Source organism: Pleurodeles waltl, chromosome 7 (genome assembly GCF_031143425.1).
Source record: "Pleurodeles waltl isolate 20211129_DDA chromosome 7, aPleWal1.hap1.20221129, whole genome shotgun sequence".
NCBI classification, from domain to species: Eukaryota; Metazoa; Chordata; class Amphibia; order Caudata; family Salamandridae; genus Pleurodeles; species Pleurodeles waltl.
In genome coordinates, this window is record NC_090446.1 from 117,715,654 (window position 1) to 118,292,369 (window position 576,716).

Genomic DNA, 576,716 nt, shown 5'->3' on the forward strand with positions numbered 1-576,716 from the left:
AAAAAAAATAAGCGATTGTCAATGAAGCTTCAACTGCTCTCTTGCACATAAAATACCAGAGAAGACTTTCTAAGCGCCCCTGTTGATGAGTAAACATATTGCAGATCTCTTTGCAACTTTTGACATGGTTGCAATGATTTCTGCTGGACCTGTAAGCAAATGCAATATTATTCAGATGGACTTTCTTTTTGAAAAACATTGTACACCAAATAAGACTCTATGCATTCCTTTCCAAAATTAACAGCGCCATATTTGGATTTCCCTTGGTGTCTGCCCACTCAAGTACCCTGTTCACAACCAAATAAACCCATTTCCCTGCATCTTACAAGGCCACACTGCAGTCTATCAAAGGTATCCAGTTGACACCAAGAGTGTCATCTGCTTCTAGGCTTCCTTGGATCATCAGCAAGTAGAACACGTCGCAATTACCTAAGCTGCCCCTCCTTCAGTGTCTCCCTGAAGGCCAGGTGTTTCCAGCAGTTTGCACAGCGGCAGATTCACAAATCGACAAGTAATCACATTGCTTCACTCCGCCTCACCCGATCAACTCTAAGTCTTTTCTATCTCTAGCTTTCTAGGTTAATAGATAGGGGGCCTCATTTCCAAGAATCTGATACATCATCATTGATGGGTCAGATTTCTTGCTCTTCCTGCACATCCCCTAACAACACCATGCATGTGCTGTGTTTACAATACAGAGCTCCATGGCACATGTTTTCACAGATGCTTCTGACGCATCTGTTGATGCTAAACTCTGCATTGCTGCAGAAGCGTCGTTAGACTGACGCAACTCCAGAAAAGTGAGGAGTCTCCCAATGGAAAAAGCCCTGCGTCAATTTTACACCTGCTCAGAGCAGGCAGTAAAATTTTGATGCAGTGAAGTCACTGACTGACACAGTAAAATGCTCTAAGTTTCACTGCATCACTTCTGCATGACTTTTCCCATGGGAACGCCTACTCTGCATTCATTATACCTAGTGCAGGTATAATATGATGCAAGGTTTTACAAACTGACGCATTGGGTTTACAAACTGACGCATTGTGTTTACAAACTGACGCATTGGCCTAATGTGTCAGTTCGAAGCAGTGTAGTGCACTGCTAGCGCCATCGCTGCGTCAAAAACATTACAGCTCGGGGCACAAAGGGCTTTTAAATTAGACCCAGAGCTCTTTAAAGACTAGACGGTAATACGAACCTGTCCGCATGACTGGAGTCCATGGTCAGTTCTGTCCCCTTCTGTTAGACTGATGCACAAGCCCCTTAATGGTGGCACCAAGGATTAAAAACCTTCTGGATAATGTTTTGTAAAGTGTACGGGATATTTATATTTGTCTTGGAACTTTTAAAATTCTCACGTCGTTCATGTAAAAAATTTATCTTTTCAAAGTGCTCGGAAGATCTCTAAAGTGCTGTTCAGTACTTTGAAAAAAATAAACAGAGAAATCCGTAAAATTAATACTGAAAATTAGTGGTTGCTAGTTTAAACGGTCTCCCTTGAATGTCTAGAAGCATCAGACAGTTTAGGGCAGACAAATATATAATTTTCCCAGGTCTCCTCTAGATATTAAAGGTTGTGAGATGTCACAATAGATTAAAAAACCCCAGCAGAGTTATCAAACAAAGGAACATTCTAGAATGCATATTTTTGGTAACTGAGATGCAGGACCTAGTAAGGAAAACTGCATTTTTTCTCTACAGTGGATGGCTACTTAAACAATAACTTGTGGAGTCCATTGATCTCGGGACCTCACACATTCCCCTTCCCCACAGCACTGCTACTTTGGAAACTTCAATCATGTCAAGCCAGGAAGAAAAGCGAACAAGGACTTAATTACTCGAAACATCGTCAATCAATTAAGAGGATGTTTAAGGACGCCGTCCTTTGGTTAATGAGACCTCGTTTTTTATGCCTTGCTCTCCAGTCCCAGCAGAAATGTGAATATTTATGTTGCGAAATCAATTAGTCGAGGGCTCTGTCTTCCTGAGCAGAATACAGAGATCCGTCGACAATGCTGGACTTACAGTGGCGGCGAGGGGAGGAGCAGCGCTTGGAAGTAAGCTGTGCGCACAGCAAAACTGAGACCTATTATCCATGCATGTTCTAATAGACAGCGGAATAAATTCACAGTTCATCAAGCTGTCCTGCCTACTTTTTGATACAGAAGTAAATCGTGGAGCATAAATGGCCTGAGTTATCTCTGAAGGGCAACAGAACGTCCTCTGACTTCTGAAGGAAGTGCTGCATTCCGAGAAGAATCCACTGGGTAACTTCTTTGGGATCTGATGTGCACATAAAACCCCCTTGATAGATCAAGTTTTCCCCTTTCCATGGGCCTCATGAAATTTGACCCATTTTTTTATGCTATAATTATTGCATCAATAAAATATAGCACCAAGGTATTTGGAATTCATCAGCAGGTGCGGCTCCTCCGCTAGGGGGGAGGAGCGTCACCCCCCACCAGCAGCAGCAGCTACAAACCTTTTACTAAAAAACGATAATAAACTAGGTTTTTTAGTAAAAAGGGGCAGAGCCATGGGCTGTGATGAGCGCTGAGGAGGAGTGCACAGCACTCCCCCTCCTTGCACATGTATGTTTGCCCGGCCATCTCGTGCTGGCCAAACACACATGCGCAGTAGGCTCTTTCCAGCCCGGCACTGTGTTGCCGGGCTGGAGAGAGGAGGCATAGGCTCACAGTCTGCATGGGAGCGCCGAGGCTGGGTGCTCCCAGCCAATCCTAATGCTGCTCTCTGAGCAGTGTCAGGATTGGCCGCAGGGCAGGCTGGGAGCCTTTGTCTGCAGCCTGCCTGCAGCAGAGGACTGTACAGTGGTGATGGCAGTGGCAACGATACAGTTGTGTGTCTTTTTTTAATTAACCCCTGCGCAGGCCGCCCTATCCCTATTAAGCACCACGAGCCGCTCCTGTAATTATCACACACTAGTTTTTGCTCATGGAATAAGACACAACATCCAATTTTCAATGCAGCCACTGGCGATCACTCAGAATCGCATTTTGATCCATACTTTTTCACCCACAATGCCACTCTAGACAGTGGACCACCATATGTAAATCAGTAGAGATGCTGCTCCTCATCAGAATAGTCCATTACGAACTCCCAGGCAAGCCCCAACCAGAGAGCATCTCAAGCAACCCCAGGCAGGTTCCTGATTGCTGAGCATTTGTTTTCTCTTTGAATCCTGTCAGGTTTCATCTGACAACATTTGATAGGTTGTGTGCCTTTTTTTGCACCTGGTATGTACCGATGCAATGATAACTGCTGCAAACCTCATAATTCTGGAACTTGTGGTAACAGGAGTTACTATACGTATCAGACATTATTGCCCCACTCGTAAAGGGGTGGTTTAGCATAGGCATCGACCTGTCTTCTGGCACATTAACTTTCTACAAACCTGAGCGTCTTCAATTCTGTAGCAGACCAGCATCACATTAGCAGTAGCAAAGGTAGCTGACTTCTATCTCTGGACATAGCCAAATCTACTGTCTTCTCATCAAGAATAAGTGCCTTCAGGCTGATTGCGCAAAGACTCAAATTGAAATTGTGCATATATCTAATGTGTCAGTCATTTGAAGAGCTTATTACACAAAGCGACGGCCTTCTCTGTTAAACAAATACCATTCTAGGAAATGACCTAGACCAAGGCAACCATTACTGATCCCCGACCTCGACAGGCATGCCATATTTTGAGGATATCAACATGGAATGTGATTATAAAGAATGAATCTAAATGTAAATTATTTACCTAGCGGGTGGTTGTCAGAAAAAAATACTATCCTGGCTCTGACCCTCTGAGAGCAAAGCTAGAAAGCTCAGAACTAGATTTTAGATAGGATGTTAATTTCGAATAATAAAAAAAAACAATCCTGCTAAGCAGAAGTCCACCTTTCTCTATAAACCTATTTATTTTAATAACTTTAAACTGTGTCTGCGGGGTTGTGATTAATTCCAGCATTCTGCCCATCACTTATTATGTCCTCAGTGTGACGCCCTGAGTGCCATGTTCAGTGTACCACCAGAACCAAGCTGAATACTATGCTGACGAGGCCCAAATAAGCTGAAACTGGCCTGTAATTGTTTGTGTTCCGCTGCAGAAGGGGCCTGGCCTGGCAGTTTGAACCGACTGTTCCTAATGGAGTAGGACAAAGGTTGATGCCCTTATGGCTGATTTTTGTCTGGAGTGACACTGTGGGAAGAGAATGATGGACTAGGGTGTAGCTTTGAATGATTGCAGGGCCTGTGATTAATTCAAGCATTCCTCCTACACTTTTTTTGTTGTCCTCTGAAACTGTTTTCAGCATCTCCTAAGTTTATCATTTGTGCTCTCTGCCTCACAAACGTTGTGTCTCCTGCCCTTTTACTCAATCATCTCCTGCGAATTGTCTTTAATAGATTATTAAAGAAAACACATTTCAGTCATCTTCCATTCTGCTTTCTAACACTAGGAGGCACCATACCAATGTGTTACTCTGCGTATCAAAGCCTTGTGTCCTGTTTCGTTTAAGCCCATTGGTCTCAAGTCACCACAAATTCTAGGGATTATAGAAGTGACATTATGCAACCTTTTACACATGATGGTATCACACTAATGGAACATTGTTCCACACTTCCTCTCCTAACAGCCTCCGATTTGCTGATGGGGATTTAAAGAATAGATGCAGAATGGAAACTGTCATGAGCATAAATGGCTTTTGAAGTCTTCTTTAATTTCTATTCCCTACTAAGTCTCGATGCCCATGAGTACAGGGGTAACAAAGGGCAAGGCAAAGTTACCACTTTCTACCTCTTGCTGCACCTAATTGATGTCCATTGTTAAGGTTATGAAATCAATTATCTATAATTAAGGACTAGTACAGTGACCATTGTCTGTGCATCGTCAGGTCATGTGTAGTTTAATCTGTACTGCTTGACCACATTGTACAATAATAGATATGCCCATAGAACACCTTAGACATGCAAATGCTTCTGTTCAGTTTGGAGAAATAAAGCCCGAGATTTATACCCTGTTTGCACTGAATTAGCGTCATTTTTAATGCTAATTCAGCGCAAACTTAACTCCAAATTTATATTTTGAGGCTAGACTAGTCTAACATCAAAATATTGGAGTTAAAGTCATTTGTTGGATGCATGAACCCACCTTGCGTCAATGAGATGCAGGGTAGGCGTTCCCATCCAAAAAATGACTCTAAGGCCCTAGCGCCTTATTTATCCTCCCATGCAAAAATTGTGCATGGTAGGGAGGCAGGTCTAACATTATTAAATGCCTGGGTCTGGGCAGGCATTGGGGGACCTGTGGACCCATTTCTATGGTCAAACACCATGGAAGGAGCCCACAGGTGCCCTCCCCAAGCCCCACGAAGACCCCCACCCACAGCAGAGAAACACCACACGATGGGTGACCTCACCCCAGTTAAGTATAGGAAAGTATTTTCATTTTTTTAAAGTGCCATTGGGGCCCTAAAATGGGCCCCCTACATGGCACTGGGTCAATGGCCATGCCCAGGGGACTCTTGTCTGCTGTGCTGGCCAATAGGGTGGTGGGCATGACTCCTGTCTTTTATAAGACAGGAATCATGTGGTATGGATGGTTTTGCAGCAGGAAATGACACTATGCTAGTTATAGTCATCTTTTTTTACTCTTTTTACTCTAACCAGCCTTTCATCATTTTTTGGTGCAAAACACCATTCTCCCATACCATCACCACCCCCCAGGCTAATGTCATTTTCCATGATGTTACCTCACCCTTTGCACTGGATTGCACCTTTCCATGGATTTGTCGCCCGGCTGGCGTCCTGAAATGGTGCAAGCCGGCGCTATACTTTTTCCATCAAAAAGTATAAATCTGGGCCAAAGTATCTTATTTTGGTGTTTGTGTTTGTCACCTAGTGCTGAATTGTAATGAAAAACTATTTTCAGCAAATTCCCAATCAAGGAATACAATTCCTTTTAATATACCTGCATGTGTTATTTACCCTTACCTAGTTACCCCCTGAGATATTTCGCAAAAACATTTGTCAGTATGGGAAATAGTACTCCTGTGGTTCTCTTTTACTTACTCACGCACACCCCTTCGAATCTGCCCCAAACCTTTCAACTTCCTGTTTTAACTTTGTATTAGTAAAAGGATAAGGTAGGTCAGTCCATTCTAATTGTAATAATTGTACATAAATACTTACATTTCAAGATGTTTAGAATCCAATTCACAAAGGCATGTAATAGGCAATAGTACTCAAACGGAGGAATACTTTACATACTCTAAAAAGCCTTTGTGAATGAGCTTGTTTCTATTTATCTTAATGGCTAAAGTCAGCGGCCATGTTTCTGCATCTGTGAAGAGCCTTTATACAAAGTTCATAGTCCCTCATTTATTTGACTGCAGATGGCCTGTATTATGATGTGTTTAGGATGATGGACACATTGGATTGCAGAATTGAGAGCAACATTCTTTACAGTACCAAACTATATATTTAATGCACACGTGGATTTGACCTATAGTATTGCCTCTGACATACAGTGAAATACAAGGTTGTTATGAATCAATTGATTAATAATTCCTATACTATATAATTTAGCTGAAAGACACACCTGTGTTAACTAGAAGCAGTTTAAGGGGTATATCCTGCTCAAAGGTGAGGTAGACAAACCTGATCTGGTTTGTAAAGTCACACTTGTATAGCATGATATGAAATATAGGGCACTTGGGGTGTTAACACAGTTGTCTGAAAAAGCTAAATGTGGCTAGAGAGTATTATAGTTTAATGTTTTAATGCATCACAGTACTTTCTTGCAAGAGCAGGAAAAATGCTGAGTGGAAATGTTACTTTTTTATACCACTGCTTCGTGAAACATGAGTTGCAGGGGAAATAAATTAAGCAAACGATCACAAATCAGCATACATGAACTCTGTGGTTCCCAATATCCAAATACAGACTGGCATACTAAAATACTATTAATATAATTTAATAACATTAGCATTTTAAAAAACTTTTTGAAGAAGAAAAATCTACTTTGTCCGTGATAAACTTAGGGCTCTCTTTTTGTGCTAGTTGCCAGCCTCACGTTTTCCAAAATTCTAAGTAGTTATAGTTAGGATGAAGGTTCAATAGGAAAAGCTTTTTTGTGGTCTACAAATATCTTTAGCGTCGTTTGACATATTTTCATGAAACCTTTACCTCAGCTCCTTTAAGGAAAGTTTTGGGGTGATCCATCAAGTGGGGACCAAGAAAAAGGGAGGGTCCCAAAACATGTTTTCCCCTTTCATTTTTCCATAGGAAATTTAGACACAGCTACAGCACAAACAGCTGAATAGATTTTCTTAAAATTTGGTAGAAAGCTAGATATTGCTCCAGAAAGTGTGCTTGTTGTGATTTGGTGAAAATCTGTTAAGTAGATTTCGAACATTTGGGCTCCCCTGGGGCTGATATTTTAATAAAGGGGTGAGGTGCACAAGGCCCACTCCTTGTGCCATAGTAGCCCCTGGGGACTCCATCCCCCAGGCCCAAATGCTAATAAAAAGGGAAGGGTGGTCACAAGACTCCCATCCACAAGCCTTCATAGGACCCAAGAACCCCATCCTCCAGGGCTGCATGACACAAAAAAAGGGGAGGAGGCCTTGTTGCCCCCTTTCCTGAGCCACTTGGCCCCAGGGATCCCAACCCCTCAGGTCCGAATAACACAAGAGCCGTTTTTTCAATTAATGGGACCAAATCACCCGGGTCCTTTGTTTTTTATTGAAGGGAAGGCGCTGTGTTCCTCCTCCCTGAGCTAGTAAGGGCACCCAACTCCTTGGGCCGAATTCCATTAATAAGGGAAGGGGCATGCAGACCCCTGGCCTGATCCTTAGTAGGCGATGGGGACCCCATCCCCTTGGCTGAATTCCATTCAGGAGGGGGACCATATGTGCAACCCCCTCCTCTAGTCTTAATTGCCCTAGGAACCCCATTCCACCTGACCCAAATTCCATTGTCCCCTCTCCCTGAGCCCTAAAAGGCCCCAGAGACCTCATTAACCTGGGGCCAAATTGCTTTAATAAGGGAGGGGACAGGAAAGTTATGTCTGTTTCCACCATTGGGAGCTTTAAAAATGCTCCTGCTGGGTGGGAGCAGACATATGGGAATATTTTGTATCCCAAGAGTGGGCACCCAGGGATAAAATAGTTGAGCTGGTCCCATGGGATCGCTCAGGAATGGGGCCATGCAGCCAAGTCCCCTTTTTTCCTTCATTCTACCCCTGGGGGATGGGGTCCCAGGAACTATGAAGGCTTGGGGAGTAGGGGTGCATGCCCTGTCATCTTAATAATGGAATTCAGCCCTAGGGATGGGTGCCCTTACAGGCTCAGAAATGGTATTATCAAGTCTGTGATAAAGCAATGGAATTACAAACACCTGACAGATTACCCACACCCCACGTGCAGTGATTACACATTTCAAAGTCTAAACTGTTTGTCTGGGTTACATTCTGCCTTGTGAATGTCGATGAATCTTTGATAGACTGTACGTAAGGGGACCGCTGTATGAATCCCATGATGTCATTCACGACATGTCAATTTATTTCCCAGCTCTCCTTTTTAGGGAGATAATGGGAATGCAAATGGATGGAGATCTTCTTCTGTCTTCTATTTCTTACAGGGCTTCATGACTGCACTCATGAAGGCATATGCAGAGTGGCAAAAATGTCTCCAGCCTCATACATATTAATGGGGCACAAGTATATGCATTTTCCTGAGAATGTTTAAATTGTGATGCGACTGTTAGTGCATCAGTAACATTGCAAAATGAAAATAGGTTCACAAACCATTCAGTGTGCAGTGTGAAACACAGACTGGTTTTGACTTGATCTTTGTACATCAGGCCCTTAATTCCTTTTAATGACTCACTTACCAGACATTATGAAAGACCTCTGTGGATCTCCCTAAAGAAAATACTGTGGGCTTAGAGCCTGCACATTGCTTGTTCTGGTTGGCTCTATTGCCTTGTTTCTTGTTAGATGGTTTTCATTCTTCTTCTTCGATTGTCTTATCACCTCCCAAACCCTACCAAAGAGCATAGCCCCTTTGCCATGCTTTGACTGGGTGACCTTTATTCCCTTCTCACTTTTAGAGAACTACATTTTTCTTTTTAGTTAAGAATGTCAGGAGAGTGAATGTGTTTTCCAACTCTCTCCCTCGTGTGCTTCACCCCCTCTACCAAATACCCAGGCCTTCATGCTCTGTTGATCTCAGCCTCATGTCCTGCTTTTCTGCTGTTTTCTCTTCTCATCGGTCCTGGCTTCATTTTTATTTCATCTCCGCCCCTCCCCCCAAGTGTGCATAGTTGTTGAATTTTCATTCATGCTTGATAGTTCTTGGTTACACCGATGTTCACATTTTTAGGTTGAGTGGGCAAGCGCTATGGTCTTTGTTATAATCTATCTGTGGGCATTTAACCACACCCACTGCACGCCCATCATTTTCACTAGTTCATGGGCTTGCCTTTCAAAAATCCTTTATCATTGGTAAATGTTTGACGTTTGTCCCTCCTTGGGGCAGTTTTGTTACCACCTTGGCTCACAACCCAGTTACATGGATAGCTGCACTGTTGCCGATACGTTTGACTGCGAGCGAACTTCATTTTCCTTTGGCGTCTCTCCTTCGTGCTTATGCTCATGGCGGCCGTTGCACCTTGAATCAGCTTGCCTATGTCAACTGTTTTACTTTTCATTTTCAATTTATGTGACAAGAAAAGTCCAGTTAGGAATTTTCAGCGCTAATAGCTCTAACTGAGCAAAAGTGAGATCCATTGCATTGGAAATGCTGCCTGTATTACACTTATTCAAGTATATTGAAACATGGAAACATTTTCTGCTTGTTAAAAAACGAAAAATAATTCCAGGAGTCTTTATTATACTCGAGGCCTGGCAAAGGGAAGAATATGCAATTTACACATAAGCAGAAGCATGTTTTGAATGTAGAGCCGGTAAACGGAGTGGTGTTTTCCTTTAGCCTTTAAAAAGAAACTATTCACCAAAGAGAAATTGTTGTAAAGTCTTTTATGAAAGCCAGGCAGTGGATTATGTGTGTTGGAGAAAGGGAAGAACGCTGCATATAGTTCCCTTTCAGAAGCTGACAATGTTTTTAAAGCGTATTTTTTTCATTTTCACATTGCAGATGAATCGAAAAACACAGCAGTTGCTTTACATTCAAGATGGTATTAGAGCCACATTCAAGAGCCCAAGCTGTAATCAGATATTGACAGTCACTCTGCCCAAACCTACATCCTGTACACTGAAAGCAAATTCATGGGTGGGTGGGAACACGAAGCAGTGTTTCTTCGCATTGGTTTGTTGTTCCTGCCCGTGCTACAAATGTATTCAGACTGAAGAATGCTACAGATGGGGAGGTCATGGAACAGTTAACACTTTCATTTCAGCAGGGATGTGTTTCATGACTATACATCCATTAGCACATCACATTCTGGGGAGTAAAACCTCCTGAAACATTATGTCAACTCTGGGGCTACACAGGATTTCTGAAGAGCATCTGTTCTACCGTTTCCAAAAACTGATTTGAAAAACTATGAATATGTATTGATGCCCTTGAACATGAACAGCACAACTTAACAAACGATCAAGGATTAGCAAAATATCCTTTAATAAAAAGTACCGTTCATAGCTTAGCAATCATAACATATTACTTTAAAGTGCCATTGAAATATTTTTTTTTCAGACGCCTCTGCAGACGTAAATTTTCAAGCGACCCGCGTTCTACTGTGACAATATTTATTATTTTCTATTGTTTCTGTTCAAGTATTAGGACTCTTTTGGCTTAGTTGCTACTTCTTTATCAATGAGCCATTTTTTTTATAATCATCATTCAGAATGATTCATTGTTTAGCTGTTTCAAAAAATGTGAATACGTTTTTTTATTTTGTTGATTTCAGTCTTAGAGACTAAAGTCAGTTGCTGCTCACTGCACTCACAAGGTGTGGGGTGGGAGCGGCGTGCAGCGGTGGGGTGGTGGTGGTCGGAGGGAGTAAAATGTAATTAATATATATTTTTTTTTTAAACATACCTGACCCGTCGCTGGTGGGCACAGGCTCACAACCTGCACTGCGGGCAATCCTGTTCAGAGCAGAGTCAGGATTGGCTGGGAGCGCCCAACCAGGGTGCTCCCAGGCAGACTGGAAGACTGTGCCTGCTCTCTCCAGCCCGGCAACACAGTGCCGGGCTAGAGAGAGCCTACTGTGCATGTGTGTTTGGCCGGCCCGAGATAGCGGGCCGAACATGAATACGTGCTAAGTGGAGTGCACAGTGCACTCCCATCATCCTCGCCATCCCCAATGCCCTGCCCCTTCAACAAATGAAACTATAATAAACATAGTTAATATCATTTCATTTGTTGAAGGATTTGCAGTGGCTGCTGCTGGTGGGGGGGGGGGGGGGGGGGGTGGAGGCCGACGCTCCTCCGCCCTAACGAAGGAGCTGCCGCTGATTTAAGTATAGTAAATTGTTAGTAAAGGTTAGCTGGCATGATGTGAAGTTAAACTGAATTATGCCTATTTTTCAAATAAAGCAATGGTGGCTAGCCTTGTTTGACTGCATCACTGGGAAGACATTCATGGAGGTTTTGGCAGTCCCAAACACTAGAGTGGAGTCTAAAATGTTCTCACCATTCCCATCTCCTTCGGTGGTGAAGCTGAGAAGTGACAATGCACCTCTCAACTCTGGGCCCTGCCCATCTCCGCGAATTCTCTGCAGCTATGAATACCACCTAGCACTAATACACCTAATGAAGATGAGGACCACTGTGCAGGCATGGAGAGGTAGAACAGCTCCAGCGTGTGGTGCCTTAAAAGGGAGCCCATATTGGGGCTAGTGAGGCAAGGTGGCCTCCTTTTACATAAATCACACAAAAGGTGATGGCGGGAATGCTTGCAAAAAGTCTAACCACTGGTAATCACTCAGGGCAGCACTGCAAGCCATTCTTCTTGACCATTGTGCCCCCGTGGACAAAGGCCCGCCTTATGCAAAATATTACTGAGCCTGTCCATTTGGGAACATGTCATCCTGAACTACCAGGAGAGGTCCCCCCCAGAAGGGAACACAGGCAGCTCCAGAGTGGTTTCAGCTATGTTAAGCTTTGTCAGTATAACCTGGATCCTATGTAGTAGGCATAGTTAGCTTGTGTTCTAGTTCAGGGAGAAGCTGGTTAGGTTGTTTGGGTTGGACTTTTTCTATTGGAGTAGGACCAAGACTGTTTTGCATATGGCTGAGTTTAATCTAAGGTAACATGGTGGGCAAAGAATGATGGGCTTGATGCTATCCCGAGCAGTTACCAATAGTTGAACTTATTTCAAGCATTGCTCCCTTCTCCTTTTGTGTGCTAGGTCTCCTTCTCTCTAAGCCAGAGTTTAGGGGGAATGGGTTTTACACTTCACCCTGTCTCTATTCAAGGAGAAAGATCCCTCATAGCAGTACAAGAGGGTTGAATGACAAACATGGCTACCTCAGAGGCAAGTCTGCACAACACAGTGGAGTGGCCACATTTCCAACACTTGTCCCTTTGCCCTGTACTGTGCATACCCTTATTTCATTGGTAAGCTAGCTTGACCATGTCAGACTTCCACTAAGATTTTTTTAGGGCATACATTTGTGGAATAAGTGCTTTTTAGAATATATGGAGGGGTTTTCTTTATACCTGCCTCTCCTGCGTCTTCTTAAGCTGGGAGACAGACCTGTTCTTGTGTAATTTCATGTTACACTTGTCACATAAAATTCCCCAAATTGCGCTATTATGCCACTTTGCATAATTTCTCCTTGAGCTTAGTGCTGTAGGTAATCACACATAGGTCATAGTTTAATTACAGAAGCTGTTGTTGACTCTCCAGAATAACAATCCATGACCTCTCGCCAGATGAACAGGGAAGGATCCTGCAACAAAGCTTTGTCAGTGTATAATAAATTATGTGCTTCTTCCATTCCCAGTCCCAAAGCTTAAGGGATTTCAAACATATAAAAAAAATATATATAATATTTTTGGGGGAAAATGAGAAAACATTTTATTTAAAGAAAGTGTACTTTTATTATATAAATATGGCATCAACCAACGATTTGTTGTGCTTACATCATATTTTTTTAAATTCCAGAAACAAACACAGTTGTTCAAAAATGTTAGCACAGTTTTTGCATTTTTCTTCATGGTAGTAGTTTTTTCCTATTTATTGTGTTTCTAGCTACTTGCAGTTTGTGTTGGAAAGAGGTGTGAAACCCATTGGTGCACTTGGAAAACAATATATTTCCGATGAGTAGAAACCATTGCTAATTCAGCAAGGGGTTATTTATGTAGTTCACTCATTTTTTCCCAAAGAAAGTAATCATTGAAATAAAAAATAAGGAAAATAAGTTGAAAAAATAGAAAAAAGTGCCATTTCAACTGTAGTTTTTAGACTGATGGTCAATTTACAATAGTTAAATACTGTTATGTCTGCCAAACCCTTTTGGTCACTGGGATAAGAAGTGTTAATAGTGTTTACTTGTTTTCCAAAAACACACAATAATACGTTTTCCATGTCTTCCAGAATACTACCCACGAATATGCTTCTTAGATTTCCGAGCACTAAGGACTAAGTCAATGTGCAAATATAAAATAGAAAGCCATTTGCACTACAATCACCATGCTAACTATTGAGCAGTACTTCAGTGAGATGTGTTTCAGAGAATGATCAGTTATATAAAGTATCACTAGGATAATTTGGAGAATCCAAAACCTCTTCCTATTAGAAAGGCACACTCAAGAACACTTACGAAGAAGGACATACTTTAAAGATGTATTTAAAAATGAAAATCCTATCTTAGTACACACAAAATGTCTATCAACTATTATAAAAACAAACAAAATAGTGCCTGCAATATTTATGAGTAAGGTGAACAGCAGAAAATATTGCAACATGATAGGTGTTCAACTTTATATCAACTCAACCTTCATACCTTTGGCTTACTAAGCTAAACTTAGCACCATAAGAATAGCCTAATTTGAATTTCAAAGATGGTTCACACTCGCACACATGCTTTGAACAATGAAGTTACTGTTCAATATAATAGCATCATCTGCTATTCTTGCCTGTGCAGGAAGACTGATTGATGAGCTAAATGTGCCTCCTGTTATCCTCCTGCATAAGTAGGTGAATTGATTCTGCATGGCCAGCTTGTCTCAGTCTTCTGGCTCGAAATTCTTCTCTAATCCTCCACACTCTGTTCCTAACTTATGTAACATTATCTGGTCATTGTTGTATATTTGTATATTGAAAATGTGCTAGTTGCTTGTGACGTAATCTGCCATGAAGAAATGCTTAATTAAAGTATAGCCACCTGGTCAAGATAAAAAAGGCATACTAAGAGACCTGCCTCATTTAGGCAGGAGTTTGATATGTCAAGCAGGAGTTGTTATTCATTTTAAAATAATTTCAGCATTCAGTATGAAATCACCACCTATTCATGGGGTGGCGTTATATGTGAACTCTTCCACTCAACACCAGGGGCAGATTTCCCTGTTCAAACATGTGTATTCTCAAAACAAATGTATATCCCTAGTAGAGAGGAGATCCAAACCTCTCCATATAGTGTTTAAATATCCACTGAATATAGAATAGTCAGAGTTAAAAAATTCCGTCTTTAGATTTGCATTCACTGGATTCAAAACTCAACCCTTTAAACATTGAAAAGACTCCCTGCACTGAAACAACATTCTTCCTTTTGCTATTTCTACATGACAAATCATTTTTTTCCGGATCTTTCCACATTTTTGAAATGATGGGCCACATTTGACGACACCAGGGGTTTCATGAGGCTGGTCTCCTGCTGAAAACTATTACTGGGAATTTCTGTGGTTATTATTGAAAAGGGACTTATCCCAGAAGACAAATACTGCTGTTACACTTGTTAAGCTCATGGACATGAGAAACCTGATGTTGTGTGCAAAAGTGAAACCTACACATAGTGGAATGATTTGCTTCTATGTTATTCACAGTCATCATTGTGATTTGGTCGTGCAACAAAATTAAGCAAAGCGTAGATTTGGCAAATTGATTGAAAACATACCCCTAGACTCCGGTAGAATAGTTTGATATTTTTAATCCCAATTTGTTAAATAAATATTTAGCTTTTGATTATAAACTTCTTCAAGGCTTCATGGTAGACTTCCGAGGGCTTTGAAAATTCTTTCTTATATTTGTGAAAACCGGACCTGGAAAGCAAATGGGCCAGCTATAATTAACTTTCGTTATGTAGAAGGTTTAGCATTTGGTTAATTGATCTAACCCCTTCGCTTCCAGGTCTTTTCCCCTTCAGGTGCCAAGCCTTTTTTTGGCTGTTTGGGGCAGTTCGCGCTTAGGCTCTCATAACTTTTTGTCACCATGAGCTACCCACACCACATTTGCGTCCTTTTTTTCCAACATCCTAGGGATTCTAAAGGTACACAGAGTTTGTGGGTTGCCCTGAAGGAGACTAAGAAATTAGCCAAAATACAGTGAAAATTTCGTTTTTTTAACAAAAAAAGGGAAAAAAGGGCTGCAGAAGAAGGCTTGAGGTTTTTTCCCTGAAAATGGCATCAACAAAGGGTTTGCAGAGCTAAAATTACCATCTTCCCAGTTTTCAGGAACAGGCAGACTTGAATCAGAAAACCCTATTCTGCAACACAATTTTGGCATCTTACTGGGACATACCCCATTTTTACTATTTTTTGTGCTTGCAGCCTCCTTCCACTTAGTGACAGAAATGGGTGTGAAACCAATGCTGGATCCCGGAAAGCTAAACATTTCTAAAAAGTAGACAAAATTCTGAATTCAGCAAGGGGTAATTTGTGTAGATCCTACAAGGGTTTCCTACAGAAAATAATAGCTAAAATTAAAAAATACTAAAATGGAGGTGATAAAAACAGCCATTTTTTCCCACGTTTTACTCTGTACCTTTTTCCTGCTTTGGCAGATTTTTTAAACCAATATACAGTTATGTCTGCTGGACTCTTCTGGTTGCGGGGATATAAAGGGCTTGTAGGTTCATCAAGAACCCTAGGTACCCAGAGCCAATAAAGGAGCTGAACCTCGCAATGGGTTTTCATTCTACTGTATACCGGGCATACAATTCATTTGCTGAAATATAAAGAGTGAAAAATAGGTATCAAGAAAACCTTTGTATTTCCAAAATGGGTACAAGATAAGGTGTTGAGAAGCAGTGGTTATTTGCACATATCTAAATTACGGGGTGCCCATACTAGCATGTGAATTACAGGGCATTTCTCAAATAGATGTCTTTTTTACACACTGTCTTACATTTGGAAGGAAAAAATTTAGAGAAAGACAAGCGGCAATAACACTTGTTTTGCTATTCTGTGTTTCCCCAAGTCTCCTGATAAAAATGGTACCTCACTTGCGTGGGTAGGCCTAATGCTCGTGACAGGAAACGCAACATGGACACATCACATTTTTACATTTAAATCTGATGTGTTTTTTGCAAAGTGCCTAGCTGTAGATTTTGGCCTCTAGCTCAGCCGGCACCTAGGGAAACTTACCAAACCTGCACATTTTTCAAAACTAGGCACCTAGGAGAATCGAAGACGGGTTGACTTGTGGGGCTCTAACTAGGTTCTGTTACCCAGAATCCTTTGCAAACCTCAAAATTTGGCCAAAAAAACACCTTTTCCTCACATTTTGGTGACAGAAAGTTCTGGAATCTGAGAGGAGCCACAAATGTCCTTCCACCCAGCTTTCCCCCAAGTCTCCCGATAAAAATGGTACCTCACTTGTGTGGGTAGGCCTAGCACCCACGACAGGAAATGCCCCAAAACGCAACGTGGACGCATCACATTTTCCCCCAAAAAGCTGTTTTTTGCAAAGTGCCTAGCTGTGGATATTGGCCTCTAGCTGAGCTGGCACCAAGGGAAACCTACCAAACCTGTATTTTTTAGATGTGGATTATTGATATGCCACGTCTTCCTTGACGTGACTGTCTTGGAGTAACACGTGAAGGTACATTTACTCCAGCTGCTATTAGAACAACGTCGGCATGAATGGAAATAGGCGGTCCTTTATGCATACGGTTTAGTGACAACTCTTAGGAATACAAATGGGGAAGCGTATATTACATTTTTGCTGATTTGATGCATTAATAAGAGTTTGGTCACGACGGGCTAGTAAGTGATGGCTTACAAAAACCATTTTCTTACAGGATATTCCTTTGTGAGTTACGCCTTGGTCGAGTGGAAAGGCAGTTTGCAGACTAACTTTGACTGCAGATACGCAGTTTGTTTGAAAATTACTAAGTTTATATTTTGGAATATTTGGAGGTAAAATACGATTGGCTTTAATTTTTCGGGTTACTTTTGACTTTATTGGGTTTATTCGTTTGTCTATTTGTAACATGACAACAAATGGGCTATATCTTAATTTTAATTTTAATTCTCCCTTTCTTTGGTTCCGTAATTAAATAGACTTATATATTGTATAAATATCTCTTTTATTCTCTACTTCACGACATCGTGACTTTGAGTGCATGATAAGGGGAGTCACCTTTTGGGTTTTTACACAAACTAATACTTTAATATTCTCGGATCACGTTTGGATTATTTGATACTAATTCATCCACAATTCTTCTGGACATTGGCTTTCACGATGGCACTAATGCTATACGTATTTGTTAATGAACACAATATAATTAAATTAAATATATTTTATGTCTTTATGATGACTCTTGGGTTCCAGAAAAACTTATTAAGAGAAGCGACTATATTCCAGCCCTGAGGAAGTCAATTGACGAAACACGTGTTGGCTGTGAGGATGTTGCAAGGAATTTGGACATTTTGTTTTACTTTGGATTTCTACTCGAACTAGAGGTGATAAAAAGGATTACAGGAACACTTGCGTTTGAATTAAATGGACTTTGGAAATCAATGGAACAATTTTAGTTCATCCATCTTACTTGGAAGGAAATGGACTGATGACTTTGGACTTTTGAAATAACCAATTAACATTTAGGGGGAATCTTGAATGTTTGATTGAATATTAAAAATTAGAAATTTAAAATAATAGGAATTCAAGGTTTGTGATATTTCTAATGAAGTGTATATCAATTAGTTACTGAAACATTATAGTTGTTGTTCTATGTACACTTATAGTAACACATCCAAATAATAGAAATAAGAGTCATTATGTTAGGGATTATACTCCAGGTCAACGGGTGCCTTAGCATTTACATAGGTATATTGACTCTTTTTTACAGTCAACATTTGGGGTTAGGGTGTATTCCCCATAGTAGCGCACCGTTGTAGATAGTTTGGTCAGTTTTAACTTAATGTTAGAGAATTTTCCTTGGTGCGCCACGTCTCCCCTCTAAATACACCTCCCCTGTGTACAAATTACCTAGGGAAACCCAGCAAACCTGTGCATTTTTCAAAACTAGACCCCTAGGGGAATCCAAGATGGGGTGACTTGTGGGGCTCTCATCAGGTTCTGTTACCCAGAATCCTTTCCAAACCTCAACATTTGGCTAGAAAAACACTTTTGCCTCACATTTCGGTGACAGAAAGTTCTGGAATCCTAGAGGAGCCACAGATTTCCTTCCACCCAGCGTTCCCCCAAGTCTTCTGATAAAAATGGTACCTCATTTGTGTGGGTAGGCCTAGCACCCACAACAGGAAATGCCCCAAAACACAGTGTGGACACATCACATTTTCCCAAAGAAAAATGAGCTGCTTTTTGCAAAGTGCCTAGCAATGGATATTGGCCTCTAACTCAGCCAGCACCTTGGGAAACGTACTAAACCTGCACATTTTTCAAAACTAGACACCTAGGGGAATCAAAGATGGGGTGACTTGTGGGGCTCTCACCAGGTTCTGCTACCCATAATCCTTTGCAAACCTCAAAATTTGACCAAAACAAACACTTTTTCCTTACAATTCGGTGAAAGAAAGTTCTGGAATCTGAGAGGAGCCATAAATTTCCTTCCACCCAGCGTTCCCCCAAGTCTTTCGATTAAAATGGTACCTCATTTGTGTGGGTAGGCCTAGCACCCGCAACAGGAAATGCCCCAAAACACAAGGTGGACACATCACATTTTCCCCCCAAAAAAGAGCTGCTTTTTGCAAAGTGCCTGGCAATGGATATTGGCCTCTAGCTCAGCCGGCACCTTGGGAAACCTACCAAACCTGCACATTTTTCAAAACTAGACACCTAGGGGAATCAAAGATGGGGTGACTTGTGGGGCTCTCATCAGGTTCTGCTACCCAGAATCCTTTGCAAACCTCAAAATCTGACCCAAAAAAACACTTTTTCCTCACAATTCGGTGAAAGAAAGTTCTGGAATCTGAGAGGAGCCACAAATTTCCTTCCACCCAGCGTTCCCCCAAGTCTCTCGATAAAAATTGTACCTCATTTGTGTGGGTAGGCCTAGCACCCACAACAGGAAATGCCCCAAAACACAAGGTGGACACATCACATTTTCCCAAAGAAAACAGAGCAGTTTTTTGCAAAGTGCCTAGCTGTGGAGTTTGGCCTCTAGCTCAGCCGGCACCTAGGGAAACCTAGCAAACCTGTGCATTTTTGAAAACTAGACACCTAGGGGAATCCAAGATGGGGTGACTTGTGGGGCTCTCACCAGGTTCTGTTACCCAGAATCCTTTCCAAACCTCAACATTTGGCTAAAAAACACTTTTTCCTCACATTTCTCTGACAGAAAGTTCTGGAATCTTAGAGGAGCCACAAATTTCCTTCCACCCAGTGTTCCCCTAAGTCTCCCGATAAAAATTGTACCTCACTTGTGTGGGTAGGCCTAGCGCTGGCGACAGGAAATGCCCCAAAACACAACATGGACACATCACATTTTCCCAAATAAAACAGAGCTGTTTTTTGCAAAGTGCCTAGCTGTGGATTTTGGCCTCTAGCTCAGCCTGCACCAAGGGAAACCTAGCAAATCTGCGCATTTTTGAAAACTAGACACCAAGGGGAAATCCTAGATGGGGTGACTTGTGGGGCTCTCACCAGGTTCTGTTACCCAGAATGCTTTGCAAACCTCATAATTTGGCCAAAAAACACTTTTTCCTCATATTTCGGTGACAGACAGTTTTGGAATCTGAGAGGAGCCACGAATTTCCTTCCACCCAGCATTCCCCCAAGTCTCCCGATAAAAATTGTACCTCACTTGTGTGGGTAGGCCTAGTGCTCGCGACAGGAAATGCCCCTAAACACTATCTGGACACATCAAAATTATCAAATACAAAACTACCTGTTTTTGCGGGGGCAGCACCTGCGTTTTTATTCCTGGGCTCAGCAGCCATCTAGGGAAACCTAGCAAACCCAAACATTTCTGAAAACTAGACACCCACGGGAATCCAGGGAAGGGTGACTTGTGTGGATCCCCCAGTGTTTTCTTACCCAGAATCCTCAGCAAACCTCAAATTTAGCTAAAAAATCACATTTTTCCCATATTTCTGTGTGGGATCACAGCACTGGGACAAAGTTCCTACCACCCAACGTTGCCCTCAGTCTCCCGGTAAAAGTGATACCTCACTTGTGTAGGTGGACCAAGTGCCTGTGATAGGGAAGAGCCAAAAACATGTTGAAATTGAAGGAGAAGCAAAGCGGGCCCAAAATAGGAGTTTGGAAAAAAAACATATTTTTAGGCTGACAAGTGGGGCAGAATTGTTATCGGTATAGATGAGACAATGCTGGGTAGTGGGAATTTTGTGGATTCCTGCAGATTCCGGAAGGTTCCATCACAAAAATGTGGGGAAAATGTGTGGTTTCTAGCAAAGTTGAAGGTTTGCCGGGCATTGTGGGTAAGAAAATGGTGCAGGGTGCATGTGAAGCACACCACCCTGGACTCACCTAGATGTTTAGTTTTCAGATGTGTCTAGGTCTTGTGGATTTTTCTACATGGCAGTGTCCCTCACCATTTCAAGTGGGACGAATTTGAGAGTTAGACAAGCTCTCGTGGCTCAAATGTAAAACCAAAATCCAAAATAATCAAATGTCCTCTTGCTTGCCGTGGGTTAAGATATTTTAGTGTGCTGGGGAGAGCTGAAAGACTGTTAACCCCTTCAGTTGGGGTGGGGGCATAACTTGCTTATACTGGTTGGTAGCCACTAACCAACTTTTTTTTTTTTAATTTTAATTCCCTGGGATGTAGTAGGCTTTCTGCTCCCCCACACCCCCCAGGAGTGGATCGGGGGTAATTGCCTCATCTGCCCACAGGTGGGCAGAACAACTTTGGCCCGATTTATTTGGGGTGGGGGTATGGCCATACCCCATCCTCTTTTTAAAAAAACAAATAAATCTTCCCTTGGAAAATGTGATGTGTTCAAGTTGTTTTTCCTGTCGCAGGCATTAGGCCTACCCACGCAAGTGAGGTACCATTTTTATTGGGAGATTTCAGGGAACACAGGATAGCAGAACAAGTTTTATTGACCCTTGTCTTTCTCTACATTTTTCTCTTCCAAATATAAGACAGTGTGTAAAAAAGACGACTATTTGAGAAATGCCCTATAATTCACATGCTAGTATGGGCCCCCTGGAATTCAGAGATGTGCAAATAACCACTGCTTCTCAACACCTTATCTTGTGCCCATTTTGGAAATAAAAAGGTTTTCTTGATACCTATTTTTCACTCTTTATATTTCAGCAAATGAATTGCTGTATACCCGGTATAAAATAAAAACCCATTGCAAGATGCAGGTCTTTATTGGCTCTGGGCACCTAGGGTGCCCATTCCCATTTTGCGAGTCGGTAACCTGGTTACCGGGTGTTCCCCTTCCTATTTGCGATTCGCATCACGATGCAGAATTGCTTTGTGACCGCGAACGCGGTCGCAAAGCAATTCACAGTTACCATCAGTGTCACACTGGTGGTAACCCATTTGTAAAAGGGAAGGGGTCCCATGGGACCCCTTCCCCTTTGTGAATGGCCCTGAAAACATTTTTTCAGAGCAGGCAGTGGTCCTATGCCTGCTCTGAAAAAATTAAACAAAAATGTTTCATTTTTTCGTTTGTATTGCAACTCATTTTCCTTTAAGGTCGCAAATGGCGACCCACCTCATTAATATTAATGAGGTGGGCCTTTGCGACCCCCTTGCGACTCGCAGATGGTGTCAGGGACACCATCCTGCATCCGGGTTTGCGACTTGCAAATTGCGAGTCGCTCAGACTCGCAATTTGCAAGTCGCAAACTCGGAATTTCGTACATCTGGCCCACCACGGACATCTCCTGTTAGTCACATTTTTAAAAGTTGTCAACAGAAAGCCTTGCAAATTTCTTGCACTTTTATTTAGGAACTGGTCAAATTACTTCACTTTCAGAGAGGGTTTTACAATTGCATTGAGGCCTACTACTAAACTGTAAGTTGATACATAAAGCAACATCACTTGGAGTAGTGACATCACAATACTGGGAGATAATGCACTGTGAAATTAGCTTTATTTGAAACATCAAATGTATAGTGCATTATTGTAAAACTTAAATTAAAAAAGAACTATAAGTAGTGCACGATTTGAATCAAGGCAGTATATTATGGTGGTCGAAGTTATTCTAAATTAATTTAAGAGCACACTGATGGTAAGCTGTTTTGGCTTTAATGCAGTACCTTATTTTTAATATTATGTGGTGAAAGAGGACCATTACAGTTGACAACTTAAGAATCCACATAATACAATTCGTTTTCCTGCTAAACCAATTATATAATGTTCGTATTTACTTGCACATTATTGTAAGCAATTACATGTTGCAGTTGTAGGTTAAAGTAGAGCCAGATATTTGTGAAGTCAAGATCATCTCTGTTGAGTATGAGGAGGAATAAATAGTAAGACATTCTTAGACACGTTAAGAAACATCCCAAGACCCACCTGCACTCACAAAACTACATGCAGATTTCAGGTGAAAAAGCAAATACAAACAAGCATTGGCAAAGCAAATAAGTCGCAACTATGTGAGATCGTTTGGCCTTATCAGTGTTTTCTAGCCATGCTGCACAGCAGCGAGACTGCTGTGCAACATTGTTGAAAGTAAAGAAAGTATAAGCGCTATGACATTGTTAACACTGGCAATGCCACGCCAGGCCATTGCACTTTTTTCTGTACTGTCAGCCATGGATAAAATTCCTTGATAAGGCCAATAGATCTTGTATAGGCGAGAACTTCTGCCTTTACCAGTGCTTCTTTTTTGTCTGTAGGAGACAGTTGGAGGGAGTGGGAGGACAGGGCCTGTGACAGTAGGAGTGAGGGGACGAGGCATTGGCCATGGAGCAAGCAACAACTAGAAAAGTGCTGTGATGTGGCAGAGTTGGCAGTGTCATATCAGTTTGTTTTCTGGTGTGCAGGATAAGGCAAGCAACAGCTAAGGGAGGTAGGGAGAGTTTTTCAGATGACTAGGAGTATCCAATCAAGGAGATCCAACACAGAGCGACAGTTAAAATAAGGTGTAACATGGAAGGAAGGGAAGGTGGTAGGGATCACACAGTTACACTGAGGGGCAGGAGGGCAGGATGGAGCACACACCAACATTGAGGGAAAGGAGGGAGCACACAACAACACAGGGTATCGGCAAGCAACACAAGCAATGATGTGTGGGAGCAAGCAACACCATGGACGGTGAGAGGCGGGTGGAAGGGGGACAGGAACAGCAAAAGAGGACAGCCATCAGGGGGTGGGCAGGGGACTGAAAAAACATGCACCCCTAAAAAAGTAAAACAACTCAATAAAAAAGTATCTCAATATGCACGTGGAAGGAGACTAACTGTCTGTGGACAAGAAGCTGTACTTGGTCCGTGCTCCACAGAAAGGACCGACGGATGAAGAGAAAGTGAAACTGGGAGGAGATGACCAATGAGAAGCAAGGACATGAGAGTGACGTTGAAGTCAACACATGGTAAGTAACGGGCAGGCAATAAGGCCTTTTTAAAGTTTGTATTTTTTAGGTCCATAGACTCGCAAGTGACAGCTCATGTGCTGTCTCAGGCAAGACGTAAAAAGTGTACAAATATAAAGTTGATGGTTGAAGATTACCTTTTGGGACCATGAGAGGAGACTATGGCCACAAGTAGGAATGTGGGTGCAGAGACTGCACCAGTTGCAGGGCTGCGACAGTAGCAGTGGTTGATTGGCAGCTGCTACATTCCTACAACAGGTGAGTGACTGCCATCGGATGGCTAAGTACAGTCAGAACAGCAGCTGTAGTAAAGACTGATAGGATAGGATTCTTAAATGCACCCCACATATCTAAACTTTAAAAAATATGTCCGCTAAAATAATGAATCCTTTGTACCATTTTGGCATTTGAAATGGGTGTGCCCCTACCAACACTGAATAAAATGTGGCAGAACAGATACGGACATAGCTTACACCAATGGGATGTCTAAGGCTCCAATGAAGCCATTCTGTCAGACCACTAATCAGAAATTGAGAAACGAGAAAATAAAAAAATCTGAGACACTGCTGCAGGATCTCCCAAGTACCTTCAACCCCAGAGTTAGGACCTATTTTCCAATTTGAGCCTGCTTGATTCCAACCCAAGCACCTTGTCTTCAAACTTCATAATCCAAGAGAATGAAAGAAAGAATCCTTTGTACTTTAAGTCTATACTCACACTGGGTGATGTAGCAGAGACTTAAAATGGGTCACTGGTCAATTAATCAAGTCTGATATTGTCTGTTGACTCAATGGAGTAATACATTCACTCCCGGAATCTGTGTTTGATCTCCTGGTCACAGGTGAGTCTTTTCAGCTTTTCATCCTTTTGATGTCAATAAAATGAGTTCCTTTGAGCTCAGGAACAATATTCATATGTTTTTCTGTGCCAAGTTGACTCAAGGAGCGTTAATGTGCTTTACAATTATACAAGTTAGTTTGAACCTGAGAAAACGTTTTTTTATTTAAATCTGATGCGTGTCTTAACAAGATTCAAATACAAATAAAATGATAATGGTGGGGTGTATGTTTTAATGACTTATGCTAAACTAGGCCCCAACCTAACCTCAGCTCCATTTTCAATAAGATGGCTGCTGCTTCAAAATATTCATTGTAAGTTTATATTTCTCATTGACACCACGCGCAGCAAAATGTTCACTGTTTTGAAATGACTTGGTGTTCTCGAAGAACTATGAAGGAAGCCTTCAGATACTTTTTAAGGCTGATCTTGCTTTCACACTGTATTCCATTCACTTATGAGTATTCCTATTGTTTATGTAACCATGTTTGTTGTGACATCTCCAATGACATTAGATCAGAGGGTGCATAATTAGTATTCATTTAGGAGGATAGTACTCAGATGATGATATTATAAGACGTTTATAATGCTGAATGTTGATTGCTATTGCATTGCTACATTTGTTCACCCCATGCTGACTGTGCAATTTTCATTTCATTTTATGGTGATAGTTGCTAAAAAAAGACCCAGTATTTCAGGGTGAGGCAGATCTTTTTGGGCCTCTACAAGAGGTGCTTTCTGATTCTCTCACAATTGGCTTCACATTTTGGACTTAGTCTGCTGAAATTTGCTCAATGCTGCATCTATTTGGAAAGGACGAGCCTTCATGACAATTGATTCTGAGCTTAATGACTCATTTATTAAGACTGCTATATAATTGTATTTTTTAAATTGCATTTTAATATTTGAATGAACCTTCATGGTGTTCCTAAATTACTGATCTTCGAATCCTTTTGAGCCACATGTTGGGCCTGATTTAGATCTTGGTGGAAATGTTCCAACCCCAGCATTCCATCGGAAAATCAGTCCACCACCTTGGCGGTCTGCCTGCCCCATTTAGACGTTAATGGGACCATAGGCAAAGGCCGCTCGAGTCCTGTGGACTCCGCCAACATTTTCCAGCCACCTTAATGGCGGCCTTGAGAATGAGGGCTGATGGCGGGACTCTAACCACCTTTACCACCAAGCAGATTTGGATGTGCCTTCCTGCCAAGCCAACTGTGGCAGTCTGCCTTCCAGACCTGAGTTGGCGGATTGGGTGGGGTTGGTGTTGGGGGGAGAGGGGGTGAATCAGGTACTCACCTACCTTTTTCCCCATTTCATTTCTGTTTTTGACTGGACTAAACTGGACTGAACTGGACAACACCTTTCGTCCCTACTGCTACAGGACACAAAAACACAACCCCACCACCCCCTTCGCCGCATTAGCTGTGTATGTTGTGTGGTCACCTATGGGCTCGGGGCCACTGGAGTCATATACAGGTCACAGTAATTACTTGAATTTCTATGACACGCATGTGTGGGGAACACATTTGTGTGGGACATGGAATGGGAAACAATGGTAAATGACACATATCATCCACATACACAACTGTCATTGTGGTGCCAGTATTCATTGCCAAATGAATGCTAGGATCATAGTGACGTTACATTCACAACTGTCAACTATGTCCATGAGTGCACATTGCAAGGGACCTGTACATGTAATGTTCTTCTACTAGTTGTGTATACGAGTCAGTGTGTTTATGGATATGTGTGATGCGATTGGCTGGTTGAGGTGGAGGGAGCTGAAGTGAGTGATGTGGTTTTGTCTGTATGTGTGCCACTTGCATGTGGGTTCAATGTTGTTGTGTATGTTGTATTGCTGTGTGTAACGTTCAGGTGAGTGATGTGTGGTTGTCGTTGTTGTGATGTGATGTGTGTAGTTGTGCTTGTGTGTGAGTATGTTTGTGTAGATGAGTGTGTAGTTGTGTTGATTGTTGTGGTTATTCCATGTGTGGGTGCAGTGTCAACCATGTGTGGGTCTTGTGTCATGGATGTATGGCATTGTGTGTTTTCAGCATGTTCATGTTGTGTTGTGGTGGACTGGCAATGCATATGTGTGTTTGTAGTGTGTTGTGTAGTGGGTAGTGCAGCGGGTCACATTTGGCTAAGGTACAGTGTGTGTCTGCGACTTACCTCTAGCCAGTGTCATTGTCTGATGTCCATTGGGTCTAGCAATGCCTCCCTCCATCAGGACTGCAACATCTAAATAGGGTCAGTGGGAACACACCAGCCTGATGGCTAGGAAGAGTACTCCATCATGGTGGGCTTTGGTTCAGCCGCAATAGATCTAAATACTGTGGGCGGAACACCATTGACTTGACGGTCTTTCTGGGTCTGCCGCCGCCACGGATTAGCAGTAACACTGCCAAGATCTAAATCACGTGCTTTGTCATTGGCTATATTTTGAAATGCTGTTTTGAAAACTTGTCTTTAGGGACACATTGCCTCATCTATTTATGAGGACAACAGTGTTTCTGACCTTGCAATGGATGCTTCAGTCATACAGATTATCAAAGAGATAGCAACCGCCTAACCTTACAGAATATAAATGGAAGCATTAATGCCTGTTATTGGCATGTTCCTTATTTATGGGTCTTAATAGAAGATAAGGATAATGGGAGAGCAAGAGTCAATAATCAGGGGCGTAGCTTGGTCAGTATGATTAGGGGGGGGGATTGAGAATTCCCATCTTCTTTGAACTAGGGGTGTGCGAAGAATTCTGCTCCGCCGGTGTAGTTCATGGAGTTTTTCCCCACTCCACGCGGCGTTCCGAAGTGACATGAAGCGGAGTTTTTTCTTTTGCTCGCCAACATTAAGTTGGTGAGCCCGAGTGAGAGAAATCGCTAAATTGGCGAGCAAGATTTATGAACGCGAGCAGTCACGTTAGGCCGCGACTGCTCACAATGAGAAAGCTGCGCTCATGTTGAGGAAGCTGCCGCTCGAGTAGAAAACCTACTCGAGCGGCAAAAAGAAGTTAGCGCCCTCTGGTGCTCCGTGATGCTGTTCATACTGATTTTACAGCAAGGGAGAAACTCCCGCTATGAAAATCAGTGCGAACAGCGAGTCTTACGCAACCTTCGCTGCCCGCAGAACTCCGCATAGCGCAGCAGAGTTTTTTGGCACTTTGCAGAGTTCTGCATAGAGGAACTCCGGGAACTCCTCCCAGGCCTAGTTTAAACACATGATATGAGAAGCAGGACATGAGAGGGGCTTAAGGGGCAGTGGAAAGAGAGAGAAGTATGATTTGTAGGGGAACTAAAAATGCAATATATTTTCAAACTCATCAAAATATTTAAGGCCTTAAAAACATAGGGGGTCATTCTGACTTCGGCGGGCGGCGGAGGCCGCCCGCCAAAGTTCCCCCGACAGAATACCGCAGCGCGTTCAATAGACCGCCGCGGTAATTCTGAGTTTCCCGCTGGGCCGGCGTGCGTCCACCTGAAGGCTGCCCGTCCAGCGGGAAACCCCCTTCCACGAGGATGCCGGCTCCAAATGGAGCCGGCGGAGTGGAAAGGGTGCGACGGGTGCAGTTGCACCTGTCGCGATTTTCGGTGTCTGCTATGCAGACACTGAAAATCTTTGTGGGGCCCTGTTAGGGGGCCCCACGACACCCGTTCCCGCCAGCAAGGTTCTGGCGGTCAAAACCGCTAGAACCAGGCTTGCGGGAAGGGGGTCGGAATCCCCATGGCGGCGCTGCCTGCAGTGCCGCCATGGAGGATTCCTCAGGCCAGGGGAAAACCGGCGGGAAACCGCCGGTTTCCCTTTTCTGACCGCGGCTTTACCGCTGCGGTCAGAATTGGCCTGGATGCACCTCCAGCCTGTTGGCGGTGCATCCGCGGTCCTCGGCCCTGGCGGTCTATGACTGCCAGGGTCAGAATGACCCCCATAGACAAGAAAGAATGTGTGTGTGTGTGTTTGTCAGTGTAGGTATGTCAAAATCAGGTGAAATCCGAGTCACTTCCCATTACTCGACTGAAAGCACTTCTATTTACTACAGACTACACTTTTAGGCAGGTGTGACACCACTAACACCCTCCACGGAGCTACGCCCGACAATAATGACTGTTGTTCTCTACCTTAACATCCCCAAAAGACATTAGTACCCTGCACAGTGTGTACACCTGAACTACCTACAAGTCTCCTACCTGTACTTTACAACCCACTCCACACTGGACACTGATCCACTCCGCTTTCCTACACAATCCACTCCAATTTCTCACCCTCTTACCATTACCCTTTTTCAGCTCTTGGTCTCTAGCATCTCACTTCTTTTCGTATGGATGCCTCTCTCGTTGAATCATAAATTCACCTTGCAGTTCCTTCTCCAGATTCCACTTTAGGACTCACGTAAAGAAGTGCATTAGTGAAGCATCACACCCGCCTTTGCCTTTATTCTGGATAAACCTCCCCACCTCCATGAAGGCTTGCAGAAAGGATGAGTGGTGAATGAATGACAATGAGGACTTTATTTACTCTTTGCGTGTAAAAAGAGAATACATACAGAATCCTTCCAGTTACTGTAGAATTGTGGGCAATCAATGACTTTTCTGCAGAAAATATGCAGATATTCAAATTGCTCCCAGATAACAGCAGCATTTTGCAGATGTGTTTCTGTATCAAATAATGGTCCCTAAAAAAGACCTAACACAGCATGGTGTTGTTAGTTCTTCACTGCACCTGCATAAGGTCCTACCCACCGTAACCATTGAAGCCTGGAACCGTGTCAAATAAAGAAACCACTGCTGCCTGAAATTGGTTTGCTCCTCAATTATGCGCACATAACTCAGAGAAGAGGAAAGAGATGTCACCTGCTGGAGTGATGCTCTGATTGCATTACCTGCGGGCCTCTCTCATCTCTGTAAGATACCCTGCCTGCTGTGCACACCTGAGCTCAATCACCATCTCAGCAGCATCCCCTTAATGTGTTGCAGCTCAAAGAGAACCGCTGCTAGGCTTAGAGATGCATGTATGAGCAGATTGACGTCTACCCAGTAACAAGTACTTCATATCCCTGACCCAACACCCTTCCCTTAACAAACATTCAAAGAACGTCTAGCCACTTTGGATCCATCCCACACCACAGCTGAGTCCCAAGAGTCAAAATACAAGCCAAATCATCTAAAGATTTGCCATGTCGACCACTCAACAAATGTTATGTGAACAAAAAATCAAAATGTTTGTTTCCATAACATTCGTAAGCATTTCTCTTTAGTACATATTACTAGATTCCCACATTGAGTGAGTTTTTTCAATTGTAATAGTTTCTCATCAGGAACGTAGAAACATTTAAAGGGACCATCCGGTGTATGATGCATCAATACATCTCAAAACCCAGGAAGACATCATCAAACAATTTCAGATTCAAGAACGAATATTATTGGTGATTGCTAGCAAAGCAAGTAAAGCGAGCTATTTGCTTTCTCTTCATAAGATGGCATCTATAGGGACTTCCATCACAATGACGATGTTGGGATGAGTGAACCAAGAAGGAAAGCAGTTTGTCATTTGCACTGTATGACTGACCAATATGGTTAAATATTTGAAACAACAATGTAATCTAATAAGCATGCACGAGTGAGGTTTTTATATAAAGTCCACATCCTATCTTCAAAATGCTGTACAATTTTATATTGAAGAAACATAATGCACAATAAAGTGAAAAGATTACCCTAGCATCACACAGTTTGGTTAAGCACGACAGATGGGTCCATAGTAGGCCTGCGCTAAGCTACGCGGAACTCCACAAAGTTGCAAAAAATCTCTGTTGCGCTATGAGGAGATCCTCTAGCAGGTGGAGTTTCGTGCCCTGGCCATTCCCGTGACGTTTAACATCACCGGCAGCACAAAGTACGTCCTCACGATAGAATTCTCACGTGAACAGCACCACGGGGCTCGCATGGGCACGGCCATCTTGCTTATTGCTTTGTTATGATGCCTGGGTCTAGTTTTGATCCCTCTTCAATCTGTCCCATCACACACTTTTAAAACTTATTTACCCCGAATTTTTGTTTATTACATTACCTTTTCTCTTTGTATTTTTATATTTTAAACTTTTTTCCTAATTTTTATTTTTTAAGTTTTTTGCTTTACTTTCTTTTTTTTCTTCCTTCCTTTTTTCCCTTTCTTTAGCTCTTCCCCCTAAATCCCCAGCGCCATGTTAGAGCAGGGAAGCGGCAGCACCAGGCTCCCAACCACCACCTGCTGCTGCCTTCCTTATGGGTGGAGTCGCCGTGAAGGGATGCAGCCCCTGCCATTTTTGCAGAGGTGGATGTGGCTGCATTGGTGTTTAATGTTCAGTGCCACCTCCCCTCCACCTTGGCAGCAGGCGACAGGCCCTGGAGTTGGTACGGCCTCCGGGACGCCAGCAACGATGGGCGAGGGTGCGCCGCAGCTCTGGGGTCCGGTGCACTCAACAACAGCTAACTCACCAGTGGACTGATATTCTGGACCGTGAAATGGACCTGCTGGACCTGCTAGGCGTAAAGGTTGCAGGGCTTGGTAAATAATAATTAATTATTAGTTGTGTTCTATGCTAATAGTTTCCTTGCAAACAGCAAGCATGCTGCTCACACACAGGTAAGTTAACTTTATGCTACAAATATTATATTTTGTGATTGTCTCGTCATTTAGACAGGTGCTCGGGGTACCTAATTGTACTTGTTGTTGGTGCTTGCTTAGGCTGATTAAGAAGTAATGCAGATATTCCTCCTGTGCCCTGTCCTGTCTAAGATAGTGATATTTAGTATTAGTATTAGTGAGTTAGCACGTTCTCTCACTTCTCTGTACCTTCATTTTTTGTAGCTTGTACAGTGCCAACTGCCAAGTAATTTCCCAGTGATGTGTAGTTATGCATGCATGCATCCATCTATGCATTGAGAGATTGAGAATGAGTTGAGAACTGTATAAATCATTCATTGCAATTTATTAGTAAATCCAAAATGTAGTTTAGGCAATTTGGAGTAGGGTTAGGAAATCTGGAATAGGTTGGTCCACAATACTAGTATTATTACACAGGCACTCTGATTTATAAATGTTACTGTGTTTGCCTTTTCTTTTCAAAAGAATAATATTCTTGGAGAGATTAATTATTTACTGTACTACTAATCTATTCTAAAAAAAATTCTTACATCATCCAGCATCCAGGGACAAGAAGAGGGCTGGTCAAGCGGGTGAGGGACCTGAAGGTGCCTCCTCCACAAGTGCCGGGGCAGATGGCACTGCTGGCTCCAGTAGGTCCTCCTGTTGTTGTTAATATTAATATGTATTTCCCTAACATTTACAGCTCCATATTTAGAATTATTTTTCACTGTGCCTGTCTCCTAATTTGTTTTCTAAAGCCTCTTCGATTGATCTGTTTCCTAAATTCTTCTTATCTCTGCATTATCCTATTTAGTTATTTTCTATATTTCAAGATTCTTTACTTCAAACTGTCTGGCTGCACTAGTCTGTCTGTAGTTCCTTCCTTCTGCTTTGAGACTGAGCTTTCCCTCTTTCCTTATTATCTTGTGGACAGGTGGTAAGGCTCAGAGAACCCTTGTACTGAAGATTGCATGCCCATGTAAGGTATTTTGGGGGTCATTTCGACCTCGGCGGTAAAAGTTGCTTACCGCCGGCCAGAAGGCCGCCATAACACCGCCGCGGCTGCGGGAAACCGCCACGGTCATTCTGACCCGCAACTGGCAAACCGCCAAAAACCCGACATCCACAAAAGTCCGCCACAACAAAGGTCAGCGGGAAACTGGCGATGACCAAACCTCCACCATCACGCCAACAGAAATACGCCCATGCCATTCCGACCCGCAAATCCCCATAGCGGTCTTTCAACCGCGGTATTCCATTGGCGGTACACACCGCCGCGGTCAAAATACACACACCTTTACAAAACACTACCACATTGGATAATTCAAAATACACACACCTGAGACACATACACACACCACTCCCACACACCCAATTAAATATAAAACACACACCCACATCACCCACAAACCCCTACGACCACAATTGCGAGTGAAGGACAGAGAGAGAGAGCACAGCATAGAGTACACCATCACACAGAGGCAAATCACAACATCACCCACACAATTTCCACGCACAAAACACCATACACCACCACACTCACCACACTCTACAACACATACACCACCCCTCACCTCATCCACACCACCCCATGGCACCCCAAAGACACCCCAGGTTCTCTGACGCAGAACTCAGGGTCATGGTGGAGGAAATAGCTCGTGTAGAGCCCCAGCTCTTCGGGGCACAGGTGCAGCACACCACCATTGCCAGGAAGATGGAGCTATGGAGCAGAATAGTGGACAGGGTCAACGCTGTGGGACAGCATCCACGCAATCAGGACGACATCTGGAAGCGGTGGAACGACCTACGGGGGAAGGTGCGTTCCATGGTATCAAGGCACAACATCGCGGTACAGCGGACTGGCGGCGGACCCCCACCTACTCCCCCAGAATTCACAGCATGGGAGGAGGAAGTCTTCCACATCCTGCATCCTGAGGGCCTCGCAGGAGTAGGCGGAGGAATGGACTCTGGTAAGTCAAATCTTCACTACTCCATTCCCCCCACCCCACCTGCATGCCAAATCATACCCCCACCCACACCCCACCCCCATCACACCAACTCCTTGCAAATGGCTCACCATCACATCCCACCCATCCCAAAACCTAGCCCTGCGTGCGTCCCCAAAGCATGGACACCCATCCCAAAAGCATACCCACTGCACACACCCATCACCCCCACAAGCCACTGTCACAAAAGCCCCCACAAGGGAATGCCAGCACTGGGGGACACGGCCACCCACCCATTACACGAAATGCCACACACAGAAGCAATAACCATACTCTTATACCCCTGCAGGACCCGAACGCCACCACATCGCCACGGAGGGTCCAGAGATGTCCATCCCACCCCCAGAAGAGGCCCCCAGTGATGACAGCAGCTCTGTCTCCCTGGACCCTGATGACCAGCCCGGCCCATCGGGGACCTCGGGGCAGTCGGTTCCCCACAGACAGCCACAGGCTACACCAGACCTAACCCCCTCTGGGAACACCAGCACAGCTCCCACCCAGCGGGCCCATGCCTCTGTCTCCAGGACACGTCAATCAGCGGTGTGTCCACCACTACAGGGCACCCAGGTTGACCCACCACCCCAACAACAACAGGGACCTGGTGGCAGTGGTAGTGGGCACACCGTCCAGGGGACAGAGGCCCAGGGAAACAGGGGAACTGGGAGGGCTGCTGTGCGACAGGGGGGGGACAGGCCCAGGGAACCGACTCTCCAAGAGGCCCTCTCATCCATCATGGGAGCATACCACCACTCCCAGGAGACGATGGCTACGGTACTGGCCAGGTTCCAGGAGATCCAGGTCATCCAGGAGCAACAGTACATGGGGTTCAGAGAGGAACTGAGGAACATTAGTTCCGCAATGGGGACCATCGTCGTGGCCCTAACCCAGATAGTCACCACATTGCGGGGCCATGTGGCACCACAAAGGGCCCCTGTGACTAGCCTGGACCAGGAACAGCCTACCACCTCCGCCGGCGCTAGTGGACAGGAGGCCCCCACACAACAACAGGCCACCAGAACCCCACCTCCTGCAGAAGAAGAACCACCCCGCAAGCGGAACCTGAGATCTCACAAGAAGACAGAGTAGGATTGCAAGACCCCGCCAGCAAACGATACCCCCTGATGTCATCCCACTGTCCCACATTGTCACCCTGTCCAACCTTGAACTGCCCCTGCTCCATCCTTCCACAGGCATATGGACAATGCACCTGTGCGACTGAGAACTGGACTCTGCCATGGACATTACTCCACCATCACCCATCCCCGTTTTACAATCATGTTCCTTAAATTTAGCACTTGAATTAAATCACTTCTTGCACTAAAAAAATCTGGAGTCTGCTTGTATTTTGAACAAATGTATTAGACATAACGGTGCCAAAATGTTCAGTTACATTGTGATGACAACATACCACTGTCACACAGCTGTAGTCCATGGGCAAACAAAGCAGAGGTCACGCAGTGGGGGCCACAGCTCTGAAAACGGAAGGGAAAGTCACAACTCAGTTAACAGGAACTGGGGGGGAACTCAGACAGTAGAGAGGCAGGAGACTTTAAGTAAATGTAAAATGGCGTGGTTGATTCGTACCTGTGTGCTACTGAAAATACTGTTGTATCACTGTCCCTGTTGTCTGTGTCGTACCCGTCGTCCTCCTCCTCTTCACTCTTCACAGGCTCCACAGCTGCTACAACACCACCATCTGGACCATCCTCCTGCAGGAAAGGCACCTGGCGTCGCAAAGCCAGGTTGTGAAGCATACAGCAGGCCACGATGATATGGCACACCTTCTTTGGTGAGTACATTAGGGATCCCCCTGTCATATGCAGGCACCTAAACCTGGCCTTCAGGAGGCCGAAGGTTCTTTCTATAATCCTCCTAGTTCGCCCATGGGCCTCATTGTAACGTTCCTCTGCCCTTGTCCTGGGATTCCTCACTAGGGTCAGTAGCCACGACAGGTTGGGGTAAACAGAGTCACCTATTAGCCACACACGGTGTCTCTGTAGGTGTTCCATCACATAAGGGATGCTGCTATTTCGCATGATGTACGCGTCATGCACTGACCCAGGGAACTTGGCATTTACATGGGAGATGTACTGGTCAGTCAAACAGACCACCTGGACATTCATAGAATGATAACTTTTTCTGTTCCTGTACACCTGCTCACTTCCACTGGGGGGAACCAAGGCCACATGGGTCCCATCAATGGCACCAATGATGTTGGGGATATGTCCAAGGGCATAGAAATCACCCTTCACTGTAGCCAAATCTCCCACCTCAGGGAAAACAATGTAGCTCCGCATGTATTTCATCAGGGCAGACAACACTCTGGACAAAACCTTAGAAAACATAGGCTGAGACATCCCTGATGATATGGCCACTGTTGTTTGGAATGATCCACTTGCCAAAAAATGGAGTACTGACAGAACCTGCACCAGAGGGGGAATCCCTGTCGGTTGGCGAATGGGGGACATCAGGTCTGGCTCCAGCTGGGCACACAGTTCCTGTATAGTGCCTCGGTCCAGTCTGTATGTAAGTATGACATGTCTTTCTTCCATTGTCGACAGGTCCACCAGCGGTCTGTACACGGGAGGATTCCTCCATCTCCTCGCAAGTCCCAGCGGACGGTACCTAGGAAGGACAACAGCGAGAACAGAGTCAATCAACCCACAGGTACGTAACCACAGCTTGCACATTACACGATTCGCTATGCATTGAATGGCTTGTATGAGTGGCAATGCAAGGCCTAGGCTTGTGTGACGCCGTAGAAATTCAGCCATGTGGGCCCTTGAAATGGCGGCTGCCTGACCTGTGAAGTGTGACAATGGGATGTGAGGTCAATGCGCTGGCAGGGCACACCGTGGCGGTATGTGGTCGAAGACCGCGCGCAAAGCAGCATTGGTTAACATTGAACCCTATGGGTCTCAGGAGCCAATGACGATGTGCGCCGGCGGTCGCGGTACGCACTGCCGCGGTACGCACCACCGCGGGCGTGACCGCCATTTTCTACTTGCTTAATCACTCGAGACCTGATCATCCACAGGAGAGGACCTATACTGCAAGTGCTGCTGTGAACTCAGTCTGGAAGAGACAATGGCTGCTGCGACTGGGGAAAGGGCCCCTGCCTTCACATCTGAGGAATTGGATAAACTTGTTGATGGGGTCCTCCCCCAGTATGCGCTACTCTACGGTCCTCCAGACCAACAGGTAAGTACACTGGGAGCACGTAGTATGGGCTATGCCTGTGTTGAGTGGGGTGGATGTAAGATGGTGGGGAGGGGAGCGAATGAGGAGTGCAACGCACGACAGATGAGAGCATGTGCCACATGGTAAGGTTGGGGAGGGGGGGCCGCACACATCGACCATGCAGAAAAGTGATGAAATTTATTTTTCAACCCTGTACATGTCACATAGGTCAGCGCCCATCAGAAGATCGACATTTGGCGTGCCATTGCCAAGGACGTCCGGGCCCTGGGGGTCCACAACAGACGTGGCACCCACTGCCGCAAGAGGTGGGAGGACATCCGCCGCGGGAGCAGAAAGACCGCCGAGGCTCTGCTGGGGATGGCCTCCCAACGTAGGAGGGGTGCCAGTCGTCAATTGACCCCCCTGATGTCCCGGATCCTGGCGGTGGCCTACCCCGATTTAGATGGGCGCGTGAGGACATCACAGCAGACACAAGGGGGTGAGTATCAGCACATTCCGCTATATTAGCGCATAGTGGAGGCGTCTGGGTGGGGGAGGAGGGCTGTGGCTATCTCTAGGCCAGGGAGGTTTCTGTAGGCTAGGCCCCTCCGTTAGACATGGCCCTGTGCCCCCGCCCCCCACCTCTGTAGGGTGCTAAGTACAGCTATCCATGGCCCGGGCCCACCTATGTGTGCATTTGTCGTCCATAGACTTGTAGGCCAAGTCACTATCATTGAGTAGTGTACCCCGAGTGCGCGGCGTAGTGCAGGGGGCTTCTGTGTCTGTCCTCTCCGCCAACGGTGCCGCCAATGCATGCACTCAACATGTCTTCCTTTCTTCTCCCCCCCCCTTTTTTTTGGTTTTCCTGTTCATGTGTGCATTAGCATCATCAGGCGGAGGAGAAGTGGCATCGGCGCACGAGGGAGCTGCATCTCACATGGCCCTGGAGGGCCCTGCAACCGACTCCGAGTTCACCAGTGAGACGGAGGGCGAGGGGGGCTCCACAACGGGGACCCGTGGAGACGTCAGCGACACCGACACGTCCTCGAAAGGGAGCTCCCTTGTGGTGGCGGCAACATCTGTGCCCACCGCAACAACAGGTACAGCCGCCACCCAGCGCACCAGCTCCGCCCTCCCAGCAGCCCCTCAGCTTTCGCCCCGTGCCCGCTCGGCCAGGAAGCCGGGCATCTCCTTCGCCCCTGGCACCTCAGGTCCTGCCCCAGTTACCCCTGCTGCCCTCAGTGCGGAGATCATTGACCTCCTCCAGACGCTCATTGTTGGGCAGTCTACCCTTTTGAATGCCATCCAGGGGGTAGAAAGGGAGGTGCATCGGAGCAATGCATACCTGGAGGGCATTCATTCGGGTCAGGCTGCCCATCAGCGATCGTTCAACGCTCTGGCCTCAGCACTGACGGCAGCAATTGTCCCTGTGTCTAGCCTCCCCCCTCCAACTTCCTCAACCCAGCCCCACTCCCCTGTTCCTCTGCCTATCCCCGACACACCTACAGACCAGCCTGCACACACATAAACAACCAAGGGCAGCTCATCCAGACATAAGCACCACAGATCACACAAGCATTCACCCAAGCAACATCCACATGCAGACACAGCAACACCCACTGCCTCCACTGTGTCCTCCTCCTCCTCATCTCCCTCCTCCCTCCCTGTGACGTCTCCACTCACACCTGCATGCACACCACCATCAGCCAGTACGTCCATCACCACCACACCCACCAGAACAGTCCGCACACGTGCAGTCACCACCCCCACTACCATTTACACGTCCCCTGTGTCCTCTCCCATTGTGTCTGTCACCCCTCTTCCAAACCACACAAACGCAGGCAGCCACCCACCCAACAGCCATCCACCTCACAACAGCCTCCGTCACAAGCACCTGCACCCAAAGACAGCACACTTGACTCTCCTACAACCACATCCTCTTCCTCCACTCCCATACCCACTACAACTACCCGTCCCTGTCTTTCTAAATTGATTTTCCTTTCCAACCTTGACCTCTTTCCAACAACTGACACACCCCCTCCATCTCGTAAGACTCCAACCAGCACCTCAGCCACCACAAGCCCTGCACCTACTAGGACCATCGTTCAGGGCTATTGGAGTCCACCAGCTCCTAGGGCAGGAACATCGGCCAGCAGCAAGGGGACAGCCAGCCCACCCCCTGGGAAAAGAAGCAAAAAAGGGAAGGGCCGGCACCACAGGCCTGAGACGGCTGCCCCCAAGGACACCAGCCTTGCACCGTCACCTGGCCCATCCACCAAGGGAGGCAAGGGCCCCAGAGATTCTTCCAAGGAGGGCAAGGGCCCCAGAGATTCTTCCAAGGGAGGCAAGGGCCCCAGAGATTCTTTCAAGGAGGGCAAGGGCAGCAAGGCGAAGAAGTCCGGCAGCAGGCGAGCTGCCCAGGAGGGCCCCACCAGCTCCATTTGGGCCCCGCCGTGAGAAGCACCGCTGAACAGGACCCCGCCGTGAGAAGCACCGCTGAACAGGGCCCCGCCGAGAGAAGCACCGCTGAACAGGGCCCCGCCGCGAGAAGCACCGCTGAACAGGGCCCCGCCAAGAGAAGCACCGCTGAACAGGGCCCCGCTGTCTCTGCACCGCTCCGCTGGGCCCTTCCTGTCAAGCACCGCTCCGCTGGGCCCTTCATCTCAAGCACCGCTCCGCTGGGCCCTTCCTGTCAAGCACCGCTCCGCTGGGCCCCGCCGTCTCTGCACCGCTCCGCTGGGCCCTTCCTGTCAAGCACCGCTCCGCTGGGCCCTTCATCTCAAGCACCGCTCCGCTGGGCCCTTCCTGTCAAGCACCGCTCCGCTGGGCCCTTCCTGTCAAGCACCGCTCTGCTGGGCCCTTCCTATCAAGCACCGCTCCGCTGGGCCCCGCCGTCTCTGCACCACTCCGCTGGGCCCTTCCTGTCAAGCACCGCTCCGCTGGGCCCTTCCTGTCAAGCACCGCTCCGCTGGGCCCCGCCGTCTCTGCACCAGCTCCGCTGGGCCCTTCATCTCAAGCACCGCTCCGCTGGGCCCCGCCGTCTCTGCACCGCTCCGCTGGGCCCTTCATCTCAAGCACCGCTGAACAGGGCCCCGCCGTCTCTGCACCGCTCCGCTGGGCCCTTCATCTCAAGCACCGCTCCGCTGGGCCCTTCCTGTCAAGCACCGCTCCGCTGGGCCCTTCATCTCAAGCACCGCTCCGCTGGGCCCTTCCTGTCAAGCACCGCTCCGCTGGGCCCTTCCTGTCAAGCACTGCTCCGCTGGGCCCCGCCGTGAGAAGCACCGCAGAACAGGGCCCCGCCGTGAGAAGCACCGCTGAACAGGACCCCGCCGTGAGAAGCACCGCTGAACAGGGCCCCGCCGAGAGAAGCACCGCTGAACAGGGCCCCGCCGTGAGAAGCACCGCTGAACAGGGCCCTGCCGCGAGAAGCACCGCTGAACAGGGCCCCGCCAAGAGAAGCACCGCTGAACAGGGCCCCGCCGTCTCTGCACCGCTCCGCTGGGCCCTTCCTGTCAAGCACCGCTCCGCTGGGCCCTTCATCTCAAGCACCGCTCCGCTGGGCCCTTCCGGTCAAGCACCGCTCCGCTGGGCCCCGCCGTCTCTGCACCGCTCCACTGGGCCCTTCCTGTCAAGCACCGCTCCGCTGGGCCCTTCATCTCAAGCACCGCTCCGCTGGGCCCTTCCTGTCAAGCACCGCTCCGCTGGGTCCTTCCTGTCAAGCACCGCTCTGCTGGGCCCCGCCGTCTCTGCACCGCTCCGCTGGGCCCTTCCTGTCAAGCACCGCTCCGCTGGGCCCCGCCGTCTCTGCACCGCTCCGCTGGGCCCTTCATCTCAAGCACCGCTCCGCTGGGCCCCGCCGTCTCTGCACCGCTCCGCTGGGCCCTTCATCTCAAGCACCGCTCCGCTGGGCCCCGCCGTCTCTGCACCGCTCCGCTGGGCCCTTCATCTCAAGCACCGCTGAACAGGGCCCGCCGTCTCTGCACCGCTCCGCTGGGCCCTTCATCTCAAGCACCGCTGAACAGGGCCCCGCCGCGAGAAGCACCGCTGAACAGGGCCCCGCCAAGAGAAGCACCGCTGAACAGGGCCCCGCTGTCTCTGCACCGCTCTGCTGGGCCCTTCCTGTCAAGCACCGCTCCGCTGGGCCCTTCATCTCAAGCACCGCTCCGCTGGGCCCTTCCTGTCAAGCACCGCTCCGCTGGGCCCCGCCGTCTCTGCACCGCTCCGCTGGGCCCTTCCTGTCAAGCACCGCTCCGCTGGGCCCTTCATCTCAAGCACCGCTCCGCTGGGCCCTTCCTGTCAAGCACCGCTCCGCTGGGCCCTTCCTGTCAAGCACCGCTCTGCTGGGCCCTTCCTATCAAGCACCGCTCCGCTGGGCCCCGCCGTCTCTGCACCACTCCGCTGGGCCCTTCCTGTCAAGCACCGCTCCGCTGGGCCCTTCCTGTCAAGCACCGCTCCGCTGGGCCCCGCCGTCTCTGCACCAGCTCCGCTGGGCCCTTCATCTCAAGCACCGCTCCGCTGGGCCCCGCCGTCTCTGCACCGCTCCGCTGGGCCCTTCATCTCAAGCACCGCTGAACAGGGCCCCGCCGTCTCTGCACCGCTCCGCTGGGCCCTTCATCTCAAGCACCGCTCCGCTGGGCCCTTCCTGTCAAGCACCGCTCTGCTGGGCCCTTCATCTCAAGCACCGCTCCGCTGGGCCCTTCCTGTCAAGCACCGCTCCGCTGGGCCCTTCCTGTCAAGCACCGCTCCGCTGGGCCCCGCCGTGAGAAGCACCGCACAACAGGGCCCCGCCATGAGAAGCACCGCTGAACAGGACCCCGCCGTGAGAAGCACCGCTGAACAGGGCCCCGCCGAGAGAAGCACCGCTGAACAGGGCCCCGCCGTGAGAAGCACCGCTGAACAGGGCCCTGCCGCGAGAAGCACCGCTGAACAGGGCCCCGCCAAGAGAAGCACCGCTGAACAGGGCCCCGCCGTCTCTGCACCGCTCCGCTGGGCCCTTCCTGTCAAGCACCGCTCCGCTGGGCCCTTCATCTCAAGCACCGCTCCGCTGGGCCCTTCCTGTCAAGCACCGCTCCGCTGGGCCCCGCCGTCTCTGCACCGCTCCACTGGGCCCTTCCTGTCAAGCACCGCTCCGCTGGGCCCTTCATCTCAAGCACCGCTCCGCTGGGCCCTTCCTGTCAAGCACCGCTCCGTCCTTCCTGTCAAGCACCGCTCCGCTGGGCCCCGCCGTCTCTGCACCGCTCCGCTGGGCCCTTCCTGTCAAGCACCGCTCCGCTGGGCCCTTCCTGTCAAGCACCGCTCCGCTGGGCCCCGCCGTCTCTGCACCGCTCCGCTGGGCCCTTCATCTCAAGCACCGCTCCGCTGGGCCCCGCCGTCTCTGCACCGCTCCGCTGGGCCCTTCATCTCAAGCACCGCTGAACAGGGCCCGCCGTCTCTGCACCGCTCCGCTGGGCCCTTCATCTCAAGCACCGCTGAACAGGGCCCCGCCGTCTCTGCACCGCTCTGCTGGGCCCTTCCTGTCAAGCAGCGCTCCACTGGGCCCTTCCTGTCAAGCACCGCTCTGCTGGGCCCTTCCTGTCAAGCACCGCTCCGCTGGGCCCCGCCGTCTCTGCACCGCTCCGCTGGGCCCTTCATCTCAAGCACCGCTCCACTGGGCCCCGCCGTCTCTGCACCGCTCCGCTGGGCCCTTCATCTCAAGCACCGCTCCGCTGGGCCCCACCGTCTCTGCACCGCTCCGCTGGGCCCTTCATCTCAAGCACCGGTGAACAGGGCCCCGCCGTCTCTGCACCGCTCCGCTGGGCCCTTCATCTCAAGCACCGCTCCGCTGGGCCCTTCCTGTCAAGCACCGCTCCGCTGGGCCCTTCATCTCAAGCACCGCTCCGCTGGGCCCTTCCTGTCAAGCACCGCTCCGCTGGGCCCTTCATCTCAAGCACCGCTCCGTTGGGCCCTTCATCTCAAGCACCGCTGGCCCATTGGCAGGGCCGGATCTGTGTCGGGCAGGGCTTCACGAAGCACTCTGGGCACCATGCCTCCTCCATAACCAGTGGAGTCTGTAATCCACCAGATGGACTGTGGCTTTGCACTCCCCAGGATGGTACAGTGGGCAATCCACCCACTGAAAAGACTTGTGAGACTGTGGCTTTGCACTCCCCAGGATGGTACAGTGGGCAATCCACCCACTGTAGAGACTTGTGAGACTGTGGCTTTGCACTCCCCAGGATGGTACAGTGGGCATGGAGGCCCCTCGTGGATCTGGCGTCGTGGACTCATGTGGCTGAGGTGCCCCCCCTTCCCTTCCCCCTGAGGTGCCTGTGGTTTTATTATCTGATGCCCCAGCAGTGTTCTCTCCAATGGAATCGGGTCTCGTGTGTGGGCTTTGCCCATGTGTTTATGCACATTGGCCCACGAACAATGGCATGTAGCCAAGATGTGCCGGACTTTTGGAATATGTATACATTGTTCATGTTGTGATTTATTTGTTTTTAAAATCTCATATTTCACTTAAGTTCAAATATGCTTTAATATACTTCTATTTTAATGATCATTTTATATTGTCTTTGAATTATTCCGGGGGGTTTGGGGGTGTAAATCTGACTTGTTGCTCTGCATTGGGGGGGGGGGGGTGTCGCGTATGTGTGTGCCCGTAATCTTTTCTCCTCACCCCTCCCCTGTGTCGTGTGTGCAGTACTCACCGTTGTCTCCTGCGGCGGCGTTCGTGCTCCTGGTAGAGGAGCAGATAGACAATCGCTGGTAGGATGTTTAATTCGGGTTCCATGCTGTCCAGATTCCTCGTGGAGTGTATAGAGGTGAGCGTTTTCCCGTTCGTGGTCTGTTTCCACTGTGTTTTTATCGGCGGGGCTCCTGCCCCGGAAAAGGTGGCGGATTGGTGGGTCGTGATAGGGTGGGCGGTACATTATCTGCCGCCGGTCTGTTGGCGGTGACCGCCGTGCTGTTTGTTTGCCCCGCCGTGGCGGTCGGAGTGTTAAAGTGGCGGGCTGTGTTGGCGGTTCCTGCCAGGGTCAGAATTCCATTTTTTTTACCGCCTGCCTGTTGGCGGGTTGGCCGCCGCTTTAACACTGACCGCCAGGGTCGGAATGACCCCCTTTATGTATGTTTCTTGAGAAGGCTTCCTTTTTCTTGCTCCAGCTCAATCATAAAAAAAAACTGTTTTTGAACATGGTGATGTAATTGTTTTGACCCTCCAATGTTGTTTATGTAATATTATAGTGTGCCAGCAGTTGATGACCGTGCACCATGGTTGGAAGTGTGAGGAGGATGGCCACATTGCATTAGCCAAACAAGACCATGGGCCAGATGTAGCAAAAAAATTAATTTGCGACTCGCAATTTGCGAGTATGTGCGAGTCGCAAAATGCGAGTCGCAAATCGAAATGCAGGCAAAACAACAGTTCCGAAATAGCGACTCGCACCCGGTGTCGCAACGCAGTGTGCGATCCCGCCGATTGCGAGATCGCTTTTTGCGACCGTGCAAAAAACGAACTCGCAATTTGCGAGTGGGTGTCGCAAATTGCGAGTTGCTTGTTAATTGATTACAGGTGCTGCAGAACACTCCAGAAACCACTCCAGAACACTCTGGAAACACTTCCTGGCACATGATGATGACATCACTGCCAGGAAGTTTACTAATACACCTGGGAGGAGGGAGGACCACACCCTTTTATAACTGCTGAACTGCACACAGGAGAAACAGCAGCTGCCATGGAAGGAACTCCAAGGAAGAGAAAGCTGAAGTTCTCAGAGAGGGAGCTGGAGGTGCTGACAGACGAATGCTGTCAGCACTATGACAAATTATTTGGCAAGTCAGCCCTAAATGTGCCTGAAGCCACCAAGAAACAGCTGTGGCAGGACATCCAGGACAAAATAAATTCCCTGGGGGTGAGCCACAGGAGCATTGATGACATCAAAAAAAGGTGGTATGACCTCCGCTCCCGGACCAAGGAGAGGGTGGCTGAAAGGCTCCGGGAGATGAGAGGCACAGGAGGGGGACCATCGTCAGTGCCACCACCCACACCCCTGGAAGAAAGGGTGGAGGAAACCCTGGAGCAGGAGGCAGTATCCGGATTTGGGGACCTGGACACCTCACAGCCCAGCACATAAACCAGTGAGTACCATGTGACATGCCTGTACCCCTATCATTGCCATACCCCCACCCACCATGTACACAGGGGCATGCTCAACCAAGATAGCTCCATTTCAGGGTAGCAAACACCAGAATGATGCATTATGGGAAATGTAGTCAAGTAGGCAGTTCATAGGCAAATGTTTATTAGGAAGTGTGCAACAGATAGTAGACACTGACAGTCTGTTCCCCATGTCCCACAGGTCTCCCACAAGACACCACCACTACTCAAATCAACCAGCCCCATGAGGACACCTCAGGACCCGCCAGCACTCCCACCTGCACGGCCACCATCATCCCTGCAGTATCCACACCTGCTGCAACTGTATCCCAAGAGGCTGCGCCAGCAACAGGCAGGAGTGAGAGAGTGGAACACACAGGGCAGCCACCGCTGCGCAGGCGACGCAGGTCCAGGACATCAGGGCTGCAGTCCGGGCAACAACCTCCCAGCACCAGTGAGGCACAGCTGCTGCATGGTCAGCGCCTACAAAGTAGAATTTTAGGGAGGATTAGTGGTGTGCTGCACCGCTTCGTGCGCAATAACGAGGCCAGCATGCAGCAACTGAACTCCCGGATGGACATGATATGCACGAACACTGGGGACCTTGCCCTAGCCATGAGGGAACTGGCGGGAGGACTACTGGCCCAGGCTGAGGGTGGGCGGCGCAGGGACTGTCAGCTCCTGCACAGACTAGACAGGATGGCCACATCCATCGGCAGGCTGGCGATGAACACCAAAGGCCTGTCGAGGAGGACAGTTGGGCTGCAGGTGGAAATGGGCCATTTCGCTGGGGATGTGGCTAGGGGCCTGGGACGTCTCACCCACGTCATTGACTTGATGGAGGCACGGCATCTGTCTAGGGGCACAGGGGAAACACCCCAGGACAGTGAGGAGGGCTCTAAAGTGAGCAGTGTCTCTGCCACTGACAGTAGGGTGCTCAGGAGTACCAGGCAGAGCACAGTAGAAGCACCAGGGACCAGCCAGGCTGGCAGGAGGGGCAGAAGGTCATAGAGATTACCCTGGTCCTGTTGAAGTGGCACACAACGTCAATGTGCCACATGCCTGGTTTGCATTTTCATGCACATGGACATTCATTACTTGTATATAGTTCAATTTCTGCACTAATTAAATAGTTTATTTGTTCCACTTAACAAATGGTGTTTTTGGTCAATAGGTGAGTATGGTTGGGGTTGACACGTACCTTCCAAAGTATTGTGTTGCAATGTGTTCCCGTCTCAGTCTGCCTTGATTAGCTATACTCCGATCCCCATGATGGCGATGTGGTTGTTCTTGCTCTTCATCATCAGGATCTGGGTCTGCAGGGGTGAGAGGTAGCCCACGTCGGGTGGCTATGTTGTGGAGAATGGCGCATGCGACCACAATTTTGAATGCTGTAATGGGGGTATACTGGAGGGAACCTCCACTGCGGTGGAGGCATCGGAATCTTGCTTTCAGGAGTCCAAAGGTGCGCTCTATGATGTTCCTGGTCCTCTTATGTGCATTGTTGTATCGCCTCTCACATTCATTGCTGGGTGTTAAAAACGGAGTCATAATCCATGGCCTTAGAGCATATGCACTGTCACCTGTTGGGCACAAAAAGTACACTGTTAGGAAGTCCTGATTGGTGTGCACAGTGACCTGTGTGTATGTCTGCAAGGTGTCTGTAGCTCTACCTAGGAGGTATCCGCCTCCAAATTCCCCACGTTCCAGGCGTTGATGTATCCCACTATGCCTAAAAATGTATGAGTCATGGGTACTGCCTGGAAACTTAGCTACAATGTCAGTGATGATATAATGGGCGTCACAAACAACCTGAATATTGAGTGAGTGGGTACACTTTCTGTTGCGGAAAATATGTTCCAGGTTTGCAGGGGGGCATATTTGAATATGTGTCCCATCTACACATCCTATGACATGGGGAAAGTTTGCAATCCTGTAAAAGTCCAGCTTGGTGCTGTTTATTTCTGCCTCATTCCTTGGTAGGTATATGAAGCGTGCCATGTGTGTGACTAAGGCATCTAGGAATGCCCTGAGGAACCTTGACACTGCACTTTGGGATACCCCACCTGCCACAGCAATGACCCCCTGATAGCTCCCTGAGGCCAAGAGGTGCAGTGAGCATAGCACTTGCACATGCGTAGGGATGGCGCAGCCACGCAGTGTTGGTGTTCTAGCTGTGGTTTCAGTAAATCAATTAATTCTAGTATGGCTGCGCTGCTAAGGCGATATTTATCGTATATCTCATCCTCAGTTTGCTGATAAAGAGTCTGCCTTGTTCTATATATCTTCTCCTGTCTGTGGCCCCTCCTCCTCCTCTGCTGTGCGGCGTGGACTCTCCTCCTCACTGCTATCAGGTATATCTCCACCATCTTGAGTAACCCAGATGCTTTCTGGGTCTCCTTTTATGCTTTGGTTATGGTTACCACCTGCTCTGAGTTAGTGGTAAATGGGACATGCAAACTGGGCTTTTTGCGACTAGTCGCAATTTGCGAGTTGCAATTGCATTAGCTTTGCGACTCGCAAATTGCGACTTGCTATTTGCGGGTCGCAAATGGGGGTCACAATTTTTGCGAGTCGCAAATGGCTCGCTTCGCTTTTTGCAAGTCGGAAATGGGGTTTTTGAATCCCATTTCCGATTTTGCATTGTCGCAAATAGCGAATCGGGCCATTTGCGACTCGCAAAACTTTGCTACATCTGGCCCCATATGTCATTGACTGATCAATTCTTGATCTCTAATATTTCTATTGAAAAACTCAGATTCATCAATAGCAAGCTCCGCGCCTCCATTACAAAAAGGTTTTGATTGGCTTGACTACCTGGCTTTTAAAAAATTGTCAACCAACAAAACGCCTTCCTTGTGTCTGTCTCCTCCAGTTACCTACAACAACAGGGCCCCACTCAGCCACATAGTTTCTAATTTGAGCCAGCCAGCACACACACACAGCAGCATTGCATTTCCTAAATCAAGTAATCAAAGCGCCTCTCACCACAGTCCACAGATTCGAGTAGGCCTCTTAGACTCATCATCATCCATGTTGATTTCCACGAGGTTGGGAACTTCCTTCTTCTGGCAGTTGTTTAAGTTGTCAATTCATACTCTGAGTCCTTCCATCATCCTCCAGACTCTGATTAAAGATTATGTCCAACTCCATACTAACTGCTCCCAAGAGGCAGTCTCCCGACCCAATTGAGATAGAGCGACCTGCAGCGCATAACTGTGTTTAACAAAAAGAGGAACACAGAGTAGTTTTTTTTGTGTAGACTAGATTTGTGTTTGTTAGCTAAATGGACTTGTTGGGACTTTGATGAATGTGAACCAGGAAAAAAGCAGCAGAAAACAAAGCAGTGTGAAACTACTGGCAAACAAATCTCGCCAAGTGTTGAAGGGGAAGGAAAAGAAATCACCTTCTTGAAAAAAATGATCACCCATTATTACTAGGCCACCAACATTGTAAATCAATCATGACACAAACACAATCAAGCGTAATAATAATTATAGTTGCTTATCCTTTTTGATCCATGAACCAAAACACATATTTGCCAGTAAGTTGTACATTAAATATCTAGGACAGTCCTTTTAGGGGATACAATGAAGGATAGGCACAGGAAGGACGCAGGTATTGTCTCTCAAATCTCCTTGAAGTGATTTTAGTGGATGGGGGGGGTTCGTCAATGCACACTCACTGGTCCAACTCCAATCCAGTCATACATGTGCCAAAAAAGGTTTAGGTTCATTAGTCATTGAGACAGAAACAAACAATATAAAATAATAATGTTCCCAGAGCTAACTAAATCCTTTTTTCTAAAAGAAGTTCTCAATAGAAGAAAGAAGAAAGGTTTTTGATGGCCCAAGTCTACTCACTTGGGCCACTGTTGCACTTGGGCTATCACACTACCATGACTTGAGTCTGACCAATCATCCTCATCTGCCTCCTGTTGTACTTCAGGTATGCTGTAATTTGGGGGTCTAAAGTGCTGATTAATTTTGATCATGGTCGATCTCTTGACATTTTTGGGCAAGAGACTGGTCCTTCTCACGGTGACAATCACACCAGCTGCACTGAACACACACTCAGCAGACCACTGGCTACAGGGCAAGCCAGATACTTTATTGCCAGCCTACTGAGCACTGGCCATTGACACCTATTCCCATACCAATACACCAATGGGTTTTGATCCAGATAGACCTCTGTTGGGTCATTCGGGTAGGCCTGGAACATCCTCTCAATAGTAATTGGTGCGCCACCTTGTTCAACCTCTTTTGCTTTCACCTTTGCAGTGAATTTGAGCCCTGCCCTTAGAAACCAATCCAATGCAGATTTTGGGGCTGCTGCTCCTGTTCCTGTTGTTGTTGCTGGTGTTGGTTTTGGATGCTGTGAGCCAACAGCACTATCCACAGGCTCTATGGAAGTTGTAGGATGCACCCCAGAACTTCTGCCCATGAGCAGGTCACTAATTCCCAGCCATTCTTTTTCTATGTCGCTGGCTTGCTCGACAATCCACGTCTTGTAGGTTGAAACATCCCCATCTGAAAAAGGGATGAAAGTGACCAGTAATTGTTTGTACTGTGGGTCAAGAATTGAGGCATAGATGTAATGTTTGGATGACACAATGTCTCTTGCAGCCTTGAGTTAACAGATAAGTGAAAGATTAAGGTCTCCGACAACTCCAGCGCATCTGTTTTTTCATCTACACCTACCTACATTTCAGACTGTTTCCGCAGCATATGAAACAATGGGATAGCTTGGCCCATGATACATTTCTCCTTGCTGACTTCCTGTGTGAAAATTGCAAAAGGAAGCAGCATCTCTGTCAGGCATTTGGCCAGGCCTCATTGGTCCATCTAAATGATCATGCCTTTCACAGTTGTACCCCCTCTTTGCATGACATAATAATTGATTGGTCTGTACTGCTCAAACAGACGTTGCAACATGTAATAAGTTGAATTCCAATGTGCTGGCACCTCCTGTATGTTTGCTTTAACTGGCTTTCTATTATCACGCTGGAAATCCTCAACAGCTTGGGGCTTTAAAAGAATGGCTAAAAGAGTGCAGATTCTTCTGCATGTGGACAGTAAGTTGCTGACTCTGGGTTCTTTTTTGAGAAAGTCCTGTACAATGATGTTTATGCGCTGCACCAAACACAGGTCCCTGAAAAAAACACTCTCTGACATGACCTTAACTATATTACTGCCATTGTCTGTGGCAACAAATCCAATGTGAAGCCCTCTGGGGAACAGCCATTCAAAGTCCTTGTTGTTAAAGTCATCCAAGATGTTTGCAGTTGTTTGGGATTTCTCCATGGCGAACTTAGCTACTGTTGCATGCTTCCAAGCACCATTGAAAATTTCAGCAGTGTCAACAACTGCAGATATAATTTCTCTAAGCCCCAACAAAAGAGATCCAGTGTGCAGTGATGCATGTGTAATCAATGGCTTGGCTACCGGTTCCTCTGTTGTCAGGTGGATTGTGTGGACAGCACTCTGCTGCAAAACTTGTCCAACCAATTCCAGCACATCGTGATGTAGCACTGGAACAGCAGCTCAGGAGAAATAGGTCCGTCTAGGAACCTTCCATTTCGGGCAGATGGCCCCACAAATTCTAGAAAACCCACTCCTTCCACAAAAGAAAAAGGGAGGAAGTCCAACACTAACATTTTAGCCAACTTCCCATTGTGCATACATGTCGTTGGGTGATTGCATTCATACTGCCCCTCCTACCTAAACATGCTAGTAATAGCTGCCTAGATTTTTTTCTTTACTGATGCCACAGATGCAGGTGACTTCAAAGCAGAAGGTGGTGGTAGGCTCAATGTGCGTCTCAGACGGGCAGACACTGTCTGTTCTTGCCTTAGTGTTTCAACCTGACTCTGAGTCTTCCTGTTCCATTGTGATGTTGCTGATGTGGGTGAAGATACTACTGCACTGCTGGAGACAGGGCTGATTTGTGTAATGAAAATGTCACCCTCTTCTTCACATTTACCTTCCACCATGATCAAATCAGATTCCCTGCTTTCGCCACCTTCACCAACACCACTTGCAGGTTTTTGACTGCTAAGGTGCATCTCCCAGCGGATTATATGGTGTTTTCTCAAATGGGTTGTTTGGCCTCCAGTATCATAGTTTGTACCAAGCTAACCCCGACTAACACTCACTCGGCAAATGGAGCATATGGCAATGTTCGGCTCTTTTCACTAACCATAAAGAAGTCCCAAACTGGGGAGTTCAACTTTCTAACAATGGTGATGCTACTGCCAATGTTGGAAGAAGTGGCGGTAGGTGGGTGTTTTCATGGTGTTTGCCTTTCTGCAGTGCCTACTTCTACTGAGGTGGGTGTGGATGTAGGTCACAGCTGGGGCCTTGTAAATATGGCAGCTGGTGGAGTTGGTGGTATCTGTGCCACATCCCTCAGAGCAGGTTTAGAAAATGGGGTAATTTCAGACTTCACTGATGACTGGCTCATCATGAGGCTCTTCTTCATTCACAACTCTAAGCTTTTTGAGAATCTTCCTTTTCACTTCTTGCTTCTCCTGTTGTGTCTCAAACTGAGGTGGCATTAAAGTGGAGTCTTGATCATCAGAAGGGAAGCTGAAGAAGATGGCAGAGATCTGGAAGACAGTGGATCTTGTGAAAGAGGGGTTTCTTCGACTTCCTCAGCATGAAGCTCAAAATCCTGATGTGCTCCTACTTCGGGAGGAACTGCTATTGCTGGCTGCAGCTGTTGTTGTCCACAGAGCTGAGTTTCCGGCAACGATTGGGTACTACTTTGAGAAAGAGATAAGTCCAATTCAATGTCAATGCTCGTCAGTGTTGCCGTGATTAGAGAGGCTGCCTCTGTGCCAGACATGGGCTTGGGCCTAGTTTGGAGTGGAGCCGCTGATGCGGGAGTGCTACTCCCAGCTTGCTTCCCAGAGATCGGTGCGGCAGGCACATGTTTTTGCCCGAAAAAGGTCTGGGGCGACATACCAGTGGTGGGAAGCTCCTTCTTTTTACTGGCCGCTTATTTGGTAACACCATTCTTTGGGGTCATCTTGAAGCTACAGCAGCACTTAGCTTCACAAGCTGAAGAGATGGCCGTGTGGTTGTGAGTGTGGTCATGTGGCACGTCGTGCACAGGCATCCGTCTGGCAGTACTGTGTGTGATGTCTCTTTCTCTTCGTGCACCCAAAAGCAAATATGCAAGAAGTATATCAGTGAAACATGTCATTATTGCAGATACAGTAGTAGTAGAAACAATATAATTTAGTGGTTACTTAAATTATATGTAATTATTTAAAAATCCATCCATTTGTAAAACCACATCAACAGTAACTTTCATCATCATGTACACTCAGGAAGGATAAGACAGAGCAATAACTACAATATACAGAATGTAACCGTTAGCTTTATGTGCATCAAGTTGGCATGTGGCACTCAAGGAGGTGCTGGTGACAAATGGAATAATTCTTGAATAATGTAAAGTTGTGCGGCTGTAAACCTATGGCAGACATGGGGATATTGGGAAACGTAAAAAAATAAAAAAAATAAATTAATTAATATATAAATAATACAAAATGACTATTAAAAAATTCTAATTTATTTTTATGAAAAAATCCTAACATCAAGATTTTTTTTAAAAAAAGAAGTAATTACTAATTATTATTATTAAATTCAATAAAGTTTGTGAAACAAATTATTAATAACATTTTTAAAAATACTAGGGGAAGGGGGCTACCATGAAAAGCCACAGGGATTTGGGAGGCAAGGCGGGGTGCAGGTTAAAAATGCCAACAATATATATATTTCAATTTAAAACACTGTTCAAACAGTACAATTAGTAATAATCATTGTTGACATAATAGGCCTCAAGCATAACACACAAAATGGCTGACAGCCACATGGTCAGAAAGCAATAACCAGCAAGGAGGCATGCCACCACAATAAAGAAAAACTCATGCAGGCCTAAAAGCACACTGGCTGCCTATACAAAATGGGCGCCAGCCACATGGTCCAAACAACAACCAGCAAGGAGATAGATAGTGAATGTAATGTGAATTTTCATGTATCATGATATTTTGAAGCCAGTTTTACATTTTCATTGGTCTTGGGTGTTATGTAAATTATATTTATTATGCATGGTATTATGTCCTCTGGTTTGATAGGTTATGGTCTAAATAAACTTTGATTTTACTAATAATATTGTGATGAGGATAGCGAGGAGATGCCTCTTTTTGGCTGCTCTTCTATTTTTCAGAAGGGGGCAGGGTGAGGGAGTTGGAGCAGAACAAAATGGCATTACAACACTCCTTGTATTTTTGGATTTTTGCGTTTTATAAGGCGAAATTGTGAATATGTCCTCTATGTTCCATTGCCAGCTGTTTCTGTCCAACAAAACAATCCTGATTTCCAGGTCTATATTTACCAATACTGCATACATTCTACTTTTTTATATAAAGTAATTATGCAGTTGAATGTTGGAAGTGCAAAAACAACAGATGATGGACGGAATGCAGAGCAAATCAAACATTCACCTCCAGTCACAGATCTGGGTTTAATCCATCAGTTTTCTTTGCTTGCGGTGCCATTCCAATTTGGACCCTGGCATATGCAAATCAGTCTTGACCCTGTTCCCCATGGGAACAGTCCAGCCCGAACTTCCAGGCCAGGTCCTCCCTGAACCAGACACCAGCATTCCGGGACCGGTTTCAGGGTATCACCCTTCATAAGCCAGGCTAGCTTGAATCTGGTGGCATAGCAAGCACGGGACCCACATCTGGGCATCCCTTCCCACTGGGGGTCGACAAATGCAAAAACAACAGATGATGGACGGAATGCAGAGCAAATCAAACATTCACCCCCGGTCACAGATCTGGGTTTAATCCAATGTTGGAAGGCACTATTTTCTGTTGCTAAGAGTCTTGGGGGAGAAGAGGTTGCATAATAACTGTACATAAGCTTCTGCATCTTTATGAGATATAGGCAGTGCTTAATTTCTGCTTGTTGTTTCTGGGGCGGAGCACCGGCACTTATTTTTTAGGGCTGCCACTAATTTTTCTGCCTTAAGCATTTACTGCGAGCAAAAGACACATATGGGAAAGACAGAGGAAGAGAAAAATTTAAAAACGTCATAATGGAGAAAGCAAAAAGCTGCAAGAGTGAGTTGAAGGGGCGGGGAGTGGCTGTAAATGAATTAAAGAGGCCCGAGGTGGCTTCAGGATTACGCTACCTCAGTATTCCTTGTTTGAACATTTAATTGCAGCAGCCACATGTTTAGGAGGAGGGCTTTGGGCACCAGCACGTTTTTATTTACAAATTAAGTACTGGCTATAGTTGTGTTGCTACCAAATTAAAATGCACTCATTTTGATCTTCCCATAAGGCCTGGGAGAAACCTTAATTATGCCTCTAAAGTTCTCAGACTTTCTGAATTTTGCACTACATGTAAATTACTGGAAATTTTACATCACACAATTTTGCATAATTTTTGCACATGAGAGTCATTCGCATAGAATTTTTCTTCAATATGCTTTTTTTTGGATCTTGCAAGACTGTCTTTTCCTGAAGTGTTTATTTGTTTGAAAACAAGTATGCAAGACACAGGCAAACCACAACTTGCCTTGAAAGTGTGCTTGTGAAATTTGTATGCTGTTTTGCAGTATTTTGTAGGAAAAAAGTATACAATTTTGCTCATTCCAAACTTGACACATGCTGAACTGGGTTCCAAACCTGTTTTGATATGTGACCAAAAAAAATACAGCAGCAGGCAAATTGTTCAATCTCCTTTTGCTGCCTATTGTGTGTATATGCAATTTAAATGAATGTGTGTACTGCAAAGCTGCATAGTGTTCTTTGCAATGAACCTGCAACCTCTTGATGACATTCTAGCATTTGTAATGTGGTGGTGACCCAAACCCACACACAACTAAATATTGTTGTTTGTACAGAGACAAAACTCCCAGATAAATATTCTCCAGCTGACATAAAAATGTCCTTAGGAAAGCACCATGAGGCTCCACAGGTTCATATTATTTTACTAACCTAACCTAAATCAAAAACTACTTTATATGTCTATACGAACATTTACTTCTGCAACATGTGTATTGATCCAACATTATATTTTATACGTGATTACAAGTACAGTGGTCCTTAGGACTGACGTATCCGTGGTGGCGGTCTGACCACCACATTCCACGCAGTTCCACTGCCAGATTACGATGCTGGTGGTCGGACTGCCATAAGACCACCGTCATGGCCAGGATCATGGATCCCGAGGGGTTGGTGGTTGTGCAAGTCATGGTCAACCATGGAGGTGCCAATTTCAGCACCATCATGTTGATTACGACTTGCCTTTCCGCCGGCCTTACCATGGCAGGCACCCGGCATTAGAAAGGCTGGCAGAAACGCAGGGAAGGGGCTCCCGTCAGCACTCTCGGAATGTGCACTGTCTGCATTGGCAAACAGTGCGTATTCCGAGTGGGCTGGCGGTGCAGGCAGTGCAGACTGTATTGGCCTCTGCTCTCCCTCTGAGCCAAGGCCAATGCAGGCTACACTGCCTGCACCACCAGCCCCATAGGGAACTCATAATACGCCGGTGGGAAGTTCGGCAGCTCAGCAGCAACCTCCTCACCACGATATTGGAGGCCTGATGTTCAGACTGCCAATATTATAATCAGGCCCTTAGTGCCATTGGACACATTGCAGGAGACCGTTAGCATGGTGTGCTTCTCTCAATGAACAGCTATAGACGTTCAAGAATGCAGTGTACTTTTCATAATATCTCACTCCTTCCCAAAAGGCCTCCTATGGCCCTTCAATGCCTTCTCAGTTTCCCACCATCCCTAACATCATTGCATCCATTACTTTTCTTCATGCTTGCTACACCATATTTTCAGTTGGATTCGCTATAGTGATTGGTGGGAAATATGTGACTCATGTTCCAAAATCTTGATGAGTAAAATATGCCCCGAATGGGGGCATGGCTTCACGCCCAAGGAAGATGGCGGCATGCGAGTGACTCTCCTCAAAATGGTGTTAGGGGAATGCGGCACTGTGGCAGTTTTACCGATGGACAACTCACCTTCTTGGAGCACAGACCTTCATTTATTGCCAGGTACTTTTCTTTCCTTTGTGCGACATCCAGGAAGGGTGCGCACCATGTTTTTCAGCAGTAGCGTGGCTCTTCTCATCAACACAGCCACCATTTTGTGATGATATAATGGTGTGAGAGACAGGGCGTTGCCTAGATTATGATTATTTCCAGATTAAACTAATTTCCTGTCAGTTCTCTCTGCAATAATCTCTTTTGAAGGCATACACCAGAGAACTTAAGTATGCCTTCTTTTTTCTATCATTTCAGCTCCTTGATATATTGAATAATGGACGTATAGCATTGTATGCAGTTTGCTTCTTCATACTTACGTCTTCCAAGAATTCACATCACCTGACCTTGTTGTGCTTACGGCTTGCAGTTTTAAAAAACAAATAACACTAAAAAAAGAAACACGTCTATCTGTGACTGCTTTGCTATTTGCAATAATATTTCTCTAACTACATTTAATAAATTGCAAGCTCGACAGAAGGAATATCACCCATTCACTCTTCCTAATTTTGATACAAACTACTGTTCTAATTTGTTATTCTTTTCAATTTATTTATAGGAAGACTGAACAAAATAATATCATTGAAGTGCCCCTCACACAAGTTTGTTAAAAACTCCTCTATATTCTCCCTGTTCTCCAAGATGGAAGAGTCAGTTGCATTTCTACAAAGAGGTAACTCCTCTTCCTCAAATTCTGCTGCAGCTCCTTTGTCACTGGTTGCTGGAAAAGCGTCTATCAAGTGACTTAAAAAAGATCCACTCTCTCCCACAAAATCTCTTCCTGCGGTTTCAATGGATTTTTTATTGGTAGAGATTCACAATGTATGCCCAGAAATGGAAGAAACAAATGCTAAATCACGAAACCTAAGTAACAGATGGTCTCAAATGGAAGAAAGGCTCTCTACAGTTGAACCTCCCCAATCGTTTTTTGAAATTTTTAGGTATGTTTTACTTTCTCTTTACCTCCCTGAATTCAGGCCATGGCAGTTTCAGTCCTTGTTTGTGCACAAACAGCAACAAAACAAAAAAAGAGAGTCCTTACCTGGATCTTCCCAGGGGTCCTCCTCTCCTCTTCATCCGGCGACGATGACAAGTCCTCTCCAGCAGCTGCCTCCTGTGCTCCGGTGCGTGCTGCAGCTCAGTTATGGGCTACACAGTGCAAGTGCAGACTGTCTGCGCTTGCGCTGTGCAGCCCATACATACTGGGCTGCAGCGCGCACCGGGTGAGCTCCGCACCACAGGTGGGGCTAGCGGAGTTTTTGGGACAACTCTGTGCTCCAAGCGGAGGGGGGAGTACCCAAAACTCCGTTAGCTCTGCCAGTGGAGCTGAGCTCCCTGAACACCACTAATATATATTCGTTTAACTTCCCTCATATTACTAATTCCATTTTCTGTTACATGGTTCTCATTTAATCTCCCATTCACTATTTCCAATCTCACTTTTTTCCTTTGTTTTTTTCTTATTTCTTTGAAAATTGAGTCATGGAATGTCAGAGGTCTAAACTCTCTAATTAAGAGGCAACGAGTTTTGACCCATTGATCGAAATGCAGTGGAAACATTGTGCTCATACAAGAATCACATTTTAATGAAAGTGAGTCTTTTAAATTGAAGAAAGGGTGGGTTAGTGAGGTTTTCTTTTCTTTTCTCCTTAAAATGGTAAAAGTATTGAAGTCATAATTTTATGTCATAAATCACTGCATATTCAATTGATATCCCACGAGTCTGATGATGACGGGCGAAGGTTACTTAACAAATTATTAACCCCTTCGCTGCCAGGTCTTTTCTCCTCCTGTGCCAAGCCTTTTTTTGGCTATTTGGGACAGTTCTCGCTTAGGCCCTCATAACTTTTTGTTCACATAAGCTACCCTCGCCAAATGTGTGTCCTTTTTTTCCAACATCCTAGGGATTCAAAGGTACCCAGACTTTGTGGGTTCCCCTGAAGGAGACCAAGAAATTAGGCAAAATACAGCGAAAATTTTGTTTTAAAAAAACAAATGGGGAAAAAAGGGCTGCTGAAGGCGGCTTGTGGTTTTTTCCCTGAAAATGGCATCAACAAAGGGTTTGTGGTGGTAAGATCACCATCTTCCCAGCTTTCAGGAACAGGCAGACTTGAATTAGAAAACCCAATTTTTCAACACAATTTTGACATATTACTGGGACATACCTCATTTTTACTATTTTTTGTGCTTTCAGCCTCCTTCCAGTTAGTGACTGAAATGGGTGAGAAACCAATGCTGGATCCCACTAAACATTTCTTAAAAGTAGATACAATTCTGAATTCAGCAAGGGGTCATTTGTGTAGATCCTACAAGTGTTTCCTACAGAAAATAACAGCTGAAATAAAAACATATTGAAATTTAGGTGAAAAAAACAGCAATTTTTCTCCACGTTTTACTCGGTAACCTTTTCCTGCAATGTCAAAATTTTGAAAGCAATACACTGTTACTTCTGCTGGACTCTTCTGGTTGCAGGGATATATAGGGCTTGTGGGTTCATAAAGAACCCTAGGTACCCAGAGCCAATAAATGAGCTGCACCTTGCAATGGGTTTTCATTCTATACCGGGTATACAGCAATTCATTTGCTGAAACAGAAAAAGTGAAAAATAGGTATAAAAAAAAACCTTTGTATTTCCAAAATAGCCACAAGATAAGATGTTGAGAAGCAGTGAATATTTGCACATCTCTGCTAGCATGTGAATTACAGGGCATTTCTCAAAAAGACGTCTTTTTTACACACTGTCTTACATTTGGAAGGAAAAAATGTGGAGAAAGACAAGGGGCAATAACACTTGTTTTGCTATTCTGTGTTCCCCTATGTCTTCCAATAACAATGGTACCTCACTTGCGTGGGTAGGCCTAGCGCCCGCAAAAGGAAATGCCCCAAAACACAACGTGGACACATCACATTTTCACAAAGAAAACAGAGCTGTTTTTTACAAAGTGCCTAGCTGTGGATTTTGGCCTGTAGTTCAGCCGGCACCTACGGAAACCTGGCAAACCTGTGCAGTTTTGAAAACTAGACACCTAGGGGAATCCAAGATGGGGTGACTTGTGGGGCTCTGGCCAGGTTCTGTTACCCAGAATCCTTTGCAAACCTCAAAATTTGGCCCACAAACACTTTTTCCTCTCATTTCAGTGACAGAAAGTTCTGGAATCAGAGAGCAGCCACAAATTTCCTCCCACCCAGAGTTCCCCCAAGTGTCCCAATAAAAACTGGTACCTCACTTTTGTGGGTAGGCCTACTGCCCGCAAAAGAAAATGCCCCAAAACACCATCTGGACACATCAAAATTATCAAAAACAAAACTACCTGTTTTTGCGGGGGCCCCTGCGTTTTTGGTCCTGGGCTCAGCAGCCATCTAGGGAAACCTACCAAACCCAGACATTTCTGAAAACTAGACACCCAAGGGAGTACAGGGAGGTGTGACTTGCGTGGATCCCCCAATGTTTTCTTACCCAGAATCCTCAGCAAACCTCAAATTTAGCTAACAAAATAAAAAATTTCCAACATTTCTGTGTCGGATTACTGCACTGGGACACATTTCATACCACTCAGCGTTCCCCTCAGTCTCCCGGTAAAAATGATACCTCATTTGTGTAGGTGGGCCAAGTGCTTGTGAAAGGGAAGAGCCCAAAATATGTTGCTAATGAGGGGGAACCAAAGGGGGTCCAAAAGGGCAGTTTGCAAAAAATCATTTTTAGGCTGACAAGTGCAGCATAATTTTTATCGGTATAGATGAGACAATGCTGGGTGGTAGGAATTTTGTGGATTCCTGCAGATTCCGGAAGTTTCCATCACAAAAACGTGGGAAAAATGTGTGATTTCCATCCAAGTTGGAAGTTTGCAGGGCATTGTGGGTACGAAAATGGTGCGCAGTGCATGTGAAACACACCACCCTGGAATCACCCAGATGTTTAGTTTTCAGATGTGTCTAGGTCTTGTGGATTTTTCTACTTGCCAGCGTCCCAAAGTCCATAAAGTGCAGCCCTCACCATTCCAAGTGGGACGATTTTGAGAGTTAGCCAAGCTCTCATGGGCCAAATGTAAAACCAAAGCCCAAAATAATCAAATGTCTTCTTGCTTGCTGTGGGATAAGATGTTTTACAGTGCGGGGAGAGCTGAAAGACTGTTACTCCCTTCATTTGGGGTGGGGGCATAACCAGGCCCATACTGGTTGGTAGCCACCAGCCCAATATATATATATTTTTTTTTAATTCCCTGGCATCTAGTAGACTTTCTGCCCCCCGGGGTGTGGATCAGGGGTAATTGCCCCATCTGCCCACTGGTGGGCAGAACAACTTTGTCCCCTTATTTTGGAAGAAAAACAACTTCTGTGGTCTCTGGTGGGCTTTCTGTCCCCCCTTGAGGGCAGATGGGCCTTCCAAAAATAGGCCCATCTGCCCCCAAAGGTGGCAGATGTGACCAACAGTAATGTGCCCCCATGGGGAGCAACCCTTACCCAAGGGGCTAACCCCCTAAAGAAATCACACACATACACACACACCAATCCCTGGTGCCTAAGTGGTTTCTGCCACCCTTGGGCGCAGATTGGCCTAACAAAATTCGGCTGATCTGCCCCCAAGGGGGGGGGGGGGGCAGAAATGGTCTAAATACAATTTGCCCCTCAGGGAAGCGACCCTTGCCTAATGGGTAGCTCCCCACCTCTAAAAAACAAACAAACTAAAAAAAAACTAAAAACAAATTTCCCTGACGCCAAGACGTTTCTGCCCCCCATCCCGGGGGCAGATCGGCCTAATAACAATAGGCTGATCTGCCCCCAGGGGGGGGCTGAAATGGCCTAAAATAAATTTGCCCCCCACGGGGAGCGACCCTTGCCTAAGGGGTCACTCCCCTTGAGTGAAACTGGCACAAAAAAAGATCCCCGGTGCCTAGTGGTTTCTGCCCCCCTTGGGGGCAGATTGACCTAACAAAAATCGGCCAAAATTGTCTAAATACAATTTGCCCCCCAGGGGAGCGACCCTTTCCTAAGGGGTAGCTCCCCATCTCTAAAAAAAAAAAAAAAAAATTAGCCCTGGTGCCTAGAGGTTTCTGCTCCCCCGGGGGCAGATCGGCCTCACAACAGTAGGCTGATCTGCCCCCAGGGGGGACAGAAATGGCCTAAAATAAATCCTCCCCACCCCGGGAATGACCCTTGCCTAAAGGGTCGCTCCCCACCTCTAACAAAAACAACAACAACAAAATTATCCCTGGCGCCTAGCGCTCCCTCTGATCTCTGTGCCCAGGATGTAATGGTTACGTCCTCGGCACACGAGCACTGTGCCGCGGCACGTAACCATTACGTCTGCGTCACAGAAGGGGTTAATTGATAAAGTTTCAGTCTCTCTCTTTTATGTCTATGGACCCACTGTAAATTTTGGTCTAATGTTACCCAAAAGCTTATGCAATGTCTAGATGACAATTTTGTGTTTGCTGGTGATTGTCATCAAATTGTTGATCTGCTTATTGATTGAAATTCCATGGCTACTTCTAATCTGAATAAATCACAAAAATTATTTGTTTATGTCCTTACATGGAAAAATGTAATTGATGCATGGAATTTAGGTAATCCCACATTGAGAGAATATATATATTTTTCTAAGGCCTGCACACCCAGTCAAGAATAGATCACATTTTATCACATGATTGATTTCAGACCCTACATTCTGCAGAAAAAGGCTCCATTCTAATCTCTGACCATTTCCCTTCCTCTATACAACTAAATATTCTTCATAAATCCAATTTATATTAGATACATCTATTACTTCATCTTTCACCTCCTTTTTCATGAATATTTCCATTTTAATTAAATGGATGACATTGCTTTTCACACCATATGGGGTGCCTTCAACACCTCAGCTCGCAACGTCATACTTTATAATTAGCTAGAAAGAGAAAACTATCCCATACCCATAATAAAGAAGTTTTTTTCAACATTTAAAAAAAAGAACACTTTTATTATACTTCAAAATCGAAAGAGTGTTTCCACGATCTTAACACTAAACTCTAATTTAATTAATTAGCCACGTAAAAGTAATCAACATATCTGCTAGAATCCAGTGCAAACTTTTATGGAGGCCAAAATAAATCTAGAAAATTATTAGCAAACTATCTAAACATTTTTTAAAAACTTAGAATTCAATCAATCATATATATTCATCAGATAGCACAACATAAAGACTTAGAAATGTTGAACTAATTTGTCCATTGTCATAAGGTGCTATGTACCCCGGAGGATTCTCCATCTGAATCTAAAATTATACGATACCTTTCCACTATCCAAAAATCTTTCAATACTCAGCTTTACTTTAAGACATTAGAATCCGATGTCAGACAGAAAGAACTTTATATTGCATTAAACACACTTAAAAGGATAAGGCTCTGGGTCCAGATGGTCTCACCATTGAATTCTTTACACATTTTACCATTTTATTTCTTCCTAAATTACATACTCTCATAAACTCTTTTGCGCATTCACGCAAATCATCTAACTCCTTTTTAGACTCCCTCATTTGTCACATCCCAAAAAAAGGGAAAGATCCTCATTATAGTAAATATGATAGACCTATATCACTTGTTAACATTGAATATAAAATCTTTTCAAAAGCTTTAGCTTTACGATTAGAGTCCTTTATTCCTGATCTTCTCAGTAAAGAACAACCTGGTTTTGATAAAGAGGGATATATTTATGATAAAGCTTATCTATTTTTCAATATTCTATCAAAATCTACTCATCTGTCTGAAACTTTAACAGCAATCGCCCTAGATGCTGAAAAAAACGTTTGACTGAGTCCAATGGCCTTTTTTTTTCAAACTCTTAAATGGTTTGAATTCGGGCCAAAAATCATTACACTCATATCTCTCTTTTACACATCCCCGCAAGCAGCCATCTTTGCAAATGGCCTCACCTCTCCATATTTTACTCCGGGTAGAGGTGTTCGACAAGGATGACCCTTTTCAGCTTTCCTTTTTAATTTGGCATCAGAACATTTTTAGGGTTGAGCCTGCAAGAGCATGCGGTTGTGCATGCTTCTTACTTGCTGGACTCTGTTGTTAACTAAAAAGAGCTGTGAGCCCACCTGTTGCTTACCTTTTGTTAGCTTGTGTGGCACTCTTCTTTAAAGCGTTGTAATTTGTCATTGTATGTCAAGCATAATTTCCGTTCTTGTCTGTGGAGCAGGGACCAAGCACTGATTGATTCAACTTAATTAGTGCCCGTTTACTGCTCCCGACGTGACTGACTTACTTCTGTTTTTTAACTTCTACGGCCCTGCAAACAATTAGGTGTGTGACTGGCAAAAACGTGCCCAGCAGGACAAACAAAATTCCAAAGTTTTATTGTCTATGTTAACTCTTTTCTTTTATTTTGCCAAATTTTCTTTTCTTACTTTGCACTCATGTTTAGTTTTATTTTGCTCAAGTGACTGGCAAAAACGTGCCCAGTAGGGCAAGCAAGTTTGCAAAGTTTTATTTTGTGTAGTCAACTCTTTTCTTTTAATTTGCCAAGTCTTCTTTCTCACTTTGTACTCATGTTCAGATTTGTTTTTGCTCCTGGGTGTTGACAGTTATCTTGTTCTAAATATTGCAAAGTGACATTGTTTCTATCTTATGTGTAATTTCCAAAATTGTTATTTAAAACATAATCATGCAGTACACCTTAGTACACCTCACTCCCATCCAATCCGCCACACTACAGTCCACGCCAATCGATACCAATTTACCCAACACCAATCCAACTCGCTCATTTCAATTCAATCCCAGACCAATCCAATCCAACAAACCATTCACCCCAATCTACTCCAGTCCACCACACTCCTTTCCTCTCAGCCCAAACCACCAACTCTAAATTGTCACATATGCCCACTCCAGTATGTCCCACTCCAGTCCAAAACAATATGCCCCACTCAGGAACAATCCGCCCTATTCCAGTTTGCCCCACTTCAATCTAAAACAAACTGCCCCACTCCAGTCTGCACCGTTCCAATCCAAAGCAATCAGCCCCACTCCAATCCAAAACAATCTGCCCCACTTCAGTATGCCCCACTCAAATAAAAAACAATATCCTCACTCCAATCTAGCCCACTCCCATCAAAAGCAGTTTGCCCTATTCCAACCTGCCTCACTCCAATCAAAAACAATCTGCACCACTCCAATCGGCCACACTCCAATCTGAAACAATCTGTCTCACTCCAATCTGGCCCACTCCAATCCAAAACAATCTGCCCTACTCCATTCTGCCCTACTCCAATCAGGCCCACCACAATTCAAAACAATCTACCCACTCCATTCCAAAACAATCTGCCTTGCTATAATCTGCCTCAGTCCAATCTGCCCCACTCCAATCTGCCACACTTCAAGCTCCCCACTCCAATCCTAGACAATCTGCCTCACTCAAATCAGCCCCACTCCAATCCACCTCGCTCCAGTCTGCCCCACTCCAATCCAAAACAATTGGTCACACTACAATCAGCTCCGCCCCAATCCGAAACAATCTCCCCTACTCCAATCTATCCCACTCCAATCTGTCTCACTCCAATCCAAAACAATCTGCCCTACTGTAATCTGCCTAACTCCAATTCACCCTAATCCAATCCACCTCACCCCAAACTAATCCACACCACTCCAGCCCAATCCGTCTCACTCCAATTCAATCCACCACAATGCACCCCACTCCAGGCCAAAACAATCTGCCCCACTCCAATCTGTCCGACTCCAATCTGCCCCACTCCAATCCAAAACAATCTTCCCCTCCTCACTCCAAAACAATCCGCCCACTCTATTCCAAAACAATCTACTGACTCCAGTCCAAACAAACCTGCGCCACTCCAATCCAAAACAATCTTTCCCACTCCAATTGCCCCACACCAATCTGCTCCACTCCAACTTGCCCCACTCCTATCCAAAACAATATGCCCAACTCCAATCAGCTCCACTACAATCTGACCCACTACAATCCAAAACAATCTGCCCCACTCCAATCCAAAACAATCTGCCCAAATGCAATCACCCCACTCCAATCTACCCCCATCCAACCCAATCCACCTCACCCAAACCAATCCACACCACTGCAGCCCAATCCACACCACTGCAATCCAATCCACGGCAATCCACCTCACTCCAATCAAAAACAATCTGCCCCACTCCAATCTGCCCTACTCCAATCTACCCCACTCCAATCCAAAACAATCTGCCCTATCTCAATCTGCCCCACTCCAATCTACCCCACTCCAATCCAAAACAATCTGCCCTATCTCAATCCAAAACAATCTGCCACACTCTATTCCAACACAATCTGCCGACTCCAGACTTAAAAACCTGCCCCACTCTAATTCTAAACTATCCTCCCCACTCCAATCCACCCCAATCCAATTCACTGCAGTCCAATCCACCCCACTCCAATAAATTCCACTGCAATCCAATTCACCTTATTCCACCCCTCTCCAGTCCAATTCAGTACACCTTAATCCACCCCACTCCAGGCCAAACCACACCACTCCAAATCACCTTAATCCACCCACTTTAATCTAACCCAGTCTATTTCAATCCACTCCATACCAATCCAATTCATCCCACTCCAATCCACCCCACTCCAATCCATCCCACTCCAAAAATCCACCCATTCCAAAAAGTCAACCCTACTCCAATCCAATCCACCTCACTCAAATTCACCCCACACCAATCCATTCCACCCCATACCAATCCAATTTACTCCACTCCAATCCATCCCACTCCACTCCAGTCCAATCCAACACAATCCGCACACTCAAATCCAGTCCACTCCACCCAATCCATTTCCACCCCACTCTCCAATCCACCCCACTCCAATCTAACCCACACCGCTCAAATCCACCCAAAGCAATCTACCCCACCCCACCCCAATCAATCCACCCCACCCCAATCCAATCCTCATCACTCTAACCAATCCAACCCACTCAGTCCAATACACCAACTCAAATCCAATCCACCCCACTGTAAACTAATCCACTCCACTGCACTCCACTCCTATCCACCCCACTCCATTCCAAACCACCACACTCCATTTCACCCACTCCTGCCCAGCCTACTGTAGTCCACCCCATGACAGTCCAGTTCACTCCAGTCCACCCGCCCCATCTAATCCGCCCCACTCCCATCCAATCCATCCCAACTCAATGCAATCCACACCACTCCAACCCATCCCTCAGTTCCACCCCACTCCATTGCAATTTACTCCAGTCCAATCCAGTCCACCCCCTACCAATCCAATTCACCTCACTCCAATCCATCCCACTCCAAAAATCCATCTACTCCAAAAAGTCCACCCCATTCCAATCCAATCCACTCCACTCCATTCCACCCCACACCAACCCATTCCGCCCCACACCAATCCAATGTATCCAAGTCCAGTCCATCACACTCCATTTCAGTCAATTCCAACACAACCCACCCCACACAAATCCAGTCCACTCCACCCAATTGACCTCACTCTCCAAGCCGCCCCACTCCTATCCGACCCACTCCAAAAGTCCACACCACTCAAATCCACCCTACACTAGTCCACCCCACCTCAATCCAATCCACCCATCCCAATCCAATCCTCACCATCCCATCTAATCCAACCCACTCAGTCCAATACACCTCACTCGAATCAAATCCACCCCACTGTAAACCAATCCACTCCAATCTACCGCACCCCACTCCACTCCAAGCCACCACACTCTGTTTCACCCCACTCCCATTCAGCCTATTGCAGTCCACCTCACACCAGTCCACCCCACCCAATCTAATACAACCCATTCTATCTAATACACCCCACTCCCATCCAATCCATCCCACCTCAATGCAAATCACCCCACTCCAATCCACCCCTCAGTTCCATCCCACTCCATTCAACCCCACTTCAATCCACCCCACCCCAATTAAATCCACCTTAATGTAACCTGCACCAGTCCAATCCGCCCCACTCCAATCCAATCCATCCTACTCGAGTCCCCATCCCCTTACAATCCACCCCATGCCATCTCAATCCACCCCAATCGAAGCTGCCCCATCCAGTCCACTCCATTACAATCCACCCAACTCCAATCCACCCCACTCCATTCCAATCGACTCCACTCCAGTCCACCCAACTCCACTTCAATCCAATCTACTCCAATCTATCTCACTCTACCAATCCAATCCACCCAACCCAGTCCACCACACTCCAGTCCAATCTATTAAACCCACCCCCTCCAATCCAATCTAATCCAATCCAATCCACCCCACTCTTTCCCCACCTCACTCTAGTCCAATCCACCCCACTCAAATCCAAAGAATCCATTCCACCCCACTCTAATCCACTCCACTCCAATCCAAACCACCCCACTCCAGTACAATCCAACCCACCCACTCTAGTTTGATCTAATCCATCCCACTTCAGTCCAGTCTAATCCATGCCATTCCAGTACAATCTAATCTACCCACTCTGTCCCACTTTAATTCACCCCATTCCAATCCAATCTTCCCCACTCCAATCCTATCCACACTAATTGAACACACCCCAATCCAGTCCACCCTACCCCATTCCAATCCACCCCACCCTAGTTCAACCCAATCTAATCAACTCCACCCCATTTCAAACTCCCACTCCAACCCAACCCACCCCTTCTAGTCCACCCCATTCCAATCTACTTCACTCAAATCCACCCCACTCCACTCCAGTCTACACACTTTAATCAATCCCACTCCACTCCAATATACCCCAATCCACCCCACCCCACTCAATCCGGTCTATACTAATCCACCTCACTCTATCCTAAACCAATCCACCCCACCCCAGGTCTGTCCACCCCACTCCACTTAATCCAGCCCACCCCACTTAAATCCACTCCAACCCAACCCACTCCACTCTAATCCACCCCTCTCTAGTCCAATCCACTCCACTCCAAGCCAATAAATCTAATCCACCCCACCTCCAGTCCATTCAAATCCACCCCACTCCAGTTCAATCTAATCCACCCCACCCTAATCCAATCTACCCACTTCAGTCCATCACTCCAATTCAATCCACCCTAAGCAATCCATTCTAATCTACCCCACTCTAATCCACCCCAATCAAATCCACTGCACCCCATTTCAATCCATCCTACTCCAAACCCATCTAGTCCACCCTCTCCAATCCCTAAATACTCTACTCAGCCCATCCCACTCTACCCCAATCAAGTCCACCCCATTGTACTCCAGTGCAATCCACCAGACTAACTCAATCCACTCCAACCCACTCCACCCTATTCCATCCCACTCCACGCCACTCCACTCTAGTACACTGCACTCTACAACACTCTATGCCACGAAACTCTACTGCCCTCTATTCAGCTATACACCCCCTACTCCACTCTACAGCAACAAGTCTGCTCTACAACACTACTCCCCCACTCCACTCTATGACACTCCATGCAACCAACTTTTAGCCATGCTGAACAGCAGCAACACTGGTGTACAACATGTCAAAAACACATTTCCATGTCAATAGCTCTTTGCCAATGCTGTTTATCTAAGCTAAAACAGAATTAGGATATCCATGGCTTTACCTATTATAGTCAACAGCCTAAACTTGCAGAATATGCAGATGATATTTCGTTCTTTATTTTACAATCTCATGACTTTTTTAAATCAAGTTGCTTCTTATGCTTTTGCATGCGGTTTATAAATTAAGTAATGATAAATATTGAGATATTACCGCTTAATAAATTTACTTTTAAACAAGACTTTCTAACATCCAGTTTTATGTGGCACTCACAACTAATTAAGTACCTTGGCCTCTGGTTCACTCAATCTATTATAACTTTCATCTCATTAAATGTAAAAGAATGTATATAAGATAACCTCATTAATCAGTAGATGGCATCCTTTCCAACTTTCTTGGTGGGGTCGTCTGATAATACTATCAAGATGATGCTAGTGCCCATTATTCTATCCACTATCTATAATATTCAATTAACCATACCACTCAAATCCTTTAAAATGATTCATTCCGTACTTTCTTCATTTCTTTGAAACAATAAGAAGTAAAATTAACATGCCCTAAGTTTGATAGAGGCGTAAACTTCCCTGTTTTTTTCAAATACCACTTGGCTTTTTTATTAAGACTATCTGCTTATTGGATTTTAGACTCTACAAACTATCTCTCATGGGTTGATGTAGAAAAAACCTTTTTCTCACCTTTTTCCTTTCAGGAATATTTGACATTTACATGAAAGCCACACACACTCTCCACTTCTATTGTTAAATACTTGGGTAAATTATTAGAACTTATGTCACCCTATACTCACAATGATCTTCACACATTTTTTAATTCTACCATTTGGCATAATTGGTGTATACACCTTCACAATAAACCTATCTACTGAAAAACTTGGAGAAAAAGGGTTTCATTTGGGCGAGACACCTTTTAGATCATGATTCCGCTACATAGTTTGCACAAGCTCAAACTCTTTTTGGACTCCCATATTCTTTTCAACATAGATTTAAAATCTTACAAAACACCCTTTCTACTGCATATACTCAGTTTCACCCCTCTTCTGAATCTACCTTACACCCAACTTATCACTTACATGATCTCTTACCTAGAGTTCCAAAAGCCTCTACTATTTATTTCTATTTCCATTCTATTCTTGTTGATAGAGACAACACGGAAACAGAGTTATCTGCAGCAAATTGATTTAGGAACCACATGGTCTGTTTTATTTTTGAAAAAATATAGACAGAATTTAGAAAATCCTCTAGAGCATCAAACGCCATACAAACACTGTTCTATATATACAACAGACTCGTATTATCTTCTGTAACATTGCACAAACTTTACCCAGACCTCTCGGATATGTGCTGGTGATGTTCCTCACAACATGCAGTTTAAAACATTTACTCTTCACATGCACCTTCAGTCATGATCTTTGGGTACAAATCTGGAATCAGATTGACTGTTACCTCCACTCTGAAGTGCCATTCTTGATTACCAATATATTTATAGAAATGTTGTCTGATGATTGGGTCATGGAGAGCTACTTTCCACTCTCAACCATAAGCAACCTGCCATCACCCCCAACGCCAACAACGCAGCCCTCAGCCTCACACAGTGGATCACCAACTGCGCCGACAACCTCGCCCCCCTCAGAAACCTCCCAAGACAGACCGACATCAGGAAACCTCCTTGGTTCACAGACGCCCTCAAAGAATCCAAGAAAACCTGCTGCACCCTCGAAAAAACTTGGCGCAAAGAACATACTGCAGAGAACATGTCAGCCCTCAAGACCGCCACCCGTAAACACCACCAGCTGATCCGCTCCACCAAAAGGGCATCTTTCAAAGAGAGACTGGACAAGAACACCCACAACAGCAAAGAACTCTGCAACATCGTCAAAGAGCTCTCCGATCCCAACGCCAGCTCCAACACCATCACGCCCTCACAAGACCTCTGCAACTCCCTCGCTACTTTCTTCCATCGAAAGATCACCGACCTACACGACAGCTTCGGACCCCAGATCCCGCCGACCACCACTGAACTCACAGCCCCAACCATCACCCTCAACGCCTTGACCCCCATCAGCTCCGAAGAGACAAGAACCACCATGAACACCATCCACTCGGGTGCCCCATCGGACCCGTGCCCCCATCACATCTTCAACAAAGCCAATGTCATCATCACCCCCTATCTCCAGAGGATCATCAACAGCTCGTTTGCAACGGCCACCTTCCCCGAGAGCTGGAAACACGCGGATGTCAACGCTCTCCTGAAAAAACCTACGGCGGACCCCAACGACCTGAAGAACTTCCGCCCCATCTCGCTCCTCCCCTCCCCGGCCAAGGTCATCGAGAAGGCCATCAACAAGCAACTGACCAACTTCCTCGAAGACAACAACTTGCTCGACCCCTCCCAGTCTGGCTGTCGGGCCAACCACAGCACGGATACCGCCCTCATTGCAGTCACCGACGACATCAGAACCCTAATGGACAACGAAGAAACAACCGCCCTCATCCTCCTTGACCTCTCGGCTGCCTTTTACACCGTCTGCCACTGCACCCTAATAACCCGCCTCCGCTCCACTGGTATCCAAGGACAGGCTCTGAACTGGATCATCTTGTTCCTCTCGGACCAAACCCAAATAGTCTATCTCCCGCCCTTCCGCTCAGAACCCACCGAGATCATCTGCGGTGTCCCACAAGGCTCCTCACTCAGCCCTACTCTCTTCAATATCTACATGAGCCCCCACGCCAACATCGCTCGCAAACACAACATCAACATCATCTCCTACACCGACGACACCCAGCTGATACTCTTCCTCACCAAAGACCCAGCCACCGCCAAAGCCAACCTGCAGGATGGAATGAAAGACGTCGCACAATGGATGAAGCTCAGCCGCCTGAAACTGAACTCAGGCAAGACGGAGGTCCTCATCCTCGGAAACTCCCCGTCCGCTTGGGACGACTCTTGGTGGCCCATGGCCCTGGGCACCGCACCAACCCCCTCAGACCACGCACGCAACCTCGGATTCATCCTGGACCCCCTTCTCACCATGACCAAGCAAGTTAACGCCGTCTCGTCTTCTTGTTTCCACACCCTTTGAATGCTCCGAAAGATCTTCCGCTGGATCCCCGCCGATACCAGAAAGACTGTTACCCACGCCCTCGTCACAAGCCCCCTGGACTACGGGAACACCCTATACGCAGGAACCACCGCAAAACTTCAGAAACTTGTTCAGCGCATACAAAACGCCTCTGCATGCCTCATCCTCGACGTACCCCGCCACAGCAACATATCCGCCCACCTGAAACACCTGCACTGGCTCCCCATCAACAAAATGATCACCTTCAGGCTCCTCACCCACGCACACAAAGCCCTCCTCAATAAGGGCCCCGAATACCTCAACAGTCGCCTCGCCTTCTACACGCCCACCGGTCAACTTCGCTCAACCAGCCTCGCTCTCGCCACCGTCCCTTGCATCCGCAGAACCACCGCTGGAGGTAAATCCTTCTCCTACCTGGCAGCCAAGACATGGAACTCCCTTCCTGTCCACCTCAGGACTACCCAGGACCACCTCGCCTTCAGGAAGCGCCTCAAGACCTGGCTCTTTGAGCAGCAGTAACCCCCCCCCTAGCGCCTTGAGACCCTCACGGGTGAGTAGGCGCTCTATAAATGCCTTGATTGATTGATTGATTGATTGATGGATTCATATGATTTATTATTATTGGATTTGGTATTGGCGGTTGCGTTTCAATAAATAACAAATAATTGGAAATATCTTACCACATTATCTTTCCAAGCATGGTGGTATGCAGTTTGCCATAACCAAAGAGTGAATACTGCATACATGCACCCTGTATCAGCTGTTTTAAATCGGTTCGTTTTGTGGTCCCCAGTCACTTATTTTTTAGACAAATATGCAAAACCATCTTTTGCACGCCCACCTAATGAACAAGTTCTGCAACCTTCTTGACTTTCGTCTTAATATTAATATCAATGCTTATTTTTTAACACCGTTTTCTACACATTACCACTTTTTCTATGCAATTACGTGATTACTCTTATTCTGGACAATGTATATCTCCTTCCTTGTAAAAGATATAATGTTAATAGTTTCAATTCTCTGCTTACTCTGAATTGTAATGTATTATCTAATTGTATTTGGCTTCATTTCTAATAAACTTACTTTTACACTTAAATAGATATGCCCCCATACTGTACTCCGCGAGGGACTTGTTCATTAATCAATCACCTCTGTTGCTTGAAGCTTTTCTAGGGATTCACCGCCACCACTGCTAGATACTGTCTTGTGTATTGTCTAACTCTTCAAGGTGCCCACCACCACCTGTCCTAAGTGCTGCTCTATTGATTCAACAATCTGCAATCTGTTTAGTCGATCTAGCTCTACGGGTCCTCCACCAATTCAAGTGCAGTTTCATGCATCCAGTCTTTACTGGGGGCAGATCCATGGTCAACCATGTCTGGTGGGAATGTTTTCTATAGTCAGCATTTCTACAGAACACAGCTCAACTGGTTTATCACCTCACCTACAGGGTGCTCCAGACATGCATCTCCTTTGAGATAGCACATTCCATCCATCCATTCATTCATTCATCATTTCTATTGAGGCAGTTCCATGGTTACACTACCAATGGTGGAGATATTTCATACACCCACCATTCCTGTATAAGGAAGCTCCATGGTTCATCTGCTGCGACATGATCTATCTATCTATCTATCTATCTATCTATCTATCTATCTATCTATCTATCTATCTATCTATCTATCCTAGCACTTAAGGGAAGCTTCATGGGTCCGCCACAACTGCAGGAGCAGTTTCATGTGTACATAGCAGCAGCTGGGACTTTCAATGCATCTGCTTCCCCTGCTAGGATGGTGCCATGCATCCAAACACTTTTGCTGGCACTGTTCCATATTTCCACTACCACTGCTAGGACATTTGTCACGCATTAATGGAGACACATTTTTAGGTCCACCATCCATGCTGTAGCCTGTTTAATTTATCCACTGCGTCTTCTGAGGCTGCCTTTTTGAATCCTCTATCTCCGCTAGGGCCATCTCCATAGTTACATCGGATATTTACACAGGAACTTAAAAGTATTCCAGGGTAATTATGGCAGTAGTGCTACCTCAGAGCTTTACATAAAAGTATAAGGGGCATATTTAAGAGCCATTGCGTCTCTGGAGCGTCACTTTTAGTCACTGCACACTTTTAGTGACGCTTCGGTGGCGCTATGCACTTCACTGTATTTACATGGTGGCGTCAGCCACTTTTTGTGGCTTAACTTCATCTTGTAAATACAGCCCCTTCACACGCAGCACTTTGCATAGAAGGGGCGTACCATGGTTGATCCGGTAGGCGTGCCACAGCAACACCCATTGAATTTTTACACTGTGCCAGATTTACGAGTTTTCGTAAACCTGAGGCAGCACCAAAATCTAACGCCACCCCCGGGTAACGTTAGCAGGGTGATACGAGGAGAAATGCTTTAATTTCTCCTCGTTTTTTGCTCTTTCTAGGGGTGCTGCATTCTGCAGCACCCCTAGAAAGAGTGAATCGCCATTTAAGACTGTTTTTGCGCAGGAAGGTTTTCCTTCCTGCACAAAAAAAATCTCCCCCTCAACGCAGCCATCCTTGCACAATGGTGCAAGGGTTGCCGCGTTGGCGCATGGCAGAAAATTCAGCGCTGGGGGAAACACACAGGTGCGCCATATTCACTTAAATATGGAGCATCTCTGCATTGTGAAAATGACAGTACGCCAATGCCAATGCCAGTATGCCAAATTTGGCACAGCAAAGTTCACCATCATTTTCCCATTAATATGGCCTTAAATGCCTTCAGAGTTACTCGTGGCATTAAAGCACCTTCAAGTATTTACAGAGAAGCTTCAAAGCTTTCCAGTGTTTTGATGGCATGACAGCTACGTAGATAATTGAGGAGAGACATTCAATTATCTCAGGTCATTTATGGCATAGGCGCCTCAGGTATGTGCATAGGAGAATTAAAGCCTTTCAGGGTATTTGTGGCATTAGAGCCTCTTGGTATTTACATTAAGGCATCAAAACCTCCATTTTAGTTACGGAATTAAAGTATTTTTAGGGTTGTGCGAATTTGCATAATTTGCTTTTGTGTAACTATGCCACATTTCGGAAAATAATGTGAAATTACGTGTAGTTAAGCAAAATGAAAAACAGACATTTGGCGCTATATTTAGTGCGCTAGCTGTCCTCACGTTCTTTTTGGCGTGATGATGCATTTAACTCTGAAAACTGGGTAAAAAACAGAAGTGCCACAAACAGCAGCTGCGCACGTTTTGGTTGTTTATTGTTTTGCCTGTGCGCTTGCACTAAATGCTTGAGGCTAATGACACAAATATGCGATGTGGCATAAGTATAATTTTAAAAAAACAATCATAAAGCGAGATTAGCAAAATTATGAGAGATTATGCCTGCATGGCAAATCGTTTACCCTAGCCTAGTAGTTAGAAAGAGGCATCTGATACCATGGGGTATTTGTGCCATTAAAGCCCCTTCAGGGATTAACAAAGAGACATCAACGCTGGGGTATTTGTGGCATTATTCCCCCTCAAACATTTACGGAGAGGCGTCAAAGACATCGGGGTATTCCTGGAATTAGAGCCCACTCAGGTTACACTAGGCCTGGGAGGGAAGTAAATTACATCAGAGTAATCAGAGTCATTTTAGTAATTCCTCATTACTATGGGATGCGATATTATTGATAATAGCAATTTTTTAGCCAACACAAGCAGCTGCTTGAGCAGCTGTTTATGTTCTGTTGTATTTAGTGCTATTTTCTTAGCACGAAACGGAATTCTCAAGTCCATTTCGGGCACAAGAATGCTTTTTGAGCTCAGAAGCTAGTGCTCAATACTAGTTGTAAGTGAGGAGTAAATCGTACCCCAAATGCCAAATTAGTGAGTGTGAGCGGTTAGCTATGCTCTCTATTTATGTTCAGGTGCATTTAGTGCTATTTCTGAAAGCAAAATGCTTCCTTGCACTTATTTTGGATGTGATGGGCGTTTTGCAATAAGAAATTAGTACTAAATGCAGAATTACTCTTCTTGCGTAATTCTGCATCATCTCGTAGAATTGTTAGGTAACTCTACGTAATTACATTACACAGAATTACCTAAGTTACGCCTACCCCTGATATACACAGGGGGATCAAAGCCCTTTAGGGCATTTATTGCATTACCTCGCCAGTAGAGCATTCTGGAGTATTTAAATAATTGCCTCATCATTTAATTTCATAGAGGCATCAGAGCAACACTAGCATTTATTAAAAAAAAAAGCATTGGGTAGCACTCTGATTATTTATAAATATTCGTTAGAGGCTATCAAACATTTGCATAAAGGAATAAGAGACATATTGGACATTTACAGAGAGACATCAGAGCATTCCCAGGTATATAAAGACGTGCATCAGAGCCTCCCTGTTAGAAACTGGGATTCTGGTTTGCCGAGATATGCACCCTTTCCAAGCAGGAACCACAATCCTAGTCAGGGTAAGTCACCAACACACCCTAAATTAACCTGTGCTCGCCCCTGGTAGCTTGGGATAGAGCAGTCAGACTTAACTTAAGAGGCAATATGTTAGGTATTTGTGCAAAACTTCAAAAAGTAAAACAGTGAAAACACTGCACAAACCCATACCACACCTGGTTAGAAAAATAGAGCTTAATTTAATGAACAAGATCAAACAATAAAAATTCAAATAGTAGAAATGAAGATATGAATTTTTAAAGAATAAACTGAAATGTACTGCTTAAATGCATAAAGCGCCAACCAGGGCTATCTGGTAGAAATGAACTGGGTCAAATCTGAAAAGTCAAACTGACCATGATGTAACGCCGGTTGGAAACAGGGACCAGCCTTGGCCTGCTGAAAAGTATCTTGGTTAAATCATCGTCAAGGAAGATGCACAGAGCAGGGGAGGCTATGCGTTATCGTTGATTCTTCAGATGTGATGATGCCTTGATTTTGAGCCTCTCATAGTCAACGATCTGTCAGGACTGGAGGTGATACGGTACACTGAGAGCTGTGCGATGTCCCAGATTTTCGCAGCAGCGATGATGCATTGGTGTCAATGGAGATGCACCAGTTCCAAGCGGTGCAACTGCATTGTGGACTCTGGACTGGAGCAGCACTTTGTACCCACTTCCAAGACCCCAGGACTGGATGGCACCACTTAGCTGGGCAAGACTCACAGATGGCCAGGTGCTGTACATGATGAATTGGAAGTCTTTTATGTCACCGAGGCCCTCATTTAGAGTTTGGCAGGTGGCCGATTTTCCTCCCGCTGGCCCTATTATGACTTTCCCACTGGCCCAGCGGGAAACAGGCCACAACATTGATGCCAGCTCGTAATCGAGCCGGCGGCAATGTTGTGGTGCGTTCGGGTGCGAAAGCACCTGTTGCTCGTTTCACTACCTGTAATTCAGGCAGTGAAAAGCGTCGGGCTGTCCATGGGGGCCCCTGCACTGTCCATGCCAAGTGCATGGGCCCCGGGCACGCCATCTTTGCCAGCCTGTGCATGGCAGTGGAACTGCCATGCAAAAGCCGATGGAGAGTGACTCGTGATCCCCAGGGCAGCGCTGCTTGCAGCACTGCCCTGGCACCCAAGACCACCGGCACCGCCAGGCTGTCGGCCGGCGGCAACCTTGCGGCGCCGGCGGTCAGACTATGATGACTCTGCCACGGTCATAATGTGGAGGCTGGACCACTGGTTTGGTGGCTGTCTGACCACCACTGCGAGTCTGGTGGTCCCAGGACTGCAAGACTCACAATATGGGCCTGCGTCTTCCAAAGGACAGGAAGTGATCCAGGAGGCAATCCAGCAAGCACTTGGAGTCACTCTAGTTCTGAGTTCAGGTGATGTGGGTCTAGACCTTCTCACCCAGGCAAGGAGGGCAGCAGGCGAGCACAGCAAGATAGTAGTTCTTCCAGAGCAGAAGCCCAGCAGAGTAGCAGTTCTTGTAGGAGCACAGCAGTCCTTCTTCCTGGCAGAGTATCCACAGGTCCAGCAGTGTATTGGAGTGGTGGTATTTGAGGTCCATTATTTTTACTTTGGTGCCATGGTTCTGGAAGGTTGGAGTAGCTTCTGGACAGGTGCTTTGATGTGCAGGGAGTCACCTTCCTCCCCTGCCTTTGCACCAAGCTGGCTGGAGTGACAATACAGGGTTGTTAGGCCCATTGTTAGGAGACTGGGCACAGCCTATTCAGGTGCGAGTGAGGCTGTGCCTAGGTTCTCCCCCCATCAAGCCAGTCAATGGCCCGTTAGGGATCATCAAGTCCCATCTACGCTCCTATTGTGTGTGGCTGTCTAGAGGGAAAGCACAAAGCCCAACTGTCATCCCAGATGTGTGTTGGAGACAGGCTGCAGGTACACAGGCGTAAGAGCAGGAAAATAGCAGCTTTATAAAAGTTTCATTTTCAAATTGTAACAATAAATCCGACTTTACCATTAAAGAGGACTATTATTATATTTCCATGGGTACTAACAATGACATATCTATCCCTTCTCAATTAGGAATTACAGCGTATTAAATGTAATGACGCATCCCCAATGTTATCCTATGAGAGGGGTATGCCTCACATTAGTGAAAATGACTTTGGGAGTTTTTCAGCACCAGGACATGTGAAACTTAAAAGTACATGTCATTCCTTTTAATTAAACAGCACCAAGCCCTATGGGCTACTTAGGACCTACCTTGGAGGTGACGTAGGTGTAATAAAAGGGGAGGTTTTTTTATAAACACATTTTTATTGGTTTTTGCAATAAAATATACAAACAAGACATAATACCATGCGGTAGAAATTGAGCAAAATAGGGGATCCATGTATTCAATTTCAGTCCCCATCCCCCCACCCCACATTTCAGTTGCCATTAGAGAACACATTGTCTACGTTGCAGATAATCTGTAGTACTCCCACCTTTTACCCCAGATTTCCAAGAATTTATTAGGAGAACCATGTGCTATGTAGATCAGTTCCTCTTGCTTGACACACCAATCCATACTAGTGTGTCATTATTTCAGCTTCAGAGGCTCAGGGTGTTTCCAGGATATCTATATCTCTCTTAGCCACCAGAGTTACTAATCCCACTAAACCTCTAACCCCTTTGTGAACCACCCAGATTGTCCATCACACCCAGTAGTGCCATCTTCGGAGTTAGTTGGAGTGGAATATCTAGAATGGCAGAGCGGGTGTCATTAATCCAGGACAAATTTCAAGTATCCTTCGGGCAATGCCACACCATAGGAAAGAAGTTGGCTGGGGAAGAATACACCACGTACAACCAGGATCCTAGAAGATTCCTGCTGAATGCGTGTACCGTGGGGTCATGTAGGTCTGATGAGAGTAGTTTAATTGAAACAAACACAGGCAAGCCAAAATCGCAAGCTCGGGGGCAATGGAAGCCTCCCACCACTCAGCCTCATCCAGCTCCCCTATCCACCCCTCACACTTCTGGCAAAGTTGCTCCAGCGTCTCTAGGGCATTATTCACAAGGACACTGTATAACCAGGAAGTACCCCCACATTCGATTTTCCCCATCAATAACGGCTTGAGGGGGTTATATTCTAGTAGGTTTTGAAGGTGTGTATAATAGCAACCAGGAGTGTGGTGCATCAGTAGATATTTATGAAATTGAGTGTGGGAGAGTGAGAATTAGGTCTGAAGGTCAGAAAAGGAGCACATGGAGGAGCTGTGCCACATGTCAGCCAGCATGGCTATCCCCATTAGGGCCCATCTGTGAAGCCCTCCAAGCGTGATAGATGTTACAACCAGTGCCCCATCTGGAGGGGGCCGTGGCCAGTAAGGCGTCCATCTCAGCCCATAAAATGAAGGGCCTCCTTCTAAATCAAGAATACCACCCTAGTGATGTCTGGGATATTGAGAGGGATTGGTCGGCCATACAGGTAAGGCATCACCCCATCAAACCAGTCTACTGAGCTCCAGTCAGTGTGCCAGATCATCCCAACTACCCGTCAGCCAATCATTTATGATTTTATGATCAGCAGGTGGGATGCCCATTAGTAGAGATGAATATCCATTGTATCCATTCCCCCATCATAGACCAAGTGGCTGCAGTTCGTATGCGCAAATCTGTGAGGGCAGCCACACCAAAGAAAGGAGCACAAAAATGTCACCACTTCCCGGAACTAAGTATCGCAGATATGAAGTGGGGAATTTTGCAGGGTGTAAAGGTATTGGGGCAGTATCACAATTTTAACCAAGGTGACCATACCCAGAAGGTCATCAGGAAGGTTCTGCCATGCCTGTCAGATGGTCTTAGTGGTCTTTAAGAGGGGCATCAGGTTGAGTGTATGAGCAAGTTCTGGTAGCTTTGAGACATGTGTACCTAAGTATTTTAAAAAAAAGGCGACAAACTGGGATGACTTCCAGCTAGGCACTTAATGCACTGTCCTCCGCTACTGAACAAGTAAGTATTTTTCTTTATTTAAGTAAAGACCAGAAGCCTCCACATAAAGACGGAGGAGCTTAAGGACCCACGGGCCGAAGACACCCGGGTCTGCAAGGTACAGGGGGACATCATCCACGTATAGAGTGATTCTTTCTTCAGGGGCACCCTCCCACCACCAACCTCTCATCTGTGCATCAAATCTGATTAAGAGTGCCAGTGGCTCAATGGCGAGAGCAAAGAGGAGGGTGGTGAGGGGGCAGTCCCGACGGATGCCTCATCTGATCAGAAACACATCAGAGAATATTCCGTTAATCATAATCTGGGCCATCAGGTCGGAGTCGAGATGAGAGATCATTGCCAGCAAGTGGCCTCCAACTCCCATTTGGCTGAGCACCACCCCTAGGTAGTTCCAATCAACTGTGTCAAAATCCTTTTAGAATCGATTGATAGTAGGGCCACATCTTCATGAAGTTCATCTATATGGTCAGGGGCGATTTGCAGGGGCTGTGTACAGTACCTTTTGCTATGTCCCAGCATGAAATTGCACTGGTCCTGGTGTACCAGAGAGTCGAAGATTGCCTGGAATGTGGCGCCTAAGTTTGGGCATAAATGTTGACATCAGTATTAATCAAGGAAATGGGACAGTATGCCCCATTGTCCATCGAAGGCTGGTCAGAGTTGGGGATGACAACAATAGTCACCAGATCAAGCCCTTGTGTGAATGACTCCTCTTGTACTCCTACGGAGTAAAAGCTGGAGCATGTGGAATGATATGATGTCACAGAATGGGAATAATATTCAAGGGGGAACCCGTCCAGGCCCTGGGTCTTCCCGAATATCAAATCCTGTGTTGTCGATTAGGTTTCATCAATTGTAAGAGGTTTGTTTAGAGTCTTTCGATGGGCTTTTGTTAAGGAGGGGAGGGGTATATCTGCCAGCAGTGTCTGTGCACATCCCACTAAGAAATCAGCTGGTGAGCATACAGTTATTCATATTACTTTGACAGAAGTTGCCAGAGCTCCAGTTTTGGCTTTCATGGCAGGAATAAAGTGTGAATCGGGGCCACTGGTCACTCATCAGTTTAAGAGGATACTACTTTTATCACCCTGCTTACACACACATTGGGTGATCATGGGTCAACATTGATGGGCCTCATGGGAAACCAGGTGGTGGAGCGCTGCTTTAGCTAGGTTGAGTTGTCAAGTCAGTGTTTAAATTGCATGGATTGTGAGTTTAGTTTCAGTGGTAATTGCATGGGCTTTAAAGGCAACCATGTCTCGTTGTCTCTCTTTCTCCCTGTGTCTAAGGTACCTTCTCGCCATCCCTCGAATCATCGGCTTATCAGCTGCCCAGATAGTGGCACCACTGTGAACAGTAGGTGTATTCACTTTGAAGTGTGATTGCAGTTCGGCAACCAACTCTTTTACCAACCCATCGTCTGTAAGGAACCACGCATCAAAGGATCACATAAGGTGTCTGTGGGAGGCCTGAGAACCCAGTCAAAGCTGTTGTGAGGAGTGGTCTGATACACCTTGAGGGAGCATGGAAACTTCTTGTGATATCAACCGCAGGGAGGAAAATATAGTTTATGCCTGACAGTGCTGTTAGAAGCCTCAGTGTGGGTAAAAGCACTAGCATTGAAGTTCCAGACTCTCCATGTGTCACAGAGCCCAAGGGAAGATGTCTAGAGGCCCAGTGAGTGAGAGTGAGCATGATGGTCCCAGGTGACAGGGCCAGAGATGTTGAGGGTTGAGTCAGCTACGGCATTGAAGTATCCCCCCAGGATTAATGCACTGTGGCATGCAGTGATTAGCTGGGTCATATCTTGAAAAGTTTGCTTGTGTAATTGATGGGGGACATAAACACTGAAGAAGGCATATGGCTTCCTCTCCAGTGTGTTCATCACTCCAATATATCCGCCCAGCGGGTCCTGTAGTACCTGGATGACCACTATGGTAAAGGATGTATGAAGAAGAATAGCTGTACCTCTAGAGCATCTAGTGAAGCCAAATTGGAAAGCACAGTTGTAGGCAAATCTGCAGAGAAAGGGACAATGAGTGTCCAGAAGGTGTATTTCCAGTATTAGAGCCACACCAGGGCAATGAGTTTGAGGAATGTAAGGACAATAGTGCGCTATATACAACCTAATAGACCATTCACATTCTAGGAGATAAAATTAAACTCCATATCAGAATTAGTGAGGAGCGAATAAATGCATGTGGTGAGAGCAATAAAGATAGGGTCTTGGAGTGAAGTGGTTGGCCAAAGGAGCTAGTGTCCATGGTAATATATGCTAAAACAAATAGAAAAAAACAAGCAACAGCCCTTGCAACATTCCCTCCCTGCCCCACCCCACAAATCTACCCAGAAATCATCTTTCACCCAAGAACATCAATCAACAACAGCTGTAACCATACCTAGGGCATTTGAGTAAAACCTCCTTTGTCACAAGCATCAGGTTAAGAGGATACATATATTGCTAGGCACCCTGGGTCAAGGGTAAGTTATTTGTGGAAAATGGTGGCAGTCATGATTGTGTTGACTCTGTCAGTGTGTCTATGTTATTCGCTGCAGCATTCCTGCCAGTCTCCGATGGGGCATGGGATGGTCATGGCATGGTGTCACTGTTGCCGCCCGGTTGGGAGCTAGCCTGATTAGTCACCAGGGCTGCCGGAGATCTCTTATATCCTCCCCTTCTACTCTTAGATTTGGGGCAGGGACAGGGCCTTATTCGAGCACTAGACGGTCTTGGAGCATCAGGGATCGGCTATAAATCTCTTCGGAGGGTTGTATTTATGTAGGGATCTCAGTTCAGTGGCCCATTCTCTGGAGGCCTTTGGAGTGTCAAAGAATTGGAAGCATGAGTTATGGACTACAGGCATTCTCGTGGAAGAAATGTAGCACATAAGGGATGGACAGTGCTCTGACCTTTTGATTGACTGTGTCAAAGGATTTTTGCTGAGTCTGTGTTGCTTTGGTATAGTTCGGGAAAATCATTTAGATGATTGGTAGAGAAGTTTACCATGAGTTTGGACTTCTCAGAGTATTCTCTCGGTCAGGAAAGTTTGGGATTCTAATAATCGAAGGCCAAGAAGGGGTTCCGGGGGGCTGCTGCACCAGTGAATGGTGCGCCCGCTCTACCACAATACAGGGCAATAGGGATCCTTCTGGCATCCAGGAGGGGAATGCCGTTTCCACAAAAGTCATTTGATGTGGATTTCAACTTCTTCCGGGAAGCCCACTAAGTGGAGGTTGCACCTCTGGGAGGTGTCTTCTGCATCCTCCACCCTGGCCACAAAAGTTTGAATGGTCACTAGCTAGGAAGTCACTTTGGATTTGAGGTCGGAGGAGTTGCTCTCCAATGCAGGAACATGACTCTCTACCTTCTTCACCCGCCCGTCATATTACTGAGATTCTGCCGCAGGAGGGCCACCTCAACACCAACATCTCCAATCTCGAATTCCAAGGCCTCCTGGGATACTTGAAAAACCTGGAGGATATAAGTTGCATCCAAGAGTGCAGAAGGCAGCAGGGTGGGTCCCTCTCAGGGGTCATCTGCTAGTTTCAGGAGCACTGGTGCTGAATTTATAAATATTAGGCTGGGAGCCAGACACTGGAAGTTTTTCTTCTTCCATAGTGATAATTGAAGGACAAGCAATGTGGGAATTCTTGAAGGTTCCCACCACTACAGTCTTGTGCCCCATTGAGAATGGTGCAAGGTGGAGAGAAGATTAGGAAGGGAGGGGAGAAGGCCTCACTTCAGTCTCAAGCCGCTCAAACACCAAGTCATCTGGGGACACGAAGGCCTGACCCTCGGCCCCCTTGCCCAGGTTGGAGGGCAGCACGAGCAGTCAGGGCAAAACAACAGAAGCAGCATCTGCAGGGGGATAATACTGTCCTCCAACCTACAGGCCCATACCCTCCAAGTCAGCACCATCAAACAACACCAGGCATCACCTCAGCTCCAGGGAAATCCAAACAGTCTGTGGGCCTCAAAGGGGCACCATTGATACACACCACTCACTTATGGACTCCTATTGCTATACCAGTGAGGGCAAGGAAAGAGGCCTGGGTCAGGTGACATCATAGGGAGGCCCACACAATTGCAGAAGAAATGCCAATGCAGTATAATTAGGCTGATGTCACATGTAACTCAAATTGCTGTCTCAGTGGGGTCAGGGAAGGAGGCCTGGGTCAGGTGACGTAATAGGGAAGCCCACACAATCACAAGAGAAGTGTAAATGTAGTAATAAGGCTGATGTCAGATGTACCTCAGGGCAGCAATGCAGTCTATATTTCCCAGACATTCGGCCCCACCAGGGAGGCGTAGCAATCTACAACTGCATCCCCAACAATTAGGCCCTGCCAGACAGCAGTCCCCACAACACAGTCTCTGACCGCTGCAGGCCCCGCGTGTCCACATGTGTGAAGGGAATGCAGGGCGGGAGTAAATAACTGAGCACAGGCCAATGGAAAGACCCGTGTCAGTTTTCAATCTGCCTAACCTCTTCACGCAGCCCAGCTCCACTGGCACCACCAGCAGAGCAGCCAACAATGGGTTAAGTCAGGCAGTGAGAGACAGGCAGCCGTAAACAGGGTAGGCAGACCAACCACGGTGCGCCAAATATTGGGCCCCAGCTAGAAGGGACACCTTGAGAGTGGGTCACATGGCCCGCAGGACCCAAGCCTGCACCGTCACAGGTCGAGCTGAAGCCGACACAGGTGGTGGTACAGCCCCAGCTGCATCACAAACCCCGGAGGCCGCAGGATCTGAAGCAGGGCCAGTTCAGGGGATACAGCCAAAGCCGGTCGCCTCATTGGAAAGGACTAGCAAAAGCCTACACTGGGCCTCAGATGGCTCCAGGTCATTGTCTCTCCATGTAAGGCATTGGGATCAGCAAGTAGAGGTAGCCACCACTATAGGTCTCCGCAATGCAGCATGTCATCGGATCCACGCTCCAGCATGCAGGGTCCCCTTGGCAGCTATTGAGGGGGGATTCTAAGCCACCAATGGCGATTGAAGCAGTTAGCTCCATCAATCCCCAGCTGGCAGGGGGACCCAGGGTACCGGATAACAAAGGATTATCAGGGAGATCTCAGGAGCATTATCAGGACACTTCCTCCATCTTGGCTGCCTCAGGCATGCCCCCTAAAAGGGGAGTTTAAGGATTTGCAATGGGTCTTAAATGCAAAGTTGACATGGGAGTGTAACACTGCGTTCGCATTCAGGCTGCAACTGCAGGCCTGCAACATGTTTTAATATGCTGTTTAAGTGGGTGGCACAAGCAGTGCTGCAGGCCCACTAGTGGCATTTAATTTACAGGCCCTCGGAGGATGTGGTGCACTTTACTAGGGACATATAAGTAAATTAAATATGCCAATTAGGTATATATCAATCAAACCATTCTTTAGGGAGAGAGAGCACACGCACTTTAGCATTGGTTAGCTGTGGAAAAGTGCCCAGAGTCCTAAAGCCAACACAAATTAATTCAGCTAAAAGTGGAGGGTAAAGGCAAATAGTTTGAGAATGACCCTGCAGCAAGGACCATTCCCAACACTCCCCAATATTTACATATGTGCATCAGTGGTTCATCAGGTACAACCATAGAGGAATCAGAGAATTGACAAAATCAAGTTTTGTTACTAACACATAGGCATCATGGACCAGATGTATGTAGTGTAATGTGCAATTTCTTAATAGCGAATCTTAGCGATTTGCTATTAGGTAATCACAAACTGCTATGTATGACAGCGTGTTTGACACTATTAGCAATTTGCAGTGGGTCGCACATGGACCTGCCTCATCAATATTCATGGCCAGGTCCCCATTTGCAACCAAGGGTGAATGGCTACAATCACAGGGATGGTGGCCTGCTGGGGACAGCAGACCACGATGTCTGTGATTGCTTTTAAATAAAGCAATCTTTTTGTTTTATAATGCAGCCCGTTTTCCTTGAGGGAAAATGGGCTGCATTACAAAAAGAAAACTGAAATGTTTTCTTTTAATTTTGTAAGAGCAGGCAGCGGTCCTACGGACGGTTTGCACCTCCATTCGCAAAAGATGAAGGGGTCCTTTGGGGACACCTTCTACTTTGCACATGGCTTACCACCAACTGCAACTGCATTCACAGCTGCAAGTCGCTATTAGGAAGGGACACCTTTTAAACTCCCCTCCTAATAGCGAGTCACAGTTCCTATTTTGCGAGTAAGTAACAGGTTACCAACCCGCAAAATAGGGATGGTACATGGCAAAAAGCCTTTTACCCGTCACACATGGCGTGATGGACCGTTTATGACCAGTAAAAGAGTTTCATATGTTGACCCCATGTCACCACTAAATTGAACTTTCCTATTAACCTATAGGCATCAGAGCCTCTCCAAATATTTATATAGAGGGAGTAGAGCAATGGTTTTGTAAGGGTGTTGTCATAAATGTGGTAATTATTTGGGAAGGGGATGTAGTTCTACTGACTCAAAAACATCCACTTTGTTTAGGTTAAAACACATTCTGAGAAAATCTCTCCTCAGAAAAAGTAGCAGGCAATCCCCAGAGAAGTTTGTGTTAAGCAATTTTAAGTTACCAAAACAACACAATAACATCTCCCAACACAAAATAGAAACATGAACAAAGTTGGTCTGAGCAAAAAGATCCCAAAATGATCTAATGTTAAGGGAAACAGGACATATTCATATCTGAACTTTTGAGGCAAAATCTACCTAGAAAAAGTAATATGCCAATCAAAAGTCATTGTTCATGATTGTTTGGGATCTTGGAACAATTTCAGGCTTACAATGATGGAGCGGAGGTCAGAAATACTAAACGGGTCTTTCTGGTCAAAGATGTTACTTTCAAACTTAGGGCCCACGCAAAGAGATATGCTATTGTCCTTATTATTACACATACCATAGGATATAATGCTCTTGTAATAAGGCACTTCGGGAGATCTGTCACATATGTGACAAACTACCCATCCTACAAACTCTAAATCAGGCCCTTAGTCTCCATCCGCTAAGAAAGATTCTTCTGGTTAGTCCTGCAACCTCCAATAGCTCCTCAAGGCAGGCTTCTGAACACCAGTTCTTGCTCCAGCTACGTCTCCACAGAGTCTAGCCCTCTTTTGGCAGTCAGGCTCTTTTAGAGTCAGGAAATGTTCTGCATTTTTTGCCAATGAAGAAGGTATACTGGAGGCCGACCAATTGAACCCTGGGAGCATTTCTAATCCCTGAGTGCCAGGAGGATTCAGGTTTCTTTTAATCTATGTGTGAGTCCTCCTTCAACAGGAGTAAAGAGTGTTCTAGCAGGTCCTTCCTCTTCCAATATTATTCTAAAGTGGATGTGGTGGAAGTGCCATGTTTATCCTATGAACTAACCAGTGATTCTAGAAATTCTATCACCCAATCCTATTTTCTTGTGGTCCCTCCACTTCCTTTTGCAGCCCTCCTTCTTTGAATCAGTTTTAATAAGCAGGAAATAACTTTGAAGCAATTTTAAGGTTTTTCCTAAATGAATATAGGGAATTAAGATGCCAATGTCTCTTAAGTTTAATCAGGAAAACGTCTACTAAGGTCTACATAGAACAATAGCTTTTGGGTTTTATTTCTTTGTGAGGGCCATTATGCCCAGTACGTAGTGTGACCTATTTTTATATGTTTGCACTTTGTCTTGTGGGCTTAAAAGGAACTTTAGGGGTGATGTATGAACAAAATAAAAAATGACTTTTCTTACATGGCAAGATCATTTTTCCCTGCCAGGTGTCACTGTAGTGCATTGCAACTGCAGTTCAACCAGAGCACAGTGGTGCTCTTGGCAGGTATACATTTTGTCATATTTGTGGGCAATGTAAATATACACTGCAGTCCACATATAGCATTTATTTTTCCACACCGTAGGAGCACCCAAGCCAACATTTTACATTGAATTGCAGGGGGAATTAAATAGGCCATATATGGAACTTCCATGTGCAGCACACATTATAGTGGGAGGGGAAGTACAAGCACATTCCTGCTATTTGTCAATGGTAAAGTGAGAAGAGTTCAAAGGCCAACCAATTCAGAGAGGCAGAAAATGGGAGACCATGAAAAACATAGGGTAATTTCTTACAGATGGTATGTACCTATTGCAATCAAGGAAAAGAGGGGTACCTCTGAAGGTTAAAGGGCAAAATACAGCACAGCTGGATCGCATTAGGACAACTAAAAACCCTCAGTCCCTGTGTCACTGCACCTGCTGTAGTATTGATCACTACACTCTTATTGGTATTCACATCTAGGCATCAGTAACCTTTGGGGATTTATGCAGAGGCATTGAAACCCCAAGATATCTATTGGCCTGACAGTGAGCTTTCTAAATATTCCATAGTCTTAATAAAAAAATAATGTTGTTGTAGATTTTTTCACAAAGGTGTCTGACTCTTTGAATATTCAGAATCTCACCGGATTTTCCTTCTATAGTTATGCAAAGTAATAGCAGCCATTCCAGGTATTAAAGCATATACCCGTTTATGAACAGTCATCAGAGATTCTGTGGCTATTTGTAACAGAGGTATCAGAGTATTCTCTGACATCTCTATACAGGCATCAATGCCTGTTTGCGTCTATACATAGGCATCAGTGCCTCCACGGGTATTTATTAAAAAAGTACCAGTCTTCTCTAGTATTTATCACAGTGATCAAAGCATCTATGGGTGCTTACATCTGTACATCTGAGCCGACTCAATTTATAGGCAGTCTTAAGTGCCTCTCTGGGTGTTTTAATAGAGGCATCAGAGCCTTCTTTCGTATCTTAAATACAAGTATCAGCACCTTTCTGGGCAATTGTACATTTATCAGAACTTATCCTACTAAATATGGCACCTCTTTGGGTATTTATAGTGAGGCATCAAAGACTTGTCTTGTGTTTAGATGCAGTTGTTTTTAGGTCAGTGCCTCCTCTCATTAGTGTCTCTCTTGATATTTACACCAGGGCCTCCTCGGATGTTCATACACAGTCATTAGAGTCTCCCTGGATGTTTATACAGAGTCACCAGGGCCTCCCCTGGTATTCATACAAGGTCCTTAGAGTCTCTCTTGGTATTTATACAGAAGCACCTGGTGATCCCATGGTATTCATACACAATACAGAGGCACAAGGGTCTCCTCTGGTATTCATACAAAGTCCTCAGAGTCTTTCTGGGTCTTTATACAGAGACACCCGGTGTACGAGGCTGGCCCTCTATGTAGTGTGCAAAACTAGGCACACTATGCATGGTGTCGAGGCAACCACATTTTGGTTTCCAGAGGAAAAAATGAGACCACCTAATGCTCGAATTTATAAGGTAGTTTGTCGAGCAGTTAGGCTAATCCAGGAGATGTGCTAAGCATTTTCTGTACTCACAAATCCAATCATGCAACACACACCCTCAATGAATAACTCAAAACCAGAATTTATAAAAATACTTCAGACTTTTATATATATATTAAGACCAAGATCTTTAAGATTTTTTAAGTACTTTTGAGATACCACTTTTTAAAGTTTTGAAAAAGTTATTCTTTCTGTGCGTAATTAAGCACCATTGGAATCAATGCACAGTCACCTTTAAAAATGCATTAAAAATTGTACATTTGAGTTACCAGTCTCTTCTTTAGCAGGATGGCTGCAGCAGTCGGTGGGCACTTTGTGCAAGCTGGAGAGCCTCGGGCGGCTCCCGGTTCCAGTGGGAGCTGCGTTGGAAAATCTCTTGGCACAGGCACAGGGCCACTTGGAAAAGGAGCTGGCCTGCAGATTTAAAGATGGTGCCTTGGTGTCCCCTTGGGCTGTTGAGGTCACAAGGGGTTAGGGATCCCTGGAGCACAGCTGGTTCCTTGTTGCAGGGCAAGTTAGAGATCCAGGAGCTGTGCGCAACAGAGTCCTTTGGAGCTGGAGGTGAGTCTCTTTCAGGGCTGCTCACAGGACAATGGCAGGACTCTGGTCAGAAGTCCCGGGTGTTCCTGAAGTCCATTGACTGGGGCTTCTTCCTGATCATTTTTCAGCTCTGGGGAGCTGTTTTTCTGGTTGTCCAATGTCAGTTGAACAGTACCCAGGGTATAAATGTAACTCAGTCACTGGAGGGTGCAGTGCCACCAAACTTGGTATACTTGTAGGTCATATCCTGGTGGTTGTTGGTGTTTTGTCGGGTTTGGCTGTGATTACTGGTTACGGAGATATTGACCAGTCTGTGAAGTGACCCTCACTGGCTTATTGGTTCTTAAATGTTTTTTAAGTGGTGCCTCCACTCAAAAGGGAGATCTTGGGTGATTCTTGAAGCCTGGAAGTCCCCTGGGTTTCTTGGGGTCGTTCCAGTGTCCAGCTCCTCCTCAGTGGTGATTTCTGGGTCCTGGATGCAGCAGGCAGGGTTTGGCACCTTTTCTTGTGCAGAAGGTACACAGTTCTCTTGCTTTGGATCTTCTTTGATGCTGGTCTTCTTTGTCTTTTCAAATCCGATCTCTTGGTCTAGGGGAGCCCACTAAATACTGAATTTTGTGGGCATTTTAGGGGGAGCCTGGTAGTGTCCAATGGGACACTTACCCTTGTGTGGCTACTCCCATTAGGTGACCACTTCCTGGGGGAAGGGTCACTTCCCTAAACCTTATTGGCTATTTTCCTGCCATCCCACATGGAGGAAAATGAAATGAAGGGTCCACTTCGCTGCTAGCCCCTAGGGGTGGTGCATGCTCAGTGAGGCCACTCCTCCTACCCTTTGTGTGATTTCCTGCCTTTGCTCCCTCCAAAAGTGGAGGTTTGCAAAGGGGGAGGCCATCTGCTGCTAGCAGCAGGCCTGGGGATCGAGTTACAAGGGTGGTAGCCCTTTGAAGCTCACTCCCAGGGAAGTGCACATTCCTGAGGGAGGGGTTGTTAGCTCCTCCACCCAGGAAGGGCTTTGTTTTACAAACCAGAGAGACAGGGCTTTCCCCCAGGTTTGTATATTGGCTATCTGGATGTGGCAGGCGTGCTGGAACCAGTCAGCAACCATGCCAGGATAGTTAGTTTTTGCAGGGAGCACCTCTAAGGTGATCCTTGGGTACATTTTATAATAAATCTATCACTAATACCAGTTTGGATTTATCATTCTGAGTTGTTTGATACCAAACAACCCAGGGTTCAGAGTAGTCATTATGTAGCTGGGAATCTCGTGTTGACCAGTGTCCAGTACATATGTTAAAATGGCTGCTCTTTCACTCACTATGTCCCAGGTTTGGCAAGAACACAGTGGGGGCTTATTGCTTATGCAATTATGCCCTCCCATATAGTATGGTGCATTCTGCCTTGGGGCTGGAAGGCCTGCTAGAGGGGAGACTTACCCATAACAAATGCAGTTTAGGGTGGGCAGGACACACAGGGAGTGTGCCATGTCGAGTTTGTATTTTAGGTTTGCACCAGGACTATCATCCTGCTATGGCAGTGCTGGGTGCATCTGGATGCATGGCTCTTGAGGGTGCTGCCTTCAGGGGCTTACCCACAATACCCTATGCCCTGGGTACCTAAGTACCTTTTTCCCACAGACTTATAGTGGTAAGTAAAGGTGTATCCAATTACTTTTACAATGTTATAGGGAAAGACACTGGCACTGGGAACCTGGTTAGCAGGATCACAGTGCACTCCAGTCCAAGTTGCATTCAGAAACCAGGCAGAAAGTGAGGGGGTACTGCAACAAGGTGCCAGTTTCCCACACCCGGGCCTCTCCTGATATTCAGTCAATATTGCCTCACTGGGTATTTATACAGAGGCACCAGGGTCTCTCTTGCTATTCATTAACACTCATTAGTAACTCCCTGGGTATTATACAGTGATTAGAGTCTCTCTGGTTATTTACACAGAGGCACATCACCCCCCTCTGGCATTTATTTTCAGACAGCACAGACTCTTCATTTATTTATATTGTGGCATCAATGCCGCTTCTGGTATTCATTCTGAGGGATCAGAGACTCCTCAATAAATTATTCGGGGTATTACAATCTTTCAGAATATTTGTGACGAGTCATTTCAAAACCACTGTTTGTCTTTGTAGAGGCATTGAGGCCTGCTTAGTTATTAGTGTAGAGGAGTAACACCATGATGGCTGCTTATACGCAGGCATAACACCCCTTCTAGGTATTTATACAGACGCATTACACTGGTATTGTACATTTTTTCAACTGAGGCCTTAACATGTCCTTGGCCATTTACTAGAGACTTTGGATACTGGGTCGATATTTTCTGATATTTATGTCATAAATCATTTTTTTCCTTTTTTATCGCAGGTTTAGAAAATGGTCACAAAAACTTTGGAAGTGGCTGGTGTACATGCAATATGCACCAGGGTGTTTTAGTGATCGTAATGCTAAATTAGTGTATTATGTGTATTTTGCGATTAGCATGTTTTTGTTTTTTTGCCAAATTTCATCTGCAAAGAAGGAATTCATACCATGCTTTTAATAGCCTCTTCTATTCCATTCCCTGGGAAGTAATCATTAGACTAAAAATCAGGTTGACCCACCCCTGCTTGGAGTGGTGTCTTTGGAATCGGGATGTTGATCATTAAAGATGTTGTGTGATTCACTACCTGGCCCTTCAGAACACTTACAGCGTGGCTAGCAATGGAAAGCAAATATAGGCTTAATTAGACTCCCATGACAACCATGGCATCACATATCTGACAACTGTAAACACTCATCCCCTCCTCAGCCTCTCACCTGCTCCAGCCTCCTCCATCTTCTCTAATTGCTGTATCCATTTTGTGTGCTTCTGGATGTCAACACCGTGCATAGGCTGTAGCAGATGGAGAAGGTCATAGCATTCACTGGACTCTAGGAGGGGCTTCACTTTCTGAGAACAGCTCGGAAAATAAGGGAATTCTCAGATAATGATTCATGTAATTAAGATCTGTGAACATTTACACCTACATATAGAGCTTGGTATCAGATCAAATCTGCATAGTAGGGGCAGGGACATGGGTGTCCCCATGGTGGGAGTCAGAGGCCATAGGCAAGGTTGCGGTTTTTGCCCAAGTCATACATTTGGGGTAAGTCATGTTTAAAGGTTTTTTCCATCCCACTTGTGCACAAAAATTTACTCCAGATAAAGAGTGCAGTACGTTATGCAAATGAGGTGAAAAGTTCACCTGTCACCTTCGGATTTGCATGGGTCTTTCAGTGAAATGCATTCTGTACCAGGAATTTTTGTTGTGATGGACAATAATAAGAAAATTCTATGTTTTCTAAACTGGGCAAATCTCTTCCTCAACAATAACCTATTCACAAGGTGCTTCCTCAGAGATATAGGCAAGAACTCATAAAGTTCTAAAAATCAACCATGCTACCTAAAACTCGGGTCATAGTTAGGCATCAGAAGGTAAATCATTCATGACAATGGCCTGCATGTCTTCTTGCTCCATATGTATTTATTTTGATATTTTATATAGCATACTCTCTCATCAAACAATATCTTCATAGCACTGACACATGTAAACAAATAAAAACAGAAATAAACAAACAGGGCTGCTGTTGGAGTCCCACCGGGAAGGATGACAAGGCTTCCAACATTCTTTGAAATAGGGATGATTTAGGCCAGGGCTACCTTGAAAAGTTCTGTATTCATAATTATTCTTAATTAGAACGACCTACATCTATTTCTGAGTTTGAGGTCCAGGGTGGCTCACGGTGTTTAACCCTTCACTCTCAGGGATCTCACTCCATATTTATGGTTACTGAAGGAGTAACGACCAATCAGATTTGAGGATGATGAAACTAATTTCCCAGAAGGGGTGCAAAAGGGAAACAATTTTTGCAAGTTTGACGTTTTTTGTTCCAGAGGGCCCTACAGATGGTGTGAAGTGACTTGAACTCACCTGTGCTATCAACTTGGATGTAGTTAGTGGAGTACCCTCAATTCTGTTTAGTGTGGTCCCATCTCCATAGGTTGCTGCACATTTTGGTGGCTTGATGTTGGAGTCTTTGGTCTCCATTAATCCAGTTGTTAGCAAACTGGTACAATTCATAGTGCAATAGTCTCTGTCTCAAGTAAAGGAATCTTGTAAGTTCAATTCAAAGAGGTTTGTAGATGAGGGAGAGTTGTACGTTGGCCCCTATTGGTTTGAAGTGAAAAAAAGACATTTGAGTCAAAAAGGGTCCCATGATTCTTGCTTTGTACACTGAGATATACATAGAAAAAAATCATACACGGCAGCGCAGCAGGTAAAGTTGCTGTGCTGCGTTGTGTAAAAGGGAGAGAGCAGAACTGCGCCATATCTTCAAAGGAATGGTGCAGTTCTACTCTCTCCTTGAGCTGGTGCACTTTGTGCTGTCTAGCACCAGTGCAGGCACCCGTTTGCCATACCGCAAGGGTGCCTGTGTTATGATAAGGATACGTACAAGCAAAGAGGAGATATAAATATATCTCTCCTCATTAGCCCAGCCTCAGACAGGCACACCATTATGGCGCAAACCCGTGTCCATATGTCTTTGAAAATATAGGGGCAGATTTAAGGAAAGTAGGGATGCACCCAATGCAGCACCACTTTCTTTGCGCCCCTTAGCGCACCCCTTCCGCCAGCATGTGTGTGCCGTATCTAAGATGTGGTGTAGGGTTGGGGCAATAGCATCAACATTTTTTATGTTATTAATATACTGTTCAGGATTAGTGCCAAACTATTGGGCTAACCCCGAACAGTACATAGGGACCCATTGTGAACAATGGTGTGCTCGCATTTTAACGTCTGTTCTGAGCAGGCGTTAACAGTGCCATAAAAAATGATGTCAAGAAACCTCTAAGATTTCTTTGCGCCATTTTCTGTCCCCCCCCCCAATAGGGGAACACCACCTGTGCATACATTATGCATGGTGCATGCATAATGTAGTGCAAAGGGTTCAAAAGAGGCGCAATGCATGCATTGCTCCCTTTGTAAATATGGTGCAGGGAAAAGGCCACCTTAGCGTAAAAAAAATTACACTAAGGTGGCGCTAAAGGGGCGCAAGGCTCTCTGAAATCCAGGCCATAGATTCAAAATCTATGAGTGGATGCACAGAAACTCAAATGCACCACCCATGGAACGCCTGATACAGTGTAATGCAACGCAGCACAATATGCTGTGTTGTGTTACTTTTTCTTACAATGCCACTGCAAACCGAGAAGAATGATTCAACCCTAACACAAAATCGATGTAAATCTGGGCCCATATATCCTCCTCTGAAAGGTGGTGACCATGTCCGGGTTAGAGTGCCTGGTGAAGATGCTTCTGTGCAAGCCAGTCACTGAATATTTAAACCCAGGGAGGCTGCTTGCTTTCAGAGCGCATCTCGGTGTTGATAATTCATTCGTGCGCCTCCTTGATTATGCCTTCATCTAACACTAGATTGGAGCACTGTGGCGAGAATATAGAGCTGGCAGGCGGTGTCTCGTTCTCCATAAATTGTTATTCCTAAAATGTCAACACAATATTTTATTACAAACACAGGCATGTGAAAAAATAATTGTGGATTGCTATCACCGAAAGAGTAATTTCAGGCAGGCCTTGTAATAGATTTGCCAGGGTACACAGCGCAGACGGGCGAAGGGGGCGAGTAAATACAAACAGTGACAAAGTACATGAAAAGACAAATATATGGCCTGACAACCGAAAACTGCTGATGGAGAAAAGGACATGACACTGTGGGACAGTGAAAACAGTTTGGGGGGGGTCAGTGAGGGACATGTTAGGGGTTGGGAATTGGAGATGAGTCCGAAAATGCGAAGAGAGGGATGGAAAAAAGAGGGAAGAAAGCAAAAAAATAAGCAAGGAAGGGTGAAAATGTCATGGCAGGATAAAAGAAAAGTAGAGAATGATAGAAGAAAGTAATTATAGAAAGTTGGTGAGTAGAGAGACTAGAGGGAAAGAGAAAAGAAAGAAGACAGAAAGGAAGAAGGCTCTAGGGAGGAATGAAAGGAGGGCGATTCTGTATGAAAAAGAGGGAAATTGAAAGGAATGAGGTAGGGGATGTTCAGGAGGATGGACAGAAGAACGGAAGTAAGGAGTGGGGCAAAAGGGGATAGAGAGAGATGGGAGGAAGGAAAGAAAGAAATGAGGTGAAGATGGAAGGAAAAGATTAGGGAAGGAGGTAACATTGGAGAGAAGGAAATATAAGAAAGTAGATGGGAAGAAATAAGAAGATGCTAAGAGGAAGGAGATGGAGGAGGAAAGGGGGAAATGGATGGAGGGAGGGGAGAAAAGACATATAGTGAGGGGGTAAGGAAAGGGAATCCACGGAGGAAGGGAAAAGGGAGAAATGAAGCATGTAAAGAAATAAGGAATTGATGAGGGGTAGAAACCGACAAGGATGAAGCTTGAACGAAAGAGCTAGGGATATTTGTACTGAACATAAGAGAGGAACACATAGCGTTTGAATAGGAATTACAATGTTAGCCTTGAATTGAAGAGTTTGTAGCACATCAGTACATCTATTTGTAGGACTTTAAGCCAGCAAGGCAATGATTTTTTAGAAAAAAGGAAAAAAAGCCATTTTAATTGCTTTTATTGGTTCAGTTGTTCGATTTTCGTTATACGCAAATTTACTTTTGTGCGTTATGCACGTGCACATGAAACTGCACATTATACCAAATGTAAATACACCCACTATGAACGCATAATTTATTTAAAATGCACTTCTTGGTAAAAAAAGAGAGCGCCCGCTGCTTGTGAGCTGAACATGCGTAAGGTATGTAATTCATGAATAATGTACACATGCATAAGTAATGTGAAAATTGCCCATTGTTTGCTCAGTATCCAAGAAATGGCTATGGGCTGTTAATACAAATTATTTTCTACACTGAAAGAAGGAGCAAATTCCGAAGACGGGTTGAAGATCCAGAAAACAGAAAGGCGAAATAGTTTCCTGTAGTTAGGTCTAGCTAGAGAAAGCTTTGAATAAATGCCAAAGCTTATGTCAGAACACAAAAAGAAGGAGAATGGTGGGGTATATAGAAATGGTCTTTGAAGCAGACTCTTTGCTGGCAAGCCTTTATTGCAGCAAATCAGCATCTGATTGGGAAGCACTTCTGTTATTCCACCTTGTAACAGCTTGCATTGGATTTCATGGATAGTAAAGTGTCCATTTACGGTGATGAAGACACTTTGGGAAAGATGCATAGTCTCTCTTAGGAGACACCGTCCTGGCACCACATGCACGGAAGATCTCATCTCCAAGGAAGGCCATGGTCCCCTCCACACTGACCTTCCATGAGATGATAAGGCTGGGTGTACTAAGCTATTGCTGTGACCTGACACAGAGCCAGCTGTGTGCCCTCCCCCATCATAAATCTGCATATTACAGAAAGTAGGGTACCCCCTCCACTAGTGTAGTGCAACATTCTCAGCAGCACTGAGCAGTACCTGTGACAGCAATTGGACGCCTCTGCTCAACATTTGACACTTACTACCACAAGATGACCTGGGCCCGCTGAACGCAGGCATTATGTTCATGGACATTTGTGGGCAGAGTAACAGGTGTCCAGGCAGCACGGTGAAATGCTTCCTCCAATAGATACGCTGATCATCAGATGAGTACACCTGCTACCACTGTGTGCTCTGACAGTGGCAACACTGGTTACTGTTGACTACATTTTCACAAGCTGTAACAGCACTTGAGATGAGTTAAATGTATATACTTTTTTACATTAAAGAGCACAACATCTTGGATTACCAAGTCTGCATCCTCAAAACTTCAGTGTAACACACCACTTTGTCAACAGGGCCCCCAAACTTTCAAAAGGAACACCTCCCTTTTTTTTCTCACAGCTGAACCTCTGGGTATGGTATGGAATTGAAGAATGTTGGTGGAACAGCCTAGGTTAGCTTCACTTTATATGTAATGAAAGTAGAGGTGTGGACTTTTCTGCAATTGCTTCAGAGCTAGCAGGCGGTAACAGACTGGAAAAATTGAATTGGTATTTGGATGTTTTCCCCTTCTCCTTCTTAGGGAGCTGGCAGAAACATAATGTGGGCTGTGGCTGCCAGCTGCACAAGACACAAAGGCAGCAACCGGAGATGCTGAACCCCTTTGTGGGTAGCAGATATCATGTTCCAGCAAGTACACATAATAGGTGTGCCACCACCAAGCTGCCAATCCCATTTTTAGATGGTTGCTTCTTCATCTCACCCTCCCAGTCAATCCACAATGTAACAGGTGATGCCATTCCTGATTCTAAAGTGCCCAGTGATGAGCTTCTGCCTCACTTCACCTACATTCTGAGATTTATAGTGAGCGCTGAAGGGAATTGTGAGTGTCGGGTGCACCTTGGAGTGAAGTTAGGTTGTGACCTTCATCCTCAGACTCTCTCCTACCTTGAACAGTAAAGCTCCTACTTATCACCCCTAAATGGATTCCCTCACATCTTCCAGGCTTCCCCCGACCATTAACATTTCTTTTCAGCATCCTTGTCTCCACTAACTACATGAGCAGCAGACTCCTTTTAGAATTTTTTTAAGTTTGTGTGGTTTAGCTTTGGGTTGTATAGGGGAAAACAGCTTTCCTAACTATGACTAAGGACCTGTTTTAGATTTCGGAGGATGGGTTACTCCATCAAAACAGTGATGGATGTCCCGTCCGCCGCGATATAATCTGATGGGAAATAATGGGATTTATATTTTGGTCGGACGGGATATCCATCACCGTTGTGAAGGAGTAACCCGTCTGCCAAAATCTAAATCCGGCTCTAAGCTTTAACCTTTGGTTTCTTCATTGAATTTCAATGTTTTTAAAAACATTTTTTTAAATGTGTTTCAAATCACAGGGTCCGTTGTTGTTGAGTGGAGCATTGTGATGTGGACTGTCGCACAGTACAGTGGAGAAGAGTGTTGTTAAATCTATTGTCATAATGTGGAGTATTGTAGAATGAAATAGAGTGGAGTAGCGTAGAGTGAGGTGATATATAGTACAGGTTAGCAAATTATTATATAGTGTAGTGGCATGGTGTCTCATATCGTGAAGTCCAGTATCGTCGAGTGGAGCAGTGAGTTGTACAATGGACTGGTGCATCGTACAGTAAAGTAGGGTCTTGTAAACTGTCATAGAGTGGAGTAGAGTGTTTTAGAGTGAAGTATTGTCAAGTGGAGTGTCAAAAAGGACAGTGGAGGAGAATGTCATAGAGCGGAGTGCGGTGCACATATGGGAGTGGTGTATCATAGCGAGGAGTGGAGTGCTGTGTTGTCGATTATCATGTTGTGCAGTACAGTGCATAGAATGGATGGGCAAAGAGTGGAAAAGAGCATCATAGAGTGGCATAGAGTGTAGTGCAGTATTGTAGAGTGGGGTTGCATACAGTGTAGTAGAGTGACAGACAGTGGAGTGGTGTAAAGCAGAGTACGGTGCATTGACCTAAAGTAGGATAAAGTGTAGTAGAGTGGAATATAGTTGAGTGGGGAACACTGGAGCGGGGTAGTGTGCAGTAAAGTGTCATAGAGTGGAGTGGCGTGGAGCACAGTAGAGTGGAGTGGTGTAGCATACAGTTGAGTAACTTAGAGCACAGTGTTGCACAGTAGATTGTGTTGGCATGTCGTACATCATCATCATCAAACTGGATTTGTATAGCGCGGCTGATCACTCGTGAGGAGATCCAGGCGCTGAGAGTGCAGCTGTAGTTGGCTCAGTTGAAAAGCCAGGTCTTGAGTCCCTTTCTGAATTATAAAAGAGAAGTTGAGGTCCTTATGTGATGAGGGAGGTCATTCCACGACTTCAAAGCAAGGTAGGAGAAGGAGCATCCTCCATTGTTGCCGTGGCAAATGCAGGGCGGTGTGTGAGAGGCAAAGTAGGCAGAGTGCAGGTGACTGGAGAAAAGTTGGAAGTTCAGTCGGTGGTTGATGCACACTGACCTCTGGTTGTGGATGGCTTAGAAGGTGTGGATCAGCATCTTGAACTGACATTGCTTCTGGATAGGGAGCTTGTCGAGCTTCCTGAGGTGGCGTGATGTGGGTCCGTTTAGGGAGGTCTAGGATGAGTTGGCTGTTGTGTTCTGTATTGTTTGTAGTCTCCTGAGGAGGTGTGAGGTGATTCCTGTGCAGAGTGCATTGCCGTAGTCCAGCTGGCTTGTGCCCAGGGCCTGTATGACCGCACATCTGGATTCAACAGGGAACCACATGAAGATTTTGTGGAGCAAGCGAAGGGTGTGGAAGCAAGCGGATGAGACTGCATTGATCTGTCTTTTCATGGTGATTTTATTGTCTAGGATGGTGCCAAGGTTGCGGGCATGGTCGGTTGGAGTGGTTGGGATTCCTAGTTCGGGGGGCCACATGGCATCAATCAATCAGTCAATCAATCAAAAGTACTTTAGTTTGTTACTATAAGCATCAAAGTATACAGTGAAGCCTTTTTTTAAAAACATAATAAAATCAATCATGTACATATATAAACTCGCTGTATTGAAAACTTTGATGGTTGATACATTTTTCATCTCATGAAACTTCTATGACAAAATAATTTTCAAATGCCAAATCATGTTACTGCTTCAAGTCATACATAAAAACAAAAGTATAAAATCATATTTGTTCAAGTGATCGACAATATAAAATAACCTAGAAGTACAAAGTTTATAGAGTGCAAGAGATCAGAAATTCCACAGAGCCCTAGCGGTCCAAAATTAAATAACCAATATGAAAGCACAAAATCAGAGGGTACTAAATTTATAATGTGCCTAATGCCTAAAATCTCTTAAAACCTTTTAAAATCTCTTTAAAAAACTTGGGAATCGAAAAACAAAGCTGTTCAGGTAAGGCAACTGAAGTTAAGAATTAGCACACCAGTATCATCCATTTGGTAAAAGGCAAATATCAGAAAGCTCAGTTGAGCCAAGAACTTCATATTATGTTTTTTTAGAATTCTATACGCAGCAAAATAGCAAAACACCCCCTGTGATTAGTCCAAATAGTAATACAAAGACATAGAAATTTTACAAGACAGAGGGGCAGCGTATCTGAAATGGCCTGGTCACTCTCGATGCTATACTGCAGTGGCTGCCAGCTCTTTTGTGTGGTTAAGTCAGGAAGTTTGCACAATTGAACCAAACACTTAGTAAGAAGCGGCTAACCGCAAACACAATTGGACCTGAGGTGTCATTTTTCAAGATCCTCAAGGCAACTATAGAGCGTGTTGTCCCCAGATTCAGGTACACTTGGCGTATCCATTTACAACAGGAACTGCAATACTCAGACAACAGAATAGGATATGTTCCTCTGTCTCAGAGGCTATAGCACAAGCTGGGCAAATTTTGGAGGTCTGATCTTTCTTTCATTTCGAACTAAGGGCTAAATGTAGCAAGCTTTTCGCATGTCATTCGCTGTTTGCGATGTGCAAAAAGCACATCGCAATGCACAAACCCCGTTTTGCAATTCGGTAATCTGGTTACCAAATTGCAAAGCGTGTTTGCGACTTGCAACTAGGAAGGGGTGTTCCCTTCCTAATTGCGAGTCACAGTGCAATGTAGGATTGGGTTGTGACCGCGAATGCGGTCGCAAACCAATCACATTTTGCACCCATTTCAAATGGGTGGTGTTAGAAATGGGGTCTTTGGTTGACAGTCAGGTTACCCCCTGTTCAAGCAAGGACCCTCACTCTAGTCAGGGTAAAAGAGAATCACCCTCAGCTAACCCCTGCTTACCCCCTTGATAGCTTGGCAGAACAGTAGGCTTAACCTCAGAGCGCTAGGTGTAAAGTATTTGTACCAACACACACAGTAACTCAATGAAAACACTACAAAATGACACAACACCAGTTTAGAAAAATAGGAAATATTTATCTAAACAAAACAAGACCAAAACGACAAAAATCCGACATACACAAGTCAAGTTATGAATTTTTAAAGATTAAACTCAAAAATAGCGCTTAGAAACAAAAATGCTTTGATGAGATGTTAACACAGCGTTGTGACGGAGTCGTTCCCAACAAGCCGATACCAGCGGCGCCGGACACGGAGTCGTGTAGACCCCCAAGTACAGTACCTTTGGTGAAGAGTGAAAACAAGCCGATGCGCGATGTCGGGAATCGCGGCGTCTGTGCGAAACGTTGAATCCGTGCACTTCGAGCGGCGCCGGTCACGACGTGGTGCGGCGACTTCCACGCAGTCGCGGACTTCAGCGGGGCTGCTGCGGTATCGAGGCTGCGAAGAGCGTCGCGTTCCAGCGAAGGTCACGGCATCAGGTGCAGGCGGCGTTACCGGATTCAGCAGCGGCGTCCGTCTAAAGTCGTCCGAAGTCGATTTCCTTGGATTCCACCAGCTTTCCTTTCAAGGGCCCAGGGACTGGATAGGGCACCACTTGTCGGGGCAGGAGTCTCTCCAGAGACTCCAGGTGCTGGCAGAGAGAAGTCTTTGCTGTCCCTGAGACTTCAAACAACAGGAGGCAAGCTCTAACTCAAGCCCTTGGAGATTTCTTCACAAGATGGAAGGCACACAAAGTCCAGTGTTTGCCCTCTTACTCTGGCAGAAGCAGCACTGCAGGAAAGCTCCACAAAGCACAGTCACAGGCAGGGCAGCACTTCTTCCTCAGCTATCAGCTCTTCTCCAGGCAGAGGTTCCTCTTGGTTCCAGAAGTGTTTCTAAAGTGTGTAGATTTGGGTGCCCTTCTTATACCCATTTTAGTCTTTGAAGTCACCTTTCTTCAAAGGGGACTCACACCTACTTGTGAAATCCTGCCTTGCCCAGGCAAGTCATCAGACACACAGCAGGGGGTTGGAGCCGGCATTGTCAGAGGCAGGCACAGTCCTTTCAGATGAGAGTGACCACTCCACCCCTCCCTCCTAGCAGAGATGGCTAATCAGGAAATGCAGGTTACACCCCAGCCCCCTTTGTGTCACTGTCTAGTGCGAGGTGAAAAACAACCCAACTGTCAAACTGACCCAGACAGGGAATCCACAAACAAGGCAGAGTCACAAAATGGTTTAAGCAAGAAAATGCTCACTTTCTAAAAGTGGCATTTTCAAACGCACAATCTCAAAATCAACTTTACTAAAAGATGTATTTTTAAATTGTGAGTTCAGGGACCCCAAACTCCACATGTCCATCTACTCTCTAGGGGAATCTACGCTTTAATCATATTTAAAGGTAGCCCCCATATTATCCTATGAGAGAGACAGTCCTTGCAACAGTGAAAAACGAATTTAACAATATTTCACTGTCAGGACATATAAACCACATTACTATATGTCCTACCTTAACCATTCACTGAACCCTGCCCTTGGGGCTACCTAGGGCCTACCTTAGGGGTGGGGTGCCTTACATGTAAGAAAAGGGAAGGTTTAGGCCTGGCAAGTGGGTACACTTGCCAAGTCGAATTTACAGAGTAAAAATACACACACAGACAGTGGCAGGTGTGAGACATGATTACAGGGTTACTTGTGTGGGTGGCACAACCAGTGCTGCAGGCCCACTAGTAACATTTGATTTACAGGCCCTGGGCACCTCTAGTGCACTTTACTAGGGACTTAACAGTAAAACAAATATGCCAATCATGGAGAACCAATTACGTACACATTTTAAACAGGAGCACTTGCACTTTAGCACTGGTTAGCAGTGGTAAAGTGCCCAGAGTAACAAAAACAATAAAATCAGAGTCCAGCACCCATCAACAACCTGGGGAACAGAGGCAAAAAGTTAAGGGAGACCACGCCAAGGATGAAAAGTCTAACACGTGTCCCCCCCAGCTAAAAGTGGGGAGCAACTACCCAACCTCATGGGAGTTCTCATCACTAAGGCAGAAGAACCTGGACAGACCATCAGCATTGGCGTGCTCTGTACCAGGGCGATGTTCCACCGTAAAGTCCATCCCCTGTAGGGAAATGGACCACCTCAACAGTTTTGGATTCTCACCCCTCATCTGTATTAACCATCTGAGGGGCCTGTGGTCGGTCTGAACTCGGAAGTGAGCCCCAAACAAGTAGGGTCTTAGCTTCTTCAGTGCCCAGACCACAGCAAACGCTTCGCGTTCTATGGCACTCCACCTACCTTCCCTGGGTAGTAACCTCCTGCTAATGAAGGCTACGGGTTGATCTAGGCCCTCTTCATTAAGCTGTGAGAGTACTGCTCCAATACCATGCTCTGAGGCGTCTGTTTGCACAACAAACTCCTTGGAGTAGTCAGGTGCCTGCAGCACAGGTGCTGTGCACATGGCAGCCTTCAGGGCATCAAAAGCGTTCTGGCAAGCCTCTGTCCAGATCACTTTCTTGGGTTGCTTCTTAGAAGTCAACTCCGTTAAGGGGGTAACAATGGTACCATATCCCTTAACAAACCTCCTGTAATATCCTGTGAGACCTAAAAAGGCTCTCACTTCAGTCTGGGTCTTGGGAGGCTCCCAAGCCAGAATCGTGTAAATCTTAGGCTGTAGGGGTGCCACCTGGCCACTCCCCACCTGGTGTCCTAAGTACACCACAGAACCCTGCCCTATTTGGCACTTGCTCGCCTTAATAGTGAGGCCTGCCTTCTGCAGGGCCTCTAACACGCTCCAGAGGTGTTGCAAGTGTTCCTCCCATGTGGAACTAAACACAGCAATGTCATCCAGGTAGGCGGCACTGAACTCATCCAGTCCTGCCAACACCTGGTTGACCAACCTCTGAAAGGTGGCAGGGGCATTCTTCATCCCAAAGGGCATCACATTGAAGTGGAAGTGCCCATCTGGGGTAGAGAATGCTGACCTCTCCTTTGCCCCCTCAGTTAAGGCAATCTGCCAGTACCCAGATGTTAAATCAAACGTACTGAGGTACTTGGCAGCTCCCAACCAATCAATGAGCTCATCAGCTGGGGGGATGGGGTGTGCGTCAGTCTTGCTGACCGCATTGAGACCCCGGTAGTCCACACAGAACCTAAGTTCTGGAGTGGCACCAGGAGCAGCAGCCTTTGGGACCAAGACCACTGGGCTGGCCCAAGGACTGCTGGAGTGCTCAATAACCCCTAGGGTTAACATTTTGGAGACTTCCTCCTTAATGCAAGCCCTGACCCTGTCAGTCACCCTGTAAACCTTATGTTTAACAGGTGTACTGTCCCCAATGTCCACATCATGTGTGCACAGGTGTGTGACTCCTGGGATCAGGGAAAACAGCGAGGCGAACTGTCCCAGCACGTGGCGTCAGTCCCTCTGCTGTTCCTCAGTCAGGGAGGGGGAGAGGATCACTCCCTCCACAGACCCATCTTTCTCTCCTGCAGACAGGAGGTCAGGAAGAGGCTCACTCTCTTCCTCCACCCCGTCATCTGTCGCTAGGAGCATGGATAGCTCAGTTCGCTCAAAGTGTGGTTTGAGGCGGTTGACATGTAGGACCCTCAAAGGGTTTCTGGGGGATTGCAAGTCTACCAGATAGGTGACCTCGCTCTTTCTTTCCACCACCTCAAAAGGCCCAGTCCACTTATCTTGGAGAGCCCTAGGCTCCACTGGTGCCATGACCCACACTTTTTGTCCAGGCTGAAACTCAACCAGAGTGGCATTCTGGTCGTACCACCGTTTCATATCCTCCTGGCTTGCTTCCAGGTTCTCCTGAGCGAGACTCCTGAAGCGGGCAGTCTGGTTTCTTAGTGCCAGCATGTAGCTAAATACATCCTGGGGTGGTTTACTAGGAGCTTTCTCCAAAGCCTCCTTCACCAGACTGAGCGGTCCCCTCACAGGGTGGCCATAGATGAGCTCAAAGTGGCTAAAGCCAAGTCCCTTTTGAGGCACCTCCCTGTAAGAGAACAGAAGGCATGGCAAGAGAACGTCCCACTTACGCCTCAAGGGCTCTGACAGGCCCTGAATCATGCCTTTCAAGGTGCGGTTGAATCTCTCATCCAGACCATTACTTTGGGGGTGGTAAGGGGTGGTGAACTTGTGGGTTACCCCACACACCTTCCACAGAGACTTCATATAAGTGGATATGAAGTTTGTACCTCTATCAGATACCACCTCCTTGGGGAACCCCATGCGGGTAAAAACCCCCATCAAGGCACGTCCCACCACGGGGGCAGTGACCGTCCTTAGAGGAATGGCTTCTGGGTACCGTGTGGCATGGTCCACCAAGACCAGGATGAACCTGTTGCCCATGGCTGTCTTGGGATCCAGAGGCCCCACAATGTCAATTCCTACCCTTTCAAAGGGAGTGCTGACTACCGGTAAAGGTTGGAGGGGAGCTTTGCATTTCCCCCCCCACTCTTGCCACTTGCCTGACAAGTCTGACAAGACCTACAATAAGCAGCTGACTGCTTGTGCATCAAGGGCCAGTAAAAGTGGGAGACAAGCCTCTTATAGGTCTTGTCCTGCCCTAGATGTCCTGCCAAAGGCACATCATGAGCCAAACCCAGTAGGAAGGCCCTGAAGCACTGGGGTACCACCAGCATACGAGCTGACCCAGGCTCAGGAACCTTAGGCTCACTGTACAGGAGGCCATCCTCCCAAGAAATCAGGTGAGTACCTGGCGCCTCGCCAGACGCCTGGGCTGCAGCCTGCTGCCGCAGCCCCTCAAGAGTAGGGCACTCCTTCTGCGCTGTGCAGAATGCTTCCCTGGTGGGTCCCCCTTCCTGCTGCCACTGCGACAGCTCAGGGATCTCCCCCAGTTCAGCCACCTGTTCCCCTGTAGGCTCCAGGGCATCACCCTCAGGCTCTGCCTCCTCCCGGACCGTGGGAACTTCTGGGGCTGGTTTCCCGTGCCCCCTGCCCTTCCTCTTCTTGGCGGTCCCCTGGGCCGCTGTTTCAGGCTTCAGGGGCTCTTGACTACCCTGATTGGCTGCCATAGACTGGGTGGATACGCATACCCACCCAGGCAGACCCAACATCTCTAAGTGAGACCTGTGTTCCACCTCCTTCCAAGGGGAATCCTCCAGGTCGTTACCTAGCAAACAATCAACAGGCATGGTTGGACTCACAGCTACTTTCCAGGAACCTGAGACCCCCCCCCCATTCAAAGGGAACTCTGCAGAGGCGCTCAGAGTTATCTACCGCAACTACTTGGTGAAGTACCCGGGGATCAATCTGCTCTTCAGACACCAGGTGACTCCTCACTGTAGTCACACTGGCTCCTGTGTCTCTCAGAGCCTCCACCCTCTGTCCATTGATGGTCACCCATTGCCTGTACTTCTTAGTGTTATCAGGCACTAGGTTTCTCTGGACCATCTCACTGTCCCCTAGTGAGACAAGGGTCATTTCTGCTGGTTCCCACCCACCTGAAACCAACTCCTCCCCAAGCGCTACACTGGCCAAACCCTGGGACGGTGCACCAGTGGGTGCCGGTGTACTTTTGGGGCATTTGGGGTCCCCCCTCACATGACCCACCTGGTCACATGCATAGCACTTACGTGGGGGACCACCTGCCACTGGCTTCCCTTTGGACAACCATGGCTTCTTTTCACTGGGGAGTTGGGAATCCTTACCCTGGGAATCAGTTTGGGGCCCTTTAGAGAACTCCCCCTGTTTTCCCTTACCCCCCCCCTTTCTTCTGAGAGGGACCCTGCCCACCCTTGGCGTGGTCTCCCCCATACCTCTTTTGGACCCCGGTGCTCTCCCAGCGGTCCGCTTCCTGTGCAAGCTTCCTGGGGTCAGTCAGCTTGCTGTCAATGAGGTGCTGGCGCAGCTCTGGAAAACATAAACTGTACAAGTGCTCCCAAGCAATTAAATTGTAAAGCCCCTCATACGTGTTTACCTTACTGCCCTTCACCCAACCATCCAGTGACCTGCAAAAAGAATCAACACATTCCAACCATGTTTGGGATTCCTTTCTCTTGTAGGATCTAAACTTCTCCTTGTACTGCTCAGGGGTGAGACCATACCTGGTGAGTAAGGCCTCCTTGATGACAGGGTAGGTGAGATCCTGAGCATCCCCTAAGGCTGTCAGTGTGTCCCTCCCCTCTGCCTCAAAATGCTTCCACAGGGCTGGCCCCCAATGAGCTTCAGGGACCAGGTTCATGTGGAGAGCTGACTCATAACCCTTGAACCACAAGTAGATATCATCCTCCCTCTTATAATCCCTCACAAGGTCTTTTGGGATGTGTACCCTTCTCTCAGGCAGCACTGTAGGATTGCTGCCACCATCCCTACTGGGCTGACTCCTCTGATCTATCTCTTTTAAACTGAGCTCATGAGCCATTGCTAACTTCCTTTCATCAATGGCCAGCCTTCTCTGTTCCATCTCTAGACTGAGCTTTTTCAGCTCCAATTGGTACTCCCTCTCTGCCTGTCTGTCCTGTAACTCTCCAGGTGTCAGACCCTTGGAGGATACACTGCTACTTGCCCTAGAGACTCTTTCCCTGGGAATAACAGGTCCCCCCACTATACCATTATGTACTGATTGCTCTCCCTCCTCATCCTCATCCTCCTCCTCATCCTCAGTGTGCCCTCCAGTGCTTCTGGTTGTCACCCAGGCCCTCAGCGCCTTTTTCAGCTCATCCTTCTTGGAAGAGCTCTTAATGGGACAACCAAAATTTTTACAAAACTGCTTTAGCTGAGCCTTGTTATAACTATCCAATTGCTTCAGGTCAAAAACAGCTTCAACTGATGCATCTCCAAGTAGAGACATGATAAAAGGTTAAAAGAGTGCAAAGTTCCAAATGCAGAAAAGCAAGTTCTCAAATGAAGTTCCAGAAAAGTCAATCACCGGATCAGCGAAAAAAGAAACTGAATGCAGAGCAAAAACAGTCCAAATAGAAAAAAACAAAAATCACAAGACTAGTAGTATGTGGTCATGTAGTGGTCTGAACTCAAACAGTAGTGTACACTTAATTACTGTATGTCAAGCACAAATACAAGTCCAAATCCCACCGCTGCCACCAATGTTAGAAATGGGGTCTTTGGTTGACAGTCAGGTTACCCCCTGTTCAAGCAAGGACCCTCACTCTAATCAGGGTAAAAGAGAATCACCCTCAGCTAACCCCTGCTTACCCCCTTGGTAGCTTGGCAGAGCAGTAGGCTTAACCTCAGAGCGCTAGGTGTAAAGTATTTGTACCAACACACACAGTAACTCAATGAAAACACTACAAAATGACACAACACCAGTTTAGAACAATAGGAAATATTTATCTAAACAAAACAAGACCAAAACGACAAAAATCCGACATACACAAGTCAAGTTATGAATTTTTAAAGATTAAACTCAAAAATAGCGCTTAGAAACAAAAATGCTTCAATGAGATGTTAACACAGCGTCGTGACGGAGTCGTTCCCAACAAGCCGACACCAGCGGCGCCGGACACAAAAAGTTAAGGGAGACCACGCCAAGGATGAAAAGTCTAACAGGTGGTAACCCATTCGCAAAAGGGAAGGGGATCCCATGGGACCCCTTCCCCGTTGTGAATGGCACTGTAAACATTTTTACAACTAAAACGTTTCATTTTTCGTTTTTGCATTACAAAAAAAAAAATAACTGCTTTATTTAAAAGCAGTCACAGACATGGTGGTCTGCTGTCGGCAGCAGGCCACCATCCCTGTGATGGCCGCCATTCGCAAGGGGCTCGCAAATTGCGACCCACCTCATGATTATTCATGAGGTGGGCATTTGCGACCCCCTTGTGAATCGCAGATGGTGTCAGGGACACCATGCAACATTCGGATTTGCGACTCGCAAATTGCGAGTCGCTCTGACTCGCAATTTGCGGGTCGCAAATCTGAAAGTTGCTACATGTGACCCTAAGTGCCTTAAGGGATAGACTGCCCAGATGAAATGTATGTATAAGCTTTATGTATAAGCTTTTAGCTAAGAGTGGAGTAACGATGTCCAGAAGGACCTGAAGTAGGGGCTTGGCTTGAACTCAAGGGACTGTCTGGTTAAATGCCCGTGGGTCTCTCTCATAGCTTGTTGGTCATAAACATAGGCCAAATGGTATGATTTTAAGACAGCAGTCTCTGCCTTCTGAATGTTACCAGGGTCTTCCCATAATCTAAGCAATCGTAGCTCCTCCAGAAACCAGAGGCAAACTTCAGTCAGGGAACCTTTGCAGCACTACCCATTTTCATTAAATCCCCTAGAAGGTCTCTGTACTCTTAACTCTGGTGTTGCCCAAATACGGATCCAGTAGATGAATGGCTTCAATTGCACCACGTATGTCATTTGTTTGTCATGCAAATCAAGCAAAGAAGGTGTAAGGGGTGTGCTGACTGGAACCGATATGTGATCTTATGAATGGGTTCTTGGCTGCGGTCAGCTTCTGGGTTCCTGTATACCACTAAACTTCGGCTCCAAAGAGAGCTGCACTTTGAGCCTTAGCGTAGTAGACCTTGAGAGTAGGACAGATTGCATGAGAATTGGTCTGCTTGTGTAAACGTAGGATGGCTTTGGATCTATGTGCTCTTACCAGGAAACTTTTATTGAGTTGGAGTTTGCACTTAAGTTTATCGGTTAACGTAACTTTCAAACAACCAAAGCTAAAATCCCTTTCAGCAGTTTCACTAGCAACAGTTACAGCACAATTTCTAATGGCTCCTCCCCCAAATATCATTAATTTAATTTGGTTTGCATTCAACTCTAATCCCGTGACTGCACAAAATTTAACAAACTTATCAATCAAGTTTTGAAGACCCATACGGGTCTTTGGGATGAGAAGTGAATAGTCTGCGAAAAATAGGATGGGGACTGTTTTGCCATTCAAAGCAGAAGAATCATTCTTACAGGCCATAAGTTGCTCACCTATGCCATCGATATACAGCGTAAACAATGTAGGACGTGTTCACATCCCTGCCAAACACCGTAAGAGATAGGGATGTGGTTACTCAGCCACCCCTACAGCCCCAGCGGACCAGTGCATACTTTTTATCGTGTAACCTAGTCATAAGACTAATAAGAATGTCAGGGGTCCCCATTTCTACTAACACCCTCCAAAGATTCTCTCCTTTGACAAGACCGAATGCTGCCCGCAAGTCTATAAAAGCTACATATAGCTTTTGCTTACTGAAGAGAACATATTTCCAACATAAAATTGCAAATCTGAAAACCTGATAGGAGGTGCTTGTTGTTGCGCGAAAACCAGCTTGGAGAGGGGATAGAATTTGCTCGCAGTCGATCCAGCTTTGCAACTTATTGAGAATCTGCCTTGCATAGACTTTCTGTAGGTTGTCAGTAAGGCTAATGGGCCAGTAGTTGGACAGACTGCCAGCATCACCCTTTTTAAAAACGATGATTATTTCCATCCTCCTCCAGGTATAGGGAACTTCTTCCCCAGCCACAATCTTGTTTGACAAAAGATTAACATGACTGGGCCATAGTTGAGGTTCAGGTTTGTCCATATCGCCTAGTATTCAATCTGGGACACAGGCTTTTGCTTTTTTTAATTGACAAATTTGCAGAGTAAGTGTCCTCTAGGTTAAAAAAAGGTCTCGCTGAGCATCCTGGCAATTAGACTTGATAAATCCCCATTGGTAATACTAAATCTCTCGTCAGCAGGATGAGTGTCAGTTTTCTTTTGAACATGTAGCTCTGAGGCTATATACGACGGTAGGTATTCATGCTATCTGAGCTCTCGTGGGAGATTAAGGGGCGTATTTACAAGCCCCTAGCACCACCGAGCGTCACTTTTTGTGATGCTCCGGTGGCACTGTGCACTGCGCCATATTTACAAGGCGGCGTTAAACCACTTTTTGTGGCTTAACGGCACCTTGTAAATACAGCCCATTCACACCCAGCTCTTTGCGTGGAAGGGGCAACAAATGGGTGTTGCTGTTGGTGTTCCACAACAACACCAATTGCATTTTGAGAGTGTCCCAGATTTACAAGAAATCGTAAATCTGGGCAGCGCCAAAATCTAATGCCAACCCAGGATGGCGTGGGCATGGAGTAGCGAGGAGAAATGCTTTTTCTGCAGCACACATAGAAAGAGCAAATTGCCATTGAAGATTGTTTTTGTGCAGGAAGGTGCCCCTTCCTGAACAAAAACAATCTTCCCTGCAATGCAGCCATCCTTGCACCATGACACAAGGGTGGTTGCATTGGCCCTCTGCAGCTAATTTAGCACCAGCGAAGAGGGAAACACAGGGATGTGTTCAGTGCTTAATTTGTGAATAAAAACCTGCTAGTGCCTAAAGCCCTCCTCTTAAACATGCGGCTGCTGCAATCAAATGTGCGAACGCGGAATACTGAGGCAGCGTAATCCTGAAGCCATCTCGGGCTTCATTAATCCATATAAAGCCATTCCCTGCCCCCTCAGCTCACTCTAGTAGCTTTCTACTTTCTCCCTTTGTGACGCTTTTTCGTATTTCCCTTCCTCCATCTTTTCTATCTATGTCTTTTGCTCCCAGCAAATGCTTGAAGCAGAAGAATAAGCCCCGGCCCTCAAAAATAAGTGCCGGTGCTCAGCACCGGAAACAATAAGCACAAATTAAGCACGGAATGTGCTGTGTTTTTGTAAATATGGTGCACCCCTGCGTTTCAAAAATGACACCGCGCATCACTGCCAATTTTAGCACTGCGCTGCGCCAGTTCTTTGTAAATATGCCCCTTGGTGCCAATAGGATCTGTTATCGTTATAGTAAACAGCACACAATAGATCTTGCCACATCTTTTCTTCCCAGTCGCGTTTAGATTTAGCAAAGTGCATCTTTATACTTGTACCGAGCTTCAACAATTTCAGCGCATATGCTTCCTTCAACAGCCAATCTTATGTTTTTATTTTTTAATTTGCACTCAGGGTTAACCACCTTGGTTCGCTCGCATTGGCTATCTCAATATGGTTAGTTTTTTGTAAAAGATACTCTGTAATTTATTTAAAAAATGTTCGTGAGTACCAAGGATAGACACTACAGAGAGAGGTACACCCTTATATGCAGACAAAAACAACACAATCTACAGGTAAAGCTCAGAGTGCAATTAGCGTTAGACAATACCCGATGCCAGGAGACTTTCCTGTGATTATTAACTAAAATAGGCTCAGAACCACAGTATTGCAAGAGATTGACGCTTTCATGTCAGCAAGACGTGCTAGAGTCTAACATTGAGAAGAACATATTCAATGATACCTGAGTAATATCCGCTTTTCAATGTAAATGATCTTTCTGGAATCAGAGCGGGTTCGCCCATTACATGCCATAAGGACCCGGCCAACCTCTATAGTTGCCAATTAGCGGTGCTCAAACTTACCAGTTAGACAGGGATTGCCCTATTGTTCACCATCTAGCTCGACTAGGTCAATACTGTATGATGAATGCTCGAAGGATGCGTTAAAATCTTCTGTTACTAATATTTTCGCTTGCTGTGGGTATAATTCAATTAGTTCGACCAGCAGAACCAAAGCCAGTGAATACTTACTGGCCGGAACAGACCTAAGCAAGCCTGGAGGGTATTTAAACAAACTCCCCATTAGATTGGGGGATCCTATCCACAGTTATGTGTGTGAGCATGCAATATTGTTTTTTTACCAAAATTAACAGCACCCCAGCTGCTCTCCCAACCGACCTTGGCGGCGTCACTTCCAAACAATATGGAGCAAAACCATTCATAACCACCTTCTCCGCTGTCCATGTCTCTTGAAATATGCACACATCATGGTTCCCAGCAAAGGAAGTCCACCCAGAGTCAGTAAATTTAGGTTCAATCCCTGCCGGATTCCATGAAATCAGGGAAAAAGCATCTTGCTGGTGACAATGCTTGGCAGAGAGGACCTTCTTTCCCACAACATCATGTTGTGTCATGCTAGCATCCCTGAGGGTAAAGGTGTCTTCTTCCCATTTGTTTCATCTGGATTCCATACCCATTTGTATCAGCTACCGTGGGTGAGATTGCAGTATATGAACCAGGCTGGGTATCCTTAGATTCAGATATGCCTTTTTGCCTCCGTCGGCCAATTGTATTCAAGGGAGAGACCGCATCTCCCGTCGCGGAGCCAGGCACATAGGTTCTTAAAACAAAGGGGTGGGTGGGCTGGAGAGTCTCCGGGTTCTTAATAATATTTTGGGATGATGGCAGTGATAACTTTAGTCTGATGATGGAGTTGGAAATTCCTGCAGAATGGCAGGTTCATAGTTCCAGATTAGTAAGGCATTGGACTAACTGTTCATTATTTAGTAACAGCAGGATGTCATCGAAATTGGATGAGCCAGTACTGCACCGTTTAGCATACTCAAGGCCAGATCTAATTATAGAAAGATCTGAGCCAATGTATAGCCTTATTTATTAATGACTCAGGGCCTGATTTAGAGTTTAGTGGATGGGTTACTCCGCCACAAATGTGATGGATGTCCCGTCCACCGTCTTACGATCTCCGTAGGCTGTTATGGGATCACAATACAGCGGATGGGATATTGTCACATTTGTGATGGAGTAACCCCTCTGCCAAACTCTAAATCAGGCCCACAGTATCCTCAGAAGCATCCTCTCTCAGTTTGGGTATTGGTGTCAAACAAATTAGTCTCCTATTGTTATCTCCCAGGGAGTACAGTCGGGGCCAATCTGCGCATCTAACCACAGATGGCTTTCTCACATCAGGAATGTAACAATTGGTAGTCCAATTAACATGGGGTGGATAAACAGAGGTAGGACTTTGATTAGGCTGGTATCCAACAGAATTATTAGTAGACAAAAAAGTTTCATGTCCATGGAGACGGAGCACCTCTAGAATGATCTTTGCTCTGGTAAAATTAGTGACCATAGGAGGCACCTGACTTCCAGGAGTACGACTGGAGTTCTGAGCAAGAGAAAGTATTTGGTTGGGATTCCACGAACCAATGAACTCATTAGCAGTAGGATTTAATCTGACAGTATGCCCCAGTAGTTGCCTCCCACTCTCCAGCCTGCAGAGGCACCTACAGGAGCAGGTGTTGACCAAATGATTATTCTCATTTCCAGTTCATTCAAATAGAATGATGATTAGGTGCTTTAGATCATCCAGCTTACGAGGAAGTGAAAGGAGACCTCTTGAGTCAACAAGTGTGGGAGGAGTTATGGCAGTAGAATCAGTAGGAATAATACTAACCAAAGTTATGGAGGATCTAGGGGCTTACCCGAAGAAGCATCTGGGATTTGGCTGGGTGGCTCATGAATTGTTAAAGCAGAATACCTGTTATAGCATGGAACACTAGGGATGATATAGAGTTTTGGAGATAGTGGCAATCCACCCAGTTGATAGGGGCAGTATGTCGCTAGAAGAGGGTTTTCCAACTTCTGATACTATACTGTGCTTCCTAGTAAAGATTTCAGCATGTTTTTTCTAAACATGTCCAGTACTTAAGCAGGACTGGTTTTACCTCTACTGTTAATAGGTTCAGCATTGAGAGTTGACTCAACTTCCTCTTGATCTATATCATCCAGAGTACATTTCCTTTCAGCAGCAGTACCAAGATGAGACCCACCCACACCAGGTTTCCTTATTTTTTTGCATTTGTTTTGGGTAGTTTAGATGCCTTCCGCTTCCCCATCTTGAGACTGGGGGTACACTAGATGCAGCTGATTGGTGTAACCCACCAAAAGAGATTCACAAGGAAAAGCAGGGAGCCAACAGAAGTGATCAATATAAATAGACTTACAGAGTCTCTGCATCGATATCAGCAAAGCTCAGTTGAAAGAGGGCGCCCTGGCCTCTTCTGGGTGATAAAGGCCCCATCTTGGCCAGGTCTGTGCCCAGCCACATGCCTGTGCGTAACCTGCACATGTCCCACACTGCAGGAAGTCGCCAGCCACTTTTAAGTGCAATGAAATATCTGTGGCCCCGGCTTGCCCCAAGTATGGTTATGGAACATAGTGCCACCTGGGCCCGATGGCAGAAATTCAATTTCAAAGGGGGCAGTAGAAGGCTGTGAAACCGCTGAATGAAGAGACCACCAGGCATCATTCCTTGGGGAGGTGATCCCAAAGATCATCACCTCTGTCTTGTCTTTGTTGAGTTGTAGGCAGCTGTCTCTCATCCAGTTGGTGATGCCTATAATGCACTTGTGAAAGTTTTTCAGCTTGATAGAGGGGTTGTCGAATGGAGAGAGGATGAGCTAGATATCGTCGGCATAGGATATGATGTTCAGTACATGTGATCTGATGACGTTGGCCAATGGGGTCATGTAGTTGTTGAATTGGGTAGAACTGAGGGAAGAACTTTGATAGAGGCTGCAAATGATATTCTTGGGTACCAAGGTGAAGGGAGGAAGGCAGATTCTCTGCATTCTTCCAGTGGGGAAGGAGGAGATCCACTTTAGAACGTATCCTTGGATACCAATGTTGTGAGGTCTTTTGATTAGGGCGTGGTGAGATACTGCATCAAACGCTGCTGATAGGTCAAGAAGGATCAGGGATGCCATTTTTCCTTGGTCTAGGAGGGGTCTGATGTTGTCTGTGGCTGCAATCTGGGCCTGTTTGGTTGGTGTGGTTGGTGTGGAAACCTGCATGGTAGGTGTCCACAATGTTGTTGTTTTTTAAGGTGTTTTGTGAGCTGTCGGTTGATGGCCTTCTCAAGGAATTAGATGGGAAAAGGGGGGCGCAGAAATGGTTAAGTAATTCTTGAGTTTGTTGGGATCGGTGGAAGGTTTTTTGAGAAGAGGCTTGACTTCTGCGTGTTTCCATTCTTCGGGAAATGTGGTTGTGCTGATGGATGTGTTGAATATGGTGGTTAGCTATGGTGTTGTTGAATACAGCAGAGTTGAGTGGCATACAATCTAGTTGAGTTTTGTAGAGTGGAGTGATGTACAGTACAGTTTTGTACAGTGTGGTAGAGTGGATTGGCATCCAGTATTATGGAGTACAATGACATAGAGTGACATAAAATGGAGTTACGTCGAGTTTCAGTAGTGTGTCAAATAGTGGAGCTGCATAGTGTGGATTGTTGTACAGTAGTTTTGAGTAGGTAAAGTCTCATACAGTGGAGTAGAATTGATTGCAGAGGCACAACGTAATGTGGAGTAAAGTGCAATAGAATATATTGGTGGGTTGTAGAGTAGAGTGGCATGGAGTGGAGTGGATTGGCATAGCTAGGTAGTAAAATTAGAGTGGGGTCTTGTACTGTAGAGTTAAGATCAATGTCTTAGAGTATAGAAAAGTGTTGTATAGTCAAACAGAGTGTTTCAAAATGGAGTGTATGTACATATGATGGAGTATAGAAATGAACAGTGTACTACTGAGTGGAGTAGAGTGTTGTAGTGTGCCATAAAGTGTAGTAGACTTTTATAGAGTGGAGTTATATAGAGCGGAGGAGAGTGTTGTACAATGGAGACACATAGAGTGGAGTGGCAAACAATGTTGTGGCATAGATTGGATTACCGTAAAGTGGAGTAGCAAACAGTGTAATAGCATGCAGGGGAATACCATGTAGTACAGTGCAGAAGAGTGGAGTGGCACAGAGTGTAATAGTATAGAGTGGAGTGGTTTACAGGGAAGTGGTGTTGAGTAGAGTAGGGTATAGTGGATTATCATAGAGTGGAGTAGGGTAAATTGAAGTGGCAAGCGTAGAGTCAAGGAAACTGTTATATATTGGAATTGGGTCTCATACAGAAGAGTGGAGGGCTGTGTCATTCAGTGTTGGAAACTGTTGTAAAATTGAGTACAGTGTTGTACAATAGACTGTACAAGCGTAGAGTTGAGTACAAATTTGGACAGTGGAGTGTATATGGATATGGTGGAGTACAGTTTAGTAAAGTGGCATAGAATGTAGTTGAGTTTTGTAGAGTGGAGGAGAGTACCCTGGAGTGGCGTAGAGTGGAGTAGCCTACAGTGGAGGATCATACAGTGGAATAGTATAGAGTGGAGTGGCATACATTGTAATAGCATGTAGTGGAGTAGCGTACAGTGGAGTGGCATACATTGGAGTTGCCTAGGCTGGAATGGTGCACAGTGAAGTGTGGTACTGTGGAATGGTGTAGAGTGTAGTAGCGTACAGTGGAGTGGTGAACAGTGTAGTGGTGTAGACTGTAGGGGTGTATAGTGGAGTGGGATAGAGCTTAATAGCATTCAGTGGAGTGGCGTACAGTGGAGAGACATCAAATGGAATTGCATACAATGGAGTGGCATACAGTGGATTAGGGTATGATGGAGTTTCATACAGAAGAGTGGTGAAGATTGAAGTTGCAAACACTGTAATAGTGTAGAGGGGAATGACATACAGTGGAATAGCACAGAGTGGAGTATAGTGAAGAGGTGTAGAGTAGAACAGTGTAGAGTGGAATAATGTAGAGTATAATAGCATACAGCAGAGTGGTTTAGAATGGGTTTAGAAATTTTCACAGAGATTCGTCAAATCGATGCAAAGCTATTAAGGGGCATAAATCCAATGAGTTCCTATCTATGGTAACCCTAACTATAACTACAGAGTGCTAATATATATATATATATATATATATATATATTTATATATATATATATATATATATATATATATATATATATGTACATAGTCCAAAGGTCCACCTTGTGGCGTGCAAATTTCACAGGTGCAAATGTGAGGAAGGGACCATTCCTCCACAATCTCCAAAACAAACAATTGTAAAACAATTGATTCATTGCACTCCAGGAGTTTAATTTCTTATATCCAAAGAATTTACAAAAATACACCACCTGTTTGTTTTGGAGATATATATATACACATATAATGCACAGGGTACATAAATGAAATTGATAATAGCAAATCAATAATTGTCTTTATATATTTACCTTGGCAGTATGTAGTAGTCATGACATTGTTGACATTGTTTGAAGGTTCACAAGAAAAACTCAATAAAGAAGAGGTAGTTAGTATATGAAGGATGTGTTGTGGAAAAAGCAACAACACTTTGGTTCTGATCTTACAAGTGATGTGGTCTTCCATTTAAAGTATTACATAACTTCTACATGTGGTAGTCAAGTGTGTTTCCCTTTTCTTCATGACCTCTCTGAAAACCTTCTTTTTCCTTATAACACCTTATTCAGCCTTGGTTCAAGGACTTTTTTGGATATGTTCTGTATATATCTGAGCCTGCGCTCTTGAGGTAGCGCTCCCATTGCTAGCAGGTCTTTTGTCCATCTCATATCATAACTGTCACGTGATGGTTTTCACTTGCAGACAATTCCACTATTTGAATGTGAAGGGTTGATTAATGTGGATGGAAAATCGTCTGTCTCCTCTTTACAAAAATTTGGACTGGAGAAATCTTCAATTGGGTTGCTGAATGTGAATAGCTTGGAGGTAAAAGAGGGACAGGTGTTACTTTCATCAAACAGTGTACTGGTCATGGCTTACGTTGTTGTGTCCCATACAAGTATACAATCATGCTGTTGAGCTGACATAATACTTTCGTCAAACTTAGCAATATGTGTGGCTTGGACTTGGAGTAAATACTGGCATCAGCATTAAATTGGTTGATGTGGTCCTCACTCATCCATTGGCCTCTCTTTCTTAGTGAATACATGCATATTGCTAGAAAACCTCTGTTGGTAAGACTTCACACATCATGCTTGTCCTCAACTTTGTGGATCTCCTTTCAGGGTTTACGTGTAGTTCGCAGAGGTATTGCACACATGCAGGTGCCTAATCTTTTTGTGTCACTGGTGTTTGTCTGGCCTAATCGCGCACACAGGTGTGCTGTTGCACTTAAGGAATGAATACTTCATTGGTATTTCAGAGAGAATAAAGGGTCAGATAAATGAGGCATCCCTTATTGGATGCACAAGCCCTCACCCACTGAAGTGGCATGCTTCATCATCTGGCAGTGCTCCTCACTTGGCAGGTGTTGCAATGTCCAGCAGGCCCCAACAAGTGGCCTCTTTGCCGGAGATCTTACTCTTACTCAGAACTTCCAGTGGAAAAGCAGTTGAGCAGTGCCCTACACCTATCTTGGGAGAGGGTGAAAGATGGGGTGGTAGGTTGGGAATAAGTGAGATTAAAATTGGCTATGGTTTATCAATACATTATTCTTTATTTGTGCTCCGTATGCATGCCTAAATTAGAAAAAGATAGGGAATCTACAAGGATGTCAATGAATCCCAGGTTCATGAAAGGTCAACATGTTCTTGCCTAAATTTGCTCTTAAAGAGTCAACAGTAATTCATGACCAGGTATCGGTACCCTAATCTAGCTAATTGGCAGTGTTGCTCATGTGAGTTATGATTCCTATATCAGGTAAAAGGTAAGAGTGGGAGGGATGGTTGAAAAAGTCTCACAGTGGAAATTATCTCTGTGGCCCGTTACCAATTGAGAACAGGTCCCCTAAAAATGCCATTAAGCCATGTCCAGAACTTCAATTTGGGGCCATCAGATAGTGTGGTGGAGAAGCGACCCACTCGCCAGCAACTAGTTTTTTGTAATGCCGGTGAGATTGACATATAATGCACAGATGGTGTAATATTAAGATGCACTCACATTTTTGCCTTTTACTAAAAGTTAGGGCTTGTCATTGAATAGTAACACCTGTAACCTTTGGCAGTCCAGGCACCTCACATACTCTGGCAACATTCATATTTATGCTGAAAGTGCTCTCATATTTTAATGAAAATAAAGGAAGAATTTCTGGTAAAAATTAATGCTCCGGTACTTACATTTTGTTGGCTATAAAGTGTTAAATGGACGTGTGTAGTTCTTATATCTCCAATATATAATACTTATGTCACTTCCCCTGGCAAAACTGTTTGATAGTCATTTGGTTTTTGCAGTGGAACATGGTGTTTGGCACAGTTTTTGTATTGGTGCCAGACCTTACATCTTGCAATACTGGAATATCTCATGACATTTTATTCAGACGTTATTCAAAAACATGGGCCCAGATTTATCGAGACAACTTGCTGCACTGCATCAAATGGAGAGGGCAGGAATGAGCCATGTTTACTAATACATTCCTGCTGTCTGGCTGAGCTGGTGCACTATGTGCTGCTTTGTGCCAACCCAGGCACCTTGCGCCAAGGGGCAAGGGTCCTGTGTTTCAGGCAGGATTGTTTGTGTCCAGTAAGGGACAACTTCCTGCACAAAAGCAATCCTTAGAGGCATTTTCCTCTTTCTAAGTATGCTGCAGAATGCTACTCTGTAAGGAAGGCGTACACTTTTGATGCATTCCGAGGTTACTTGTCTTAGTAAATCAATGAATGTGCCAAAATAGTGGATACATGGGAACACCCACTCTCCACGCATGTAATGCCTTTCCAGCATAGAGTAACATAAGGCAGTGACTAGCACTCCCTTGTGTTACTACAAATTAACTGTGTCACATCAGGTGGCCTTGCATGGCTTGATAAATCTGACTTAAGGGTTGCATTGCTCTAGTGTCACCCTCCGTGATACAAGGGCAAAGCAATTCTTTGATAAATCTGTGCCAAGATGTTTGGCCATTAATTATGGTTTAAAAGGCAATATTTGCCCTTCTGAAAGTGAGATCTCTCCCACATCTAAGAAAAAATGGAATAAAAAAGCATTGGTTGGTTTGAAAAACTTTGAAAGCCAGTGACACAGTTGTGACATTTATGCCAGCATGTGTTTTGACTTTGTCAATTGGTGTGGACAAAGGTCTTGCAGAAAGGGAAGGAGGGAAAAGGAGTAGAAATCTCAATTTTGCCAGAATTTGAACTGATTGAGTCACAACTGGCTGTCAAGTATTTTAATACAAAGAATGTTTGTTAGAAATTGGGTCTTTGGTTGGCAGTCAGGTTACCCCCTGTCCAAGCAAGGTCCCTCACTCTAGTCAGGGTAAAAGAGAATCACCCTCAGCTAACCCCTGCGTACCCCCTTGGTAGCTTGGCATGAGCAGTAGGCTTAACTTCAGAGTGCTAGGTGTAAAGTATTTGTACCAACACACACAGTAACTTAATGAAATCACTACAAAATGACACAACACAGGTTTAGAAAAATAGGAAATATTTAGCTAAACAAAACAAGACCAAAACAACAAAAATCCACAATACACAAGTCAAGTTATCAACTAAAAAGCAAAAAGAGTCTTTATGTATTTTAAAACACACACTAACACTGTTAGCATGAAAATGTATCTTGGGTGCATCAAAAATAACCCTGCACGGGCGAGTGTGCGTCAAAAAGGGCTTACGATGTGTTGATTTCACTCACGAGTGAGACCTTGCGTCGTTTCTTCTTTCATTCGGTCGGGTGCGTTGATTCTTCTCTCTGCATGAGAGCGATGCGTCAATCCGGTCAGCACTCTCGTGTCCAGACAGGCCTTGCGTTGTTTGCCTCGGAAATCCAGCCGCACGATGGTCCAAAAACCACACAGCGCGGGTTGCGATCTCCCAGCCTCCGTCAGCGATGCTGCACTTCGTTTCTCCGGCTCCGTTCATCGATTCTACGGTCGCGATACAGGCAAGTGTTGATTTTCAGCCGCAAAGCCGGTGGCGCATCGATTTCCCAGCCGCAGTTCAGAGTTGTGTCCATCTTTTCCCCGCATGGCGTTCTGTGCTTGGATTTTTTCCTCTTAGGCTGCCAGCTTTTTCTTTCAAGGTCCCAGGAACTGGATGGGCACCACAGGGCAGGGTAGGAGTCTCTCCAGAGACTCCAGGTGCTGGCAGAGAGAAGTCTTTGCTGTCTCTGAGACTTCAAACAACAGGAGGCAAGCTCTAAATCAAGCCCTTGGAGACTTCACAAAATGGAAGGCATACAAAGTCCAATCTTTGCCCCTTTACTCTGGCAGAAGCAGCGACTACAAGATAGCTCCACAAAGCACAGTCACAGGCAGGGCAGCTCTTCTTCCTCAGCTCTTCAGCTCTTCTCCAGGCAGAGGTTCCTCTTGTTTCCAGAAGTGTTCTAAAGTCTGTGGTTTTAGGTGCCCTTCTTATGCCCAATTTCTCATTTGAAGTGGGCGAACTTCAAAGCAAAGTCTCTCTTGAATGTGAAATTCTGGCTTGCCCATGCTATGGCCCCAGACACTCACCAGGGGGTTGGAGACTGCATTGCGTGAGGGCATGCACAGCCCTTTCAGGTGTAAGTGACCACTCCTCCCCTCCCTCCTAGCACAGATGGCTCTTCAGGAAATGCAGACTACACCCTAGCTCCCTTTGTGTCACTGTCTAGTGTGAGGTGCAACCAGCCCAACTGTTAAACTGACCCACAAACAGAAATGGTATAAGCAAGAGGGTGCTCACTTTCTAAAAGTGGCATTTTCAAACACACAATCTTAAAATCAACTTTACTAAAAGATGTATTTTTAAATTGTGAGCTCAGAGACCTCAAACTCCACATGTCCACCCTTTCCCAAAGGGAATCTATACTTTAACCAGATTTTAAAGGTAGCCCCCATGTTAACCTATGAGAGGGACAGGCCTTGCAAAAGTGAAAAACAAATTTAGCAATATTTCACTGTCAGGACATATAAAACACATTACTATATGTCCTCTCTTAACCATACACTGCACCCTGCCCTTGGGGCTACCTGGGGCCTACCTTAGGGGTGCCTTACATGTAAGAAAAGGGAAGGTTTAGGCCTGGAAAGTGGGTACACGTGCCAAGTTGAATTTACAGTTAAAACTGCACACACAGACACTGCAGTGGCAGGTCTGAGACATGATTACAGAGCTACTAATTTGGGAGGCACCACCAGTGCTGCAGGACCACTAGTAGCATTTGATTTACAGGCCGGGGCACTTCTAGTGCACTGTACTAGGGACTTACTAATAAATCAAATATGCCAATCATGGATAAGCCAATTACATACACATTTTGTAAAGGGGCACTTGCACTTTAGCAATGGTTGGCGGTGGTAAAGTGCCCAGAGTAAAAAAAACAGCAAAATCAGAGTGAAGCACACATCAACAACCTAGGAAACAAAGGTAAAAAGTTAAGAGAGACCATGCCAAGGATGAAAAGTGTAACAATGTTCATACAGTAGCTGAAGTTAAAGGTGCTCTGCAGCCACTCTGCCATTTTTATTAAATTATTTGGGTATGGTCTCATATTTGCAACATATATACCCGGGTTTGCACCTGATGCTGATGTGAAAAGGGATTGATAAAATTGTTGATCCTGATGAATCCAACACTGTGATCACTGGTAAAATAGGTAACAAAGTGGAATGGTCCACTTGCTAAACCAGCTCTGACTGGAAGCAATAAATCAATTTCAACAAGAAGTAATGGATTCCAACGGACTCCAAACTTTCCAAAAGAATCTCATGAAGCACAGTGTTTAAGGCAGTGGACAGGTTCCACTGAACCACAATCCTAACAGCACTCTTGTCAGATGGCCTCTATGTAACATCAAGCAAAGATACAATAACTGATTTGCAGAATCTGTTGATCAGACGTCTTAATAGCTCGATGCTACAGGTCTCCATAAAGCTTTAATTAATTCAATGGCAATGTGCCATAAATAGAATGATGAAGTTGGTGAGACATAGAGGAGATTGTGCAGAAGCAGATTGGCTTCCGAGGATGTACAAAATGATTACTGAACTATTAGGATGAAGGCACCACTTCACATTATTCTTGAGTTAATGTCAGATTGGACACAGATCTGAGGATGAAGAACACTGCAGGAATAGCCTTTCTGTGGCCCTTGGAGAGCTTGTGATGAGCATGGTTCATGAAGTGATCCTCACCATTTTCTCCAACCTCCTCTGAAATTTAAGAAAGAGAATAACTGTTAAAAACTCTTTTTAGTCTTTGTTTCCAAATATTGCTGTACTACACAGGCCTGTTGGAGGATAAAGTGTGACCTTTTAATTTGTGACGAAGAGCACCATTTTTGTATTCAAAATTGCACTACTATTCTGTTTGTCAAGATCTGACAGAATCTAGATTTTCTGGATGAATTGGATTTGCTTTTGATGTATTAGACCTTCTGTTGGAACCTGAGTGTATCGATTTATTTTAGCATAGTGACTATAATGTCCTTATAGGGGTTTTAAAAAGTTAGAACTGCTTGATAAACTGTAAAAGATATTGCATTAACTTCCACAGAAGTTAAACATTTATGAAGGTTTCCTGTTGACTTAGTTACAATCAGGTCCAACCATTCACAGATGCGTACAAGTCAGTTATAACATCTAAAAAATCTAAAAAATGTACCCTTGTTATGAAAACATTTACACACCAAGCGTTTTCAAAGAGTTTGCTATTGTTTGCTACAACACTGTAGACAACGGTCTATCTGTTCAAACAGGTGCCAGTGATTGCTGAAAAATTACTTGTTACTTTCAAATAAAGAAATCCAAACTTTCTAAAAGTTGATTAGGAATATTTAACAAACACTGTTAAAGTTTTAAACCTCTCAATTTGCAGCAAAACTTTCACAGGAATTATGAATACTGCTTTCTTATGAGAAATGTGATATCTACCCTGATGTAGCACATTGGACCTTGACCCAAGCAAAATTATTACAAATCTTTAATATTCGTGCAGGGATCTGGCCATGAAACCACAGAGACAGTCGTATTCCAGTACAATAGCGGCAAAGCCACAAAACTCCATTACATCATTCTGCTCTATGCATTTTATGGTATACATAACTGCAGCCCTATTGATATGTGTGGGAGGGCTTTGTGTGTGTATTTTGTGTTAATTTCAATACATTTCATATTGCATGTAGTACATGCGAAATTAACTTTGCTTTTACATTCAGATGCTGGGCATAAAAGTGCAATTAAACTCCTGGAAATCGAAAAAAAAGAACAACTTGTTGTTTATAGGTATAGTTTATAAATGTGTGCTTGGATTGCAAAGCTTTCCTAACTCATGCAAACAAGACCGAGAAGGGAAATTTCCAACCTGTTGTGCAAGCCTTGGCTGTAAGATCAGCACAAAGTAAGTTACCTAGTATGATCCGTCCTTTAGGAAGGAGGAAGAAAAGTAGGAGTAGGCTTCATCATGCACTTTGTGGACAAAAAACTTCATTCAAATATCACATTTATTTAACATCCTGCAAAAGGTACAGGAACAAAACAGGAGCTGACTCCTCCTCGTTTCAGTGAACACCAAGATTGAAAAAGTGCATAAGGTATTAGTACTTAAGTGCAATTACATAAACTAATGGTAGAGGGAGAACTGAACAAGAATTAAGTTTAAAGTCCTCTGTCCACATTCAAATGTCTTTCAAATATGGCCCAGTTCCTCAAACTTTATTTCTGTAGTCAATATTTTTGTTCTTTACATAAAAAGTATGTAAAGTCAATATTTTGTTGTGAAATTTAGTATAGCGATGTTTTAATTGGTGATACTATGTCTTGTTATGGCATTAAAACAGCATCACTGTGGTCATACACACACACACACACACACACATATATATATAAATATATATTATACATATATATATGGACATATTTGTATATATATATATATATATATATATATAGTTTTGACAAATGGACGAGTAGTAACAGTTGTGGTGATCTTTTGTTTTATACTGTTCCCACATTTTAAGTTAGTGAGCCCTGAGCTCAGGTTGTCAATATATATCATTATCAACACAAAACATTCTGTGAGTTCGAGAGTTGGAGAAAAGCAAGATGAATTTCAGCCAACAGCAAACACATTTAAAGTTGCCTATTTCTTAGAAAATCTATCAAAGCAACTTCCCAATTTTCATATTTTTCATACTCGGTCAACCCTTGCTAAAACCATTTGTTATTGTCAAATTCCCTTGAAATCTGACATCTTGTCAAATGTTTTAGCTTAGGTTGTTAGCATTTAAAAAGGTAATCATGCCCTTCACTGGTCAAACTTTGCAAGGCCTGTGAGGCTCATTCATTTCTATACATTCACAGTTGTCTGCATTTCAACTAAATGTGATGTTTTATGGTTCGCACATTTGTTTACAATAACTCTTCAAACATTCAGTTTATTAGAAATACATCCAGAAAGGACATTTTTGTCCTAAACAATAAATTAAACTGAACGTTTTGAATGCTGTGCACTACAGTGGCATTGAAATCCCACAATTGAAGCCTGAATGCTGGCATCTCCTCTTCACAGTAGAAAACTGACTGGCTAAAGATGCTGTGAGTGATGTCTTCTTGCATCACTTGCCTCACCAGAACAGCGATCATGGCTCAAGCACACCTGTGCAAGGAACATGGTAAAAGTCAATGGGTGAGATTGACTAGCGTACATAGCAAGGGGGTCAAAAAGGTTGATTGTGCTACCAAAGAGCCAGACAGGGTCCTCTGATTGGTCTTGTCAAAGGGAGGTACTGGGGTCAGTGTGAAATACCGCTAGGATCATATTGTTATACATCATTTCCCCCATTATATGTTAGGCCCCATGTTGTCTTTCCCCTTCCTCTGCCCCCTCCATAGTGCATCTGAGCAACCGGTCCTCTGTGCTCTCTTTAGAATGTTGGATCACCTTGGGCGGATTCGAACATACTGTGGCATCTTGCGTCACAGTTGAGTAGATTAAACGCTGTGGGTCTCATCTGAGGCCCCTTTCGCTGTTACAGGCAGCAATTAGCGATGAGCGCCGGATTGTGTTGTCCCTCTTTGTTGTTGGCTGCCCGGGGCAGACTCCCACTGGTAGGTCTTCCACTTCCTTTGACCTGCGTTGTGGCTGCTTTCACACCAGGCTACCCGTAGAGCTTCTCTTTCTTCCGGTGTCCTGTGTGGGCCCGGGCCAGCTCCACAAGCCCTTCCTGACACACACTGTGCACCATTCTTGTGGCCTCATCATAAGGCGGAGTCTCGCTTCTCTCCACATCGGCCACCACCTCCTTCATTTGTCTGTACTGTGCCCTGTACTGCAGGGGGGAGGCCTATGTAGAGTAGATCCCAGCCCAGCACTGGAGCTTGTTGCCTTCAATTTATCATCAGCAGTAATGTCTTGGAAATCCAGTATTTTATTCCCATCGGCCTGCTATAAATGATTTCTATATCTACATACATGTTAGTCATGTTGTACCACTTCCTCATCCTAGGGGATTGAGCCAAACCTTGTACTCCACTCTGTTTCACAGTTCCCCACCATATTATGGAGTCTTTCTCATTATTTCATATAAAATAAGACCGGCGTGCTCCTACTTTTACCTGAATCTGTCCTTCCTGTTTCCCATTGCCGGAGTGATGAATGCTGTGGCAAAGCCAGCGACTTTCTAGGCGTTACCTGGACCACATAGAGAGCAGTGAAGTCAGTGGATTAAGAGCTTTGAAATGCATTTGGTAGATTTTGATAGGACGGAATACAGTGGTCCCCAGAAACACGCTCTTCTGTACAATCACCTGTGAGTCGAAGGAAGGTGGCTATTTTGATAAGGTAGCAACTGTGGAGAAGCCTGGAGGAGAGACAGTCTGGTACCAGTATATAGAAGCCAAAAAGAGACACATTAACCGCAGCATTATTGTGGAACAACACAACTTTACGAAAGATGTCAAGCACCTGGAGAGTTGATGGAGGCACATGCTACAATGTTGCATATGTTGGCATTGACATGGGCATTCAGATATACCAACAAAAGGATTTGCGACCAAGTGGTTGTGTGTTTCACATTTAGCAAGGCACAGGAAATGTTATTGTGCCACAAGAACCAAAGCCTTTTCAAAGTGATCAGTACAATTAGTAGTAGAAACAGATTTGCAAAAGGCATATAGTTGCTTAAAAAACCAGAGGGGCAGTCTAACAATATAAAACTTGTACGAACTGTTGCACAATTTAAACATGATAATTCAAAGCCTAAGGGTAGGAGGAAAATGCCCACACACAAAAAGGATGAATCCAACAGAAGTGTATATTACAGTTGCGGATCTAACCACCAAGTAGGTTCTTAGAAAACTTTCCCTGCACTTGGCAAGGAATGTCGCAAGTGTGGAAGAAGGGCCCTTTTCACCAAGGTGTGCCTGGTTAACAGTTGCTTGAAAAAGGCGTATGCAATTCAGGTTTATGATTATAACACAGACATTAATGAACAAATGGGAGATCTCGTCCTGTTAATGGCTATTCTGCAATTACTATCACCTCTAAAGAGGAATATGACAATCGGTATGTAGGGAAGGACCTAGTTGCATTACACATGATGCCTATGGAGGGTATAGAATTAACCTTGAAGGTATCTTTGAAGTCGACCTGACCTTTGAGGGTAGAACAGCTATGGCTATGGTTCACTGGGGAGTCAACATCTTGGAATGCTCTGAGGAACAGAATACCCGAATACTAATTAACCAAGGCCAGGCACTCTGGTGTAACAAAAGCTTACCCACCTTCCGTGTTCCCCATTATGTGGCAGAACCTTAATGCCTTACTCTCAACAAGGAGTTTCAGTAGTATACTTAGCGCCTGATTTAAGAGGCCCTAGCTCTACCTTAGCGCCACCATAACACCATTTGTTTTGACGCTAAGGCAGCGCTAAAGTGGCTATTTACACACGTCATATTTACAAAGTGGCGTAATGCATGCATTACGCCACTTTGTAAACCCTTGCGCCACATTTTGCCTGCACCAGGTCCCCCGTTAGGGTGGCTGAAAAAATGGCGCAGATCAGGTGCTAAAAGAGGGGCAGGCAATTGAATACAATGGGCCCCATGTACTCTGCAGGAGTAGCGCCAAAATGTTGTTGCTACTCCTCTGGACTACATCAGTAGCGTCTGGATTTCTGACACTATTGCCCCCTACCTGCACCATGGTGTGCCGTATTTTAATACTGCGCACACATGGTGGCGGTAGGGGGGTGCTAAAGGGTGCAGTGAAAGAGGCGCTGCACTGGGTGCAGTGACACTTTTCTTAAATCAGCCCCTTACTATCCAAGAAAAAAATATATGCGGCACAGAAAACGGCAATGCAGGCCAAAAATACAGGTACCGCGTTGAAAGCTGCTGAGCAGCCCACCCTCACACTAAGAAGGTCCTGCAGCAAAAGCAGAATTGCATTTTTCTCTAACATAAAAGAGCACAAGAGTAGGGGTACATGGTGCACCACAAAAAAGTACTATAAGGAAAGTGGCAGCAGAGATTTCCATCACAATTAAATACATTAAGGCTTTGTAGGCCTTCCTATTGGAAGACAGGAAGCTGCTTTGCAAGCCTTTCTCCCAAAACACTATGGGCCAGATGTGGGAGCCGTTTGCATGGTGCAAACTGCGAAAATCGCAGTTTGCGCCATGCAAACAGCCTAACGCGATGCTCATTCACAATTTGCGAGTCGGTTACCGACTCGCAAATTGTGAATGCGACTCGCAAATAGGAAGGGGTGATCCCTTCCTATTTGCGACTCGCATCGCAATTCGCAGTTACCACCAGTGTCACACTGGTGGTAACTCATTCGCAAAAGGGAAGGGGTCCCCATGGGACCCCTTCCCCTTTGTGAATGTGGGCAAAAAGTTTTTTTTAGAGCAGATGGTTTCGTAAGATTTTTCACTTTGCAACTCGTTTTCCTTTAAGGAAAACGGGCTGCAAAATGAAAAAAATAACTGCTTTATTTAAAAAGCAGTCACAGACATGGTGGTCTGCTGTCTCCAGCAGGCCACCATCCCCGTGAGTGCAGGGAATCGCTATGGGGTCGCAAAATGCGACCCACCTCATTAATATTCATGCGGTGGGTCTTTGCGACCCCATAGCAAGACGCACGACTCGCAATTTCCGAGTCGCAATATCAGACTTTGCTACATGTGGCCCTATGTCACATAAAGCAGAACAGAGCCATATCTACTAAGTTATGGCATTGTGTCTGTTGTCCCCTGTACTGGTGCACTTTTGGATACCTTGCACCAACACAGGCAGCTTTGCACCATAGTGAAAGAGTGTGTGTGTGATATCAAGCATAGGTTTTGTAATGGAAAGGTCTGCTTAAACATAGTTTAACATTTTCTCTCTTTTATATGCACTGTACAGTGCAGCAAGCATGATATTTGGGACATTTTCTAGAAATAAGAAAATCTCCAAGTTTACACCTGCTTGAGGACGTATTCATTTTAGTGCAAAGTCCTACCACCTTTTTTGATTGCATGTCGGGAATTAAGTCTAAATTCCTGGGTGGTTGCATGGAACCAAACATTGAAATGCCCCCGAAACGTGCTACTTTGTGTTAATCTAGAGCCACTTTCCAATGCAAATCAAGATTTGCACCGGAAAGTAAATCACAAAACAACACATTGTGCCAGGTGTGTATCAATTCTGTGGCACAAAGCTCTAGTAAATCTGCCCAATCATATATGCATTTTTTTTAAAAACTTTGCAAAGCACATCGTAACTGGAGCAGCAGATCTGTGAATCTAGAAATTTTTCTAGTTTACTCTTGTTTAGTCCTATTTGCAGGCTACTGTAATAAAGAAGAAACATACCTACAGTCAGCAGGAGGCTTTTTGGAAAGAGGGCTGCCAGGGGGCTCATAACTTAATGCCGCTGGATCAGAGTGACAGTTCATTCTGGCCACACTCCATAGACCAAGTGCTTAATGTGTAAATAAATAAATATGTGCTGGTGCCCAAAATTTTCCCTTCGATGCCAATGCCCACTTGCACCTCTACTGCAACCCATACCCACCTCTAGCACTGCCCACTCCCTGAATTGCAGGGAGTGAGGAAGCTAGCTAGTCTGTTTTTTAAAGATGGTTGGTAGGTGGGGTTAGTTCTACCAATGTAGAAAAAATGGGGTTAAGTAATGCAATTTACATTCACCATTTTCAATAATATTTCCTAAAACGCCCTAGGTTTTAAAACTGCTCCCATGTTTTATATGAGAATATTCATGGTGTGAAAAGAAAGTCAGACTCTCTCCTCGAATTTTTCAGTCTTGCATATTCTAAAGTAATTATGATGAAATGGTGAGATAATAGTGCATTGTTCACCACAAGTTTGCTTAAAAAGCTATTTTTATATCAAATATATGGCCCTCAATTTGGAAAATGTAACTAACTCTATTCCACAGAAAAAATCTAATCATTAAAGTCTTTCATTAAAGTGAAATTATTTTTGCCCTGAAGTACCACATTTTCATTTTTATTAAATACGTGATTGGGGCTCAGGCAACCGTTTATCATTTTCATCAGATGCTTGCAAGTACTGCTTCCACGCATGAAACAATTATGTCTTGTATATTGGTGTGCTACTGCCTCATGCCATTGATGAGCATAACATGCCTTGACTGACCAATATTTTGCTGCAGTATTCAAAAGGTGGACATCGTCTTGGCAAGGCTATCCAAAGGCTGAAGGGATTCACCACATCAGGGCCAAACGTGGCCAGTGAGCATTGATGCTCATCTTATGCCAGGTATTATCACCGTATGACCAGGATCACCAAAACAAAGGATGGAAACCATCAAGTCAGTAATGCTCACAATATGCCAAGAATTGCCACAAATATGCCAGAGGCTGCACAATGTGATGCACACAAAGTGAACACATTTCAGATAAATACAGAGCATGACATCTGTTTAACTATTCAGCTGAAGTTGCCCATACACGTGCCTTACCCTCGAGGGTTATGACAATGCAAGCCCCATCTCTACTTGGGTGCTCAGGATCTTAGATCTTAAAGCTCACACAACAGTCTCATGTGGAGATACATGGGGGAATGACGAAAGTGCAAGGTATTTCAGGGTATTTGGCCCATTCAGTGGTGTGGCATGGGGTGTTGCTGTTTTCTTTTTATGGACATCTTTGAGGTTGCAGCAGGGTGGCAGCCTGGCCGAGTACAGGGCAAGCTGCAGGGAGTTACTATGAACAAGCAGTAGGCACCATGTGCATTAACTGCTGGTCCATAGATCCACTGGATGCACTTTAGCGGTTGCTTGGTGTCAGCTCTGGCTTAGAGGAAGTGGTGGGCTTTGGCTACCTGATTCCAGGTGCAGAGTACGCCAGCTTCTACCCACGACAAAGAGTGGTCCTCCCTCTTCAACTACCATCTTTAGCCTCACTTTGCATCGTTGGTTATCTGTTTCGCTTACTTTCTTTCCCTCTCTCAGCTTCTTTCCTTATCTATCATGCCCCACTCTTCTTCTCTCCTTCACCCACTTTCCCTCCTTTTCTATTCACTTGCTCACTTTTTCTTTCATCTTCACCTTGCTCTCTCCTCTTCCCTATTTTTCCCTCTGTCTTCCTTTCCTTGAATGGTCCGAACTTCTCTCACATTCCAAACTCTCTCATTAGCCTTCTAGCCAGAGGTCCATTCTTATTTTCACTGTGATTTACTTTCCTCGCCTCCTTGTGTCAGTAGCTATTTTCTTCCCCTCCCCGTGACCCAGCATGAGAGACAGAAGAGTGCAGTGCTATAGACAGGTAGACTGGAGAAGTGGCTGTCATGAGAGACAGACAGCGTTGTGTGTGGTGTGAAAGGCAGAGACAGGCGGTGATCAAGAGTGGAAGGGCAAGGAGGGTATAAAGTTAGTGGTGACATATAGTAAGAGAGAGAAAACGTGTGTAGGGCAGGAAAACTATGACTTTGTCAGACAATTACAGGCAGAGACAGAGACAGCCAGTCTACCAGTAAGGTAGAAGCAGACAAATGTAAGATAATAATGCAGACAGGTAAATGCTTGGGAATGTATCACCTGACTCAATCAACGTGGGGCCCAGCTGTAGTGAGGTGGGATGGCTTCCCGGTGTTCAAGTTGCTTCTGGAATTACTGAGTTTGTTTGACGACATCTGCTTATAAAAAAGGATCAAAGCGATGTGTGTGTTGTTGAAGGTGTCTGTTTCCTTTAAAAGAGCTATGATGCATGATAAAGAAAAACTGGTTATGCCGTTGGTAAATAAAAAACATAAATATCATATTGTCATATGATTAACAAGAACTCTGCATCTACTCGTCCAAAAAATCATCCATCCCTCCATCCCCCAGTCCACCCATGCCCATTAGGCACTACTACATCCATATTCGCCCGCTAGATCCATCCTGTATGCGCCATTCTGAACTCATCCATACCTAGAACCAAACCTCATCCAAACCATCTAGCTACCATTGTACATTTATACACTTTCCATCCACCAAATTCTTCAGTGTGTTCTTAGCTATACCTTCGACTGTCCACTCATATGAATGTCTCTATCCGTCCTATAGCCATGTAACCATCTAGCCATCCAGTTTATCCATCCGTTGATTCATATCCATCCACTTGTGAGTCCATCAAAGCATGCTCTTCATTCCACTTTTGCATCATTCCTAATGCTTCAGGCCTCCTAGCCCCTCCACGGATAGCTCTGCTCTATCATGATCCGTAGCGCCTCAATTTACAGTAAGAAGCTCTTCGCTCCATTTTCTTGTTCTTCCATCACAAGTCTCTTCCGAACGAGATGTTTCAATCACACTCTCTGAAGTTTAACTCACAGATGTGCCAGTAACACTCCAGTGGTGAGCCACAGGTCCCCTGGAGAGAGAACTAAATCCCTCCTGTTCTTTGGGGGAGGAGGGACAGAACACTGTCTAGGAAAGGGAATCTTTCTTATATTGAATGCATTCTGTTTATTTATGAATGAGTTTGTATGTGTGCGTTTGTATGTGTCTATACATGCATGTGTGTGTGTTACGGGGCGTAGGAGACAATACATTTCTGGGAAGGACAGCCTTGGGAACTTTTCAAAAGACCTTATACAAATTGCCCGTTGTTTGCTAACTGCAGGCTCCGATAAATGTACATAATCATATGGTTTGGACATGAATTAGGAAGAAAGGAAGGCATGTTGTCACAGTCTGAAAGTATCTTTCATTGTTTCACAAAGTAATTAGCTCAAATGTGAAAATAACATATTGATTACCCTTGCATCTTCATGAACCAAGCAAATAAAGGTAGGAGGGTAAAAAGCAAGAACATACCCTTTGCGCCCCGCACCCACCATGCCCTTCGCCTCATGCCAATTGCAACCGCACCGGAGATATCAAAAGCGATCAGGTACAACAATTGTAAACTTGCTCTAAAACCGCAGTTCTAATAACACTTCTACTCCTGTGTGTGATCTTGGGCAGTCCAGCTCCACATCAGTCATAACTGGAGAAGCTCTTGGAGTTGCAGGCAATATAAAACATGGGATTCTGTAATCCCTGTATAAACGTCAGTCACTAATTTCTTAAGAATCGGCTATTTGTGACGCACCAAGTCACTGATTATAAAGAAAAAACATTCACTGATTATAGAGAAAAGACATAAGAAAAATACTATTGTAAGGTTATTACCGTTGTGTTCTGGCATCACAATGTCTTCTGCCAGAGCTAGCAGGAGATCAGGTCACAGAGCATAATTAATGTAGCTGTTTAAAGCAACAAATGGAAAGTTACTTTTCTTTCTTCTGCTCTATTTTAATACCTTGCAATGACAGAAGCTATGCACTAAGGTTTTAAGTGGTGTATGCAAAAGTTGATGGTGTGACCATGTATTAGATGGGATAAAGTACCCCCTGTGTTCATAAGGACACTGCGAGTCACATCAGAGTCGATACCTTATAAACAAACATTGGCAAAGCCAATAGGTCTCACCTATGCAAGATCTATTGGCTTTTCCAATGTGTTTTAGCCATGCTGCACACTAGTGTGACTACTATTCAGCATGGCTAAAAGTTAAAGGTGTAAAGGGGAATGATGTGTCAAAGTGCCGTCGATTGATGTGCCATAGTGTCATTGAGTAAGTAGAGTGTCGTAGAATTAAGTAGTAAACTCTAAAGGAACAGGGGTCCCTTGAGTAAAATGCAACACTACTCCAATAAACAATTTTTATATACTGGTATCCAAATGGAAGGTTTTGTGCATTTATTCAATCAAAATATAAAAGATCAAATGTAGTGGGAAAACATCAACAGGGGAAATTGAAAAAAGACTTTGGTATTCGGGCATTACACAAGTTATCTGGATGACCAATTGTCACCAATTAGAAGAAAAAAGTAACAAGCATTTGCAATGCAATAGGTCTCGCATTAGCGAGAGTTAGAGCTGTTGGCATCGTAAATGATAATGCCACCCTCACATTTTGGACCTTATAAATATTTAGCCATGCAGCACTTTAATCCTTTATCAGAAATAAACTGTGTTTGAGCATTACTTCACACACTTGGTATTAGACTGTAATGGTCCGAACAGCCCCTACAGAGCACCACATTAAAAACAGCATTCGGAAGAAACATGGTCATGTAACCATATAGTCAGCTTCTAGAGGACATAATCACATTAAAAAAGAATGACAGAGAACCTTGCAGTGTACCATGTAATCAGCCCCTTGAGGACATAGGGGCATATTTATACTCCGTTTGCGCCGAATGTGCGTCAAAAATTCTGACGCACATTCAGCGCAAACGTTGCCCCATATTTAAACCCTGACGCCCGAGCCGGCGCAAAAGGAAAATGGCGCAATGTGCGTCAGTTTCTGGAAGCGGCACCCCGCCCTGCGTTAATGACATGCAGGGTAGGCGTTCCCGTCCAAAAACCGACGCACACAGCGGCGCGTCGTATTTATGCTTCCGGGCAAAAATGACTCCCGCGCGGTAGGCGGCGCAAAAAAATTACGCAAAGCACGAATAACGTGAAATTTTAACGCCTGGGTCAGGGCAGGCGTTAAAATGGGGCAAACACACCTGTACTTAATCAGAACACACAGAACAAAAAACAGAGCAGCAGAGCAGCAGAGCAGCAACAGGGAGACATGGAGGTGCTTTTTCTTCAGCGTGCACGTAGACGCAGAGCCCTGCAGCAACAACAGCAGCTACAACAACAACAGCAGGGACCCCAAAGACAGCGCAGAAGGCAGGAGAGGATATTCCGCCCAAGAACAACCCTGCATGGCCTCAGGGAACGAGACATCATCCAGAGGTACCGGTTGAACTGGCAGGCCATTCAGCAGCTGCTGAGAAATATTGAACAGCAGTTGGCCCGCACTTTAGTGACTCCCCGCACTATCCCAACAGAAACAAAGCTGCTTGCCGTACTTCACCTGCTGGCAAGTGGCTCGTTTCAGACAACTGGTGCCCTGGTTGGTGGAATATCACAACCATCTTTCTCCGCATTCCTGCCTAAAGTACTGGATGCCATCATTCGCCTGACACCCCGCCACATCTGCTTCCCTAACACACTGCAGATGCAGCAGGAAACTAAACAGGGGTTCTACGCCATCAGTGGCTTCCCGCACGTCCTTGGTGCAATCGACTGCACACACGTACGCCTTGTGCCACCTGCTGCAACAGAACACCTCTACCGCAACAGGAAGCACACACATTCAATCAACGTGCAGGCCATAGTCGATCACCAAGGACTGATCAGCAATATTGTGGCTAAATATCCTGGGAGTGTACATGACGCATTCATCTTCCGTCACTCCACCATCAACCAACACTTCCAGGATGGACGATATGGCAATGGACTACTTGTTGGTAAGGACAAAAACCAAACTCATATACACACTGCTCAGAAACCCTCTAGGACAAACAACACATACACCACAATAGCAACACCTAGCCAGGAACACACTGAGGTACTCACATCACTAGCCATGTTTCAGAAGTCACCATTGAACCTGTCACACATTGTAATTTACTGTACAGCTTAGTGTGAAGACATTAATGACTGTGGTAGCCTAAATGTCACCTTGCAAATTGGAAGTCTCACAATAACCTGTACACTAATACAATGCATAAGTTTAAAGGTATGGGATGGCCTGGGTATGTTCATATGTACGTTTAAAATACACTTTCATGTTTCAACTCTGCATGGAACTATCATCACACCCCCAGTGAGGACACACGGACACCTGTATCACAAGTCACAATGCAAGGGAGGGCACACTGTACTGGAGAAACCAATACATCCTGCTGACAAACAGTTAGCCAACAAACACTTGCTCAGCCAAGGAAAAAAACTCAATGCAAAAGTTTTCACCAACAACCATAGGTTGTCACATTAGTACACAAAAGAGTCACAGACAACACAACACAACTACTGCCATCAAAGATCCGTACAACAGTGCCTCCTACATCTAATTGATCCCATTCTGTGTTTCTCTTTCAGCTGATCAGGGGTATGGCATCCAGCCTTGGATAATGACACCATTTGGGAACCCAAATACTGCTGCTGAGCGGGCATACAATGACGCCCACAAGAGGACACGCAGCATTGTGGAGCGGACCTTTGCGATCCTAAAGTCTAGGTTCCGCTGCCTTGACATCACTGGCGGTAGCCTACTCTATTCCCCAGAGATGGTCTGTAAGATCATACTCACTTGTGCCATATTGCACAATATTTGTGTAAAAAGGAATATTCCCCTCCTTGACCTGGACCCAGACATGCCTGAGGATGACGAAGAGGAGGATGCTGGCCTGCAACAGGAGGGGGAACAACCTAACACGGCAGCAGGAGTGCGTAGGCGCCAACAGCTTGTAAATAAAAAAAATTCTTAATGTATCATAATAACTTGTATTCCACACTTGTAAATAAACACAGATAACCAACACCACATCATGCTTTGGCCTATGCATTTCTGACCACCTTTAGTTTGAAATCGCTGAAGAAGAATGTCGTCTCATTGAGCAAGAATGCTATAACATTCATCACACCAAAAATAAACATCACAAATGTATGCACAGAGGGTAGGATGTGACATGATACATTACAAAACACAGAGGCCAACAGGAGTACAAATGTGGCAATTACACATGCCGGATCCAAACACCTGAGACAGTCTCTCATCCAGCCCAAAATTTTAGATCATTTGAAAGTCACATCACACGTGTTCAGAGACAGGGTGGGACCATCCATGTGTACGTGACCATGTCATCAATGGCTTCTCTCAAGTGTGTGATGTGAGCAATACACAATTGGAACAACATCAGCTGCCACTAACTCAGGAGGAGACCTTGAAGTCACAGTGACAACATACACCCACACAGGTGATAGTGGATCCACATTCCAACACACATGTACACATATGTCATACAATCAACCTAATATTTGAAAGTAGACCATCACAGTTGTGTCCCAGTTAGAAACTAGCAGGAAGAATGTAACATGCCACTAAACCAGTTTATGCAGAAAGGGACACAGACAACAACAAAATTATTCTCCTTGGCACATCAGGAACGCTCAGAGTCTTGCAAACATAGTCATTGGAAAAAGGTATGCAAGTTTGCTCCAATTCATCATTACTGCAAACGTCAAATGGGCTAATGAGATGAATGAATGGTCAACAGTCCTTCATACCATATGGCCATACATTAGCCTGCTGCAGCAGGTTTGCCATGATATAATAAATAAAACCCATGGATACAGTAACTATTCTGGATGGTCAAATCCTAGGGTGCTGGGGGCCTAAGTCCACCTCTACCGCCCCCCAAACATACAAGAATCTTGTACTTGTGAACTAAACACATGCATAAGGCACATGTGTGGGCTACAAGTCAAAAGTCCAACACAAATCAGAAAGACAAAATCCTAATGGGACATGGTTAGCCCCATAAAAACTGTAAGTGACTATTGCACTCCCTGTTAGGACTACAGATAAAAGCATCACCATCATAATTGTGGACACATTTTGGAGAAGGAATACATCATGGTATCCCATCCATCATTTCAAAATAGCCATCTGCAATTACCCAAAATATGTAGACAAATATGGTCAATACATTAGTTAACGTATCCAAAACATTACAGTGTGAATGCCTTCTATACATACAACAACGGACATGTGTCATATCCAAACACAAATGTGTATCACATAGCACCGTTTGACCATGACAAATCACCTTTCCAAAGTTCAAAACATGAAGACATAAGGAAAAATTTTCTCCAAATTCTACGCATACAGCATGGGCGTCATAATTTGTACACGTACATGAGTGCACAGAATGCAGAGTCAAATCTAAATGTATCCAAAAGTTTCACATATTTAGCCATCAAAGTATAACTTACATCATAATTTTTTTTTGACTCAGCATCATGTGCACTCTTGTACGTGGAAAAAATATGACGCCCATGATGTATGCGTGGTAAAATTGACGCTACATGAACAATATGTTGGTCATCTCATGTACATTCAAAAATTATTAATATTCATATCATATTTTTTGACTCAGCATCATGTGCACTCTTGTACGTGGAAAAAATATGACACCCATGATGTATGCCTGGTAAAATTGACGCTACATGAACAATATGTTGGTCATCTCATGTACATTCAAAAATTATTAATATTCATATCATATTTTTTGACTCAGCATCATGTGCACTACTGTACGTGGAAAAAAATGACGCCCATGATGTATGCGTGGAAAAATTGACGCTACATGGACAATATGTTGGTCATCTCATGTACATTCAAAAATTATTAATATTGATATATTTTTTGACTCAGCATCATGTGCACTACTGTACGTGGAAAAAAATGACGCCCATGATGTATGCGTGGAACAATTGACGCTACATGGACAATATGTTGGTCATCTCATGTACATTCAAAAATTATTAATATTCATATCATATTTTTTGACTCAGCATCATGTGCACTACTGTACGTGGAGAAAAATGACGCCCATGATGTATGCGTGGAAAAATTGACGCTACATGGACAATATGTTGGTCATCTCATGTACATTCAAAAATTATTAATATTCATATCATATTTTTTGACTCAGCATCATGTGCACTACTGTACGTGGAAAAAAATGACGCCCATGATGTATGCGTGGAAAAATTGACGCTACATGGACAATATGTTGGTCATCTCATGTACATTCACAAATTATTAATATTCATATAATATTTTTTGACTCAGCATCATGTGCACTACTGTACGTGGAAAAAAATGACGCCCATGATGTATGTGTGGAAAAATTGACGCTACATGGACAATATGTTGGTCATCTCATGTACATTCAAAAATTATTAATATTCATATCATATTTTTTGACTCAGCATCATGTGCAATGTAATGCGTCAAAAACAATGACAAACAATTGTGTATGCGTGAAAATATGACGCATAACGGGAAAATAAAAACGGCGGCCATTTTCTGCAGGAAGTGATGTAATAGGATATCCTGTTTACAAAATCTGTACTGGGAGTTAACTTTCACTTTCACTTTGCAGTCTCAGATTTATCTAGACTGTGTGGTTGTGTGAAAGGTGTTGTCCTGTGTTTTACTGCTTTTGTGTCCTGTGTCCCTTGTATTTTGTCTTTTTTGTGAATCTATTCTTGTTGCATAACATTGTCTCAGTCTGTTTAGTCTTGTTTTGTCTATTCCTGTGATTGTTTGTATTGTCTGTGGGAGTCTGTTGTGGGTAGCATAGTTTTGGGGGTTAGTTGGGCTATTTTTCTCCTTTTTCCTTTTCCTTCACACCTCTACCTTTCCCCATTTCCCACTTTTACTTTCTTATTTCATTTGTCTATTTTTCTAGCAGTCAATATGTCAGGTAGGCCTCGCCTGTCCAGGATGGGTGAAGATGAATTGGGGGGATTCATATGGCTAATTAGCCATTTCCTCCCACTGATGCTGGAGGCTGGGGCCCGTGTGATACAGGGGTATCACACGGAGGCTAGGAAAATCCGGTGGGAGAAGGTGCGCCATCACCTGGTCCGGGTCTACGGGAGCATGCGCAATGTCCATCAATTGAAGCACCGCTGGGCAGATCTGATCACCAGGGAACAGGACCTGCTGGACCACCTGGGAATCAGGATTGGTGGCCATGTTGGTGAGTACAAATCAATTACATGGGAATAATAGAAATCTGTGTGGGAACATGTGATGATTGTTACCCAATCTCCTAAATAAGTAGCTGACTGTGTGTAATGCTAGGGAAACCTAGGCCCATGTTTATACACATATATCCCCATTTTTGCAACACATTTTCACGCAATAACAGCAGCAAATTGCAACATCTATCTGTATTTTGCTATTTTGCCCCCTCTCTGCGTGACAAAATGATGCGCTACAAAGGTATACATATGTGCCCTAATGTGTATTTGTTGCAGAATGTGTATGAAGACCAATGCTAGCAGTCAGATGGCTAATTTTTGCAACACATACCAGATGCCAGTAGCTGTATGTAATGTAGTGTTGCATTTGTGTCAGACAAGCAACACGTTAACGGCTCTATTTGTACTCTACAGGTCATAATGGCGAGTGAGTAAATCATGTAGAAACAACATACCTACATATGTAGACGCCATAGCTAGACAGAAAATTTGAAACCCATGATGATGCTATACATGTGTGTTGCCTTCACGTCACATGACGTTAGATATGTTGGCCACACATATGTCACATGTGTGTGTGGTTGCTGTGTGTTGAACATGTCCACCTAGCCTGTTTGATTGTGAGTGGTCATGCAGTCCTCATGGAACCAGTTTTGGAATGTCTCTCTGGGATGCACATGCTGAGATGTATGGATAACATTATTGTTGGGGCATACTAATGGAGGGTTAACTTGGACGACACATGACTGTCATGGCCACTGCATGTGTGTAGTAGGGTGTGTAACTGTAGCAGGAGACTCATCCAATGTTAATGTTGAATACAAAGTCATCCATGCAGTATGAGCATGTGGGAAAGTCTATCATTACCATGTCATATTCACACAGTGTCATTGTAACTGAAATTATTTGTCAGTTCACCCAGTCTGAGTATATTCTTCCTTTCATGCTTTACAGTTGGACCAGCCCCGTACACCGTGGGAGAGGTGGCACATTTTGACGACCCCGATAACTACAGTGAGTGTCGCCTGAGTGCTATTTTCATTGTTTGGTAATGAAGCATGATGGATTACTGTGTGTTCAAGAGAATTCATGATTTGATGCGCTGGCCGTTCATTGGCATTGTTGCTTTAGTGTGATATCAAATAGGACTTATGTTTCTGTAAAGCAATACCTAGCCATCTCTCAGATTGAGGAGCTGCAGGTCATTCCAGTTGGGCGGCAATGGGGAATGGGATGACTCATTTGGAATACACAGGTCAATGTTAGACTTGGTCAGGGACTTGCCATGAACTGAGTCTGCATATCAGACTGACAGTCTCCCAGATAGCTTAGGCACATGGCTTTGATGACAAGTGCTTCTTCCTAGTTGAGGATGGACTGTGTACACTGTAGGTCGGATCTTCCGGGGGCATGTACTTCCACAAGGTGAACTAGAAGTGTGTGTGTGACTTGAGTGCAATGGCCTAGGTGTTTTGTCGAATCATGAGAATGGGGCCCGTATTTATACTTTTTTAGCGCCGCATTTGCGTCGTTTTTTTACGCTAAATCGGCGCAAACTAGCAAAATGCAATTGCATTTTGAAAGTTTGCGCCGATTTAGCGTCAAAAAACGACGCAAATGCGGGGCTAAAAAAGTATAAATATGGGCCTGGGTGTTCTACCTCCTCTGTGTGTGTTGTAAAACATGCCTCACTGATAGTATGTCATGTTGGCCTAAGTCATATCATTTTGACATGTGTGGACCTGGGATGTGTCAATGTTTGGCTGACTACAACGTGTTGCTAGCCCTTCATAGGTGTTGTGTGTGAAGGCACATACTTGTTGAACTTTCTATACACTCCTGGGTGTGCATTGAACATGGGATTGTTGGTTGTTCTTCCCACACCACCCACAAATACTGGGATGTTACTGTGAAACAGGGTACATAGGACTGTAGCAACCAGTATGTTACACGTACTTGACACCTTTTGTGACTTGAGTTAGTACCTAGGGCCAGATGTAGCAAACTGTTTACAAGTTGCAAATGTCATACATTTCTGTTTGTGAGTTGCAAACGTCTGTTTCCTATTCCGAAATGTATTTGGTGATCATGAACATATTAGCAAAATGCTTTTCCAAATGCAAAATATGGAGGGGTTTTCCAGACCTCCTTGCAACTCACAGTGGTAGGCAATTCCATTTGCAACCGAGTACGTGGTTGCAAAGTGAGTCGCAGTTATCATCCACTTGAAGTGGATGGTAACCCACTTGCTAACTGGAAGGGGTCCCCATTGTAACCCTTCACCTTTGTGAGTGGACCTAAATAATCCTGTACAAAACAGCCAGTGGTCTAAGGGACCACTAATTACCGTGAAATAATCCAAAATTGAAGTTGTTGTAATTTTTTACTAAGTGCAGCTCATTTTCCTTTTAGGTAAACGGCCTACACTTGGGGAAAAATAACCTGCTTTAGTTAAAAGCAGTCACGTCCATGGAGGTCTGCTGTTCCCAGCAGGCCTCCATCCCCGTGAGTGCCCATAGTCGCTAAGGTGGCGCAACTTGGAACCCACATCATTGATGTTCATGAGGTGGGTCTTAGCGACCCCATAGCGACTCGCAGACGGTGTCAGAGACACCGTTCTGCATTGCAAATTGCTAATTGCATTTTCCAAATTCCTACATCTGGCCCCTAGTGTTGACATTTGTTTATGGCCCATGGGTTCAATCTTAGCACACAACTAATTCCAAATGGCATTGAGTGAGGAGTGTGATTGTTATCACATAGAGTGACATATGTAGTGAAGTCAGTATGCGGAAGAGGTGCTGCCATGATGTGAAATGCCTTAGGTATGATTTGGATGAGTAGTTTAGGGTGATGTCATTCATCATGTAGAGACATGGATATGCTAGGTGTGATATGCCCTTATGTATGCATGTTTCACATGTACTTCCTCTGAGCCTTTCCGGGAACTATGTTGTGACAATTGCTGCAACCAATACATTTCTAGTAATGGACAAATAACCCATTGTGCTATTCCACCCAATGCAAATCCAAGGCTAAATATTTGCCTTTTCTCTTCACAGCTGCAAACCTGAGTGCCGCAGATCGCAACCATTTTGAGAGCCGTGCGATGAGATACAGGCACATCCTGCAGGTGCAGTGTGGGTATCGGAGGATGGCCCGCAAGTACCATTCAGATCGGGCCTCCGGGGCGTGGTGGGCCACACCACAGGCTCCCCCTACAGTGCCACCATCAACCACCAACACCACATCCACCAGGTCTGCCCAGTGGACCCAGCAACGTCTTCAGCAATGGACCCTGCATCTTCCTCCAGACCTGGACCCAGCCGTGTGGTGGTAGCAGGACTGTCCCGTGGCCAAACAACTCCTGCCACAACATCAACCTCCGCCGGCACGCAAACCAGCACAGACCCTCCTGTGGACCCAGCTGCCTTCCTGGCATTGTCCCGAAAATTGGACAAGTTGGTGAAAAAGGTGGACAACCTGAGGGAGGACATGAATTATGTCAAAAAGAAGGTCCGCTCCATCAGGCGCACACTACGGAGGGCAAATCTGTAGTACTTTTGCCCTCTTGAACTTTTACCCCTCCCCTCTCACCTCTTTCCTATTTTATACTGTTAGTTGGGTTTTGGGGATTAGTTATAGGATAAGTATAGGTAATTAGCTTAGTTAGTGTTAGGGAAGAGGGTGGGGGGTCCTTCTTCTTTCTATCTTATATTTTTGTGTGGGTGGGTGGGTGGGGGGCAATGTTGGGATTCCTGTTTAAAAAAAAAAAAAAAAAAAAAAAACATTAAAAATATCAAAAAAACAAAAAAATATATATGTTTGTTTAGGATAGTATAGTATGTGTGTAGGTTAGTAAGTGTTGTCCTGCATGTGTCTTGTCTCATAATGGTGGGTGGGGGGTTGATGTTTAGATCGTTTTCGTTACATGTGTAGAGTAAGTTTAGCTTAGGTTAGTTAGGGACAGTTGTGGGTTAGTAGTAGTCAGGTTAGGTTAGTGTAGGTTTACCTTTCCCTTAGTTGCCTCTTTTATTACTTCATTGAAATAAAAATTTAGTTAACCCTTTACATGATGCGTTAGGTGCTACATTATCATGGCCTTGACATCAGTGTAGCAGAATGTTTTAGTATGACATTTGTGTCCTATGCCCGCTATCCCCAGGATATTGAGGTTTAACATGCCAGCTACCCGTGTGCTAACTTGGTAAGTATCCACCATGTGTGAGACCCACCATTGGTAGTGTGCATTGATCACCAAGGGTTTGTTTCGGTATGTATCCTACTTCACAAAGAGTGCTTCCAGACTTGTTATTGTGGGTAAATAGATAGGTCAGACAGCAGTGTGAAGTTCAGGGAGATCTTTGTAGATGAGGAATTGTTCACACTCTTGTGTTGTTGCTGTCATTGCTGACCTACATCATGTGTGTACTGATTCAGCATGACTTTCCTTCATGGAAGTATACTCCGTAAGGGTGATTGATGCAGTGTAATTTGTTAATGATTCCTTACATTTTACGGCATTTTTTCTTATTTAAGTATTGCATGGTGCCTACATTTCTCAGGCACCATTAGTTGTCTAGAATAGCTATAGATGGTGCATCATTCTGTCCAACACAGCATGATTGTGTGTGCTTAGTCCCTTCATCAGTTATTTTCCTCAGTATGGTAAGGCTATGATGCAATCCTGGCCACTGCACAGATGTTTCAGTATACATGAAATCAGGACAGTAGTATAGAGAATCTACATGGTTGCCACACAGCCACTTTGGAGTTATGTACTGCACAGTTGAAGTGTGAAATAACACAGAGACACAATAGGTGTGCAAGTGATATTTATTTATAGGTGGTGTAGTGCAAAATGTCCATTCACCATGTTTGCTGAGTCCGTTCTGGTGCATAATTACATGGTGATCCTACAGAAGGGGTGTGGATGATGCTCCTGACATGCTGGGGTGATGTCACAGACAGTGCAGAGGGACAGGAATTGCCAAATAGTAGGAGAGAGACATTCACTGGCAATGGGGACAAGTCATACAGTGGATTGCCAAACAGTCATTGAGTTTAGTTGTAGTGAGACTGGCATTTGACAAAACGTAGGACCTTGGTCAGAGTAGGCCATGGTGCAGGGACTAGGGCTTCCGGGTACTCTTGCGTGTGAATGTTATCTGTTCCATGTCTTCTTCTTCTGATGTGTGTGTTGCCTGGTGTGTCCTTGTTGTTGTTGGTTGTGAAGGGGCAACACACACCTCAGTGTTAGAAGACATGGAGGCAGACATCCCGGTGGCTGATCCCTGTCGAGTTATGAAGGGCAGTACTGCAGCAAGGAGGGCCTGCTGGTTTTTCAGAATGGCAGCCACATCACGATGGTAGGCAGCCAGGTCGGCCCTGAGGGGTTCTATGTTGCATTCGTGCACACGTTGACTGGCTTGCAGTTGGAGTTGTTGTGTCAACTGGATGACAGCTGTGCAGATTTCCTTCTGTGTTTTTAAAAGTTCCTGCAAGAGCGATGTTCGGGCTTGCATTGCAGCTGCCTGATCAGCAGTTGACATCATGCACGAACGCACCCCCTCAAGGCTGGCTGCCATAGTTTGCATCCCCACCCGCACCTCCTTGGCCAGCTCCCGCTGGACCCCAACAACGGTTCTTTCGAAGCTGGTGCCAGTGTCGTCAGAGTCCTCAGCTGTGTTGGAGCTGGCAGGTCTTACAATTGGGGTGGCGGGTGGTTCTCCTGTGGTGGCTGCTTCTTCTGTGCTCCTCCTTGTGACTGAAGGTGGGGTTTGGAGGCTTTCAAGGACCATTTGAATGGTCTCTTGTGGGATGTTTATGGGCTCGTCATCCATGTCATCAGGGAACTCAAGGACAGGCATATCGGCAGGAGATCCGTGTTCCTCTGCAATGAAACAAGGTACAATTAGTGTGTCTGTGTTGTGACAATTTTGCACTAAGATACAATCCTTTTGATGCCTTAACTTTGTGCTCTGTGTTTGTCTTGGTATCTGCTGTCCGTCATAGGGCATTGTTGTAGGCCTATGGCCCACCTGTGTGTCACATGTATGATATGGAGCTATCAGACATGTCTGCCTGATCGCCTCTAGGTGTTGCTTTGTAATTATTTAGAAATAGGCGTGTTTTTGTCCTACTCCTCCCTCGGTGTTTAACTATTGTTATGGAGGGACATTTTGTTGGGTGGGCTCTCATTATCCTACCTGTGATTACTGGCTTTCTAGGCAGCAGGATAGCTAATGGTGTGGGGGACTAAGTCTGACCCACTTGTAACTAACTCTGTCACCCTGATATTTAATTTTGCTCAGACTAACTAGCAGTGCCTCTGGTCTCCCACATCAAAGGAATGTTTAGACATCCGAGCGCATGACATCTTTGGAACTTCTCAGGGAAGTGGTGGTCACTCAGATCCTACACAATTATGTCTTTTCCGGTATGTTCCCATACACAAATGAGAAAGACAGTATTTGTTTAATATGAGGTTTCATTGTACAACTGACTTCTTGAAATTTAGGTGTGAGCCACAATAACCCAAACAATACACACTGTTAGAATTGAAATAGTCCGCAGGAGAGTAATACATTAGTACACAGCTATCATGGTGCCAAACAGTTTCTACTCTCCCTCTGCTTGTTCTATGTATAGCACAGCATGTTGAGTTTGGAGCTTGCCTGTCGGAATCACTGGGGAGACATCATCCCTCATATCAGAGGAATGGCCTGTGATCTGGTTGTGCATCAGCAGCAAGGCAGGCAGCATCTAGTTGTGTTTCTCTGTTTGGAAACTCCCTCTTGCATATCTTGGGACAAGGAAGTGATTTTATAAGTCATATGTCATCGTGATGACAAAGTTTCCCTACGCAGGAATGCCAAACCTTAACCCCTACCACATCTATCAGCAACGTACCAGACTGTATCCTTGACTGGGGCACAGAGTGAATATGTTCTGGCAAACTCCAGTGCAGAAGTAGGCAAAACAGTGTGATTTGACTAATTGACAACACCTTAGGACTGGCTATTTGCTAAATTAGCTGATAGGAAGGGCAATGAGAATAATTTAGTGCAAAGTGCTCTGAGGCTCTTAGATGTGAGCAAATGAGTATAAGTACATTCAGGGTAAGATGCACAAAGGCCTCCAGCCTGAGGCCAATGCGCAAAGTATACGTTACACTTGCCACAATACACTTTGACTGACTGTGGGTGTTGTGACTGCCCTGCCAGCACACTTGCCTCTCAGGACCTGCCCCATACACTTTTTATTCACATTGCATGAACTGTACATGTTACCTGGCATTACCTATGCATGTCAATGTTAGGATGTGGTATGGATGTAAACATTGTTGATGTTTGAAGATGATGTTGGGTCATGTGTGTCTAATTGGATTGGCCTGTTTATCGTATGAATGTCCTATTTGGTTGTCAGACTTTGCAGGTGTTTTTCAGTGACCAGTTGCCTGTGTCCCCTCCTCAGGTGTTGTCTGAGCAGTATGACATTAGTGATGTAGCCTTGTTAGCCAGGCACGTGAGGGACCCTGACGTATGCAGCATGTGTGTGTCCTTAGTGCTGTGTGGCTCCTATTGCTGTTTAGTTTGGCTTATGTATGTGTCAGGTATGGACATTCGGCATTTGAGTGTACTGGTGCCTTTGTCTTATTTCTATGAATAGTTGCGGATGTCACCCTCACCCCCTAATTTAGGTATGTATGTTCCATGGGGAGGTTCCTGCCATTTGGTACTATAGCTGCACAGAGATGAGAGGTATTATTGTCAACTGTTGTGGCAGTTACATTGCAGTTGTTGTTTTGGCTACTGCATTACTGATAGGGACCTAGTTGATGTAGGATAGATTTTGCTATACAAGTGCCTGGATGTGAGTTTGACGTAGTGGCCTTCCCACCTGTCGCTGCTTTCCCTTGGCTCTATTGTTGTAATGACAGGATGGCCCCATGGGACTGTTGTTGGTGCTGTATTTTGTTGTGCCCCAGCTTCAGTCTGTGCTGGGCATGCCCCCCTGCCTTGCCCCTTTACCCATGCCACTTCATATATGTGCTGACTTACATGCATTGTGTAGTAGGTATCCCCCCCCTGCTTACAGTCCCCATTATTGCAATTTATTTCCACATGTGACTTACCCTGCATGTGCGTTGTGTCGTGGTAGTCTGCGCTGTCCTGTCCTTGAATCCCTGTGACGATCTCCTCCGGGATGACGGCTGCGACCATCTCCTCCATGTGGTCCAGGGCCTCCTGTTGTGCTGGACTCCCCCCTCCAGTCTGCATTGCTGCCTTCCTGTTCCTGGCCATTTTCTCTTTTGTCCTACGTTTGCAGTCATGCCAGCGTTTCTTACACTCAGTGACTGTGCGGCGTTCTTCAGCCACACTGTTGATCTTGTCCACTATTTGTTTCCATATGGCCTCTCTCCTACTGAGTGGCAATTTAGAGGAGATGAAAAGTTGGTGCTGGTGTTCCGTCACCTCTCTCACCAGGATTTCCTGCTCCTCTTCACTGAAGCGACACTTTCTTTAAAAAAAAAAAAAAATCCTGGTTCCTGTATGGATCCTCCTGGCTGGTTCCTGGTCTGCTCTCATCCTCCTGGGGTCTGTTGTGGCATCTGGGATCCATTTTGGCTCTCCTCTGCTGAAAGGGCAGTTTTCGCGCAAAAATGTAACGCAATAGCGTGAAAAAAAACAGCGCTTTCCGGATTGCGCTGTCGTAAATCGACCCACAGTGATGTGCATCGCCTTTACGTTGGTTTTCTTTACGACTTGACGCCGCTGTGTGCGTCACGAAATAATGACTCCCACCTGTTGGTTGCGCCGCAGTACGTCAAAGTATAAATTTGACACCCACACGGCGCTTCAAAATGGCGTTAGACGGCGCAAATTTTTTTTACGCAAAACTGCGTTGGCGCAGTTTTGCGTCAAAAAGTATAAATATGGCCCATAGTGTATTACACATTTTCAGGGCTATCTGGCCTTTTAAATATTTAACTGTGGAGTCAGCGGCACAAGGGTGCAGTGCCGCAGGTTGTTACTAGATGTCCCTGTGGAGTCAATAGCAGAAGATGCAGTACCACTCATCATGGCTTGATGCCCCTGTAGAGTCAACAGCAGAAGGTGCAGTACCACTGGTGGTGGCTAGATGTCCCTGTAGATTCAACAGCAGAAGGTACAGTACTACTAGGATTAGCTAGATGTCCCTTTAGAGTCAACAGTAGAAAGTGCAGTACCACTGATCATGGCTAGATGTCCCTGTGGAGCCAAAAGTACTCAGAGTACAGTGTCACAGAACACTGCCAGAACTACTTCTGACGTCAGAAGTTCAAAATGTCACCAAAGACCTGGAAACTGCTGGAGAAGTACCAGGTCCTCAGTGAAATGGCAGAAATATTTAGCCATGCTGTACATTAAACCTTTATCAGAAATAAACTGTGTTTGTGCATACACTAAACCTTTATCAGAAATAAACTGAGTTTGAGCATTAGCAGAAGTTCCAATGCCACTGGTCATGGCTAAATGTCTCTGTGGAGCCTACTGAGTTAGTAGTGTCTTGGGGCAATTATTATCCTTCAGCCCTTGGAGAACATAGTGCATTACACATTTGCAGGTCGAGCAAGGCTGTCAGAATTGTGTTACAAACAAGGCCTTTATAACGCAAACTCCTCTCAGCTGTGACAACAAAAGTTCTAGCTCCAAGAGACTTTAAATATGTATTGAATGGTGGAAGAGGTTATGAATTTTGGGCCATCTAGTGTAACCCACAAGATGGCCTGAACAGAATAAACACATCATTCTGAATGTTTTGGTGCTGGTCCCATTGCCCTAGGACCATCAGGCTGAGTTATGGCCGAAATGTGTTGTAAAAGGAATTCCTGCAAAGTATCATTGAGTGAGTTTTCCTGAGTGCAGTGAATATGGTAGTATTGCCTCTCCTGCTGTGCGGGGAGAGCCGCTGTTGAGGATTCATTCCTGGGTTGATTTTATGCTATATAAAGCCACCAAAAATGTACAAAACACACACACAACGCAACTAGATGAGGACCAAGTGGAGGACAAACACAGAAAACAAACTGTGTGGTTTAACACAAGTGCTTATAAACAAGACCGCTTTAACACAAACTCCTCTCAGCTATAAAAACAAAAGTTCCAGCCATAGGAGAGAAGTTTAAATATGCATTAAATGGTGGAAGAGGTTATGATTTTTGGGCCCCTTGTAATGTAGTGTGACCCACAAGATGGCATGGACAGAAATAGCACATCATTCTGAATGTTTTGGTGGTAGTCCCATTGTTCTAGGACCATCACAGGCTGACTTATGGGCAAAAATGTATTGTAAAAGGATTGCCTGCAAAGCATTATGGTGTGAGTTTCCCCAAGTGCACTGAATATTGTAGTATCGGCTCTCCCGCTGTGCGGGGAGAGCCACTGTTGAGGATTCATTTCTGGCACGATTTTATGCTATATAAAGCCACAAAAAATGTACAAAACACACGCATGACACAACTACTTGTTTTTACTGATTATGTGAATTAAGGACCAAGTGAATGGCAAATGTGGAAAATGAACTGCGCTTGTGAACACAAGTGTTTACTGACAAACACGAGAGGCAGGAAACAAAAAAAAATAGTCTGTCCAAACAACAATAAAACATTTCAGGCGTAATTAAACTGTACTTTGCCAGTGCTCCTCAGCCAAGTGCAGGAAGTGACGTATGGTCTGCCAAACCAGTTAGAAGGCAGCAAACCAAGAGCGATACTGCCTTCAACCTATGGTAAGCGGCAGGTAGCTGCAGGTGGGAACAAAGTGCTATACTCACTCCAACAGGTCTTGCAGACAGCGCATGCGCACTGTCTAGGCTCAACCTAAAAAGTAACCCGTATAGCACAGTGGTTAGCATTCACAATAATGATTTACAAGCTTTCATACTCCGGCTTTCACATGAATGACTCAAATAGTGAATCAAGAAGTCATTAGCTCATAGTACCTATGCTTATGCCAACATATATACAATATGACAAATTCAATCAAGGTACTTTGGCCAACGACGTTTTGATCCCCTAGACAAGTATCAGGATCATTCTCAGCCTTAATTAAGTCTGAGATAAAAAGATTACCGAGTGCTTGTAACCAAAAATGCCAAGATAAATCTGACTCACGTCTCACATGAGTGAGAAGGCAATCAACGGAGATGTGAATCTTTAATCAAGCGCCAATGCCATAAAGAAGAAGTAGTAGTAGTAGTAGTAGTAGTAGTAGTACAGTGTAGTAGTGTCAGAGTGGAGTGGCAGAGTGTCATAGAGTGGAGTGGCATAAAGAAGATGAAGTGTCATAGAGTGACGTAAAGTAATGTGAATTGGCATATAGAGAGCTGAGTAAAGTGTCATTGAGCATAGTACATTGTTGTACAGTGGAGTGGCATAGAGGGTAGTAGAGTGGAGTGGCATGGAGTGGAGCAGATGATGGTAGATTGAAGTGGCATAGAGTGGTGTGGAGTGGCATAGAGTGGAGTAGTGTGTCATAGAATAGAGTGGAGTAAAGTGGAATGGAGTGGCATATAGGGAGTTTCGCAGGGAGTCACAGAGTGGAGAAAGTGGCGTACAGTGGCACAGAGTGGAGTAGAGTTTAATGGAATAGAGTGTCAGAGTCTAGTATCATGGAGAGTAATGTCAGAATGAAGTGTCAGAGTGGAGTTGAGTGGTCTAGAGTGAAGAGGCATAGAGTACAGTGGTGCAAAGTAGATTGGCGTAGAGTGCATTGGTATAAAGTGCACTGGTTAAGAGTAGAGTGCAGTAGTGTAGAGTGGTGAAAAGTAGAGGGGCACAAAGTGGAGTAGCACAGCACAGATTGCAGTGGCGCAGGGTGTAGTGGTACAGAGTGATGCAGTGCATGGAAGAGTGGAGTGGTGCAAGGTAGAGTGGAGTGGTGTAGAGTGTAGTGGCAAAGAGTGCAGTGATGCTGAGTAGAGTGGCGTAGAGTGTAGTGGCATAGAGTGCATTGGTGTAGAGTGCAGTAGAGTGACATAAAGTTGAGCGGTGCAGAGTAGAGTGCAGAGGAGTATAGTTCAGTGGTGGAGTGCAGCGTTGCAGAGCAGAGTATCATAAAGGACAGTGATATAGAGTGTAGTGGCATATAATGCATTGGCATATAGTGCAGTGACGTAGAGTGATGCAGAGTAGAGAAGAGTGGCGTAGAGTACAGTGGTGCAGAGTAAAAAAGGAGTGGTATAGACTGGAGTGGCATATAGTGGAGCGCTGCACAGTAGGCTATAGTAGTGAGGAGAAGAGTGTTGCAGACTTGAGTACAGTGTTGTAGAGTGCACTAGGATACAGTGGTGCAGAGCAGAATGGAGTGGCACAGGGTAGATTGGAGCGGTACAGGGTAAATTGGACTGGCATAGCATAGAGTGGAGTTGCATAGATTGCAGAGGCACAGTGTAGAGTCCTGCAGAGTAGAGTGATGTATAGTGGAATGGTACAGCATAGATTGCAGTGGCATAGAGTGCAGTGGCGTAGAGTAGGACAGAGTGGAGAAAAGTGATGTAGAGGGCAGTGGCATAGAGTAGATTGTTTCAGAGTAGAATGAAGTGGCGTAGAGTGGATTGGTGCAGGGTAGAATGGAGTGGCATAGAGTAGAGTGGTGTAGAGTACATTAAAATGGCGTAGACTGGCTTGGCATAGAGTGCACTGGCATAGAGTGGAGTTGTACAGAGTAGAGTGCATTAATACAGAGTATAGCGGCATAGAGCACAGTGTTGGAGAGTGGTGTAAAATGTAGTGGTGCAGAGCAGAGTGGAGTGGCCAAGTCTGGAGAGGGGTAGAGTGCATTTGCATAGCGTAGAGTGGTGCAGAATAGAGTAGAGAGGTGTAGAGTGAAGAGGTGCAGAGTAGAGTGGAGTGGCGAAAAGTGGAGTATGCATGGTGGGGTAGTACACTGCCATTAAAGACAACACATTTTCAATTGAAAAGACCATTACATTTGCACAGACATACAATTTTATTGATGAAAGTATACAGTGCACAAATGTTAATGTGTGGAAATGTCATCACGTAGTATATTGATTGGTTTTGATTAAATTAAAATATTTGTTTCCAACACACTTACATTCTTAAATATCTGCTCATTTAACTTACAGACATTTAAATGTTGTGTGGCAGAAAAAAAGTACCTTGCTACAGCCTTCCTCCAGCACACCCCAAGTAGCCAGCATGATTGTCATATAAATCTTCGCACTTTAAGCCCAGAGAAAGAAACATAAACACCAAGCTCTATGAGAAGAAGGAACCTGTCATTTGACCTTGTTCTTTGAATGCCCAGCAAGTGTGACAGGAAAAGAACAAGCTTTAAAGGGCTGTTTACAGAAATCGAAAACTGGTGGAAGGATACTGTAAACATAAGATGCTCTATGGGAGGGACAAACTCGCTGATTGCCACTGGGAAACACTCTAGGCAGGCAGTGAGTTTTAAACCATCTGATGGGGTTGGCACTCACGCAGAGACTCGGGGAGAGTGAGTTGTGGGGGGAGGGGCAAAAGCACTCAGGTCAGCAGAGTTCTGCCGCTTGATATATCTCAGCACCATATCCTGCCAAATCAGTGAAATCCCTAGCTGATTGGAGAGTGGAGTTCTCCTCCGGCTGGACACGATATATCCCGGCTCCAAGTCAGATTCTGCAGTAAGGCAGAAGATGTGGTACCGAGCCACTGTTACAATCTGGTGTTGTGATGTCACATTAGTCTCAGGTGCAAAGGGTGCACTGCTGACAGCAGTGCCTGACTTGGTCTCGGAACGTCAGGCAGCTTGAACTAAAGCATAGTGCTCCAGACACTTTTCAAATCAATTGATTTGGACCAATATTCATAACCTTCTATTGATAACCGGGAAACAAAAGATTCCGAATATATGAAATTCGTATTGGTCAATAACATGTGTATATCCTTAGTAGAAGGTACTTTAAAATAATATGACTCAGCATTCTTTTGATTGTGCCCAGAAAAATATGTAAACTTTTCAGTATGAGTTTTAGAACTCCCTTTTGGTGAAGTTGGACAATGTTCCCATTGTGTGTAATTAAATATCGTTTTGGGACTACTAGCTCTATGTATGAAGTGGTGCCCATAATAATTATAGCAAAACATATCACCATAATGTTCTTTAAATTGGTAAACATCTTCGTTTTCAAAGACAGTATAATATTGCAATTCTGTCATCATAGAATCAACTGTTTTCACATCCCAATCATCAGATACAATGCTTGGTATTACTATATCATTCATTGATAATTTTAACACATACGATATTTGAATAATTTCCGTGGGACCATATATATCAAACATTACTTTGTCCCAAGCAATCCCATCAGGAATTGGCACTGCGGAGATGTTCACAAAGGATAAGTCTCTTCGGACCTTATGTGATGAAAAATTTGGTTTCAAAACCTCCTCCACCTGTTCAACCGCTGATCTCTCAGGAAGAAAATGACCATGTATTAATAAGAAGAAGGTAATAACAAAACCAATCCAAAGGAGAAATGCTAGAACAGTCAGAAAAAGCCATACATAGTTCCATGGAAAAATAAAATATGTTTCTTTAAGCCACTTTGTTAGCTTACGTGCACTTGACAAATCAGCTGTCGAAGAGGTGAATGAGTCAGAGAAATCATCGTCGAAGTGGGCAAAATACCCAGAGGCAGTTCGTGCAAATGGCGTAACTGTTGTCAGTGGTGGAGTTGGTGTTTCCTGTGGTGGCACACTATAGACAGCACCATCCGTTTGGCTTGTAGTCAAGTTTACTTGTTCAAACGTTTCTAAGTTAGTTGATGTTAGTAAAACTAATGCAAGATCATCTTCCACCCTCCCCAAGCTCGGAGAGATATCAGCGTTGGTATAAACAACTTGTAGCGGAACTTCTTCTCCAGTACTGAGAGGGATTCGGGAACTACTGGATGTTCCTCTTGGTCGGCTGTGCAGGATCGGCCACATGGTGTAACTTGACATTGTCAATTGAAACAAAACGATTTTCTTTGGCACCTGCCAACGGTGGTAGAATAACAGTTCTGGTACCGTGTATCCCTAGTACAGGGACTGGTGCTCGATAAGAAGGGCCAAATTCCTTTTTCACTGTGACTTTTTCACATACAAGATCCTCACCTCTGGGAATCCAGCCGGTAGATGTTACTGGCACATCCTTAATTCCTGTGGAGGCGGCACTTTTAGAAGATTTATCGCCACAGAACTGTTGCAATTCCTGTAGGACAGTGACACGTTCATTTATGTCAAAAGGTGTTTCTGCTGCCTCCACGCCAGGACCATCAAGATCCGAGTTCCAAACAGGCACTCATATGAAGTACGACCCCCCAGGGACCTTCTAGGTAAGTTATTTAGTGCTCTCTGGACTCCATACAGGTGATTAAGCCAACTACGGCTCGTACCTAAGACTCTGGCTGTTAAGGATTGCTTTAAATCACGGTTTAATCACTCCACAACACTATTTCCCTCGGGATGAAATGGAGACGAGTACTGTAGTTGGACCCCCAACAAAGCCATGGTGTCCCTGAATGCCCTTGAGGCGAAAGCAGGACCCTGGTCCGAATGGAAGGCCGCAACTGCATATGTACCGATAAAGACTCGCAAATCTTTAACAACAGTCCGAGCGTCAGCTGAGCATTGTGGCCACACCCATAAAAATCTGGAGCATGAATCAACAGCGACCAATATGTATTTGTATGCACTATCAGGTGATAGAGGACCGCAGTGGTCCAAGTACACACACTGTAACGGTTTGTTTGAAATTAAGAGGGGTGTCTGCGGCGGGCGCTTGGCCGTGGAAACTTTAATTTGTTGACAGATGTCACAACAAAGGACATAAAGCTTAGTCTCTTTATAGAGACCTGGCCACCAATAACGGGCCTGTAAGATTTAAATTGTAGCCGCCACACCAGCATGTGCAGATGCCACCCCCTCATGCGCTGCTTTGATCAATTGTGGTCTTATATCTTTGTTAGGGACATCTCGTACACCTACGCCTGGTATCTTAACTTCAGTGTTCAGCATACTTCCCATTTGGTATTGATATTTGTTAGGAAATCCTTTAGGATGGGGCGTACCATCAGCCGTAGCTTTTACGGCAGCCCAAATGTCTGCGTCGGGTTTGGAACTCGAGTGAGTCACTGTAGCTACAGTGGCTACTGCCACTGCTGACTTTGCGGCTTCATCAGCCAACGTATTTCCAGCAATGTGTATTCCAACGCGCTGGTGTCCAAGTGTATGCACAACATGGACATTCGGTAGCGTCTCTTTCAGATCCACTACTTTCCCCCACAGTAGTCTGTGTTTAATGGTGTTGCCTTTGGAGTCTCTGAACCCATTCTGGTGCCAATAATGCAGGTATTCATTAAAGGACTGGACACAGTAATATGAATCACAAATAATCTGCGTAGGCTGTGCCGGATCCGTGTGTTCCAGTGCCATCAGCAGATCTTTTAGCTCAGCCAATTGTGCTGTACAATCCCCTAGGGTCTGTGTAAAGGTATGTAGAGGACAAAATGTATCCCCTTCCATATAGCCACTTACGACTGCGCAAGCAGCAGAATATTGATGTTTAGTTCCAATTGCAGGTTTTGCAGAGCAATCGGTGTACATGACTCTATGATACTGATCGATAGGCCAGGTATTTGCTGGAACTGGATACTCTACTTCATATTGGAGGAATTCCTGAGTTTGTAACTTTGGGTCAAAAATGTAATCTACATCAGTGGCTGTACAAGACGTAGCCCATTGTATCCAACATGGATGTAGTGCTTTTGCGTTCGGAACGCTAGCTTTTGTAACAGCCTCTAGGGCTGGGATTGGAGAAACAACGATAATGCGTTTTCCTTGGGCAAGAGGTCTTTCTTTAATAACAGCCATCTGCACGGCAGTGAGAATTTTCTCTGTGGGAGCAAAGCGTTGTTTAGCTGCTGAATACAAATGTGATTTGTATGCAATTGGGACTATCTCACCTTCATTAAATGTCACATAGGTGAAACCGATGGCCCCAGCTATTACCCTGATGACCAAATGTGTTTTGTTGTCCGTTGTGTGTAAAAGTTGTGCTGCAAGCATGTCTGTCTGCAATTCTCTAAGAATGCGTGTATGTTCAGTTGTCCAGAATTTACTAGAAAAATCTGGACGTATTAAGTCATATAAAGGTTTTATTCACGTAGCATAATCTGGAATGTAGGTTCTGCCAAAATGTAAGAAACACAATAATGATTGGAGTTTTTTAATCATATTCGGTGGTTGTAACTGTGTGCATTTTTCTAAAAATTGTGGCACTAGGCTCTTCCCTTCACTTGACAGCTCATAACCTAGAAACAGGACGCGGAGGAAGGCAATTTTTGTTTTTTTTAAGTTAAATTTGTAGCCAAATTCGGCAAACCCTACAACAATGTGGGCTACCCGTCTTAAATGTTGTAGTAACTCATCATCCGTGAGATATATATAATCTACATAGAACAATGCTTCAGGGTCAATCTCATGTAAAATGGCAGTGACACGAGCCGTGAACAGTCCTGGGCTGATCTTATACCCTTGAGGTAAACGACAGAATTTTTTTCTGAGAGCCTAGTGCGCTAAAGCTTGTTAAGTCCCTGCTTTCAGGTGCTATATTCTGGCAGAAAACCCCATTTGTTGTTTTGTATTTTTTACGCACTATGTTACTCATTAGTGCAGTGCTATGTGAATTTTGTATAGCACAGGTGCGTGTATGACTATTTAAATGTCTGTAGTCTAAGACTATTCTGTATGAATGGTCCGGTTTAGCAACAGGGAATAAAGGGTTATTCATCGGCGAGACACAGGGTTCAATTACACCCTGGTACTCTCATTGTATGAGTATTTCTCTCACTGGTGCTTTTGCTTCATGTTTTATAGGATACGGGGGTTGTGGCTGAGGTTCACTTTTAATGGGAATTACATGGTAGGGGGAGTCTTTATCCCACCCTATGTGATTTCTGTATAATGCAGGTGCTTGTGCTAGAGCCCATTCAACGGAATAGGATTCAGCAGTTCCTCTGGAAGGGGCGAGAAGGAAGGCTTAGTGACATCTTCTCCATATGGGCAGGTACGGACAAAGTCAGGCGGCCAATCTTCTTTGGCCAACAAGACATCATACACTTTTACTATGCGATACTAAAAGATTGCGTTTATTGTGCGTTCAATGTCTCCTAATTGCAGCGTTACTTTGTACATCCTATCAGGCTTGGAGACACGCATGTCCGCTGTTTCTACTTGTATAAAGTCATCAGTTGCTTTCACCTCCAGATGCTCTAGAAGATTCCGGCGAACTATTGTGACCTCTGCCGCGCTGTCTAGCAATGCTAGAGTCCAGACCTTGTTCTTCAAGAGGACCCTCTTCCTGTGTGGCATGTCCAACTGCGACTGCGGCCACTTTTTTCTTTTTAAATTGTTGTTTTTGTTGGGCAGGGTTTCTCTTCCTTTTTGACAGAAAACTCCGAAGAGTGTTGTGATTTCAGTCTCGGTTTCACGTACTCTGTTCTTCGCTCTGAACGCCCACCTCTCTCATTTCTCTTTTCCGATGAGTCCTGAAAGGAACAAGATTGGCGTGTATCAGTATATTGATATCTATCAGGCGTTTTGATATTATCTCTATATCTGAGATTATATCTATTCTGTGGGGCCTCCGTACGTGGAGATTCTCCCCTTTCTTTTTTAGGCGTTTGTTGCTTTTTAGCCCAGCATTTCTTATTACCCTCAGGTTGCTGTTTGGAGTTATCTTTATTTGATTTACCCTGGAATTGAGGTTTTTGTGGTCTGGCCCCTAGGCTATCCCGACCGATACTTGAATATGTTTCTGCTATTATTTTAGGCAGCTCTCGTTCTTGGTCTTGTTGCGGAACGTCACAGAGCCGCATGCGCACTGCAAGTGCGACTGCTTCTCCTTTAAGGTTACTCAATACGATTGAGGATACTGTGGCAAAGTTGCCCATCAGTTGCATCCCCAAATCTAGGGCCGGGGCAGCCCCATATTCATCTTGAATTTGTTTCAGCACCTCCGGTAAATTGGCAAGTGTCGGTGTACCGTGTTCGGTTGTGTAGAGTGCGACAAATATCGTACCCCAGGTGTTACAGTTTTCCACTGTAGGGACCATCCCAAAGGGCAAGCACATAGTTAATATTCTATGTTTATCCTGAGGTCCCGTATGGGGAAATACTGCCTCCAGCGTATACATTTTTTGTGCTAACCAAAACGGAGTTTCTTCTCATTTGGCGGGGACTTTACCCATTATCGAATGTACAGTTGCAGGATTTATACCTGGCGTTACTGCATGTGGGTGTTCTGGAGCAGCATGTGCTGGGTTTGTATTTAATGTTTGCATCACGAATTGTACTAATCGTCTATATATTGCTATTAACTCAATGTATAAGTGACGAACCTCAGCTACTGCTAAATTCCCAACTGCAGGATGTGGTGTATAGGAGGCCATTACTTAGTGGACCATACATTACTGGTAGTCATGTATGGGGTAGGGCGCCATCAAGCCAATTATTATGTTCTTGATAAGATAGAGGAATCTCTAAATATGCGTACGCTCTGTATTGTCCAGGCGCGTTCACAGGTGTATATTGGTGAAATGTATTTGTGTTCCCATCAACTGCTGGAATTGTGACCCAAGAGTAAAAAAGTTCTGTTCTATAAGCTGCGTGGGTGTCCACCACGAATGTGACTGGACCTCCCTGGGCCGTTAGGCCATTTGCTAACAAGTGTGCTGTGAGAGGTTGTCTCATGTTAACAGCTATTTGTACATTTTGGGGATTCGCCATGATAGTAACACTATGAGTTCAGAGAAGGCACGCCAAAATGGGGTTTCCTTTTAAAGTTCAAGCTTGAAAGTCCGCCAGTTGTAATAGGATTACCTACACAGCGGTTGTGGAAATCCTCAGTACCACGGACGTCTCCGCATACGGCATTGAGGTGTCATTATATATAATGAGACAGAGATACTCCGGAGGACCTGAAAATTAGAGCCTGACCAAACGTTGGTGGCACCATGTCACGTAGGCTCCCATTATTCTAATGAGACTACTGGATTTTGAGCAGCAGGATCATCCACAGTGTGGGAGACTGAGTCTGACCCACGGTGGGTGACACCTGTTGCTCCAAATCCAGGCTTTGCTCCGGCTAACTAGCAGTGCCTCATCTCTCCCGGGAGGTATGGATGAGTGGGCAGCTGAGCGCATGACATATTGTACTTCTCAGGGAAGTCGTGGTCACTCAGGTTGCATCCAATTCTCTCATTCACAATTCGGTCTCTTATATAAATGACAATAAGAGCAGTATAAGTTTTAAAGGTTGGTTTAATAAAACAACTGCATTTTAGATAGCAAAGCGTGAGTTGCAATAACCAGAATGACACAACACAACAATATTAAAATGGTGACGATGAGAGTGAAGCATAAGAATAATGCTATCCTATTGCCACTAGAATCGATGGACTATTTCCTATCTAAATCATATTTTGAGCACGGCATGTTAAGCTTTAATCCTGCCTTTCGGGTTCCCGTGGGAGGACATCAACCCTCATACCTGAGCAAAGGCCTGTGATCTGCATCAGCATCTGCACCGAAGCATTCAGCATACAGTTGTGGTTCCCTGGCTGGAATCTCCCTCTTGATGTGTAATGGGACTAGAAGGTGTTTTTATAATTAACACAGCTGATGTTCTAAGAAAATGTCCCCATGTAAGGATGTGTATTTTCTATGAATGTTGGAGACTAAACGGCAATGTACCAGACTGTAGCCTTGACTGAAGCACAGAGTGATCAAGAATGTGTTGTTTGAGAACACAGTGCTGAACTAAGCAAAACAGTTAGATAGAAGAAATTAAAACAAGACCGTAAAACTGGTTATTGTAAAAGTAACAATGCAAAGCTGAATAAAATATATCTAGGTCAAGGTGCACAGCAGCCTAGTATATTAAACTAACGTGCATGGAGCTATAACTAAAATGGCTACACAACACTAGGAAGCAGAATTTTCTGCTATATCCTGAAACCTGTACTGATAATAGCCTTGTGTGCCTTAGTTGTGTTTGGTTCTTTCAAGTTGTATAAGACAATGAAAGCAAAGAGAGCAGAGTAGGGGAAAAGGAAAGAGAAATTTGAGCATGGAAATAGATGAAGTATCTACTACAGTGACCCTAAGCATTTAGAGACATCTAGAAGATCTCAGAAATGTTGATCTGTCTCATTGATACAAGAGATTGTAATCTGGTGTGATGGAGTGATTCACTATCTAAGGGGGGACTGACGCAGCAGAGACACGGCTGCTATTTTGATGTCACAATGTTGATCTATGTGTGGCCATATTGATGTTTTAGCGTGTAGCATCATACCGAGCTAATTGCTCAGTGGTGCACTAAAAGTCTATATTGAGGTGCATTCACTGTAGATTAGTCTTTTTCATATATGTGGTATTGACAGTTTAACATGCGTTTAATCATTTATTTTGATTCAATGTGTTTCTTTATGATGTTCATTAAAACAATAGTGAATTTCCCAATTTAAATGTTTAAATGTCATATGCTAAAGTTGACAATTGCAGTTCCCCATTACACTTATTACTATGAATTTACAAGTTATTTTTTCTTTGCAAAATCTATTGTAACATGAATCTAAACAACTTATTAATGTTGGTTTAGAAATTTAATGTTACATTTGTTTTATTTTGAATAAAGTGTGTCATTTAACTCTGTTTTAGTTAGCCATATTGATTTGTTAGGCCTCCGTTTTTGCAGAACCTGAAAATGCTTTTTTTTTTTGTTAACATGTCTTTCTTTTCAGATCTCGTTCTTATGAAATGTTAGCTTGGAAATAGATATGTTATTGTCTTATTAATAGAGAGCCTTAGAAAATAACCTTGATGATTGAACATGGGAAACCAGAGAATATGAACACTGGCTCAACCTTACACTTTGTTACAAGTTTGTACAGGAGAGCAAAGATGGATGCCTTCCCATAATGGTCTTGTAAAGTTTTCTTGATGTTGCAGATGCACATCGTATGAAGTGTTAAGATTGGACCATGAAATCTTTTGACCCCAAAGGTGTTGTCAATGGATGTATCATCTTTCATTTTGGACTTTAATTTATAATTTCCAGTTGGGATCGAAGGGCTCTTTCTATGGACTTTGAGAGGTACAGTCCTCTTTACCCTTGACCCACTATCCCAAATGCTTGCTGAGAGGACTTAAGTTTTCCTTGACCCTTGAGAAGACTCTTAACTGAGCTTCTATATGCTGACACCTTCCCTTTTTAATCCTTTTTTACTTTTTGCCAATTTTAGATTAGCTTAATTTTGTCCCAGATTTTGTTTTCCCAAATTCTTTTTGTTATTCAATTCCTTTTTACTTTTTGTCCTCATGTTTGGTGGCCCAGCACATGTCAGTTAATGACTTGTATATTGTAGGGATTTCCCTTATTTAGCTAACTAATTTTGATGATTTTAAATTATCTTCATGTTTATTAGGGCTGGTCAGTGTTTGTTTTCTGACCACCAGATTCTGCTCTTGTTGTTTTGCATAGCCCTAATAGAGTGTTTAGTATGTCTAATGTTCATTAAACTTAGATTGTTCCATCACCTGGGGCATCCCATGCTGATTTTGAATCTTTATAATTTGTTCTTGAGATTTGTTTATATTAATTTGAGCATCGGATTGTACAAAGTTCTGGAACTTTATCATCGAATTTGAGTTTTCCTTGTATGGCCAAATTGTTCTTACTGTAAATGTTAATGTTGCTTTGATTTCTGATGGCAATAGATTTTGTCACCCCAGCTTACCTCCAGCTAGGGTGACAAAAACTAGCTACCTTGTTTAGAGCAAACCTGAAATGCTCCAGCACAAGTTATGGGGGTCCAACCAAAACCAACTACTATGCTATAGAACGTGAACACTTGATATGTGCATAGGCTGTGTCTAGAAGCTTCTTGTGAGGGTGACCATTTTTTTTATTAGGACCGACCATATGCTGCTTGTGAGTATTTTGAGTAAGGGTGGTATAGACAAGGTAGCTCCTTGCATTACCAGCCTAGCCTATACATTGCATCAGTTTGTCATTGATGTATAGTACATTCTGGGTAAATACAATGGTACAGGTGACTTTTTATCCGATATGCCAGGTGACAAAGACTCTTGTGAAGATGAAGTTTCCAGGGCTGTAGATGATGTAGCTGTTGCATTTTTGTTAGATGAGCCTGGTAATGAGAAATCCTTAAGTGAGACGGTTTGGATGACTGGCATGGCCATTGATTCTGAATACTCTGATGTCACCTGATTTGTCATTTATAATTGTTCTACAGAGAAAGGGCTAGACATTAATTTGAGATGATAGTGGAAGATGACGGATGAATTGACGTGTGAAGTTGATGTCATCATAAGGAATGATAGGATTTTGGCTTCTATCTTGTTGAGACTGCGCCTTATGGTCCTGAACCATGAAGGGCATATAGGTAATTGAGCCAAAAAGAAATAAAGAATGGAGTAAGGGGAGCCGGCATGGACCACAATGTAGACATGTACGTACAACTTTGCCAGTTGTGTACGGATGCCAACAAGATATAAAGTATGTGCTGCTTTGCTTCTGCCCACAACACTTCCTGAGGGACTGAGGCAAACATTGAGAATTGATCTAATTGGACCTATGGGCAGGTTATCTCCCAATATGTGCTATGCTAATAGTCATGTTTGATTATTATAGCAAATGGACAGATTTAGAATTCCACCAATTGTTCCAGTGAGACACTGTGGACGATTGGATGGTCAGCTCTTTAGTAATGTTGGTATGGCCGTCAGGTTCAAGAAATATTTATTGGATTGACTCCTCTTAAGAAAGAGAGAAGATGTAATAGCAGTAAGAGCATATTGTTAAATGTAATTGCCCCAGTTATGTGTAAGGTCACTTGCTGTCCTTTCCTTTCCTCTGACTCTGTGCTTGCGGTACTCCGAGTGCTTTCTTTAAAATGCTGGAGAACAGTCTGCAGTAGGGAACTTACAGTGGGCATTCTATGTAGAAGATGTGTCACATTTAGGTAGATTACATCATGTTCCTTACCTGAGGTCACTGTCGGTATTAGACAGTGCTTAATTTGAGCCAATTGTTGCTAGTGGGTCCCACCTGCAATCATTTTTGTTGGGCCGGCACTTACATTTTCTCCTCCAATTTTGAGAGAAAAATACCAAAAGATGAAAGAAGGAGAAAGAGGAGGACTGAATCACAGTATAAAATGGAGAAATCAGGGATTGAAGGGCACTGTCTGGGGTCGGGGACCTCTCAACAGTACTCAAGACACAAAACACACAATTAACTGTGGTGGTCTTGGGCACTGAGCTTACCATGAAATCTGGAACAATGACCAAGAAATAAAGAATACTTCCAACTGTTCAAGGAGTTGCCATGAATTGACAATTCTTTGACTGATTGATCCTGTAAAGAGGCAGCTACAGTCAACAAGGCACTAGAGCTATTCTTAATTAGAACATTGGAATGCTGGGGGCTCCATTGAAAACAATGGAGTGCTGCGGGCTTTTACTGGCCGGTAAAAGCCCGCAGCGCCAACATTCCAATCTTCGCTTTGTTCACAGCAACAGCTGTGAACAAAGCCTCACGGAGCCCGAGGGGATTTTAATCCCCTCGGGCTCCGTGAACATTTTATTTCATAATAGAACATTCTGCCCTGAGTGGCAGAATGTTCTAATAGCCTTAGAACCCGCCGTAGCAGGCTCTACCGGCTATTAAAGTCCCTCTCCCTTGTTAAATGCCCTCGCCTTCGGCTCGGGCATTTAACGTGGGGAGCGGGCCTTTAATAGCCGGTAGAGCCCGCTACGGCGGGTTCTAAGGCTATAATAGAAACATATCTTAAACCTTTCATCAGAAGTCCTCAAATAGTAATACATTTTTTTCCTAAGCAAGAAAAAAATGAAGCAATTGGTAAGTCCAATGACCCACGCTGACTTCAGAAAAGAGATCGGTTAAGCAGAAACACATTTCCATGCTGCCAGGCAATGCTTAATAAACATGCTCTGCTCTATGTGTGTCCAAGATAGGAAATGTGTCATTGAGCAGAATCTTCTCTCTGTTTCCATGCCTCGGTCCATATATACAACTGCACAAATACCATGCAACTCGGATAATCTACTGGACATACTTAGTTGCAAAGTAAATAAATGGCGACCATTGCATTATCATGACTTGGATCCACAATACAGTGCACTGGTTGCTGGCTTGATACTTTTCCTTCAATGGTACTTTCAGGCTTACAAACTTTCAAGCTAAGAATAACCATAGTCTCTTAGCGTAAAACATTGGCAGTACACCTACCCCACACACCAAAGTCAAAGGGGGTAGTGCTCTTGTCCTGGATGAGTGCAGGGAACCCTGTAGCCCTCTGGTGTATCGCCAGAAATGGGGTGGCAGGATAGATTAAATAGAATAGGGGGGCCTACTTCTGACCTCCTCCCAATTTCATGCAAATGAATTAGCCCTAGACGCTTTGCTATTCAATAGGTTGGAAACATGGGCCTAGGGGGCATATTTAGCACCACATTAACATAATTTATTTTGACATTAATGTGGCCCAACAAGGCCAAAATCCCCGAGCTGTATTTACATAGTGGCACAATGCATGCTTTGCGCCACTCTGCAACCCTTTGCGCTACATTATGCCTGCACCGCGCATAATGTATGCAAAGGGGGCGTTTCCCCATTAGGGGAGCTGGTAAAATGGTACAAGGAAATCTATGAGATTTCCTGACACCATTTATTACAGCACTTTTAACACCTGCTCAAGAGCAGGCGTTAAAAAGGGGCTTCCATTCTTTACAGTGGGCCCCTATGTACACTGCAGGAGTAGCACCAATATTTTGGCGCTTCTCTTGCAGAATACATCACTAGCGTTATAAAAAATGACATTCTTGCACCCTACGCTGCACCAAGGTGCGCTGTATTTTAAATACGGCGCACACATGGTGGCAGTAGGGGGGCGCTAAGGGGCACAGGGAAAGTGGCGCTGCACTGGTGCTGCACCTCGTCCCATAAATCTGCCCATAGGGGTTTCTGGGAGAAGGTGGACAAGGGTCTGTTATGCTCAAGGTCTAAGCAGTGTTTCCTCTTTGATCCCTCAAATACATCTTAGCATTGAGCACCTTCTGCCTCAATTACTCCACCAATTAAATAATTCAGACATGTTACCCATTTTGTATAAATCTTTGGGGCCCTGTGGTTGTTCCTCAGGTATTTCTTTTTTTGCCCTAATTTGTGTGTGTATTAGGTTTATTATTTGGTTGGAAGTCACAATATCAAATTTATAATTTTAACCAAAATAAATATCATCTTTCCAATATTTACTTGCAACATATCATCAATATCAAGTGTATTTGGAGTTAGAAAAGTAAATCCATACTTCCCCATTTACTTCAAATGATGATGCTGCAGTAGTTGATTTTGTGAAATTAGTAGTTGTGCTCGTCAATATTTCTGTCCTCAATATTGTAACCTATACTTGGCAATTCTGGAACCTTCTTTGGTTATTGGAGTGTGGAGCGGTTGGTATTGCTTCATTTACATTTTTGATCTGACCTAGAGACAGCTTTAGATGTCTTGCCAGCCTCATCTCATAAAAAATAATATATAACAAATGCTTCATATATACAAACATAAAGGATTTGTTGATTAGCCTTCTTAATCCATTGGTCTGTTCAGTTGTTGTTCCTGTTTTGCTTCTGCCCTCCACGTTGAAATAGGTCAGCCTACTTCAGTACATGCCCCTATTGCACTTTGAGTGCTGGCACTTTGCTTGCTCTAACGTGCACCTCTTGCTAAAGAGAAGTGTACGTCAATACCAGGGCTAGAAGGCATATGCTTTATTTTACAAGTGATTTTCTGTGATTAACTATGTTTTCAGGTTTAAGTATTTTAAAGTGAATGGAAAATTTCGTTTGTGCCAATATGATTCATAGCTTCCTGTGATGAGTATTAAAACTCGAAAAAGCTTGCTACTCCTGTACTAAATACACCACTCTGCGAAAGCGAATGCTGTGCTATTAAATTATAAGCAAATGTTCATTTATTTCATTTTTTTTCATGGCACGCATGTACGTACCACTTTAGGAGATGCCATGTTTTCCATTTTTTACCCTTTTTCTTTGTAGTTTTGCAGCATAGTCTTTCAATTAAAAAAGTATTTAAAGATTAACTGTTTCTCTAACTTGCCAAGGCCAGATATATTGCTTGAGTCGGAAAGTGCCCCTTTGTGTATGATCACCTCCCACAAACTTTCTGCCCCAAAACTGATTGTTTTGACTCTGTTAGTGCACTAAAGACTGCTGCCCTGGCCCAAGTGACAATTATTGTTGTCACTGTTGAAGAGTCATTATAGAATCTATCCCCCTATCTCCACTTTTTTGTGTTTGCTTGTATTTGCCCAGGAACTGGGGGAAGGGGTGGGGGCAATATGGGCATTACCCTCACTTGGTTTACTGTTGCCCAGGCCCCAGTGCTTGTGCAGTCTCCTAAAACTAATTTGTCGATTTGGTAATCCTCAAATTGGCAAGGACTTTACCCCCTTATAAGTCCCGGGTATATGGTACCAGTGGTACCAATGGCATAGGTGGTAAAGGGGCCCCAGGGCGGCAGCGCACGTTTGTGCCACCCTGAGTGACCCAAATAAACTACTGATAGCAGGTCTGCCATTGCAGACTGCAAGAGCAGTGCAAACTGCTCAGTCTCAACTGTTCCCTCACCATGTGTGGCACAGTCCCATGCACTGTCTTTAATATATTGCAGACACCCCCTAAGGAAGGCCTCTTCACCCCAGGAGGCAGGGGGCCTTATATTTAAGGTGTAGACATGTAAGCACAATCTTATATGTCTCTATAGTGTCTTTGCCATTAAAATGCATCATAAGTGATAGTCGGTCATCAGGATAACATGGGGCTTGCACCTTGGCAGACCCCGGTTGGTAGTGCCCAGATATGTCGAGTTTGGTGTCAAAAACAAGCCTTCTCTCCCCTGACACAAATGTGGTTTTGAGGGACAGCTGACATGTACCCAGGTGGCACATTATAGGGTACCCACCTGGTTGTCTTTACTTCTTTGTGCTCTGGCTGATCAACCTGCGCTTTCCTGCACCTGCTGCCACCAAGACAGCACTCTGATCTCCTGCCGGGCAGTGTAGAACACTCCCAGTAGTGAGAGACATAGGCTGAGGCAGCATGGAGGTCACATCTCTGCCCCCCAGCCAGGTTGGTGAATAGGAACTTCGTGGTGGTGAATTTCAAAGCTTCACCAACCCCTGATTGCCATGTGTGCTAATCCCTAGTGGAGGAAACAGCCCTGCCCCTGCCCCAGACACATCTGCTCATGAACAGGTGGGAACTTAGCTATGCAGGGTAGTGCACACCCCCTGAAGGCTGACCACATCTCTAGGGTGAGCAGCCTGATCTGTGCGCTGCAATGTGATTTCTGCCATCTTAGGCGTGGCAGAATAGGGGTTCCTGGGTGGTAAAAGACAACTCACTCCTCCAGATATGGTTACCTCAGGAGCAGATTAGCTGCAGGAGTTAGCTGCCCATTGGCCACAAGCCTCCACACCCCTAACTCCCCAAAATCTAGGATTTAATGTACACCCCTGACACTTCTGATCGACCAACTTCGAAGAAGGACCCAGAGGAGACTTGTGTCACAGACAACAGGACTTTGCCAACTGCACCAAAGCGGAAAAGGAATGCTTTGTCCTTGTGGCACCAGGCTTGGAACTGCGTGACTCAAACTCAGTACTCCCGACCGGAGGGACCCCTAGGGAAGCCAGAAGCCCCCTCAGTCTCCCCTGGACTAGTAGCACTAGTCCCCTTTAAGTGCAGGTAAATACGCTCACAGGATCCAAAAATTCACCTGCCAAATCAGGTGGTCCAGTGTCTTCTGGGAGTTGTAGTCTCATCTGCCCTGAAGTTTAAGGTCACTACGTTACTCCCCAGGACTCCGTGAAGTTCTCAAAGCTTTTCGCTGTGCTTACCACAGCCAAGGCTTATTGGGTGCCAGTCCTTTAACTGATCCCCACATTTGACACTGCATTTACAGGCACACTGTGCAGTTTGCATCTGACATCATCAACCCAGCCCCAAGTGAGTTTTTGCATTTTGTTTATTGTACCGTTGAGTAAGTGGCAGTGCTTAATTTGTAAATAAAAATGTGCTGGTGCCCAAAGCGCTCCTCCTAAACATGTGGCTGCTGCATTTAAATGTACGAGCATGGAATACTGGGGCAGCGTAATCCTGAAGCCATCGCTGGCCTCCTCAATCTATTTAAAGCTACCCCCCGCCCCTACAGCTTGCTCTGCCAGCTTTCTGCTTGCTACCTTTGTGACGCTTTTTCGTTTTTCTCTTTTTCTGTCTTTCCCATATGTGTCTTTTGCTCGCAGCAAATGCTTGAGGCAGAAGAATAAGCGCCAGCCCTCAAAAATCAGTGCTGGTGCTCAGCAAAGGAAACAATAAGCACAAATTAAGCACTGGTAAGCAGTAAAATCAGCACCACTGTGAGTCCCGTTCAGCACCAAGGACAGCCAGAACAACACTGCACCCGGTCGCCACAGGCCCGGTAAAATTGAACTGACTGTCATGACTTGGTCCAAGGGCCTGCACCACCAAACACTTGTAGGGGTTCCACTTAACTAGACCTCAAAGTGACTGATTTTCACTAGTGAGTTTTCCACTTGACTGCAACGTTATGTTTTTGCTGTGATTTAATTTTGCTTCTAAAATCTGTAACTCCGGTTGTCCTGATGCAATTCCGTTCATTTTGGTGTCTGAATTAAGATAAAAATAAGCTCTGTTTTTATAAATTGGTGTCAGAATTCTTTTGAATTGTTTCATTATCGCTCTGAATGCTCGACACATGTTCCTCTAAGTAAAGCCTGACAGCTCTTTGTCACACAACTAGGACTGAGCTAAGGATTTACTAGAGTGAATCCAAGGATCATGTCTGGGGTATTGTGAGAGTATTAGATGGTGAGGACTAACCCCCACACCACATAATACTCCACTTTCCTACAGCTTTGTTGTAGCTGTTTAGGGGACCTGGCAACTCACAAATGGCAAAATAGAGCTAACTTAAAATAATTTTGGCCCCATCTGGATCATAGGTATAGTGGATATTGTTTGGACACAGAATGGGGAGCATGTGCTCCTGACCTCTGTGCCCTACCTTTGTGATCTGAGGGACATTATTAATTCTGACCCTCTGCATTTCTGTTTGACAATAAATAGGTGTAATACTACACAGCTTTCTCTCTAGCCTGAACCTTTAACTGCCTTTGGCTAGCTACCACAGGACAAAGGACCTTTTATTGCATTGTTGCTTCATTTTACTCACCATCTTCCAACACCAAAATAACTCAGATGTAGACAAATATGCATTAGGCACACCACTACTTCCCCACACAATCAGTGCTGATCCCTTTTTTGTTGTTTTTGGGCATTTTACACTTAAACCTTCTTATGTTAACAACTCTCCTGCCTATTTAATTGCTGAGTGCAAACTCTGCATCAGATATTCTGATATATGGTTTGATCCTCTCTGGTGCAGGAACAAGGGCTGAAAAGTATCAATAATATAGCTTCCAATGGTACTCTAACTATAGATAACATATGCTTTTTACATTGTCAAATGGATCAGTTGGATAGTCATCTTCTTGTATCATGTTCATGTTTTATAAGTCACATTATATGGCTGTAAGTAGTTGGTATAGTTTTATAAACTACACCCATGTACTTGTTATAATCAAGTTTACAGTTGGACTTATACACTTCTACCAACTGACCACAAACCATGACCAGAGAAGTGACCAAAGTGCTTTCATCTTGAAATGAGTGAGAAACGTACTTCCCTCCTGTCTGAGAATTTTACAGCTTGCAGTTCAGTACGTCACACCACACACTGTTCTGGCCTATTCTGAGCTTTTGACAAACAAGCTTGTGTGACTTTAAATGGCATCACAAGCCACAATGGCAGTATTGTTCAGTTTTTGGAACAGCTGTAATCCTGTATAGAAATTGTCCATATGGAGATTATAACCTATATGAAAGAGTGACTGAAACAGATCCCATACATCTTTCTTACTAATTCGTAATGTTGAAGTTCTGCCTGCAGGATTTATACTATTGTCATCCTAGTGTACACTCAGTGGATGTATGCATAAAGTAAGGATGATTCAATACCGAGCTCTCTTGCTTGGCATGTACTGCCTGAACTGCAGCTACCCTTTTAAAGGATCAAAGAATAGCTGACTGCTGTATTCTACCAATGGAATAAATATCTGAAAATTGGCAGAGATGTTCTTTAATAGGCTGAATTTTGAACAATTTGTCATGGTCTGAATGGCCCAATGACAATGCTGCAAAATAATGATAGGAATGCAGCATACACCGAAGAATCAAAAAACAATCTCTGCCCATAACAAATGGGAAGCTGGGTGTTGCCCAGACTGAAAGAGAAGACTAGCAAGACTGTACTGGTGGATTGCACAATATTCCCATGAGCAGTGTAAGGCTCCATTGTTTTTTCAACATCGCAGTGAGGTGGGGGAATCCACAGCTGTGCCCTAAAAATGGGCAACAGAGTGTCTGACATGTCTGTTTCTTATCTAAAATGTTTTTTCTTCAAATGGTGTTTGGTACAAAGAATGCAGAAATACTTGCAGATATATTAATGTGCTTACAATGTGGTAGCTGATATGATTAGTAAGTGAAAATGCAGGGGTGAGAGTGGGTGCAAGTGTATTTTAATCAGGAAAGCACTGTAACCAGTCAGTACATTTAAAACGAATTTGGAATTGTTCTAAGACAGGCTTAGCAGACCGATAATAAGTAACCTTTAGAGAAAATAAAGAAAATAAATCACTTCAACTTGCAACACACACATCAAGACAAACTGAAATGCAATTACAATAACAACATTCAAAGAAACAACAAAGTAAAACTGTACAGTTGATTAAGATTGGTCAACACAACCAAATATTGTGCTTTCAAAATAGGATTACGTTTGATACCCAGATTCACCTAAATGAAGAGTTGGTGCGCACTTCCCATTCTCTGGTGGCAGGAGGGTGCAAGGCCCTAGGTGCAGAAAATCAAATTACAAAATGGTGGCTACCATTTTAAATTCCATGAGTGGCTAACAGGGAAGGCCAGAGACTGATTATCCCTCAGTGCAGGGAAAATGTTCAAGCTGGTATTCTCCCCAAAGGGGTGGTCGGCTCCTATGCCATGGGGTACCCTGTAAATAAAGAAACCTTAGGTGTCTAGAAGTGTATTACTGCTTGGGGATTGTAACCAAGCTACAATCATGGAGCAGGAATGCTTTCTAGAGGAGCACCATTGGAAATCGAAGACTGTCCCATTTACAATGGTGCTCCTCATGTAACTATGTACGATGGGCAGGAACAACATGAAGTTCTCGGGTGCAAACATCAAGAAAAGTTGGCCACCACCATCATCCTTTCTCAGGATGACAGAACAAGGTGTGGGACCCGATAACCCATTCCCTCAAGGAGAGGAAAATGCACCAGATATATTGGCCCTGTGTGGGTTGATCACCTGTGGCATGTGGGTTGACTCCCTTGGGGGCACATTTATTTGGTGCAAATAAAAACATCCCTCCTGTCCATCATTGGTGTATTCCTGCCTGAGGATTGTGGGCTTGTCATGAACCCCAAGCAGGCATCCTTTCCAGAGAGACACAATTAGAAAGGGGATATTGACTCCTTTATATTTGTGCCACCCATGTGCATAAAGTTGCCCAGCAGGTGGCACAAACCACAGGGAATGATAGCGCGTCCAGCCCTTATAAATTACTTGTACTTGGACACGCTGGAGGTCAGTGAACCTTTTAACCGAGTTGGGTTCTCCTCATCCAAATATAGTCGGATCCCTCAGATCAATAATCAATAACCATTGTAATCAATACCCAATACTTAATCAATAGATCAAGCGACACATTAGAAATCAATAACAATCAGTATTTTGATGCACCATGACCTTTCAGTCATGAATAACCACACCAGTTTATTAGAAGTTAATGAATTTATTTCCCTATATTAACAAAGCTAACACAATATATGTGAGTCTCAAAATCAAATTATATATGTATACGAACATTACTAGCTGTCCATAGCGGCGGAAGAAACACAATCTACGCAAAATCTGGATTATAATACACTTGGTTATAGCAATGCAAATCACTAATATAAGCAACTGAATTTGACTAATTGCATACATCGGTCAGCATTACAAGATTTCAATTTAGCATGGTGCATCAAGTGAACACCTCAACTAACCTCTAATTAGCATTGGCATGTGGGGCTTCATGCAAAACGAATTTAGTTAACACAAATTTAGAAAACTCCTAGCTTGGGCCCTTTCAAAATAAGCAGTTGGTACCTAGGAAGGAAAACACAATGCATAATACAATTATCCTTTCGTATTTACCAAATACAATCAGCATTCAAGAAAAGTCTTCATCCTTCAGGTATCGGTTCGATCAGCATGGGGCGAATTTCAAAGGGGGCAAAGTTAAGGGCAAGTTTCCTTGCAGCAGCAAGGAGAATGGGGCAAAAGTTACTACATGGACAGGAAGGGGCAAAATTAAAGTTAAAGTCTCTAGGGTGAGAATTCTTTAAAGTCTCTTTCTCTGCGACAGCGAAAAGGCATCAAGGACTTGTCCCAAAATGGCATCTTGAATCGTGCTTCAAAATGGCATCGTAGAAAAAGGCTGACTTCTCTTTGTCAGGTGGGTTTAAGTAAGAGACATTCCAAATTCTTCAGGGTCTTCCATTGGAGGGTTCATAGGGTGGCTTCCTTTTGACCAATGAATAGTGTCCTTCTCCTAGTACTCATTTATGCATAATGTGTCCTTGGAGCCTTGGAACACAAGTTGCAACAAAATTTGCCAATTAATTTTATCTTAGTGCCTTTATTGTCTGTACCTGCAGAAACTGACCTTGCATTAAAGAGGATGAAACCAGTCTAGCACGAAACCTTGAGATAAGTGTATTAGTCATCTCTACTGGAAAAATACAGCTTTAAAGTAAAATAATATCTTTGTTAATGCAAGTAAAAACCACGCAGTTAAATTTGAGACCAGGCAACTAGGCCAAAACCTCTGCTAAATTTAAGCTAAGCATAGAACAGTTTCAACAAGAAAATCATGGAATCCATTTGCAATTATGACGGATTACTACATTTGGCAATTCTTCATGATTAATTAAGCCTGTTTATAATAATGGCGAACTACCCCGTGGGCACAATTTCCCACGTACATTATTTTTCTTTACTAAAATCACACTACCTTATACGATTTTGGTTACATAATATATGAATATTTGTTTGTCCTTCTTTTTCTGCGTCATCAGGAACAAACTAAAAAATCAAAATAGCCATTAACATTTTCCCTCCCCAGAGGATCAATTGGGGCAGAGGGATCCGATTGGCCACCCCAGGGAAGGGAAAATGCTTCCTATTAAATTGCCAAGCAAAATCGGCTCCTATGTGAGGAGGCCAGTGCCCCACTAAAAGTAGAGACATCTCTGGTGCCTAGTGTTGGATCTCTGTGAGAGAGTATGGTCCTGCTACAGTCTCTGAGCAGGAGCCGTATCTGGAGGGACACCTATGAAAAGGGAGATAGTGCTCCTTTAAATGATGCCCCTCGCCAGAATAAATGGTCCCAGGGGGGCACAAAGTCGCTGGTGCAAACTAATATAAAAATGAAAGTGGCCTACAACATTTTCCCTCATCGGCCCCTCAGGGAAGGGAAAATGCTGCAAATTGAATTTCCCCAAGGGCTGTTGGTCCCTGTGCCAGTGGAACCCTGGCTCGCTCAAAGAATAGCATCCTTGGTGTCCAAAAATCCATCAGGGAGAGGCGCCGCTGGTAAGGAGAGACTCTCCAGTCTAAAAGGGTTCTAAAATGGCTTCTGGGCAAGAGAGGGGAGAGATAACATGGGCTGCATCACTCACATGTTTGCTGCAGTCTCATCATTCAGTAGATTGATTATATTAGTATCCCCACAGTGACAGGGATCAGAAGTGAAGCTCTTCCACCTCAGCCTCCAGTGTGAACAGAAAAGATGAATTCTGGTGAAGCACTGGTGGAACAGCCTGCAGGAGGAAGAAACATTCATATCCTCCATGTTGGGGTGGTACTACGGAGAAGGAGAATGTCTCTATATTAGAGGAGCTAAACCACTGGTCAACAGTCAAGAAATGCATAATACATTTTTTAATGAAAAGCTAAAAAAAGAACACAGTTCTTAGGGTTAAAGTTCCATTTTGTCTTCAATTTGTTTTAGTGCTCAGTGTTCAGTTATTATGGTTTGTATTATGAATAAAAACCACAGCCGTTATGTGTTTCATAACGAGTGGATCTTTCAGGTCTCACTGCAGCACTTGATCTTTACCACCGGAGACTACACATTCCATACGTGAGCTTCGGTTTATCAACCTCATGCATTCTGGGAGGTGTAGTTGTGATTTGCTCCAGTTGGGCTACCCCACATGACTACGCAGCATATTAAACAGCGATCGGTAAAGGAAATTGCACTGCCAGACCATCATAGCCCTGGTGACACGAAGCAACTGGTGAATGTTTCCAGCCTCAGGGTGCATTTAATCAAAACATGCAAAGTGGGAATTACCTTTTTTTCTTCCTTTCCACTCAAACAATAGGGACCAACACATCTGGCAAAGATGATGCATAGAAAGAAAGGCTGGGTTTGGGAAACGGTATCCTTTGCACGTGCTCAAATCCATATGTCTGAAGGAGCCATGTTTAATGTGTGAATAGTATTGTATTATCTCATGACTGTTTTGATGGATTTATTTTAAACGTTTGCTCCTGAGTATTTGAGTTGTATCTTCAGTTATCTGTTTACATCCATAGCTGCAAGAGGCACAATATCGCGTCTAGCAGCGCCTTCTGTTAACCTCGACTTTTTTTCATCAGTACCTTCAATGTTTTAAAAGTCCCAGCATGTAATGTGCAATATTCTAAAAGCCCACCCCGGTGAGGCTGACCTGACCGATGTACACCCTGTTATTGTTTACCCTTGCTTGAGTGATTGAGGGCAGAGCTGAATAAAGTAGAGACAGTGGATGGAGGAGACAAACGAGTTGCATTAAAACTGAGTCAGAGCTCTCAAGTTTCCCACATCACTGGGAGAGTACATGCGAGGGGCCTGCATATCATGACATAAAAACCATTCCATCCGGCTCCTCGTCAGCACAGATAGCAAAAGCATCCCGATACCAGCGGTCGAAATGCTATTAAGAAAGTAAGAGAACTGTGATGCTGCATGCATTGGGGGCGGGGTCAGTGAGCGTGGGGAGTGCCAAATGTGTGGCTAAAAATATATATATCTGTGTTTTTTCGTTTTTCACCTTCAGGTGTACCTACACATAACAAAACTCACAGCTTAAATGAAAAATTCATTTTAAAAAGTTAAGTTAATCAGTGGCCAGCGCACTATTGTACATTATACATAGTATAAGATATACTGCTACCAAATGTACAAAAAGGTTCAGATGAAACGTTGCTTCCAAATATAGATTTTAGTCATACCCAGACTGTACATAATGATTTATTTGTATATAACTGCCCTGAAAAGCGCACACATCACAGCTCAGCTGGTAACTCCCTTGTACTACTTCTTGAAAAGAATAAACTAGGTCATCACACAGTTTCATGTGATTGATCAATTAAACCAGCACTGGCTCCCAAGCCCCTTTTACATTTTCAGATTCCCCAGTGCTGCTCATTTTCATTGACTTCAGGCAAGCAGACACCCTGGCAAGAAGGCCTGTTTATTGTTAAGTTGTCTTCCACTCTTTCAGTTTCACAGCACAGGAGACTCCCCGAATGAAACTTAAGTGAAGCATTTGCTCGCTCTGAATTTGCTGTCCCGGGATGGTTGTCTTTTCATAAAAAGTAGAGGAATATTTTTTCATAAATGGGCATGTCTTGCCCTCCGATCCCACCCACTTCAACCACTGCCTGATACACACAGCCACCCTACTCGCAGGGAACAGCTGAGCTAAATATCAGTGGCAACTGGGGTTTAAAAAAGGGTAACCAGGCATCCCAGATTTGCAAGGACAGTCCCAACCAGTTGTCCGCAGATTTCAGGAAATTTAGCTCATGTCACAGTTTTTACAGAGTCACCTGAAAACGTTGGGCAGTGAGTTTTTCCCAAACAAACGATAGTAAGCAGGTGCTATCAGAAAGCAATTTAATTAACAGGCATTTTACTGGCTTTAAAAATTGCATTTTGTTTGTGTTCTTGGTGCCTCTTCTGTAATTCTCTGCTAATGAGCATTGTCATTCTGTGTGCTTTCTTGAAGTAAAATTGTAGCCCTTCTTTTATTTTTTGTGAAATGCCCCTGTTTTTGGCTTTAACATTCTGGTGACCCTAGGTCAAAACAGAATTAGAAAGTGCAGAGCCACCAATCCCACTGAGGGCAATGGCTCTGGAAGGATCAGGATGGAAACCGATAGAGCTAGAGTCTAACTTGTAGGACAACCGATTCCCTATGAGACGAGGAGTTTGGGAAAGTGCCAAATTACCATAAGCAGAAAACACAAGAAGGCCTTATGTACTGACTACAAAGGGTGGAGGGCAAAGACATTAAGATGCAAGTAAGACAGAGAACCCGAAAACCTTGCACTGACGAAACGAGTCATTGTAGTGTCACGCAAAAAAGAGCATGGGAAGACAACAGTGTAATCTCTTCCCTCCAATGCAAGAGGCAACAGGAACTGTGATCCTGGAACTGTGATGGATGGTACATCCCAAGGGCTGACCCAGGAGATAATTTAGCATCCAGCACCTGAAGCACAGAATAATGAGTGCTGAAAGGGAGGATGAAAGGGAGACACCCCTCGAAGGTGGAAACTGTCAAGGACATTGAAGAGTGATAGGTTTCAGATGACACCTAATTAGGCCATGGGAAGAGAAGTTCTCAAGTTAAGGGGTAATCCTCTTGAATATTGCACTGGGAGAGCTCACTTGCACCTCGATTCCCTCACGAGCCACTATTATTGACCAACAATAGGAAGGTCTAAAACAGCTAAAACCTTGGACCTCCCCAAACCCCCTCACCCCCCTCAAAACCTTGACACCTGGCATCCAAGCCAATCCATGTGGGACAATCCAAACAGGACAGTCATGCACTCCAATTACTGCTTTCACAAGTTGTGTGCCATCACACCCATAAAAGAGACACTTGAGTGCAAGAAAAACATAATGGCAGTGGGTTTGGAATGCTTCAAGAAGACCAGTTAAGACTTAGGGACAGGGTCCAGAAGACCAAAGGTACTCTGATGGAGCTAGAGCTGGATAGTGTAAAGCTGCAAAATAAAATGAAGCAACTCACAGACTTAATCGGCTTCTTGGACGTGAGGGCAGAAGATTTGGAAGGCAGGTCAAGGAGGAATAACGTCTCATTGGTAGGTCTGCAAGAATGAGTGGAAGGACCACATATGGTTAAATACATGGAACAATGGCTGCAGCATGAAGTAGTCTCAAAGAGAATATTCAAACTGTTCACTGTAAAAAGAGCACACAGAATATCGGACAAACAACACAGCCAGGCGCCCACACCCCCAAGTCGTATGGTCCTGTGGCATTAGTACTTTAGAGATAGAGATCCCATCCTTCAAAATGCAAGAATCTCTGGTCACTTCCTAATAAACAGCATAACAGTAATGCCGTTTCCTGATTATAAACTGGTAGTACAGAACCAACCAACACTTTTCCTCAAACCAAATCCCAAATGAAGGAGCACAGGAATGAAATATGCTCCCTTATTTCAGCACACCTCAAAATAATGACCAACAATGACGCCATTTCATTTGAACTGCCGAAAAGATTCCGCAGGAGGAGCTGAAAGCCAAGGAACAAATTGGGACCAACACTGTACACCAAAAACCGCAAAAATAATCGAGTAATCGAACAGTCACAGACCTGGTGGACACAGACAGAGATGGACCGTCCCAATGGCTCAGAGAGCGAAATGCCACTAGTCCCACCAAACACAGCATATTAACTGATGTAGAACTGTGACACAGAAGTTATTACTGAAAAACTGTAAAATTGTTTTTTTGATCTCTTTGGTTTGTTTCAAAATCACATTTCATTTGTCCATCATCTATGCATCTGTCTATCGTATTTATTGCAGTGATGGGGGTCAGGGTTGGCTGCATATCTGGTAGACACTTTGGCAGGGGGATAAGGAGGCAGGCAAATTCCTGATACAGTTGGTTTTTCAACTAGGGGCAGAAGTACTACGGATTGTAAGGCAGGACCATGGATGCCCACTATAGCGATTGTCCTCGGCTCTACGAGTACTTTATGACACTGCCCTGACATTATGGGCAGTGGGACCTTGCGCCAGGGGACCATGATCAGGCAGTGTTACCCAGTCACATCTTCCAAAAGGTGCCAGGGGGTTACTCTGGCATGGGTGATTTTGGGTTCAGCTGGCTTGCTGGCCCATGGGTCCTCTCTCTGTAAGGGGGCGGGGGAGTTTGCCTTGGACAGTGTCCATATACATTTATGGGAGACCCCAATGGCTAGCCCTCAGGCTCACTAGTCTTTCAGTGCTCTAAGGACCAGGGGGTGGCCAAACTTGACCAAGAATATGCGGGTGAGTTGATTTATGTCTAGTTTTGTGCAAACACTTTCTGTTTTGTAATTTTCACAGTGTTGATTGAACCTAAAAGTGTGGTACACTAATAGTTCAATATTTGTTTTGTAATAAATACGGTCTGAGATTTGTTTCTCAAATGCAAACCTATCTGTCTCTGGTCAATTTGTGTCAGAGCCTTTTTTTCCAATTGGTGGAGGCGGGGTGCCACAGGGATGGCAAGGGAGGGGTATCCCAGATTTCACTCTCTAGGAACTCGGGCCTAGGGACGGTCTCTAGCCTGTAGTGCTCTTACAAGGCCAGAGACAATGTTAAATGTTAAGACAAAAAACACCATACTGCCATCCATGGCGAGGGTGTTTGTAAGAGAATGGTGTTTTTCTATTGTTTGAACTGGTGAAGTTACTACTAAATAAGTGAATGTATAAGGGACAGGTATTACCAAACTGCTGTTTCCTGCTTTAGCGTCCAACGAACTAGAAAGGGAGGGATGAGAGGGAAGCTGTCACCATTAAGCAACCAATCAATATACGTAATGGCACTGAACAGAGATACCATCATACCTTGGAAGATAAGGGGCATGAATAATCCAATAGGGAGGCACAAGATTCATGTCGACTTACAATGAAGGGGGGTACAAATAGCCATGCTGCAATAAACACATTTGATTGAGAAGAAAGTGACACAACTGAACAATGGTAATGAGAATGGGTCTTTAAAGGCATTCTACATATGCATGGGAAACATTAACATGGGTAAAACTGGGGCACACTCTAAACTGGGTCCTAGGGGACACATACTCAGGATACATACTGACGGTGGTATAGAGGACTTAGACTTATGCATTAATAGAGTGGGAGATTTCAAGGTCGGAATATGTGGGCACAGCATCCATATGTGTTGGAAATGGCCTTTTTTGCAGGGTAAGCTCCAAACTTTTTGCCTTCTTCCTCCTATTTTTTCTGATCTGTATTTGGTGGTTTATTGTCTCTGTGCACTTAAAGTGCAAGTGCTCCCTGAGTAAATCGGATCAGTGATTAGTTTGTCCATGATTGGCATATTTGATTTACTAGTAAGTCCCTAGTAAAGTGCACTATGTGTGCCCAGGACCTGTAAATCAAATGCTACTAGTGGGCCTTCAGCATTGATTGTGCCACCCACATGAGTAGCCCTGTAAAGATGTCTCAGACCTGCCACTGCAGTGTCTGTGTGTGCAGTTTGGAACTGCCATGTCGACCTGGCAAGTGCACCTACTTGCCAGGCCCAGCCCTTCCCTTTTTTGTATATGTGAGGCTCCCCTAAGGTAGGCCCTATGTAGCCCCAGGGGCACGGTGCAGTGTATTTAAAAGGTAGGACATGTACTGCCAAATTCGTTTTTCACTATTGCAAGGCCTATCTCTCCCATAGGTTAACATAGGGATTGCCTTTAAATGTCTTTTAAGTGCAATTTTCCATTGGAGCAGATAGAGATATGGAGTTTGAGGTCTTTGACCTCATAATTTAAAAGTACATCTTTTAGTGAAGTTGTTTTTTAGATTGTCAGTTTGAAAATCCCACTTTTAGAAACTGGGCATTTTCTTGCTTGATCATTCTGTGCCTCTGCTTGGCTGCTGAATCCACATCTGAGTCAGACTGACAGTTAGACTGTTTTTGAATTCACTCTAGTCAGTGACACAAAGTCAGCATCGTCAACAGGCACCCTTGCCTGCACCATGACCCCCGCACAGAGCCTGCACTGCGTTGTACCACAGACTTGGGCCTACTGACAACAGCACTTCAGCAACAATGATGACGCTGCCTGCACCGCGACCTGGATACATTGCACATCACACCACCTCGCTTCACAACGCAGCCCTGGTATCACCTATGCCTGCACCGTCACCTGTGTGCATCGCATGTCGCATCGTCCCGCTTTGCACTGCAGCCCCAGCACCATCAATGCCAGGGCTCCTAAATTCATCATCAGCACGGCCCCTGCACCAACTTGCAGAACCAACGCCAGTCGATAACTGCCCACACCAGTGATGCCACACTTTGGATCTCATCTCAAGGACCGCGAAACCCTGCATTTCCAAGGTACTGTTTGCCAGCCTCCGTAGCTGGCCCGCAGCCTTGTAGTCGGCCTGAATTTTTGGATTTGTTATTCACAACACCGTGATAGCCCTGGACGGAGCTATTGACTTCAAGGAACTGTATTTTTAAATAATTCTTGCAAAATTCATATCTTTATTACTGTATGTTGGATTTCTCTCGTTTTGGTCTTGTTTTACACAAATAAATTAGCTATTTTTCTAAAACTGGTGTGGTGTCCTTTTATAGTGTTTTCACTGTATTACTGTGTGTTATGTGCAAATGCTTTACACATTGCCTCTGAGGTAAGCCATACTGCTTGTACCATGCTACCAAGGGGGAGAGCAGGGGTTATCTTAGGTGTGTGACTCTCTTATCCTGACTAGGAAGAAAAGTCCCTACTTGGACAGGATTCAAGCCACTGCCAATTAGAGACTCCCATTTCTTACAATACATATTAGACAGCATGCAAATCCCTAAAAGCAAATGTTAAGAAACAACAAACCCTACTCTAAACACTGGAACATTTTATCCCAGCTACACCAACAGACACAGAAAGGCGATTAGCACAAAGGGAGGCTCTCTAGCTGCTGATGGAGCAATTGCACCATCTTGACCATACGGTATATTTGGTCAAAATCAATGGAGAGGACCTAAACTATAGATCAATAGTCGAGAAATACATAATATATTTACTGATGACAAGCTAAAAAAAGCAATAAAATTCCTACAGTATAAATCCTAGTTTTCTTCAATTTGTTTCAGTGCAAACAAGACTCCTTTATTTTTTAGGGCTTGTATTATGAACAAAGACCACAGCCAATATGTGTTTCATAAAATGTGGATCTTTCAGTGCTCACTGCAGGACTTAATCTTTACCACCAGAGACTACACATTCCATACCTGCGCTTCGGTTTACCAACCTCATGCATTCTGGGAGATGCATTTGTGATTTGCTCCAAGTGGGCTACCCCACATGACTAAGCAATATATTAAACAGCGATTTGTAAAGGAAATTGCACTGCCAGATCATGATAGCTCTGGTGACATGAAGCAACTGGTGAATGTTTCCAGCCTCAGGGTGCATTTAATCAAAAAGTGCAAAGTGGAATTTGTCTTTTTTTTCTTCCTTTCCACTCAAACAATAGGGAACAGCAAATCTGGCAAAGATGATGCATAGAAAGAAAGGCTGACTTGAAAACTGTATCCTTTGCACATGCTCAAATCAATATGTATGGGAGAGCCATGTTTAATATGTGAATAGTATTGTATTATCTCATGACTATGTTGATGGATTTGTTTAAACGTTTGGTTCTAAATATTAGAGTTGTATCTTCAGGTAACTATTTACATCCATTGCAGCAAGAGGCACAATATTGCGTTTAGCAGCGCCTTCTGTCAACCCCAACTATTTTTTAGCTGTACCTTCAATGGCGAGGGAGGAAAAGTGTGTAGGCCGCTTGCAGAGCTAGTCTTAGAGGGATTTTAAAGATGAAGAGGGATTCTGGATCTACACACTATCATGCATACACCATGCACTTTCATGTATCCCCGCATTGCTATGCCAAGCTATACAAAAATGGGGTGGTCACTGATTCCCAAAAACTAAATAAGGCAGACCTAGCTGGAATGGAAGTCTCATTACGATAAATCGAAGTCAATAATTCCAAATGGGGATTGTCTTTGAGACACCAGAACCATATTTTCCTATTGGCCGAATTCTACAAAACATGTGCAACTGCACAAACCTCAAAATTGCTACCCATGTGTTATGTTGGGTGACCTGGCACAGTCCATGTCGGACACAGGACAGAGGGGTTTTCCTTTCAGAGCTCCTAGTTAATGCAAACCTGTTGGTCCTGACCATGATGTCAGGACCGGTAAATAAAAGACACCGGTTTTCCCCCAGGAAGTTAGTTAAACACCCATCCAGGTGTCTGGTGTGTTCATTTCTGTGAAACCCCTTTTTGAGCGCAACATGCTGCCACAAGGGACCCATGCCTCCAACACTGCAGCCCCGGAGTCACCCCACAACACCCATGTATACCGCTTCTCTACAAAGTGGAACACTGCATTTTACCAACAAAGAAGTTTTAAATCAATTACTCACAAAACCGGCCCCAAAATGCAAATTGTAATAACATACAGGCCACTGTACATGCTAAACATGAATGGCTAAATCCTCAGTGAAGTATGATCAAATCGACTTATTAAGGTGATCCCAACATTGACACACCCTTCCCAAAGTGGTTCTGTAACAGGACCGACACATTGCCCAATATTAGGCAATTATTTCATGCCCTAGTCTAGGCAAAGCGACAAACACTGACCCAAGTGCGAAGGCCCTGGCAATAAGCTTGGAAAACACCTTTGACATAGTCAAATAGGAATATGCTTTTGAAGTGCCACGTAAAATGGGTATAGGAGAGAATTTGATGGGGTGGATCTAGGTGTTATAAGCCTCACCAATGACTGAAATCTGAACGGGTCAAATATTATCTGACCCCCAGAAGTTTTAGAGAAGCGCAAAGCAGGGATGCTCATTGTCAGTCATGGTGTTTGCAGTTGCCATGAAGCCACTGGTATTGTATTGATAGCAATTGGTGGATGCAATGGACTCACAATTCGGCAGACTTTAGGACTGGCGATCATTTGAGCAAAGTTGTGTCTATTGCCTGTTTGACCCAGGCCCACCCAAACACCCGTCTCGGCTAGACTCTCCTCTTGAAGCTGGAAGATGAAACTCTTCAGATACCTAGGAGTGCAGATATATCAGTCTTGCAGGGATGTGGTGGAAGAAATGTGAGTAAAGTAGGAAACCCATTAGATACATCATAACTTTAGGAAAACACTCCCCATCGTGCTAATGGGTCGGCTACCACTATTGAAAATGCTAGTCCTGCTTTGTCTTCTATTCCACTTCACCACCTTGCCTTTTGAAATACCTAAAACATTTAAAGAACTGAACACTATGACACCGACCTTGTTGTGTAATATGCCAGACACGGGGGCGATTAAGACCCTCCATTGCCTGCGCCCAGAGGGAGGGGAGGGAGCCATAGATTATGAGCTGTATTACAGAGCAGAGCAGCTGCAATGGATACCCAGATGGATGGCTGGGCTCCCAGTGCCCGAAACACAATAAACAATGGCCAAAATACTACTCGCTAATATAATTGTCTTACTGATAGCCCCAAACTAATGTACAGTCAGCTATTCCAACTGCGGCAACATGGTGTTGGATGTGATGTGTCACCCAAAAAAAAGGGCAACTGCATGCTCACCAGAAGTTACAACAGTGCCTCTGGTTGCAGAGAGTGCTACTACTTTCCAAGATGAAAGGAAATTGGGATTCAAATGTGGGAGAACTTGACTGCCATGTTGACCGCCTTATTGAGTTGAGACAGCCAACCTCGGAGTATCGCTATTATCATATACACTAGGATTGGAGAGGAGAACAGTTACCACACTATTTACTGCACTATTTACAGAAGACTACAGAGGACGGCTACAGAGGTATGCACTGGATATGCACAGAGAAACAACGGAGGATGACTTGAAAACCATTTTACAGCACACCTATGCGGTACCAAGGAAGGTTGGCTTTCAGCTACAGCAATTTCACGTTTACATAGGACTTACCAGACACCCAAGAAATAATCTGAAATGTATATTTCAGTGACCCCATACTGTACAAGATGTGCTGAGCCCGAGCCATCTTCCATCACACGGTATTGGAGTGACTGAGGATTGTGGACTACTGGTGGATGGTAGAGTGAGTGCTGGAACTGACATTGGGCAAAAGCGCTCTTCTGAATCCTGAAATCTGCCTACTGGGCCTCACAACCTTCACACAAACTACGAAACAGTTTTTTTATCTGGCCTTGGTAGTTTCCAAATGATATGCAGCCCAATGTTGGAGGCCCATAAGGAGCTGGAGCACACACAATGGTGCAAAAGACTAGATTATTGGCAGTGATAGGAGGAGAGGTCCTGCGCAAGGAAAATCATAGTGACAAAGGCAATGCAGATGCTCCAGTAGAAGGGAATAGATGAAGAGCAAATGATAAATGGCCACCCTAAACTGTAACATTAAGAAAGAGCTACACTAAGGCCCTCATTATGAACTTGGCGGTCGAGACCACCATGCCAGTGGCAGCGGAATTTACCGCCACCGGCATGGCGGTCTCGACCGCCACATAATGAAGGCAGTGGGGACCGCCACAGGCAGCCTTCCACCACCGCCAGGCTACCAGCCATTCCCTGGCGGGTCCACCTGCCAGGGAAAGGCTGGCGGAAGGGGTGCTCCGGAGCCCACGTGCAGTGCCCCGTCGCGCAGGTCACTGCCCGATTTACGTGCAGTGATTTGTGCGACAGGTGATGCTGCACCCACCGCTCATCGGCAGGGAGCCGTCGGCAATGTCCCGGCCCAGCATGTCCCAGCCCAATGTCAGTTCCTGGCCCCCCCGGCAGGGTCTCAAGGGGGCTGGCAGTCTGTGAGAAGACCGCAAGCATGAACACAGCGGGGATTTCTGCCGTGTTCATAATGACCCCCTAAGTCTTCAAGGGCAAAGCAACTCTCCAGGATGACACGATCAACCTGATCCCCAACAGAACAGTATCACACATACAACACATCAGCACAGCAACCCCCCAGGATGACATGATGAACCTGATCCCCAACAGAACAGTATCACACATACAGCACACCAGCACATCATGCAGTGAACAGCAACCACTGCATATACCCACATAAGCACATTTGCGCTGGAAGAAGGAGTGTGGGGTGGTGCAACACCCCTAAAATAATCATGGTGGAGTTCAGAAGGTGAATGGGCAAAGATGTCTTTAAATTTGGGTTTATCTTGACACGTTTGTGGTGCGTTCAAAGACAGAGGAAAAATATTGGGATATGTCTTCTAATAAATTATTCCATATTTGTTAACAGGGAGATTGTTTACTTTTTTTCTCTGACTGCATATTTAGAGCATTTTTCTAAGTAATCTATTTGACAATCTTGCTGGTGTACCGGAAGTGTGAAAGGAAAGAAAGGAAAGCCTGTGGGATATCAGTTTTTTCCCTAGCAAACGTTAAATACCTGTTAATGAACTGTACAAATATTTCAAAATATATGTCAAGTCAGAGGAGAACAAACACAGCACATTTTTTGTAATTTTGAAGTGTGTTGGAAACAAAGGTTTTAAGGGGATCAAAACAAGTCACTATACTTGGTGATATGCACATGATAGGCAAATGACAAATATTTGCTGAAACCAGATTTTAATACATTACCATTTGTGTGTTGCAGTTTTATGAGTAAAAGGGTATGTCAGTGCCATTTATGTGGCTACTTCAAAGGATAACGTGTTGTCAGTACAGGACAGTGAGCTACCACAAGTGCCACGCTTTGGTGATATGCTAGCATCAATGTGCTCCAAAATGCAAAACCGGCTAGTATCTCTCTCACCACTCTCCTGCTGCTATTCTCTTTGGGTGAAGCTTGGCTGATTCCCAGTCCCTATAATCTGAATGATGTAACATTAATGACAGCCGCCCCAGTCGGAAAATTGTTCCAGCACCCCTGCAGAAACATGTGTAGGTAAAATGACACGCCCATGAGATTTGCTTGAAAACAGTGTATTACATATTAACAGAATGTATTCAATTATACAGAAGGAAGAAGGCATGAAGCAATGGAGCAGTCAGTGGTATATCATTATGTCGACACTTCGTAGAAATATAAATGGAGATCCTCAATGATTGTACTTTTATATTGAGAGTGTATGACATCTAAATCAAAACGCAATACAAAATATGCGGAAAAGAAATCACTAAGGCCCATATTTATACTTTTTTTGCGTCACATTTAATGCCATTTTGGTGCGCCGTGCGGGTGTAAAATTTATACTTTGACGCACGGCGGCGCAAACCACAGGTGTGAGTAATTTTTTTTTACGCACATCGCAGCGTCAAGTCGTAAAGCAAAACGACGTTAGCGCGGCGGAAATAACTGTGGGTCGATTTACGACACCGCAAACCGGATATGCAGCGTTTTTTGACGCAATAGCGTCAAAATTCCCCGCAAACACAGCCATTTCAGCAGAGGAGAGCCAAAATGGATCCCAGATGCCTCTACAGACCCCAGGAAGATGACAACAGACCAGGAACCAGCCAGGACAACCCACACAAAAACCAGGACACTTTTAAGAAGAAAAGAAAGTGTCGCTTTAGTGCAGAGGAACAGGAAATTCTGGTTAAAGAGGTGACGGAACACCAGCACCAACTGTTTGTCACCTCAAAATTGCCAATCAGTAGGAGAGAGGCTATATGGCAACAAATTGTCGACAAGATTAACAGTGTGGCAGAAGTACGCAGAACAGTCATCGAGTGCAAGAAACGGTGGCATGACTGCAAGCACAGGACCAAGGAAAAGATGGCCAGGAACAGGAAGGCAGCACTGCAGACTGGAGGTGGGAGTCCAGCACACCAGGAGGACCTGGACCACATGGAGGAGATGGTCGCAGCCATCATCCATGAGGTGATAGTCACAGGGATTCAAGGACAGGACAGCGCAGACTACCAGGAGACAACGCACATGCAGGGTAAGTCGCATGGGGAATTAAAATGCACTAATGTTAACCGTAAGCAGGTGGGGGATACCGACCACAAAATGCATGGAAGTCATCATATACATGGAGTGGCATGGGTAAAGGGGTATGGTATGGGGGCATGGCATGCACAAACAGAAGCTGGGGCACACTATTACACTACACCAACAACAGTCCCATGGGGGCATGATGCCATGCCAACGATGGAGCAAAGGTAAAGCCACGCCAGGAGGGAAGGGCACAACGTCAAACTAACATCCCGGCACACGTCAGCCACCATACCCCCTACATTAATTAAGGCCTATTAACAAACTCTAGCCATACCGACAACTGGAATGTAACTGCGACAACAGTTGCAACTACCACCTCCGCTCTGTGTGCAGCTCAAGTAACCAATGGCAGTAACTTCCCCATGGATCATACACACCTAAATTAGTGGGTTGAGGATGACAACTCCAGTAATCCCCTGAAACAAGACAAAGGCCCCAGTCCTGTCAAATGTCAATGCCCATAGTTGTCGCAAACATCAGCCAATGGCATCAACAATAGGAGCTACACAGCACTAAGGACATACCCATGCTGCATATGTCAGGGTCCATCCTGTGCCTGGGTCACAATGTAACATCCCAAATGTCATACTGCTCAGACAACAGCATTGAGGGGTGGACACATGTAACTGGTCACTGAAATACACCTGCACCGTCAGAGGAGGAAAAAGGACACTGATACGATTATCAGGGCAATCCAATGTACCACACATTCCCAACATCAGCTGTACACATTACCAATGCCAACATCCATATCATGCCATAACAATACTATGCATAGGATATGCTACATGTCACCTACATTTAAGTGGATGTGAAAGATCATTGACTGGGGCAGGTCCAGATTGTCAAGTGTGCTACCAGTGCCATCAGAGCACCCACAGCCAGTGAAAGGCCTCACCATGAGAATGGATGTTAAGTAGGACAAGAAGGTGGCAATTCACTATTTGGCCAGAACAAACACCTAGAGGAGATGATGTCGACAAGTTTAATAACTTAATACAATACATGTGACATGCAGGTGGGCCATAGGCCTGGGAGAATGCCCATCTGAAAGACTGGGCCAATGAACACGAAACAAGATCACAATGTGAATTAATCACAAGGCAGGCATGTCACATCAATAATGCCACAACACACACACACACTAATTGTACCCCGTTTCATTGCAGAGGAAGATGGATCTCCTGCGGATATGCCTGTACCAGAATACCCTGATGACATGGATGACGAGCTGACAAACGTTCCCCAGCAGACCATCCAAGAGGTCCTTGGAATCCTCCAGACCCTACCTTCAGTCACAAAGAGGAGCACAGAACAAGCAGCCATCACAGAGGACCCACCCAGCACCCCAATTGTAAGACCTGCCAGCTCCAATACAGCTGAGGACTCTGACGACACAGGCACCAGCTTTGAGAGAACTGTAGTTGGGGTACAGCGGGAGCTGGCCAATGAGGTGCGGTAGGGATGCAAACTATGGCAGCCAGCCTAGAGGGGGTGCGTTTGTGCATGATGTCATCTGCAGATCCGGCAGCAGCTATGCAAGGGCTAACATCTATCTTGCAGGAACAGCAAAAAAGCCTGAAGGAAATCAGCACAGCTGTAATACAGTTGACCTAACACCTACAACAGCAATCCTGTCAACGCGTGCACGAATGCAACATTGAACCCCTCAGGGCCGACCTGGCTGCCTACCATCGTGATGTGGCTGCTATTCTTAAGAATCATCAGATCCTCCTTGCTGTAGTACTGCCCTTAAGACCTTCACAGGTAGCAGTGACCGGGATGTCGGACTCCACGTCTTCTAACACTGAGGTGTGTGTTGCCCCTTCACAACCACCACCAACAAGGACAGAGGAGGCAACACACACATCAGAAGAAGAAGACATGGAACAGATCACATTCACACGGAAAAGTACCCGGAAGCACTAGTCCCTGCCACATGGCCAACTATTACCAAGGTCCTGCGTTTTGTAACATGCCAGTCTTACAACAACTCTACTCAATGACTGTTCTGCTAACCACTGTATATCTTGTCAGCCTGCCCAATGATTGTCTCTCTCTTACTCATTGGCAAATCCTGTCCCTCTGCACTGTCTGAAACATCACCCAGCATGTCAAAAGCATTTCCTTAACCCCTTGTGTAGGATCACAATGCAAGATGTCACTAAAAATGGACTCACAATCATGGACAATGTACATATAGCACTACAACACTTTTCAATAAATAGCACTTACACAACAAATCTGTCTCTGGGTAATGTGACACATCAACTGTGCAGTAGATAACTGAAATGTGCCTACTGTCAAATAACGTAGCTTGTCAATACAATTGACCTGATATAATGTAGTCAGATAAATCTGCACAGTGGCCAGGATTGCATCATACTCTGCCCTTCCAGAGGGTAATATCTGATGAAGTGAGATCATGCTGTGTTGGACAGAGTAATGCTTCCTCGAGGGATATCTAAGTCATCAAATAGTGGCAGAAAAATATTGTCACGATGCAATACTAACACATATAACAGTGCACACAAATCTAAGCTAACACTACAAAAACTGAATGAATGAAGGTGTCTGAGTTTACATCCAAATAGGTAATCATGCTGAACAGTGTCACAAATGATCTATGTGAGTCATGAAGACAAGACTACAAGAGTCCTTACGACAACTCATCTTATAAGGGTGTCCTTGAACATCACACTGCAGTCAGACCTAAAACTGTTCCCCCAATACAAAGTCTGGAAGCACCGTTTGTGACTTACAAAACATACTTACCGACAAAAACATGTTGGGATCCATATTAACTGTGATAAGTGGTTGCAATGAATGGTGGAATCTTTGCAAGGTAGCTCTGGAGTAGCTGCCAATCTTACAGCTCAGTTGGGATTTGTTCGTAGCATAGGACACAAATGTAATAGAACAAAATGAATGTACACTAATGCCAAGGCCATGATCAAGTAGCATTTAGCACACACTGTAAAGGGTTAACTATATATTTATTAAATGGTAATCACAGAAGAGGAAACTGAGGGAAAAGTCTTACCTACCCTAATCTACCCTGACTACTCATTACCCACAACTGTCCCTAACTAACCTAAACTTACTTATCACATGTAACAAAACTTTCTAAACATCAACCCCCCACCCACCCTTATGAGACGGGACACATGGAGGACAACACATACTAACCTAAACACATACTATACTATCCTAAACAAATAAGTATATTTTTTTTTGGGGGGGAGGGGTTTTTAAACACACAAGAACCCCACCATAGCCAACACACTTAATAAGTAAAAATAGAAAGAATCAGGACAACCCACCCCCCACCCACTAACACTAACTAAACTAACAGACTATACTAACCTAACACTAAGCCCCCTAAGCATTACACTAAGTATGAGAACAAGGAAAGAGGAGGGAATCATGTTCATTGTCTACAAAGTCTAGAGGTTGGCCCTCCGGAGTGTCCGCTTTATGGACTTTACACGCCTATTAATATGGCGAACATCCCGGCTCAGATTACTTATCTTCCTCAAAACACTTACGTTCCATGTCGTGGAATGCTGCAGGGTCAACTGTTGGAACTGGGGCAGTCTGGGTACCGGCGGAAGAGGTTTGTGGGCGTGTAGAGCCAAGGCCAGTGGGCTGTCCTGAAGCTGTTGCAATGCTGGGGCCTGGAACTACAGCAGACGTTGGGACAACAATCCCAGCTGTGGGTGGTGCCACCTTGGTGGAACTGGTGGTTGTGCTGGTGGTGGCTGTGGTGGGCAAAGTAGGGCCACCCTATGGAAAGCCCTCCAGGCTCCTGAGGCCCGTTCATGGCGGTATCGACGGGCCATCCTTCTGAACCCCGACTCTACCAGCAGGATATGTTGATACCTCATGGCCCGCCGCTGGAACTCACGGACCTGGTTGGGTGTCATGTTTACAGCTGTGAAGACAAAGGCAAATAATTGACATTAGGAACTGCATTGTCTGAAATGGCACAACAAGTAATTCAGACAATACATCTATTGTACTTGTAACAGCTCATATCACCATACAGATCATTGAATGTCCCTGAGGAAGTACATGGCATGCCAGCCTACAAAGGTCACATCACACATAGCACATCCAAAACCTATGAGATGGGTAACAACTGGCATTGACTTGCCATCTGAGTTCTGCCAGTTATCAGCGAACAATCATGCTGCATATCCTCCTCCAATACCTGGGCTACAGATGTCAGTGTACGGAATGCAAAACTAAAGCCACATGGTCTGCAAGTTGTAACTGGACTTGCTAGTATAGTACTCATGTGCCATACCTGAGTTTGTATACTAGGTTCCAACCAAACATTCACTTATTCACATACATGTGTAACATACTGGTAGCATCAGTCCTAGGTACCCTATTCACAAACCCATGCCTGTGTTTGGGGGGGGGGGCTGGAGAAACAACGAATACTTCCAAACAACATGGACACCCAGGAGTGTATAGAAAACTCCACACGTGTTTGGCTCTACACACACACCACAGGTAAGGTCTATCAACAATTAGGACTCTGCAAACCCTTGACCAATCATAGCGCCACACATGTCAGGAAATGCACAGCTTGGCACACAACATATACTTCCAGTAAGGCATGACTTACAACTAAAACAGAGTTGCAAGAACACCCCTGGCCATGATTTGTATGCACACCTAGGCCATTACACTCAAGTTCCACATACCTGTGGCACTACATGTGGAAGTACATGCTGCTAGGAAGTTCAACCTACAGTTTAATAAGTACTTTGGTGAATAGGGAAGCAGACGTCTGTTGAAAAGCGATTTGCAGTACCAATCTGGGAGAATGTGGGTCTGACAGGCTGAGTAAATCTGAGCTGGGTTCCAGTGCGACTCTTGTTGATACAAGTGTTATCCACATGACTCACCCCAGTACTCATTGTGGGGCCTACAGGAATGACCTACAATCCTTAGATAATGCAATCGGATAAGCATTGGCCAACTCAAAACTTTTGAGAAACTGAAATCCCACTCATGGAACAAGACACATGATTGGCCAGCGCATCACACCTTCCTATGTGTTCAACACACAGGAGTCCATCACACATCACCAGCAAACACAACACATAACAGACATATCAACACTTACTGGAGTAGTCAGGGTCCTCAAATGTAGCCACCTCTCCCACAGTGTAGGGTGCCGGTCCACCTGTAAGGCATGGAAGGAAGAAATGTGCTCAGAATCTGTGCACTGACCAACAATTTCAAAGACATATACAATGTGTAAGCTGAATAAGGAAATGACAGCCATTCAGACATGATGATACTGCATCTGATATATCACGACCAACATGTACATAGCATGGGTCTCCTGTGACAGTTACACACATATCTGCACACATGCAGTGGCCCTAACTATCATGGGGTGGCAAACATGCTCCGTCATTAGTGATCAGAAATAATAATGGAGTGTAATCGTCTCATCATGTGCATCCAAGAGAGACATCCAAAGCCTGGTTACGTGAGGACTGCATTACCAGTCAAACAGCCCATGTGGCCATGACACATTTATTACACATAGGTACAATGAACAGAGGGGCAGGAACTTTTGTAAGCCCTCCTGTTGTTACAGTTTCATCATTTGATGTATGCCAGCAATGGTGATTTGCACCAACCATGGAGATGTGAACCCATGTGCATACCTTTGGACTGCCATCCCTAATTGGAATGTGGCACAACTAACTCCAAATACCAGTCTAAGATGTTAGCTGAGGGCACCTTACACCTTTTCACGATGTTTTCAAATCCATATCTGACATGTATCCAAAAAGATGAAGGACCACAATAATCCCTAACATTCATAGAACTTCCATGAACACTTTCCTTCCACACTCACCAGACTCACATGAGACATATGTCTGGGCCACTTTGCTATCATCAATTGACGTTAAGCCAGCACTCATTTTCTGCATCATGTAGTATTTCTAAAGTCAGTCTAGCTATTGCGTCAACAAAGTTAGTCAATATTTTAGTACATCTTTATTTCTCTGGCAAATGTGACCTATATAGACATGATTGTCTCCTATTTTGTTTGGTTGTCTGACACAAAGGTGGCACCAATTTACCTAACGGAAAAGTATCCTGTAAGTTTGCAGAACACGTGCTTCCTGACAGCTAGCAATTGTGATCCTTCACATAGTGCATCAATTATCCTGTATGTTTCCCCAGCATTACACACAGTCAGCACATTAGCTGGCAGATATTGTACAAATCATCTGAAGTGACTACAGAGCATTGAATCGTGCACATTTACATGATTAGTACTCACCAACAGGGCCACCAATCACTATTCCCAGGTGGTCCAGCAGATCTTGCTCTCTGGTGATGAGGTCAGCCCACCGGTGCTTCAGCTGGTGGTCACTCCTCGGGCTGGCATACACGCGCTGCAGGTGATGCAGCACCTTTCCCCACCGGATTCTGCGCGCCTCAGTGTGATACCCCTGTATCACCCTGCCTCGATCATGAGTGGTAGGAAATGGCACACAAGCCATATAAAGTCACCCAAATCCTCCTCACCCATCCTGCCAAGACGTGGCCTACCAGACATCTCGGCAATGAAAAGGGGAATAGGGGATAAAGAAGTAGAAAGGGGAAAAGGGGGAAAGTAGGGGTACAAAAACCGAAGAAAAGTAAACTTAACCACTAAAAGAGCCCAACTATCCCCAAACTAGCACTACCCACAACAGACTCCCACAAACAACAAAAACACTAGAATACTGGACAAAAGTAAACAAAACACGCTAGGACACTATACAACAACAATATTTATTTCACAAAATGACAATTGAGATAGCACACAGGACACAAAAACACAAAATCACTGGACACAACTCTGAAAACAGTCACACAGTCTAGAAGATTCACAGACTGCAAAGTGAAAGTGGAAGTACACCCACTGTACATAATCTGTAAACAGGATATCCTATTACATCACTTCCTGCATAAAATGGCCGCCGTTTTTCGCGTTATGCGTCATATTTTTTCACGCATACAGTTTGTGCGTCATATTTTTCGACGCCCAGGAGTGAAAATTAGGCCGCATCAAAATAATAGTAAATAGTCTGTACAATTATTTGGATGCGGCCTAATTTTCACTCCTGTGCTTCAAAAAATATGATGCACAATCTGTATTGGTGGGGAAAAAATTATGCATAACGCTAGCAACGTCAACATTTCAGTGCATGAACTGGTTTTGGGCATTTTTTCAGTTTTTATGTTATGTGACATTTGGGATACATCAGAGATAGGCTGATTGCACCCACTATGGTGTTGATGGTGTTTGTTCACATGTGAGACATCATACTGCAGTGAACCATGACCCGCTACTTCCTTAACAGGATTTTGACGGTTGGCTGACGGACTAGATGGCCATATGTGTGGCCTACCTATATGTATTGCACAATTTGGGCATGTTCGACATCGGGAGAGGATAGCAAGATGTCGCACATAAGTACAATTCCTCAATGCCTATGGCTCAATGTGTGTACAGTGGCAACTAATGTAGTTGTTGACCGAGTGTGTGTGCATCACAAGATGCATTATTGAACATATCCTTGTATGAATGTAAAGTTAATGTGTCCATACCTTAGATGCAAGTCATTGCGGAAATGAGAGAGGACTGTCACGGTGTAGGTACTCCTCAGACTCGGTGTGATGCAAACAAGGTCCACCTCCTGACACCACCAAGTCACCGATAAAAAACCACAGTGCATTGGAGTAATCAAGCGAGGGAAGGAAGGGGAAGGATCAGCAGGGACGGGATAACTGTAAAGAAAAATACACAGTGTTAATTATCACATTGTCTGTCTATTCTCATAAGGTCTCACTAAAACCAAAACGACCTGGCCTGCCCATAACTCATAAGGGCAGAACTAGTCCAAAGCCTGACTATGTTCCATCAGTATCACCAATGGATGCCCCAAGCCAACTACGGCCACTAATAATCACTTAAGGGTCTCACCGCCCCTCCACCTAAACAATGCTACAGTACGTATAAAGAAACGAACATGAGGAGAAAGAATAAGGTGAAGAAAATCTATTTTGCACTTCTTCCTATGATTCAGTTAACCCACTGAGCCTTTTGTTAATGTCACGTATATTTGAAGAAGTAACTCGTTCATATCTCAGTGAATGTTGACAAGAATCATTTGTCCCGGCTGTTTGGAATCCTGCAAACAGTAAATCTCATTCTGAATTGCCGCCAACAAAAAGCCAAAAGATTATGTCTCATAAGATCGCCGTTCCTTTATTATGGTACCTCAAAAAGTAAAGTGCTCCAATATATGACAGTCACTCACAACCTGGCTGTAAGGAATGCAGAAATAAAGAAAGGCGATAGCCTCCGGCAAGTAGCACAGCTTGCCGCTTACCACCTCCTTAGTACTTGGATCTCGAACGGAGGAGCAGCTAGGAACTCCTTCTGCCGGTAAAAGGTCAGTTTCCAGGAGGGGGCCCGGATGAATCTCATTCCTCTTTTCCGGCCGCCGATGATTTCCCCCTGGGGAACGCCGTCCGCTCCGACTTCGTTGAGGCTCCGACCTGCCTCATTAGCACAGAATAACGCACACCCTTTCCAGGGTGCGCTGACTCTTACGCAATCTCTACCGCACTGGGCTTCATGGGAGGTGTAGTCCCTAATGACTACAATCTCCCGATCGGCCCTGTAGGCGCCGGCTAGCACCTGACAGTACGCCCACCTCCAAAGCGCCTCCTAGGGCCAAGTTTAGTGGGATGACAAGCATGAAACCGTTGCACCGCCCTAGGGGCATGGACATTGCCTTCCGGCTCCCATGAATCCTCCTCGGCCTCATACCCCTTCCACGAAACCAAGTACCATAACTTACCCCCCCGTAGTTTGGAATCCAACACCTTGCGCACCTCATACTCCAGCTGCCCGTCTCTAACCACCGGAGGCACCGCCCGCCGGGTCGCTGACAGAGCTGGTTTCAAAAGGCTGCAATGAAACACCGGATGGATTCTTAAGGAAGCAGGTAAGTTGAGACGGTAAGCCACAGGGTTTATCTTGCGTACCACCTCATAAGGACCAATGTAACGAGGATGAAAGATGCTACGCATCTTAAAGCGTATATACTTGGTGGAAAGCCACACTCGATCCCCTGGCTGATACACCGGCCCTTCACGCCGATGTACATCACCCCATTTCTTATACTGTTCCTTGGCTTTATCCAAATTAAGTCGTATTTTTTTTTGCATGGATTGTAGGTTCTTAACCATAGCATGGACAGTAGGTTGATCCGTGACATCCAGAGGTATGATTATGGGCAACATCTCCGCGTGGAACCCTGTGTTAGCACGAAAAGGAGACTCCCTTATCGAGCTATGCCAAGCATTGTTGTACGATAGTTCGGCCAGCCATAGCAATGACACCCACGATTCCTGGGCGTCCTTTGCATAGCACCTCAGATATTTCTTCAGGGTTTGGTTGAGGCGCTCCGTCTGGCCATCGGTTTGTGGGTGGAAACTGGTGGATAGGGCGGATTCAATGTGCAGAACCTTGCACCACATGCGCCAAAACCTAGCAACGAACTGGGGGCCTCTGTCTGAAATAATGGTTCTTTGTAAACCATGTAACCGCATCACTTGAGACAGAATTAGATGGGCGGTCTGACTTGCTGTAGGTAGGTTTCTACAAGGGAGAAAGTGACCCATCTTGGTAAGACTATCGATTACCACCATGATAGCATTGTACCCCTGATCCATTGGCAATCCTACCACAAAATCCACGCTGATGGTTTGCCATGGTTTTTCCGGAGTGGGCAAAGGCATCAGCTTGCCCTGGCTCTTCGCGTTTTCTCCCTTGGATCGAGCACATATCTCACACCGAGCTACCCATGTCGCAACGTCCTTAGCCCAACCCTTCCACCTGAAATGTCGTTGAACTATTTGCGCAGTCTTGGTGTACCCCGGATGACCAGCTGTTACCGCATCATGACACCAATTGAAGGCTTGCATTCGAAGTTCAGGTGTTGGTAAATACAAACGATTACCTTGCAACGGTATTCCATGCTTAAGGGTACGGTCCTGACTTACTTCGGCCCACTCCTTCCACTGAGCAGTAGACTTATGCTTAGAGACCTTTTCTAGGAAGTGAGAGATATGAAGGGCACAAAGCACTTTTTCCGGTTGGATGATTGCTTCATCAGGTCTTGAAGTGATGTTCCTCGCGTCCCTTTGTCTAGACAGTGAATCTGCCTTGCGATTGTCGACCCCAGGACGGAAGGTTACTACAAACTCATATTCTGAAAAGAACAGCATCCACCTCATTTGCCGCTGGGTAAGCTGTCTAGCCTCCTTCATATACTGCAGGTTTCGGTGATCAGTATATACCGTGACCGGGTGTTGGGCCCCCCAGAGATAGTGTCTCCATTCCTGAAATGCCTTCTTGATGGCTAGTAGTTCTTTTTCTGCCACCGTGTAGTTGAGTTCCGCAGCAGATAGCTTCTTAGATAAAAACGCAACCGGATGAAGCTGTCCCGAGGTCTTGTTTCTTTGGGATAACACCGCCCCAATGGCTATATCCGAGGCATCTGCTTCGACTATAAAAGGTACTTCTGGCTGTGGATGCTGAAGTATAGGCGCTGAGCAGAAGGCCTGTTTTAAGAAGCAGAAAGCCTCCTCTGCCTCCTCTGACCAAACAAAAGACACACCCTTTCTTAGCAACCTTGTTATAGGTGACACAATGTGGGAAAAATGACAGATGAATCTTCTATAGTAATTGGAAAACCCCAGGAAGCATTGCACGTCTCTCACACTAGTGGGCACTGGCCACTCTTGAACCGCCTGTATTTTTCTTGTCGACATGCAGAACCCTTCCGGGCTTAAATCCACCCCCCAAGAACTCAACCTTCTGTACATGGAACTCGCATTTGCTCAGTTTGCAATAAAGATGGTGCTGTTGCAATGCTTGGAGTACTAGGGAAACATGTTCCATGTGCCGCTCTAGGGAGGTAGAATACACCAATATGTAATCTATATAAACGATCACAAAGTGGTCTACGTATTCTTTGAGAACATCGTTCAGAAAGTATTGGAAAGCCGCCGGGGCGTTACACAACCCGAACGGCATTACCAAGTATTCAAACAGGCCATAACGGGTCTTGAACGCCGTCTTCCACTCATCCCCTTCACGGATTCTGACCAGATGGTAAGCCCCCTTCAGATCCAACCTTGTATAGATAGTTGCCTCTTTCACCTGTTCCAATAACACAGGAATGAGGGGAAGAGGGTATCTATTCCTTATCGTGTTCTTGTTCAGCATTCGATAATCGATGCAGGTTCTCAACTCTTTATTCGCTTTAGCTATGAAAAAGAGTGGAGAAGCTGCCGGAGAACAAGATGGTCTAATGAACCCGATCTCCAGGAAGCGGTCCAGATATCTTCGCAAATGTTTGGTTTCTGGGTCTGATAGAGCATATACCCTACAAGAAGGGAGGAGTGCTCCCGGAATCAGATCTATCTTGCAATCGTATATACGATGGGGTGGCAATGTCTCCGCCTGACCTTCGTCGAACAAATCCTTGAACTTGGCGTAAACAGAGGGCAATATCACAGCTTTCTCCACCACTGTGGCCAACTGTAACCCTTGAGCCAACGCTAACGCGGGGGGGTTATCATATAAGGAACAGACTTTCTCACTCCTCAAGGACTGAAAACTAACCGTCTTGGTTTGCCAATCGATAACAGGATTGCTTTTTCTTAGCCAGGGCATTCCCAAAATTATTTCATACTGAGGAGCCTCTATTATATCTAGCCTGATTATTTCCCTGCGTGCCGGAGATACTCCACTGAAAACCAACCCCACATCCTCAGTTTGTTCAGTAAGGGGTCCAGACTTCAGTGGTGTACCGTCAACTGCCAACACTATTTCGGGGTTCTTTCTTGGAATTCTCAGAAGTCCCAGTCTCTTAACCACCCCTTCATCTATGAAATTTCCCGTGGCTCCTGAGTCTATCATTGCCCACACAGGATGGGTTCGATCTTGGGACACCAGCTCTACGGATAACAAAAGGTGTGACGCCTTTTCTTCTTGTGGCAAGAGGGTTAAAGAAGTCAACCGGAACCCCGATAGGGGTTCTATAAAGGGCAAATCCTCTTTCTCTGATATCTTCCCTGACGTCACCGCGGCCTTTTGAGTGGGGGAGTAGGAGAACCTTTTTCTTGGTTTTTGGGGACACTCTCTCACATAATGACCCTTCCTGCCGCAATACATGCACAACCCCTGTACCCTCCTACTCTCTTTTTCGGCCCTTGACAGAGGTGCCCTAACGGCTCCCACTTCCATAGGTTCCCCGCATAAATCATGGGAATTAGGAACTGGTCGCCCCTCCTTTTCTGGAATGACCGGCCGCCTATCACCCGCTCTACGCTCTCCCCTTCTCTCTGCTAGCCGATGATTCAATCTCAAGGTAAGATTCACAAGTTCAGTACACGTGGAAGGCTGTGGATCTATTTGGGCTAGGATATCCTTCATGTCGTCTCTTAATCCTTGATAATAGAGAGACATTCTCTTCTCCTCTGGCCACTCTGATTCCGCCACCAGTCTATTGAAGGTCGTAAGATAAGTAACCAGGTCAGACCTCCCCTGTCTCAGTTCCAGCAATTCTCTATCAGCACTAAAGGTGGTTGTTCTGTGATCAAACACCTTCTCAAAGGCCGACCGAAAGGCATTCCAATCCGATAATAAGGGGTCATCGTTTCTAACTAACGGCACTGCCCAGTTAGCTGCATCTCCCGAGAGATAAGAAATAGCGAACATTACCCTGGAAAGGTTAGAGGGAAAAGACGCCGGTCTACATGAGAATTGAAGAGACAACTGCGTTAAAAAAGCCTGAACTTTCCTGGGGTCCCCTGAAAACCGTTCCGGACTGGCCAAAGGGATTGGAGGGGAGACGTTCACGGTTACCTGCGGTGTAGATGCTGAGGCATCGAAGGGATTCCTAGTAAGCCTTTCTACCTTGTCCCTTAGGGCCGCTGCCTCCACCCTAGAATTTGCCAACTCTTGCTGCACTACCACTAACGCCTGCAATACATCATCCATAGATGCCATCTTTGCATTACACCGAGCAGGAGGAGTATTATTCGTGGGTGCGTTATTCTGTCACGGTGTAGGTACTCCTCAGACTCGGTGTGATGCAAACAAGGTCCACCTCCTGACACCACCAAGTCACCGATAAAAAACCACAGTGCATTGGAGTAATCAAGCGAGGGAAGGAAGGGGAAGGATCAGCAGGGACGGGATAACTGTAAAGAAAAATACACAGTGTTAATTATCACATTGTCTGTCTATTCTCATAAGGTCTCACTAAAACCAAAACGACCTGGCCTGCCCATAACTCATAAGGGCAGAACTAGTCCAAAGCCTGACTATGTTCCATCAGTATCACCAATGGATGCCCCAAGCCAACTACGGCCACTAATAATCACTTAAGGGTCTCACCGCCCCTCCACCTAAACAATGCTACAGTACGTATAAAGAAACGAACATGAGGAGAAAGAATAAGGTGAAGAAAATCTATTTTGCACTTCTTCCTATGATTCAGTTAACCCACTGAGCCTTTTGTTAATGTCACGTATATTTGAAGAAGTAACTCGTTCATATCTCAGTGAATGTTGACAAGAATCATTTGTCCCGGCTGTTTGGAATCCTGCAAACAGTAAATCTCATTCTGAATTGCCGCCAACAAAAAGCCAAAAGATTATGTCTCATAAGATCGCCGTTCCTTTATTATGGTACCTCAAAAAGTAAAGTGCTCCAATATATGACAGTCACTCACAACCTGGCTGTAAGGAATGCAGAAATAAAGAAAGGCGATAGCCTCCGGCAAGTAGCACAGCTTGCCGCTTACCACCTCCTTAGTACTTGGATCTCGAACGGAGGAGCAGCTAGGAACTCCTTCTGCCGGTAAAAGGTCAGTTTCCAGGAGGGGGCCCGGATGAATCTCATTCCTCTTTTCCGGCCGCCGATGATTTCCCCCTGGGGAACGCCGTCCGCTCCGACTTCGTTGAGGCTCCGACCTGCCTCATTAGCACAGAATAACGCACACCCTTTCCAGGGTGCGCTGACTCTTACGCGATCTCTACCGCGCTGGGCTTCATGGGAGGTGTAGTCCCTAATGACTACAATCTCCCGATCGGCCCTGTAGGCGCCGGCTAGCACCTGACAAGGACATGTGTTAGTCATACATATAGCAACATCCGTTGTGTGCACTTCCAAGATTTTGGGTAACGTAGACACCACAAATGACAAAGCATGCACCAGATAGATGGCAGAAGCTTGTTCATGTCAATGGTCCACAATTTCACCATCCTATGTCCTAGATTTTTGGTAACAGCTTCCTAGGCACTTGTTGGTGAAGCCCACAGTGAGTCAGACACATGCATTGAGGAAGTGGGTACCATGTAGTTGGCCCAGACAGCCAAAGGTGAACCACAAATGTATGATGACGCCACAGTTGAGGTCATATTACTGAGCCACAACTCTCCAGTGGCTGTGGTTGACCAGCAGACGAGGCAGCACTTGTCCACATATTTCCAGTGATCAATTGCACCGAGGTGTCTTGTTCATGTGTGTGGCCCAGTGTTGATCCTGTATATTTGAGGGGTGTATGTTGTCACAGTTAGGTCCAGGTCTCATCATGAGTCAGTGGCAGCTATTCCTGTATCTACTGAGTGTCCTTTGTTGATCAATGTGAGTAAAGTGGATGAGGACATGAGAACCTACATGGGGATGGTCCCACCCTGTCACTGAAGACATGTAATGAGACTGTCAACAGGGCAACCTTGGTGTGCTGAGTGAGATAATGTCTCAGGTGTCATGTTCCGGCAGGTGTCATTACAACATTTGTACACAGGTTGGCCTCTGCAATTCCCACTGCATCTGGGAACATCATAGCCTCTGTGCTGATTATTCTCGCAGCTAATCACCACACACGGCCCATCAATATGTTGTGAGCAATGTAATTCTGTGTGTGAATTGTCAGGGTCCTGACATGTGTGGACTTTTCATGGACATTATCAGAGGTTGCTGGTTCTGCTGAAGGCCCCGTACCCAACCCCAGCAGACGGCCCCGGGACACTGTCACACTTTGTCGTTCATGCATAAATGAGTCCCAGACAAGGGATGGGCCTTGAATTTTTGTATTCACAGAGGATTTAACTCATATGGTACAATTAAAAGGCAGATGATGCTATACAATGTATTTGGGTATGCATTGATGAAGCACATGACCAAATACCCTCTGAGGAATGAGAGGTTTGGTAAAGCAAGTGTGGTACATATGTAGCCACAGGGAAACTTTAGGGTGACGCACAGACAGATGCCAGTCAGGCTGACAGGATGCAGGGTGAATCAGGATCCAGCAATTTCACAAGTTACAGAATTAGTGGTCTGACTAAGACTGTTTGGAGGACGAACTAGACAGTTGACATGTAAAACTGTTTATGTCCTGTGTTTTTGAAGGTGACACATGAACCCAAGGGCTGTGTTACACGGCTTAATTAGTAGCAATGCTTAATGGTGTATTTGACAAAATTGCAACTCCTATGCTGTTCCAGGCATCAGCAGGGGCAGTGCATGTAGATGAGTGGTGTGCATGGAGGTGATCACAGGTGTGCCCTGCATCAGTTTCTCACAAGTCCTGTAGGTGAGATTTGCATTCTAATGGTCAACAGACATTTTCACACGGGAAGCAATCTACAGGTGCTAACAGGGCTTAGAAACTAGAAGCCAGTGTATTAATTGACCTGACGTCCATGCAGTCAGATCTACTATGACAATGGTATACCATAGGAAAGGGTGTAGCACACTGGATTGCTATTGTCAGTCTGTGTGTGTAGAGGAGGGAATATCGGGGTACACATCTTACTATTCCAGGGACATCTTCAGACAGGTGGGTTGTGACCATGTGCATGGTTGTGTCAGGAGTTAGGAAATGGGCTGACATGTACATGGAATGTCATGTGTGCAATGCTGCTCATACGTGTGGCACTTGTGCTGTCTATTTTCTGCTTATATGGAACTCTAGTCACAGATAGTCCTTGCAAAGATTGGATGCAGTTGGACTTACTGCTGTCTAGGGTCTGGTCATACATTCCTGTTCCTGATGCAAAAGCACATCAACTGCCTCATGTATGAGGCTTGTTTTCCCCTTATTGAGTGATGGTGTCTTAGTTGTGAGCCATATGTTGCGATGAACCATGTTTCCAACATGTATGTGTGAAATAGGTGTGGTCCTCTGCTATTGTCCTTCAAAGGTGAAATGTACAGGATGTATGTCATTTACAGTGTGTGTATGTGACCGTTGTATCGTACACATCACATTTGCTCTGGGATTTTCAGTGTCCTAATCGGTATATCAGCAATGCTCCATGAGCCAACACTCTTATTCTGATAGTTAGAGATAAAGGTGTGCAAAAATGAATAGCCAAACCATGATATGGTGATTATTATAGGCATTTATTTAAATTAGTTCATAAAGTGGTGAATATATTTAAAAGAAATTGTTCACGATATGTTGCCGCGCACGCAAACCAGCGGCCGTGTTTTGTTGTTCCCCCTCATGTTGCAGGCCACCATCCTCCTCTTCCTCCTCTTCAGGCATGTGTGGCTCTGGTTCCAGGAGGGGAATGTTCCTTCTTATGCAAATGTTGTGCAGAATGGCACATGTTAGAATGATCTTACAGACCATTTCCGGGGAATATAGGAGGCTACCACCAGTGATGTCGAGGCACCGGAATCTCGACTTGAGGATATCGAAGGTCCTCTCGACTATGGTGCATATCCTCCTATGTGCGCCATTGTAGGCACGCTCTGCTGCAGTACTCGGGTTGCCAATAGGTGTCATTATCCATGGCTGGATGCCATACCCCTGATCAGCTGCAAGAGAAAATGAATGGGATCATGATGATGTAGCTAGCCCCATTGAAATCACCTTGAATGGCAGTAGTTGTCTTGTGTTGTCTGTGACTCTTTTGTGTTATTGTGTCGCATCCTAGGCTTGTAGGATGTACCATCTACATTGTGTTGTTTCCTTGGCTGGATGTGTGTTTGGCTGCTGACCAGTTGTCAACAGTATGTTTTGGGATTTGAAGTACAGTGTGCCTTCCCTAGCATTGTGACTTGTGATACAGGTGTCCCTGTGTCTTCACTGGAGGTGATATGATAGTTCCATACACAGGTTAAAATTGACAGTGTTGTTAACACGTTCATATCAATGTACCCTGGACATCCCATACCTTTAGACTTATGCAATGGATTAATGTAAACATAATTGAGACGCTTACAATTTGCAAGGTGACATTTAGGCAACACACTCCAAACATTGTGATCATTGACGTCTTAACATCAGGCTGTACACTAATTTCAGATGTGTGACAGGTTCAATGGTGACCTAAGAAACATGGCTAGCGATGTCACAACCTCAGTGTGATCCTGTCGACATGTTGCTGTTGTGGTGTATATGTTGTGTGTCCTAGGGGGTTGCTGTGCAGCGTGTATATAAGTAGGTTTTTGTACTTACCAACAAGTAGTCCATTGCCATATCATTCATCCTGGAAGTGTTAGTTGATGGTGCTGTGACGGAAGATGAAGGAGTCATGGACACTCCCAGGATATTTTGCCACGATGTTGGTGATCAATCCTTGGTTATCGACAATGGCCTGCACATTGATGGAATGTGTGTGCTTCCTGTTGCGGTAGAGGTGTTCAGTTGCAGCAGGTGGCACAAGGCGTACATGTGTGCAATCGATGGCACCAAGGACATGTGGGAAGCCACTTATGAGGTAAAACCCCTGTTTTGTCTCCTGCTGCTTCTGCAGTGTGTTTGGGAAGCGGATGTGGCGGGTGTGACTCCAATGATGGCATCCAGTACTTTGGGCAAAAAGGCAGAGAATGACGGCTGTGATATTCCAGCAACCAGGGCACCAGTTGTTTGGAAAGAGCCACTTGCCAGCATGTGAAGTATGGCAAGCAGCTTGGTTTCTGTTGGGATGGTGCGGGGAGTCAGCAAGGTGGGTGCCAACTTTGGCTCTATGTTTCGCAGCAGCTGCTGAATGGCCTGCCAGTTCAACCTGTACCGCTGGATGATGTCATGTTCCCTGAGGCCATGAAGGGTTATTCTGGGGCGGAATATTCTCTCCTGCCTTCTGCGCTGCCTTTGGGGTCCCTGCTGGTGTTGTGGTAGCTGCTGTTGTTGCTGCTGGGCTCTGCGTCTGCGTGCACGCTGGATGAAAAGCACCTCCATGTCTCCCTTTTGCTGCTCTGCTGCTCTGCTGCTCTGCTGTTGCTTCTGTGTGTTCTGATTATATACAGGTGTGTTTGCCTCATTTTAATACCTGCCCTGACCCAGGCGTTAAATTTTTACGCAAATCGGGCTGTGCGTCATTTTCCGGCTCCGCCTCCTGGGCGCGCGTAATTTTTGCCCAAAAGCATAAATACGACACACGGGCGTTTAAGTCATTTTTGGGACGGAACACCTACCTTGCAAATAATTAACGCAAGGCAGGTTGCCGCATCCAAAAAATTACTCACACAGCGGAATTTTGTCGTCCGCGAGCTCGGGCGTCAAAGTTTAAATACAGGGCATGGTTTGCGATAAATGTGCGTGAAAATTTTTGACGCACATTCGGCGCAGACGGAGTATAAATATAACCCTGTATTTTGTAAGTTAGCGCCATTTTTGCATCAAAAAGTGGAGCAAATGCGACGCTAAAAAAGTATAAATATGGGCCTAGGTTTGGTCCTGATACCCCTCAACGAGTAGGCGATCCAAACAAGGTCGCTTTCTTTGCACCCTGGTACGTGCAATCCTCAACTTAAAAAGAGGCCTGTACATTTTAGAATTCAGGCCCATATTTATACTTTTTTAGCGCCGCTTTTTGACGCAAAAATAGCGCAAACTTGCAAAATACAATTGTGCCTCAAAGTCGCTGGAGCTCTTGAGCCTTTATAGCCATGGAAACAAGCGTCACGCTGTGCACTGCGTTTTGCTGTTCCAGTCCCCTTGTAAAACATCAGTAAATGTGCACTGCAGCATGGGTCAATGATATCAGCAAAAGTAAAACAAACCAAAAAGTGGTCGTCTTAGAAGACGTGACCGGTAGACACGCAAACTGGAAGGTTGGTGGTAAGGGGGAGCGTGGATAAATATGAAAAAGGAAGAGAAATTGGATCAAAATTGAACGAGTAGGTAAGTAACAGCGAATGCGTGATTTTAAGGCAATGATAAAGAGAAAGCATCGCCGCGTCAAAAGAGGTTTGCCTCTAATTGCGCCCTCCACATCCTGCTAATTAGGGTGGTAATGACTCGCTCGCCCCCTCATACTCCTCCGCCTGATCTTAGCGCGCGTTGTCGGCCCCGGTGGCCCTTCTCGCGCGTCCTCAAGTGCCGCACGCGCCTTGTTGATCGCCCAGCACGCGCCGGCCTCAGAGCTCTCGGTCCCTGCGCCAAAGGGAATTGATGGATATTGTTGTGCTATCGCAAAGTGTTTCTGCCTCATTATTCCGTCCATTTCGGAGCGCTGCTCAAAGAACAGGGCCGTGTTATCATCTTTTAGCCCACGCAGGGGTGGATGAGTCGCGTAGGCAGGAGGTTGCTGCCTCACCGGTCAGATGAGTCCGTACATACGTGCACGATTCTCTGCAGGCGTCCCTGCTAAGGGCGAACTTGACTCCTTGCAGACGAGTCCCTTCACGGAGGTGTGCTCTCTGCAGGAGTATGCTTTATGCAGGACTCTTACTCTGTGTCTCAATGCAGGAGTGTCTCTATTACGAAGTATAAAACTATCGGAAGGATTCTCACTATATGCACGAGACAGAGTGCTTTATGCGGGTGGAACTGCGCCATATTCAGGAGTCTCTCTGTGCAGGAATCTCTATATGCAGGAGTCTGCTTTATGCAGGAGTCTCATCTTATGAAGAAGCTTCTCAATGCAGGAGTGTGACTCTAAACAGAAGTATAACGGTATGAAGGGTTCTCACTATATGGACGAGCGGGTGCTTTATGCGGGTGGAACTGCGCTATATTCAGGAGTCTCGCCGTACATGAGTCTTCCCATGCAGGAGTCTCATTTTATGAAGAAGCTTCTGTATGCAGGAGAGTTACTCCATACAGAAGAATAACTCTAGGAAGGATTCTCACTTTATTCACGAGGCAGAGTGCGTTTTGCTGGTGGAGCTGTTCTATTTTCAGGAGTCTCTGCGCAGGAGTCTGCTTTATGCAGGAGTCTCACCCTATGAAGAAGCTTCTGTATGCAGGAGGGTTATTCTGTTCAGGAGTCTAACTGTACGAAGGGTTCTCACTTAATGCATGAGGCAGAGTTCTTTATGCTGATAGAGCTGTGCTGTATTCTAGAGTCTATCTGTGCAGGAGTATCTCTATGCAGGAGTCTACGTTATGCAGGACTTGCGCCATATGAAGAAACTTCTGTATGGGGAAGTGTGACTGTATACTGGAGTCTAACTCTAGGGAGGGTTCTCACTTTATGCATGACGCAGTGTTTTATGCAGGCAGATCTGTACTGTATGCAGGAGTCTCTCTATGCTGGAGTCTGTATTGTGCAGGAGTCTCACTCTCTAAAGAAACTTCTGTATGGAAGTGTGTGACTCTATTCAGGAGTCTAACACTTGGAAGGGTTCTCACTTTATGTATGACACAGAGTGATTTATGCTAGAGGGGTTGTATTTTATGCGGGACTGTCTATCCAGTAGTCTCACTAACCAGCATTCTTTATAAATAAGTGTCTCCAGGCAGGAGTCTCACTCTGTGCAGAAGAATTCTCACTGTATGTAAGGGGTAAACTTTGAGCAGAAGGACTTACAACTTATGAAGGAGTCTGAGGGCCCATTTCACAAATGTAAATTTGGACTTCACGTCTAAACTTAGACTTTAGGTCTAAGTTTACCTTTGTAAATTGGGCCCTTAGACTTCAGGTCTAAATGTAGACTTCAGGGCTAAATGTAGACTTCAGGTCTAAGTTTACATTTGAGAATCAGGCTCTGAGTGTCTCTGTATGCAGGAAATACCACAATCTGTGCAGGATATGAACACACATCCACAAACACCCCTATCTTATTTCAGTTGTGCAAATGACATTCTACCAAATTACAACAGATTACAGGGCAAAATGACTACTATGTGTTCACACTCAATGTGGAAATTCTATAGCATGCCTATTGCATGTCAATTAGATGCAATGAAGGGCTCATGGCTGTGGACTACACAAGAATTAAGAACATTTTTAGCCACCAATGGAATGGGAATCATAATGATCCACATCTGCATTGAGAACACCTTTTTTAATTTAATTGAAAGCTATATAAGCAGCTTTGTGATACTGCAATTTGTGATGATTTTGCGTCTTTGTTTTCAAATCAACAATAGGCTTTTTTTGGAAGGCAATGCTACTGGAATAAACAGACCTCAAGGACATGGCTGATGGTCAGTATCCATGTGTTGACACTCACTGAAACCCTCTGCTGTCCCTAAATCCTTGCTTTGAGGTGTCTGTGAAACTATATGCTTATGTGAGGAACCAGGGAAAATTAGGAAAAGAGTAAATTTGTCCTTTGTGTGGATTCATTTACTTCAGTGGAGCCTTCCAAGGACATCTGCCATAGGATATCAGACACCTCAGGGGAGTCAGGACCTTGTATAATGTAAGTAGCAAGCCACAGTTCAGAATACTGTGCACCAATGAGCTAAATTCAGAATTCCATACAAAAGTGAGCAAGTAAGCATGTTGCAAATGGCAGACTGGCGCTTACCTACCGTAATGGTAGCTGATGCAGAATAGAGCTCCTTTCAGATCATGACACCGGGTTGGAGACCCCGGGATGCCAGAAGACCAGCAAGTCACAAGCTGAAGAATCAAAAGGGGTAATCAGGGATTCAGGAGGGATCAATGACATAAAAAATACCAATGTTGATGGCACTGTCATCCCCGCCTGTCCGTGGAGATATTTAAATAAGGCAGGTGCGTCTCTACCAGGGGACTGGAGGCTACAACCTATACCGACATGGCGGGCTAAAGGCGACATGCTTTTCTTTAAATTAGCCCAAATTTGACAGTTTATAGCAATTTTACAGCATTTATCTCAATGTAGTTAAAGTTGAACTTTTGCTTGTTTTAACAGGTGGGCCACCCACCTTCCTCTAATTCAGCTCGAAAATTTCCTGTGCATTTTACAACATTTTTCTGAATTTTATTGCCACCATCCTTTTGCTGATAGTAGCCCGGAATGGTATTTTCATGATCATATGTTGTGACAGCATTTTTCTGACTCCAGCGAGTCACAACTCGTTAGAGCAGCGCAGGAAGCACCCCCCGTGATGCATCCTCATTGGAGGTCAGCCTGTGGAGCCCACCCCTGGCTGCCCTCTCCAGCTCCCCAGGCTGTTGCGGGAACCAGCAACCTCTCTTCAGTCTGCCCTCTCCTGCGGGCAGACATGCACTGTGGCTCTGTCCTCCCTGCTCATACCAGTGGCACAGAGCCACTATGAGTGGGAACCCGGTGGACTGCAGCTTCACTCCCCACCAGCCTTCCTGCTACTGCAGGGCCCAGGAATGGGTCTTGGACCCCCCGCCTCCACCAGGATCTTCATGGGAAGTGCAACGGAGCCCCCCGGCTTTTCTGCAGTGTGGGGCCGCAATATGAGGGCCGGGGCCACCCTTGTCAGTCTTCACTGTGGCTGTGATGGCGCCTCCAACTTCATCTTCAGCCGCTGGCCCCACCTACAGCAGATGGCCATCTTTGCACTGGACACAACTGCATCCTCCAGCTTCTCTTCTTTGCGGGGCCCCAGGATGGTGTCCAGGGACCCTTCCCTTCATTTTCACGGGGAGCGCAACAGCACTCCCCGGCTTTCCTTCGGGGCAACAGCCCTGCCCATATTTTTGCAGAGAGCGCAACAGCTTTTCCCGGCTTTGCTTTGGTCATATGGGGTCCCAGGATGGGGTCCGGGGCCCCTTTACCAGTGGTGTGAGGGGGTTGTATGACAGCAACCCCCTTTCTTCTCCAGCGGGCACGTTTCCATAGGGCCCTGGGATGGAGTCCAGGGCCCCTTCTGCAGGAAGGGGAGTGCAACAGCACTCCTCCAGCTCCTCTTCTTCTTGGGGGTAGCCCCGGGCCCTTGCCCACCCCGGGGGCAGAGTCTGGAGCAATAGTGTAGTGCCACTCGCTTCACTGTTCGTCCAGGAATTAGTGCCACATGTCCTCTAAAAGTCTCAGTCCCTCCTCCCTGATATTCCTTCCAGGGCCTCTCTAGCCTGTTCCTGGTACGAGTGACAGCTGGTTGATTGATGCAAGGCCCTGCTCAGGCAGCTGGACAGAGCAGTATATGGCCCTAACCCTGAGCTGAGTCAGAGAAAGATGACATTCCTGGATGACCCATAATTTGCACAACTATGCTTTTGTAACCTACTGCATTATTCTTTTCATACAGTGTACTTTAGTGTGGCACTGGACTCGGTGGACCCTAGGGGACTGGAGTTGCGCCCAAGGCCATCCTTTCCCATTGACATTTAATAGAGTGTTACTACAAGAAAAAAACAGTAAGCACACTGACTATCTATCCCTCACATGTGTACGCCCATCTCATAAGGCCTACTCCAGGTCACCACCCACTCTGCACAGTCCCTTCTGCACCAGACTACCTAAGAGCAGTTATTGGGCTGCGCACACCAGGAATCCTCCCCGCGCAGCCCTCACACAGGTGCGCACACGTGTGCCCTTGTGATCACGTGTAACCATCCCTGGGCCTCCTGCCCTTGGGGCATCCTCGCAGCCTCATCTTAGCAAGGCGGCACTGGCGGTAAACACTCGCAGCCCATTTTGCCATGAGTTTACTGTGGGAGAGTCCAAAAATAAGAGGCTCCCTCACAGTAAAAAGGTAAAAAAACAGGTGCTTCAAAAGCAAAAAATAGGGTGGACTATATAGTCATAACTGTCCTCTCACAGGCTGGATGTATTTTTTACTGTGCTACCATGAGAAAGATCTAGGAAATATATTTCAAAATAGGGTGCGGAAAATTTGCGCAAAGCGCTTTCGCATAGTTATGCAAATTTAAGTATAATTACACAAAATGGAAATCTGTTCTTTCGTCCTACATTTTAGCATGAAATACGTCCTTGTGTTAATTTGTTTGAGCAAGGATGTGTTTGATCAATGCACAGCCAACAACAGCTGCTTGCTTTCTGTTGTTTGTATGCACTGTGAATAGCACATTTCACTGTAAATTTCTACCTTGAATGTCGCCTAATTGCATAATTTCTAGAATTTCTCTCAACAAGCAAATGTAAAATCCCCAGAATTATGTGAATTACGCTGGCATAATTTAAACTTCACCCTGGCCTTCACAAAAGTCCCCAAATGTACCTAACAACATGGACATAATTAAAAATAGTCCAGCTCCTAGCAGTAATACCAATCCCACATTTCTCCTGTTACCATCGAAACCCAAGGCAGCATGTAAGATCAGCGAACCATCACGGACACCTGTAAAAATCCATCCTAAGAATGGCTTTGCTGCTCAGCAGTCCATCAACCTCTTTGTCGCTGATAGAGAACAAAGGGATGACATAGATTACAAGTTTGTAGTAACTGTGCCAAATAAGCTCTCGCTTATAGGTCTGCTCTCCAAGGCCAAACAGACAAACCTGAAAAAACAGAATCTCAGGGCCACTTTCTGCTGAAAGGTAATCAATGTGAGATTTTATCCTGCTCATCATTCCTTTGTCAATAAGTTTGCATCGAGGAAAATACTCTGCATAAGATCAACTTTCCTGAAACAATCCATACTGCACCCGGGTACTAAGACACGTCACTGTAGAGACAAAGGTACTGTCTTGAAGACAACCTACAACACATACTCAGCTGTCTTTCTACATACTAGCAGCTACTGACTAACTAAAAGATCATTTTTCAGCATTGCAATTTTTTTACATTTTCATCTTCTAATTTGCATCTCCTCTTAAGTGAGACAGCGAACGCTTAATGAATTAGAAATATAATTAACAAGTGCCAAACCTTTGAAAACTGTGTGCTGTTCATCAGGCTCTGGCATAGGGCTGTTTTCTACACTGGGAAGGGCTTCTTTCTACTCCTTCACTCTCTCTCATGCTACAGCGACAGTCCCTCCACTCACATCAACAGTTTAAGTGAGAGTAATAGGACTTTCAATCCTTTTTTGGTGCTTTTGTGACGAGGTTGGAGTGGACACACCTGAATATATAATCAGTCGTCGCTTGTGGTGTTATAAGGGGCGGGCGGCATGGGGGGGATAAATATTAACAAAATGTTTTTTTTTTTTAATAAACGTACCTGGGCCTCCGCTGCCACCTTGAGAACCGCACCGCTCCTCACCTCTTCCTGCAGCGCAGGCTCCCAGCCTGCCCTGCGGCCAATCCTGACGCTGCTCAAAGCAGCATCAGGATTGGCTGGGAGCACCTAGCCAGGGCACTCCCAGATTGACACAGTTTATTATCCCTTCCTTGTGAAAAGATTTGCAGCGGTTGCTGCTGGCATGGGGGGTGGGGGAGTCACGCTCCTCCACCCTCATGGAGGAGCCGCCCCTGTATATAATCGATACATATTTAAGCTAATTATACCACCTTATAACACCTTCACTCAGAAATGAGACCTGGAACAGAAAACAACAGGGGCTACTCCTTGCTATGGCAGAGGAGTGTCACCCCCCTTCTGAAAGGAGGAATGAGGGAAGCAGAAAAAAAAAAGATAATAAAAGCATTTATCTTATCATTTTATTTTTCCACTTAGCTAGGGCGGGCCAGCATTCTCTGCATCATGAGGGTGTGGGGGGAAAGGAGTGCTAGGTGAACTCTAAGTGTGGCCGGCCAAACTGTGGACAGCCAAACTGACATGCACACTTAGAACTCTCCACCCAGCTGTGTTTCACAGCCAGGTGAAGACCAAGTGCAGGCTCCCACTCCCTCCCTCAGCGGCATTTCAGCCCGCTCAGGCCAGTCCCAGCGCTTCTTTCAAGCTGGTTAACAGCATGAAAGAAGCGTCGAGATTGGGTGGGGAAAGGAGGAAGGCAGAAGCACCAAGGCGGCAGGAGGGGCGGAGGGACGGTCGCCTGGCGCAGGAGGAAGTGTTTTCTTTTTGTAGTTATTATTTGCCCTCCCCCGCTCTGCGCGCTTCCACCCCAGCCCTTCCTGCCAACAGCCAGCCCTGGAAAGCAATTAAGTTCTATTACTTCTGTATTGTGATCGAGGTATCCAAAATTCACTTTTTTAAATACGTTTTCTAGGTTTATCGGTCTCAACAAAAATGGAATGTACCTGTCTTTAATTCTGGGAGTTCATAAATATTCTGGAAGATAATGAACATAAAATTAGATCATTGGAATGGTGAGCTCTCCATTGAAGCTAATGAAGTGAACCAGGGCTTATAATGACAAGTGTAAGTCTTCTGCTCCAACATTTCAATGTTTTCCTTTCTGTTTCCTATTTTTTAATTTCGAACATTTTACCCTTAGAGGATGAAATGTTCTAATAGTCTTATAGTCCTTTTGACTTGGGCTATACCAGTTGTTAAAGGCTCGCTCCCTGTATATAGGCCTAAGGCGTTGGATTCAGGACATTTAACAAATGGGACAGACCTCAGCGGCTGGCTGTAAGGCTATAATTGGACACTTTGGGCCCCTCAGTGTGTGCCATGTAATGATACGATTATTGTTTTTTGCCTGTTCTATGGACACTTACAGCTAGCCCTCTGAAATACTTATTAGAGGTAATAATGGACATTGATATGAGAGGATTAGGAAATTGGAAGCCATTATATTACACTTTATAAGGGCGTTTATGTGCTTTTTTGTACTTTCTATGTATAACCTGAAATCATCATTTTTTTCAAGAATTACAATACCAATGTTATGGTATGCTATGTTATGTTATGGTAGAGATATTTGTAGATCGCAAGTACACCATACGGTTTCATGGCATTAAATAGCCATAGAGAAAATACCTGAAGGAATTGCTGTATTGAGAGAATGCACTGGTGGTGCGCTTGTTACAATAGCCAGGTCTTGTGCGTCTGCCTAAACTCTGTATAGTTTGAAGCCATCTGTAAACTGATAGGAGGTGACTTCCAGGTCTATGGCGTTAGGTTTGCGCTGAATTAGTGTAAAAAAAAAATGATGCTAATTCAGCGCAAACCGAGTATAAATATGGTCTAAAACTGTATAAATATCTGAAAGTGAGAAAATGCAACAAAAAGGGACAGTACGAACTCAACAAAATGACGGTAAAGCTTTATTTGACTCAAGCAACAACAAAAAATGAAAAGATAGTTTTGAACTAAAAAAAGTACATTTCTTCCCAATTAGCATTAAAATCTGAGGCTTTCTTTTAAATAATTGTGGTACTGGTGGAAATGGGACATCAACTGAAAAAAGCAGATGTCCCATCTGTCCTCCTCTTTGTTCCCCTACTACAGTTAGCTTATAGGGGAATGCTGATGCTTTATCTGGAAACATTGAATTAGACCTGGTTCCAGTGAAAATGGTGAGCATTCTGCCCAGGACTACCGCGGGACCACTATGTAAAGCTTGGCGGTCCATGAGGGAAAAAGTCCTGAAATGTCCCCAACATGTCAAGAAAAATATAAATGACATAAATATGTAGCTTCAGGGTCGACATATCTGACATCCCAGCATGACAGATCTACTGTCATGGGTCACTTTCTCCTTGAAGCGTCTCCCACCATGACCTTGGGAGACATTTTGAGGGAAAATGTCTTGCAAGAGGGTGGACAGCTCTGAATTAAGGTAGCTGGTGGAGGCTTGTATGATGGAGCTACTACCACCTCCATCACACCAGCTGGTTCAAAATGAGGCCCTCAGTCTTCACTGTGTTAGTCATATCATTGGGCACTTACACTTCGATGTACTGCAAGACTCACTTTAAAAGTGTGATAACCTCCATGGCAATGACTCTCAGACATAAGTAAACACTTTCTAGCAACTGGTGTATCAAGAAGCTGTTTGGGTACATCTCTTTCCTAGAAGCTTCTTGAGTGATAATCTCGTAGTCTAATAGAAATCCCAATTTAATTACTTTAATAGAGATGATTGGTTCTAGGTACAGATATAAGTTGAAGAGTAATCAATAATCACAGGAATTGGTGTTCGTGGTGGACAGTAACATATGTGTACAAGTCTTAGGTGAATAATAGTCATATTTGGATTGTGCATTAAGTGATCTATAATTTCAATTGAAGAAGCAATGGCTAGTATCTTATTTAAATCAGCAGTGTTTTACCTAATGAAGTTTGTCAGGTTTCAATACTAGGGCTACATTTTATGGTATTCCTTTTGTCTGTGATGAACTGGTGTAAGCCCTTCAAGTAAACACACAAAGCTAAGAAGGCGATGATAGTCTCTGTGATAAGCATCAGAGGCCAGGTTGCCTATGGCAGTGGTTGTGCGTAATTTCAAACTCAATTGTCAAGCCCTCTCAACCACCACCAAAATCCAACAACAAACACAGTGCAAATACCAGTAAATCACAGTAGGTCAGAAAAGTTCAGCACCCTGAAGTGAGGAGATCCGAGTGCTGTGTGCAGTGCGGCAATTTGAGTATCATAGACAAAGTCACTCTACTTGCTCTTCAAGGTGTGGCACAATGTCCCTTTAAGAAGGGCTATTGATTACATTTATGAGAGAGACTGATGGAATATCGGTTAAAATTGAGGCAATAATCATGTTTGAGGAAATGAATAGAGGGACTGCCTTATGCAAAACAGTGCTCAAGGCTGTGTCTGGATGTCTTTGTCTTGAATACTGGAGTAGATGCAGGTTGTAAAGAGCAGTGTGATGTTCCTGAGATGTGGTTGCAGGTATAGGTATGGGGTTTGGCTATTTTAACATTTAACAAAACTAGAGGTCATCACCAAGTAGATTAAAGGGCTAAGGACTGCTCACCAGGGTCCTCATGTCCTGGTTTTGTGAACAAGCCCCCTTAACAAGTTAGGTGCCTACCTTGCACATTCAGCAATGCGGGACTTGTTTCGCTGGATGGTTTTATGGTTGCCTCTTCAGTGTCTATTGTTCTCTTCGTTCCAGTATAAAGCGGACAATTTCAGCACAACTATCGCTCATTAACATCACTTGCTAGTGAATTTGGGACCAAATGTAAAATGCACTTTTGTGGTTGCAAACACTTCGATCTGAAGTTTATGATTCCAAAAATGCTTACTGTGAGGTATTGAACGTTCTTAGGAGTTAGTCATTTTTTTCTCACTCCTAAAGAAATGGATAAGGAATTGCTATTTGAAAGCATTGTCGCATGGCAATAGCATTTACTAGCCATATGTATTAATGGTTTCAAACCAAAATAGAGGTCCTAACTTGCTTGCTGTAAAGTTAGCCTACCTTTAAGTTGCGGTAGGAACTCATTTGCAAAAGGGCAGGGTCCTTCTAGGATCCCTTCCCTTTTGTGAATGTGAAAAAAGTTTGTTAGTGTGTTCAGGAGGAGGCAGTGGTCCTGGGGACTATTATTTAATCTCAAGCAAAAATGTAAAAATGTGTTCATGTCTTTTTTCAAACACATCCTGTTTCTTTTAAAGAAAACAGGCTTTGTAATGGTTTTTTTTAAATAAAAGTGATGACAGACATGAAGGTCTTCTGACCTCCGCAGACCACCATCCCTGTTATGACCACCAATCATAATGAGACGCAATTTGTAACCTGTCTCATAAATATAAATGAGGTTAGTTCGATTTTGACCCACTACAGATTTTTAAAACTGATGTATTAGTGCATAGGTTGGTTCATAATGGTGGACCATATTTTGTGACTAGTGTTTCGCATTTTGGCCGAAATACCCACATTGTTTTTCTTTTACATGGCTGGATCAGAATGTCTGGAGCTGCAGACACATAGTGGTAGGGGTTTTCAAGCGAGGTTTCAAGTGAGAGATATTTTCCTATACTACATGTTGGGTCAAGCTCAATAATAACACATTTTCTGTAGCACCTGACATGGATAGTGTGTGGACCACTCTTAATGCAATGGATGGAGCACATAGATGATGGAGACCCAGCCATTATAAATCTGCATGGTGAGATTGCTTTGTATTTACTTTTGAAATATTTGAGATGACACTCTTTTTTCTCTGTCAGCGATGTATCATGCATGTCTTACTCTAAAGGTAGTATATTATGAGAATATTATGCCAGTTTAATTGCTAACTACTGTAAGAAATTGTGTTTCTTGTTTGTGAGTTGAGTGAAACTCTTCTCAAGCAGCAACCACAGTTCTTCTCAGGATGAAGTCACAAGCAAACCCCAAATAAACCTGTGCTCAACCCTCAGTTAGCTTAGCAGAAAGCAGTCAGGTCTGAAGTCAGAGGTAATGTGTAAAGTATTTGTGCAACACTTCAACTAGTAACACAGTAAAAACATACCACAAAAGAGGTCCACATGAAGTTTAGACAAATAGAGTTATCTTTAATACATAAAACAAGACCAAAACGACAAACATCCAATCAATAGAACCAGAGATATTAAATTTTAAAGATTTTAGCAAAAATAGTGTAAAAAAGCACAAAGCGTCAACTGTGGCTATCTGGTCATGCCAGACCAGGACAAAGTCACAACTTCAGGCTGATTGCAATGGAGCGCCTGCTGGCTACAGGGACAAGTTAGGCCAGCTGAACAGAGTACCTTAAATCTTGGTTGAGAAGTGTGGTGAGAATCCACATTGATGATGCGCTGCGCAGTCAAAACGATGCATCAGTTCCGAGATGCAGCAAGGCAGGAGTGCGAGGTCTTGTGTCGCCATTGAAGGCCCCGTTGGTGAGGACTTTCGATGTAAAGTCTGACATCGTAGATGCATAACCCAATCGAGGCGATGCGTCGGTTCTGAGGAGCTGTGATGCTGTGAAGCGGAGTCAAGCTTCGTCGTCAAGGCTACTATTGATGAGGGATGTGAGAGTCTGCTCTAAGATTGGGTCCGAAGAGGCTGTGGAGGACATGCAGGTCTTGCCATCAGGTCAATCCATGCCACAGCAACAATGCATCGGTTTTGCTCAGGGTTCTACCATGCAGCAGAGGAGATGCATCAGTTCCGCTGGATCCAGAGAGACTGGCAAGCACTTTAGGTGCACTTTCAAGGGTTCAGTACTGGGGTGGCACCACTCAGCAGTGTAGACTCATAGATGGTAAAGTCCAGGTGCCAGGACTGTGTCATCTGTGGCAGCAAGGTTGTTGGCAGCAAGGTTGTTGAAAGCCTGTTACGTTCCTAAGGCTTAAGATCAGAGGGCAGCCAACCAGCCCTTGGAGTCACTAGGAGGATCTGGGTTCAAGAGATGCAGGTCCAGCCCTTTTCACTCAGGCAAGGCAGCAGCAGCACAGCAGTCCTTCTTCCTGGCAGAGTTTACACAGGTCAGAAGTGTACTGAAGAGGTGATATGTGAGGTCCAATATTTATACCCGGTTGTGCCTTTGAAGTGGGGAAAGCTTCTAGAGGTTTCCCTTAGAAGTCCTCAGGCAACCTGCCTTTTCTGATATGGCTCCAGACTAACTATAGGGAGCATGCTGCCCTTTGTGTGGAGGCAGGACACAGCCTTTTCAAGTCTAAGTAGGGTTGTGCTCAGTCCTGCTCTCCCATCCTGCATTCATGGTTTGTTCAGGCACACGTAAACTCTCTATTGTGTGTGGTTGTCTAGGAGGAATACACAAAGCTCAACTGTCAGCTACACCCAATCATTTGACATAGGAACAGGCTACAGGAACTAAATGGTTAAGGCAGGAATATGCTAACTTTCTGAAATGGAATTTTCAAGATTGTAGTAAAAATATCGACTGTGCCACAAGATACGTTTTTTCATTACAGTTCCAAAGACATCAAACATGAACTGCTTACCTACTCTCATTTGGAAATTACTTCTTATTAAATGTAATAGGGTAACTGAAAAGCTTTTCTGTGGGAGAGGTAGGCTTTGCAGTAGTGAAAAGTTAATTTAGGAGTTTTTCAATACCAGGACATGTAAAACCTAAATGTACATGTCCACTTTTTACATACACTGCTCTCTGTCCTATGGGTGTCCAAGGCATACCCTAGGAGTGACTTAAAAAATGCACACACAGGCTGCTATGGAAGGCCTGAGATGTTTAAAGGGCTACTTAAGCAGATATCACAATGAGTGCTGCAATCCCTCTTGTAGCATTTAATTGACATGCACTGGGTGCATATAGTTCAATTTTCCTAGGGACTTATAAGTAAATTAACCATGCCATTTGGGGACAAGCCAATGTTACAGTGATTTAAGGAGTGAGCACATGCACATAAGCACTGGTTAGCAGTGGTAATGTACACAGAGGCGGAAGGCAAAATGTTTGGGAAAGACCACCCTAAGGCTGACAGGTCTAACAACTACAAAACATACTGTTGTTGGAAATATGGAATTTACAGCACTTGCAACACAGTCCACCATTTGCAGGATAATTTTCAGATTTCAACAAAAAATGTTTCTATCTCAAAGGGTTCAAAGTTACAAAAAAAAATGCTTACTTGATGGTATGCAGTGGCAGATCATTTGCAAAGGTTAACCCACATTTTAGGGTATAATATTCTATATTCAGGGATCAACCTGATACTAATGAGGTAAAACCTATACCAGACTGTATAATTATATATTAAAATGATAAACGTGTGAAATACTACTGCGACAAAATGTGCTGCATTGTGCCTCTTAATTTGCCTTTATTATTCTGCATAATTTAATACACCCCACCACTTACTGAATCCACCATTTCTGGATTATTCCACTAGCCCTGCTCAAAGCCAGCAAACTGTATGCAAACATCTAGACAAAGTTTTGTTTCAAAAACTGCAGTTGCGATACTGTTGCAACAATAACAATTAGAAGAGTAAATGTCTAAGGGTCTGATTTAGATCTTGGCAGTTGCACCGCCAAGCTATGTCAACAGTGGACCTGAAAAGACCTTCAAGCCAACTATGTTCCGCTCACCATATTTAGATGTTACAGTTCTGCAAGCGGATTGAATGGCAACAGACTGTTGATGGAGGGAGACGGCGGCAGAACCCAATGGACTTCAATCAATGGCAGGAGCAATGGAATAGAGGTAAGCGACACACACACTGTCTCTTAGCCCTATGTGTACCCCTGCACTACACACTACACAATACACCACATTCACACATTAACACGTTGCCATTTCAATACAACACAACCCGTCCATGTCGTAAACACACAGTGACATACATGCAGGACACAACATACACACACCATAGACACTGCACCCACACACGACACAGTCACATAAACCAACACAACTACTCACTCATCTACAGAAAACACTCACACATGCAAAGTACACACATCACAATAGCGTTTGCCACACCACACTCACCTGAATGTATCACATGGCAACACAACATACACAACAGCATTGGTCTCACATGCAAGTGACACGTATACAGACACACCCACATCACCCACTCCCACTCCCCCACCTCAGCCAGCCAATCCACACACACACACACAACTTGCAGCACAACATTAAAAGTGTAAGTCCCCTGGCAATGTGTGCACATGGTCACAGATAACAGGTGCAAAGGCACAGTCGTTGTGGGCCCGCATTCATTTGCCCATGAATACTGGCACCATAATGACATTTGTGTATTTTTGCGATATGGGTTGTGTACCAGTGTGTCCCCATCTGTGTCAAACCCACACATGTCCCCGACATATGCATGTCACAGTGATTAACAAACAAATTACTGTGACATGTATATGTCTGCAGTGGCACCAACCTCCCATGCAGTACCCCCCAAGGTACCCTGGCAATGGGGCGTCCCTACCTTTGAGTCCAGCAACAAGGGGGGTTGTGTTTTCTCCGTGGGTTGGTGGCAGCAGCAATGAAAGGTGTTGCCCAGTCGTGTCCAGTCAGGGGAGGAATGGTGTAAAAAGATGAGTTTTCCCCCCCTTTCCCCGCAATTCACCAACTCAAACCCGGAGGTCAGCTGCTACTTTTTCTTGGCAGTAAAGCACATCAAGATCTGCATGGTGGGAAAGGTGTATTGGGTTCTGCTGCTAGACACTTTTCTCTATTGCGCCATCAACGGTCTTCCTTGGTGGAGACTGCGGTTCGAATGCTGGCTTTCGTCTATGGGACAGCCAACATCTAAATATGGCTGGTGGACTGTCACGGCGGCAGATGGGTTTTCAGTCAAAAAGTCAACGGCTGGACCTTTACCGCCAACATCAAAATCAGTTACTAAATCTGTTACACTATCGGATAATATGTCAAAAGTAAAAATACCCCTTCCTCTTTCTTTCTCTACTTTTCTCTCCTCTCTCTCTTTCTCTCCTTCTCACTCTCTCTCCAGCGCAGACTGAACACACTGAGAGAGAGAGGGAAAGCAAGAGAGAGAGAGAGAGAGAGAGAGAGAGAAAGCCAGAAAGAGACATGTTAAACAGTGCCTTCAGACTTCTTGTTGCATAATGAGAATTGAAATGAGAAAACAATTCAAATGCAAGCATTTCAAGTAAAAAGTAGGCCATGGTGAAGTCGCTCAGAGTCAACTCTAAGGTAACAATGAGTTCACCTAGCAAATTTTAAATATGTGTGTGCAGAGGCTCATAAATGAGCTGTAGTTTGAGAGTCATGTGGTGGGAGAGAGTGAGCCAACACCCCTGCCAGGAAGCACATGTTTCTGTTAATTGTAAGTAAAGTTTGAGTTAGTATGCTTTTGTCCACTCTCAAAATCACTTTTGGGGACCACTTGCCAAGCAGAAGCTACTGGGCCTAACTGTGAAGGTTGAAGTCTTTTACTCCTGATGAACCTGGGCACAACCTACCATTGTTCCTGGGCATCTGGGCCAAGTATGACCTCTTCAGCACTTGAATCTTAGTGGTAGAGTTAGTTGAGCAGTACAAGAAATCTCGACGGGAGGCAGGTGCAAGGTTTACATGGGCACCAGACTGAAAACACATTCAGTAACCCCAATAAAGGAATGTCAAGGCAGACACTTACTTATATGAAAGAGTATTTGTATTAGAACACAAAGTAAAATACAGCACACAACAAATAATATACAGTCTTTTGGAAGGCCGGCACTGTAGGATTGTTCAGGTAAGATCCTGGGTTCCACTTTCCTGATGAAGGATTGTGGTTATTCCCCATTTACTTGATGCAACATTCAGGCTATTCCTCACTAGCGAGTAGACATCTTAGTAGTTCCATGGTGATTTTTTAAGAGTCAAAGCATCTTAGTGTTGTAGTGCTTCAGTCAGAACAATTTCCCCCAGAGGCCTGGCAGTCCGGTAATCAGTCTTACCCACTCTCACTGGAGTTGTGGTATGAAAGGCCCAGACACATGTCAGCAGCTTGGCAGTGAGCAGTAGTCTGGACAGTGTGGACGAGGTGGCAGGTCTTCCTGCCACTCCTCTCTTCATGTTGGTGCGTCTTCCTGTGTCCGACAGCAGCAATCAGGTGCTTCTGGGTTCTGGTGATTGAGTTAATGCTCAGTATCCATGAGTGGCAACCCACTATGCTTCACTGTTGCACATCGCTCTAGGGTGATGGCCCTCTCTCTTCAGTGCAGCCTCACTTGCCATTTGAGGTTTCATGAGCAGTGATACATGGGCCGACAGCTCTTCAAGTCCATAATATTGCACAGGGTGACAGCCCTTCTTCTTCACTACTTTCCCCCTTAACATCTGGGTGATCGTGAACAAAGGCACACAGGGTGACTTCCTTCAGCTTCACAAAACCGCACAGTGCAACAGACCTCTTCAGTCAGAAATCAGCACAAGTACAGCCACCCTTATTTCTCATTGTACACCACCCTCCCTGGCATGAAGGAGGGTCACCACCAACAGAGGTGGTTCTGACGCGGACCAGAATCTCACACTGTCCTCCATGGATCCATTTGACAGGATCCTCATTCAACCTCACTCCCTCCAGGCACTCTCCTTTTCCTCAATGGTCCTCTGGTCTTAACAGGCAGGCAGATGCTGGAACTCCAGGCTCTAGGGCAAGTGGTCATGATTCTCCTGGGTGATGTTCCCTCGACTAGCAAGGGAGACTAGCAGGTCTTGGTCAACTGTCCTAGTCACAACAGGGAGAAGTCTTTCTGAACTTCTCCACACTAATGTACAGCTATAGTTTGACAAACTTGGAGCTTAAGCTCTTCTGTTTATAACCTGCTTCCAGATACATATGTGATTTTGGGCCAGTGTACGTAGCTTTTTTCAGTTAGCAAATGTCCTGATTCTCAGAATTGGGCCATTTGCGACCAGAAAAAAAGCATTTTCTGATGTACCAAGACGTATTTTGCTATTTGATAACCTTACGGAATCGCAAAATAGGTTAGCGATTGTGTATTAGGAAGGAGCTTGTTACTAGCGTCCCTTCCTAGTAGCGACTCACAGTGGTATGTATGAATGTTTTGCGACCGAATTGCGGTCACAAAACACCAAATTCAATTTGATTGTAACCAATTTGCAAACAGAAAGGGGTCCCCAAGGAACACCTTCCTCTTTGTGAATGCATGCAAAAATGTTTTTTAGGAGCAGGCAGTGAAATGTTTCATTTTACTTTTTGAAACACATCCAGTTTTCCTTTAAGGAAAACAAGCTGCATTTAAAAAAAATGTTGCTTTATTTAAAAGGAAACACAGACATGGTGGTCTGCTCTCCCCAGCAGGCCACTATCCCTTTGCTTTTAACGATTCCCAATGGGTCGACCTACCTCATAAATATTAATGGGGTAGGTCAATTGCAACCCAGTGGGAATTGCAAACAGTGTAAAACCCCCTGCAGTACATAGCTGTTTGTGATTTCCAAACTGTGAATCACAAAGATTTGAAATTAGGGTATTGCAAAAACAAAACTACATATATCTGGCGCATAGTCTTTTAAGGCCTGATTTAGATCTTGTCGATAATGGTCCCGTTGTTGTTTTCCATCAGAAAACCCATCCACCCACCCAATTTAAATGTTAACAGTCCCATAGGTGAAAGACCGCCCGAGTCCCGCTGTCTCTGCCAGGAATCTCCACCCGCGTCAACGACGGTATTGGAAATTGCGGCTGACGACAGGACTCCAGCCACCCTTACTGCCGAGCAGATTTTGTTGTGCCTTCCTGCTAAGCCAACTGTGACGGTGTTACCTCCACACCTGAGTTGCCGGATTGGAAGGGAAAATAGGTAAAAACCTACCTTTTTTCCGATTCCACTTCCATTTTTGACTGGACATGACTGGACTAGGCCTCCTGTCACTACATCCACTGGACCACGGAGAAAACAAGACCCCTGTCACTGGACTTAAAGGGAGGGAATCCGCATTGCGTGTGTACTTTGTGTGGTCACTGCAACTGACCATGGGACCACTGCAGGCATATACATTTCACAATAATACTTTTAAAATAACTGTGAGATGCATATGTGGGGAAAACAATTGTGTCAGATATTGATGGGGACACACTGGAACAAGATACATATTGCACACATACACAAATGTCATTTTGGTATCAGTATCCATTGCCAAATGAATGCTGGCACCACAGTAACGTTAACATCACACTTGTGAACTATGGCCATGTGTGCACATTGCAAGGGTTCTTGTACCTATAATGTTGTGCATCCAGTTGTGTAAAAGAGTCAGTAGATGAATGTGAGATTGGATTGGCTGGGTGAGGTAGAGTGAGCTGGAGTGGGTGATGTGGTTGTGTCAGAATGTGTGTTACTTGCATATGGGTGTGATGTTGTTGTGTATATTTGATTGTGTGTTATGTTGCTTTGTGCAACATTCAGGTGAGTGTTGTGTGGTGGTCATTGTTGTGATGTGTGTAGTTGTGCTTTTGTGTGAGTGGGTTGGTGTAAATGAGTGTGTAGTTGCATTGGTTGTTGTGGTTGTGTCATGTGTGGATGGAGTGTCAATAGTGTGTGTATGTTGTGTCAAGGATGTGTGACAATTTCGGCATGTATACGTATAGTCTTGTGATGGAATGGCAATGGATAATAGTTTGTATGTGGTGTGTTATGTAGTGTGTTGTGCAGGTAGAAACACCTGGCCAAGATACAGTGGTGGTGTGTGTGTGTGTGTGTGTGTGTGTGTGTGTGTGTGTGTGTGCAACCTCTTTTCCATAGCCACTACCATTGTACGATGTACATTGGGTCCTGTGACTGCCTCCTTCTGTCACCAATCTGCCATTACACTGCCTACAGAACTGTAACATCTAAATATATTCGGCGGGAACCCGCCAGCCTGACAGCTAGGAAGAGCACTCCATTGTGGTGGTCGGTGACTCAGCTGCAATACATCCAAATATGGTGGTCGCAACACTGTTGACATCACGGAGTACTCGGGTCCACCGCTGTGGTGGATTGGTGGTAATACCATCAAGAACTAAATCAGGCCGTTAGTCTTTGGAGTTCATTTTGTCGGACTGCCTACTTTGAAGTGCCCACTCGTCTGTCCTGTCCTTGTCCAGGAAGCAGTCTTTCATAGCCAGTGTTGCTCCAAACGTGACACTGCACTAGCCATGGGATTTACTACAGATGTCAGCCTCACTGATATATACTTTTGAAAAGGATAAATAGGCCCCTAGTCCTACCCTTCATGATTCCCTTATCAGCCCTGTCTCCTTCCTGAGATTGCACAGGCTCAAATGATCAGTGACTTTATTAGAAATAAAGAACCAATTAAAAGTGCACAAACAAGCCTGTGTCTCTGGCTTCCTTTCATCTATATGCCCCACCCAGCTCTCATGAAAGCAGGCAATCCCCACTTCTGTTTGGTATAGCTTATCCACCTACACATGCTTTTCCTATGCCCTGGGGATCAAATATGGAACCCACAGGCCTCCATGTAGTATACCATGCACAGGCACATATACATTTCAGTTGTTCACAGGCACATATACATTACAGTATGCACATGGAATCACACATGCGCTACACAGTGCTACATACAAACATGATGTAGCCCAAGGACGAGTTTGGTACACAACAGCAGAACTTTATATTTCATATTAGTGGGCCAGTAGGCCAGTAGGCCTCACTCCAGTGACACAGGCAAAAAGGTCTGTTCACTGTTACAAAAACTGTATTTTGCCTACACTGCACTTGTGCTACTTAACTCTTGGTAAGGGAAGTAGTCCTTGACCTTAAGCACTCCTCCCGTTCTAACAAGATGGTAAACCATGAGACAGGACTAGTCAGGGAAACATACACACATGATCAATGTTTGCCCATGAAAAAAAATGGTACCAAGGATGCAGACATTGCTGCAGTTGGGGTAATCAGAGCAGGGGTGCATGAACATCACCATGCGGGGGGCTTTTCAGTCCCCACGTCCCCCCTATTCGCTTTCGTTCTGTTTACTTTAAATATAGTAAGCTAACTGTTGTCTGTTGCTATGCAACTGTAGAAGCAGATCCAGTATATTGATATTGTCCTCCTTGATATTTTGACAAAAAATCACATTGCCATCTGCTTTTCTACCTATAGAACACAGATGGTAGTCTGTTTTTTTCATTCAGATAAAAGAGAGGCTGCACCCTGGTTTGGAGGACTAATGCACAGTGAGCACTGCTTTTTTACCTTTTTTGTTTTAAAAAAAAAAGGTTTTAATTTAAAAAAAAAGAGTTGATAAGTGAAACTTACCTTGCTTCTATCTTCTCTGCCAGCTGGCAGTCAGTTTATTATATGCATATTGCTATATGAATTCATCAGCTGACAGCAGTCAGTTTACTATATTTAGAGTGCATATATTATGCACAAGTTTTCTTTATTTTAACTAAACCAAACCCGCACTCTCTGGTTGATTATCATTTGTTGGGTTTCTATATGATGCATTACAGAACTGGAATTTTCCATTGTGTCAAACGATGTATCCATCCTGGAGAACCTCAACAAAGGATGCTTCCTAAATAAATAAAAAAAGTTATTGCATGTTCTGAGACGAATAATATACCGAAAAGACAGGCAATTCAACACAAAAGATCACAGTGCAGAACCAACCATATATTCTGGAAGAAACCAATCATGGGTGACCAACACATTCCTAGAAATATAACAATCAAATTGCATGGATAATTAACAATAAAACCCTTTGGGACAGACCTGTGCCACAAAACAATGAGTTGGATGCTAATTACCAGCACATGCAAATGAAAAATTTGCTTTAGAAAAATGAGTGACTTGATCAAATGTTTGGGCTCAAAACTAGTATTTCTTCTATTTGCAAGGAGTTACTTGTCTCCCTCAAAACCGGAAAGCCATGGTAAATTTGCACAAATCGTTTGAGGTTCAGCATAGATGAGAATGGAGTAAAGGGAACTTTGATCTATAGCTAAGGATTAATGCGGTCCATAGATGCAAGGGCATTATAGTTTAGCATCTATGAGTTTGTATGGGACCAATGGCTCTCAGAAAAGTTAGCTAGCTTATGGTGTAGGAGGGATAATATTATATTTATCATCATTATTAAATCTTAATAATGTACCGGTGCTCCTTGTTTACATATGTTGCTAGTTACTTGGAGAAGCTTAGTCAGAGTAGTGATCATGGTCTAATCAGTGTGCTCTCGGGTATTTGGGTCTTCACTGGGACAACATCTTATCCAAGACCTCTCTTTTAGTTTGAAGAAGTGAATTTTAGGATGAAGTGAAATTGCCCATACAATAAAACGTTCAACAGATATGTTAAAAGGTGGTATACCCCATATGCTTGTAAAAATCTCCATATTTCATGGTCAGGTTTGAGTTAACAGCAGCATTTAAAATAGTTTCCTGTTTGCCAATAACTGACAAATTTTGAATGTGTGTTTTTGGATTACAAAAAGTTATATACAAGATTTCCCTGTTGATTATTGGCTTAATAATGACCCTACTCCCCCATTTGTTCCTTAAATGGTTATTCTTTACAATTATATAATTTTCAAGATAGAGAATATCACTTAAGTAGACGGCACTAATGTTAAGTTGTAATTTACTAATAGAAGACAATCCATTTCATGGTATTATCAAATGTTGCTGGGTTAGATGTCGGTGCTTCACCACTTGCAGGTTTTTACAAAGTTCACATTCATAATGGGGTTGAGGGGAAAGTATTTAAGTTGCAGAATCTGTCTTCACGGAAAGGGGGTACTCAGTTGTTCTCCTGTAAGCCACAGCATGAATGATAAAAAACACCATTCCAGTTTTTTCAACCATTTTTGTTCATCAAGTTCTGAAGTTATACATGAATGGCCTAGGTCTTACCTCAAAATAAAGCACAATCATAAAAATTGTTGTCGTAATGCTCAGGTTGAACAAAGGAGCTTATCTGGCTGGATGGAGCCAAAACGCACCAATAGTGAATTTGACCTGTAGGTCACGGCTGTTGCCATACCACAGCATGAGCAGAAGAAGCAGGGACACACAGTTGCTTTGCTCGCTGTTGGTAATGTTCCGACTACCTGTTCCTTTTGTCAACAGGATAAAGATAAACAAGTGCAAATTATAACTGAATGTCACTGGATCAATAACAACACAAACAAGCATTTGCAATGCAATGGGTCTTGCGTTTGCTTGAGTTAGAGCTATTAGCGTTGTAACTTGCTAACTGGACTTTTCTTGCCACATAAATTGAAAATGGAAAGTAAAACAGTTGACGTAATCAAGCCGATTCAAAGCATCAAGGCCGCCATGAGCATGAACACAAAGGAGAGACACAAATGGATAAATACGTTTGCACGCAGTCAAACGTATCGGCAAAAGTGCAATTATCCAAGTAACAGGGACGATGGCCAAGGCGGTAACATAACTGCCCCAAGGATGGACAAACTTAAAACATTTACCAATGATAACAAATGATTTTTGAAAGGCAAGCCCATGAACAAATAATAGTGACAGGCGAGTGGTGGGTGGGGTTAAAAGCCCACAGATAAATTACAACAGGCCAGAGCGCTTGCACGCTCGTCCTAACAAGCATCGCAATATTCAGTTCTATAATTATATGTAGACAAGTATGCAATCTTAAGCAGTAGCATCCCCAAGGGCAAAGTAAATGAGTGTTGCCCAATATCAATGTATAAGCTCTCTCTGCAACTCTGGTTGGGCCTGTCAGCCTTTGATAAAGTCTGAGTGACGTGGGCATGTCAATAGCCCAATCAGCTGGAAGTGTACGTCTTCTGAGAATATAATGAACTGGCAAAACCTTCTGACTGCCAAGAATATGGGTTGATGACACTTGATGTGAATTAAGCCCTTTGAACATGGCAGCGTGATCTAAGAGTCCGTCTCCAATCTTCCAGAAGATAAATTATAGTGCGATTCAAGCATCTTTCCAATGTATAAACCGTATTTTAAACCTTGGAAAATGCGGGCATGCTGTGCTGGTTAAATCCTCGTGTCCTACTTAACTGCTTTAATCAGGGGGACATGACATAATGACCCTGCACTGTGAGATAACAACATCTGTATTTATGCCGCAGTCTGCTGGAACAAGTGTACAGATGGTTGGAGGTGTCATTGGTGGGACGAGGAGAGGCATCACCTCTTCTAGCCTGAAGAGTACTGTGAGGCGCCTCCCGTACAGGAGGTGATGGCTGAAAGCGGACACTCCTGACCCCTTTGCAGTGCTTCGCTTATTACCTGCTTCACTATTTAAATATCACCTGTTATGTCTGGTCTATAGTGAACCTCCTATCCTTAACTGCTCCTTCCTTGAGTGCCACATCTAAAAAAAATCATGTTTTATTTCTCAGGTTTATCAGTTCATGATATTAACCCATGCTTTTACCTTAACTGTGAAATTTGTACTAGTTTTTATTTTTTGTTATTTTGAATACACACAATATATTTATATTATAGATATATTTGTAAGTGCCTTAGTGGTGTTTTTAAATGAGGTTGACTAGCATTATATAAATAATAAACAAATGTAAGAATAATAGGTATGAGCACCAGGCATGCTGAAAACCATGCTTCCTCAAAGGATACAGAATCCCTTAAATCACAGTAGGAGTCCAGATAGTCTTAGCACTGTTCCTCGTGGGGCCATCGCTGGCTTTGAAAACAGGACATCTTTAAAAGGGTTTAGCTGCAGTTTGACTGCTTTGAAACTCTCATTACAATACAATGGATGGAGCTACAAGGTGATGGCCATCTTGGAAAGATGCTTTCTGTACATAATTTACTACTAATTGTCTTATCTAGTCATCTACCGCAGCCCTCAACGGACATCCACTATAGAGTAAATTAACATATCTAAAACAATCAATCTAAGTTAGAGTCTTCATAGTGACAGTGACTTCATAAATATGGAAAATGTTTGGAAAAGAACTCTGGTAAAACTATGAACAATTATCATTGCTTTGGTACAGATCACATACCCTTCATTCAGTTTTTACATTGATTTTGCTCGGCCATATTATTAAATATGACAATCTAGCACTGAACAATCTTGTTTGGTGAAAGTTTGACTTTTTGTAATCTGATAAGGTAAGTCACAAAGCCCTATCTATGCACTGGATAAATATAAAAAAAAAACAAAGGAAAAAAGTGGAACTGATCTCCTGGCCATGTCTTCCACAAAATATATGTACTGAATAAGCATAACACCCAGAGGAATGTAACAGGAAATCCTCATACGTCGTTTGTGAGAAACAAAGTAGACACCATTATAGAACAGAAATACATCCATCATGAGACAAAAGCCTTCACCCACCTACAGGTTTCATGCGTATCATAGGGCTCCTCCTCACATAGGTGAACAAAGCCTCCAAAGTGGACTTTTAGCTTGGTAAGACAGCTGAGCTGTTAGGAATGGAATCGGATCCATCTTCAGCAAGAATCCTGGTCAAATAGCATGGGTCAATTAAAATATAAGTAAAGAGTGGGGTATAGATAAAACTTTGTCCTGATGGACCGACTTTCTTTTACTGAGGTCCCCAGTAGGTAGGGTTAAAAGTGTAAGAGGAGTTATTCAATCATCGTTAGGAAGGTGGACATGTTTCAGCCCTATATAGGTGCCATGAATCTTCTTCATGACTAGTTCTCTCCAAAATGACACTTGTTTAGGTGTGTGTTGTGCTCATTAGTTGTTGGGGAGGTATGTATACAAAACATAGGTCTCCGAGCATTAATGGCCTGATTTATATTGCGGCAGACAGGTTACTCAGTCACAACGATGACAGATATCCCGACCGCCGAAATATGAATTTCACTATATGCTAAGGGACTTATGTATTGGCAGACGCGTAGCCGTTGTAACAGAGTGACGTGCTCGCCGAAATATAAATCAGGCCCTAAGTCATTCATTTGTAGATTGTACACCCTGGTGCAGCGGTGAATATCACACGATTTGAAATTTCCAGATGCGATCATTTGGAGCACGGAGTATTAAACTTGTATTGTTCTTTGCCTATTCAAAACCACTGAAGGAAGGCTGTATTCTCAGATGTCTCGGTTGTTTTTCTTTCATCTGCATGGATCATGTTGTCATTAAAACTAAATCCAAGAACTCCAAGTTACAGCAGCAAGTCTCAAACATGCATTTTTTTTTTTGCATTATCTGATCTGTTATTCTTTACTCTGCCTGGGAACATGTTGTCATCAGAACAAAATTCTAGGTCCCTGTTACAGCATCTAGTCTCAAATTCGTATTATCTGATGTGCATGCCAATTCTATACATACAATTGAACGTTTAACTCTCAGAGGACGTGCTTGGCATTCTTGTTCCAGCACAGATTATGCTTTTCTTAGAATTAAATTCAGGGCCAGATTTAAGAAGAGAAAAGTTTTATGTTACCTATGCGTCAATAATGTACACCATCTCAGGGGAGGTGCAACGAGGTGAAATAACTTTATTTCGCCTCGTTTTCTTCTGCATTCTCCAACACACAGAGGAAGAGGAAAGTACCTCTAAGGATTGTTTTTAGTTGGAATTTGTTCCCTTCCAGCTCAGACACAATGATTCCTGAAACACAGGCCCTCGTATACCATGCTGCAAGGGTGCCTGTGTTAGTGATAGGCTGTACTGTGACGCCAGTGCACGGGGAGAGCGGGGATGTGCCAGATCTTAGGAGATATGGCACATTTCTGCCCCCTCCATGTGCACAGCACAGCAAAGCGATTTATCTTGTTGAGTTGCGATGCGTCACACCTTCGCCCTGAATGTCTAGTTATAATTATTTAAAGAAAACTTTAATTAGCACACTGACAACTTTCTCACATACACCTACAGAATCTAATACTCGACAGAGATAAAACAAAACTGATGCAGTTAACGGTTGCCACTGCTATAAAAACAGGATGGCATCACATATATACATGTTTCAACAAATGATACCAGGATGTGAGGTGGGCTAATACCAGCAATTTACATTGTGCAGATTACTTCTTTCATAGGTTGCTCACCTTCCAGAATGGAATCAGTAAAATTCCCCCAAACAGGGCATGACAAGTTCCTACTTAGGATTTTGACATGGTTTTTCACATAGTGTGTGCACTTAGCTGTTTGTCGTAACGTTTGGAAGTGATGTTTGCACACCACACAGTTTTAAATATCATAACTGTTCTAATTCCTTTGTAAGCCAATCTTAGGTTTTAAGTCACCAGGTTCATGCAACTTACAGAATAGAAGACCTAAGTTGTGTATGTATTTCTCCCTCACAATTTTACGAACACAACATACACCCAAACAGATGTCACAACAAGACAGCAGGACCTGAAGAATTCCTAAAGGAGTTTTCCATGGCATGATATAGGGCTGAAACATGTTGGCTTCCTAGCAAGGGATAATGAAATACCCCACACACTTTTAACACTACCCACTGGGGACCTTGGTAAAAGTTACCCAGTCCAACAGGAGGAAGTTTTATATACAGCCCTCCCTTCACTTATATTTAAATTCAGCCACACTAGTTCCTTGGGATCCCTGGCCCAGGGCATTGCACCAAATTCCATCCTGAGACTCCTTTGTCTTTTCCAGGAAAGAAGCCCAAATTGGTGGCTATGTCCGCCTAAGTGAGGAGGTGCTGACGATAGACCATGGCACCTTTGGGTGAGTGGGGGATTTTATCCTTTAATGGGGATAGATCTGTCCTATAATGACAAACTTTCTTTTTGCACACTGCGCATATGAGGCTTTCACCTTACTTTCCTCTGGGTTTTAACGTTGTTTCAGGATACACTGAGTACACCTACAGATGACAAACTGCTAAGTTAACGCTAAAGAGTTATAATGGTCTTGTACATTTGTCCTAACATAAGAACAACCATGATCCGTCTAGAATAGCTGTCAAGCTCTGACAGAGGTTGACTCAAGAAGGAATCTCGCTCAACGACCAATAGAAACACACTGGATGCAAAGCTAGCTGACATGAGGAAGAACAGTTAAGGATGATAAGCAATGGAACAGCTCTCCAGAATACAGTAACACTATAATGTTCAGAAATGCACGAAGAAGCAGGGAAAATTGTTTTCACAAAATACAGAAGTAAAGTAACAGCCCTGGAAAACTTGAACACCCAGTGTTCTTTCCACCTCCTCAAAGGAGCTGAAAAATACACATACCTACAAAAGAGGGGATGTTGGCCAGAGTTCCCTCTTTATTACTTTGAAAATCAGATATCTAAGTTGAAAAGATGGATTCATGTAGCTACAAAATTCATGTATTTTTTACAGTTTTACTCGGGGTGGACTATACACATAGGTTGTTAAACAGATCCCTGAATTTGGGCTCATCGAACAAGCCAAATCCACTTGGCGAAATAGATCTCTTAGTTAAAGAAGTTGAGTCTATGCTAGGTACACAAACCATGGGGATAAATAATTCAAGGAAAGGCGCCCCCAAGGATAGAAAAATCTCTGAGATATTTAAAAAGAAGGGGAAGAGGATTCCTCCAGATGTTTCAACAGAGGTTGATGGGGCCCGCACAATTGTAGGGACCCCACTCCAAAACCCATTTTTAGTATAGAGAGTCATCTAGTATCCCAGGGGGGTTCCCCATATGTACCAAATACTCTGCCTTTCCTTCCGTTGAGCCCGGTGATTAAGGTGGTTCCAAGTCTATTGTGTACTAATCGCTTTGAACCACTGCTGGCAACAGAGGACTCGCCTGTGCCTGTGAGTGTGTTCAAGCCTGCAGTTGGAATATCTAATCCTAGTGTTATTCCATTGATCTCCCAGTCCGATCCGGAAGGTAATGAATCAGCAGCTTGCAGAGGCAATCTGGCTAAAGTTCTCCAGAGAGGCGACGAAGTCAAGGGATTGGTTCTAGTATTAATAGATCTTTTGAAGAGTAATCTTGTGCACCAGCATGGGAATAACTGTGCTTGTGAAGGGATTTGTAGGGTTTGTGGAGAGGCCAGGGGAAAAGAAGTATTCCCCTCCTCTGCCCCAAACAAGGGGGCTGAGTCAAGGATTAATTCTTGTCTCCCCACTAGAGGGGGGACAATTTCACAAGGGAGGGAAGATTACCACCGCAACCCTACCAAAGATAACTTGAGGCCCAAAGGGAGGGTTGTAAATGCACCCAGAAACAGGGACCGTCAAGGGAACTGGGCGAGTAATCCAACTAGTGGTAGAGCCAGAGGTAGGATCAACGGATCCGACCCCCCGGAAACTGTCCAAGGGGACAGTTCTACACAATCCCCTAATAGGTCATATAAAACCTTCTATAATAACAATTCCTCCCGTAACAATACTGAGAACACAGCTATCAAAGAACAGGATTTGTGTACAAGTTATGGAACAAATAAAATCTATTTAATCAATGTTCCAAAATGATTGCCAGGGTCAGTTGAGAACCAAGCCTCTTTGATTAATAAAGTCACACACTGGATACGCTCCCGACGAAGTTGCCTCTCTGTCATTCGTTCTGATATAACATCGGCCGAGAGAAACAGCATCTCAGGGACCAATTTTGACATAATTACTATCCATTTTGAAGATGAGACTATGGTGACTCAACTAATGGATTTTGACTCTTGCACCCATTCGAATAGAGCAACAACTATGGGGGGGATAAGACTTATGTTAAACCCACACAAACGCGGACTAGATAGGGGACCGGATGGACCAGATGGCTCAACTAATTCCTGTGGAGGTGTTGTATGTAAGGTAGCTACCGATCTTGGGTCGCTGCCTGATTCTGTATGACTGACTTCTGAATCAGTGACTCATGCGATGGCCTGTTCCAAGGTCTCACATTCAAAGGGGAACAATAAAGTACCAACATTAGACATCTGTAGTAATGACCTGGACCCAGGGGACGTTGGTTGCTCAACTGTGGTGATAATCAAAGGCAAATGTACATTAGAACTCATGTCTTGGAACATTGCTGGGTTGGCAAAGAAATTAGATGATAGCGAATGGGCTTTTTTTATTAAGGATATAGATATTTGTCTCTTTCAGGAAACTTGGGTAGAGGATGCTGCTATTATAGATGGATTTCTTTCATTCAGTGTTCCTACTATACCTTCAGAGAAGGGGTTGGGCCGGGCGAAAGGTGGGTTGTTACTACTTGTAAACAAGAACCTGCAGTGTGACTACAAGCTTTTGGAAATTGATTCTGTAGATATAAAAGCTATGTGTATTATGTTCAAAAGAACTTTATCAATTGTTATTGTTAATGTTTATATACGATCGTCTCATGCAGCTCCGAGTCTCATACCTTGGCCATTTTGTCCGAATTTGTACAAAGCCTTCACCACTCGACTATTTTAATTGTAGCTGGAGATTTTAATTGTACCTTTGAACCTTCCACCCTTATTAGTGACCTAACTGACGAAGAGGCTGAGCTGTGGGGGATCCCGCAACTATCTACTACTCGGCGCTGTAAAAATTCTCGGGTGGCCATACAATTAGCTACACTATGTTTAAAACACGGCCTTAGGGCCTGTAATGGCAGGACGCCATCTGACATGAACATTGCACCAACGTTCAAAAGGGGCAAGTCCACAAGCACTATTGATTATTTCTTAGTTGATGTTAGGTTGTGGCCCCACTTGGAAGACATGAAAGTAGTAGTGAGAAGCGATAGCGATCACTTCCCCTTGCTTCTTACCCTTTCCAGAAAAATGTTCAGGAGAACACTCAATAATCATGTTACAATAATCCCGCCAGCATGCTGGAATAATAAATTCACTAAGATTACTTGGCCAAAAGTGATGTCCAACCCATATAATATCAGAGCAATATACCAAATCTTTTTAAATAGCTTAGCCGAGTATGAACAGCAGACTGTGGGGAACATTCCGATTCTTGAAATACATGATAATATGGCCATTCAGCTACGGGGGTTCTTTTACCAAGCAAGGCGGTCAAAGCCATGTGAAGGAAAGGGGGCACGTAAGGGATGGTTCGATGAGAGGTGTTCAAAGGCTAAGTCTGGGCTAAAAGCAGTAGTAATGTCTGGTTCCCAGGGGGAGATCAAACAAGCTAGGTCTCTATATAAAGAAACCATGTCAAATGCAAAAAAGCGGTGGGAGGATTCCTTGTGGCAGGAATTATTAAATGCCTCTAGAGAGAAGGATAACAAGCGTTTTTGGGAACTTCTGTCTAAAAGAGAAAATGGAGGTAGGAGTTTCCCCAGCAACCACATACAACCAGAAAGCTGGGTAGAACATTTCTCCACTCTTTATGCCCTACCAGAGGGCTCAACGGACACCAATGTAGTCTACTCCTCATCTATGCTATTGGATTTGAACCCCAGTACGCCAGTCCATGTGGGGGCCCAGTGTATTCCTAAGGGTCATCTCATTTTTAAAGTAGAAGAAACCCTTGAGGCTATAAACAGTCTGAAACTTGGCAAAGCACCCGGACCGGACAAACTTCCTGGAGATCTTATAGATCGGAACCAAATATCTGGTCCTGGTATATCAATGCCATCTCAAATAGTATAGCTGCAGGGGCACAAATCCCGGGCACATGGAAGGGGGGGCGAAATTATACCCATCTATAAAAAAGGAAATGCTAACCTTCCAGCCAATCACAGGCCAATTAGCCTTATAGACAACTTGCAAAAGATTTTCGCCTAACAAATTCTGCAGAGGCTAACTAGCTGGGTTGAGTAGCATCAAATTCTTTCCCAACTACAGGCCGGGTTCCGTGCTAAAACTAGCACAGCAGATCAGGTCTTTCGATTGGCTATATTGTATTGGAAATATGTCCTTATCGCCAAGCAATGTCTATATGTAGTATTTATAGACCTGCGATCTGCTTTTGATCTGGTTCCAAGAGCTAAACTGTGGGAAGTACTGGGCAGACTGGGAGTTCCAGAGGACCTACTACTCCTGCTAAAACGATTTCATGAAAATACTTATGCCCAGTGAGGTGGGGCGAACAAGGTGCATTGACCGAACAGATCCCAATCAGAAGGGGAGTCCGCCAAGGTTGTGTGCTAGCCCCCTTATTATTCACTCTATTTATCAATGAAGTAGTGAAGGCTGTGTCCACATGCCAGAATGACGCTCCCTCCTTGAATACACAAAAAATCCCTATCCTGCTTTTCGCGGACGATTCACTCCTCATTTCCAAGACACCGATGGGGTTGCAAATCCTTGTTGATCGGTTTAATTTATTCTGTAGCGATCACGGATTGGAGGTTAGCATTAATAATACAAAACTAATGGTGTTATCCAAAGGGCCTAGTAAAAGATGTTCCATTTACATCGATGGTGTTCTCTTGAAGGAAGTTAGCTCTATAGACTATTTGGGAGTCAGGCTAACTAGTAAACTATCATGGGAAGAGCAGATCACAAAAAGCGCAGGGTTGTTACAACACAGAGCGTCATCCATACTGCTCTTCTATCAAGGTTCCTTTGCAAAAGCTGTTTCCCCAGCATTAAAGATTTATATAGCCAAGGCACAAGGTGCAGCCCTGTATGGAGCGGAGGTATGGGGTTTCTCCAACTGCAATAAGATCTCAGTGGGGGAAAACAACTTTGCGAGGGCCTTGATAGCGTGTCCACGCTCTACACCCCTGCTTCCAATATTTTTGGATCTGGGGTTAAGTCGAGCAGCAGATTTCGTTATTTTAAGACCCCACCTGTATTGGATCAGGCTATGGACTACCCCTAAACTAGATATATATAAGAGCTCATTACTTGACCTATTAAAATGCCAAAATGCCAATACTCTCCCCTGGGTCTGTCATGTGTCCCATTGGTTCCGCCTGTTGGGTTTGGGCGATTATTGGGAAAATCCCCACAAACTAGAGAGACGGCATAAAATTTTTTAAAGTTATGTTGGGGATAACAACATAACCTGTAAATCTCATGGTCGTTTAAGTAACTCTTTTATTGATCTTAAATGGACTCCAAAGTTTGAATCCTACTTGGACATTATACCGGATCTGCACGGCAAAAGCCTATATGCAAGGTTTTGTTTCGGCTCATTGCCCCTGATGTCATTGATTCACAGGTGGGGGCCGATCAGTCTTCCTGATATATGCCCTGCTTGTGGCAGTACCTCTGAAACCATCGAACACTTTATGTTCTTCTGTCCAGCCTATGCGAATCCGCAATCAAAATGGATCCGCAACACTTGTAGGGCTATGGGATTTAAGAACTGTTCCTTGGCTCTACGGGTTTTAAAAAGTCATAATTCAGTTGATGTAATTCTTCCAGTGAGCAAGTATTTAGTGACAGCCTGGCGCATACGCTGCCATCTCCAAAAAGCAACCTAAGGTTATTATCTTTTCTTAGAGTTTTATGTGTAATTTGAGCTTTTATTGTTTTAATGATTTCAAACTAATTTATTGATGTGTAGATGTTGTATTTTAACAAAAATGATTATTTATTCTTGTACCTTTGCTAGTTTTGTTTTATGTCGCTTTCATGGTCAATTGATCGAATAAAGCTGTGTTTAATAATAAATAATAAAACATTTTATATGGATGTGGTTTCCATAAGAGCTGCTTAAAACATTTGAAAACATACAATAGTGTTGCATAAATTAAGCAACACAGGAAACGTGCGTAATAAAATAATGCACAGAGGAGATGAAAAATGAGCAACCATATCCACTGCAGTAAAAAGCTATTTTTACATATATATTTTCAGCTGAAATTATTGGGACAAAATGATTTATGTCAGTGTTTGACTCCAAAGTAGCATTGAAACTGCAGGATCTTAATATTTCTTTTTCAAACCTTTCATAGGATGCACTCAGGGAGCAATCATGAGAAGAATCGCTTATTTTCCGTCTTCTGAAACACTGTTTGAAGGATGGGGCAGTGAGTGGGTGTTTTTGTGATGAACAGTTTGGGGTCCTCGAGTAGAGTACTCTCTCTGTAATGAATGCTCATTTGAAGATACTCCTTGCATCTAAGAAAGGCACTTTGATGACATTAGAATTTGCGGAACGTGACCAAATGTTCTCAAGCCTAGCCTGCCTTCTGCATGCGGAGTTGCTTAGATTGGATTCAAGGGTTTTTGGGGAATTGCTAAGAGTTGATACTTCGGACCATATTTATACTTTGTGCCGCATTTGCATCATTTTTTTACGCAAAAGCGGAGCAAATTTATAAAATACATTTATATTTCGTAAGTTTGCGCCACTTTTGCGTCAAAACATGACGCAAATGCAACGCAAAAAAAGTATAAATATGGGCCCTAGGGCCTCATTAACTGAGTTTTGGACCAGGGCAGGACTGCAAGCCTTTCTACTGCACCACACTGCGTCAAAACAAAAGGGCAGGAATGGGTCTTATCTATAAGATACAGTGCATTTCTGTCCTTGTCCCTTGCACTGGTGCACAAATTGCTGCCTATCACCAAAGCAGACACCTCTGCAACGTGGTGCAAGGGAGCCTGAGGTCCAAGGATGATTGTTTATGTGCAAGAAGGGACACCTTCCTGCACATAAACAATCATTAATGGCGTTTTCCTCTTTCTATGTGTGCTGTAGAATGCAGCACACAGAGAAAGGGGACAAAACGGGGAGAAATATTCTCCCCTTGCACCACTTTAACTCCACCCTGGAGGTGGTGTAGGAATCTGACGCATTCCCAGACTTGTAAATCTGGAAATGCATCTGATTCTGCCGGATTCCATGGGTGTTGCTGTGAGAACACCTACAGCAACACACATGGAACACTCCTTTCATGCAGTGTTATGCATGAACCGGGTCCATATTTACAAGGCCATGAAAAGCCACGGCAGGTGGATTTGTGTGGCCTTGTAAATATGGGGCTGCACACTGCGCCACCGGAGCGTCATCAGAAATAATGTCCAGCGGTGCAGTGTGCCGCTAGGGCCTCCTAAATTAGGCCCTAAGAGTACAAGGTACGGAATCGAACAACTTGTTTAAAAGGTTTAGGGGCATATTTTAAAAAGATTGCGCTGCACACAGTGCAGCGCCACTTTTCTTGCGCCCCTTAGTAACCCCCTAACACCACCATGTGTGTGCCGTATTATCGTCAGAATTTTTGACGCTAGTCCGGCGCTTTGCAGGATTAGCATAAAAAATGTGGACGCTAATCCTGCAAAGCACCCAGAGGCCCACTGTAACCAATGGAAGCCTCATTTTAACGCCTGCTCTGAGCAGGTATTAAAAGTGCCAAAAAGTGCCAAAAAATGGCGCAAGGAAATCAAACGGATTTCCTTGTGCTATTTTCTGGTTCCCCCTAACGGGGAAACACCCTCTTTGCATACATTATGCCTGCCACATGCCTTCTAACGCCACAGTAGCATAAAATAATTATGCTAATGTGGCGTTGGAACGGCCCTAGGGCCTCTTAAATATGCCCCTTAGTTCCACATCCATAGTGCACTGGTGTGGTTGACAAAGTAAAATAAATAAAGTACATCTTAGAAACGAGTTATGGTTCACAGGGCAAAAGAATAAGGCATTCTGTGTAGTAAAGGTAGGCTTAAGCTGGATAACTATTTCATGGTGAAAAGAATATGACCTGTAGTAAAATCAGTTGGTTGTGTTTGCTCATTTAATTTAGAAAGTACAGTGAGGAAGGAATAAATGAAAGGCCATGTATTTCTATTATAGATAAGATAGGCACCAAAACTCAGACATTCTTAGATACTTAAAATTTCCTCAGCTTCTCTGTACAAGAGTATCTTGAAACCCCCACAAAGTATGTCAGAAGTAGAACTAGTAAAAAACAATGACATCTTCGTTCTTGTGAAAGTCAAACGAACCGCTCAGCCATTCAGAAGACCTTCCCAAATCATACAATACTTGCCCAGCTTGTTTCCTGTTTTGTTTTACCATTTTCCTAATAAGCGCCTAATGGCTTTGTCTAAACCCTAAAAAAGATACACAAATGCCTCTGAGTTAGGCAATGTTTCACTGCTAGATTTAGATAATAATTGTGCATGAAAGTGTTCAGCACAAACTGAGCCAAAGTATAAAATGCATCCCTTACAATGATTCCTAAAAAGTAGACATTCAAGTGACAAGACCAGAATATATATCTACGCTATCACACGTTATGATGCACATGCAGAAAATATCTCCCAAAATCACAATAGATAAGTAGAAGTTCAAAAAAGTGTAATTGTTATGTTATGTTAGTTGGATTAGCACATTAAACACCCGAGAGGGTATCCAGGCACCCGGGCAAGGTTTGTAGGTGTGTGGTCCTATTGCTATTGCACTTATATGAAGAGTTAGGTATTCATCTTCTTGCAGGAGTCAGGAAGCGAGGAGGAGGCTCTGAAGGGTTAAGGGAGGTCGTTCCAGGTGTTTGGTGTGATGTAGGAGAGTTCCAGTGTAGATAGAGTGTTGCCATAGTCCAGCCTGCTGATGAAGAGTGCTTGCATGATGGTCCATCTGGACTGTGCTGCAACCATTTGAAGATCTCTTATAGCATGCGTACGATGTGGAAGCAGGAGGTGCATACTGCATTGACTTGACCCATCATGTCGAGCTTGTTATCTAGGATGATCCATAGATTTGTTCTGTGGTCTGTGGGTGTTGGTCTTAGCTCCAATTATCACCAGGTAGAATCCCATGAGGGGGCATTGTTGCTGAAGACCAGTACTTCTGTTTTGTCGAAGTTGAGCTTCAGGCAGTTGGTTTGCAGCCAGTCTGCTACCATAGTCATGCAGTTGGTGAAGTTGCTACTGGTTGTGTTTGTCTTGTCCATCAGGGAGGGGATGAATTGGATGTCATTGGCAGAGGAGATGACAGTGACCTGATGATGTTGGCGGGCAGTGTCATATATATATTGAAAAAAGGGTGGGGCAGAGGGATGATCAATGTGGGATTCTGCATAACAGTTTCTTGCTCTGTGATGTGAAGAGTGGCAGCCTGACCCTTTGTTTATTTTCCTTATGAGGAAGAAACAGATCCATTTGAGAGCAGAATCTTGTATGCCAGGCTCGTGGAGTCTTCTGATGAGGGTGTTGTGGGAGACAGTTTCAAAGGCCATTTGGAGTCGAGCAGGATGAGGGCAGGTGTTTCTCTACGGTCCAGGATGTTTTGAATGTTGTTGGTGGGCATGATGAGTGCAGTTTCAGTGCTGTGGTTCTTTCTGAATCCTGATTGTGTGTGTCTAGAAGATGGTGAAGTGTGAGGTGGGTTTTGAGTTGCTTATTGAAGGCCTTCTCAATCACTGTGGCAGGATAGAGTAGCAGGGAGATGGGTCTGACGTTGCTCAGTTGATTTGGGCTGGCTTTGGGCTTCTTGTGGAGGGCACTGATTTCTGCACATTTCCATTCATCTGAGAAAATGGCTGACATGATGGAGGTGTTGTTGATGCGGGTGAGGGTTGTGCAGGTTGGTGATGTTTCCAGGTTGAGATGTGGTGGAGGCATGGGTCCATTGGGGCTTCTGAGAGTATGACTCAAATGATTGCCACTGTGTCATTTCTTCTAAGGGTTGGCCATTCAGTCAAGTTGTCATCTTGGTTGGTAGAAGGTAGGTTAGCAATGACTTCCCTTGGGTCGGGGTGGTGTGCGAAGTTGCGGTGTTTATGATTTTGCTGTGGAAGAAGTTGGATAGGTTGCCACAGAGTGACAGCAATATTGTTGACAATGGCTGTAGGTGAGGTGAAATCCTTGATGATTGAAAAGGTCTTGCAGCTGTTGGAGCTTCTTTCGATGCGATCCACTAGTGCTTTTTTCATGATGTTTCTGATTTGCTGGTAAAAGTGTTTGAGAGCATCCTTGGCATTTCTTTTGGTGGTGTCATGGCTGGCTCTCCATTTCCTTGTTAGCTGCTGTATACAGTGTCCTTTGCTCTCTTCTGTGTATCAGCAGACATATTTGTTTGGTCTACTACGCTTGTTTGGTTTGATGGGTGTAAGAGTGTTGAAGCTGTTACTGTTCTTGTCAAGGTTGGAGCGATGTTGATCAGTGCTGAGGACACTGAGACAGTCTGCTTCTGTGATTTTGCCTCAGCTGTGGGTTGGAATCTTGAACCTGGTAGGGGTGTTGACTCCAGGTGTGTTGATTTAGAAGTGAACTATGGAGTGCTCATTCCATGTGAGCTGTGTGGTGGAACTGTATTTGATACTGTCACTCGTAGTGAAAATTGGGTCCAGTGTGTGTCCTGCAGACTGTTTTGGTTCTGTGATGAGCTGGGTGAGACCGACGTTCTTCAAGCTTTTGAGAAATGCTGTGGAGTAGGGGCTCAATTTGGTCTTCCAGGTGAAGTTTGGGGTCACCGCAGAGAATGTAGGCTTTGAAGTTGATGATGAGCAGAGAGGTGAAGTCGGAGATGAGGTTGGCAAAGGTGGCTTGTGCTCCAGGAGGTCGGTAGGTGAGGGTTCTTTTCAGGGTGAAGTTTTCAGAGATTTGCAGCTTGAAGAGCATGAGAACCATGAATGGAGTGGCGTTCTCTGTGGATGTTGTGTATTTGATAGATCTCTTTTACATGATAGCGAGTCCTCCTCCTGGCTTGTCAAAGCCGTCCTTTCGAGTGAACTTGTACACCACTGGGATTGCCGTAGCAATGTAGGGAAGCAATGAGGGGTTGAGACAGTTCTCTGTGACAAAATAAATGCTGGATGTGTCACTGCTCAGAATGTTCCAAAGTTCGGTTGTGTGTTTGCTGAGTGATCATTTGTTATGAAGCATGCATGTGAGGGGGTGTTGACGTGTGGGTTTGCTGTGATGTGTGGTGTAGGGTGGGAGTGTAGGCATTCTTGTGTGTGGTGTGTGTGCTGGGAAGGGGTGATGAGGGTGTTGTTCGTATTTGTATTGGGGGTGTGAGTGGGTGGCTGCTGGAGAATCGGCAATGGGTGGAGGTGAAAGCTCCTATCTTGGTATGAGTTGCAGCATAGCAGCAGTTGGAGGAATGGCTTCCAGGGTCTAGTGACCTCAGAAGGGCTGCAGAGTATCGCTTAGTGGTGATTGGACCAGAGTTCCTTGTGCTGGGCACAGTCCAAGCACAGGTGGGAGCAGATGGATTCGCCTTTGATGTGCTTCGGCACGCCAGTAGTGTATCCTCTGTACACATCCATGTTGAAGATGTCATTAGCTAGGTCCTGGGAGAGGAGTGGAGTCCAGGGTGACATAATGTCATTTCCTGTGCTGATGGGTGATGGAAACTGAAGCCCTCTTGTTTGGCCTCGTTTTTTTAAAGAAGTTTTTGGTGGGAAAACCAGTAATGTCAATTCCTCTCCAGATGGATGATGGGAAATTCAGTGTTCTTCAAGACTGTCATACAAAAAGAAAATATATTTTAACTGTGAGCAGGGAATCCCAGTGCAAAGGCTGGGCACATTTGATGAGTGTAGTTGAGTGAATTCTGGGAACATCGCACTGTGCAAAAATATATGACGTTTCACATTTATTTCCAGGCTAGCATAGATATCATCACCTATAACGAACACAAACATCATGGGCCAACATAGACAGGCCATCATGTGACAGGGATGTATTTTACTGCTACCATTGAGGATCAGCATAGAAACCAAATGGATGTGGCTTCCCGTTTCACTGCTGCTTGAAGACACACCTTCTGCTATCTGGCATCAGGATAAGGAGATGTCACTGGCAACAAAAAAGGTAAGTGGCTGCTGCTCCCAGGCCTGCACTTGCAGTTAACAAACTTTAAAAAAAATGAGCAAGGTTGATGTCGTCGAACATTGCAAGGTTCACAGCAACAGCATCACTTAATTTGGGTGATGGCAAAATAATTATTTATTTTACCATATTTAAGTGAATTGAGCTGGGGTATCCCTAATTTCCAATCCCCGTCTCCTTGCATTGTAACCCCTACAACCTGTACTGATGAAATCCACATTTGCATCACAATAGTGGAAGATATCTTTATATGAGGTGGAATCTTTCAAGTCAATACAATTCAATTTCTTATCAGCATAACAGAAAGGGAAATTCAGGAGGAGAATACCACATGGTAGACAGGACCCTGATTTACCAAGACAAATAGGCGTGAATGCAATGATAGCAAAGATTGCAGAATCATTTAAAATCCCAAGGCAAATGAAAAAAGGAATTGATGCCTTTACATAAAACTGTTCCTTAATGAAAGAGTATGCCTTTCCCGCTTTGCCTTGATTTGAGGTATTCAGGTCTCCCTCATGATATTGGGACTTTCCATGAGTGGTCCCCAGCCTTTTTGGAGACAGTGGCCGAAGTCCTACCTATTTCCTCTAACTTCCCCTCATTTCAGAGAGTCGGGAAGGTGAATTCCACAAGTTTGTTCTTGTGCACCACTGCCTCCTTCTGTCATGGAGACCTTGCCTTGCAAAGAGCATTCTTAGTTTTCCCTAGAGAGTTTTCCCATGACTCACTGGCCTCTAGATCAAGAGTTAAAGTTTCTCTTGGACAGTAAGGGGTTCATCCCTGCTTTGAAAGATACTTGGGACCTACTGATGCCCCTGTGCAAAACAGTGATACTTTCTACTGGGATTTTTTTTAATGTTTCTTCTTAATTCTCCATCTGGCACAAGTCTATGGTTGTGGAAGGTCTCCCCCAGATGATTCTGTCAGCAAAGGCCCTTAATTTTGAAAGATAGTATAAAGCATTCATTTAAATATATAATCTTTGACCAGGAATTGCAATGTCTCAAATGTCAGTTTGATTCTTCAGAATTCTCAGCCCTGCTCTAACACCTAGCCCCCCACTGAGGCAAGGTTTTGGTGGAAGTGGGTGCATTTTTCTGCTTTGTTGTCTTTTGCAAGGTTTCTGATCTGAAAGCTTTCATCATCACTAATAGGTTACCTTTCTAAGGGTGTATCATCCTTATCAGTTCTGTAAGAACTAAGTCAGAATTGACCTGTTTGTTGCAAGGCCTCCCTAATAAGGCCAAAACTGTGCTGGATAAGATGGTGGCAGAAGAGTTATGACATGCTCTCTACTTTTAGCTTTCCTCATACTCCTCATCTAATCTCCATCAATAAGTCACCATTGGAAAGTGGGTTATTGGTAGTGGTAAGTATGCACCTACCACTGGCACTAAGGCCACTGACACAATATAGGATCAGTAAAGGTCTTAGTAAATTAGCCCCTTGTTCATATCTTGGTAGTTGTAACCAAGCAGGCAGGCCTAACTTTGGAGACAAGAGTGTAAAGCATTCAAAAACACCAATACAGTGAATAAGTAAGAAACATCACATAAGAAAAATCCTACACCAGTTTATAAAAATAGGTTATATTTTTTAAAGTAAATAAGCACCAAAATGGCAAAAATCCGATGTAGGGAACCGGAGATGTGAATTTTTAAAGAATAAACACTTTCTAGTGCTTAGAAACACAAAGCGCCGGATCAGGACATGTTGTCGCGGTAGGGTGGAACAAAGTCAAAGTTTGAGGCCAACCAAGATGGAGCACTAGTTGGATACACTAAGCGGGAGGGCTCGGTCAAAATTTTACCTACACACTTAAACGTTTTTGGAGCTTTTTCCGAGGACCGTCGCTGCTCTTCACCGGCCAGACTCAGTGAGGGTTCGCCGGCTTGACTTTCAGGAAGCTCCTAGTCAAATCCTGGAAATCAGACCTCTGGAGCTTTTCAGAGAGACAAACTTGAAATCAAGGCTGGGGAGCGGCAAGGGTTGACTTCCCGGGTTGAGGCGGTCACCTCCTGGAGCTTTCTCACAAATCTCCTAGATGGTGATTGGAAGATTGGGACCACAATTCACACAATGCATTTTGCAAATCCTTAAAAGTCCGCTGGATGCACTCCAGGCTGGGGACTGTTGCTGGAGATGATGCTCTGTTAACCTGTAGCTGCAGGGAGTCCACTCTTTAGTCCGTCTTGAAGATAGGCACAGTCCCAGGTCTGTAGTACCAGATTGTGCAGCAGGTGCAGTTCACTCAGAAGTGCAGGCAAAGGGTGCAGATCCAGATTCCAGCAGGTAAGTCCTTCTTTATCTTGTAGTTTCAGGCAGCAGGACTGAGAGCCTATGCACTTCTCATATATTCATTCATAGCTACTGGGCATCAGGAATGGGGGCACCACTGATCAATAGAATGTAGGGGGACACCAAGGTGCATGACCACTTCTTCCAAAGTGTGGCATATTCCTGTCCCAGAAAGCACTATTTTTCCAAAAGCCATGATGTCTGAACTTTCAGAAGAGCAGTCAGAGATAACTAAAGCAACTCCCAGTGTCACTCCTTTCCATAGCTCTCCTCCTCCTGACATCTCCAAATTCCTTCCTTTAGCCTGGTATCTAACTGAGGGGCATAGGATGTGGGGGTAGATAGCCGGACATACCCTGCCTGTCCTGCTCTCCTTTGAGGCTCGATGGTTTAGTATCCCTCCCCCTGCTCTGGAATTCCTGTGCAACTAAAGAGCTCCCTTCAGCAGATAGCCTCTCCCCTGGACAACCACTTATCACCTAATCAAAGCAGCTTTGCTCATCCTGGTTTCACTGACCAATTAGGGGCGCTCCAGAAGGCTGAATTTTGGCTTACAAAAAGAAAAGACTCATAACCTCTTTTCTGTTTCAGCCATGATAAATTCACCAATGGCAAATTTCTGGATTTAGCTAAACAAATCTTTTAAGTCCTTGAATGACATTCCTACGCCTTTCCTAACAATATTTACAATCAAATACAATATTGCAGTGTTAGCCCATGGGGTTCAGTGTCTGCAATGGGGGAGAAATTAAATGAGCAGTTTTCCCTCACCAGGGTTTATAAACCATCTTTTATAAGGACCCTGCTTATAGTTACATGACCCCCCACCCCTGGGATACCTAGGGGAGAACCTAGGGACACCTAGTATGTAACATTAATGTAGATTATCACTTTTAAAGCGCCCATAGCACCAAAGTCAAATTGGGACACATTCTCCATTGAAATGCAGTCTGCATAGTCAGGCTGCATTTAAAAACAACAGAAATCCTCCATCAGTGTGCACATGCAAATCTGCGGGGTCTCTAACTTCCATGCCCAATTATCTACTAGGGTCTTATAGGTAGTTGGCACCCACTATTATATGCTAATGACTTATAGGAGCTGTCATGCAAAAGGAAAGAATTTGACTTTTAAAGACCGGATGCAAGGTAGGCCTGCCTTTAAAAAGACAGAAACCCCACAGCAGTGCACATATGCAAGTACAGAAATTCTGATGAGTGTCCAATCTCCATGCCCTATCATCTACTAGGAACTTATAGGCAGATTGTACCCCATGCCCTATTAGCTACTAGAGACTTACCGGGTCTGCCAGGCCAAGTGTAACCTAATACCAAGTGTACTCTACTACATGTGTGTGTTTTAACACTGCACTGGCCTGAGCCTTGCTAGCAGGGCCAAGGGCACAGTCAGAGTCACATACCAACACTACAAGTCAGCCAAAAAAATGCACGGTGAACAGGGCAAAAAAATGTCTTTGTGACAGCCATGTCATCTGGTCTCATCTCACACTCTCTCTAGATTTTCTGAGGAGGTACCTCAGGATGATGCTCAAGACATTCCCCTTTTTACAGTGCATTCCACCAGAGGAACAGTGGCCTTCAAAGCCTTTGATGTCAGGCACACCGGAAGGAGAACATAGAAGCTGATGACAAGACCAAAAATTTAATCTTGTCTGTCTTCATTAAACATATTAAATTGGATGTATTTTAAAACCTTATATTTAGATTTTTCTTAGCTTTGCACAAAGAGAATAAATATCACAATAAAGAATTAGAGAAAGATATTACATGCATCAAATACCCAACCCAAAAAGGATGTGTTTCATTAAGGTGTTATAGGTGGTTTCTCTGACTCATTCAATGTATTTATTGATTGTGTCTAATAAGGCATGCTTGATTTATGGTGAGCAATAATGAACGTGCTTAGGTTGTTTATTCCACTGTCAGTAGCAACCATTTGCTTGACAACTAGTTTCCTCTTTAATGAGCTAACAGGGACGGCTCCTTCGCCATGGCGAAGGAGTGTCGCCCCCTGGGTGAGCCGACAGCAGAAAAATAAAACAATAGTTGTTTTATTTTTCAGCTGCTGTCTCAGCCAGCAGTAGTGCAGGGAGGGGTGAGGTTGGGCCGCAGGAACTGGGAGGGGGAAGGAGGAGTGGTGTGCACTAAGTGCACATGTATGTTTGTCCGGCCATCTTGGGCCGCCCAAACATACATGCGCACTTAGGTTTCTCCAGTCTGGCTGTGTATAACAGCTGAGCTGGAAAAACTGCACAGACCGCAGGGTTGTGTCTGAGCGGCAGCCAGAGCTGCTTAGGCCAATCCTGGCGCTACTTTCATGCTTAGTTTAACATGAAAGCAGCACCAGGATTGCTTGGAGAGCCTGTGCTGGTGTCCCAGCAGTGATTGCAGGGACCCCGTAAGAGGAGCAACGAGCAAGGTGGCAGGAACGAAGGCATCGAGGTAAATTTTTAATTGTATTTGTTTTTTATTTTCACCTCGTCTCCCCCCTACCACTCCCCCACATCGCCCCTTGAATTATGCAGCCACTGCTGCTGTGAGCTAATTGTTTCTTCTTAGACCGCTTCATTGCACTCATAGAAGATGCAACAGCCTTATATTTGTCAAACCTAGCACTGTAAGCCATAAGTAGGAATATTTGAAGTTGAAAAGATTTAGTGAAATATTTTTATTGCATCCTTGGTGTAAAACTTTGCAACTTTGTGACATCAGAATGAAAACTGTTTTGACAATTTATGCTGCATTTATTATTTTCTCTCTGAGGGAAGCCCACCTGGAGCATGCATTAAAAAATTTTATTCTGCTGTGCTCAGTGGAGCTAAAAATCTGCAGAATCTAAAAAAGATCTTACTTCTTGGGAAATGCATAGTTGTGAGGCTTTGCTTACACTCTGTGGTCACATTGCTTTACAGCCCAATACTTTATCAGTCTGCCCCCATAGTAAAGGTCTTTTACACATTAATCTTGTTTTAGTATGTGTAATTAGGTTTTGACTATCAAAAAGGAGAATAGGTACAATTTACATTGATGGAAAATATTTTGGTTTGTCTTCAGCCCTGAAACAAACGTATCCCTCAGAATGCTTCTTACAAGAGAGCTGACTCAGAGGGATCGCTTTACACGTCATTGTTTTGCTAATGTATGGCACTGCGGTGCCAGCAGCTATCATTTAGACTTTTCTGTTTTTTATGAGGTTACATTGTAACACATTTTTCCCAACCCGGGATGTCCATCTAGAGTCATCCATGAACAGAACTCACCATGTCTTGCAGAAGGACCAACGATGAACTATAAATTCACTGTCCATTAATACATTACAAGTTGCGTTTGTTGAAGAGCTGGTGTTGACCTGCACTCGATGGTCAGAACTAGACAACCTACCCCTATAGAACACGTTTTTTTAAATTTTTAGGTGCACTTAAAAAACACCCCGTTTAAAAATAAATGGGAGCTGGTCAAAATCAACGAGCTGCCATTTTAGCGTATGTTAAAAAATATTTACACCTTTCATAATGACTTTATTCAAAATGGCCTAATAACAATATATTCACCAACCGAATAGGGAACAGAGGGAAAATTTACTAAAAAGGGCGAAGCGCAGTGCTGCACTAAGATTTGCAGCACCGCGCCACTTTAGAAACGCAGGGATGCACCATATTTACTAAAATACGGTGCACACGTGTGTTTCCTCCTCCGCTGGTGCTAAATTTAGCTGCCAGCGTCAACGCAGGCAACCTCACACAATAGTGCAAGGGTGTCTGAGTTGAGGGGAATTACCATTTATCTGCAGGGAGGTGTTCCTTCTTGCACACAAGCAATCTACAATGGCAATTTGACACTTCTATATGTGCTGCAGAATGCATCACACATAGAAGTACCAGTCGCATTTTTTAATGATTGTTTAAGTGCAGGAAGCTGTCCCTTCCTTCAGATAAATAATCATTCATGATGTTTTGCTCTTTCTATGTGTGCTTCAAAATGCATCACACGTGGAAAAAGCAAAAACGAGGAGGAATAAAAGTATTCCTTCTTGTTGTGCCATGTTAATGCCACCCCTACCACAGATTTCAGACTTGTTGTAAATCTGGGGCAGCATCAAAAGCAATGGGTGTTGTGGTGTAACTCACACAGCAACACCCACTGCATGTCCCTCTGCCCCAGAAAACTGCATCGGGCCCATATTTACAAGGCAGGGTTAAGCCACAAAAAGTGGCTTACCACCACCTTGCAAATATGGTGCACTGCACAGCGCCACCGGTGACGCAAGGGCCTTGTAAATCTGGCCCATAAAATGCTGGCAGACTTTCATGCCACTGGTGCTGCTCGGAAGAGCCTCAGTTTCAGATGAAACAGCTCTGGGAGGAAGCTTTGTTAGGGCAGATCACTAGAATTAGAGAGCTTAGATACTATGTGGTGATGCCTACTAAGAGAGCTAATACCGGTCCATTTGTTTTCTCTGGGGTAGAAAGTGTTCGTGCTGTGCCGCATAGGTATTTTAATCTTTGTGATCTGAGTTAATACGTCTCCACCATCATTCATATGGAGCAGCTTTCGCGTTCAACATCAAGATGGAGTGAGGTTAAGAGACATGGAGCACCGGGGAAAAGCACAATAGGGAGAATGCAGCAGGAAGTACAGGGGCAGGGAAGAAGCACAAATGCACAAGAGGAAGCAACACAGAGCTCAGGTAGGCGGCGGAGTAGAAGCAATTTTCTCCATTAATGCCAGCAGGGAAACTGGTGCCGTTAGTGGTTGGCCTGCGTCAGAATTCCTTTGCACATAACAACAAGCATTACCTCCATGTTCATCTTCCTCCATCCAGTCCTTACATGTAAGATCTTATCTCCTTCTGGCAGACCCTATTCCCTAGCCAATTCAAAATACTTTCCCCAACATGGCCGCTACTACCCAGGGGCCACTACAAAGGGGAAGTAGTCAATCCACACATCCTGTAGTACCAAGCAAACCACAGAAAAAAAACACATTTAATCAATGCCCACCCAGGGGATGGGAGGGGTGGAATCCCAGGACTGCATCGGGGAAGACTTGGACCTGGAGTAATGAAGATCACCTGTAAGTAACTAGAACATTGTCGTGGTGTATGCAAACGTTATTGTTTGTGAAGCTGACGGGCAAAAAAAAAAAAATTTGGCGTGAAAGAAAAAAGAAAGAATTAAAAAAGGAAAGAAAGAAATAAGGATTGAAAGATGGCAAGAAAGAATGAAAGAAAAAAAATATAGAAAGAAAGAAAGACAGAAAGAGGCAGATGGAAGGTAGGAAGGAAGGAAGAAAAGAAAGGAAAAAAGTAAGGAAAAACAGAAAAAAGGAAGAAAAAAGTAAAGAAGGAAAAAAGCAGGAAGGTAGAAAGAAAGAAGAAAGAAAGAAAGAAAGAAAGAAAGAAAGAAAGAAAGAAAGAAAGAAAGAAAGAAAGAAAGAAAGAAAGGTAGAAGGAAAGAAAGAAAATTAAAAGAAAGATCTAAAGAATGTAAAAGAGAAAAATCAAGAAAGAAGAAAACAAGAAAGAAAGATTAAAGGAAAGAAAGAAAATGGAAAGTTAGAACAAAGGAAAGAAAGAAAACAAAATATTGCAATAAAGGGTTGTTTTCTTCCTGGGCAAAGTACATTAAAGGACCATTGATGAAAATGAATCCAGAATGACCGGGTTCTGAAGAACTATCTGCTTGTGAGTTCACATGTATAATATTGAAGCTTTTGGCTTGTGTAATCCAAGCAGACTAAAAAAAAGGGTAACCTAATACAGAACGGTTTGAAATAGATAATGGAAATTACCAGCAGCCAGATAAACAAAAGACACTCCAAAAGGACTTTAAAACAGCATTGGCAGGAGACAGAAGCTGATAAAAGATGGAATATGGCCTTTGTTTGCATCCAGTATAAAGCTTCCTGCTTTCACCTGCGGCTCTAAACACAAAAGGCAACACTAAAGTAATTATAAAGTAAAAGCAAAAACACTGGTAACGAAGGCAACTACGTTGTGTGCCAATGTGATCATTAGGAGGGAGCAAAATTCAGTTAACCAGCGCCTGAAGTAGGCTGACTCCTTGCCTTATAATGTATGCTGTAGTGTCATGACGCTATTGATGTACTCTGCAGGAGTAGCGCCAAAATATTGGCGCTACTCCTGCAGAGTACATAGGGCCCCATTCTAAAGAATGGAAGCCCCCTTTTAACACCTGCTCTTGAGCAGGCGTTAGAAGTACCATAAAAAATGGTGCAAGGAAGTCCTATATATTTCCTTATGCTATGTTTACGGCTCCCCTAACGGGGGAATGCCCCCTTTGCATACATTATGCCTGGCGCAGGCATAATGTAGCGCAAAGGGTCACAGAGTGGCTTAATGCATGCACTGCGCCACCCTGTAAATACGACACTGGGATTTCAGCCTTTTTGGGCCACATTAACGTAAAAAATAATGATCTTAATGTGGCACAAGGTGGCGCTAGGGCATTATGCCACTTAGGTTTTTTTCCAAAGCAAACAAGCTCCTAATTAAGTACCAGAGATGGGACAGGAACCTGCGAGTTTACATCAGTTGTTCATGTTCAAAGATCAGCAAGTAAGTTAATAGGCCAAACTGGGGTGATTTTCTAGTGGTGACTTATAAGTGGGTGATGACAAAAGGGACAGGGAATGAAACTCAAAACAAGTGAAGGCTGGTGAATTTATGTTATGGATTTTAAATACTGCTCCAAAATGGCACCATGAAAATCAAGTGCCTGTGACATCTCCCACATTGGTTCATTTATTCAAACTATATTTTGTAGCATTATTTTCACATATATTTGCTAAAAAGTCCTACGGAATGAAAAGGCACTTTTGAAATATCCAATGCCTTCAGGAAATTCAAAGCAAGCCTGGCCATTTACAGATGTGGTGAAAGTTCACTCTCTCTAAGAAAACCTTCAAACATGATATCAAACAGCCATCTTTCAGCACAATTCATTAAACATTGGCAAAACAAATCATAGGAATTACTTGCCGTCAAGGAAAGCTAAGTGGGCAGATTTACAAGGTATTTCAATTTTCAAAACCATTTTAAGGCATAATTCCTCCTTTATGTTTTTCCATCCAGACCCTTCCAGGTGCAATAGCAGTCTTGGCATGTGTGTTAATATCTGTTTTCAAAACATAGAGAACATAAATTAAACATTGCATGGTCTCACAATCACAGGATGGAGACACATAAAAGATATAAACATATTTTACTAAGGCAGGCTAAGACTGCACTGATAAGACTCATGTTATATAGACCCTACATGGTTCATCCAGCTTACAAGGTACACTAACCTTACAGGCTGCACCTTTTGACAATTGTAAAGATAATGTGATAAAAAACATTATCAATCTAGAAAATGAAATGCCTTCACTTGAGTCATGAAATAATAACAGATGCAACACATGCCCTCTGACACCAATGAACTAACTGCTGAAAAAATCTTTCAAGCAACTTCAAAATTCTGCAGGTGCATGGCAAACATTGTCGACTGGATAAGAGACAACTGCCTACAACTCAACACAGACAAGACAGAAGTGCCAATCTTCGGGAAAAACACCTCCCCATGGAACAACACCTGGTGCCACCCGCGAACTAGGACCCTCACCTACTCCGACCAACCATGTCTGCAACCTTGGTATCATCCTGGACAGTAAGCTCACTATGAAAAGACAGATCAATGCAGTCTCATCTGCCTGCTTCCTCACTATACACCAGACACACCGTCACACAAGCCCTAGTCACTGGCCGACTGGACTATGGCAACACACTCAACATAGGCATCACCTCGCATCTCCTCAAGAGACAGCAAACAATACAGAACTCAGTGGCCAGACTCATCCTAGACCCCCCTAAAGGGACCCACATCACCCTGCACCTCAAGAAGCTCCACTAGCTCCACATTCAGAAGAGATGCAAGTTCAAGATGTTGATCCACACCTTCATAGCCTTTCACAACCATGGTCCAGCGTACATCACCCACCAATAGAACTTCCACCTTCCCACGAGCTACCTGAGATCTGCATCCCACTGCCTCACCCACAAACCCTGCATCAGTTGCAGCAATACTGGAGGACATTCCTTCTTCTACCGCGCTGCAAAGCCCTGGCTCGGCCTCCCACTTGATCTAAAGACCTCACCATCTCTGCTGGAATTCAGAAAAGGACTCAAGACCTGGATGCTCAGCTGAACTACCTGCAGCAGTAATCTCAGCACCTGGATACCCTCACGGGTAATTAGCTGCGCTATACAAATCAAGATTGATTGCTTGATTGACAACATAAATTGTCACTTAGTTTTCAGTCTTAAATACATTTTGAAAATGCATTTTGTGGCATTCTCACAGTGTTGCTGTCATATGTAAGCTTTTACATTTTGGAAAAATCAACTTATGCCCATAAAAATCCTTTTAGTGCAGCTTTTCATTACATACGTTTGGTCCATAAAACATCAGCTTGGTATTTTCATCAAATATTTGCAAGCATTATGTTTACATACAAATATATACTGTTTTGCATGTTCCAGTATTAATATTATGCTAGGGTTATCCTTTTTGAACCTGGAATTGCACAGTTATGCTGCTGCTTATCATAATTACATAGGGAATGCTCATAATACGGGACGGATAGGCACCATTATGCCACAGACAACATGATCCAAGGGATGACCTTGTTATGATGCCAGGAAAACCCACAAAATTCTTGTCAGCAATAAACAACGGGTAAACGTCATCATAACATGGATGCGAACAATGGCCCCATTTGTGCCAGTAGAAAACACCATGATGCCATCTATGTCGAGGTGCACACAATATACAAAGAATGGGGCCCTCTTGAATGGGTTGGTCCCCATCATGTCTCGGATGTAAGCAATATGCCATGGATGACCACCATAATGGTGGAGCCAGCACTATGTCCAGAGGCTATCATGCCAAAGATGCAGACAATAAATGATGAATGACTCCATTGTGCATGGGCCAGTATTATGTCATCTGCTTACCCAATGATGCAGGATATTTACATAACACTGCACGAATGCCACCAAAATGCTTGGACTGTTCTCAGCCTACCAGCAACACCTGCAAAATGCCAAGAATGACCACCACTGTGCCACGATAACCAGTAAGCCAGGTGCATGCCAATAATGCATATGAAGAAAACACCATGACATTGCATGAATGAAGAGGAATATTACACCAGCCGCATACACACACATGCACAGACACATATACATACACAGGGTAATGAACACACATATATGATTAGCAACACGGGACCTGCACATGCAAGTTATATGGTAATTGAGTGTGTTGCAGCCCTTGCACTGCCAATCACATTGTCAGTGTGAGCCTAGCATCTGATATATGTAGGGTGGCTTTTGAGCGGTGAGTGTACAGTATTGGGCTACAAAGCTGAGACCCGTGAATTCAGGCCCCTGAATTCAACGCCTTAGGCACTTCTGCCATAAAAAGGCAGAAACTGTGTTTATATGATGATCACTCAGTTCATAACACATTTGCAGTTCGAATTTTCTATTCATGTTACTGTAAATGTCTCCAGCCTCTTAGAGGTGGTGCGACAAACTCTAGACTGTGTGTGTCAGGAACATTTTCCATCAAGGCACTTTCCAAACACACACCCTAATGAGTCTCCCCGGCTGAAGACATTTTAGACATTATAGAAAGATTGTTCCTGGTCAGAGAGACACAAATGCAATTCACACTTTCTGGCCTGAAGTACTTTGACCCATAAAAACTTTAATTGGGTTCCTAATGGGGCCATTTAGAAGAGTGAGAAAGAGCTGTCATGGGCACAAATTCACTTGGTGCCTCTTCAGCACTAACTGCTATCAGGAGCTGAACAATGATTGCATTCCTTTGGTTTAGTCAAGTAACTTATCACCAGATTCTCATTGTAGGTAAACGTCCCCCTACCAGTGTGCAGTCTATAAAGCAGACAAAATAGTCTCATCATCAAGGTTTTTTTCACAGTTGCATAGCTTGCGCTGTATAAAATCACAGGCCTTAAGACCACAAAGCCTAGTCACAATGTACAACAGTACAGAGTGAGTTGGAAAAGTGATTTCAACTCACAGTGAGACTTTGCAAATAACTGTGATTTGGAAGTTGAAGGGGTGTGGAAGGGCCATGCCACTCATTTTCCTGAATCGCACTGATATGTATCAGTGATTTGAAACCATGCAATGTATACCGGCAGTGATAAGGGGTTGTATCCATTGGCCTAGGGGCAGTTGTGATTATGTGCTTTTGGCATTGGATGAGCAGACCATGACCCCTGTAATGTTGCCGTATGCTCCTGAGATCCCATTCATAGAATGCCTATTTCATTTTTTGGTTGCAGTCCCTGTTCCTTCAAGGGACAAAGGCTGCAAAAGAGAGAGTAGGCACACAGGAAACGCAAGTACAGAGGACTGCTGGTCCTTGTAGGCCTCCTCCTCTGTATCCGCAGCCCTCTTGGTGGTATCCACAAACAGAAACCAGTCTCAATAATATCAATAGGGCAGGGTTCTGCGAATCATATTTTGCACTGTGGTCGATTTGTACATTTGTCTTTGAACAAATTGGAGTCTGGTTCGCAAAAATGCTGATTGGTTGGCGACCCAACCTTTAGTATATCAGCCCCTAGTGTTTTGTGACGTTTGTATCGCCATTAGATCACACCTAGGTGTCAAAATGGTGCTAATAGCCAAGGCCACAGGCAAGGAGGTGGTTGGTGGGACAAGCCAGCCCATGCTGATGTTTGCCTAACCAAAGTACCATAGAAGCAGGCACAATTCTGTTTTACTAAAAAGTGGTGCAGCGCGGTGCTGTGCCAAAATTGGCAGCACCCTGCTGCATCACTTTAGAAATTGAGGGATGCGTCATATTTACTAAAATATGGCGCACCCCTGTGTTTCTCCCTGCGCCAGCGCAAACTTTAGCATCCAGCGCCAACACAGGCACCCTTGCACCGTAGTGGAAGGGTGTCTGCGTGGATGAGATTGATTGTGTGCAGAAAGGTGTCCCTTCCTTCACATAAACAATCTGCAATGGTGATTTGGCACTTCTATGTGTGCTGCAGAACGCATCACACATAGAAGTAGCAAATCGTCATTTTGAATGACTGTTTATGTGCAGGAAGGCACACCTTCCTGTACATAACATTAATTCATGGCCTTTTGCTCTTTCTGTGTGCTGCCACAGATTTACTCCTTCTTGTAAATCTGGGGCAGCGTCAAAAGCAATGAGTGTTGTATGGAACGCCCACCGCAGCACCCATTGCACGCCCTTCTGACACAGAAAACTGCATCAGAGGGACCCATATTTACAAGGTGGCATTAAGCTACAAAAAGTTGCTTACCTCCGCCTTGTAAATGTGGCTTACTGCACGGCGCCACCAGAGCGTCACAAAAAGTGACGCTACAGTGGTGCGAGGGCCTTGTAAATATGGCCCTATGCCTTTAAAATAATTGTATTCACATAGAAATAATCACTCACAGTAGGCGATTCACTGGAGGATTTCATCCATTCAGAAGCCACCTTCCTCCAGGAATATGTGATTAAACATCACAACACTCTATGACATCAGACTACAGCAGGATGTTGTCATTCAGAACCTGTGGATATTGTAAATTCATTCAAACCAACTGATCCTCCAAGGTTCAGAGTCTCACCATGAACAACCAGTCAGAGTAGAAGATCGGCCTACCCAAGCCTTATGCTACAAGTTGCTGATAATTAGGAGTTGGAGATTATGCGGCAGTAAAATAATATTGTGGAGGTTGGTGATTAGGTGGTAGTAAAACAAACATTAGCTTGAAGAGTAGGTGTAATAAAACAGTAAAGGCGTGGTTGGAGATTGGGTCGTGGTAAAACCAAGAATAGGTTGGAGATGAAGTGATCTTAAGATAAGACAATGGATATTTAACTTTCAGTGGTAGTAAGACAAACCATAGCCTGGAGAGTAGGCAGTAATAAAACATGTGAGGGGAGGTTGGGTTATATTAAAACAATCCATGGGTTTGGCATTTGGTTCTGTTATAATTGAATTTTCTGGGGGTATGCACCCTGCATGTTGATCAGAGAAAACCGATAGAACACAGTATAGAGGACAACACATATAAAAATTATCAACAGGTAAGTAGGTCTAGAGTTTCTATACACCACTCAACATATTTGTACCTATGTGGTACATATATCTTCAAGGTACACAGATGTAGAGTTAAGAATAGTAAGTCTATATTTCCCTATATACATTTAGCTTTCAGTATTTTGTCCTTTGATGTTCTATTCTCAGTATTCGTGTCCCACAATATTTTGGAGGTAGATAATTAGTAGTACAATTGTTCAAGACTAATCAATGATTCAGTGGTCTGGCTCGGTAAGGTGTGGCAAGCATCAACAAGAGCTGTTTCTCCAGGAAGCTGTGCAGCACTGTGGTGCATTAGAGCTGAGTCTAGAGGGGTTTAGAACATCCACAGGTTGTTTGCAAAGCATCAGTGTTGTTTTTCGTTGGTCTCGCAGTGCAGGTTGTTCTCAGCCTCCTAAAGAGCTGTTTTTGTAGGGAGCACTGCACAATGTGCTATTTCATAGTGCTGGGTGAGCAGGGAGTTCTAAGCCTTCAAAAAAGCTGTTTTTGTGGGGAATGCATGAATGGGCTCCTTCAATAGGCTGGTTGTGCAGGATATTCACAAAAGATATGTTTATACTGCACCAATATGTCTCTTTACAGCCCTGGCTGCGCGGGTAAAGATGGACCTCCACACAAGCTATTTTTGCTGCAGACTCTGCACACTATGGCCCATATTTATACTTATATAGTGCTGCATTTGTGTCATTTTTTACGCAAAAGCAGCGCAAACTTACAAAATACAATTGTATTTTGTAAGTTTGCGCCGCATTTGCGTAAAAAAATTACGCAAATGTGGCACTAAAAAAGTATAAATATGGGCCTATGTTCGTTCACTAGGTTGCCTTTGCAGGTCAAGGTGAACTGGCACATGAGCTGTTGTTTTTGTGACCCTGCTTTCATTCCTTGGGTTAGCTGTGCAGGTCAAGGTGAACCTTCATAAGAGCTATTTTTATTGGAGACACTGCACTGTGTGTTCATCCATCGGTTGACTGCTCAGGTCAAGGTGAACCGGCACAAGAGCTGTTGTTGTTGTTGTGGACACTGTACACTAGGGGGCATATTTAAGATCCCCTTCCGCTGGCTTAGTGTCATTTTTTTTACTCTAAGGCGGCGCTAAGGTGGCATTTTCCCCACGCTATATTTACAAAGTGGCTCAATGCATGTATTGTGCCACTTTGTAATCCCTTGCGCCACATTCCAAGGGGAGTGTCCCGGCGCTAGGAGGCCCACAAAAATGGCCCAGTGAAATTTAACAGATTTCACTGTTTTATTTTTTGTGTCATTTCTAACGCCTGCTCAGAGCAGGAGTTAAAAATGACTCACCCAAAGAAGCCTATAGGCCTCCTTGCACTTTGCTAGACTAGTGCTAACATTTTCAATAATAGTTTAGCAAAGTGCCACAATAGCATCAAAAATGTTGACGCTATTCTGCTAACAACTGCCATGGTGCAACGTGTTATAAATATGGTGCAACCATGGGGTCATTATTATACCGGTCATTAGGTGCCGGTGGGGGGGGAGGGGTGCAGAAAAGTGACACATTAGCTCTGATACACCACTTTTTTCATAAATATGGGCCTATGTTCTTTTATCAGACTGGCTGTGCACGGTGTGTAAAGCGTCCACGGGACCTATTTTGTTGGTGACAATAAACCAATATGTTAATTCCTCAGACTGGCTGTTCACTTTGTTCAGAGCTGCCACAAGAGCTGCTTTTCTGCAGGGCAGTGCACAGATGCTTTCTGTACTGGGGCTGTCTGTGCAGAGTGTATTGAGCCTCTGCAAGAGCTGGTTTTGTTGAGGGCGGTGCACAAATGCTTTCTGTACTGGGGCTGACTGTGCAAGGTGTACTGAGCCTCTGCGAGAGCTGGTTTTGTTCGGGGAAGTGCACAGATGCTTTCTGTACTTGGGCTGACTGTGCCGGGTGTACTGAGCCTCTGCGAGAGCTGGTTTTGTTGAGGGCAGTGCACAGATGCTTTCTGTACTGGGGCTGACTGTGCAAGGTGTGCTGAGCCTCTGCGAGAGCTGGTTTTGTTGAGGGGGGTGCACAGATGCTTTCTGTACTGGGGCTGACTGTGCAAGGTGTACTGAGCCTCTGCGAGAGCTGGTTTTGTTCGGGGAAGTGCACAGATGCTTTCTGTACTGGGGCTGACTGTGCAAGGTGTACTGAGCCTCTGCGAGAGCTGGTTTTGTTGGGGGAAGGGCACAGATGCTTTCTGAACTGGGGCTGACTGTGCCGGGTGTACTGAGCCTCTGCGAGAGCTGGTTTTGTTGAGGGCAGTGCACAGATGCTTTCTGTACCGGGACTGACTGTGCAGGGTGTACTGAGCCTCTGCGAGAGCTGGTTTTGTTGGGGGAAGGGCACAGATGCTTTCTGTACTGGGGCTGTCTGTGCAGAGTGTATTGAGCCTCTGCAAGAGCTGGTTTTGTTGAGGGCGGTGCACAGATGCTTTCTGTACTGGGGCTGTCTGTGCAAGGTGTGCTGAGCCTCTGCGAGAGCTGGTTTTGTTGAGGGCGGTGCACAAATGCTTTCTGTACTGGGGCTGACTGTGCAAGGTGTACTGAGCCTCTGCGAGAGCTGGTTTTGTTGAGGGCAGTGCACAGATGCTTTCTGTACCGGGACTGACTGCGCATTCACAGAGCTGGTTTTGTTGAGGTCAAGTGTGATGACGCAGAAAAGAAGGACTAACAAATATTCATATATCATGTAATCAAAATCGTATAAGGTAGTGTGATTTTAGCAAAGAAAAATAATGTACGTGGGAAATTGTGCCCACGGGGTAGTTCGCCATTATTATAAACGAGCTTAATTAATCATGAAGAATTGAAATGTAGTAATCCGTCATAATTGCAAATGTATTCTATGATTTTCTTGTTGAAACTGTTATATGCTTAGCTTAAATTTAGCAGAGGCTTTGGCCTAGTTGCCTGGTCTCAAATTTAACTGTGTGGTTTTCACTTGTATTAACAAAGACATATTATTTTACTTTAAGTCTGTATTTTTCCAGTAGAGATGACTAATACACTTAACTCAAGGTTTCGTGCTAGGCTAGTTTCATCCCTTTTGAAGCAAGGTCAGTTTCTGCAGATGCGGACAATAAAAGCTCTGATACAGAAATAATTGCCAAACTTTCTTGCAACTTGTGTTCCAAGGCTCCAAGGACACCTTATGCATAAATGAGTACTAGGAGAAAGACACTATACATTGGTCAAAAGGAAGCCACCCTATGAACCCTCCAATGGAAGACCCTGAAGAATTTGGAATGTTTCTTACTTAAACCCACCAGAGAAGTCAGCCATTTTTCTACGATGCCATTTTGAAGCCCGATTCAAGATGCCATTTTGGAACGAACTCCTTGATGCCTTTTCTCTGTCGCAGAGAAAGAGACTTTCAAGAATTCTCACCCTGGAGACTTTAACTTTAATTTTGCCCCTTCCTGCCCATGCAGTAACTTTTGCCCCATTCTCCTTGCTGCCGCAAGGAAAACTTGCTTAAACCTTGCCCCTTTGAAACCCGCCCCATGCTGGTCGAACCGATACCTGAAGGACGAAGACTTTTCTTGAATGCTGATTGTATTTGGTAAATATGAAAGGATAATTGTATTATGCATTGTATATTCCTTCCTAGGTACCAACCGCTTATTTTGATAGGGCCCAAGCTAGAAGTTTTCTAAATTTGTGTTAACTAAATTCGTTTTGCATGAAGCCCCACATGCTAATGCTAATTAGAGGTTAGTTGAGGTATTCACTTGATGCACCATGCTAAATTGAAATCTTGTTATGCTGACCGATGTATGCAATTAGTAAATTCAATTGCTTATACTAGTGATTTGTATTGCTATAACCGAGTGCATTATAATCCAGATTTTGCGTAGATTGTGTTTCTTCCGCCGCTATGGACAGATAGTAATGTTCGTATATGTATACCATTTGATTTTGAGACTCACTTATATCATGCTAGCTTTGTTAATATAGGGAAATAAATTCATTAACTTCTAATAAACTGGTGTGGTTATTCATGACTGAAAGGTCATGGTGCGTTGAAATACCGATTGTTATTGATTCTTAATGTGTTGTTTGATCCATTAATTGAGTATTGGGTATTGATTATAATGATTATTGACTATTGATATGAGAGAGACGACTATTTTTGGATGAGGAGAACCCAACTCGGTTAAAAGGTTCACCGACCTCCGGCGTGTCCAAGTACAAGTAATTTATAAAGACTGGACGCGCTATCAAATGCATCAACGCGTTTGTTTTTGTCTGTGTAGGTTCCAAGCCTCCAGGAGAGAGGCGTTTTTTTTAAAAGGTAGTGCTGAAAAGCTTTCGCTGTGCAGGGTATACTAAGCCCCCATCAGAGCTGTGTTTGTTGAAGGGAGTGCATGGATGGGGTCTTTCAAATGGTTGACTATGCAGGGTGTGCCGAGCCTCCACGAGAGGATAGGGCATGCATTATTTCAAAGGGCTGGCTATGGAAGGGTGCGTCCCGCGAGAGATGTTCTTCATTTTCGGTCTTTAACTGCTTCTGCAAATGTTTTCATAAATTGGTTTTCTATTCTGATCACCGTTGGAGATTGTGGTGCTAGTGACCTTGTGGGGCAGCCTGTGTTTTTTAGTTATCCAGAATTCTAAACAAATATGATCAGTTTGAAACTGAAGGCAATAACCTGGTTCTAAAATAATTTATTGGATAAGTATGCTTTTTGGAAGGATACCTCAGATGTATATTTATTGTCTTGGCTTTTGAATTTGCTGTGCTAATTTCAAGGAACCTGGCATTTATCTTTGCCCTTTCTTACTTCTGTTTCCTCTTCTTCCAGCTTATTTCTTCTTTTTATTTTTATTTTCTCACGTTCTCGTTTCTTCTTTCTTTCTCTAATCCTTTCCTTCTTTCATTCTTCATTTCCCATTTTTACCTTTCTTCCTTTTTTATAGTTTATATACATGGTCTATAACTGCCCTATGTAACAATTCGATTGTATTATAAATATAAGACTTTAGGTGCGTGTAACAATCATCCGAATTCTTTGTTTTGTGATGCCATTAGTACATACAAATTTTGATTCACATGAACATGCAGTGTGAGAGTCACTACCAACCTTGGTGGTAGATCGGGGGAGAGCAACTTTACTGAAGCTTTTAGTCACTTTTTTGCACACTGGCAGATGGATGGGCACAGCAGAGACTGGCATAGAAATGAAAACGTTTAGGATGTGGCCCCTCGGGACAGGCACAGGAGGCATGGGTCGGCTGGGTGGGCACATCGTGCACAGGTACAGGAAGGATTGCTCTGCTGCTGGGCACAACAAGGAATGGCATAAGCAGGGTAGCACTGCTGAATGGGCACGGCAAAGAGTGGCACAGGCAGCGTCGCTGCGCCGCTTGACCACTGCAATAACTGGCATAGGCAGGTAGGTGTGCTCGCACACCATGGACAGGCCCAGGAAGGATAGCTCTGCAGGCCGGGCACAGCACGTACTGGTACAAGAAGGATAGCTCTGCTGGACAGGCAGCACAAGAACAAACAGTGGAAAAATGGCTCTGTTTGATGAGCACAGGGAAGACCGGAAGAGCAGTGCTTAATTTGTGCTTGTTGTTTCCGGTGCTGAGCACCGGCACTTATTTTTGAGCGCCGGCGCTTATTCTTCTACCTCCAGCATTTGCTGCGAGCAAAAGAGACATATGGGAAAGACGGAGGAAGAGAAGAACGAAAAAGCGTCACACTGGGAGAATGCAGAGAGCTGCAAGAGTGAGCTGAAAGGGCAGGGAGTGCCTGAAAATGGGTTCAAGATGTCTTCAGGATTACGCTGCCTCAGTGTACTGTGTTCCCACATTTAATTGCAGCAGCCGTGTTTAAGAGGAGGGCTTTGAACACCGGCACGTTTTTATTTACAAATTAAGCACTGCAGAAGAGGGAGGACTAATCTGCTGAATGAGCCCCACAAAACCCGGCACAGAGAGGAGAGTTCTGCAGGAAGGTACCGTAATTAGTTTATCTTAGGGACGGAGAGACTGGCAGAGGAAGAATATATCTCATCGTTGGGCACAGCAAAAGCTGGCACACAAGGGTAGCTCTGCTTCATGGGCACAGCACGACTGGTACAGGAATAAAGGTCCTGCTGTATGGGCAGAGCAGGGACTGGTACAGGGAAGACCTGGGCCAAGTGGACACAGAAGGAAATACTTTTTGCGCCTTAAGATCCCATCCTGGGAATCTCCTTTAAACAGATACACACCTCTTAAGGCGCTTAGCCGTTTTCTTTTCACCTTTGCTTTACATTACTTTTTCATTGCCCTTACGTCATCGTTCCCCTCCAAAAAAACTCTATAAATCGCTTCTATAGTTGTATTTAACTCCCCCCACATAGTCCACAATGTTATTTTTCAAACGTATTTTGTTATGTAGGAGCTATAAGCACATACATCAGAGGACAGCCCGCCTCTGAGAAACTTTTTGTATGTTGCAGTTACCGGGGACCAACAAGCCCATAAACATATACTCCTGGCTACTGGCCCGCTAATAACACCTCCACGCCAACCACAATCATGATTTGCACCGGCGTTATTAGCGGGAAATCGTTCCGTTTTCGCAGCGCTATTTCCACCCATTTTGTGTGTTGTTTAATGTAAGAAATTTGTGAAACAAAATTTGCATGGTTTTCTAACCTATATATATATTTAGGCCTTTATATATGTCATCGCATTTGATAATTTCGTCGAATATGTCAAAAAGTAATATTTTCGATCAGTTTTCACTTAAATGATGAATAGCATTTCTTCCTATGTGAGCTTGTAAGTAAACCCATCGGTTTACTTTGCAGTATGTTTTTAGTACCCTCATAGCAGTATATTTATGCCTCTGTGTATCTTTGTTTATCCAGGCACTATATTACCACCACTCCAGGTTAGAGCAGTGTGTGGAGCTCCGGTTCTGTGAAATGTATTCTTCTCAGAACCTTAAAATAAACGTGTCTGTATCTCGAGTGTGTCACACAGATGGTAGATATTTATTTTGTTAACACAGTATGAATATATTTATGCTAATTTGGCGCATTTAGTCATGAATATCAAAAAAAGCCTTTCTGGCTTTTCTGAGCATTCATGGAATTTGGCGCTCTTTTCTGTCGCCCACACAGTCTCTTGTAGATGCGCCCTACAGATGCCTTTGTACGTCTTGCCGCAGGCCCTCCGTGCCTGGCACCTTTACTGCCAGCTTCTATCATTCCCACACCTCTAATATCAGGAATAGTAACCGGCCAAGAGACCATTAACTATGCAGTCTCATGTCACATATGTTCTTCTCTCAGGGACCACAGCTCTCCCATCCATGGATCTGGCTGACAATTACCTGTGGGAGGCATCTGGCAGGTTGAAGCAGTGTCCAGGGACCTATGCGAGGGGTACCTCTCGAGCTTGGTGCAGATGTTACTCTCTGCTGATTGGCAAATAGAGGTGCTTTGAATGGGAAAAAGACAGGGCAGGAGGAGGACCAGTTGGTCAGTGACTGTCAAAGCAGAGTTATAAAAATAGGTAATTTTGTCACATTGACCGACTTTTCGGAATTTTGACAATATTTGATTTCCTCAGCTATTCAAGCAAGATTGGAGGCACGAAATGAATAGGCTGCTGAACAAAGGTAATGGATTCAACAATCTCTTTCCATTAAAACAAATATTCATATGATTTAGTGATGATTCGGGTGCTCGTCAATGAGTTTCTTCAATCAGGAGATTATAGGAAAACTTGATAGAAAATAATGTTAATAACTATGTATGTCATGGACTATAAAGAAAGGAGAATGCTTTTCCATGCCCCAGGGGCGCTCACATTTTAAGCATGGATACAACAAAATGCTTGGTTAGTGGAAGTACCTTTTACCCCCAGTAACCTCAGGGGCTTGACCCTTAAGGAATACATAGCGCCTAAACTGCCTCCTTTTCATCATCATCATAAAACTTATTCAGTTATATCTCAGATAACATATCAGTGCATACACTAACTGTAAGATCACTTAGGGCCTGATTTAGAGTTAGCCGGAGGAGTTACTCGGTCACAGACGTGAGGGGTATGTCTCGTCCTCCATCTTACAAGTTCCATAGGCTACAACGGAATTGTAATAACTGGTGGCCGGGATATCAGTCACATTTGTGATGGAGTAACCCCTGTAAATCAGGCCCTTAATCACTTAAACTACACCAAACTTGTGTAACAATTAATCACACGTGACATTCCAACAGTAAACAATACTTTTTAAAATGGAGCCTAAGGCTAGGAATACTGCATCATTAGTTAAACACTTTAAAAAGTGCAAAAGGCAGACAAACTACTTTTAAAATGTTGTGTCTTTAAGATCGGAATTAACATCCATTTAATGTACAAAACATGAAATTTACAGGAAAAAAGTGAAAGGTAGCAGTGTCTGCTTGGAAGTTCCATCACACGGACAGAGTACTGATACTGCTGGTAGCTTCTGGACAGAGCATGATACTGCTGGCAGCATGCTAGCCCAGGGGAAACATTCTCCTGGTTCCTGTGGACGTGGGAGAGCAATAGTTCTTCCCCTGGGGTCCACGAAATCTTCTCAGGGGGATCAGTGACTGCTTCCTAAATCAAATAAATATGAACAGATCACTAAAGTGTATATAAATAAAGCATCTAAATGCACAATTAAACATTGCAAAACATTTGTAAATGTGAAGGAATTTGAAATTGGAAGCTAACAATTAAGGGACCTCAGATTCATTTATGGAAGCAGTGCCAGTGCGTCATAATATAGTACGGATGATGAGTGACCTCAATTGAATTTAGAAAAGCTCCAAACCTCCACTTCAAATTCTGAATTTTTTATATTTGTGAATTAAAGTATTTATTCATTTGTAGGTTTGATGAAGGCTTATTTCTGTATTTTTTCTGCACTGTTTTGTGGTTCAAATGATCAAAAACTATTAGACTGAGCTTACCCGCTTCCAGTAATCACTCAGTTGGTGTCCCCGGATTCCAATAATGATTCAGTGGGGGTCCCTGTGTTCCAGTAATGATTAAGTGGGGGTCCAGAGAAAACAAAAGGTTAAGAACAACTGGGCTAAAGAATTGGAAGAGTAAGAAACCGAAACTACAGGAATAAAACAGAGATCACACAGCTGGCGTCCTTTCTTTTCCTGCCACAGTTTTAGTGACTACAAGGACCTGGGTAGTGGGAATAGTGCAGGGGTATAAAAGATCAAAGCCAGCAGCAGTTGTTACCTATAACCACCCCTACTTGACAAAATAAAATGTATGCTTTTCAAAAGCAGCCCAAAACAGCAGAGAGAATATTGCTTTCAGCAGCCTTTTTTGCACACAGTGTACAATTCCATAATGTATCATTTTAAGATTCGTCTTTTTTCAGAGATGGGACAAAATCTGCAGGAAATTATACGTTTTACACGAGCATCCTGAAAAGGCAATGGAAAACATTACGTTGACTCTATCCTGATTGTGTAGAACAGCATAATGGAAAAATGACACCTCCAGACACAAAAATTCACCTACTTTTCTAGTGAAAAATGAAAAACATTAAAGTGCCTCTTAGGCTATCTTCCAAACAAATCCATCTTCCACTTTAGGCATTAAAACAACCTATGTTTCTTCAAGAAAATATCCCAAACAGAACATATAAACATTGTCTCCAAGCTCAAACTCTTGCTCATTCCTTAGAACCGACCATAGCTAATTTAGCCAAAGATCTGCATACTAATTTACAGACCTCCTGAACTGACCTCATTAGGTTATCCTTTTTTCACAACAAATTTTATTGAATTTAGACAATGATCTGTGGCCTTGTGGGCCAGCAAATAAACACAGGATGAAAATGTCATCATATCCATAAGCATTAACAAGAATCTGCACATCTGATCCCCCCCAAAATGCAACACAGTGGCTCATAGCATCAACATCGACTTGAATATTGGTCACCCGCCTTCCAACCCCTCACCCCACCATCATACATTTGGATCTTTGAATCTACTCATCCATCATGATCTCAAGGAATGACCAGGGTCCAACATCCACCCATCTCTCCCAAATTTCGGGGTGCTTCTGCAGAAGTCTCCTCACCTGTTATACCGGGGCCTCGAAACCCATGCCGTGATCCATCCCCTTTTTCCAGGTTGTGAGGGAAGGGGAGCCTGGGCCTTTCATGCCCTGGCTGTATCCTGTTTTGCCAAGGTCAATCCTGCAAACAAGATTAGTCTTTTATATTTTTTCCCCTGAGACCATCTGTTACATGTAGGAGAATCAATTTTGGGTCCACCAGGATAAGACTTCACGGAGACAGGGCGTCACTCTGTGCAAGAACCGGTTCAGCACTAAGCAGCTCCACACTGTATGCAGGAATGTACCTTCTTCCATGTGGCAATGAAGGCAAGCCCGGGAGTCAATCACCCCATATGCCACAGACATTGCCTTGTGTAGTACGCCCTTTGAAGATATTTGAGTTGTAATAGTCAGATGCAGGCAGATATAGCAGTCTCAGTCCAATCTTGGTTCTCTAAGGTTCCAATATCTACCTCCCACGCCGCTCTGAGAGTGAGAAATGTGTCTGGGCTGTTAAAGATGAGAGGCTGATATACGTTCACTATTTTGTGGTCTCCCAGTTTACCCTCCAATAGATTGAATTCACGGAGATCAGGTAGATTTGTTATATAGGTGGTCAGTGCACGACAGAGCTGCAAATATCGATGAAACTAGCTGCAGCGGAGTTGATACTACATCTGGATGTCTTGGAATTATTTCAGGACCGGATCATTCATTATGTCCCCTGGAGTGGATATCCCAATGAGGTCCCACTTTTGAAAGCCCTCCAGCTGGGCCACCATCTGCACCATGCATCCCTGCCAGAGAGGTGTCCACTCCGTCAGTCTCCCTCCACCAATCCATCGGACTAAGGAACTGTTTCCATAGTTTCCTGACCACTTGAGGGAGGGTATAAACACCACTCTCACCATATAAATCAGCAAGTATGGGGGTGTCTCCATTGCCCACTTCTCGACCGCATAAGCTGGGTCCCTCTGGAGGTCGTACCACCAATCATTGATAATCAGCAGGTGTGATGCAGAGTAATAAGATCACATGACTGCTGCAGTGATACCTCCACAATAAGTCAATTGGAAACATTTACCTAGGACAATACGGGTAGTAGCCCCCTAGAGGAAACCCCTGGGAATGGCATTGATCTTCGAAACAGGATTGTGGGATGGCATATGGGAAATTCTGAAGCTGGTACAACAGCCAAGGTAGTGAAACGATTTTAAAGATTGCTGACCTACTGGTCAGTGATAAAGGCAGGCTAAACCAAACCATCACCTCCTCCCTCATATGGTTCATGACTCACTCTGAATTGTGGAACCACAACAGTGCTGCATCCAGAAATACATAAACACCCAGTTACTTGAACCCGTCCACGGCCAGCGTCAGTCCAGATGCCCAACTTACATTTCGTACAGAGCCTCCCACTGGAAACACTATGGGGTCTATTTATGAAAATGTGGCGCATCAGAGTTGATGCACCTCTTTTTTCTGTGCCCCCCAACAGCACCTAACGCCAGTACGTGTGCGCTGTATTTATGATGCGCTGCTCCATGGCAGTAGTTAGGGAACTAGCATCAGAAATGTTGACGCTAGTTTGCCGCTTTGCAGAATTAGCAACAAAAATGTTGACACTAATCCTGCAAAGTGAAAGGAGATACATTGAAAACAATGGAAGCCTAATTTTAACACCTGCTTTAGGCAGGCATTAAAAATTGTGCTAAAAATGGCACAATGCAATCTCATAGAATCCACTGTGCCATTTTTCGGGTCCTCCTAACTCCAGAACGTCCCTTTGCATACATTATGCCTGGCGCAGGCATAATGTGGCGCAAGGATTTACAAAGTGGCGCAATGCATGCATTGCTCCACTTTGTAATTATGGTGCAACGCTTTTGCCACCCTAATGCTACATTAGCCTCAAAACAATTACGCTAATGTGTCGCAAAGTGGCGCTAGGGCCTTTATTAACATGGCTCTACGGATTTCAATTGATTCAGATATAGGCCTGAAGTTTCACCAAAGATATGCATGATTTGCATAATCCGTGACTCTGGGGCCTTAGGGTTAGTCAGAAAGAAGAAGACATCATCTGCATATAGGGAGATCCTGTCAGATAGCCCCTCTCTCCACTCAAAGCCACTGATCTGAGCCTCCAGCATACCCACGTCACCAACAGCTCCATAAAAAGAGCAAACAGTAGCCCCCCGCTGTATGGAAAGGGATCCCAATGGGTGCCAGACATGCGCACCAATGCTGTCAAGTCCGTGTAGAGAAGCCTTACACGTGGAGAGGAACCTGGGACCGAAGTTCAACCAGCAGAGTAGTAAGAATAGATATTCCCTGCTTACTGAATTGAATGCTTTGTCTATATCTGCTAGAAGTACTGCCTCAGGTCCTCCAGTCGGTCCGCGAGAAATAGGGCATTGTAGAACCGTCAGATATTATGGTGCTTGGCAAGGGGCGCCATAAATATAGCCTGGTCTGGGGGAACCAGGTCTGTGATGCAGCACACTGGTCTATTCAGGTCCTGAGCTCGCCCCCCACGACCGCAGCACCAACCTGCTGCCCTCTGCCTCTGTCCCACGAGCACGCTGCCGTTTGCGTGTTCGAGGCCCTCCTCCACCCGCAGGCATCCTCCTGCGCCTCATCCCTGGTGGCTAGTGGGCTCACTTGACCCGTGTGCCGCTTCCGCCGTCCTGTAAGTTGTTTTTTGACTTTTTTCGCTTTTTCAGCGCCTCACCGCCGGCGCTTCTGCCCCCTTTGTGCCCCCCTGAATTGCTGTCTCCCCGATCGTGTATTGTGCCATTATTGTATTTCTGATTGTGTGCTTTTCTTATTGTAACTGCTTGTATTTTTGCTCGTTTTCAGTGTTTTTGCCCCTTGTGCACTCCCCGTTCCCTGCCACTGCCTCCCTGCGGCCCGCCCCCCTCGCGCCCCCATTTGCCGCTCCCTCCCGCCTTCCGCCTCCCAGCTGCTCCTCCCTCCCCCCTCCCTTCTTAATGGCTGGCGCTGCGCGTCGCGAGTGAGCGAACTCTGACCTGTTTCAGGTCCTGAGCTCGCCCCCCATGACCGCAGCACCAACCTGCTGCCCTCTGCCTCTGTCCCACGAGCACGCTGCCGTTTGCGTGTTCGAGGCCCTCCTCCACCCGCAGGCATCCTCCTGCGCCTCATCCCTGGTGGCTAGTGGGCTCACTTGACCCGTGTGCCGCTTCCGCCGTCCTGTAAGTTGTTTTTTGACTTTTTTCGCTTTTTCAGCGCCTCGCCGCCGGCGCTTCTGCCCCCTTTGTGCCCCCCTGAATTGCTGTCTCCCCGATCGTGTATTGTGCCATTATTGTATTTCTGATTGTGTGCTTTTCTTATTGTAACTGCTTGTATTTTTGCTCGTTTTCAGTGTCTTTGCCCCTTGTGTGCTCCCCGTTCCCTGCCGCTGCCTCCCTGCGGCCCCGCCCCCCTCACGCCCCCATTTGCCACTCCCTCCCGCCTCCCGCCTCCCAGCTGCTCCTCCCTCCCTTCTTAATGGCTGGCGCTGCGCGTCGCGAGTGAGCGAACTCTGACCTGTTTCAGGTCCTGAGCTCGCCCCCCACGACCGCAGCACCAACCTGCTGCCCTCTGCCTCTGTCCCACGAGCACGCTGCCGTTTGCGTGTTCGAGGCCCTCCTCCACCCGCAGGCATCCTCCTGCGCCTCATCCCTGGTGGCTAGTGGGCTCACTTGACCCGTGTGCCGCTTCCGCCGTCCTGTAAGTTGTTTTTTGGCTTTTTTCGCTTTTTCAGCGCCTCGCCGCCGGCACTTCTGCCCCCTTTGTGCCCCCCTGAATTGCTGTCTCCCCGATCTTGTATTGTGCCATTATTGTATTTCTGATTGTGTGCTTTTCTTATTGTAACTGCTTGTATTTTTGCTCGTTTTCAGTGTCTTTGCCCCTTGTGCGCTTCCCGTTCCCTGCCGCTGCCTCCCTGCGGCCCCGCCCCCCTCGCGCCCCCATTTGCCGCTCCCTCCCGCCTCCCGCCTCCCAGCTGCTCCTCCCTCCCCCCTCCCTTCTTAATGGCTGGCGCTGCGCGTCGCGAGTGAGCGAACTCTGACCTGTTTCAGGTCCTGAGCTCGCCCCCCATGACCGCAGCACCAACCTGCTGCCCTCTGCCTCTGTCCCACGAGCACGCTGCCGTTTGCGTGTTCGAGGCCCTCCTCCACCCGCAGGCATCCTCCTGCGCCTCATCCCTGGTGGCTAGTGGGCTCACTTGACCCGTGTGCCGCTTCCGCCGTCCTGTAAGTTGTTTTTTGACTTTTTTCGCTTTTTCAGCGCCTCGCCGCCGGCGCTTCTGCCCCCTTTGTGCCCCCCTGAATTGCTGTCTCCCCGATCGTGTATTGTGCCATTATTGTATTTCTGATTGTGTGCTTTTCTTATTGTAACTGCTTGTATTTTTGCTCGTTTTCAGTGTCTTTGCCCCTTGTGCGCTCCCCGTTCCCTGCCGCTGCCTCCCTGCGGCCCCGGCCCCCTCGCGCCCCCATTTGCCGCTCCCTCCCGCCTCCCGCCTCCCAGCTGCTCCTCCCTCCCTTCTTAATGGCTGGCGCTGCGCGTCGCGAGTGAGCGAACTCTGACCTGTTTCAGGTCCTGAGCTCGCCCCCCACGACCGCAGCACCAACCTGCTGCCCTCTGCCTCTGTCCCACGAGCACGCTGCCGTTTGCGTGTTCGAGGCCCTCCTCCACCGCAGGCATCCTCCTGCGCCTCATCCCTGGTGGCTAGTGGGCTCACTTGACCCGTGTGCCGCTTCCGCCGTACTGTAAGTTGTTTTTTGGCTTTTTTCGCTTTTTCAGCGCCTCGCCGCCGGCGCTTCTGCCCCCTTTGTGCCCCCCTGAATTGCTGTCTCCCCGATCGTGTATTGTGCCATTATTGTATTTCTGATTGTGTGCTTTTCTTATTGTAACTGCTTGTATTTTTGCTCGTTTTCAGTGTTTTGGCCCCTTGTGCGCTCCCCGTTCCCTGCCGCTGCCTCCCTGCGGCCCCGCCCCCCTCGCGCCCCCATTTGCCGCTCCCTCCCGCCTCCCGCCTCCCAGCTGCTCCTCCCTCCCCCCTACCCCCTCCCTTCTTAATGGCTGGCGCTGCGCGTCCGCGCCGCTGGCGCGCCGGAGGTGCGCCAGAGGCAAGCCCGTCTGCGCCCGTCCGCGCCTGGACCGCGCCCAGCGCCACCCCCCCTGGCCCCCGCGCCCCCCGTATCCGCTACTCATCCAACGAACTCCGCGCTCTCAACCCCGGCCCCTCCACTGAATGCTTCCGGGCGTCCCCGAAGCACACTAAAGGACCTTTTTCCTGCCGCACCTGCAACTTCTCCTGCATCAGAATGACTAATCCAACTACTAAAATATTCAACCCCAACCACCTGAACTGCATCCTCATCAACACCCGCTCCGCACGAAAACACGCCATCGAGCTCTGGGATTTGCTCGACACCACTGCTCCTGACGTGGCTTTCCTGACCGAAACCTGGTGGAACGACTCCTCGGCTCGGACATCGCCATCGCCATACCGGACGGCTACAAAATCATCAGAAGAGATCGAACCAACGGAATCGGAGGCGGAATAGCCATCGCTCACAAAGCTACCCTCAAAATCCACACCCACTCGGACGACACCCTCAAGACAGCCGAACACCTCCACTTCCAGATCCACACGGACCCCAACACGACCCTCAGAGGAACCCTCATATACCGCCCTCCAGGACCAAGAGCCCCCTTCAGCGACACCATCGCCGACCTCGCAAGCACCCACGCCCTCGCCTCCACTGATTACATCCTCCTGGGAGATCTAAACTACCATCTGCAAAACGCCAACGACGCCAACGACGCCAACACCTCATCACTGACCTCCAACCTCCTCAACCTCGGACTCCACCAGCTAGTCAACACTCCCACCCACATCGCCGGACACACCCTTAACCCCCTCTTCACCTCAAGCAACCACATCTCTTTCAGCCACACCTCCGAACTCCACTGGACCGACCATCACTGCGTCCATTTCACCTATAAGAAAATCACAGAGCAACACCGCATCCAGCTACCTCCTCACCGCCGCTGGGGCAAAGTCACCCAAGACCAACTGACCAGCACCCTCATCAACAACCCTCCACCCGACGCAACCGACCCGAGCACAGCCGCCATCAATCTCCATCAATGGATCCTCGACTGCGCCAACACCCTTGCCCCACTCAAGAAACCCACTGCAATCCAAGGAAAGAAAAAACCAGCCTGGTTCACAGACGATCTAACCACCTCCAAAAGCATCTGCCAGAAGCTCAAAAAGAAATGGATCCAAGAACGCACACCCGACAACCTCGCCACCCTCAAAAACGCCAACCGTGAACACCACCAACGGATCCGCCTCGCCAAGCGCGCCCACTTCACCGAACGCATCAACAACAACGCCCACGACTGCAAAGAACTCTTCGGCATCGTGAAGGAACTCTCCAACCCAAAAGCCAACTCCAACGACATCCCGCCCTCCCAGAAACTCTGCAACGACCCCTCCACCTTCTTCCACCAGAAAATCGCCACCATCCACGACAGCTTCAACACCGGTCCACCGCCAGACCCCACCCCCGACGTCTCCTCCCACGACTGCCGCCTCACCGCCTGGACCCACGTGGATGATGCAGAAACCATAACAACCATGAACACCATCCACTCAGGCTCCCCTACGGACCCTTGCCCTCATCACGTATTTAACTCAGCCAACACCACCATCGCCCCCGAACTCCGCAAGATCATCAACCTCTCCTTCACTTCCGCCACTTTCCCGGACAGCTGGAAACACGCAGAAATCCAACCCCTCCTCAAGAAACCCAAAGCCTACCCCAACGATCTCAAAAACTTCCGTCCGATCTCTCTCCTCCCTTTTCCAGCTAAAGTCATCGAGAAGATCGTCAACACTCAACTCACCTACTTCCTCGAAGACAATTCCATCCTGGACCCCTCACAATCCGGATTCAGACGAAATCACAGCACTGAGACTGCTCTCCTCGCCGCCACAGATGACATCAGACATCAAATGGACAACGGCGAAACCTCAGCCCTCATCCTCCTCGACCTATCAGCCGCTTTTGACACAGTCTGCCACCGCACCCTACTGACCCGCCTCCAGGAAGCCGGCATCCAAGATAAAGCCCTCCACTGGATCTCATCCTTCCTCTCCGACAGAACTCAGAGAGTCCGTATCTCCCCTTTCCGCTCCAAAGCGACCAACCTCATCTGCGGCGTCCCCCAAGGATCCTCCCTCAGCCCTACGTTGTTCAACGTCTACATGGCCCCCCTCGCTAAACTGGCCCGCCAACATCATCTCAGCATCATCTCCTACGCCGACGACACCCAGCTCGTCCTCTCCCTGACCAAAGACCCGCTCACCGCCAAAACAAACCTCCACGAGGGACTAAAAGCCATCGCCGATTGGATGAACAACAGTCGCCTGAAACTCAACTCCGACAAGACGGAAGTCCTCATCCTCGGGCGCACTCCCTCGGCCTGGAACGACTCATGGTGGCCCTCCGACCTCGGACCCCCGCCCACCCCTGCCAACCACGCAAGAAACCTCAGCTTCATCCTGGACTCCGCCCTCACCATGTCCAAACAGGTCAGCGCCGTCTCCTCCTCCTGTTTCAACATCCTTCGAATGCTCCGCAGAATCTTCAAGTGGATTCCAACAGAAACCAGAAAGACGGTGACCCAGGCCCTCGTCAGCAGCAGACTTGACTACGGCAACGCACTCTACACAGGCATCCCAACCAAAGACATCAAACGACTCCAACGTATCCAAAATGCCTCCGCCCGACTGATTCTCGACATACCCCGCCGATGACACATCTCCCCTCACCTGAAGGAACTCCACTGGCTCCCGGTAGACAAGAGGATCACCTTCAAACTCCTCACCCACGCTCACAAGGCGCTTCACAACACCGGACCCTCCTACCTCAACACCAGACTTAACTTCTACACTCCAACACGTCAACTCCGATCCGCCAACCTCGCCCTCGCCATCGTACCCCGAATCCAGCGCAAGACCTCCGGCGGCAGATCCTTCTCCTTCCTCGCCGCCAAGAGCTGGAACTCTCTCCCCACACCTCTACGCCAGACCCATGACCTCCTCGCATTCAGAAGGCTCCTCAAGACCTGGCTCTTCGACCCATAACCAGCAGCGCTCCACGCCCCCCCCCTCCCCCCAGCGCCTCGAAACCCTGACGGGTACATAGCGCGCTTTATAAATATTGTGATTGATTGATTGATTCACTAACATTTTGGCGAGCAGCTTCGCTTCCATATTTAAAAGGGAGATTGAGTGATAAGAGGAATAATCCTCTAGAGGACAACTCAGCTTTGGAATCACCACGATCTCCACATGCTGCAAAACTGGCGGCATTGCCACTTCCACTGTGGCAGAGTGAATCAACTTCAAAAGATGCCTTCCAAGGCGGGGCATAAACACTTTGAAAAACTCACATGGGAACCCATTGGGTCTGGGAGCCTTTCCTGACTTTTAGGGCAGATTGGAGAATGTCTGCATATACTTGTGGCAATAATTAAGTAATTACTACAGGAAAGGGAGCCATGTACAGTGTAGAAATACATGTGCTCTTCCCTAGAGTGGTGATGCCCTCTCCATATATGAACCAGACCCATGGTTGATGCCAGAGGGAACACTTGGGACCTGCCCATCACGACGGAAGAACCCCCAGTGTGCCACGTCTGCCAAGGGATCCATCACACCATTCCAGTCACCTCCCTTCACCGTCAGGCCCACCGAGAGATCACCCGCAATCCTGGAACTAGACTAATGTAAGACTGACTGAGAGGGAGAGGGGCATATATACATAGAAGGTGTGAGGGTTCACTATACAAGGTGCTGTGATCACTGTATACCTACCCTGATGGTCCACCAAGGTCTTAATATGTATGAAAGGGACATGGTGCTGAATCAGAATGCATGCATCTCTGGAACCTCTCACAAACCCCGAATGGAACACCTAGTTGTAACCATACATGGTCAGGCATGGGACTTTGGTACCTAAGAGGTGTGTTTGACATAGCAGTAGGATGTCGACACCCAACCCCTTAGCATGTTTTGAACCTGCCCGTTTAATTTTATCCAGGATGCCACAGACATTCCATGGGATTACTCAAACGTGGCCTGCAGGATTATCCAACCCTGTAGGTCCCATGGTGTGTCAAGTTTCATTATCGTAATGGGCACTCAAAGGGAAAGGGCACTTGACAGGTCAATGCATGCTAAACACAAATTTACAAATGACATTCCCCAAACCTCCCCCCGTACTTCTCAAACAAGAAGTTTCTGTCGCAGGGCAGGCCAGTTCGGGTCCCCAACAGGGGGTGCCGTCTGTCCTGTTCCAATGGATTCCCATACCCAACAGACCACTAGAGACGATGGAACCACTGCATCTAGGGTGTGCAGCCATAAATGTTCTGGACCACATCACAGAGTTCATAGACATCTTCAGACTCAAACCTGTATCCTGTGGGGGGCAAAGTCACTTCAAGTGGAGGGTCTGGGAGCTGCTCGTCCCAAGCTCAAGCCTCTCCATCCTTCCGGGAATTCCTCCAAGATGATTTAGATCTGTGTTTATCAGAGTCTTAGTTAGACAATCGCTCCCTAACCCCCTGAGATGAATCTGAGTCTATACATGTTGGAGTTTGTGGCTTCAATGCAACTTTCTCATAGGTCCATCGAAAAACCTCCTTGAGTGACTCGGAAGAGAAGTTCTACAAATTGAAGATAACCTTCAGGTGGGCCAGGTAGAGGAGCATATATTGCAATTTCAGTTCCCGGAGTTGGTGCTTGGCTGCATGAAAGATTACTGTTGTTGTTGTACCATCTTGGTAAAGTCCAGAAATATCTTTATATGGTGGGATTGGGATGTGATCTTGTCTTGGAGCCGGGCAAATTTAAAGATTGAGTCCCTGTCCATATAGTTAAGACTTCTGGCAATCATCAGTCGCGGCTGAACCCCGGGGTTAGTCTCCTCACCAATGCCCTGTGTGCCTTCTCGATCACAAAACAAAAGGAGAGGGCCTCCAAGGGTATCAGGAATTGAAGTCACTGGGCAAGAAAATTGTCCATCAATGAACTTTCATACCACTCCAGGAATTCCACAAACCTTAAGTTATTGTGACAGGCCTTGCCCTCAGCATCCTCTACCCTTGCCACCAGCTCCGTGGCCACAGCTGCAAGCGTGGTCAACTTCTGTTGTAGGACAGTGACGGAATCCTCCACTCCAGAAATCTTCATTTTGGCCTCTGTAATGTGTCTGACAGTTCTCCTGAGGTCCTGTCTGAGCAAGGTGACTTCTGAGCCCACCACCCCAATCTTAGGGCCAGACCTTGCACTCCTTGCGCCACACTAGTGTCATTTTTTTTATGCTAATGTGGAGTTAAGGAGGCCATTTCCCCGCACCATATTTCAAAGTGGAGCAATGGTAGCGCCACTTTGTATTCCCTTACGCCACATTATACCTGCGCCTGGTATAATGTATGCAAGGGGGGCGTTCCCACACATGGAGGCCGTGAAAAATGGCTCAGTGAAATCTACAAGATTTCACTGCAACATTTTTTCTGTCATTTTTAACGCGTGCTCAGAGCAGGCATTAAAGTGACAGGCCCATAGTAATCTATGGGCCTCCCTAGTGCTTTGCTGCACTAGCGCCATAATTTATGGTACTAATCCAGCAAAGCGCCACAATAGCATCATAAATTATGACACTATTGTGGAACTGAGCACCATGGTGTGCTATATTGTAAATACAGCACACAGTATTGTAAATAAGGCGCGACCAAGGTGTCATTAGGTGGGACAGGGGCAGCGCAAGAAAAGTGGAACATCGGGACATATGCGCCACTTTCTTGTAGATCTGGCTCTTAGGCCCTCATTACAACCTTGGCGGTCGGACGTGGCCGTCCACCAAGTTTGTACCGCCGGTCGGCCTCCTATACGGCCGCAAACCTGCTGGCCGCATTTGGACATCCCTGCTGGGCCGGCGGGCAGAAACAGAGTTAGCGCCCACCGGCCCAGCGGGGATGTCGGGCGTAACATTGCAGCCGGCTCCTAATGGAGCCGGGGGTAATGTGGCGGTTTGGCGGGTGCAGCAGCACCCGTCGCGCTTTTCACTGTCTGCCAGGCAGACATTGAAAATCGAGACGCGGCTGTGCCTGGGGGCCCTGCACTACCCATGCCAAGTGCATGGGCAGTGCAGGGGCCCCAAGGGGCCTGGCGACTCCCCTTCCCGCCAGTCTTTCCATGGTTCTATCGCCATGGACAGGCTGGCGGGAAGGGGAGTCAAAATCCCCAGGGCAGCGCTGCAAGCAACGATGCCCTGGCGGATTCAAACCTCCAGGACAACCATGGCGGAAAACCGCCTGTCCCGGCGGTGTGACCGCGGCGCTACCGCTGCGTTCCAAATATGGCGATTTGTACCGCCAGCCTGTTGGCGGTACGATCGCCACTTCAACCCTGGTGGTCTTTGACCGCCAGGGTTGTAATGAGGGCCTTAGTGTCCAGCATATCCCACGAGTGTATAATTGCTGCCAAGAGCGTAGCATTGTCTGATGTGGCCCCCTCCTGTCCGCACTCCGCAAGGGTGCAAGCAGGTCCTCCCAGATGGGCATATTTGTCCATTGTGCTTTTCTTGAGGGTGGGGGCAGCTTATCTTTCACCATATTGGCTGGGGTGAGCCGTGGATCCATGTCGGACCCTCCTAGGTCTTGGGCATCACTGCAGACCCACGAGACCACCCACGAAGAGCATAGGAGATGGCACGAACAGTCAGCGGCTAGTTAAGTCGCCGTCATCTTCGACCCAAAAGGATCCATAGGGGCACATGCAGAAATCAAACATCCAGTCATACACTGCCAGTAGGCGCACTGCTGCAAACCACACCAGGACCTAGCCTTAGCGTGGCTCTGTAATAGAGTTGCATGATGAATATCGCAGGATTCCAGCCCATACACCCAGGAGCATGGAAAGGAGGTATGGATGGGCCTCGGGCTGGGATTTGTGTCGCATCCTTCCCTGTCACTAACTAGCTCATGCAGTGCCTCTAACCTCACCTCCAATGTCTGCTTTTCAGGACCTCTCAAGTAGAATGCTGCATATATCAATTACCGTTGCAGTGCGTGCTCATAAGGTCTCATTAATCACAGGTGGGAGGCTTAGGGCAGATCATGATTCCAGATGTATTCTCACCACATGAAGCTCCTAGCCCCCTGGGATGAAGAGCGGGTGGATTGTCTCTGAGGCCTCGCTGGTAGCCACTGGCAATGCAGGCTACCCTCGTGGTGCAAGGACATAAGTCTTCCTACTAATTTAAGGGTGTGATGCCAACCACCACCTAAGTCACCACGCTGTCCCCTGAGCCTTGTCACTACTCAAGTCTGATCCACATGGTTCACCAGCAAGATGTCTCTTGGGGCCCAAGTCTGACCTCCAGTGGGTCGCAGCGTGGTGGGTGGCTTCCCACAGTGTGATAGCCTGGAGCAAGTGCCCTCCCACCAGGTAGTGTAGGCAGCCCTAGAATCAGCGTGGGCTGATTGGGCCCCTTACCCTCACTCTCCTCCAGTCTCCACACTGCTACAGGTCCGGTAATCTCCTTCTGGGAGATCCATCACCCCCACATAAGCTGTTGACATTGCCTTCTGCACAGTGCCTCCTGGTTGTCTCTCAACCTTGGTCTTAGGCACGTTCACTGCCCATTCGTTGACAGGCCGCAATGCAGCAGGAGGCACAGAGCTGCTATTGCTCCTGGCGGGGGAGAGGATGTTCCATACGTAACAAAGGTGGGGGCACCAGTGCTCCCCCCCCCCCGGCCCTGCCAAGTCAGCCTCAATGCCGGAACCTCAAGGCCTGTTATACCACCTGCCACAGCACGTGCCCTTTCAACCCAAACAGCAGCACCGCCAGCCCACTGCAGACTCACATCTCCTCCAGTAACCCTGGATGGCTCTAGCAGCCCCAATTCTCACCCTCCACTTCTCTCATCCTTGTGTGCCACTGGGGGCTTGAACGTTCATGTCCAAGCAGCGGTGTCACCAGGATTAGGTCAGCAAAATAGGCGACCGGACAGGGCTGACTTGAGGTGCAGTCGCCATGTTCTAAAGTCAAGCCATGCCCCCAGGTCATTCCTTTTTAAAGGAGTGTTTTCAAACTGTTAAAGATAGAACAAGTCTTTCCTCTTCTAAAAAAAACTGGTTACCCAGATGGCGTTCATACTTTTTTTCTGTTGTTGGCTTGCCCTTCCTTTTAAAATTTTTGAAGGCTCGTATTAACAACCAATAGTGTGTTAGCAATACTAATCTCCTGGAAGAGCATCTATGGGGTTTCAAGTTGGTTTTAGCACCGGCAATTCTACACATCATCGATGATGCCTTACGCATCCTAAATACTGGAGAATCTTGCGTTTTGACTTATTGATTAATCAGTGACATTTGGCCACGGAAACCATGACTTATTTATATGAACTTTAAGAGGCCACAGGCATTTGATAATAAAGCATTGGATTCCTACCTCACTAATCGCTCCCATTGATAACGTTTGGTAGCTCATTCTCCAGCCATCTCATTCGTCCTCCAGGAAACTCTAATGGCTTATTATGGCACCTGCACTACTTAACCAAAACCTTGGAGTCATTCTAAACTATTCTGGCTTACTGTATCCCCAGTACATGGACAACAGACAACACAATAAAAAGGACTCCTTTCCTGGTGATATTTCCCTTCTAGCTAAGACACTGGAAAATGTCCAATGTGGATGCTGCCACACCACCTTAAATTCAATCCTTGCAAAACTGCAAAACTGAGCTTTTTCTTATTTCACCTCTCCTATCACCCACTGCAGAGTAAATTTAACTGGGTTCTTCAAATGTTTTACAATGCGAACTGACCACAAGAGGAAGTGCTAACTCTCTTGGTTTTGTTCTAGACAGCTGGCATAACCAAGAACTAATGAATGACTTGGTTGAAAATGTGAACTGCCAGCATCATAAGAGCTTTCATTGAAAAAGATTACATCATGGTTGAAGTACAATCACTGGTATTTCCAGTGGTAATCTCATCCACTGAGGAATTGAATGCTAGTATGAAAGTGACCACTTATGTCATATCCTGTATTGTGTCAGGAAACAAACACTTTGACTACATCACCCTGGTGTTAATTTCTTTGAAATTGACCTCTTGAGGATGCTGTTGCATGTACAAGTTAGCATATTTAATTCACAAACATTTACACTGTAAAACTCCACATTATCTGGTAAATGAGTTTTTGGGGGATATAGTCCACCATGTATTTATGACATACTTCTCCTTGAGACTGCTGTTTTCAACAAAACAGACTCTGAAACACCATCCCCCATTTATCTTTTGAGAATAACTAATCTACTCTCAATATGCTGGAGAAACTACACGTCTCTACACATTCAAAATTATTTTTCCACCACATAACCTGTGTCTATACTGAAAGAAATATGTTTTGTTACTTTTTCACTGCAGTAGTCATTTTAATGCTTTTGCCAAGACTCAAGTGTGAGCTGAGAGAGCCATGTTTGGGTCAGGCATCCCAGTGTCAAAGACTAAACACATTGCCTTCAGCCACACCTTGATAGTTTCCACTGATGTCTCCTCTGACTTTAGGGACCACGACTCCTTCAACAAACACCTCCTAGACAAATAGCTAAAGGGCTGATCAAAGTACAGAATACAGGTTAACAACATGTATAAATGAGTGTTAACACCTGTTAGAAATGGGGTTTCAGGTTAGCTAGAGTAGGCACCTCAGCCAGGTAGGGACCACCACTCTAGACAACAAGAAGAGGTCAGACAAATTCAGAGGAGGAAGGCAAAAGTTTGGGGATGGCCATGCAAAAACAGCCAGGCCCAACAATTCCTATAAAAATTAGGGTGTAGTTACCTACTTCTTTCAAAACAGTCAGAAGAGCATTCAGAGCTGTGGTAATCACCATCATAATTCTATTTCAGCATATTTATTTACTCTATAAAATAATACTGAGTAAATTAGACTAGCGAAAGTGAATAAGCAGATTAATATGTTGAAGCAAGATCCTCTCTGTGATTTGCCCTGCTCAAAGCAAAAAAAGCACAGTTGAGTTTTTTTGTGAATGTTCCATTACATATACAAGAAAAGGAGACATTCAAGGGGGTCTTCTCCTCTGTTCAATATTCACTGGAATCCTGAGAATAAAGGCCTAAGACACTGCAGCTTAGAATGTAAAGATATGTGTGTATGGATTATGGGACTGCACCTTAAAGACTTTTCAAACAGCTGTGCTGAACTCAAGACCACTCCCTGACTAAAACAATCACAACATTGTGACATTGTGATTTAAGCTTGTACCTAAGCCTCCTGGAGTAAACATCTTCTTAACACAGAACGAAAAATCCGTTTGAGGTGCAGAATAAATGTACTTTCTAAGTGCCAACCCCAGGGAACACCTAAACTTATTAGTGGGCTTGTCTGGCTTCTTCCGGAACATATAGAAGGTGTTGTCATAGCCATGGTATTGACTATCACTGTCATAGTCCATAAATGTCACATTTGTTGATTTGAACCCTTACTAAGGAAGTAAAATCATTAGACTAGCGAAGGAGGATATGCAAATGTACATGTTGAAGCCAGGCACTCCCTCACTGTGATCTGCTCTGCTTGCAACAAAAGCTCAGTCACATTTATTGCCATTGATCCCTTTCACTTCCAAGAAAAGGAGACATACAAGGGAGTCTGCTCTGTTCTTAACTAACTTGCATTTTGAGATTAATGGGGCAATAGTGGATGCCTCTGGGACCTTTGGTAACGCCCTTAGGTATTATAGTCTGTATAGTAAGGGATTTTGCCTGATCCAAGGACATCAAGTACAAGCTTTCGATACTGCAGCTTTGTGATGGATTCTTCAAGTGCTTGTGCTTGACTGATGAGTGACATCTGATAGTGGTTTACAATACTGCACCTTTATGAAAGACTATTGTTTCCTTAAGCGTAGTTGTTTGACTTGATTTAAAAAATATATATATTTTTCACATGTCAGTGATCGATCTAAAGCACTCTGATGCTGCCAGATCGGGGACATGATGATTAAAATTGCAAAATAAATGCATAAATAAATAAACTGGAGTAGGTAAATGCCACTCACCCCTAAACATCTAGAATTTTAATATGATCAACTTCTTCAATACTAATGTACTCTCTTAATATTTATTCCAATTAGACTTCTTCTCTGCAATTATCTTTGCACTCCACTAAACTTAAACAACTGGCTAAACATGTATCATCTGCTATTGTACTCAGAGCCTGACTTATCGTTCTTCACAAAAACCTGGTTAGGAGATGGCACATCCCTAATGCTGTGGAGGCAATTCCGTTTTTTAATAGAATCCACTAGTAGTCACCTTCAAGAACGTCCAAAAGACACCAAATTTTCAAGACTTCACAACCACCTAATTTCTTTGTTGCCAATCTTTCTAAGAGAACATTCACCATAGCAACAGCAGGAAACAAGGCCAACAAGAGACAGTGCAACATACTCAACCTCTCAACACTTGAATCACAACTATTGGCAATTTCTTCTTCAGGTCATGTAACAGAAGTGAATCTGCTGCAAAACTGGAGATTTCCTAAGGCTTCTCCAAGCTTATTGTCTTCTGTACATTCACACAACTATGCCATTAACCTAAGGCCCATTACCTCAACAACAACATAAGGAAAGAAAAACAATCATTGTACTTCAACGCTAATGGAAGAAACCAAATCAAACGTGTCAAAACCCATCTCTAATGACTCACAATGATCTCTAAATCATCTGGCAAGAAAGCAAAAAAAAAATACCATCATTCAAATTGATCACTTAGAATAGGAAATGAAGACAGTCTTTGTGATAAGTCATAAGGGGAGAGGAAGGACCATTTGGTCAAACATGATGGAGAGAAGGGCAATAAAGAGGGCAGTCCTGTGCAATTTCTTCAATGAAGAGTTCCAGTTTTCCATACTACTGCAGAGCAAAGGCTAACATTGAACCAATGAAAGTGACACAGAGAGAAGACACAGTCCAGAAAGAAAGAAAAAGAGACACATTGAGAAAAAGAGTGAGACTGTTAGACAAAGATAGATGTTCCCAGAGAGAGGGTAGGAACAAAACCCAATAGATCTTTCATTAAAAGCAACTATTTGTCCTAAAATGTTATGGGCTTATTTATATTGCTCTGAAGATGTGATGAACATTTTCAGTGGAGGGATCTTCCCCAAGAAATTGATGTCTGTCATACCGAAAAAAATCAGTATGTGGAGGAACCATTAGACATTTCACTAGCAGGTAAAAAGAAAAAGAGAAGTAACGGGGAACATAAGAGGGCAGGTGAGACCAGGAAGAGCCATTAGATAGATGACAGGGATGGAAGTTGATTTGTGAGAGGAATCAAAATGCAAAAGATAAAAAAATGGCGCTCTATTATATGAACAGTAAAACAGGCCAGAGTGGGTAGCTGCAAGGTGGGACACCCCACCATCTTCACAGTGTCTACTGTCAGACCTCTCATGGATCTCTCCCATATATATAAATGTAGCTGCCTGCTGGCAACTGAAAAGGGAAAGGGAGATTGAGTGAAGGACTGAGAACTTCTAGGAAGACAAAGACCACTGGTGTTAGAGGTGTCAGGTCTTCCATCATGATTTAACGGTTGTGAAGGAAAGGATATAGTTAGCACAAAGGGCAGTCCTTGAAATGAGAAATATTAAGTGTAAATATTTACTGCCTTGGAATACTTTCTTCCTGGTCAGAAAAGCAGGAAATTTACATTTAGCAATCACATGAATTTAGAATAAGACTTACTAAACTTGTGTGTTGTGCCCAAATCCTTGATTGCTACAACAGAGGAGACCCTGGAATTTCTGCAACTTTCTCTTTTCTTCACATTATGATGACTTTAATATGACCAAAATCTTTTAAGCTTCGTTCCTGACAACCCAAACACTTTTGCTAGTATCATGTTTCATGCATTTACCATTATTTCTGCAAGAACTTTTGTTATCCTACTGTCAAGCATTCTCCCAATTGGTCTGTTCTACAGTCCTTTCAAATTGCACTGAGGTAAACTCATGATGCCACCAGTAAAAATTCCACAGAATTAAATTGCACCTGACTTAGTCTTCATGCATTCTTACCAAATATTTACACAAGTCGGAATCACCATTTATCACTCTCCTACTACCAGTGCTCACTGGCATGCTGTAAGTTTAGATACTGATTCTACGTTATGGGAGAACATTAAATAATCACACGTTGTGCTCAGGTTCGGTTCCTTATATGTCTTTTTATAGACATCTTTCCCAATGTGGGCTGTATGTCAAGCTTTGGGGAGTGTCCACGCAGATCACAGCCCAGAATATTTGATAGGAGCTAAAACGTAGGATCACTATGCAGGCGCAGCTCATCCACTAGGGCGGAGGAGCGTCACCCCCCCGCCAGCATCAGCAGCTGCCCAACTTTTACAATAAACCATATTTATTATAATTTTATTGTAAAAGTGGTGGGCCATGGGCTGTGACGAGTATTGAGGGGTAAGTGTGCATGTATGTTTGGCCGGCCAAACACACATGCGAACTGGGCTCTCTCTAACCCGGCACTGTGTTTGAGACAGCAGGCCTCAGAGCGACCAACCTGAACGCTGCTGTCATGTTGCCTGCAGCATGACAGCAGCGTTCAGATTGGCACAGGGCAGGCTGGGAGCTTGTGCCTGCAGCGAAGGCAAGAGGAGCGGTGCGGTGATGGTGGCAGCGACGACGACGATTCAGGTAAGTTTTTTTTTTCATTAATTTTTCTCCCTCCGCAATGTGCCACCCTGCCCCCGCCATGCGCCGTGAGCCACTCCTGTTACTAGGTACAATCCTGCAACACAGAATCAACATCCTGTGTATTAAAGCGTCTGGACAATCAGCATCCTCCTGCCTGGCTGCGTGAGAGTTAACTAGTGTCTTAACAGTTGATCTTGCAAATATCATAAAAGCAGTCCTTAATTTGTGCCACTGGTATGAGATAGTCACCACTGGTACTGATTTTTGGGATATGGAAGTTATTTTTCATCATCAAACTTTGACCAAGAACCTGAGGATGAGAGACAGAACGGATAGAAAAAAATGAGGAAAATACCAATAGGAAAACTTAACAAATGAAGAAAGTAGTGATGAAAATGCATCTGGGAGAGTGAGAGAAAGAAGGAGAGGTGTAGGGTGGTGGAACAAAGAGCCATGGCAAGGAATTAAGCAATGTGCAAAAGTTCTCTGTGCTGGTAAATGCAGCGTGAATTGAACAATATCAAAATAAATGTTCTTAACCCTCACGATTTGCCATCATTTTTACAAAATTTGATTCAAGGTGGAGGGAGCTCTTGTCTCTTGGTCACATCCTATTTTAGTGAGGCCAAAGCAACTGTCCCAGTGAGTTTTAGAATTAACCACTTACCATTGCTAGAACAGAAATTAGAACCCAGAATTCCAGATCTTACCAGGTTTCCTGATCCAATGCATATTAGATAACATTTGTAATTCATTCTGCTAAAATTCTGAGGGACAACTAAAAACCCATTGTAAATGCTGTTAAGTCTTAAACTTATACCAATGTTTCTTACTCTGTGGCATTACAAAAATATACACTGTTCAGCACATATTTACAAGAGAAATCGTACCTTTATGTAATACATTTTACAAGAATAGCAAAAGGAGCTCCCATAAGTCATGTTGACTCCTGCTCTGAAGATGGATTTGCTTACCCTGTTCGAAGTGTTAGACAACCCCCCACACTGCCAGAGATTGGGTCTAGCTGTGCCCCTGTCATAGAGAATGATGTGCTTTTGAACGATAAGTCCCAGAAGAAATGTAGGGGGGCGATGCCTTCATACTGTAATTCAGCATTATGACATGAGAAGTCCCTTGACATTGTGCACTTCAGAATTAAATTGCTTGGTTTTACAACAGTGCCGAAACTCAGGCCAACTTGTAATTTGGGCTACTCAAGCGGAAATCAGGCAGGTCTGACAGAGCTTCAGCCTAAGGCTACGTGATGCCGTCTGCCAACATGAGGGAGCGCTCAAGGGACCAAGCTAAACGGAAGGAGGATTTCTGTCTAACAAGCTACTTGCTAGGCAAGATTTTAATGAAACTCAGTTCCACATGTTTGAATTTTGAGTTTTGACTCGTGAATCTCAGCGGACCCCATCATTTTATATGGCAGCTAATGGAGGAGCGTCTTGCTGATGTTTAGAGTCGGTAGACAGCAACAGCAAGATCGCCTACCTCTGAAAAGATTAAAAACCTGAAAAAAGAATTACATTATGCTTCCTTCTGCAAGACTTTAAAACATGTAAAAAAAGAAGTGTTTACACAGTACAGTATAATTCCTCACCGCTGGGCAGGTGGGCAGAAAGGCACAGTGGACCAATTGTTCCAGAACAGCACAGAACATTAAAACACTGCACAGTTTGCTACCTGTGATGAAAAGAGAAATGAACACATCCATCATGGCTGAATAGGAATGAAAGATGGAGTTGAGGCATATTTCGGGCCTGGTCTACTTTAGTCAAGCACAGAAAAACATAATTTTATAAAACTTAGGGGGTCATTCTGACCCTGGCGGTCACTGACCGCCAGGGCCAACGACTGCGGAAGCACCGCCAACAGGCGGCCGGTGCTTCCATGGACATTCTGACCGCGCGGGAAAACCGCGGTCAGAAACGGGAAACCGGCGGTGTCACGCCGGTTTCCCGCTGCCCCAGGGAATCCTCCACGGCGGCGCTGCTTGCAGCGCCGCCATGGGGATTCCGACCCCCTTACCGCCAACCTGTTCCTGGTGGTTTTCACCACCAGGAACAGGATGGCGGTAACGGGTGTCGTGGGGCCCCTGGGGGCCCCTGCAGTGCCCATTCCAATGGCATGGGCACTGCAGGGGCCCCCTAACAGGGCCCCACATTGATTTTCAGTGTCTGCCAAGCAGACACTGAAAATCGCGACGGGTGCCACTGCACCCGTCGCACGCCTTCAACTCCGCCGGCTCCATTCGGAGCCGGCTTCCTCGTTGAAGGCGCTTTCCCGCTGGGCCGGCGGGCGGCCTTCTGGCGGTCGTCCGCCGGCCCAGCGGGAAAGCCAGAATAGCCGCCGCGGTCATTTGACCGTGGTGCGGTCATTCGGCGGCTCCCGCCGGGCGTGCGGTTACCTCCGCCGGCGGGAGTCGGAATGACCCCCTTAGTGTTTTAAAAAGTACATCATTTTATGAAATCAGAATCATCTTTATCACTTTCAAAATATGCAGCAGTCTCCAACTTTGCCCTGTTTTGCACACGTTGCGTGCTCAAATGAGTCACCCAACTGGAATGAGTGTTACAGTTTTGTCATTTGGGTTGGAAAGATTCTATTTGTGTGGTCATCATTCTGGGAGCATCGTCACATCCATTGATCAATTTTCCCATGCATTTGGTAGCCTGGACCCTAAATCTGCTGGCCAAGTGGATGTCAACAGCAAATTAGAGGAGCCCTTAGATTGAATTAATCTCATAATATTCGCTTGCAAAATTCTACGAACTTCCAATTAAAAATTGTGAAATTAAGAGACATTACACCCTTAGAATGAAATGGAGTTTGCTGGTATCTTACCTAACTTCTCTCATAGGAGTGTGTGGTAAAAACAAATTATTTGCAACTTACCAGATGGAGATGAGTTTGAAAAGAAAATGTCGCTTGAAGATATATTTCCTGTGCAAATGAATATACTATTTGCAAAATTTACACACAACTGGATAATAGTTACTGGGAAGTATTGTGTGATAATACTGTCCTTTATCACTGATATTAACGGTATTCAGGTTTCACTGCACTTCCCTTGGAAAATCAAGTTACGCTCTTTATGACCTGACTCTACTTAGTTGATAAGAATTAGAAGTCACTGCACTCAAGGGCATTGGCCCACTGGGTTTCTTGGCTAGCTGGGTCTGAAAAGATTAATTCATGAACTGCAGAGATTTTTCTCATGGTTTGAACCCTGGCTTCTCCACTCATCTTTTTCGGGTCGATAAAATGTGTACCTTTGGGTTCGGTGGTGTTAAACATCTCTGATTTGTCAACAGTGCCTAGTGGCTCCACTGGTGTGAACATGTGCTGTACGAATGTATCTCTTATGATGAAGAGGAAAAATATCATTGCCCCTCCAGCAATATCAGTATGTATGACCTCTCCTAATGTCAGGGATAGAAGATGATGGGTTGATGACAGGTAGGCTCACCACATGTTTTCTTCAGTGCCATGGCTCTTTTGATGCACTAATCACTTCTCCCCAGGTCCTCATTTCATGTAACCTTTAGGTCACCTACTTATCCTCTCTAACTCCTCCTCCTCCAGCCATAAGTTACCCTACTCCTTCCTTTTAACCAGTTTCTCTGACACTCACTTCCTCTGTCTCTTCCTCATGTCTCTCCACTCATCATGCTTTGAACCCTGCTACAAATCCAGGTAATCTTTCTGCATCCACTAACTGACCCCCTCTCCTCCAACCGTGTTTCCCTGTCTTTCCCTTTAATGTATCCTCTGTCCCCTTCACTTACTCTTTTTCACTCTCCTTCCACTCTTCTCTTCTACTATCAACAATAGTCACCTTAAAATCCCCCTTGGGGTGCCCCCTTAATGCATCACTTAGTTTGCCTCATTTAGAACACTTCCATCATCAAATGCCAGTCCCCTCCTGATTCCTAAAACAAAAAAACATTGTAAGGCAATGCTTATTTTTGCACAATCACACCTAAGGGTGTCGACTGATGCTGTTGGTTTTTTACTCTGAGAGTGTACTAAAGCCTGCTAACCAGACCTTGGTGCCAGTGATCTGGCCCTTAAAAATACATGTTTAATTAGCTTACGCCCAAATCAACTAACTTGACAAATTTATACGTCTCTAGTATATAATACCAAGGGTACCCTGGGCATATAAGTCAGTGACCCACCATGACTGTAGCACACATTGTTCTAGCCTGGATGTGACAGCATGCAAACATTTCTCCCAGCCTACTTTTGCAGACCAGAAGAGCAGCTTAAAAACTGCTTACTCAACTTTGCCATGTAAAAATACCAAAGCCTAAACCTCCCTTTTTAATATATATGTCACTCCTGCTTCAGGCCCATTGAGTCCTAAGGCAAGGTACTGTATATTATCAAGTAGGACTGGTATTTTTTTATGTCTTATCGGCAAAATCCCCAAATTTTCATTTTCTGTGGAAAGGCAAGTAACCCCATTGGCAAGTGTAGGGTAACATGCTGACCCCTCATCTGTGCTAACATCTGAATAGGGCTACTAAATATGGTACTTTAATGTACCAAATTGATTCCTAAGTCGAATTTAATGTAACATTTAAGTAAATGCAACTTTCAGAAAGTTGCCACTCTGTTGCTAAACGTTATAGTGGCCAATTCATAGATGCTGGACATGAGCTAGCCTTCTGTCTTCCTGGGGAGATGTGTGAATGACTCTGGAGAGGGAACAATAGAGGCCTCCAGTTGGAAGAGTAGTTACCTCTGCCTTGCAGGAATCCATTCAGGGTGTAAGCCCAAAAGGCAAGCTTCAAAAGGAAGCCATCTTTGCAGGCCTAATGGTGGACATACACAAGTAAGGCTGCTCTTTTGTTACGGTAGATGGGCTGGCATGTGGGTATACAGAGAGGAGGTCAGTGGCCAAACCAGTTTTACCGTGGGTGTGTAGCCATCAGATAGCCACATTTCTAGGGTGGCTTACAAAGCTTTACAGATCGAGAGAAGGGTTCAACCAACCTGGGAGTAGGCAGAATAGTGCACTGTGAGATAGCAAGTTGCCACTCATTGCAACCATTGCAGGAATGTGTCATCAAGTGGGGAAGGATCTGTTAGCCAATTAGCTTCTAACCGCTCCATCCCCAGAAGGCCCTCTCTGGGCATAAATATGGCACCCCTGACATCTAGACCTCAGTTCATATCTTCAATGGAGAGGTGACTGAAGAAGGACTGTCCTGCTGTTCCCTGGACTTAGCAGGGGAGGCTGCACCAACCACTGGACTGCACCTGCTGATCATTGGGCTGGAAAGAGAGGACTGTGCCTGGGGTGCCTCGCTCATGGAAAAGTTGCCTCCGCACCCCAGACAAAACAGAAGAACTACAAGAGTCAGTTGGCTCACTTTCTGTTACAGCACCAGGGCCAAAGGAGCTGAAGACACTTTTTCTGGCAAGTCAGTAGCCACAATCGCTAAACCACCACTGACTGGCAACATGCAGCCTGGAAGACAGAAATGCAATGCTTAAAAGTTGCACCCGAGCCTGCTTGGCTTTTGAGAGTTGTGCACTAGCCTTCACCAACGGGAACCTCTGGTTTCACTGTGGACAGAGTCCAGGGGTCTGGTGGTAACTGGACTCTGCTGGACCAAAACAGACTTTGAGGGACCCCTACTCCTGTGGCTGATGTCACCCCACCTTGACCATGGACAGAGGAGTAACTCCAGGAAGAACCCCCTCAATCACAGAACATCCTGAGCATCCTACAGCATCTTCAGCATCCTGTATCTCTTGCATCAGTCCCACTCTATTGAAGTCTATATCTGTCACGCCAGAGCTTGGACCTGAACCGGAGACTGCTTTGGTGGCAAAGTAACTGTCCTATACTTCCTCATTGGCTCCCTTGACCTCCTCCCATATGGAGTTGATCTCACAAAGTGGGATGGAATAGGCAAACACAACTTTACAAAAGTTTTACAAAGTTTCCAAACTTTATGGTTACCAATGCTGTTTGGAATTTACCTATGATTTATGTTTTACTTTAAAGCCAATATCTCTGGATCCCCCCTCTGGTGGATTTTGTTCAATTTGGAACCTAACAATTCAGAAAAGTGAGATCTATTGTTGGGTTGGATTTCTGTTGAATTGTGTGACTTTCTTGTTTCATTGTTTTGGTACTTCTAAATGCTTTACACTTGCTCCTTTGTCTAAGTTTGACTGCTCGAAGCCACAGCTACCTAAGATGAGCTGCCTGGACCGGAGATGTTATTGTGTATTACACAGTGAGGTCTCACAACCACATCATTTAATACACCACTTTCCTCACAGTCACCCATAGAAACTAGACATAATAAATGAAGTCTCATCTTCATACCTTGGGCAATCTATTTCCTATAAACCTCACAATACCTACTTCCTCTCTTCCCTTGCTAAGCAATCTCATTCTACTATATCACCTGCCCTCATTAACCACCAAGGTCCTTAATCCAACTCCAAGAGTCCAATGGTGTCCTTGTCTGTACTAATTCTCCTGCTCCTCCTACATTTTCTATTCCTCAACTACAACCTTTCTCTTTCCCCTCTAACTTTCCTTTCAACTTTCCACTTTCACCTGCCCTTATATAAGTGGCATACTGAACAGCTGAACATTGATTAATAGGAGCCACCTAAGTATATTCGACCTGACCTTTATTTCCCACCTGAACCTTTTGTTCATGATCTAAACCTGTCTAGGGATGACACCATTCTTACTATTTACAAGGCTATCCCCCCCAGATTCACAGTCCTCACCAGAAACAGAAAGGGGAGGAGAATATTTAGTAGTCATTTTTAAAGTGACTTCCAGACCACAAGTTTTCAAGAATTTTCTGATGCTAAATGCTAATTATTTTTCATCCATGGCTCACACAGCCCTATGTTTTCATACTCTGTCCTCCAGATATAAAGACCTTCCCCAAACAATCATTTGTAGATGCATCAACTTAAACTATAATAAATTGTATACTCTGGCCTGTTAGGATCCCATCAGCTGGATTTAGAAACTCTCAACATTTCACTGGACTAACACACCCAACTGAGCATACTCTGCACTCAATGTTCTCAATGGAGGGTCTCATACCAGTAACAGAAAATCTACCTATTAGCTGAAGTGATCCATTTGACAACATAAATGACTAGCAAGAGAATCTACAGACTGTCAACATCAGGGCAGTGCGCGCTCTACGGGCGACTAGAATGCAAAAACCCAGCACTTTCAAGATAACGTAATTTATGCATTGTGCTGATATGCTGTTGTTTAACCTTTTGCATTGCAGAGTTTAATCCTGAAGACTTATGTTCAAGGTGCTTATAAATACTGTTCATTTGCAATGTATTGCTGCAGGCTTTCAGAGTGTGTCAGGGTGTGGTCCCTTTCCAGGGCTTTCTAGAAGCTTTCACTGCAGCATACCTGGGTGTAGTTTGTGGGCTGGGTCAAGACTCTATATAAGGGAGCCAACCCAGCTAAACGTGCTCACTATTCAGAGGTCCCGGTGCAGAGCAGCAGCAACTTCCTGACCTCCTGTTCCAGAGGCCTACTTTGATCTTCCAGGCCTTGACCTTTCACTTTGTGGGTGATTCTTGATCAGGACGGGGTAAGACGGAGGTCGGGCTGGACCCTCGATCCCGTTCTCGAAGGCTTTCGAGTTCTTGGGCCTAATTTGCATGATAAAACAATTTTGCTCTTATGCGTGTGAATGTGCGCTTGGTGTTTCATGGCATTTACATGCTGACACTCGAATCGACAAGACGCGAGATTCTTTGCTCGTGTACAACTCTTGATATTCATTGTACGCTACCATTTTATGGCATTTACAAGGTAGCATTTGAATCGGCAAATCGCGCAATTCATTTCTTGTGCTTAATCCGTGTTACTCATTGTTCGCTACCATTTCATGGCATTTACAAGGTAGCATTCGAATCGGCAAGACGCGCGATTCATTTATTGTGCTTAATTCATGTTATTCATTGTGCGCTACCATTTCATGGCATTCACATGGTGGCATTCGAATCTGCAAGACGCGCGATTCATTTCTTGTGCTTAATTCATGTTATTCATTGAGCGCTACCATTTCATGGCATTCACATGGTGGCATTCGAATTGGCAAGACGCGTGATTCATTTCTTGTGCTTAATTCGTGTTATTCATTGTGCGCTACCATTTCATGGCATTCACATGGTGGCATTCGAATCGGCAAGACGTGCGATTAATTTATTGTGCTTAATTCATGAATATTCAGTGTGCCCTACCATTTCATGGCATTCGCAAGGTAACATTTGAATCGGCAAAACGCGCGATTCATTTCTTGTACTTAATTCATGATATTCGCTGTGTGTTACCATTTCCTGGCATTTACGTGGTGAAATTCGAATCGGCAAGACGCGCGATTCATTTCTTGTGCTGAACTCATGTTACTCATTGTGCGCTACCATTTGGCGGCATTCACATGGTGGTATTCGAATCGGCAAGTCGCGCAATTCATTTCTTGTGCTTAACTCATGATGTTCATTGTCTGCTGCCATTACATGGCATTTACTTGGTGGCCTTCGAATCGGCAAGATGCGCAATTCATTTCTTGTGCCTAACTCATGTTATTCATTGTGCGCAACCATTTCATGGCATTTACAAACTCTTGTGGAAATCCGCAATGTGCGCAATTCATATTCCTGCATTCTAAGAAACTAAAGTGCTAGAATTCTAGATGTTATATTGTATGTGTATAATAAGTCCCTTAAGTACAATTCCTATGGTGTTATAGAATTCATTCAGATTATTTTCTTGTCCTCATTCAAAAGACTATGCTTGAATTTGAAAACGTAATTCTAGAAGGTTTTGATGTTTCTAATCCATGTGTAACATTTCATTGAGAGGTCCATTGAAAAGTTGTATTAATCCTTCTTGATTCCTTCACAGGTAACCAGACATCTTGAGGCCTAGTTATTTAGTCCATGCTTAAGTTATCCATGTTTCCAGTATGACAATGCTTAGAATTATAGTCTAGTAATGATTAATATGATATAATCTTGATATTGTGTGTTTTATCCTTTTGCTTCCTACAGGTCTCCTTCCCAGCTGTTCCCTACCTAATCCCCTTTTCCCCACTTGGACTCTCTTAGACTCTGTGGCATTCTAATCAGAGTATTGGAGCTGTCTTGTGGTGGACGTGTTGGGAACGTGCGCAGACCCCAAGAATCTGGTGACTCTGACACAGACAGTGAAATAAGCTCAGACTCAGTGCATTACATTCCCACTCAAGTGCCTGCTAGCCACTCAACTGAGTAATAGAAGTGAAGCTACCCTACCACCAGGTCTCTAAAACAGAGTGATACTCCTCACACCCTACTTGTTGTCCAGGGGTTAATGAAATTGTTAAAAAGCTGAAGAAGGAATCCATACCATAGACATGACGCAAATGGCAACCAAACCTTAAAATGAAACCAGAATCAAAAAACCATTGATCAAAAATGCAAAAATACCACTACTATTCTTTGTACACCTCCAAGGCAAGATGCCCATCTAAGGCAGTTGTTCTCAACCTTTTGTCTTCTATGGACCCCCCCCTTTAACTATTAATGGACTTGGGGGACCCCCACTGAATCATTATTGGAATCTGGGGACCCCCAAAAGATCATTCTTGGAAGTTGGGGGCCACAGCCTAAGCAAGTTCAATGACTGGCTGAAAATAACAGACAAAAATACAGAAATAACCATTCATAAAATTTATAAATGATAAAATATTTATATAAACTATTATATAAAAAATGAAATTGTAATTTTAATGGGATGCTTGGAACTTTTCCAAATTCGATTGAGGGCACTCATATTCTATTTAATGCATTTGCACTGCAGCCATGAATCAATCCTAGTACACCATCCTAATTTCTAGTCTCCAGTTTTAAATTCCTTCATTTTTACAGAATGTTTCAAAATTTTCAATTTTGCATCTTTATTTATATTTACTTTAAAATTCTGTTAATATTATTTCATTTTGTCAGCAGTTGTGGACCCACCGAATAGTTGTGGCAGACACCCAGGGGTCCCCAGACCACATGTTAAGAACAGCTGATCTAAGGAACTTCATATCATCTTCTCAAAAATTCATAACAGAAATTCAATTCTACTAGGCTCATAACTCTAATGCCTTCTGTGATATTATCACATACTACCTAGTCTGAAAATCCAAGACCATGAACCTCTACTTCATCTAGTAGCTCTCCTCCAAAGACCATGATTAGCAAGATGACATTTGCAAGCATAAAGCGGAACCTTACCTCTTTTGAACAATCACCGCTTCCCGTTTCCAAGAATCTGCCAAGGTCAACAGAGACCCACTATCTTGCTGGTAGTTTGAGGTCTCCATTTCAATGGTGGATGTACTGCCAGCAGGCACTTGGTCTCTAGATGAACGCATTTTTAGAAGTAGTAGCAAACAAATGTATCACCTTGGACAAAAACATGACAGTGATTGAGCACATCAACACCTAAGCCAAAGGAGCGCTCTACACACTAAAACATCTCAAGAAAATCAAACAGTTTATTTCCCCTGATGATCTTAAGAAGGTATTGCAATCATGAGTTCTCTCGAAACGTGACTACGGCAACGCTATCCATACTGGAACTCTGAAAAGTCATCTTGCGCTCCTATGAGCAGTTCTTAATGAGGGGGCCAAGCTCATCACAGGAATTAAACGGTTTGATCACATCTCACCTGCCCTCAATGGACTCAATTGGCTTCCTATTGAAGGACGATGTACCTTCAAGACTGCCTGGGTCACCCTCAAAGCCCTTCACACAAAAAAAAAAAAACCAGAAACCAAACTATCAAGAGCAGGAAAGGCACAGGCACTGAGAAGCTCCAACTCTCTTCTTCTCATACCTCCTAATCTGAAGAAGAATCTTTTTCTTGCTTGAAGCGGACCTTCAGATCTCTAATGCTTAACAACTACTTCAACACTGGCACAATCTGAACTACGTTTCCAAGCAATCCAACCCACATCAACAGTATCCATCAAGACATGCACCTGACTTTTTCAATCTCTATTCTGTCTCCAACATTACCTTAATGCTTCATTGTTGTACACTGTTCATGAGTATTCTGGCCACGTTAATGCTGTATTGTTTGTATACTTTTTCCTCCGACTCTGTGAGTTTCAAATCCTCACATGTACTTCTTGTAACGTTTTGCACATAACATGATACCTTCGGGTCTAGCTAGCACTATAAAATACTCAAAAATAAATAAATGCATGCTATACTGTTTTGTGCTCACCTCTGTATCCTCCCTGTTGTAATTGGTGAGTTAGGATACGGACAAGGGTCGTAGATACATCTATGGCTCATGAGTGCTATTACTACTGCAAACATCCTGCCTGGGACAACTCTCGGTCAACGGCTGGCCGAATGATTTGTGGTACCTAAAAGGATCGAACCTGTGGCATGTATTTTGAGAATTATGAGAACAGATACAATTGATAATATCACTTTGAACCCTTTCAGTGACAGAAGATGCATGTCTTTTAGAGGAGTGCTTATAACCTGTATTAGTATCCCTTGTTGGGAAATGAAGGGCACGGTCTGCATTGTAGTTAAATATGTGAATTGAATTAGAAAAAGGGACCTTTCTCTCTGTATTTTATGAGAACACAAGTGATGTTGAAGCAGGTTTGCATTGCTTTTTTTGTGCTGGCATTTGGTGTAGCTGAGACTGGGACTCATTTTAGAGCATCTAGTATCAAATTTGTATTTCACTGATTTTCTCTTCTTTTGTCTCCTATTAAATCTAAGGTGGACATGGGCAGAAACAATACAGAATATCCCCCTATGCAATGGGAGAAACGTTATGAAGATTGGATCTATTTGCTTTTTGTTTAGAGAAACCAAACTCCTGTTTTTGGGGTTTGTTTTCTCTGAATAAAAGTGTTTGCCAAGTTGGTGCTATTAACGTGCAACCTACTTGGTAAAACTTTACTGTAGGGTCCCTAGCACTAGATCCATGCAAGCCAAGCAGGGATTTCATAATAGGGTAGACAGTCCACCGCCAGATGATGGGGTCCATGGTTAGATGTCACTGTAGGACTCATGAACCATCCAGCATGCTGAAAATTACCTAGCAAGTTTTTTGTGGTTCTCAAATTACTCTTGTATGGCAAGAAAGGATGCTGTAGCTGAAAAGGGCTCCATGGAGCTGGATTCTCTTTTGCAGGAGCCCATTGGTAACTTTGAACTCTGACAAAAAAAAACTGAAATCACCTAACTGGCAATATTTAGCCACTGAAAATACACCTTCTTTGACAACAACTGGTGCCTTGTTCCAGCCCTTCGGAGGTCAGAAAGAAGTCCCAATTTTTGTGATTCAGGTCATTCACTCCTGGTCTCTCTTGCAACTCCTTGGTCCTTAGGAAGGGCTTTTTGGGTATTGCTCTCTTTCAAGTCAGAGGCAACTACCACCAAGTCTATTCCTAACCGGACCATTTCTGCTGATACACAAGACGGAACCCTTTGCCTGTCATTTGCATCCCTGAGGCAGTTAGAAGAACTCAGGATTTTACCCCTGGAAAGCCATTCTAGTCGCTGGTTCAAGTAGAGAACAAGAGTCCTTTCAGGCTTCCCCACAAGTAGGCCAGTCAAGATTCTTCCACTTTATGATATTTTCTTCTATGTCCAAGAATGTTCTGAGAAGCTGGTGGTGGGGTGCCATTTTTATCCTGTGCATCAGGCCATGTTTAGGGACTTCTAGGCCTAATCCCCGAAGAATTCCCACAACTCATGCTCACTTCCAGTGCTCATTACTCAGTTCTTGTCATGCTTGATTGTAACTCTTCTCAGAAGCCTCAATTCAAAAGTCAGGCTTCCACCCCAGATGTTCCAAGTTCCATCCCAGATTTGGCCATGCAGATATTTGGAACCACCCACTTGCCCTGCCCTGAAAACAGCTTCTGCTTCTGGTGAGCAGAGATTAATGTCTGGGAAGACTCTCTTAAATATTTCTGTTGCTTGGGCCTCTTTCTGCCATCGCCATTTCAATTGAGAGGCTGATAGTTTGTCATCCTTTCTGGCACCCTCTTTTCCGTTATATGTTGGTATACTGTTTTATGGCAGTACACCTCTTCACTACTTATTGGGATGCTGATTGGTGCCACTAGGTGAATGGAAAGTCAGCAGACTTGGTTTATTCTTGCCAGGCTTTGAGGCAGCAATATGTCCTAAAATTACATTTCCACTCAGGATATCAAAAATCTTTCAACACTGAACTAGATTTTTGATTAATAGTAGAAAAACACTTTTAGACAAGATCCTAGTAATTTCCTCACTGAAAATGGAAAAGTACACTTTTATTCACAATCAGGCCTCTACATAGCACAAGCCTAAGCAAAACCAATCAGTCTCACCCTGGCAAACTATTGTCTTTGCCAATGCCTTTTGGCAATACAGCATCGGCAAGATGCAATACAGCATTGGTAAAAAGAAAAAAAAGGTGAAGATGTGGCTGCAGCAACTGCATCATTTTGTAGGCGTGTGCAAGCCTGATAATGTGTGCATCCTCAGTTTCCTTATACATGCACACATCCAAAATAAATGGACATGCGCACTGAGAGGAGCCAGTAAATTTAAAAACACAAGATACAATTGTCTGAAAGATGTTGGCACAGCAGCAGTTTACCTCTTTGTCCTCCCCAGTCCAAAATAATAATAATAATAATAATAATAAAAATAATATTAATAATAATAATAAGAAATATCTACAAAAAATATGGTGGAGGTGGAGTGCAATGGAGGAGTTGTGGGTGGGCGGGCGAAGGGGAAATCATCACACAAGGGAGAGAAACATGGTGGGCAGTAGAAAAGCACTCACGCGAGAAAGAAACATGGAGGCCAGGGATGGCGGCAGTTTGGAGTGAATGAAGCAGACAAGAGAAAGCTTGCATCACAAGTGAGATATCAGCACAAAATATGGTGGTGGGTATTTGTCCTTCGGAGAAGGGTACAATGAAAAGCACTGGAAGACACCTGCACTTACATGAAGTGCTTGAGCAGAAATAAAAAAGTAGTTCCTTTAAAGGGAGCAGTGGAAAGATACAAGCCAGCCAAGCCAAAGGAAAGTAAACTCAAGGGGAGGGACAAACATAAGATGTAACAAGATGGACACAAATCCATTAAATAAGAAACAAGCAAATGAGACTGACAATGAAGCCAGCCAATAGGAAGCAATCAGTAGGCTGTACCACCCCTGTACATTTTTGGTAAGACCGCAATAGGTCTTTACCAACCAGCCAGCTTGTGCTGTCTGATAGGCGAGACCTAAAACTGCAAATTGACCTACTCACTGCCAGATAGAATTTAGTAGCAGTTCTCTGCAGTGACATAATTTCCTTTAATATTTAGGATTTTCAGTTTTTATTTATTAGGTTCCCAACGTAAACCTTGATTTAGAGTTTGCCGGGTGGGTTACTTCATCACAAACATGACGGATATCCTGTCTGCTGTATTAGGATCTCCATAGGCGACTCTGGTATCATATTACAGTGGATAGGATATCAGTCCTGCTTATTACAGAGTAACCCCATTTTCCAAACTCTAAATCAGGCCCTTATTTGGGATACAGGGCACTCCTAGGGTGAGTTACCTTATAAATAAATATAGTTTGTTCTTCATGGCAGGGCAGTATTCTATGGCACGAATCTCTGCAGTGTTGTAACCCACAGCCATTCAGACCGCTATGATGAACCATGCATTTTCAGCCAGTCACGTAAGTGGGGTAACTATACTTTGCAGCTCAAATGTGACATTTACCTTCCAAGTCACTTGTGCATTTCCAACCCCAACTTATCAGAGCCTTACCAAATATTGAAATAAGCCAATTCAGTGTAACCATTATTTGACCTTATGATTATGGGGCAGAGCAGAGGGATCGTGGCAGTGAATAGGAGCATCAACATTTCAATTAGCAGTAGGAAAGTTATAGCGTAGACTTTTTCAAATGTATTACAACAAATCATCACCCCAGTCTACTTTCTGTTAACATCATCATGGAGAGATCTAGTAGTCCAACATTAGTTTTTCTAACTTCAAATCAAGGTCTTTTGCACACAGGGCATACTCTTAAATGTACTAAACAATGCATGTTTATTAATGGCAGGCACACTTTCTTTACTTCTTCTTGAGAGAGTAATGAAGAGGGCGACCTCCATCAGAACTTTCATCACTGTCTGCCTGATTCACGGAGAGGAAGGTTAAAAGACACAAAGCAAGACACCAAAAATGTACACAAGGTGGCAGAGGCAAAGTAGGGGTACTTAAGGGTGAAAAAGTTTGCAGAAAAAAAAACTCTCAAATTCTATACAAGCAAAACCAGAAAAACAAGCAAAATCCCAGACTAGAAAACATCCTAACTCAAGAATTCTAACAAGAGCACAGATAGCAGAACCAAGAGAATGGAGTGCAGTGGGCAAAGAATGTGACAAAGCTGGATCTTCGAACGCTGAGACGCATAGAGGATCAGAATTTGATCCATCATGGTTAATTACAAGCATTTGCTCTGTAATATCATATGTGTTCTGCAATATGCTATACACCCATGTTGCTGTAATCTTTCCTCTTTTATGTTTTCTTTCTTCTTTTCTCCTTCAAGTAACCTGCATCTCGATCCTTGATCTGTGCAAGAGGATATTGATAGGTCTTATCGATATCTGCATCTTGCTACTACGTACTATATTGTTTTTCTGCATGTTGCTATGGGTACATAAATTATGTATGTGTATTGCCCCTTTAAAAATCAATAAAAATATCTTACAAAAAATGCTCAGAATTCAAACGTTATATAGGAAACCAGTGCTGGCAGCTCTTTCAATGACCCATCTTCTATTTGTAAGATACACTAAATAATATTATGCTTCCTGTTACTGAGAATCTCGCTGTTTAGTCCTCTGACCACTAGATGTCCCAGACCATATACACCAGTTTTAAACCTCTTTTACCCCAAATTCTTGTGTTTGCTAACAATGTTTCTGGGAGGCATGCAAGATTCAAAGATCCTGCCGCTCAAGGCAAGCAAATAGGATTGCGGAAGACTTGTGGTTCTAGTGTCCATTCGACAAGGCAAACAACGACTCACAGTTCTCATTTGCTGAGGCATAACACCAATCACTGCACCATCATAGCATTTCCTAATGTAATCAGTAATGGATTATAACGCAGATCAACAGTATAACATGTGTTACATCCGCTTTTCCTGTAGTAAGAGTACCTAATCATTTTTAACTTATTCATTATTAACCCAAATAGGCCCTGGTTCTGAGTTGCATGTTATTGATAGGGTAGTAAAATTTTCATGTACATTTACTGGACCCTGCAGTAAATCCACACCAGTATTGTGCAATTACAAGTTAAGCCCCATGGAATGGAGAATTATCATATGCAAACGGATTTACCGTTCGGAAAACCAGTTGTAATTCCCATTTCTGTGAATTTAACGCATGCATTTACCACCTGCTTATGGAGTGGGGGAGAGGTGTACGCATGGGGAGCAGAGGAGGCAAGGGAAAGTAAGTTCTGACTGACAGGAGCAATATATGCTCCTGCTTCTGCTCGAGCTAAGCTGCCATGAGCAATATATACTCCTCCCTGCAGGAAAAAAATCAGGGAATGAGGCTTGGCTGTTGCCACGGCCAAAAAAACGGGTCTTGTATTCCAACGCCTGGTTAAGATGGATGGAGCGACATTAACAACACAAAAGAATGATGGACGGAGTGCTGACAATGCAAACACTCTCCCCCAGTCACAGATCTGGGTCACAGATGCCACTGGATTCAAGCTAGCCTGGCTGATGAGGGGTGAAACCCCGAAACCGGTCCCAGGATGCTTGTTTCCGGTCCAGTGAGGACCTGGCTTGGCAGTTCGGGCTGGACTGTTCCCATGAGGAACAGGGTCAAGACTGATTTGCATATGGCTGGGTCCAAACTGGGGTGGCATGGTGAGCAAAAAAACGATGGATTAAACCCAGATCTGTGACTGGGGGTGAGTGTCTGACAATGTTCAGCATTCCGTCCATCACTTGTTGTTTTTGCTTTGTCGCCCTAAGTGGGAAGGGTATACCCAGACGTGGGTCCCGTGCTTCCCATGCCACTGGATTCAAGCTAGCCTGGCTGATGAGGGGTGAAACCCTGAAACCGGTCCCAGGATGCTTGTTTCCGGTCCAGTGAGGACCTGGCTTGGCAGTTCGGGCTGGACTGTTCCCATGAGGAACAGGGTCAAGACTGATTTGCATATGGCTGGGTCCAAACTGGGGTGGCATGGTGAGCAAAAAAACGATGGATTAAACCCAGATCTGTGACTGGGGGTGAGTGTCTGACAATGTTCAGCATTCCGTCCATCACTTGTTGTTTTTGCTTTGTTGCCCTAAGTGGGAAGGGTATACCCAGACGTGGGTCCCGTGCTTCCCATGCCACTGGATTCAAGCTAGCCTGGCTGATGAGGGGTGAAACCCCGAAACCGGTCCCAGGATGCTTGTTTCCGGTCCAGTGAGGACCTGGCTTGGCAGTTCGGGCTGGACTGTTCCCATGAGGAACAGGGTCAAGACTGATTTGCATATGGCTAGGTCCAAACTGGGGTGGCATGGTGAGCAAAAAAACGATGGATTAAACCCAGATCTGTGACTGGGGGTGAGTGTCTGACAAGGTTCAGCATTCCGTCCATCACTTGTTGTTTTTGCTTTGTCGCCCTAAGTGGAAAGGGTATACCCAGACGTAGGTCCCGTGCTTCCCATGCCACTGGATTCAAGCTAGCCTGGCTGATGAGGGGTGAAACCCCGAAACCGGTCCCAGGATGCTTGTTTCTGGTCCAGTGAGGACCTGGCTTGGCAGTTCGGGCTGGACTGTTCACATGAGGAACAGGGTAAAGACTGATTTGCATATGGCTGGGTCCAAACTGGGGTGGCATGGTGAGCAAAAAAACGATGGATTAAACCCAGATCTGTGACTGGGGGTGAGTGTCTGACAATGTTCAGCATTCCGTCCATCACTTGTTGTTTTTGCTTTGTCGCCCTAAGTGGGAAGGGTATACCCAGACGTAGGTCCCGTGCTTCCCATGCCACTGGATTCAAACTAGCCTGGCTGATGAGGGGTGAAACCCCAAAACCGGTCCCAGGATGCTTGTTTCCGGTCCAGTGAGGACCCGGCTTGGCAGTTCGGGCTGGACTGTTCCCATGAAGAACAGGGTCAAGACTGATTTGCATATGGCTGGGTCCAAACTGGGGTGGCATGGTGAGCAAAAAAACGATGGATTAAACCCAGATCTGTGACTGGGGGTGAGTGTCTGACAATGTTCAGCATTCCGTCCATCACTTGTTGTTTTTGCTTTAAGACTTTAAGATGGATGGAGCAACACTGGGCCACACAGAATCAGAAAAGCAGAGCTCCACACTGGAGTTCTGCTCTGCCTGACTAATAATCAGGACCATAAAATCCATGCACATCACGTGACAAGCACCTTCTCACTTGAAATGGATGAGGTGACTCATCTTCAAGTTTTCTTGTAGAGCACCAATGAGAGGGCCGTCATGGGGCGCTGTAGAGTGGGTCTGTGAACATTCTTCTTCAAATACTGAGGTATGTAGCTTCTCAAAAGAAATTAAGGTTTTTAATAACTTGAGTCCAGAATCTTTCTTAGGAAAACAGATGATGCTTTTCGCTTGGTCTTTTTTGCCTGAGAAGAGGTTTGTTTAGACTTTCAATACCAAGAAAACATACTAAGGCAACAAAGGAATGCTTTATATGATCTCATGCGGGTTGTATACATTAACCCTTAGTACCATTGTTTAACCTGGAGTTGTTATCTTGCTTACTAAATGGAGTAATTAGTCAGTAGGAGCTCACTAAAGTTTTTTTCCCTTCAATGTCAGCAGGTTTGCGAATGTATATAAAGGGAGACCGCCTAATGAAGGTTGCCCGAGTCATTCGTCCACATGCAAAAACACTGTTGTAGCATTTTATGAACAATTAATTGAAATAACCCATGTACAAGAACAATCTGGAGCAATATAAATGAATAATAACAAAAAAATTTAAAATTGAAAACAAGAGGCCATTGTCACAAACTTCACTTTGTAGTACAACTGTAGTGCTACAAAACTTACTACGAAATGCTATTCACAAACTGCACTTTGAGAAAGTTTACTACTTTTCGGTATTCACACACTGCAATTTTGTGGTAACATACACTTTTGTACTAATTAACACTTTTTTAGTAAGTTTCAATCTCTATTATTTTCTATGGGAGGGTGTTGCTGTACCAGTGGGTGGCCATGTGTAGTGCTGGACTGAGTACAAATGTTTAGGCTACTACAAAAAGGGAAAATTACTAGAAAAGTGTAGTTTGTGAACTTAAAAGTAGTAAACTTACCCAGACGTTTACGTTACCTTTGTGAAACAAGCTCTGTGCGCAGAACTAAATTCGTTATATATTTATCAATTGGATGAACATTGGGAACAATTTCACAAAGTACGCTTAGCTTCTTTGTCATACCCAGGGTAACAGAGCGTGAAGGTTGAAGATTACTTATGCAAACTTGGAGCCAGTCAAATGTATCACTGGAGCTCGCTCAATAGTATTCTAGCATCAGCACCAAATTAACCTAATCAAATATGTACATCCTACTTAGAGGGGGAATCAAGGATCTCGATGTTGATTATTTACTCAGAGTCAAAGTGCGAGCAAGAACATATCTGAGAAAGTGAGGAGATCATTAAAAGCGTTTTTCTTTCTCACATTTTAGTCACAATAAGAAGGATTTTGTAGTCAGGGCACTGCAAAGCATTGATGTCCTCAAGGAAGAAAATCAAAAAATCAAAGATGTAAAGAGCATGACTGCAAGCAGCATCTCTTTTGTTTCAGCACACAATTATATAGTTATCTGTCAGTTAATACCACCTACACAACTTACATTTCAACATATTGTATTACATTGGGAGCGGCGGTGCGTGGCACCCACAGACGTTCACGCTATTTTTATGTTTTGTTCTACAAACTAGGCACTAGGGCCCATATTTATACTTTTTTAGCGCCGCATTTGCGTCATTTTTTTACGCTAAAGCAGCACAAACTTGCAAAATACAATTGTATTTTGTAAGTTTGCGCCGTTTTTGCGTCAAAAAGCAGAGCAAATGCGGCGCTAAAAAAGTATAAATATGGGCCATGGAACTTGCGGTTTTACAGGTGAAAAAATGAAGGCAATGTAATAGTAAACGACTTGCAAATGCTGCTAGTGGCTGAAGAGGTGTGCACATCAGTGATGGTCCACTGAACCATGTCAATCAATATTGCTGGTTATTACTGATGTTGCTGAGCGAGAGCACCTCCACTGGAAATGCTGTGCAGCAATTAAGGAGGCAAGATCACAATACATTTTAGTGGATTTCGATCCACATAATCTACTTGGCTTGGGGTAATGAAAATGGGTACAGCATTAGATTAACTAGGAACAGTGTCAACCATCCAACAAATTACTCTCTATAAGTGACGCTTTGTGTGTGACAACCGTACAGCACTTTGGGGAATTGCACTGTGCATCTTCCTAACTCAGGACATGATCGCCGGTGAATGTAGGCAGGTGTGGTATATTTATCTCACTCACTTCCAGGAGAGGACGCTTCAGTGCACAAATTAAGTACAGCCAAGACCCTATGGGATTCACAAAAGTAACCTGCACTGTTGAGTAGGTTTGCACTTCTGAGTAACTTTACTACTTTTTCAGTATTCATAAACTGTTATGTGGCAGTCGCCACTGCAATTTATTACTGGTGTGCAGAGTGGATCATAAAGTCCTTAAGATAAGGTATGACCATTTACATAAAAATACACAAGATCACTGACATCATATTGGTTGGTCACCACAATAGGTTACACTCAAGTACAGATTTTCAAGTTTTCTTTTTCTGGCTCATTTTACCAGGTTTATGATAGTTGATGGTGCTTTGATGCAAGGATCAATGAAGGGTCATCATCAGGGCAAAGGAGTATTTTAATAAACCCAAAAAGAGGATATTAACAGTGGACTATTGGGTCAGAGAAAATTAGTAATTGGACATAACTGCCTATGAGCACCTTATTTCTGTAAGTCTCAGAGTTAAAAGCAGTCCGTGGTGGGTCTCAGCCAGTGCACACAAGCTAATGTGCTACAGGAAGGTTCACGAATGAAGTGGAGGCCTAGGATGGCAAGTGTGTAGTATTCCTGTTTGTTCAAGGAGAGTCTTTTGATCAGGGGGTTGTTACAGAGTGGCAAGAGATGTGGGTTCAATTCGTAGAGTGGAGAAAAATGTGGTTCTAAACTATGCAAGGGGGAATAGATGGATATCCGTGGAAGAAGGATCCGGAGAGGAAGAAGGGCATTCTGGAGTCTTTGTGAAAATGAACTCTACAATTCCTTGCAGACGTCAATGACTTTAGGATAGAACTAAAAGGAAGTAAGGTAAGAGAACAATGAGGTGCTGTAGATAAATAGAAAATTAATATTTTTGTCTTGAATGAGTTCAGCATTAGCAAGCAGAGGCCTAACCACTGATGGCAACAATCTGTGAAGAAGTTGTTGAATAAAAGCAGAAAGTGAGTGGCGTAAGACGCTGAACTATGAAGGAGCATCTGGGCGGCTTGAGCGAGACTCAAATAACGCAAGCCACAAAGTCAAGGAAATGTCTCTGGTTGATTTGGTTTTGAGTGAGAGGAGAGACATGGCAACAGGCACAACTACATTAGAAGAGCGATACACAAATCCTCCAGCATCAAAAAATGTTTCTTGCAGGAGTAGGTGGTAAAGTTCTGTCACTGCTTGCTGTATGCTAGGAAATGGTAAGCAATTAATTGATACGCCGACAAAGCAGAACTCTTGGTAGCTATAGCAGAGTTGAGGTTTGCACCATGGATTATGGGCTGGAGGTGAAGTCACTCTGACCATGTCTTGTTTAACTTAGCTCTTGTTGTATTAATCTAAGGTTGCAGAGGAATCCTCTTCTTTCATCCAAGGCATACTTACAAGACTGCCACTGTGCCGTCATTGGGTTATACCCACATATGGAATCCTTACAGTATCTCTTTCAGCATTTTTTGATGATTCGATATTCAGTTTTCACAACTGTATTGCAGGCCCACAGGTTTCCCATTATTGGTACCTCTTACTTTGGTTGCCAGTAGGAAGCAGGATGAACTTTGAGATGCTGTTCTTGGACCATTGATGCATTGACGACACAGTGCCCCAATTAGTGGAATCGCCATTTTTAAGGCAAGTTCCGACCCCCATACGCACTCAAATTCTATTCTTTGTTGAGAGTCCCAACGTTCAGACAGTTGTGTAAAGAAGGGTGCCCTTTCTCACTTGTGGTTCCTACTTTGTGGAACAGTCTCCACATTCTACTGCATCCAAAATAGGATCTTGTCAAGTTCCATTGGTTTCTTAAAAAACATCTCTTTTCACTGTAGACTAAGCTTCATTCTTAAGTCTCAGCAGCTGAACTTAGCCCCGGCTCCCGAATTACATAAAATTGATAGTTGAAAGCGCGTTCGACAAAAAAGCCATATTGCATCAAAACAGGTAGGCTCTGAGGTAGGTAATAGGAACACCATTTATGGAGTGGGAATGATCGAAAAACATACGAGATGACAAGCTTCTGGCAGATGACAGCACTGCATGGGAATCCAGTGGGCACCATATGGTGAAAATGTGCAAGAGGTCAAATAAGGAAAAGAAGGCATATGGTTGTGGTGGATGGTGGTGGTGAACAGTGCAGGTACACTGGTGAAGGTAGTCGCATAAAGTAGTTAGCTAATGAAATCTTGATGGAAGGACACTAAACAGAAAATTCAATACCTTACATTACCTTTTTAATATAAATTTCTACACATGGAATCTTCCGCTGCAATTTTCAACTGAAAGGAAATGAATGGTTTATCCAATTTTAACATGGATTTAAAATCTGTGAAATAATGTTAGATGAAGTAACCAAATTGCACGTTCATTGAATCGAGCTGTTTATAAATCACGCCTTCTTTACCCAGTGTGATAAATGCCTCAGGGTCTGTCTATGGTATATCTGCTGCATAGGGCTGGCTCTATGCAATATTAGGAGACAGAACGGTGGTGTCTGCTATAAATAATCTAAAGATAAGCAGTCTGTAAATACCAACTCAAAAGTAAAATAAGTAGATTGAAAATGTAATGTTATACCCTGAAAATAGCCCAGTTTGTAATAAAAGCCCAAACTAGGTTGCTTGCTGCGATTGACAGCATGTACATGAGAACTGGCGAATAGACTGAACATATTTAGAGTTCGTTCGGTCAAACGAGTCATCCGTCTGCCTCTGCTGTTCAGCCCCTACAATGATTCTCTTTGTATTTTCTCTTTTGATTGCCTTTTGTGAGTGGGGTTCAGTGGCTTAATGGAAAATCACGCTCACCCCTTAAGTCCCCCATATCTCACAGACATTCAGTGGCCTTGCCTTGAATTGGAGCCCCATTGAAAGGTTGTAGGCGGCCCTGGAGGGTAAGGTCTCAGAGGCCTGCAGAACGCATTCATGGGGGGTGATTGTGGCTAGGTCTGGCCAGATCACGGAAGTGTGACAGTCAAGGCAACCGAAGTGCATGACTGACCTAAGCTATTACCATCCGCCAAATTATGTGGTCAATGAAGTGAAAAAGGCTCCATTTTAGAGTGAGACGATAGGGGACCACAGTGTGTGTGTGTGTGTGTTTGGGTGAGTGTGTATGTGCGTGTGGCTGTTTCCTACTATGCGTGTGTGTTTCCTTGTGTGACTTTGTGTGTATGTGTTTTTGTCTCTGCAAGAATGTGTACATGTTTGGCTATAGCTGCGTGTTGTGTTTGTGTGTATGTGTGTGTGTGCGGCGTGTCTATGATCTGTGTGTGTATGTGTGTGTTTACATGTACATGCACAATATGTTCGGTTGTGTATGTGTCAGAGTGTGCCTGGGTTGTGTGTCTTTGTGTGTGTCCATGTGGCACAGAAACATCTTCCAAGTGGAATGATAGGGTGAATATCTATTGGGCTGAAGTCAGCCCAGCACAGTTATTTGTTAATGTGCACTTGTTACCACAATAAATGCAACCCTCTTTCATCTTACTGTGTGCACTGACAGTAAGAATACATTCTACCTCAGATATAAACAATTGTATTGCAGGTGTTTACAAGCCCCCAAAGGCAGCTTGTTGCTCTGACTCACACTTGAATATCCCTCCTTTCCTGAAAACTTTAATTTCTTTTGTTTTGATTGCAAACGTGTCCACAAAGCGTGACTAATGCTCACACAAGCCTAAGAAAATAATATTTGACCTTCATTGATTCTCTGATTTAACTTAGGCTTCTTTGGGATGAATTATGTATAATTACCTTTATTATTAGACAATGTGCACGTCTCAACTTTGTGTTCTTGCTACTTCTAAAATCAACAACACTTTAGTGTTACTAAAACGAATGTGCATATGCTTCTGGCATCACAGTGGCCAGAGCCAACAGAATGGTACTCTCAGGCACTAAACACAGCCTCAATGTTAAGGAATATAGGGCCAGATGTAGAAAGATTCCAAATTGTGATTTGCAATTTGCGAGTCCCTGCGACTCGCAAATTGCAAGTCGCAATTTGGAATGCAGAAAGGTGTCTCAGACACCTTCTGCAACTCGCTATGGGGTCGCTAAGACCCACCTCATAAATATTTATGAGGTGGGTCGCAGTTTGCGACCCCATAGCGAGTCTAGGCACTCACGGGGATGGTGGCCTGCTGGAGACAGCAGACCACCATCTCCGTGACTGCTTTTAAATAAAGCAGTTTTTTTTTTTCTCTTTGCAGCCCGTTTTCCTTAAAGGAAAACGAGCTGCAAATAGAAAAAAATACCGAAACCTTTTGTTTCGGTTTTTTTCAGAGTAGGCAGTGGTCCATAGGAAAAAATAATTTTGTGAGCATTCACAAAGGGGAAGGGGTCCCGTGGGGACCCCTTCCCCTTTGCGAATGAGTTACCATCCACTTCAAGTGGATGGTAACTGCGAGTTGATTTGCGACCACTTTCGCGGTCACAAATCAACTTAAATCGCGGTGCGAGTCGCAAATAGGAAGGGAACACCCCTTCCTATTTGCGAGTCGGAAACACATTTTGCGAGTCGGTTCCGACTCGCAAAATGTGTTTCTGCATCGCTTGAGGGCTTTTGCACCTCGCAAACGGCGTTTTTCGCCGTTTGCGAGGTGCAAAAGCCTACCTACATCTGGCCCATAGTACGGTGTCTGCACTCAACGACCAGGTCAACTTGATGTTTGCAGCTCTAAGGTCTAGGCTGTAATTTATTTTGCCACCCCAGTCTTGGACAAAATCTCATGTATTATGGGAAGTGGGTGGAAATTAAAATAACTGTTAATGAAGACACCTTAAATTGTTACACGCTCTCAGTTACCAATTTACCTTTGAGCTGTGACCACTCGACTAACCCACTGAGTGAACAGGCTCTGGTCACACATTTCCTGAATATTTATGCAATTTTGTTTGTACACTTAGAACGCACATTCCTCACTTTGAACTTTCCAATGCCCAACTTTAAATAAATGTTAAAAATCACTAAAAGGGTGTTAATACAATTGTATACTATTAATTGTTTCATTCACTTTACTAAATTCACCGGAAGGATTCTCTGGTCCATCAACTCTAGAAGGAGTTGATGTCTACACACAACATTCCTAAGACTGTCTTTCGTTTAATCTCATCATATCCAAACAGTACTAGATAATGTCGATGGTGTTCCCTTTGTAGGCTCTTCAGTTTATATTGTTGTATTTCAACTATTTTCTTGCCATGTCTGAGACAAAACATGTCTAAGATCATAATGAAAGTGGACCCAGAGTCCTTCAATGCTTCCATTTCAATTCATTGCATTAAAATGTTGTATGTGGGAGCTTCACATGTGTCTTGACCAATGCCATTTGTATTTCTTATCTTACTTTCTCCCTTAGTACAAAGAACAACTTTATTCATATCTCACTGTTTCTCAGTATCTGCTAAGGCATTAAGAACCTCATTTAGGGGCTGGTGGAGTGAGGGGCCCAGTTGTAAATCAGCAGGGTTCTTGCTCCACCAAATTCACTGATCGCCAAACTCACTCAGAACAGGGTGAAGGACAGGATGGTCTCTGCCAGAGCTTCAACTTGCCCCTCTGGTGGACACGCTTGCCTTCTCAGGCATTGCACCACTGGACCACTAAGAAAGAATGGAAGTTGCCCCACCCTATTTAGGGTGTTCGACCAACACTGGATTACCCAACCTGAGACGTCATGCCAGGCAGGGAGAAAACCCCCTCCACGTCATGGTCGTCATTTTTTAAATAACAATCTCTTGCTTTGGAATTTATTATTGAGAAGTTAAAAACGTGTGCAAATCTGCAACAAACATGGTGCCTGGTCAGCAAACCTTTCAGCCTTCAGTGCAACCACTACAGCAGATGTCCTTAGATGGTTTAGAAATCCCCGCCAGGCAGGTGTGCATATTTAAATAAAGAGCAGATGGTTCTCCGCCAATCTAGCAGGCTGTCAGACTGCCCACTGAGGTCTAAATAATATATTCCTCTACTGCTGAAACTTCCTGTATTCAAACACATTTTTGTCAGGTGTCCTTTCTTATTCCAGACAAAGCATTCCTCATTTAATGCTGCACATGATTTCCCATTCTGGCCATGACTTCTTAACCATTTTGTCAACACTTACCTTTAATCAGGGTTGAGCAAATATTCCTTATTTTTTTGTGTGTAATTGCATGGCATTTACACAAATGAAATTTGCGCATTAAATTATGCGCAATTATGAGAAATTGAAATCTGTCATTTTGTGGTATATTTTGGCACATAATGGACCCTCCTGTCAGTTTTTGACTCGAGAGTTCTTTTCCCGCTAAAAATATTGCAAACAAAAGCACCGCTACCAACGCCACAAGAGCAACATGTTCGTATGTTTCTAATTATATTAGTGTAAAGGTATGTTTTTCCAAAACTTTTGTACTTACCTTTATAATTATGTAGGAAAATTATAATTTTTTAAACAATATTAATAACAATATTTTTGTTGCGAGAAATTTTTGGTTCCAATATTATGTCTGCGATCTAGCTTGAATTCGTTTGCTACCCTTTCCTTGGTAACTGAACGCAGACAGCTCTCTGCAGATTGTACCTCAGAAGGAAAACTGAATCACAGGCAGCGAGAGTACAGTGAATCCCAAGTGAGCAGCAGGCCAGTCAGAGGCAGGAGGCTGTCATTCACTTCAATGGAAACTGAAAGCCAGTTGTGAAAGCGACACAATGATCAACACATTGCTCGGTAGTTAACATGCTCAAACTGCAACGCCGGTGTTCCTTACAGTCGCGGCTCGCGGGGATTCGCGTGGTGGGGCACAGGGTGTTGTGGGGGGAGGGGGGTCGCATAATAATTAAAAATAAAATAACATTTTTAAAAACTTACCTCGGCTCCCGTGCCGCGCTGCTCCTCTCTCCTCTGAAGGCTGCAGGCGCAGGATCCGAGACTGCCCTGTGGCCAGTCCTGACGCTCCTCAAAGCAGCCTCAGGATTGCCAGGGAGCGCCCTGGCTGGGCGCTTCCAGGCAGACAGGGAGCCTGTGCAGGCTCTCTTGCGGGACTCGAGACGGCCTACTGCACATGTATGATTGGCCAGCCAGAGATGGCCGGCCAAATATACATGCGCAGTTAGGGGAGTGCACAGTGCCCTCCCCTCTGCTCGTCACCCCCATGGCCCCACCCCTTTCACAAGGAAGGGATAACAAACACAGTTTATTATCCCTTCCTTCTGAAAGGATTTGCAGTGGTTGCTGCTGGCGGGGTGGGGGGGGCAGTGACGCTCCTCCGCCCATTTGGAGGAGCCGCCCCTAGTTCCTTACCCTTATTTTAATGCCCTAACACCCTTTCCTTGAAAATATAGGGTCTTTCCTATGCCTCTCCTCTAATTTTCAGGGGAAGCATAGAAATATGGCTCCCACAGGGAGACATCAATATACAGAGTTCACACCTAGAACAGCATCTGTCTGTCCAGCACCCTAGTGCTTGGCTACGTCTACTAATAGCTGTGCATTCCAACCTTAAGTCTCAAATTCATTTTTTCTCAATTTTTTGCGAAGTGAAGGCAGGGGCCCTATCCCCCTGTGACATGCACCATCCTGGCTCCCAGGAACATGACACAGCAGCACACTCAGTGGAGTTTTTGACGGCTGGACAGTCAGGAGTCAAGTGAGATACACTGTAGAAAATGGCAGTCATGGCCAAAGAGGTCTGCACCGTCACCGCCGGTGGTAATCGTCATTGGTCCCTGTATGCCATAGACGTCAATGTTAACCAATGAGGAGTTGTACTGCAGTTCCGACCGCCTACCGCCATGACGGTATACGCCAGTAGAATGAGCTCACTGACATCTGTCCCCTGCATGGAGGACAGGCAGCAGCCATTTTGCACTGCAACTGTTACGAATACATTACTTTATAGTGTTACTACTCATTTCCATTATGGACATGTGATGAGTTACGCACTGGGACAGTGTAAATTACAGTCAGGCAGTATTAACTTGGAGTGTGCACAGATTCAGAAATTACATCAAGAGAGTTTGGGAATAAACTTATATATTGATGGTGACTGTACACTAGCAGTGACAGACAAGTATCTTACTGATGTCATCCATATAAAATCTCACATGTATGTGCAACTAACATGGGAATTTCAACAGCTCGCACATTGAAGTCTGCTTTGCATGCAACAAGTAGTAGCAGATGTGATGTTGATTCTCCATTTGTGGCCCGGCATAAACTGTAATCGTTGACACACCTGTGTTGTATGCCAATGTAGATACTGACCACTGTGGAGGGTGAGGCATGCACCTGTGTACCAGCTCCTAGTTGACTTAGCAATGATGGAAGAACGCCACATCAACTCCCACTATCGACTGAACTGTGTAACAATCAGGGAGCTGTGTACCCTGTTGGAGTCTGATCTGCTGCCAGCATTTTGACAACTTACAGCCATTCCTCCAACAGTGCAGGTGCTATCCGTCCTCCACTTCTTGGCCACTGGCTCATTCCAGGGGATAGTGGGAATGGCAACAGGCATGTCTCAACCTATGTTCAGCAGTGTGTTGAGGAATTTCTTGTCCAGCTTAGTCAAAAATATGGACAGCTACATTCAATTTCCCAATCCTATAGATTTGGCCAGTGTGAAGGCTGGTTTCTATGCAATGGGACATATCCCTCATGTGATTGGGGCCATAGAAAGGCACCCACATTGCATTAATACCACCCAGGGCTGATGAGCAAGTGCACAGGAACCGTAAGAGCTTTCATCCATTAATGTGCAGATGGTCTGCTTCGCTGACCAGTACATCTCCCAGGTGACTGCAAGGTTTTCAGGGTCTGTTCATGATTTGTACATTCTTAGGAATAGTAGTGTCTCACGGTTGATGGCTTCTCTACAAAGAGTGAGGGCCTACCTCATCGGTGAGTATGAGGAGTGTATATGTAATTACTGTTACCCTAGCTTTCCTACCTAGTCTGTATGTGACATAGTGGATTGTAAATGTTAGTTTTCCCTAACCACAGGTGACTCAGGTTATTCCAATCTCTCCTGGCTACTGACATGAGTAGGAAATCCAAGGACCAGGGCTGAAGAACAGTACAATGAGGCTCATGGGAGGACAATAAGGGTGATTGAAAGAACATTCACTCTGTTGAAGGTAAGGTTTAGATGTCTGCACATCTCTGGGGGTTACCTGCAGTACTCACCACAGAAGGTGTGCCAGATTGTGGTGGCCTGCTGCATGCTCTACAATCTGGCACTAAGGAGGAATATCCCATTGCTGGAGGAGGTAGAGCAAGGGGACAATCTGGTGGCAGAAGATGGAGGAAGTATGAGTGACAAAGATGGGAATGAGGAAGATGGAGGCACAGGGACAGATCTCATCTAGCAGTACTTCAGCTAAGCTTCTGGTAGGTACTTCTCTACGTTTAACATGTCACATGTTGGTGTACAGATTGGGTGTACTTCCTTATCCATTCCTGATATGAGTAGGTGTTGATCCCATTTGGGTATCAGATGAGTGTATACAAGAGTGGTCTGACAAGTAGGTCAACATTCCCACTGTGATGTTAGCTAGTTCATCTGTCTGTGTTGCATATACTTCAGACATCCTATCAACTTCTTCACACATTTATCACTCCTACATTCTGGTATCACATGTTCATTGGCATAGTTTGCTGCTTCTTATGACTTCAAGTGATGTAAATACCTGGCATCCAAGAGTGTGAGCTGTGTAGTACAACTACAATGAGTGTCTATTAGGCAGGTCATTACTGTTAGATGCAACAATTATCTGGTCTCACAGTACCTGAACAGGGTTGTGGTCATGTGTGCAATAGCATTGGTTTGTCTATCAATGTGTACACCTACAGTGTAAATCGTTTACCCATCATGATATGCAGGTACATACTGTTGCTAACAGTGAAATTAACATGTGATGTACATTCTGTGCTATCAATTGCTGTTGTAATGTGGATGATGTTTCACTACTCTTCTCACTCTGCTACCTGAGGACCCAGGGATGTGTAGACACTGACTTTACTGCAGGGAACAGGATGATACATACACATCTTCACTGTGTGTTAAGACTCAATTTCTGTTACATGTCACACATTTGTTGCACAATTACAATGAGTAAGCACAAAACTCCATAACTTGTGTGTAAATGTACTTATTGTGTATACCAAAGAGTGGATAGGGTGCAAAGCAGTGGGACCATGGTGTTCAGTTCCATCAGTCTGTAAGGCCAAGCAGGTGGTAGCACAGGTCCAGTATCCATGTGGCATTTGGAAATGGGGCTATGGCAGTAGGAAGTCAACCAGGTGTCTCTGTGGCACACAAGGGAGACAGTTCTGAAGAGGATCATTTCCTGGCAGTGAGGTCGGTCTTGGCTTCTGTCCCTGCAGGATGTCTGGCTTTTTGGCCACATTTGTGTGGTAGTTCCTCAGCAACAGGGGGTGACTCAGTAGTGGCTTGTGAGTCCTCAGGCATGACCACCATCCCACGAGCTGCAGCAGATGTAGAGGGCTGGTCAATAGGTTGGCTAGTGGAAGGGGACTGGTGGTGGGTGGAGGACTCACGCTGGACTAGGACGAGATCCTGCATCAAGCCTTTCATGGAGGCCATGGTGGCATTGAGGGCAGGCCACTGCTGCATGCCTCCTGGTGCTACTCCCTCTGCTGGCTCAGGTTTTCCCCCAACAGGTCAAATACCTGGCCCATCTTGTCCTGGGATTGGTTGTATGCTTCATCAAAACACTATAAAGGGTGAGAGGGAATTCCTGTCCGACCTCCCTAAACCAATAATAATCTCACAAAAAAGGACAAGGAATGATGTCTGGTGTCAAAACCAGACTAGTTCAAACAAAATTAGTTTTTTGAAAAAACGGTCCTCACCCACAAATTGGTTGTATGCTCCCAGGACTTGTGCTATAGCCTCATGAGCAGGTGACTCTCTGGGTTGCCCTGCCCTGTGGCCCCTGGCCCCCTGTTCCTGTGTCTCCGGCACAATGTGCCCACTCCCACCTACATCAGAACCTTCTTTGTCTTTTGTGGTGGGTGCTGATTCAGGTCACTTTACAGGTGGCAACACTATGGATTGACATGGCCTGGAGACACTGGTGTGGGGGTGTTGGGCAACAGGTGTTGTGGTGGCAGAGGTTTTGGGAGCCTTTATGGTGTCCTGGGTGAGGCTGGTGGAGGTTGAATGCCCAGAAAGCCTGGATGGGCCAGGTAGGTCTTCCAGTTCCAGACATCCTGTGTCATCACTGGGATCTTCATCAGGGTGGGACTGGCTGTACGTGGCACTGGTTGTCTGACGACATTCTCAGTGGAACCTGTGGATGACAGGGATTGGTATTCACATCTGCCTGATGTACTTTACCGGGGCTGCAAGGTGAGTGCTATGTGTCATGCCTCAGTACTCAGGTGTAGTAATGCAAGGGGAATGTGCATTGTTAGGTGGCTAAAGGGTGATGCATTGTGCGTTTCGTAGTGCTTCATGCTGTACATGCATTGGGTGTATTTGGGAGTGTGGGCTTTGGTAATGGTGTTAGTGGGAATGGTGTTAGTGGGGTAGGGGGGCCAGCTGGGGATGGGGATGCATGCATTACAGGTATACTTCATACAAGGGGATTATAGGTGACTTACCAGTGTCTAGTCCTCCGGGGATTCCACTGAGACCCACAGGGTGCAGAATCGCCAAGACCTTCTCCTCCCATGGTGTGATCTGCAGGGGAGGAGGTGGGGGCCCACTGCCAGTCTTCATGAGGGAGAATTGGTGTCTGGACACCATGGACCAGACCTTCCTCCTCAGGTCGTTCCACCTCTTCCATATGTCATCCGTTGTGCATGGGTGGCTTCCCACTGAGTTCACTTTGTTGATGATCCTCCGCCATAACTCCATCTTCTTTGCCATTGACGTTTGCTGGACTCGTGCCCTGAACAGCTGTGGCTCAACCCTGATGATTTTGTCCACCATGGTCCTTAATTCATCATCGGTGAAATAGGGGTGCTTTTGGCGGGACATGGTGAGTGTGTGAGTGAATATAAAATATTTTAAGTGAAGTGTGATGCGTGAGAGGTGTGCAGGTTTCTGTGATGTCTGTGTGCGGTGCTATCTTCAGCGTGGTTGTGCAATGTATGCCACTTGTCGTAGTAAGGGGTTGTGGGTTGTGTGGGTTTTATAGGGGGTGTGGTGTGTGTACGTATTTCAGGTGTGGGGTATTCGAATACGCCTATGTGGTGTTGTGTTGTAGGAGGTTCAATTTCGCCCGCCGTGTCCCGACAGCAAATGGATTACCGCCGCTGTGCTGATTTGTGTGTTGCATTGGGGGGCGCGGTCTTTTTCTGGTGTGGGTGGTGGGTCCGCCTCTGTCGCCGTCATTCGGCCTGACTGTGTCAGATTTGTGGCTGTGTTCTGGGGATTTTGTATTTGCATGCGTAATTGGGAGGGCGGATTACCGCCGGCACTGTGGTCTTTTGGCTACCACCAGCACGGGAAAGACCACCAATGTCATAATGAGGGCCATAGTGTAGGGGCTAAGCCCCCTGTGAAGTCGGGCAGGGCTAGTGGTGGCCTGATGGTCCTTCTGAAGAATAATCTTCCTAGTGATCAGACTGCCCTGATTTAATGGGTGTTACTATATTATTTCCCTCGGGTACATGTCTGGCAGTTATAAATGTCTATGTTAGATATGCTGTGAGTATCGTGGAATTATCTACTTTTGTTTCCCTGGAAAATATACTCAAAATTGTCCATTCAAATGTGAAAATTATTGTTGCAGGGAAATTCAAGATGAGGTCTGAACCATCTCCCTTTATTAATGAGATAACTGACTTTGAGGACGAATTGTGGTGTATCGCCCAAATAGTAGGGAAACCACGTAGTAACTTTTCTGTCCCTGCGCTTAAAATAGCTTCCCTGCCTTTAGGTAGGTAGAGGATTAAGAGCATGTAACGGCCGTACAATCTCAGACCCAGAGAGAGCCCCTACGATCAAGTGTGGCCCTTTCTCAAGTGCTATTGATTCCATATTGCTAGATGTAAGATTGTGGGGCTTGTTGGGAGATATGAGAGTAGATTTACATCTGGACAGTGACCATAATGTCTTGATTTTATCGCTAAATGGGGAATTCCTGAGGAGAGTTATTTATGGTGGTACCACCACATTTCAGGAATCTATTTTGGCCAGTAACTAGCATTATGTTACGTGGCCGACTGTGATGTCCAATCTGAAGTAGTTTTCAGAGATCTATGCCCTTTTTGTTTTTTTATGTGGCAAGGTATGAAGGTTACACTAATATCCCAGTTCTTGATATACACAGTCAGTTGTTCATCGAACTACAGAAAATATTTTACAAAGAGGGTTGTATGAAGCAGCCAAAGAAGAACGTTCTAAAATGGCTTGATGATGATTGTAAATTTGCCAAGATCAATCTTAAAGTAGCCATCAAGCAGTGTAATGGTGAGGGAATTAGGCAAGCTTGGTGGGACTATTGCATTTCTTTTAATAGAGCTAGGAAAAACTGGGATGATAAAATTTGGCAAGCGATGTTAGCTGCAGCAAAAAGAAAGGACAATCGGTTATTTTGGCATATAGGTGCGCAAGCTGAGGCAGAATGGGGACCATCATATTCTCATCATATTAACTCAGATAGCTGGGTCTCCCACTTCATTAAGCCATACATTCTTGGGAATCATAAAGTCCTTGATTTGAGTTTAGAGGCATTGCCTTCTTCTGCCATAAGTATGGAGGGGTGAGTATGGACCCTGCTTGTTTCAGCCTTTGTGACATGGTTAGGGCTAGTGATTGTTTAAAAAATGCCAAGGCACCTGGGCCTGACAAAATCCCTGGTGAATTATACAAAATGAAACCTGTGGTTTGATCTATAAATTTACTATTGAATGACATATCAGCGGAAGGGGAGGTTCCACATTCCTGGAGAAGGGCTGAAATTATCCCAGTCTACAAGAAGGGGCATGCTGGAGTGCCCTCAAATTACAGACCGATAAGTCTCATCAATTATCTATAGAAGAATTTTGCCCTGCAGGTTTTAGATAAGATATTAGTCTGAGTGGAGGGTGAGAAAATGTTGTCTCCATTACAAGCAGGATTTCAACAGAGGACAAGCACTTTGGATTAGGTCTTTAAACTAGCAGCTCTCTATTGGAAATATGTATCTTTGTCCGAGCAAAGGCAATATGTAGCCTTTGTTGACCTTAGAGCTGCATTTGACCTGATCCTTCGGGACAGTCTGTGGTAAGTCCTGGTGAAAATGGGTGTCCCTGGTAATTTGCTTAAACTAATTGTAAAACTTCATACCAAGAATTTTGCACAGGTGAGGTGGGGCAGTCATAGAGAATTAACGGAATGTATTCCATTGAGCGGGGAGTTCGGCAGGGGTGTGTTCTTGCAACTATGTTATTCACACTTTATATGAATGCCATGATGCAGGTACTCCTCGACTGTAATAATGTCTCACCTCTTTGAATAACGTGAAGGTTCCTATTCTCCTTTTTGCAGACGATTCTTTGCTTATCTCTAAAACGCCAAGGGGACTAGAGTTTCTCATTGATAATGTAGATTTTCCTACTAGATTATGAAGGAAAGTCTTAATTTTATTAAAGACATGGAGGCAAGTATTATGCTTTAGTCTTTTCTTTATTTCAAACAGCAGCTGCAGTCAAGAATAAAACTACAGATCCCATAAGGCGAACAAAAGTAGCCAATGGGAAACAAAGAGTAGTTCAATGTAATGCACGAATCACGGTCACGCAGTCCCAATAATACCTATCTTGACTGAGAACAGCCCTCTTTTCTTGTGCAAAATTAATAAGTAACAAATAACAGAATAATGGAACAACAAATACAAATTGGCATGCAAATTGATAAAATCTCTTGTAGAATGAACAAAGGCCCAGAAACAAAGTCCGGAAGTCTCTGTGGATCTGAAAGCTGAGTGGTCCAGAGAGCAGGTGAGGTTGGTATCCCTGTAGGTGGAGGATTGAAAAAAGGATCTCTAAGAAGAGGCCTGTTGAGTTGTTGAAGATGCTGAAGGGAGGGAAATAAAACAAGAGCGTCAGCATTTGTAGAGGCAGGATAATACTCGCCTCCGTGTCTTTAATAAAATTAATACTTTCCCTCAAAATCTACATTTTATGGCAAGACCGGAGGCTCCTATTATGCTATTTTAAAGAGCATCAATAACATTTAATGAGGCATGTTGTATTGATTTACAGCAAAAAACTCTGTAAACATTATCATTAGACCAGTCAGCCAATCTGAGAATGTCTTCAAGGCGAGAACCAGCCCAGAAAGCTTTGGACGCCAAGGCTCCTCTAGCTGAATGGGCACAAAGGCGGAGGTATCTATACCAACAAGGGACATAATCCAACGGACCCAACGAGCCAAGGTGGGAGAGGACACGGGATTAAAAGGTTTTATGAAGGAAATGAGGAGTTGGGATGCAGAGGTGTTTCTCAAACCGGCTGTCTGTTGTTCATTGACTTTCAAACATTGGCCTACACATAACTTAGGGTGATCAGGAAAAAAGGGATAAAAAACTGATGAAAGATTAGTCTTAGTACATCTATACACATTAAAAAGAACACCTGATGGTGTAAATTGACGAGCTGTGATATCTAAAGCTCTAACATCAGATAAACGTTTGAAAGAAACAAGGCATAAAAGCATGGTGAGTTTAGCAGATAGCTGTTTTAAAGATAACATTGAATTGTCCAGCCAGGAAACAAAAAGGTTCAATACAGCATTTACATCCCACAGTTAACTGTATTTAGGTTTCGGAGGATTGGAAAATGTTACTCCCTTTAAAAGAAGGCAAACCAACAGAGGCTCTCCAACCGGTTTTCCATGTATGTAAGAGTGGGAAGATGAGATTGCAGATCTGTACAGGTTGATAGTACGAAAGGACTTACCTTTACTGGCCTCTGCGGCCAGGAAATTGACAATCAGAGTTACATATGTTGAAAAGGGATCAACGTGTTTTCCCACACACCAGCTATGCCAGAGAGACCAAGCTGATCTATATGCTTTCTTTGTTCCTGGAGCCCGTGCCAAGTCGATGAAGTTTGAAGCTTCTGTCGAAATAGGTAGGAGAGATTGGGATTCCCTGATATTTTCCAGGCCGAAAGGGAGAGGACATTCTGAAGTATCAGACTGAGCCGGAGGCCGAGCGGGTTGGTCAAGAGATCTGGAAACAAGGGAATTAAGAACAGAGAGCCGATTGATAGTTCCAGGAGAGTGGAGAACCACACTTGGGAATGCCAGAATGGAGTTATGAGAACTAAAGTGGCCTGTTGACGTCTGACCTGAGCCAGTACTCTGGAAATCATGATGAAAGGAGGGAAGGCGTAATTGAGGGAGGATGACAATCCTGAGTAAACGCATCAAAGACAAAAATAGTGGATCCGGGCGCCAGCTGAAGAACTGTGGAAGTTGTGTATTGAGACGGAACGCAAAAAGATCTATGTGGAAAGGACCCCATTTGTGGAGTGTGGTCTTGAACACCTTGTGCGTCAGGCTTCTAATTGCTGGAGTCCCGGAAGTGGCGAGAATGCCAATCTGCTACCAAATTGAGATTGCCCGGCAAATACTCTGCTTGAACTGAGATTCTATTTTGAAGACAAAACTCCCAAAACCCTTTTGCTAATTCCGCTAAAGGTTGGATTTTGTGCCTCCCAAACAGCTGATGTAACGAACCACAGAAATGTTGTCCATTCTGAGGAGTACCGAACAACAAACTCTGTCTCTTGCCAGGCTCTTGATTGCAAAGGAGCCAGCAAGCATCTCTAAACAGTTGATGCGCAACTTTCACTCCTCTAGAGACCATGTGCCTCCAGTCGAGATTGGACCAAAACGGGCTCCCCAACCCAGCGGGCTTGCATCTGATTCTAATAAAAAATCTGGGGCTGAAGCAAATATAGTCCTGCCGTTCCAGGCATCTAAATGGTCTATCCACCACTGAAGCTCCGAACGAGAATCTTGGTCTAGTACGATGGTATCTGAATAAGCGAGACCTTTTTGGCGATGACAAATTTTTAGTCTCTGCAGTGCCCGATAATGTAACAGACCTGGAAACATGGCCTGAATTGAATAAAAGAGGAGGCCTACAATCCTTGCCAGGGATCTGAGGGATAGATGAGAACTGCGTAAAATTAGAAGGATTTCTGATTTGATGGATTTTTATCTTTGATGACGGAAGGAGAAGAGTGGCTGAAACGGAATCCACTAGAAAACCTAATAACTCGATTCTTTGAGCCGGAACTAAGAAAGATTTTTCCGCATTGACAATAAAACCGAGGTCTGAGAGAAGAGAGCAAGTAAGATGAACGTGGGACAGAAGGGATGCACGATTCTGATTCATGATTAGGATATCGTCCAAGTAAATGATCAGTCTGATCCCTCGAGCTCTGAGAAAAGTCATTACTGGTTTCATTAGTTTTGTGAAGCACCATGAAGCGAACGACAGGCCAAAAGGTAGAGATGTGAAATGGAATGCCTGATTGGACCATTGGAATTGGAGAAATTTCCGTGAATCTGGGTGCATGGGAACTGTGAAGTACGCATCCTGTAGATGTAGCTGCACCATCCAGTCTCCTTGAAGCAAGGAACCCCTGAGATGTAGAATAGTTTCCATCTTGAAGTGGTGATATACTTCAAATTGATTGAATTGTTTTAGATTGATAACCGTACGCATCTTTTTGTTCTTTTTTTGAACTAGGAAGACTGAGCTGACAAAACCTGAAGGCTCTAGAGAGCAAGGGGCAATTGCCTGTTTCTGCAGAAGAGATTGAATTTCTAAAGTGACTAATTTTGTCATTTGGACAGAAAACTGAGGAAGATGAGGGAAACTTGACTGAAAAGGCTCTGAGAAGAGAACAATAACATAACCCTGAACTGTTTTTAGGACCCAGGAATCTGCTGTGAGATCTCGCCATTTTGGAATGCACAGAGAAATACAACCCCCCACGACAGGAAGATAAGAATGTTGACTTACCGGTTGTGCATAGAATCTGGAATTGCGATTTCCTTTGCTTCTGAAGCCCCTGTTCCTTTGGGGATAGAATTGCGGTCTGTACTCCTGGTATGAGTTATTGCTGTAGAAACCGTGGGAACCTTGGTTGGGATAGGTATGGCTGGCAAAGCGGTTCCTGCCTCTGCCGGCCCTGGTGAAAACCCGTGCTGAAAACATATTTTTCAGAGACTGTTGTGCCTTGTCGAGGGAGGCAAATGTTGCAACGTATTTGCTTAGCTTTTTAATGAAAGAGTCACCAAAAAGTAAACCTTCAGCCTTAACACCAGGGTCTGAGCCAGCTAGGTTAACCAATTTAGGGTCAAGTTTAAGCAGGAGTCCCTTCCTGCGTCCATGGGTAATGGACGAGTTTGCATTCCCAAGTAAACATAAGGCACGCTGAGCCCACAAAGATAGCTCCATAGGATCAACCGTAGAATGTTCCAGCCAGGCTGATTCGGCCATGTCAAAAATACGGGTTAAAGGCCCCACAATATCTAAAAGTTTGTCTTGGCAAGTAGACCAAGCTTTGTCAACTCCTTAGCGAGGGTCTTTGCCAAATTCGGTAAAGAAAATAATTAGGGACGAGTCAATGATAGGTGTTGTAGTGATTTTTTAAGGTAGGGCTGGACGGGGACATTCAGACTTAAGTTTCACCTGTACCTGTTTGTCCGAAGGAGTACGTAACCTGGACGTTACATAATCCGCCACATGGTCAGCGGGAAACCACTCTGTAGAGTACGGATGTTGTTCAGGTCATAGATTGGAACCCCTTGTGCATCCATTATTTTGCATGACCCTGAAAGTTCTTGATTCCCGGATTTGGCTTTTTTGTGAGGACGAGGGGAGAAAATATCTCCAATGTCCTTGTCGGAATTATCCGAATCCGAGTGACGAGCATGCACCTATATTTTAGAAATAATAATAGGGAAAGATATATGTTTTGATTTATCCATGCATTTTTTAGAAGGTCTGGATAATAATAATCCCTCCTTTGAAGGGGGCCTTTGAGGAGCTACGTCCTCTGTCCTTTGTGAGACATTCTCACCACCCAACAGTGTCAATTTAGAATTTTTTGAAGGGCCAGGACGCTTTCTGCTATCTCCCGCAGACAGCGCCAGCATGGTTTTTGAGACCAACTTGACGGAATTTTCTACATTTTTAGACAATTTTTCCCATGAAGCTGAAACAGCTTTCTCACCTGACAATTGGATAAAATCATTTAAATTATCTTTAAGGACTTCTTCCTTCTCCTCCTGAATTAGCTAAGATACAGAAGAGCTGTCCATGGTGGCAGCAAAATACAGTGTGGTAAGTTTAGAAACAAGTAAGGAAAGGAGAGGGTTAAATTCCTCACAGGAGTGAGGAAAGAGGCCAGGCTCCGCCTAGGGGCGGGAAGAAATACACCAAAAGAAAGGCGAGGAGCTCCGTAGACAAGCAGTGTGCTAGACGTTGGAGAACTGAGGCGCATGACTGAAAAACAAGGTAATGAAGTGTTAGAAGTATCAGGAATTTGTTTCCCCCTCAGCGACCGGTAAAATATGGTTACCGCGCATTGAGAGGAGAAACGGGCAGTTGAGGATGAAGCATGCGACGTGAGGCGCGAGGATAGAATGCGGCTACAAGCCGACTTAAACAAGCGTGAACACCGAGTAAGCAGGCATTATCGTGCGAAGTACAACAGCACGAGAAACGCGTTTAAAACACCACATTAACAATATAGTAATAAATGCAGAAAAGTAATACTTATCTTGACTGCGAACAGCAAGAAAAGAGGGCTGTTCTCAGGCAAGATAGGTAATAGTGGGACTGCTTGACAGTGATTGGTGCATTACATTGAACTACTCTTTGTTTCCCATTGGCTACTTTTATGCGCCTTATTGGATCTGTAGTTTTATTCTTGACTGCAGCTGCTGTTTGAAATAAAGAAAAGACTAAGGCATAATAGGAGCCTCCGGTCTTGCCATAAAATGTTGTTAACTTCTGCACATTGAGGGGACTGAAGATAAATGCTAGCAAAACAAAGTATATGTTATTGGGCCATGGAGCAATGAAAAATATTACAATACGGGTTGGTGGAGAGGTATTAGAGAGGATAATCAGTTTTGACTATCTTAGAGGGAAATTAACTGATAAACTTAAGTGGTCACCCCAGCTAATTAAGAGTTCATTAATAGTCGAACATAGATCCAAAGCAGTTGTTTTTCTGTACAAGAGAACTAATTCTAGCTCAATAACACCAGCCCTGGAGGTCTATAGAGCTAAGGCCCAAAGTGTGGCATTATTTGGTGTTGAGATTTGGGGTTCCAGCCAAATAAATGGCTTGGCTATTGCTGAAAATAAGTTTGTAATGAAATTCCTCTCTGTACCAGTTAATACCCCCCTCCTTCCACTTTTCCTCGATCTAAGCTTAAGAAAAATATCAGACCTGGCTGAATTAAAGCCAGTGATATATTTGGTGTTTCTTTGGTACACTCAGGAATTGTGCAGTAATAGAGGCTGCTTAGTAGACTTGCTTAATGCTGCTAACCCTAAGAGTATCCCCTGTTTGAGATGTGTTTTTGATAGGTTGCACAGTTAGGTTTGAGTAGCTTCTGGGATGAACCAAGATCTCTTCAAAACGCTGATCTCAAAGCTGTGAAGACTCATTATTGGGCTTATATCCATGCACAACATGTACTGAGCAGGCATAATTGTTACTTAACTTGCAAGTCTCTGGAGACAAAACATTACCCCTGTTTTGAACCATTTTGAATATGGTTCCTCCCCCATTATCTAAGAGTCTATATGTTCACTTTAGAGTTGACTCCTTGCAGCTGAGATCTTTCACTACTAAGTGGAGTAAGGATGCTGGTTCTAATGTGTGCCCAGCCTGCAGGTCTGGAACTGAGAATGAGGCCCACATATTGCTTTGCTACCCAGAGTACTGGGGGATACGCCAAAACTGGATCTGACCAATCTGTCTGAATCTTGGGGTTACAGGGTATGAATTAGCTTTGAGGCTCTTGAAGAGTGGCTCTACACTATCAATGCCTTTGTGGTCAGCAGGTTTTTAATGCATATTTGGTACCCTCAGCAAAAATTGATATCATCAACTGCTGTCTATTATTTATTTTGTTTAATATTGTTCTTTTTATTGTATTTTATTATTTTTATACTTGTTTTAAGATGGATGTGTTTTAAGAGTTTTATGATTTAATCAAATGCAAGTGATATATTTGTACTGCTAAATGTCACTTTGATGGTTGTGTATAAACACATAAAGTATTGACTGATTGACTGATCGATTGATAGTAGTGCTATCTGTAAAAAGATTAAAGCATGTTTATTAATTTACAGGTAACAAAAGGTCTCCTACTTGATTAACCTATCCTATCCTCCATTTGACCCCTGTTCTACAAATTATCAACTAACAATGATACTGCTCCTTCACTAGCTATATTCTTTTTTTGCTATGGTCACCATAAAACTATGCATTACTCACAAATCTTGCACTGCATCTTACAGAAATGGAGAGTGTGCAGCTACTTCCTGCCCATCAACCTAAGCCTAAGCATACCTGGCTTATTGTGGAAAAGAAATATAGATTCTCATTACCAGTCCCATTACCAGTCAGTATGACTCATTTGAGGTAGATTCCCAGTCCGCCACTTCTGACACCCTTCTTGACCTAATACTAATTTAGAAATAGTTCACCAATATATGCATCAATAGGACACATTTCCATAGCTAAGCCTAGGTGTAATGTGTTATGCTGGTGTAATAATAATTATCCCAAATAAGTTTATGTACAAAATAATTTAAACTTTGCATAACGTTTGTCACTCTGGGCAATGCCACATTTTCACAGCGTACCTCATCCTCCAAATTTTAATAAGGCCCAAAAAATGAACAGTTGCATAAGAATTGAGCTGAAGTAAAAACGCTAGAAACATATCATATTGAGTAAAGACCCCAGATGCTAGACTGTGATTATATAAATTGTTTCTAATAAATAGCTTGCTAGCTTATCCATCACAAGCAGCCCGAGCCAGAAACTGCATTTTGTAGTACATAAAGTAGTACTGCAGAAGTACTAATTTCTGATGATAAAATGCAGTTGACAAACCTATGGGTTGACATCTTCCCTTCTCCTATCTTTCTATGGGGACATCCTCATCCATGCATGTTTACTATTTAGTAGTAAATGTAGGAGGGACCAAAAGGAGTGGCTGAAAATGGTGCCTACTTATTACTAAAGTGCAGTGGCTTATGGCGGGGTTTAGTGGGGAATAAGGAGGGCTTTTGGAAGGACAGACACACTCCAATAAATGAGAAAGGCAATTGCAATTTACAGAGAAAATTGTTCTTCTAAAGTTACTCCAGCAAAAAAGGACCTAAGAAAAGTAGTAAATATACTAGAGCTCAGATCTAGAGTAACCCAGACACACCACTGCCAACAACAAGTACTGCAACACGCTCCAGTAGAACATAATGGTGGTAGAAACAGAGAATAGAAACCTGCAGGAAATAATTTTAAGTAAAGTAAATTATTTTGACTTGGAAGAAAAAACAAATCGTACAAAACCATAGAAATTCAGCAGTTAAAGTTGGAGTTATTTCAAGTAACTATAACTCACGCACTAAGGTAACTATAACTGGTGCCACCACCCTGCACAGTTTTTTCTTCAATACATTGACTGCTAATGTCTCATTGATGTTTTCATTGACGTTATAAAAGTTGTCATGAGTGCTGTAATATCTGGGATAATTAGCAGTGCATGGTGAGAGTTATAGTTACCTTAGGGCGCGGGTTATGGTTACTTGAGATAACTATAACTGCTGAATTTCTGTGGTTAAATTCAGAACCTAACTATAATGTGTGAGAGGGTCTGTATGGGTGTGAGAGGGTATGTCTGATAGTGAGAGATGGTGTGAGAGGGTATCTCTGGGCGTAAGGGTGTCTGTGAGTGGGTATGTGAGTGTCTGTGGGTCTGTGAGTGAGTGTGTGAGTCTGAGTGGGTCTGTGAGTGGGTGCATGAATGTCTAAGTGGGTCTGTGAGTGGGTGCATGAGCGTCTAAGTGGGTCTGTGAGTGAGTCACTGAGTTAGTCTGTAAGTGGGTGTGTGAACCTCTGAGTGGATCTGTGAGTGGATGTGTGAGTCTCCGAGTGGGTCTTTAAGTTAGTGCATGAGTCTCTGAGTGGGTCTGTGAGTGGTGCATGAGTCTATGAGTGGGTCTTTGAGTAGGTGCATGATGTCTGAGTGGGTCTGTGAATGGGTGCGTGAATGACTGAGAGGATCTGTTAGTGGGTGCATGAGTGCCTCAGTGGGTCTGTGAGTGGGTGCATGAATCTATGAGTGGGTCTGTGAGTGGGGGCATGAGTGTCTGAGAGGGTCTGTGAGTGGGGACATCAGTGCCTGAGGGGGTCTATGAATGGGTGCATCAGTGTCTGAGTGGGTCTGTGAGTGTGTGCGTCAGTGTCTGAGCGGGTCTTTGAGTGGGTGTGTGAAGGTTTGAGTGGGCTTGTGAAAGGATGTGTGTCATCTGAGTGGGTCTGTGAGTGGGTGCTTCAGTGTCTCAGTGGGTCTGTAAGTGGGTACAAGAGGGTTTGAGTGAGGCTGTGAGTCAGTGAGTGAGGGTCTGAGTGGGTCTGTGAGTGGGTGCGTGAGTGTCTGAGTGCTTCTATGAGTGAATGATTTAGTATATGAATGAGTCTGTGAATGATTTATTTTTTATTTTTTTGCTGATATCTGTGAATTCATCACAACGTTACATGGGGGGCCCACTTTGAGTGTCGGGATGTATTTGCGAATATCATGTATAAAAAAAATCATTTCAAACTCATAATTTGACCCTCAAAGACCACTATATTACACCCCTGAGGTCAGCGTACCTCCACCCTGACTCCTTATACCTCTTTTTATTTTATTTTTCAGCCCCGGAGACCATGTCCCGTAACCTAAAATGGAGGCTGCAACTTTCTGGTCAGGTTGCAGCCAGCCAACCACAGCATTTCTGTTGGTGTGCGCCTTCGCGAATTCTCTGTGATAATCGCAACAACATTTCCACTGATCCATGGCCTAGATATACAATTTAATTTTCCCATTAATATCTCGAAAACTACTTTCAGATTTCAACCAAATGACAAAAAGCACAATCAGAGGAACAAAATATAGATTTCTGCCTAATTTGGGGTAATTCCATCAATCGGTTCATGTTCAAAATACCTATGGGAATTAACTTTAGAAACACACTTTTTTTTTTACCCCCACCTTTTACTCAGCCCACTTGATGGATTATCTCAAAACTTTCCATACACAACAAGAATCATTGGCACACTTTTTGGGGGAAAATTTTGTGAAGATTCGTCAAACTGCGCCAAAGATATAGGCATGTCAAAAAATGCTTTTTCTATGGAAACTTGGTTCTAACTATAACTACCTACTGGCATATATATATATATATATATATATATATACATATATATATATATATATATATATATGTATATATATATATATATATATATATATATAGTTAGGAACTAGTTTCTATATAAAAAGTGTTTTTTACTTGCCTATATCTTTGGTGCCGCTTGACGAATCTTAAAACTCCAAAAGTTCCCTAAAAATTTGCGTCCCATCATCTGATGTCTGGAAAGTTTTGGGGTTATCCATCCAGGGCGGTATAGATAGATAGACGTATTTCTTCTCTTTGCTTTTCTCCTTAACTTCTCTACTTCGCCTTCCCTCCTTCATTTCCCCTGCTTCTCTTTCCCATTTGCTTCTCTTTTCCTTCTTTGTATTTTTCTTCTCTTTTTCCTTCTTCTTTCTCTGTTTTCTTCTTGATCTTGCTTTCTGCTGTTTGTTCCTTAGCTGCTTTTCTATTTTATGCCTTGTCTTTCCTTAACTTCTTTAGTTCTCTATTCTCTTTTCCTCATTCTTTTCCTTCTATCTTTTTCCTTCTATCAATTTCTTCTCTTCCTTTCCTCCTCTCCTTTTCTCCATTTTCAGTTTATTTTCACCTTTTTTTTCTTCATTGTGCCTATTTCCTTCCTTTCTTCTTTCTTCAATTCCTTTTTCCATTCTATTTTTCTTTCTTCCCTACCCCTCTCTTTTTCTGTTTCTTTCTTAAAATTATAACTTTCTTATTTGCCTATTTGGTGACCTCAACCAGTGAGCTTCAGGGCCATTAGCCAAAAAATGAAAGCTGCCATGCTGTTAGCTGACGTTTATTCACTGAGGCGCATGGAAATTGTTTAAATGATGCATCATGGGTATTGCAGCTGGTTTCCCCAGTTTACCTATGTGTTTGCTTACTGAAAATAGTTCTCAAAGGTGTTTTGACTAAACAGTTGGGACAGGATGTGTGGGTTCCCAATGGCAGTGGCGGCTGCCATATATATAATGTGGCAGGGCAGCAATAAAAACATAATAATTAAAAAAGGGCACTTACCTTATTTACTTGCCATAGCGTCCTCCTCTCTCTGGTGTCATCTGTGTTTGAAGCTAAGGACCCAGGAAACTGCTCTAACGAATGCTGGTGGTGCTCTCGTGCTGTTAAGCAGCATAAGAGAAGCACTTGGATTGGAGGGAGCGGGCTCTCTCGGGGCTCTTAAGAGTGCTGGAGTCCTGTGCTTTCTCTAACCCAGCTGTCTTAAGACAGCTGCTTCAGAGAAGTTTAAAGTGTGCATGTCACAATGACCATCCCACGTCGGCTGGCCAAATGGACATGCGCACTTTAAACACAGTGGACTGCTCCCTGCTGCCACTCAGCAGTCATTGCCTCGCCCCATCCTGACACTCGGCCCAGGACGGGTTGCAGAAAAATTAATTGGTAATGAATAAACTTTATTACCATTTTATTTTTCTGCTGCTCTGAGGCATTTTTCCAGCGGGCGGCCCTCCTCCGTGGCAGCAGGTCTAGTGCCAAGAGGGCCCAAGGATATGAGGGCACCTCTGCACCTATTTTTGTCTTTTACTATTGATGAAGCAGAAAATGAAGGTTTTGATTTATTAGCGCTTAAACGTAGTACTGCAATAATCATGTGTGACTCTAACCGAACTAATAAAGATTGTACGGGGACAAAATGTGCCCTTAGAGTAGTTTGCCAACATTTATAAGCGTGCTTTATATAACGTGATGTATTAGAATTGCACTAATCCGACATAATTATAAACGTGTGCTACGATTTGCTTGCTTGAAATGTTTTAGCTTAGCATTACTTTAGCGGAGGCTTTGGCCTAGTTGCCTGGTCTCACGGTTTAGATGCTCGTATTTTTCCAATGTGCTATTAAACGTGTATTTTGCTTGAAGCTGTACTTTTCCACTGAGATCGTTCACGTGCTTATCTTAAAGTTTCGTGCCAGCCTGGCATATTTCTCTTTACTCCAAGGTCGATCTGCAGGTGCGGACAATGGAGGCTCTGAAAGTGAGTTAATTGGTATAAAATGTTGCAACTTGCGTACCCATCTCCAAGGATAATGTATGCTTAAGTAAAAGCTTGAGAACTGTCGTTTTTGATTGGACAATTTGAAGCTAACCTATGAACCCTCCAATGGAAGACCCTACTGGATTTGAACTGTTGTCTATTTAAACCAGGTGCACGAGAAGGAAGTAGCCATTATAGCCATTACCAGCTCGATACCCGCCATTTTGCAGACTTCGTAGCTATTATGGCCCACTTTGCTGCGACGCCATTTTGAAAGAGACTTTGATGCTTTCTCAAATCGAGAGAAAGAGACTTTAAATGATTCTGGCCCTAGAGACTTTAACTTTGACTTGTCCCTTTGCATGAAGTAATAGTTTTACCTTGCCGCCGTGAGGCAATTGCCCCGTCCACCCTTGCCCCTTTGCCCCGTCCCATGCTGATCGAAACGGTACCCATGCTGACCGAAGAACGGTACCTGTGAGACGAAGACTTCCTTGTATGCTGAGCGTAATTGGTAAATATGAAAGGAAATTGTACAATTGCATTGTGTTTCTTTTAGGTAACCAACTGCTGATTTTTGATAAGATCCCTAGCTAGGAGTTTTTCCAAATTAATGTTGCTAAATTGTTTTTGCATGAAGACCCACATGCCGATGCTAATTTGAGGTTAGATGAGGATTCCTTTTGTTGCACGATGCAATTTGAGACCTTGTTATGCTGACTAAATGTATGCAATTAGTTCATTACAGATTATAGTATTAGTGATTTGCATTGCTATTATCGAATGCCTTGTGATTCAAATGCTACATAGATTGCACTTGTTTCGCCGTTATGGACAGCTATTAATGTTCATTTACGTTTATCATTTGGTGTTGAGACACATTTATATTGTGCTAGCTTTGTTAATATAGGGAAATAAATTCACTAACTTTGCAATAAACTGCTGTGGTTATTCCTGACTGAAAGGTCAGGGTTCGCCGAAATGTATTCTAGATTAATTGTTAAGTGTTATGTTGATCAAGGTATTGCTTATGTTCGATATTGATTATTGATTTGATTAAGGTGACCGATTAAGAGTACGGAGAGTCCCACTTAGTCAAAAGATTCATCGGCCTAAAGAGCGTCCGAATACAGGTAAAATTACTAGTGCAGACCGCTCTATCAGTAGATGGTAGCAGAGGACGGTTTCGCCTTTTGGGACCCCGTACTCTTAAAGTACATGGTGTTGAATTAACGGTTACGCCCTTTGACACTCCACTCGAGAAGTTGAATTAGATTTTTCTTGGATAAAACTGATTGACAGAATGATGATGGGTTAGGTCCACCGCGACTTTCCCGGGATCTCGGAGCTTGCGAATGAAGAGAATGGAGGTGTGGAATCAGCGTTGGCGGTACTAGTGATGGTATGAGTGAAGTTAGGGTTTTGCGCTTGCACAGCTTATTGCCGCAGGGTGTGTGAAAGGGTTGCGAGGATTTTTCTTTTTAGAGGATAGCGGAGGTGCGACTCCAAGTGTAGAAGTAGAGAAGTCGTCGAACTTCATAGAAATAGCGGAGGTGCGGCTCCGAGTGTGAGAGTAGGGAAGTCGTCGAACTTCATGTGCGTGTGGCGCTTTGTGCATAAAAAGGTCCACGTGGTTGTTGTTGTTGAGACGGGCCCTGCGAGGTCAAGAGACTCCGGAGTATGTTGATCTATGTTGTGGTCTGGGCGGTTTAGTAGGTTGATCGGGCGTGGTCAACGAGTCGGTACGTGTGTTAAGGGAGTGAAAGAAACTTCGACTTCGGGCTTTGACAAGATTCTAAGTGCACTAGAATAGATCATTGACAAGTTGAGAGTAGGTCTGCGGGTCAGATTTGCTTGCGAACGTGGGGACCGAGAAAGATGGAATAACTGCCGAGGCTAGTGAAAAATCCCTAAGGTCCTGAAGCGATTGTGTTACCCTTCCTGTAGTAAACCGACAGATCTGTTTTATTTTTTGGTAGCTCGCGATACATGCAAGAAGTTGTTACGAGAGGAGCTGAGTGAAGGAGGACTAGCCGCGAGGCTTTGTCAGCCGCAGTGTGTGTGAGTGTGACGTCACTAGGAGCCGCGCTGGGATAGGTTGGTTGTAGAGAAGGGTCGCGCACGGATTGGACGCAGTCCGTGGGGCTCGATTGGAAGGGGAAAGGCAAGCGAAGAGTATTCCGGGAATTAAAGTCACCTATTGATTACAAATTTTGTGAAATAAAAGACGAGAAAATGACATTTTTTAAAGCATTAAGGAGTGCGATGAAGGGGGAGTCTTACATTAAAGCGAGCGTAGGAGAGGAAACGCCGCCCGAGGGTACACCAGCTTACATCGTAATGGAGGAAAAGGGGGTAGCTCCGTGCCTTTGGCTAAAGCAATGGCACAAGTTGACAGAGAAACATGGGAGCGTAGCGTTCCCGATTCACGGGACATTCAATATAAGGATTTGAGATTCACGATGTACGACATGAAGGTACCTCCAATGCCAGCACAGTTTGAGGCTCTAGCGATTTGGGAACTGATGGCTAGACAGCAGCAGCAAAATAAGTTCGAGAACAGGATAAGGAAGGTAGAAAAGACACTAGCGGACGCTAGGTGGGATAATGCACAGAAGGTGTGGAGGTCAGATGTATTGCAGGGGATAAAATTGTTCCCGGCAATTACTAAGGAAGAAGAGGAGACAGGTAAGAAAGCTACCTGTAAGACAAACAGGAGGTGTTCCAAGGATAGAGAGGACGAGGAAAAAATGAGAAGAGAAGAGGAGTTAGAGGATGAGGAGCTAATAATGCAATTGCTGAACGACCGTCCACCACCTTATGCAGAGAGTGGACAAGGTCCAAGTACCAGTTCTGCCCCTCCGGCATCGGTACAGAACGGTGAAAGTCAGAGTTCAGGAGCATCATCGGGATCTAAGGACCCGAGTCTACTGTTCACCCCGCAGATACCACAGGTCAGGAGAATATATCCAGATGTGCCCATGCTGAAACCAGCAGAAAATTATCAGCCGCAGATGCCAGGGTACTATAGCAGTGACAACAGTGCAGGAATGATTCTAGATCCAACCGTAAGGGGAGGACAGAATGGTCACAACCCGACATTGGCACAAGCTGAATCAACTCAGTTTTTGATGCCTCAGAAGCAGATGCAGGGGGGAACAGCACATGCTCAGATGACGGGGAGTCAGATGGGCATGCCGGCAATGATGACCCATGGTGTGGGAATGAACATGCCTCAGAACATGGGGAATGGACAAAACCCAGATGCGATATCGCTACCCATTACTGTAGGTCCACCGGTACCTTTGTACAGTCAGCCTAATCTAGGTATGAGCGGTCAGGGATCAATGCTGCAGAATGGGACAGAAAGGAGGTGCATAGAAAACACTCCAGGGATAACTCCGATAGCGGCTCAGCCAAATGGATCTGGGACCTTGATGGAGTTTAGTCCCATCTGTGCTCAGTCGACACTGGTGAGGTCGAGTCCCCCACTGATAATACCTCTGTCATCGAACACTGAAAAGTTGCCGCAACCATCAATGGCAGTCGATGTGAACGCTACACTGATGGGGTTGAATGCGCAACAGCTGACACAGTGGTTCAACAGTCTGAATTCCACACAAAGCTCAGACAGTGGGAAGGGAGAAGATTATATGAATAGGATGAGGTTGAACATGGAAGCACAAGAATTGGTGGAAGGGACTATGGGTGTGAATAGGTTAGAGTCCTACTCGGAAGAAGAGCTGAGGTATCTATGTCCCAGGATAACAAAAGAAGTGAACAAGGTACACAAAAGCTTGCAGGAAGTAGCTGACAAAAACGGGGTTGATATAGACAAGACGAAACACTTGAGCAGGAGCTATAGGTTGGATTTTGGGACCACAGATTTTGAACACATGAGGTCAGCAGGCATGAAGGCGCACCTTAGAGAATTGTTGCAGAGTGCACAAGTGTGGAGATGTTTAGACAAGTGGGAAAGCAGATGGGTAAAGAGTAAGGAAAAGAGGAGGGACAGTGCTACAGAGCACAATGAGAAAAGACCACAGAGCAGCGAGGCAGTAACTATGTTACCAATGAGGGAGACAGCAGGGGGAAAATTAATACATGTACCATGGCACAGAAGCGACATTCAGGCATTTACCGATGATTTTCCCGAACTGAGAGAGAAACCGATTGAATGGTATCAGCAGACTGATAGGTTTGTAAAGCTTGCAAAATGTCTCTGGGAAGACCTGAACACTCTCTTTGAGATTGTAGTTCCAGCAGATTTGTGGGAGGATTGCAAAAGAGCTGTAGGTTGGCCGACAAGTGAGCCAGAAAGAGACAGGGAGACGGGTGCACCATCACCTATGGTGATGAGCTTGTACTACAAGGTGATTGAGCATTTGAAGACGAAGGTTGCCGCGAAAAATGTGGATTGGCAGAAGATCGATCGAACGGCCCAAGAGGCTAAAGAGTCGATTCATAGTTACTATGAGAGGTTGTTGAAGGCGTTTAAGAACTACAGTGGCACAGAGACAATAGAGGCGAAGGACATGCTTCATTTTGTGTTCAGATTTGTGGAAGGGCAGAGACCAGAGATAAGTCAGATGATAAAGTCGCATTTGATTTGTTGGCAGTCGAAACCGATTGATGAGGTGTTGAATTATGCGAAATACTGTAGCGACGAAATTGAAGTGAAACAGAAAAGGTTGAAAGAGAAGGTGATGATGATGCAGCTTAAAGCAGCTCAGACAGGTCTGCAAGGTTTGCAAGGGATGCAAGGGTTCCAACAGCAGGTACCGCAACCGCAGCCACAGTTGCAGGGAAATATGATGTTTCAGCCACAGGCCAGAGGCAGAGGAGGTTTTGCGAATAATGGTCCGGATTTAAACACTGTTGTGACGGGTGTGCAGGCAATGAAGAAGGTGATGCCGTGTCACGTGTCGGAATTGTCGGTCATTGGAAACGCGAGTGCCCGATGGTGGTGCAGGAAGGTGCAGGTGCAGGTGTTAGTCAGCAAAACAATGATGTCAATGCATTTCAGACAATGAGGGGACCGAAAATGAGAAGTCCAAACCCAAATTTTCAGACCGTAAATCAGTTGCAGGGGTTACAACCTATGCAGCCGCAGCAGATGCAGATGCCTCGTATGCAGATGACGCAAATGCAGCCGATGCAACAGCAGTTACCCATGGTACCTAATCAGCAAATGCAAATACCTTTGGCACCAATGAGTCAGCAGCAAGTGATGGTTCCTCCACAGGTCTCGGGTCAGGTAATGAGTACAAATGGCACCGTACAACAGTTCCCACTACACAGTGAGAGTGGAATAAACAATGTATGGGAGAGTGAAAGTTCAGAAGAAGAAGGAGATTGTGTGCTTGCAGCATCCTTGGAAGTTGATCAAAAGGGTCCGTACGTAGAGGGAAGAGTAATGGGTCATCGTGTCTCATTCTTGGTTGACACAGGAGCCACACGTTCGACTGTTAAGAGCAGTGAAGTACCAAATTTGCCACTCTCAGGGAGGACAGTTCAAGTGGTGGGAGTAGCAAACAGGCACCTGACGAACCCAATAACAGATCCGGTACCAGTCAGCATCGGTAACTATCAAGGGGTGCATCAGTTTGTGGTATGTGACTCAAGCCCGATAGCACTGTTAGGGAGAGACCTATTGTGCAAATTGGGTTGTTCGATCATGTGTTCGAACGAAGGAATAACAATCCAGACGAGCAGTGATGGGGAAGAAGAGGACAGTGTAGAAGGGGATGAAATGGAAACTGTCGATGAAGAGTATCCTCTGATTTGCCTTTTCCCAATGATAACTGAAGAAGATATTCCAGCCGAATTACGGGAAACAGTCGGAAAGGAAGTGTGGGATATGACAGGGAAAGAGGTGGGATTGATGAAAGGAGTGGAACCAGTGAAAGTGACTGTAAAGCCCAATGCAATTTTTCCCCAGACCCCACAATACCACATGGCACAAGACACCCTCATGAAAGTTGCCCAACTTATTGACGAATTTGTAAAACAGGGGGTACTGAAAGAAGTGTTAAGCAGTCCATGTAATTCACCAATAATGGGACTAATAAAGCCAAGTGGAAAGGTCCGACTTGTGCAGGACTTGAGGAAAATAAATGACATCATAGTCAAGTGTTGCCCTGTCGTACCGAATCCAGCTGTGATAATGTTTCAAGTCCCTTGCGATGCCGAATGGTTCTCAGTCATCGACTTGTCACAAGCATTCTTTTCTGTGCCCCTTCATGAGGACAGCCAATTCCTCTTTTGTTTCAAATTCCTAGACAGAGTATACAGTTGGTGTTGAATTCCTCAAGGGTTTTCTGAGTCACCGTCAATCTTCAATCAGATCCTAAAGAAAGATTTGGAAGCATTAGAATTGCCATTCGAGTCAACCCTAGTACAGTACATTGATGACTTACTGGTTGCATCAAAGACAGAAAGTGGCTGCACAGCCGATACCATTGCTCTGTTGAACCATTTGGGAAGGAATGGACACAAGGTGTCTCCTTCCAAATTGCAGTTCTGTCAGAAGAAAGTGAAATACTTGGGTCACCAGATAGAGAAATGGTCAAGGAGAATTATGATCTCTTTAGAATCAGATAGGGGAAGTCACTTCAATAACGAGGTGATAAAGTTACTTTGCGAAGCGCTGAACATTGAGCAAAAACTGCATTGTAGCTATCGCCCTGAAGCATCAGGATTGGTGAAGCAGATGAATGGTACATTGAAATCAAGAATGGCGAAAATATGTGCATCGACAAACTTGAAATGGCCTGACGCATTGCCCTTGGTGCTAATGTCAATGAGAAACACCCCTGATAGAAAGACTGGATTGTCTCCGCACGAAATTCTCATGGGCAGGGCTATGAGACTTCCTGCAGTTCCCGCAAACGCGCTTTTGAATATTACAAATGATATGGTGTTAGACTACTGCAAGGGTCTGGCTGACGTGGTTCGCTCTTTCTCTCACCAGGTGGAAGCAACCACCTTGCCACCGATCCAAGGTCCAGGACACGCACTGAAAGCAGGTGACTGGGTCGTGGTAAAGAAGCACGTGAGGAAGTCGTGTCTGGAACCCCGCTGGAAAGGCCCTTTCCAAGTGATCGTGACGACAACTACCGCTGTGAAGTGTGCGGGGGTTCCCAACTGGATCCACGCCAGTCACACAAAGAAGGTGTTGTGTCCCACAGATGAGGAAGTTGAAGCGCTAAAACTGCCAGTGCCTGATAAAACAGTGCTGAGTGCTGAAACAGAACAAGACCGAACTGAAAGAGAACAGGCAGAAGCAGGAGAGAGAGAGATATTATTGGAGGACGAAGAGACTAACTCACTTGGGGAAGACCAAGGAGAAAGTTCAGACAGCGACGAAGAAGCTGAAGGTGACAAAGAGCCTGAAGCCGCTGAGGGTAGCAAAAAGCCTGAAGCAGCTGAGGGTGACAAAGAACCTGAAGCAGCTGAAAGTGATACAGAGCCTGAAGAAAGTAACGGTGACGAAGGGCTCGAAAGAGGTGAAAAGGCAGGAGAGCCTGATCAGAGGAGGGCTTTCCCAGAAGCAGACGATACAGAAAAAGAAAAAGAGAACGTGATTGATTCCCCAGAAGGAGGGGACAAGGCAGAACAGAACGAAAAGGTTCAAGCTTCCTCAGAAAAGATCGCAGGTCCGTCAAATGGACATGGTGCAAAGAGGAGACTAAGTATATCACCAGTAAAACAAAGGACTGGAGAAGGTTTGAACGACGGAGAAAGGCCAAAAGTGAAAGAGAAAAGAAAGGAAGTGTCTGTCGTGGTACCAACCTCAAGTGACGAAAAAGACTTGACAAAAGAGGAAAGTACCAGCGAGGCAGAATCGAAAAGAGAAGCAAAATTGAAAAGGAAAAGGATACCGAACAGAAGATATTCCGGTCCTGAATGGGCATTTGTAGTCAATGACGATTGGACTGACGAGTTTGTATCTCTAAGCATCGAGAACGAAGAAGAAGAGATACCAATAGAGAAGAAAAGTTTTATGGACAGTGTTGATTGAAAGGGTGATAAATGACATTGCCTGCTACAATCTAAAGTGCTAAAACCAGCTGAGATATTGCTAAACCGGATGAGACATTTGCTAAACCGATAAAGACTGAGTTATTGCCGAATTGAGACAAATGCTGCTAACCGATAAGTGACTGGTCTCTTGAAGAAGACGGTGTGAACATTGCGCTTGTTCAGCTTTGTAACTGAATTGCTAAATAGTTTTATAGGTGCTTCTAGCTCTCTGATTCTATACAGATCATGACGCAAAACAGTAGAAAGAAATATTGTAAATATGTGTGTATAGGCTTGGTAATTGCATGTGTACTAATAATAATGACAATTGTACTCGGAATGCATGGTAAGGGTGAAAATGAGAGGATTGATGCTTCTACTTTTGCTCCTGTTACTGTCACTGAACTAACCGCATTGAAAAGACTAGAATTAGATGAGAGGCTCTTGCATGATAAGAAAGAGCTTTCGTATAATGTTTTCTATCGCTTGCTAACAGAGTATGTTGAGACTATGGATGCGAAAGATTGTTATGTGTGTACACAGATACCGACATTAGTAAAGGAAGGTGTGACATATCACCACATGCCTCTTACCTACGGGATTACATGTAGTATAGTAATGTCTAGATTTTATGGTCAAACTAACATACAGTATTTTTACTCGAATTATGATGTTACCTTTGCATATGTTCCTATAATAGCGCAGCTAAGCCAGATTGCTAAAGATTGGGATGCTAAAATTATGAGGGAATTTTTCGAGCCAATGCAACCTTTTGAAACGGCTCACGCTCATAGGGAAAACCTTACCTGCTCGCTCTCTGCAGTAGAAATAAGCTTTTTAGATCGCACAGATGATAGAAGGGCACAAATGAATGCGAAATTAGAAAAGGAGCTACATAAGAGGACTTCAGTAGATAATTATGATTTTGCCGCAATAAAGACACAAGGGAGAATAGCTTTAGATGCTTGGCATGTAGGGAAATTTTGTATATATCGAGGTGAATCTTATTATGATAACATTTTTGTAGGAGCGAGTGAGTGTAAACATACGTTTATCTTTAAGGCCAAATGGACATTCATGATGAACGGACTTGACCCTGTCATTCCAGGTGTATATTACATTTGTGGGTATAATGCCTATTATCGTCTTCCAAAGGGATGGTGGGGGAGATGTTATTTGGGTATAGTGTTCCCAAAGGTTTATCAACTGGATGACCTATCGATGATTCAAAAGACATCTGGATCCCATCGTATCCAGAAAAGAGAGACCGCAGCTGCTGTGGTAGGAGATATATTTGGAGCCATGATTCCTTCATTGGGAGTTGTGCTGAATTCCATCAAAATAAGAAAGTTGTCTACTATAGTGGATAACATGTTGACAAAGTTTTCAGGTGCTATAATCCTGATAGATGCTGAACTTGCAGCGGAAAGAGCTATGACTCTTCAAAATAGGCTTGCTTTAGACATTCTTTTAGCAAAGGATGGTGGCGTTTGCAAAATGCTTGGTGCACGACACTGTTGTACTTATATTCCCGACAATAGTGTGAAAATTAAAACTATGCTTGCTAATCTAACAAAAGAAAGTGCAGATTTGAAGGAATTGAAAGAACCAGGAGTGTGGGAGAAGGTTGGAAAAGGACTTGCTTCAGTGGGAAATTGGATTGGTGGAATTTGGAATGGGATACTGCTAAAAATAATAGAGGGAATTATGATAGTTATAATTTGCGTATTTGGAATTTGGGGAATAAAAAGGGGAATAATAATGATTATGGAAAGAATTAAAAGAAGGAAGGAAGAGAAAATAATGAAAAGAATGGCAGAAGAATACAAAGCGAAAACTAGGGGAATTAAAAGGAAAAGAGAACTGACAGAATTTTAATGGAATAAAATTTGTGGGCATGATTTGGTGTGATGACAAGTAGTCATCAGAGGAGGGATTGATGAAGCAGAAAATGAAGGTTTTGATTTATTAGCGCTTAAACGTAGTACTGCAATAATCATGTGTGACTCTAACCGAACTAATAAAGATTGTACGGGGACAAAATGTGCCCTTAGAGTAGTTTCCCAACATTTATAAGCGTGCTTTATATAACGTGATGTATTAGAATTGCACTAATCCGACATAATTATAAACGTGTGCTACGATTTGCTTGCTTGAAATGTTTTAGCTTAGCATTACTTTAGCGGAGGCTTTGGCCTAGTTGCCTGGTCTCACGGTTTAGATGCTCGTATTTTTCCAATGTGCTATTAAACGTGTATTTTGCTTGAAGCTGTACTTTTCCACTGAGATCGTTCACATGCTTATCTTAAAGTTTCGTGCCAGCTTGGCATTTTTCTCTTTACTCCAAGGTCGATCTGCAGGTGCGGACAATGGAGGCTCTGAAAGTGAGCTAATTGGTATAAAATGTTGCAACTTGCGTACCCATCTCCAAGGATAATGTATGCTTAAGTAAAAGCTTGAGAACTGTCGTTTTTGATTGGACAATTTGAAGCTAACCTATGAACCCTCCAATGGAAGACCCTACTGGATTTGAACTGTTGTCTATTTAAACCAGGTGCACGAGAAGGAAGTAGCCATTATAGCCATTACCAGCTCGATACCCGCCATTTTGCAGACTTCGTAGCTATTATGGCCCACTTTGCTGCGACGCCATTTTGAAAGAGACTTTGATGCTTTCTCTAATCGAGAGAAAGAGACTTTAAATGATTCTGGCCCTAGAGACTTTAACTTTGATTTGTCCCTTTGCATGAAGTAATAGTTTTACCTTGCCGCCGTGAGGCAATTGCCCCGTCCACCCTTGCCCCTTTGCCCCGTCCCATGCTGATCGAAACGGTACCCATGCTGACCGAAGAACGGTACCTGTGAGACGAAGACTTCCTTGTATGCTGAGCGTAATTGGTAAATATGAAAGGAAATTGTACAATTGCATTGTGTTTCTTTTAGGTAACCAACTGCTGATTTTTGATAAGATCCCTAGCTAGGAGTTTTTCCAAATTAATGTTGCTAAATTGTTTTTGCATGAAGACCCACATGCCGATGCTAATTTGAGGTTAGATGAGGATTCCTTTTGTTGCACGATGCAATTTGAGACCTTGTTATGCTGACTAAATGTATGCAATTAGTTCATTACAGATTATAGTATTAGTGATTTGCATTGCTATTATCGAATGCCTTGTGATTCAAATGCTACATAGATTGCACTTGTTTCGCCGTTATGGACAGCTATTAATGTTCATTTACGTTTATCATTTGGTGTTGAGACACATTTATATTGTGCTAGCTTTGTTAATATAGGGAAATAAATTCACTAACTTTGCAATAAACTGGTGTGGTTATTCCTGACTGAAAGGTCAGGGTTCGCCGAAATGTATTCTGGATTAATTGTTAAGTGTTATGTTGATCAAGGTATTGCTTATGTTCGATATTGATTATTGATTTGATTAAGGTGACCGATTAAGAGTACGGAGAGTCCCACTTAGTCAAAAGATTCATCGGCCTAAAGAGCGTCCGAATACAGGTAAAATTACTAGTGCGGACCGCTCTATCACTATCTAACCAGGGTATGGCTGCCTATCTTTCTAATATACAGACCTTTGCCACTGGTACAAGACCTTCAAAGTAACCGTAATTATAAAACCTAGCCAATCTTGTAAAGACGCCGTGTTTCTCCTCAGTGAAGTTCTAAGCCAAAGCACTTCCCTCTGGGATTTTAGGCGGGAAGCATGGCTCAAGGGGGTTTTGGGGGGGAGAGCCGGAACCGGCTATCTCCCCCCCCCGGGAAATTTTGCGAGAGTGGGATAGCCCACGCGCGCCAATTTTGGGCGCTTTTTGGGCTACACTTAGTTTTTGAAGGGACAGCCCAGGGCTACAGTATAAAAGGTGGGCGACATTTTAGGTCGCCACCATTTTGTAGTGACAGGGCTCGACAGTGGTCGAACTTTTTCGCTGCGGCGGTTTTTTGTGGCAGGGAGATTTTGGTAGCGTAGCTGGAAGCGGGAGGTGTCAGGTGTTTATAGACTTAACAGTGCACAGAAATTGTCTGCGTATCAAGTAGATAGATTAGGCCGGAAGGAAGGTTACTCACGTCATAGAGCGGTTCTGCAGTCGTCATGGATAGACGGGTGAGACAAGCTCTGGCATTGCTTAAAGAGGCAGGGCGCCTCGACCTCCTGGCGGCCCCCGTTGCGCCGAAGGAGAGGCCGGTCCGGAAAGCTGCGAGCGGCGTGGCGGCCGCTGTGGTGGCGTGCTCGCCGCCTCGCGAGCGCACTCAGGTGAGCAGGGCGTTTAGGGGGCGGAGTGGGAGGCTGGCCCTTGCTGCTAGAGGGCGTGTTAAGGTGGCCCCGAGGGGGCGGCCTCGCCCCTTGGGGGCGCGGCGGCCTCTGGGGAGAGACGGAGGAGCGGCCGGAGGAGTGGCAGGGATTTCCCCAGTGGCGAAGCGCCGGGGGCAGCGGGGAGCCCCTTCTGGTTCGTCGGTGGGGCAGGGGGAGGGGGGGAGGGAAGAAAGGCCCCGATCGGAGGCCAGAGAGAAAATCGGTGCACCAGAGGAGCACCGGGAGGGCAAGAGTGAGGGAAATAAGGTGTCGACTGGGCTGATGACCCAGCCCACGGGGACGAGGAGTGCCTGGGGAGTGGGGCCAGCAGGAGGAGAGGAGGGTCATGTTTTAACACAGGAGACAGTATCCAATAGCAGTGAGGAAGGATCAGGGTGCACATTGGGGGGATGGTATGGGGCCACGGGAGAGACAGGGGTAGAAGTAAGTCACATCCTGGAGTGGAGTGACGTTTCTGAGCAGGAGGGGGGGGCCTCCATGGACGAAGAGGTTACAGAGCTTAAGGTGCGCCCCCCCATTCGGACATATGGGGTTACAGGTAGAAGTGAGGCGGGGCGAGAGGGCCTTTGCAGGTATGAGGAAGGGGAGGGTAGGCAGGCAAAATTAGGGGTAGGAGCAAGCAGCATAAATGACCGCGATATGGGGTTTTTTGCAGGGATCAAAGACTAAGAGAGTGGACGGCGACCCAGGAGAGCTTTTGACGGGCTTGGAACCCTGGGAAGAGGAAGAAGTGCTGGCGGGGCCCAGTACGGCTAGCTGGACAGGATACCGTCGTGGCGGTAAGGCGGTGCGAGCCAAGGATTTAGTGCAGCAGCGGGCCACTGGACTGGGTTCTGCGCCCCCCAGTGGCAGGGTGAGTGAGGGAAAGCGGCCTGGCTACGCATCACAAGGGAAGGGGCAGGTAACGCCCCTGCGGCGACCGCGTGTTCCAGCGGCGCAGCTGGTGGATTTATTAAATTAGGCGCGTTTTGGACAGCAAACAGGGGGTACGGATACGGAGGAGGAGGATGGCGGGATGGGTTGGATTTTGACGAGGACAGTTTTGAGGAAGGGGAGATCCGGGAGGAGGAAGCTTGGTGGTCAATGGGGGGGGGATCTAATGTTGTGCATAAGTCTTTGCAGGTGGCAGAGGATGCGGAAAGAGGGAAGAGGGCAGCAAAGCGGACGGTTATGGAGCGGCCCCCGTTGCTGGAAAAAGGTGAGAAACGGAAATCGGTGACACAGGTTGGGGTGGCGGTAGGGACGGAGGACTTGGAAGGGTATGACCGGAGGAGGCTCTGCAAAGGGGTGTATGTAGTCGATGCAGGTGTGGGTCCCGATGAGGTGAAAGGGGAGGGGGCTCAGGAAGGAAAAGGGAAAGGTACGGATAAGGGGTCAGAAAAAAGCGGCGAGGAATTTGGAGTGGGAAAATTGGAGGTAAGCACAAGCGTCTGCCATATATGGGAACTGCTAAACCTCTGGGCGCGCATCTTATGCCGGCGACGAAGTAGAAGATCTGCAAAGGGGAGTATGTGGACATGCTAAAATTGTTGCACAGGGAGGTACGGGCCAAGGAAGGGTCTAAGGAGGAGGAATACGAGCTAGCAAAGCGGCCCAGATTTCCGGTGACGATAGAGAATTGGACGGCGGCATTCTTGATTTACGCCTCGGTATATTGCGAGCGGCACCCAGATAGGTCGGTGGCGCTATTCAAATACATGGACATAATTCGGATGGCATATCTGAATTTTGGGGGGTATGCCTGGGCGCAGTACGACGAGGAATTCAGGGCGCGTATGGCGACGGAGGAGGATGCGCAGTGGGGCGAAATTGATTCAGACTTGTGGCAGCACACAATGGGCCCAGCCAAGTTTGGGAAAACACTATTTACGGCTAGTGGGCTGCCAATTATTTATAGGCCCTTTCGGGATCGCCCCACCCAGAGTGGGGCAAACGCTACCAATTCAGGTGACAAAGGGGCAACGGGTTCCGCAAGCTACGGGGTACGGAAATCAGGCGCGTGCTGGGACTTTAACAAGGGCTTATGCACGAGGGAGTACTGCAGATTTAAACACGAGTGCTCCAAATGCGGGGGAAAACACCCTCTCACCAATTGTTTCGGGGGAGCCGGCGGCGGGCACCAGTTCGCGGCGTCGGGAGGGAACGTCGGGGGAAATGCAAGTCAGCCCAAGCCCAAGGGGCAGGGGTCTATGGGAAAAAGCTTCTACACTGTTTAATTTGGTGCGCTTACGGTTCTGGGCGAGGCGGTACCCGGTGAGGGAGCACGCGCGACTGATCATACAGGGTTTCTCGGAAGGTTTTGAACTGGGCTACACGGGGCCGCGGGAACGTCGGTGGGCGGAGAACTTACGATCGGTTCGGGGGAAGGAGGAGCTTGTGCGGCTCAAATTGGACAAAGAGGTTGCGGAGGGAAGGATGGAAGGCCCTTTTACGGACTGGCCTTTGGATAATTTGATGGTGTCCCCTATTGGTGTGGTGCCCAAGAAAGAGTCTGGGCAATATCGCTTAATACATCATTTGTCGTGGCCGGAAGGGGCGTCGGTTAACGATTTCATTCCGGAGGAAGCTACGAAGGTGTCATATGCCTCGGTTGACGTGGCAATGGCACTAGTGGAAGAATTGGGTCGGGGCACACTGATGGCAAAAACAGACATAAAATCGGCTTTTCGTTTGCTGCCGGTGCATCCAAAAGACTATGAATTACTTGGCATTCAATTCCAGGGCAGCTGGTATGTGGACAAAGCTCTGCCCATGGGTTGTTCGAGCTCGTGTTTTTTATTTGAATGTTTCAGCACCTTTTTGCAATGGATTTTTGTGACAGAGACGGGTCAGAAGTCGGTCACGCACTATTTAGACGATTTTTTCATTGCAGGGCCAGGAAATTCGGAATCCTGTGAGGTGGCGCTGCAGAGATTCCAAGCAATTATGGGGGACCTGGGTGTGCCCCTGGCCCCTGAAAAGACGGTGGGGCCCAGTACGGCCTTATCATTTTTGGGTATAGAACTGGATACCCAGGTCATGATGGCGCGTTTGCCTAACGAGAAGCGGGTTCACATGCTGGAAACAGTGCGTCTGGTGTTACGGCGGAAGAAGGTGACTGTAAAGGATATACAGGTGCTGTTGGGTCACTTGAACTTCGCGTGCAGGGTGGTGCGCGCGGGTAGGACCTTCTGCAGACGACTCGGGATGGCGCTGGCGGGGGGCACGGCGCCGCATCATCACGTGCGGCTCAGCGCTGGGGTGAAGGAGGACTTGAGGATGTGGTGCACATTTTTGGAATCGTTTAATGGCATTCCGATCCAGACATGGCCACTCTGTGAGTGGGATGTGCACATTTTTTCGGACGCGGCGGGGGCGTCAGGGTTCGGTGTGTATTGGCAGGGGAAGTTCTGTGCGGAACCGTGGCCGGACAGTTGGCGTGCGGGGGGCCGGAGTATTGCGTTTCTGGAATTATTTCCACTGGTGGTGGCAGTGCAATTATGGGGGCATTGTTTAGAGCACAAGCGAGTGCTATTTCGAGTGGACAATTTGGCGGTAGTACAGGTGATAAACAGGCAGTCAGCGAGGGAGGCACAGGTATGGCAGTTACTTCGGGTTTTTGTATTGGAGTGCTTGCGGCGCGACATTTATTTCCGGGCGAGACACGTGGCGGGAGTGGATAATGACATTGCGGATGCTTTATCTCGTTCGCAGTGGCAGAGGTTCCGTGGGTTGGTCGCGGACACACAGGTGCACAGGATGCAGATGCCAGCAGCCTTGTGGAGAGTAGGAGAGAAAGGATTCTCCGGTTGGTCGTGAATTCATTGGCCCCTTCGACCCAGTGCAAGTATGTTAAGGCGTGGCAGGAGTTTCTGCAGTCGGGAGCGCGTAGACGGCGGCGAACACAGGATCGGGCGGAAGATGTGATTACTTTTGTGATGAATATGATTGACAAAGGTTTATCCAAAGTGTCCATTGCAGGGAAACTAGCAGGGGTAGCTTTTATGGGTAAGTTGTTGTGGGGTTATGCTCCGTTGGCGGGGGAATTCGGGCAAAGGCTTTTGGAAGGTTGGGCGAGGGAGCGGGGTAGGGAAACGGGGCAGCGACCGCCGATTTCGTTGGATATGTTGAGGGCGATGTTGATAGCGGCGACGAACGTTTGTCGTAGCCGGGAGGAAGCGTTGTTGTTTAGGACGTTGATGTCATGGATGTTTTTTGGGGCGTTTCGCGTATCTGAATTATTGGGATCTAAGTTTTGGGAAGGGGTTCAGTGGGGCGATGTATCTATCTCTAAGAAAGGAGTCGGTATATTCTTGAGACGTTCCAAGACGGATCAGAAAGGGAGCGGGAGGCAGGTTTTTATGCGGACTTACCCTGTGCAGGATATGTGCCCTAGGCATTTGGCTCGCCGTTTACGGGGGGGAGGAGGCGTTTTGGCAGGTTTGGTTTTTTGTCATGCGAACGGTGAAGCAGTATCAGCCTATCAGCTGTTGGCGGTGATGAGATCTTGTTTGACAGATGTAGGTGTTGACGCGTCGCGGTTTGGGACGCATTCATTTAGGATTGGCATGGCGACTGAGGCGGGGCGGCGGGGATGGCAGAGGGAAGCGTTGCAGGATTTGGGTAGGTGGAAGTCAGACGCTTATAAGACATACGTGAGGTAAACATGGACATGTATTAGGTGGCTAATGCTTATTTCTTTGCTGCAGGTTCGGTGCCAGGACCATCGATGCAGAAGTTGTACATTTGGGTCGTGGGACATTCCTTCATTAAGTGGGCGGCGAGACAAGCTCAGTCAACAAGATTGGGGTCAAATTTGGGTTTGGATGCAAATCGTTATTGTGTTCGCTGGGAGGGGAGGGGGGGCATGTGTTGGCAGGAATTAGTGGGGAAATGAAGAATTTTTGTGACGAGCAGGGTTTCACATACGTGGAACATGTAGATATCCGTTTTGAAGATAAAGAATTCTTTAGGGGCGACGGGGTACACCTATCATTTTTGGGCATGGAGCTGTACTTGCTCCAATTGAAAGAAGTGCTGTCGCGGGTTTTTAAAGAAGGATAAGCTGAAGTTTTGCAAAGAAAATGGTTTGGGATGGGGGGGCAGAAAAGGAGAGGACGGCTAGAGGGCCGTTCCTCATCCTTTTCTGGTGGCGGAGACAGAGAACGGGCACATGACAGACGTGAACGGACGGGAAGAAAACAAGACAAGACAAGACAAATGCTGATTGGATAAGGGTGGACAGTAGCAGGGAGACATAGTTAATATCGAAGGTGAAGGGCTGGAGACTTGCACGCTCAAGACGCTAGCAAACGTCTATTAAGGTACTTGGCAGAGTAGATAGGACCACGAAGTAAGGAGGACTGGACTATGGAGCGGCAAGTGCAAAAGGGGAGGGAAGGGGGAGGGTGGATAGGGGAGGGGGGGTACTTGATAGGAGAATTTATGTATAGTGAGGTTTTAGTTTTGTAAGGCTCAAGGCCAAGGGATTGAATATTGTGAGTGCACCTGTTTCCAATAAAGCGGCCTTTTACACACAAAATTGGTGGTGATGGTGCAATACTTATCTCTCGCAAGGGGGTTTTGGGGGGGAGAGCCGGAACCGGCTATCTCCCCCCCGGGAAATTTTGCGAGAGTGGGATAGCCCACGCGCGCCAATTTTGGGCGCTTTTTGAGCTACACTTAGTTTTTGAAGGGACAGCCCAGGGCTACAGTATAAAAGGTGGGCGACATTTTAGGTCGCCACCATTTTGTAGTGACAGGTCTCGACAGTGGTCGAACTTTTCCCCTCCCTCCCGCCCAGTAGAGGATGGGTTTAAGGGTTTTGATTTTCCTATAATTTGGCTTTGCTTGTGGAGGGTCCATTGGAAGCAGGTGTGCAAAGGGGGATATTTATGTATTGTCGCTTGGAGCAGGTGCAGGCGGAGACAGAGAACGGGCACATGACAGACGTGAACGGACGGGAAGAAAACAAGACAAGACAAGACAAATGCTGATTGGATAAGGGTGGACAGTAGCAGGGAGACATAGTTAATATCGAAGGTGAAGGGCTGGAGACTTGCACGCTCAAGACGCTAGCAAACGTCTATTAAGGTACTTGGCAGAGTAGATAGGACCACGAAGTAAGGAGGACTGGACTATGGAGCGGCAAGTGCAAAAGGGGAGGGAAGGGGGAGGGTGGATAGGGGAGGGGGGGTACTTGATAGGAGAATTTATGTATAGTGAGGTTTTAGTTTTGTAAGGCTCAAGGCCAAGGGATTGAATATTGTGAGTGCACCTGTTTCCAATAAAGCGGCCTTTTACACACAAAATTGGTGGTGATGGTGCAATACTTATCTCTCGCAAAGCCAGCGCTCGCGGCAAGAAGGAGACATGATTTCCCGTCTGCCCGTTGCCGGGTTGAACTCAGTAACCTCTCGTCTTGAAAAACTCAATAGTTCTGCTTCCATGGAGCTTGTTGTGACTGAAGTGTTTGGCTGCTAGAGGGCGGTGGGCGTGGTGAGCACTGGGCCAGGAGTTCATTAAAGCGCTGCTTCAGTGAATTGGCAAAACGAAAGCTGGTTGACAAGAGCAAGTGTTCGAAAACAACTACTGCACAAAAACTAAAACGACTGAAAGATGTTTTCCAGTGAAAGCGAGAGAATGGGGTTATGTACGGAGTGAAGAGAACTGCTGCGTTTTTCGCAGCCGACCTCTCAGTCTTTGGAGCATGATAATTGAATGGTCTTGAAAGCCCAGCGAATGTAAATTATGGCTGCGTAGTTCTCAAAATTATAGGAATTCAATTTACGCTTTTTACGTGAAATTCCAGAAATTATGACGTTATGCTCGCCTCTAAATGTACGGCAGTTCCCGCCACTCATAAGCGATGGGGGAGTACCCGCCAGCCTCCCCCACTTAACCCACTGCTACAGTATATTGAGGTGCAGATTTACAAGAAAGTGGTTTATTGGTCCAAAAGCGCCACTTTGCTTGTGTCCCCATACTGCCACCTAACAACACCATGGTTGCACCGTATTTATAACACGGCACACCTTGGCAGTCGTTAGCACGATAGCATCAACATTGTGGATGCTACTGTAGTGCTTTGCAGCACTAGCATCAAAAATGTTGACGCTAGTGCAGCAAAGCTTTATAGGTACTTTGGGTGTGTTATTTTAATGCCTGCTCTGAGCAGGCGTTAAAAATGACAGAAAAAATGGTGCAGTGAAATATTGTAAATTTCACTGCGCCATTTTTTTCAGGGCTCCCAGAGTCGGGACACCCCATTTGCATACATTATGCCTGACGCAGGCATAACGTGGCACAATGGCTTACAAATAGGTGCATTGCAAGCATTTTGCCACTTTGTAAATACGGTGCAGGGAAAAGGCCACCTTAGCGCCACCTTAGTGTAAATAAATTATGATAGGGCGATGCAAGGTGGCGTAGGGGCTTGTAAATATGCCCCTTAGACAGAGTGCATTCTTGGTGAACTTTTAGTGGCCCAACATTTTGTGTCACAACAGGGGCTTCTTTCTGCATACCTGTAGTTTACTGGCAGAGCCATGTCTTACTCTCTTTCGTGGGGAGTAGAGGGTAATCCAGGTTCAATCTGAGGTGTATTGAGGAGCTGTGTGTGGGGCCTCAGTTTCAGGAAAGCCTGTGACGGCCAGCCAAACACACATGCGCACTTAGGTGCACTCTCTCCTCCTCCCCCCTCCCACCTCCCATGCCCCAGCCTCACCCCTCCCTTCACATCCTGGCTGAGCCAGCAGCAGAAAAATAAAACAATAATGAACTATCGTATTTTTCTGCTGCTGGCTCAGCCGGGGTGGAGGCACGGGGTAATGCTCCTTCGCCATTGCGAAGGAGCCGCATCATGTGGGTACCTACGTGGCCTTGGAGTTGCAAATAAGAAAGGAGGAAAATTGTCAGGCACAAGGCACAGAAACGAAACCCGGGACAAAGAAGGCACTAAGAGAACATGGGGGTCAAATAAATAAAAGAAACTAACAGAAGAGTGTTAAGGAGATTAACAGGAAACCTCTTTAGAAACAAAAAGGGGACAAGAGACAGCAAAAAAAGGGGGAAATATACAACAAAGATATGGAGAAATACCACACTAAATAAAAGCTGCTTAATAAGAGCTAAAAAGGGAAAGACAAAACACATTTCTTCCTATTATTTTATTAAAGTGTTTTTCCCTTTGCATACACTTACCTTGTCCTTTTTTAAGGACCTTGAAAGCCGAGGTCAGTGCCGGAGGGGAAGACACTCTAGCCAACAATAGAAGCACTCGATTATTGAGCCTTCTAGAGCTAAGAATTCTATTCCATTCTTTCTTTCAAAGGGGGAGAGAGAGACAAGCAGAGAGAGAGAGAAAGATAGAGACAGCTACAGAGAGGGAGAGAGAGAACTGCATTACCCCTCTGTACCCAGCAGGAGTGAGGGCTACGGAACACTGACACTAGAACTGCATTACTATTGTTTGGACAGAACAGCTTGAAGCTAAAATAAAGTACTTGCACCCTATGTTGGTGTGCTGCAGGGCAAGATGCAGGTAAATTTATAACACTGTTTTTTACTGCTGGAAGAACAGTTGGACTTCATGTTAAGTTTTAGGTGTGTTGGCAGAGATGTATGTACTAGCACTCAGTACTAGAAAAGTTGTGGGCCCTCTTGGCAACAAGCCCCAACTCTTTGAAATGTTAGTGCTCTCTCCGCTATCATCTCGTCTTCAATAAACTCATAAACTCTACCAATTACAATACATTTGTGGGGATCATTTCGGATTTCCAATAACTCGGTGGCTGATATGGCTTTTTCTTCCTCTAAATTTTCAATTTCTTTAGGACGACTGATTCCTCAACATTTCCTTCTCTCCATGGAAGTGATTTCCACTGAATTTAAATTCTGTTGGAATGGCAGGATTCTTCGGGGGTTCCTAGCCTCTTTGGGAGGTTACCTATATTCTCTGCTCTGTTTGAAGGACCCTAGATAAAGGAATGTCCCAGAAAAGCAGCACTACTGATCCAAAGAGATATTCTTTATAAATGTTTTGTATTTATATTCAAATAGTACTTCATACTGACAAGATGTTAATGCACATTCATGCACGCTGCAAAAACAACAATGATGGACAGAATGCAGAGTAAATCAAACATTCACCCCCAGTCACAGATCTGGGTTTAATCCATCAGGTTTTTTTCTGGCCATGCGGTTCCAGTTTAGACTCAGACACATGCAAATCAGCTATTGTTAAAATAATATAACAGAGCTGGAATAAAACCTATCTAGGTTAAAGTGCACAGCGGCAGGCCTAGTTTGCTAAAATAACGTGTCTAAAATTATAGTTAAAATGTCTACATAACACCCTCCCTTTGCCGGTTCAAAGGTGGTTCAAAGCCTAATTATGTATAAAAGCTGCTAAAATTCATCCTAACGCATTTATATGGGAATGTAAAAAATTACAAGTTAAAAAGACACTTGAGCATGTATTAAAAGGACAATTTAAAATGTTAAGTGTGGCGTCAAGAAAAAGCAGAATTTCAAAAGTCATTCATTTTGGAAGTTGCCAATTAAATCCGGGATAATTGAAGACAGGAAATCTTCCACTTCGGCAGGTGGTAAATTAGGAAGTTCATCACCAAGGAAAACCAAAGAGCATTGATGTTCCAAAGCCTGAGCTCCAGCCAAGGCAGCAGCATTCTGTGGTGTGCCCAACCATGAGTTTAGAGCTGCATGATCCACAAAGGACAACTCATAAACAGCTTCCCATAGCAAATGCACCCTCAACGCGCATGTCTGGTAAAGAGTGCTCAGCAAGAACATCAACAGGTCAGCATCCAATGCAAGCAAGCGCTGCGTGGAAAGACAAACTTTCAGTGCATATTCAAACGAGTACCAGAGGCACCAAAACACAGGCTGCACACAATGCAAAACGGGTCTGAATGACAGACCAGTCATACTTCAATTGTTCCATGAGTGATGCTCCAAAGTACTGCATCATGCATTCACGACACAGCTGCGCTGGTGGAAGCGTTTTCAGTCTTTCTTGTTGCAGAGGGACAGCCATTTCACAGAAAAAGTAGCAATAGCAAAATGCCACCTATTCTAGCCATAAAATACTGGAGAATATTGAGTGGATGGGTGAAGGTATTAAGCCAAATATAGAGTAGAAGGTGTGAACGAAACCAGAACCAACAGCCTTAAAGAAATGTGCGATTCCAGTAGTACTGGACGCATTAAATATTCATCCCACGTGCTCACCAAAGTGACTCGGAAAGTTAGTACTTAAAAGGGACTGTATCCCTGCTGATGACCTCACAAACCTGAAGCACATAGGACTCGCGTGGAGATGTGAGCGACACAATTGAAACAATAAAGCCTTGAGTCTCCTCAACTTGTCAAAACTCACATTTGAAGTAGCGATATGGGGGCAAATCTCAGCTACTTCCCTCTGTCGTGTAGGTGGAAAAAGTATGTTCCCGCAGCATGTAACAATCTTAGAGACCGAAATGACATAAGCCACCTGATTCAAGCTAACCTGGCTGATGAAGGGTGATACCCTGTAACCAGTCCTAGGATGCTTGTTTCCGGTCCAGGGAGGTCCTGGCTTGGCATTTCGGGCTGGACTGTTCCTATGAGGAACAGGGTCAAGACTGATTTGCATATGGCCGGGTCCAAACTGGGGCGCCTTGGTGAACAAAAAAACAATGGATTAAACCCAGATCTTTGTGACTGGGGGTGAATGTTTGCATTGTTCAGCATTCCGCCTATCATCTGTTCTTTTTGCATTTGTCGCCCCAAGTGGGAAGGGTATGCCCATACGTGGGTCCCGTGCTCACTGTGCCACTGGATTCAAGTTAGCCTAGCTGATGAAGGATGATACCCTGAAACTGGCACTAGGATGTTATTTCCGGTCCAGGGAGGACCTGGCTTGGCAGTTCGGCTTGGACTGTTCCCATGAGGAACAGGGTTGAGACTGATTTGCATATGGCTGGGTCCACACTGGGGTGGCGTGATGAGCAAAAAATGATGGATTAAACCCAGATCTTTGTGACTAGGGGTGAATGTTTACATAGTTCAGCATTCCGTCCATCATCTGTTGTTTTTGTATTTGTGCATGGTGGCACATCGACCATGTGGAAAGTGATTGGTTGACACAGTGCTGAATTTCACTGTGGCCTATTTAGGAAGTGTTTCCACCTCATGCATGAGTCTGAGGTCTTGCCATCTACTCGTGATGGTAGGAAGAGCAGTAAGAGGTAAAAACTGTGGGCGGTAAACTCCACTCCACTGGTGGAATTGGCGGAGTTCTTGCCACTCTGCACTCTGTTTGTACCCTGAGTTTGGCAAAAATTTCAACATCTACCACATTGTGGAGTTTATCAGCGCCTCCTGCCCACGACTGGCACTGATAATGACCCAAACGTAGATCACCTTACATATTACTAGATCTTCACACCTGGACAACTGTGGGATTGGCGATGGTGCGACTCGAAAGCACTGAAATGATGGCCAAATGTAGTCCATAAGAAACTCTACAGCTGAGAACATGGGAAGGAACACCACTTCCGCCCAGCCGTGCACACCCACAAACTTTCTGATTTGTGAAAGTTGCCACTTTGACAGAGAGACTGGTGAATGGCTGTCAGTGAATTGTATAACCAGCTCCCAACCACTATTGATTGGGAGCTGGTTATTAAGTTCACTGACAGCCATTCACTAACCTCGCCGTCGGAGAGGCAACTTTAGCCAATCAAAGTTTGTGGATGCGGACAGCAGGTCGAAAACTGTGTTCCGTCTGTGTTGTTTTCACGTAAGCAAGCATGTTTTAGTTTAGCTGCCACAAGTTTAAATCTGCGGTGTGGCTGACCACTACCCTGGCCACGGCTGGGCTCCTCAGTTTGCTGGGCCTACTGGCTGACTATACCTCTTCCCGTGATGGAGTGTCCGACAGAGGTAAGACCCAGGCTGTAGATGACCCCACTAGTGGGTCTTTGAAAATCCCATCCTCCTGGGTAAGTCCTTTGCCACAACTCCAAGGACGCTGTACTTGGCCATAAAGCGTGGCATAGCAACATGACTGCATGGGTTGTACACTGAAATATGAACTATTGAACGTGCCATGATGCAGCGCCTGGTGCCAGGTACAGTGGGTGAGTAATCTGAGTTGACGCATAACGTACGATTTCCTAGTTGCCCCACTGTCGCAAATTAATCGCTTTGCCAGTCAACGACCTTTGAATTTGTCTTTGTGGCTAGCCGCTTAGCACTACAATACCCACAACTATCCACACCCTTCTCCTGTGGCCGAGGGTTACCTCGGCTGTTCAGCCATCCGTCTCCAGGGAGTGTCAAATTTGCGAGGGGTGAGCCTGGCCAGCCTCCATGTTATTTTTTTTGGCAGTTCTACCTCAGTGTCCTGCCAGCTTTTGCTGTTGCAGGTTGGATAACATTTCTTCTTTTCATTCTGAAACTGCGCAGGGCCTGGCAGCATCACTCCTTGCTCTTGGGACACTACCATGGGAATTTTACATTAAAATGAGAAGACTGCATAAGCAGATGTGACATGAAATAATTAGTGTAAGGGGCTGGCCTCCGCCTAATCATTGCCTCATATCCATTTTCCTTTGATACATTTTAATATAAAGCATCGCAATGGTATTTTATGGGTGGGTGGAACTCTGCAGAATAGAGTGGACTTTTCAACTAACTCTGAGTAATTCAGAGGAGTAGAACTCCGCAAGTTCCCCCCACACTTAGTAAAAACAAATTCAAATAACTTTGATACTTTGCTTGGCTTGAGGAAGGGTATCTTGGCTGAATCCACCCATCAGGTAGAGGAGCAGACCAATATGTGCACTATATTTAGAAATTATGGCAGATTCTCTAAATTTCTCCCTGAAGTGACTGGTGAAGGACTCACACGCATGCACTTACCAAAGCAATTCATGGTAAATGATCTAAGTCATTCCAGATGTGACTAGGAGTAGCTCAATGGCATGCACAGTTGAAATGCAGCCATATTATTGCTTTTTGGGGGTATCCAGCATTGACAGAAATGCGATCCAGGAGTGCAATGGCTATAAGCAGCCAAGACAAATGTAGGACCAACAGAGGAGTGGCCAATGGCACGCACTAATTAAAGGCAACCATGATATAAGCCCCATAGATTCTACCCAGAAGCAACTTTGTTACGCCAGCCAGAGTAAGTGTTCCATAGAGTTGACTGAGGAGGGACCTATGTTCATGCACTGCATACAGTCAGCCATCATGAGTGATGTACAGAGTCTAGCAGTGGTGTCCAGGAGAAACCTAAAGGCAGATAGCCTTTGTGAAGTCTCTCCATAAGCTACCCCAGAGTAATAGACAGGTAATCCACAGCACAGGACAGTAAATTAATACAACTGCAGACAAAATACAGCATCACAGCAGTAAAGCTGATGAGGGAAGGGTTACAGTCTAGAATGGTAGGACGCCTCTGAAGGGATGTCTTTTGATAACTTTTTCTAAATTGCACCACTGAAAGAGCAAGTCTGAGGTAAGAACGGGAGTCACTCCAGGGTCTGAGGGCATGGTTTGGGGTTAGGCAGATGGAGTAAAGAAAGACAGAGTGGCGAAGGATCTTAAGTTAGAGTTTTTTAATGTGCAATTCTGGGTGACAAATTATTTTGACTATTAATGACTATTATGATGAATTATAGTCGTAACCAATGAGTTAATAATGTTTCACTTAAAACAAATTCACTAAGTCATTTAAAAGTGTGTTTATTAATGTGTTTTAGTTGAACCATATTTTCCTACTGACACTATTCTAGTAAGATGGATGAAATAGTTCAACTTGCTCATTCCTTTCCCAATCAATGTCACTCTGAATGCTTCTCTCCCCACTGTCTCTGCAGTCTTCCTAGAACAGAGAGCACTGTGACATACCTGGTTATTTTCCTTCGGGCAGGTGCACTGTGAATGAAAACTCTTTTCCTGGTGTTTGGTGTGCTGTACGTCACATTTCCCCCAAGGACCTACTGCTGTAGCTTCTCGATACAGGCCTGACAGAAACATTCTACTGTTTAAACTACTGTCAGACTTTTGTAACATAATGTGTTGCACATCTCTGGACAGCAACAACATAGAACCTGCTGGAGAATTTGACACAGGTGGGTCAGTGGGTTAGAGCTAAGATCTTTGGGCCAGATTTACTAAGGGTTTGCATTGCTTTTACATGACACAAGTCATTGCAAGGCAACACAAGTCTTTTAGTGGGATTCACTATTCCATGCAAAGCCCCCTTGCACGGTTCAGTGTGGTTAAGTAAATCCAAAGTAATGCAATATTTCTGTCTTGCTTTACCTTGTGGCAGGGAGGCATTCCATGGGTGGAGTATGGGCATTCCCACACATACACCCATGGTTTTTTACACTCTCTCAGATTTACAAAGGTCTGCAAACCTGTATTGCCCAAAAATGGTGTTCCTCCCTGACCTAGACATAACTAGTAGAAATATATTTATTTCTCCCTGTTACACCCTCTTTGTATGTGTTCTGCATTCTGTAGCACACGTACAAAGAGGAAGTGCCTTTAAAGATTGTTTTTGTGCAGAAAGGTGTCCCTTCCTGCACAAAAACATTCCTGCTTGAAATGCAGGCACCTTTGCACCATGGTGCAAGGGTGTCCGCGTAGACACTAGACATCACACAATGTACCAGTGCTAGGAATCATCAGAAATGCACCATCTCTTTGTAAATATGGCACAATTCTGCTCTTTCCCTTTCACACAACGCATGTGTTGCATAAAAAGAATATTAAATCTGGTGTCCAGCAGCACTGCTCCAGCAGGGGGCTTTGTCGACCCGAATTTTAAGGGTCCTGGGAGAAGGACCCTGCAGTGAACGACAGCTATTCCTGGCAAGGTGCTATCTAGCAAGGCGGCTAGGTCCACAGTGCATGTCCAGCATCACTGCTCCAGCCGGGGACTTCGTCAACCAGAATTCCCAGGGTCACAGGAGAAGGACCCTACAACAAGCCACAGCTGTTCCTGGCAAAGCGCTATGTAGCACAGCGGCTAGTCCTAAAGTTCGTGTCTAGCAGCACTGCTCCAGTGGGGGACTTCGTCGACCAGAGTTCCGCGGGTCACAGGCTAGAGGACCCTGGAATGAGCCACAGCTCCTCCTGGCAAGGTACTATATGGTGCAGCAGCTAGTCCTGCAGCGCTTGTCCAGCAGCACTGCTCCAGCGGGGGACTTCAACCACCAGAATTCCTAGGGTCATGGAAGGAGGACAAGGCACTATATAGCGCAGTGGCTAGTCCTGCACTGCATGTCCAGCAACACTGCTCCAGTGGGGAACCTCATCGACCAGCATTCCCAGGGGCACAGGAGGACGGCCCTGCAATGAGTAGAAGCTTTTTTTGGCAAGGCGCTATACAGTGAAGCAGCAAGTCCCGCAGAGCATGTCCAGCAGCACTGCTCCAGGAGGGACTTTATCAGCCAGAATTTCCAGGGTGATGGGAAGAGAACCATGCACTGAGCCACAGCCGTTCCCGGCAAGGCACTATGTAGCACAGCGGCGAGTCCAGCTGCACGAGATGCACAAGGGTCTCATCTGGGGAAAATACGGGCCAAGGGCATGGCTGTCCTGCACCCTATAGTGGCAGGAAGAGGCAGGGCAGGCCCCCCCTCCCCCATGGCCCCCATTTCTGTTTAAATCTGGGGGCAACTGGTAAGAATTTTTCCATTCTTGTATTGGTTTATTTAATGCAATTTTAAAGGGATTTTCCCATTCTTGTATTGGTTTATTTAATGCAATTTTAAAGGAATCCCGTTGTATTGTGTGAAGTAACCACTGCGTTTGGTTAACTTGGTCCATGCCGTGGGCGGACATGGCGTTGCTTGTGTCCTGCGTCACAAAGCTTTTGGCACCCCACTCACACCTCTATTGAATAAGGCTGGCTGCTGCATTTGCAAATGCTAATTTATTAACTGGTCATTGGCAGTGCTGCCTTAAATTAGGCGTTAGGTACAGTCATGGTGAAAAGAAAAGCAACGCATAAGCCACCTGAGGGAGGAGGTGCCAGTAAACTCCTCCGACACTCAGCAGAAAGCTGTACTCTCCATTAGATCGATGAGTTAATAGAGGAAGTTGAAGGCCTGCTGGCACCCATACCAAAGCAGGATCATAGAGGAATGAAGGAGAGGGATAATGCCCAGAATGGCGTTAAAGCATACCTCAATAAACCAAAGGAGGGTAGTTCTGTGAGAGCTAACATAAAGGAGAATCAAATGAGTGGCACAAACCCCTTGACATTGTCTCAAGCTGCAGCTCAAGGCAACCCTTCTTCCAACCCTTTGATTTAACAGGTGCTACCATCTGCTTCTGTAGCAGCTAACATTGAACTTACTAATTGGTTCGAGATCCTGAGTTATACAACTGAGGAACCAGTAGGTCATGAGCTACCTGGGGCCAAGGACAAAGAAGGTACCACAGATACCACTGCCCAGTTAACTGCTCTAAGAAGAAATATTTTGACTCTATGGGATTGCATGAGTAGATTGCCTGCAACATTGAATGAAAAGCTGGATGACCTTTCTGCCTTGGTGACACACATAAACAATACACTATTAATTAATAAAGGTGAACTAACTTCTATTAGTTCTAGGCAAAACTCTGATCAGGGGAATCACAATCACAGGGACAAAGGATTCCCCCAAAGAACTAGAACCATGATCAGACCTGCAGGGATGAAAATTAGAACAAGTGCTCCAGGACCATTGGGTGATCCAAGGCGCATCCCATTCGCACACCATGGACCCCAAATAATCACCCAAACAAGGCAAAAATACCCTTTAATAATTGGAGGACAAAGGAAACACCGTAGTGGTGATAGAAGAAAGCCCCATACTAACCAGTATGATATATTTATGGTAAATGTTCCAAAAATCCTGCCTGCAGCTAGGGAATTATGCAACTCACTTATTCATAAAGCCATTGGATGAGATACACAAGAGACTGCAGATCCATTATTAGAGATGACATTTTATATGCTTCACAACTAAGTTCCCCTGGGTCACAAAAAGGTTCAATAGGGTTGAAACTGAGTAACCATGGTTTAGTGAAAGGACTCATTTCCCTTGAGTTGAGGTTCAAGCTTACCAAACCTACCAACAGATCACAGATAAGGCTAAAGTTAAAACCTCTTAATGTCAAGGAAGAATACATAGGCCCTAAGTCCCATTCAACTCAAAGTATTCACACCTTGAATCTGCACTCTACAGAGCCCCCAAATAATCTTTCAGAAATTGATTGACTGAATTGCATTGGGGGGAGATCAATGCTCCTCTAGATGGTAGTGGGGTGGAAACAGCTCCCATCTGGAGCTATTGCCTCTATGCACCATGGACTGTAAGAGAAACATTGTACAAACTCCCTGTGAAATTCTGCTGTAAAAACAAAAACCGCCATTAGTTCCACAACCCTCGACTTTGGGTATACTATTAGGAATGCCCGAATGGGAGCTGTATGAGGGCAGCTCTATTAGGTTTCTGTCATGGAATGTTACTGGCATTAGATCAAAACTTGCTGATCCAGAGTGAGGGGTACATTATTGATCACCATCGTATTATACTATGCCAGGAAACATGGGCACAAATCCAGTATTTAGCTTAGGTTGTGTTACTTTTAATGCCAATGCTGTACCATCTCCCATGGGCAAGGTTTCAGGAGGGCTATTAATTTGGCTGAGTTTGGACTTGTTCGCTTCAGTCATATTGATCCCCGTGTAGTAAAGATCTGTTGGGTGTTAACTTAAAATAAAGATACCTTCAAGGACCCTCTACATTGCTATTGTCAACATTTATTTTAGATCTGTTCCTCTAAATAGTCAGTCTGATATGGTGGACCAACTTGCTGACATGATGGATCACTTTCATCCGAATGCCTATAAAATTGTAGGCGGTGAATGTAACACTCAACTCAGGGTTGAAGGGCTAAGGGAGGACCAGTTCCCACCCCTGAATGTTGTAAAGTCTAGTTCAGGGGGAAAGAAACCCTCCACCAAGATATAGTATTTGCAATGAGATGGTACAAGGCTACAATAAGAGAAGTAAAAAGAAGGTGGGAAGCCAAACAATGGATGCAATTGACTGAAGCAGTTCAAAATAAAGATACTAAGGCTTTCTGGAAACATTGTATGTGTAGATTTGTTCTCTATAGATAACCATCTCAAAGCAGTGGTATGGCCAGACAAGCGGGTATAGTGGGTATAGTGCTTGTCTCACTTTAGTGACTTATATACTGACCCAGATCAAACTAAGACTTGTATATCAGAACAGGATAGGGCTAATCTATCTGAGCCCTTAGTTTTGAACTGCCTCAATAGAGCGGTAGAAGGGGGCAGTACCCGCGACAATTAGCTTCACCAAAAACAAAAAGCACTGGGGCTGTATGGCATCCCTGGTGACTTGTACTTATTCCAGCAGGAGATATTGGTACCTTACCTCAACGACCTTAGTAATGACATCATGAGGGGAGTGTCTATTCCCCCTTCTTGGCAAGGAACGATTATAATTCCAAGATATAAGAAGGGGAGCAGGGACGTGTCAGCTGCCTATAGACCAATAGGCCTAATAGATATCAGCCAGAATTTTTTCTGTATGCAGGTCTTTGCCAGATTACAAAATTGGATACAGGATAACCATATCCTTGAAGGTGCGCAGGTGGGTTTTTCGGAGCGGGGTCAGAACTCTCAATCAGGTCTTTCGCTTTAATGCGATATGCTGGAAGTATGTCACCTTGAACCATTTCCATCTTTATGTAGCTATTATAGACCTGAGGGTGGGATTTGACTTTGTTCCAAGGGCTAACCTTTGGAGGTTCCTGGCAGGGTATAAAATTCGAAGCAACCTTCTTTGGTTCTTGAGAATTTTAGATGCTGACATATTTGTGAGAGTAAGGTGAAATAGGGGGTGGCATTTTACTGACAGGATTCAAATAAACCAGGGGTGAGGTAAGGATGCATTCCTGCGCCCACATTGTTTAGCCTTTATATTAATGGGGCTGTGGAGTAGCTGAGCAACTGTAGCCACGATGCACCCAAGTCTGCTGTAGCCTCTGTTCCCCTTCTTATGTTTGCTGATGATTCTCTCCTCATATCAAGAACCCCTATGGGCCTTCAGGCTGAATTAGATTAATTGGCAGCCTTTTTCTCACATAGAGGGCTTGAATTAAATCCATTGAAGTCCAAATACATGGCAATTAACCCTCATTGTTCTTTTAGAGGGGGATGAACATGGAGGGTGTCCAGATAGAACAAGTCAAATACTTTGACTATTTGGGTGTCAGACTGAGTGACAATTTAATTGGTGCTCCCAAGTGGCTAAAAGTAAAATCATTCTGAATCAGAGAGTAATGGCTATAGGGAAGAAAGCAAGATAAGCATCTGGTGGTCCGGTGCTCCCTGCTTAGAAGGTCTATGGGGGCCATGGCCTCAACAGCGGCTATGTAAGGGGCTGAACTCCAAGGATATGCTGATGCAACTACTCTAACAATGGTTGAAAATAAATTTGTAAGGGGTCTGTTTAATTTGCCAAACACCTTTCCCTCCCTACCCCTGAGATTTGATCTTGTATTGAATATTATTCATTCGCTAATAGCATTGAAACCATTACTGCATTGGGTGAGGCTCTGGACGCCAGTGTTGCTGGGTCCCTAAAGGGAATCCTTAGTGGAATTGATTGCATGTGACAGGAATGTCCCCATTCCATGGTCTAAGCATGTTAAGAACTTAAGTGGACTAGTGAAAATGGATGAGCCATGGGATTCCCCCGCTACAATAACCAAAATACCCACCCGGAACCTGAAAAGTAATTATTGGGAGTTTGTTCTGGGGTGGACCTGGAATAAGCAGATAGAAGGGAGCTTAGCTGAACACTTTTTGCTTCACAAATGCATACCTAGTTTTGAATTCTTTAATGGATAAACTTTTTTCACTCTAAGTGAAACGCTTATATGTACAATTTAGATGTGGTGCGTTACAGTTGAGTACTTTGACATCAAAGTGGGACGGAACAGGAAGTCCCTCAAATTTCTGCCCCCACTGTCCTGAACATATGGAAACTGAGATGCACTTTCTCTTCTTTTATCCTAAGTATATTGTACCACACAAAAAGTGGCTTATTGCATCGTGTAGAATCCTGGGTGTGAGAGATTATAGGGAAGCATTAAGGATTATAAAGAGTGACACTAAAGAGCAGATTGTGTGTGCCATTTCTCGTTATTTGCATTGGGCATGGCAGTTAAGTGCGAAGGCAGCCCCTACTATTAGCTCCTAATCATACTGTAAAGGGATCAGTTGATTAGGACAGTTAGAAAGTAGTCCCTAAATCTGCAGATTACCTATTTCTGTAGCACAGATTGTTAGAGATTGAGTTTGCACTGATGTTATTTATTGGTGTGTATACCTGTGGTTTTTAGCAGTATTTTTGTTTAAACTGGATTTTATTATGTTCTAACTTGAAAGGACACTACAACTTGAACTATAGTATATATTTGTTTAAACTTTTGTTATAAACTGCTGTCAAATGTATGTGTTATTATTAATTTCTATACTTTTTTTAAATGTAACACTTTTATGGCTTTTAGCCGAAATAAAGTATTATTAAATATTAAATCTTCCCCTTTATGTCCTACATGGCATATTTTGATTTGTTTAGAATGTGTAATCGGTAATCCTACCACTGTGAATATACTGTTCTTGCTCATTTACCATCCTGAAAATGTATATTAAAACCCCCTGGATTTGGGGGTGACCCAGAGACTTTTCCTTTTCATCCAGAGATGAAGTCAGGATTCTTGTGATCCTGACAGAGAGTTATTTAGCCTTTAGGGACACTGACTGATTTATTAATTATCCAATCCATATCGATTTTGCTGTTCACCTGAACTGGGATTATTATGATATCTGATCATGTATTCTGTATTCATAGCTTCATGGCATTCAATAATTGTTCTGTACCACATCATGATGAGATTTTGGAATAAACTTCTTTACATTTTCCTGGATCTAGAACTCATTTATTGAGTGGTCCAAGTTACTATTTACTCTGCTAATTTTTTGGACCAAACATTGACGAGAGTGATGTCTCTTATCCCATAATCTAGTGGGTGCCAGAGCTGAGCCACCTGAAGTCAATTTTGTAGTGATCTGATTATTGGAATTTGCTAGATTATTGTGGCTCAGCTCCAACACTTAAATCAGACACCTTGCCTTTCCTCCGCCACTAAATTTAGAGATCTCCACCAGCACCGTGGACATCTCTATACATTGGCATGAAATGCCTTCATGGCTGTTCCGATCAATGTAAGGGACAGCTGTGTCAGACATGATGGTCAACTGTCAAAATATTCCAAAGTTCTTTTCTTTTCAAAAACAAAGTCCCAAAGTCGTACATTCTTTTTGAAACGTAAATAAATAAAGAACCCCTCACCATATGAGTCTTATCATGGTTTGCTGGGGGGCAATTTGCCATCTTTTACTGCTTCTAATTCCCAGGATATTCCTGACAGGGATGCTCAGTAAAAAAAAGCCAACTGACTACCCACTCCAAAATGGTCTGATGGTCTGATGTTTTACTCCTGATAGCAACTACTCCCTCAGAATTCCAGAGAAACATTTACATCAACTGAGTAAATGTTGCTCCCTCTGCATTAACTTTATGGTACGCCCACCTCTAAATAGGGCAGGAGGACTAAGAGTTTGGTAAAGAGAATACTCAATTGCCATTGCGCAGAGTGCCCTCTGCCAAATTCTAAATCTGCCCCTTCTCCTTTATGCCGAGAAAGGTGATTAGAGTGAGCATTCCTTGCTAGTCTTTTGGATTTCAAGGATGATCAGTAGTGCACATTATGAATAGAAAAGTATGGCTATAGGTTAATAATGATCATTATTGCAGAAACTGCTTTACCTTTCACGAACATTTATCAAGAACATAGAAACTGTAAAAAATATTGAGAAAATGAAAGCTGGATACTGCCCCATTAGGAAACAAAATGGTAAACTCTTGCTCCACTATTGCTACTGCTTCCTCTCCCTGACTTTTAGATATTTTGTTATGTGCTGCAGTTTCACATGACTTGTGGCACGTTGTCACAGTGACCTTCCTAGCGTATGCTGTGAGCAGTGGTAATCCATCCAAATTTTGCCAACAAAATATCATGGGGCCTAAATACCGAGTACTATATATCAAGAACCAAAATCTTCCATATACTTAGATGTGGAGTTAAGAAGAGTAAATCTATACTTGTCTATATACACTCACCTTCTCAATATTTTGGTCCTTGATATTTGGACCTCTATATTTTGGCCCCACAAGATTTTTCTACTCAATATCTGACACTCAACCGTGAGCAAGAGATGCCTGCTCTGCTCTGCACAACAACTAACCCTTCTTCCGGCAAGTTCGGGAAAAGACTCCCCAACCAGCCTCATTCTCTTGTCTGGTACATTCTGACTGTAACAGTGCACAGCATCTGATTGGCTGGATATTTTGGACCGTAAATATACATTGTTGTGATAAATAGTAGGCCTCTGTCCCACACCCCCAAAGTATAAGTGAAAGCTCTCCGAGAACATCACCTCAACAAGACTGGGCTTGCCGTATGTGACATTTGGCACTGCACGCTGGCCATCTTGAGAAGGGAAGGACTACCTCTGAAGATCTGCCCGATGCATCAATGCAGGAATGCTGCTGATTTAACTGCATGCATGGAGTGCCCCCAGGGAGTCAAGGGATCCAGCCTCACTGATCTCGGAGCACGGAGGAAGGGCAGGAGGACTGACAAGGACTGGCTAAGAACCCCCTGTGTATGCCCACTGACTCTCCCTGGCAGGCACACTCACCCTACTAATGTTTGTTTTTTAGGGGACCTCAAAGTGGTTGCCGTCCCAATGACCACTAGTAGCTGATTGGAGTGCCGCGGTGCGGCACAGCCTCATTAGCCTGACTGTAACAGGAAAGGTCCAGAGAAAGTCGTGAGGGTTAACGGACCCTACCAGACTGTGAATGGTCTAACGCCAGCTTTGGTTCATTTTAAACTGTTTCAGCACTCTGGACAGTTCCTGAGTTGTGCCGGCTGCTGCAGCTTCACGGAATTATGCTGGTCCGTTGTCAAGGAGAGAAACACCCTCAGTATTTACTTAATACTGTACTGAAAGCCTGTGCTCCCTTAGCGCCACCGTAGGCCACTGCCTCGTGGACGCAACATGGAATTAGGCAAAAAATAGCCTCAAAATGTCCCTGGTGGTAGGATGGGTGGGGGGGGGGGGGGCCTTAAACGCACACTGTCGCTTGTAGTGGGACTCTAAAAATTGTTGTAGCGACACTGAAGGATGGTGAAGATTGCAAGGATTTACAAAACTAGACTTGAATTCACAGTTTGCCAAGATTTTCTAACGCACCCATTCGGCTTTCAATATTTGTTTTGATTTTTACTGAGTGACAATGTTTCCATAGAAAAAGCGGTTTTCGATTTGCCTATAGCATTTGCACTTTCTGACGAATCTTCACAAAATTTTCCAGTATAAGTGCCCCTGTAATTCTTGTTTCGCACCAAAAGTTTTGGGGTGTTCCGACAAGTGAGGGCTGAGAAAAAGGGTGGAGGGCAAAAGTTTGCATTTCTCTTTTTAAATCCCATAGGACTTTTGAACAACGCTATCGCCAGAACCACTGGACGGAATGACACCAAATTTATCAGAGAGCTAGTTTTTGGTATGCAGATTGTGCTTTCACATATTTGGTGTAAATCTGTTCAGTAGTATTTGACATATTGAATAGGGGTGTGTGGAGAACTCCTCTAGCGGAGATAACAGAGTTTTTGGAACTCCGTGCTCAGCTTGAAGCATGGAGTTATCCAAAAACCATGCTAGCCCCGCCAGCGGAGCAGAGCTCACCTGATGCACGCTGCAGCACAGTTATGGGCTGCACAGTGCAAGCGCAGACAGTCTACGCTGTCTTGCGCTGTGTAGCCCTTAACTGGGCTGCAGCACGCACTAGAGCAGAGGCCTGAGGGAGGCTGCCGCTGAAGACTCGTCTCTGTCAGACGACGAGGAGAGGAGGACCCCCCCTGGAAGACCCAGATAAGTCCTCATCTCTTTATTTTATTGTCATTGTTTGTGCACACTGGTGCACAAACAAGGACTGAAACAGCAGCTTTCGCATCCCTGGGCTGAATTTATGCCAGAGCCATGGGCAGTGAAAGCTGCCGTTGCAGGCCTCTTGTGCACCGGCTTCTCCCATGTGCACTGCACACAGGGTAGGCTGGTGCACAACAGATCTGGCAGCTTTCCCTGCGTACGGCCCTGGCCTGATTTCAGGCCAGGGCCGTAGGCAGCAAAAGAAGCTGCCGCTTCAGGCCTCTTGTGCACCGGTCTGTCCCGTGTGACAGGCCGGTGCAAAAGAGGTTTAAAACAGCAGCTTTCACTGCCTACAGCCCTCTCCTGCTTGTGTCTGATCTCCGATGTGCCAAGCAGGGTTGGGACTGGCTGACCAGGCCCGACGCTGCTTAGCGCTTCTGAGATCAGGCGCATTCAGGACTCCGGGGGTCATGGAGCTCCGCCTCCGTGGAATTCCGTGGAGTTTTCTTTCAACTCTGTGGAATTCTGCGGAGTTGGACTCCGTGAACTCCACCCAGGCCTAATATCAAAGGGAAACCAAACTTTTATATCTCTGGCTGTGGCGATTTCACAAAGATTAAGAGCTTGTGCACAGCAAATCCACAGCTCTGATTGGATGCCAACACTTCGAACCATGAAGTGTTGGCAGACATCTTGGAACTTGGCTTCAGCCGAGTCGCAGAAAAAAAAGTTTAAAAAAAAACAAAAAACAGGTCTTGTGCTGGGCCACTCCAGAGCTAAAAAGCATTTTTTTAAAATTTTCGCTGTGATTTGTGGCAGATCTGGTGAAAATGTTTTCTACAGAGCCGCAGGTTGGGCCATGTCTCAGACATTGATTTATATAAGCGGAGGGGGTGCCTGCTCCCCCCACAGGCCCTGGGACTAACTTCTCCTCAGGGCACTCAATCAATCAATCAATTCATTTATAAAGCGTGCTACTCACCCACAAGGGTCTCAAGGCGCTGAGGGGGGGAGATGCTACTGATCGAACAACCAGGCACAAACACTAAAGTAATGCATGGGGTCTCCTGGCTCCCCCACAGCCTCGGGGACCACCACCTCCCCAGGGCACAAAGACTAAAGTAATGTGGGGAGCCACCTGGGTCTCCCCCGCAGTCCTTGGGACTGCCACCTCCCCGAGGCACAAACACTAAAGAAATGCAGGGGACCGCCTGGCCCTCCCACAGCCCTGCAGACCACCACCTCCCCTGGGCACTTTCAAAATTGAGTGGGAGGGGCGGTGCTGACCCACCACAGCCCCAGGGAACACCACATCCCAGGGGCAGTTTTGTAATTAAGTGAGGGGTGCACAGCCCCTCTGCAGCCCCAGGGACCCCCACCTCCCTGGGACCCTTTCAAAATTGAGTGCATGGGGGCCACCCGGCCCCCCCTACCGCAGCCCCAGGGACCGCCACCTCCCAAGGGCAGTATTGTGTTTGAGTGTGAGGGAGGGTGCACCCTCCCCCCCGAGTCCCAGGGACCACCCCTCCCTGGGGCTATTCGTTGGAAGGCAGCCATGTGGCCCCCCTCAAGGAGACAATGATGGCCCTGGGGACCACCACCCCCCAGGGCCAGCTCCTGCTATATCCTGGGGAGCCCAACCCCGGGACATATCTGTTTGTTGTGGCTTGGCAGCATCTTTACAGCTGCTGCCAAGTGACAGCAAACACTCTGTTCATAGTGAGGGAGAGCTGTCAAACAGCTCTCCCTCGCTGCGAGCAGAGGTTTCTTCTGTCTCCCGGCAAGCAGGGAGACAGAGGAAACAATCACTCTCACAGAGAGGAAGCTACTCTAGCAGCTCCCCCTCTGTGACAGCAGCACTAGCCTTGGCAGGCGGTGGGAAGCCAGCTGGGACTGTTGGGGCCTTCATGCTCCCCCACGGTCCCCAATATTGTGACTGGTGCTCTGGAGGGCACCCAGATCACATGGCCAGGCCCAGAGGGATGGGGTCCCCGAGACCAAGATCAACCCTGGGGAGGTGGGCCATGTGGTCCTCTTTCCCCAAAAAGAATAATAAATAATTAGGCCATGCCCAGGGGATGAGGCCCCTAGGGCCAAGATCGGCCTGAGGGGGGGCTGTTCAGGCCCCGCCCCCTCCAAAAACAAATATATTTAGGCTGTGCCCTGAGGAATGTGGTGCCCAGGGCCAAGATCAGTCTGGAGAGGGGGGCCTCGGGGACCCCATGCCGTAAAAAAAAAAAAAAAAAAGAATTTTGGCCAGGCCTCGGGGAATGGGGCCCCCGGGGCCGAGATCGGCCTGGGGAGGGGGGCTGCTTAGCCCACCTCCACAAAAAAATTAAATGTTTATGCCAGGCTCCGAGGAATGGGGTCCCCTTGGTTGAGATCAAGGTCTGGTTGGTGGACTGTGGAGTTTGTCGTCTTTCCTGGTAGGCTCAGTGGGATTTCTCAGTTACCCAAGGGATCATTATCTTTTGTCAGCCTCTGCCAGTGTCCCTGGTATGGCCGAGAGTGACAACAGGTCCCTTTGAAGCCATTCTTTCTTCGTCACTTCTACAAACCAAGACCCATCTTTTGTTGCTGTGGAACAGAGACTGCATGCTTTCCTTCAAGGGCCTGCGCCTCAGAGCCCACGTCACATTAAATTGAGACGCATGTTCCCACTTATCTGTAAATGATGTGAACACAGACTTTGTTCTTGTCTTCCTATTTGGCTGAGCAATCTCGCGCTCCCTGCAGACTCTAAAGCTAAATGAGATGTGACATACTCATCTGCTGTGCCAATGTGCGGCGGCGTGTGCGGGCACTCAATGCGAGAGTCCACGGGGTGTCCTGCAGGCTGCCAACAGCACCTGGTTATGGCACTGAATGGGAATAAAGGGTGCTAGACTGCGAGAGGTACCTGCACTGATGATAGCAAGATGAGACATGGTACGTCACAGAAATCTGGGCAGAATATGGGTATCTACAGAAATGGCCTTAGAAGGTCACTGGAGATGATACGGTGCCAGCAATGGACAAAAGGGCACTAGTCATAATTGAATGCAACGGGACTCACAGGAACCTTGGCTTGGAATGGGTACCAAAGGGACGGATTGTGACACTGGAAATAATATAGGTAGGAACATATAGGGCCCTGAGGAGATAGGGGCATTAAGGGTATCAATAGGTGTGCAGTATACAGGCATCAACACAGGGTCGTGGCAAGAGACTGGACATGATATGTGTAACAATGGACTATAGTTCCCTGGAATGGCATGGCTACCAAAACTGGGCCATATAACTTTCAGCATGATATGAGCATTAGGGGAATGCCAGGGGAGTGCACTTAGCATGATAAGATACCGACAAGAAATCAAATGGCACTGGGTACCATATGATCATTACCACAGAAGACCATAGGAGGAGATCGGACACCAGAATGGGAGCATGGGGCACTGGGCTAGCAATTGATAACAAAAGAGGGACCATCGGGCACTGGGCTTGCGATAGCTAACAAAGGAACAATCGGGCACAAAGCTTGGAACGGATAACAAAAGAGGGTCCCTATGGCACTGGCTAGTGATGGATAACAAAAAAGGGGACCATAGGGCACTGGATTTTAAGCGGATAGTTAAAAAAGTGTCCCTAAGGGCACTGGGCTAGCGATGGATAACAGAGGGACCATAGGTCACTGGCCATGAAATGAATAACAGAAAAGGGACAATAGGACACTGGCGATGGGATGGATAACAGAAGAGGAAACATAGGGCACTGGGCTAGAGATGGATAATAAAAGAGGGACCATAGGGCACTGGGTTAGAGATGGATAATAAAAGAGGGACCATAGGGCACTGGGCTAGTGATGGATAACAAAAAAGGGGACCATAGGGCACTGGACTTTAAGCGGATAGTAAAAGAGGGACCCTAAGGGCACTGGGCTAGCCATGGATAACAACAGAAGGAGCAGAGGACACTGGGTTTGGAATGGATTACAAAAGAGGGACCATAGGTCACTGGCCATGAAATGGATAACAGAAAAGGGACAATAGGACACTGGCGATGGGATGGATAACAGAAGAGGAAACATAGGGCACTGGGCTAGAGATGGATAATAAAAGAGGGACCATAGGGCACTGGGTTAGAGATGGATAATAAAAGAGGGACCATAGGGCACTGGGCTAGTGATGGATAACAAAAAAGGGGACCATAGGGCACTGGACTTTAAGCGGATAGTAAAAGAGGGACCCTAAGGGCACTGGGCTAGCCATGGATAACAACAGAAGGAGCAGAGGACACTGGGTTTGGAATGGATTACAAAAGAGGGGCCATAGGTCACTTGCCATGGAATGGATAACAGAAGAGGGACAATAGGATACTGACGATGGGATGGATAACAGAAGAGGAAACATAGGGCACTGGGCTAGATGTGGATAATAAAAGAGGGACCATAGGGCACTGGGCTAGAGATGGATAATAAAAGAGGGACCATAGGGCACTGGACTAGTGATGGATAGCAAAAGAGGAACCATAGTGCACTGGGCTTGAAATGGATAACAAAAGAGGGGCCATCGGGCTCTGGCACTGGAGTGATAACAAAAGAGGGACCATAGGGCACTGGGCTTGAAACGGATAACAAAAGAGGGGTCATATGGCACTGGGGATGGAATGTACAACAAAAGACGGACAAAAGGTCACTGGGCATGGAATGGATAATAGAAGCGGGACCATAGGGGACAGGACAGGACATGGATATGAACAGAGAAGCCTATGAGAGGACAGTTGGCATGTTAGGTGCACTACAGTGTAGGGACAGTAGAGACTTTGCATGTGCATTCATTGCTACCAGGGAGGTAGATAACTGGTCACCCTTATGGGGGTCGCTGTTTACAGGGAGTGTAGAGAAGAGGCACTGAGAAGGGGAACAATGCATGTTAATCAAGCAATCAAGCACCCAGGAGTTTCTTGCCCATGGCAGTACCAGTAAAGCGTGCAGGGTGAATGATTGGGCATTCATTACATTTTCGTACTTTTTTTTATGGAGTACTGGCCAGCACATGGAGCAATGGTGCAATTTCTAAAAAAACAAAAACTACTTCAATAAAAAAAAAATCTAATAGTATTGTAAATGAGAGTATCAATCAGAAAGGAAAGGATCAAAATCTCCCTACACCCAGACCAAGCAGGCAGAAGAACAAATAAGGATTGTTAAAACGTGCTATACAATTTCCAATTTGTTTTAATTCTTCAAGGCACTTTTTGAGTTGACCTATAAAATCTTCCGCTTTTAGAGCTAGCTATGCCACCTGGCAATTCTTACTTTTGGACTGTGCCCTTCTAATCCAGGTATGTCTCGGAGACTTTTTATTAAGGGACAACTTACATCGATTTGGGATATTTTGGGCCCCTGTTTTTTCTGCCCTGCCTACTAGTATTCCGGTTGGCGTCCCATAAATGAAGGATGCAGCGTGGATGCGCGACTGAGCAGGTGACACAGTGGGGGTGCAAAACTGCTGCTCAAAGTGAGATTTTATCTGAAAGTGTTTTGCTGATCGATTTTTAACATGGGGTGGTTTTTCCACCGTGGGAAGGGGAAGTTTTTATTAAGCCGCAACTTGGATTTGGGACACTTTTGGCCACCATTTTTTCTGCCACTCGCCCTAGTGCTCCGGCTGGCCTTCCATAACTGCAGGATACAGCACAGACGAGCTGCTGGTGCACCAAAGGCACGCCAAAGGCCAGGCCGTCTACTCCCGTCTGTGTCCGGCGGGCCCAGGGGCAAAGGATTATGGCCCTCATTCTGACCTTGGCGGTCTTTTCGCGAGACCGCCGAGTTACCGCCGCGGTGAAGACCGCCGACCGCGGCGGTATGCCGCTGTGCGCATTCTGACCGCTGGGAGCGTTCCGCCGGAAAACCGCCAGCAGCCACACTGGCGGTCGGCGGGAAAGTGGAGACTGGTCAACCTCCACCGCCACGCCAGCAGAACACCGCCCACAGAATTACGACCCACATTTCTGTGTGGCGGTCTTCTGTTGGCGGTCTTCTGTTGGCGGTCACCTCCCCATGGCTCCTGTCACCTCCCGGAGGACCAACGCACAAGGTAAGTTGATCGTCCGTGAGGGGAGGGGGTGGGGGGGGTGTTGTGTGATGTGTGCGTGCATGGGGGTGTGCGTGTGAGTGTGTAGAGGGGGTGTGTGAGTGCGTGCATGCGGGCGGGGAGTGCTGCTGTGCCTATGGGCAATGTGTGTAGTTCGGCGGGTGCGCATGTCGGCATGTATGTGTGCGGGTATGTGTCCCCGTTGTGTATGTGTGTGTGTAGGGGTGTGTATATGTGCATGTTGGGGGTATGTGCATGTCGGGGTGCGTGTATGTGCATGTCGGGGTGGGGGTGGGGAGGGGGTTCGTACCACCTCTGGGGGGTGGCAGGGGGGTGGAGGGTGTGGGGGGAGGACTCGGGGGGGCAGTGGGGGGTGGGGGAGACCCCTATCAGTGCCAGGGAAGGAATTCCCTGGCCCCGATAGTGCCTACCGCCATGGTTCGCATGGCGGTTCCCGAACGCCAGAAACCGCGGCGGTAAGCAGGGTCATGATACCGTTGGCGGTCTTGGGTCGACCGCCGGACCGGAGTGCGCAGACTCCAGCCCCTCGGTCATGACCGCCGTGGCTGTCGGAGTGGGGAAGTGGCGGTCGGTCGCGGCGGTGACCGCCGCGGTCAGAATGCCATTTTTAATACCGCCGGTCTGTTCGCGGTCCGACCGCCGCCTCTCCGCCGACCGCCAAGGTCAGAATGAGGGCCTATGTCTCTCCCTCCTCAAATAAGGTATTCTACACTACTAGTCAACTGCAAGATCTTCAAGTCTTTGTAGCCAACTCTTGTTCTCACACTATTGATCCCAGCCTTCCTTCTCTAATCTGCGAGTGCTGTAGCTTTCGCCCCCTATTGGAGGAAAGTTGACATTTTGTCACAGCCTGGCGCATGTCTTTCATCAATTGCCGCTCTTTGGCCGCACAGAAACTAGATATTTTCTCAATACTAAGCAACTCTGCTCTGGATGTTTTCTTTCTCACTGAGACCTGGTTACAGGAAAGTTCAGCTCCTGAAGTGGCTCGAGCTCTTCCTCCAGGCTACCGTATTGCAAGACTTGATCAGTCTGGAAAAGCAGTGGGGGGAAATTGCAGTCATTTAAAGACACTTTTAAAGGACACTTTCTCTCCCCTCCAGGGGTTGAACTGCGAAAGTCTTCTCTTTAGGTTGATTCTGACACTTACCTTGCCCTTCTCCGGTATCCTATTGCATAGGCCACAGGGCATTTACACACACATTTGGCAGGCTTTTCCGGATATGGTTGCTGATTTCGCTGTAAATAAGGCCAAGTTTACTATACTTGGAGATTTTAATCTACATCTAAATGCAACTAATGATGTGGCCTCTAAGACTCTGCTACCGGATACGGCGTTTCTTCAACTAAAGCAATTAGTAAAAGAGCCTATTCATGAAAGGCCACACTCTTGAACTAGCGTTTAGTATCTCTGATAGCCTCTGGGTGCAGACTCCCATCTCTTTAACCTGGTCAGTCCAGTTTTTACTTCCATTCTCTCTGTTAGTTCCATCAGCTCCCTGAATCCTGCCGCAGGGTACGAGATGGAAATATTGCTGGTCTAAGCTAAATGTGGAAGATTGGACTGCTGTCTTACAGACCACTAAAACTGACTTAACTAATTTGGTCACTTCGTCCATTCTCTGCTTTAATGATTGGATTACAACATCTTTGGACCAAGTACCACTTGTGACAAAGTTTAAAGCCACTCAACATGAAAGAAATCCTGTGGTTTGATTCCAACCATAGTGCTCAAAAAGGAATGAAAACAGTTGGAAAGATGTTGAAGAAGAACGTATGATGAGGCAAGCAAATCGAAGTATATGAGCGCTGTTAGACGCTATCATGCTGAAATAAAATCTGCTCAATCAACTCACTTTTCTATGAAAATTCAACATTCAGCAAACTTTCCTATAAAGAGATCTTTTGAATCTTGAAGGATGTCACAGACCCCAACGCCGGTTTCTTGGTCTCTGAAGCTTCACCTGAGTTAACAACAATTTAGATGTATTATTTCAGAGAAAGATTTTGAATATTTACTCCTCTTTCTCCTCTGTTTCCCTTGCTGAACATCTTTCAGAAATTGAGCCTTGCTCTGCTAATCCAAGAGATCTTCTTGCGATCTTTCTACCTCTTAAAGTGAGCACTCTCATGGAGCTCTTAGTAATTGTAAAATCAGGCTACCCCTTGACCCTGCTCCTCTTCAATTCAGAATCCAGGTATGTGATATTCAACAAATCGACAAAGGAGGAATCACTACTCCTTCCCTCTTCAGTGGGGAGGTCTTGTCACCATGGAAACATGCAATAGTGAAACCTTTACCAAACAGGACTTGTCTCACTTTGTCCTAGTAATTACAGGCCAATTTCTCTTCTACTCAGACTGGCTAAGCTCATGGAAAAACATGTCAACAAATACCTTTCTGCCTTTCTTGAGTCCACTGAATTTCTTCACCCCACTCAAATGGGATTTAAACCCATGCACAGCACAGAAACAGCTTTGCTGGCTGTGGTCGAGAAACTTAAAATCATTCTGGACCAAGGAGGCTCGGCAGCCATTATGTTATTAGTCTTGAGCGCAGCCTTCAATACGGTAGATCATCCCACACTTATTCATAGGATTTCAAAAGTGGGCAGCGAAGGCAAAGCCTTGAATTGGCTTTCTTCTTTTTTTGGGTTGTGTCTGGTTTCTTATGCAGATGACACCCAGCTGGTGATCTCCATCTCTCCTGACTCCAGCTATAACCACCTTAATCTGGTCCCCTGCCTTCAGGAAGTGGACAGTTGGATGGCCAAATGCAAACTCAGGCTCAATGAGGACAAAACCGAGGTCATGGTACTGGGCAATAACCTCAGAAGGAAGGTCCCTACCTCTCTACTTGATTGTTTGGCAGGACTCAACCAACCCCAAAGAGTGATAAAGAGTCTTGGTGTGTGGCTCAATTCCAGCTTTACCATGGCGCATCAAGTTAACAAACTGGCAGCAACCTGCTTTGGTATCCTAAGACTTCTGTTAAAGGTCTTACATTTGTTACCTGTCTTAGCCAGAATCATCTTTGTCATCTCCCGCCTGGACTGTGGTAATGCCCTTTACCTCAGCACTCCCCGATACATGATGAAAAGGCTTCAGATGATTCAGAATGCTGCTGCTCGGCTTTTTATGAGTCTTCCTAGGAATCAACCTGCTAAGATGGCTTTGAAAAGCCCCCATTGGCTTCCAGTTGAGCAACATATTCAATTTAAGGCTCTATGCATTTTGCATAAGTTGTGTCACAACAGAGGTCCAATTCTGTTGAAATCGCTACCTATCCCAAACACTACTGGTAGATCACTTGGATCCTCTGCTGCCTATTTGCTGCCGGTTCCCAGGGTTACAAGATCTCGCCAGATGTTTTCATATCGGGTCCCCAGACTCTAGAAATCTCTTCCTTTGGAAATACCCCAGCTGTCCAATGAATTGTCCTTTCGTAGGGCAGCGATAACCTTGCATTAGTCCTATGGGTAAGCTGACCTCTTGTGGATCTGTTCCAGAGCTGGGAGGCCTCCGGGTAGCTATGCTCTCTACACAAACTACAGAATAGAATATAGTTGGTGTCACATGCTAACTGCCTTTGTGTAATGTGTAACCTACTAAGCCAACAGCATGTGGCATTCAGAAATGTGCAGTCTTGTCTTTAAAAATAATTAGGATAGGCTACAAATTACCAGCATACAAAGGCTACAAGAGAGGACAGGCTGGTGGGATGGTGCTTCTCAGCAGGTGTGTGTCTCACCAGAGGGATAGATGGACTTCATCTCACATTTCAACTTCAAAATCAGGAATGGAATGCAGCAGTTCCTCTAATCTTTGCATTTCCAATAGATCTTTCAAATAAGTTGATGGGAGAAATAGGTGCACTCTAGTCTTCTATGGGCCTCTGAAAACTGAGTGACGCACAGTAAGTGGGTGCATGTTTGACCTCATCAGCCCTTCTGTATGTTCCTTCCATTGGCTTGTTATGAAATCCATACTCTCTGTATACCTCTTGCCTACACTACTGTTCTTTGTCCCAAAACCTATAGGTTTATTTACTAGGCGTTACATAGGCACCTGTAGTGTGCTGCTCAATTTTACATTGCACCTGAAGACTTTTAGAATGGTAAGTAAACAGAAGCAATGGTTTGCATTGATTTGCACTGGTTTGCGTCAGTGAGACTAATGCACAACCCCATAGTACATAACACCCCATTCACTATTTAAAGTTCACTTGCTATCTGTCTAATCATTATCCTGTGCTGGTCATCTGTCCATTGCCCTGTGATTTTAACACTCTCAGAGATGAGCCTCTCCTGCATATGGTGGGTGCTGGTGTTCCAGAAGAACATCAACTTGGCAAAACACCAGAGAGGGTTGAAGTGACATCTTACAGCCTTTGATCCCTAATGACATCAGAAGGTAGAACTCTTGTCCTAGCCTCAACCCCTCAGCAGGCACCAATCTGGTTCTGAGGTGGTAGGTCTTGGGAACTTCCAGCCATGTTATAGATGCCGGACTCCCAGCTTCCAATATGTTACGTAAAATGTGGCTGTCACTTAAATTCTAAAAGCACAGTCCATGGAGACGGTAGTCGCCCAGCAACCTGCAGAAAGGAGAGATTTATGTCAACAATGATTCTGTGCGTGACGCATATAGTCAATAGAACTTGTCCCTAAACCCTTCATAGGTAGTGTCAATGCTATTCAGCCCCTGGCAAGTATGGGCCGCCTCAGAACTTGTGAAGAGGAAAGCACCTGGACCAAAAGTCTAAGGCACACTAGACGACCTGGAGCCCATGAATTCGAGGGTCAGTAATTTGAGGGGCGACAAGTGGGCGAAGTCATCACTCAGCACCCAAAATTCAGAAGGTAATCTACGGGTTCATAGCCAGGCAAAAACCCAAGGAGCCGGAAATCAATCCCAGGACATCACTTTGAAAGACAAGCTCATCTGCTATTCAGCGGTATGGGAGTTGGGTCAACAAAAAGGCCTGAGGAGCCGAGGGAGATAGCTATATTTTATTGATGTTATAAGCATCTAGACATGTTCCTTTTTTTGTGCAGTGATGTGACATTCATTATTCATCCTGTATGTAATGTTGTTTTGTTATTTTGTTATATGATATTAACTCTCTGCTAGGTTCCATGATATTGAGGTGTGGGTCATTGTGCGAAATCAATAAATTACATAAAAGTTTTTCAATCCTAAGCAAAAGTGGACATTTTTGGTGAATAACTTGTGTTTTCACTGTTTCAAGAATTACTTACATAGTTTCCCTATTATACACCATTTCTTCTTGATTAATCCGGTGTTGCCCAGGCTAGTGGGGTTATAAAGACATATTCCTGATTCTGATTATTGACTCGCTGTCTTTGAGAGATCCCTTTTGTTTAGTTAGCTACTTAGATTAATTCAGTTTGCACTAATGCTTAAACAGACTGGAAAACACTTATTTACCGAGCACCAAGTTTTGCTAATGCTGTTTTGTGGAGCAGTTATTGAGTGTTTTGTTTGTTTAATGCTGAGTATATTGCAATTCTTCCAGAGGTTTGGGCACCCAATGGTGTTACTATACCTCTAGAGCTTGTTCTTGAGAATTGTTGGCAATAACCTGAGTATTAATTTGTAATAAAACCCATACACTTTATTTCTGACTTGGGGTTTCATTGTGTGGCCAAATTGTTGATTGATGTACATGTCATATCTCTTACCCGTTTTACCCGTTTAGGGTAAAATAGTGTGTCAACCTTGTTTGCCTTCCTTGATTGCCTAGCTTTGAAATTACTTGTAATTGTAATTGCTGTTGCATTTATGTAGCTCTTACTATCCTGGTGAGGCATTGAAGTGCTTTACTGAGAGTACTACGGTACTCCACAAACCAAAGTTAGTATTTAAGTCACTGGTTTTTGGTTATTGTTGGTTATTTCGTTTAGCTTAGTGCTGTCAGAAAAATCATTCCATTAATTCACTCCAATTTCTTTATGGAAGGTTAAGTTAATAGGAGTTAGGTGTGATCATTGGTGGGAACTTTGTGAGTTCTTGCACATGGTAGGTGGGATAAACAAATAGGGTAGAAGAGATTAGGTATTGTTAGATTGCAGGAATATAGTTTAAAGGAAGGAGAGGTTGTGATCTATTAAATGTGTTGTTGGTAGTTTGAAGAGATGTAATAGATTTATTCAACCAGGCATGTGACATATAGTGGATTATGCTCAGAAAGACGAGGTATGCAGAGGATGGAAGGCAAGAGGGCATCAGTCGAAGGAAGTAAATTAGAGGGAGCAATCACAAGTTTTAAATAAGGGTCAATTTTGTATGCAGGGTTTTAGGAATATGGTGGAAGTTGACTTTTTGTGAAGGAACGCAGTCTAGGGATGCAAAACTGTAGACAGAAGCAACAAAAATCATTTTGAGGCACCTATCTATTTGTCATAAGGCTGTACGTCGAAACTCCCATCTTTTTCAATGCTAGGGAGTTCATTGACCGAGCCCTGCAGGAGTCTCAAAGCATTCCATTTACTAGTTATGATACCTACGGAAATGTGCTTGCGCCCTGGTGGGAGATACTTTCACTGGAATTTAATTCTGTTGGTAGTATTGACATTCATTTAACTTTTGTGAAATCCTTTAAGACATGGGTTTTTCTTTCAATTTCTATTTATCATTGTTGCGGATCTTGCTGGTTGATGCTATCTTGACTACATGGGAATACTTTTCAAGGTTGCTGGGCACATTAGAAATATAATGTTTTCGTGCATTGAAGCCTGACCTAGTGCTCATAACTTGATGTGCCACCTGAAACAATCTGATGGAATATTTGGGCCTGATTACGAGTTGGGTGGTTGATTCAGACCAGTGTGAATACCCTTGTTTACGGATGGTTTGGAATTACAAGTTGTTAGGTATTTCTCACATCCAATAATTATTGGATGCATTAAATAACTTAACCTTGGTTACATTTTGGTAGGTCAGGCCTACTGAAAATTAACAGGGGAAAGACATACTGTTATTTACCGTATGGTATGAATGTTGGTGTTTTTTGCACTTGATAAATAACGTATCCCATGGTATCGAAATGTATCATATGTGATCAAAAATCACCTATACTCGTGATCAGGCCCTTTGTGTTTTAATACCCCTTGGTGCAATATTGTCTCAAATGTAAGCAAATGTTACTGCAGCAAAATTACTTTCTGAAACCAATCTCAGTATGTGAAAATTAGTGGAGGCCTGCGGATGCCATGTTACGCCAGTGGTTGTGGGATGTTTTTTCTGTGGCCCTTCTTCTTCCCTGTCACTTGTTTCCCTCAATGACGAGTGACACGCTTGACTGTCTGCGTCTCCTCATCCTTAATTCTACCACCTCCTCAGCTAGTGTACTGGCTGTCCTTGTGTCTATTTCATGTCTACATTGCTGATGGCACCTGGACCACAAGTCGGTCTGACTTGTGGGCTTTTGTGTTGCTGCATATTTCTACTCCTTCTGGATGCTGTATGATGATGGTGATGACGATGGCTTCTTTGTGTTCCTTCACTGGCCGTTTTCATTGCCTACTCATCTGTTTTCCCATGTGGTGTCTTAATTCCTCTTCCATGCTCTCCCACTATCCCTTTTCATTCTCCCACATCTCGGCCTCTCTGCTCTGAATCAGGGAAGTAGCGGAGGGTGCAGTTACAGACATTTTCTAACCAGAATACTTCTATTTTCTAATGAATATATCTCATATTTATGTATTTATTTTGGATATTTGTAATGCACACCATCAATCGTCCGCTAGAGTCCGTAGGCGCAGGGGATAATAGATTCCGTAATCAAGTCCTCATAGGGGGCTTTTGAGAAAATACCAAGGTATTTAGGGCTTCCTGAAGATTACGCTCTGAAGGTGCATGGAAGTGATTCCACAGTTCATGACAAATAATAGAAAAAGGTCCTGGCTGTCTATCTGTCGAGCTTGTATTTGGGGCTAATAAATTCAAATGAATTTGCTGTTCTCAGTAAACATGTAGGAGTGTGCTTTTTAATTTCTAAGAGAGGCAGGAAGGATTGTGAGTTTAGTACATTTTGTGCAGTATGCAGGCAGTTATGAATTTGATTTGCTTGTTTTCTATATTCCAACACATTATCAAACTTCTTCAGAGTAAAAAGAGTTATAATGATGGTATTTTGAATACATTAAAGGTGCAAAACACTGTTGTGTGGCATTCATATGTAAATGCATCGCCAAAGTCAAGATTAGATTGAACAAAAACAAAACTGGAACCAATTCTGTGGGAAAAGGCTAGGAAGTAAAAGATTATATTTAATATCCTAAACTGGTAGAAACACGATTTAGTGACAGATATAATTTGGGCTCACATCAGACGTGTCTTTTGAAATACAGTTCCTGGGTTTCCCTGGCAATAAACAGGGATCTCAAGGCCAAGAGTCGAAATCATAGGTATTTAGTCGTTTTGTGCACATCACTGATACCATCAGTAGGTCTAGTGATAATGGCCGACAGAGAGGCTGTGGTCCACGAAATGAGACTCACACAAAGTAAACGAGACTGTATTTCAAAGTGTGGGATTTACATCAAATGAGTGAGACTGTGCACTAAGACGTGACATTCCCTCCAAATGCGTGAAACCAAGGAGTGAGGTCCACAGCCAATGAATAAGACTGCCCTTTAAGGTGTCCTACTCAGAGTAAGTGAGTGACGTTGTGCTCCAAGAGGTGATATTTACACTCAATGGGTGGGCCTGCACTGCAGGGCATACTGCTATCACTGTTACCCTCTGTTGTCTTTCTGTTTAGTGCTCTATCCCCACACTCCCTAATGTGTGTCCACTTCTGATGGCTGAAGTTTTGTTCTCTGTGTACATCCCGCCTGGGGAGCACCTGTCTGGATAATGTTGCTCCTGCCTTGGCTAGACTCCAAAGGAGGGACGACCGAGCACCAACTACTGATACAGCATTGCAAGACTTTTAATAACAGCTGCGAGATAAAAAAACATTTGTCAATGTTAGAAATAACATATTAAGAATAAAATTATAGCATTCTTGTTCACAAATGTCTGAATCAGTAGATGGTAAGGCACCTGTCAAAATGATACTCTCTCTTGAGTTTATGGGTTTTTAGCCAAAGTTTTAAAAGACTAAATGAAGTAATGTAAGTAGAGCACAAACATCAAATATTAACTGTGCGTATGCACAAACCTGATTTATGAGCCAATGGAGGAGTGCTTTTATCCTCCATTTTGGGTGAAGAGCATTTGTGGGACAGCAGAAGAAGAGTGATGCACGCACTGAGTGGATGGCACGAGTTGTTCCACCTGCCAGTTGGAACGTTTTTACTTCGGCAACTGATTCACCTGTTAGAAAACTTCCAAGAAGCATTTAACTTCCATTGGGCATCCACAGAGAGATGGAATTTACAAGACGCTATAGGGCCAAAGTTTATTTAGGAGAGACAAACAAAACAAGCACTGTTAATACCAGTAGATGTTTCCATTATTAAAGAAGCCATGCCATTAACATTTTCATGTCCCCAAGATAAGCAATCAACACTTCCCCACTGCTAGCCGCAGTACCTTAGGCCATTCCCATTGGTCCTATAGGCATAATTTGTCTTTTCTTCACAAAACTGCCACCTCCAGACAAGTGCAAAATATACACACTGCAGATTGGAGGGAGGTTAATGATGGTAGGTTAGGTATGGAGGGTAGGGGTGGGCGGAAAATTCTGCTCTGCTCGCAGAGTTTGCAGAGTTTTTCCCACTCCATGCTCTGCTGAGAGCGCGGAATTCTGAAAAACTCTGCGGAGCAGAGTGGAGTTTATTTCTCATTCACACTCGCCAAAGTTAAGTTGGCAAGCATGAACACTGAAAATCGCAACATTTCAGCAAGATTTCCCAACACAGGAGGTTGTGGATGCTCGCTACCTCCCCCGTTAAGAAATCTTCCATTCGCGTTGTGGAAGTTGCTGCTCGAGTAGAGAATCTACTCGAGTGGCAGAAAAGAAGCAGCGCCCTCTTGTGCTGCACGTGGTGCCGTTCGCGCTGATTTTTCTGCATGGGACAAACACCAAGGGGCATATTTATACTCTCTTTGCGCCGAATGTGCGTCAAAACTTTTGACGCACATTCAGCGCAAACCGTGCACCATATTTATACTATGATGCCCGACCCTGCAGACGTCAAAATTCCTCAGTGTGCGTCATTTTTTGGATGAGGGAAACTGCCTTGAGTTATTGATATGCAAGGTAGGTGGTCCCGACCAAAAAATGACATTAAGGCCTGTGCGCCTTATTTATACTCCCACGTCATTTTGACGCACAGGAGGGGGCGGGCCTTAAAAAACGGCACCCAGCCTGATGTGCGCCGTTTTTTAACGCCTGGGTGAGGGCAGGCGTTAAGGGACCTGTGGGCTCACTTCCATGGTCTCTGACCATGGAAGCAGTCCAGAGGTGCCCTTCCCTGCCCCTAGGGACACTCCATGCCACCCTCACCCACCCCTGGAGGACACCCATGGATGGGGAACCCATCCCAGGTAAGTACAGGTAAGTTCAGGTAAGTATTATTATTATTTTTTTAAGAGGCATAGCGGGGCCTAACTTGGTCCCCCCCTACATGCCACTGTCCCCAGTGGCCATGCCCAGGGGACAGAAGTCCCCTGGGCATGGCCATTGGGCAAGGGGGCATGACTCCTGTCTTTGCTAAGACAGGAGTCATTTCAATGGGGGTTGTGTATCAATAAATGGCGCAACTCCGGTTTGAGCCATGATTTTTTACTCAAACCTGACTTGCACCATTTTTTTACGCACATCCCCCATTTTTCCCCTACGCTGGCGCTGCCTGGTTTGAGTCATTTTTTTTTACTCTGACCAGCCCGCAGCACCGGCTAACGTCAAACCTGAAATAAGGCGCCCGTCTGGTGCGTAGGAATGGCGTAGCCGGCGGTAATTTTTTTGACGCAAACCAACGCCGGCGCTGGTTTGCGTCAAAAAGTATAAATATGGGCTCAAGTGCTAAAAATCGGCACGAACGGTGTGACCTAAAGCACTCCCCCACTTGCAGATCTCAGCGTAGTGCGGCAGAATTTTTCGGTAATTTCGCAGAGTTTTGCTATGTAGAACTCCGAAAACGCCCCCCAGCCCGAACTAATGAAGGATTGGTATAGTAAGTAGGTATGGTAGAATAACTATGGTAGGAAGGTTAGGTAAGGCTGATCGGTAGTTAGGAGAGGTTATATTTGGCAGACTGGTATGATAGCACAGTAGCTTAGGCATGGTAGATTATGCAAAATAGATTAAGCGTAGTATTAAGTTATGCACACTGCATGTTGCACCTGTATCCTAAGAAAAATATTACTTTACATTGTCACAATAATCTAATGGAAATATAAGTGGGATCACATAAACATTAAGAAAATGCCATGGCTTGACTGGTAACCCATACAAGCACTAGCAACCAATGAAAAACTCAAATAAATCAGTGGATGAGGCGGACTAAAACAAAGCCCACTTTCTATCACTCATTATATTTCTTTTTTATGCAATATACACAAGAGTTTGTGAAACAGAGAGACAGCTAAAGCTGTCCGCAGCAAGAACTAAAATTGGGCATGATCTAAATCCAGACAGACCTCTTACCAAGGCTTGTATTTCATAGAGTGTAATTGAGATATGAGGCTGGAGGTCAGTTTCAATCTTTGTAGGTCGGAGATCTTATGGGAAGTCGCTTGAAGAGTAAAAGGTCGGACTCGCTGGCCACGTGCCCATTCTGGTAGGTGAGAGGTCAGATTGCGGCACCGGTCAGGGCACGAAGTGCCATATGTACGAACACATTTTCCAATAGACACAGAATGGGTAAAACCCTTTGCTACATCTGGCCCGAAGTGAGGGCTCTCATTGCGACATGATACAGGCATTTAAGGGTGGGCCTATGCCTTCTTGCTCTTCTTCGTAAGCGCTCTGGATCTGAGCACTCGGGGGAAATGAGTCAGCCCCTCGGCCTGGTGTTCCACCACTACAGATGTTCAGTCTCTTCCGTGCTAAAAATATCAGACGAGTTTTGTGCAGCAAAAACTGGAAATGTTATTAGGCTCCAACTGTCAGCGTAGGCTTCTGCGCCGAGCCTCAAGGTTTGGTGCATTAGGCAGCAGGATCGAGCATCATTCTTCAAGCCCATTGATTACTGCAGCTCCAGGGAGCAGAAAGAAAGTGGGTCTTTTATTGAAAAATGACTTCACTACTCTGTGCTACACAGTTAGAAAGAGGAATGAAACCTGCCTCGGCGTGCTGGTGTCCAGGGCACTGAATGCTTTACTCTTCGAGCTCAGATCTCGATGTGTTTCAACTCAGGGGGATTCCGAATCCTTTCCTCTGAAGGTTCTGATCCGGATGTGAATGTGCTTGTTACAGGAGGGCACAGAGGATTTGACTCAAGTTGTCACCCAGTTGTCTGTGTGTATTAACACAGGAAGAAACAGAGGGCCAGATGAACTAAGCCCTTTAGGGCTCCCTGCGATTCAAATATCACTGGGTTTGTGACTGCAAAAGGACCATTTTTAATACACTAAGTCCATGTTATCAGTCAGAAACGTTTTCCCAACTTATTTAAAGGGGTTGCGACCCCCAACCAAATCGCAAGGTGTTCTTTCTAAATTGCAATTCGGTAACAATGGTTTGTGACCAAAAATCCCTCAATGGATCCCTTTACCTTTTCGACTCGTGGTTGCAGCCTCAGTGGGAGTAGGCAGTGGTCCAGGGGAGCATGATCCAACCTGGGCATTCCCAACCTTTGTTTTTTAAGCAGTTTCGATTCCTTTGGCATACAATCAGTAGGCTGGTAGTCGTCTATTACTTGCAGACCACCATCCCTGTGACTGCAGGCAGTCACAGGGGGCTCACAAACTGTGCCCTGCCTAATGAATTTCAAATAGGTAGGTCATTTTGCTACCCTCTTCCCAACAGCGCCCCATTTTGTGAACTGACCTATTAGTATGTAGGTTGGTTTGCAAAATTAGGTTTGATTCACAATAAGTTGGTGCACAGTTTGCGACTGTTTTTTTGGAATTAAATATTGATACATTAGGCCTAGAGTGTTTTACTCTCTGGGATGCGATTTGAAGGCCCCTTAGTGTGATCACTCTGCAGTCCTATGCTCTCTAGGTTCTGGTCCAGGTGTGAGTGTGGATTTTAAAGTAGGATGATGCATGTAGGTATAGGTTCTGATGTGGAAGATGGCTCTCCGAACCAGAGGTCATCATATAGAGTTAGTAGGAACATAAAAGCCTATCATTCCTGGTGGAAACTTTAAGTAATATGGAGGATCCACTGTCTGAATATCTTCCACAAAAGGGTTAGTATTGTGGAAGGAATTCAGTAAATTGATTTTACTTTATATTTACAGTTTCCTGTTGAAATGTAAGGATTTTCTGTTTTCTCCGAACTATAAATGAGGCTCAGAGTCCTTCACTCTGTCTTCTGAACTATGAGCATCTCTGTTCCAATAGTGGAGGATACAGAACTGTGGCACATCTTCCCTGCACGTGTCCGCCAGGGAGGGAAAATGTATACTGTAAAGTGGCCCCTTGTGAAAGGAGAAATGTCCATGCACATTGCAGCCATACGGTTTTTGTAATGAATACCACAAACTTAATATTTGGGACTTTAGACTTGGTTTAAAGTGTGGGAGAGGGTACTCCATTGCAGCACAACAGAGTTCCCTCTATATGAAACTGGATTGCCTCCCTCCTCATTTAGAGTTGGGAAGACCATCAGCATGTTGATGAGGAACACTTATACTTCACCTCCACCGAAATACACCTCAGAAGGACCAACAGAGTAAGAGGTGCTTGAGCTTTTACCTCCAGTAAGCCTCCCTTATTTTGAAAGGGCAGACAAATGTCAAGTTTTCATTGCCTGTCACTGCCAGGTAAAAGCTGGCAGTAACCTGAAAGGGGCAGTGAAAACTGCAAAATGACACCTACACCAAGAGAGAAAATGCCATTGGTGATGAGGGTATTTTTTATTTTTAAAAACAAAAACCCAATTTGGGATTTCGTTTTTGAAAAAAAAAAAAAAAGGAATATTTTAAGGCACAGCTCCGTCATGTTGATGGAGCTGTCTGTCTAACTTTCAATGCGTTTACAGGAACAGCTATGACAGTGGTTCCTGAAGATGCAAGCGGTCTCCCTGCGCCAGTAGACGTCTCTACTTTTGGAGGCTGGAGGAGCCTCGCAGTAGTGGGAACAAGGTACTTAATCCATCTGCCAAAGTCTATATCAAGCCCTTTATTTTTTCAATACAGAAAAGTTTGCTGGTCAGGTGCTTTTAACACCCTCTCAGCAAACCTTCAGTGTTGTGATAGAAGCAACCACAGCAACAGTTCCCTTCCCTTCACAGCACAGAGATCCCCTATGGACAGTCAGGGTTCTCTAAATACAGCAGATGGTACTCCGAAAGGGTTGTGGATATTGTGGTTCCACCCACTGGCAGATAAGCAGATATCCACCAGGGTTTAAGTGACTCAGAGCCCTCTATTCTCTAGGTTCTGTCTGCTAGTTTAACTTTCTACTGGTGAGAAACCAATGTTGAGAAGTTAAGTGGAGGAACTATAACAGGGCCTGGGGTGAGACCGGTTAAAGTGAGGCAAGAACAAGTGTACAGTTTAGTTTGTTCAATGCAATGGATTTTAATGATGCAAACTGCAGTTTCTGGTTGCAGTGCCCTTGTATGCAAGGGTGGTGATTCTAAGCAGGTATGTCTTAAAATTGCCCCAAAGTAGAAAATGGAAATATGTGTATGCAGCATCTAGTGTCAATCCCTATCAAAACTTATTCTTTTTTTTTTTTTTTTTTTTTGTAAATGTTATTTAGTGACACACCAAGAAAACGGTACATTTTACGAATAGAAAGCAAAAAGAGAAAAAGAAAAAAAAAGAAAAAGGAAAAAGGAATTATCAGACGACCTCTAATATACACATTAGTTTTCCAACCATTTAGTCAATGGTGCCCAAATTCGTTCCCCCTATGTCTCTTCTTATGTCCTTTAAGTTTATATAGACTCAATTCAATATTGTAAATTGCTAGTAGTCTTGATCGCCATACCTCAAACTTGGGGGGTTCTTCTGTAATCCAGCTTGTGGTTATACAAAGCCGAAATATTGCCATTGCGACATACAAAAAAAAGTCTTATTTTTTCAGATGCCGGCTCTATTTCTCCCGTTAAATCAATAACTCCTAATAATACCAGTGTAGATGACACCTTCACGTTACATCCCGTAATCTTACTGAGAAATAACTCTAATTCAACAAACAATGATCTCAGCTTGGGGCATAAAAAAAAACATATGCAAAATCTCTACTTCCTCATCTCCACAACGATTACAATGCCCATCTGATTTCCCCCACTTTCTCAACTTTGCTGGTGTATAATATAGATCAAGCAATGTTTTATAATGTTGTGTTTTCAAGTTAGCTGAGAGAAAGATTAGATCTGCCATTTCTAAAGATTGACCCATCCACTCCCCCTCCTTTCCCACCCGTTTAACCCATTTTTCATTCTGCTGCGCCAAATCATCTTGTTGAATATCAACTAATATTGCATATATCATACCAATCTTCTCCCCACGTCTAATGGCCTCTACTAATGCGATCTTATCCATGAGCAGCATATCCTGTCTGTGGCGATAAAAAAAATCCTGTATTTGCAAAAACTTTAAAAAATGGGTCCTGGGTAAACCATATTGTGATTGCAGCTCCATAAAGGATTTACACCTTAAATTGCGATATCTATCCCCAACCCTCCTTATTCCATGTCGTCGCCAAAAGGCTAAAATGGGATCTTTAAAAATTAGACTGGGGATAATGGAGGAATCCAATGGTGTATAAACAGTAATCTTGCCCAGTCCCAGACTTCGTTTTACCTGTGCCCAAACCTTATAGGCTGCTTGTAGAGGTTTGAATCTTACTTTTTTAAAGTAACTAGGCTCCTCAAATTTCGACAGCCACCCTTTTGCTACTCCACCCAACATCATTTTGTATAGGGAGGGTTGAATTGCTTCATTATCTTCTCTAACGTCTCCCCTTATGAGTTCATCCATATGTTGGAGGCAACAGGCATAGTAATACAGTGTAAAATTGGGAACCGACCAGCCTCCATGTCACTTGGGAAGCATCATATATTTCATCGCCCTCCTTGGTTTAGCATATCCCCACAAGAAATTACTGCCTATATTTTCAAGTTTTTTAAGCCAGGTTTTAGTACTCTCCAAGGGAATAGCTCGAAATAAGTATAATACTTTTGGCAGAATCATAATTTTTAAAACATTGCACCGATCTTCGAGTGATAAATATAAGTAATGCATTCTATCTAAATCGCTTTTTATTTTACTTAACAAGGGAGCAAAATTAAGTTCCATCAGTTGATTTACAGCAGCAGTGATTTTTATCCTCAAATATATTGCATCTGATACCACCCGTTTATCCGTTATCAAGGCATATTCGGTGCATACTATCTGTGTCTTACCCGCGTTCAGTTTATATCCGGAGTATCTTCCAAACTTTCTAGCCACCGTTTCAACTTCCTTGATGGCACTCTCCGGATCACTTGTTATTACAGCTACATCATCCGCATAAGCAAACACCTGATACTCTTCCCCATAGTAAATTAGTGGCTTAATATTTATACATCCCTCCTCATTCTGAATGGAACTTTGTGGTGGAAAAGATCTCATTGTGCATCTAAGCTATAGGTTTTTGTTTGAGGTATGAGGATCTGCATTGGGTCAATGTGAATCAACCGATTTTTGTATAGTCAGACTGCAAACTGAACTGAACAACAGGCACCTACAGTGATTTGGGCAGGGTCACACAACAGGGTAAAGTGGAAAAGTGATATGGAATCTAAGATCTTGGTGCTCCAAGGTACATTTCTGTACCAACTTGTTGCAAAATTTGTCTTTCCTTCTTTCATAATGTAGTCAAGCATGGCACTCAATTTGGACCTTCACTGCTGCATAATTCTACTTGCCATGACTCCTCCCAACTGTCTACTCAGTCCTTTATATTTCTTCCATTCATAAGCTTCTGCCAGCTCATAAAATGACAGCTAGAAGTGCAGAATCTGCTACTTTTTATATTCGTAGGTGCTTACTTTTACCATTCATATTCTGTAAAACACGACAGTCCCAAATAACAAATATATTTCTCAAAAACATCAATCAGCATTAAGCCAATTTTGTTTCTGTTTTGTTATATTATGCAGATTTGTAGAGTGCATTATCATCCAGGATGGTATACTGGTGCTGAACAATGCCACATCTAGGGCCTACTGGGACTACTCCAAAAGCCAGTTCTTCAGCTTCATGCGGACTTCAAGAAGTGAGGAGGATGCTCTTAATTGTGGTGACAGGATGGGCCAGGCTTTAGGAATGATGTAGGAGAAGGCCAATTGCTGGATCTAGTTTTCTGTATGTGTGAGATTTGCGCAAGTAGGAGTCCTGAAGAGCGAGGTTTCTGGAATGGTATACCGGTGCTGAACAATGCCACATCTAGGGCCTACTGGGACTACTCCAAAAGCCAGTTCTTCAGCTTCATGCGGACTTCAAGAAGTGAGGAGGATGCTCTTAATTGTGGTGACAGGATGGGCCAGGCTTTAGGAATGATGTAGGAGAAGGTCAATTGCTGGATCTAATTTTCTGTATGTGTGAGATTTGCGCAAGTAGGAGTCCTGAATAGCGAAGTTTCTGGAAGGTTTGAGAAAGCAGATGGGATTGTGAAGGTATATTGTGCCAGTGAATTCTAGTGCCTTAAAAGTGTTTCTTGAGGAATAAAAAATAAGCAGTATTGGAAGAACACACGTGAGAGATAGCCTTTAATGTGTTTAAAACCTGGTTTTATGTTGTTTTTTAGGGTGTGAGCCCTGGTCAAGCAGCATCCACAATGCTTATTAGGGTGAGGCCTAGCCAACCCTGAATTAACTTGTGCTCAACGCTCTGGTAGCTTGGTGCAGAACAGTCAGGCTTAATTTAGAAGTAATGTGTTAAGTATTTTGTGCAACACTTTAAACGGTATTAAAGGGAAAGAAACCACACCAAAAGGATCCCAAACCATGTTAGGATAATAGTTATTTCTAATAAATGAAACAAGATCAAAACAACAAAAAAACGTAGAAGTAGAAGCAGAGATATGCAATTTAAAAGATTTCAGTAAAAATAGTGCCAAAAAGCACAAAGCAGCAATTGTGGAGATCTGATCGTGACAAGTAGGGACAAAGTCACAAGTTCAGGCCAACTGTGAGGGAGGGGGGATTGGCTACAGGGACCCAGATAGCCATCCCGAACAAAGTACTTTAAATCCTGGTTTGCAAAACCTTGCGAAATTCTCTGTCGAAGATGCATCACACAGCCAAATCGATGCATTGGTACAGAGATGTGGGGATGCTGCGATACAAGGTCCTGCATCATTGTTGAGAATCCCACCAAAAAGTATTTGCGATATTAAGTCTGGAGTTGAGGTTGCATTGTGCAGTTGAGGAGACGCATCGGTTCTGAGGAGCTGCAAGGCTATGATGCAGAGTCCAGCGTTGTCATCGAGGCTACAGTTGAGGGATACATAGACCTGCTGTGAAGATGCAGCAGGCATGCAAATCTTTGCAATGGTTCCTATTCATGCAGCAGTGATGTGTTGGTTCTGTTCGAGGTTGCGCTGCACAGCAGAGATGCGTTCTTCTGCTGGTTCCACCTAAGCACCTTAAGCCCATTTCCAAAGGTCCAGGACTGGAGTGGCACCATTTGGCAGAATAGACTCACAAATGGCAGAGTCTAGGTGTAGATGCAAGGTTGTTAGAAGCCTGTGTGTCCCTGAGGTTTCAAATCAAGAGGCCAGCCAACTAGCCCTTGGAGTCCTTCTGAGGTTCTGGGATCAAGAACTGCACGTTCAGCCATTCTCACCCAGGCAAGAAGGCAGCTGGCATCAAGTCAGCACAGCAGAGCAGCTGTCCTTCAGATCAGCCATCCTGCAGAGTAGTGGTCCTTTCAACAGCACAGCAGTCCGTCGTCCTGACAGAGTATCCACAGGTCCAGAGGTGCACTGAAGAGCTGGTGTCAGAGGTCCCATAATTACACCCAGTTGAGCCTTGAAGTGTGGAGAAGCTCCTAGAATTATGCCTTTGAAGTGCCCAGGTGCTCTCCTTTCCTTGTCCTGGCTCTAGACTAACTACAGGGTACATGCAGCCATTTATGTGGAGGCAGGACACAGCCTATTCAAATGTAAATGGGGCTGTGCCTGGCTCCTCCCTGCAAATCTGCAATGTGATGGCTCGTCCAGGCACAACTAAGCTCTCTATTGTGTGTGGCTCTCTAGTAGGAATACACAAAGCCCAACTTTTAACTACACCCAATCATGTGACCCAGTAATAGGACGCAGGTATGAAATAGCTAAGACAGCAAAATGGCAACTATCTTAAAGTGGCATTTTCAATACTGAAATTTAAATCTGTGACTTCACTATAAGTTAGGATGTTTCATTACAATTTCAAAGACACCAAATATGAACTGGTTACTGGTTGCCATTTGGAAATTACAGCTATTAAATATACTAAGGTAACTTAAATGCTGTCCTGTGGGGGAAGAAAATGGACGAAAAAGGAATTTGTGTTTTTAACTATCAGGACATGTAAACTTAAAAGGACATGTCCGACTTTGTACATACATTGCACCCTGCCTTCAGGGCTGTTCAGTGCCTACCTATGGGTGACTTAAATGTATTAAAAAGGGATGTTTGGGCCGGGCAAAAGATTTATCTTGCCAGGTCGAAATGACAGTACCACACACAGTCTGTAATGTCAGGCCCAAGACATGTTAAAAGTGCTACTTAAGTGGGTGGCACAATCGGTGCTGCAGGCCCATTAGTAGCATTTAATTTACAGGCCATGGGCACAGGTAGTGCCTCTTTACCATAACTCACAAGTACATTAAATATGCCAATTGACTACAAACTAATCTTACCATGTTTTAAAGAGAGAGCACAAGCACTTTAGCACTGAATAGCAGTGGTAAAGTGTAAAGAGTCCTAAAGCCAGAAAAAAACGAAGTCTGCAAAACAGGAGGGTTGAAGGCAAAATGTTAGGGGAAAAACCAAGCCAAGGATGCCAGGTCTGACAGCTCAGTATTCCTATTTAAGAAAGCTTTTGGAGAAGTAGTATTCTTGACTTTAACGCAGCATTGAAAAATCCTCATTTTCCAAGCGATGAAAGCGGTGATGAAAGTGTAGCCTCTAGTGTAGTGGATTCACTCTCTTCACACGTCAATACCAGTTAGGCTGCACTGCTTTTTCACTGTGTTCACAATTTTTTTGCTTTTCAGCAACAAACCTCCAAAGGAGAGATTTATGCTGAAACGTAAAAGACGGATATCCCTGAAGCACAGGGAGGTTTCTCCGCGCATGTTAGGGCCATTTCTTTCCGCAGACCTCCCTCTCCAGTGTAGCAATCCTATGCATGGCAGTTTATGGGAAGTAAGGGCCAGATGTAGCAAAAATAAAAATTGCGATTCGCATTTTGCGAGTTGATGCGACTCGCAAAATGCGAGTCGCAATATGTAATGCCAGAAAAAAAACCGATCCGATTTTGCGACTCGCAGCTGGACTCGCAACGCAGTGTGCGAGTCCGCAGATTGTGAAGTCGCTTTTTGCGAGTGTGCAAAAAACGAACTCGCAATTAGCGAGTAGGTGTCGCAAATTGCGATTACCTTGAAAATTGCTTGCAGGTGCAGCAGAACACTCCAGAAAGCACACCAGAACACTCTGGAAACACTTCCTGGCACATGATGATGACATCACAGCCAGGAAGTTTACAAATACACCTGGGAGGAGGGAGGACCACACCCTTTTATAACTGCCAGTCTTCACACAGAACAAACAGCAGCTGCCATGGAGGGAACCCCAAGAAAGAGGAAGCTCAAATTTTCTGAGAGGGAGCTGGAGGTGCTGACAGAGGAATGCTGTCAGCACCATGATGAGCTTTTTGGGAGAGCAGCCCTCAATGTTCCTGAGGCCACAAAAAAACAACTCTGGCAGGACATTCAGGATAAAATCAATTCCCTGGGTGTGAGCCACAGGACAATCGAGGACATTAAGAAGAGGTGGTATGACCTCCGCTCCCGGACCAAGGAGAGGGTGGCTGAAAGGCTCCGGGAGATGAGAGGCACAGGAGGGGGACCATCATCTGTGCCACCACCCACACCCCTGGAAGAAAGGGTGGAAGAAACATTGGAGCAGGAGGCAGTGTGTGGATTTGGGGACCTGGACACCTCAGAGCCCAGCACATCAACCGGTGAGTACCATGTGATAAGCCTGTACCCTTATCAATGCCATACCCCACCCACCGTGTACACAGGTGCATGCACAACCAAAATAGCTCCATTTCAGGGTAGAAATTGCCAGAATGATGCATTATGGGAAATGTAGTCAAATAGGCAGTTCATAGGCAAATGTTTATTAGGATGTGTGCAATAAATAGTAGACACTGACAGTCTGTTCCCCATGTCCCACAGGTCTCCAGCAAGACACCCCCAACACCCCAAGCACCCAGGCCCAGGAGGACACCCCAGGACCCGCCAGCACCCCCACCTGCACGGTCAGCAGCATCCCTGCAGCAGCAACACCTGCTGCAACAATCACGCCAGAAGCTGCCCCAGCAACAGGCAGGGAGGACACAGGTGGGAGCACAGGGCAGCCACCGCTGCGCAGGCGTCGCAGGACAAGACCATCTGGGCTGCAGTCTGCATCCAGGATACTTCCTCCAACCACCAGTGAGGCACATCTGCTGCGTGGTCAGCGCCTGCAGAACAGAATTTTGGGCAGGATTAGTGGTGTGCTGCACCGCTTTGTGCGAAACAACCATGCAAGCATGCAGCACCTCAACAGACGCATGGACATGATGTGCCAGAACACTGGGGACCTTGCCCTTGCCATTAGGGAACTGGCGGGAGGACTGCTGGCCCAGGCAGAGGCTGGGCGGCGCAGAGATCAGCAGATAATGCACCGACTGGACAGGATGGCCACATCGATCGGCAGGCTCACCATTAATACAACAGGCCTGTCGAGGAGGACAGTTGGGCTGCAAGTAGAGATGGGCCATTTTGCTGGGGATGTTGCCAGGGGCCTGGGACGTCTCACCCACATAATCGAACTTATGGAGACACGGGAAATGTCGAGGGCCACAGGGGAAACACACCAAGACAGTGAGGAAGGCTCAACAGTGAGCAGTGTCTCTGCCACTGACAGCAGGGTGCTCAGGAGTGGTAAGCAGAGCACCACAGACGCAGCAGGGACCAGCCAGGCTGGCAGGAGGGGCAGGAGATCATAGATAACACCCAGGACCATTAAATGTGGCACATGGCGTTAATGTGCCACATGACTGGTTGGCATTTTCCTGCCCATGGACAATTTCGACTTGTATATAGTTTCTTAATTACAGTAATAAAACAGTTATTTTTGTTCCACTTAACAAATGGAGTTTTTGGTCAATAGGTGAGTATGGTGGGAGTTGACACGTACCGTCCAAAATATTGTGTTGCAATGTGGTCCCGTCTCAGTCTGCCTTGATTAGCTATACTCCTATCCCCATGATGGCGATGTGGTTGTTCTTGCTCTTCATCATCCGGATCTGGGTCTGCAGGGGTGAGAGGTAGCCCACGTCGGGTGGCTATGTTGTGGAGGATGGCGCATGCGACCACAATTTTGAATGCGGTAATGGGGGTGTATTGGAGGGTGCCTCCACTGCGGTGGAGGCATCTGAATCTTGCCTTCAGGAGTCCGAAGGTGCGCTCTATCAGGTTCCTGGTCCTCTTATGCGCACTGTTGTATTGCCTCTCTGATTCAGTGCTGAGTGTTAAAAACAGAGTCATGATCCAAGGCCTGAGAGCATAGGCACTGTCACCTGTTGGGCACAAAAGTACACTGTTAGGAAGTCCAGATAGTCGTGCACAGTGACCTGTGTGTATGTCTGCAAGTGTCTGTGGCTCTACCTAGGAGGTAACCGTCTCCGAATTCCCCACGTTCCAGGCGTTGATGTATCCCACTATGCCTAAAAATGTATGAGTCATGGGTACTGCCTGGAAACTTAGCTACGATGTCCGTGATGACATAATGGGCATCACAAACAACCTGTATGTTGAGTGAGTGGGTACACTTTCTGTTGCGGAAAATGTGTTCCAGATTTGCAGGGGGGCATATTTGAATGTGTGTCCCATCTACACACCCTATGACATGGGGAAAGTGGGGAATCCTGTAAAAGTCCAGCTTGGTGCTGTTCATTTCTGCCTCATTCCTTGGTAAGTATATGAAGTGAGACATGTGCGTGACTAAGGCATCTAGGAAGGCCCTGAGGAACCTTGACACTGCACTTTGGGATACCCCACCTGCCACAGCAATGACCCCCTGATAGCTCCCTGAGGCCAAGAGGTGCAGTGAGCATAGTACTTGCACATGCGTAGGAATGGCGCAGCCACGCAGAGTCTGGTGTTCTAGCTGTGGTTTGAGTAAATCTATTAATTCTAGAATGGCTGCGCTGCTAAGGCGGTATTTGTCATAGATCTCCTCTTCAGTTTGCTGAAAAAGAGTCTGCCTTGTTCTATATATCTTCTCCTGTCTGTGGCCCCTCCTCCTCCTCTGCTGGGCTGCGTAGACTCTCCTCCTCACTGCTATCAGGTATATCTCCGCCATCTTGAGTAACCCAGATGGCTTCTGGGTCCCCTTTTATACTTTGGTAATGGTTACCACCTGCTCTGAGTTAGTGGTAAATGGGACATGCAAACTGGGCTTTTTGCGACTAGTCGCAATTTGCGAGTTGCAATTGCATAAGGTTTGCGACTCGCAAATTGTGACTTGCTATTTGCGGGTCGCAAAATGGGGTCGCAACGGATGCGACTCGCAAACGGGTCCCATCGCTTTTTGCGAGTCGGAAATGGGCTTTTTGCATCCCATTTCCGATTTTGCACTGTCGCAAATTGCGATTCTGCCCGTTTGCGAGTCGCAAACCTTTGGTACATCTGGCCCTAAAACCAGAGACAGTCCAAGATCCTTGCTTGCTCAAGACGATAGGAAGAGAAAAGGGCTCATAAAGATGTCTGCATTTTGCAATGATTCCAAATATGTTGAGTTTCAAAACATGGCTTTGGACAGTTGGACAGTTCACTTTTTTTCCTTATGTGATGTGCATATAAATGCATGAGCAGTACAATTTCTACTTTCATTTAAAGATTCCCATACTCTCCAGAAGAGACAAACAAATATCCTTGCTTTAAAAAAGCTGATAAATATCTTCAAATAACTTTTCAGAGGTGTTTGGATATGGGTTCTGTTCCCTTTAACCACTACACTCGTTACGGAGCAGCATGGGTCCACCATCACCAGCATTAGTGGCCTCGATACTGATGGGAGTGCCTTCAACGCGTAGTTCAGGGAAGGATAACTTTACTTGCCTACAAAGATGTTCAGCACCTAGCTCGCTTGTTTATTGCTGGATCCAGAGCTCAAAGGGCCTTAGTGATTTCTTTGCATCCCACATTGTCCTTTTGGGTTGCCACTCCATTGCCCCTACAGTTAAAGCCCCAACAGACCTCCTTGTATTGTCAAGATCTGCCCTTCATACTTTTAGTGACATTAATCAGTTCTGCTAGAACATTGGGGTCAGAGGACATCAGAGTTTTAAGTTTGACAAATAACCTAAATCGGGAAAAAGAACATATCTCACTGTCAAAATTCTGCTGTTAACACAAAGACGGTGAAATGATATACACATTTATTAATGTTAAAACATAATTAAATATTCTTATGTATTTCAGTGTTAATGCTTTCTTCATATATGAAGCTGTATGTCACTGTGTGTACCGATATATTTCATAATAATATAGGATACCGTTTCTTTTTTATTTAAATCCTTTAGCTTCAATTATCTTTGCTAACGTTTATGAATCTAGTAGGCCGGGGTGCTGTTTTATTTATTGTAGTAGTTTTGCACATTTCTGAAAAGCGAAGCCTCCTTTTCAGTGTTGGTAGAAGAGAGATTTTAGAAGAATAATGAGCTCAGCACTGTATTCATAAATGATAGCTCATCCTCAAGGACTTTTCACACTTCCTCCAGGAGAAGCTCCTGCCACTTCCTCATTAGATATGTTTTTGCTGAATGTAGCAAATTTCTGTCACATGATTAGGTTCCATAGACTGGTATTGAGATAAAACATGTATATAAGGAACTAAGGGCCAGATTTACAAGGCCTTAGTGCCACCCGGGCGTAACTTTTTACCACGCTCCGGTGGCGCTAACCACTTCTCCATATTTACAAGGAGGTGTAACGCCACTTTTGTGGCTTTACGCCTGCTTGTAAATATGGGTCCCTCTGATGCCGTTTTCTGCATCAGAGGGGCATGCAGTGGGTGTTGCTGTGGGTGTTCCACTGCAACACCTATTGCTTTTGACGCTGCCCCAGATTTACAAGAATTCGTAAATCTGAGGCAGCGCCAAAATCTAGCATCACCCCATGTGTGGCGTTAGCATGGCACAACGAGGATGAATACTTTTATTCCTCCTCGTTTTTTGCTATATCTATGTGTGCTGAATTCTGCAGCACACATATCAGAAGCAAAACACCATGGATGATTGTTTATGTGCAGAAAGGGACACCTTCCTGCACTAAACAATCATACCCCTCAACGCAGACACCCATGCACTATGGTGCAAATATGCCTGCGTTGGTGCAGGCTGCTTAATTTAGCGTCAGCACAGAGGGAAACGCAGGGGTGCACCATATTCTTGTAAATACGGCGGATCCCTGCATTTCAAAACAGGTGCAGCACTGTTAATTTTGGCGCAGCACCGGGCTACGCCAGTTTCTTGTAAATCTGGCCCTAAATTTTACTTATTTTAGCATTATACTCCAACTGACTCTTTCCTAGTGAGAGCTCTGCTCAGGTGAAATAGCAATTGTTTTTCATGGTTGCCTATGACACCCTGTATTTTTAGCATTGAACTGATGTTAGATTGAAGCTTTTCTTGACGTGATGTGCTTTATTTTTTAATAATGTATTATATAAAGTTGTTCACAGGTCACATCAATTCTATTATTGCGTGTGGTGATTTAAATATTAATTGTGATCAACAGCACAAACGGGGTAATAACTGGAAGGAATTTCTGTTGTTATACCCTCTCACATAGGATACATTGGTTATTTGTTTCCTGTTAAAGAGGATCTTAATACTTAAATGTTGTGAACATACATTTACTGGGCAGTCTTCACAGTAATTTTAATGATAGTGAAACATAACCATTCAGAGTCACTTAGGTGTCCATTGTTGCAAACGTGTGCCCGTTCTACAAAGGCAGCATAAGCAATCCAGATTATTTATTAATTCACAAAACCCCATTTGGAAAGGTACACACTGCATTAGTCAGACAGGAGGCTGGAACAATGGGCCACCATATCAGGGTAACATTCCACAGCTGAAAACTTCCAGGGTAGCGTAAATGTAAGCATGTGAGTACATCAATGAGGTTGGACCTACGAACGGGAAATATCTCCCCAAGAAAGATATGTGGCAAAGACATAATGAAGGAGGTTGCACTGGCTTCCGCACACCTACAAAATTCTAAGTCAAACTGGAGGTAGCCTCCTGCACAAAAGGAGGCATGCATACCCAATCGAGTAATACTTCAAGCCACGCATACTCAAAGTTACACCATCCCTTCACACACCAAACACGCAGGCGACTGGGTGGAACTACAAAGAAATTGCAGTCGCAAATGAAAGAAAGAAGTGGTAAACAAAATGGGACATATCACAAGTAATGGGAGGCAACTATTGTAGAAAGAGCCGCAACAGGCTTACAAAACAAGGCATTGGCACAGGATAGCTCCTAGAGAGCAGCAGCGGCTCCTCCGCTAAGGCGGAGGAGCGTCGCCCCACTGGATTTTAGCGAAAGAAAAAATAAAATGATAATAACGTTATGATATTATCATTTTATTTTTTGCTGGATGTAAGGTGACGGGGCTGGGCTGGAGAGGGCCAGAGGAGGACTGGGGGAGGGGATGTGCACATGAACTGTGAATGTCTGTTTGGCCGGTCAAACATACATGCACACTTTGCATGTTCTCTACCCCGCTGTATTGCACAGTTGAGTGGAGAACATGCACACTTCCAATCTGAGCGCCGAAGCAGGCCTTTCAGAACATTCACGATGCTGCTGTCACGCTGGTGACAGCAGCGTCATGATTGGCTGGGAGCCTGTGTGCTGCCGGAAAGAAGACGAGGATGGAGGGGAGACGAACCGCATCTCCCAAAGGAGACGGTAAGTGTTTTTGTTTTTTGTTTTTTTTAACTCCCCTCACGCCCCATACATCACACCCCACCACCCACGTTCAGTCGCAGCCACCACTGCTAGAGAGCTCAACCAAGCTAGAATTTCAAGGTTTGCACATATGATACATTTTCAAATGTAATCGAAATGGAACTCATTTACATAGCTGGTGAATATCCTTTATAAGTGTGGTCGTTATGGAATTACATTTTATACTGTTTGAACTCTCATTATACACACATTATTCAGCATCTTGCCCCCATCACCCGTTAATCAGCTCTTCTGATTGCAAAAGGCTGCTGTCTGGTCCATTAAACCTTACACATATATATGTAAAATTGATACAGTACTTGAACAGGTACAATGAGGCGCTTTGTCCCTGATTATGAAATTGCAGGAACCACCTTACAACCTCACATATTAATTTACATGTGTTCCCTATGACGTGAACGTTTTGTGTTTATAGATGAATTTATAGTTTGAACAACTGATTTGAGACCTTAATTATGGCATATTTCCCACCTCAGGCAAGAGGACAATCCACCGCATTTATATATATTTTTTTTATCCGGGTCTTTAGCGGTCTCTGCACAAATGTGGAGCCACTTTGGGAAGAAAAACCTATTGCAAATCTTCTGCGAATGCCCTTATCATGTGATAGAATTTGTATCTCCAAACAAGGGCACTGTGAATTTTACCCTAACGTGGGATACATTGTCAGTAATCATAAACCTAGTCACAATAGCATGCCTGATGGTGCTTTCTGACATGTTGGTGACACCAATCATGAGCCTCACAATAAATATGAATGTCCAGTCTGGATTATTACTAATATACAAATAGCATTTTCATCAACACAGTAATATTACACTACAATACAAACTAGAATGGTGATTGCCTCAAGTCTCTAATTCTAACTGGCCATGAGATACTAGAAGCACAATTTGGGGTTACTGGTCCACAGTTAACAAACCTGTTTAACACGTGTGTTCTTGTTGTGAGTTTCATTGCCACATAGTACCTCTCATAGAAAGCAATTGGCCAATATTATCCTATGGGAGCACAGCACCTTGAACAGCTCTGTAAGTCTTTATCATTTGTTGAAGTTTCCCATGGATACAGTGGCTAGAAGATGTATGTATGAAAATATATCAGATTAAATCCAAGGAATTCACATAACCTATGTCTGTGTTATAGAGAAATAACCCAAAGTTAAATAAAGACAAATAAAAACAAAATCAGAGTTGGGTATGTTTCAGCAAGCGTGTTCATGCTGGGTGCAGTAAACATATGTCATCCTTCCGGTTTAGTAGGATTTCCTACTCATCATTTTAGGTAGCTTGCATGTCATTAGACCTGCTAGTTGCATATGCAATATTGTGATAGATTGAAGGTGCATGGTGTCCCGCTTCATGTAGTCCCTGGATGTACTTAGTCAGTTTGGGAATTGGTGCAGTTTTTTAGATGGGGACGGCATTTAAAGATATCTGCTCTTTTGATGCCAATTCTTTAACCCTTAGGAATATTTTCTTGAGTTAAAGAACTTAATTTTTCATGTTTTATGAATATTTTTTTCTGTTAAAGAACTTCAGAGGACAAGGCCCAGCAGTACTCTGCAGTTACATTGTCATAACAGGTTGGAATTCTAATTGGTTTAACTTTCTTCCTGTTACTGGAACTCATTCAATGTCCACCAGCTGGTCTAAATGGCTGCAAACAAGTATAGTTGTGTGAAGCTCCTCTTGTTTCAAAGAAAGAAGGCAGATGAACCACCAAACTTAAAGATTGCAACACTTCCAGATAGACTAGTACCAATAGTTCTCATGAACATTCAATGCCCACCAACCCTACACGGGCATTCACCATGGTTGTAAAAGACATCAACTGATCTAATAATACTGTTGTTTCTTCATCTCAGCTGTTCTTTCAGTTTCTAGCCTGGCCTTAAACCTTTTGATTTCCCTGTTCGCTACTCTGCCATTCTGCATATTAATATATATGAATACTATATGATATGGCTGTGGGGCCTTATTATGCAGTACACTGACAAATACTGTCTTGGGTCCTGCAAGACTCATTTACTTAACTTTAAGCTCAACCCTGGGTTGCTGTGGCTGTGAGCAGTAAAGCTTGGCAAAGGAACTTAGTAAAAATAATTTAACAGCACCAAACAATGCAATAAGAAAGTTACACAACATGAAAAAACTTGGATACCAATTTATAAAAATGATTATATTCTTATGAATTGTAAGATACCTTGATGAACACAATCTACCAGAGGGTTCCAGAGATACAGATTTTAAAAGATCTTATCACATTTAAATGCAACCGCAAACTGGTGTTGGTCAATGAAAGCAATGAAAAGTTTGAAACAATTAGTTTGACTATTCTCTGCAACCAGTTCCAACAGGACAGAGATCTAGGTGTCCAGAGTGAACACTTTGGACAGTTACGTGGCCACCCAAGTGTTTTTGAGGCAAGTTCTAAACTTTACAGGATGACAGCTGTAGGGCCCGAATTAGATTTCGGTGGATGGGTTACTCCTTAACAACGGTAACTGATATCCCATCTGCCGAAACATAAATAATGGGATTTAGATTTTGGTGGACGAGATATCCTTCACCATTGGGACAGCAAATCCCATCCACCAAAATCAAAATCAGGCCCTTAGACATAATGGAGTGGTCATAATACTGAGGATACAGGCAAAATATATTCAAAGGTTGCTCAAGTTGTGGTGCAGGTCCTCTACATTGTAGTAGCAGGTCGCTGGGCTACTGGTCAAGCTGCACCACGGTTGGGGTGAAATCCTTAGGTGGGGGCTAGTGTTCCTTGGGTGCGATGAAAGCAGACTTGTACAGCACTCCTAGGTCAGGCAGACTCAGTGAAACTTTAAGCTATCTCGGAATTGTCCTCTTGTGTGCCCAGCATTAGATAATGCCAAAACCTCTGCAATGGCTACCGACTTGTTAGTTTGAGCTTCTTCAGCACTTTGGTCACTGAAGCTGGTTCCAGCAGATCAGCTGGCTGATTCTTGTAGTCACTGCTTTCACCTGGGGCTGGAAATTAACTTTTCCCTGAGCAGGAGCCGCAGGCACAGTCCAATCTTCACTAGCCAAAGTGCAGCAGGTGCAGTCCTTCTGACGGTGTAGCCTCCCTTTTTTTTTTTTTAAAACCATAGGTAGCTTGGCAGTCCTTCTTCGGTCCTTTCACCAAATCAAACATGATTTAATGGGCAAGGTGGCTGGGGTGCCATATTTATCCCAGGAAAGTGCAATGAGATTCCATGCTGTCAGTAGCCAATTGTCTACTGGATCCCCTCCTACCTAGTGGTAAGGGTCCTGTGATGTGTGGCACCTTGCTGTCCCAGAGTGCAATATTCTTGCCCGTTGAAGGTGGCACAACCCTTCCTCGGCCAACAGGAGGTTGGTAGCCGAACCTAGAATTGTGGCTCCCAGAGAGCTATGCCCCTCAAAGTAAAACTGGTTGGGGGGTGAGTTTTCCCTCCCTGGCCATGTCTACACTTTGTCTGCTGGAACAAAAGGCATCCTGCTCGGGAGTGTTGGTGCTACTTCACTCACAAAGGCAGCTTTCTCTTAGAAGCTCGCCTTATAGATAGGCTATTACCCTGAGCGGCCATCCTGGGAGAGGAAGTAACTCTTTACTCTGTGGTAAGTGCCTTTGTTACTGGGCCTGGAAGTCATTCACATGTCTCCTCAGGTGGTCGGAAAGCTGTCTTTGTGCGAGGCCCTCTCTGAGGCCCCTGGGATTGCTGGAGAACAGAATAGCAATTTTCTAAGAGTTGATAATGTTTAATTGTGGTATTGCATTCAACCTGAGCATCAAGTCAGGTTTAATGCCATGAGTAATTTGATACTTTACATGACAGTTATGTAGACACAGTCAGGAATTAGCCGTGTTGGGGTGCCGTCCGGTAACCCTGTGTTACCCAATGGGGCTACTAACTCATCTACAACAAGCTGACAATTTGAAAGTGTTGCTGTTAAGACATATGAAAAACACATGTCCTAATTAGGACCTCATTACAACTTCGGCAGACCTTTCACAGGACCGCCGAAGCCGCAGCAGGCAAAAGGCCGCCAGTAATAGAGGTCTTTTGCCCGCCATATTAGGAGTGTTCCGATGGCCCAGCGGAACACTCACCACAACATTGTCACCATATCGTACCTGAGCTGGCAGCAATGCTGCGGTGCGTCAGATACAGCAGCACCTGTCGCACATTTCACTGTCCGTAATTCGGGCAGTGAAATGCACGATGGGGCTGTGCCTGGAGGCCCCTGCACTGTCCATGTCAAGTGCATGGGCATTGGAGGGCCCCCAGTGGCCCCAGCCACCCCCATTCCGCCAGCCTTTCCATGGCTGTGTTTACCGCCATGGAAAGGCTGGCGGAAGGGGACTCGCAATCTCCAGGGCAGCGCTGTAGCAGCGCTGCCTTGGCGGATTACAACCACCGGGACCGCCAGGCTGCAGGCTGGCTGCAGCCAGGCGGTGTCAGCGGTTTGACCGTGGCGGATCCACCACAGTCATAATGGGACGGTTAGACCTCCCTGTTTGCGGCGGTCCGACAGCCATCGCGAGGCTGACGGTCTTAGGACCGCCACCCTCGTAATGAGGCCCTTAATATGCAGCTCACTGCCGTAGGGCTCTATAGGCCTTCCTTAGGGGTGACATATATTCTGTTAAGGGATAAGGTGGCTTTGCCTGGGTACCCTGGGTGCCATATGCTAGGGACTTGTAAGTCAGTCCTTGCCAATTGAGTGTATCCAACTAGACATGTGATTTGTATTGGGTCAGAGCACTGAGGTCTGAATAGCAGGCCTCAGTGGACTCTCAGAGGTGAAAACCCAGCAGCCTCAGTCCAAAAATATGGGAGGGAAAATGCAAAAAAAGGCATTTCCTTTCATTATGGAATGATTTAATAGGAGTATCTGAATGTTTTCTGGTGTTAGCCTACTTTTGCTACATTACTTATTACTGGCCTCCCAGTAGGTTTTTGAATTTCCATTTTTTCCCAACACCTATGTACTTGTGGACTTTTAACTTGAAAGTGCAGAGGACGGGAGTAACTCCAGGGCTTTTTATATGCGACTGCATACCTTATCTTTTTCAGGAGGGTGCTCTGAAAACTAACTGGCTCCCATTTTGAACTCTTGTGCATACGTAATTTAACTTTTGCTAGTGAGTGACTCAACACAAATTACCTTTGCTTGCAAAATCCTAATCATATCCTAGTTTGGAAATGAAAGGTCAGCTTGCTTGGAACTTTGCGACCTTCGGATGTTTTTCATTATTTTTGGAGGTAATACCCACAGTTTGCAAGGGTAAAACTGTGCATTGACACATACCATTATTTAAGAAAGAGGTACACTCACCTAATATTTATGTATCCTCAATAACCGCTGCCCAGAGGTTCACACTGCCCTCAAAACTCCTACTGGTAGTCTCTGTATTGATGAGACAGAGCGGGAACATGCACAGAAAGGGACAGGCTGGGCCATGATCAAAAAATTATTCTCAAGGTTGATAATCCAGAACCGGAACTGCGCTAGGCATGTATGGAACTGTCTAATTATTTTAGAAGGTTTTTACATTTTTTTTAATTAAACGCAATAAGGCAATGTGCGATTTGCCAGATTGTGCTACTAAACAGCTACACAAACAATATAATGATGTAAGAATATTGAAGACAGAATATCGAGGGCCAAAATAGCGAAAGTTAACTGCCTGTGGGAAGTGTAGATTTAATCGTTTAACTCCATAGGTGCATATATGTGGAGTTAGGTATATAAAATCAAGACCGACCTCTGGATATGTTTTTTTCAATTTTCTGTCCCACCGATAGTGTGGGTTCAGGCAGCATATACCGTTTGCTGTTATTTTGCACGATTTTTGTAGGCGAGGTCATGCTGTGCATACAAAAGGCATGCAAGGAGACTTGTTCAATTAAAAAATGTCTCTCAATACCCCTCATCTGCTGTTCAAGAAATATACTTTCTGGTCCAAGCTATCATGTATGGACGAAATTTACATAAACTAGTGTAATGTGAACTTTTATGACATTTTGCAAAACAGAGTTATTTAAAATTCCTCCTGGTGTTAACCCCCTTTCCCCGAATCTTCTTACATTTCTTTAAAACTCCCACTTCTGGCTTATTCTGCAGTCCCCTTGGCAACCAGATGCTTGGGGTCGTGATCTCAGAAGGCGCTCTGCTAACAGACCCAGCCCAAATGATGCTAAGGGACATTATCTCCTGCATTCGCATCGATATTCAAATGACAGCGACCGATCAGCAGTGATGGGGAATCAATAGAGGGACATTTATGATGGCATCTTCCTCAGAATTAGTTTCCTTCCATAAAGGAGAAGGGAGGCAGCATTGCAGAAGACCACGCGCACACCGAGCCACATCCTGTGCTGGAAGCCCACAGTGTAATGCTGATAAGGCGGATTGTTTCATTACAGCGGGCTTGCACGGTATCCATATCTCTATCTGGCTCCTGATTAGGAGTATGCGAGAGAATCGCTTTTAAAGGTCTCTGATTTGCAATGCAAATTCTATTCGGTACAAATGCTGTGCGTTCAATATAATTGGGCTTACTCTTCTACGTGCATGCACTGCGTCAGCGATAAGAAAAAGACAGGCAATTTATCATGAAGGCATGCACCAGTTATGCAACACATCCATCACTATGCGTGCCGCCTCCATCATCATGTGTGAAAAGTCCATCTCCCTGTGATGGCTCTACGAGCAGTAACACCCCCCACCCCCACCCCCAGTGCCTTGAGACCCTACCGGGTGAGTAGCGCGCTTAAGAAATTTGATTGATTGATTGATTGATTGTGCAGCATCTCCCTCTCTAGTTGCAATCCCTCCATCACTATGCACGCTCTAGCAGTATGTGCTGCACCTCCAACATCATGCAGGAAGTACCTCCATCTCACTTTGTTATGTTATGTGTATTTGTAAATCACACAATCACCCACAAAGGTATCCTGGTACTGTGTCGGTGTGTGTGCCTGGCCCTGCCTATGGTAGGTTGATTAATGGAAAAGCAAGGTCCTCATCTTCTTTAGTAATTCAAGATGGGGGAATGGAGGCTCCTATGCGGCATGAGAGGTTGTTCTATGGTTCAGGAGAAATGTAAGAGTATGCAGTACCAACATTACTATCTGGGACACTGCCATCACCACATGAAACACCACTATCACCATCTGCAATACCACATCACTATCTAGGACACCTCCCTCACTAAGGGGCAGATTTATGAAAAGTGGCGCTGCACTTAGTGCAGCTCTGCACTACCACTTTTCTTGCACCCCTTAGCGCCCCCCCTAACACCACCATGTGTGCATCATATTTAGAATATGGCGCACCATTGCGGTAGTCAGGCGGACTAGCGTCATAATTTTTTACGTTGTCCAATGCTTTGGAGGATTAGCATAAAAAATGATGAAGCTTATCCTGCAAAGCACCCAGAGGCTCATTCTAACCAATAGGAGCCTCTTTTTAACACCTGTTTTTAGCAGGTTTTATAAAATGCCGATTCAAAATGGCGCAAAGGAATCGCATAGATTCCTTTGCGACAATTTTACGCCCCCCCCTAGCGCCGGAACGCCCCCCTTGCATACATTATGCCTGGCACAGGCATAATGTGGCACAAGCAGTTACAATGTGGCTCAATGCAAGCATTGCACCTTTTTGTAAATATGGAGCAACGCTTTTGCACTTCCAACGCCACATCAGCATCATACAACTGATGCTAATGTGGCATTGGAATGGTGCTAGACCACCATCAATCTGAGCCTAAGTGTGTTGCCCCCTCACCACATGCAAGCCTCCATCACCATGTGCAACACTTACATCACCATGAGCAACACAGCATCACCATCTGAACCATTTCCATCACCATCTCTAAGGCCTCAACCTCCATGTGCGACTCCTTCATCACCATGTATGAAACCTCCATCAGCATGCAGGCAATGCCTTCATCACCAAGGACACAAAATCAATCACCATGTATGACACCTCCATCACTAGACAGTCATCACCTCTTTCATAATGTGTGACACTTCCATCACCATCAACAACACCACCATCACAATCTGCAACACTTCAGTCGTCATGTGCAGCTCTTCCCTCACCATGTAGAACACCTCCATCTCCCACCAGGCAATGCCTCCATCACATGTGTGCCACCTGCATCACAACGAGTGGCACCTCCTTCATCGTATGCAACACTTTAATGACCATGCAGGCAATTACACTATCAAATCCATGACACCAACACCACCATGTAGGCAACGTCTCATCACCATGTATGGCATCTCTATTACCGTGCGGTGAACACTTCCATCACCATGTGCAACATCTCCATCACCATATATGGCACAACCAACACCAGGGAAGACACCTCCTTTAACACACAGGGAAAGCATCCCTTACCATGTGTGATACCTCTATCACCATGTGTGGTACCTCCATCACCTTGTGCGATACATCTATCACCATGTCTGATACCTCCATCACCATGCTGGCAAGAACTCCATCACGATTTTTAACATCTCCATGACCATGTGCAGTACCTCCCTCGCCACATGCAATGCCTTCATCTGCAGACAGGTAATTCCCGCATCACAATGTGTGACGCTTTCATCTTCATATGTAACACCTCCAACCACATGATCAACAGTTTTAGCACCATGTGCATAACCGCCCTCTCCATTCAGGTAATGATGCCTCCATCACCATCTGCGACACCTCAATCACCATGTACCACACATCCATCACCATTCAGCATCTCCATCACCATGCAGGCAAAACCTCCGTCATCATGTGCAATACTCCCAATAAAATGTGTAACACCTTAATTACCATGCAGGCAATACTTTCATCGCAATATGTGACACCATTAACACTATCTGCCGCACCACCATCATCATCTTCGACACCATCATCACCATGTGAGACACCTCCAGGCATCAACATGTGCGACACCTCCCTCAACATGTGTGGCAAATTCATCACCATGCAAGTAACATTTCTATCACCATGTGAGAAAACCTCATCATCATGTGCAGCTCCTCTCTTACCACGAGTAATACTATCCTTACCCTTCCGCCAATGCCTTTGTAACTATACATAACACTTCCATCACTATATGCAACACTACCATCACCATGCAGCAACATCTCCATCACCATGTGCGGCCTCTTCATTACCATGTTTGACATCACTATCTCCTTGAGCCGTACCTCCATCACCATGTGCAACACTTCCATCATCATGTGTGACACCTTCTTTGTCATGCATTGTCCCTAACTCAGGTAGAGTGGCTTCGGTTCTTTATTCATGTCACCCCTAACTCTGCTCACACTGAGAGAGGACAAGGATTAGCAACATTGCAAGGACCCTCAAATCCCTTCCCTGCCATAACATGACCTCTAGTGAGTAGAGTGACAAGTTTCCCAATGTACTGATGGTTGGTGGCCATCCTGCCCCTTTGGGTCACCATGGATAAAAAGAGTAAATAACAGAGTTATGGGAGCGCAAACGATTCACCCCTATAATGAATGAGGGAAATGATTGGGAGACCCTAGAAGTGTGATACCACATCTTACTACTTGAGTTGAGACCCCTGAGAGAGAAACCCCCCTCTCATTGTATAGATTACATTTTTCTTTGTCAATTTCAGTCTCCATCTAGCTCCATCTAGTCTTTCTCTTTCGATCTCACTTTTGTATCCCTCTCAATCTGACATTAGGTATTATTCTACCCCTCTTGTTCTGTGTATCACTCCCGCTCTAGCCTTGTTACTCTCCATCTCTCCATCTCACTCTCTTTCTCTACCTTTTTCTCGCTCTCTAATCCTTTGCTCTCATTCTCTTTCTCCCTCTGACTCCCCCCAATTGTTCTCTTTCCCACTGTCTCCCCTTCTCTCTATAGTTATCTCTCTGCTCCCCACAACCTGCCTCTGTAGCCATCTTTTAAACTCCATAACTCTGCACAGTAGCTCACTTTCTTTCTACTCTCCCCTCTTTTTCACCCTCTGTTTCTCTAGGAAATCTCTTAATCTATTTTTTACTCACTCTAACCTTCATTCACAATCTTTCTCCCTTTATCTTTTACTAGACCTCTCTCTTTCGCCATCTTAATGTCTATCTCCTCAGTCTTAATAGCCATGGAAACTCAACCACCCTCTCGGACCCCAAATGCTACCTTTCCGACAGTGGCTTGCTACTCAAGGTCTAGCTCCTGCTTTGCCCTGGAGGTACCTCTGTAGATAGAGGCTAAGTAATTCTTACGCGTGGAGGTTGCGATCCCTTGTGTTAGAAGTTAAACTCTTGAGGCCTAATGGCTGCTCAGGCCATTCTGTTTCTGAACCAATCTTACCGCCATGTGTGTAGTGTCCCTCATTCGTGACCCAAGAATCAAAATTTCAATAATCCTAAATTACGAAGGGCCCAATACTGACAGTTACTGGACTCATCAGAATTATGACCCTCATTATGAACACGGCGGTCAAAACTGCTGTGTTCATGCTGGCGGTTGAAACACTGACTACCAGCGTCCCTGGATCCCTGCTGGCCGTATAATGAACATTCATGGGGGCCGACAGGCAGAAACATTGTTTCCGCCCGCCGGCCCACAGGAATGCCTGGCTGGGATATAAATGTCAGCTCCACATGGAGCCGCCGCCAATGCCTCTGTGCGGCGGGTGCAGTTGCACCCGTCGCGCAGACCTGCGCGATGGGGCACTGCACTGGGGCCCCTGCACTGCCCATGCCAAGTGCATGGGCAGTGCAGGAGCACCCAGGGGTGCCCCGGAGCACCCCTTCCCCCAGCCTTTCCCACCTGGGAAAGGCTGGAGGCTGAGGATTCATTACCCGAGGGGCAGAACAGGCAGAGGCAGCCTGGCTGTGAGTGAGGTCTGCCGATGGCAACCCTCATGGTGTCATTTATGTGGCGGTGTGGCCCGCCATGCCGGCTCACCAGCCAAACCCACCGGTTTACCCGCCACCGCCGGCATGGCAGACCACACCGCCAAGTTCATAATCACCACCTATGTTTTATTTATTTTTTTCACAGAAAGATTTTTGCAGCTGAAAGCATAAGAAATATGAATGTGAAATCCGAGGAAAAGCATGCAGGAATTGATATGGAAATACCGACCCCACCACACGCTATTCGTCAAAAAAACATGAGGTTCCCGTTGGTTATCCATCCCCCAGAATTCCTAGGACCCCCCTAACGGTAATTCCAGAGAGAAGACATGACAGTAATTTTAACGGGACACTCGTAATGAGGGCCAATGTGTATAAGCACTGATGGTTTTACAACACACTTTGAAGAAACCCCCTAGCAAACAAGCACATAACTCCTATACAATGTAAGGAAGTGCACGTGCTCAGACAGATGGGGAGGTTAATTTTATCTGCCAGCTGTGAACTGCAAACTCACCTCCTAATTGACCTACTTTGTAATTAGAGTCAAGTTCACAATAGAGGGCCTTGTAAAAACAGCACAGCTGTGATGCATGCAAATTGAAATTATAAGTGAATAGTTTAGAAATACTGTTTCATTCTTTCTAGTGCTCAGATTCAGAGCGAATCTGGTCGAGTTCCATTAGGACCTCGTCCTTTTAGGGGCTACTTAAAAATCTAAAATATGTGTCCCTCTGGGCTCCATATTCTTCCCACAGATAATGATGACTCTTGTCTTCAGATTTTAATGAACAGCTCAGTTGCTTTCAACACTGTTAATCACCTCACCATCATTCACACCCTGACATTTTTAATGGTATTTATGGGGAAACACCCTTTCCTGTTTACATGAATATTTCAGGTGTCAGAATTCCCGATCACCTTTGGAGCTCTTCATGGTTCCACCTTGTCCACTGTCTTCTTGGACCTCTCCATTGAGCCTCTTGGGGCTCTGCTAAAAAATAACATCAAAATTTGCTAATATTCTCATGACACAAATGTATTTGTAGACTACTCTGCTCCAGACATCCAATTCCTCAAACGCTGTGTGCACAGCATCCACACCTGGATGTCTAGCAGCTACTGTATGCTTAATCCAGCAGACAGAAACCATGTTGTTCTCTAAGAGCAACAAGCCACAAATAGTCCAAACCTAGCTCAGTGACATTTACCTGGACAAAGTCAACCCCCAACTTTCACTCACAACTCAGTCCCTCATTATGACATTGGCGGTAAATCCTGCTTTCCACCACGCTGTCGGCCGCCAACTTACCACCGCAGTGGCGGATATCTGTTCACCATATTATGACACACACACACCAATCTGACACAATATGGCCACATACACAAATCTGCCAGACCAAAGGTCAGTGATAAAGTGGCGGTCCCAAAACCCACACCGTTACGCCAACAAAACAACGCCCACCACATTATGACTCACGAATCACCACGGCAGACATTCAATACCAGGAAACCATTTGCGGTACATACCGCAGCGCTCAGAATGGACACCCATATACAAAACAACACTACATTGGCCAATACCAAAAACCCACACCTAACACCCATACACATACCACACCCACACCACTATAAAACACCCACCCACAATACACACAACCCTTTACAAACAACAGTTGCCGCCAGGAGACTGAGAAGAAGAATACAGAGACAACTAGACACACACACCACTTACACCCACATACCCCTCATGCACTCCACATCACACACCCCACCACATTACCCAACACACCCTCACCAACACACATCACACAACACCCATGGCACCACAAAGGCACCCCCGTTTCACTGAGGAGTTAAAGGTCATGGTGGAGGAAATTGTCAGGGTAGAGCCACAGCTCTTTGGAGCACAGGTACAGCAAATATCCATTGCCAGGAAGATGGAGCTATGGCAGAGAATGGTGGACAGGGGCAACGCCGTGGGACAGCGCCCAAGAACAAGGGATGACATCAGGAAGAGGTGGAACGACCTACGGGGGAAGGTACGTTCCATTGCAGCAAGACACCAGCTCACCATACAGAGGACTGGCGGTGGACCCCCACCTCCTCCCCCACAGCTCACAGCATGGGAGGAGCAGATACTGGCAATGCAGCATCCTGAGGGACTCGCTGGAGTTTCCAGAGGACTGGACACTGGTAAGTCAGTATTTACTACCTATCACCCCCCCAATATCTCCATGCCATCTCACACCCACACCCTCACCACCATCACTCCACTCGATCCCACACACTGCACCCTCACATCTGACTAATCCCAATGCCAAGCCCTGCATTCCGTACCAATGCATGCACAGCATAGGGAAACTAACATACCCACAGTACATTACCATACACAACCAAAAGCTGTCAGGGTAACACCAACCATAGAGGAGAAGCTAAGGAAGTACAAATGTCAGACACATGAAGCATAATACATCATTTACATCCCCACAGGTACCCCAACCAATGTCAGTGGAGAGGAGGTGCCACCACTATCTAGTCCTCCAACAGAAGACGCCCCCAGTGATGACAGTAACTCTGGACTTCAGGATCTGGAGGACCTACATGGCCCATCAGGGACCACTGGACAGTCGGTCACCCAAGCCCACTCACAGACCACCACAGAGCCTCCCCCATCAGGATCCAACACCACAGCCCCCATCCAGAGTACCCACACCTCTGTCCCCAGGACACATCAATCAGCAGTGTGCCCACCTGTAGAGGGACCTCAGGCCACACCTCACCCACAGGACAATCAGGGACCTGGAGTTGGTGGCAGTGGGCACACCATTCAGGGGACAGAGGCACAGGCCACCAGCGACATTGAGAGGACTGCTGTGTGCCAGGAGGAGAACAGGACTAGGGAACCGAATCTCCAGGAAGCACTCTCCGAGATCCTGGGAGCCTACCAACATTCCCACGACACAATGGGCCAGATCCTTGGCAACGTGCAGGAGAACAGGCAGCCGCAGGAGGGACAGTATCTGGGGATCAGGGATGACTTGCAGGCCTTTAACAACATCTTGATCTCCATAGCAGGGGTGCTGGCAGACATGGCCAACACATGAGGGAGGCAACAGCACACCAGCGGGCCCCTACCACTAGCCAGTCCATCGACCAGCCCTCCACTTCTGCTGCCGCTAGTGGGCAGGAAGCCCCGCCGCAGGACCCAGATGCCACCAGCACCCCTCCCCCTGTAGAAGGTGAACCACTCCACAAATGTTCCCTGTGACCCAGACAGAAGCCAGAGACACTTGCCAAGACCACCGCCAGGAAATGAGACTCTCCTGATTGTCCCCCTTGTGTCCCACACTGTCACCTTGTCCACTTTGAACTGCCACAGCTCCCCTTCCTATGCCCCCCTTGGACACTGCACCTGTGCTACGAACAGACTGAAACAATACCCTGGACTTTCCTCCATCATCACCCCATTCCAGTACACTTTACCCTCAAATTATTAGCATAACAATAAACACCCTTGGACAAACTTCGACTACTAGGTTTTCATGTTTTGAAAATTTGAATTCATTGAAACAGCTACATCCATTGCAAATGAACTGTACGTAGTGAGAGAATAGAATGAATGACCTGTTTCTGGCTGTTGTGATCACATCAGGACATTGTTGTCATATCACCCACATCTGTAAAATAACAATCCATAGGTAACAGTAAGTAGAGGAAACAAGCGGGTAACACCAGCATGCCAATGCCACACAGAATATAACAATAGTCATGGAAATGTGACCCTTCACTGTCTCACCTGTGTGTCATTGGAAGTACTGACGGATCACTAATGTTCTGTTGTCCACATCCTCATCCTCACTGTCCTCAGGGTCCACTGCTGCCACAGGGGCAACTCCACTCTCCTCCTCCTGCAGAAAAGGTACATGGCGTCTGTGGGGCAGGCTGTGCAACATGCAGCATGGCACTACTGTCTGGCAGACCTTCTCGGGTGAGTAGCACAGGGATCCACCCGTCAGATGGAGGCACCTGAACCTGGCCTTCAGGAGGCCGAAGGTTCTCTCATTTATCCGTCTGTTTCGCCCAAGTGCCTCTTCATAACATTCTTCAGCCCTTGTCCTGGCATTCCTCACCGGGGTCAGCAGTCACGATAGGTTTGGGTAACCAGAGTCACCTGCAAATATTGAGGGACAAAATTTAGCCACACACTATCCTATTTGGCCAACAGCATGGGCATACACCAACATATGCTAGGTGGGGACCAAGGCTCACCTATAAGCCACACTGTGTGCCTCTGTAGTTGGGCCATCACATTTGGGATGCTGCTATTCCTTAGGACAAAGGCATCATGCACCGACCCAGGATACTTAGCATTGACGTGGGAGATGTATTGGTCCGCCAGGCACACCATCTGCACATTCATGGAGTGGAAACTCTTACGATTCCTGTACACCTGTTCATTTTGCAGGGGGCGGGGCAAACGCAGTATGTGTACCGTCAATCGACCCAATTATATTGGGGACATGTCCCATTGCATAAAACCTGGCTTTCACAGTGGCCAAATCTTCAACCTGGGGGAAAGCAATGTAGCTGTACATATGTTTTATCAAGGCAGACAAGACTCTTGCCAGCCCTATTGAGCACATTGGCTATGACATTCCTGCTGCCAAGCCCACTGTCACTTGGAAGGAACCAGGTGCCAGGAAATGAAGCACTGATAGAACTTGCACAAGAGGGGGGATCCCAGTCGGATGACGGATAGCTGATATCAGGTAAGGCTCCAACTGGGTACACAACTCTGTGATTGTGGCCCTGCCCAGTCCATAGGTGGGTATTATGTGCCTGTCCTACAGTGAAAGTCCATCAGGGGTCTGTACATGGGGGTATGTCTCCATCTCCTATTCATCCATAGCGGTAGGTACCTAAGGGACACAAGAGTGAGTAGGCGGTCACAATTTGAACAACTATACCACAACAGCAGTCCACATCGTGCAATCATGTTTTGGGACAGTGGAATTTAAAAGTATGTGCTTTTTATCCTGTGATGCAGCAATTATCCATAGGCCTGTTCCCCCCTTCTCCCCTGAAATGGCAACCGCCTGTCCTGTGTGGAGGGACAGATGGAAGTGAGGTAAATCCACCAACGTTGTGGTAGGCGGTCATGAACCGCCATGCAATTCGTCATTTGATATCATTGGGCCCAATGGGGAACAGTGGCCAATGGGGATGTATGCCAGTGGTGACAGTATACACCCCCGCAGACGTGACCGCCATTTTTTATCTCATTCCTCACTTGTTTCCTCTCCTTCCACAGGAGAAGACCTACACTGCATGTGCTGCTGTGATCTGTGTCCAGAATCTACCATGCCCGTGTGACCGGGGAAAGGGCCCAGCCTTTACTTCTGAGGAGTTGGAGCAACAGGTGGATGGGGTCCTACCCCAGTACGGACTTCTGTATGGGCTTCCAGACCAACAGGTGAGTACACTGTGGGCACGATGCATGTGGCATGAATGCATGGATATGTGTGTGAAGGCATCGTGTAAGGGTGGGTGGGGGTATTTTCTCTTGGCGGTGTACATGTTGTGTGCTGCACTATGTGTTATGCAATGTTGATGGGCGCGGGTATGGTGGGCCATGTGTGTGACAGGCACTGTTTGTTTAATGGAGTTCTCCTGTATGTATTACCTCTGCAGGTCAGCGCCCATCAAAAGAAGGGATTATGGCATGCCATCGCCAACGACGTGCAGACCCTGGAGGTCTATGGCAAGCAGAGCACCCACTGTCGGAAAATGGTGGGAGGACCTGACACGCTGGGCATGGAAGACCACGGAGGCCCAGCTGGGGATGGCCTCCCAATGAGAAAGAGGTGCCCTTTGGAACCTGACCCCCTGAAGGCCCGCATACTGGCGGTGGCCTACCCAGAGCTGGATGGGCGCTTGAGAGCATCACAGCAGCCACAAGGGGGTGAGTACAGTGGGCATAGTTACAACTTATGGCTGGTGGGGTGGTATCCGGGTGGTGGGTGTGTGTTGTGGGGTCTAAGGCCAAGCCAGACATAGCAGCGTAGGTCCTCTGAAGGGTAAGGGTTGCATGGCAAATACAGGTAACCTAGCTTGGTAGTATTCACTTCTAGACAGGGCTGCGTGGGTCCCAGGTGTGCTCCAGTTGGCGGTGCATGCTCCTCCTCATGCCTTGGTGGCTAGCCATATTACTGGTAGTGCAATGCATAGTGCGTAGGCCTGTTCCCTGTGTGTGTGAGGGTGCTGTGTACGCCAACAGTGGTGTTGGTGCAGTCATTGACCCAGTGTATCCTTTGTCTCTCTGCCCCCTTTCTTGTTTTGTCATCCTGTCCTTGTGTGCATTAGCATCATCTGGTGGTGGATCAGAGGAACCAGCGACAGAGGGAGCTGCATCCCACAGGACCCTGGAGTCAGAGTCCACTGACGCCAAGGAAACCAGTGGGACGGAGGGCGAGGGAAGCACCATGGCAGACACTGGGGGGATAACACAGACTCAGATACCTCCTCTAATGGGAGCTCCCTGGTGGTGGTGGACACCTCTGTGACTACCCCTGCTGCAGGTACTGCCACCACCCCCCGTCCCAGCACTGCCCTCCCAGTAGCCCATCAGTGAGCTGCCCTTGCCAGCTAACCTAGGATGGTGGGCATCTCCTTTGTCCCAGGCACCTCAGGCCCTGCCCCAATGAGCCCTGCTGCCATGAGTGAGGAGGCTATTGACTTCCTGAGATCCATCTCTGTAGGGCTGTCAACCCTTGTGAATGTCATCCAGGGGCTGGCATCCCAGATGCAGCAATGCAAAGCATTCCTGGAGGGCATTCACACTAGCTTGGCGGCCCCACAGAGATCAATTCAGGCTCTGGCCTCCTCTCTGATGGCAGCCATGGTCCCTGTTTCAACCGTCCCCCCTCCAACTCCCACTTTCCAGTCCCATTCTCCTCAACCCCAACCCATCCCAAGCACACAAACAGACGAGCATGCACACAAGGCAACACCCAAGAGTGGCACAGGAAAACACAAGCACCACACTTCATCCCACAGCCACTCACCCAAACAACATACCGTTGCAAACTTGACAACATCCACAGCCTTCACTGTCCCCCTCCTCCTCCTACTCCTTCACCCCTCTCCCAGTTACGTCCACACTCACACCTGCATGCACTACATCCACATCCGTTACCAGCATCACTACACCAAGCAGAACACACACCTCAAGGGCAGACACCTCCATAACATTCATGCATGCGTCCCCTGTGTCCTCTCCCACTGTGTCTGTCCCCCCTTTCCTAAAGGACACAAACGCAAGCACTCAGACACCCAACAGCCATCCACCTCCCATCAGCATACAGCCCATGCACCTGCACCCAAATCCAGCAGACATACACCTCCAACAACCACTCCCTCATCCTCCACTCCCATTACTCCTCCCTCCTCCCGCCCCAACGTCCCTAAAAGGCTTTTCCTTGCCCAACTTGACCTGTTCCCTACCCCTTCCCACCGTCCTGCAAGTATGGGCAGGGTACCAAGGACACAGCCCAGCACCTCAGCCAAACAGTCCACGGAGACAGTGGTAGCACCACCTGCTCGTGGTGGTAAGGATACCAGAACTACAACACAGAAGGGGAAGGAGCCAACACCACCAGGGATGAAAGGGAACGCCATGCAGTCCACCCTCCAGGGGCTACTGTGTGGGCTGCCCCCTCCAGAAGCAGTGGGCAAGTCACCCACTCCAGAGATTGTGGCCTTGCACTCCCTAGGACAAAGCAATTGGCATATTGCCCCCTCCAGAACCAGTGGGGAAGACACCCACTCCAGAGACTGTGACCTTGCACTCCCCAGGACAAAGCAATGGGCATGTTGCCCTCTCCAGAACCAATGGGGAAGACACCCACTCCAGAGACTGTGGCCTTGCACTTCCCAAGACAAACTAATGGGCACGTTGCCCCCTCCAGAACCAGTGGGCTTGTTCCTGCATCCGGCTGAGGTGCCCCCCTGCCCCTGAGATGCCTGCCTATTTGCAAACTGATGCCCCTGCAGTGTTCTATCCGGATGTGCTCAGGATTCGATTTGGGCCTTATACTGTGCCCTGTGGCCATGTGGGCCCTTTGAACTTGACTGGGCAGTGTCCCTTTTTGTACATGTGTACATATCTGTTTCATTACCAAATCGAATTAATAATTTTGTTGTTGATCTGATTACAATCACTTTAATCAATTCCTGTTGTCCTTGCATTATTCTGTTGATTTTTTGGGACAAATAGTTTTTCTTGTGCAGCTGGCTGTGTGTATGGTGTGTGTGTGTGTCGGGTGTGAGTGGTGGGTGTATGTGTGTCACTGTAATTTTCCTCCCTCCCTCCCTTGTGTGCTAGGCGGCTGCACTCACCGTCGTTGTCGGCGTTGGTGTTCCAGGTGGAGCATAACGTAGAAGATCATCGGGAAGACTTGCAGTTCAGGTTCCATGGAGGCGTCGTTCTTCACTGTGTCTGCAATGGTGAGTCCTTTCACTTTTGAGCTCTGTTTCAGCCAGACTTTTGTTGGCGCTGGTACCGCCCCTGAAAAGGTGGCGGTTTCCTGTATCAAAATATGGTGGGCGGTACTTTGTCTTCCGCCTGGCTGTTGGCGGCTACCACCGTGGTGGCTGTTGATTCCGCCCTGGTGATTAATACAGTAAATTGGCTGTCTATTGGGGGTATCACCGCCATGGTCATAATTTGGCAGTAATTAGCTCCAGTCTGTTGGCGGTATTGTTGCCACTTTATCACCCACCGCCAGGGTCATAATGAGGGCCTTATGTCTCTAAGATTCACCAAGGGCACCAGTCACACCTTTAAGGAGCACAGCAGCAAGAAAACTAAGACTGCCTGTTAGCACAGGTCTCTGGTAAAGAAAGTGAAACCATTCCTGCCAAAGTGACTTGAAAATTACCATTCAAACCCTTGTACTTTCACATCTGGATGGTGGCAGTTTCCTGCTCTACAGCTGTCCAGCCACCACACTGGCCCTCCCTTACGTGCATGTTACATGCAGTAGCACACCTCACCAATGGTCTGAGGAAATGTAGCCACATCACCCTTACCTAGGTTTGCTCTATGTAAATACCACATGCATACATACATATGACATTATTATGAGTACTTCTGGAGAGAAGGGTGCATAATTTATCAGTTGTGATGAATTGCACCTATTTCGAGTTTTGAATGAATAACTAGTGAAATTTGTTGCTTCCTGCATAAAAATCCATGTCACTATCAATACAGTCTTAATTTCATTGTTAAATTGTGGTGGGTTTGACAAGCAGAAATTTAACAAAGGGTACAGACTTCATCACTGCAGGTAATACCTGAGTGCAGTATATTTCCACACAACTCGTAATTCCAACCCCTGTGCAAGTGGGGATTTTTACAAGGATTGGAAATCTTCAACCCACTTTTAAGTGGAGAGTTAGTGTACTTTTGTGTTCCTCTGTTACTAGTGAAGAGCTTAGATGCCATTTTTATGTATTTAATGTATTTATAGAGTGTACTGTCCCCAAAGGTATCAGCAAAGACCAAAGTTGTTACAACAGGTCAAATATCACAGTCACAAACATATAGAGTAGACTACACATCAAGAGTAGCAAGAAAAAGAGCCTTTAACAGTTCAAAGTTGACAGAGGGCCTTATTTGGAGTTTTGCTGATGGTTTACTCCATCACAAATGTGATGGATATCTCATTTTATCTATTAAAAGTGCCACTGGATATAATGTACTCATAATAAGACAGGTGGGCTATCCATCCAATTTATGATGGAGTAACGTGTCTACCAAACACGAAAGCAGGGCCAGTAGCCAAACACAACTAGAGAGAAAGAGCATTCTATGGCTGGATCCCAGGAATCCGAAAGAGCTACCTTTACAACTGTCTTTCAGGGCCTGCAATACAGCTCTTAAAAATGTGTGGGGGGGAGCGCTAGGAAAAAATTAGATCTGACACAAACTTATGGCCATTGTGGAATACATCCCACTGCATAATTCAAAACACCATGAAGTGAATCAAATACATGATTGGATCCAGCACAGATTCTGAAACACGATCACTTTTTCACAGGCCGAAAACCAGATGGTCAGCCATTAACATGTTTTAGTTTCCTTAATTGGCTTTCAAGAAGATTCAGGTACACACTATAACCATAATCAAGTCATGATTGGACTGAAGTTCCCACTACCAAAGCACAAAACACTTGAAGGATTTTTTCAGGATGCACAGGAGAAGGAAGAGACATATTTAGAAACCCTTGCGCTGCCTCAGTGCCGCCATAGCACATTTTTTTTAATGCTAAGGCTGTGCAAAGGTGGCCTTTCCCCCATGCCAGATTTACATTGTGCCACTTTGCAGCCCCTTGCACCACATTATGCCTACATCAGGCATTATGTATGCAAAGGGGGCATTCTGATGCAGGGAGACCTGAAAAGATGGCACACTGAATTTACTAGATTTTACTGCATTATTTTTTCCATCATTTTTAATGCCTACACAAGGCAGGCGTTAAAATGCCGCACACATTAAAATCAATGGCCCTCCCTGTGCTTTGCTGCACTAGAGTCAACATTTTTGATGCTACTGCAACAAAGCACCACAACAACGTCAAATTTTGACACTGTTGTGGTAATTACCATCGTGGTGCGCTGTACTATAAATATGGCGCGACCTTCGTTGCGTTAGGTGGGGCAAGGGCGACTCAAGACAAGTGGTGTATTGGGTCAGATGCGCCACTTTCTCATAAATATGCTTTGAAGTTTCTTATCAAGGAACAGGGGAGAGACACCAGGTGCCTACAGGAGTATCAGCTACATGAATTAGAATTACTGATTGGCCATACAATACCTGTGCTGCTCAATCTCTGAACCTGTATTTAAAAGAGGGTGTTCAATTGAAATTCAAAAATAGTATTCTTTCTTACCAGAACCTCTTAATGAGGAAGGAGCTCCACGTAGGTACATTTTTCCATATAAACCATTCCCCCTGTAAAAGTAATGACTACGATGATATATAGAATGGTTAATGTAGCACGGGGGACTTGGTCCTTATGAATGTCAAGGATCAGGTTTTGGCCCTTTGTATGTGACAGAAACATGTTGACCCACTGACTCTCTAGGGTGTGATATGACTTCCCTCCCTTCAGTGTTTTAATCTTCTTAGATGGAGATTGCAATAAAACTGCCCTGGTCTACCAGATGCCAGTTGTAACATATTTTTTATATTTGTTGGGTTAATTTAATCATGCAGTTGCATTAGCGGATAAGTAGATCACCTTGTTCACCAATCTTCTACGGTCAGGGGACATATAGCCGAGCCAGAAAGGACAAAACCCCTCAGACTAGATTGATCACCATGATTTTGGTCTTGCTACCTTTAAGCTTAAGTAAACTGTTTGATAATCTGTAGTGGGTGGCAGAAAAGAAGTCTATAACTGGCTGGCATTGCCAGAACAGGATTGATCAAAATTTAGACCAGCTGCGTAAAATTGACAAAGAACACGACTTTGAAAAAGCTCTACGATATTAACCATAGTATTTTCACTGTCCCAACATTTGTTCAACTTTAAAATCTTAGTGACAGCTCCTCACCCACAAGCCTTTAAGCAACAACTGTTCCGCTCTACTCTTGTTACCTGTAAATGGGATTGCAACCTTGACTGTATTTTACCAACCTGGCATGTATTTTTATGTCCATACCACAAAAGAAAATTGGGTAAAGCAGTGTAACCTGGTATGCTTCCTTGTTGAAGTATAACCTTAAAATAGCAAAAACATGAAGAAATTAGTTTAAAAGTGTTAGCAAGTTGTCTACATTATTTCTCAATGATGATTAAAGCAACAGGGTGATAACTGCCATGTTACAAAATAATCCTGAGATATATTCGTTCTACCAGGTCTTGTCCCTTCCAGAAAAGCAACACACAAATAAATAGCTGTGTTTTTTTCTAAGGGAGGTGGAAACTCAGCACAGCCTACAAAGACTGGTTTGCCCATTATTGTCTTAGCACTGCCAGGCCAACCTCACCCACCCGTGATTCACTCTCACTTTCTGTAATAGGAGGGGAGGGGGGTGATCCAGACCCGGGAGACGGAAGGAAAGAAGCGGTAAAGGTGACAAGGTGAAGGAAAGGAAAATGAAGACATGAAAGGAGGGCTCAGACAAGAAAGAACAACAAATCATGAAAAGGGGAAGAAGTGAGAACAATAAAGCAGGTACAAAAAAAGAATGAAAGGAGTTTGAAAGAGCTAAAAGTGAAGGATGGAAAGGAATGAGAGAATGGCAAAGAAGAAAGAAAATATAGATGAAACAGAGAAAACAATAGATAGAGAGATTGAGAAGGAAATTAAAGACATGAACGCGCTAAGGAGATAAACGGAGGAAGATGAGGGGAAATCCAAAAGATGAAGATTGATGGGAGTGTGTGAGGGTACAGGCCGGGTGCCCGCATTCACGATGTCTATGTTGCATTTATTAGACTCCAGTATTGTTAATTCAAGCGCAAAACAGTGTAAACCTCCCACAGGGTTTGTTTGGGGGAGGAAGAGAGTCAAAACTAAAGAACTTATGAAAAACAACTAGGCTTCAGGCACCAAGCTGTCATTTACTTAAAAAATACCAATAACTACTAGGAGGCGAAAGCTGAGGCCGCCTAGGGATGCCGGGTAAATGAAATCTCATATTTGCTCTCCCCTCCGGGAAGGAGATCAGTGCGCTCGCGCCTTTAAGGCATAATTAAAATATTACATATTTCCCAACTCCAGTCACAGATAATTGCAGCTGAATATCTCAAGCTGTCACCACAGCGGCGCTTTTTAAGAAAACATTCATCAGTCCTGGGAGAGCAGTCGGGGATGCGTCAGGCTCCGCGGATCTCGGCCGGGACGGATGGAATTGTGGGGCGCAGGAAAGGGGGCTAGATGTACGAAGCGTTTTAGCAAGCGCAAACCCTCTAATTGGACAAGCCATGCAAAGGTACTTACTAAGTCGTTTAACTTTCCGAACCATTCAATCGGTTTCGGAAACCATACCGAATCGGTATTTGGAAGGGGAGTGTTTAGGGCGTCCCTTCCAGATAGCAAAATTATTGTATGTATTGATATTGTACAACCAAATTGAAGGACTACAATAGGTAGTGGTAACCTATTCACATATTGATATGGATTCCCAAGGACCCCTTCCCCTTTGTGAACAATAACAAAAAAAGTTGAAAGTGCTGTTCTCTATTTACAGGTTTGTCAGGATGACATGGCTTCTTCTGCTCATGACCATGAGGGGTAGTTATTTTGTTAACGCTACTCTGGATTTTTTAATTTTCCTCTACATTTATGTTTAGGCAGTGCTTAATTTATAAATAAAAAGGTGCTGGTGCCCAAAGTCCTCCTCTTAAACACACGGCTGCTGCAATTAAATGTGCGAACACAGAATACTGAGGCAGCGTAATCCTGAAGCCATCTCAGGCCTCATCAATCCATTTACATCCACTCCCTGCCCCTTTAGCTAACTCTTGCAGCTTTTTGCTTTCTCCCATTGTGACACTTATTCCTTTTTCGGTTCCTCCGTCTGTCCCATATGTGTCTTTTGCCTGCGGTTAATGCTTGAGGCGGAAAAATAAGCGCCAGCCCTAAAAAATAAGTGCTGGTGCTCCGCACCGGAAACAACAAGCACAAATTAAGCACTGTGTTTAGGTAAACTGTAGAAGATGCTACAAATCTATGCAACTGAGTTTAATTACTTGCCTAATGACTTTAGGCATAAGACCAACTTATGTTATACTGCAAAAGTTAATAAAAACGTTTGAAATCAAAACAATTTTTTAGAAGTAGGCAGTGCCTCTAAGGTCCAAAGCCTAGCATAAGCTTGTGAAACTTTTTATTAATGGGCATCCTGTTTTCCTTTAAGGAAATATACTGCATTAAAAAAATTGCTTTATTTAAAAGCAATCACAGGCCTGGTGGTCTACTGACCCCAGCAGGCCATCATCCCTGTGAGGACAGCAAATTATATTGGGTCGCAGATTGTGACCTATCTTATTGATATGCATGAGGTACGTCACAAACTGAGACCAACTACAATTGAGTCTTTTGCAACCCAACCTATGAGAACATAGGTCAGTTTGCCCAAAAATCCATTGCATTTGCTACAAGTCAGTGTGCAATTTGCGACCACTTTTACTGAATCCATTTGTACATCTGGCCCTTACTGCGCACAAGAAAGGCCAAAAGTAACAGGCAAAGAGTTTCTGCTTAATGAGTTTTTAAGTGTTGGTTGCAGTGGTACAGTGGAAGAAAACTTTGTAAACAATAGAATGACATGTTACTTGTTAGTGCCGCAGTAGTGGCAATAGTTAACCAAGATCCAGACAAGCTGAATCTTTTCAAGTTACTGTGCTGCATTGTTTCAAATGGAATATAGGGGCTTATTTACAAGCCCCTTGTGCCGCTAGAGTATCACTTTTCCTCCATAACAAGTGAAGCACCAGCTGTGCGGGGGCTTGTAAATAAGCCACATAGGGCCAGATGTAGGAAAGGATTTGCGAGTCGCAAACGGAAAAAACTGCCGTTTGCGAGTCGCAAATCGCATTTTCCTATGCAGAAATGCATTCTGCGAGTCGGGACCGACTCGCAAAATGCATTTCAGAATCGCAAATAGGAAGGGGTGTTCCCTTCCTATTTGCGATTCCTAGTGGTATGCAATACATATGCTGTCGCAAATGGTGTCGCAGTTACCATCCACTTCAAGTGGATGGTAACCCACTCGCAAATTGGAAGGGGTCCCCATGGGACCCCTTCCTCTTTGTGAATGGACCCAAAATTATTTTTTCAGGGCAGGTAGTGGTCCAAGGGACCACTACCTACCCTGAAAAAATACCGAAACTAAAGGTTTCGGATTTTTTTTAAGTGCAGCTCGTTTTCCTTTAAGGAAAACGGGCTACACTTTAAAAAAAAAAAAACTGCTTTATTTAAAAGCAGTCACAGACATGGAGGTCTGCTGACTACAGCAGGCCTTCATGTTTGCGAGTGCCCATAGTCGGTATGGGGCCGCAATTTGCGACCCACCTCATTAATATTAATGAGGTGGGTCATTGCGACCCCATACCGACTCGCAGACGGTGTCTGAGACACCGTTCTGCATTGGAAATTGCGACTTGCAATTTGCGAGTCGCTCCGACTCGCAAATTGCAAGTCGCAATTTCCAAATTTGCTACATCTGGCCCTCAGTGTTTAGATTGCAACTTACACCTGGGATTGGCAATAGCACAGCTGATGCACTGTCTCATTCACATACATCAGGATTGTGTGAGTTCGCTGATCAGTCAGTAATACCAGCCCATATTATGTAAGAGCTATCGATGCCTGGCACTAGAGGGTGCCAGGACTGCTTCTACAGGGTTTGTGAGCCTGATGAGGGGTACACAAAGGCTTAAATGAAATTTGAATAGGAGAAGATTAATACACAAGTTTATTTTGACACATGAGCTTGAAAAGAGAAGTGATAATGTTACAGGGTCTGTCCTGCTGTTGGCTGATCAACAGTTGCCTCCAAATACAAGTGCCTGTAAGTTGGGGCCTATCATTACACCATAAATGGTTTTGAGACTATGTTGTGCATGGACAAGAAATGGGGTACTGGCAAGTTTAAAGGTTGGGATAGACTAAGGGGTGACAAAGAGCAAAGGTGGGCTGATCTAGCACAGTTTTTGACAACAATTCTGGGGTTGTTGGAGACAATGTTATTTATTCTTTGTTTGAGCTATAGAACTTTAAGAGTTCTTTCAGTGATAGTTTGTGGATATTCAGAGTGTCAATGCGCACAGAGGGAAGAACAGAACATAGATTTGTATGAGGGGATCTTAAAGGCTCTGCAATTGCTCAACTGATGAAGTGTACAAGTGATAAGAAGACAGAGATGTCACTGATTATGATTGATGTACCAACAACACGCATTCCTAGTGCAGCATTCTAGAACTCAATGTAGCTAGGGCAAAAGTTGGGCTGGGACTTTTAAGGCACAAAGAGGGTACAAGGTGAAGGCTAGTGAAGCTCTGGAAGTGCTAGTGAGGAATTGATAAGGTGGGGTCACACAGTTCTGGATGTTTGCACTCAATCTATCATGACTGGTGTGGTCAGTGAGGATCCTGCCTATGGGTGAGTGAAAGACGTAATGAGGTTGGGTCCAGGGAGATCCCCTAAGTATTTTATGTCTTTAACATTAAATATGTTATGTGTTTAGAATGTATTTCACTGACAAAATAGAAGAACATTAAGAAGATGTGGATTTGCAGCGCCTCAATTGTGAAATGGTTCCATGTCTAGGTGAAGAAATTCCTAAGGCTTGATTTAGATACTGGCGGACGAGTTACTTTGTCACAACAATGACGGATATCCCATCCTCCAATATCTAAATCCCATGGATATAATGGGATTTAGATATTGGCGTACAGGATATCCATCACCATTGTGATGGAGTAACTTGACTGTTAATATCTAAATCAGGCCCCAAGTCTTGGGCTGCAGTAATGATGGTCGGTCAAGTGGGGAATACAATTTGTGCAACTGATCGACTGATGAACACAGCCTGTTAAAGAACATAGGCCATCTAATTTATTATTCCCCACTGCAAGAATGACTTGCAGGAATAAACCAGCCTCCTGTACATTACAGTGTTAAAGAGAAACTTGAAGGAAATGCGCTGTAGACACCTGTATCCATGTTCAGGTGGATAGCATTGATGACGAGGCGATGTAGAGGAGAGCTAAGAAGCCTGCAGATATAGATAGGATTAGCAACAAAGGGTGTGTGAAATTGCATATTTTCTTTTTCTGTAATTACACAACATGTTGGCAAATTACAAATAATTATACGTAGAACAAGCAAGATGCATTTTGGGGTATCTCAAGTGAAAATTCAACGTAAGGGCTCTCTTCGATTTCAAAAGACATTTGAGACGCGGGCAAAGTGACTCAAACCAGTCCTCAGTAGTAAACAAGTGTGTGAACTTGTACGTCTGCCATCCTTTTTGATATTTTGTGTAATTTGCATATTGAGAAATTGCACAAATTTTGCAATCTAAGCAAATTACTTTAGTAGAAATGAGACTGTCTTGTGGGTCTACTGAGATGTGTTTGACAGGGGGTGAAAATTATATGGATGGGATATTCAGTAAATGAGGACTTTAATGTGGTGGCCTAGATTTGTTTAGGCAGCAAGGCATTCATGTCACTTTTGGGGTTTAGAGTTTGAAGGATCTTTTCAATCATAAAGGAAAGATTATTAGTGGCTACAAAATATATAGTCAGCATGTAGTAGGATTTTGGTTCTGAAAAGTCGCTAGATGGTGTTTGTGTAATTTTATTACTTGCTTGCCATGCCCACGGTCACCTCTATGTGCCCAGAGAAAGGTGTGTCTACATGGAAGCACTCCCTTAATTTTTACAGTTACGTGGTAGATGGAGGCAGGGCTTTGAACAGCTGTGTTTTCATTGTTCTGGATGTGCCAGTTTGTTTATTTAAGTATCTGAAGAATTTCGGGATGAGCTTATTCCACCCAAGGTTCTGTTTCCAATATAAATCACCCACCTTACACCACATATCATCTATACCCTCTACATTAGACCACTATACCCTCTACATTAGACCACTCTTCCTGTCTTAAAACTGGTGAAATATATGTGAAATATATGTTCACATATGTTTTTTTCTATATCGATTTGTGCCAGAGTTGTGCCAGAGTTGTTCGGTACGTTGAACAGATATATATGTGTGTGTGTGTGTGTATATATATATATATATATATATATATATATATATATATATATATATATATTTAGTAAGAATGGTGTGTGTGTGTATATATGTATATATATTATAGTGGTGGTCGCCACAAGGTACTATTTATATAGTTAGGACCTGATTTCCATATAATTTTTTTTTACTTGCCTATATCTTTGGCTCCTCTTGATGAATCTTCATGAAATTAAAAAATATATATATGTGATGCTCACATAAGCTGCTGTCTGGAAAGTTTCAGGCTGATCCCTCATGCGGGAGCCAAGAAAAGGGGAGGATCCCAAAACATGGTTTCTCTATGTTAATTTCCATAGGGATTTTGAACAGCAATAGAGGCCGAACTGCTGGACAGAATCACACCAGATTTGGCAGAAAGGTAGCTCTTGGTCCAGAAAGAGCCCTTTTTGTTATTTGGTGTAAATCCATTTAGTAGTTTTGGAGATAATAAAGAAAATTCAAATTTGTATTTTATAGGGATGTGGATCCTCCAGAGATCCTACTCAGACCCTCTAGGGATTCGCAAATCCACACAGTAAGAACAATATCATGATTGGCTGGCTGTTGCACCCACCATTTTGTTCATCAGCACTCAGTTCCCAGTGGGGAAAATAAAGATAACAAATGATAGCAGGGGGTCAGAGTAGAGGTGCCCTGACCCCATGGGGCTAATGGACTGGGTCTGTAAGATACCTCTCATGGGCAAGAAATTGTCCAAAAACCTTTTTTTACCACATGAGGTGCCACAGATCCTCTCCGGATCCTCACGGATTCAGTAGATTCAAGTGGATACAGGGGGAAGACTCAAGGATTCCAGATGCCAATTTAAAAAAAAACATAAACTCACCCAGAAATCTGTACACATACACACTTACACTCCCACTTACATAGCCATGCAAACACTCACACACCCAATAACACACCCATACAGCCCCCACACACCCACAAAACCACTGACACCCACTCTCACACACCCACTCTCACACAACCACTCACACACTTGCACAAAGACTAACAAACCCACACATACATTCACAAACCCATACAGCACCTCACACACCCACAAAACCCCTCACTTACTCTCACACACCCACTCACACAAAGACTTACACACCCACATATCTATTCACCAACCCATGCAGCCACACTTACACACACACACACCCACTCACACACCCATGCGTCCACTCACACATTCACTCACAGACCCTCAATAGCACTCACACACCCACTCAGAGGCACACAGATTTCACACACCCACACACATACCCACACAAGCACTCAAACAGTCACTCCACACCCATACAGCCACTCCCAGACTCACAAAACCATTAATACACCCACACAGCTACTCACACAGCTACCCACACAGCCACTCCCACACCCACTCACAAATCGACATAGCCAGTCACACACGCAATCACACACCCAGCACACACTCATACACCCACTTACACACCCACACAACCACTCACATACCCACGTTGCAGGGACATTATAGTTAGGAAATAGCATTTAAAACCATAGAAATTCGCTGAAAAAAAGGTTATAGGGACGTTACAGTTAGGAAGTAAAATTGTAAAAATCTTGGAAAGTCACTGAAAAAAACAAAGATGACAGGAACGTTATAGTTATGCTCAGATTTCACTCGTACAAGACCATTTAAATTCAGCAGTTACAGTTAGAGGTATGTCAAGTAAATATAAATCACTGTATGGTAAATATAATTCGTCCCCCTCCATGCACAGTTTTTTCTTCAATAATTTGACTTCTAATGTTTCATTGATATTTTTCTTGACATTATAAACGTTGTCATGAGTGTAATATCTGGGGTAATTAGCAGTGCTTGGTAAGGGTGCAAGATACAGTTACGTTAGGCCACAAGTTATAGTTAATTGAAATAACTTTAACTATAACTGCTGAATTTCAATGGTTTTATTTGAGTAAAATCTGAGCCTAACTATAACGTCATTGTAACCTTTGTTTTTTATTCCAATGAAAATGAGAAACAAATAAAGCATGTTTCATTGGTTAAAAAGAAATCCAGTTGAAACCAATAAACACAATAATACATCACTAAGGTGTGCCAAGATGAAAGGGAAATCAACTGAGATTTTCTTCAGTACATGTTGGTGTATGTCAAAAATCCCATACACTATCAATGAGAAAAATTACAACCTTTTATAAGTAGTCATTTGAACTGTAACACAGGCTGCAGAAGACAACTCTCCCAGCACTGGATTACACTTCTTTTAATCCCTTCAGACTCCACCACCTGCTCTGGGAAACTCCGTTTGGGCTAGGCACATACCTTGTTTTAGGCCATGACTATTCCATGAGACCACATTTTCTCCATGGGATCCTTTATTGTAGAAAGTTTTGGACTACATGTAGGAAGGTTTTAAATAGCGATTTACCAAATGAGATTTACTCTGAATCACAATTAGGAAATTAGGCTATTTCAAATGTATGAAACTCTTTTAACTTTCCTTATTTTATACTTTCTATTTATTGGGGTTTCAGTATATACAAAACAAAGTAGCAAATACTGTGTCATCAGTCGTCACTTATAGGTTACATAGCACAATTGTAACACAGTGAGAATAATGTCATTATTTCTATTCTTTTATTCTTTTGAGTCTCACTGCATAAGACATCATCCCCATGTCATCCACTATACTAATCCCTGTTAGGATTCATGAGTATATAAGCTGTGAAGAAACCCCCACATATGTACTTGGGTCGTGTTGATATTGACACTTCCTCTGCAAAGGTCTCTAATTGCTCTCTACTATAGGTCATGAGGTCATGTCAGAGAGAAACTATTTGTGTTTGGGTGTAGAGCGTTTGCCCCAGTTATGTCCACCTTTTGGTTAGCTAGTAAAACCACTACCTCCACAAACGTTTGACAGGAGGTCTGTGGCCACTTGGCCAGGCCCAGTATGCACATCTTGGGAGTACAGTCCACTGGCTCTAATATCATTGAGGATAAGTCTTTAGCCACATTTGCCCACAATTGTTGGGACGGGCACACATCCAAGCTAAGTGTATAAAATCTGTGTCCAATGCACCGCAACGTGTACAGCATGCATCGTCCCCCAACCCATATCTTGCGGGGTTGTAGTACACCTGCTGTAGGTATTTGAAGTGAATTATTCATAAATGACAGTTAGGTGTAAGAATCCCTGTGAATGCACAACAGAAATACCAGTCTGTTGGTTTTAGTGGCTCCTCAAGGGCATTGATCCAGTGGTCCAGGGTTGGGTCTGTGGTTAGAAAATTGTCTCCATGTCTCCCATTGTATATTCTGGTGACTAATTGTCTGCTTGTGAGAATGATAAGTAGGGGTGGGTGAAGTGCGCAGAGCCACGTAAGTAGAACTTTGAAAAGTAGCAAAAAAAACTACTGCGCTACATGGAGTTCTGCAGGAAGCAAAGTTCCCTGTTGCTCCCATTTGCATTGCGTTTCATGTCAAATGCAGTGCGAAGTTCATTCTTGCGTACAAAATTGCATGTGAATGGCACCACATGGTTAACATGGGTACGGCCCTTTTGCTTTTCACTCTGTTTATGGTGCTGGGCCTGTTTTTTCATCCGTCATTAATCTTTTCAATCCTCCACCATTATAATTAATTTACCCCTCATTTTTATGTATTGTATTAGTGTGTCTTTTTGTATCTGACTATTTTTGCTTTTTTTCACGCTTTTTGTGACTTTCTGTATTTTTATTTTTCCCTTATTTCTTCCTTCTTTCTCCTCCTGTTTCTTTTCTTCATCATCCCACCACCCAGCACCATGGCAGGGCAGGGCAACACCAGCGAACAGGGGAGCAGCAGCGCCGGGCCCCCCTGAACAGCCAGAAGGAGACGCCTACCTTGTGGGCAGCAGTGTCACCAAGGGGTGCAGCCTTGGACCATCTTTATTGAGGAGTACGTGGCAGAACTGTTTTTATATGTGCAGTGCCACCTCCCCTCCATGCTGGTAGCAGGCAGCAGGCCTGGTAGCAGTTACACCCTGTGGGAGTGTCAGCTGCTTTGGGCTACGGTGCGCCAGTGTGTCCAATGCACCACCCAGGTCCAGGGCACCACCCAGCAGGTGAAGCACTGCTGGGTAAATATCATCAACAGCAAACAGGACCTGATAAACCTGCTAGGCATTGAGATTCCAGGGCTCGGTGAGTATTAATTACATTAATTGGTGTTTTTGTGTTCTGCAATGCTAACTTTTTTTAGCATGCTGTTCACACTCAGAGGTAAATTGTGTTTGTTTTACAACATTAAGAATATTATTATGTGATCCAGTTTGAGGTAGGCAGGTGATTGGTGCTATGTAATCGCACTCATAGGTGCTTGCTTTGGCAGATTGTTTTAGAAGCCAATGCAATGCATACTCCTCTGTCCTCCGGTCACCATAGTGAATTAGCAATTTCACAGTGATGTGTAGTACTAGTATGTATCTATGCAGTTCAAAAAAGGGAATCTGAGTTGGTCCATCAATGGGGCTGAGAAATAAAAATAGAGGCAAAGATCATTCATTGCAATGCATAAGTTCCAAATATAGTTTTTGTTAAGGAAATTTGGAATAGGGATTTTAGGAGTATAGCCAACTCAACAACTGTTGATCATACTACCATAGGTGATCTTATTTAAATAATTACAATGTTACAGAGTTTGCCTGTGATAATTTTGTGGGGATTAACTGTACCACTAATCTATTTTTTATATTTATTTTTCACATCAGCACCCTGGGCAAGAAGAGGGGTACCAGAGAGCCGGGTCTGGCAGGAGCAGTGGAGGTGCCGACCACCAGCACCAATGCTGCGTGCCCTGCTCATCCCAATAAGCCCTATTACTTAATAATATTATTATTTCCCTAACTTTTACCTTGGCCACTTTCATACTACTTTTATTTTTCCTTTTTTATTTTTTTATGCTGTCTCCTTTTTCCAATTCTTCTATCCAATTTTTGTTTAATTCCTCTTATCCCTGCATTATCTTATTTTTCTGTCTTTCATTGACCATTTTTATTCCACCCCTTCATTGCGCTTCAATGATTCTGAATCAGTATCATCATAGGCTACAGCTCTGCCCCTCCGTTGTGCAAAGTTTTTGGTTGGTTTGACTACCTGGCTTTTCTAACATTGTGAACCAACAAAATGCCCAGGGTGATATTTTTGATAGACGATACGGCAGTGCGAATCAAACTGTAACAATATATTGCAGTTGCATTTTTTTTTATAAAAAAATTATGGGGAGGTGTACCTCTCATATAAAAACTGTATAATGTTTATTTGTAGCCACACCAGCCACCAGCTCAAGTTCTGCTGCAGGAGAAGATGTAACAGGGGAGAAGCGGCAGCAGGGTTGGGCGGTGGTAAGTCACATTGCTTGCTCATTGACAATAACTATTACTCACTAGCTACAAGGGCGTTGTCGTGATTGTGAACCCGCAGCATTAAAGCTGCAGGGGTTGTTGGATTACTTATGGCCTCTTCTATGTGCAACTCAGCAAAAGCACACAAAATGTGTGCAGAAAATTATGATTTGATGGAAATGTCACAGAACAGAAGGCTAAAAAAATAGATGGGTGAAATGAGTGAAAGGAAAGGATGTGTGGGTGGGTGAAAGGATGTGTGGGTGAGTACTGGGTAAATGGATGGATCAGTGAAAGGATGACTGAAAGATAGGATGAGTAGTGGATAGTGAATTGATAGATAATGGTTTGTGAATTTTGGTGAAAGTTTGGATGAGAGAAAGTAATGCTTAAATCTTGGGGGCTATGGCTGAATAATATAGTGTAAAGAATGTAAGGATGATTGAATAATTGCTTGGATACATAAACAAGGGAGGACTTCTGTAGATGGGCATGCTGCTTACCTACTTCACTGACTATGTTTCAAAATTATTTTAAGATATAGTTCAAAGTGCAGGTTATTTTAATTTTTGATCTAATCCCTTACTCACTGGATTTGTTAAAAGAGGCAGATATGTATCACACCCACAATCATAATTCATCATCCCCTCCCTGCCCATGGCATTTCGCAACCCATGATCAGAATGCAGTATGTTTCAATTTGTGCTGCAGTGCTTGCTGTGCCTTGTGCATCTGCTTCAGTTAATGTCTCATTTACAATGTTTTCAATGCATTGCAAGCCAAACACACATGGTGTGTTGTTTTCCCTTTGACCACTCAGGGGGTCATTCTGACCCCGGCGGGCGGCGGTTGCAGCCCGCCTGGCGGGAACTGCCATTTGGCTGCACCGCGGTCAAAAGACCGCTGGTGCCATTCTGACCTTCCCGCTGGGCCGGCGGGCGCTACCATAGGTAGCGCCCACCGGCCCAGCGGGATGTAGCCCTGCAACACAGAAGCCGGCTCCGAATGGTGTTGCGGGGGTGCGACGGGTGCAGTTGCACCCGTCGCGCTTTTCACTGTCTGCTAAGTAGACAGTGAAAAGCTTAATGGGGCCCTGTTAGGTCCCCAGGTGCCCCTAGACACCCGTTACCGCCAGCCTCTTCCTGCCGGTGACAACCGCCAGAAACAGGCTGGCGGTAAGGGGGTCAGAATCCCCATGGCGGTGCTGCTTGCAGCGCCGCCATGGCGGATTCGCCCAGCCGGGGGTAAACCGGCGGGAAACCGCCTGCCCCGGTTTTCTGACCGCGGCTTTACCGCCGCGGTCAGAATGGGCAAGGAAGCACCGCCAGCCTGTTGGCGGTGCTTCCGTCATGCACGGCCCTGGCGGTCTTTGACCGCCAGGGTCGGAATGACCCCCTCAGTCCCCTCTCAGTACTTCAATCCATTATTCTTTCTTAAGTTCTTCTGTCCTAGCCTACTAAACAAATTGAAAAATCCATTCTTGGCATGTGCTACCATTTTATGGCTATGTGAAGTGTTTCCAAAATATATTTCATGGTTTCCCATAACAGATTTATTTTACGCCTGTTCAGATTTTTCCCTTTAGACTTTCATCTAGAAAGTAACTGAATAAGCCAAAGCTTAGCCACATGATGAATCAATGATTGTTGACACCCCTCTATGTTATATAGCAAAAGCTCTACCTACCCACCAAATCCCTCTCCGTTTTTCTGCAGAAGAGAAAGTCATGTTTCCTTTCCTTACTGCCCAGCCAATTAATTTGTTGGAAAGAATTTGTTTTGGTGGGTGAGGTCAGTGAGTAAAGTGGGACTAGTAAGTGCCTGATTTGATTTCAGGTTTGACGTAAGGGATACTCTGGGATGAATATGCCAAATACAATCTATATAGCCCATTTTATTCCCTGAAGTACTGTGCATCTTGTTCCCCATCATCTATTTAAGGCAGATAGGATAAATATATCCGCATTTTATGTGACATATCTTATTGATTCATCTTCCTCTTTAGAGTCAGGGTAAAAAAATGAGTAAAAGGCATTTGTGAAAGACCATGACCATTGGGATTAAAGCTAGATAATTGTCAACTACAGCTGCCCTAGCTGCAGGCAGTAGCAAAGTACTTGAAGCACTGGTTACCATGACTTCATTAATTCATTTTTATTATTCCACTAAAAGTGTCTGGTTAGTTACTGGCAAAGCCTTCAAAAGACAAAACATGAAATCACTGTTTTTTTTTGTTGTTTTTTTTTAATCTGGTGTTATTCTGCCTTAATTCTTTTCTACAATACAGTTGTTGGCCCTGTGACTCTCCTAATCATAATCACATCAAATTCCAATATACCTAGGGCACTAGCAAAATAGTGCTACTGTGCCACCTACTACCTACTTTTGACTAAGTGTTTGTTCAGAGCATTGTTTACAATTTGTCTTTTTTGTTTTTCTCTATATAACTATTCCTAGGACACCACCAACCAGGCAGGAGATAGAGGCCCGTCTGTGGCGACAGAGGCTGGAAAACATCCAGGCCAAATACCGGCAGCTGGTGTTCCTGGAGGAGGAAGAGGGTAAAATAGCTGCCTTGGACACAGGACCCAGCTCAACAGCATGCCAGTACCAGCCTCCAGTCACCCGGCCACTACGTCACCGGCACCGCCACCAGCTGTCAGGGTCCTTGACTGCCACTGCGGCCACCCACTCCCGTTCAGACAACCAATTCAAGGTTCGTGTCCAGCAGTGGCTCAACTGCATTGAAGCATAGAGCAGAGCTTAGACCAGCTCCAGACCCATATGGACAATGCCCTCTTCTGTGCCCTTTTTTAATACTTTTTTGTTTTGGTGGGAGGGACTTGTTGTAGGTGGAGAGGGTAAGGAGGGAGTTGGGACCGGACTTTCATTGGAATTTTCAGGGATGGGGCTATTTGTTTGGGGAGAGGTGTAGGCCTGTTGTGAGTTTTTGTATTTATTAAAAATAAAAAGTGGATAATTTATTTTACTTCATTTATGCCTTGAATGGTTTTTTGGGTGTTTTAGTTTGCACTGCTGTATTTTGGTGTAGCCTGTTTTCTAAATCTGCTAAAATAAAAAGTGTATGTCATTTACTTATACCCTTGCACTACTGCCCTCCCAACTATATTGACAACTAGGGGATGATTGCCATTGTCTATGTTGCCTGCAAAAACCTAGATACACACAGACATCTTCTTCAGTAAGAGTTAATTACTAACTAAACATGTTCACTTGAATCCATATTTCTTCTCTTACCTGAATAGATGAAGTGAGGGAGTCTTCTTACTACAAGGTTTTTCCCAAGGTAGTATCTTAATGGGGTGGTAGTAGTAGTGGCAGGCTAGTGTGTTAACAGAGAAGACAGAAGGTGCCACTCCCACCTATGCAAACTCCAACTGCAGGATTAACCAAAGTGTTATCCATCACTTTCAACTAGATTGAAAGAAAACAGAGAGTTAGTGGGTCTTATTATGTCATAACTTAAGGGAGACTCAGACTAGACTACCACAATGACAGTATTTGACACACAACAAAGAATACCTAGTATGATAATAAAAACTAACAATATCAACTTCTTCTGAGAAATGGTTGGGAGCTAGTGTTTAAAAAGTAAACTTAGAACATGAAATCATGGAGTCGGGATAAGTGGGATCAGAGTAAGAGAGGTTGGACAAGGTTAAGTGCTGGCACAACGCAAGGCATGATGATGTTGATGGGGCCAGTGTGGAATATCGGTCTGGTAATAGAAGGTCATGCAGTGAGTTGGTGTCGCTTTCACCACATCTGCCCCAGCAAGTGTGTGATCCATTTATGGTGTAAAATTAAGTCATACCTCAAATCATACTGCCCGGGTGAAGAGGATTAGGGACTCAATGAATGGATGGGAAAGGGATTTTGGGGAAAGGTGTGACAAAGACAAAAGCTACACGAAAATAAACCATGACAATATTCATTGAGGCACTGCACAGCACACCATAACTAATCTGTTGTGGAAGTAAACAATGAAAGGATAAGTATGACACAGTTCAGTTAAATGCATTGCAAACATTCTATCTGCCCCAGAGAGACTCATGATAGTATATCTCTAAATGTTATGTCTTCTAGGTTTGAAAAATACAAATTATGGAGGATTAAAGTTAACCTACCCAGTTCTAAAAATTATGATTGTTAAAAGGAAAACAATACTGTGTTGCCAAATTAGGTGGTGCATCTCCATTCTTCTTAGAATATTAATCACTCTCGGTGCCTGCTGGCTGAACCTGTCCGGTAGGTTAATTGGAGTCTTGAATTTTCACCAACTTTTGTTCGTGCAGGAGAGGACTAGGAGATGGCCTCTGTATTGAAAAAAAAGTTAACTGCATTATAGACTAAAGGAGAAGGACAAAAGGAAGCAAGGTAAGTTTTATGAGGAATCAGGGGTGTACCAGGAAAACTCAGAGGCAGACCAAGAACATAAGAGTAGTTTGATGTTTAAGCCAGTAATGCAGCAAATGCATAGTAAACAGCATTTCCCAACAATACACCTCTCTCCAGCCAACAGAGCTGAGTGAGTACTGGGCATGTGAGTCTTCACCATTGGTAGAAATGGGGTTTCTGGTTGGCTAGGGTGTGCACCTCAGCCAGGCAGAACTTATCCACTCTAGTCAGGGCTTGGGAGTTACACGTCCAAGATAACCCCTGCTCACCCCCTTGGTAGTTTGGCACGAGCAGTCAGGCTTAACCTGGAGACAATGTGTAAAGCGTTTGCACAACACACAACACGTGACGCAAAATGTACACCACAAAGTAAACACAACACTGAGCTATGTAAAAATAATCTGTATTGCACAAAACATAATTAGACCAACATTACACGTGAATAGTACTCTGCTACCTTAGCAGTTGTCAGAATGTTACACAAGTTACTAATACTCTGCAGGAATATGCAGTTGTCACATTAGAACACATAAGTACTCAGGATTCTGAAACATAAGCAGTAGTCAGGAATTAGAGTAAAAGATATATGCACTTGTCCTCACCAATTCCTAAATACCCATAAAAGGAACATTAGTGAATATCTCCAAAGTCATATAAATACATATCAGCTAAACATGCCCATAAAAAGAACATAAGCACATATATGTAGAAAGAACATCAATCACAGGTAGGTAATATATGACCAAAAGTACTTTGGATTATCACTATTATTGGTCCCTTAGTTCCAGTGCCTAAAAGAGCACGGGGCCCCCGGCGCTCCTGTGCGCAAAACGGGGGGCCTCCCTCGTGGTGGGGGCCTGCCTCGGCCTCCTCACACCCTGTCCGTGGGGTGGGGGCCGGGCGTGACCCAGCAACAATGGAAGGTTGAAAACAGGAAGGGACCTCCGGCGAGGTCTCCCTTCCCGAAGTCTGCGTGGAGAAAAAGGAGCGTCCTGCTCCTGGGGCAGAGACCAGAGAAGGGGCGCTCCCCGCGCCTTCCCCGCGTCCTACTGGTCGAGTCTGGTGGCCCGAGGAGACACTCGCGTGCGCCACAAGCGGTGTGCAAGTGTTGAGAAGCTGTTCCTGGCCGCCGGGACGCTTCCAGGGAAAGAGGGGGCGGCTGGTGCCCTGGGGGCACTCCTGGGAGCAGACCGCGCCCCGGGGGAGCCGCTAGGAGCACAAGGGGCGCAGATGGTGGCAGTTCCTCCTAGTGACCAGGCAGGTCACAGGTCAGCACAACAGCAGCAGTCCAAGGTGGTTTCCTGGTGAGTCCATTCATCAGTGTTCTGTGTCCAGTTTCTAGTTCCAAGAATGTTCAAATTGTGGGGGAAATTCCCCTGTACTTATAGTCAGTTCTTACAGTGTTTTTCAATGGTAGGGAGAGGAGGTTCCAGCCAGTTACAACTGGTTCTGGGAGTGCCCCCTCTCTCCTTTCAGCACAGGCTCCAAACATCAGTGGGGGGTTAACGACCCTATTGTGTGAGGCAAGGGCACAGTCTTTACAAATGCAGGTGTGCCCCGCCTCTCCCTTCTCTCAGGCCAGGAAGGCTTTGCAATATGTAGATCCACCTCTGTGTCACCTCCACCCTCCCTGTGTTCAGGCTGTCTGAGAAGTATACATAAAGCACCAAAGTCATAAGCACAGATAAATGCGCACTTCCTAGAAGTCTCATTTCTGTGATAGTAATAAAAAATACACCTACACTAGTAAGCACATTTCTTACCACTGTCACAACCATACCAAGCATGCCTACGCTACCCCTCAGAAATCAGATAATACCCCTTACACCTAAGGCAGGACATTTCCAATGCAATCCTATGAGAGGGCAGCACTCACAGCAGTGAGACACCAAGTTAGGCTGTTTGTCACTACCAGGACAGGCCACGCAACATGGCACATGTCCTGCCTTCTACATACATGGCACCCTGCCCAAAGGGCTAGCTAGGGCATACCTTAGGGGTTACTTACATGTAGTAAAAGGCGCGTTCTGGGCCTGGCAAGTAAATTTAGATGCCAGGTCCCTGTGGCAGGAAATTGCGCACACAGGCTCTGCGCTAGCAGGCCTTAGATAGGTTTGGACCGGCTACTTCAGTGGGTGGCGCAAGCAGCGCTGCAGGCCCACTAGTAGTATTTAATTTACAGGCCCTGGGTATTGGGATACCACTTTACAAGGGACTTATAGGTAAATTAAATATGTCAATCAGGTAGAATCCAATCATACCAAATGTGTAAGAGAGCACATGCACTTTAGCACTGGTTAGCAGTGAAAAAGTGCTCAGAGTCAAAACGTCAGCCAACAAAGGTCAGAAAACTAAGGAGGCAAAAAGCAAAAAGTATGGGGAATGACCCTGTAAAAGGCCCAGGTCCAACAACCATCATCATGGTTTCTCTTTGAATTAGATCACTTTCTCATTCTTACTGTTGAGGTAGTCCCACCCTGAGTCCTTCCATCCTCCTCCTCCTTATTCTGAGTCCCTGTGTCTCAGTCCTTCCAAACCAGTGAGGTAGACCTGTGTAGTCAAGTGCAGTGCTGTTGAAGAACAAATAAACAGAACTGGAGTATTTTGTGTAGATTTGTGTTTGATAACTAAAGTGACTTGTCTGGTCTGAGGAACCAGAAAAAAGGAGTGGACTCTGCAGGTAAATTTCTCTACGTTTGAAAGACCAATCACTTTCAGGAAAAAATCATCACCCATCAGCCCATAAACATTGCAAATTATAAGAATCAAATTTAAAATTCTGTTGAACTTCTTGCCTCACTGTCAGCCACCACATACATCATCAATCATAACTCATAAACATTAAATATCATATCATCATCATTGGTGCAATAGTAGTTACCTCTTCCAATCCAAGCATGGTGGCTGAACAAAATATTATCTCCTACATTGGTAGCAAGTGGCAACACATTGGATTTTGGCATTGTCAATCTTTTAATCAATGATCTTCTGGGGCAGCCCTGCTAGGTGATGTAAAAAAAAATAGAAAAAAGGATAGGCAATGGCATGCGAGGGAGGCAGGAATCGTCTCCAATACCCTGAAGAGAGTGTGGGGCCTTCTTCACTGCACACTGGTCCATCTCCAATCTGGCCATATAATATGTGACTAAAAAATGGTGGAACAGCATAAAACTGACATAAACATAATGCTCCTCTAGCATTTTTTTTTTTTTGCAAAGAAAGAAAGAAGTTTAACAAGAAATAATTTAAAAGTTCTATGATGGCATTGGCGTACTCAGTCTGGGAGGTAGTGTTTGTCATAAACGCTTGATTCTGACCAATCATTCTCCTCTTACTGCTGTGGTGTTTTGGGAACCGTGTAATCATGTGGTATAAAATGCTGGTTTATTGTGATCATGGTTAATCTTGCTATGTTTTGAGGCAAGATACTGGTCCTTCTCAGTGTAACAATTGTACCATCTGCCCTGAACACACATTAGGCAGATACTCTGACTACAGGACAAGCCAGAAACTTTATTGCCAGCCTGTTGAGCTCTAACCATTGGTGCATCTTTCTATTCCAATACAACAATGGGTTTTGATCCACATACGCCTCTTTTGCATCATCCAGATACTCATGGAACATCCTCTGAAGTGTCATTGGTGCTGCCACTCGCTCATCCTTTTTTGCCTTTGCCTCTGCAATGGAATTAAGACCAAACCAATGAGGAGGATGAGTCTGATTCTTCTGATGCTATTGTTGCTTTTGTTCTTGTTACAGGCATTGGCTACTGTGAGACAAGACTGCCATCTCTGGAAATTGAAGCGAGAACCCCAGAACTGTAGAGTGGGACTCTAAGCCCTAGCTATTCTTCCAGTTCTCCGGCTTGCTCAACAATCCACCTTTTGTATTTTGAAACATTGCCTTCAGAAAAAAGAATGAAAGGGGAACAAATTTCTTGTAGTATGGATCAAGTAGGGTGGCATAGATGTACTCTTTGGATGAGATAATGTCATTTTGCAGCCTTGCATTACAAGGAAAGCAATATCTTAGACTGTCAACCAAGGCATGTGCTTCTGGGTTTTCGTTCACATCTTCGAGTGCGAACATTTCAGACACTTTCTTTAGCTGCTCCTGTAGCAGATGCAACAATGGGATAGCTTAGGCAATTGCACAGTCCTCCTTGCTAACTTCCAGTGTGAAAATCTCAAAAGGAAGCAAGCATTTAACTAGGCCCCATTTGTCCACATCTATTGTCATAGCTTTCCCAATTGCATCCCCGCCTCCTAGAAAGACGTAGTCATTGATCTATCTGTACTGCTCAAACAGATGTTGCAACATATAATAGGTTGACTTCCATTGTGTTGGCACCTCCTGTATCATGGCTCTAAGTGGTACTCTGGTACCACACTAAAAAATCTTCAGGTGCTTCCAGGCTTTAAGAGAATGGCTGAAATTAGTGCAGGTTTGTCTGCAGGTGGTCAGTATGTTGCTGACTATGTCTTCTTTTTTTAGAAAGTATGTCACAACCAGGTTGATGCAGTGCACCAAACACAGGACCTTGAAATAGCAACTGTCTGCCATGGCCTTGACTATGTTACTGCCATTGTCCGTGGCAACAAATCCAATTCGGAGACCTCTGAGTCACAGCCATTCAGACACCTTGCTCTTAAATTTGTCCAAGAACTTTGCAGCTGTGTGTGATTTCTCCATGACAAACATAGATACTGTTGCATGCTGACAAACTCTCTTAAAACTTTCTTCAGGGCCAAGACCTCTATATAGCTTTTGCTTTATATCACAAAAGAGATCCAGTGGGCAGTGATGCACATGTAATCAGTCACCTAAAAACTGGTCCAAATGTCTATCATCATTTCGATAGCGAGGATAATAATTTGCTGCAAAGCTTTTCCAACCAATTGCAGCACATCGTGATGCAGCGCTGGAATGGCAATTCTGGCATAATAGGCCGGACTTGGAACCTTCCATTTTGGGTAGATGGCTGCCACAAAGTCTAAGAATCCCACTCTTTCCACCAAAGGACAAAGGGAGGAGGTCCAGTGCTAACATGTTTGACAGCTTCCCATTGCACAAACATGCCATTGGGTGGTTTGAGTTCTGCCTAAAAATGCCCATAATTGTAGCCTTTATTTTCTTCTTTTGAGAGGCCACTAGCGCAGATGACTTTTGAGATGTAGGTGGTGGGAGACTCAATATGCATTGTGGTGGAAACACCATTGCCCTGGTGTCTCTATCTGACTCTGAGTTTTCCTTTGCCTTTGTGAAGTTGCTGAGGTGGGTGATTCTGGTGCACTGTTGAGGATAGGCCTGCTTTGTGTGAGGATGCCACCCTCTTGTTCCTCACCTTCTACTGAGAGTTGACCAGTGATAGCTAATGTTTCCTGGCTCTCCTCTCCTCACCAATATAAACACGTTCAGTCCATTTTTTAAGCTGCTCCTCCCACCGGATTTCATGTTGTTTTTTCATGTGGGTCATCTCACATCCAGTACCATAATCTGAACTAGGCATACCTCAATGAACACTCATGTGGCAAATGGAGCATATCGCAACATTCTCCTATTTGCCAATTGTAAAAAAAGTCCCAAACTGGAGAGGAGTACTTTCTTATTGGGCCACTGCCAATGCCTGAAGAAGAACTGGAGATAGGTGGATGTGTTGAATGCCTCTCTGCAGTGCATACTTCTACTGAGGTATGGGTTGGTGCAGGCCTCTGCTGGGGCCTTACAAATATGGGAGTTGACAGTGCTGCCTGTGCCACATCCATTGGAGCAGGTTGGATAGTAATGTCTGACTCCTCTGTGCCAGCTTCCACAATGATAGACTTGTCGTCATCCTCCTTCTCATCATCCCCTTCTATGATTTTAAGGCTTTCTAGAACTTTTCTTTTCCCTTGCCTCTCCTGGTGTCTCCTGGACTCTGCTGGGGTCCACCCCATGTCCCTATCGTCGTCATCAAATGTGGTGCTTGGAGAAGATGGTGGAGTAGTACTCTTCCTTTTTCTTCCTGGAGATCTGGGAGTTATTGATTGTAAAAGAGGAGGTTCTTGCTCAGTAGGAAGCTCAACCTCCTGTTCTGCTCCCACTTCAGGAACATCTACTGTTGCTAGCTATGGCTGCTGTCCACTTTGCTAACTTTCCTGAAATGATTGGGTACTACTTTGCAAAAGGGACAAATCCAATTCAGCGCCACTGCTCATTGGCAGGACCATGATTGCAGTGGCTGTCTCACTGACAGACATGGTCTTGGGCTCAGATTGGAGTGGTACTATTGATGCAGAGTTCTGCTCCCAGGTTCCTCCCCGGAGGCTTGTGTGGCAAGCACACATTTCCCAAAGAAGGTCACGGTTGGCACACCACTGGTTTAAACCTGCTTCTTCTTAATGGGCACTTTCTTGAGAGCAACTTTCTTTGGGGCCATTTTAAGCTCTAAGTTGCCAGTGGCCCTAAGATGAAGCGGAAGAGTTTGAGGTATCAAAGTAACTGTAAGGACTTCTCTGTGGGAGTACTGCGGGTGATGTGAGGTCTTTTCTCTTGTTCACCTAAAAACAACCAAGCAAGAAAAACATGTAGATAGTGAAATGTGGCATTGTTATAGGCTGAAATAGTACAGATAAAAGCAATCTTAGTGTGGTTGGTTACTTATATAATAAATACCAGTTTAATCAAACATTGTAAAGTCAAACCACACCACCACACCGTAAAATGTCATTTCAAATCAGACAGCACAACATGCAGATATAACTCTTTGCTTTATCTCCATCTGTTTTAAAGGGGACAGCGGGGTAGTCAGAGAGAAGTGCATGGGTAAATGGAATAATCCTTAAAAATTATGGTGACAAGGTGGTCCAGGGGAAATGGAATAATCATTAAAAATGAATTATGCTGCTGATTTGTCTGAAGTGCTCTGCAGCCATGGTGCCCAGGAGGAAATGTAATTATTATACCCCTAAAGAAACCAAATGTTGTAGTACAGCTGTGTGTCTTTAATGGCAGGATGGATGGATAGAGGAATGGGTGTGGATGGATGGATCAAAGCAAAATTCGGAATTAAATACAATTAAAATAAATAATTAAAAATATTAAAACATTTAAACACTAAAATAAAAAATATATAAAACAAGAAATTAAAAATGAATTACAAATTTAAAATAAAAACACAATTAAAAAATAAAATACAAAATTATAACAAAAAAATGGAATAAAAATGGAATTAAAAAATAATAGAATACAAAATGAAAATAGAGAAATAAAATAGAAAATAAAAATAACATTTTACAATATAAACTTAAAATAACAAATGATCAATAAGTAATGCTATTTGTATGTAAGCCGAAGACACACTGACTGGATGTACAACATTGCTGCCAGCCACACGGTAAAACAACAGAGAGCAAGGAGTCATGGCAAACAAAGGACACATACAAACCTATGGCAAAGGGACACTGGCTGGATGGACAAAATGGCCACGTGGTCAAATAACAACTACAAGGAGCACGGAAGCATGGCAAACAAAGAACACATACAAGCCATTGGCTAAGGAACAGTGGCTGCATGGACAAAATGGCCACCAGCCACATGGTCAGACAACAACACCAAGGAGCAGGGAGGCATGGGGAACAAAGAAAGAATACATGCAATCCTGTGATAAAGGGCCACTGATTGGATGAACAAAATGGTTGCTAGCCACATGGTCAAACAACAACAGCATGGAGGCATGGGAAACAAAGAAAGAACACGTGCAAGCCTATGGCAAAGGAACACTGGCTGCATGACAACAAGGAGCAAGGAGCCATGGCAAACAAAGAACACATGCAAGCCTATGGCAAAGGGACACTATCTGGATGAACAAAGTGACTGCCAGCCAGTTGGTCAAACCACAACAATGAACAAGGAGGTATGAGGAACAAAGAAAGAACACATGGAAGCCTATGGCAAAGGAACACTGGTTGCATGTATAAAATGGCTGCCAGCCACATGGTCAAACAACAAGGCGGCATGAGAAACAAAGAAAGAACACATGTAAGCCTATGGCAAAGGAACACTGGCTGCATGCACAAAATAATCAAACAACAACAAGGAACAACGTGAACAAAGAAGAACACATGCAAGTCTATAGCAAAGATGCACTAGCTAGATGCAGAAAATGGCCCCCAGCCACATGGTCAAACAACAACTGCAAACAAAGAGGCATGGAGAACAAAGAACACATGCAAGCCTATGGATGTAGACATCACAAAATGGCTCCTGACCCCACAGCATAGAGAAAAGCATGGAGAACAGAGTAAGTGCCCGAGCTACTGCGCTTGCTATTATTGTGTTTTTACATTTCTTGTATGTTAAGTTTTACAATTTTATCAATACCTACCTACTGCTTTTCTAAAGGTGGCTGTCGCTACTAAAGCAACGCGAGTGGTTTTAGCGTTGCCTTTTTTATTTGATTTTACTTTCTTTCCTCATGTTCTCTTCGGCAGGGAGTGTGGGCCAGTTAGAGCCCTCCCCCCTACCTTTTAGAAAACACCATTTTGGAGGTGCTTTTTAGGTTAGCAGTCTAGTTGCTTCTAACGAAGGCCTCAGGTGACATCTTCCGACCAGTATTTAGTCGGAGGGATGCGGACGCATGCAGCGGGCGCACCGATGGTGCGCCAAAGGCAAGCCCGTCTGCGACTGTCCGCGTCTGTCTGGGTTCGGGCCAGAGATTATACACCCCCTCTGCCCAAGCCCTGGAAAGATTTTATTGCTTACTTACCCCTCAAACTTTGGGCATTAAAGGATGAGCAGAAGTGTAAACATGGGGCAAATATTTCTCCCAGTAAGTTAGGAAAGTGGAAATGCACCTTTTGTCACTGGATCGCATGTTCTTCTTCAAAATGTCCTTCTTCTCCCTCCCCCAGGGATCCTCTTAGGGGGACTCAAGAAAGTCCTAAAGAAATTATGCACCCTAATACTAATAGGATGACTTATGCTTTAATTAACGTCCGTTCCTTGATAAAGCATAAGGTGGAAATATTTGATTTAATTTATCAGGACAACATTGATTGCCTGTTTATTACCGAAACCTGGGCAAAGGCTGATTCGGGCCGAACTTCATAGCAGCCACAGCCCCGGGTTATTCCTTTCTAAGATTGGACAGAACTACAGGGCGGGGTGGGGGATTGGCATTGATTTTTAGGTTTTATTTTAGCTGCTGTTGGGAACCGCTGAACGTGGCACTAGAAATATGCGAGGGTGCCCGCTTTAAAATTTTCTAGAATTCTGTTTTGTTATCTGAAGGATTGCTAATTTATAGACCCCCCGGGGCTTACTCCACTTTTTCCCTCCATTGGACATTTATTATTGAACCACGAACTATGAACCCCAGAGCTATTATTCTTGGGGATTTTAATATCCATTTTGATGATAGTCAGGATTCTCATGTTACGGATTTTCTAGATTTTATGATAGATTTGGATTGGCATTTGAAAGTTACATCTCCCACCCATAAGGCTGGCCACATATTGGATGGCATATTTGCCAGCGATAATGATTTTACTGTTACAGATAATAGGCCTTTAAACTGGACGGACCACCACCTTCTTAGTTTTAGGCCAATCCATTTGGCGGCCTCTCAGACAACTTACCTCCCTCACCGGAAACCAGTTAGACATTGGAATAGCATTAGAGGTTTTCACTTAAGGCCGGCTTTGTCAGCCGGCTGGGCAGCTGTGGAAGATCTTCCCATCTCAGCTGTAGATAAATTCAATCAGGGTATTAAAATAGCCATGGACCAGTTAGCTCCCTGTAAACCACCTGGACCCCTAAGGAGGAAAAAAGTTAATTGCCCGTGGTTTACAAACAATCTCAAAGACTTGCAAAGGAAATATCATCAGCAGGAATGGAAATGGAGGCTAGACCCCACCCCCATTGAAAAAGGTTCAACTTAGGGCTACCCTAGTCTATATAAAAACACTATTAATATAGCAAAATCAGAATACTACTCCTGCAGAATTGAGGAAGCTGTCAACACCCCTAGAGAATGTTTTAGGGTAATACACTCTCTCACTACTGCTGATAAGCCTGCAGACTTTGAGAACTCTCAAGAATTCTGTAAAAAAGTGGCAACCTATTTCGAAAGTAAAATCTCACATTTTCAGGCGGAGTTCCCATTACCCTTGGTCACCGGTGAACTATTTGATTCTGGCAACCTCACTACTAGAGAGGACAGCCCGACACTATTCAATTTTCAGCCTCTCTGTACAGAGAAGATAAGTAAGCTTATGACAACTATCAAAACTGGGTCATCTAATGACCCATGCCCGCCTTATGTTTTAATGCTTGTCCCGTATCTAGTTTCAACCACCCTTGCTCCCATATTTGAGGAGATCTTGACTTCGGATGCGTTTTCCTCTTCTTGGAAGGAAGCAATGGTGATCCCCCTAAAAAAGAAGATAGATGGCAAGTCAAATGATCTTAAGAATTTAGGACCAATTGCACTTTTGCCATTTTTATCAAAGATTCTTGAAAAACATATTAATAAAGAACTAGTTACGTTTTTTCAAGATTCAGGTTGCCTAGATCCTTCTCAACATGGTTTTAGGAAAAACCATAGCACGGAATCAGCTCTCATCTCTACTTCTGACACAATTTGTAAATAAGTTGATGAGGGAGTGGGTACAATTCTGGTGCTCCTCGACTTATCTGCAGCATTTGATACAATCTCCCCTCAAATTATTATACACCGCCTGCATCAAGCAGGCATTAGGGGTTCTGCTCTTGACATCTTGAGATCCTTCATTGAAGACAGATCCACTACAGTAATTTGTGGAGATTTTAAAGCCCCCACTTATCACCTACTTTGCGGTGTTCCACAGGGCTCTTCTCTTAGTCCTACTTTGTTTAACCTGTATATGGCCCCATTAGCCAAGCTGATTCGTTCGTTTGGCCTCCTGACTACATCATATGCATACGACCCCCAACTAATCATTCCCATTGATGGGGACTGGGAAGAAGTTGCTGACCTTTTTCATCATTGCATGGGGGAGATTAATATATAGATGGGCAGGAATTGGCTCAAATGAATGGGGATAAAACCAAAATCCTTTTATTTGTCTCCAGCAAAAATGTATGGAGCACCCAGTGGTGGCCATCGGTGTGTGGAGAATTACCCATGCCAACTGGTGCCACTAAGAACTTGGGAGTTCTCTTTGATACAGCTTTATCCTTTAAGTCCCACATTAACTCTATCACCAAATCTTGTTTCTGAATTTTGAAAATGTTGAGGAAAATGTCCCCCTATCTACAGGAAAGACTCAGAACAAGGGTGTTGCTCGCCCTGGTGATCTCAAAAATTGACTACTGCAATGCATTATTACTCAATATTGATAAGTTGTCGCTTGGTAAGCTTCAGTTAATCCAGAATACTGCTGCTCGCCTGAAACTCAAAGTTCCCGGTTCCTTCTCAGCCAGTGCTGTGTTGAAGCAGCTGCACTGGTTACCGGTGAAGAAACGTATTGCCTTTAAGACGATGTGTTTAACACACAAGGTGTTACATTCCACTGGGACGGATTACCTGTCCTTAGGGCTCCGCTGGTATACTCCAAGTCGCCAGCTTAGATCTGCAAACTCAAATCTGGTGGCGGCGGATAAACTTTGGAACACGCTTTCTCATAGGCTGAGGAGTGAATATGATCTCCTGGCTTTTAGAAAGAAGCTAAAAACTTGGCTGTTTCCACAGTAGATATGGTCTTGTTTTCCCTTTTTGCTTTATCCTCGGCCCTCTTACTCTGTGTTCCCAGCGCTTCGATGCTTCGGCCGGAATTCTCTTTATAAATACGAAATACATACAAACATGCATACATACATACATACATAGAGGAAAAAAGACAAATGGTGGACGATGACAAACACACATTCTCACACACACACACTGGCCATATTGAGGCATGGTAGTAACAAAGAAGAAAACACTAACATCAATTCAGCAATGCAAAACACAAAAATTCACTGAGGGATAGAAATTTCACAACAGTACACACATCCTCCCACGCCATCAAATATTACGGCACAACATATAAACTTTTTGCAAAAAAATGAAATGCAAAAAATAGCCAACATTTTTATTTTAATCCAATGCCATCCCTGCCGCAAATGAAGTTTTAAAAACATATACCACTGCAATAATTATTTCATGCACTGATGACTACTAGTACTGGTCCTACTGGTTAAATGGCCCTTTGGAAATCTAGGCCACTGAGTAAAATATTATTGCAAATGTTACGGACACGTAGAAAAGGACAGGTACTGACTGTGCAAAAATTTCCCTTCACAAAAGATGAAATATCAATGAAATGCAAAATAAATAATAACTAGGCCTATAGTTAAACTCCTGGCCATCCACCACTATAAAAATTGTAAAATCAAATTAAAGAACAAAGAAATACTAGTGCATGCTCAAGCACACAAACAACAAACTTATTTAATAGTTTTTGAACTTGTGTGATTTCACAAAAGCAAAGTCCTTAACTCCAAAGGTATATTCAGGAGGCAAAGAGAGCGATCCTTCCACTTCGAAATCCAAGTGAAAAGTGACCAAGAGATGGACAAAGTACTGGGAGGACCCTGCTGGACAGGAACCGTTAGTTGGAGTCTCTGGGGCTCTTCCTTCCCGTTCGACAAAAAGGGCTTCCCAATCTAAAAAACAACTTGAAGGTTCCATTGGAGAAACAAAACCACTCAAAAAACACTTTTTGACTAGATTTAGATGTATCCTGATATATTCACTACAGGTGCATTCTCACTTGTGAGGGGACTGTTTTGGTTGCCTTAATGGCTGTAAGCAGTGCAAGTAAATGCAAAGTCTTGTGCGCACTCGCTAGCAGGCCGGAAGTATCATGGTGCTTGTGAAAGAGTGCCAAAACCCAACCTTGCGCATGTGAATGAACTTCTTGCTGGATTGCGGAATTCGGGAACTCTGCACTACTTTGCATAGAGCGGAGTGCCCAAATTTTGCAACCTCCGCCAGCAGAGCGGATTTCTACACCCAGGCCTACTAGTGAGAAAAATCTGAAGGGGGTTAAGTGTGGGGGTACCTCCAGAAATGTAGGGTGTAACTCCATAACAGCTGCTTGAAGGCAATAGTATGTGAATGCTAGAAGTGGTGTTTCCTGTTGCATGGTCACTAGGTCAATTCCCCTTTGGAGTTTAGGTCTCCCATCGTCCTCAGCCCTGCTGTTTTAAGAAGGGCAAGTATGCTTGCCTCTCGAGTCACCGAAATGACTGGGTGATGGTCATGGGGAAACGCAGAGACATATATTGGCAGCTTGGGGATTCAGAACCTCAATTTGTGCCAGGCTATTCTAGTGCAATGTGTGGTGTTGATTTCTGTTACAGGTATGTCCTCTCTGTGCAGCAGGATGGCTCTGAGTGGGATTGGGTGTGCATTGTCTGTTTCAACTGCAAGGTGGGGCGTGAATGCATGAGACTTTTACCAATAGTGGGTGAAGTGTGCTTGAGCGCACAGGTAATAGAAGTATAGGCCCAGTGCCGTGAATCTCCCTTGCTCATATGGGAGGGTCATAATATTTCATCTAATTTGCGGTTGTTCCCCTGCCCATGCCAGCTTTATCATGTGTGTGTGTGAAGCACCTTAAAGAGGAAGGCTGGTAATGCAATGGGGATGAAGAAATAGAGGAAGAAACGGAATACAATCATTTTGTTAATCGCCACCCTGTCAGCCAACAAAAGTGGCATTTTGGACCACCGTTCCACTTGGTACTCTCCAACTTCGATATTGCTCTTCTCTAATTTTTGCGTATCACCAATTCTGGGTCTCTATGTATCCAAATCTCAAAGTATTTGATAGGATCTTAGCTCCATTGTAGTGGGAATTCTAAGCCATGTGGTTGCGTGTTGGAGGTTAGGGGCTGCACAACTGATTTTGCCCAATGTATGCCTAGACCGGAGTGACGTTCGAAGCAGATGCAGACATATAGGACCATGTCACCCGCAAAAACAGATATACCAATTGGTCAAACTCTTTTGAGTTTCATTTGCAATTCCTAGTGGGTCACAAATAGACCTACCACATGAATATTAATCAGGTAGATTGTAATTTGTGACTCATTAGGAATCACAACTATCACAGGGATGATGGCCTGCTGGGGTCAGCAGACCACCATGTCCTTCATTGCTTTTAAATAAAGCAATATTTTTTTAATGCTGCGTTTAAAAAGAAAACAAGAAAACTTTGAAGAATCATTTTTTATGTGTAAGCCATTGTCCTAATTTGTTACCCAACCTCAAAGGGGAATGGGTCCTTTAAGGACCCCTTCCCATTTGCAATGAGATACCACTTCCTTCAAGTAGTCAGTAAAATATGAATGTTTTGCATCGTTATTTGGTTGCAAAACATTCATACATCCCATTCAGATTCGGTATTTGGAAGGGACACCTTGAACACGCCCATTTGAAATACTGAATCAAAAAATACAAGTTTGCTATTTGGCAACTTGTTATTGGATCGCAATGTGTTTTGTACATATTTGAAAGCATTTTTGTTGTGGGAAACTTCCCAATCAGGCCATTTCTGACTGCAAAAATGCTTTCTACATATGACCCATTGTCCACTAGCCCAAAAGTCCTCCATTAGACCACCACACCCTTACTAAAAGAAAATTGGTCCAATGAACCATGTCATAAGCATATGCCTCCTCCAATAGATTTGCCTCTTCCATTAGAACATGTATCGTCTGATAGACTGCGCCTGCCAAAAAGATCAGGCCCCCTCCATGAGACCACACCTCCTTTATTAAATAAGAAATAATAGTCTAGGAAGCAGCTTTTCTTTAAGACTGCACCTCCTTGACTAGCCAGTGACTACACCATTAGCATATACCATGTCCACTGGACCAATCAACCATGCTAAAAGACCATACCTCCTCCAATAGACAATACTGCCTCTAACTAACCATACTACCCACCACTAGAGCATGTCTTCACCGCCAAACCATTTGTTCTGTACTGGTCATTCCTCCTTCATTAAAAATATGTCCACCACTACACTGTGCTTCCTTTGCTAGATTATACATTGTCTACTAGACAACGCATACTCTACCAGACCATGCTCGACTAGACATGCCTCCTCCATTACAACATGTGTTCTCTGATCCTCTGATAGACCACGCCTCTCTATAAGAGCAAGCCTCCCAATTGAAACCACACTCCTTTCATAAAAGATCATATTTTCCACTAGAAAACATACTGCATCCACTGGATTAATAAACAATGCCAATAGATCATGACTCAACCAATGGATGATATCTCCTCCAGTAGACCAGACTTTCTCCAATAGACCATACCCCCTCCAATAGATGATTTTTGTATTCAATAGTCCTTACCTCCTACAATAGACCATGACTCAACCAATAGACCATATCTCCTCCAGTAGACTAGACTTTCTCCAATAAACCATGCCCCCTCCAATAGACGATGTTTTATTTAATAGACCATACCTCCTACAATAGATCATGACTCATCCAATACACCACACCTCCCCAATAGACCACGCTTTCTCAATAGCCCAAAGCTCCTCCAACAGACCACGACTCAACCAATAGACCATACCTCCCTCAATAGACCACACTTTCTCTAATAGACCATACCTCTTCCAAGAAACCATGCTTTATCCAAAAGACCATACCTCTTCCAATAGACCATGACTCATCTAATAGACTATACCTCCCCCAATAGACCACACTTTCTCCTACAGACCACTCCTACTCCAACAGGCCATATGGCTTGCACTAGCCCATGCTTCCTTCATCAATCAATCAATCAATCAATCAATCAGAGCATTTGTAAAGTGCACTACTCACCCGTGAGGGTCTCAAGGCTATGAAGCATTTTTACAAGTTTTTAGCAAAGGGCAGTGCTACAAGCCGCCGGGCTGCCCTGCATCGAAATAAAAGGGCAGGAATGAGCTGTATGTATGAGATACAGTGCATTCATGTCCTTTTCCCCTGCGCAGGTGCACCATTGGGCTGCCATGTGCAAGGGTGCCTGCGTTGCAGGGATAATTGTTATTGTGCAGGAAGGGACACCTTCCTGCACAAAAACAATCACAAGAGTCATTTTCCTGTCACCTCGTTGCACCTCCCTTATGCCTGCCCTGGGGAGGCACAGGCTTTTGACACATTTCCAGATTTACGAATCTCATAAATCTGGGAATGTGTCAAATGCCATGGGTGTTACGTGGGAACACCCACAGTAATGCCCATGATTTGCCTCCCTGTTACAGGATAAGGCAATTCAGCGACATGCACTGTATTGCCTTAGTCCATATCTGTAAGGCCATGAAAAGCCACATAGGATGGCTTTACGTGGCCTTGTAAACTTGGCCCTGCAGGGTGCACCTCTGGACAGTGACTAAAAGTGGAGACAGGCTTGTAAATAAGCATCTATATACCACCACTAGCCATCACCTCCTCCCACAAGAACACAACTCCATTATTACAGCTGTATGACTAGCACACACCACACACGCTACAGCAAATCTGTCACTCCAACACACTTCTAGTAGCACACCTCCTGTGTTAGGCCGCAAGGTTTTATGTGGCATTCAAGTATTTGTTTAAGAGGCACCCACCTAGGTTTTGATTAAATGTAAATATTGTAAGCCAAATCTCAGCACTTTGAAGGACACCGTGTACATGAATTGATCAATTAATATTTATTACCTTCATTGCCGTACCTGGTGTACTAGTCTCTTTCTGGCACTGAATACCCAGCACCTGACGCCCAATCCGTTCCCTTAAGCAATGGTGTGAAGATGCTGGATGTACTCTCGCAGTGATCACTTTGTGTATTTGGCTGCGGTGCCAGAGATCTGATGGAGCGCCCCGCTCCCAGGCATCGGTCCCTCCGTGGTCTAATCTGTCACGGCTGGCGAGGTTCTCTGTTCTCCTTGTTACCGTGTCTGTTCTTCATAATCTGGCAGGATAACGAGGCGGCTGGCGGACACTGAAGCGTTCGCTAGCGCACTGCTCTGAATATGCTTGGCGTGCGGTGCAGAGGTGGCGCAGCTGGATACCGGTGTGGTGTGGGCAAGGTATGGGTGAGATGGCATCAGTATTCATGACTACTTGTTTCCTACTTAGCACCAAGGGCTGCCAGCATGATGCCCTTGAGTGTGGCGACTGGTGTACTAGTGTTACATCAACATCTGGAGGTTTCACAGCGCCTTGGTGGTGGTGAGAGTGTAGGTGGGCGCATGGGGAACAATGAAATGCCTGCGCCATTTGTGTGTGTGGCTTAACCCTACATTAGCCACACTGCATAATTCCTATAGGCCAGTCTGCTTCTCATAGCCCAAAGTGTTTACTAGATTCGACCATAAACTTTGGAAACGAGTTGCCCCTTCAAAATGACATTAATTATGCTGAGCATGTTGGGAGAAGGACTTGTGAGCAAGGCCATGGCCTGACAATCTCCCACAGGACTATGGACAGCTGCGCTCTAGCAGCAACCTGTGCTCCGGTATCCCGGGGGTCTGCATCACAAATTCAGGGGGTCCATAACTGCTTATAAAATCAATAGATTAATAAAGTACATTAAAAATAAAGAAGCAAAATGTCAAATTGAAAAATGTATAATGTTCTATAAATGCGATGAAGTCGAAAATGGAGGCTGAAAATTAAGTTGGCATCCCCAGATTGATTTGTGGGAGCAATGCAAGTACGTTAAGGAGAATATAGTATGGATTTTGGGTGGCCTCAGCTGAATTTAGAAAAGCTCGAAACGTCCCATTAAATTTAAAATTTGGATTTTTTTGCATTTGTGAATTAAATATTGTATTTCATCAATTGTGTGTTGAATGCTTGTTTTTCTATTTGTGTGTATTGTTTTGTGTTTCAAATCATCCAAATTGCTTAGTCTGTGGTTCCCAGCTTCCAGTAATAACATAGTAGGGGGTTCCCAGATTCCAATGATGATTCAGCAGAGGTCCCTCCCCACCCAATATTGATTCAGCAGAGGTCCCCGGATTCCAGTAATGATTTAGTGAGGGTTCACGAGAGTCAAAAGGATAAAAAACACTGTTTTTGTGAATTTGTGTGCTGGAAAACTTATGGCCGAGGTAAAGCGCTTGATGAAAGTTCCTGGGAGGAGGAGACCTCCTCCTCTCCCGCCCCCCCCCACTCCCCACCCACCTACACTGCATTCAAATGGAGCTGAACAGATGTTCTGGAGAAGAGAGGCGGAGGTGACTGTTTTAAGGATCTGAAGTGGTTTTGCTGAACAATGCAGGATACCCGAGTTCTTGCCTTATCTAAGACATGGGCCTTGAAGTTGGGTTTCAGTACACACCTAGTGGAACGAGGCACCTGTTCAGTCCATATGGTAGTGTGTCAGAATAGCTGTGAATCTCCTCTGAGAGTGTAGATGTTAAGTACTCTGCCAATGACCAGTAAGCTTGGAGCAAGAGTCAGTCGTATGTCCTTTCATTAGAGCCCTATTGATGGTGGATTAACAAGGGTGCCACAGCAAGTGAAAAGGGACACCCTAGCCTCTTGATGGGTAGTTAAAGACAAGCATAATAGGGGGTGTATAGAGCTCTCTCACCACTGTACCCATGATAGTTAAACCACCACGCGCAGCCCTACCAAGTTTCCAAGGTCCATGCATGATGTCCTACTCCAGTCCAAGTTTTTCCTTTGAATTTTGGGACTTGTATTCCATTATAAAACAGGACTACAAGTCCCAGAGTTCAAAGGAAAAACCGGGATTGTAGCAGCACATCACGCATGGCCCTGGGAAACGTGGCAGCTATGCACGAGATCTTCATAGGCTCCATCTTGGTGAGAAATCTAAGAAAGAGACTGGACAGAGTTTCTGGGTTTGTATCAACAAGGAAATTAAATGGAGCACGGGGCTTTATGATCCCGAAGGCCAGTGCGACTGCACAGCCTTCACAAATGTTTCTTTCTGCAGACAGTTCACGCCCCTCCTCCAGCCTCTGTGCGAGCCGAAAAAGAGCAATTTATCATACTTGAATAAGGCAGGATTTTCCTTAATTGAGACGTTGATGAAGAGCCTGGCCTAGAGGCGGATTAATAAGGCGGCGGTCTGAGGAGACAGCCTCGCGATGACATTAGCTTCCTTGTTTCTAAGTGCTTGGACGCCTCCACGTTATAGGTCTTCGGCGCGCATGCCAGCCAGCATGCGCATCTTCATCGGTAATATACCATTGTTTGAGGAAGATGGAGGGTCTCGGGCATGCACAGGGAGCAGTCTGTGTTCGGCAATTGATGGGGAGGAGTCTGGCTGGGCGAACACGACCCCTCCCTGCTGGGAGCCAGAGTGCGCTCGTCCAGGACCCTGGACAGCGCCGCTTCGACTCCGCTCTCTCATATGCTGGGAGCTTAAACAGACTGGAAGCGGCAACGCGCGAACATTAATCTGTATGGACAGCATCTAACAAAATATAAAGCAAAAAATGAAATTGAATCGGTGTGTTAATCTAACAAGAAGTGCATTTCTATAATATTTATCGATTACAGCTTTTCTAAATGGAAAGTAAAACAAGCATTGGCAAAGCCAGTTGCTCCGAAGTTGGCTGTCAGGCTATTAGGTTTGCCAGTGCTTGTTGTTTTTCATGTTTTTTGTAAAATTGTATTATTACAGGAGCTGTTGGGCCTTTGCTAATACACAGAAAAACAACTGCTAAAAGCTCGTTTTTTTGTTAATCCAGAAAAGTACACATTTCCATATAAGCCCTGGACTAAAGGGAACTCATTTGTAGGTGGATGTTTCCATGGTAAAGAGCAGAATGCCATAATGTACAGTGAAGTTGGCTAATGGTTAAACTGGGCTGATGCACTGCCTTATACTGTATTTACAATGAGCTGAAGAAAAATGTGAGGGCTGTTCGAAAGCACTGATGCATAAGTATATAATGCATACAGTTTTATTAAAATTCACTAGGCCTTGGCTTATCCCAGAACTAAAAATGATAGCACCACTTGTTTGAGGTGGCATTTTTCCAGTACCATAAAGGAGTACAGTTTCTCACCTGTCATTTGACTGACTCCATCTTACCTCAGTGGCCTTTAATTGACAATAACCTATCACAAAACCACACTACCTCTCTGTGATGCAGGCCAAATTGTATGGATTATGTCATGTGGAAGTGTTGGTCCGCATTATGTAAACATCAAATCAGCATTGACCGGCAGCAGTTTGATGCACCTGGTGCAATAGCCTAAGGAACAAGTGATTGCACAAATGGGCTCTTATAGACTTGTTATGTGAGACCACTGGATCCCCAGTGGAGGTCATCCCACCTAGTTAGGAGATCCACAACAAATTGCCAGTGATCTCTTTTGTCAGAAGTGGTTTCACCAGTGCAGTGGAAGCACCTTCAACAAATTGAAATACATGATGGCCGCCATTCCAAAGAAGTCACAGGCATTTTGGGATGTTGCAGAAATAAGCACAAAAGTGGGGATTCAGTTCTGTAGCTCTAAAAATCAGTGGTCATGAAGCACAAGGAGAGCACTCCCTATATGGGGTTCATTGTTTTCCTTTCCTTTGTGAAAGTGCTATGTCTATCAGAGCGGACCCACAGAGGAAAATAAGCCTCACAAGGGCCATCACAAATAAAGTGGGTCTTTGAATGCTCTCTAGCCAGTAGCATGTGAGCTGACGAGTGGTAGTCGAAGGCATTCCTAACTAAGGCAGGGCAAAACAAAATGCCAATTTTTGGTGGTTTGGTCACTCCACCAAACATTATATGACCCTTGAAGTATTCCTTTCCATCAGGGTGGATAGCAAAAAAAAAATGAACAGACTGTTTTCTATCCACCTTCTCGTTATCTCCTGGGGTTGTATTACACAATGGAGCACATGTTCCTTGTTTGCGGTGGTTGCACCTTTCAAAAGGTGCATCCTGCACAAACAAGCAGAGTGTGCTGTATTAGATTGAACGCGCTGCCATCAGGGCAGCCGCAAGCTTGCCCTACCTTGGGGACAGTGCATTCAAGTGAAATACAGAGCAACTTTGAAGCTCCATGTTTCACTGCGCAGATGGCAACCCGCCGGCATTTTTAAGAGAGGTGTGAGATCCCCTTGTAGGTGGATGCAGCCATGACTGCACCTGTCTGCAAGGGGATGTCTAGGGGTCCAGAGGACCCTGTTCACCCCAACCAGAGGGCTACCATCAGGGGACGCACTGACAATGCGCACTTTTTGAAGAGCACTGTCAATGTGCTTATTAACAGCTTCTTTGCGCCCGCATCTATAATACAGCGCAGAGGCAAAGAGATTTCCCGACTTTCATGGGGCCACGCCCCCATACAAATGGGGGAACCCCCAATGATGATAGCGCTGGTGATATATTTGCACCAGTGCTATATGTATTACAAAAGTAGCCACACAAGCGTTTGCAGCCCCTTTCTATAATACCAAGGTGGCCTGAGTGCTTGCAAAGTGGGCACAAACACCTGTTGCTCTCCTGGGGCTTTTGTGCAATGTGGCCTCTAGTGCTCTACAGGAGTGTATTGCTTTTCACTTAAACTAAGAGGACATAATACCAAAATAATTCAGCACTCTTAGTCTGAATAATGAATTTATTGAGGCACTTTCCAAACATCAAATAAAGGTCATACAAATACATCAGAATAAGCATATACCTCAAGTGCAGCAGAACATGTGTATATTCAAAGATAAATGCCTATATCAAGTGGTCAAGATTTAAAAAGAATGTGCAATGCATCAACAGAGCATGTATACATGAGCTAAATATTCAAGATTGAAAATACTTCCACAATCGAGTTATAATTATCCACCTTTGCCATCGCAACTGGGGGGGCCCTCAGATCAGTCAGGCAGGAGACCTGATCAGGAACATAGGTAGATCATGGACAAAGCTTCCATTCCACAGACGAGCTCTTGTCCTACTGCCAAGGCCCTCATTATGAACATGGCAGTCCGGACTGCCATATAATATACACGGGGTGACCGTCACAGGTGGAACTCCACCACCGCCAGGCTTCTGCCACCAGGCAGCCTGACAATGGCAGAGTTCCTTATCCATCAGGGCAGCGCTGCAAGCAGCGCTGCCCGCCGGATAATAAACCTGTTTTCCCCCAGCCTTTCCCTGGCGGTTTAGGATGCCAGAGATACGCTGGAGGAATGGGTGCCCTGGGGCCCCCCCAGGGGGCCCCTGCACTTCCCATTCACTTGGCATGGGCAGTGCAAGGGCCCCCGTCCACAGCCCCATCGCGCATGTCACTACGCGATGGGTGCTTCTGCACCCGCCGCACTGCTACACGCACAGCTCCATGTGCCGTTGGCAATGTACAGACCCAGCATTCCGCTGGGCCGGCTAGCGGAAACACTGTTTCTGCCCACCGGCCCAGCAGAATGTTGATTATTGGGCCGGCGGGGTCTTCAACGTGCTGGCGATCGTTGTTTCGACCGCCAGCACCGGACTCGGCGGGAATGAGGGCTCAAGTCTCACCGTCTTGTATACCTTAAAATATCTCAAGGAAAGTGTTCTAGAACCTCCTTCCCTTTGTTATGAAAGTAAATGCTGGCTGTACTTTGTCTGCATTGACAACACCCATGGGAGTTGGCCAGACCCCCATGTTTGTTCCGAGACAGATCTGCACATTCCTCTGGTAAAAACACTCTCAAACTTGTGAATTCCTATTGAGTGCGCATTTCACATAGTATGTTCCAAAACTGTCTGACTTTGTACTTGTGAAGAGAAAAACAACCTCAGTGAAGAAAAACACCTGCGCTGCCCTATAATTGCTGCAAGAAACAAAATGGAGTCACTCAAAGTGGTCATATATGGTCAAATCTACATAGCATTACAAGGAGTTCAGGGAAGTAACGTGAGTTTTCAGTATATGAGGAAAGTATAGTGTTCTCCATGTGGCCCCATATGGGGATGAGGAACAGCGTGCCCCCCCACACTTTGCCAGGTCTTTTTGAGGAACCCATCTTAGCCCACTACATACAACACCCATATTAAGACCAACCAGATGTTGATTCAAATGTGAGTTATATAGGCTGTTGAAGCACCTTCTACATAGTCAAGATATACATGTGTTGGGGAAGGATGTGACGTTACAGCCAGAGCTGCCGACTTTGGAACTGGGAAACCAAGTTTGAGTCTTTGCGTTGGATCATCCTGTGATTCAGGACATATGGCTTGATTTAGATCTTGGGGGTGTTACCACCAAACCTTGTCAGACCCGAAAAGACCGCCAAGTCAACAGTGTTCTACTGTATTTAGATGTTACAGCTCTGCAAGCAGTGAACTGGCGACGGATTGCTGATGAGGGAGAAGGCGGCAGGACCTAATGGACTTCGTACAATGGCAGAGGTTATGGAATAGAGGTAAGTAACACACACACTGTCCCTTAGCCTTGTGTCCTCCTGCAAGACACACTACACACCACACCATGTACACACCATCATCAGTTACAGTACCAGCACATCACAACCCGTACATGCCAAAAAAACACACATTGACATCCATCCATGACACAATATACATTCACCATTGATACTACACCCACACACGACACAACCACAACACCAAACACAACTACACACTCAGCTACACAAGCACACTGACACACAAGTACAACTACACACATCACTACAACGTTCACCACACAACAGTAACACTCTGTGTCACACGGTAACACAATATACACAACAGCATCGGTCTCACATGCAAGTGACACACATATAGACACAATCAAACCATCCACTCCAGTTCCCTCCACCTTAAACAGCCAATCCACATACACACACACACACCCCAACTCACATACACAACAGATAGCACAAACCTACCCATACAGATCCCTTTGCAATGTGCACACATGGACACCGTTGTCCAGTATGGGTGTACCGTCATTGTGGTACCAGCATTAATTTTGAAAAAAATGACATGTGTGTATGTGTGCAATATGTGTGTTTTGCCAGTGTGTCCCCAGCCATGTGTGACACAATTGACTTCCCAACATATGCATGCCACAGTAATTGGTAAAAAAATACTGTGACATGCATATGCCTGCAATTTTTCCCGACCTCCCTTGCATGGCCCACCCAATGTACTCTGACAATGCGGCAGATGGGGGTCGTGTTTTCTCCAGTGGGCCATGACAACATGATGGCAGGTGTTGTCCAGTAATGTCCTGTTGAAGACGGAGGTGAAATGGGGCAAAAATGTGACATTGCCCCCTTCTCCCCCTCAATTCACCAACTCAGAAGCGGTGGTCGGACTGCCAGTTTTTTCTTGGTGGTAAGGCACATCCAAATCTGTATGACAGGAAGGGTGGCTGGGGTCCCTCCAGCATCCACTTTATCCCTCTCCCACCTTCAATTCATGTGATGTTTCTTATCAGAGACAGCAATTCAAATGCAGGCTTTCATCTATGGGACCACCAACATCTAAATACGACGGGCAGACCATCAATGCGGCGGACATGTTTTCAGTCAAATAGTAGATTGTGGAACCATTACTGCCAACATCTAAATCAGGCCCTTAATCTCTCTGTGCCTAAAAAACATTAATATATGAATATAACCTTGTGTAATGAAACTGATTCTTGTGTAAAGCGCTTCAATACTGTTGGGTCGAGTTTGTGCTATAAAAAATCTGCAAAAATAAATAAACATGAAAAAATATATAGTGCCGCTGTTGCAAGAGCTCAACATGTTCTGTAAGGGGGCAATCACATACAAATCAGGTCTCATCTGACGCCTCATCCGACATCAATGAGACAGGCAATTACTTTCAGATGGAAGGTTTACCACTGTTGGAGACCCACATCTCTTACTGCTGGGCTGTCAGTAAAGGGGCGAAAGCTAACAACACAGCATTAGAGACGCTACTTCAAGGTGTACATAATGATGCACTTTGTAAGATTTTGTTAAATTCGGGGTCAGATTTAAAGAAAAGTGGTGCAGCACGGTGCTGCGCCAAAATTGGCAGTGCCACGCTGCATTACTTTAGAAATGCAGGAATGTGCCATATTTAAGGGAATACGGCGCACCCCTCCGTTTCCCCCTGCACTGGTGCTAAATTTAGCTGCCAGCGCCAACGCAGGCATCCTTGCACCATCGTGCAAGGATGTCTGTGTTGAGGGGTGTGATTGTTTATGTGCAGGACGGTATTCCTTTCTGCACATAAACAATCACTAATGGCACTTTGGCACTTATGTGTGTGCTGCACAATGCAGCACACATAGAAATGCCAAAGCGTCATTTTTAAATGATTGTTTATGTGCAGAAAGGGACACCTTCCCGCACATAAACAATAATTTCTGGCATTTTGCTTTTTCTATGCGTGCGACAGAATGCAGCACGCATAGAAAAAGCAAAAAACGAGGAGGAATAAAGGTATTCCTCCTCGTTTTGCCCTGCTAACGCCACCCCTGGGGGTGACGTTAGATTTTGGCGCTGCCTCAGGTTTACGAAATTTCATAAATCTGAGGCAGCGTCAAAATGCAATGGGTGTTGCTGTGGCACGCCCACAGCAACACCCATTGCACACCCCTCCTACGCACAGTGCTGCCTCGGAAGGGGCCATATTTACAAGGTGGCGTTAAGCCACAAAAATTGGCTTAACGCCACCTTGTAAATACGGCGCTGTGCTTAGCGACACAGGAGTGTCATAAAACGTGACGCTCCTGTGGCGCTAGGGGCCTATAAATACAGCTCTAATTCTGTAGTGAAGAATAGTTTATTTCATTTAAGTAGTGAAGAGAACATTGGCCTTATTAAACTACTCACAAAAGGTACAAATTCAGAATTATTCAATTCTTTAACATTAGACTATTTTAATACCATCTATTTCGTCCTTCTTGTTAACCCCCTAAAGAAATTATAATTAGCGCAACATGCAGTGGCTAGAGTAATTCTTAACCGTGAAAAATGTTAATCTGTTGCCGCTGGCTTGAGGAAAATACACTAGTTGTCAGTTGCTCAAAGGACAAAATTTAAAGCTTTATGCCTAACCCATGAATCTGTAAATGGCAATAAATCAGCCCTTTCTTTGGGAGATTTTCTTTCTATAATCCCAGGCGTCATCTGAGAAGCCTGTAGGCTGAATGTTACCAGTTTTAAATTCTCCAAGCTTGGCGACAGATCTTTTCCTTTGGCAGCAGATATGGCATAAGCTTCCTGTTGTGCTCAGAAGTAAAACACAAATTGATGGAATTACGGAAGGGTTAACAACGTGGTTGTTGTCCCTTTGTGTTTAGATGTGAATTTAATTTATAGAAACTGTGAATAGATAGCTGTTTTTCCTACTATAAAACTTTAATTGAAGATGACTGTAGAGCAGTGATTCCCATCCTTTTGACATTAAGGACCCCCGCTTTATAATTACTGGAAACCGGGGAACCCCACTGATTCATTATTGGGATCTAGGGACCCCCCACTGAGATAATACTGAAAGCAGGGGACCTAATCTGCTAATATTATTTAATTTTCTAAGCAATGGCGGACCTCCTGAGGAGGCTTCGCAGACCCACAGGGGTTCCTGGACCACAGGTTGAGAACCACTGCTGTAGAGAGGCTGTGGGAAATACCCTGCTTCCTGATCCCTAGTGAGTTGCTACATCCGGGCAAATGTGCACTTTAAAAAATACCCAAATTAAGTAAAAAAATGAGATCATAACCTTTCCTTTCCCTCGTGCAGGTTCTCTTTCACTAACGATGAATGGTTTCTGCAGGACCCTGGTGCAGCATATGAGTTTTTATTTGTTTATTAGCATTTCACAACCGAGCACCAACACACCATGGAGAGCTAAGTCGATTTAAGACAGCAGTGTGGGCCACTGCCATTATTGGTGGTTTAACATCCAAAGCAGCAATAACCAGGAGAAAGGTGACCAGTCGAACTTGTGAAGAGCCTTCCACTGTGCGTCAACACGTTGTTGCATTTTTTAGTAACGTTTGATCCGTTTGAGTTAGAATAGAAAGATTGTATTAATCTGTTTATTATGCACGAGATTATATTGCAAATTTAGCAAATCCATATTTTTGTGGCAAACACCACAGCCACAGCATTGTCTAATTCAAGTGGCCCTGCATGTACATCATCATGAACATCAAGCTCACTCGAAGTCAGAGACAGTTGAAGTGACATTATGTATCAGGTAGTCAATCTGGTATATCAGAGGACATCCCCATCCCTCCTCCCATTCAACACAGCAGTGAATAGGATTCGGTCCTGATGGAGGGATATTCTCACCAACTCGCTACCACATAGCAAGACTGCAGGAGCTTCCTTCTACCGCCACCTCATTGGAACCTGTGCTTCATCAGGAAAGGACATCTCTATAAACAACACATGGTTAGCTTCAATCGGGAGCTGGCTTTGGCCACTAGCATCCAGTGTATTAGTTACATTATGGGTAAGAGAACCAACAGACAAACTATGTCCTGCCTAATACTTAATGAGCTCGGGTATGGCACTGCTTGACACTGTTTTGGTTAGAGCACAACACCTGTTGCACTGAGAATGGACAATACATACCCTAGGTCTGATTTGCACCTCTCACAGACAACCACAGGTACCAATGGACTGACATCCCTGACCGTGCATCGTATGAGTTTTTAAATATTTTGGCCTAAGTTAGGGCATAAACTGCAAGAGACGTTCTACAGCTTAAGAAAACATATACATTCTAAAATCAATTGACACCCGTAGATGCTAAAAGCAATTCCACGATACAACTGTTATCAAGTGAAATTTAATTCATAACACTTCATGTTATGGCTAAAACACATTAACAAGCACCTTGGTCCCGCAGAAATCATTTTCAACTGGTCACCATGCCCAAGTGACTGGCCCTTCCTGGAGGCAGATCATATCTACTGAGTATAGAACTTCCTGCTTAGTTTGTCCAGCTGCTGGACTCTATGACCCCAAGTATCCAGTATCACAGCCGTGATGGTATTACTTTTAGGTGGATGTGGCTCTCAGATGCTGCGGATACAGGATATAGCATGTTTTAAGGAGACTGGTAGAAGGCCACCTCTTAGGAGATATTTCCAGGAACAAAATAGCCTTTTTGCAGCCAAAGGTGAACCGGAGGATGTGAAACCAGTCGAGATGGTGACGGTCATGTCTATCTCCCTGGACAGATGGTGAGAGAGACAAAAGAGGATATTTTTAATCAAATTTGGAACTCATTGAGGCAGTTGGGGCAGTTTTTTCATTCAGTACTGATACCAGCCCTACTAATAGCCTTGATTCGAGAAAGAACCGAGAATACAGCATCAATGACACCTGAGATACCTGGCAGTGTTGTCGTTTCTAGTGCGAGGTTGTCTGTGGCCTCCATGGGCCCAACAAAAGTTTCCAAAATCCTGCCTGAGAACTAGGGATATTTCAAGGATGACGAATGACTAAAGGAAAAGTATAGCATCTAATAGAACACAATGTATGAAAACAGAAAACAAAACAGATTAAAACCAATAAAAATACACTTTGTAAAAATAAAAATAAAATTGATGACTGTATCATAACTGCATCCCAACTGCACAGAAGAGGTTCCATAATCTATAGCATATCTGTATAGGGCAAAGAACAGCTTACAGGTTACCCATATAGTTGGGTGGTCATTACAGAGATCAGTACATTATCTTTTAAAATAAAATTTATATTAATATTACTAATTCGATAAGAAACAGAAGTAAACACAAATCGCACAATAACTCGTGCTATACACCTCCAATTACGGCTATAGGTTAAAATAGCTCCCACTCAGATACCACCAACAAGTGACAGCAGTGGGGTGGAGGGGACGGTGGTGGTGGCAGGAGGGAGACTTTTCACTGAAGCTGAACTCCCTATCCGAACTTCAGGGGACCCCTAAATTAGCCCTAACCGATTGTTTACTAACCTATTGTTAGTTATAATGATTAAAAACACAGAGACTGATTTCCCTCACTTTCCCAATAATATCACGTCTGTCCCATGCTCAAACGATGAACCTGGTAAATACAAACTGAGGGCCTCATATACAAGGCCCATGGCATGGAGGCATGGCATGGAGGCGCCGCATGTGCTTTGCTTCTCTGCCCGGCACCACCAGGAAAGGGAAGAAATGTACCATATCTACAATATATGGCACATTTCTGTTATTTCCCTCGGCACTGGTGCATAAATTGCTGAAATGCACTAATGCATGCAGTCTTGCATGATGTTACAAGGGTGCCTGCATTGTGTGGGTGATTGCTTTTGTGCAGGAAGGCACACCTTCTTGCACAAATACAATCATAAGAGGTGTTTTCCTCCTTCTATGTGGGCTGCAGAAAGCATGGAAAGAAATGCAGCAGACATAGAAAGAGGAAAAAACGGGGAGATATAAATATATTTCTCCCCGTTGCGTCACTCTTATGCCACCCCTGAAGTGCCATAGGAATCTGATGCATTCCCAGCCTTGTAAATCTGGATATGCGTCGGATTCCTTCAGGTTCCATGAGTGCACTCCGAGCAACACCCATGGAACGCCCCTTTCATGCAGTTATGCGTGAAATGGGTCGATATTTACAAGGCCATGAAAAGCCACACAAAATGGCTTTGCAAGGCCTTGTAAATATGGGCTGCCACACTGCGCCACTGGAGCGTAAGAAAAAATAAAATGACGCTCTGGTGGGGCAGTGTGCCTCTAGGGTCTCGTAAATGAGGCCCTGATTGTATCCCATATGCACATTTTCATAGCTCCAGAGATATTGGCGAAGGACTACCAGCTAGAGTCCTTACTATAGCCATTAATTGAAGTGTGTTTTTTTCTCTGTCACTAAAGCTACTAGTAGTGGGTGAAACATATCTCTGAATTGCAAAAAATGCTAAATCTTCCCTTCAAGAAATTTCGCACATGGTGTGGGGAATCCTTCCCCAGAGTATTGTGAATTTATTCCTTGGCGTGAAATTTACATCATTTTCTCTGACTGTCTGCAGCTTTTCGAACTTATTTTCAAGAAAAGCCCACCCTCAATAGTGACATTTTTCATGCTGTAAACTGATTTCACCTAATTCAAGGCTGGGGATAGCCGAGAACAACCACCCTTTCACTTTGGCATTTTGCACAAAAAAATGCACTTGCATAGAATTTACCTGGTTAATCCATACATGTAAATATCACCAGATCCTCTACTTATGTTCAACATGAAGGGGTCCCAGGCAGGGCTGACTTTAGGGTGGTGTGACTGGTGCGACCATACCAGGTGCTGACCAAGATGGGGGGGGCTTACCTCAGGGGAGCACTGTGTTTAACCATAACTTAGGAAGCTTGTGATTTAAAAGCACCTGCTGAAAAGTTCCTTGTGTGCCGAGCCTTCAGGAAGAAATTAAAATGTCAAGATAACTCTTGTGATTAATATTCTTGACAGAGAGTGAGATCGGCGTTTTGTCCAGTGGCACTTTTGACTCGCTGTTCGAAATGGGGCCTCTATTGTCCAAATAGGGACCACAATCCGAGTCAGGGTAAGTCACACACATTCCAAATTATCTTGTGCCCACCCTCTGGTAGCATGGCACTGAGCAGTCAGGCTTAACTTAGAAGGCAATGTGTAAAGTATTTGTGCAATGAATCATACAGTAACACAGTGAAAACACAACAAAAATACACCACACAGTGTTTAGAAAAATATAAGATATTTAACTGGTTAAATTAAGGTAAAAACGATAAAGGTTCAATAAGTACAAGTGGAAATGTCACTTTTGCAAGATAAAAAAAGAGTCTTAGACCTAAAAATCAACAATGGTCTCTTGGTTTCACAAAGTACCTGGTTTGCGTCAAAAATGACATGCACGGAGAGCACAGAGGAGTAAATGCATGGAAAAATAAGGTGTGCGTCAGATTTTCTGGTGCGACACACACAATGTGTCATTTGTTTCCATGCTACAAGGGGCTTTCATCGATTTCCAGTGCAAAGGGTTGGTTCCTCACTGCAATGCGGGTTTCTCTTTGACGCCCAGGGACAATTCAGGAAAAGCCTGGGCATGCAGAACGAAGTCATGGGCATTGCGTCGATCCAGTAGGCGTAGCAGCAAATTTTCTGTTGCACGGCAGGTGCTGCACGATCCTTCACTTGGCAAGTCGGGCTGCATCGTTCCAGTTCAGCTGTGCGTCGATTTGGTAGGGCTGTGCTTCAAAGTTCCGGCTGCAAGGCAGCGCTGCATCGTTTCTTCATTCGGAAGTCGGCCTGCGCCGTTCCGGTTCGGCTGTGCGGTTATTTCTCATCGTAGGCAAGGCTGTGCGTCATTTCTGGCAGGCGGTGCGTTGATTTTCGGCACACAAGGAGTTCCTTGAAGAGAGGAAGTCTTTTTGGACCTGAGAATTCAGAAAACAGGAGGCAAGCTCAATCCAAGCCCTTGGAGAGCACTTCTCAGCAAAGTCAGAGGGCAGGAGTCCTTCACAGCAAAGCAGTCCAGATGTGTCCTTTGGGCAGCCAGGCAGTTCCGCTTGACAGGTTGCAGGTTCAGGTCCAGAAATGTCTGAGTTGGTAGGGTCAGGGGCCCAGTTTATATACCCAAAAGTGCCTTTGAGGTGGGGGAGACTTCTAAGAGTGGTTTTGAAGTACACACGGTCCCGTTTCAGTACAACCTTGTCTGCCAGGGTCCCATTAGGGGGTTTGCCAGTCCATTTTGTGGGGGCAAGCCACTGTCCTTTGAAATGTATGTGTCAGGCCCTCCACCCTTCCAGCCAAAGAAGACCCATTCAGTATGCAGATGTGTGCAGGTGTGACTGAGCATCCTGTGTTTGTGGTTGTCTAGGTGAAATGCACAAGGAAGCTGTCAACCAGCCCAGCCCAGATGTGGATTGGAGACAGGCTGTAAGGCACAGAAGGATTCTAAGTGTAGAGAAATGCTCACTTTCTAAAAGTGACATTTCTAAAACAGTAATATTAAATCCAACCTCGCCGATCAACAGGATTTTGTACCACCATTCTACCCATAATAAATAGGACCTGTCTACTCCTTTCTGATCAGAATCTGTCACTCAAACAGTATATGAGGGTAGCCCTAAAGTTAGCCTAAGAAAGAAGCAGGCCTCACAGTAGTGGACATTTTTTTTTTTAGTTTTCCACTACCAGAACATATAAAACACACAGATACATGTCCTGCCTTTTACCTACATAGCACCCTGCCCTATGGGTTACCTAGGGCCTACCATAGCGGTGACATATATGTAGAAAAAGAGGAGTTTAAGGCTTGGCAAGCACATCTAAATGCCAAGTCGAAGTGGCAGTGAAACTGCACACATAGGCCTTGCAATGGTAGGCCTGAGACATGGTTAAGGGGCTACTTGTGTGGGTGGCACATTCAGTGCTTCAGGCCCACTATCGGCATTCAATTTACAGGCCCTGGACACATGTAGTGCACTTTATTAGGGACTTACAAGTAAATTGAATATGCCAGTCGGGTATGAGCCATTGTTACCATGTTTTTACGGAGAGAGCACATGCACTTTAGCACTGGTTAGCAGTGGTAAAGTGCCCAGAGTCCTAAAGCCAGCAAAAATGAGCTCAGAAAAAGAAGAGGAGGAAGGCAAAAAGTTTGGGGGTGACCCTGCAGAGAGGCCATTTCTAACACTTGCCATAAAGTAGCGCACAGGGTTAATATGCCTGATGCAAAGTAATGCAAAGAACATAGCTGGATTAGCAAAGGCAGCCTTTACCAGCTTTAAAATGAATTAAATATATGTGAGAGGGGCTATGGAACGATGAGGGGCACTTTTGCCAGGTGGTAGTGAGGGAATCAGAAGAGGTGGTCATGGGGTTAGGGGCACCAAAAACGGTTGATGCACCAGGTGCCACCAGCGCTAAAGCCAGCCCTGGTCTCAGGCACCAGTTTCATGGCCCTAAATGGCGCAGCCAACTAACTATCTTTGTCGGAGTGATGCTTGGCTCAGAGACAGCCTCTGCACTTATAAGCTTGTAGGTAATTTGTCCAGATCCATTTTGAGCTGACAAAGGACTTGATTTTAGTATGTTTGAAGAATAACAGAGTGAATACACCTCAAGGATTAATAGCCTATCCAAGAGGCAGTGACATGGGACAAGCTACATTCTCATAGATGGGCTTCATTTGGAAGGATTGCTGTTAGGGAGTATGGTTCTAGAGCACTAATTCCTAACCTGGGGTCTGCGGACCCCTAGGTGTCCACATCGCTTACTCAGCGGGGTCCAGAAATGTTTAGAAAATGTAATAATGTTAAGAGATTAATAAAGCATTTACTTGTAAAAGCAAACTCTAACATCTAAAAAATGTAAATGCTCTGTAAATGTGAAGGAATTTAGAATTTTAGACTAAGATAGATTGTTTGTCTCCACTGACTTAGAGGAGTAGCACTAAAGAAAGCTGTTGCGAAAGACGGCGTGCCTGAAAACCTTTGTTTGACAGATTTTTTTAATGCTACTCTGCTGTGATCCAGATGGTACTTGATTGTCCTGAATGGGGTCGGTTTTAGAGTGACTGGAGGACGACTGTAGGAAGCCACAGTTTCCTCAAAATAGTAGTATGACTTGTAGACACTTTCCACACTGATATGTAGTTTAGGTTTACTGGTCCTGATAAATTGCCAAGGTCTTTGTTGATAGTAATATGTTGACCATTATTCACTTACTAACTTGAGCCGTCTGGATCATTGCATCAATTTGGGGCTGTGATTCTTGTTTTTAACCAAGAGCAAGCCCATCGTTAAAATAATCTCTGGGTATCTCTTAGATATTTTTAGTTACTTAGCCACCAAATTACACTTAGGGGGTCATTCTGACCCCGGCGGTCTAAGACCGCCGGGGCCAGGGTCGGCGGGAGCACCGCCGACAGGCCGGCGGTGCCCCGCAGGGCATTCTGACCGCGGCGGTAAAGCCGCGGTCGGACCGGCAACACTGGCGGTCTCCCGCCAGTGTACCGCCGCCCTTTGGAATCCTCCAAGGCGGCGCAGCTAGCTGCGCCGCCGAGGGGATTCCGACCCCCCCTACCGCCATCCAGTTCCCGGCGGTCCGCCCGCCGGGAACCGGATGGCGGTAGGGGGGGTCGCGGGGCCCCTGGGGGCCCCTGCAGTGCCCATGCCACTGGCATGGGCACTGCAGGGGCCCCCGTAAGAGGGCCCCTACAAGTATTTCACTGTCTGCTTGGCAGACAGTGAAATACGCGACGGGTGCAACAGCACCCGTCGCACCTTCCCACTCCGCCGGCTTGATTACGAGCCGGCATCCTCGTGGGAAGGGAGTTTTTCCCTGGGCTGGCGGGCGGTCTTTTGGCGACCGCCCGCTAGCCCAGGGAAAAACTTAGAATACCCTCCGCGGTCTACTGACCGCGGTGCGGTATTTCGGAGGGGGGAACTCTGGCGGGCGGCCTCCGCCGCCCGCCAGAGTTAGAATGACCCCCTTAGTGTACCTCTCTTGTTAGTTTCGGTTTCATACTCTGTATTTAAAAGATCTCTGGCAAAGTGCTCCCATTTAGAGCCTATAGGGCATCGCTGGGCCAGCCCAATGAGGAGCTAGCCCATAGATGAAGCTTGAAGGGTGTGTGAGGGCTCTTGCTCCTGAACATTAGAATCCCCTGAGATGCATAAGCTCAGTTTATAACTGACTGTGCTTTCCCCCAAGGGTTTCATCCCCTTTTCCTGCTCAGAATTTTAGGAACTGCCCAAGAGGGACACCAGCTCAACCAAAGGATTTCACTCAAAGCACTGTGTCCAGAAGCAGCTGTCCTTCCACTGTCTCGAAGAGGACTTTGTGGGATGCTGACTCTGTGGTCAAAAGTGCCTCACATCACCCATGGACAGAAGAATTACAACAAAGTAAACCCTGTCCACTGCACAGCAATCAGAGCATCGTTGAGCATCTTTTATCCTTTATACCCAGTATCAGGACCACTCAATTAGAATCTGTATTGGTCGTGTTGTAAAGATTGGAAGAGGACTGAAAAATGCTTGGGTGGCCAGGTAACTGTCCATATGTTACCCTTTTTTCCCTCCAGGCCTTCATTCTGTTGGATTTGGTTGCCCAAACTGGGCCAGAGTAGCTGAACTAACTTTTACAAACTTTTTAAAAGTTTCCAAACTTTTTGTTGATCAGTGCTTGTGTGCAGTTGGATTAAAAAGTGATAATATCTTTAAAAATCTGTACCTCCAGAGCCCTCTGGTTAATTTGCTCATCAAGGTTTCTAAAGAGTCATAAAAAATGTGGTCTATTATTATAAATTGGTGTCCTATTTCTTTCGTGTTCTATGACTTTCTTATTTCATTGTTTTGGTACTGTTAAATGCTTTACACTGAGTTATGCTGCTTGAAGCCACAGCTACCCAGAGTTGAGCTAAAGATTGTACAAATTAACCTGACTGGATCCAAGACAGTTTTTCTGAGTGTATTCCATGGTTAGGCCGCAAAGCCATACCATATAATGCACCCAAATCCTCACATTGTCTCAGTGGTTTTAGTAACTTTTGAACCTTTTGAGCTGGAAACAATTTATTTTGTTGTTAAAATCTTCAGATATTGGATTATTTGGCAAATGTGGAAAATCTCTAATTATGCCGCACAGTCACATAATTGCAGTGGCCCTAATAACTAATTACATATTCACAGTGCTTTCTGTCACAGGCTGGGAACTCACAACACCAAAAACACATAAGTCAGTATTTCCCATTGCACCAACCCGAGTTAACTTCTGTGGCTCGGTTATATGCACAAAGATGTGCTATGGTCAGGTTAACCAAAAGAGATTTCTTAACTTAAAATACTGCATTGATCACTGATTAGTTTAACTTACATTTATTTTTCATTTATGGTGTGTGTTATTATGTATGCAGTTACCTCAAGGTGAGAGACCAACAAAATAGTAACAGACTGTTTTCTTTTCTTTATTGCTGTGCCTTTGAGCCTGCCATCATGTTCACTGACTCTGCCCTATTGCACTGAGGATCACAGTTCATTTACCTTTTTTAACACACTTCGACCACTGAGTGTGGTGCGGTTTTACCAAACATCTCAAATCTAAATATGGTGGTCTGTATTACAGAGGATCTAGGAATGGAGGCCGTGATCTATGTCTACACGTGAAGCAATAGCAGGGGCACAACTAGGCCCAACTTTTGGGGGGGGGTAACATTTCTAGCTAGTGGGGCAGGAAAAGCATTTCAAGCAATGTAGGCAGAGATATCTTTAAAAACAACATGAGGGAAAGAAGTGCCAAACTGCTGTTTAAACATATTGGACAAAGACAGTCTTAATATCATTGACAGACTGGAGCTCCTATTTATCCCTAGATTCCTCACTTGGACGCAGTTGTTTGATGGCAGACCTGCTTCCTGAGACCATATTGTTGATAGGTGGAGTTTGATCCATTCACTGCATGTGGATATTTCAATATGTGATATGGTTATTTTTCTGTGGTTAGATATCGTCCATTATTTTACTATTTGAGACATTGCCTGATGGAGTATGAGTCAAAGTCAGATGAGTTTTCATAATTATGATTTGTTTATTATCTGCTTCACAGTCATTCTTGAGATTGAAGGAGGAAATTGGGTGAATCAATGTTAAAGATTGGTGAAAGATGTTTGGTACATTAGTTGTGAATTGAATGAAGGTGACACGAAGAGAGGAGTGTAGATGGTGATCTGTCTTACAAAAAAGATGCAATCTGCTTAAGTTATGCATTCTGCAATTTGATGTTGTTATGAAGCTTGGGATAGTGATCAATATCAAAAGTGAGGGAGAGTTTGAGTAATATGCTTGCCGGTACTCCATTTTTTAATCCACTGCAGTATTAAAATCTTCCCATGTGGAAAACACTGCTGCTTCTGTGCCGCGGCCATACCAGAATCTGTTTTGGTGATTTTAAAGCAGGCTATTGTCTTTGAATGTAGGTATATTTTTTTAGCAAATCTTGCAATCATTCTACCTTTCTGACTGAAAAGTGTCTGTTATTGGTCAGTGGTTAGGAAGGTCATTTGGCTCAAAATCTGTTTGGTTTAGGGAGGGCATTTAGAGTTCCTTTGAGAAACTACCTGTATTTAATGAGTTGTTTACTATTATGACTGGAATGTCTGCACAGCTAATCACGAGGTCATGGGTCTGCAGGTGATTCTGCTGGTCTACAGCAATTTGCAACATTGATGAAGGATTAATGAAGCCTTGATAAGATTGAGGGTGAGTGACTGTAGATATTTTTTGTGTTTTGTCATCTGGTGAACTGTACTGAGCTTCTGTAATTGTGGTTGAGCAGTGGGAAGTTATGCAAAAATAGTCACATTTTTAGGCAGGAACGAAGGCACGTGCACCTCCAAACAGAATGAGACAATGGTGAGGAGGTCTTCAGCTGTACTGCCAAAGAATCAGGATGTCCTAAGGTACTCTCACTTCAAGTATTATGGCTGGTGGACTCTTTTCCACAGAAGTCTTCTAGTGGGACTGTTGCTTGTGACCATGGGGCCTCTCATCAGGTCTGAAGGCCCCTCAACAGCTCTCTCTACTTAAATCTTCTGCCCCATTTTAAGGGTTTGTGGGTACTGTCAGCTCTAGAGGCTGTAGGTAATTGCTTCAGGACATAGGACAGGTCTCCCTTGAGCAAGCAGTCACCAGGTCACAAGAATTGTTAATATCAGTCAGCTTTCCTTGCTACCACCTCATCCGCCTTGTGAAGAAAACAAAACCTCTAAGCTACTCACCATTTGGAGGGTGAAGAGCAGCTATTCCCGCATGTGTGCACAGTGTAGAGACAGGCAATCGTCGGAAATTATGTATATTTACAACACTGATTAGACATTGAGACACAAATGTGCACTTCTTTATAATCCACAAAATAGCACACTTACAGGAGACAACTAAACATACATGTAGTCAAAAGACTGTAAGATAAGCCATTTTAATTGAGGAAAAACATACTATTGCCTGAACATGCTGATGAACTGGGAATGTTCATTGGAGGGTGTGCAGTCATGTTACCATGTTCTGAGTGATTGACTGTGAATATCTTATATACCTGTTTTTTTTTATTATTTTGGCTGTTGACTCACATAATATAACATGTGCAGAGCCCTACCCCTGTACCAGGTACAAATGAAGGCCTGGAACTGTCCTGTGACTTTGAGGGGTGCACGAAGGTTGCCCTCATTTTGCTGACAGTGGTGGTGGCTGCATACTGTGTTTTGTGAATCCACAGTCATGACTAGCCCTTTTTATCTGTTTTGCAGGCCCCACTTATGTAAAGTGTTGTATCCATGTATAACCTAGATCCTAGTAGTAACATCTAAATGGATTTTGTGTGTGTGTGTGTGACTTGTGTAGTACATTACTGTATGTGCATGAGTTAGCCGGAGTAAAGGAGGCCTGTGGGGCCTATTGTGGAAGACCTTAGCCTGCTCCTGTGCACAAGATGTAGGTGAGATTGTTTTCACAGAAGGTGGAAGAGTACTGCTGTCATGTCTGAAAATGGAATGAGAAGACAAGGCTCTTTTAGAAATTCACATAAGCGCTCCTACTGAGTGGAGCTGCTGATTAGTTTTCCTGTGGTACTGCCATTTGGTAGGTGGTTGGTGTAGGACTCTTGTCTCTGTTCAGGGTGGGAGAGATCTTTTAGGTGGGGTCATCCTTTTGTCTTCATCCAGATCACTGTTCAGCGTGGCTGGTGAAAAGCCAGTTGCAGAAACTTCACATCTCTTTGGATCTCTGCTGTGACTACGCCAGGCTGGAGACAACCTTGCTGTGATGAGCATCATTTTACACAAAGACTCTGTCTGGAGACCAGCCGTGAGAGGACACTTTACAGAAATACTGCTGCAAACCTGTTTTGAGATTGCAAACAGAGGATCCACATTCCTTATTTGCTTTGACTGCACAAAGTGGGAGCTACTTGCATCTTTGTTGCTCCAGTAACAAGTCCTTTCACCAAGGAAGGGAGTATTCTGCAACATACTTTGAAAACTGCTTCACAACTACTACTGATGTCTGTGTGATTGCCAGCTTTCCAGAGGTGAGGGTACATCACCTTGAGTTTTTAATTGCTGGAAGAGCTGTACCTGTGAGCTGAGGCGCCTGGAGACAGCTTGTCTGGGGACAGAGTGAAAGAGCATGTCAAGACGCAGGAGGTGTGATTGTTCAGGGAATGCCACAAATTGCCAGAATATAGTGTGGAGGGCCTACCAGGAGAAAGAAGACTGCAGACAGAGGTCTGACAGTCTGAAGAGGGTGAGTGCAGTCTCTCCAGAAGTGTGGTTTCAAGAGGTAATAGGAAGCAGGCAGCTGACCTTGCAATAGGAACAATCACGGTTGACCTCACTGACTAAATCAAGAGTTGTGCCCATGGTAAATGTAGCCACCAAAACCCAGAGATGCTCCTGTTGCTGATGTTGCCAAAGAAGCCAATAACTGTGTCTGTGGTAGACATCACCTTAGAAGTCAAGACTGGTGCACATGATGGTCGCCACTGCAGTATTTACAAAGTGAATCCCATGACTGCGCTGCCCGGTCACCCAAAAAGAAGTCTGGTGACTGATTTGAGTCTTCACTAACTCTTATTACCTGCATTCACCGAAGGACTCATGGCTGCCCCATCCTGCTGCCTACCTAGAAGAAGAAGAAGAATGGCCACCCCTGCAGGCCTGCAATCTCATCCTAGAAGTGGGTGAGGCCGGAAACGTGATTCTGAAAGTCAGAGACTTGCATTGTGGTAAGACTGTATCTAGGAGACTGTACTGAACTGAGCACAACCATAATTGAGCTGCACCTGAGCCTTGATTAATGTCTCACAAAACTAGCCTAACGGGGACCTGCCTAGACTCAAAAGAGGAGGGACTCATGTGAAAGAGAGAAGAGAAAGACAGTATCAATAGTATCCAAAGTTGCAGTAGCCTAAGTGGCAGTGCATATTATTGTACCTGCTACAGTATACTGTTTTAGGCATTTACTTTAAAGTTTATTTCTAAATAAAGGACTGGGTTAGACACACAGATATTGTTCTGCTGAAAGATCTCAGTTTCCATATCCCTCCACTACCTCCATGAGAAGCGTGTGACTGAGAGTCAAATACTGAAGTGGTTGTATGTAGACCGGTTTGTGAAGCTGGGACGTCCAAGGCAAACTACCTCTGTCCCCATGGCTGTGACCCCATAGCTCCTGTTGCTTATGCCCCCTGAACTGGATGACACATGCACTCTGCTGGAAATATGTATCAGAGTAACCAACTATACAATGTATGGCACCCAAGTCTACACAGTCAGTGTTATTCACTTAATACTAAGCTTTCAATGGGAGTCAAGGGCACAATGGTTGCAGGTAGGTATGGTGCAAGAGGCACTAAAGGCATTGAACGAAAATAATGCAAACAGGATGACTTTGAATTAAACTAACACTGTTATAAAAACCACTCACTGCTTATGGCTAATCAGCAGTACTCCACAACACATGGCATAACTCTTTGTGTTATTCTTGAAGCGTTAATGCGCTTAAGTTACTATATAATGCTATGAGGTGTGTTTTAAGCACCTTATTGGATGTGTTTCAATACTTCTGAGATGTACGTTTTAGGTCTGGCAGGTGCCATACCTTGTGTGATCAACAAAAAAAAGCTTTAAGAAGCACAATCGCAGAGAGACTTTGGCTGCTCCCACATGTTTACCTTGTTTACAGCATTTAATTGGACAGAACCTGTGTGGTACTACCGAGAAAGAGTGCAGTGCTTCTTGTACTCCTACTGACTCCTGAGTGATGTTCCCTCTACTAACATGACTACCCCATTTAAATGCAATAATGTGACAGTGGGCAAGAAGAGGACCCCTTCACAATGATGTGATACTACTGCCTAAGAATGTTGCTCTCTGAGCTGGCAGCAGTATAAATGGTAGACGTATTAATGTATGGAGCTTCCCAATAAGGGATTTCCATCAAACAAAATGGTTGCTATGACCAGCATGAACGACACAGCCTCATCCGAGCCCGTTTATTTTTTTTTGCATTTGCATTAGTGACATTCAAAACAAAAAGTTTGTTTTGCCCAACCTTTCTTGCACTCCAGAAGTGCTTCCCACTGCAGTCTTGTACTGTGGTCCTGCATCGCAACAGCCTCAAGCCAGTCCCTCCTCCCACATCAACCTACTACTTCACTCCCCTCAACTTCACTGGCACCTCCATGGACTGCTTCCCTCTCACACACCATTTGTAACCTCAGCACGCTCTCCCCTCCGGTACCAGCCCCTGCAGTGCACTGTTGCTCTGCAGGCCAAGAGGGCCCAGATGTTTATCTACATCATGGTTTCAGAAGCAGCAAAAACAGCATGTCTGCCTGCAGGTGACCCCCCAACTTTCTTTACAGCAGCTGTACGAATGCCACTTGGGCTCAGTGCAGGCCCACAAGTACATTGTGAGATGTTAATTCTTGCCCTGCCTGCACACCATTAGCCTGCAGTCCCAGACAACTCCCACCCCAGCTCACAGCCCCAAGTGCAGTGTCGCTTAACCCTTAACCCTTATCTGCTTACAAGCTATTGTGCTGCTTCCCCTCCTGAGCCTTTGCCTGCTTTCACCATTCCCTCTTGGCTGATAGCACAGCCTAAGATTGATCCCCATCTCCCACACCAGCCCCCACAGACTCAGCTCAGTTTTCTTCCCTGTTTCATCCCACAGTCTTAGTACCCTGTCCCCTCCTGCACTGGACTTGTAGTTACGGATGGAAGTGAATATGCATCTAGTACTGCAGGAAGAGCAGATATACTGTGACTGCATTCGTACATGTGTGCAGGCTCACAGTTGTTGAGTAGTTTAAAGTGTGCTGTGTTAGAGGTGTGGTGTGGAAGTGCTAAGTGACAGTGAGTGGTGTAGGTGTAGGGTGAGCAGTGTGAGTGTAGGGTGAAAGGATTGCCTGTGTAAGTGCAGGGTGAGAGGGGTGAGTGCAGGGTGAGTGGTATACCCATATGAGAACTAGGTGACCAGCGTGCTCTTGTAAGTGGATGGGGGGAGTAAACGTTGAGCCCATGTGAGCACAGGATGAACCAGTGTGAGATGTAGTGTGAGCTGTGTGAATGCAGGATGATGTATCTGAGACATTCACAATGTCCCTGGCAGTAGGCAAGTGGGGATTCAGGTGTGATATGAACTATGATTATTGAAGCTGAACCTGCAACAAAATGTCAGCCCTTTCGACATACCAAATGTTACTGTTCTAGATGTGGGTGAGCCACTGATGGCCAGAGACGGATGTTGAGCTCTAGCTCTGAAAAAAGCCCTCTTGGAACTTTGATCCAAGACTTCTTGTGGGTTCTGCCACCACACCCTTATGCCAGTCACCAAGCCGTTGCCCCTTCATCTAGTGGCTAAAATGTGCACTGTGAAACCCAGGGACATAACAAAGGACCCCGGAGCACCCGCGGTGCGGGGGGCGAGCCCCAGCAGAGGGCCCCCTCAGCACAGTACACTGTGCATGGGCCCTGACTGGGTCCAGAGGGGAGGGGGGCCCTACAGCTACTTTGCAGGGGGCCCTCCACAGGTTAGGTTACTCCACTGGTAAAACCAGGAAACTTGGTTTCAAACACCGTTTACCAGCTGAACAAAAAAGGTTTTACCCCAGACAACACAGTGCCGGGCTGGAGAGAGCCTACTATGCATGTGTGTTTGCCTGGCCCGAGACAAACGGCCTAACATACATGCGCAGTGAGGGGGAGTGCTGTGCACTCCTCCTCAGTGCTCGTCACAGCCTGCAGCCCTGCCCCTTTTAGCAAAAAATGATAATAAACCTGGTTTATGGTCGGTTTTGGTAAAAGGTTTGCAGCTGCTCCTGCTGGAGTGGGGATGGGGGGAGTGGTGGCGACGCTCCTCTGTCCTAATGGAGGAGCCATACCTGATCAATAAGCACCTGAAATATGTCATTTGTGAAGGGCCTTCCAGAGCGCAGAAACATATATTGTCATATTTTAGCCACTTTTGATCCGTTTGAGCAGAAACAATTCGCTTTTTGTCAAAATCTACAGATTGTGCAGCAGAGAAAGGATTATGTGGCAAATTCAACATTATTGGAAAAACGCACCATGCCAGTGGCCCTGCTAATAGTGTCCGAGGGGCGGACCCCCACGGGGACTTTGCAGTGGGGGGGCCTCAAGTTTCTTTACGCCGCTTCCCTAAAAGCGTCACCGTGCCCGGTCATTATCTATTGAAAACGGCCCGCGCAAAAATATTGCCCATCTAGGCATGACCAAGAATACAGCGTGTCCCAGTGTTACTTCCGCATTCATACTGTGTCTGTTTACTTGATTTAATGTCGTTTTCCTTAATGACTTGCAGCGTATTCCGAGCACAAGACCCCCGCGCCCCGGGCCGTTCGTCATATCCGAGGCTCCGTTGCAGGGCCTATGTGTTTACCCTTTGAAGGTTGGGGGGACAGTCGCAGGGTGACCTTGCCTCGCCTGCTGCTAGTGACAATCTGCGGCAGTGCTTTTTTGTTCCTTAGTATCAGCAGCCTGCCTCTGTTCCCAGCAACACGGATTCTGCCGCAGACCACAAGCCGCGCGCAGCTGGGCTCGGCGCCAGCACCTTTTAATCAAAAACTGCATTAAAAATTTAAAATTAAAATAAATGCAGGAGCCTGGCAAAAGAGTGATGCTAATAGCGCTTGTTTTTTCGATGATTAATGCTCCAATGACAGCCGAAAGACAATGCCAGAGACGCAGAATCACGTATAGATGAGCAGCCTCCTAGGACCGGGGTTTGATCACTGAAAAGGGGAGGGGGAGAGAGCGCGCATGGGGTACACTATAAAGGAAAGGCAAGCTGCAGGGCAGGTGGGAAGAGCTCCAGAGCGAGAAATGGCATGGCAAATGAGGTAGGAATAAAAGGTACAAGAGAGAAAAAAATGGAGCGAGACAAAAAAAGAGAGAGAAGATGCAGTTCTGGAAGAAACAAAGAAAGAATGAACGAGAGAGAGCGAGATAAAAGAGAGAAGGGAAGGAGGAAGAAAGCAATAGAGAGAAAGTAAGAAATCCAAAGAAATACACAATGGTGGTAGAAAGAATAAGTGAAAGAAAGCAATAGAGCAGGAGAAAGTATAAGAGAAAAAAGCAAGATGGCGGAAAAAAGAATAAGAGAGACAAGCATTTGCAATGCAAGTGGTTTCGCATTTCTCCAAGTTAGAGCTATTAGCAGTTGTAAATTCCCAACCGGACTTTTCTTGCCTCAATAAACGGAAAAAAACGTAGTGAGAAACCTATTGGCAAAAGGGCAATTGTCTATGTAACAGGGTGAATGTGATGCAAAGCGCTCGACTTCTGCCAAGCAAGATCGTGCTGCGAAAAAAGAGAAAAAGTAGTCCACAAACAGGACGGAAAACAGCGAGCCCCGTATGTTTTCAGTACTTGGTCGCTGCGCTCGAGGAGGGCTAACCACTGGAAAAGGCATGACGTATGCATGCCTTCCACTAATGAAAGCACGCAGATTTTAAAAGGCAAGCCCACGAACCAATGAAAGATACTGACGTGACATGGACGGGGCTCTGAACTACTACAGCATCTCACAAGCGATACACAAGCGCATGCTAGCACAGGCTCAACCCTAAAAAACAAGAGGGAAGTAGAAAGAGACAGCAAGGACAGAAGCAGGAGACATAGAGATTCCCCATTTCCCAGCAAGAGAGAGCGAGATACAGAAAGTGAGTGAAAGCATTGACAAGAAATCTGCGCAGGAGACTCAGAGCTTGGGAGGGAAACAGTTAGATGAGAATCAGAGAGAAAAAGAAGAGAAATATAAGAAAAGAGAGAAGAGAGAAAGAAAAAGGAAAGAAGTAGAAATCAACGTAATGAGGAGACAAAGTGAACAGAGAGTTGGAAAAAGTTGAAAACAGGAATGGGAGGAGATGAGAGGTAGAAGAATCCAACTGGAGAAGAGACAAAGCAATAAATGACAGGGCAAGGGGAGAAAAACAGAAGCAGAAGTACAAGTCAATGCTAGGAAGAGAGAACTGTAGGAGGAGAAGGAGCTACAGCAATGGCACCTGGAGAAAAAGAGAACCAGCAGCAGAGAACAAAAAGATTGATGACAATAGAAAACTGGGGGAGGAGGAGGGATAGACAATGATGTCAGCTGAAGGGAAGGTGAGAACTGAAAGAGGAGAGAAAACGCTCAATGACAGCTGGAGACAGGAAAGAACTGGAGTGGTGTAGAGAAGATCAGTCACAACTGAAGGGAAGGTGAGACCTGGGGCCAAGATAAGTCAACAACAGTGGGGAAAGTAAAGACCTGGAGAGAGGGAAATCAATGGCAGATAAAGGGAATGACTGAACTATAAGTGAACGAGGCTGGAACAGCAGAAAAAAGGAAACTAGAGAACAGTTTAGAGTCAAAGAATGATGACAGCTGGAGACAAAGAGACAAATGCAGCAAGAGAGATAGAAAGATTGATGACAAGTGGGGGGAAGGAGGGGATTGGAAGAGAGGAGAGTTAGCAAGATACCAGATGGCAGATGGAGGAAAGGAGAGAACATGAGAGAAATGTATAAAGAATTTAGCTCAATGGGGTTGGAGTTGTGTTTACAGGACAACTGAGAAGATGCATGGAGAAACTCAAAAGGCACCCAGGTCACTATCGTGGGAGAGAAAATCCATAGGCATGTGCACCAACATTCACTTCTTAAACCATACATTTATTTACAGAACACAAACATGTTGGCTCCATCTGGCATTCTTGGAAGTTCATTGTCATCCTTATATAGAAAAACTGGTGTACCTGCGCTTCCTTGTAGGCTTTCAGATGTCTGCGTTTGCTTCAATGCTCTACAACCACCTTATTGTAATGGGCCTCCAGTATGAGATTTCTATGTGTACACATGTTCCTAGTTGAACTTTCGGGTGTCTATTTGTACCTTCGACATTTCCAGGTATTGTTGGTTGACCATTGGCCTCCAAACTGTGTGCTCACCACATTCACTTTCAAAGGTCTCTTGGCTTCTTCAACCATTTCCAGGTGGTTGGTGGATAATTAGCTTTCAAGCTGTATGCTGATCACATTTCACTTCCAGGTGTCTCTTGGTTTCTTCTGCTATTTCCAGGTGATTGCTGGTGGGTGATTGGCCTCCAAGTCATAAGATGACAACATTTCATTCCCAGGTGTCTCGGTTTCTTCTGCCATTTCTAGGTAGTTGCTGGTTGATGATTGGTCTTTAGGTGTACATTGACGACATTCACTTTAAGGGGTCTCTTGGTTTCTTCTGCCATTTCATTGTATATATTGTTTTTGTGTTGGATTTACAGATGTGTTGATTGCATGTTAAAGTTTCAGGTGTATGTTATCTACACGTTAAATATGGAAGCACTTTTGGACATCTTAGAGCTCTTCATTGAGAATTTCTGCATAGAGCTGACAATTTTTTGCTTTTTAGCAGGAGCCACTTGTCTTTAATGATGTATTATAGATCAGGAAGAGATTTGGACACTTGTTATTTTCTATGGATGGTGTGCTTGACTGGAAAATGCATAGCCTTTAACCATTGTGTTTAAGGAACTGTGCAAAATCTGGGAAGAAATCCCACGCCATTTGATTTCATCATCACAAAGCAGAAGGTGGAGGCGATACTAATGTGCTAATTTGACCAGGTATGCTAAGGAAAATTGAAGATATTTCTGAATGTTCTGAGATGTCTAGCAAGGGGCAGGCATGATTAATAAGTTGAATCCTGGCATCCTGGTGACCCTTCTCTGAGCACAAAGAGGCCAATGTCCTGTCCACAGCCTGCCTGCTATTGACATCAAAATGGAACTTTGAGAGTCCATTGAAAGCAGTCCGGCTGCTCAGAGTTGAAGTGAACATCTGGCCCAATTTACTAATGTCACCAATGTCCCACTGCAGTTCCAAAACATGTATCTGCTGTAAATGCACTCACCCCAGAAGCCAGTGGCAGGGAGTTAGCACACAGACAAGTGTCAGCCTGCCCTAAGAATCAATGGAGTGCATTTGGGGCCATATGTACGAAAGCTTTTTCCCATAGACACAGAATGGGTAAAATCCTTTCATACATCTGGCCCTTAGTTTCATGCCTAGACTCATCGTCTAAATACAGTCAATTTCACAATCTGCAAGGTAACCAGATCTTGGTGCCATTCCTTTGGTTCCATCTGATGATGCCTTCTGATCTAGAGGCAAGAGGAGTAGTTTGTGTGCTTTGCCCATATGTACCCTGCAGATCTGATTTGCAAAACATGCAATCTGTGACAGGACTCCAAGGCTCTGCCCTGTTGCAATGTGCCAGTGTCTGCCTCAGAGCCTTGATGCATCTTCACAGAACAACCAACAATTGCTAATTGGCAAATCCTTTCACTTCTGACCGGTTTAACTTCCTCAATATAAGACCGGACAACAACTTACCCATCCCTACACACAAATAAGGTGATCACCCGCTAGTGATTGGACCTGTACTGCATGAATCTTCAGGGGCGCTCCTCTAGGGGCAAAGGGGCAGGCCGGGGGGCACAAAACACAAAGACACATTACACATAAAAAATCTTTAAAGTAATAAACTTACCTGAATCGCGCCACATCGCCACACACCAGATAAGATTCAAGCTCTGGCGTTGTCCACAATGTATGCCAAAATTGTAAAGGTCTGAACTGCAATGTTTAAAAGATTGGGTACAGGTCCAGATCTTGCAACAAGGGAAAGGTTGGGGTACTAGATAGAAGATTAGTTAAGTACTTAATAAACTTGCTCTAAACCACCAATAACTAATTTATGGCAGAATGACCCCAAAGCTCAGCCCGAACATAGCTGTATTTTTTGTCTTAACCCTATTGCAGGCAGTATACTTGAGGACTTCATTTGTTTCGCCAGCTTTAGTATGGCCACGGTCTCTTGCTGCAATTTCAAAGCACTTCCGCCTTCCAACTAAGATTATATGAAAGGGTCAACCCCAGTGCCGGGTTGGAGAGAGCTAAGTGCGCATGTGGGTTTGGCAGTCCTGGGACTCCTGGCAAAGACACATGCACACTGCGGGGAGTGCACATCACTGCCCCTCCGTGCTCGTCATCCCCCCTGAAAAATAAAAATGAAAATAAACACTGTTTATTATCGTTTTATTTTTCAATTTGCAGCTGCTGCTGGCAGGAGGGGGTGTTCCACTGCCATAGCGGAGAAGCCACCGCTGTGAACTGGTAGTCATAAACTCCCTGGACTTTCTCAGATCCCTGGTCCGAGGGTTACCTTGAAGACACATGGACATTTAAAAGACTCTTCTGCAGTTTTGGACATTTTTGTAGTAAACAAGCCTGTTAGTGGATCTTGTATTCCAATAAAATACCATGCTCCATTTAAGATCACAGAAAATGGTTACATGATAAAATAGCGGTAATTTATCCTAATCTGTTGATGTATCAATCTTTTATTTTTTTATCAAAAGGGGTTTGTTGCGTTTCATACACGTAATAAATCCTATAAGGCTGGGTCAGGATTCAGACATCCTATCACTGTTCCTCTAAGAATTGAAAATAAATTAAGCTACTGGGCTCTCAGTTTAACAGGACCACACCTGGTGCAGCCTAAGCTTTTGCAGAGCCTTCCTCTTCATATTGGCTATCTGTTGCCCCTCCATTTTACTAACAAAGTTAGTTCCACATAGAATATGTATATAAGTTCTAGGTTGGATTTTCACTTTTTCTTATTGGCTTCTATTTCAGATTTGAGTAGGCCTTTATTTCCATGCTTGATTCCTAGTCATATATCTGACTTGCATGTAGAATTCCCGTTCATGGGTTATTTCCTTGTAGCAGTCGTCTGAGTAACATCCATGTAGTGTCCCTGTGTGCCATCCATTTATAGTCTCAAGGTCTACTTTGGATTATATGTGTGATTCCTAGGCCTACTCTTGAGTTATGTTGGATTTGTATGTTGTTTTGGTTCCATGTATGATTTCTGCAGCTATGCTAGACTTTATGAGGGGTATCTGGGGTTATGGTTGCCCCATTTTGAATTCCATGTGCATGGGGGTAGGGAATGTGCTGGTTTCCACATTAGATTTATAGATGTGTATTGGCTTCCATTTTAGAATCACTGGAATATGTTGGCTCTGTCATGGTTTCCCCAGGCATATTCTGGTCCAAGTGGAATTTTCATGCACATTTTGATCATATGGTAATCTCAGGTTCCCTCACACTTGCATGAGAAAGATTTACTTTTAGGATTTCCATTTGTATGCTGGTTTCATAGTGTGTTTGTGCAGCTTAATGGGTTCCATGGGGGAATTTTCAGTGCCACATGTATGCTTTATCAGATATAAAGGGCCAGATGTATGAAGTTTAGTGTTTGCAATTACCAAATTGCAAATGTTTGCAATTTGCTATTTGGTAATCACAAACACTAATTTATGAAACCATATTTTACACTTTCTGAGATTCCCACCGGGCCACAAATAGACCTATCTCATGAATATTAATGAGATAAGGCACAACTTGCAACCCATAGGAAGTAGTAGCCACCACGGGGATGGTGACCTTCTGGAGTCAGCAGACTACCATGTCTGTGTTTGCTTCTTATGCTTCTCAATAAAGCATTTTTTAATGCTACCAGTTTTCCTTAAAGGAATGCAGGAAAGCAGGATTCATTTAGAAAAATGTATGTAGATGTCTTGAAACTTCAATTCAGTCGCGAAACCTTTATACATAACAGTCGCATTCAGTATTTGGAAGGGATGCCCTAAACACGCCCCTTCCAAATATGGAATCATAAACACAAATTGCAAGTTGGTAATGTGTTCCCGAATCCCCTTTTGTGGTTTGTCCAGATGAGAAAAGATTTTTGCTGTCAGAAACGCCCTGATCAGGCTGTTTCCGACTGCAAAACTTTGTTTGTACACATGGCCCTACATATATGTTTTCTTTATATATTTTTCCATATGACTTATAGTTTTCACATGGTATATCAGGGTGTGAATTGCCTTCAATGTTTAGACTTCCAAGTGCAAGCCACCCTACCCCCAGCACACCCTTACCACCAGCTTTTCCCTGACGGGAGTTGACCACCATGAAAAGGCTGGCAGTAAAGTGAGTTGTAATCTGTCTGAGTACAACTCAGACTGCCGTCCCCCTAATGGGAACAATGTTTCGGGCAGGAACGTCAGTCTCCTGTCAGGTCTGCCCGCAGTTGCGGAGATCCAACTGTCACCACGAGGCTGGCGGACCTTGGCCCGCCAGCCTCATAACGAGGCCTTTTGTGCCCTCAAATAGCTTCATGGACCAGTACTTTAAGTCTAAGAAGTTGAGTGGAGCAAAAGGTAACTACAAAAAAGCCTCTCTTGTCTATTTCACAAATAATTGGAATAGAGACAACAAAATACTCTGCCTGTGGTCCGAAGAAGAAGCCAGATTTGTCAAGCAGAAGCTGGAGTTGGGGAGATGCTTTTTAAGAGTGTGTGAAATGTGAGTAATTTGCAATTGCAGAACTGCTTGAAATTTTAGGATAAATGTAAAATAGAAATGAGTCAATTAGTGTTATATTTTAGCATGAAATACACCCTTGCATCAATTTTTGAAGCAAAGACGGATATTGGCTAAAAAATACAGCTAAAAACACAATTGCCACAAACAGCCACCTGTGTTCTGGTTGTTTGCTTTGTTCTCACAATACTACTTTGTTGTGAATAGCAGTGTAATTGTGTGATGTGGCATAATGGCATAATTTGGGGAGCTTTGGAAAACAAGATTATTGTGAAATTCCCGAATTATGCTGTGTAATTTAAATTTTGGCTGGGCATAATGCACTTTCTCCTGGAAGATAACTCTGAGTAAGTGAGTTCTGACCTATTTTAACCCCCTACATTCTTTGATTTTTGGACCGCCTGGCTCTCTTCTCTGAGCCTGGCTCACTAACTGAGTCTCATTCACAATAAACTATGCTAAAATGGATTTGATTGCTAACTGTCCATGTCACCTTTTAAAATAAGGTCTGCTGCTGCTGCCCAGCGCACGTAAGAGACTCTACGCTGGTTACGCGTAATCATTTGTGCACACCTTTACCTGTGTGCAAGCTGAGTGACTGCCTAACTCAGCTTAGTATCTGCACACTGGTAGCCTGCTGCAGACTGGACCTTGAATATATCTGATTATAAATAGATAACAATGAATAATGGATATGTTTTTCACCAGGGGTTTGGAGTGATACCAAACAGTCAACAAATGCAAACTTTCTGTTATGAAAATATCGTTTTGTAAAGTATTCAAGCTGAAACACATACATTATGTGAAATATCTTGGGTGACTAGGCAAATTCAAACATTTGATCTAAATGTAATCCACTCTAATATTGATGCAAATATAGACCAAGTGTTTTCAAGATTCCATTTACTATATATTCGGATTCTTAAGTTTGAAGTCTCAAGGCTTCACATTTTTAGCAAACAAGACAAGTCAATTTTGTGAGTGACAGGGAGAAACCAGTGACCACATCCTCTATGTGGGCCCTTAATCATTAGAAGCTTGAAAGAAATATCTTAAATCACTATTCTGATGCAATGCTATAAGAGCTAAGCATGATTCAGTGCAGTATGACTACGTTTTCTGTGATCTTATAATCAGATCAGTTGGCTGCATCATTACTTTATTTTCCTAGGGCCCGATTCACAAAGGTAAACTCGAACCAAAAGTCTAAGTTTAGACCAAAAGTTTAATCTTAGATGAAAAGTCTCACTTTACTCATAGTAAAGTTCGACTTTTGGTCTAAGTTTACACTTTTGGTCCAAGTTTACACCAAAAGTGAAAACTTGGACCACAAAATCTAACTTCACCCCGAGTAAGGTTAGACTTTTCATCTAAGTTTACAGTTTTGGTCTAAACTTAGTCTTTTGATCTAAGTTTACCTTTGTGAATCAGGCCCTTAGTTTATAATTAGCTTAAATCAATCAACTACTTGCGGATCTGAACTGGACTTGACATGAATATGGGTTTATGCAGCTTTTTATTGTTTTCTTCTATGATTTATTTCATACTATTCATATCTGATGTTTTTATCTTGTTTATTGTTTTATATTGTATATTTTATTGCAAATAATTTGTTTGAAATCAACAAAATGAAGGTTGCTATAATACTACCATGCAGAACCCGAGTGTAAAAAAAATCAATTTATTCACTTTTCACCCATCTACAATTTTGCTATGTATGACCCAAAAATCACCCGGCCTTCAGCTGCTACACATGGGCAAAAAGCAATCAGCAGCCATATGTAACATGCCCTCTCATCCCATTCACAATTGTAAAGTAAACCTGGCCTCTTGCCATCCACCCCATTCCCACTGTGCTTTTCCTCCTTTCCCTACAAGAAACTGCTCTCTCTGCTCTCCACTGGAGCAGAGGAGGAGCAATGCACTGACAGGCACTCTGAAATCCCTGTCAGAGTGACCTGGAATTTCTTTCTGCTGTAGCAGCTGCGGAAAACAGTTTTTGTTTTACACTGTTGCTATATTTGAATAACCAGACTTAAAATCCTGGAACTTGGTAATCATGCTATTGGCTCACAATAAGAGCCATAAATGATATATTGATGATGGACTGTTCTGCCCATACAGTTCTAATTGGTCATCCAAAACGAAACATCCCCATTCCTTTTTGTCTACAATGTTAATTATTTTGCCCATAATGCTGAACGATAAATCTGCAGCACTTTGCATTTTTCACACTGTAGGTGAAAGCTGTCTACAAATATCAACTTCACATTGGTTCAACCTGCCTATGGCTGAATCCAAACTGAGGTTGCACGGTGCACAAAATAACAGTGGAAGGGAAGGAGTCCCAGGTGATCTCTAGTGTCTGAGATTAATTCAATCATTCCATCCATAACTTTATTGTACACTACATTGTATAGCTTTAACTGGGATGGGTATCCGCAGACGTGGGTCCTATGCACACTGTGCCTCTGGAACCAAGCTATTCTTGGCTAAATAGCCCTAATCAGGGTGAAACCAGTCCTTTGTCACTTATATTCTGGTTCAGGGAGAACCTAGTCAGTTCATGCTTGACTGTTCCCACTGGAGCAGGGATCAAGACTGATTTGCATATGGCTGGGTCCAACCTGAGGTGACGTGGTGGATTGGAATGCGGCCAGAGTGATTAGCAGTGGCTGAGATTAATTCAAGCATTGCATTCATCACGTTTTTGAATACTACAGACTCTATAACGCCATAATCTCAAGACTAAAAAAAATCATTTCTTTTGGTACCTTTTGTGCTTAAAACAAAAACACAAACTGTGGGCTTTTCTTTCTCCAAAGACTCTGACTGCAGCATTGGTTATTTGATAAAGGCAAATTAATTCAGCTCACAAAACACAACAGAGACAATACCTTCCTTTTGCTTCTGGTACTTGTCAAGGAGGGAAATGGGTGTTAGTAAAGGTCTGCTAATCTTTTCTGTATAAAGAACCAAAAGAAAATTGTCTAAAGAAGTAATTATACATACCTAAAATATATGGTAGAGCTTGTGTACTGTAGAGGAACAAATCAAAAGCAGCTTTCGGTGGTGGTTGTAGCATGGTGCTGTCGATATCAGGAACTGTGTTGTGCTATAAGTAAAACAAACATTGGCAATGCCACTAGATCTGGCTTTAAAGAAATGTGGCACGGTAATGTGAAGTAAAAAACATGGAAATTAATGTGTATTTGTATGAAAGTAAAAAGAATAATATTGGTATAAGTCAAAACATCATATGACAATTTCACTGTCAAGCCACACCTACAAATCCATGTAGATTACTGACTGTCCTCTTTCCATCTCTGCTGCTTCTAGAGAAAGACAAACACCATAAATTACCCAGTTATCTAAGATACGTGTACAGCATTATAGTGTCATGTGTTTGCCCCTGAAAGATGAATCTCAGCAGCTGGATAAAGAAACAAAATGTTCACAACTGTTTGGAGAGTAGGCACTTTTTTATGGAAGCTTGTAACGTCTGCCCAAACGCAACATATACTACTTGCGCCCAACATGTGGACGGAGCTAGAGCCCCTCTAGTAATGCTCGTATAATTGTCTGGCAACAGCTGCACTGCTATCCTGACCATACAAATGCACTGGCTCAGGTTATGGGAAAGTACTTCACCCCTCCCCATGAGAGTCAGTGCTGCCTCCTCAACAGTACTCTAGAAATAAGGCAGGTGTACCTAACCACCCGTGTCCCCAACCTCACTTGCCACAGCAGTAAAGTCTGTCTAGAGCCTGGCGTATTGTGTCCCGCAGGGCTACGTCCATCTGTGACATGGGCCCTACATTGACAAGGAAGAAAAGACCTCGCCAGATCCAAGACCTAGCATCCGTTTGTCCCTATGGGTGCTCTAAAATATAGCACCTGCCTCTAGCACTTAGGTTGTGAGCAACCCTGCACCTTGGTCCTGTCAGCAACGGCATCAGAACCACGACACAGGCCTCGATGGAACAGACAATGCTGGGCCTCGCATTTATCACAACTGCGCGCATTTGTCACTACTTTTTGCAAATGGAAATTTCATACATCAGCCCCTAAATTCTAGCTACAGTTCTGTGAAAAGTGCAGAATAGCAGTACAAATGCTTGAAATTGGGTTGTCAGTACAAAATAGATGTTTAGTCAGCACTGCAAATCTTCTCCAGAATTGAATTTATTGACTTCAATGACTGCTTTATGCCTGACAGTGCCTATGGGTCCTGCATGGCCGGGAGGCCAGTTTGCAGCCAGAAGTTTCTACACATACACGGATAGTTTTGATCTACAAGCATCACTCCCGCCCGAGACCTTGTGTGTATTATGACCCCGCCACCTTCTCACAGTGGAAGACTCTCTCTCTTGCCTGCACCTATATGTGGGAGCAGCTATTTTTCAGTGAATGTTGTGGAAATGACATACCATCAACCCCCGCTGCGTGCGTCTTCCCATACCACCTAGCTCCTTCTGTAGCACACTCCATGAGGGAGAACGAAGACTTTCCAGATCTTACCACTGCCTGATCAGCGAGTGCGTTCCCTGTCACTTTTGGATCACTAACATACCACCAATGTCAACAATAATGACTCCATAAAATATCAGAAAATAAATATAGTTTACAAAATAAATATCAATTTTTACCTATATTGATAACATTATCAGACACAAAATTATTGTGACCTTTAGATAAACATATAAATGTACACGAATATTGGAACATACAATTTCAACTCCATAAATATCGGTACAAATCAATAATTTTAAAGAAAAACATACAAATAACATTATTTTACATAAAAAATAAAATTAACAAAAATCATTATTCTAACAACGTTCCAACAATTTTACATTGTTAAAATAAACATAAATAGCCCAAAAAAGAAAAACAGATCAAAACATGAATACACAAAATTTATAACAAGCATTAACATGTAACTAACAAACAAAAATGATTGTATATATATATATATATATATATACATATATATATATATATATGTACATATTTATAAGAAATCCTCCATTCAAATTAAAACAAATATACCACTATATTAAAATAACAATATAAAAAACACACTTATTAGCATTCTCTATAAAAGGCAATACCAAAAAAGAAATCAAACTAAACATTCGCCAATAAAATCACAATACAAACACAATTAAGCAATAACATTTTATAATATTTAGCACCCAATTCAACTAAAAATATAGGCCCTCATTATGACATTGGTAGTAAATCCCACTTACAGAGATGCTGACTGAGCCAACATACCCTCGCCGCAGTGGATTACCGCCACCCATATTATGACACACACATAGCAATCCGTCACTATACAGCCACACACACAAGTCAGCCAGACCAAAGGTCAGTAATAAACTGGCGGTAGCAAAACCCACACCGTTACGCCAACAGAACTACACCCACAGCAATATGACCCACGAATCACCACAGCGGACATTCAATGGCACTAAACCATTGGCGGTACATACAGCCGCCCTCAAAATACACACAACCTAACAAAACTACACCATATTGGAAAATTCAAATTACACACACCATACCCACACACCCACACCACTATAAAACACACACCCACATTACCCACAACCCTTTACCATTACGAACAAGTGCCACAAGAGAGATAGCAAGACCACAGACAAGACCACAGACACACACCACCATCACCTATACACCATCCACGTACCCTACATCACACACCCCAACACAGCACCCCACACACCCTCACCCATACCACTCACAAAACACTCATGGCACCGCAACAACACCCCAGGTTCTCTGAGGAGGAGCTAAGGGTCATGGTGGAGAAAATCATCCGGGTAGAGCTCAGCTATTCGGATCACAGGTGCAGCAGACATCCATTGCTACGAAGATGGAGCTATGGCGATGAATCGTGGACAGGGTCAACGCCGTGGGACAGCACCTCAGAACAAGGAATGACATCAGGAAGAGGTGGAATGACCTACGGGGGAAGGTACGTTCCACAGCAGCAAGACACCAAATAGCTGTAGAGAGGGCTGGCGGTGGACCCCCACCTTCTCCCCCACAACTAACATCATGGGAGGAGCAAGTCTTGGCAATGATGTATCCTTAGGGCCTGGCAGGAGTAGGAGGCGGACTGGACTCTGGAAAGTCAAATCTCTATTACTATCACCTCCCCACTTGCATGCCATCACAAACCCCAACCCTTACCCTCACTCCCATCACTCCACTACCTCCCACATACCCCAACATCACAACCCACTCATCCCACTACCCAGCCCTGCATGCAACACCAATGCATGGACACCCCTCACAGACCTGCATGGACACCCGTCACTAAAGCATGTACATTAGAGAGAATCACCCAGCCCACAAAATCACTACTCACGCAAGGCAAAGCTGCCAGGGCAATAACAACCATACAGGGCAACACACCCATGCACAAGATGACACACACAGAAACAATAACACCGAATTTACATCCCCACAGGTCCCCCACCCAACGTCACCGGAGAGGAGGTACCAGCAACTTCCAGACCAACCCCAGAAGAGGCCCACGGTGATGACAGCAGCTCTGAACACCTGGATCTGGATGATCAACCTGGCCCATCAGGGATCTCCAGACAGTCGGTAACCCAGGCACAGTCCCAAAGCACCACAGAGCCTCCCCCTCAGGAAACACCAGCATACTACCCACCCAGCAGGCCCATACCTGTGTCCCCAGGACACGTAAATCAGCAGTGTGTCCACCACTACATGGACCCCAGGCCACCCCACAAACACAGGACGACCAGGGTCCAGGGGTCAGTGGCAGTGGGTACTCGGTTCAGGGTACAGAGGCACCGGACAACAGGGAAGCTGGGAGGACTGCTGTGCGACAGGGGGAGGACAGGCCCAGGGAACTGACTCTCCAGGAGGCACTCACCAGCATCCTGGGAGCATACCACCATTCCCAGGAGACGGTGGGCCAGATACTGGACAAGTTGCAGGAGACTCAGCGGCTGCAGGAGGGACAGTACCTGGGGTTCAGGAAGGACTTGAAGGACATCAATACCACCCAGGTCTCCATTGCAGGGGTGCTGGCAAACATGGCCAACACCATGAGGGAGGCAGTGGCACACCACTGGGCCCCTGACACTAGCCAAATGAAGAACAGCCTTCCACCTCCGCTGCCGCTGGTGGACAGGAGGCCCGCCACAGGAACAACAGGCCACCAGCACCTCACCCCCTGCAGAAGGAACACCCCGCAAATGGCCCCTGCGATCCAGGCAGAAGCCAGAGAACATTGACAAGACCCCCGCCAGGAATTAAGACTCTCCTGAATGTCACCCTTATGTCCCACTCTGTCACCCTGTCCACCTTGAACTGCCATTGTTTCCCTTCCTATGCCCCCTTAAACAATGCACCTGTGATACAAATAGACTGGACTCTATCCTGGACTTTCCTCCATCATCACCCCAGCCCATTGCACATCCCCCTCTAATCATTAGCACTTAAATAAACACCATTTGAATAAATACAATTATTGAGTCTGTCAAATAATTTCAAATCATTTAACCATGTATTCGTTTAACAAGCTTTAAACACTGCAATATAACTGTACAGTAATGTATACATAGGAATGACCTGTAGTTGGCTGCAGTCAACACACCAGGAGCGATAGTGGGGTACAAATATCTGCAAATAGAGATGCCAAAGGATACAGTAAGTGGCCATAGAAGTGGGAAAATCAGCCTGCCAGTGACAATGTCAAATACAAAACTGACAATGTAAAGTGTAATTACAGTGTCTTACCTGTGTGTCATTGGAAGTACTGTCATATTATAGCACTTCTGTTGTCCTCATCCTCATCCTCTGCGTCCTCATCTTCACTGTCCGCAGGGTCCACTGCTGCCACATGTTCATCTCCAGCCACCTTTTCCGGGGTGGTACCAATGACATGAAAAGCACGGCTGAAACAGAACACAGAAGTCAATGGACTCACCTCTGGAGACACAGGGAACAACCACGACGCCATGGAGCCCGAGTTGCACATATTTTCCATGCTCGTCTACCTTTTCCTGCATTACGAACACCAGCATCGACGAAGACGACCACAGTGAATACTGCCGCCTAGCACACAAGGGAGAGGGGAGTAAAAAGAGAGTGACGCAACACGCAACACCTCCACCCCCAACACCATACACACAACCAGATGCAGTAACATTACATATCCCCCCCGTACCCCTCAGGAATAATGCAAGGAGAAAATGATTGGAAGAAAGTGGGTGTAATACGATTAAAGAACATGAATAAGTGCATTCAATTACAAATGTATATACATATTTTTTTTCAAATGGAGGGACACTGCCCAGTCCTCAATGTCCGTGGGCCACAGGGCCACAACACATAGTGTCAGGATACTTCAATTCGATTTCCTCAGAAGCAGAAGATAACGCCTCAGTCCCGACCCGAGCTACTCAGAACGAATATTAATCCTTCGTGCTGAGTACCCCGGAGGGGAAAAGGGGAATGGGATGGTAGAGAGACTGCCACAGAGATGATGAACGCCAGTACTCAGTCTGCCTCTTCACTTCTAAGATTGGATACAGCACCTGCAAGAGTCACAGTTGCAATTACTAGGGACATACAACATCAGTTTTTCACTTTCTACTCTCAACACTTAATTCTCTTTAATTCTATTATTTCTTCACTCACCCTGAGTTCTCTGTAGCCTTGCTTCTCTCTATAAATGATAGCTCTTCTTAAAAAATGCTTATTACTGATTCTGGAAGAACTTCTCAACCTTTGTTAGAGATTGGTTTTATGTTGCTATATATATATATATAGTTGGTGATAATGCGTTCTTCAAATCAGCTGATGTTATTTAATTTCTCCTGTCTTATTGTGACTTCTGTCAATACTTGTATTTGTAAATGCTTGTTTATTAAAGTTCGTTTCTCCTTTCTTACTTCGACATTTGTTGATAACTTGTATTTGTAAATGCTTGTTTATTACAGTTAGTTTCTCCTTCCTTACTTCGACATCTGTCGATAACTTGTAGTTGTAAATGCTTGTTTATTTAAGTTTGTTTCTCTTTTAAACTCTATTTTGGTTTATTACCATTGAATTTGTAAATGCTTATTTGTTAACAGTTCGTTTCTCCTTTAAACTTGGCCTTTGTTTATAACCTTGACATTTGTAGATACTTGCTCTTTTAAAGTTCGTTTTTTCTTTGACTTTAATATCTTAAACAAGAACCTTGTAAACATAAGGTTAATTCATACATTAACTCTGTAGCCTTGCCGACTTCCACGGGAACGGTCTACTATCAAACTCTTCGAATAAACATTAACAATATTTATCCGTTTTCTGTAATATAATCTTCAAATGTAATTTTACCTCACAGGAGTTTCTGTTCTGAAGCGCGCTCTCTCTCCACACAGCTGATTCCTGTCAGACCTCAGTTGAAGTGCAAGGCTTCCAGCTGGAGAGCTCGTAACCTAGCAACCAACCGATTGCAAGACTAGAACTGTAACTAACCTTCAGGACACACAGCGGCCATCTTGGATCTTCTCTTCTTGATTCTTCCTTTGAAATAAGCGCAAGATTACTCTGCAAACCTTCTTCCAGTTTGGGCTTTGCTGTCTCCACTGAGGATATCTCTTTGCTTTTCTCATGCACTTCTTTGATTTGACTTGGCAAGTTTGTGTGGTCATGACACATAGGCCAAGGCCCCACCTCACTCCTGCAACAACACGGAGGGAACACTGCAGGGGCATCAGGTTGAAAATACAGAGGCACCTCAGATGGACGGGGAATGGGGGGGCACCTCAGCCGGAAGATGGTACAACACCACTGGTCCTGGAGGGGGCTACGTGCCCTGTGCGATGTCCTGGGGAGTGCAAGGCCTCAGTCTCTCAAGTGGTTGTTGCCAGAACAGCAACCAATGGATCTCCCTGGTCTGCAGCAACATCCTGACTGGTGCCTGCCTGATCATGGCTTTGTGGCCCCAGGGGTGTAATCTTCCATGTGCCGGCCTCCCTTGATGAATTACTGTGCTGTTCGCTGGTAGGTCTTAGCAATAGTACAGATTTGGAGGTGACGTTCAGCTGAATAAGGTGGCCCTTCAGATGCTCATGTGTCATGTTGTCTGTTGAAGCAGAAGGAAATATGTATCAGGCAGAGCTAAAATAAGAAATGTGCCAATCATTATTATGCTTCATCTAGTTTGGAACATCATATGTGGCATCTCTAAAACCCCCAAAAACCTTTTCATTCTAAATTGACCATTCATCCAAAAAAACATTCTCACCTCCTAATATAACAAAGCCAAAGTACCCAGGTGCTGCCAATGTCTGCAGTTGAAATTGCATTATCTGGCCAAATACAGATAGAACCATGTTAATACGTAGACCAATTAGGAATAGTGCATGATGTTGAGTACACATGGTATCGTACACATCCCTAGTAATTGATCATTGGGGTTTTTTATACAGTCTGCAACAAGCTTGCTTCCATGGGCATTAACCTATGTAAAATAAGTAATGTCTGGCAAGTACAGGTATTGTGCCTCAGCGTTGTGTACCTGATATGGCAAGGCCACAACTTGCTGTACATACCCTCTCAGCATATCCATGTGATGGGTAGGTGCATGCATGCTGTACATCTCATATGCACCAGTATCATGTGATGTAACTAGCAGGTGTTAGCCAAACTTTAATCCAGAGTGACATTTCTTTGGAGAGCCGTTATGGGTAAAGCCACCAATAGGTGTAACTGTGTAATTGACTGTATGCTGACAACACAGTGCAAACATGCCTTTGGCCCAACACACCTTGGCATATCTGGGAACAAAAAAGCACAAAGTTATGACTATGTATCCAATAAGGAAAATGGGGCATTAGACGGCATGAGTGAGGCCTTTAACTGCATCACCATGCATTGAATGCTGACAACTGGCCCTTCTATCCTTACCCATCCTGTATTCACCGAAGTGTGAATCCTCACATCCTGTCTGAACTTGTCATACAAAATCTACATAGAATGCAATGTGGACAACTATAGTAGCAATGTGCAGGCAGTTTGAAGTTGAACCATCCAAAGCCATTTTTACCAATAAGTCCTCTCCCATGTACTTTAACAGAATATGGCATTTGGGGCATGCTGCTCTGTTACCTCATCTATCATGTGGGCCTGCATAGATTGGCAAGACATGCACATTGATATTAGCCCTTATCTAGTGTACATGCAACCTTGTCCTATTTCATTTGTGATGTACCATTTATGGAACAAATGTGTTCATTGGAATGAGGATGTCCTTTGAACATGTCATTACAACTATTATCTGACATCATACACGGTCTTTGCACAACACAGAAACCATTCAGGTGACACTCACTCCTAGCATCCTCATCCTTGAATCTGTCAACCTCAGCTGTGGTGTAGGGATCTACCTACAAGACATAACATGGCACATTGCACTGCAAATGAAGAACACATACATAGTGGACATAATAAGAACAGTACATTGATTAAGCAAGGTTCTATGTAAGTCTGCATGTTGAACATGTAGCATATGGCACAGTTAACATGGCTTAACTATACACAGAGGTAAGGCAGGTTGAAGTGTTCACAGAGGTGCCAAATCAGGTGCTCAGAGTGTGGACCAAGTGCACATTCATCACTCCTTGCTAAATGGGGGAAGGGTACCTGCCTTTAATGGGTATGTGAACCTAATGCTTTGTCATAACACACTCTGCAAGGCATCACTCTAGCTGTCCCTTTCTCATGTCTATACATGTCCATGACAATGCTCCACACATCAGACAGTAGCCATGCTTGTTCCTTGCATTCACTAAGCTCAGTAAATAGACATTGTCCAACCATGCCCTGTACAGGCACAATAAGGTATTGAGAACATCTGCACAACACAAGGTTTGAGAAATAGTTAGATGTGCCCCAAACAGCCTGCCAAATGTTTTGTTGGGTTATATGTGAGTGGACTCCCCTGTAACATATATTGAGTTTGGCACACACATTTGTGAGTCAGTAATGACCTGGAACGCACGGTGGCAACACTACCCGCACAGTGCTGGTGCGGCCACAAGCACCTCTGGGACTGGCATGCACTGCATGGTTGGTGTGGGCTAATGCCAGCCCAGTGTTAACATGCCTCTGTGGCATGCTTTTTTTTCTTACCATAGTCTGTAGCATGGCATTATATCCATAAAACATATGTTACCTTTAGAGTAATTAAATCAATATCAGATATTAGCAAAGGAGACTCAGCTAAAAGCTTCCAGAATATACGTACTTACCTACACCTTCTCCCACATCAATGCTAAGGTGATCAATGAGTCAGCCTCCTGGAAAACAACATCCACCCAGTGATGCTTCAGCTCATGCAGTGTCCTGTCAACTTTGAGGGTCTGGAGCATGTGCTACCACACCTTCTCCCAACACTTCTTCCGGTCCTGGCTTGGGTACCCCTGCATCACACAACCCCATTGGCAGGCATTTGGTCAGGTAGTTCGTAATTAGCCACAGAAAGCCACCAAACACCTGCTCCAACATACTCCTCAATCAGCCCCTCCCAGACATATGCCTCCCTAAAAAAATGCCCTTACCTAATACTAACTCTACCTAACCCCCCAACTACCCCTAACAATACAAATCCCTTAAAAGACAACCACCCAACAATACAGTGAACAAAACAATGCAAATACAAGATACAAAGCAAACCTTTGGGACACAAGAGGGACAGCACAGACACCAACAAGACCAAAAAAAAGCACCACACTCTCCAGCAACCAACAAACACCTTCCCCAGACAGCACAGACAAATGACTGTAAGTGAAAGTAACTTCACACTTCCTCGTTTGCAGTATGGTAGACATTGCATCATTTCCTGGGTGGATTTGTCGCATTTTCACCAAATGCGTCTTTAAGGCATCCTTGGCAAAATAGACAATGAGTGATTTACACACAATGCATATAAATGCACAGTTCTGTTTTTTGATGCATCGGCGTGGATGCGAGTCATCCTGATGACGTGACGTGCAGTGCATCATGCATTAGGCTAAAACATCTCTTTAAATTGACGCAATGGGCCAAATGTGTGTTTTTTACAGTGTATTGTATTGTGCACACTTCCATGAATCAGTGTTTTACCTATACATTTCTGAGTACACATGCTTAATGTCTTGGAATGTGCTGCATGTGTAGGTTGACAGTACACATATGTGTGACTGATTGCATTACTGGTGTGAAAACTAGGGCATACAAAGCATCAATGTGGAACTGTGTGGGATATCTCCTTTCTGCTCTTCAGCAAAACAACTGTAATATGGAGTGTCTTAGGGTTCTGCCCTAAGCCCCACCCATTTTTATATTTATCTGGAGCCGCTTACTAGCCTAAATGAAACTTGGGTTCTTAGAGTGATTCTTCTGATGACACCCAATTACTCCTATCTTTTCAGGAGAAAGACACAGTCCTTAACTCGTTTAAAGTGGGCCTAATGTCGGTTGGCAATTAGATGAACAACAATTTGCTCAGGCTTAACTCTGATAAAACTGAGGTCCTCTTTTTCGGTACTAGATGCTATCCTGATGTGAGCAATTGGTGGCCTTCGGAACTGGGGACTTCCGTTTTCAAGCACTAAATGCCAGGAATCTAGGAGTCATTTTTTTTCTCTGACCTTTCCTTTGTTTGCCAGGTAAAAAGTGTATCAGCCAACTGCTTTGCCACCCTTAAGCCTTTAAGAAGAATGATTCACCTTGTCTCAAAGGAAACACGTAAGACCATTGTTCACGCTTTAGTGATATCCAAATTAGACTATGTGAATAGTCTTTATTTGGGTCTGCCTGCTTACTTAAAGTGTCACCAGCAGATGGTACAAAATGCAGCAGCTAGATTGATCCAGAAAATTTCCATCTCTCAGTCAATAACATCCCCTCTCGGCCACCTTCACTGGTTGCTTGTGATGAAGCAAGCCCTATTTAAGGAGCTCACTTTAGCTTTTAGAGCTTTGCAGCTTAGATGACCTGCATATCCATGAAGAAGAATTAAAGCCTACTCCTGATCCCGTTCCCTAAGATCCAGCTGTCAAAGTCTTCTTTAAATTCCTCAGGGGCGCAAAGCAAGGAGAGGAAGAAGACAATTTGCCTTCATTACTGCTGGTCTCTGGAATGCCCTTCTTACTAGCCTCAGGCTTGCTTCATCTGAAGTAAGTTTTAGAAAAATCCTGAAAATCTGTCTCTTCAACTCTACAATCTAACTCTGTTCTCGTTTGAACGAGGCCGCTAGCACTGGCATGCCTTTTCTGGGGCAGCTCTGCGTTTTAGAAATTGTTTTTGAATTGTATTGTATTGTATTGTGCCTTTACGCTGCTGTGTATCCCAAACTATCTAAAGGCTATATCTCTCTGACTGTAGAAACACAGAGATGTAGCCTCATGTGAGATCGATCAATCGCAAATTTCACCTGTGCCCCTGCCTGCTGATGGAATTACCAGAGCATCTCTTTGTATGGATGGAAGTACAGAAGTTACGGCTGACAACTTTGCTTGCACAGAATTTTACTATGCCCTTTCACACTTTCATTTTTCCTCAGTGGGTCCTATTTTTTGTATATTGTACTCTGTTACAGAAAAAAGATGCTTTGTTTCCTAAGTAAGCACTTTTCAGTTTACATTTATATTTACTTCCTATAGAGGTAAATGTATTATTATGTATGTGATATCAATCCTCTAATTACTTAGCGCAGAGCTTAGGGCTCATTTAGATGTTATAGGGAACTGAAAATTCCCTAGTTTCTGTAGGAACACTAACTTAGGAGTAGAATCCTCTGCCTTATTTTCCTCCACCATATAGATAGTATCATGTAGGCTAGTTTGGCTTTGGTGATGTTCTAACAGTCTACATCAATAGAATGCTTTAGGCAATACACACATTAAAAACAGCTGTTTAAGATTATTTGTGAAACCACAGACCCTGAATCATTAAAGAACGCCTTTTGCGTTAGTGCACCTTAACTATAATTCAAATAAAAACTGTTAGAAATTGGGGTACTCGTTGACTTGGGTGTGAACCCTGGTCACGCAGCAACACCAATCCTAGTCAGGGTAAGTCACAAGCAAACCCCAAATTTAACCTGTGCTCAATCCCTTATTAGCTTTCAAAATTAGTCCTGCTCATGTTCTGTGCCAAGATCCCCATTCGTGTTGGAGAGGGTCACGAGGAGCAAGGACAGCATTGCAGGCAGTGGTCGGCATGGCACAAGGAGCAGGTCAAGTGTCGTGGACAGGCCAACTGGTCTTTTGCAGTGGAGGTCCTCCGCGAGCAATCTCTGCTTGCTGTGCAAAGAGACTGGCTGGCGGTGCCTTGCAATGAATTTTGGTGTGAGCAGGCCCTTTTGCTTTCGCAAAGAGCCCAAAAGCTTGATTTAAAGACTATCGGGGAGGACTTCACAAAGTCTAACTGTCAGCTACACCCAGTCATGTGACCCAAGACAGAGTCTACAAGCACAAAAAGGCTAGAAGCAGGAAAATGACAACTTTTTTAAAGTTGCATTTTCAAAACTGTAAAGGAAAAATCTGACTTCACCATTAAAGAAGATTTATCTTTACGATTTCATAGACACCAAACATGATATATCCACCAGCTCCCAATCGGAAATTACTGCTTATTAAATGTAATTAGGAATCCCCAATGTTATCTAGTGGGAGGGGTATGCCTCACAGTAGTGAAAAACAAATGTAGGACTCTTTCACTACCAGGACATGTAAAACTTAAAAGCGCATGTCAAACCCTTTAGCTACACAGCACCCCCCCCTATGCAACCTAGGGTCTACCTTTACTTTAGGGGTGACTTATGTGTAAACAAAGGGCATTTAAGGCTTGGCAAGGGGCTTTTAATGCCATGTCGACACAGCATTATGACTTCATTGGGTGACACAATAAGTGCAGCAGGCCCACTAGTACCATTTAGTTTACAGACCCTGGGAACATAGCATACCACTCTACAAGGGAGCTACAAGTAAATTAAATATGTCAATTGGGTATAAGCCAATTCTACCATGTTTTAGGGAGCAAGCAGAAGCACTTTAGTACTGGTTAGCAGTGATGGTGTGCACAGAGACCTATAGCCAACAAAAATGAATTCAACAAAAGGTGGTGGATAAAGGCAAACAGTCTGGGGGGTGATCCTGCTGAGAGGACCAGTTCCAACACAACTATCATAAAAAATGAGTACATTATTCGAAACCATTCTCTTTCCCAAATCCTGTCTCCTTTTCTATGTATTTAAACAGATTGTTCCAGCCCAAGTTAGATCAACAGCTCTGAAAATCAAAGCACTGCTCCAAACAAGTGAAATTTGTACAGATCCAGGGATCGAAGAATAATCCTTACAGTAGTTGCCTTCTTTCTGCAAAAACATGCTCTATTTTTGCCATGCTGACATTAACCAAACCTGTGACTCTCAGCTACTGCAGGCAACTATCTTCTAGCTGAAGCTCAATATATCCTTCAGAGTAGAGGAGATGCAAAGTGGGCTACTCTGCCATGTCAAGAGTCACTTACCATTCAGGTGTAAATCATCCTCTTGTTGCCAACCATTAGCCATTTTCCCTGTTCCCCACATCCCTGTTCCCCACATCAACTAGACCAGCAATGCTCACCTGAAATCTCACAATGTCCAGCCCTCATGGGTTAGAACCCAAAGTGCCATATCTACACTCTCACTTCATTTTCACATTTAACGAGAGGCCCTTCTCTACCAATTCTCGCCGACAGCCTATTTGTTGTGACAATTGCATCTACATTACATTTGTACCTCTCATCATCATCGCCTGGTGTTCCAAACCCCTTCGTTGTACTCTCCATTTCATCACATTAATTCTATTCAATTAATAATCTATAATGTACAACCCAAAAGCGGTTTCCTTCAAGGTATGTTTAATTCAGCCTGAAACTGAACATTTGTAACACTCAAAAAGTTGCTCTCTCCCTCTATCCAACCCAACTCACCCATGTTCTCCCTTATCCAGCACCTGCTTCCCTAGCATACCTGTATTTCTTTGCCATTGTACTTGTTCAAAAGTACCAGGTCCAACCTGGTGAGGATCCTCTTGCCTCCCCAAATCACCCTGAATGACCTTGACAATCAACATCTATTACAGTGGCAAGGTCATGGATCAATTATCCCATCCATACCGTCTAACATTTGAACACCAATTCCCAAAGTTGAAGGAAATGGTACACCCTTGTGTAGCCATTGACTCCTTCAACCACTGAAGATCCCTCCCCCCTCAGCTCCACAACATCTCCTCAATTGCCCCCAGGGATCACACCCTTCAATTTCCCTAGCCTTCCATATCCTTGTCCCTTCATTGAGCCTATTCCTTCAACTCCCTCTTTCCAGCCCATGACCTGTCAAGAGCCTTGCATAATTCAAGATCTGCTATCAATAATGCCTATGACATCCACAACATCATTACTGACATTTCATTTCACCTACCGGGCATCACAGAAACCTGGTTCAATGACTCTTTTCTGCTCAGTATTCATAATATACTCTCTCCAATTTACAATGTCCTAACAAAAAGTAGACATTGAGCAGATGAGTTAAGGGGCTCAAATCCATCATAGAGATAGCTGGCCCACTCATTCAATTCATGTGAGTATCTGCTGTGGAAAAGTTCACCAGTCTCACCTCTAACTATTGTCTGCTTTAAGAAATGTCTCTCTTCCTTCCCTGCTGACTTCCTTGACCTTACCCTACATTGTCTATCCACCTCCACTCATGTCTGTATAGTCGGTGACCTATATATTAGGGCTGATGATACTTCTCACTCCTACCATCAAATATCTTTACTAAGATGGATTCCATCAGCTTCTTGCACAGGGTGAACGTCCTCACCAATACTAGAGGTCACTGCCTTGACCTACTCTTCTCAACCGTCCCTGTCTTCCATTTTCTGAGTGCCTGTCTACTACCCTGGAATGATTACTACCTCATCAATTTCTCCATTGCCAATGAGCTCTAGAATGATGTGATCAGAACCTCAAATCCCTACCCCTACAAGGAATCCAAACAACCTTCAACCTGACATGTTCGCCCAACTATTAAAAGGTGGTCAAAGTCTCCATCTGGAGTAAGCAAATTAGCTTCTCACCCCCTCTAGTTGGATATTTGGTCTACTGGTCTGGGTCCAACTTCGATACCCTCAAAAATTATAAAGAGGCTGGGAGTCATTCTTTAAATGGCAAGATTTCACCTGTGGTTTCATCATGTACTTATTTTCTTAATCTATTAAGGATAAATTTTCCTTTTTTGAATTTTAACAGCAAGTGTTTAGTAATTTCGGCACTGATGAGTTCACGTCTTTGTTACAATAATTATCTTGATTTACTTCCATGGAATTCGTATAAAAAATTGCAGGCGTTCCAAAGTACTGTGCTCCGCTTGATTGCTGGAACATCAGGTTTTGTGAAGAGTATGCTGCTGATACAGAAACGCAGCCAGTGACCTATAAAGAAGCAAGTGCAGTTTAAGGCCATGTATATGGAAAATAGAGCGTTAACTATGATTCCCCAGATTTTATCAAGACAAAAAAAAGAAGATATTGTCCTAATAGGTTACTTCACTTTTCACGTTCAACAAATTAATTGTCACAATTTGGTAGTCAGAGCAGAAACTGAGACACTAATTTAGGGCCCAAAGACCATGGGTGATAGTTCAATTTCCAAGTGACTGTAACATAACATAAATTCAAGGAGAAAATCACCACTGTCATGGACATAGTCACCACTGATTCTACATGAAAAGGGCATCAACAAAGCCTAACTGGTTCATAAGGAACCTCCTATAGTGAAAAAGATGGTAGGTCAAAATTAAACTCCTCTCAGGTCACGCAGCATGCAGAGGACAGGACATTCATTGGAGCATATTTATACTTTTTGAGGCAAAACTGCGCTAACGCAGTTTTGCGTCAAAAAGTTTACCGCCGGCTTGCATCATTCCAAAGTGCCAGCCGGGTGGCAAAATTATGGAATGGTGCAAGCCGGCGCTAAACTTGGGCTAGTGTCTGAAAAAACTACGCTAGCCGGGTAGAGGAGATAGAGGTTGAGCATCAAAAAAATTACACTAGGCTGGTTAGAGACAAACAAATGCTGCTAACCAGCCTAGCGTCATTTAGTTACGTAAATCATCCATAACACATGACTCCTGTCTCATAAAAGACATGAGTCATGCCCACCACCCCAATGGCCAGCACAGGGGACCAGTGTCCCTTGGACATGGCCATTGCACCATCCAGTGCCATGCAGGGGGCCTCAAGTCAGGGCCCCCAAAGGCACTTAAAAAATGCTTTTCCAAATACTTACCTATACTTATCCTACTTACCTGGGATGGAGTCCCCACCTTCTAGTTTGGGTGGGGGCGTTCCTGGGGCTTGGGGTGGGCACCTGTGAGCCCATTCCATGACGTTTTGTCATGGAAATGGGTCCACAGGTACCCTAACACCTGGTCTGACCCAGGCATTAAATAATGGCGCTAATTGGGTCTGCCTCCCACCCGTGCATCATTTTAGCACGGGGGATAAATATGGCGATATGGGGATAGTGTAATTTTTTGCATCTCATTGACGCAAGATGGGTTCACGCATCCAGAAAATGATGACGCTAGATGTGTCTAGCGTCAAAATATAAACATGGAATTAAGTTTGCGCCGCATTTGCGTAAAACAAATGACTCAAATGCAGCGACAACAAAGTATAAATATGCCCCAATGTGTTTTGAGGTAACCAGTACAAGAGCCAAAAATAATGCTTCCAATCTCACATCAATCAGGTTGACAGTTTGACCAAAGAACTTGTCTGCATCTAAAACAGATTACAACTTTAAGATTTTTGTCCACTGTTCTGACACCCTTCATTGAAAACTGTGACCACTGTTATGTTTTTCACTAACACAATCTGCATTTTGAGAGAGAGCATCGCCCCACAGCAGCCTATTGGCTTGACAGCCCCGGCAAGAGGCACTAGCAGGCCTCAAAAGATGAGTTGGAAAAGATATTCAAGTCATTTAAGAAACCCTCCCGACAAAGGACTTTTGCAATGTCAAATTTGGAAACCTGGGTATCCCAGCTCTGCTTCCACTCACCACAAACCTAATCCACTGCTCCCTCGCCAGTGGATCTCTTACTCAATCTCTTAAACATGCTATTATCACAACTAGCCTTAAAAAGCATCTGCTGACCTGGAGAATTTTTCCAAATACAGACCCGTATTTGCCCTTTCCTGTGCTGCCAAAGGGCTGGAAACTTGTCCCTCACCGGTTTGCACGCCATCATGAAGCAAATGGCCTCCTCAGTGATTTCCAGTCTGGTTTCAAGCCTTATAGTATAACTGAAACTACACTACAGACATCCTAGCAGCAGCAGCTCCTCCACTATGGTGGAGGAGCGTCGCTCCGCCGCCAGCAGCAGCTGCAAAGTTGAAAAATAAAACAATAATAAACAGTTTATTATCGTTTTATTTTTCAGGGGCAGGGCCAAGTGGATGACAGGCACCATGGGGAGTGTAGTGCACTCTCCTGAGTGAGCATGTGTGTATCTCAGTACAGCCAAACACGCATGCGCACTTAACTATCTCCAACATGGCACCTTGTTGCCGGGTTGGAGAGAGCAGGCACAGGCTCCATGTCTGCCTGGGAGCACAAATCAAGAGCGCTCAGGCTGCTGTTATGCTGCCAGCAGCATGAGAACGGCGTTAGGATTCGCCGTAGGGCAGGCTGGGAGCCTGTGCCTTCAGAGAGGGACTCAGAAGAGCGGCAAACTGGCAGCGATGCGGCAAGTAAGGTTTTTTTTCTTTGTTTTTTTTTGTGTCTTTTTTGTTTTGTGTCCCCCCACCACGCCACTCTGCCCCTCGTCCAGCCGCCACTGCATCCTATAAGTGCTTCTTAGGTACATGGGCAGTGTCCCACCCTTCGCCCTAATGTGCCAGGACCTGTAGGCAGCATTCAACATCATCGACCATCAAATCCTATTCACAACGGTAAAAAGATTGCTGGCGCTAGCAAATTAGCACTCACCAGATTCACCTCCTTTCTGCTGAGTCATTCATTTAAGGTCAAAACTGCCTTCCTCCGTAACTAGGTCAATCAACGTGGTGTTCCTCAAAGCACTTCATTATCCCCAAGATTTTTCAAGATCTACACTTTTTGTTTCATCAAAATTGTTGAGTCCTTTGATGTTGGTGATCACATGTATGTGGATAACACACAGCACCACCTAGTTCTAGAAGACAACTGTCAGGAGACTCAGGCAAGATCATACTAGCACAGTACATTTACCCAGGCATGCAGTGCTTAGACCCTTCTTCACGTTCAGAAGAGTACAGGATTGCTGGGAATGGAAGACAGGAACATGAAAGCTAGGCTAGTACTCGCTTCCAGGTTCTAGATGGGACTGAGTGGGCCTTATGGGTCAGTAACCATAAAAGGCCACTGCAAACACTTGGCTGATGGCTTGCAACATCTCCCATTCTGTGTTCAGTTCAGTCAGTTTGTCACTCAGTATTGTGATCACTCACTCTTTTTTTATTAGGGTCGAGCCTGCGTCGCATGCGCTCGCGCATGCGTATAGCTAGCTAGATGCTTTAGGTATCAGAAAAAGGCTCGGAGCCCCGTTGACGTCACGTCAGTGTCTTTCATTGGCAAGTTGGCTTGCCTGTTAGAATCCGCTTCTTTTGATTAGCGGGAGGCACGCATAGGTCATGCCTTTTCCGGTGGTTAGCCCTCCTCGAGCGCAGCGACCAAGTACAGAAAACATGCAAGGCTCGCTGCCATTTGTGGACTACTTTTTCTTTGTTGATAGGTATTATTACGTGTGAACTGTGTTTTTTTCTTTTAATGGAATTAAAATCCGGCTGGGAGTTTACAACTGCGAACAGCTGTAACTCCGACAAATATGAGACCCTAGTGCATTTTAAATGCTTGTTTCTACTGTTGTTTGTTTCCTACTTGTCCCCAATACTCTTTGGTCTGTATCCTTTGTTTTCTGTTTATAACAACCCTTTTGTGCATGCTCAGTTCATTTACCACAGTGTGCTCACTACCCAGAAGCATGCTGCTACTCTGCATCTCTGCATCTCTGCAACACCTTCGTGGCATCTTATCAGCTCCTGCAGCAACCGTACTGATGAGCGTCATGCTGCTTTGCTCCATTTCTGGCAGTCTTAGATCCTCTCCTCAATCACTTGGTTTCAGGCCTGTTTCCTGCTAGGACTGGGCTAGCCACAGTTCGTCCTCTACGAGTGAACGATCAGATGTAAACACTTCTGGTGTGATACATCCAGTGTTATTGATTTACAAAGACCCCTACTGTTTCTTGGCTTTTCTTTTTCTCTCTTGAAGATATCTGAACAGTGTTTCTGAGATTATCCTAAATTGTTGTTGGTGCCATTCTAAAGCAGTGTTTCAGGTGTCTTTTCCTTTCCGACATTTCCCCCTTGTTCCTAATCAATGTATTATTATTCTTTATAGTAACAGGAACATTTGGACGATTGGGATTGTTGGCTATATTCCTTTTAGGGAATTACACTGTTATTCTTAAACCCTGAACATAAAACCAACAAGCCACCCAAGCTATTCCTTTGTCTGCCCCAATGTTCAGCCCTGGAAGCGGGAATCGTGAAAAAACAGAAATCCTCTTCATCGATATGAGCAAATGTCGCTACCTGTCTTTCACTTGGCCTAAGTTCTTTGGCCCCCGACCACATCATGTGTCTAAAGCTCGTAACCTAGGTGTTCTGTTTGACTATGGCCTTTACTTCCAACCTCAGATTAATGCCATATTCAATTCTGCCTTCTATCTTATATGTCCTCCTCTACTTACCACACAAATGGCCAGATTTGAAAGAAACTGGTGCTCTGCCAAAATCAACAGTGACGCACTGCGCCAGTTTTGAAATGCAGGGCTGCGTCGTAGTCACAAGAGTACGGCCCAGCACTGTGTTTCCCCCTGCGCGGGAGTTAAATTAAGCTGCTTGTACCACCGCAGGCATCCTTGCACCATAGCGCACGTGTGTCTGCGTTGAGGGGAGTGATTGTTTATGTGTAGGAAGGTATTCCTACCTGCACATAAACAATCTATAATGGCGATTTGGCAATTCTATCTGTGCTGGGACACCTTCCTGCACATAAACAATCATCCATGGCATTTTGTTTCTTCTATGTGTGCTGCACAATGCAGCACACATAGAAAAAGCAAGCATTCCTTCTCGTTTTGCCATGCTAACATCACCCCTGGGGTTGTGTTAGTTTTTTTAAAGTTTTTGGTGCTGCCACAGATTTATGATTTCTCGTAAATCTGGGGCAGCATCAAAAACAATGGGTGTTGCGATGGAACGCTCACTGCAACACCCATTGCACACCCCTCTGATGCAGAAAACTGCGTCGGAGGGGCCCATATTTACAAGTTGGCATAACACCATAAAAGTGGAGTGTGCAAGACTTTTGTTTTGTATAACACCTCTCCAAGCCACCTCATGAAGTCTTCACAGCCTTGAATCTTCCCATTGAAACCCACTCACATCACATCTTAGGTCCACATTACAATATACCAGTTAACACGGGGAGATATAGAGGTCGGAATGAATGATTCTAGACATCATCACCTCGTGAGTTAACAGGCTTGCTGAGTTATTTATCTAGGAATGGGGAATAACACACTGACCCGGGAATACTGTGTCCAATTCCACAGGCTTTTTCCCCTTCTGGGGAAAATAAGAGGCCCGTGCCCGCACAGATTTATGACCTCATTGCATCAGGTGATAAATGGTGCAATTGCATCAAGTGATAAATGGTGCAGGGGCTATTTTCTCTTGGTTATGATGAACTGTTGATGTACAGGGGCGTAGGGAGGGGAGAAGGTTTTTTTTAATTTCAAATGGGGAAGCGTTTTCTGGTACCCCCATGCTGTTGTATGCAGCCAAGTTGGGACGGGTGTTAACAGTTGTCCATAGCTCTGCATTACTTTCCTGGCTCCGATCTCTGTGCTTGTCCCTATCGAGTTTGCAGACTCAATAGTTTGAGGCCTGAAGAAACTAAAAAACTTGTAGTTGGCTGAGGACATTACTGTAGACAACTCGTAATTAGGGCCAAAGGCTCCAAAACAACTTTCTGAGATTTAGGAAACTTTCCGGGACTTCTTGATCAGTTACCGCCCTGCAGAGATGTTCTAAGGTGTTGGCAAAATGGACAATTGCCCAGGGCCTGACTGTGACAATTAACTTGTCACTATTCTATTCCTCTAGCTACAGGCTCCCCCTCTCTACCTAATTCAACCACTGGCTCTCCACTTATTGGCATCCTAAGGATTTTTAGGACCCTCAGCAAGACATATTACAACTGTTTTGTTTGAGCCTGTTAAAGTTTAACATTATTTAGAACAGTTTGGCATCATGTAAAAAAAAATCAAATTATTTTCATACCAGGGCCCCCTAAATTGGAATTGCTCAGGCCCCCAATCCTTAAGATGACACCGCACCTTGCTATTTTGCCTCCAATGTTTCATACCCGTGTCATTTGATTGTGTTCAATCTGAATATTATGTTTTAATGTATCTGCCATTTTAGGCCTCTTCATTCACTAACCACTATCATAACTCTTCTACAATCTTACATTTTAAATGGGAAACAGAGAATAACAGTAATGTTTTCCACCGAGGGGTTCAGTGTGGCATGATATAGACAGCAAGAATGAATCCTGAGTTGTCTAAAATATCACTCCGAATTCTGAGGTGACAAACACCCCAATATTCACTCTTCCTCATCTACAGTTCTTTGTTATGCATGCCCACCCCTCAACATCATTTGTCCTAGCTATGGAATCATCAGAAAGTTATGGGGAGTTCCTACTCGAAAAGGTCTCACCTACCTCAGCCTCCTGTTCTGTGTTACAAGTGGTGTGGTGTCCTGCCCCCTACCCCTCCATGCACTGGAAATCATGTCCCACTTGCCCTCTCAACTAAATAAGGAACACCTGGGATTCCACCCAGTAACATCTTGTGGGGCGCAGAAGGGACAGTGCGGCACACAGGGGTGAGGGGAGTGGAGCGTTTCGGGGGAATACACATTGATTTAATTTAATTTTAAAAAACAACCACTTAACGTCCCTCGCTGCCGTGCCGCTCCTCTCCTTCGTCGCAGGCTGCAGGCAGAGGTCCCCAGCCTGCCCTGCGGCCAATCCTGACGCTGCTCAGAGCAGCGCCAGGATTGGCTGGGAGTGCCCAGGCAGACTGGGACCCTGTGCCGGCCGTCTCCACCCTGGCCTACTGCGCATGTGTGTTTGGCCGGCCATAGACGGCCAGCCAAACATACATGCACACTGAAGGTCAGTGCTCGTCACTCCCGTGACCCCGCCCCTTTATTATCATTTTCTGGTAAAGTTTTTGCAGCTGTCACTGCGGGGGGGGCGATGCTCCTCTGACCAAACAGAGGATCCACCCCTGATTCCACCACCCATAAACGCCACCCTTAGCATTACCTTCCCCTAAAATAAAAAATAAAAAATGTACCGCATGGCCTGCTACCCTCCCTCACCACATCTGTATTTAACATTGTTCCCCACTCAAATTTAGAAAAAACAGCATCCTGCCACCAACCCATACCACCCTCTCTACAATTCAACCACTAAAATAATGCTGGGCTCACATCATCCACATCCACTAACCCCTGTGTTTTCTCTTGCACTCCCCCCTCTATACCGGCTCTCTGCATGCTCTCGTAGAGACCCGTCAGAGCAGCCTGGAACACCATTAGGCAGTAGCAACAGCGGGAAATAACAGTTGCTGTGTCACAGCAGTGAATAGCCTGATCAAGAAACTGGTATTCATGCTGCTGGCGCTGAGTGAGGATCACATGCAGCATGATAGATTAGTAACAGTGAGTAACCGGAGTGAATTTCACGGAGGGGTTCTGAGTGACATGAAATAGTCAACTAAAGTGAAGCGTCGGTTGCCTATGATATTACTCTGAACCCCACAGTGAAAACATCTCAGTTATTATTCACTGTTACCCACTTACAATTTTATGTTATGTATCGGCCATTCAAGTCTTCTTCCTCTGCTTTCTACAGCTATCCAGCGTATAGGAGTTATGGGGTTATGGGGGATCCAATCACAATGTGACCTAAATGGCCCCACCCTCCTGCCCAGAACCACACGTGCAATCCTACTTCCCACTCCCACCGTCATCTGCTGATCATAGACCCCTCTCAAAAAGAATACAGCACCCTTCAGCCCTCTCAATCCTTCCTTGGATTACACCCAAAATAGTTACAAAAAATTACTACTGCCTTCCACCAGCAGCATTTACCACCCCCCTGGCCCAAATCTGAAAACAAACCTTGTATTCTGCCAACTCTTCAATTCATTATCTTTTCAACCCACGCCCCGCCCCCAAATGAATATAAAAAAATACCGGCCCTCCTACCTATCACCGCTACCACCCTTCACACCTTTTCTCCCCACCCCAGCTCCCCGTGCTCTCTGATACCCATCAGAGCAGACAGCCACCTCCACACCGACAGAGTCCCTGAGAGCCGTGTCAGAGCTGCCTGGAATCGTTTTATGACGAGGTAACAGTAGGAAAAGATTTTTGTTTGCACGGTTGCTACGTCATGGCAGTGAATGGCCAGATGTGTATTTTTGTTTTGATGCTAGTGGTTGTCAGGGAGAGCATTACATAACAGTTCTCTTTCTTGTGCCGGTTACCTGTATTGGGCCACGCAATTTAGAAGCCCCGGTGTGTCTGATGACATCTCATTTCATTAAGATATTTTGATGGATCTTTCACTTTATGTTTCAATGTTCACTAACCACTATTCTAACTTATCTATAACCTTTATCAAAAGAAACTTGGGCCCATATTTATACTTTTTTAGCGCCGCATTTGCGTTGTTTTTTGACGCAAAATCGGCACAAAGTTACAAAACCAATTGAGGCCCATATTTATACTTTTTAGCGCCGCATTTTTTAAAGACCCAAAATCGGCCCAAACTTACAAAATTCAATTGTTTTTTGTAAGTTTGCGTCAAAAAATGACGCAAATGCGGCGCTAAAAAAGTATAAATATGGGTCTGAATTTTGTACGTTTGCGCCGATTTTGCGTCAAAAAATGACACAAATGCGGCACTAAAAAGTATAAAAATGGGCCTTGATCTGTGAATGTTAAACCTTGGGAAAGGTAGGATGATTCTTGTCTCCAAAGAAGAGCCTGATCATGGGGGAAATGAAAAATGGTGTTGTGATGATGTCTTGGCTGGACGACGGCTGGCTGTGTATTGATCACTGCAAAGCTGGAAACATGCCGTAGTCAAGCAGGATGATGTGCAGCCCAACTCCCTCTCGTAAATTACCGCTGCCTTTGGCTCTCTTTCAGCTCTTAGGATTGCCTTGGATTGTCAGAGGGTTTTCATACTGACCAACGTCAGCAGCAGCAGGAGGTCAGGTGCTAGTCCACTGATATCTTGACTCCAAAATATTGTCTGACCTTAATATTGGTTTCAAAATATAGGCACTACAAAAGTATTATCGAAAGTATCAAAAGTAAGTATATTGTTTTATCCTGTTTTATAATATTTTATAATTTTTGTATATATATATATATATATATATATATATATATATATGAAAACAATTCCTTAAAGGATCATTAAGGCTCCAGCACTCCACGATGGTTTAAGGGGTTTATTTGAACAAAGCAGGAACGCGTTTCGGCGTGACCGCCTTTATCAACCTGCGGGCCGCCATTTTGGCCCCCTTTATATATCCTATGTGTTACTATTCATTTAAAGCAATACACTGCCTTTAAAAATATAATAACAACTGTAATACACTACATGTGAAAAAATATATAATACATGTGGCAAAATATAATAATATATGTGACATAATATACAAGTATATATTGAAAAATCACTAGTAAATATTTACAAGTCTTAGTAAATCTTAATAAATCTGGTTGAATTTAAATTAATCACAGAGAAACTATTGCGTATATATTATTGGAGAGATCCACCGAGTCCAATCAAATTTATATGATTATTATGTAGGGCATTATTAATTGGGACAACCGTTGATAGAAAAAATCTCATGTGACCGTTCCCCATCTCATAAAGTAAATAACGTAACATAATAAACTTAATAAACTTATTCTTGTCACTGAGTATGATTTATCAGAAATTAAATTGACCATATTAACCTAAATGTATATATAACTCTTCACTTGAGTTTAACCCCACTGGTTCTCTTGAATCGAATGCCAATATATATCTGGACTCTAATTTCCTCAGATGTTTCTCCCTATCTCCTCCATGGATATCCTTTCTGATGCCATCTATTACACTGTATTTAACCTCTTCTACGCGACCTCCATGAAACTTGTGCATGTGTCGAGACTCATCTCTATTGACTATGGCCCTCAGATGTTGTAAAATTCTTTTATGTACTTGAAGTTTTGTGCTACCTACATATAGCTTTGGGCAACTGCATTTTAGAATATAAATTACATAATCACTTTTGCAGTCATATCTGCCTTTAATAGTATGTAATATTCTATGCGCTTGCTAAATGGTTTTGATGTTTTCCCCATTTCTACACGCCTTACATTTGGTACATTTAAAGAATCCATCTAGTGTCTTTAACCAACTCTTTTTCGAAGGTTTCTCTTGTCTCACATCATTTTTAACCAAAATATCCCTCATCGATGTTCCTTTCCTGTAAGTAATAGTCGGCCTATTACTTATTAATGTACCTATGACTGGATCACTTTTGAACATATGCCAATGTTGTTGCATTAACTTTCTTACGGAATCATGAGCAGTATTAAATGTGGTAATAAATCTCACAATACCTGTATCTTTTCATTTTTTGTTTTTCTTAATCTCCAACGAATTACCTTTATTGTCTGTAGTGAACAATAACTGTTCCCTCGTACGGGATTTTACTCTTGTGATACTATTCTCTAAGATCTCATTTGAGTAACCCCTCTGTTTCAATCTTTCTATCATTTCGCTCTCAACAGTTACATAATTTTGTTCTGTGCTGCAAATCCTTTTTGCTCTTAATAACTCTCCATAGGGGATATTATTTTTCAATGGCTGTGGATGATGACTTTTGGCATGTAATATACTGTTTCCAGATGTGGCCTTCCTGTACAGTGTTGTCTCAATTCTATTATTTGCTACGATCTCCTTTATATCTAAGAATTCAATTGTTTGTGAGTCAATCTTGCCTGTGAATCTCAAATTGCAACTGTTGTTGTTAATTTCTTTCATGAATTTGTCGGCAGTGGTAGAGTCTCCCTTCCAAATTATGAAGATATCATCAATGTATCTAAGCCACATGATAATATTATCACTCCATTTGTCTAGGGGGAAGTTGTTTAAAATCTGTTCTTCCCAACACCCCATAAAGAGATTGGCATAACTGGGAGCAAAGCATGTTCCCATCGCTGTACCGCATGCCTGCTCAAATATCTCGTTGTTGAAATAAAACATGTTGTGTTGTAAACACCATGTAATCATTTCTAATAGCATTTTGCTATGTTGATAAAAGTTGATGGATCTCTTTTTTAGAAAATACTCAATTGCCTGTATTCCCAAATTGTGCGGAATACTTGTGTATAGTGCTGTTACATCTAAAGTCATCAAAAGGAAATCTTTTTCCCAGCTAATATCAAAGATCATTCTTAAAAAATCACTGCTGTCCTGTAAGTAAGATGATAAATTTCTAACTAATGGTTGTAAATATGCATCTAAATACTGGGATACAAATTCAAACAGACTCCCTTTGATAGAGACAATGGGCCTCCCAGGTGGTTTGCATGCATTTTTGTGGATCTTTGGTATTAAATAAAATACAGGTAATTTGGGGAAGTCTACTTAGAGAAATTTATACTCTTGTTCACTTATAAGACCTCTGTCTCTCCATTGTATCAATTCTAAATCAAATCTTATTTTGACATTTTCCACATATTCTAAATCAATTCTTTTATAGCATTTGAGATCATTCAACTGTGTATAAGCCTCCTCCATATATTGTTGTCTAGGCCAAATTACAATGTTTCCTCCTTTGTCAGAACTCCGCACCACAATTTCTGGATTATTAGACAGTTTGTTCAATGTCTTATGGTACCCACTAGTCTGTATGTTTGCTTTCTTGACTGTCTGCGCCCTCAAGGTCTTAAAACCTTTAATTAAAGTATCAGAAATATATATATATCACTATCTAGCTCGGCGTGGATACCACTGTGCTGATCCTATGCTTAAAAACTTTGCTAGATAAGCAGACATTTGAGGTGAGCAAATCTAGAGTGTCGCTGGTGTTGCAGGGTGCTCCTTACTAGAGCTGCTCTCCACCTAAATTTGGGAACTTCCCAGAGTTCTCTCTTGTTTTTTGCATAATTTATGCGTCACTCTAACCCTGAAAGGGCCTTGTTTTGACTTATACTGGGTGCTCCCTTGTGTCTGGACAAAGCTAAACCCCTCTGAAGAGCTCTAATGAGAACGAAACACGTGTCAGGGGTTGCTTTATTCATTTCAGGTTGGCTTGGATGGTATTTGACCAGTCCAAAGCTGTAATACTGTGCCTGAAGTGGTAAATGGCTTTTGTCATTTTACAGCTCGGCGAGGATGACACTGTGTCAATCCTATGCTTAAAGATTTTGCTGTACAAATGGCAAAAGACTTTGTCACTATCTAGCTCGGCGTGGATAGCACTGTGCTGATCCTATGCTTAAAAACTTTGCTAGATAAGCAGACATTTGAGGTGAGCAAATCTAGAGTGTCGCTGGTGTTGCAGGGTGCTCCTTACTAGAGCTGCTCTCCACCTAAATTTGGGAACTTCCCAGAGTTCTCTCTTGTTTTTTGCATATATATATATATATATATATATATAATGGTTGTATTGTATTAAGTTCTTGTTTCATATACGTTGTATGAAATGTCTTTTATGAAATGTTACAGTAACGAATAATGTTTGGGTTGTTGGGTTTAATGCAGGATTTTGACTTTCGTATTGATATATTCATTAATGTTAATCGAATAATACAAGCTAAATATATATATATATATATATATATATATATATATATATATATATATATATATATATATATATATATATACATATATATATATATATATATATATATATATATATATATATATATATATCACCTTGTTTAACATTTCCAGATCCAATGTCTCTGTCCATGACCAAGAAGGCATGCACTTGAGATGTTCCTCTCTAGATAAATATTTATTTGCTGTGCCTCCAAGTTCTAACGTGTCAGTAAATCATCCTATGCATTGTGGCCATCTTATGGATAACAAACAGTTCCCACCTTCAACCTTAAAAAATTTGCAAAACTAAGCATAGAAACAGCACTTAAACTGCCCGTCTAGTTCATTGATCAACAAGGCTGACATCTTAGAGTGCATTATATATCGACTACAAGTACAGATAATCACAGTTTTCCCAAACGTGGTAATTTACTTGAGTGTTAGAAAACTTGAACATACAAAATAACGTACCACCTTGATTGTTTCCTCATTGTTATAAAACCAACCTAAGAGTTGGCTATAATCCCACACAATACATGCTTCAGGTTTGTATACATCAGACTTGCTTGTGGTATCACAATACTCCTGTCCCACCGAAATGTACCCAATGATCTCCACAGCCTGGTTTGATTTTGTGGCACTGTTCGCAATGCCTGGGTAAAATATATAATTTATAAAAAGAGGATAAACCTCTCCATGTACAATATACTGGTTACACTTTGACCCTATGCACAATAGGTGCTTAGATATGGACTGAGGTATTCTCTAAGAGGCTGTCTCTCACACCCTCAATTCTTCTTCTAAGTTTAGTCCATCTGGGTTTTTTTTTTAGAGCTTTCTAGGGAAAATGTAAAAGGTCATACGATGACACTCTAAGACTGGGATCTCTAGATGTTTGCCTTTACTTGCACCTTTCCAAAAAGCAAAGCATACAAATGTGGAAATAAATGTGTTACGAGCCAACACAGCCCTGAGTAAAAGAACTTCACTACGCCCCACCTCCTGACCTAATCCTGGCTCAGCCTTGCAGGTCATGGGACTACCCAGATGTCACACATACAGAGAGCGGTCTGTTGTGCCAAAGGAATTAGGGTAGTGACATGAATTCTCTCCTTAAAAACAGAAGAACGACTGGGGCCAGGCACTGCATTTTACTTCAAAAAGTTCAAGTAAATTTGCTTAAATGCTATAAATTGTAAAGGGAAACTAATAACATGTTTCAATGCTGTTATTGTGTGCCAAGTAAGGCTGTAGGAGCACTCATGTGCTGATGGTTAACCATTCCCAAATAGAGCTTGAAAAAATGATGGCACTATAGTGACTTTTACAGAATGGATACCCTAACCAATGTCTAAAATGCAATATCTGTTAGTGACATATGCATGTTTAAAAATGAGATTACACATGAGCTACCCTTTTCACCTGAACATTTATTTTCTTTCATTTTGTCATCCTGGCCCTTGCAAGCAGAGTCACAAACGTATGCTAAGACAATGTCTCCGGAGGGGGCAGTGTGGAATACAATGGACACATGTCCCAGTTTCAGGTAGCCACAGCAGATTTAAATGGTTGTTGCAGCTCACACAATAATACCATTGCACATTTAATGGAGCCTTACACGACCTGACAGATGATGGATAACACCAACGCTTGCAGGCTAAAGTCTCAGACAACAGTAATGATTAGCACTCAATTATCAGCTTTAAATATATATTTGGAAAAAGAAAAATGTTGTAACGTACTTTTGCTATCAATTGCAAATTTTTTGTTTTGTACAAATTCACAACTTAAATAAAAGCTTATCGTTTTTATTATAAACTATAATGTTTTGTCCTTTCAGTAAAACATGTTTATACTCACATGCCCTACTACTTGCGGATAAGTTCTGCTTTGCATGCCCATGTATCCACCTCTCAGGTAACCATTCGCAATAAACCAAGAATTATCACTATTTTGCCAGGGCAGCATTATCCTATGTTTGGATCACATCATGCCAGGGATGTCTGTAAATTGCTGAAGTTACTACCTTTCTTATACTTTGGAACCAGCATTATAACAAGGTTGGTTACCATAATGCCATGGATGCCCACAAAATGGCCAGCCTTAATACATAAAGCAAGGGCTGGCATTTTACCAATGGAAAGGACCATGATTCGATATATGACCATAAAATGCCAGAATAACCACTATTAGAACATTGGAATGCTGGGGGCTCCATTGAAAACAATGGAGTGCTGCGGGCTTTTACTGGCCGGTAAAAGCCCGCAGCGCCAACATTCCAATGTTCGCTTTGTTCACAGCCACAGCTGTGAACAAAGCCTCACGGAGCCCGAGGGGATTTTAATCCCCCCGGGCTCCGTGAATTTTTTTTTTTTTTAATAGAACATTCTGCCCTGAGTGGCAGAATGTCTAATAGCCTTAGAACCCGCCGTAGCGGGCTCTACCGGCTATTAAAGTCCCTCTCCCTTGTTAAATGCCCTCACCTTCGGCTCGGGCATTTAACGCGGGGAGCGGGCCTTTAATAGCCGGTAGAGCCCGCTACGGCGGGTTCTAAGGCTATATTATGACAGGGTCAGCATTATATCATGGATTCTTATGCATCATGCCGCAAATTACCAGCAGTATTCCAAGCCTTCTGAGGATCAGCATCAAATATCGAACTAGCACATTAATGTCAGGCCGAGCATTTTAAAAGCGGTGGGCACAATTGTGGCATTGATGCCTATGATACATCAAGAATTACACTGATATTTCAGAACCAGGACTTTGCCATTTGTGTACACCATCATGCCATGTGAGTACACAACATGTCAAAAATGGCCACTGCCATGCTACGGCTCCGTTTATACCTGGTTTGTAAACTCCCACATGCACATAGACGTGCAGATACACTCAGAATCGATGTATTCTATCTTACCCAACAGCAACACCATTCAAAACTGTTTATTTTATGTTTACCTTCTGCTGGTGGGTTGCAACACACCGCAGCGCTCAGGTGGCCGTAGATCTCCTTTGTGATAGTCCACACGGCCCCCTTTCTGGTTCCTGAACCACATGGTGAATCCCAGAAGGGCGCTTCTTCTCAACATTATGCAGAATACCTCTTTGTCTCATCCTTCTAAGAGATCACTGTGCAACAATACTAAACAAAAATGCAAACTGTGCGTGTCAGATTGGCAGTGTGGACTACAGCCCACCAGGCACTGTGTGCGTGTATTCCACCCTCACCGAGGGTCTGACACTAGCAAGCGGGGTCAGTGCCTCACACCTTCAGTCCTGAGTCCAGAGGGCAGGACCCATGGGCCCTAATGGATGAACCGCGTATGCCAATGTCCACTGTATAAGTCAGTGAAAATGCACTTGTATTTATGCCAGTCACAGGGCGGAACATAGCTTCACTTAATAACTACGGGGACTAGAGAGAGATGCAAATAAATACTGATGCAGACATAGGCGAGACTAGGAAAAGAATTGTGGATCAGGTCACGTCTGAGTGTAGTACACAATTAGCATTCTGCGCAAACAAGCCCTAATGATGCTCATCATGGGCTGAAGGACGCATTCATGATGAATACACAGTGCCTGCTGAAAGAGTCTGAAGTGCAGTGAACGCCACCACCCCAACTAACCAAGCACACTCACCACCCACGGGCATTGCACACAGTGTACTGCACCGTGATATGAGTAGCTAGTGCGCAACACAATGATATCTTTGTAGGCCCATTTGTGCACTTATAAATGATAGTTGCAATCACAGTGTGGTACTTTGTGATGGGGACAGCACAGAAGTGCCTCAGTCACCATCAATGAATATTATCTCAATGTACTTGCTGTCGCCTATAAACATGGTCCTGTCTCCTCCATCATGATTCAAGCTCGATTTGTGGGCGACTCATTTGCTGACAGGCACAGCTCACTTAAGGTCAGGCCATCCGAGTTCGTGAGGCACACAAGAAAGGCGTGGCAGGCACTGTGTGTTGCTGCCAGCTGCCCGAGAAAGGAAATACCCTATTGAAGCACCATCCTCAGCCTCAACATGGTGGAAGCCGGGAGTGGGGCCTCTTAGTCGAACAAACTGTTTTAGCAGAGATAAATTGTACAAAGTCGCTCTGAAATGGAGTCAGAATATGAAGTGTGTGTTGTGCTGAACTTCACACAGCAAAATATTGCACAGTACATACTTTTGACACATCTTTGTTTTGTGAACAAAAAGTCCAAGAACATGTTATCATGAAACCAAGGTGACATGAACAGGCAAGTCTGATTAATGAATAGCATTGCATCTTTAGGATATGCCAAGCATCCAAACAGCAGGTGCGTGATAAACAACTAAGCCATAGAGCCGAAATGAAAATGTTGTCAGATCAGTAAAGTAAATACATCCAAGCACATACGCTGGATGCACGTTGTGTTGCACCTGCAGTCTGATAAAAGGATTTCTTGATACCCCATCACCAAAGCCTAATAGGAACACAACCAGGACAATGCAACCACGCACCAAATATCATGGCCTTGACGGGCACCCATCCCGGAAATGGCAAACTAGGAAAAACAAATGAAAACCAACTACAAACGGAGCAGACGCACATCCCAATTTCCTTTTCTGTACTTCTTCTGATTGTACTTTCTTCAAGAACTGATGACATGTAGTCCACAGACAAATTAGAGCACTGTAGCCAGACGCAAAAACCTGCAGTGTTACCTTGCACCATTATGGCAGAGCATAGGGAGCATTTGGGATTAAATTATTAGGCAACCAAATGAGTTGCATGAGTTCTCCTTTAAAAAATTGTGCATACTTATTTGCATGATTGTACACACAGTGGTTTATAACAGGGTCTTTTGTTATTGTGTGCAATTGTGTAAATGAATGATGCACATTTCGAATGCATATGCATGCAAGTAACTGCAATTGGCATTTTTCTCAGCTGGTAAGAATCTGGGCTTAAAGAAGGAGATTTGAGAGCCCCACCTTTGCAATGGGTTGAGGGGCACTTTCGCACCCTACTAGCTCTGCCTCTGAGGAAAACATACCAAGAAGACAAATGTGTGAGAGAGAGAGATTTCAAAAAGAGGGTGGATATAGAAGTGAGCGAAGGGAGAGCTGAGACAGAATGGCGTGAGAGAAGAGGGCAGGAGGGAAGCAACAAGAGGGAGAGAAGGTTTGATAGAAACAGCAGGTAGAGTAGAGAGGTGTGCAAAAGTATAAAACAAAGGCCCATATTCAAGAAAAAGTGGCGCATCAGAACTGATGCGCCACTTTTTTGGAGCCACCTACCGACAACTAACGACACCATGGTTGTGCCGTATTTATAATACGGTGCACCATGGCGGTCATTAGCACAATAGCAGGGGTGTATAAGACAATAAGTTTCTGTCGGGGACAGTGACAGCCTTGGGAACTTTTCAATTGACCGTATACAAATTGCTCGTTGTCTGCGAACTGCAGGCTCCAATAAATGTACACAATCACATATGTTGGAAGTGAAATAGGGAGAGATAAAGGCATGTTGTCACAGTCTGAGAGTATCTTTTAGTGTTATTTACATTCACAAAGTAATTAGGTCAAATGTGAAAATAATATGTTTCTTCGTAAACCAAGCAAATAAAGGTAGGAGGGTAAAAAGGAAGAACATACCCTTTGTACCCCACACCGATCATGCCCCTTGCATCATGCCAATTGGACCCGCACTGGAGATATCAAAAGCGATTAGGTATAACAGCTGTAAACTGTGCTCAGAGACCATAGTTCCGATAACACTTCTACTCCTGTGTGTGACCTTGGGCAGCTCAGCTCCACATCAGTCATAATTGTAAGCATTTCAACTGAAGAAGCTCTTGGAGTTACAGGCTATATAAAAATTGGGATTCTATTATCTCTGTATAAACTGCAGTCACTAATTTCTTTAGAATCGGCTATTTGTGATGCACACAGTCACTGATTAGAAAGAAAAGACATCAGAAAATGACTATTATAAGGTTATTACAGTCGAGTTCTGACATCACAATGCCTTCTGTCAGAGCTAGCAGGCAAGGTGAAAGGCAGATCGGGTCACAGAGCATAATTAATGCAGCTGTTTAAAGCAACAAATGGAATGTTTCTTTTCTTTCTTCTACTCTATTTTAATAGCTTGCAATGACGTAAGCTATGCACTAAGGTTTTAAGTGGTTTGTGGGAAAGTTGATGGTGTGACCATGTATTGTATGGGGTAAAATACCCCCTGTGTACTTAAGGATATTGCAAGTCAACTTGAAGTTCATACCATATAAACAAGCATTGGCAAAGCCAATAGGTCTCGCCTATGCAAGATCTATTGCCTTTGCCAATGTGTTTTAGCCATGCTTTCCACTAGGAAGACTACTATTCAGCATGGCTAAAAGTTAATGGCATAAAGGAGAATGATGTGTCATCGACTGGTGTAGTGTAGTGTCATGGAGTAAGTTGAGTGTCCTGGAATGAAGCAGTAAACTAACTCTAATGGAACAGGGGTCCCTTGAGTAATATGCAACACCACTCCAATAAACAATTATATTAAAGTAATATTCAAATGGAAGGTTTCATGCATTTATTCAATCAAAATATAAAAGATCACATGTAGTGGGAAAAGATCAACAGGGGAAATCGAGAAAGACTTTGGTATTCGTGCATTATACAAGTTATCTGGATGACCCAATGTCACCAATTACAAGACAAATGTAAAAGGTAACCCGTATAGCACAGTGGTTAGCATGCACAATAATGATTTACAAGCTTTCATACACCGGCTTTTACATGAATGACTCAAATAGTGAATCACTCAGTCATTAGCTCACAGTACCTATGCTTATGCCAACTTATATACAATATCAGAAATTCAAGTCAAGGTACTTTGGCGGACGGCATTTTGATCCCCTAGACAAGTATCAGGATCATCGTCGGACTTAGTTAAGCTTGAGATAAAAGGGTTACAGAGTGCTTGTAACCAAAAAGGCCAAGATAAATCTGACTCACGTCTCACATGAGTGAGAAGTCAATCAACGGAGATATGAATCTCTAATCAAGCGCCAATGCCATAAAGTAGTGGTAGAGTGGAGTAGTGTCAGAGTGTAGTAGAGTGTCGTTGAGTGGAGTGGCAGAGTATTGCAGAGCGGATAGGCATAAAGAAAAGTGAAGTGGCATAGAGTGAATTAAAATAATGTGAAGTGGCCTAGAAAGAGTTGGGAAGAGTGTTGTTGAGCATAGTACACTGTTGTATAGTGGAGTTGCATAGAGGGTTGTGGAGTGGCGTGGAGTAGATATCGTAGACTGAAGTGGCATAGAGTGGCGTGGAGTGGCATAGTGTGGAGTAAAGTGGAATGGAGTGGCATATAGGGAGTTGTGTAGGGAGTTACAGAGTGGAGAAAGTGTTAGAGTTTAATGGAAGAGAGTGTCAGAGTCTAGTATCATGGGGTGTAATGTCAGAGTGAAGTGTCATACAGTGGCGTTGAGTGGTCTAGAGTGAAGTGGCATTGAATACAGTAGTGCAAAGTAGATTGGCCTAGAGTGAAGTGGTGTAGAGTGCATTGGTTTTGCGTAACGTGGTGTAGAGTGCATTGCTGTAGAGTGCACTGGTTTAGAGTAGAGTGCAGTAGTGTAGAGTGGTGAAGAGTAGAGGGGCGCAGAGTGGAGTGGCACAGCATAGATTACAGTGGTGCAGAGTGCAGTGGTGCAGAGTGCTGTTTCATAGACTGAAGCGATGCATAGTAGAGTGCAGTGGTGCAAGGTAGAGTAGACTGGTGTAGAGTGCAGTGATGCAGAATAGAGTGGCGTAGAGTGTAGTGGCATAGAGTACATTGGTGTAGAGTGCAGTAGAGTGGCATAAATTTGAAGGTGCAGAGTAAAGAAGAGTATAGTTCTGTGGCAGAGTGCAGTGTTGCAGAGTAGAGTGTCATAAAGGGCAATGGTGTAGAGTAGAGTGGCATAAATGCATTGGTATAGAGTGCAGTGACGTAGAGTGATGCAGAGTAGAGAAGAGTGATGTAGAGTACAGAGGTGCAGAGTAGAATAGAGTGGCATAGAGTGCAATGGTATAGAGTAGATAGCTGCAGCGTAGAGTATAGTGGTGAAGAGTCGAGTGTTGCAGAGTAGAGCGTAGTGATGTAGACTGCAGTAGCATAGAGTGGTGCAGGGTACATTGGAGTGGCGCAGGGTAGGTTGGACTGGCATAGCATTGAGTGGAGTTGCGTAGATTCTGGTGGCATAGAGTAGATGGTTTCAAAGTAGACTGTAGTGGAACTGTGTAGAGTAGATTAGAGTTCAGTGATGCAGAAAAGAGTGCAGTGGGGCAGAGTACAGTGACATTGAGTGCAGTGGTTCAGAGTAGAGTGGCATGGAGTTCAGTGGCGGAGAGTGCAATGTTCCAGATTAGAGGGTCGTAGAGTACAGTGGTGTATCACAGAGCGCATTGGCATAGAGTGCTGTGGTGCAGAGTAGATTGGCATACAGTGCAGTGGCATAGAGTGCATTGGTTTTGAGTAAAGTGGTTAAGAGTGCACTGGTGTAGAGTGCAGGGGTGTAGTGTACATTGGTTAGAGTAGAATAGTATAGATTGCAGTGACATAATGTAGAGTGCTGCAGAGTAGAGTGGTGTAAAGTGAAGTGGTACAGCATAGATTGCAGTGGCGTAGAGTGCACTAGAGTAGCAAAGCGTGGAGTAAAGTGGGGTAGGGTGCAGTGGCTTAGGGTAGATTGATTCACAGTAGAGTGAAGAAAAGATAAATAGAGAAAAGATAATATACTTCAATATGCTTAACCCCTTCGCTGCCAGGCCTTTTCCCCCTCCTGTGCCGAGCCTTTTTTGGCTATTTGGGGCAGTTCGTGCTTAGACCCTTATAACTTTTTGTCCACATAAGCTACCCATGCCAAATTTGCATCCATTTTTACCAACATCCTAGGGATTCTAGAGGTTCCCAGACTTTCTGGGTTCCCCTGAAGGAGACCAAGAAATTAGCCAAAATACAGCGAAAATTTAGTTTTTTTCAAAAACATTGGAAAAAAGGGCTGCAGAAGAGGCTATTGTTTTTTTCCCTGAAAATGGCATCAACAAAGGGTTTACGGTGCTAAAATCACCAGCTTCCCAGGTTTCAGAAACAGACAGACATGAATCAGAAAACCCAATTTTTCAACACAATTTTGGAATTGTACTGGGACATACCCCATTTTTACTATTTTTTGTGCTTTCAGCCTCCTTTCAGTAAGAGACAGAAATGGGTGTGAAACCAGTGCTGGATCCCAGAAAGCTAAATATTTCTGAAAAGTAGACACAATTCTGAACTCAGCAAGGAGTAATTTGTGTAGATCCTATAAGGGTTTCCTACAGAAAATAACAGCTGAAATAAAAAAAATATTGAAATTAAGGTGAAAAAACCCAACCATTTTTCTCCCTGTTTTAATCTAACTTTTTCCTGGGATATCCGATTTTTTAAAGCAATATACCATGACATCTGCTGGACTCCTCTCGTTGTAGGGGTATATAGGGCTTGTAGGTTCATCAAGAACCCTAGGTAGCCAGAGCCAATAAATGAGCTGGACCTTGCAATGGGTTTTCATTCTATGCCGTGTATACAGCAATTCATTTGCTGACATATAAAGAGTGAAAAATAGGTATCAAGAAATCCTTTGTATTTCCAAAATGGACACAAGATAAGGTGTTGAGAAGCAGTGGTTATTTGCACATCTCTGAATTCCAGGGTGCCCATACTAGCATATGAATTACAGGGCATTTCTCAAATAGACGTCTTTTTTACACACTGTCTTACATTTGGAAGGCAAGCATGTAGAGAAAGACAAGGGGCAATAACACTTGTTTTGCTATTCTGTATTCCCCACGTCTCCCGATAAAAATGGTACCTCACTTGCATGGGTAGGCCTATGCTCACGACAGGAAACACAACATGGACCCATCACATTTTTACATTGAAATCTGACGTGTTTTTTGCAAAGTGCCTAGTTGTAGATTTTAGCCTCTAGCTCAGCCGGCACCTGGGGAAACCTACCAAACCTGCACATTTTTGAAAACTAGACACCTGGGGGAATCCAAGATGGGGTGTCTTGTGGGGCTCTCACCAGGTTCTGTTACCCAGAATACTTTGCAAACCACAAAATTTGGCCCAAAAAAACACTTTTTCCTCACATTCCGGTGACAGAAAGTTTTGGAATCTGAGAGGAGCCACAAATTTCCTTCCACCCAGCGTTCCTCCAAAGCTCCCAATAAAAATGGTATCTCACTTGTGTGGGTAGGCCTAGTGCCCACGAAAGAAAATGACCCAAACTCTATCTGCACACATCAAAATTATCAAATACAAAACTACCTGTTTTTGCTGGGGGGACACCTGCGTTTTTGGTCCTGGGCTCAGCAGCCATCTAAGGAAACCTACCAAACCCAGACATTTCTGATAACTAGACACCCGAGAGAGACCAGGGAGGTGTGACTTGGGTTATCCCCCAATGTTTTCTTTCCCAGAATCCCCAGCAAACCTCAAATTTAGCTAAAAAATCAAATTTTTCCCACATTTCTGTGTGGGATCACTGCACCGGGACAAATTTCCTACCACCCAATGTTCCCCTCAGTCTCCCGGTAAAAATGATACCTCACTTGTGTAGGTGGGCCAAGTACCTATGACAGGGAAGAGCGAAAAACATGTCGAAATTGAGGCGGAACCAAAGCGGGTCCAAAAGGGCAGATTGAAAAAAATTATCTTTAAGCTGACAAGTGCAGCAGGATTTTTATCGGTATGGATGAGACAATGCTGGGTGGCAGGAATTTTGTGAATTCCTGCTGATTCTGGAAGGTTCCATCACAAAAATGTGGGGAAAATGTGTGATTCCCAGAAAAGTTGGATGTTTGCAGGGCATTGTGGGTAAGAAAATGATGCGGTGCATGTGAAGCACATCACCCTAAAATCAACCAGATGTTTAGTTTTCAGATGTGTCTAGGTCTTGTGGATTTTTCTACATGGCAGTGTCCCAAAGTCCAAAAAGTGCAGCCCTAACCATTCCAAGTGGGTCGATTTTCAGAGTTAGCCAAGCTCTCATGGCCCAAATGTAAAACCAAAACCCCAAATAATCAAATGTCCTCTTGCTTGCCATGGGGTAAGATTATTTAGTGTGCGGGAGGGAGAGCCAAAAGACTGCTACCTGCTTCAGTCGGGGTGGGGCATAACCAGGCCCATACTGGTTGGTAGCCACCACCCCACTATTTTTTTATTTTTTTATTCCCTGGCATCTAGTAGACTTTCTGCACCCCCGGGTTGTGGATCGGGGGTAATTGCCTAATCTGCCCACTGGTGGGCAGAACAACTTTGGCCCCATTTATTTGGGGTGGGGATATGGCCATACCCCACCACCATCTTATTTTGAAAAAAAAATCTTCCCTGGTCTCTGGTGGGCTTTCTGCTCCCCCTTGGGGGCTGGTGGGCCTTCCAAAAATAGGCCAATCTGCCCCCAAGGGGGGCAGATATGGCCAACAGTAATGTGCCCCCTTGGTGAAGGACCCTTGCCCAAGGGGCTGCCCCACCCAAACAAAACACACACATACACACACACCAATCCCTGGTGCCTTAGGCCAATCTGCCCCAAAGGTGGACAGAAATGGCCTAAATACAATTTGCCCCCCCAGGGGAGTGACCCTTGCCTAAGGGGTCGCTCCCCATACAGAAAAACATAAAGTAAATAAAAATATAAATATATCCCTGGTGTCTAGAGCTTTCTGCCCCCTTTGGGGGCAGACCCGCCTAATTATTATAGATTTTTTTTGCCCCCCTGGGGAGCGCCCCTTGCCCACGGGGACGCTCCCCTTACGCGTTAGTATAAAAAAAAAAAAACTAATTCCCTGGTGTCTAGTGGTTTCTTCCCCACCCCTGGAGGCAGAAATGGCCTAAAAATAATTTGCCCCCCCAGGGAGCGGCCCTTGCCCAAGGGGCCGCTCCCCTTATGCGTAAGTATAAAAAATCCCTGGTGTCTAGTGGTTGGGGGCCAGAATAGGCCTATTAAAATTATTACTCCCAGGGGAGCTACCCTTGCCTAAGGGGTTGCTCCCCTTATGACATAAAATAAAAAAAGCAAAAAAAAACAATCCCTGGGGTCTAGTGAATTCTGTCCCCCCCCGTCCCCAGCGCCCCTGGGGCAGATCGGCCTATTCAATATAGGCCGACCTGCCCCGAAGGGGGCAGAAAAGGCCTAATTATTATTTGCCCTCTGGAAAGCAGCCCTTGCCAAAGGGGCCGCTCCCCTTATCACATAAATGAAAAAAAAAAAAAAAATCCCTGGTGTCTAGTGGGCATTTCTGCAGCCCGATCGCATCGCGATCGGGCTGCAGAAATGCTCAGAATGACATCAAAAGAAAGGAAAAGGATTCCTTTCTTTTGATGTCCCTCCCTGCCCCTCCTCCCGAGCGGAAGAGAAATGCTGAGCATATCTCTTCCGCATCACGCTGGGATGGGAGTTGACCTCTGATGAGGTCAGCAGGCGATCGCATGCTAACGTCATAAGACGTCACTGGGGGTGTCAGGGGTTAAGTATGTAATGATAACAACAACATAAATAATAACACCAGGCATAATGGCCCAAAATGAAATATGGCTTCTCCCTGTGAACCACGCTGTAATAAAACCCTTCATTACCTGGATTAAAAGACATTAAGCATAAATGTTAGAAAAAGATACCCTGCTAATAGCTAAATTGTGTAGTGTGAAAAGGTAAAATCTGGGCTCAATCTCGACTTCCCTGTTTCACCAACTGGTGTGATCTTAGGTAAATACAAATATTGTGTTTTACAGAGTCTTCTTTCTAGTCTGCAGGCGTCTGGCTGAGTGGGACTCTGTTTCCTCTTTAGATCTTCCTCATTGTTCTGCAGCTCGGCTTCAAGGTGTCCTGCAGTGCTGTTCTTCAAGGCCGCAGGTGATGCAGACAGCAATCATCAAAGACACTTTTCTCCTCCTCTCTCCCTTTGTTCTCATTTGCCCTTAATGCCCACAACTGTAAACAGGACAAACAAAAGGGCAGAGGGCATAGGGGGCCTCCTGACTCACCTTCATTCTGTTACCATCAGATTGGAGGCAGGTCAGTGCAGGGCTATTATAAGAAGCGCTTTTGCACGCTATTGGCCCTGTGAATAGTAGAAGTGAGAGGGGAAAAATATTTTGTACCCTTGTCTTCCCTACCCTTGTCCCTCACCCTCCAAAATCTGGAGGGGATACATCCCCTGCGTGCCCCACACTTCCTACGCCCATGCACAATAGTGTCAAAATTTTGGATGCTATTGTGGCGCTTTGCTACACTAGCGTCTAAAATTTGGACGCTAGTGTAGAAAAGTGCAAAGAGGCCCATAGGTTTCTATGAGAGCATCATTTTAATGCCTTGGGTGAGCAGATTTTAAAAATTACGCCAAAAGTGGCGCAGTGAAATTTGTTACATTTCACTGTGGCTGGCACAGGCGCAAGGGTTTGCAAAGTGGCACAGTGCATGGATGGCACCACTTTGTAAATATGGCCCTCGGAAAAAGCCACATTAACGCCGCCTCAGTGTAAAAAAACTGACACTATGTTGGCACTAAGGTGGCGCTAGGGGCCCTTAAATATATCCCAAAGTGTGGCGAGGAGGATGGGAAGGGACCCTGGGGGGAGGTGAAATGGAACTTTAGATGGAGGGAAGAGGAAAGCTAGAAAACAACGCAGCAATAGAAATGCAGAAGAAGGTGAGGAAGAAACTGGTGCGGTAGAGCGGTTGTAAAATGGCGGAATGGAAGAGAGAGAAAAGGAAGAAGCAAAAACAAAGAAACGGATGGAAACAGATGTAAGAAAGAAACATGGAAAGAAGCGTGACCAATTCCCTTATAGCTGGAGAGAGATGATGGGGAACCCACAAAATTGTAAGTGACAGAAAACACAATTGAGAAAGAATGTGCGAAAGAATAAGAGGTGCACGAGGTAGCATAAAAAAGGTGGAAGACTGAGTGAGAGAGAGACGGGAGGAAGGAGTCACTGGAAAGATGCACTTGGAATAAAAACAAATAAATTAACAAATAAACCGGCGGCTAGTCGAGGGGACAGCTGACGTTCACGGTGAAACGAGCGAGGTGGGAGGAGATGAGAATCAGTAGCCGATGTGAGGCGCTACAGCTGCGATAAACAGTTATGAGAAAGGCGCGGAGAGATAGGGAGAAGAGGACGGAGGTGGAAAGATAACTGTTTCAGGTGGTGATAAGAAGAGTGAGCCTGGGACAGAAACGAATGAGAGACAGGAGGTGAAAAGAACCACGTGACAGACCGCGACGAGGCGGAGACTGAACCGGATGAGAGAGAGGGTGGGTGGGGAGAGAGATGGGTGCAAGGGGTGGGATACGTAGGAAGGCGGAGAGAGGGAGACTGCAGAGGTCGGGACGAAAGAGACAGAGGTGGGAGCATTTTTGGCATTGACATCGACGAGGGTGAGACTGCAAGAGATATGAAAGAGAGAGGTGAGTGGAGAGGTGAGGTAGCCAGAGGTGAGACTGGAAGAGATATGAAAGAGAGAGGTGAGTGGAGAGGTGAGGTAGCCAGAGGTGAGACTGCAAGAGATATGAAAGAGAGAGGTGAGTGGAGAGGTGAGGTAGCCAGAGGTGAGACTGGAAGAGATATGAAAGAGAGAGGTGAGTGGAGAGGTGAGGTAGCCAGAGGTGAGACTGCAAGAGATATGAAAGAGAGAGGTGAGTGGAGAGGTGAGGTAGCCAGAGGTGAGACTGGAAGAGATATGAAAGAGAGAGGTGAGTGGAGAGGTGAGGTAGCCAGAGGTGAGACTGGAAGAGATATGAAAGAGAGAGGTGAGTGGAGAGGTGAGGTAGCCAGAGGTGAGACTGCAAGAGATATGAAAGAGAGAGGTGAGTGGAGAGGTGAGGTAGCCAGAGGTGAGACTGCAAGAGATATGAAAGAGACAGGTGAGTGGAGAGGTGAGGTAGCCAGAGGTGAGACTGCAAGAGATATGAAAGAGAGAGGTGAGTGGAGAGGTGAGGTAGCCAGAGGTGAGACTGCAAGAGATATGAAAGAGAGAGGTGAGTGGAGAGGTGAGACTGGAAGGGGTCTGTCCGACCGAGATGGACAAGAGAATTGAAAAGTGGAATGAGAAAGTTGGAGGCAAAAAGATAACTATAACATTTATGAGAGTGAGGATGAGAGAGATGTCGATGGAAGACTGTGGGGAGAGAGGGAAGCGGGTTAGAGGGGGTGAGAAGATGAGGATTGTGGACATAAGAGCTAAACCGATTGAGAGACAATGACAAGAATAGACAATAGGGGAACATCCCCATTGACTTCCGTGAGGTTTCACACTTCTGAACCACAACTGTTCTGTCAAAACAGTAACTTTTCTCCCAAGAACCTCGAACCGAGACTCTCGAGTGCCTGTTGGCACTCGAGATGTATGATCTCAGATTTCTTTTTACTACGTCAGTTAAAACGGTAAGTTACTTTCCAAAAGCCTCTAAGCTGTGGGATGTTGGACGTTAAATTATTTATTATGTAGTCTTTAAACTGGTGGAAGTTATCTGTAGGTGCTGATGATCGCGGTGCTGTTTGGTGTGTGGAAGAAGTTGTGGAATGAGTAATGCAAAAAGACATTTGTGTGTCGGGCTGGTCTCCAGCAAGGAACTGGACTCCAGGGCAAACTCCTCATCCGTCTCTAGTCCACCAACAGCCTCTCGTGGGACATTCTGTGATGATGCCCATCAATGGATGTAGCGTAAAATTATGGTGAGACATTCTCTTGTGCGAAGCATGTGCTGCCACTTTTATGAAGCTGACCACAATCTCACTCAGAGGTTACTGACACTGCTACGCCCCACAACTAGTTGTACAACACAAAATAAGGGGGCAATATGTAAGATTTAGGGAGAGGGCCCTTAAACCCTTAAAAGGCAAGGGGGGCATCTCAGATACATCCAATGATATGCTGCTCTGTCACTCCGGAGTAGACTGCATGCAATACTGCCTGGTGGGTTAACAGTGCATTCAATGGCTTGCTCTCTTGCGTCTCCTCTGTAGCTCCTGAGAGGCCTCCATATAACTATCTTTGGTGGTTTAACAGTGCCTTCAACGAGTTGGTCCTCCGTTCCTCTTGGATAGGCTCCATATAACAATCTTTAGAGGTTTAACAGTGCCTTCAACGAGTTGGTCCTCCGTTCCTCTTGGATAGGCTCCATATAACAATCTTTAGAGGTTTAACAGTGCCTTCAATGAGTTGGTCCTCCGTTTCTCTTGGATAGGCTCCATATAACAATCTTTAGAGGTTTAACAGTGCCTTCAACGAGTTGGTCCTCCGTTCCTTCTGGATAGGCTCCATATAACAATCTTTAGAGGTTTAACAGTGCCTTCAACGAGTTGGTCCTCCGTTCCTCTTGGATAGGCTCCATATAACAATCTTTAGAGGTTTAACAGTGCCTTCAACGAGTTGGTCCTCCGTTCCTTTTGGATAGGCTCCATTTAACAATCTTTGGAGGTTTAACAGTGGCTTCCATGGGTTGGTCCTCCGTTCCTCTTGGATAGGCTCCATATAACAATCTTTGGTGGTTTAACAGTGCCTTCAATGAGTTGGTCCTCCGTTCCTTTTGGATAGGCTCCATATAACAATCTTTGGAGGTTTAACAGTGGCTTCCATGGGTTGCTCATCTGCTGCTCGGTAGACTCCATATTACACTCCCAGGTGTTCTAGTTGTGCCTTCACTGAGGTGGACCGCTGTTTGTCCTGGGTTGACTCCATGCAATACTCCTTGTTTGTTTAATAGTAAGTCTACAGGTTCACTTCCTTGTTTCTCCTTTGCAGCTCCTCTATCACTCTTGGGTGAACTCCTTATAATAATACCTGATGGTTTAATAGTGCCTACAATGTGTCGTTCCACTATCGGTCCTTGGCAGGCTCCTTTTAGTGTTCCCTGGTAGAATAACAACGGCTCCAATGAGTTGCTCCTCTATAGCTGTCTAGTAGACACCGCACACTGATATTATAATATCATTATAGGGTGTTGACTAGGGCGCTGTATACGAGCCACCAATGAATATAATATTCCTTGGTGGCTTACAGTACTTTCTATGGGTTGGTCCTCTGTACCTCCTCAGTCACACCTGGGTAGACTACATCAAATACTCTTTAGGGGTTTAACAGTGGCTCTAATGCATTTTGCACTACTGCACCTGCATTGACTTCATACGCATTTTGCACTACTTTTTACAAGGATATACTTCATATAGACCTCCCTGGAGAGTAAACAGGGTTTCAGAAGGGTTTGTACTCTGTAGCTTCTGGGTAAACGCCATATAATATTCCTTTGTAGTTTAACAGGGCTTGCCCTGGCTCAACTCCATATAACATGCCCTGATGATTTAACAGTGCCTCAGCTGTTTGCCCCTCGGATCAAATCTTGTTTCTACATTTGATTCTGCCCAACCGTGACAGATGAACCTTCGGTGACACTAACCACTGTACACTGACCTTGGACGCTATCCCTTGAATGAGTCGAATAGTTTGTACGGCCTGAGGAACAGGTAAGGAGTAGGTCTAGGCAAGGGATGAGTAAGGTATGGTTTTCATGGTTATTGACAGGTGACCAGGCAGTAAGAACATTTCACCTTTCAGTGCCTGTCAAAGGTCAACCACCTGCAGTTAGTTTTTGGGGGTAGGCCTAAAGCGGCGAGGGGAGTAGTTTATGGTAGGACAGGAAAGCAGGAGCAAAGTTGGGCAAAAGCTGGTTAGAGAAAGTGGGAAGAGAGAATTAAAAAAGGAGGATTTCTAGATTTGTTGCATTCTGGAGCAGACCTGGGATCCCAGTGGGCCATGATACAGATGTGCTTTGCCAGAATAACCACAGAGTAAAGTGGACAGTAGTGGAAGCTCCCATAAACAAAGGTAGGGGTCTGGGATATTGGAAGCAAACAGGAGAGGGCAGGGGAGGCTAGGCAGCCAGAAGCTGGGAGTGCCTGTGGTTCCAGGGCCCAGTGGCAGAGCAGCAGTGGGAGGGACTTACTAAGGGTGAGGTGCAAGATGTTGAAGGATTAACATGCAAGCCATTGCAGAGATGCTGTTCCAGTAATTTAACAGTGCAGAAGGAAAGTGCAAGAGTGGAGCCTGACTAACAGGTGATTCCACAGCCTGTTGTGATGGCAGGCATGGAGCATCAGAATGGTCACCCGTAAGAGGGGCATGGCCAGATAATAAGCAATGAAGCGAAGAAGGACATGGGATGAGGTAGGTTAATGGGACAGACATGTACACGAACTGACACCTGATGGCAGCAGGGCATTGAGGGGTTCTGATTGGGAAAAGGCAGGCTAACCGGGAGAGGGTAAAGGGAGGCAAATGTAATGTGTAGATAAGAGAAGTCAAGAGCAACAGGAAACATTTTGAGGAGAAGTGGCACAAGGCAGGATGTGTGGGGTTTATTGAGGGTTAGATGGCTAGGAACGGGCTGTAGCAGGAAGAGAAGAAAAGTATGAGGGAAATGAAAGTGTTATGGATCGGGCAGTAGAATGTAGCTGGGGAGGCACAAAGAGAAGGCAAGAGAGGGTACTACTGCAGAGACTAAAGTTTTGCCAAGGTGGAGAGAAGGCAGCGCACACTGACGTGATATTGGGCAAGAGGATGGAATGACCAGGGCATGAAAGAACTGGTAGGTGAATGTGGGTAGAAGGTAACTGTCAACAAGTAGGGAATGGCTCTATTGTGTCTGGCAGTGACTAGGCGCAGGTGATACCTTATGGACAGAGTGACTAATTGGAAGAAAGACATCTCATGTCAGTAAAGGCTGCAAGAGTAAGGAAGAGGCAGTTAAGAGAGTTTCTGCGACTTGTGTGCCCCATCGCAAAGAGAGGAACCAGTTTGTGGCTGTCAGCTCAATAGTAACATCAAACATCACAGTGGAGGATTGTGGTTGGTCCCAGGTGGCCACAAAGAGGTTGGCAGAGTGACAGTGGTAAATTACCTTTGTGCAGCTTGGAGACATGGGTGATGGTGCGGTGCCAAGTATGAGTGATTTGTGTGGCAGGTGGGCTGAAAAAGGATGTGATGGTGGGAGGAGATTATGAATCAGTTGCTGGGTTATGAAACAGAAGGGTTGGAAGAACTGGGAGAAGATGAGCTTGTAGAAATATCTGAGAGGGGATCTGGGGTAATAATAAAGAGATAGGAGAATGGAGAGGGTGGGAATGAAAGTTCATTGTGAGGTGCACAAAGGGGGATCCAGCTAATAGAGTGAGGGGAACTGCTTTTTTTGCAGAACCTGGATCATGGCAGAAGCACACCAAGCAAAAGGTGTGATTATATGAAAGGAGAATATCTTTATCTGTTGAAAAGGAACGCATAGAGACCAATATTGCATAAACCAGATAAACTGGTTTGTGCTGGACACAGAGAGAGAAACTTGGGATGAGTAAAAGGAGAAGGAAGTCTGTAGGTGTGCGGTGGGATCTGGCAGCCTTAGACGACATAGGCAATCATGAAAATAGAAAGGCTGTGGATGACAAAGGGTTGGGCATGACTAAGGAAGGTACACATAACAAAGAGGGCAACAACAAAGCAGAAGAACAGAAGGGAACAGAAGGTTGTAAAAAAGATTAAGGTGGACCAGAGGTGGGTACGATATCAAGTTTGTCATACATGGAGATAACTAAGGTGCTAGGGGCAAATTTAATGACAAGCACTAAAAAGAAGATCCAGAAATTAAAGTCTGTGTATTAGTTATCCTAGCTTTTATTGTGAGTAGGATCGAGGAAGGAATGTGGCAATGTTCAATATATACATGCCATTTACAACGCTCAGTTAAGCAATGTGGGTAGGCATGGGTCAGAAATGAAGGGTTAAGGGTACAATTGGAATGGGGTTCAACTGGGAACTGTGGGAGGGGTTGGATAATGATATTTCATTGCAGTGGGTAGCACTAATGGCATAAGGCCCTGTTAACTATAATGCTTACCAGCTATTTACCAGCCCTTTTCTTGGGGGCCCACATACTTTGTGGTGAGGCATGGCAAGAGGTCACATGCACTAATCTTATAACAGAGAAGTGTGTTATAGAAAATATTGCAAATTCAACTACACATTTCTACATGTGTAGAGCAAAGTACACAGTTACTCAGTGTTTCAGGCAAGTGGGTGGTGGGCGGCAGGGACCTTCAGGGACTTATCTTACAGAATAATATGGGAAAGGAATGATACACCAGTTATGAATTAGAATTTGAATATTTGGTGGGTGTCTAAGAGAGTGCTTTGTTGTAAATTAAGCCATTGCCTTCATTGGACAAGCATTACATAAGGAGTCATTTTGTACATATTGTCATTGGTGAGCAGGTGTGATTTAGTGGGTGTGAGTTGTTTGGCTTATTCTTGATAAGCACAGGTCTAGATTTGGTGTTGGTTGCATTACCCATCAGATGAGGAGGCGGTGAGAGGGCAGCCCCTCCGCTATGGCGGAGGAGTGTCGCCTGCTGCTGAAAGCAGAAAAATAAAGGGATAATAAAAGTATTTTATTATCCTTTTATATTTCTGCTTTCGTAGGGCGGGGCCAGCATCCTCCACGCCAAGTGGAGGAGGACTGGTGATGCGCTTCTAAGTGCACATTTCAGTTTGGCCATCTGTCCGAGGCCAGCCAAACTGACATGCGCACTTATAACTCTCCACCCGGCCAGTCCTCCTCCACGCCAACAAGTGGAGGAGGACTGGTGATACGCTTCTAAGTGCGCATTTTAGTTTGACCATCTGTCCGAGGCCAGCCAAACTGACATGCACACTCATAACTCTTCATCCGGCTGTTTCACAGCTGAGTGGTGACCAAGCGCAGTGTCCCACTCCCTCCCTGAGTGCCATTTCTGCCCTCTCAGGCCAATGCCGGTGCTTCTTTCATAGTGTGCAGCAGCATGAAAGAAGCGTCTTGATTGGGTGGGGAGGGAGGAAGAAGACGAGAGGCAGCTAGAGCCGTGGAACATGGAGGCGGCAGGTATGTTTTTTTTATTGCCCCACACACCCGCTCCGCCTGCTATCCCCTACTCCACACGCTGACCCCCCACCCCTTCCTGGCAGAAGACACTGCTGCTTTAGACCTTGCAAAGAGTATGAAAAGTGCTTTACAAACGCCAATACAGTACAAAGGCCTGGCCCCTCTGAAGTCTTACTGCAAGGATATTCTTCCTCACCTATCTGGTATGTTCCTTACTGCCACCAGTACAACCTGGGGCCTCAAGGGAAGCAGAAGAGCAGACGGCTCAATCGGCACTGTTGTTACTCGACCTTTCACTTTCAAATGCAAAATAGAAGCGGAATTTCAAACACCACTTAGCCCACGCCCTCAATCGCATACAACATGAACAATGGGCGCAAGAAAATGCCCTTTCATTTGCTCAGATCTGACATAGAAAAGTGGCATTTTCTTTGTCACGCACTCTGACTAAGATCTGGAGGGTGGGTGTACCGTGGGCCGCAGTCACTCTGCAGGTCACTGCGTTCTTATGCACAGAAGACCCGCACATGAGGTGCAATTAGGATCAACATGGAAAGCATGCTCTGAAAGGCAGAGAGGGGAGAGGCACTTGATGAGATGCCAGGCCCCTTCAGTGACAGCTGGCTTGGCTTCAATTGTGTAGCCAGTGTGTCATGGGGGCGGAGTGCATGGATTGAAATGGGACCCCTGACTGCTGGCTGAATGATAAAACGAAGTCATAATCAGGATTATCTGTGCCCCGGTGCCACTGCACCTGTTGCACCAGTGGAAGCTACGTCCTCGCTTGGGTTGGTTGAGAGGCACTAGCCCAACAAACTTTACATAAGAGATGCCGACCAGAGGGTATATAGCTTGATAACCAGGAATTGCACAGTTTCGCCTGAATTACACGTGCCCACCTTATCTTCGATGGTTCACAGAAGAGGATTGCATCTGGGGCCCAGGTGATGGGGACCGCTGCAAAGCAGAGTAGGATATCAGAGCAAAAGCTTGTCCTTCTTGATCTATCCAAATCTCTCTTTCCTTTGACCCACCAGCCCCCGAGGAGGGAGGTTGACGTAAATTGCGGTGATTAACCCTCCACATACCTCTCCCTTGCACCTAGCCAGTAATCATTATCCCTCTTAACTTCTGTAAAATGAGATTGCATTTCCTTGTACTGGTTAAACCCCTCATTGCAGTCAAACTGCGCATCATTTCTATGGTCACTGTCATGCAGCATCCACACACCCTTCCACACTTCTTCAACTCAGAGGCCAAATGTCCTCTCACCCATTTTGTGCCACGATTTCAGGAGGGCATATCCCCAGTTGGCATATTTGCAATGCACCGACTTACTATGAGTTTTTGTTTTTTCTCTCGGTCCATCCAGATGACACAAATAATTGGGCGAACAAGGACAACTACTCCAGGATCAACTTATTCCTACAAGACCTTTAATACATGAATTACTAAATCTCTTTTTGTAATTCCCATGGCAACCATGGAGGAGTGAACAGTGTAGCAGTAGTGACAGACCGGTTGACCCTGGATGTCATTTTAGGTAAGACCCTCTTGAAACACCCTTAGCATCTCACTGGACTTTTTTTGTTGCTGAGAGACTAAGTGAAAAGCAATGAGTGGGAACCTAAGATGGTAAATAAAACTCTTAGATCTCTGTTCACTTACTTTTCCTGCTGCTGCCTCAATGACCCATGAAAACAAGGATCTGTATTGGGGTCTGTATTTGGGGTCTCAAAGGGCAAGCCACGGGTAGCAGCTTCTACCTCAGGCTCCCCCTAGTTGAGGGCCTCCATCTATCCTACTGGCAAACCAAAACCTTTTGCCACTCTGTTTTCATCTAGCCAGATCCTGGACTCGTTCCCCCTATTACATATACCATATCTTCTCAACTCTGACCACTCTTTCCTTTCACTCTCCTTATTCCCTGTCCCCAAAGCTCTCAGTATTTTCTCCTTCATTACCAATGGCCCTGCATCTTCCTGTAATTTTACTCTGTTAAAGCTTCTATTCTAGTGATTAACTTGAGCAGGTAGTTCTGGCGATGCCCACCGGCACTGATTTTTGCAGACCGGCACTTACTTTTTCTCATCTGACATTTACCGAGTGCAAGAGAGGGAAAAATATGCAAGAAGGAAGAAAACGATGGAAAAACTGTCACAAATAGAGAAAGCGGGACCCTGAAAGCGTTAAAGGGGCAGGGAGATCCTGGTCCTGGATTAAAGAGGCATGAGGTGGATTCAAGAGGAGGCATTCTTGGCATTGGGTGCACTGGCCATGGACTTCTGAGTTTGGGCACCAGCACACATTCTTTTAGAAATGAAGTACAGTACCACTCTCCCTACTGCATGTCTCTGCTGCTCACTCTCTTTACATCTTAGTTAAGAGTTCCTCTCCTCAGCAATCTCCTGCCTTCACTCTTACCCTTACCAAGGGCCGTGCCATCTCTTCTCCCTTCATTCCCTCTGCTCTGGTAGCACCATTTCCCTCTCTGTCTAATGGGGTTTCTTGTCTCATACTGTTCACTCACTCCTATCCAGCCTCACAACATTGCCTTGTTTTAATTGCCTCCTTCTGCTTTCCAAGACCTGCACTCAGTCTCTCTGCAGTGGCAAAAAAGCGTTTGTCTGGAGTACTAGGTTCATATCTGGATTGTATGCATTGCATATTTTATGGTCTGGCTTCACAGCCAGACAATTGGCACCAGAAAATTATGTGAGCATTACTAGAGAGGGGCTTTGGCTCCACCCACATGTTGGGAGCCAGGAGTACATGTTTTGACTGGGCAGATGTTGAGTGCTTCCACAAAAAAGCGCCACCCTTCCACAGAAGTGAATTGATTTTGTTTCTTTAACCACCTGCAGGTGGGCGCACATGTCACTGTAATGCTTGTGGTGCTTTTCTCCAGCAATTGCACAGATGGGAGGACTGCTGTCATTAAACCACGTGGATATTTAAGTCTGTCTTGAAGGCTTAACGGTCTCCTAACTTTAGTTTTAGCCTCCACCAAAGGTATGCTACAGTTCTTTGCTTCCAAACAAATACATATCCATTCCCACGATATTTTCTTCTAATGCTTCACGTTACCCTTCAGCATTCCTTTAAAACCAAGCCTATTGGCATTGCCAGTGCTTGTTTGATCTCTTACATCCTCTTCCCAGCTGCTCTTTTAGAAGATATGACATTGCTGTCTCTTGAATTCCCTCCCCACATTGACCTCACTTTCTGCTTTGTTGTTCCCTGTCCCTTTTCTTTTCATTTACCAATTATGGACATTGGACAATCGAGGTTTAAATGTGGCATCCATTTTGATCAAAGTTTGTGATGCTGGGCAAATCATTGTATTATCGTTCGCCTATCTCGCCACGGTGGAGGTGTTTAAGGACACTGTAACCCCAACTTTTAAATGCAAAAAACTAGGCATTTCTGGTAGCAACATAAATGTAATCTCTATTGGTCAGGTTTCAGGGAGTTCTTTGCAGATCAGTGGGTTTTGTTTTTCAGTCGGTTTTGTGCATTGAACTCTGAGCGCCACCTGACGCATTAATCACGAAACCATGAGCTGAGCTCTAATTAGCTGCCTAGACAATGGTAGATAGCGTTGCCCCTAATACTATGCTGTTAAAAGCAGCCACATCTCCTGGCTGGCAGTCAACAAGTTAAGGTCACTGTTCGTCTTAGCGAGCGAACCATCAATGGCTGATGAGAACTGTGTCGTTAGTGCATTGAAAGCATTCTAGACCAAGGTGAACTGGACGTAAGTGTCGGTAACACACACCAACGCTGGGCCCTCCTCTCACGCGCACATATACTCAGAGGCACACAAACAGATAGACTCAAACACATGCATGCACAAACACGTCGGCACAGATAAATGCACATTCACACTCTCACACATAGAAACTCTTATAGGTCCAACACATGCATGCACAAACATATCGTCACAAATGAATGCACACACACATACATACAAACATATATAGGTCCAAACACACACATGCACATATACACATACATATACACCCTTACACTTACAAATAGATTTAGGTCAACAAATACACACAGGCATACATACACAAGTCCATACAGGTCCAGAACTACAGATGCACACTCAAACGCACACACACACACAAATGCACACGCACACTCAGAATATGCACACACATAGATAGATTTAACCACATGCATGCACAAATACATTGACACAGATGGATGCACACACCCACACGCACATGCACACCCTCACCCATACAAACACATACAGGTCCACAAATACAAACACCCTTACACATAAAAATACATGTAGGTCAACAAATAACACACACAAATACATATAGGTCCACAAATACACAGACATACTCAGAACAGACACACACAGATAGACTCATACACACAGATGGATATACACACACACACCCTCAGACATACAAACACTTACATTTATAGGTCCACAAATGCACACAGCACACAAACACACACATATATATATATATATATATATATATAAACATGTAGCACCACAAATACACAGACACATTCACACGCAAACATGAATTCTGAGCCTGCTTGCAATCATTTTTTAAATGTTGTTTAAAAATTTCGAGTAAAACCATTAAATGATGCAGGTTAATCGCTTTACCACTGAGAATTTCTAAGGACAGAAGTCCAGGACAACAATGTGCAGCTGGCACCCCAGACATTTTTTCATTGTCCCTTGAAGTTCTCCTGTTCTGTGTTGATTTGGTGACAATTCCAAGGGTCCCAAAATCATCGGGCCAGACTGGCCATTTATTCTATCGGGCATTTCGCAGAGGACTGGAGCCGTTGGAGACCATTGTTGAATGTTGTGGACCCACTCGTAGTGCCTTTGCCACTCCCCAGCTCCCTAAGTTTAATTGCAGAAGATGCATGGGCCTTCAAGTGAGAGAGAGCTGGAGGAAGGTAGAGATGGATCAGAGAGGAGACGATGAGAGAGAAAAAGAGGGAGGTTAGTAGGGTGCGAAGATAGAGAGAATGGTTGGAAAGAGAAGTATAGCACGAGAAGAAGAAGGGAGTGGGGCTGTTTTTTGGCAGGGCTGCTTTTAGTTCCCAAGTCCATCCCTGACAAAGAGCAGGCTGGGCGCCTCAAGGCTACATCATAGACTATGGACTAAGGGACTCACATATACACTTAAGTCCAGAGGTTTGGGGCTACCATGGCCCTTTGGTGCGTGTATATTTTATTTATTAAATGTAATGTGAGTGAACAGGAACATGCTGCTATCACTGATAAGATCAATTACAAACTTTAGAGTGAATTCACCTAAGGGATTGCGACCACTACGCATACCTCTTCACACAGATTTGTTATGCTGTATGTATGGAGTTTGCATAATGTAATGTTACACACAGCACGTGTTGCTACATGTTATTATTTGTGCATTGAGATGCATGACAAATAGTTTAGATATGAGTGTAGACCTGTTTAACAACAACTCTAGTCTTTCAGCTTCTAAATTATCTCTGCTCAGTTGTCATGTATTGTATTTGTGTTTGTGAGCCAGAGAGGAATTTTTCCTCTCTCTTGGAAGCTTGCTTCCACAGTACCCGTGGAGCTGCAATTACAAACAGCCTTGCACATTCCCTTGGGATTAAAAAAAACATACAATTTCGGAAGTATCTTGTGCTTCCTGAAGTCTGAAATAAGGGATTGTCTTTCATTCAGTGTAACTGAAACAAGAGTCAAGCAGGAGAAGACACATGTATGAAAAGGTATAAAAGATCCTAATAGTTGAGGCAGCGAAAGGCAGATGGATCTGTTGCTAGAAGGCGGCTGAGAGACAAATCTCTAAGTTCAAAGGTTATGGAACAAACTTTGTGGGGCAATGAGTGACCTGCATAAATGCTCCAAAAATACACGAAGGTTGTATACGAGCTACATGTAACATGGGTAAGGAAGAGTAAACTTGGGTTAAGAATGCATGGTTAGATACGATTTGAGAAAATGTAATATATTTTGTTGGCTGTTTTAGTAATGACCATGATAATAATTAGGACATTATTTGCATAGAAAGGCAGAGGATGTAAAATGATAATTCTTGTGTTTCTATACTGATTTCAAGATTCAGGGCAGGCTCTGCGTTTTATCCTGAAGCTGCATATTCTCTGACAGGGTTGTATGACTTTTAACACAATTGTTTACAGGAGCATAACTCAGCATGAAAGGTGAGATGCACCTGACAGTTTTCCTTTTCTCTCACAAGATCACAGTTTCCTTCTAGGACTTATAAAATCGCCAAGGTGTGGATCCAATGAGTTCAAGAACGCATGAGCAAAGACCCGTGGTGTGCCAAAACTGCTCCCTGATGAGGAAAAAATGACCCAGAATGAACGGCCGGCATCTTTAAACTGCAGAGACCCATTCATCTTTATCGGACGTTTGTCTGCGTTCAGCTCCCATTTCCTGAAGTTAACCTGCAGCTCTTTGAATTGCTCCTGGGCCTGCATTGACCCCTTGTTGCTAACCTGAGACCAAAGTGTGGAATCTGAATAGTGACACTTACTCCTGGCTGTGCCCAAACAGGGCCCTGCTGAAGGACTACTTTTCTGGCCTGTAGTGGCCCAGCTGTGGCTGCCCTTGTCTGCTGCTGCCGTGGGTCAGTGTGGAAGCCTCATCCAGCTCCTGAGACTGGAGACTGTATTCAGGTTGTGTGGCATTGTTGTTTTGTCTTTCTGTTTTCAGATTGTTCTGGGCTTTCTAGGCATTCACCATAAGGTGGTGAACCAGTGGACCTGGTTTTAATATTCTGTTTGAAACCACTATGCTTATCTTCAGTGCTCCTTGTCAATATTTCCATTATAACAATAAGGCCCTGACCTGCTCTGTTGTACTGCGTGACATTGGTGTAGTGCAGGGGTCTCCAACAGGTAACTGGTGAGCTACCGGTAGGTCACTAGCTGCCAGTAGGTAGCTCCTGGACAGAGAGCCCAGCCTTATACATGATACAGATTATCTGAAGTTTAACAGAGTTGCCTCCCGCCTAGAAGTGTCCGCCAGCCAAACCGATCAAAAAGCCCCATGTTCAACGCATGATGTAACTGGCAGCATGAAGCCAGCAATATCACCAGTTGCCATGTAGCAAAGTTACTTGGGAAAGGGCCCTATTGTGTGGAAGATCAGGCTTGGGAAGGAACAACAGGACAGCTCAAGTGTGGAACTGTGGATGTTGCAGTGGAGGTCTGTGAACTTAATGAAAATAACTCGATGAGCGTACCTGATGTGGTTACTACTCTCAAGGTTACTATGACTGTCAGTAGAGCTCGATGACTCTCCTTGATCAAAAGTAGCTCTCAACATACAAAAGGTTTTAGGCCCGTTATAGTGCTTAGTATTGTGTTGTGTATTGTGCCAATTATTTTCCATTTGTTCCCATCGTGTGTAAATATATATATTCAAATAATGAGTATTATGCAAAGTGTTCTGTACACACAACTCTTGGCTGTACATTGATATTTCATTGCTGCTAGAAACACTGGGGCATATTTATAAGCCACCTTGCGCCACATAAGCGTCATTGATTTTGATGCTAATGTGGCCCAACAAGGCCAAAATCCTCGCGCCACATTTACAAAGTGGCCCAATGCATCCATTGGGCCACTTTGTAACTCTTTGCGCTACATTATGCATGCACCAGACATAATGTACGCAAAGGGGGTGTTCCCCTGTTAAGGGGGGGCAAAAAAATGGCGCAAGGAAATCTAGGAGATTTCCTTGCGTTGTTTTTCACTGCACTTTTAACACCAGCTCAGAGCAGGCGTTAAAAGAGGGCTTCCATTTTCTAAAAAGGGCCCCTATGTACTCTGCAGGAGTAGCACCAATATTTTGTCGTTACTCCTGCAGAGTACTTCAATAGCATCATGAAAAATGATGCTATTGCCCCCTACCCTGCGTCATGGTGCGCCGTATTTGAAATATGGCGCACACATGGTGGCGGTAAAGGGCGCAAGAAAAGTGGCACTGCACAGAGTGCAGCACCGCTTTTCTTAAATATGCGTTTGGCTGTACTCGTGGTGGCTCCACACACCCTCTATTGAGCTAAGCTTTGGCCAGGTAACCCACTTCTATTTAGATATTTAAGGAAGCGTAAGTTGACCCCCTCCCCCCCAACAAACACTTGCAGTGGCTGATTGGTAGTCATCCCCAGTGCTCTGATATTCAGAGATCTCAGTGGCTTCTATAAATCAGTGGAACCCTCCCTGACAGAGGCCGCAATACAATCTAACTATAGCTCTGATCAGCCCATCCCCTTTATTATACACAAAACAGATGGGGACATATATGCAGAGAAGCAACTCACAATCAACACAGGGCAATCAGAAAGCCAGTTAGCAATATGTAATGGAGAGAAAATGCGTTTTTGCTATACAGTGGAAAGCTCCCATTAAAAACGTCTCATCATCATCTCACTAATAATTTTGTGACACTGCAAATTCAATTCCACAATGCAGGTTTGGAGAACGAAGTCAAAGAATTATAGATGATATGCAGAGAAAATATAAACGTTTTAAAAAATCCTCCCAAAATAATACATTTTCCAAACCTTGCTATACCACAAAAAGGGAAGCCAATTGCAGTGTATTAAAAACTCCCACATTTTCCAGCACTCACAATAAGAGCAGAATTCTGTGAATCATACATCAATGCTGACAGCACACCATGGCCAGAGACAACAGAGCCATGCTGTCTGAGCAGACTGATGGGGGCTACTGCTCTCGTTTAAAATTTTCGAATATCTTCCAGTAAAGATTTGCTATTTCTCACTTCATTTACATTTTACCAAATGCCTCTGTCACCATACTTACCCTACTAACAAACAAAAACACACTTAAACTGACCCCAAAACTGAAAACACCTCTTGCTCTAAAGCAATCGTCTGGACAAAACCATACATACCCTGGGAGTGACCAGCGTTGCAACGGGCTTGGGAAACTGTGATGGAAAAGGTCTTAGAAGTGATAGATCGTCCCCTGTCCATCAGGTAAGATATTTATTGAGCCTAGTGCCGAGATTTAAAACCAATAAACCGGGAAACATCCTGAACAACTAGGTCTAAACCACTACTTGCCTGAACCACTACTGCTAAACAACTAAAAAGCATCTACAACTAAGTATTGAACAACTACTGTCTAAACAACAATTGTGCCTGAATATCAATTGCCTGAACAACTAATTTTAAGGTAAGGTTTTCTTTTTGGTTTTTATGGTTTATTAGTTGTTTAGAATATATATATATATATATATATATATATATATATATATATATATATATATATATATATATATTTATATATATATCCATAGGTTGTTTAGGCAATTGTTATTCAGGCACAATTGTTGTTTAGACAGTAGTTGTTCAGTACTTAGTTGTAGAGACTTTTTAGTTGTTTAGCAGTAGTGGTTTAGGCTATAGTTGTTTAGGACCTACTAGTTCTGTCACATATTCCAATAAACCTCTTGACAAGTTTGTGGATTTCACCCTAGTACTTTTCAAGAGATGGTTTGTGATATCATGGAAAACATATGTGACACCGGAGGTCCTATACTGATGCACTACTTGCATGAATGGGCAAGAGCAGAAACAAAAGTAATGACATTGACTAGGCAAAAGGACGCTAGGGTGCCACTCGCTTTAATTTACAATGTGGATGACACCAGGACACCCTAACTTAACACATAAGGGGCCATATTTACAAGAAAGTGGTGCATCAGCTTTAATGTGCTATTTGTCTTGCGCCCCCCCTACCGACACCATGTGTGTGCCATATTTATAATACAGCGCACCATGGCGCACGTTAGGGCAATAGCATAAAAAATGTTTGATGCTATTGTGGTACTTTGCAGGATTAGCACCACAAATTGTGGCACTAATCCTGCAAACTAAATGGATGCCTATTAAAAGTAATGGGTGCATCATTTTAACGTTTTCCTTCAAAATTTCGCTAATAATGTTGCAGTGAAATGTTGTAAATTTCACTGCACTATTTTTACGAGCCTCCCTGCCTGGGAACACCCTCCTTGCATACATTATGCCTGGCGCAGGCATAATGTGGTGCAAGAGGTCACACAGTGGTACAATGCCTGCATTGTGCCACTTTCTAAATATGGCGAAGGAGAATGGCCTTCCTGCCATCACATTAGTGTAATAGAAAATGACACTAGTATGGTGCTAAGAGGTGCTAGGGCTTTGTTAATCTGGCTCAAGATATTTCGATAGTGTCAGATATTGGGTGGGTGGGTGGAACCTGGAAACATAGGACGTCAGAGCAAATCAACATTGGCCCTACCTAGGGCCGGTCAAACAATCATGGTTAGATGCAGACTCTCCTAAATGGTGTGACAGTGTTAACTCACCCAGTGTGTGAAGTTATGATGGGAGCCACCCCGAAGATGGTATGGTCAAGTGGGACATTACATCAATACATGCTCTCAGATTACACATATGAATTGAACCACATGCCTGCCAGAGTAGGCCGCAGATGTTGGTCAAGGCAGGATGCTCCGAACCCCGATTCCAGTAGGTCCTACCATTGGTGTATGCACCCTCTTTTCTCTCATGTACTATAACATACAGTGTTAGATTGTTGGTGACAGAACAGCATTAATGGTGCTAATGTGTAACCACATTCTTGCTATTAACGAGGAAGCATGAACCCACAGGTTTGTTCCGCAATTACAAACCAATAAAGACATTTAAAAAACTCAACAAAGTAGTGACATAGAAACCATATTGAATTCCAAAAGCAAGGAGAGGATTAGTAGCTGAAGAAGCCAAGAATATTATTGAAATAATAGTAATTGAAACGTCCAAAAGTGAGTGGAATTTGCCATTGTAGTAGTTCAGAACCCTAATGGCGCTCTCAAATTTTTCAATAATTTTAGGCAAGTAAATGCAATTCAAAATGTGATTCAATCCCAATTACCTGTGTTGATAAACTGTTGGAACAAATAGGAAATTCTTAATACCTATCTGCCATTGATTTGACAAAAGGCCATTGGCTAATACCTTTGGCTTTAGAAGACGGTATAAAAATGACATTTTTGACCCCAACAGGCTTGGGTCATCTTAAAGTTCTCCCATTCAGATTTCATAGAGCACCAGCTACATTTAAAAAGACATGAACCAGATATTAGAGGCAGGTATATGTTATGATGCAGTGCACTTAGATGATATTATCATACCCAGCATTGGCTAGTTTTCTCGCCTTCTACATTTAGCTCAGATTTTCGACTCTCTGAGTCAAGCCGGTTTACATGCAAATCCCAAGAAGACTATATTGGCCCCCAAGGGAGCAAAGTAGATTGAATACTTGTTAGGAAATGGGAAGATTCAGAAACGAGGCAGAAAATATAGGAAAGGTAAATAAAACAACAGAAGCACAAGCTCAAAGAATCTTCTCTTGACGAAATAGTATCTCACGTTAAACAAATCAGAGAAGAGGAGGAGACAGACTCGTGTTCCTTTCTGGTTTTCTATAAAGGCAATACCAAAGAGTCTGATAACTTAATCAAGCAGGAAAAATAAAGAAAGATACTTGAAAGAGTAAATGAGTTCTCAGAGCTAATTGCTCACATCATGTCAGTGAATGCATCATGTCAGTGCATGCTAAGGCAGAGGGGCGTCGCTTCGCTGCTTTCAGCAGAAGAAAAATAAAATTATAATAGCGCATCATTATTATCATTTTATTTTTAGCTGAAGCAGCAGGATAGAATGGGGTGGGGCTGGAGGGAGGAATGATTTGTGCACCTTAAGTGCTCATGTTTGTTTGGCCGACCGTGTTGGGCTGGCCAAACAGACATGCGCACTTTGCATATCTCTACCCGGCTGTATTGAGCGCTGAAGCAGGGCGCTCACGCCAATCGCGGAGTTGCTGTCATGCTGGTGACAGCAGCATCATGATCGGCTGAGGGGAGTCTGGGAGCCTGACAAGGAGATGGAGGAAACAGATCGGAAGGACAAGATAAGTGTTTTTTAAATTTATTTTATGTTTATCTATTTTTTCATCCCCGCCCTGCCACACCCGTTCAGTGGCAGTGCATGTGATGGAAAAAGATAATTCTTCGTACTCCTATTGAAATGTTTGATGTTTAGCACCAAGGAAAAGGGTGTAACTACTTAAGCACCATTATACCCTCACACCAATATTCACTGAAGGATCAAAAGACAGATTGGGAGGATGTCAGAAACCAATCTGTCAAAATGCAAAGGAACATACAGGAGTATTAGTACAAAACAATGACAATGTGGAGTATATGTATGAGTATAGTAAGGTAACTTGAAGTAAGTTAGAAGCATCTAGACACCCATGGTAAAGGACAGAAGAACAATGCCCAATTCACAAATAGCTGTAGTAAAATTCCCCAGCACGCCAATTTTAACCACTTATGTTTGTAACCAGTGTGTAACACTGAAAGGTTACCAGCTGCAAAAAAGTTCCCCACATATAGTAATTCATAGCAAAAAATTGAATGATTTCCTGTATTGCATATGTTTTGATTTGTACTCAGTCTGAAAGGTTGGATAGGATATAACACAGGGGCCCTCATTATAACATTGGTGGCAAATGCCGCCTACCGCCACGGCGACGGGCACCAACATACCATCGCCATGGCTACCAATGGTCCACCAAAATATGACTGTGGCCAGAATCCCGCCAGAAGGCTGGCAGAATTCTGGCTACGGTCATGGCGGCAGACGGCGGTAAGGTGGCAGCAGCGTTACGCCGGCAAAATGCCGCTGACCGTATCATGAGCCATGATACGGCCTGGCGGTGTTCTGCTGGTGGACGCTGCTGCCAGCAGCAGCACCGTGTCCTGTCTCCTGTTGGAGGACCCCATGCAAGCAGGTAAGTCGGGTTCTCCAACAGGGGAGGGTGGTTGGGGGTGTTGTGTGTGTGTGTGTGTGTGGGTGTGTGTGTGACTGTGTTTGTGTGTGTGCATGCGGGTGTGAGGTGTGTGTAATGTGTGTGTGCATGAATGGGTGTGAGTGTACGTGTATGTTGGGTGGTGTGATTGTGTGTGTGCTAGTATGTATGTTTGTGAGTGTTGCTGTGTGTGTGTATGAATGTATGCACGCGTGGGTGAATGTGGGTATGCGTGTGTTTTGCCATGTGTGCATGTGTGATTATGTTGGGGGGATGGGAGGGGGAGGGTGGCCGAGGAGTCTGGGGATGGGGAGGGGGACAGGGAGACCCCTATCAGTGCCAGGGAAGGAATTCCTTGGAACTGATAGTGCCTACCGCCATGGTTTTTGTGGCGGTACAGAAGCCACTGAGACCATGGTGGTGGGCGGGGTCATAATGCCATGGGTGGCCTAGTGACGGCCGCCGGGCTGGAGACTGTAGTCTCCAGCCCGGCGGTCCTTACCGCCGTGGCGGTTGGTGTGTTAAATTGTCGATTTGGCTTTGGCCAAACCGCCAATGTCATAATAGCAGCGGTACGTACCACCAGCCTGTTGGCGGTGCTACCGCCACTATTACACCGACCACCGGGGTCGTAATGACCCCCATAGTGTCCATCAAGTAAATGTTCTGAGGCGACACGTAGAGTTGCTCGGCCAAAAGACTTTTTAAATGGATTACTTAATGGTTCTCTGATTTCAAAGACATGATTTATACAATCAATAAATCAACCTTAGCCAATGTGTTCCCTCCTTATCGTCATTAATATGCAGTCATTAATTTCTATCTTTAATTAGACTTTATTTTAACTATTGTCATAAAAGCAGATAGAACAATATGTAAAAAAATAATAAAATCATTAAAACATTAAAATCCATAAAATCATGACATATAAGATAGAAAGGCACAAAAGCTTAGAAACTAGTAGCATATAAAGGAGGCATCAAGTAAATTATAATTTAGTCCATAATTCATTTCAGAGCTCCAAGACATAATTGTATACTATAGCATATGGCAGTAGTCCATTTGAAAAAGCAGAATGAAATGTATGAGACCATAGGAACTGCCGGATACAAAATGAGATCACACAAGTCTTGAGCACCAGGCACTAGGCATGGACCGAGCAACCATTTTCTGTCTATGTCTTGCTGAAGCATAAACATTGTTGCTAAAAGTGTGTGACTACAATAAAATGAAAAGAACACGTGCTTTTACAGTGAAATACTGAAAATGTGTGTTTTGGAAAATATTACCTCTCTGGTGGTAACCATAATCTAGCTCAACATAATAATAATAATTAACTGACTAATGAAAAGTATTTTGTATGTTTATAATTAAAAGATTAATAGTTATAAAACCTATGAAGTGCTGCACACTGCACATTTTATTATTGCTTTAAAAAGGCCCATGTTAAACAGAATGCAGCAATGTTTAAAAATGCTAACACTGTGAAATGTTTTTCTAAGCATCATGTGACATGTTCTTTGCTCGCAATGGGAAGGTTATGTTCTTAAGTTGCAACATTTGTCTGGCATCCTGAGGATAACATACTCGGGGAACAAAAGCATACTGAGTTTATGAATAGGTTTGTGTCTAATTTGCAACATTTGTATTTCGCTGTGGAAACTAGTGACTGCATGGAGAAAGGATGAACTAATGGTGAACGCATAAAAATGAAAAGGCTACATACATCAGAGAACGTGGAGTGAATTTAATTGGCTTTTGACTCAAACCACCCCATAGACTGTACAATAGCATTTTAGCTAGTTGCTTCCTATGAGTTTAATATAACAGAATTAGGCGATGCTTGCTGTGTTCAAATGTGCTTTTATTTCTGCTAGTGAATAATGTGCTATGCGCTAGCTTTCTGCCACTGACAGTTCAGATGCATTGCATTAAGGCCAAACATTACTGAACTGTTTTCTATATTGTCACTGACCAATGAAGATGGCCAGAAGCTGCTCCACTGATGAAGACTTCGCTGCATGCGGATCCATTTAGGAGAGGCAAAACCAAATGTGCAATTTGTCTTTGTTGTTGATTTTTTTTGTTTTGTCTTTTAGAAACCCAACTGCTATTTTTGGTTTTTGCCATAGTCAGAGGCTTTCCAAATTAATTTTTGTCTTCTTTTCTTTTTGCATGAAGCCCAAACACGCTTATCTGATTAGAGTAATAGCTAGGGATGCTACGTTCTAAATTTGACTAAATTATTCTGTATCAATCATTCATATGCTATTGTTGTTATTATGCATGGTGGTTCTTGAATGCCTAATGAAAACTATTTTGTCTAGATTGAGATTCTTCCAAAGGTTTGGTCAAGTTGTGGTATTCATGTATCTATATCGTTTGATCTAGATTTGGTTTACGTGATCTTAGCATTGTTAATCTAAAGGGCAATAAATGTTTGAACTTTACTAAACTGGTGTAGTGATTCATGGCCACATGGTTCCTGGTGCGTATAAGTTACTGACTCCAATATGAAAGGTGATGTTTATTGATTTGATTTCATTGTTGTGAACCATCTCACTCCTATCTGATTCCAAAGAACCGTGCCGACCTCTAAGGGTTATTGATGGTTACCCTGTACGTGTCACATTATAAATAAATTATCAAAAGAAATATAAGGCTAGACACACCCACAGTCTCCACATATATGTAAGAAAGAGGGAAACAGAAAATACTATTGGATGAGCAGCGTCTGCCTTAAGTATCTTAGTTGCAATTTTGTACTTACTGATACCCAGATTGCGGGACAACAGCAAAATTCACTTCCTCCTATATGCAGGATATTGCGGACAAACATCTGGCCCTGAATAGTTGAGGTGGTGGCAATGAGACTCCATCTCAGCCAGCGCTGATTCCTGGATGGCACAAGCCTCCTGTCAAAGGGTTTTAGGTCATGTGATGGAACACTAGAGCCCAGCAAAAAGGTCTAAGGGATTATGATTACTATACTTTCTAGGAACCAACTCCATGTCAGTTACTTGTGACCATATCCTTGCATTCGTCAAGATATAATCAATGCAACTAGCCCCGCCCTGCCGATTGAAGGTAACATTCCCCTCTTTATTTTAAGGGGTCCTCCCATTACATGCTCTTAGGCCCTTATTGAGGGTAAAGGTATTTAGGTGCAGAACTGCTGTAGACCATTTTTAATTGGTTGTAAGCTCCGGAATTGCCCACACCTCATCCTCTTCTCTGCTAAGCACATCATTAGCAATAACAAGAGATTCAAAGTTACAGTTGCAGTCCCCTGCAACAATTCTAAAAACATCAGCTGGGAGGGACGAGAGATGCACATTATTAGCAACAATAACAGCAGGACCAGTTGTGCTACCTTCATGCCCTCAGTATCATTGTGCAGACATAATGAAAACCCATCAGAAAATTGCAAAAGTACATATAGTATGTCAGGGGACCCAAGCCAGATAATTTTGAAAGTGCAGGCCAGCGTGGTTCTCAACTAGATTTCAAGGCCCCCAGACATCCTGCACTTCCCTGAGAAATTAGCAGGTAGATCAAAACTGGCAAGCGCGGGCCTAAACCGTGGCTTAACAGCCCATGTCTCATGGAACATGCATAGATCAAAACGGTCCGCAAAGCTACCCCATTCAGGGTATGCCACCTTGTTTTTAATGCCAGCAAGGTTCCAGGAAACAAGCTTAGTGAGGGGGAGCACCAAGGCAATAGAATCACGGTCAGAACAAGCACTGAGAGGAGGAGATTCAGTGAACTGAGAGTTACTAGGCACATGTCGGTGCAATGAACCGTTGTGACCAGGGACCTCCACTGCAAGTCGAGCAGGCTCCACAGGCGAAGGATACAGAGAATTCATAGGACAAAATACACCCTCACTATCAGTCATGGTTCCAAGCTCCCTCAATGAGTCCAGAGGCCATGCAAGTCAATCATTGGCATCTAAACCAGAAAGAGGCAGTAGTGGTAGTTGGTACTGGGTAGTAGTGATACTTGGGGCACCCAATAGCTCTGTGCGACAATTTCTGTCTTCCTTCCTTACAAGTTGACTGGGCCGACTAGATGTGCTAGTTGACCTTGGTTTATAAAAGTAGCCCGATGGGACAATACTCGCACTCGCAAAGCCATTCCGATCAAAAGCCTGGACCCAGAAGAAATCAGACGGTGTGCCAGATCTGGATTTCTGTAGTTAAGGATAACACACTGAAAGGTCACCAGCTGCAAAAAGGTTTCCTACATACACTAATTTATAACACAAAATTGAAAGGTTGCCAGTATTGCATAAGTTTTGATTTGTACTCAGTCTGAATAGTTGGATAGAATATAATACGTAGTGTCCATTAATTAAATGTTCTGAAGACACAGGTAGAGTTGCTCATCCAAATGACTTTTTAAGTGGGTTACTTAATAGTTCTCTGATATCAAAACATACTTCATTTAATGAATAGGTTAACCTTAGCCAATCAGTTTCCTCCTTATTGTCGACAAAATGCAGTCACTAACTACTGTATGCTGACCATGGCTGGATTGTTCAACACTTGTTTGACCTCCAGGTAAGATGATGTAACACTACATTTGCAAATCTCTGCATGACTTGACTCAGAATAAAATATCTAGGCATACTGTGGATGATACAATCTAATGTTAACCATCATGCACTGCTAAGGATAGCCCTGAAGAAGTCTCAGCTCATTAGAGACAACAAATGTTGGCTGAGGCTGATCTGTGCCTTGATTGCAACATATATTTAAGAAAGAACAGACACACTTTCACAAAATAACAACAGCAATGGGGAATGTTCGTTAAGTCCGAGTAAAACTGAAGCATACATTTAAAGTAGTCGTAGTCTATAACGAAAAATTAATTGACCAAAGGGAGAGGATCCAAAGAGCATATTTGAGAAGGCTGAAATGAGCAATAAAGGAAACAGGTTACGAAATAAAGTAGGCGTTTTGCAAAAAAAAGGCTCTTTCGAGCACAGACCTTTGGGCCAGTGTCTTTCTAAATGGTTTTTAAATAAAATACCCATGAAGACATGGCAATACAACTTCAGAATTGCTGGCATACTTAATGCTCCCAAACATTGCAGGTGCATAAAGATGCTCTTAATAAACCCAAGCCCTGTACTTCCCCAGAATTTGCCTCACAATAACTCTGAGGCAAATTTTTTGTAGGTGCAGGGAAATGTACAATTTGAAGTGTGAATACAAACCATTCCTTCCACAATTAAGGATAAAGACTTCCAGGGGAGAGCACGTTTATTAGCAGAACAATGAGAAGCAAAGTGAAATTACCAGGTGTTGCATTCTAAAGAAATGACACCAAGGGCCTGATTTATAGTTTGGTGAAGGGGTCACCCCTTCACCAACGTGACAGATATCTCGTCCGCCATATTACAATCTCCATAGGCTATACTGGGATCGCAGTATGGCAGATGGGATATCCATCATATTTGTGACGGAGCAAACCGACCTGCCAAACTCTAAATCCGGCAGGTGTCCCATCTGCTGAAATATAAATCCCATTGGAAATAATGGAATTTAGGCCCATATTTATACTTGTTGAGCTCCGCATTTGCGTCATTTTTTGATGCAGAAAACAGCGCAAACTTGCAAAATATAGTTGTATTTTGTAAGTTTGTGCCATTTTTGAGTCAAAAAATGATGCAAATGCTTCACAAAAAAGTATAAATATGGACCTTAGATTTCGGCAAACAGGATATACATCGCCATTGTGACGGAGTTACCAGTCCGCCAAGTTCTAAATCAGGCTCTTAGTCACTATTGGAAAAATATCTAAATGACCTCAAGATAATTAAAGGAACTTCATGCTGTGCAATTAAAAAAGATGTAAAAATAGACATACACCTCAGAGCTGCTACCATGAAAATACACAAATGTGATTTTTCTATAGTGATATAGGCTCACTCTTACAGTCAATAGGCATCATGCTGGATACCCATTCTATGCTCACCACAGCACTGTAACACATTGTGACATTAGACAAATATGACCCTGAAGGGTGCATTTAAAATGTATGCTATGGCTGGGCCGCGAGCTCTGCCAATTTCACAACTTTCGTACTTTGACGGACAGTTTTAGTAGCCTTTTGCAGTAGCTAGATGCAAATCCTGCTGCTGCTCATTGGGTGAAGGACAGTAAATTGACTTCCTTCACTCAGCATCTATCCATCAGCATAGCCTTCAACTCCAGTGCATCCCTGGCCTAGGTGTGAGATTTGACTTCACCTACCCCGCCATAAGTATGCCAACAACTATACAAAGGTGCTACTTTTGCAACGAGCACTCACGAAAGGCATCTTGGGATCGTTTTTGCTGTAAACCATTTAAAGAAGGAAATCCATGTGTGCACATGCATGCACCAACAGCCATCTTTGAATAATTTTTGTAGGAGAAAATACTATTCAACTATGGCTGCAAACCATTGTTTCACTTATTAATGTAATTAAACAAGCAAGTAGCAGTGAGTGGTGTGCGGGAAACAGTACCATGGGCGGAAGGGAGGGGGCAAGAGAAACAAGGAGAGAAAAATTGGGGGTTAAGGAGCAGGGCCTTAAGAGCATGGGTCAGTGCTAATGTGGGCAGCAAGGAGAAATAGTCCCTGGGCAGCATAGAGAGATAAGAGGCGTCAAGGAAACAGAGAGAGAAATAGAGAGCGCCTGGTCAGGAGATAGAGCATCAGTAAGCAGAGAAAAGGGGGGGGGGGCAGGAGAAAAATAAGCCCCCATGTACTGGAATGCAAGAACTACATAGGAAGTGTGACACAACAGAAATAGCCAATGGAATAACTTCAAAGAGCCCAATACCTTAAAGCTGATCTAGGGTGTAATGGATAATTTCTTCAGTCAATGGTTAGAATAAGAAGAAGACAAAAAAAGGCAATGGCTTAAAGTGGCTTGGTCCAAAGTCCATGTTAAAGTGTTATATACGATACAATTAGGTAAAGCTGTTTTAGACTATGCCAAAAAAGACGTCTTGTCGGAAAGCAAGAGGCACTTCTTTAGGGACAAAGAAGAAGGATACACCTTCACTCACAGAAGTACTGTTCCTCCCTGGTGCAGGTTTAGGGTCGTCACCTATTCAGAAAGTTCACCAATAGTACATCTTAACTCTTCATTAGTCCCTAATATCACCTCTTAGTACTGTTATTTATATATTATGTATATGATATTATTTTAGGCCATTATTTCCACTATGTGTAATTTACATGCACTGATAAAACTGCAGTTGCACATACATTTTCCTTTTTTTGTTGGAGAAAACATCTTACCCTGTGGTGAATCTCCTTCCTTTAGACTGCAAGGGACTTGCTAGAGTCAAACTTCCAACTTGTTCCGCGGTAGGAAATGGCCGGAGAGGATTTTGTGAATGGTCACAAACCCATAAGTTTGTGGGTTTTCACAAACTGCCAAAGGGAAAATATGCCTTGTACTTTTCCCCCGAAATTCTTCAGTAGGGGGTTTCCACTGCATAATTGTTCACACTCGTCGGAAATACATAAAACCTTTTGCACCTGACTGGTATCCTTTTGTGGAAACCTGTCGGCTGAAATGGCCTTGTTAAATATGCCCATCGGTTTAGTGAGGATTGTAAGTTTTTCTTTGGCATTTTCATTGTGTGTGTGTGAGTGTGTGTGTGTAGGAGAATCTTCGGTGCCAATTTCCAGTGCATGTCGGCCAAGGACACGCCACGGGGCCTTATAAATATAGTTTACAGCTAGGAGTGGCATCCTGCAACATTCGGATGCTGTGTGGGTGAAATATGCTTCCAGCACTCGTGCAGAGATCCGCCCAACACCTGGCAGAAGAGGAGGGGCGTTATGCAGCCCCTGCAGCCGCTGCGGTGCAGAAGTGGAGACAACACTGCTTGGGGCGCCAAGCCTCTATTTTGCCCTAAGCCAGTGTTAATTTGTGCTTGTTGTAACCGGTGCTAAGCACCGGCACTTATTTTTGACGGCCGGCGCTTAGGCTTCTGTCTCAAGCATTTACAGCGAGCTAAAGACACATTTGGGAAAGATGGAGGAAGAGCAACACGAAAAAGCTTCACAATGGGAGAAAGCAGAAAGCTGCAAGCGTGAGCTGAAGGGACAGAGAGTGCCTATAAATGGATTGAAGAGGCCCGAGATGGCTTCAGAATTACTCTGCCTCAGTATTCAGTGTTCGCACATTTAATTGCAGCAGCCGCGTGTTTAAGAGGAAGGCTTTGAGCACCGCACGTTTTTATTTACAAATCAAGCACTGCCCTAAGCCAATGAACTTTTGTGAAAGTTTGAAAAGAGGCATCATTTTGTGTTACACCACTGGAGATGAGAGCTCTGTAAAGAAGATGAGGACGAAAGAGATTGGAGGAATAACCTGCTGCAGAGACAGAGATGATTCAGGGCAGGAGAGGACACGCGGAGGGGGCGTGAGTAAGACAGAACAGAGAGGAGGTGGGTCTGCTTGACATGCTCCTTAAATCAATAGCTAAGTAATTATGCTACTGCTGTTGTTCACGGCTGGAGAAGCGACATGATCTTCCGGGTAACCGCAATTATGTCGGCTCCGGGAATGGCGTGATTGCACATTTGTTCCCATTAGTTTCTGCTGCAGTGAAGGCTCTCCGCGTGTTATCTCATAATTCATTTCTAGCCAGAGCTTCACCTGGGCGACCGTGACACAGCAGAGAGGCAATGGGTTTCTGCCTCTTCGGACCAAGGGCTCTGCCGCTGAGCATCTTCTGAGGCTCCCAGACTAGAGGTGTTCCCTGAAAACCCCCCTCTCAAGTCAAGGTGTGCTTCCGACATACCCACTCCAGAGTGTTCGGCTTATAGCTGCTGCCTGGTGGCCCCTGTCGCGAGACAAGATCGGATGGCTCCGACAGACCAATACTATAAGGGTCCAATTTACGGCGGCTGACTGGTAGCCTTTTCCCCGGTTGATGCCTGCAACCCCCAATATACTCATCCTATGAGGGCCAGCCTAAAGCCACTCTCTGGAAGCCCCTCTCCTGGGTGAATGTCTGTCGCTCCCACTATACCCACCCAATGAGGAGCCAGCGTATAGCCACTGAGCGATAGTCTCTGACCTGGTTCAAGTTGTCCTGCCCCAGATATGACCCTTTGAGGGTCCAGCTTATGGCTGCTATCTCATAGCCCCTCTCCTGGTTCAATGTGTTGCCCCCAATATACCAATCCTAGGAAGATCCATCCTACAACCACTGCCTAAAACCGCCTATCGTTGGTTAAGGTCTGTTGCATCAATATACTCACCCTATCAGAGTACAGATTATACCTGATGCCTAATATCCCTTAACTCCAGTCAAGGTGTGTTTTCCAAATAAACCACACCATAGGGTGCATCCTGTAGCTTCTGCCTTGTAGCCCCTCTCCTGGGCCAAAGTCTGCTGCCCCCGATATACCTGCACTGTAGGGGCCAGTCTATAAATGATGCTTGAAAGCCCCTCTACTGGTTGCAGGTGTGTTTACTCCAAAATACTCACACCTCATTGTCCAGCCTACAGGCACTGCCCAATAGTTCCTCTCCAGAGTCAACATCTGCTTCTCAGAATATTATCTGTACCACAGCATCAGGCCTGTGGTGCTGTCTGATATCCCTCTCTTGGATCAATGTATACTTCCTCCCAATATAACCCGGCAAAGGTCAGCCCATAGGTGCTGTGAGGTTGCCCCTGTTCCTGCTTAGGATCTCTTATAGTATTGAAGCCCTAGTGTCATGCCCAAACGTGCTATCTGATAGACCTTCTCCACGGTTAACATGTGCTGCTCACATTATACCAACCCTATGAGAATTCAGACTGTAGGCACACTAAGGCTGATATTTATACTTGGTTTGTGCTGGATTTGCATCATTTATTTTGGTGCAAATTCGGCGCAAACCTAACTCCATATTTATACTTTGGCGCTAGAACCGTCTAGCGCCACAGTTATGGAGTTTGAGTCATTTTTTGTACGTGAAAACCTACCTTGCGCTAATGACATGCAAGGTAGGTGTTCCCATGCAAAAAATGACTGTAAGGCATGTGCGCCTTATTTATCCTCCAGCGTCAAAATGACACACAGGAGGAGGCGGGCCTTAAAACAAGGCACCCAGCCGGATGTGCGCCGTTTTTTAACGCCTAGATCAGGGCAGGCGTTAAGGGACCTGTGGGTTCATTTCCACGGTGGGAGACCATGGAAGCAGTCCACGGGTGCCCTTCACTGCACCCAGGGACACCCCCTGCCACCCTCGCCCACCGCTGGAGGACACCCATGGATGGGGGGACCCATCCATGGTGAGTGCAGGTAAGTATAATTTTTTTTTTTTATTAAGTGGCATAGGGGGGCCTAACTTGGACCCCCCTACATGCCACTGTGCCCAATGGCCATGCCCAGGCCATTGGGCAGGGGGCATTACTTCTGTCTTTGGTAAGACAGGAGTCATTTCCATGGGGGTTGTGCATACAAAAATGGCACTCATCAGGTCAGAGCCAATATTTTTGACTCTAATCTGACTTGCACCATTCTTTGGCGCACAACCCCCAGTCTTCCCTTCGCCTCCTCTGCCCTGTTACCGTAATTTATTTTGACGCTAACCAGGCCGCAGTGCCGGCTAACGTAATTCCATAAATAAGGCACCCAGCTGGCACGTTGGAATGGCATTAGCTGGCTGTAAACTTTTTGACGCAAATCTGCGCTAGCGCTGATTTGCATCAAAAAGTATAAATATGGGCCCAATTATCCATTCTCTGGGGGCAAGGTCAGCCACTCAATGGTACCTATACCTCAGAATATGTATAACCAGATAGCCCCTTTTGTGGGTCCCAAATGTAATGCTCATGGAGTGCTATTCAATAAAGTTAAATAGGAGATGTTACAGAACTAGGGTAAAAGCTAAAGAGCAAACATTGTAGGATGTGAGACTGTGAAAGAATCAGGTGGTACAGGTCAAACACACAACACAATATGGCAATAAAACACCAGTAAGATCAGAAGGTGTCCAGTAATCACCAGAACCGCAAAGGTGAGTTACACAGTGTTCTCGGGGAACCGGGTGACACTCATGTAGATACTGCTACCCATTCATAGGTCCATTTTCAAGGACAAGGTGCCTCATCACCCTTGAATGGGTGGTTGGAAGCCAAAAGGCCAGACATCCTAGAAACAGGGGCATTGATAACCCACAACTTTCAGGTAACAATCAGGAGGACTGGGAACTGATGGAAAACTATTGCAAGACCAAACTTCTCCATTAAGGAGATGTGGAAAAGGGGACTAAGGAAGCACCAGATACCAAGGGAACAGTATATGAACAGTAGAAATGGTTGAATATACATTTTAATTAGAGCCACCCTGCCTATCAAAGTTAATGGGAGAAGTGTCCATCTGCCCAAAAGACCCTTTATTTTCTAAAACATTGGGATAAAATTTAGTTGGAACAACTGAGAAAAATTATTAGTCATATAAGTCCCAAAATACTGAATAGCGGTTTGGGATGGAGCTTGCTGCTGTAGAGAGGGAGGAAGAAAACTAGCAGGAGTATTAAAAAGAAGCAGTTTGGTTTTCTTTTGGTTAATTTCATAACTCCGATCTCTAGTAACTGTGAGAACTCTTCCAGCATACTCTGCATGTTCTCCCTTTCAGGTTTCAGATAGAGAATGACGTTGCCAACAAACATTTTCAGTTTAGACGTACCGGGTATGGGGGTTCCAATAGCCAGATTTACCCTAACCATACTGGCAAGATGTTCTAAAAAAAAAAAGTAAATAATATAATAGAGAGGACATCCCTGCAGAGTCCCCCGTTTAATGTCAACTACTCTTGCTAGCTGAGAATTAACCATTACCTTATCTTGGGCACCTTTCTATAGCATAGCGAGCATGCTAATAGATTGAGAGGGGAAAACACATTTTTCAAGTGAAAAAAAGAGAGCATGTCAGTTGACTAGATCAAAAGTTTTCTCAGCATGGACCATTATTACTGCTGCACTGGTATTATAGGCTGAAAAATAACCTAAAGCTTGTACTAAAAAGCCAGTGTTAGCAGCCACCAGCCGATCAGCCACAAAACCCGTCTGATCCCTATGAATTAGGCTTTGAGCTAGAGGAGTAATAAGAGTAGCCCATATCTTCATCAATAACTTATAATCTGTATTGAGCAAGCTGATAGGGAGGTATGAATTTATATCAGGAAGATTTTTTCCTTTCTTCAAAAAGCTGGCTATCGTAGATTCCTTAAATGTACATGCTATATCACCACCTTCTTTCATTGAATTAAATAAGTGTCACATGGGCAGGCAAACGGCTATGTAGCCGAACAAATGAAGTACTCTACAACTTGTTTGGTTACTTATAGTTCTCTTTATTCCCTCTATGTAAGGCTCACAGTTTTCTCCTCTGTGGTTTGGTTTGTAATGGTCATCTCCATTCTTCCGCTCCCTTCTAGTCTCAACCAGACTGGACCACCGTGGTTGTCGTGCCCCTCGGACAGAAGAGGAAAGAACCACAGGTAAGAGTATACTCTTTTGTCTTATTTTATGGGGGTGGGTGTGAGGGAGGTAATCACTGTTTTCCCTATCCCGTCTTCGTGTTGTCATGCTTGTTTCTTTTACTTGTAAATGTAGTAAGCGAGGCCCATTCCTATCTTTCAAATAAGATGAGCCTGTCTTTCAGACTGTTGTCCCCTCCTCACAACTACCCGTTTTCCATCCTCCCACTCGTTCATAATAAACGGTCTCACCTCCACATAACCTGTTGAACCCATACCGGTTGATAATCTGATAGGCCACTTGTGCCTCTCCTGTAATCAACTGTGCTAAATAGAAGGGCCATCTTTCAGTTGGCCAGGCGCTGGCACGAGCAGCTCGCTCAAAGTTCAGAAAGAATGCCATTGGGTCTTTCCCAGGTACATACTTCTGTAAACGTACCATAGACCCTGATCCCATGGGTACTCGTGAAAGGTCAATGCCAGCAACCAACTGAGACTGTTCTTCTGCCACTTTAGTGAGATTGTCCCCTTGTGGCACTGGCGAACATGGTCCGGTCTACTTCCTCTTGCTTCATGTGTTTCTCAAGGGCCCATTCCAGTTTCCGCTGGCCATTGCACAATTGATGTACAACTTGTTCCATCTTGTAGCAGACGGGGTTCTGAATCCTGCTGGCTACGCCACTTATCACATGGGCAGGCAAACTGCTACATAGACCGATAAATTAACTACTCATCACATTGTTTGGTTACTTATGGGTCTCTTTATTCTCTCTATGAAAGGCTCATGCTTTGCTCCTCTATGATTTGGTTCATAATGGTAATCTCTGTTCTTCCTCTCCCTACTAGTCTCGACCAGACTGGACCACCGTGGTTGTCGTGCCCCTCAGACAGAAGAGGAAAGAACCACAGGTAAGTGTATACTCTTTAAATTTGTCTTATTTAATGGGGGTGGGTGTGAGGGATATAATCACCATTTTCCCTATCCCGTCACTGTGTTGTCATGCTTGTTTCTTTTACTTGAAAATGTAAGCAAGGCTCGTTCCTATCTTTAAAATAAGAAGAGGAGCCAGTCTCTCATACGGGTGTCCCCTTCTCACAACTACCCGTTTTCCACCCTCCCACTCATCCTGGCAAATGCCCATGTACCTGGGTTTGCCACGCTGCGTGGCAGGGCGACACAAGGGGATGGTGGCCTCCCGGCTTGCTCCACCAAGTCTCATCTGGTTCCCTGGAAATTTCCGACAGCACGCTGGAGCCTCCTGAGTCGTCCTGTGCCGGTCGGTCTGTTCCTTTGCCGGTTTCCCACTGTGTCTTAGTTTGGTGCTCCTTTCTCCCTCTCTTGTCAGCACTCCTTCTTTCCGGGTTCGTCGTCCTTCCGATTTCCTGTCACCATTCATCAGGGGCTGATCAGCATCACACTCAAGGCCATGCCCCTCCTCACGTCTCTCTGTAGAAGTCTCAAAGGGACAGACCTCCCATGTAGTCTGTAAGAAAAAGACATGAGCATCTCGTGTTGAGGAAGGAGAAGGGAAAAGCCAGGGTAAAACCTCATCTAAGCTGACATTATACCATCACAATAAGTCAGCCAAATGAGCTTTTCATCCTGAGCGCAGGTCATCCGTGGAAGACTTATTGATTGAGAACAATCAGATTGCTGCAGCTGCATAGTTGGATAGCTAGACTCATACGGTGCTTTATAGTGCTGTAAAGATAACTGTAGAGACCTGATGTAGGAAGCTGGTTCTGCATATACTATATGAAAATAAGATATAGTGGGCACAGAGACCAGGGGTTCCCCAGAGGCTTAACAGAGGCTAAAGTAGATAATACTTATGCTCTCTTTTGAGGCAGTGTGGTCGAGCAGTTAGGCTTATCAGTGGGTAGTGGAAACTATTTGTTGTAAACACACAAACAATAGAAGAATCACACACTCAATGACTTAACTCCAGACCAATTGTTATTGTCCAATTATATTGGAAAAATATCTTTTGTTAATGTATTTCTAGAACCAGTTCCTGGGGGGAAGAAAAGTTAGTACGATTTACAGGTAAGTACTAGACTTACAGTTCCAGTCTCCGGAGGTTAGGAAGTCCACAGGTTGAGGTTCAAGTTACACCCAAACACCCACCACCAGCAACACCGATCTGGCTCGGTGTAGAGGTCAAAGATGAGGCAAATTTAATGTGGGCTTCTATGGAGGCTGTGGGCACTTGGTTTCAGATTTGCTGGCAGGTAAGTACCCGTGTCTTCGGAGGGGAGACTTAGGGGTTTAGAGGAGCACCGGAGGGGGGGGCCACAGGTAAGCACCAAACACACACCCTCAGCTGCACAGGGGGAGCCGAGTGCAAACAGAGCGTCGGGCTCCCAA